The sequence below is a fragment of the Hemitrygon akajei genome, chromosome 2, assembly GCF_048418815.1.
Source record: "Hemitrygon akajei chromosome 2, sHemAka1.3, whole genome shotgun sequence".
In the NCBI taxonomy this organism is placed as follows: Eukaryota; Metazoa; Chordata; class Chondrichthyes; order Myliobatiformes; family Dasyatidae; genus Hemitrygon; species Hemitrygon akajei.
This window is the reverse complement of record NC_133125.1, coordinates 35897061-36366818: the sequence shown is the minus strand read 5'-3', so window position 1 is coordinate 36366818 and position 469758 is coordinate 35897061. Positions and strand designations below refer to the sequence as shown.

Genomic DNA, 469758 nt, shown 5'->3' with positions numbered 1-469758 from the left:
GCTCCTCCGTGAAAAGAGTTAGGAGCATCAAGTTTCTGGGATTGCACATAATGGACAATCTCACCTGGTCCCTCTTTGGTCAAAAAAGCACAGCAGCATCTCTACTTCCTGAGGAGATTGAGGTGAGTGAGGATCACCACAGCTTCCCACCATTTTAACCAATTTTTGTATGAGCAGCTTTGAGAGGGTCCTGACCAGCTGCATCACTGTCTGGTGTGGGAATTGTAGGGCATCTGACTACAAGTCCCTACAAAGGATTGTGAGGACTGCCAAGAGGAACATTGAGGTCTTTCTTCCACCCATTAGAGATACTTATCAGGAGTGCTGCACACACAGAGCCCTTAGCATCGTCAGTGATCCCTTCCATGGGTGCAACAATTTCTTTGACACACGACTATCAGGAAGGAGCATTGGAACAAGAACTAATGCTTCTTCCCCCAGGGCGTAAGACTACTGACTTCCCTGTCACCACCCAGGCTGGATCAGGGCTCACAGTTCATCTCCTGTTTCTGAACAGCCTTCTGCTCCCTCCTTCGCACCTCAGTGAGTTTGTCCTCTGCTGATCATCCACAGACCAATGGTCAATTAGAAAGAATCAGCAAGTGGAGAAGTTAGTGCAATGCTTTGCTGCCTCTAACCCTTCCACATGGAAGTTATGGAGTATCTGTACTGGGCCAAACTGTCCCGCAATCGACACACCTCCTTTGCACAGGTATGTATATCACACTTCGAAGTCCTTCATGGCTACCAACCCTATGCCCCCCCATAGAGGAGCCCACAGTGGAGGACACGTCCACCAAGGCCCTGGTTCACCAGTGCCAGAATGCTTGGAAGAGGGCATGAGGGCCATCCAAGCTGCCCACTGTGCCTACTGCCATCAGGCTAACCACCATCAGTACCCAGCCAGACTACTCTGGCCTGAGGACAGTCGGCTGTTCACACAGGATCTGTCCCTGCACACTGACTCCCGCAAGCTCTCATCCCAGTTCATTGGTCCATTTAAGATTACCCATCACATTCAGTCCAGTCATTTACCTTCTCTAGCTGCCACCATCCCTTAGGATCATACCTACCTTCTACACGTCCTGCCTCCTGCCTCAAACCCATTGTCTATGGACCACACAACTCACCTGAGCCTGCACGTCCGGAACCTAGAATGGTGGAAGGTGGTCCAGTGTACACAGCTCGCTAGTGATGGATTCACATCCACGTGGATGGAGTGCGCAGTACTTGGTTGAATGGGAAGGATAGGGTCCAGAGGAGAGGCCTCACATACTGTCCAGATTCATCTTAGAGCCATCGGATCCATCCGGGTCGTCTTGAGCCTGTCGTGGTCCGGTCTGTGAAATTCGCATTCCGGTTCACGGTCTGGTCCATGCTCCTTATTCCAGGTTTTCCGGGTTTCCCCAGTTTCTGTTCAGGCAGCTGATTCTGGTTTATCTGGCCTCATAAATAGCTTCAGGACTCAGCCTCTGGCTGCTGGATTGTTCCTGTTCAAACCCCCTGTCTGTATCCCTTCTCTTCACCTTTCTGCCTGGAGCCTCACCTCACCTCGCCTCTGCCTGGAGCCTTGCCTCGCCTCGCCTCTGCCTTGAGCCTTGCCTCACCTGTGTCTGGAGCCTCGCCCTGTTTGGAACTGTCTGTTCTGTGTCCACGCCTTTGCTGGGTATGTCTGGCCGTTTTGCCGCTACCTAGTGTTGGGAACTGTCTCGTCATGTTCAGCTTTCTGTGTTATGAGTCCCGGCCCTACGTCCTGTACCCAAGGAGGGGTCCCGGCTTTGTGTTCTGCGTTCCTGTCCTTCCTCGACCCAGGCTCAGTGTCCTTCGTTCCTGTTCTTCCTCGATCAAGGCTCTGCGTTCCTGTCTCTCTCTCGACCAAGGCTTTGCGTTCCTGTCTCTCTCTCGACCAAGGCTTTGCGTTCCTGTCTCTCTCTCGACCAAGGCTCTGCGTTCCTGTCTCTTCCTCGACCAAGGCTCTGCGTTCCTGTCTCTTCCTCGACCAAGGCTCTGCGTTCCTGTCTCTTCCTCGACCAAGGCTCTGCGTTCCTGTCTCTTCCTCGACCAAGGCTCTGCGTTCCTGTCTCTCTCTCGACCAAGGCTCTGCGTTCCTGTCTCTCTCTCGACCAAGGCTCTGCGTTCCTGTCTCTCTCTCGACCAAGGCTCTGCGTTCCTGTCTCTCTCTCGACCAAGTCAAGGCTTTGGTGTCTCGTCCAGTCCTAGTCATGTCCAAGGTCCTTGTCCTGTCCAAGCCATGTCTCGCCCATCCCAGGAGTACCTTGCCCAGCCTGGTGCTGGGGTTCCCTTGCCCTGTCCATGAGTCTCTCGTCCAGTCCTGTAACCTCGTCATGTCCTCGCCTGGTTCTGGGGTCCGAGCCCGAGTCAAGACCCAGGTTCTGGATCCTCGTCCAGTCTCCGGCTCGGGAGTCCAGCCCAGGCTCCTAGTTCCCAGCTCCATGTCCTGGTTCCGCTATCCTCATCAAGTCCTAGCCCAGGCCTGGAATCCTTGTCTTGTCCCTGGCCTGTGTCATGTCCAGCGTCCTTTCTTCCCCACGTTCCTTGCTTCCTTCTCATGCCTCAGCCTGGTAGATCAGTGTCTGTGTCTTGCATTTGGGTCCACTCCCAATGCCCCCCATATGACGGCCGAAGGAGGAGTGTGTCCTGTCAGGCCTGCACAGGCAGTTACCTCCCACTCTCCACCCAGCTAATAGTAGTCTCCTTCCACACATTTCCATCTAATCAACTGCAGCCTATTTAAACACAACACTCATCCACAGTCCTTTCTTCACTCATTGAACCAGCCCACCTCAACCAGTTGCTCCTGGCCTTCAGTTACCTTGTTGCCTTGTCATTTTAAGTATCTGTTCTCTCTTGTTTTGTGGCTTCGTGTCTTGTTATTTTGCAGTTTATTCGTAAAATATAGTTTACTGTGAAATCATCACTACTACTCTGCTTCTGGGTCAAGCCTCCACTACATTTCCTGACAGTGACCTTATAATTGAAATACTAGCCCCAGTACAATAATTGTGAATCTGCTTAATGTCTCCCCACAAAAAAATACACCTATTCTTGTACAGAATGAATTGCAGTGGCCCGGATGAATTCAAACCAAATCTCAATATAATTATAACTTCTATTGCTTTACAGAGTCATTGAGCACTGCAGCACAGAAAAGCACAACCTTCTTAAAACAAAAGCAACAATTTCATTTACCATTTTAATGCTTTGTTTGTACCCGTCCAAGAGTTTTAGTGCTTTCTGTACATGGACTCCCAAATACCTCTGCTCAGTCACAGTTTCAGTGCCTTGGCATTTTGTAATTCCTGTGCTCCTTATCATCTTTGGATTCAAAATAGCTGACCTCATACATTAAATTTATCTTATTACCACATTAAACTCTAGTTTGTGCACTCACCTATTTTTCAGTATGCATTTTCAATTTTCCCATCCAATTTATACTGCAGCTTCTAATTTACATAATACTTTAAACACGAGTCTGTACTTCATTCACTAAAGTGGTGAAAAGCTGAGTACTCCCATGTAGATCTCCAGGAGACAGTTTGTGATATACTACCCTTTCAAACACATGTCCAGTTTCTGTACACTCGATATTACATTTAATTCCATAGATTTCATAGATTTTAATATTTGCTCATATCGAGTCTTAGCAAATAACTTCTGAAATTCCACTTAATAACATCAATAGACACTTTTTTTGCCCACTGGGTTACCTCTTTAACAAAAGAAAACATCAATTACATCCATTGGTCATACACTCATTCCAAATCTATGTTAGCATTTTATTTTAGGGTTATAAAGACATTCAGCACAGAAACAGGTCCTTTAATTACCAAGTCTATGCTGACCATCAGGCATCTGATTCCGCTAATTCCATTTTTATTCTCCCCAGTTCCCGTCAACCCCCCACAGGTTCTACCATCAACGCATAGGGTCAATTTATTGTAATCAATTAGTCTATCAACACTCATACGTGGGAGGATGCTTAAGCACCTGGAGGAAACCTAAGCAACCATGGGGAGAATGTAAACCTCCCCACAGGCAGCACAGAGATTGTGGGTCACTGGACTTGAGAGGTAGCTGCCCATCTAGCTGTACCACTGTGATACTTACATTTGTCCAACTACTCAATAATTATGTTCCTTAATGGTAGCATGCTAACAACAATATTTTTTTTTAGTTATCTCTTTCAACTTAACTCTTTGGAAGTTTTCATTTCCAAAATAAGAACATGTAAAGTTTTGGAGCATCATCGTTTTCCTCATCTTATAATATCCTGGGGTGGACCTGGACATCTAGCCATCTTTAATCCTGTTAATTTCTCTACCATCACTATATTATTCTTAGTCTTGACTTTTCATCAGTTTTCCTTTCCTTTCTGATTCTTTGAAAGTCTTACCCGTTTCTTTGTACCTCTTATGATTCTTGCTACTGTATCTTTCTCTGCAGGATTTCAGCTAGTCCCTAGTTTATGTAAGCTCCTCTATTAAATTTTAGACTACCCAACATTCTCCTTATCGAGCAAGGTTGTTTAATTACACACAACAAGCTTTTTCCTTTTACTGAGTTGTACTGGTTCGGTATTCCGCAGAATTCATCTTTTTAATCTTTCACGCTGCTAATATCTTTACATTTTTATTGGAGAAAAGTAAATTGATTTGCAGATGAGCACAATCATCACCCTGTACTTTTGAAGAGCATTGCTATCATCTGGAAAAATACATAAGGTGGAAATATTTTGAACATCGAAATACATATGATTAATGATAGAATTGCAGTTTTCAGGAGATAAGGTGAAAATTCTTAGGAATCATCTAAATTGAACAAGGAGGAAGTAAAGGGATGATTTCTTCTTTACTGGTTCTATGTCCCAGTCACTGGATTTCAGTACTCTTTTCTCTATACCCTTTTGGTTCATTTATCATTAAGAAGTACAGTATATCTACCACCTTCTAGAATATATTTTAATGATTCTTTGTCCACTGCTTTCTGGTAAAGTGTTCCACAGGTTCACAATGCATTAGATGATCTTGGTACTACATGGCATACCGTGTTTCCTGAAGCTGAGACTCCTGATTCTAATTCCACAGTCATTGATGACATTATCTATATGCTTAATCTGTCAAGTCCTCTCAGAAATGTACTCATTTCCATAAAACCATAAGATACAAAAGCAGAATTCAGCTGTTTGGCTCATCGAGTCTGCTCTGCCATTTCATCATGGATGATTCACTTTCCCTCTCAGCCCCAATCTCCTGCCTTCTCCTTGTAGCCCTTCATGCCCTGACTAATCCAGAATGCATCAACCTCTGTCTTAAATATACCCACTGACTTGGGCTCCACAGCTGACTGTGGCAACAAATTCCACAGATTCACCACTCACTAGCTGAAGAAATTCCTCTTCATCTCCATTCTAAAAGGACAACCCTCTATTTTGAGGCTGTATCCTCTGGTCTTAGACTCCTCCACTATAGGAAACATCCTCTCCACATCCACTCTATTAAGGCCTTTCAACACTTGATAGGTTTTAATGAGGTCACCTTCATTCTTCTGAATTCCGGTGAGTACAGGCCCAGAGCCATCAATTGCTCTTCATTTGACAAGCTTCTCAATCCCAGAATCATTTTTGGGAAACTCCTTTGAACCCTCTCCAATGTTAGTACATCATTTCTTAGATAAGGGGCCCAAAATTGCTCACAAAGCTCCAAGAGAGGCCTCACCAGTGCTTTATAAATTCTCAACTTTATATTCTAGTCATCTTGAAGTGAATGCTAACATTGTATTTACCTTCCTCTCCACCGACTCAACCTGCAAGTTAACCTTCAGGGAATCCTGCATGAGAACTCCCTAAGGTGAAATTTCCTCTGATTCTAATAAACTGGTACAAGTGTAGGCCTAATCTATCCAATATCTCTTCTCTTCGAACTGTCATCCAGGATTTCATTTATTTATTCTTTGTTGCACTCTGTTCATGCAAAGTACATCTTTCCTCAGATAAAGAGACCAGAGCTGCACACAAATTGAGATGGGGTATCACCAAGGCTCTGTACAGCTGCAGCAAGATATCCTCTTTACTATGAAGAGACAAGAGACTGTAGATATTGGAATCCGGAGTAACTAACAATCTTCTGGAGGAACTCAGTGGTGTGAGCTGCACTGTGGGAGTTTTAACCTGAAACACTGACAATTTCTTTTCTCCCACAGAGTTCTCCAGCAGATTGTTTATTGCTGTCATTCCAATATTCAGATGCTCTGCAATGGAATACAATGTAACGTTTGCCTTCCTAATTGCTTGATGCAGCTGAGTGCTTGATTGCAGAAGCTGGTGTAAAATGCCATCCATGACCTGCTTCACCTTCCTTTTCCCAGTCCATCACGGTTCAGATAATAATCTACTTTTCTGTTTATAGAAACAAAGCAAATAGCCTCACATTCATCCATGTTATACAGTATCTGTCATTCATTTACACATTTATCCAACTTGTCTAAATGAAATCCCATCATACTCACATCCCCGACCCCCACCAGCATTAAGCCATATACAACTTAGAAATGCTGGATTCAACTTACCCAAATCATGGAATGGGCATAAAAATATGAATGTGCCAAAAGCACCACCCTGTCACCATGTGATTATGCTTTGTAAGTGACGTCACTGAGAACCTTTGTAAAGTTTGGCACTGTTTTTCCTCATCTACTCCGGCATTTTGAGCAAATTTAAGATTGACTAACGTCTTGTTGCAGCAGTATCATTTTGGAAAAGAGCACTGGTTCTAAAGATTATGTAAACCTACTTCACATTTACATGCTATCAAATGGGAAATTATTTTGGATCCTACGTGTGAGATTTTAATTCATCATGCCCCATATTAGAAGAAATAGGAAAAGTGAGGAATATACAGAAGGGCTTACTATATGTTATTGCAATATATTCTAAGTTTTAGGTCCACTTATCTTCACGAAGAATCAAATAATCAAAATAATAACTGAATAAAATAATAATTATGAAAGATACTTTATTCACAGCATGTTGACTTTCATTGCCTTAACATAGACAATCTACTGTCACTGAAGCAAAGCATGGGTAATAACAGTCTCAAGTGAAATTTGCACCAAATGGTCTCAGGTAGTTTGACAAGTAGGTCCTCTTTCACCATCTTTTCAAGGGCATCCAAGGATGTGCAATAAATACTGGACAAATTAAGAATACCCACGTCCCAAGAATGAATTAAAACATTGTATAGTATACACCTTATTGTTTGACATTTTGCATGCCCCCAGAGGGCGCTCTGAGACAATATCAGAATCGGAATTAGACTCGGGTTTGTTGTCACTGACATTAACAGTGAAGTTTTGTTGTTTTGTGGCAGCACTACAGTGTACTGTGGTTATTGTAAGTTACAATAACTACATAAATGGATTGCAAAAGAGGAATAGAGCAAAAAAGAAAGAGTTCATGATTTTCACTCAGGAACAAATACTGATGAACTCAAGAGTTAGAATTGTTATCACTGACTTAGACAAAGTGAAACTTCCTGTTCTACAGTAGCAGTGCAGTGCAAGTAATTAAGATTACTCAAAATTACAAATGTAAATAAATAGTGCAAAACAAAGGAATAACGAGGAAGTGGTCATGAGTTCATCAGATGGCACAGACATTTAGGAAACTGTTCCAAAATCATTGAGTATGGGTCTTCAGGCTCCTGTACTTTCTCTCTGATGATGGTAATGAGAAGAGGGCATATGTCATTTGGTGACGATCCTTAGTAATGGGTGCTGCCTTCTTGAGGCACCAGTTGTCTTCACGATGTCTTCCCACCACTTACTGCTATGGTCTGTGGACCCAATCTGCTTCAAAAGAGCTTCAATCATACTGGTATCCAAAAACATATCCTTCAAGATGTCTTCAGTGGTGGGGAGGGTTGTGCCCATGATAGATCTGGCTGAGGCTACAACCCTGCTGTGCATTAGAGCCTCCATCATATATATATTGAAATTTATAAGGGTCTTTGGTGGCACACCAAATCTCCTTAAACCCTTAATGAAATGGAGCCACTGGTGTGCCTTCTTCATGATTACATCAATGTGTGGTGTCCAGGATAGATCCTCTGAGATGTTAATGCTCATGAACTTGAAGCTGCTCTCCTTTTCCACTGGCGACCCCTCAGTAAGGACTGTTATGTGTTCTGAATTCCCCTTCTTACGTTTTACAATTAATTCCATGGTCTTGCTGATGTTGAGTGCAAGGTTGTTGGAACACTCAACTAGCCGATCTCACTCCCTCCTCTGTGCTTCCTTGTCACCTTTTGCGATTTTACCAGCAACAGTGGTATCAGCAGTGCATTTATAAATGGCTTTGGAGCTGTGACTAGCCACACAGTCATGAGTGTAGAGAGTGTTGAGAAGTGCACGTGTCCTTGAGGTGTGCCTGTGATGATTATCAACCATGATGAGGCGTTATTACTGATCCACACTGACTGTGATCTGATAAGAAAGTCAAGGATTCAGCTGCAGAGGAAGCCACGCATGCCCAGATTTTGAAGCAAGTTGACTAGTACTGAGGAGATGATCGTGTTGAATGCGGAGCTATAATTAATAAACAGCAGCCTGACAAGTATTTTGTGGTTGTCTAGGTGCTCCAGACAGGAGAGCCTGAGAGATTGTGTCTGAAGTAGACACATGTTGGTAGACAAATAGCAGCGGGCCCATCTCAGGGAGAAACTAATTCTATCCTCTCATATTACTTCACTATGGCAAATAGAGAACATGAGGAGGAACAGAAAGTGGTGAGAGTATGGGACAAGCTGCCAATGGAAGTGATGGACGCAGGTGCATTTTCAACATTTAAGAGAAATTTGCATAAGTACATAGATAGGAGGGGAATAGAGGGCTATAGATGGTGCTGGTCAAAAGGACAAGGCAGAATATTAGTTTGACATGGAATAGATGGACTGAAAAGCCTGTTTCAGTGCTGGACTGTTCCATTCCATAACTCTAGATATGAGGGCAATAACTCCCGAGGTAGCTCACTCTTCTTACTTGGATACCAGTATGGTTGCTGCTCTTGTGAACAAAGATGCGGAGAAATTCCTTTAGTCAGAGGGTGGTAAATCTGTGCAATTTGTTGCCCCGAGTGGCTGTGGAGGCCAAGTCACTGGGTGTATTTAAGGCAAAGATAGATAGGTTCTTGATTAGTCAGGGCATCAAAGGGTATGGGGAGAAGACAGGGGAGTGGGGATGACTGGAAGAATTGGGTCAACCCATGATTGAATGGTGGAGCAGACTTGATGGGCCAAATGGCCTACTACTGCCCCCTATATGAGCTAAAGATGGCACCAGAGGTTTTTGCAGACCTGGGCATTTTCTTTGTGTTCATCCGAGAAACAGTTTAAATCTTCTGTTCTCATCCCTGTTTACTTCTTTTCAAGGTTGTTGGGGTCCTGTTGGACTCCATGATCTACGGCTGTGCTCAAGCTATGTTCTTCATAGACGGTGGGTTCTCGCTCTTCAGAACTCGCCAAGCAGCCTACGTTTTGGTATCTCCAGGTGTGGATTGGAAGACATGTGCCTTCGGGGTTCAGCCCTGAGGATGACCTAGTTCCTCACTGATGTCACTGACTGAAGAGTAGCAGGAGATTGAAACATCAAGCGAGCAGGAGCAGCTGCTAGAGGCCTCTGCACTTGGGCAACCTCTCTCTCTCTCTCTCGATAGTGACAGAGAGTTTGCTGATTCTCGAGTTGTGGGCACTCGAAATATGTGATGCTCCAGACTGTAACATTGAAACAGCGAGCTTTTTGGTCTCCTGTCTCATTGTTGTAGGAGCAATCTCTCTCTCTCCCTCATTAGTGAGAGAGAGGGCCTGCCAAGATATCAAGGTATTAGGATGAACAGTAATTTTTAATGGACTATAGATTATGGTCTTTGGGGATTTACTATTGTTTGCATGGTGGATGGTGGGGAGGCTGATGCTTTTTGCTGGAACAAGTGGGGGGGGGGAGGGAGAGAACTCATTCATATTTTTGTTTATTTTTCTCTCTTTTTTGCGGTTGTCTGCACAGAGTAGGGATTTCAGGTTGTATACTGTATACACTCTCTGACATTAAATTGAACCATTGAGAGGCTGAAGATGTCCTTGAACACTCCAGCCAGTTGGTCAGCATGTGCTTTCATTATCCAGCCACTTACAACTTCAGAGTCATTTGTTTTAAGGGATGTTCTGACATTGCCTCTGAGGTAGACTTCACAGGGTCACCGAATGTTGGGGGTGTTTGTACAGTGCAGTGCTAGTCTCCCTTTCAAACCTGTGCTTAAAAGCACTGAGTTCACTGGGAAACTGAGACCATGTATATTTTTTCCTCCACTTAAAGTAATATTTTCAATATAATGCCTTTCTTTGTAAGCAGAAAAGGTTTTTAATTTAATTTTAACGTACTAGGGCACTAACCATTTCTGAATCACACTGAGAGACTTTGAGTTCATCTCTCCATTTTCTCTGAGAATGGTGACATAGGGAAAGTGTCTGATTACCAAAAGAGTAACAGAAAGCGTGTAATTACAGAGACTACAGTTCTGCATTAAGTACACTATATATTGTGGCATTATAGTCTAGCATGGGAGGTGCCACAAACTATGTGGCTGGCAGATACATCAAACATTTGTGCTGGCCTATATTTCTCCTTTGAAGTGCTTTTTGTTGCTGAAATGCCTTAGGCTTGCCCGTCTATTCATTCCACTGGCCTGCACATGTTAAATTTTGTTCAATAGATTCTAATTAAATTTTGGGAACATCTATTGTCAACATGAAATACTGATTGCATGTGCTTTGCATTTATTATGAAGCTCAAGAACTTGTGAGACTGTCAGTGAAGCAGACGATACTTCATACGCTTGACAGGATGACTCAGTCATACTTCCAAACAGCATGGAAACACGGTTCCATCAGGTCTACAGTGTACAGCGCATTCACATCATAGTTCTCAGGAGATGTCTTCCAATGCTTCGATACTGAGCCACAAATCACAGTGGTCCTACAGTAAAAGAAAAATTGTGACCGTGAATCGGAGCAAGTGCTGAGAGTGAAGGAGTAAGGAATCTCAGAGAGAAGCCATTTTGTTTTACCTGATCGGGGAAAAGAGGCTAGACTGCGCAGGTGCGTGACGTAGAGCACCAAAGGTTTAAAAAGGCGACCACCATATCCAGTGGGGAGCTTTGAGAGCGGGCAGCGGAGTGAGAAGGAGCAGAGTGGGACAACTTTGGGCCAACAGGATTCGGCGTGAACAGGCAGAGGCGAGGGTAGGTTCTGGTGAGTTGTTTTTTTTCTCATTTCGATTTCTTTTTCAACTAGTAAGTTTAGAGAGAATGCCAGGTAGGATGTTGGAATGCTCCTCTTGCAGGATGTGGGAAGTCAGGGAGATCTCCCGTGTCCCTGACAACGACACCTGCAAGAAGTGCATCCAGCTGCAGCTCCTAACAAACCATGTTAGGGAACTGGAGCAGGAGCTGGATGACCTCTGGATCATTCAAGAGAATGAGGAGTTTATAGATAGTAGCTTCAGGGAGGTAGTTATGCCAAAGGAGCAGGGCGCAGGTAATTGGGTTACCGTCAGGCGAGGGAAGGGGAAAGGGCAGGCAGAGCAGGGCTCCCCTGTGGCCATTCCCCTCAACAACAAGTATACCAATCTGGATGCTGTTTGGGTTGGGGCGATGATTTACCTGGGACAAGCTGCGGCAACCAGATCTCTGGCACTGAGTCTGGTTCTGCAGTGCAGAAGGGAGGGTGGAAGAAGAGGAGAGCGGTAGTGATAGGGGACTCGATAGTTAGAGGTACAGACAGGAGGTTCTGTGGTCGTGACAGAGACTCCCGGATGGTTTATTGCCTCCCGGGTGCCAGGGTCAGGGATGTCTCTGATCACGTGCACAGCATTCTGAAGTGGGAGGGTGAGCAGCCAGATGTCATGGTACACATCGGTACCAATGACGTAGGAAGAAAGAGTGAGGAGGTCCTGAAGAGTGAGTATAGAGAGCTTGGTAGGAAGTTAAAAAGCAGGACATCAAGGGTGGTAATCTCGGGATTGCTACCTGTGCCACGTGCCAGTGAGGGTAAGAGTAGGATGCTCTGGAGGATGAACACGTGGCTGAGGAACTGGTGTAGGGGGCAGGGTTTCAGATTTCAGGATCATTGGGACCTTTTCTGGGGCAGGTGGGACCTGTACAAGAGAGACGGGTTACACCTGAACTACAGGGGGACCAATATCCTTGCACGGAGGTTTGTTAGTGCTATTGGGGAGGGTTTAAACTAGATTTGCAAGGGGGTGGGAACCAGAATGATGGAGCAGATATTGGAGGAGAGGTGAAAATAACAGATGTTAAAAGTTTAGGCAAAGTCACAAATAGAAGGTTTGTGTGTGGTGGTAATAATCTTCTGAGGTGTGTCTATTTCAATGCGAGGAGTATTGTGGGGAAGGCAGACGAGCTGAGGGTGTGGATTGACACGTGGAATTATGATATTATAACCATTAGTGAAACTTGGCTACAGGAGGGGCAGGACTGGCAGCTTAATGTTCCAGGTTTAGATGTTTCAGATGTGATAGAGGCAGAGGGATGAAGGTTGGGGGAGGGAGGTGGCATTGCTAGTCAGGGAAAACGTTACAGCAGTGCTCAGGCAGGACAGATTAGAGGGCTTGTCTACTGAGGCCATATGGGTGGAGCTGAGAAATAGGAAAGGTATGACCACATTAATTGGATTGTATTATAGACCACCTAGTCAGTGAGAACTAGAGGAGCAAATCTGCAGAGAGATAACAGACAACTGCAGGAAACATAAAGTTCTGATAGTAGGGGATTTTAATTTTTCACATGTTGATTGGGACTCCCATACTTTTAAAGGTCTAGACGGGTTAGAGTTTGTAAAATGTGTTCAGGAAAGTTTTCTAAATCAATATATAGAGGTACCAACTAGAGAGGATGCAATATTAGATCTATTAGGAAACGAGTTAGGACAGGTGACAGAAGTGTGTGTAGGGGAACACTTTGGTTCCAGTGATCACAACACCATTGGTTTCAACTTGATCATGGATAAAGATAGATCTGGTCCTCAGGTTGAGGTTCTAAACTGGAAAAAGGCCAAATTTGAAGAAATGAGAAAAGATCTAAAAAGCGTGGATTGTGTCAGGTTGTTCTCTGGCAAGGATGTGATTGGTAAGTGGGAGGCCTTCAAAGGAGAAATTTTGAGAGTGCAGAGTTTGTATGCTCCCATCAGGTTTAAAGGCAAAGTGAATAAGAATAAGGAACCTTGGTTCTCGAGGGATATTGGAACTCTGATAAAGAAGAAGAGAGAGATTTATAATGTGTATAGGCAACAAGGAGCAAATAAGGTGCTTAAGGAGTATAAAAAGTGCAAAAAAAAACTTAAGAAAGAAATCAGGAGGGCTAAAAGAAGACATGAGGTTGCTTTGGCAGTTAAGGTAAAGGATAATCCTAAGAGCTTCTACAGGTATATTAAGAGCAAAAGGATCATTGTCGTCTGAACCCTTAGCGCCTCGGTCGCACATGGGGTCTCGAGCAAAAGGATAGTAAGGGATAAAATTGGTCCTCTTGAAGATCAGAGTGGTTGGCTATGTATGGAACCAAAAGAAATGGGGAAGATCTTAAATGGGTTTTTTGCATCTGTATTTACTAAGGAAACTGGTATGGAGTATATGGAAATAAGACAAACAGGTAGTGAGGTCATGGAACCTATACAGATTGAAGAGGAAGAGATGTTTGTGTCTTGAGGCAAATCAGAGTAGATAAATCCCCAGGACCTGACAGGGTATTCCCTTGGACCTTGAAGGAGACTGGTGTTGAAATTGCAGGGGCCCTGGCAGATATATTTAAAATGTCGGTATCTACCGGCGAGGTGTTGGAGGATTGGAGGATAGCTCATGTTCTTCCGTTGTTTAAAAAAGGCTCTAAAAGTAATCTGGGAAATTATAGGCCGGTAAGTTTGACGTCAGTAGTAGGTAAATTATTGGAAGGAGTACTAAGAGATAGGATCTACAAGTATTTAGATAGACAAGGACTTATTAGGGCGAGTCAACACGGCTTTGTGCGTGGTAGGTCATGTTTAACAAATCTATTAGAGTTTTTCGAGGAGGTTACAAGGAAAGTGGATGAAGGGAAGGCAATGGATGTCGTCTACATGGACTTCAGTAAGGCCTTTGACAAGGTCCCACATGGGAGGTTAGTTAGGAAGATTCAGTCAGTAGGTATACATGGTGAGGTAGTAAATTGGATTAGACATTGGCTCAATGGAAGAAGCCAGAGAGTGGTAGTGGAGGATTGCTACTCTGAGTGGAGGCCTGTGACTAGTTGTGTGCCACAGGGATCAGTGCTGGGTCCATTGTTATGTGTCATCTATATCAATGATCCGGATGATAGTGTGGTAAATTGGATCCGCAAATTTGCTAATGATACAAAGATTGGAGATGTAGTGGACAGTGAGGAAGGTTTTCAAAGCTTGCAGAGGGATTTGGATCAGCTGGAAAAATGGGCTGAAAAATGGCAGATGGAGTTTAATGCAAACAAGTATAAGGTATTGCACTTTGGAAGGACAAACCAAGGTAGAGCATACAAGGTAAATGGTAGGGTACTGAGGAGTGCAGTAGAGCAGAGGGATCTGGGAGTACAGATACATAATTCCCTAAAAGTGGTGTCACAGGTAGATAGGGTCGTAAAGAGAGCTTTTGATACATTGGCCTTTATAAATCGAAGTACTGAGTATAAAAGTTGGAATATTATGGTGAGGCCGAATTTGGAGTATTGTGTGCAGTTTTGGTCACCTAATTACAGGAAGGATATTAATAAGGTTGAAAGATTGCAGAGAAGGTTTACAAGGATGTTGCCAGGACTTGAGAAACTGAGTTACAGAGAAAGTTTGAATAGGTTAGGACTTTATTCCCTGGACCGTAGAAGAATGAGGGGAGATTTGATAGAGGTATATAAAATTATGATGGGTATAGATAGAGTGAATGCAAGCAGGCTTTTTCCACTGAGGCTAGGGGAGAAAAAAACCAGAGGACATGGGTTAAGGGTGAAGGAGAAAAGTTTAAAGGGAACTTTAGGGGGGGATTTCTTCACACAGAGAGTGGTGGGAGTATGGAATGAGCTGCCAGATGAAGTGGTAAATGCAGGCTCACTTTTAACATTTAAGAAAAACTTGGACAGGTATATGGATGAGAGGGGTATGGAGGGATATGGTCCAGGTGCAGGTCAGTGGGACTAGGCAGAAAAATGGTTCAGCATAGCCAAGAAGGGCCAAAGGGCCTGTTTCTGTGCTGTAATGTTCTATGGTTCTATGGAATAAAAACCTAACAATTAGAGACCACTAAATAATTTATTATTTAAAACTTTTAGAAATAAAATTATGATAGAAAGAAATAAAAATTTTAAACTTCATTGAATTATTTTGGTTCATTGCACCAAGGGCATCAAGAACTCATCAGAAATTCATCAGGGATTGCCTAATTTTTTTCCAGAAGCTTCTTTGCTTTTACTGGATCATTGGCACCAACTTCTTCTCCCTGGAGCATGGTTTATTGTTGCATGAAAAATCTTGACTACTTGATGGAACAAGACGCAAGAATATTTTTTGTCATTTTATATTTTCTATAATCCATGTGTGTTTCTAATATGGTAAAAAAAAAACATTTGTTTTCTTGAAGAAAGGAATAAGTATCTTATTGTATTGTCAAAGTAATGAAGTACTAATGAAACGTGTGATTCCTGATAAGGCAATTTTGATAAAGTTAATAAGAAACAGGGGCACTCATAATAAAGCTATTTCAACAATCCTTTAACACTTTTCAAAGCACTTAACAAGCCAAATAACTGATATGAGTTTGTTAAATCAGCTGTAGAAAATGTAGAATTATAGTAGGAAAAGTACTGAATAACATTTTTATATTGAGCAGAATTTGACTATCACTGTTATTTGGAATTTTGGAATCTTGCAGAGGTGACAATGGATCGCAGCATGTTACATAAAAATGAATAATATTATGGAAATATAGATGAAGCATAAAATGTTATTAATCCAGTGAATGGGAAAAGAACAGTGACAATATCGGCAATTTTGTATCATAACTTTTGATCTAGAGTTATAACAAATAATTAAAAGCTAGAAGTACGTAGTGATGGACCAAAGATCATTAAAATGGAATGGAAACGTACAGAAAATGGTCAAAAAGCTACTGTACTGCTGGACTTTATATTTAAAATGCTGGCACACAGAGGGATAGAAATGATTAAGGTGCTTCACAAGGTTCAGATAAGAACATATCTCAAGTTCAAAGAGAAGTTCTCAAAACCATATTGTCGGAAGGACATCTTGGCCTTGGAGCGAATAAAGAATAAATGAACCAGAATGATACCGCATTTCTGAGTAGAGAGTATTAGTTATCAAACAAAAGGGGGGCTGCTGGTGATGAACCACCTGCTTCTTTGATTCCAGTACAATACCAGATCTGCAAGGTCATCATGCATCTAACAGGTGCCTTGCTACCATATGCAATTTGATAGAATAGACCATAGGTGTGATCAAATATTGCCTCATTTGTTTGATTACCTCTGTAGCAGGTTAGAGGAGTGGATAAGATTTTTAATGATGTTATATTGCATGTGACATGCCACATTTTTGGTTCTCAGAATCAGGTTTATTATCACTATCTTATATGACATGAAATGTGTTCCACACTGCCAAAATAAAATCAACATTAAATCAAGATTCCAGAACAAATTTATCAATCAAGCTACAGTAAGGTCAACAAATGAACCCCGACCCGTGCTATTCAGCTGGCCGATGTTGTAGTGGCATCCGCACTTGACTTTGAGGCAATTGGTGTTGGGTTCAAATCCCACCAGCTCCTTGCATACCTTCCATTGTGCTGGGTTGTGTGTCGAGCTACCAACTCTGCCTTTAAAAAAAAGCAGACAAATGCTAAAGAAATGGCAAAGTTACCACACGAGGAACAACAACAGCAGCAGCACTACTTAGTGTTCACATATTCTCTTGCTGTAATGATCGGCCCTGCCTTAATTCAATCTCAAACAATTTCAGACTCTTCACAGTTGATTAAGACTAGAGCATTAATTAGTTAGCAACCAACAATCCGCAGGAGGAACTCAAGTAGGTCAAGTAGTATCAGTATTGAGAAAGGAATTGATGTTTCATATCAAAACCCTGTGTCAGGATACTTCCTGTCCCCACAGACTCTGCTCAATTTGCTGAGTTCTTCCAGCAGATTGTAGCTCCAGATTCCAGCATCTGTAGTTCCTTGTGCCTCCTCTAATGATCTAGTTTGAGTTTGTCATGCTCTTTACGGATATTGCCAGGATCAGAGAATTTTAACTGCAAAGACAGGTTAGTTCAGCTGGGTTTATTTTTAGTCTGAAGGGAGATATAACTGATTTGTATTGAACTGTGAGAAACTTGGAAGGATGCAAAGAGGCCAAATAGCGGTAGCAATAGAAATCCTTAAGGCATTCATAATGGACCTGGAAAAGCAGATTAACAGACTTCTGATTTTTTGCCAAATTGAAATTTTGTATTCATTTTCCATATTTTACTCAAAAAAATATTGTAGATTCAATGGGACATTTCAAAATGATCTGTGGATTATTCTATTGTGAAGCGTGCCATTGTCAAAGCAGCTTATCAACCCATTATAATACAATGTATTCAACATCAATTCAATATACATTTTTATGGTACCATATATCATTATTTTCCCCCAGATTCTAGGCCTTCAGCTTTGTAGACATTTTCCTTTACAGTTTCAATGGTACACTAATTTTCTGCTTTTGAAATTTTAAGCTCCATGAAGTAGAGTGAGACTCTAAGCTGTGGCAGCTGTGAATTTTACTATTGACGTAACAGAAGCATCTCCTGAACCTTAGATTAAGAAAAATGTTGCTTGACTTTAAGATTCTATGCTTGGCAATTAACAGTAATTTAGAGGATGTGCAAATTTCATTTATCAATATATGTGCATGAATTACACACAGTTGCGATAAATCACCAATTTCAATGCAAAGAGCCTGAATTCTAAATATTTTCTGAACGTTTATGGTTAATGACTGCTTTGTATTTCACTCATATTCCACTCATGAGTGCCTTTTGGCTCCCATGGTGAAGGGAGACTGGATCATTGCTTTGTGTGTTTTGTTGTACTGAAACCAATGGCTGAACCTTCAAAAAAATCTATCCACAGACAGTATGGTATTTATTGTGTACATTATATCTAGATGGTGCCAATGTGAGAAGTCGAGATGCTGTCACTTTTCACTTATATTTCCATTAAATATAAGATAAGCTAGAATTCTTAACTATATAATACCTTTTGTTTTAATTTGATCAAATTTAAAAATAAATGATTTTTTGAAATGTTTTTGGACGTCTGAAATACTCAAACACTTGGATTATTTTGTATTAGGCAGCTTTTACTTTTCTAGTCAAGCTAAAGAACATCAAGGTACTTTTCCTCTTTTATAGGGGGAACTGATGCACAGAAGACATTGTTGTTACACAAAGCCTCTATGAGGGTTCTTCTGCACAAAATATTTTTGTCAAATTGCTCCAAGTGCATTCATTGTTTAATCATAAATCTTAGACAGTTTCATATAGTGACCTCAGGCAGTCTCCAGCAGACCAGGAAATTGTATTACGTTTCTGTTGCAACATTGAGCTCCTCATCATTAGATCATCAATTCACCACATTATTTACTTTGTCAATTCGTATTAGTTCTCCAAGTGAACACGGAAGTACAGCAATTTAGTTGGCCAACAAAACATGTATTAAGAAAACACTTATCTGATAGCTCAGACTGGGAAAACTGTATAGGAAATATTGCTTTTATAAAAAATGTTTAATGACATCCAGGAATTCCTAAGTGCTTTGCAGTCAATTAAATATTTATGAAATGCAATGATTGTGGTTCACTATGATGTTGAGGTCAGTGCTGTAGTAATGCTGCCTGATATACTCTTTGGAGAAATTTGCCCAGGTAGATCCAGAGCATCTGTCTGGATTTTTCCCCTCTCAGTATCATTTTTTGCCATGGCTCTCAGTTGTTCACCAAATGGTATGCAATCAGGCAACAGAATAAAAGCCAAATAGCCAGTCATTTTGAGGAATTCTCAACAACAGCAAACCAAAAAGTAGGAAATTCTTTCTAACCTTTTAAACACTTCACCAAGAACAAGGATAAGTTCAAAAAGTTCAAAGTAAATTTATTATCAAAGTATACATACAATATGTCATTTTATACTGCCGTGAGATTCACTTTCTTGTGGATATTCACAGTAACTACAAAGAAACGCAACAGTCAATGAAGAACCCCACACAACAGAGACAGACAGACAACCAATGTGACAAAGACCACAAACTGTGCAAATACAAAAGAGTAAAAGAACCAAAATATAATAATCATAAGTATATAAGCAATAAGTATCGAGAACATGAGTTGTACAGTCTTTGAAAGTGAGTCCATAGGTTGTGGAAATATTTCAGTGTTGGTGTGAGTGAAGTTGAGTAAAGTTTTTCCTCTGGTTCAGGAGCCTGATGGTTGAGAGGTAATAACTGTTGCTGAACCTGGTGATGTGGGACCTTTTTCCTGATGGCAGTTTCAAGAAGAGAGCATGGTCTTGGTGGTGAGGCCCCTTGATGATGGATGCTGCTTTCCTGCAATAGTGTACCTTGTAGATGTGTTCAGTTGGTGGGGAGGGCTTTACCTGTGTAGGACTGGGCTGTATCCACTACTTTTTGTAGGCTTTTCCAGTCAAGGACATTGGTGTTTTCATACCAGGCCATGGTGCAACCAGTCAGTATACTCTCCACCATGCACCTATGGAAGTTGGTCGAAGTTTTAGATGACATGCCAAATCTTCACAAACTTCTAAGAAAGCCGAGGTGCTTCCATGTCTTCTTTGTAATGGCAGTCACATGCTGGAGCCATGACAAATCCTCTGAGATAGTGAAGATGAGGAATTTAAAAATGCTAATCTTGTCCACCTCTGATCTCCTGATGAGAACTAACTCATGGACCTATGGTTGTATCCTGTAGTCAATAATTAGCTCTTCAGTTTTGGTGACATTGACTGAGAGGTTGTTGTTGTGCCACCATTTAGCCAGACTTTCAGTCTCTCTCCTAAATGCTGATTCATCAGCACCTTTGACTTGGCCAACCACAGTGCTGTCGTCAGAAAATTTAAATATGGCATTGGAGCTCCACACTCATAAATATAAAGCGAGTAGAGCAGGGAGCTAAACATACAGCCTTGAGATACACCTGTGCTGATGGTGATTGTGAAGGAGATGCTATTGCCAATCTGGACTGACAGGGTTCTGCAAGTGAGGAAAACAAGGATCCAGTTGCAAAAGGAAGTGTTGAGGCCTTGGTGTTGGAGCTTATTGATAAGTTTTGAGAGGATGATAGCATTGAATGCTGAGCTGTAGTCGATAAAACTCATTCTGATGCATGCATCTTCACTGTCCAGATGTTTGAGGGTTGAGTGAAGAGCCAATGAAATGGCATCTGCTGTTGGTCTGTTGTGACAGTAGATAAAATGGAGTGGATCCAAGTTGCTCCTCAGGAAAAGAGTTGATAAGTTTCATAACCAAACTCTCAAGTACTTCATCACCAAGAATGTAAGTGCTACAGGATAATAGTCACTGAGAAAGCCTTTCTTAAAGCTGATGGGTGCCACAGACAGCCAAAAGCAAGAGGTTAAAGATATTGGTGAACACTCCAGCCATCGGCCTTGCGCTGGTCTTCTGTACTTGGCCAGGCTCTCTGTCTGGGCCAGGCTTTCTGTGGGTTCACCCTTCTGGACACTCTTATGTTGTCCTGAGACTGAAATCACAAATTTGTCAGGGTCTGTAAGAGTTTGTGAAGGTACTTCCATGTTTTCGCAGTCAAAATGAGCATAGAAGGCTCTGACCAAAACTTTGTTGTCACTTATGTCACCTTGGTTTTACTTTATAGGATTAAATGCATATAAGATAAAAGTTGAAACTTAAGTATTATCAGAAGTGTTTTTATATAAGAAACATTCATTTTTAAAAAAAAAATTACTAGTGATTTAGACTTCCCAAACAAGATTGATTTTTTCAGGAACAGACAGATTGTTTGGCAGTAATTAAGACTAATTTACTTTTGGGGCAGAATTATTCAGAAACAGTTGATGTTTATGTCAGTTCATTGACAGTTCATTCCATTAACAAAGGTTGCAAACCTACGGACATTCATATGTTAATTATTTCCACCAGCAATGTCTTGATTTCTTTACTGCGTAGATAAGCAGTAATTCTCTTTGCTATTCTCCTTTCATGTTCCAGGTCAATATAATTGGTCATACTATAAATGCCTTCTCATGACAGTAACATTTTTCATTGAACCTCTAAGCTTCAATGACTGTTAAATTTCTGGTTTGTGACATCGGCTTTTCAGTTGAAACTGAACTATTTTTATTTTGCAGTGTAATTTTATGTAACTTAACGTAGTTGTAAATTCCATCCAGGATTCCCCCAATGTCCTTCATGTGGATGCAAATACCATTGTAGCTTTACATGCACATCATACTGAGATTTTAATTTAAAACAGAACTGTTAAACTGTGTGACTCAGATAAATTCTTTCTTCTAACATGGTTCTTAGATTTTAAAAGACTGAGGTCACTTAGATACCATAGTTTTGACAACATATTTACTGCAGACTAATATTTTCCTAATATGTACACTGTGATTAAAAAGAACAAGGAGGGATAGATAAAGCTGCAAAATATTTGTGACATTAGGCAAGTTGCATAAGGCATCAAATCTTAATTTGGGCTTTGGCACCAAAACAGAAGCAGAGCTCCTGATTCTGTAAACAAATACCTAATGTTTGTACCAGAGAAGCAGAACTGTTATGGAAACAGACCAAACATGGAATTGGTTCTACACATACCAACCAAGCTCAGACCTACTAAAATTAGTGTACACTGATAAAAACCTCCTCCAGTGTAAGTCAGGCCTAGAGAGTGATTTATATTAGAAAATTAATCTCCAGCTTTTCTTCTGGACCAACCTTAAATGGCTGGTGGCAGGAAGCCACCGCCTGAATCCTACAGGTTTTTAGACAGATTGGTTTTGGATGTCATCATTGAAACACAACTATAGTATTAACCTAAAGCCTAAAGGTCAAAGCTCTCAGGAAGTGAATTCTAGGCAAGGAAGGTTCAGGAAGCTATTTCAGATTTTTCTTTTAAACAGTTTTTAAAAAATTGCATTCTGAGATCCACGAACAATCTATGAGTCTTCTGTGTCTCCAGCTGCTCCCTCTGTCATTGATTGCAAACATCTTTGGGCTTCACTCCAGTAACTTGTCTTGGATCAGGGGCCCTACCCTTTTATTCTGGGTAGCTGCCTTTTATTGTAAGACTTTGAAGGCTAGGTATTTGTTTCCACTTGACTTGGCATTAAGGTACATCTGTTCAATTTCAGTTCTGCCACCCTACTGCTAGTCCTGGCCAGGCCATAACTTATGAGGCTGTGCTTCTTTTCAGCATGTAAACATTACATTGATTTCCCTGCATTTAATAAGGTTCTCAAATGTAATTAAACAAATTCATTAGTAAATGCAAGATATTTAGTCTCTTGTTGCTGAACATTTAAATTGATATATTTCTTAACAGGAATCTAAATATTTAGAAATTAGGTTTGTCTTTAAGGGATGAATGTGTGGAGATACCAGTGTACAGTTTGAATTCTGGAGGAAATATGATACACTTATATAGTAATGTATACAGTATTTATTTATATAACTATAATGAATTAATTCTTTTCACGCTTTGCCCAATTTAAAAACTTCCAGATAACAAAGAAGTGAAATAAACATGCCTTTCCCAATTACAGAAAGTTTTAATTTATCAACAGGAAGATCATGACAAGAATACTTACTGACTCAGTCTATGTGCTGCCTTTATGGCAGTTATTTAGTTTATAATATTTTCGCTTAGTAATTCATTTGTTAGCATTTTTTAGTTAAAGTTAGGATTGTTTAAGTAAATTCATTTGTCTGTAATATATCGCGGCTGCGATGACGTCACATCCAATTTCGCCGCGTCTTGTGGGAAAATACCGGTTTGGGATAAACGCAAGGGTGGGGGGCGCTCACATGTGGCAGTTCAGCGCAAGTTAAGGTTGTTCTCTATGCACCAGAGACACAGTGAAAGCAACGCTGTAAGTCATGAGATAATCGATATGTTGAATTAAAATGTTAACGCTGATTCTGTTAAAAGTAACGACGGTCGATAAGGTTTATGTTTTCATTAGTTAAAGAGTCGGGATAGTTTGTGTTGAAGTGTATTTAAAGCAGTCAATGGAGCAGGTAGATTCTGACTGTATGCTGCACTTTAATGTAATGTAGTTATTGTAGTTTTACCTTTGCAAGTATTCACGATGTAAATGTGATATTTAGAAGGAAACAAACTGTACCAATCTTGTATTGTTTTATCAACAATTTTCACCATACGTTAATGTGAAGAGTGAACAGTAAATGGTTAATCTTACTGCGACCTTGTTTTCATTGACTACAGTTTAACTCGACGTTTAATTCGGGTTTCGTTACACCCGAGCGAGAACGTTACAGTGAAAAAGCGGCATTATCAGGTGTTTCAAGTGCAGCAATGACAACTCGGTCCAGCATCAAGTTGTTGCCAAAGTCGTTGCCATCCTGCGACAGGGGCAGTAGGGCATCAAGTAAGGCCACCCAAGCAAGAGCTAAAGCAGAAGCCGCCAATGTGCGAGCGCGCTTTGCCAAACGAGAAGTAGAAATAAAAATGGAAGCGGCTGCCAGAGAAGCCGAAAACCAGAAGGAAGAGGCTGCCAGAGAAGCCGAAAACAAGAGGAAAAAGGCTGCCAGAGAAGCCGAAAACCAGTTGGAAAGAAAAATGGTAGAGGCAAAGTTAGAAGTGCTGAAGCTAGAACGAGAAGCAGCAGCTGCCAGGGTGGAAGCAGAGTTAATAGAAGATGCTGAAGAAATGCATGATCCGGTTGACGGAAAATCTACTTCAGAAAAGATCAGGTTGGAACGCACGAGAGACTATGTCCAATCTCAAATAAACTGGAAGACTCGTTCTTCCGCTCCACACTCATTTGATAACGTCCCACTTCATGAGGAGTCTCAGAGAGGTCCGACCGCATCACATCCATCCGAGGAAATCAATTTACGCGTGCAACTCCGCGACGAATCCAGGAATGAAAGGGCTCACGACAAGTACTTCTCAACACCAAACTTACCAGATTTGGGGAGAAAAGAGGCAAAGACCGAGTCCAGAACAGCAAATTCCATAACAGATGTACGCCCTCAGTCGTATACCCGCAGCCATGTTTCCTCAGCCCACATGCCACTTGCAGTCAAACCCGTAGCACGGTATTTAGCACAACGGGATCTCGTCACTTCAGGACTATACCAGTTCGACGATAAACCTGAAAATTACCATGCATGGCACTCCACATTCACCAACGCTATCGATGGAGTCCAGCTCAGAGCAACCCAGAAGTTGGATCTTATGGCGAAATGGCTGGGAAAAGAATCATGCGAACAGGTGAGACGCGTACGTTCAGTGTACATCAACAAATCCGAGCTAGCATTGAAGAAAGTATGGGAGCGACTTCAGGAGGGCTATGGGGCCCCCGAAATTATTGAAGTGGCGCTATGCCAACGTTTGGGAAATTTTCCTAAGGTGTCAGCCAAGGACCACACTAAGCTAAGAGAATTCGGAGATTTACTCATGGAGATTCAAGGCGCCAAAGAAGATGGCTACTCAGCTGGTCTAGTATACCTAGACACTCCAACCGGGATTAGACAAATCGTGGACAAACTTCCATTTGGGCTGCAGGACAGGTGGTTGTCCGTTGCCTCAGAGTACAAGGAAGATCACTGAGGTCGATTTCCTCTCTTTGAGTATTTCACTAGGTTTGTGTGCAAGGAGGTGAAGAAGCAAAATGATCCTAGCCTCATAGGTCCAGGAAGCAGTACAATTTACACCAAGCCAGATAAATCCTCTTCGAATAATTTCAACATTAATAAACCAGTCTCAGTGCTTAAGACTGAAGTCTTTACAACTAACAACGACCCTAGCAAGAATTGTCCATTGCATAACAAACCCCACCCCCTCAAAAGATGCAGAACGTTTAGGGAAAAACCCCTTGAAGAGAGGATGGCCCTTCTCAAGGAGAAAAGAATATGTTTTAAATGCTGTTCCTCGACCTCTCACTGTGCTAGAGAGTGTACGATCGTCGTGAAGTGCCCGGAATGTAATAGCACTAATCACGATGGGGCCATGCATCCCAGCCCGTTACCGCGAACCGACAACGCTCCTTCACCCCCACAACAGGACGGCGGGGAGGGAGAAGCTCACTCCAGGACAACTGTTGTCAGCTCGAGCTGTACAGAAGTTTGCGGCCAAGCTCAGGCAAGCCGTTCTTGTTCAAAGATCTGTCTCACTAAGGTGTACCCTAAGGGAGCCAAAGACAAGGCCATCAAAGCCTACGTAATTCTGGACGATCAGAGCAATCGCTCGCTAGTCAGTCCAGAGTTCTTTAACTTGTTCAACATTGAGAGTGAGCAGTTCCCATACTACCTTAGAACTTGCTCAGGCAACATGAAAACTTACGGAAGGAAGGCTGAAGGCTTCCAGATCGAGTCCCTGGATGGTAAAGTCCTCATCTGTCTCCCTCCACTCTTAGAGTGCGATGAAATCTTGAATAACTGCACTGAGATCCCGACGCCAAGTGCGGTGCTACACCAACCACATCTCCACCACATCGCCAAACACATCCCAGAGCTGGATCCAGAAGCAGAAATACTCCTGCTATTAGGGAGAGATGTTCTCCGGGTACACAAGGTTAGGCAGCAGGTCAATGGACCACATGATGCCCCCTTTGCGCAACGCCTGGATCTGGGCTTGGTGGTGATAGGAGAGGTGTGCCCTGGCAACATACACAAATCGACGGTTAACACACTTAAGACCAATGTGCTAGAGAGTAGCCGCCATTCGATTCTTCAACCCCGCACAAGTTCCATGTGTGTCCAGGAAGCACAACAAGGCTTTAACAAGTGCAAAGTAACTGACGAGACGCTGGGTCAGTCAGTCTTCGCTCAAACGGAGCATGATAATAAACTTGCTCCATCGGCTCACGACGTCATCTTCTTAAAAACAGAGGACACTAAGGTCTTCAGAGACAAAGCAAATAGTGGGGTCGCCCCACTACCTTTCAGAGAACCACGCCAGTGCTTGGCAAACAACAAAGAGCAGGCAGTCAAGCGGTTCACGTCCTTGCAAAAAACCCTGAAAAGGAAACCGGAGATGCAGCAATGCACCTGATTGACCCACGAGGTACTGTGCACACTAATGGCAGAGGTCACAGCCATTATAAATGCACGACCACTCCTACCCGCATCTTCTGACCCGGAAAACCCCTTCATACTCTTGCCATCAATGCTCCTTACCCAGAAGGCAGGAGCTGCCCCTCCACCAGGGGACTTCTCTGATAAGGATTTGTACACAAAGCAATGGAGACAGGTCCAGGCCCTGGCAAATCGGTTCTGGTCTCGTTGGAGACAGGAATATCTACCTTTGTTGCAACACAGACAAAAGTGGACAGAACCCTGCAGGAACCTTCAAGTTGGAGATTTAGTCCTGCTCAGGGACAAGCAAATCGCCTGCAACTGCTGGCCAATGGCCAGAATCACTGCCACATTCCCTAGTCAGGATGGACATGTCAGGAAAGTCGAGTTGAAAACTACCGACCAAGGCGATGTGAAAATTTACCAAAGGCCAGTTACAGAAGTCATTCTATTTCTACCTAATGACTGATTTAGAGACTGAAGTTTTGTATTATGTTCATTGTGACCTTATGAAAGTCAAGCGGGGAGTGTGCTGCCTTTATGACAGTTATTTAGTTTATAATATTTTCGCTTAGTAATTCATTTGTTAGCATTTTTTAGTTAAAGTTAGGATTGTTTAAGTAAATTCATTTGTCTGTAATATATCGCGGCTGCGATGACGTCACATCCAATTTCGCCGCGTCTTGTGGGAAAATACCAGTTTGGGATAAACGCAAGGGTGGGGGGCGCTCACATGTGGCAGTTCAGCGCAAGTTAAGGTTGTTCTCTACGCACCAGAGACACAGTGAAAGCAACGCTGTAAGTCATGAGATAATCGATATGTTGAATTAAAATGTTAACGCTGATTCTGTTAAAAGTAACGACAGTCGATAAGGTTTATGTTTTCGTTAGTTAAAGAGTCGGGATAGTTTGTGTTGAAGTGTATTTAAAGCAGTCAATGGAGCAGGTAGATTCTGACTGTATGCTGCACTTTAATGTAATGTAGTTATTGTAGTTTTACCTTTGCAAGTATTCACGATGTAAATGTGATATTTAGAAGGAAACAAACACTGTACCAATCTTGTATTGTTTTATCAACAGTTTTCACCATACGTTAATGTGAAGAGTGAACAGTAAATGGTTAATCTTACTGCGACCTTGTTTTCGTTGACTACAGTTTAACTTGACGTTTAATTCGGGTTTCGTTACACCCGAGCGAGAACGTTACAGTCTAACATCCAGAATGCAGGCCTGTTCTGTTGTGTTTTTTGTGCTGATGATGTGACTTATCACACTACGTTTTTGTTATGTCTTCCTTTTTCCTGAACCATGGGTTCCTGTCCTTTCTATGATATAGGAGGGAGGATAAAGACTGATAATTATAGGCCAGTCAGCCTGACCTCAGAGGTTGGTAAGATTTTAAGGATAAAATGTCAGAGTACTTGGAAATATATGATAAAATACGATGATGTTGGGACGATTTCTTCCTGTTAGAATTTTTTAAGAAAGTAGCAAGCCGGCTAGATAAAGAACAGTAGATGGATGTCATGCACTTGGGTTGTCAAAAGGCCTTTGGCAAGGTATTGCACTCGAGGCTGCTAAATAAGAGCCCATGGTGTTAGCTGTGTTATGCTAGCTGGACAGAATAACCTACTGGTAGAAGTTAGACAGCGGGGGTAAAAAGAGATCTTTTTCAGGATGGCTGCTGGTGACTGATAGAGATCCACAGAGTTGGGACTGCAACTTTTCATGTTATACTTTAATAATCAGGACAAAGGAACCAATGGCATTATGGAAAAGTCTGCAGATGATACAAAGTTAAGCAGAGCAACAGGTTGTGTCAAGGTGGTAGGAAGTCTGTGTGAAGCCTACCTTGGTAGGAAGAAAGAAGGTATAGACTATTTTCTAAATGAGAAGAGAATTCAGATATTGGAGATGCAATGGGACTTGGGAGTCCAAGTTTAGGATTTCCTTAAGATTACTTTGCAGGTTGAGCTGGTAGTAAAGAAAACAAATGCAAGGTTTTGAGAGGACTAGAATATAGAAGCACGATGCACTACTTAAGCTTTATAAGGCATTAGTCAGACTGCATTTGGAAGATAGTGAACAATTTTGGTCACAGTGTCTGAGGAAATAGGTCCTGGCCCTGGCGTAGTCCACAGGAGGTTCACAGGAATGAAAGGGTTAACATATGAGGAGTATTTGGTATCTCTAGGCATATACTTGATGGCATTGAGAAGGATGGGTGAATTTTGTTGAAACCTACTGGATACTGTTACAAACTGTAACATTTTAGAAACAAACCAACAGCAATAGATCACACCTGGAGCCTGGTTTAGAGGTTAAAACCACTATCTTTATTAGTAACTATTTATAATATTGTAACCTAAACAAGATAAACAAAAGTTAACAGTGTTATGTGTATAAATGTGTGTAAATAAAACTCCCAAACTATCGAGTCTGGGAGAACAAGGCTTAGAGTCTTGAGATGGTAAAGTAGGAAAGCTCAGTAATCCAAGGAATAAATGATGGGAGAGAGATATTTGTAATGTAGAGAGGAGGCAATTATGTTGAATTCCACACGTTTCATGATGGTAATTAATAAATATCAGTTGTCGAAGATCCTCCGTCACGCCGTTCCAAATCCACACACGAATTACCATCGGAGTGATCTATCACAGGGATGTTGTCTTGAAGGGGTTACCACATAACATACCCAGGCAAGGGTTAAATTCCAGTGGTCCCACAGGACATTCCTTAATCCACTTCTATGGATTATATGAAGTGACAGCCACACATTAGAGGTTCACTGGATTGATAATCAACCCTCCCTTGTGGGTGTAGCAGAGTTCCAAATTCCCAGCTTCGACAAGCTGCAGCCGCTACCTTTTCCACGTTCGCTCCCCTCTCTTTCTCTTCTTCTGACTTCTGACTGTGACTGTCTGTGTCCTTGTTTCAAAGGTAAACAAGCTGAGAGTCGGTCAGTGAACAACATCACAGACCTGCCTCACTGAAGCGCTCTCTTAAAGTGACAGTCCACAGCAAACCAAATCTGCGGGTTTGTAACAATACTGAAAGGCTTGCATAGAGTGGATGTAAAGAGAATGGCTCCATTAGCAGGTAAGAGGAATTTAGAGTTATAGAGCACTACAAAAACAGGAATAGCACAGAATCAGGCTCTTTTGCTCATCAAGGCCATGCTGACCTGATCTTATGCCTGGTCCCATCCATCTGCACTCAGAACATATCCTTACAAACCCCTCCCATCCATTTACCTTTCCAAATATCACTTTATATTACAGTTCTCCATTCACAGATAGTAAGTATGTGGAAATCATTACCATAGAGGGCAGGGTGGCCATCGCTGGATGTATTTTTTTATTTAGAGATACAATGGCACTACTTTGACTTCTGGTCAGGATGGTGCCTGTGTACAATGCTCCTTCAGTCCACATCTTCTGGATAGATCATGGAACTATATATTTTACTTCTTTTATGTTTGTTTTTCATCTTGGATGTGATTCTGGAGTTTGGAAATCTTTTGGGTGTTCCAGTGCTTTGCAGTCTCCGAGAGGATTCCGGCAGACAGGTGCCCAAACCTCAACACGGGCAGGCTGTGGGATGGGACGCAAGCTGGTGTTTGTCTCCATTTCACCATTTAAGGCTTTCACTGTGCGCCGATTAAAGTGACGAGGAAAATTGAAGCATCAAAGCGAGTGCGGAGGGTGAGTACTGAGGATTGCTCTGCTATGCTACCAGTGATGGGAGAGCTTGCCGTTGTGCCCAGAGAGTGTTCCCCAGGTTTTCTGCATTTTGGATGTGGACTTGGACTATAGAATTTCTTTTCCAGTCTTATAGTTTTTTTGTATTCTGAGTTTTTGCCTGATCTTTCTTTTTGTGTGGTGTGTGGGGGGGGGAGGGATTAGGGGGTTGATGATTATACTCCCTTTCTTTTCCTTCTTGGTTTCATAGCTACCGGGAGAAGAAGAATTTCGGAGTTGTATACTAATGAAATTGTGAACTACATGGTATCAGGTGCTTCTGCCCAACTAGCTCAAGCCACCCAATAACACCCATGTGATCAATTAACCTAGTAACCCATACATCTTTGGTATGTGGTAGGAAATTGGAGCACCTGGAGGAAACCCACGTGATCACAGGGAGAACGTACAAACTCCTTAAAGACAGCAGCAGAATTAAACCTGGGATGCTAGCACTGTAGTAGTGTTACACGTTATTCCTACACAACCATACCACCCACTTACAGCAGACATTGTTACTGCTTGATTGGTGGGGATGTTAAATGTTACAAGGAGAAGGCAGGAAAATGAGGTTGAATAAAAATCAGCCATGTTTGAATGGCAGAGCTGAATCAATAGGCCAAACAGCTCAATTCTGTACCTCTACCCTATGGTCTTATTTTCCCCATTTGGGTTTCACCCTCTCCCACCCAGCAAGAACATGGACAGCTTTCTGCTTGTCCTTCCTTTCGCCAACCCTCTACATTGACATAAGGATCATCTACATTCAATAGGATTTCATCACTGGACACAAGTTTATTTCCGTCCCTCTTTTTAGAGTTTTGAACAGACTGATCCTCCCACAATTCCATTCTCCTATTGCCCTTCTCCCAGCATTTACCCATGCAACCACAGAAAATGCAGTGCTTGCTTTTAACCCTTTCCATTGTTCTGGACTCAAACAATGCTTCCAAATGAAACGTTTCCGTTTAGTATATTGTATTTGGTGCTTATGATGTGGTCTCCACATTGGAGAAACAGAACACTGGCTGGCTGATAAACGTGCAGAATAATTCCATTCCAACTGCAGGGTATTCTGAGAGCTATCAGTTTTAATTTTCTGTTCACTTCCACTGTCACTTGCCTGAAGAAACAGCACTTCAACTTCTATCTCAGCATACTATAGCCCTTGAAACTCAATACTGAATGTAATAACTTCAGGTAAACAGCTTTTTCTTTCATCTCTCTATTTTAATTTACTCCTCCCTGCCTCTTTTGTCTCTGGCTTCAATAATAGTAATTGCTATGATGACAACTCTGATCTGCACCCTATCACAGATATTCCCTCTGTTCTTTCCAAACCCTCTCTCTTTCTGCAACTTAGAACTATTTTCTCATTTTCCAATTCCGATGAAAGATTCTTTACTCAAGTAGTTGATTTTGTTTTATGCCCTTTGATATTGATATTGTTCAGGGTGCTTCGAGCAGTGTTTAGTTTTCAATGAAATTTAGGGCTTTTTTTCTACTTTGTACTGTCACTAAAATTTATATAGGAAAGAAAGAACGTCACTGATGTCTAACAAACATGAGAAAATCTCAAGATGCTGGAAATCCAAAGCAACTCACACAAAATGCTGGAGGAACTCAGCAGATCCTGCAGCATCTATGGAAAAGAGTAAACAGTTGACATTTTGGGCCAAGACCCTTCTTCAGGACTGACATCTCTAATATCTGTTTAGCTTTTTTTGTTATTAATGTGAATTGAGTGGAACTTTAGCAATCTCCATTATTGGCATGCTGTTTCTGAGCTGCATCTGTTTGCTCTACCCATATAGTCACTTGTGCTTAACTACAAAATGGGAAACTCAGTAACTCACTTACTTTTAGAAATCTTCACAAACCCCATGATTAGTGCCTCTATTAAAATATTAACGTACTGAATTTGGAACATGTTGAACAATCAATAATTATATGGCAAGGTTTCATCAAATTTAACACAAGGTTTTCTAATTGCTATTAACTGTTACACTTGATCAATCAACATTGATCCATTGATGTATCCTATGCATATACTTTGTTTTCTGCTCTAATCTCAAAACCTTCCAGTTAAACATTTTGCTTCTAACAATTCTTTCATGATGAAAACTTCTATTTTCTTCAATACCTCTTCATTCTCTATAAAGTGAGTAATAGAAAAAAATATTTCCACACCTTAAGAGAATCTTCTTACATTTATTTCAATCTATTGACAAAATAAATTTTAAAGATCTTGATACTATATATGATAGACAATTTTCTTTTCCTTTCCATAATGTAGGTATGTCCCTTTTATTGTCTTTTTTGCATCTCCAAATAATTGGTTATGCTCTAGTCATTGCTGTGAGAAGAAATTATGGCTAATTGCATTCTTGGATGCCCATCTACTAATATGTACAATGATAAAGGTAAGATCACTTGGAGCAAAAGTCAAACCCAATTTTAGAGGTGACAAAACTCTAAAGCAAAACATTATCATACAAATATTGCCAGGAGTTTTTAAAATCCATCTGACGATGACGAGTTTAAACAGGTATGTAGGTGATTCATTGAAGGGTATTTTCTACATTTTACATATTATTTATAATATAGTAGTTAGTACTGTTTTACTAATCTTTCTTTTAATTTCATATTCTTACGCCTTCCTTCATTGTCATAGCATAGAGAAAATTATGAGCCTTTGTGTAGTCATGTGGCATGGAACATTTTTGCAATGTTAAGAAGACAATGCATATGGTTTGTTGTTGATGTTGGGCACAACTAAGCCTATAGCACATAAGAATTTTGATATTCCACAGTGATATACTAAATGGTGTTGAAATTCTTGTAAAGCTGTTCACAAGCAGGAAGAAAGACATTTGTAGTTTTGAAATATTCTATTATTTCAATAATAGCATCATATCATTATTTAATATAATCTCTACTTGAAATGAGACAAGAGAATGTCAAGAAATTTAAAGTATTCTGAGAGATCATTTGAGTGATTGTTTGGAAACGTAAAACTTGTTATGTACCTATCAGGCCACATTCAGAAAATAGAGCTTTTATACAATTAATGAGGGAAAAGCACATTATGGAGAGAGTTGGTAACAGTGGAGATTGAAAAAATAATGAAAACAATACCTGCACAATTAGCCTCACATTGAAAATTTACTTGTTTACATGAGGCAGATGCTGCAGTTGCTCTTGAATATCACACATGTTCACTCTCACATATCCATTTTCTATTTACCAGATTCCAGACTAAGGGGGAGAAGCAAAAGATCCAATGCTCATAACAATAATGACAAATGGTAGGCTAACAGTTCTTCATTATTGATTTTATACCTTATACTCAAGGGATGTGTCAGCATACTGCATAATGGGTACACAGACTATTTTGTCTCTATAGTTATAGTATATCTCTTTATGTTTTCAATTTAAGTTGACCTTCCAGTTTTTTTCTGTTGCAATTAAAACTCTGTTACTCCAAATACTTAGTTCATTTTTTATGATGTGAATGATGCTTGATGTTGCAACGGTTTTCATTTAGCATTGATATCAACTTCTCTGTGTTTCATAATGTCTCTTCCTTCAAGAAAGTACAAAGAGAAAAATACAATAATTAGGAATAAAAGAAAGATCAGTATCACCCTGGGTACATGTGCAGCAGACATCTTGTCCATTATGGGCAAGTAATTCATATTAATAATTTCCATTATGTTCGCTGCAAAATTTCTATATGATAGTGCTAACTCGTTCATGATGAAAGACACCCATGTCTGCACATTTGGACCACAATTGAATAGCTGCTTGATTGTTGTAACAGTGCCCTCTGTGAAGTTACACTTAGATGATTAAATCGATAACAGTGAGATTCAAGATTGTTATTGTCATTCTTCAGTATGAGTGTAAAGGAGAACAAAATGATTGATTGTTACTCCAGATTCAATGCCGTATAAAAAACACAATAAACATAAACAACTCAATAATATAAATATAAAAGCAATCCTATAAAACACAATGCACAAGTAACTGTTGTTTACATACAAAATACTGGAGGAACCTACTAGGTCAGGCAGCATCTATGCAAATGAATAAACAGTCAATTTTTGGATGACTCAGCTCGAAATGTCGACTTTTATTCATTTCCATAGATGCTGCCTGACCTGCTGAGTTTCTCCACCATGTAGTGTGTGTTGCTTTGGATTTCCAGCATTTGCAAATTTCCCTGTGTTATTTACATCGACTGATTATATATAGATAAAGTGACTCTAAGTGATGAGTATGTAGTGGTGGTGGGGGATGGTGGGGTGGGTCAATGGGTGGAGATATATGTCAGTCTGATGGCCCGGGGGAAGTAACAGTTTTTGAGTCTTGTGATCACCCTGGTATGGATGGGAGTGGGACAAACAGTCCATAAGCAGTATGGTGGGATCCCTCCTGATATTGCTGGCCTTTTTGCAGTAGATTTCTGTATATGTGTCCTTCATGGCAGCTAGGCCTCTATAATTAGAAACATAGAAAACCTACAGCACAATACAGGCCCTTTGGCCCACAAAGTTGTGTCGAACATGTCCCTACCTTAGAAATTACTAGGCTTACCCATAGCCCTCTATTTTTCTAAGCTCCATGTACCTATCCAAAAGTCTCTTAAAAGACCCTATCGTATCCGCCTCCACCACCGTTGCCAGCAGCCCATTCCATGCACTCACCACTCTGAGTAAAAAACTAACCCCTGACATCTCCCCTGTACCTACTCCCCAGCACCTTAAACCTGTGTCCCCTTATGGCAACCATTTCAGCCCCGGGAAAAAGCCTCTGACTATCCACACGATCAATGCCTCTCATTATCTTATACCCCTCTATCAGGTCACCTCTCATCCTCAATCACTCCAAGGAGAAAAGGCCGAGTTCACTCAAACTATTCTCATAAGGCATGCTCCCCAATCCAGGCACCATCCTTGTAAATTTCCTCTGCACCCTTTCTATGGCTTCCACATCCTTCTTGTAGTGAGGCAACCAGAACTGAGCACAGTACTCCAAGTGGGGTCTGACCAGGGTCCTATATAGCTGCAACATTACCTCTCGGCTCTTAAATTCAATTCCACAATTGATGAAGGCCAATACACCATACACCTTCTTAACCACAGAGTCAACCTGCACAGCTGCTTTGAGCATCCTATGGACTCGGACCCCAAGATCCCTCTGATCTTCCACACTGCCAAGAGTCTATAATACTATATTCTGCCATCATATTTGACCTACCAAAATGAACCACTTCACACTTACCTGGGTTGAACTCCATCTTCTCAGCCCAGTTTTGTATCCTATCAATGTCCTGCTGTAACCTCTGACAGTCCTCCACACTATCCACAACACCTTCAACCTTTGTGTCATCAGCAAACTTACTAACCCATCCCTCCACTTCCTCATCCAGGTCATTTATAAAAATTATGAAGAGTAAGGGTCCCAAAACAGATCCCTGAGGCACTCCACTGGTGACCAACCTCCATGCATAATGTGACCCTTCTACAATCACTCGTTGCCTTCTGTGGGCAAGCCAGTTCTGGATCCATAAAGCAATGTCCCCTTGGAACCCATGCCTCCTTACGTTCTCAATAAGCCTTTCATGGGGTACCTTATCAAATGCCTTGCTGAAATCCATATACACTACATCTACTGCTCTTCCTTCATCAATGTCACATCCTCAAAAAATTCAATCAGTCTCATAAGGCACCATCTGCCCTTGACAAAGCCATGCTGACTATTCCTAATCATATTATAGCTCTCCAAATGTTCATAAATCCTGCCTCTCAGGATCTTCTGCATCAATTTACCAACCACTGAGGTAAGACTCACTAGTCTATAATTTCCTGGGCTATCTCTACTCCCTTTCTTGAATAAAGGAACAACATTCGCAAACTTCCAATCCTCTGGAACCTCTCCTGTCCCCATCGATGATACAAAGATCATCGCCAGAGGCTCAGCAATCTCCTCCCTCGCCTCCCACAGTAGCCTGGGGTACATCTCATCCTGTCCCAGCAAATTATCCAACTTGATGCTTTCCAAAAGCTCCAGCACATCCTCTTTCTTAATATCTACATGCTCAAGCTTTTCAGTCTGTTGCAAGTCATCACTACAATCACCAAGATCCCTTTCCATAGTGAATACTGAAGCAAAGTATTCATTAAGTACTTCTGCTATTTCCTCCGGTTCCATACACACTTCCCCACTGTCACACTTGATAGATCCTATTATTTCATGTCTTATCCTCCTGCTCCTCACATACTTGTAGAATGCCTTGGGGTTTTCCTTAATCCTGCCCACCAAGGCCTTCTCATGGCCCCTTCTGGCTCTCCTAATTTCCTTCTTAAGCTTCTTCCTGTTAGCTTAATACTCTTCTAGATCTCTAACATCACCTAGCTCTCTGAACCTTTTGTAAGCTTTGCTTTTCTTTTCTTCCTGACTAGATTTATTACAGCCTTTGCACACCACAGTTCCTGTACCTAACTTCCCTGTCTCATTGGAACGTACCTATGCAGAACTCCACACAAATATTTCCTGAACGTTCCTTCCATATTTTTCCCTGAGAACATCTGTTTCCAATTTAAGCTTGCAATTTCCTGCCTGATAGCCTCATAATTCCCCTTACTCCAATTAAACGCTTCTCTAACTTGTCTTTTACTATCTCCCTCCAATGCTATTGTAAAGGAGATAGAATTATGATCACTATCTCCAAAATGCTCTCCCACTGAGAGATCTGACACCTGACCAGGTTAATTTCCCAATACCAAATCAAGAACAGCCTCTCCTCTTGTAGGCTTATCTACATATTGTGTCAAGAAACCTTCCTGAACACACCTAACAAACTCCACCCCATCTAAACCCTTTGCTCTAGGGACATGCCAATCGATATTTGGGAAATTAAAATCTCCCATCACGACAACACTGTTATTATTACACCTTTCCAGGATCTGTTTCCTTATCTGCTCCTCGATATCCCTGTTACTATTGGGCAGCCTCTAAAAAACACCCAGTAAAGTTATTGACCCCTTCCTGTTCCTAATCTCCACCCACAGAGACTCTGTAGACAATCCCTCCATGGCTTCCACCTTTTCTGCAGCCGTGATACTATCTCTGATCAACAGTGCCACGCCCCCAACTCTTTTGGATCCCTTCCTGTCCTTTCTGAAACATCTAAAATCCGGCACTTGAAGTAACCATTCCTGTCCCTGAGCCATCCAAGTCTCAGTAATGGCCACTACATCATAGCTCCAAGTACTGATCCATGCTCGAAGCTCATCCGCTTTGTTCACAACACTCCTTGCGTTAAAATAGACACATCTCAAACATTTGGTCTGAGCGCTTCACTTCTCTATCACCTGCCTATCCTCCCTCACACACTGTCTCCTAGCTTTCTCTATTTGTGAGCCAACCGCCTCTTCCCCAGTCTCTTCAGTTTGGTTCCCACCCCCCAACAATTCTAGCTTAAACTTTTCCTAGTAGCCTTAGCAAACCTTCCCCGTCAGGATATTGGTCCCCGAGATTCAAATGCAACCTGTCCATAGAACCATAGAACACTACAGCACAGTACAGGCCCTTCAGCCCTCCATGTTGTGCCGACCCATATAATCCTTTTAAAAAAAGTACTAAACCCACACTACCCCATAACCTTCCATTTTTCTTTCATCCATGTGCCTGTCCAAGAGGCTCTTAAATACCCTTAATGTTTTAGCCTCCACCACCATCCCTGGCAAGTCATTCCAGGCACTCACAACCCTCTGTGTAAAAAACTTACCCCTGATGTCTCCCCTAAACTTCCCTCCCTTAATTTTGTACATATGATGCCCTCTGGTGTTTGCTGTTGGTGCCCTGGGAAACAGGTACTGACTATCCACCCTATCTATGCCTCTCATAATTTTGTAGACCTCTATCAAGTCCCCTCTCATTCTTCTACGCTCCAAAGAGAAAAGTCCCAGCTGTGCTAACATTGCCTCATAAGACTTGTTTTCCAATCAAGGCAACATCCTGGTAAATCTCCTCTGCACCCTCTCCATAGCTTCCACATCCTTCCTATTATGAGGTGACCAGAATTGAACACAATACTCTAAGTGCGGTCTCACCAGAGATTTGTAGAGTTGCAACATGACCTCTCTACTCTTGAACTCAATCCCCCTGTTAATGAAGCCTAGCATCCCATAGGCCTTCTTAACTACCCGATCAACCTGTGCAGCGACCTTGAGGGATGTATGGATTTGAACCCCAAGGTCCCTTTGTTCATCCACACTCTTAAGTAATTGACCATTAATCCTGTACTCAGTCTTCTGGTTTGTCCTTCCAAAATGCATCACCTCACACTTGTCTGGATTGAACTCCATCTGCCATTTTTCTGCCCAACTCTGCAGCCTGTCTATATCCTCTTGTAACCTTCGACAACCTACAGCTCCATCCACAACTCCTCCAATCTTCGTGTCATCCACAAACTTACTCACCCATCCTTCTGCCTCTACATCCAGGTCATTTATAAAAATACAAATAGCAGGGGTCCCAGGACAGATCCCTGCTGCACTCCACTAGTCACCGACCTCCAGGCAGAATACTTTCTTTCCACAACTACACTCTGCTTTCTTCCTTTAAGCCAATTTTTTATCCAAACAGCCAACGTTCCACTTATCCCATGCCTCATGACTTTCTGGATGAGTCTCTCATGAGGGACCTTGTCAAATGCTTTGCTAAAGTCCATGTAGACCACATCCACTGCCCTACCCTCATCAATTTCTTTTGTTACCTCTTCAAAAAACTCAATCAGGATTGTGAGGCACGATCTTCCCTTCACAAAGCCATGTTAACTATCCATGAGTAGACTGTACTTCCCCAAATACTCATAGATCCCATCCTTAAGAATCCTTTCCAGTAGTTTGCATACCACTGACGTAAGACTCACCAGTCTATAGTTCCCAGGTTTCTCCCTATTACCTTTTTTAAACAAGGGAACTACATTTGCCATTCTCCAGTCCTCTGGCACTTCCCCTGTAGCCAAAGAGGATTCAAAGATCATGGCTAATGCTCCTGTGATCTCTTCTCTCAATTCCCACAACAACCTGGGGTGTATCATATCTGGCCCTGGGGATTTATCAATCTTAATGTTTTTAAAAAGATCCAGCACTTCTTCTTCCTTAATCTCCATACTGTCCAGCACACAGGCCCGCTCTACTTCGACCTCACCTGATCAAGATCCTTTTCACTTATGAATACTGAAGCAAAGTATTCATTTAGGACCTCCCCAACCTCCTCCGCCTCCAGGCACATGTTGTCCTCTTTATCCTTTAGCGGTCCCACCTTCGTTCTCATCATCCTCCTATTCTTCACATACGCATAGAACACCTTGGGGTTCTCCTTAATCCTACATGCCAAGGCCTTCTCATGCCCTCTTCGAGCTCTCCTAAGTCCTTTCTTTAGCTCCTTCCTGGCTACCCTATATTTCTCATAAGCCCCTCCTACTTCCTGCTTCTTATATCTAACACATGCTTCCTTCTTCCTCTTGACAAGTTGCCTCACATGTTTTGTCAGCCACGGTTCCCTTTTCCTACCATTTTTTCTTTGCCTCAGTGGGACAAACCTATCCTGAACCCAGCTCAAGTGGTCCCTAAACTTCTCCCACATTACTTCTGTGCTTTCCCCTTTGAACATCTGTTTCCAATTTACTCTCACTAGTTCCTGCCCCATCCCTTCAAAGTTAGCCCTTCCCCAGTTAAGCACTTTACCATTTTGTCTGATTTTATCCCTTTCCATAGCTATGCTGAAGCTAAGGGAGTTTTTGGCACTCTCACCAAAATGCTCCCCCACCAAGAGGTCTGTCACCTGACCAGGTTCATTACCCAGAACTAGATCCAGTATAGTCTCTCCTCTCATCAGCTGGTCCAAGTACTGTGTCAGGAATCCTTCTTGAACACATCTATCCCCCTTGCACTCAGGAGGTGCCAGTCAATATGAGGGAAGTTGAAATCACCCATAACTACTCTGTATTTCCTGCTCCATTCTAAAATCTGCCTGCTTATCTGCTCCTCGGTGTCTCGAGGGCAATTTGGGGGCCTATAGACTACTCCCAGCACAGTGATTGATCCCTTCCTATTTCTGACTTCCACACAGACTGACTCCGTGGACACTCCTTCTGCAGCGTCCTCCCTTTCTATAGCTGTGATACTATCCCTGACCAGCAATGCCACTCCCTCCACCCTTTTCTACCTCCCATCCTATTCCTTTTAAAACACCTGAACCCCAGGACCTGCATCATCCAATCCTGCCCTTCCTCCAACCAAGTTTCAGTAATGGCCACAACATCGTAGTTCTACGTATTAATCCATGCTCTAAGTTCATCCTCCTTGTTCCTAATACTCCTAGCATTGAAATAGACACATTTCAACCCCTTTAATTGGCTACAATTATGTTCTGTCCCCTGCCTGTCCTTCCTCATCAACTCAGCACTCTTAGCATCATGCCCTTGTCCTTCCACCTTAATCCCTGCACTCACATTCTGATTCCCACACCCCTGCCAAACTAGTTTAAACCCTCCCCAACAACTCTATCAAACCTGCCCGCTAGGATATTGGACCCCTGGGATTCAAGTGCAACCCGTCCTTTTTGTACAGGTCACACCCGCCCCAAAAGAAGTCCCAATGATCCAGAAATCTGAATCCCTGCCCCCTGTTCCAATCCCTCAGCCACGCATTTATCCTCCACCTCATCCTATTCCTATTCACACTGTTGCGTGGCACAGGCAGTAATCCCAAGATTGCGACCTTTTGCGGTCCTGCTTCTCAACTTCCTTCCTAACTCCCTGTAGACTTTTATCAGGACCTCTTCCTTTTTCCTATCTATGTCGTTGGTATCAAAATGTACCACGACCTCTGGCTGTTCTCCCTCCCACTGCAGGATATTTTGGACACGATCTTAAACATCCCGGACCCTGGCACCTGGGAGGCAAACTACCATCCGAGTTTCTTTCCTGCGTCCACAGAATCGCCTGTCTGACCCCCTAACTATAGAGTCCCCTATCACTACTGCCTTCCTCTTCCTTTCCCTACCCTTCTGAGCCACAGGGCCAGACTCTATGCCAGGGGCATGGCCACTGTCGCTTCCCCCAGGTAGCTGTTCACCCCAACAGTACTCAAACAGGAGTACTTATTGTCAAGGGGTACAGCCACAGGGATACTCTCTAGTACCTAACTCTTACCCTTCCGTCTCCTGACTGTGACCCATTTCTCTGTCGCCCATGGCCCTGGAGTGACCACCTGCCTGTAACTCCTCTCTATCACCTCCTCACTCTCCCTGCCCAGACAAAGGTCATCAAGCTGTATCTCCAGTTCCCTAACTCGGTCCCTTAGGAGCTGCAGCTCGACACACCGGGTGCAGATATAGCTGCCCGGGAGGCTGGGAGACTCCAGGGCCTCCCACATCTGACACTGAACATAGAAAACTGGCCTCACACACATCCTTCCTCCTTTCCACAGTTAACACAGTTAAACCTACCTCGCCTTGTCCTGTTACCGCCTAAGCCCGTTGAGCCAAAACCCTATCACTCTGCTGCCCGCTGGATATGGCGGTCTTCTCTTTAAACCTTTCGTGCTCTACTGGCTGACGTCACGCGCCTGCGCAGTCTTGCCTCTCTTTTACCCCGAGTAGTAAAAACTGCCTTCACTCCCGAAATCAGCCGTTCACTCACAGCCTTCTTGCTTCGAATCCATTGTGCATGCATTTGATCTTAACATTATTGAAACTTCATTCAGGTTGTTCATGCTCATTGTGAGGAAATTTTCTCACAAGGAGTTTACATTGATGAGGCATCTGTTGTAACTTAATATTTAACTCTTATTGTACACCATTTTTATTGTTTAATTTCAATAGATAGATGCTTTATTGATCCCAAAGGAAATTACAGTGTCACAGTAGCATTACATGTGCACAGACATACAAATGTGAGAAGTAGAAAAAAATAAAAAATAAGTTACCACAAACAGTCTCACGGGAGGGGGTCATCACTTCCCTGGCTATAGGTTGACTCATTATAGAGCCTATTGATGAGGGTAAGAATGACCTCATTTAGTGCTCTTTGAAGCAGCACAGTTGTCTTAGTCTATTACTAAAAGTGCTCCTCTGTTTAGCCAAGGTGGCATGTAGAGGGTGAGAAATATTGTCCAGAATTGCCAGGGTTTTCTGTGGGGTCCTTTGTTGTACCACAGCTCTCAGTGTGTCCAATTTGACTCCTATAACAGAGCCAGCCTTTCTGATCAGTTTACTGAGCCTATCGGCATCACCTGTGGCCGGCCAGTCAGGTAGTCCATTATCCAGGATACAATGGCAGTGCCAATCTGCATTGAACGGAGCTTTTCCCCCAGCAATGAGGGCTGTATGGTATTACAAATTTAGAATTTGATGGCTGCAACACACTCAACAAAAGTTGTACGCAGGACTTACAAGTACCTGGGGGTGCACCTGGATGACAGACTTGAAAAGGAGCACAGATACAGAGACTGCGTACAAGAAGGGACAGAGACACTGTGACCTCCTGAGGAGACTGAGTTCCTTTGGAGTATGCAGGCCTCTCCTTCACATGTTCCACCAGTCTGTTGTCCTCAGTACAATCTTCTATGCGGTGGTGCAATGGGATAATGACTTCAACATGGGTGATGCCAACAGATTCAATAAACTGATTATAAAGTCTGGCTCTGTTACAGGAGTCAGACTGGTCACACTGGAGTCTGCGGTAGAACTATGGAAAATCCTGGCAATTCTGGACAATGTTTCTCACCCTCTGCATGCCACCTTGACTGAATGGAGGAGCACTTATAGCAATAGACTAAGACAACTGCACTGCTTCAAAGGGCACTATATGAGGTGCACTTGTAATGCTACTGTGACACTGTAATTTCCTTTGGGATCAATAAAGTATCTAACTGTCTATATATCTATCTATCAGATCTGTACTTTGGAATGTGGGTTGAAACCAGAGTACCTGGAGGAAATCCACAGAGTAATGGGGAGTACATGCAATCTCCTCACAAGCAGCTGCCGAATTGAACCCGGATTTCTGGCATTGTAATAACATTATGCCAACTACTCGCTACCATGCCAGCTCTGAAGCTGCACTAACTTTTGAGAATTAATAACTTTCATGTTTTTAGTTATTTGAATGGTTTAAGTTTTCTAACCACTGGCTATTTTTAAAAATGTTAATATTTTTAGTTGATTAATTTTCATGAATGTTGTTGAATGTTTACAGAATTCATGGTTTTTAATTGCTTTTACAGGATTACTTCAATAACTTTTTATTAATTTGATAGTATTAGGATGAGAGTTACTACTGAACATTCACAAAATAGGTAATTGCTGGCAATGGCTCTGAAAAACTCAATCTTGCGTGAAATAAGCTTGGATAGTTTTATTTTATTTTTGGTGGTTACTTATACACTCCATGATGTCACATTATACAGACAATAAAGCAGTCAATGATATTATAATTTCACTCACGAAGTGCTGATGTGGAGATTGGAAAGCCTGGTTGATACAATGGGTAATACTCACAAGAGGTTGAAATTTGGTGAAAATTTATTAAGTGCTTTCTATATAAAGTGGATTCCAATTAATTGGGACACATCGGGGCCAGTACATTTTGGTCTAACTAAGCAGCTGCCCCAATTAGCTGAATTTTCTGGTAGCCAACCATTTCAATTCCTAACCCCATTCCATTCCGACACATCAATCCATGGCCTCCTCTTCTGCCACATTGAGGTCACTCCCAGGTTGGAGGAACACCACCTGATATTCTGTCTAGGTAGCCTCCAAACTGATGGCATGCACATCGAATTCTCCATCTTACATTCAGTGTTCCCCCTCCCTCTTCCCACTTCTTCATTTTCCCACTGTGGCCTCTTTCCTCACCTCCCCCTGATGCCAGTTCTCCTTCCTTTTTCCCTATGATCCACTCTCCTCTTCCATTAGATTTCTTCTTGTCCAGCCATTGGTCTTTTCCACTTATCACCTCCCAGCTTCTTACTTCATCCCACTCTCCCACACACCTAGCTTCACTTATCGTCTTCTAGCTTGTACTCCTTCCCTTTAACCCACCCCCAACCTTACTCTGGCTTCATCTCCCTTCCTTTCCAGTCCTGATGAAGGGTCTCAGCCTATTACTTCCCCTTGAGGCTCCCCCTTCTCCCATGGTCCGCTTCCCTCTCCTATAAAACTCCGTCTTCTCTAGCCCTTGACTTTTCCCACTCACCTGGCTTCACCTATTACCATCCAGCAAGCCTCCTTCTTCTCGCCCAACCTTTTTATTCAGGCATCTTCCCCCCTTCCTTCTCAGTCCTGAAGAAGGCTCTTGGTCTGAAGCATCAGCAATCTATTCATTTCTATTGATGTTGTCTGACTTGCCGAGTTCCTCCAGCATTTTGTGTGTGTTGCTCGGGAGGGAGATTAATGGGGAGGGACAAATGGACAAGGGAATCATGTAGGGAACAAACCCTTCAGAAGGTGGAGAGTGGAGGCGGGAGGTAAAGATATGTTTGATGGTAGGATCCCATTTAAGGTGGCAGAAGTTGTGGAGAATGACTTGTTGGGTGCAGAGGCTCAAGGGGTGGTAGGTGAGGCCAAGAGGAACTCTATCCCTGTTAAGGCGGCAGGAAGGTGGGGTGAGCATGGATGTCTGGGAAGTGGAGGAGATGTGGGTGAGGGCAGATTCAATGGTAGAGGAAGGGGAACCCCACTCTTTGAAAGAGGAGGACACCTCTGATGTCCTAGAAAAGAAAGCCTTATCCTGGGAATAGATGCAACAGAGACAAAGGAACTAAGAAAAGGGAATGTCATTTTTACAGGGTACAGGGAAGGGTATAGTCAAAATAGCCATTGTAATTGGTGAGTTTATAAAAACGATGGAGACAGAGAGATTGAGAAAAGGGAGAGAGGTGTCAGAAGGGGACACATTGAATTTAAGGGCAGTGTGGAAGTAGGAGGCAAAGTTGACGGAACTGATGACTCCTCCTTCCCTTTCTTCGATGATCCACTCTCTTCTCCTACCAGATTCCTTCTTCTCCAGCCCTTGGCTTTTGCCACTTATCTCCTCCCAGTTTCTTACTTTACGCTCTCCCTCACCCACCTGGCTTCACTTATCACCTTCTAACTTGTCCTCCCCCCCCCCCCCCCCCACCCACCTCCATATCCTGGCTTCTTCCCCCTTCCTTTCCAGTCCTGATGAAGGGTCACAACACAAAAAGTCAACAGTTTATTCATTTCCTCCAGCAGCTTGTGTGAGTTGCTCTGGATTTCCAGCATCTGCAGGATCTCTTGTTTTTATTAAAAAAAGCAAACTGTGTAAATAATTATGTATTTAAATTAAATACAGAACAAATTGGAACACTAGCGTATAGTTCCTAATAGTTATACAGTAGATGAGGAATTCATGCAGTGTTTACTGCTGTGCTTTTTGATTGACTATAAATGGATAAAATTAGCGCAGACCTTTCATGTACAAACCCCATTTCCAGAAAAGTTGGGATATTTTCCAAAATGCAATAAAAACAAAAATCTGTGATATGTTAATTCACGTGAACCTTTATTCAACTGACAAAAGTACAAAGAAAAGATTTTCAATAGTTTTACTGACCAACTTAATTGTATTTTGTAAATATACACAAATTTAGAATTTGATGGCTGCAACACACTCAACAAAAGTTGGGACAGAGTTAAAATAAGATTGAAAATTGCACAGAATATTCAAGTAACACTGGTTTGGAAGACTCCACATTAAGCAGGCTAATTGGTAGCAGGTGAGGTATCATGACTGGGTATAAAAGTAGCGTCCATCAAAGGCTCAGTCTTTGCCAGCAAGGATGGGTCGTGGCTCACCCCTTTGTGCCAAAATTCGTGAGAGAATTGTTAGTCAGTTCAAAAGGAACATTTCCAAATGCAAGATTGCAGAGAATTTAGGTCTTTCAACATTTACAGTACATAATATTGTGAAAAGATTCAGAGAATTCAGAGACATCTCAGTGTGTAAAGGGGAAGGTCGGAAACCACTGTTGAATGCGCGTGATCTTCGAGCCCTCAGGCGGCACTGCCTAAGAAACCGTCATGCTACTGTGACAATTATAGCCACCTGGGCTCGGGAGTACTTTGGAAAACCATTGTCACTTAACACAGTCCGTCGCTGCATCCAGAAATGCAACTTGAAACTGTATTACGCAAGGAGGAAGCCATACATCAACTCTATGCAGAAACGCCGGCGAGTTCTCTGGGCCTGAGCTCATCTCAGATGGACCGAAAGACTGTGGAACCGTGTGCTGTGGTCAGACGAGTCCACATTTCAGCTAGTTATTGGAAAAAACAGGCGTCGAGTTCTCCGTGCCAAAGATGAAAACGACCATCCTGATTGTTATCAGCGAAAGGTGCAAAAGCCAGCATCTGTGATGGTATGGGGGTGCATCAGTGCCCATGGCATGGGTGAGTTGCATGTATGTGAAGGTACCGTTGACTCTGAGGCGTATATTAGGATTTTAGAGAGACATATGTTGCCATCAAGGCGACGTCTCTTCCCGGGACGTCCATACTTATTTCAGCAGGACAATGCCAGACCACATTCTGCATGGGCAACAACAGCGTGTCTTTGTAGACACAGAGTGTGTGTGCTTGACTGGTCTACTGCCAGTCCAGATCTATCTCCTATTGAAAATGTATGGGGCATCATGAAGAGGAGAATCAGACAGTGGAGACCACGGACTGTTGAGCAGCTAAAGTCTTATATCAAGTAAGAATGGACAAAATTTCCAATTGCAAATCTACTACAATTAGCATCCTCAGTTCCAAAACGATTAAAAAGTGTTATTAAAAGGAAAGGTGATGTAACACAATGGTAAACATGCCTCTGTCCCAACTTTTGTTGAGTGTGTTGCAGCCATCAAATTCTAAATTTGTGTATATTTACAAAATACAAATAAGTTGGTCAGTAAAACTATTGAAAATCTTTTCTTTGTAGTTTTGTCAGTTGAATAAACGTTCACGTGAATTAACATATCACAGATTTTTGTTTTTATTGCATTTTGGAAAATATCCCAACTTTTCTGGAAATGGGGTTTGTAGATAATGGACTGGCTTCCTGCAACGCTCTTTATGATTACATCTTCCGAATCTTCATTTTCATTGTAACATTCAAGATGGTTGTTGATACCCTTAAATTCTTCATATTTCCTAATTTATTGAAGTAGTAAAATCATTTCATTTTCACTCCCGGCCATCTCAGGCACCTCCAAGCCTCAATGTTTGAAACCACAGTGAGCAAAACAGTTCTGAATTGTCTTAATAGTTATTTCTCATCAACTAACAGTGACAAAAAAATCACTGCTTTTTAAACACAAGCACACACAAGTGACGCTATTTAAAAACTGCTCGCTGTAAGTACAGTGTAGTGCCTAATGGACAAGCAAGTGCACAAGACCCATGCCAGTTAGAAACTTTTTAGCAACAGTCCCGTCTCAATTAAGTGGCATAGTGTCCCAAATAACAATGCTGGCAATTTTTAAAAGTTTTTGTTCTTTAAGAGTTGTCCCAAATAAGCAGCTGCCCCAATTAACTGGAACTGCCATATTTAATGCTGACTATTTAGCATAATTGATTTTTAAAAACAGCTTACAATGCTAACAATGCATAATATAATGAATACCAAATGAATGAAGCTGAAATTTTCTATGAAGAATTTCAGAAGAATTTCAAAGTTGTTTGAAAGACTTGTCAGCTGAAATGGAGATGCATGAATTTAGAGGGAAAAGCTAAAAAATAAACTGTACAAGGCAAAAGATGTGATAACATAGACATTCTTGAATTGGCAAGTAATGTCAAATGGTTCTTATAGGGATTAGTGTTAGAGTCATAGTATCTTTTTATTGTATTGATTGTGTTGGTTTGGAGCACCATCTCTAAATACCTTTTCCTGTCCTCCAGAAACACCTGTTACTTGCCATGTCAGAGGATGAAAACGCATTGAAAAATCCACCAATTCAAATGGATGCTGATTCCACCTGCGGCACATCCTGGGTGACTGGCAAAGTGTGAGGAGAAGTGGTCCTGCAGGTCTAATGATCCCCAACAACTTCATCTCCACAATCATTGTGGTTTGACAATTGCCAGGAATGATTTGGACTTGCATTCAAACTTGAATATGGAAATGTGTAAATGTAAGATAGTTAGAAAATGTACCAGATCAAATAAGTACTCACTCTTAATATAAAGTTTACCATATTAAAGCACAAACCCAAAATTTGCAAAACAGTTGAATTCATAATCTTATATAAATTTGTTTAGAGACAAGGGGTGATCGATTGTCGGATGTAGAAAGTTACATAGAATTAACTAATTTTGGGAGACAACATTTTGGAATGTATCCCAAGTACTTCCATATCAATTTCAAGTTTAATTGTCATTCAGCCATACACATGTAGAGCGCCAAATGAAATACCATTCCTCCGGGGCCAAGGTGCAAAACACAAAACATACAGTCACTCTTACCATATAGCTTGGTGTGACAGTTTATATTTGCCACTTATTTAGAACAAACAAAAATGTGGATGACAAGGAGAGAAAAATTACAGAATGAAGACTGTGGGAGTATGTTTGTTTGTTTGTATGGGGTCAGGGCAATTGAGCATTGGGTGTGAATGAAGGATGAGACCTTGGGTGATGTTGAGTGATCCAGATTAAAATTCATTAACAACTGACTAGGAATCATGTAAAAATCAGCATTATGGTTAACCCATGATCGGAGTTTAATGGGTCCTAGGTTTTCCCATTTATAAAGAAAGTTTCCAGGTGCTCAGGTGCCTTAATGGAAAGTAATGGTCCGGCAAACACTGCAAGTACTGGAGTCAGCTATGTACTGCAGATTAGATGAGCAGTAACAGCAAAGTCAAAGGATTAATGATTTCACTTCCCACCGTAAACAAGAATAGCTGCAGCAGGCATCAAGCTGGGTATTAGGAAAGGATTCAGTTCAGGAAACATAAGAGACTGCAAATGCTGGAATGTGGAGCAAAATAATGACGGAGGAGCTCATCGGGTCAAGCAACATCTGTGGAGGCAAAGGGGTAGTCAGTGTTTTAAGGTGAGATCCTGCATCAGCACTGAAAGTGCAGAGGGCAGGTGGTCAATGTAAGGAGGTGTGAGGGAGGGTTGAGGCAGAGGCGAGCAGACAATGGTAGAATCAGGTGAGGCAATGGAGAGATGGAGCCACGTGGGCAAGAGATGGTGGCTGGTGGGTGATAGGCAGAAAAGAAAAAGGACAGCTAGAGTCAGGCAGGGAGAAAGGAAGGGAGGAGGTAGAGAACAGAAGCTGGTTGGTGATAAGTGGAGCCAAGAGGCTGCAGAGGCTGAACTCATAAGGTAATGAGTCGAGCCAAGTAAGGATGACGGGCAGATTGGAAAGGGAGAACTATATTGTGTAGTGTATGGATGAAAGGCACACTGGAATGAGGTGAGAGAAGGGAATTAAACTGGGTGAAGGTGTGGGGAGGGAGAAGGTGGGGAGAAAATGGGAAGAGAGGAACACAAGGAGTGTGGCTTGCCTTAAGTTGGAGAAGTCAATATTCATACTATTGGATTGTACAATGTCTAGGTCGAACATGGGGGCTGTTCTTCTAGTTTGTGTTTGACCTTGCCCTGGTACTGAAGAGGGCTGAGGAATAACAGGTTGGTGTGTGTTATGGTTTAAGAAAATCTTCAGGGGTAACTGCAACCTCCTAAAGCACTGTGTGTTAGATAAATCCCCCACAAATTGTGTAGCATATTAACAGAATATGTGCGTTTCTGCTCAGCTGTTGGTTCCTAAAAGGCACAACCATCACTCCATGAGGCTGTGGCTCCTCCTTAGGGGTGCTTCTTCCCCCATCTACATATAGGTGACAAGTGGCACAACAACATAGCATACGATAGATTGGGCTAAGTGATTCCATAAACAATAGGTCAGCGACAAAGGATGCACTTACCTGCCAATAACCTGCTCACTGATGCCCAGCATTGGGATGTACAAGGATCATGCACCTCCAGAGGTAAATGAAAATGAGTGAAGTAAATCTCAAGACAACACTTGAGTGAGCCCAACATTAAGGAATGCTGGTAAAATATAAGCCAATAAGCATCAAAAGAATACTCTTATGGTTGGAACCGTACATCACACAAAGGAAGATGGCTGTGGATTTTGGAAGTCATTCTTTCTTGCTCCAGTCATCACTGTAGGAATTTCTCAGGGTAGTATTCTGGGCTCAACCATCTTCAGCTGCTTCATTAATGATATTTTATTATAAGATCCAAAGTGGGATTGTTCACTGATGATTTCACTAAACTTATTTCTATTTGCATCTCCTCAGCAAAAGTAACAGTTTATACTCTCATGCATCAAGTACATAAGAACATAAGAAATAGGAGCAGGAGTAGGCCATCCGGCCCATCGAACCTGCTCCACCATTGAATAAGATCATGGCTGATCTGGCTATACACTCATCTTCACCTACCTGCCTTTTCCCCATGTTACGTAACCCCATAACCAGGTAACTTACCAGCAAAGATAGCGGGATCAGCTGAGTCGGATGCTACTATTTTCAAACGTTTTATTTAAAAAGGGGCACAAGCGTATGGTTAATACAAAACATTCAGATCATATGCATTGTCAAAACTCAACCTAAAACACCGGTGTAACAATAATCAATCAGAAATAAGCTCTATAGTTGTCTAGGGGGTAATACTGAGTCCAATTGAAATGTAAAGAGTCACTCAGAAGTTTGCAGGCTTTTCCCTTTTGGGAACCGCTGGGGTTTTCACGTTGTAGAGAGAGAGAGATGATTTAGAAAGGATAAACACTTGCCCGTTGTCTTTGCAGAGCAAATCCTTGGAATCAGGGGAGCAGGCTTCCCCGTTGTTAGTTAAAAGCAGTCTTTCGTTGGTTCTAGCCACAGATTCAACATTTGGAATCTAACGCACGTGGCTTCCTTCAAAATGGCTTCCCGCTCCCACGGGAATCGGTATCGTGCTTCCTTGGTGTCTCCTTGGTGTGTCTGAGGGTTCCCCCCCTCAGACCCTCCTTTATCTTCTTCACAGGATCGCAGGTGTCAATCAAGGTTGCAGGTGATGCGATCTCTCTCTCAACCAGCCCACTTTGCCCGAGGGCTTTTCACGTGGTCTCCATGAGACAATAGTCAACGTCGCCTTTATTCTGCTTCTTGGGAGAACGTGGTTTTCCGCACGTCTCTCTCTCTCTCTCCCATTTTCCTGTGTCTATTCAGCACGTCTCTTTCTCTCTTGGGTCAGTTGACCCCCCCTCGACTAGGGCTCTTGCGATTCTCACAAAGGAGGGGGCCGAGGGCATAACACCCATAACTCTTAATTCCCCTACTAGGCAAAAATCTATATAACCTTATCTTAAATATTTATACTGAGGTAGCCTCCACTGCTTCATTGGGCAGAGAATTACACAGATTCACCGCTCTCAGGGAAAAGCAGTTCCTCCTCATCTCCATCCCAAATCTACTCCCCCAAATCTTGAGGCTATGTCCCATAGTTCTAGTCTCACCTACCAGTGGAAACAACTTTCCTGCCTCTCTCTTATCTATCACTTTCATATTTTTATATGTTTCTATAAGATCTCCTCTCATTCTTCTGAATTCCAGCGAGTACAGTCCCAAGTGACTCAATCTCTCCTGATAGTCCAACCCCCTCATCTCTGGAATCAACTTGGTGACCCTCCTCTGCACTGCCTTCAAAACCAGTATATCCTTCTTCAATTAAGGAGACCAGAACTGCATGCAGTATTCCAGGTGCGGCCTCACCAATACCCTGTACAGTTTGCAGCATAACTTCCCTGCTCTTAAATTTAATCCCTCTAGCAATAAACATTCCTTTTGCCTGCTGCATTTGCAACCAACCTTTTGTGATTCATGCACAAGCACTTGCAATTCCCTCTGCACAGCAGCATGCTGCAATTTTTTTTACCATCTAAATAATAATCTGCTCTTTCATTTTTCCTTCCAAAGTGGATGACCTCACATTTAGCAGCATTGTACTCCATCTGCTAGACCCTTGCCCACTCACTTAACCTATCTATATCTCTCTGCAGGCTCTCCATATCTTCTGCACAATTTGCTTTTCCACTCAATTTAGTATCATCAGCAAACATAGATACACTACACTCGGTCCCCTCTTCCAATTCATTAATGTGTATCGTGAACAACTGTGGGCCCAGCACAACCCCTGCTGCACACCACTCACCATTGATTGTCAACCAGAGTAACACCCATGTATCCCAACTCTGCTTTCTATTGGTTAACCAATCCTCTATCCATGCTAATACATCACCCCAAGTCTAAGCATCCTTATCTTATGGATAAGTCTTTTATGCGGCACCTTATCGAACGCCTTCTGAAAATCCAAGTAAATAACATTATCTGTTCCCCTCTGTCCACTGCACTCAAAGAGCTCCAGTAAGTTTGTCAAGCAAGACCTGCCTTTGCTGAATCCATGTTGCATCTGCCTGATGGACCCATTTTGTTCCAGATGTCTCGCTATTTCTTCTTTAATGATAGCTTCAAGCATTTTCCCAAATTCAGATGTTAAATTAACTGGTCTATAGTTACCTCCCTTTTGCCTACATCCTTTTTTGAACAGTGGCATGACATTTGCTGTCTTCCAATCTGTTGGGACTTGCCCAGAGAATTTTGGTAAATTATCACCAAAGCTTCTCCCATAACATGCCATTTCTTTCAGTACACTAGAATGCATTCCATCAGGAACAGGGGATTTATCTATCTTCAGGCTCACAAGTTTGCCCAGAACTACCTCTTTAGTGATAGCTATTGTATTGAGGTCCTTACCTCCCATCGCATCCATAACATCTCTCTTTGGCATGTTAGATATGTCCTCCACCAGGAAGAATGACACAAAATAGTCATTCAAAGCCTCGGCCATTTCCTCATCACCCAATATCAATTCCCGCTTCTCGTCCTCCGAGGGACCTAAGTTCACCTTAGTCGCTCTTTTCCGCTTTATAGAATTATAAAAACTTTTACTATCTGTTTTTATATTTTGTGTTTGTTTATTTTCAAAATCTAGCTTCTCTTTCTTTATTGCTCGCTTAGTGGTTCTTTGTTACTTTTTAAAGTTTTCCCAATCTTCCAGTTTCCCACTACTTTTGGCAACTTAGTATGCACGAACCTTTAGTTTGATGTCTTCTTTTATTTCCTTAGTTATCCAAGGCTGGCTCTCCCCATCCTTACTATCCTTGCTTTTAACTTGGATATACATTTGTTGTTGAACACTGTGAAAAATCTTTTTGGTAGTCTTCCACTGTCCTTCAACTGTCCCACCATATAGCCTGTGTTCCCAGTCTAACATTAGCCAAATCCTCCCTCATCCCATTGTAGTCTCCATTGTTTAGGCATAATGCACTGGTTTTAGATTGAACTGTTGCACCTTCCATTTGTATGAGAAACTCAATCATGCTGTGATCACTCTTTCCAAGAAGGTCCCTAACTACAAGATCACTAATTTTACCTGTCTCATTGCACAGTACCAGATTTAAAATAGCACGTTCCCTTATAGGTTAGCCATCACAGATGCATTCTATGATGTCATCCTCAAGACTGCCTTGACCAACTTGATTCACCAAATCTATGTGCAAGTTAAAGTCCTCTATGATAACTGCTGTTCCATTCTTACATAACCTCAAGATATTTCTGTTTATTGCCTGTGAAAAATGTTATTCGGTGGCCAATAGACAACTCCCTCCAGTGATTTTTTTCCTTTCATTATTCTTAATCTCTACCCAGATGGATTCAACATTCTACTCCTTAGATCTTATATCTCACTATCGCGCTGATCTCAACTTTGATTAACAGCACTACCCCACCTCCTTACCTTCCTGACATCCTTGGAGATTTAATTCCCAATCCTCTCCATCCTCCAACCACGTCTCTGTAGTGGACACTAAATCATACCTCTTGTTCTGATCTGTGCCACAAGTTCACCTACCTTGTTTCAAATGCTACAGGCATTCAAAGAAAGTGCCCTTACACTCACTGTGTTTTTAAAATCTAGTAATCTTTTTATCTTTTACACTTGACTTCTCTCCATTCTTACATTTCTCTTTTTTATCTTTTGCTTTTTCTTTATCTTTATCCAGTTTTCTTTTTTACTTTATCCATACTTCTCCAATCTGTTGAACCCACCCCGTTATTATTTAGCTTAAAGCCCTATCCACAGTCCTAGTTATGCAATTTGCCAGGATCCAGGACCTATCACGATTCAGGTGGAACCCATCCCATTGGTACAGGTTCCTCCTTCCCCAATACTGGTGCCAATTTCCCATGAATTCATACCCACTTCTCCCACACCAATCTTTAAGCCAGCCATTTAACTCTCTAATCTTCTTGACCCTATGCCAATTTGCAAGTGGCTCAGTTAGTAATGCAGAGATGATCACTTTCTGGTTCTGCTTTTTAATTTAGTCCCTAGCTGCTCAAATACCCTCTGCAAAACTTCTTTCCTCCTTCTACCTATGTTGTTGATACCCACATGGACCACGACAACTGGATCTTTTCCCTCCCAGTGCAAATTCCTCTGCAGGTCAGATAAGATGTCCCGGACCTGAGCATCAGGCAGTCAACACAGCCTTCAGGACTCTCTATCCTCGCGACAGAGAATTCTGTCTATTCCCCTGACTATACCACGACATTTCTCCTCTCTCCCCCCCTCTTGAATGGCTCCCTGAACTACAGTGCCCTAGTTAGGTTGCTCATCCTTCCTACAGCCCTCACTCTCATCCACACAGGGAGTAAGAATCTCAGGCCTGTTGGTCAAGTTCAAGGGCTGAGGCTCCTCCAGCACTGTCTCGTGGATCCCACTACCTCACAGTCACACCTTCTTGTCCCTACCACAGACCGAATTTGAGACAGCTAATCTAATCGGTGTGACTACCCTCTGAAACAGAGAATCCAGGAAACTCTCCCCTTCCCTGATGTGCCGCAGTACTTGAAGCTCAGATTCCAGGTCATCAACTTTGAGCCCTAGTTCCTCGAGCAGCCAACACTTGCTGCAGATGTGGTCACCAGGAACCACAATGGGGTCCACCAGCTCCCGCATCATGCATGAGTACATGTCAACATTTGGCATGGACTGATTATTATGAAGTTAGATTCATATCATTACAGTGCTCGGAAATAAGCATCTGTAATAAGGGAGATTCTAAACCTACTCTTAGTATTTAATGGTATTACCATCGCTATGTACATCACTATCAACTTCCCCTGGCATCGTCGTTGATCAGTACATCATCTGGGCCACTATACAAATACTATGGCTATAACAATGGGGTAGAAATTGTCACCTCCTGACACTCCAAAGGTTTTCCACTATCTGGACGTATCAGCAATATATACTGTAAACATGAAGTTGTAGAGCACAGAAATAAAGACATCTTTGTAAACTAATCACAATTATCCACATAAAATATCATGGAATACTCTACACTTGTCAGGATTAGTGTAGCTCCAGTACTCTCAAGAAATGAAGCCTTCCAGGACAAAACAGCCTGCTTAATTGGTACCCCCATCTACCACACTAAATGTACACTACTTCCACCACGATTCTAATAATCTGTAACATCTCCGGCAAGAAGGACAAACGTTTAAATAAACTGAACACCACTACCTTTCTGTTTCCATCTAAATTGTCCACTGACTTGATTTAGAAATACATGATTGGCCCTCTGCAGTCACTGGGCCGAAATTCTGGAACTCCAGACCCACTGTAGGAATATTTTCACCAGAGAAACTGCTGTAATTGCAAAATGATCGGTCACCACCATCTTCTGAAGGGCAGTGAGGGATAGACAATAAAAGCTGCCTTTGCCAGTGATCCACACATCTCCCAAAATTTATTAAAGTTATGCAAAGTGGTGGAACATTAAAGAAGCAACATTAGGAAGAGATTCCAAGATGATGTCCCTTATAGAGATAGAGCCCAGCATTTAAATGTAAAACACATGAAACGACCTCCAGCCATAAGGGCAATTTGCATCATCCATCTTGGTTTCCTCCTCTCATCCCCACTTGCAATGAAGACGGCTTACAGCTACTTTAATTCACTTCACATGATAGGTACTTAAGCATATCCAGACAACTCTATCTATGCTATATTTATTTCTCACTTTTCCTGCCTGCGTTTTGTGATCCTGAAAAATGGAAAGGGCTGCACATTTGCTGCTATTCTACACAGAGGATAAATCTTAAGTAGTGAGATCTAAAAATTAATGGGAACATTTGTTTAAATGATCAAGGATCCATGTAGCTGTTAGGCATAGAAAGTCAGAAGATAGAGCACTCCTATCACTTATCACCTGCACTGTTCAGTCATTTAAGGCAGATTTTTTGGATGCCTCTGTTTTTGGTGATGAAATTAATGGCCTCTTAATTCTGTTTTTATTGTTGGTCTCAATAGTATCATAAAGAAATGTTAAACCACATTCACCACACTCTCAAACATTTCTTTAAAACAGCAGAGGTGCATTAAGTGGATTGATATCTCAGTCACAGATTGCATTTGCCTCACTGACTAGTCACTCATTCTGAATTAGGCCTTTCAAAAACTTGATTTCACATGTTAACTCAAAATAAAGCCAATCAGCAAATGTTGCTGTTTTAAACATTTTCAGGTATTGAAGGTAGGAGGATTAACAGATGTTTGAAGGAGTGCAATAACACTAGCTTACAAATTTGTTTGAATTTCTGTTTTCGCACTACTTAATTTAACTATATACATATACTTATTCTGTTATTCTGATTTTTTTCTCTATATTTATCATGTATTGTACTGCTGCTGCAAAGTTAACAAATTTCATGACATATGTCGGTGAAATTAAACCCGATTCTAATTCTAACCTGCATTCTAACCTGTATGTATGAGCGAATGCTTGGGGAACAGTCAGGATGGATTTGCTGGCTGTTGTGTTGCTATAGGCAACTATTCTTGACACTAGCTGGAATTTTCTCAGGTTGAATTTAAGAACAATATATTCTAGTTAATAAAGTAACATCCATTTTGTAAATCCAATCTGGACACATACTGGCCAGGCCAGCAGCTTTTTAAAGCTGTCAGTAGTATTTATAACTTTACCCACAATAAAACTTTTAAAATAATATCATTATGGGCCCAATACAGGCTCAGCTAAATTAGATAATATCATCTTTATTTTTAAGAATGAGATTTAAAATTCTTCTCCCAACTATCTATTCATATCGGACAACTCATGCAGGCACCTTCTGCTGCCTGGGAACTCATTTTGCAGCCACGCTTGTGACTTGTGAACAGGTTAGGTTATGAGCAGTTCTCGGGAATGGTACCCTGCCATAACCCGGGGAGAATCTGCATCTGGAAGTTCAAAATACATCTCATAATGTCTAAAAATTGATATTCAAGTCACAGCGGTGGTTAGTCACTGTATAATTCGATTGTTACTTCTCTCAGTGAAAATCAGAATTCATTCCTCTAATTGGGTTGCACTGCAAAAGTTTATGGAAGACCATTTTTATTCACAATTCTCAATAATAATAAAATCATATAAGGAATATACTCTAAAAAGGGAGCTCTAGACTCTTAAGTTTCTCTTCATGTGATTACAGTATATAATGTTAGTATATTGATTGGATCTGATTTTTAAGTACATGCTGTACTTATTTGAGAAATCATAGCTGCCTGCCAATTCCTGATAGGTGCATTGTGCAAAGCTTCCTGCCAGCAGCATGCACTTAGAATATCAGTACTATATATCTTTGCTTGACACCAATTACTCAATCCATAAATAAATATTGGTATTAGCACTAGCCTGAATATATCAGACTGATGATTGAGCGCGTACATGATTTTGGGCAATATGGTTAATGCTTCCTTAGTTACAAAGTAAGCAGTTAGCCCTGTTAAAACATGGAAAGACCATCAAAGGTGGAAGCAGGGGTAGATCATCCAGTGCTTTTCCTCGCCCTGTCTATTCTAAATCATCCTGGTTGAACCTTCAGCTGTATGAGCCCCATACCCAAAGATTCCCTTGACATCCCCAAACCTATCTCTGTTTTGAATATATTCATTGACTTTGTCTCTACGACCTCCTTGAATGTACAATTCCCAATATTTCTGCTTACTTCAGTGCAAAATGTTCCAAGTCTTCATTTTGATATTGTCACCCCTAATTTTAGAGATCCAAAATTGAGAAAAGTCAATCTTGTATCTACTCTGCCAGGACCATTAAGAATTTTAAATGCTTTAATGTTATGGGATGTTATGTTGAAGTTGTAAAAGATGCTGGTGGGGCCAAATTTGGAGTATCATGTGTTGTTTGGGTCACCTACCTACAGGAAAGATATCAATAAGATTGAAAGAGTACAGAAAAAATTGAGGACCTGAGTTACAGGGAAAGGCAGAATAGGTTTGTACTTTATTCCCTAGAGCATAGGAGAATGAGGAGAGATTTGATAGAGGTATACATAGTTATGAGGGGTATATACAATCAGGCTTTTTCTGCTGATGTTGGGTGAGATTAGACCTAAGGATCAGAGGTTAAGGGTGAAAGGTGAAACGTTTAAGGGGAACATAAGGAGGAACTTTTTTACTCTGAGGAAGGTGAGAGCGTGGAACGAGCTGCCAGCGGCAGTGGTGGCTGCGGGTTCAGTTTCAACATTTTGATAAGTATGTGGATGGGAGGGGTATAGAGGGGCACGTTCCAGATTCAGATCAATGCGACTAGGTTGAACAATAGTTCAGCATGGACTAGATGGGCCAAAGGCCTGTTACTGTGCTGTAATGCTCTATGACTCTAATGAAATTACCCTCACTCTTCTATATTACAAAGTGTATGGACCCTATTTACTTAATCTCCCTTCAATACACGAGTGCCCATCCAGGAATCAATCTTGTGAACCTTCAAAGCATTCCCTCAACAGCTAGTAAACCTTTCTTTGATGAGTGAGATCAGATCTGTGCACAATATTCCATAGCAGTTTATAACTACATTCAAGATTCAAGGTTCATTTATTATCAAAGAATGCATAAGTTATCCAACCTTGAGATTTGGTTGCTCACCGGTAGCCACAGAGCAAAATAACCCCAATTAAAAAAAGAATAAAAATAAATACAAAAGACCAACACTTGATGTGCAAGAGGAAGAAAAAAAATCATGCAAACAATTGAAGTGAACAACAGCATTCTGAACTGAAACAAAAATAGAGTCCTCAGTCCCAAACCCCAGAACAGCCTGGAGTAGGCCCAAAGCTTTACTTATTCGCTTATCATATTCGCGGGCACAGAGCACAGCAGCCGGGGCAGTCTTCATAGCCTCAGCAACATGAAAATGACCATCGTGGAGAGCAAGTGAAATCAGCTCTTGTTCGGACTGACACCCTGTCTTTTCAGTTTATCTAAGCCGGCGTTTAAACTGACCCTACAAAAAACAGTGAAAGGCTCTGTTCCCTGGAAAGAGGAGTGAAGATCGCTGGGAATGAGTGAAATTGAGTCTCACCTGATCTGGGCTGGCATTTAAATTGTCTAAGCAGCAAATCGTGCCTTGCATTAGGACTCAAGCACCGCTGCTGCGAAAGATTCTGGGCCTAGAACACTGTCGTAAACCATGTATACCTGTCTGGACATGCCCCTCTGCTGACTGCTCCTGTGGCTCCTCCCACAGACCCCTGTATAAAGGTGATTGGGGCACTGCTCCTCCCACAGTCATCCAATATGGTTGTGCTCCGTTTTCGCTGCTAATAAAAGCCTATCGTTATTTACTCTACTTCCCGTCTCCTAGAGTTATTGATAGAGCATCAAATACACCGCTCAGCGACTCGTTCCGAGCCCAGATTTCATCGTCCAGCCCGAAGCCACTCTCAGGCTCTTCAATTCAGCTTGGTGCACAGAGCGATCCAGCCTCGCACCCAGGCTAGTTGAGCACGCATTGGAACATCTCTGCCTGTGTCCCGACTCCTCCTTTCAGCGCCCAGACTGACCCAGCCTCACTCTCAGGGTATCGGAACTACATCTGCAACGATTCTGCAATATACCATCCTGTGAATTCACCTTGCCATCATTCAACCATTCGCTATTTTCAGAAATAATTTAACACAATTTGCCTGAGAAAAGGTATTTTTACTGATGATTTTAGTTGGATTTCTTAGCTTTTTGACCACAGAGAGCTGTCGCATATATTCAGTAGCACCACCTTAACCGGAAGATTACACTAGGACTTATTTACTTACTTGCCAAGATTCAATGTCCATTAAAGTCTAATGTTCCGTTTGCTTTTGTAATTGATCATTGTACCTGGATGTGAAAGGATACCCAGATCCCCAGATCCCTCTGAACACCAACACACTTCAAATGAAAACTACTCTGCTTTTCTGTTTTGTTTCAAACCAGAGATAGGCAATTTCACTTTTTTTTTCCTAATTGATGTTTCTTTGGCATGTTCTAGGCCATTCCTCTTGAAAACTCTTAACATGCTGCATTTAACATTGACTGCCACCCAGCTTTGCACTATCAGTCAAATTTAACATATTCAACCATATCACAGAAATGGGCTGTGAACAGCAAATATCCAGCAAATATCACTTTGGTAGTTTGAATACAACATTGCAAGCAGTCTTCCCTTATCTACGCTGTGAGTTTCAGCTTCAGATTTGTCAAACATGATCTTTCTTTCATAAATCCATGTTCAGTTTGTCCAATCCAAACACTATTTGATAGTGTCCTATTAGCTCTAATTTAATAATAGACTCTAGTATTTTCCATATGCCTGATGCCGTCTGGCCAACTGATTAACAACAAGAATGCTAAGTTGAGATATAAAAGGAAGTGAACAGGAAGAGAATTAGATTTAATGTTTCAGGTCAAAAATCCTTTGTTAGAACTTTACCCCTGAACAACCTGCAATATTAACTGTTTCTCTTCCCAAAGATACACCTGACCTGCTGTGTAATTCTAGTATTTCCTATACTTATTTTAGAGTTGCAGCATCTGTGGTTTTCTTTGATTCTCAGTCACAAATTGAGGGATTGGTTATAATTCATTTTTGGGCATCCTACTCAATTTAACACAATTAAATATATTTCTGATAATAACGAATGTTAGACGGAGTACTTTAAGAAATTATTCACTCTTGTAAATTTCCTGAGTATATCAAATATCAAAGTAGTATCAAAATCACAAGAAATTCAAAGCAAAAGTAAGTCAGCTGAATTCTCAAACTTGTTCCACCATTTAATGTAATCATCCATGATCTAACCTTCACTTTCTCTTCTGTTGTAGTTCCTCATAACCTCTCAATTTCTTCAGTCTTTCAAAAATGTATTCATCCTCTCCATTAGTACCTCCAAAGATCTGGCCTCCACAACACTTCAGGGTACAGAATTACAGAGAATGCCAGTTTCTGAGAGGAGAAATTATGATCAATTATATTCCTGGGAATTGCAATGAGAGCAGTTAGTGCAACACAGTTTTGGAGCACTGCAAAACAAAATATCATTACGCAAATTTTTATTAGAATAACTGATACATTTGGCCAAGATTAAACAAGTAACCAAGTGACTAATGTACTATGAAAGGATGTTTGCTGTCTTTACAAATACACAAGACATTGACATCTTATTTTAAAAGGGTCAATAGTGTTTAAATGCCTCAATATATATGTTACAAAGGACATATTTATTATTTATTTACCATACTGTCTGTGCCAATGTGCACTGGATGCAATGCAGAACCAAAGTAAGACTTGCTTCAGTCCTTGCCAAGGCTATATTGTTTCCTCCTTGCCAGTAGCATCAGTATTGTTTCAGTTAGACCAAGGAAGTAAGCAATTACTGTACATCAAGAAGAAATCAATAACTCCTGTGCTGCACTTTACCATTTTTCTTTAAGCAAATGAATCCAAGATATTGTTCAGAAAAAAATAAGAGTTGGTACTGTTACAAATTAATGATCACAATTTTTGAAAAATGGTGCATTTTCCTCCCATGAGTTAATTTTGCTAAACATTTCATGTTTATTTTAACACAATTGTCATTTTTGGCTTATGCCAAGCACCTGTTTGATTAGTGCATGATAAAGGAACATCATATTCGCAATTTGGTCATCTCAACAGATAGATGGATCTTCCTTGCACGATTCTGTCTCATTGACAAAGTATTTCTTATCAATAATCATATTGTACCCATGCAGGGTCAGATCAACCTTGAGGGTGAGGGGATAGATGTATGGAAGACAGTAAGAATGTCACAGTAGTAGCTAGCGCAGTGAGTCAATACTTCACCTGTGAGTCTATCGGGGTAATTTATTGTATCCAGTGCTCCTGGTGCTACCTCCTCTAAGTCAGTGAGCTGCAAAGCAAATTGGGATCTGCTTTGTTGAGCATTTTCGCTCTGTTTGCCACAAAAGGCAAGATCCCCTTGAGACTACCTATTCAATTCGACTTCCCTCTTCCGTTCTGATATGACCGTTCATGGCCTCCTCTACTACTCATCAAAACAGATGACGCCAAACTCAGGTTGGAGGAGCATAGCATTATATTCTGACTGGGTAGCCTCCAACCTGATGGCATGAAAATCAATTTCTCTAACTCCTGGCTATTTCTCCCAACCCTCACCATTATTCTTCTCTCTCTCTTTTCTATTCCTCATTCTTATTACACTCTCAATCCTTCTCCTCACTTGTCCATCACCTCCCTCTGGTTTCCCTTCTTTCTTCTATGGTCTACTCTCCTCTCCTATCAGAGTCCTTCTTCCGCCTGTTACCTCTTCCATCTATCCCTTCCCGCTTCTTATGTCATTCCTCTTACCCCCCCCCCCCCCCAACCATCTCCCAACCTGGTCTCACCTATCACTTGCCAGCTTTACTCCTTTCCCTTCCCCACCCCCACTCTCTTACTCTGGTTTCTGTCCTTCTTTTCCAGTCTTGATGAAGGGTCTCAGCCCAAAACATTAAATGCTTATTACCCTCAGCAGATGCTGCCTGACTTGCTGACTTCCTTCAGCATCTTGTGTTGCTCAAAATTATCAGCCTCTGCAAAATCTCTTGTGCTTATTCACGAGTAGAGTCATTGTCTCTTGATGCCAGAGAGTTGGGTTCAGTTTCTGTCACTAGGAGATGGAATTAGTAGCAGCTCCAGGATGTCTTGGAGTCTGTATTGATATCAGTGAACCATAATCCAGTTTGCTGCAGTTTGGCTGCAATTGTCAAATGGATATGGAATATATTGTCAGACAGCTACAGCATCTGCCTGGCTGCTAGATTTCAGCTTCTCAGCTCAGCTCCTAGAGCTGGCTCTCAGATCAGTCATGTACTGAGCCTTTTCGTGCCCTGATAATCTCCCTGCTCTGCTGAGATCATTGTGTGAGTAGTTTAAGGAGAGCAATTAAAAAATGGTTGTGGACTAACATGTTTATGGTAATTATTTTGTGGAAGCTAAACATTTCTAGCATATTTTGATATTTCTGTGTTGTGTTGTAATGGCTAATGAAGCGTCTGCAGTATCAGATAAACATCTATCTAATTACCAATTCCTGATAACTGGAACAGGAAGAGATGCTAGACATGACCATTAATGTGCAGAATGAGCTTAGTTCTGCTAAAAGCACTGTTAAGCAGCTACTGATTACTTCCTCCTTAACAATATAGCCTGTGCTGACTTTGACATCTGGTTGAAGATCAGATTCCAGTCTCTCAAGACCTTTTTTCCCCCAACAGCAGAAAAAAAGTTGTTGCTACACAATAGATTTGGTCTTTGGGCTGATTCTGGAGAAAACCCACCAAATTGGCCTAGCAGCAGAAAACTTACCTGAGCACTGAAACTAATTTTGCAGCTTAAAAAAATCCCGAGAAGTTTCATAATTATTTCTTGCAGTTAACGAAGTGCCTATTGTATGATAACTTTAAGCAGTAAATGCAAAGTAGTTTGTCGGGGGTACTTGACTAATGTTAGATCGTCTGTTGTTTCTTACCTTTCTGCTCTACTGCAGATAAGCCTCACGCAGTAAGTCGCTGAATCCCTGCCAATTGCAGCAACTCTAGGGTGATGTCAGTGAGCCGGACATCGTGATCTGATTGGCTGCAGCCCGCGCAGCGGCGAACTCTGTCGTTGTGGGCGCGCGTTTATGCGGGTGCGTGAACGTGCACGCGCGCTTTGACTGTCTCTAGTTGAGGGTTAGGCTGTTGCACAGACGAGGAAGACTTGACAGAGATGGGACCAGCGGGACAAACCCAAGCAAAGCTCAAATAGGATTCAACTTCCTATCGAATGCAAAGGTTGAGCAGCCTACTAAAAAAATTTAGGAGAGATGGAAGAATTTTTGCAGCATACTAAGTCTATTCTGGTAAGATCACTCCCAGATCCCAGAGTTTCTATTGCAGTGCAGTGAGGTAGTTCAGAATAAAGTAACTACCTTACTTACCCGAGTGATCACAGCGAAGTTTCTAAAGAATTATATTGTGAGACAAGTATTTGCTGAATATTGGGCGGGCTGTCTTTTGCAGTAGAGACAAAAATCAATTAAAGCCTTTGTGGCTGCAATCGTTGAGCATTGCTGGGTTGACTACTTTGTTGTTACTATATACATAATAAACAGGTCTACTTCAACCTCACAATAAAATACTTTTTAAACTTGACGCTGTAAAGTGCCTTGCCGAATAGGATGAAAACCCTCCTCCTCCCCCTCACCTCGGTGATTTTTAATTGAACTTAGCAAAGTTGACATACTTTTCAGTTATAACATTGCATATAAATGTTGAGATGATCTTAAGAATCAAGATATTTTGTAATATTAGTGTGTAGTGTAGATTTTTTTTACCCCAACAAAATAGGATGGGAGGGATGCGCTAGGAGTTGAGATGGAAGCATGTATGGGGAACGAGGGAATGTCGGGGGTGGAGGGAGGTTTGCTGAAGTCGATCCGCAGGTTGCTTCCTCTTAAAATATTGTAATTGAAGGATTACAATGTAGTCTGTAAACTTAGTGTGTTGATAGAAAATCCATGCAGTTAATATTTGCCGGCATTCTGAGTGATACGTTCATCACGCAGTATGTATGAATTGCTGAAGCTTAATCAACAGTTCTACAGGACCTCTCATTGGAAAGAAGCAAATAAAAGAGTTTTTATTTAACCTCCACACCATTGTATTTAATTTGAAATATGTTTAATATGTTTTTATTTTGTAGAGTGATGGCTGGGAATGCATGATTACAATGTCAAGTCTATGAGTGTTAGCAGTTTAGAAGAGAGTAATTACAAATGCTCTGGGTTACTTTTTTGCGGGCTGCTCATAAAATGATGGGAATATAATTCTGCTGTGGGCATAAGAATGCCCATTTTATTTAGTTATTTGCTCAGCAGTTTTTCCTTAACAATTTCTTTCTCTATCTAAAGAATTTCCAGAAGGTTCTGCTGAATAATAAATCTGATTCTGATTTTGGAATTGTGAATTCTTACTTTTAGTCTAGTAGTTTCTGTTCTAGAATGCCAAACATAACCACTGATTTATTCATTTTGGTGCGTTGGTTTTTTATGGCAATAATCAGGCATTTCTAGGATTTTGATTTTGGCTTTGTAATGACAGGTTGGGGTGACTAACATTTACTGGGGTGCTGTTTGAAGCTCAGGGAACTGCAACCATGCTTGCTTTGCGATAATAAAAATGTGACAGTTTGAAGAGTGAATCAATGGATTCTTGCTGTATAAGGTGGAAAGCATAACTATAGATTTGATTATTTTAGTTCCAGTTTTCAAGTAATAATCATGTTTTCAATATTCTGATGTTTTCATTGAAGTGGCACTAAATTCAGCATTTTTAATCTTTTACCCAGTAGTAAAGTCAGGTGAGAATGACCAATCCAGACATATATTTGGTCTGCTGTGAAATTAGTCAAGCACCTATTGTTAGGTGGTCCTAGGAGCTTCTTAAAGTGAAGGCATCTTCTAGCTGTAGTTTCCATGTTGATATAAGATTGCTGTGCCATTTTTTAAAATTAAATAACTACTTTGAAATTCAGGTTTTTCTGGGAGTGAGGCAGCATTATTTAAATTTCATTAAGGAAATGCTGAAGTTTGCGCACAAAAAGGCTAATGACTGTGTCTGGAATTAGAAGAATAGTACTGAGTCATTGCTGGCTGACTTTTATCTTTCTTCCTCCACTTGCGTGTGGCGGGTGGGGAGGTCACTGTGCTTGTGAAAATGGCTAGACCCTGACCGGTAGGCTGATTCTAAGTTAATAGCTGTTACCTGAAGCATATTTATATAGTGATGATGGCACCTAAGGTAATGCCTAGGATTGACCTCAGTGTTTTTCATTATGATCTTTCTACACATTACCAGACCCATTCATTTTTAGGGACTTATGAATTTCCAAGTGGAAATGGTATAGTGAAGTTTATTTTACTTCCATTTAGTTCAAATTTCTGTAAGATTTCATTATCTTCTATCCTGCAGTAAACAAGCTCCATGTAGAGACAGATTAATTTTTGCCTCGTCTCTCCTTTCCTGTAATAATTAGATTATGTGATTCTCCTGCATTTGAAAGAGAGGGTGCAAAATTCTTCAGTGGTATAATATACTGCAAATTTAACCTGAAGCTTGGATTTTATGTTTGATTCTTGAAATGATTAAATCACAATTAGTTGGGGGAAAAGTAGCTAAGCTTTTGGTCCCTTCTTTACACTTTCTTTATTGTGTATTGAGTGTGGAACTAGCTGCCATCTGCCATCTGACATGGTAAGTGCCGGCTCACTCTGAAGTTTTAAGAATAAATTGGATAGATACATGGATGGGAGAGGTCTGGAGGGTTATGGGCTGGGTGCAGGTCAATGGAACTAACAGAATAAAGTTTTGGCACAGACTACAAGGGCCAACTGGCCTGTTTTCTGTGCTGTAATGTTCTATGGTTCTACGGAATGCGTAAAGTTAATGGCAGAAACATTCACCCAATTCTCCAATGTTACTCCACGTAAAATAATCCACTGACTCACCGGTTTTGTGTGAAATGACCATCTACTTGAGGCATTGTAGTATACCTGGCATCTAAAGTGGCTCTCTGGGAGTTTGTTTATTCATAATATCATTGTAATATTGTTTTTTTATTATTATTGATGGAGTAGGCCTTTCTGGCCCTTCGAGCTGCACTGCTCAGAAATTCCCACTTTAATCTGAGCCTAATCATGGGACAATTTGCAGTGTCCAATTAGCCCACCAACCAGTACGTCTTTGGACTGTGAGAGGAGACCAGAGCACCTGGAGGAAACCCGAGGAGAACGTGCCAACTCCACGCGGGCAGCGGTCGGAATTGAGCCTCAGTCGCCTGTACTGTAAAGCGTTGTGCGAACCACTACAGTACTGTGCCACCCCAGTGGAAATAGGTCCTCATGTTAATGACAGTGAAGTTAGACAGAGTTGGAATTCTTTCTTTCTACATGTATATGATTACATTTTTATATAGTCATCATAGGTATTCCTGCTGGGAGGTGCTTCTAAGAATAATTTTAGATTGTGACCAATGTAGAATAACTTTAATTCAAAAATCCTAAAAAGCTCAGCTGTTAAGCTATCATATAAAGAAGAAAACTTGTCTTTTATAGAGTCAATGATCTATATAGCATGGAAAACAGGCTCTCAAAGGTATAAATATCTCTGCTAGGTGCCCTGCAATTTCTTCCCTAGAATCACACAATGTCTTAGTATGCACTTCAGGTCCCAGAGATTTATCTGCCTCTATGTTTTTAAGACCTCCATACCTCCTCTTCTGTCATGTGAACTCCCTTAAAGACATCACTATTGGCTTCCCAAGTTCCCTGGCACCCATGCCTTTCTCCATTGTATCAGCTTTAATAGTTTTCCATTCCAGTTCTAAAACTGACCTGTGTATTTAAAGCAATTCAAGATTTATATTTAAGAATATCAGGATTAATAATGTTTTTGAAGGTCTTTAATATAGACTTATACACATAGTTTGTACTCTGATAACATCAGATAAGGGCCATGCTGCTGATTGCTGTAGTAACTGAATAATTGATGTTTGGAGATTGATCAGGAAGACATTTACTTTTTCATTGCAGCACTGACAGGTATTTCAGTGCTCTGAAGAAACCAATGATAAAGCTGTTTTTTAAAGAGAATACAAGTGGCATTTTTGCAGACACCGTTTTGCAATGTCATTTATATGCCACTGTGTATGGTACTTGCCTCATTAAGGAGTGAGCATGTGTAGACCTCTGTTTTAATTTGATAAGAAATTGGTTGAGGTAATATACCACTTCAAAATGAATAATCATGTGTTCCAAACTTAAATCTATTTGTTTTGGAACTTGAATTACATCCAGTTATGTTCTGATTAATGTAATTGAGTCCAGTTTTTGGGAACCATTCCACAAAATGTTGAAGTGTCTTGAGAGCTGATGTTTGGCTTCTGTGAGGTAGCGATCAGTTTGCCGAACCACAACAGCACCAGAAGGTCCAAAATTGCAGATGATGGTAACCTGAAATGAAACAGAAAGCATTAGAAATGCTCAGTGGGTCAGGCAATATTACTGAAAGAGTAAAGTTAGTGTCCTCTTTAGAATTGGGAATGAGAGTTTTCAGTAGAAGAGGAGGTGCTTGAAGGGATAGGCAGAACAAAAAGTTAGGGTGAATATAAATGGTTAACCAGAGCAGTAACAAACTTGACATGATGAGTCTGTCCATCATTTTCTGTTTTTCCAATACTGCTATCTTTATTGGCATGTTTGATGACGGACTGGTAATGAGAGAGTTCGGCAAGAATTCTGGTTGAAAAACTGGATATGGTCTCTGGTGTGAAAGTGCTTCATAAGTGTCCTATTGGAAGGTAATTATTCTAGCAACAAGTACCTAATATTTGTGAAGCCAATAGGAGATAGACATATCTGGAGCTCTCTTAGGAGAAGGTACAGTACTAGAGTAAGCCTTTGTGAAATTGACTCAGCAATTTTCTAAACTGCATTCATGCCTTTACTGTACAGCAACTGGACAAGATTATCAAAGCACATACATGATGATAGAACCAAATGTCACATTGAGCTCTTGAAATCCCCATAATATGTTTTGTTAAAAACATTTATTGAATTATTGGCAACTGTCATTCCAAAAGTATCATAGTTTTCAATTCTTCCTGTTATTTTAATACTGTAGAAATATTATGATAGGTTAGAAACATAAAAAACATACAGCACAATACAGGCCCTTCAGCCCACAAAGCTGTGCCAAACATGTCCCTACCTTAGAACTACCTAGACTTTACCCATAGCCCTCTATTTTTCTAAGCTGCATGTATCTATCCAGGAGTATCTTAAAAGACCCTATCGTTTCCGCCTCCACCACCGCTGCTGGCAGCCCATTCCACGCACTCACCGCTCTCTGCTTAAAAAAAAAAACTTACCCCTGTCATTTCCTCCATACCTACTTCCAAGCACCTTAAAACTGTGCCCTCTCTTGCTAACCATTTCAGCCCTAAGGAAAAGCCTCTGACTATCCACATGATCAAAGCCTCTCCTTATCTTGTACACTTCTATCAGGTCACCTCTCATTAGATTACCGTAGATGAATTAGGTGATGAATTATAATGAATGATGAATTATTCATCAGGTTAGAGGAATAAAGCTGAGTGATGGATAATTTTTATTGGAATTAGTTTATTATTGTCACGTGTACCAAGTGAAAAGCTTGTCTTGCATTCTGTTATAGCAGATTAAATTGTTGGACAGTGCATTGACCTAGAAAATGGTACAACAATAACAATGTGGAATAAAGTCTAGAGGTTACTGAAGAAGTGCAGTGCAAGTAAACGATAAAGTGCAAGATCATAACAAAATAGATTGAGAGACCAAGAATTCATCTTAACTGCAGGAGGTTTGTCTGAGAGACTGTTAAACTACAGCAGGATAGAAGCTGTCCTTGTGCCTGGTGGGTTCCTGCTTTCAGCCTCTTGTATATTCTGGTGAGGACAGAAGGAAGAATGTCCAGGGTAGGTGGGTGGGGCCTTTGATTGTGCTGACTGCTTTACTGAGGCAGTGAGAATTAAAGGCAGACTCCATAGTGGGGAAGCTATAGTAATTCCTGTGATAGGTTGAGCTGTGTCCACAACGCTCTGAAGTTTCTTGTGATCACACGCAGAGCAGCAGCCGTACTAAGCTTTTCTGCATCCAGACAGAATGCCTCCTTTGAAGCATTAGAAAAAAATGGTGAGAATTCACTGGGATACGCCGATTTCTTTAGTCCCCTGAGGAACTAGAAGCATTGGTGAGTTTTCTTGGCTGCTGCATCAATAGGGCTGGACCAAGGCAGGCTATTGGTATGTTGTAGGAACTTTTGTCATGTAATTTTTACTTTATAAGGTTCTTGTTATCGTGGAAGTAAATCTGCCAGTGCCATTTTACTCCAGTCCTCCTTTCTACCAGAGTTTTAAATTGTTAGCATTGGTGAAACCACTGCCCTTTCTGCTATGTTTGGATGGGTCTACATCCTGGAACTCTCTATCCAATAGCTTTGTGGGAGTACCTTTGTGAGGAGGGCTGAAGATTTTCAAGGAATTGCCTCTAACTTACTCAAGGACAATTATGTAAGGGCAATAAGTGTAGGCCTTGTAAGCAATGTCGACGTGCTGGAAGGAAAACAAATAAAGAGATGTAGAAATAAATGGACATATTAGCACAAGAGACTGCAGATGCTGCAATCTTAGCAACACACAAAATACTGGAGGAACTCAGCAGGTCAAGCAGCATCAATGGGGTGAACTGGACAGTCAGTGTTTTGGGTTGAGACCCTACATCTGGAATGTCAGTCCAGCTGGAGGATCTTCCCCCAAAACATTGATCGTCTGTTTCCCTCCATAGATGCTCCCTGACTTGCTGAGTTCCTCTGGCATCTTGTGTATTGATGCAGATAAATTGACGTGCCTTTGTGCCTTTTCAAAGTTTGGAGTTCATATCCTGAAATGGTTAGTATTTTACAAAATGTTCTTTGAGAAACTGTTCTTGTGGGGTATTCTAATACTTAGTGTGATATTAAATAGATCTCTATTTCTTCTGATTATTGTTTATTGTTAACAGTTTTTCAGTATTAGCATTTCAAATGTAGAACAGTGTATATTTTGCTTTGACTGCATTATAAGGTGCGGGCAAATATTACATAAAATTATAACTTAGCAATTTGTTATTAATGTACTAAGGAAGTATAGGATCTGCTTGGTGTAACATACACGTTTTTCCTTATAATGCGCTAAATTTCAGTTTAGGTCAACAATAGCAATAAAATTGACTCTAGGCGCTGGAACGCAGTCATGATTTCTTCAATGCACAGCACTAAGTGCTTTTGACTTCTAAGTGAACTTCCTGATTTGATGAAGAGGTTCTGCTGAATCATAAAAAGCATTATCAGTTATTGCAAGTCTTCGCAAACTAACCTATTCTCAGTAATGGCTGCATTGTTCTGAAGTTTATGATCTGTTTTAGGGAAAGACATTTGTAACCATGAAAGAAAATGTTTCCTTGTGTGGATATTTATGGATAAGACTTTTAAAAATGAATCATACCCATTTTTTTGGGGAAAAATAAGTGTCATTAAAGTATTTTTAATAAGATATTACCATATCGATTAAATACAGTAGATTCCAATTAACTGGGGCACGTCAGGACCAGTACATTTTGGCCCAATTAAGCAGCTGCCCCACTTAGACAAAGTTTCATGGAAATAGTGAAAAGGAATAAAAAGATACTATCTACCATTTAACTGAGTAACAATTTATGTGTTTAAATGAAATACTGAACAATTTAGAACACTACTTACATGTACAGCAGAACACTGCTGTACTCTAAAACTCTGTATTAGTTCCTTATTGTTATCGATGGAGGAATTTATTTGGCATATTCTGTTAATTGACTGTAAGTGGACAATATTAGTGTTGATAATGTGCTGCTTTCAATGCATTTGCATCCTCCAAATCTTCATTTTTATTGTAACATTCAAGATGATTGTCAATAACCTTCATAATTCCTAATCTGTTGAAGTATTGAAATAGTTTCATTCTCACTGCCGGCCATCTCCAAGCCTGAATGCTTGAAACTGCAGTGAGCAAAACATTTCTGAATTGTTTCATTATGTAATTCTCACCAACTCTCTGTGACAAAAATCACTGCTACTTAAACACAAATACATGCAACAGGGACTATTTAAAAACGGAGTGATCATTTAAAAATGGATTGCTCCAAGCATGGTGTCGTGTTTAATGACCATGCAAGTTCATGTGATTGAGGCTAGTTAGAAACTGTTTGGCACAATTAAATGGAATATTGTTCCAAATAAACAAATGGAATCCCAGCTATTTTCTCGATTTAGTCTTTGTTCTTTAAGAGTTGTCACAAATAAATGGATGCCTTGATTTACTGATGGCCCAATTAATTGTAATCCACTGAATTTCCTAAAATCTTTCTTTGCAAAGGAGAATAGATACTTTTGATGATTTTATCATTGATCTATACATCTGTTCAATGAATACTCCTGTTGTATTTATTTGGTGGATCTTGGAGTCAGATTGGGGGAGGTACTGTTGAAGAAAAATAGCTTGAGTGTGATCGTGCATCATATAAATGCTGTCATGGCAGACGGTGAGAATGCTCAGGATGGAGACATAATGACATTGCTTTGTACGACTGTGTCCAGCTTCTTGTATGTCCTTAGAATGACAATTGTCTAGGCAAGTAGAGATTATTGCCTACATACTTTGCTATGTTGACACTGTGGCAACAGTTGCTGTCTGCCCCAAGCACATCCTTGGGTGTGTTGGTTGTTAATGCAAATGACATGTTTCACTGTGTGTTTCAATGTACATGTGATAAATATATCTGAATCTACTGTAGATCATAAAAGTAAGTTATCAGCAGATGAATTAGCTGCCACTGAATATCCAGCTTCTTGACTTTTTCTTGTTACTATGGTAACGATGTGACTGTTTTTCTGGTCAAAGTGACCCTGCTGTAGAATTTGATAGTGGGGGATTTGATAATGGCAATCCTGCTGGAGATGAAAGTTGACCGTACTTGTCTAGTGCATATATTACTTGCTAATTCTTAACCCATGGCCTAGATATTGATTAATTCTGATGGAAGCGGACATACATTTTTTCATTATCTGAGAAATGGTGAATGGAACTGAATACTTAAACCATCGGCTCATGTTCCAAGTCTGACCCTAATGTCTGAGGGAAGGTTTAGATGAAGTATGATTGGCAATCATGGCATGATTTCCATGATCAGTGAGTCCTGGAGTCAATACCAAAGACTGGAGTCAGTGAGTTCAGAAGTTGAGGCCTGATGGTCGAAGGCCTAGCTCCGTGTATCTGGAGGCTGGAGGCCTGATGTCTGATGGTCTCAGCCAGGGACTCTCCTGGGTTTGGAGGCTCAGAGGCAGCCTCTCCTGGGTTTGGAGGCCTGCCTCTGTGTGTGTGGGTGGGTGAGAGGGAGGGAGGAAAGGGGCTTGTTTTGCTGCTGCTGTTGTTGTTGCTTGTATTGTTCTGCTGAACATCGTGGGCACACAATGTTGGTGCCATAAAGTGTGGCAACACTTGTGGGCTGCCCCCAGCACATCCTTGGGTTATATATGGTGACATATATGTACTTTTATCATAAATTTACTTTGATCTTTGAACATTGATGTTAATGCAAACAATCCATTCCATTGTATATTTTGATTTACATATGATAAATAAATGAATCTATGTAACTGAAGGTGGCTGAGCCTAGAACACTATCCTGAGTAGCTCCTCTAATTGAAATGAGATTTGAAATGATTATGAAATGATTAGTCTCCAACAGCCACAACCCTTTCCCTTTGTGTTAGGTATGATCTCACCTTGCTTTTCTTTAATCACCATTGAATCATTTACATTTGGGTTACTTGATGTTATAATTAGTAAAATGTTCTTTTACTGTCAAAGACGTTTTTTTCAGTTATTTTAATTTTAATGAATATTGCTTTTGTTAAGATGTAACATGTAATATTTGGATGTAGAGAAAACAGTGTTTTTCCAATATAATTTTAATGTAACTTCAGTTTTTAAAGGTTCATTGGCTACACATGGAACAACTGAAACTCCCACTTAAGCAGTATATGATCACATCACAAGAAAATGACATGTTGACAACTATGTTATATGAAAGAAACTTTATTTACCAGTCAGAGACTAGCAAATGAAGGCATAACAGTTTTGCAGCTAATACTGCTGCTGCCTCATCGCTTCAGTGGCCAGGGTGGGTTCACTCATGAGCCCCAGGCTTTGTGCAGAGCTTCCACATTGTTCCCATACCCAAGTGGGGGTTCTTCGGATGGTTCTGTTTCTTCCCATGTCCTTAAGATGCACAGGTAGGTTATTTGGCAACTGTATAGTTACCTGTAAAGTAGGTAAGATAGAAAAGTAATCAAGGGAAATTGATAGACATAAAAGAAAGAGAAAGGAAATAGGATTGATGGGATTATTTGTCTGTTAGCCAGAATGGGCTAGATGTGCTGAATGGTCTCCGTTATAATAAACAGCACTTAATGCAATGTGAAATCTTGTTTTATTGGGCATTGGCCTTGGTGCAATCCTCTCATCTGCATGATCTTCCCACTGTCATAATATCAGCCAAGTAGCTTGTCGTTGGTGATGCTGCAGTTTTCAGTTCCTTGCATAATTCTGTGATAATGAGATTTGAGACTCAATTAGACTTCTGAACACGATACTCGTGTGTACTTCTGCCAGTGGAGTACAGATCACATTCCTTCCCCTGACTTCTGTTTAAGCAGGGGTCAGTACCTTTTTTCCATTTACTGCTTTTTTTCCCCATTTACGTTCTTTAAACTTTGAAAAATCAGCTGTTTGCTGATTGATTAAATAGTACATTTGATGAGTTAACTGTTAAAGCTGATTCTAACTGTACATTGGTAAAATATAAGTGATCGAGCTTTATCAAGGAAGGGTGATGGTCTCAAAAGAGAGTGTCAGTGATACTGGTTGCATGCCATTGTAATATACAAATTAAACCTAGAAATTAAATTATGAGGTGTATGTTTTCTTATTCATGCCATGATTTTATTTTAAAAGCAGTGTAAAATTGATGATGGTGTGTAATTGGGGGCTTATAGTACACAGAGTGCACACTGAAACTTTTACTCATATGCTGCATCTCTGTGACTCTTGAAGAAGGAAACTAATATGAGAACAGTAGACCATGGGAGAAAGAGCAGTAGGAGGGGAACCAGAGGGAGGTAAAGAGCAGGTGAGAAGAGAAGGCGTGAGTGTATAACCAGAATGGGGAATTAAAAAAAGGAGGGAGGGGGACAAAATTATCAGAAGTTAGAGAAATCAGTTGGAGGCTACCCAGATAGAATGTGAGATTCTTCGTTTTTTTTTACCTTTTCCACCTATCCCCTCCCCCAGCCACCTTCCCGCTCACCTATTGTCTGCCAGTTTGCAACTCCTTCCCCTCCTCCCGCTGCTTAATCTGTTTTGTGCCTCTTTTCCATTTCAATCCAGTCTCAGCCTGAAATATCGACCGTTTAGTCCCTTCCATTAATGCTGCCTTACCTGCCAAGCCCCCCCCCAACATTTGTGTGTGTGTGTGTTGCTTGAATTTTTATTTCAGCTTTTTTCTAGCTGCCCTTTAAATGCTATAGTTGAATGTACCTCCACAATAATTGTCAACTTCTTCAGACATTTTCAACACTTCCCATATTTACCTGTTGCCTCTCTATTCCTGTACCTCTTAACATCATCCTCTTTAGTTTATATTGACGCTTATCATTCTTCTTCCAAAGTGTAACACTTTCTATTTCTCATTATATTTCTCCTAGAACTGGCCCTGATGACCTAGGGATTGGAATCCCTCTAGCCATGTGTTTAACTGTGCAATCCTCCTATGTCTGTACGACTGACACATGACATATAATACTAACACATAACCTGAAGATCCTTACCCTTTGAGTTTGTATTTCTAAATTTCTTTCCTAACTCCCTGAAATCTGTTTATATGATTTAATTGGGACTGATCTCTGATTATTCATCAGAACTTTCTACAGCTGCTTTATAGTATCTTTAATCCTTGCACCAGCAAGATAATGTACCATCTTGGAATCAATTCTGCAACCATTGACATGACTACCTGCTCCACTTCACATTGATCAGATTGTACTCTTGTTCACGACACTTTTTCTCTCTTTCTCCCTTTCCCTCACAGTAACATTTGGCCCTTCTGTTGTGCAATAATTTTAGCACTAGTAGTATTTGCCAGGAGGAAATGTTTATTATTATTTAAATGGTAAAAAAAAATACAGCATACTGCTGTGCAGAGGGACTTGGGAGTGCTTGTGCATGAATCCCAAAAGGTTGTTTTGGAGGTGCAGCAGACTATCAAGAAGACAAATGAAATGTTGCCCTTCATTGCTTGAGAGATTGAATTTAAGAGCAGGGAGGTTATGTAAAGGATGCTAGTGAGGCTGCACCTAGAGTACAGCGTTCAGTTCTGGTCTCCTTACTTGAGGAAGGATATACTGTCTTTGGAGGTGGTGCAGAGGAGGTTCACCCTGTTGATTCCAGAGATGTGGGGGTTAGATAATGAGGAGATTAGATAATGAGAGATTGAGTCACCAGCGTCTGTACTTGCTGGAATTCAGAGGAATGAGAGGAGATCTTATAGAAACATAAAACTATGAAAGGGGTAGATAAGATAGAGGCAGGATAGTGGTTTCCACTGGGGACTAGGGGACATAGCCTCAAGGTTTGGGGGCGTAGATATGGAATGGAGATGAGGAGGAACTACTTTTTCCAGAGAGTGGTGAATCTGTGGAATTCTCTGCTCAATGAAGCATTAAAGGCTACCTCAGTAAATATATATTTATCCCATGATTTTTGCTTGGTAAGGGAATTGAGGGTTATGGGGAAAAGGCAGGTAGGTGGAGGAGAGTCCATGGCCAGATCAGCCATGATCTTATTGAATAGCAGAGCAGGCTCAATGACCAAATGGCCTACTCCTGCTCCTATTTCTTTGTGGCATTCATATTCCAAAATCTGGAGTTTGACCTTGTCCATCTAATGACATGTTCTGCATCTGTGGATGTCCTAGACATAAGGAATGAGTTGGTGTTCCTAAGTTGTCCATGGATCCAAGGAGCTAAGTCTAGCCCTTTATTTGTTAGGTGATCACAACTAATAGAAAGAATTTACCTAGTATTATTTGATTTACTTGGTATTTCATTCATACTAAATTAATTTCTTAATTCTCCTCATTTGTTTAAGCCCATAAGGTTCCATTTCTGTGCTCTTTTCAAACTTACCTGTGCTCCTTTTAAATTGTAAGAAAGCTTGCTTGTAATGCTGTCATATCCTTCAGTATGTCACAGGAATTTAATGTTGACATTTATCAAACAATGTGATCAACTTTCTTGATAAAATAGAATATTAAGTATGTAAACTGTAGATCATAAGTGAATAATGAAAATTCACTTTTCCAGAACTGAACAGGCGTTACAGAGGGCATTGTCTGTAGGTCCTGATCTGTTCCAGGTACATTATTATGAAATACTTAGTCATTGTTTCTTGATGACATTTGAGTTTGCTGATGATGCATTATTTGATATATGGCAAAGACCTAGGAAAAAAGTAATGAAAGCTGAATTAGCAAATACAAATAAAATGCAAATTACAAAAACACGGTTGAACTGCCACACCTTTTAAATGTATTCTTTGTAAGGCTGCACTGTGTATGTTTAATGAGAATGCAATTGTGATGAAATGATTCTGTAGCTTCAATGTGTGTGTGGTATACATTATAAAGATGGGGAAAATATGCAAAGGGCTCCTTGAAGAAAGCATCTGTTGACGTTAAGCTACAAAGCTACAGTAGCTACCTGAGATCATGAAATAGATTTTCATAAATGCATATAGTTTATATTTAAACTAGTACAAAGAAGCCTCAGTGTATGGTACTGTTCACAATGAGAAATTTACATTAGTAAAAATGTTTAACTGCAGATGAGTTCTTCCTACATAGTCCATCACAACTGAAAATAGCTTGCCTTCGCTTTGGAGTCCTTGAGTTTTAGGGGATACAGCACAGAATCAGAATCAGGTTTATCATCTGTCACTTGTCATGAAAGGCTTTGTGGAGGCAGTACAGTGCAGGACATTAAAAAAATACTGTAAAGTACAATAAAAGTACCGTAATTAGCAGGAAAGAGGATAGTGAGGGAGTGTTCATGGATTGTTTAGAAAATTAGATGGCTGAGGGGAAGAAGTTGTTCATAAAAATTTGAGTGTGTGTCTTCAGGCTCATGTTCCTCCTCCTTCATGGTAGTAATGAGAAGAGGTCATGTCCCTTTGGCCCAACTAGTGCATCCTCTAGATTTGTCACAGATGGGACAGAAGTTGCCTGATAGGTGGATAGGTAGATGATACGTACTCCATCTGTCATTTTCAGAAAAGAACCTACAATTGACCCACTCTGTATTAGTCTCTTCAGTGATGAAGTCAGTTACCATTACTCAATTAAGTTTTCTCTGCAAATTTCAAGCTTAATGTTCTATATCATCCACCAAATTGATCACTCTATGTTAATTTCAATATACGACTATCATGGATCTAATCTGCCTGTTGCTCCACAACCTACCAAACCACTCACTCCATCCCCTCACCTTCTGGCCCACACAGACCACCAGGCTGTGTTCCTTCTCCCGGCAGATTAACAGAAGCTGAAATATGAGGATCTGGTATAGAAAGTTGTACAGAGCTGGCCTGAGGAAACAGACGACCGTGAGACAGTGGAGCAGAATTGGATCATTTGGTGCTATGCCTCTGCAGAATGGTAGTGTTCAAATCAATTAACTATGCTCTCTACAAGAAATTAAGATATGACTTTCATAAAATTATCAGGGACGCCAAAAGACAATACCAGCCCAAAATTGAATCTCAAACCAGCTACTATATTTGTCAAGGCTTACACACTATAAGATGCCTCAAAACAAAGTCAGGAAGTGTCGTTAACAACAGTGCATCCCTCACTGAAGAGCGTAATGCATTCCATACACATTCTTTTGAGGCCGGTGGTGACAGTTTGTGGAATGTCACCACTGGCCTCAATAGCTTTCCATGCACCTAAACCCATGGTCACCATTGCAGAAGTCACAATAGTCTTCTACTACTTTTTCATTTAGAGATACAGTATGGAGATGTGCCCTTCTGGCTCAATAAGGCCATGCCACCTAATTATACCTATGTGACCAATTAATCTAACCTGTACATCTTTAGAACGTTGGAGGAAGCCCATGTGGTGATGGGGAGAACGTACAAACTCCTTACAGGAAACAATAGAATTGAACCTGCTGCACTAGCACTTCACTAACTGCTACATTATTGTGGAGATTGAACACGTGGAAGCATCCGGCCCAGATGATGTCCATGGCTAGTTCATCTGTTCAAGAGATCTTGAACAGATGAACTAGCATGCCTATTTGCAGTTATTTTTAACCTTTCCCTACTTCAATCTGAGGTTCCCACCTGCTTTAAGTCACTTTCATCTCAATACCCAAGATAAACAAGGTAGTGTTCTTTGATGACTAGCACCTGGTGGATCTGATATCCACCGTGAAATGCTTTGAGAGTCATGTCATTAGCATACATCAACTTTAGCAGTGCAATTTTTGGAGTACAGGAAAAGAGATGGAGTCTAGTGGCTGTTGTAATGACAACAACCTTCCCCCCCCCCCAATATTAGCAAAACAAAATAGCCTATCCTGGTCCTACAATGTTGACTCCATGGCTAAGAAAAAGCACCAGCGGTCCATTTCCTCAGGAGCATAGAGAAATTTACAATGTCCCTATTGAGCCTCACCAATTTCATTGACGCACCATCAAAAACATCCTATCCAGTGCATTGTGCCTTGGTATGGCTACTGGTCTCTCCAAGACCACAGAAATGGCAGAGGGTTGTGGACGAAGTTCAGCACATAACGGAAAACAGACCCCACTCTGTCTACTCTGCCTACAATCTCAGTAAAAACACCCACAAAGTCCTCGGAGATTCTCTCTTCTACCCCTCCCATCGGGTAGAAGATACAGAAGCCTGAAAGCATGTACCACTGAGCTCAGGGGGGAAAAAAAAAGAATCATTTCCATCCTGCTGTTACAAGATCATTGAATGGTGACCCAGTATAAGATGGACTCTTGACCTAACATTCTATCTCATTAATAAGTATTATTGATCTCGAGTGGGAAATTATTTTGTTGCAGTAGCAACATTTAAAAACTCACTTGGCTATAATAATAAGTATATATAACGATAAGTAATAATAAAATGCAGAATAATAATATAAACAATAATTTACTAATTTGCAATACTGTGCGATAATACTATATGAAATAATACAACAGAGAATATTGTACTGTGATGTATGTTCTCCTGTCACACAGAGATGAACTGTTGTATATTCTTATTGCATTTGGTAGGAAAGATTTTCTGTAATGCTCCTTGTGATAGAATAGCCTTGTGCTTTATTGTGTGTCTGCATTACACTTTCTCTGTAATTGTAGCAATTTACTCTGTATTTTGTTTTTGCTTTCCCCTGTACGAACTCAATGTACTATTGTAATGAAATGATCTGTATGACTGGTATACAAAGCAAAATATTTCACTTGTACCTTAATAAACTAATTTACCCTTTTTTCCAATCGTTCTCTTTGCTTCCGTTTTGTATCGGAGATTCTTTATACCATCCTGAATTCCTGAATGCTTCTTTTCAACTTTGTGTGGTCATGGAGCAGGAATTCCCAAAAGAGAATGTAATTGGGTAGCATAATCAGCAGACTTTAATGTAGAAATAGAAACAGAAAATGCTGGAAATATTTATTAGGTCAAACAGCATCTGTAGAAAGAAACAGTCAATGTTTCAGGTTCTGGAGTCTTTGTCAGAAAAAAAAATTAAGTTTCTTAATAGAATATTATGTGCAGCAACACACACAACATGCTGGAGGAATTTGTATGAATGTTCAAATTAACATATGCAGATGCTGTGAAGGGACATTTTTGTTTAAGGCAGAGGTCCACAACCTATGGCCCAGGGTCCCCTTGCGTAATGGTATTGGTCTGTGGCATTAAAAAAGGTTGAGAATCCCTGATTTAAGGTATTTTGTTGCATTCTTGGATTGTGCTTTTTTGTTTCTTTAGTGAAATGTTTATTGCTGCTTAACAAAGTGATCTGCTGCAGACATTCATCTAATTTATCCCTGTGGAGTATCATGTATTTTGGCAATTAAACCAGATTTGATGAAATTTGGACTTCCTTAAATACCTTTCTCCTTAATTTGACAGTTCCTTTAAGTATAGGTTTGCTGATTTTTTTTGTCTTTATTTCCAGTCATAATTGGATGAGCATTGCATGTATATGACAATTAATTGCTTAATGTAGACTGTGGGATATATTCATCCACAGTTTGAATAACAGAAAAATCTTGCACTGTTAGACCATTTTACAAGCTAAACAAATCTGGATTGATTTATTAGTAAATGATATGCAGAAATACAAAGGCTTTTGGGGTTGGTAATTACTGTGTTATCTGATGAATGGTTAGAAAACATATCAAATTCTTTTTGCTAATTTAGTAAATAAATTTTAATTGAAACAATATTTTCTTCAAAGTGGATGGGAGGATAATTTGATAATGTTCATCCTTGTAGTACGTGGCTCAAAGTATCTCATGTTCTATAGATAATACAAAATAATCCACAAGGAGTAGATACGTCATTTTTAAACTTGCACCAGTGCATTGAAAGGAATCAGTAACATCTTTCAGTACAATCTGGTTTACAGTTTGGCAATATCTTTCTGAATAAGATGATTAACTTCAAAGATGTAAATATTCATCACCTTGGGTAATTTTGGAGCCAACCTGTTGTCTAGATAAGGTAAGACCTGTACAAGGGTGCCAATTACACCTGAACCAGAGTGGATCCAAAATCCTTGCACAGATACCACACCCAAGTTGCTGGAAGAACTCAGCAGGCCAGGCATCATCTATGGAAAAGAATAAACAGTCAATGTTTTGGCCCAAAACACCAAATTCCATTATATTATGATCACTGCTGATCATAATACTTTTTTTCATTTACTTTAAGATTACTAACCAAATCTGGTTCATTATGCACACCCAATCCAGAACCGCCTTTCCCCTAGTGGGCTCAACAAGAAGCTGCTCTAAAATGCCGTCTCATAGGCATTCTACCAATTCCCTGTCTTGGAATCCAGCGCCAGCCTGATTTTCCCAGTCTACCCGCATTTTGAAATCCCCCAATAATATGATGTGGTGCTGTCAGTCAATTAACTCTCCACTGCACATCTATGGAAGTTTGTCAAAGTTTTAGCTGTCATGCCGAATGTCTGCAAACTCCAAAGGAAGCAGAGATGCTGCTGTACATTCTTTGTAATACACTTGTGTGCTGGGCTTGGGACAGGTCATCTGCCAAATCATCCTATTTGTACTCTCACAGGTGCATGGCACAGGCAGGAAACCAGAGATTACTACACTGGAGGTCTTGCTTTTCAGCTTTGTACCTAACTTCCTATATACCCTCTTCAGGACCATTAATCATTGATTCATAGAGTTTAACATCACAGAAATAGGCCCTTTTGGTGTATCACTGCCTGCTATGGAAATAACAATGCGCTTGGATGTAAAATCCTACAAAAAGTAGTGGATACAGCCCAGTCCATCAAGAGCTTCAGGACTCACACCACTAGGTTCAAGAACAGTTATTACCCATCAGCCATCAGGCTGTTGAACCAGAGGGGATAAATTCACTCAACTTCACTTGCCCCATCATTGAATTGTTCCCACAACCTACGGACTCACTTTCAAGAACTCTTCATCTCATGTTCTTGATATTTATTGCTGTCTTTACCACCTCCTCTTGCAGCTCATTCTATGTATCCATTACGATCTGTGTGAGAAAAATTTTCACTTTAGATTCCTTGTAAATCTTTCCCCTCTAACTTGAAACCTACACTTTCTAATTTTAGACTCCATTGCCATGGGAAATGTTCCATGACTACCTGAGGCCCTCCAGTGGTTGTGGCCAACCATGGTGTTGTAAATGTCTACGTGACATCTAGAATGCAATCTGGAGAGCAAGCAGTTACCTGTGCAACCGGGTCCCTCTCTCATATAGCTGATGAATCTAAAGGAATAGCAGAAACCAATACTGTTTGGCATCAGTGGAGTTACCAGTCAGCATTGAACTCAGTGTAATGCTGCTTTAGGGACTCCAGCTCTGGAGGGTTCCTTGAGATTTACTCCTGAAGTCTTCCCCATGAATGGGTATAGCTGTGAGACAGCAGAAGTTTGCTATCAGAGTTTTCCTTATCCTTGATGAGCTGCCAACCACAGCAGATGAACCCCATCTGCCCGAAACAGCTGTTTTAAAGTGCCAGTAACCCACCGTTGCCCCTTCTCCTGTTAGTCAAAACATTCTGCAGGGCTTAGTAGCTAGGCCACATATGAAGGCCAGGAACTAGACTTGATTATCAGAGACTATTTGAGATGTACACCACTGGGAGCATTTAATAGGTAATGGGAACTTATCCCCCACTACCACCCCTGGCTTTGCCCTTGTCAATATGGATAGAAGTTTGAGTAGTGAGAGAATGTGTTACAGCCAATGCACAATCAAGGAACTTAAGTAGTTTTCACAATACTTGAAGAGTGGAAAACCCAGATGAGGTCGGATGGAGGATCTCGGCCCGAAACGTCGACTGTACTCTTTTCCATAGGTACTGCCTGGCCTGCTGAGTTCCTCCAGCATTTTCTGTGTGTTGCTGAGGTCATAATTGTTTGAATGCTAAACGCAGAGGTACATTACCAAGCATACGTTCATTCCTCCATATTGTCCAATATTTAATGATACAGTTGAGAACTATATTTGCATTAAGTAGGTTATGAGGAGACAGGTTTTTTAAGATTATTGAAATCTCCCATTGTTTATTATTTAGCTGTTTTCCCATTGAAACAGCATAATTCCATTGCCAGTCCAGTTTGGCACTGATCGAAGCAAAGCTTGTTGACATGTTGTAGGTTCTGCACAATCTTGAGTTTACAGCATCCTGACTAGAAGGAGAGGTTGAGAGATGGCAGTAAAAATGAAACAAATCTTGTTTAATGTTCTAACCATTTATTGAAAAGGAGCACTAAAATGTAGTTCAAGCAATGGGAAGAAGTGAGAACACGATGAAACTGATAAACAATAATACAAAGGAAATATCAGATGAAAAGTCAAATTTACCAGATGCTTGCAGTGAGAGATATACCAGAAATACCAAAAAAATAAATGAGTACTTTATTCCAGAAACCATCTACCAGAGTCAACAGCAATTTGAGTCAGGTCATTTCTTCAGATCAAGAAAGTCATGTGTGTTTGAGCTTAGGGTCTGTGTGATGTAAGTGCACGTGTTGGTTGTAGTTAACCCTCAAAAAGGAGTTCACCTGTGTTCTACAGCATCTGGTGTCTGCTAGACATTATTTATTGCAGTGGTGCTATGTAATAGTGGTTCATAGACTACTTCCCAATGAATTACATTGTCATCACAATTAGCCTAATTTATCACATTTGGGATCATATTTTCCATTTAGGAACAGTAAACAATGCAAATGATTATCTGGAATGTTAATGAGAAGCCAAAGCCACAATTTTAATCAAATTTACTCAGTGGAAATGGAGCAATTTTTGATGGATGCATATTTTGTACCTTTTCTTGCTTAAGAGTAAGGATGTGTACCTAACTGTTGTATGTCAATCCTATTGTTGGAGGGTTTTCATATTTTTTCTGATTTTCTTCTCTCCAATTTTGATAGATTAATCTTCAGCAGTGGCCTTGGCTTTATCCCCTTCTCAATGAATTTTAAGGTTGAGGTGGTATTAAACTCTTTTTCTGCAGCTTTTGCCTTTGTCTTAACTTCTTTGGCCAGAAATCTTCTCCTCACAGAGTGCATAGTTATCCAACTCATTGGAACCCCTCCTCTTGCTGCCTTATTTTGTCAAGATTATTTTTTCATTGCTAGTTGCTGCAATGAAATTGAAATACTTGTTTTATCCACTCCACATACTCGCTCTAACATACTTCTGAACAGTGTTGCTGAGCAGAGAGATCTTAGGATCCAAGTTCATAGCTCCTTGAAAGTGGCTACACAGGTCGATAGGGTGGTTTAGAAGGCTTATGGAATGCTTGCTTGCTTTTATTAATCAAGGCACTGAGTTCAAAAGTCAAGCGGTTAAGTTGCAACTTTATAGAACTCTGGTTAGGCCACATGTGTTGTATTGTATACAGTTTTTGTTGCCCCACTATAGGAAGGTTGTTGAGGCTTTGGAGAGGGTGCAGAAGAGTTTTCCAGGATGCTGCCTGGTTCAGAGGGCATGAGCTATCATAAGAGGTTGGACAGACTTGTGTTGTTTTCTTTGGAGCGCCAGATGCTGAGGGGAGATCTGACGTGAGTATTCAAGGCATTTGACCAACTGGTGGGAGTATTCAAGGACATTTTCAACCTTTCACTCCTATGGGAGGAAGTTCCCACTTCAAAATGGCAACAATTATACCAGTGCTTAAAAAGAATAATGTGAGCTGCCTTAATGACCATCGCCCAGTAGAACTCACATCTACAATAATGAAATGCTTTGATGAGACTGAACTCCTGCCTCATCAAGAACCTGGACTCACTGCAGTTTGCCTATCACCATAATAGGTCAACAGCAGATGCAATCTCAATGGCTCTTCACACAGCTTTAGATCACCTGGATGCTGTTCATTGACTATAGCTCAGCATTTAATACCATCCTGATTGAGAAGTTGCAAAACCTGAGCCTCTGTACCCCCTCTTCTGCAATTGGATCCTCGACATCCTAACTGGAAGACCACCATCTGTGCGGATTGGTGATAACATATCCTCTTCGCTGACGATTAACACTGGTGCACCTCGGGGTGCGTGCTGAGCCCACTGTTCTACTTTGTCTATACCCATGACTGTGTGGCTAGGCATAGCTCAAATACCATCTATAAATTTACTGATGATACAAGCATTATTGGTAGACCCTCAGATGGAGACTAGAGGGCGTATTGGAGCGAAATATGCCAACTAGTGGAGTGGTGTCACAGCAACAACCTGGTACTCAACGTCAGTAAGATGAAGAGCTGATTGTGGACTTCAGGAAGGGTAAGATAAAGGAACTCATACCAATCTTCATGGAGGGATCAGAAATGGAGAGAGTGAGCAGTTTCAAGTTCCTGGGTGTCAAGATCTCTGAAGATCTAACCTGGTCCCAACGCGTCGATGCGGTTATAAAGGCAAGACAGTGTCTATACTTTATTAGGAGTTTGAAGAGATTTGGTATGTCAACAAATACACTCAAAAACTTCTATAGGTGTACCGTGGAGAGCATTCTGACAGGCTACATCTTGGGTACTAACCTACAAAGTACCCTGGACATCTTCAGGGAGCGTTGTCTCAGAAGGGCAGTGTCCATTATTAAGGACTTCCAGAAACCAGGGCATGTCCTTTTCTCACTGTTACCATCAGGTAGGAGGTACAGAAACCTGAAGGCACACACTCAGTGATTCAGGAACAGCTTCTTCCCCTCTGCCATCCGATTCCTAAATGGACATTGAACCCTCACTTCTTTAATACATATTATTTCTGTTTTTTTACATGATTTTTAATCTATTCAATATACATATACTGTAATTGATTGACTTATTTATTATAAATTTTTTCTTCTATAATAATGTATTGCATTGAACTGCTGCTGCTAAGTTAAGGAATTTCACAACACTGCTGGTGATAATAAATGTGATTCTGATTCTGATAGAGGTTTATAAGATTATGAGAGGCATAGATAGGGTAGATAGGGAGTGTCATTCCCTTAGGGTAAAAATATCTAATACTAGAGGGCATGTGTTGATAGTGAGAGGGGTAGGTTCAAAGGCAATGTGAGGGGTAAGTTTTTACTCAGAGTGGTGGATGTCTGGAATGCGCTGCCTGGTATGGTGGTCAAGACAAATACATTAGAAGTGTTTAGGAGATGTTTAGAGAGTCACATGAATATGAGGATGATTGGGGGGGGGGGCGGGATATGAACATTGTGCAGGTAGGAGGGAATAGTTTTTGGGGTTTTATGATTTACTTTCTAGCTAGTTTGGCACAGCATTGTGGGCCGAAGGGCCTGTTCCTGTGCTGTACTGCTTTGTGTTCTATGTACAGATGTCCCCCGCTTTACGAAAGTTTGCGTTACACCACTTCGGCTTACGAAATGTTTCATAGGAACTCTACTTTCAGATAGCGGGGTAAACCTGTGCTCAATTGGAGCACCATGCTCATCTGAACATTGCCTTTTTCAGTTGGCTTAATGATCTGTTGTTTGCACATTGACTTCGATTTTTGCAGAAGATGTGTACCAGATGTGTGCCAATTCTGTTGGTCAGACACTAGGGAGAATTCCCCTGCTTCTAATAATGCCTCTTTTTGTACAGCTATCTGAGAAAATATCTTGGGACATTTGTTTAATATCTCCTCTGGCGCACAGTACTACTTACATTGTGGCATTCTTTATGTACAGTACTGAAGAGATGACTCATTATGTCCTTAATTATATGTTGTAGTGCATATCATTACTCTTATAGCTCGGCTGAAAGTGTTGCTTCTGAGCCAAAGCTCATACTTACAACGGTTTGCTTATTAAAGGTATCAGTTGTGGGAACATTGCTCTACATAACCAAATACTGCAATAACAAGTGTTTCATTTGGCTAGATTTCAGATTATCAATACAATTAATTGGTTCTCTGTAGATGAGCAGTAAATTCACACAATGAGGTTAAAAGCTTGCTTGCTTTATTGATAGTTTATAGTTTTACCTGCTATTTTTAACCATTAGCTTTAATTAGTTGTTTACTTTGTTCACTTTTTTTTACCACCATCACCAAAACACTCCCTAATTTCCAGCCTCTATCACCAAGAAAAGCTGATGCATGAGAATACTACTAACTGCGTGTTCCAATTTGCATATCACCCTCACTCAGAATTACATCACATTCATTTTTTCCTTGTTTTTTTCTGGTCCTTTTTTTTAAAATTTAAGAGATAAAGCATGGAACAGGCCCTCTGGCCTGTCAAGCCACACTGCCCAGCAACTCACTGATTTAACCCCTGGTCTAATTACAGGACAATTTACAATGACCAATAAACCTACTAACTGGCACGTCTTTAGACTGTGGGAGGAAACCAGATCACCTGAAGGAAACCCACACGCACATGGGAAGGACATTCAACTTTCTTATGGAGTGCGTAGGAACTCTGATGCCCCAACCTGTAATAGCATTGCGCTAACCACTACACTACTGTGGTGCTCTTAATTTATCCTTAATGATTTGCCTCACTTAGAGCAATACAGCACAGGAACAGGCCCTTCAGCTAATGATGTTGTGCTGAACTAAGTAAGCTAATGATGCCCAATTAAGCTAATCTCTTCATGGTTTTTATTCCTCCATTCTCAACATATTCACATACTGCTTAAATACCTCTATCATTCTGCATCACCACTGCATTCCAGGTACCCTCAACTTGGTGTACACATCCCCTTTGAACTTTCCACTTCTCCACGCCCTCTTATATTAGACACTTCAACCTTGGGGAAAATGATACCATTTGTCTTCTCTATCTATGCCCTTATCTATCTTTCAGCCTCCACTAGTTTAGGGAAAACTAGTACAAGCCTTCTAATCCAGGCAGCATATTGGTAATCTTTCTCTGCACCCTTTCCAAAACCTCTACGTGCTCCTTATAATGGGTGACCAGAAGTGAATGCAATATTCTAGACGTGGCTAACCAGAGTTTTATAAAGCTGCAACATAACTTCATGACTCAGACAATAAAAATAAACATGTTCATGCACCTTTAACACCCTGTCAACTTGTGTGGCCACTTTCGGGCAGCCATGGACTTGGGCCCAATGACCCTATTGTAATTCAATGCTTAAGGGTCCTGCCATTAACTGTGTACTCTCCTTTCACAATTAATCGCCTAAAGTAGCAACACCTTACACTTACCTAGATCAAACCTGATCTGCCATTTCTCCACCCATATTGCAATTGATTTATATCCTGCTGTATCTTTTGGCAATCTTTTACGCTGTCTATAATGCTAATCTGGAAGCTGACTAACCCATCCACCCATGTTGTTATCCAAGCCATTTACGCATATTACAAAACTCCAGTAATCTAACACCATCTTTGTAGCTGGAAAGGTGGGAAAAAAACCATAAATATGCCTACCAGAATAATGGACTAATGGTGGAAGAGAAATATAAAAATATTTGGGTTCACTTTGATTTTTAGTTTTACATCTATAGTGATAACAGGAATGAAATGTTGTTTGACTCCGGGTTAATCAACAAACATCTGCATTTCTCTCCTCAGCTGCATTCCATGCAAATGAAGGGCCTAGTTAAAGAGTCTACACTATTAAATATAGAGAACATGTCAATTTATCGGGGTTTTTATTAGATGCTACAGTTGAGAGAAAGGATACTGTGGTGCTTTTTTAATGGGAGTGACTTTTTGCACGTTTCAGGGGAGTAGCACCTGATTTTAACCTTAAATACACAGAGTAGCATTAACATATTGAAAATCTAATGTCTGGCCTGAAACACTGATACTGTGGGGAAGCATATTGAGAATTATTCGTCGAAACTTTTCTTAAAGGCATAACTGTTTATTTTCATATTGCACTGTCTGTACCAGAGCCATGTAATAAATAATGTACCGATAGTAACTTGAGGCAATTTGGGATGAACTGAGCATGTGTTGCACAATTTGAAAAAAACGTAGCTTTGACATCTTCCATTTGTGGCTGTGTAGTGTGTGAGCTGATACTTTGTAATCTTTCTGATGGTAGATTGGATCAGCAAGTTTATGTAAGCTTGTTAGGTAATGCACAGCACTTTACTTGAGTGAATAATTTATGATTTGATTAAATATTTTTATTACTACCTGGAATTATTGGGATGCTTATAATGCATTCGTGTTTATTTTCATTGTTGCTGGTGTAATATTGAACAACTGACAAAGAAGAGTGGAAGGACTAAAGTCATCTAAAATTTGGAAAAGATTTGGGATAATGCTGTTGTTGGAAGAAGATTTTGGAATGAATGTTAATTTTTATCAATGCAGCTGCCAGAATGAAGCTTGTATAATGCAAGGTTAATGATTTCCTTGTTCTCTTGGCACTTGATGTTCCTTTCCTCCCAACCATTCTGTAAAGGAATGGAATATCAACTCACATTGATGGAAATTATTCATGATCTTTAAGAAGCAACAACTTGACAGGGTTCTGAGAAAACTGATTAGGTGCTTTATCTTAAATTAAGACTGATTATTTGCAAATGATTCAGTTTCTTGTGTTGCATTTAAAATTTATAAGTTCCTCACATCTGCCCTGGTGGTTATGGTTTCTGGTATCTGCACTTTCTGAAGATGTGACCCTGCTGTTCTTGAATCACTGCAAGAAACATTTAAGTGCTCCTTTTCACTCTACTCTTAATAAAGAAGGGGGCAAAATACAGGATTACAGGTCACTTAGTCTGACCTAAGATGATCGATGAAGCTTTGGGGAGTGTGGAGGCACATGATAATATAGGCTGTCAACATGGTTTCCTTAAGGAGAAATTGTGCTTGATGTATCTGTTGCAATTCTTTGAGGATTTAACAGGCAGGATAGACAAAGGAGAGTCGGTGCATGTTTACTTGATTTTCAGAAGGCCTTTCACAAGGTGCAGCACATGAGACTGCTAAACTAGGTAAGAACACATGGTATTACAGGAAAGATACTAGCACAGATAGAAGATTGGCTGACTGGCAGAAGGCAAAGATTGGGAATAAAGGGGGCCTTTTCTGGTTGGCTGCCAGTGACTAGTGGTGTTCTGCAGGGGTCAGTGTTGGGTCTGCTACTTTTCCTGTTATATGTTAATGGTCTGGATTACAGAACTGATGGTTTTGTGGCCAAGTTTGCAGATAACACAAAGGTAGGTGGAGGAGTATGTAGTGTTGAGGAAGCAGGGAGTCTGCAGAAGGACTTGGACAGATTAGGAGAATGGGCAGAGAAGTGGCAGATGGAATAGAGTGTAGGGAAATGTATGGTCATGCACTTTGGTAGAAGGAATAAAAGCAGGCTATTTTCTAACAAGGGGACTTCGGACTTCTAGTGCAGGATTCCCCAAAGATCAACTTGCAGATTGAGTCAGTGGTAAAGAAGCCAAATGCAAAGTTAAGATTAATTTTGGAAGGACTAGAATACTACCTCTGTTAGTTGTCCCTTCAATCAACCCTTCAGATCATTCAAGAGGCTGAGAGGTTGATTGTTAGGATATACAGGGGAGATACAGTAGCTACACCCAAGCTGCAGAACAGAGATAACTGGCTGACCGTCAGGAAGGGGAAATGGCATAGGCAGCCAGTGCAGAATTAATCTGTGGTCGTTCCCCTCAACAACAGGTGTACCACTTTGGGTACTGTTGGGGGGAGGGGGGAATGGCCTGGCAGACAAAAGCCACAGCAGTGAGGTCTCTGGCACTGAGTATGGCTTTGTGGCTCAGAAGGGAAGGGGGGGGTAAGAGGCGTGCTGCAGTGATAAGGGATTCACTGATTAGGCAAACAGAAAGGAGGTGCTGTGGATGAGTATGAGATTCATAGTTTGTATGTTACCTCCCAGGTGCTAAGGTCAGGGACATCTTGAATTGAATCCACAGTATTCTTAAGTGGGAGGGTGAGCAGCCAGAGGTCATGGTCCAGTTAGTACCAATGATATGGGTAGGAAAGGTGAAGAGGTCTTGCAAAGTGAATTCATAGAGTTATGTGCCAAGTTAAATGACAACATCTCCAGGGTTGCGATCTCAGGATTGCTAGCTGTGCCACGTGCTAGTGAGGCTGGAAATAGGAAGATCATACAGTTTAACACGTGACTAAGGAGATGGTGCATGAGGGAGGCCTTTAGATTTTTGGATCAATGGACTGTCTTACAGAGAAGGTGGGACCTGTAGAGGTAGGGCAGTTTGTACCTCTACTGGAGGGGGACTGATACCCTAGTGGGGAGGTTTGCTAGTGCTGTATGGTGAGGTTTAAACTAGAGTTGCAGGGGGATGGGAACAAGAGCTTCAGAACAGATAGTGAAGTGGTTGAGGAGGCAAATGTTGTTAAGCCTCCATACAAAGTTAGGAATCAAAAGGTTGAGCATAGTGGGACTAATGTTCTGAGGTGCATTTATTGCAATGTAAGAGGTATTGTAGGAAAGACAGATGAACACAGGATATGGATCAGCATGTCAAATTAGTGAGATTTGGTTGCAGGAGGAGCAGGACTGACACCACAGTGTTCTGGGGTTCCATTGTTTTACACTTGATAGAGCGGGAAAGCTTAAAGGTGGAGGGGTGACATTACTAGTCAGGGAAAACGTCGTATCATTGCTCAGACAAGACAGTCTGGAGAGCTGGTCTAGTGAGGCTTTAGAACTGAGGAATAAGAGCATATTAATGGGATTATGTTATGAACCAACCAACCTTCAGCAGGATTTAGAGCAGCAAGTTTTTAGAGAGATTGCTGACTATTGCAAGAAACGTCAGGTTGTGATAGGTGATTTTAACTTCCCACATATTGACTAGGTTCCCATACTGTAAAAAGATGGGGAAAGAGTTTGTATAATGTGTGCAAGAAAGTATATAGTATATAATCAGTATATAGAAGTCTTAAACAGAGAGAGTGCAATGCTAGATCTCCTAATAGGGAATAAGACAAGCCAGGTGACAGATGTTTGTGTAGGGGAACACTTTGCACCTAGTGATCCAAGGTAATTATGGTAAAGCATAGATCTGGTCCTTTGGTTGAGATTCTAAATTAGAGAAAGGCTCCAAGTATAAAGCAGGAAATTTTAGGCTGGTGAGCCTGACATCAGTAGTGGATAAGTTATTGAAGGGTATTCTAAAAGACTGGATATATAATTATTTGGATAGACAGGGATTGATTAGGGATGGTCAATATGGTTTTGTGTTGATGGGTTATGTCTAACCAATCATATAGAGTTTTTTGAGGAAGTTACCAGGGAAGTGGATAAAGGCAAGGCAGTGGATGTTGTGTACATGGACGTTTGCAAGGTCTTTGACAAGGTCCCACTTTGGAGGTTGATCAAGAAGGTTCAGTCGCTTGACATTTAAGATGAGGTGGTAAATTGTATTGGACATTGACTTCATGGGAAAAGCCAGAGAATGGTCTATGACTATTCGTGTGCCATAGGGATTGGTGCTGGGTCCATTATTGTTTGTCATTATTATATGATGATAATATGGTAAACTGGATCAGCAAGCTTGTGGATGACGCCAAGATTGGGGATGTAGTGGGCAGAGAGGAATACTAACAAAACTTGCAGCAGCATCTGGACAAGTTGGAAAAGTAATCTGAAAAATGGCATTTGGAATTTAATGCAGACAAGTGTGAAAAGCTGCTCTTTGGCAGGACCATCCACGGTAGTTCTTATGTGGTGAGTGGTAGGGCACTGAGGAGTGCAGTAGAACAGAGGGATCTGCGAATATAGATTCAAAATTCATTGAAAGTGTTGTCACACATAGAGATGGTCATAAAGAAGGCTTTTAGCACACTAGCCTTCATAAATCAAAGTATTGAATACAGGACATGGGATGTTATGTTGGAATTGTACAAGATGTTGTTGAGGCCTAATTTGGAGTATTGTGTGCATTTTTGGTCACCTTCCTTTAGGAAACATGTAAATAAGGTTGAAAGAGTACAGAGAAAATTTACACGAGTGATGGTGGGACTTCAAGAGCTGAATTATAGGGAAAGATTGAATAGGTTGGGACTTTATTCCCTAGAACATAGAAGATTGAGGGGAGATTTGATACAGCTATGAGGGGCATAGGTTGGGTAAATGCAAGCAGGTTCTTTCCACTGAGGATGGGTGACAGGACAGCTAGATGGCATGGGTTAAGGATGAAAGGTGAAAGGTTTAAGGGGAACATTAGGGGGAACTCCACAAGGAGAGTGGTGAGAGTGTGTGCTGTACTGCCAGTGCAAGTGGTGAATGCAGGTTTGATTTCAATATTTAAGTATTTAGATAGGTACATGGATGGGAGCAGTGGGGAGGGCTGGGGTCCAAGTGGAGGTCAATGGGACTAGGCAGATTAATTGTTGGGCATGGGCTAGATAGGCTGAAGGGACTGTTTCTATGCTGTTGTGTTGTACAACTCTATGACTCCAGAAAAGCAAGGTTTTAATGCTGAGGCTTTATAAGGTATTGGTCAGACCACACTTGGAGTATTGTGAACAGTTTTAGGATCCATATCAAAGAAAGGATGTGCTGGCATTGAAAAGGGTAACGAGGATGTTTATGAAAATGATCCAGAGATTGAAATAGTTAATGTATGAGGAGTGTTTGATAGCTCTGTGCCTGCACTCACAGTAGTTTAGAAGAATGAGGGGGATCTCTTTGAATACTACAGAATATTATAAGCCTAGAAAGAGTTGACATGGACAAGGTGTTTCCAGTGGTGGAAGAGTCTAGAATTAGAGGCACTATCTTCGAATAGAAAGGTGTCCCTTTTGAACAGAGATGAGGAGGCATTTATTTAACCAGAGTTAGGGTGAATCTGTGGAATTCAATGCTGCAGACAGCTCATGTCATTAGATAGATAGATAGATAGATAGATAGATAGATACTTTATTCATCCCCATGGGGAAATTCAACTTTTTTTCCAATGTCCCATACACTTGTTGTAGCAAAACTAATTACATACAATACTTAACTCAGTAAAAAAAAAATATGATATGCATCTAAATCACTATCTCAAAAAGCATTAATAATAGCTTTTAAAAAGTTCTTAAGTCCTGGAGGTAGAATTGTAAAGCCTAATGGCATTGGGGAGTATTGACCTCTTCATCCTGTCTGAGGAGCATTGTATCGATAGTAACCTGTCGCTGAAACTGCTTCTCTGTCTCTGGATGGTGCTATGTAGAGGATGTTCAGGGTTATCCATAATTGACCGTAGCCTACTCAGCGCCCTTCGCTCAGCTACCAATGTTAAACTCTCCAGTACTTTGCCCACGACAGAGCCCGCCTTCCTTACCAGCTTATTAAGACGTGAGGCGTCCCTCTTCTTAATGCTTCCTCCCCAACACGCCACCACAAAGAAGAGGGCGCTCTCCACAACTGACCTATAGAACATCTTCAGCATCTCACTACAGACATTGAATGACGCCAACCTTCTTAGGAAGTACAGTCGACTCTGTGCCTTCCTGCACAAGGCATCTGTGTTGGCAGTCCAGTCTAGCTTCTCGTCTAACTGTACTCCCAGATACTTGTAGGTCTTAACCTGCTCCACACATTCTCCATTAATGATCACTGGCTCCATATGAGGCCTAGATCTCCTAAAGTCCACCACCATCTCCTTGGTCTTGGTGATATTGAGACGCAGGTAGTTTGAGTTGCACCATATCACAAAGTCCTGTATCAGTTTCCTATACTCCTCCTCCTGTCCATTATGAATATTTCAATCAGAGATTGATAGGTTCTTGATTTTTAGGGGCTTCAAGTGCTATGGGGAGAAAACAGGGGATTGGGATTGAGAGGGGAAATAAATCAGCTATTATCGAATGGCAGAGCAGACTCGATGGGCCAAATGGGTTATGTGTCTTGTGGTCAACTTTGATTTTTGAAGTGGAGAAACTATCTAATTTCTCCAGCAAAAAATGTTCACGTGTTTAGGAATTAGGTTGAAATTGGCTCCCATTAATTAGTATAGACTGGTTAATGTCCATTCATTGCATTGCAACATCTGATTTTGATATTGTGACTCGTCAAAGGATGGTGGCACACTCCCTAAGTGCCTGCATATGAATGAAGTTGTTGTACCTGTGGACAAAGTCACCAGAGAGACACTGAAGCTAGTGCATATAGAAGTGTTTTATTCAGCAAAGACAAGCAACAACATCATATTGAGACTGTCTTAGAAGAAGAGGACTGCTTGACCCAATATTACATGACATTTTTATATAGATAGATAGATAGATAGATACTTTATTCATCCCCATGGGGAAATTCAACTTTTTTCCAATGTCCCATACACTTGTTGTAGCAAAACTAATTACATACAATACTTAACTCAGTAAAAAAAAATATGATATGCATCTAAATCACTATCTCAAAAAGCATTAATAATAGCTTTTAAAAAGTTCTTAAGTCCTGGCGGTAGAATTGTAAAGCCTAATGGCATTGGGGAGTATTGACCTCTTCATCCTGTCTGAGGAGCAGCAGCAGGATAATTCTATAGTTACAATACTTCCTTTGAAATAGTTTGCAAACACCCACCTTCTTTGCATCCATACTCCAGATACCCAAAATTAATGTTAATCCCCACTGACTCTAGGCCACATTCATGCATATGCAGGCATCTGAGGTCAAAGTGGAGTGTTTCTTTGTTTGCTATTGACCCCAACCAACAGCTCCATGAAACCCATTGTCCTGAGCTTCATTTTAAATTCAACCTGTAATTGACATTCAAATCTGAAGAATGGCTGCTGTTGAACTTAATATTTGCTATATACCCTAACTACAGAATATGCCCTAACCTTCCCTCCTCTTGGCCTTCCTGGACAAAAATGAATTTGTTCCAGGAAAGGCCAAACTTTAAGGAGGATCAAATCAAATAGGGCACTTTGGACCCTCTTCCCCAATTGCCTACCATATCCCTATGTTTATCTGCATCTATCCTATTATACTTAATGGCTACCCAAAAGACTTGAAGCAGAGGTTGTTCCAGAAATTTGACTAAAAGTCTTTAAAATGCAGCTTTGTCATTTGTCATTTGTCATCTGTTGCCTCCTTCCTTGCTGACTGATTGCAATTTAATCATATTCTTTATCTTCATTCGCTGATAGTTAAAACTCAGCAGTGGCTATCAGGGGCACCAACAAGGTAAATGTATTAGATTCACAGATAACAGCTCACACTCCATGTCATGACAAAAAGATTGCCAGAATCTTGTTGACTAGTCTCTCAGACCCTCTTATCGATGTACAGGAGGGGTTGGGGTGATCTATGTTTGAATGACTCAAGGACCTCATGCACCGGTGGCTTTCCCTTCCATACTGTCCAGGTGATTTCTGGCCCAACCACTGAAGGGGCCCAGTTGACTTGTACTGGCTTCTCATTCAGGCTGGTGTGACCACCTTTAGACGCTGTGTGTAATTTCTTCTCTTTCTGGGTCTGCCACAACATCGAAGTTGAGGAACCTGATGTCAATTTTATTTTCGATTCTGAGCTATACAACTAATCATCTGCTTTCTGAAACCAGCCTTCATTACAGAGTAGTTACTGTTATACTTTAACATGCCATTCACGGCTTGCTGTCATGCTCTCTTGGTGTCCTCCATGCTCGAGCTTGCCGTGGTTCTGCTTCCATTAGGTGTAGTCAGAACTAAAGCAGCTGGGCAGTGTTCATCACTTAGGTTTTCTGCAAATAACACTGTTACCAGGTACACTTGATCTCTTGCCCTGTCTTTGAGGGCAACAAGAAGGTGGGTCATATGGTTTAACCTGAGTCCAATTTTTCCACAGGCTGCCTCGCATATTAAGTTATTGACCTTATGTAGGGTGTCAGGTATATTGATATCTGTTGATTAATTTTTCCATGCAACTTATAGATTCACTGTGGCCTTCAAACTTCATAGCTTTGATCAGGGGACACATTGCAGATTAAAAATTCATTTAGCTGCTTTTCCTCAATTTTGCATTATTACAGCTGAATAATGCTGCTATTCACTCTCTGATTTCACTTTTTGCTTGGGTTCACTTTTTTTAAAATTAACTGCATGAGATTTACAGAAAAATTTCTTCTAAATGTAAACTGTAATTTAATAACGATGTGTTTGTAATATACAGGAAGTGCAAATTGTTAAGTAATCCAATTAATTGAAGGATATTCCATAATTTCTAAAGTTATCAATATTGGATGGCAGACAAGTCATTACTATTTAAACATTTTATTCTGATATCTTTCCCTCAAATAGTACATCTTGATAAATTTTGTTTTTTTGCTTGACAAGCTAAAGGGTGATTACAATGTCATGAAATACGTAATTTTGAGCTGGAGCAAATCAAATGATTTTGTACAGTATATAAGTTTGCCTTCTTGAAATACCTTTCCCAAAATCCTCACATAAATCACTTTCCTTTATAACAGTAACAAAGAATAAAATTATCTTTGTGAAAATATGGTACATAATTTCATAAATCCAATATTGATATTTTCAGTAAAATGATTTGTTTCCTACTTTGCAATTGTTTGTACAAAATCGTGTTTTAAAGTTGTTTTGACCATTTACTTTTCTTCCACTTACTTACACTATATAATGTATCAATTCCTCGGTAAGAGTATGAACTTTTATCAGTTCATGTGATCATGTGATAACCCTGCTGGAGTGGTCATGTCATTTTAAATATTTTCTCTGTAGCTGTGTTAGATCTACTCAAGATGAACTTTTTCCACAGCATGGATCATGCTAGCATTCTGCATTTACAAATTACTGGATTCTTTATGAGACAAGTTGCTTAAATATTGATTGCTAACCTTTATTTCAACATAATGTACATCACTAGTTAGATGTGTAATGTTTTCATGATATGCAAATGATGCATCATGTGTTCAGTTTAATGCAAGGTACATATGTTGTATTTTACAAATTCAGTGGATTCCATTTATTCAGACAGCCGCTTATTTGGGACAACTCTAAAAGAGCAAAAACTAATCAAGAAAATAGAAGGAATTCCCTTAATTTGAGACACTGCTGCTTACTTGGGACAGGAGCCTGTTGCCAGTTTCAAGCGAGCATCAGTCACGTGCACTTGCACAGCCAGTAGATACCAAACTGTGCTTGGAACAAACAATTTTTAAATATCATCAGTTACTTGGTTTGTCTTTTGCCATGATAGTAGGTGAGAAATAAGCAGTGCGAAAATTCAGAACTGTTTTGCTCACTGCGGTTTCAAGCTTTCAGGCTTAGAGATGCCAGAAGCAACTGGGGGTGAAAATGAAATGATTTCACTACTTCAACAAATTAGGCTCTACGAAAAATTTGAATGTATTGACAATTACCTTGAATGTTATAATGAAAATGAAGATTTTAAAAGATGCACCCATCAAAAGCATTGTAAGAAGGAAGCCTTTTATAAGACCGTAAGACATTGGAGCAGAATTAGGCCATTTGGTCCGTTGTGACTGCTCTGCCATTCATTCATGGCTGATCCTTTTTCTCCCCTCCTCGGCCCTATTCTCTAGCCTTCTCCCTGTAACCTTTGATACCGTGGCCAATCAAGAATCTGTCAGTCTCCACCTTAAGTACATCCGATGACCTGGCCTTCACAGCTGCCTGTGATAACAAATTCCACAAATTCACCACCATCTGGATAAAGAAATTTCTCAACATCTCAGTTTTAAATGGACACCCTTCCATTATGAGACTGTGCCCTTTTGTCCTAGACTCCCCCATCCTGAGAAACAGCCTTTCCACAACTACTTTGTGTAGGTCTTTCAACATTCTAAAGTTTTCAATGAGATCCCCCCCTTATCCTTCTAAGTTCCAGTGAGTGCAGACCCAGAGCAATCAGATGTTCCTCATATGATAACCTTTTCATTCCCAGTATCATCCTTGTGAACCTCCTCTGAACCCTCTCCAATGCCAGCACATCTTTTCTTCAATGAGGAGCCCAAAACTGTTCACAATGTTAAGGTGAGGCCTCGTTAGTATCTCAGCATCACATTTTAGCTCTTGTATTCTAGACCTCTTGAAATGAATGCTAGCATTGCATTTGCATTCCTGACCACTGACTCTAGCTGCAAGTTAACCTTCAGGGTGTTCTACACAAGGGCTCCCAAGTCTCTCTGCATCTCAGATTCCTGGATTTTTTTCCCCATTTAGAAACTAGTCTGCACGTTTATTTCTACTACCAAAGTGCATGACCGTGCATTTTCCAACATTGTATTTCATTTGCCACTTTCTTGCCATTCTCCTAATCTGTCAAAGTCCTTCAAGAGCCTTCCTGTTTCCTCAGCACTACCTGCTCCTCCACCAATCTTCATATCATCTACAAACTTAGCAACAAAGCCATGAATTCCATCATCTAAATCATTGATATACAACATAAAATGAAGTGGTCCCAACACCGACCCTTGCTGAACACCACTAGTCACTGGCAGCCAACCAGAAAAGGATCCACATACTGCCTCCTAACAATCAGCCAATGCTCCAGCCATGGTAGTAACTTTCCTGTAATACCACGGGTTCTTAACTTGGTAAGCACCTTATGTGTAGCACCTTGTCAAAGGTCTTGTGAAAATCCAAATATCTAACATCCACTGCACCCCCTTTATCTATTCCACTTGTAATCTCCTCAAAGAGTTCCAACAGGTTTGTCAGGCTAACTGGTCTATAATTTCCTTTCAGCTGTCTCCCTCCTTTCTTAAAGAATGGAGTGACATTTGCAATTTTCCAGTCTTCCTAAACCATGCCAGAGTCCAATGATTTTTGAAAGATCATTACTAATGGCTCCACAATTTCTAACACTACCTCTTTCAGAACCTAAGGGTGTAGTTCATCTGGTCCGGGTGACTTAGGTACCCATAGGCCTTTCAGCTTTTTGAGCACCTTCTCGCTTGTAATAGTAACTGCACTCAATTCTCTTCCCTCACACTCTTTACACCTGGCACACTGCTAGTGATTTCCACCGTGAGGACTGATGCAAAATACTTTTTTTGTTCATCTGCTATCTCCTTGTCCCCTGTTATTATTTCTGTGGCCTCATTTTCAAGTGGTCTTATATCCACTCTCATCTCTCTTTTTTTTTATATACACCCTATCCTCATTATATGCGGGGATACATTCCTCGCAGCCGACGCATAATGTGAAACGCGTAATGTGAATAATTATATAAATGGAGAAAATAAGGATGCGTTACAGAGGGCTTCCTAAATATGTTTTATCTGCAATTTATTCACACTTTCAAACCAATATGACACAAAAGCAGAACCACAAGGCAATATTGGTATTATATTTCATCAATTTAAGGTAATATTCAATGTAATAAATCATAGAAAGTTAACATACTAGGGTGTACAGTACTCACCAACAGTGGCAGGTGTGTTCGCTCCGGGAGATGAGTGGTTGTTGTGGTGTCGGGATCATATCAAGCACAGTAAGGGGTGAAGGAAGACTTACAAAACTGCCGGCAGCAGGAGATGACACCGGTTTGAATAAAAGTGGTGAGGGTTGTTTGTTTGGCAGCATTTTGTTTTTCAGCATAAATTTGCTTGTAGGGAAGAAGTGTTGACGGCAGGGAACGACTGAAATACTGACTCCGTTCTAAACTTAGGTCCATGTCCATCGCCTTTTGTGCCAAGTGTTCCAACTTCCACCATTCCCTCACCATTGGTAAGCTCCTGGGATTTTCAAAATCATCTGTTTTTGACCAGAATAGATGATCCCCTGGTGGGCGCAACCATGACCTGATCTAAAAAGTTATCTCATAGACATTCTAGAAATTTCCCCTCCTGGAATCTGGCATTAACCTGATTTTCCCAATCTACCTGTGTATTAAAATCCCCAATGACTACTGTAACATTGTGGTTTTGTTATGCATTTTCTGCCTAAATTTTCTAAATTTGTAGACCACATCCTTTTTGAAGGTCTGTATACCACTCCCATTTGGGTCTTTTTACCCTTGCAATTCCTTTGTTCTACCCACAATGATGCAACACTGCCTGACCCTACGTCACCTCTTTCTAATAATTTGATTTCATTTTTTACCAACAGAACCATACCACCTTCTCTGCCTACCTCCTGCTATAATGTTCTTTCAGCTATTGATTCAGTGATGCCCACAATGTCATACATGCCAATCTGTAACTGTGCTGCAAGTTCATCTATCTTATTCTGTATATTGTGCACATTCAAATATAACACCTTCAGTCCGATATTCACCCTTTTTGTTTTTATCCTCCTTTTACATTGGAATTCATCTTGTTGACTGCAATTTTGCCCTGTCATCAGCCTCTCCTTGCTCACAGTCTCACTACACACTGCCTCTGTTTGTAAACCTACCACCTCATCCTCAGTACTATCACTCCAGTTCCCATCCCACTGCCAAATTGGTTTAAAACCCCCCCCCCCCCGGAACAAATCTAGCAAACCTGCCCGCAAGGATGTTGGTCTTTCTCAGGTTCAGGTGTAACCTGTCCCTTTTGTGCAGGTTGCACCTTCCCCAGAAGAGATCCCAAAGATCCATCAATCTGCATCCCTGCCCTCTGTACTAGTTCCTCAGTCATGCATTCTCCTGCCAGATCAACCTATTCTTACCCTCAAGGCATGCGGCATGGGAAGCAATCCAGAGATTACTACCCTGGAAGTCCTGTTTTTCAACTTTTTACCTAGCTCCCTGAAATCTCTCTTCAGGACCTTCTCATCTTGTCTACCTATGTCATTGGTGCCAATATGTACCCAGACTTATGATTGCACAACCTTCCCCTTTAGAATGCCAATGGACGTGATCTGAGACATCCCTGACCCTGGCACCTGGGAGGCAACATACCATCTAGATGTGTATATCATCATGTGAATCTCGTTTCTGTTCTTCTGACGATAGAATCTCTCATCACCACTGCAGCTCTCTTCATCTGTCTTCTCTTCTGAGCCACAGCATCAGACTCAGTGCCAGAGACTCGGTGACTCTGTCTTCTGGTTGGTCACCCCCCCCCCCCCCCAACAGTATTTAAAGAGGTATACTTATTATTGAGGGAAATGGCCACAGGGGTACCCTGCACTGGCTGTGCATTTCCCTTCCTTTAACTGACGGTCACCCAGTTAACTGTCTCCTGCAACCTTGGAGTGACTACTGTACCTCCCTGTAGTTCCTGTCTAACACCTCCTTATTCTCCTGTATAAGCTGAAGGTCATTGACCTGCAGCTCCATTGCTTTAATACATTCTCTGAAGGGCTGTAGTTCAGTGTGCCTGATGCAGATGTGTTCATCTGGGAGAGTGGAGGTCTCCCAGATTTCCCACATCTCAGAACACTGCCCCTGAAGCCATTCTCACAATACTATCATGCCCTAGTTGACGAGGAATGACCAATTAAGAACAAAAAGAGTTTGCATTTTCTTATCTTAAAGCCCAAATGTTAAGGATTTTTCAGCATATCAGAGTGTCTGGTAAATTATTTGTGACTCATTCAGCTCAGGAAGGAAACTTCCATGCATTATTCCTCATCTTTCTTGCTATTGTCAACTGTTGTGATGCTGTTAATTGCTTTTAAACATGCCCAATGCATTTGTGATATTTTAATTCTGGAAGCAAATTTACTTTATATGTCAATTTTGACATTATACCTATCAAAATCTTTATACCATCTTTATCCTCTACATCCAGGCTGTTGGTAGAGCTGTTACCTTGGTTGATGTCTGGCAGGTGACTGTTTCTGTGCTACCACTGTATTTTGGCATACTAATACAAGACAGGCACAGATATCTGATTTGTTGATGCTTACTCCTCACATTTTCCACTAGATACTGAACAAATTGCTATCAAAATTGCTAACAAATCCTCTCAAAGGGAGTCATTCCTTTTAAAATTGCAGCTTCTAAACCAGGATGTTAGTACATTGACATTTAAAGCAGATTCCTTGCTAATTACATTTTATCCACTTTATGGCCTCAGTCTTTAATTTGATTTAGTTAATATTACTTCCTTCCAGACATGTTTTCAAACAAGAGATGTCTATGCTAATCCCTACTTTGCTAAATAATATAACTTACTGGTTTATTTACTGCATTCAACATCTACACCTGAGCCTGATATGTTTTTTAAAGTTAGATCTTCATTCGTTTAGTTTTGTCTCCCCACTGCACAATCAGTCTCTCCCTTCTCCATCTTTACCCCAGTCGTTACACCTTGTTTGCTCCTGTGTTTTTCAAATGGAGTTTTAAATGTCACTCTAGGATGGCAACTCCTCTGAATTGCAGTGTGTTTATTTCCTTGCCCTTCTTAGGCTCACAATGATGTGAATTTCCATATTATCAGTTGGACTGCATCCTTTCCTCTTGACTTTTCAATGACAGAACGTGGTGAGAATGAAGTACCCTGTCTGTCTTGCTTTGGATATCACTGTTCTAACCAGGTCTGGGTGATGCAGTGGCATAGCACAAGAACTAAGGTTTAAATCTACTCCAGACTAATGAAGAAAGGAAAAAAAGTACTTTATCTCGCACCTCTAATGGTCTTTGACTTGTAAGTTGGACAAGTCCAGCTTGCTCTCAGGGATGAGTCTTTTCATTCCAGAACTAAGGAGATGTCCTCCTTCTTCAAAGAAAGGGGATTCCCTTCCTTCACCATCAATGTTGCTGTCAACTGCATCGCTTCCATTTCGCGCTCATCTGACCTCAGCCCATCCTCCCGCCACCCTACCAGGGATAGAGTTACTCTTGTCCTCACCTACCATGTCACCAGCCTCCGTATCAAGCACATAATTCTCGGTAACCTTTGCCATCTCCAGCGGGTTCCCACCACCAAGAACATCTTTCCTTCCCGTCCACCTTCTGCTTTCCGCAGGAATCGCACCCGATGCGACTTCATTGTCCATTTATCCCTCCCCACTGATCTCCCTCCTGGCATTTATCCTCTCAAGCGGAAGAAGTGCTACACCTGCTCCTACACCTCCTCCCTCACTATCATTCAGGGCCCCAAACAGCCCTCCCAGGTGAGGTGACACTTCGCTGTGAGTCTGTTGGGGTCATCTACTGTATCTGATGTTCCCGGTGTGGCCTACTGTGTATCAGTGAGACCCGATGCAGATTGGGAGACCACTTCGCCAAGCACCTACATTCCATTGGCCAGAAAAAGCGGGATCTCCCAGTGGCAACCTATTTTAATTTGGCTTCCCATTCCCGTTCTTGCATGTCAATCCATGGCCTCCTCTACTGTCGTGATGAGGCCACTCTTGGGTTGGAGGAGCAACACCTTGTATTCCGTCTGGGTCACATTCAACCTGATGGCATGAACATCGATTTCTCGAACTTTTGGTAATGCCCCCCCTTACCATTCCCCATTCCCATTTCCCTCTTTCTCATTATCTCTTTATCTGCCTATCACCTCCCTCTTGTCCTCCTCCCCCTTTTCTTTCTTCTATGGCTTTCTGTCCTCTCCTATCCTCCTGGTTTCACCTATCGCTTTATGGTTCTTCCTCCCCTTCCTCCCATCTTCTTTCTCTGATTCCTCATCTTTCTTCCAGTCACAACAAAGGGTCTCGGCCCGAAACACTGACTGTACTCTTTTCCGTAGATGCTCCTAGCCTGCTAAGATCCTCCCGCATTCTGTGTGTGTGTTGTCAACAAGAATAAGTTAACCATTAATCAATTCCTTTAAATTAGTATCAGAACCAAACAAAAGGGCTTGAGAAATTAATGGCATTGAAAGATAATACATTCCCAGAGCCTGTCAATCTGTATCCTGGAGAACTAAAATGGATAGCCAGAGAAATGCTGATGACTTGAAAGTCATTGCCCAAATCTCTATCGATTATGGAACAGTTCTTGCAGATTGGAGGGAGGCAAATGTGGCCCCATTTTTCTTAAATTATGGAGAGAGAAATGTGGAACTATGGACCAGTTAGTCTAACTCAGCAACTAGGCAAATGCTACAGCTTGTTACAAAGGATGTGAAAACAAGAGATTAAATCTCAAGGGGACAAGATAAAATAAATATAGATATATGAGAGGGAAAACACATTTGGCAAATATTTTGAAGATATAATGAATTAATATAATGAACCAGTGGATATAATGCATTTGGATTCTCAGGAGTGTCCTGACCAGCTCCATCACCCTCTGCTAAGGGAATTGTAAGGCATCTGACTGTAAGGCCCTGCAAAGGATTGTTGAGAGGATCAGTGGGTCTCTCTTCCAACCATCAGAGATATTTATCAGGAGTGCTGCGTATACAGATCCCTTAACACTGTCAATGATCCTTCCCATCCATCCAACAATCTCTTTTACCTCCTAGTGTCGGGTAAAAGAGGTACCGTAGTATTAGGACATAAACTGTCAGGATGGGAAACAGCCTTACCTCTAGACCATAAGACTGCTGAGCTCCCTGCTGCCACCCAGGTCTATTTCACGCATGAAATGCCAGTAGCGTTATACTGTTCACTTTTTAACTTGTGTCACAAGTGCACATTACTGTTTATTAATTTACTAGTAGTAATATTACTTTGTGTGATGTGTGTGAGTCACATGTAGAGTGTTGTGCACTTGGTTGAGAGGAATGTTTTTTCATTTGGTGGTATACATGTGTCTTGTTGAATGGCAATGAACTTGAACTGGAGGAGGCTTTTGAGAAAAGCCTTTATAAAAGGTTAACATGTAAAATTAAAGCATCTGAAATAAGAGAGAAATTTGCATGGATGGCATGCATTAAAATGTTAACTGGCAGATCGTGATTATATAGCATCATCCAGAACCATAATCAAACTCAGTTGCAAAGCAGACATGAAAGACTGAGTGGTCTATTCTTGCTTTTACTTTCCATGTTTCCACGTTTTTAAGCAACTTGGAGAAATACAATTAGTACAACGGTACTTTTCTAAAGATGGTGTTTAGGCTGTATGTCTGGAGAAATTGTTGAGAATTTATCTGACTATCCTGTGCCACACTCAACCTAATGGAGAGAAAGTGTATTGAAATAAACAAACAAGCCTAAAATGATGCTGAGGGGATTTTTAAAGTTTGATAGAAGTTATTGTAGTTCATAAATATTTTGATTGTTTTATCAAAAATAATTGAAACTTGGATGGCAGTGGACAATTAAAAAGTTAATTGGAGAAGGTGATTCCAAAACTATATGCATTCTTTTTGATGGCAGAGCCCAGCATATATGTAACAAAGGAACATCTAAAGAAATTGTGGCATGATAGGCTAGAAATGATCAGAAAATATTTCTTGAGATCTTTTATCGCATAAGTCAGATATCTGTCCAGCTTGATTCATTCTACAAGATAGCAATACATGGCTGAGAGTACCGGTTACAGAAAAGACTATGAGATCAAAATCTATCCTTTCTATGTTACTGAAGACGTGCTCCGAGGCTAGCTGATTCTCTGGCCAAACTGTTCTAGGACAGTTATGTCACTGGCTTCTGCCCATGTGTGGAAAGTGCCAGGTATGTCTTGCTAACAAAAGACAGACAAATGTATCCAGGTCATTAGTGCCCAATGTATATTCTCCCAAGAAGTTCTATATTAGGAGGGATTTGGTTGCTCGCCAATGCCCATCTTGCTTCTCACTAAGATCATTGGCAGCTGAGAACACTAGGTACTACAAAGGCTATGCATATAGTGTTGAAGGCTTGTGCTTCAGGATTGGCCATACCTTTAGCAAATCTGGTTGAGTGGAGTTACAAAATTGACATCAACCGAAGGAAATGGTCAGATTGCCCGGGTAGATAGATAGATAGATAGATACTTTATTCATCCCCATGGGGAAATTCAACTTTTTTTCCAATGTCCCATACACTTGCTGTAGCAAAACTAATTACATACAATACTTAACTCAGTAAAAAAAATATGATATGCATCTAAATCACCGTCTCAAAAAGCATTAATAGCTTTAAAAAGTTCTTAAGTCCTGGAGGTAGAATTGTAAAGCCTAATGGCATTGGGGAGTATTGACCTCTTCATCCTGTCTGAGGAGCATTGCATCGATAGTAACCTGTCACTGAAACTGACATCTCCTGTCTGTATCTCCTGTCTATAATTAGTAGGACACACTTAACTGTAATGGCCAGTGCCAGATCAGTCTACACTCAATTGCTTGATTAAGAGTGCTAATTTTACTATTGATTTCAAATCAACAATATGATTAAGTGTGACCTTAACAAAATAATCAGGCAATACTTACTCATTGACTTCTCAGTGATATTCAGTTAGGATTTTGTCAGGGCCAGTTAGTCCAGGAGCATGCTGGAAGTGTGTTGATCAGAGGAACAGTAAAATAAACTCTTCTTTCATACAGATGCTGTCTGATTGGGGAGCATGTTTTCTGAACTATTTTTCTCAGATTTGGCCAAGTGTTGTAAGTTTTAATTATGTTTATCAGCTAATGTTTTATTATGCTGAACTATTAATATCTCTAGATAGTCTTCAGCCTCAGTTTTAGTCTTTTCCACACCAGTTATCCAATATGCAGCTGCCATTTTCTTTCAGTGCATCTATTCATGTTCCTATTGCATTGTCTTGTAGTTTATTAACACCAGAACTCTTTGGATTAAAACTTCATTCAAAATGGAGGGATAAAGTCTGTCAGAATTGACACAATTTAATTTTGCTGCACTCATTTGTTTTCCTTGAAAACTTAATTTAATTCAGAAACACAAGACATTCTGCAGATGCTGGAGGTCTAGAGTGCAGCACACAAAATGCTGGAGAAACTCTGCAGGTTCAGCAGCATCTATGGAAATGAATAAACAGTCAATGTTTGGGGCTGAGACTTTTCTTCAGAACTGGAAAGGAAGGGTGAAGGCACCAGGATAAAAAGGTTAGGGAAGGAGAAGGGGAGCTAGCTGAAAGGTGATGGGTGAAACCAGGTAAAGGGCTGGAGAAGGAGGAATCTGATAAGAGAGGACAGTGGACCATGGGAGAAAGGAAGGAAGGAGGGGCATGAGGGGGAGGTGATAGGCAAGTGAGGCAAAGAGATAAGAGGCCAGAGTGGGGAATAGAAGAATAGGGAAGGGAGAGAGAAAAACATTACCAGAAGGAGAAATGTCAGAACAGGTATCAAGATAGAAATTAAAATGGTTGGCCACTGGGAAATTCAGCTTTTTGCAGATGGAGTGGAGGTGCTCGACAAAGCAGTCCCCTAATTTACATCAGATCACACCAATGTGGAGGAGACCACATCGAGAGCTCTGTGGGTTCTTTGACTTTCAAGCATTAATGAGCCTGATAGAATCAAATGTCTGAGTGCACAGCTAACTTCTTTCTACAGATGATAATTCGGTGCACATTCAGCTTTGTTCTTGGTTGCTCTGCTGAGTGTTTACTGTAAATCTAATCTTTACTGAACTGGATAGAACAGGAAGATATTTTTACTCACAGTTTATGTTATTCTTAAATGGAAGATCAAATAATTAGAATTTCTTCTGGGTTCTTCTAAATATATAAGTGCTCAAGGTTTTGTAACTTAGGTCAAATTTCTATTGTTATGGAAGGAAATAATTCATATTAAAAGAACACTTTCATGGTGCAGCGAATAGCTGGCATTCAAATATTTCGTATTAAGCTGTCACCTTGTGTGATTTGTGTCCTATTTTTCAACTTCTTTAAAAGGATTTGGGTCCAAGTTTGTTTCTTGTGTTGAATTGCAAGTTAAATCATGTGCCTTCACAAAGTCTGTACCCTAAATAGCTTCACATAATTAAGATTTAATAAATATTTTAATTTCAAATAGTGGACTGTGGATGCTAGAATTTGGAGCAATAAGCAGACTGCTGGAAGAGCTCAGTAAGCCAAACTGCAACTTTGAGGCAAAAGAAAGGTTGAGACCTTGAACCAGGATTTAAGTATTTTATTTACATATAGCAAGTATTTCCACCCAAAATATATATTTTTCATCTGTCTTTCTACCATTTCCCTCTGTTTCCCTTTAAAAAGGTATTGACTAGTTGATACTCAAGTTTGTGAACACATTGACTTCATCCAATTATGTACCTTTCTTTGTGAACAATGTTCAACTGTATTATCGTAGACTGCAAACTTTTTCTGCGCATTCGCCTGTGAACTTCACTTGTTAATTTGCTTAGCTGAAAGATAAAGTCATGATCTTTATGTGTGCTATGGCAAGCGATTACCTGCTACCTTCTCCAGCAAAGACGGTGAAAACTTTTTTTTTCTCCAGTTTACAAGTATTATTGTTCCTTGTATCTTTTTTTTCCAAGAGTACAGAAATCATCTTCAAAGATAGAAGAGAGCTATCTATGGAAAATTTGTGAAACTATTTTAAAAAAATCTTATTTGTAGTTATTAGGGTAGATACTTAACCATGATTTTTTTTCACTATTATATTTGAAACAAATAAATGGAAGAAATAGCATTTTCTCTGCTGGTAGTTAATGTATTTTACTTAATCAGCTTAAATCCAGTTCTGATCAGTTTTCCTAATTTGGTTTAGATTTCTTTATTTAGTGTTAACTATTAGAAAATCCATGGCAACTGTTGAAACTGTTTGACCTTCAGAGTTCACTGTCGCTCAGATTGCTCCATGCTGATGTTGTTTGACAAATATGATTAGAATTTAAATGAACATATTGCAGTGCGAAGGAAGACACCAGTACATAAAAAGGCTCTTCTCAGAAGGAAAGTGTCATTCTGTGAATTCCATTAAACAATCCACCCTGACATGATTTTTAATAGTAAGACATTTACAATACTGAAGGTCAGTAACAGCTCCTCAGAGATCATTTAAATCAGGAAAACTTTGGAGACAGTTTTACTTGTAAAGACATTGATGGCACAAAGTTAGAATCAATTATGGGTAATTTAGTTTTTTTGTGCACGCGGGGGGGAGGTGGTGATTGACGTTCTTTGGTTTCCTTGGTTTTCTTTGTTTTGTAGCTGTCTGGAGAAGATGAATCTCAGAGTTGTATGCTGCATATATACTTTGATAATAAATGTATCTTGAACCTTAAACTTTGAAAAGTTCTGTCATATTATGCAATGTTTTGTTCACAAGTACATTTTAGGTTAATAATTTTCTGCATGTATATTGCATCTCCACAGATTTGCTGCAAGTCCTACTTGATAATGATGAATCTACACAATAATAATTCATTTTCTGCACAGTTGAAGCTTGTGAATGATAGTAGTTACTGATGCTGAAACATGCCTCTCCTTTCCATATGAGAGTTCAGGCCTGTTCCTTTGTTATGGGAGATGAAGTTTTCTTGATTGAATGGCTTGGAAATCAATGTGACTTGCAGTGTGTGATAGGGTCTCCTTTTAGTATTACTTTTGTCTGCTCCCAAACCTGCATATTTTAAAAGTTTGTGCCATTTTAGCATCTACTTTAACCATTTGTATACTCCAAGTTTTACTTAAAATTCTGATAACACTTGGTGCTTGATCTACCTTCCTGCTTTCTTGACTGGAATTCTAAAGTACCTTGACATAAAGTTGACTTTGGACATTGACAGTGGGTTGCACTGGAAAAGGAAAGCTCTTGCAAGAGATAGTGCGACAAGGACTGCTATAACTTATTTTTGAACTCAGTGGAAAATGTGGTACAGTGGAAACTATTTCTTGGCAAATTTGAAATGTCTACCTTTCTGAAAAGATATGCAGCAAAACATATTGTAATTCAAACACGAGGAGATCTGCAGATGCTGGAAATTCAAACAACACACACAAAATGCCGGTGGAACACAGCAGGCCAGGCAGCATCTATAGGAAGATGTACAGTTGACGTTTCAGGCTGAGACCCTTTGTCAGGACTAACTGAAAGAAAAGATAGTAAGAGATTTGAAAGTGGGAGGGGGAGATCCGAAATGATAGGAGAAGACAGGAGGGGGTGGGATGAAGCTAAGAGCTGGAAAGTTGATTGACAAAAGGGATACACAGCTGGAGAAGGGAAAGGATCATGGGACGGCAGGCCTAGGGAGAAAGAAAGTGGGAGGGGAGCACCAGGGGGAGATGGAGAACAGGCAAGGAGTGATTGTGAGAGGGGCAGAGAGAGAGAGAAAAAAGGAGGGGGAATAATAAATAAATAAGGGATGGGGTAAGAAGCGGGGTGGTTCGGGGGGGACATTAACGGAAGTTAGAGAAATCAGTGTTCATGCCATCAGGTTGAAGGCTACCCAAACGGAATATAAGGTGTTGTTCCTCCAACCTGAGTGTGGCTTCATCTTGACAGTAGAGGAGGCCATGGATAGACATATCAGAATGGGAATGGGACGTGGAATTAAAATGTGTGGCCACTGGGAGATTCTGCTTTCCAGTTCAGCACAAACAAAAGGAGTTAGTACATAATAATTAAATGAAAATGAGTTGCATTTAAGCATAGCAAAATCAAATGTATAAGAAATACATCAAAATTTAAAACTGTCTTTAAGGGTCACTCATTTAAAAATATTGTATTTATATTCTAAAATGATTGCAGTTCTAAATGTTGCTAAGCTGTTCCAAAATTAACCTATACAAAATTGCATGTATTCAACCCCAGTGCTACACTCGAACTGAAGTAGAATTAAGTACTCTAAATTGTCAAGGTTTACAGGATCTACAAGAAGGTGAACCCTTTATAAATAATTAAAGGTTGTTAGTCTTTCCCACTTCAAACCGCTGATACAAATTGCTCAAGTAAGCATAGTACTTTGGCCTGCTGCCCAGATTGTTTGCAAAGCATCTCGCTCCTCATTGCACCATATTACTGAGACACATGTCTGACTCCAAAGTAGATGATTTTGATGAATGACATTTCTTCAAAAAGTCAGTCATGTGAAAGTTCAGTGTATATTAATACTATGTCACTGCAGCCAGTGGAGGGCTGTACGATACCATATTGAGTCTAAATTCTTGTCTTGCCCATTTTTGAGTTAGTGCAGTGAATGTTCTATTCCCCAAAGCAAAACACTTCTATCAGCTCAACAGCATTGTGTCCATATAAGTCTTCATAATCTCTGCAAGCAAGCTATTAACCAAGCCTTTTACAAGGCTAAAAAAAAGCTCATTTTTCAGTAAGATTACTTTAGTATTGGTTTCAGTTATTTAACTTGGGTAGTGTTGTCTCATGGTTGCTTTAAACATTTAAAAATGTTCTTTCTTTTTCAATATTTTTATTGATTTCTTACAAAAAAGAATACAGAGTACAGGAGGGTGTTTTTCATATATCAGTTATAATATATGTGAATCACACTTACAGTCCGATTACCCCATATTCATGTAAATTAAATTGAATCGTAATATTGAAAAGTAGTAAAAAAAAACTCTAAACCCACTACCAAGAAAAGCTGTTTGGTAAAGAAAGAAAAAGGGAAAACAATCCCTATCGTATAGTAAAACATATTATTAGCCAGCATCTGTACTTGATAACAAATCAAAGATTTTGAAAATAATTCAAAAAAGGTCCCCACAATGTTAGAAAGTCTTGTCTTGATTCAGAAATTGAACAACGAATCTTCTCTAAATTTAAGCATGACATAATATCACTTAGCCATTGAGCATGAGTAGGCAGAGCAACATCTTTCCACCTAAGCAACAATGCCCTCCTAGCTATAAGAGAAATAAAAGCCAAAATGTGCAAATCAGGTGTATAACATCTTTTCCTCCAACAATACTGACTAAGGCAATCAAGAAGTTTGGTTTAAAATTGACTTTAAAAAGTACAGAAGAAGTTTGAAATACTTCCTTCCAGTATTTTTCAAGACTCGGACATGTCCAGAACATATGAATTAATGAAGCCTCTTTATTGTTACATCTGTCACAATAGGGAGATAGATCTGATTTAAAAACGAGACAGCTTATCTTTAGTCATGTGGGCCCTATGGACCACTTTAAATTGTTGCAGGGAGTGACGGGCACACAACAATGAGGTATTAACCAATTTAAAAATTTCATTCCAAGTTCCCTCAGAAATTGAAGTCTGTAAACCTTGTTCCCAGAGATTTTTAATTTTATCTAAAGGAACGTTCCTCATTCCCAACACCATACCGTAAATATTAGATATTGATCCATTATGAAAAGGTTTCAAGTTAAAAATTACATCTAATAAATTCTTGTCAGGACTTTTAGGAAATGTATGTACTTGAGACTGCAGAAAGTCTCTAATTTGTAAATATCAAAAAAAAGTGGGTTTTTGGTAAGCTATATTTAGTTGACAACTGCTTAAACTTCCTCCAATAAATAAATCCTGGAAGCATTTAATACCTAGTCTATCCCAATCTTTAAAAATTACGTTAGTCATAGAAGGTTAAAAAAAAATAGAAAAAATGGGAGAAAATGCTGTATGCAAAATTCTAATGAAATTTATTAATCACTATCAAAGCTGATCATGAGATTCACTCTGTTATCATATACTGACTGGCATACTCTACAATCCCTGAGCTATTAAGGGTATTTTGGATTTGGCTTCAAGGTAATATTACCAATGAAACAACTAAAACATAATTCACAATCAATACTCCCGGTGTATCTTGTAACCGAGTTGCTTTGAATGTTTACATTTTATGTTGGAGATCTAATTTCATTAAACCATCCATTACAACTTTTTTTTATGCTGTAATTTGCTAATAACCTGATGTAAATGAAAAATAAAAAGAAACTGCATTTGCTGGAAATCTTGGGGAAAACAGAAAATGCTGTAAAAAGAGGAGCCATCTGTAAAGGGGATACATTGTTAAGAGTGCATCAGAATCTGATTAAGGGCCATTAACTTGAAACATTAACTGTTTCTCTCCCCGATGCTGTCTGACTTGCAGAGAATTACTAACATTTTCTGATGTTATTTCATGATTAGATGACTCTCTAATGGTTGTGAGCTTGGCATACCTTATTTGTTAGATGACAGCAGATTGATATCAAATCAATTAACCTATTATTGTGATTTATTTTCTGTGTTGTTCCTGTGCTGTGATATTGGCTTATGTAATTGTGTAAGGCTTAAAGTTGATACTTCAGCCTTGCACATTAGCAACACAATTTCCCCTGTCTTTACAGATATACAGTTAATTTGGAGTTATATTGGAGAAATGTGCCTGAGAAACTAATTGCAATGTGCTTACTCCTGACTCCCACACCAGCGCACCAGCCCCTATACACCCTCCCAACATATTTGTGTCATATACTGATACAGATGCTTAAAAGTTTCCAATATACACATGTGCAGCAACTGGAAGTCATTTAGTATGTAAAATACACTCAGTGGCTACTTATTAGTTACCTCTGTACCTCGTAAAATGGCCATTTTGTGTATTGCTGTATGTCATAGTCTTCTGCTGCCCTAGCCCATCCATGTCAAGGTTTGACATATGCATTCAGAGACGCTCTTCGGCACACCACTCTTGAAATATATTATTATTTGAGTTACTGGTGCCTTCATGTCAGCTTGACCCAGTCTGGTCATTCTCCTCTGACCTTTCTCACTATCAAGGCATTTTGTCCACATATCTGCCACTCACTAAATGGTTTTTTTTTCTTTTCACTCCATTCTCTGAAAACTAGAGACTGTTGTGCAAGAAAATCCCAGGAGATCAGCAGTTTCTGAAATACTCAAAACACCCTGTCTGGTACCAACAATCATTTTTATAGTCAGTCACTTAGATCATATTTCTTCACCATTTTGATGGTTGGTCTGAACAGCTAAACCTCTTGACCATGTTGCATGTTTTAATGCATTGAGTTGCTTCCCTATGATTAGCTGATTAGATATTTGCATTAGCGAGCAGGCCACTGGGTATAAATACTTAAGGGAAGTAACTGATTAATTATCCCCATTGATAAACTTGGAAATTATGCAAAGATTAATTAAATGTCTATTTTTAACAGTCTTGGAAAGATTTGCTCAGTTGTGAATTATCCCATATTTGAAATTGCGTATCTTCTTTGAAGTAGGGGTCAATGAAGGTCATCATGCACATAATGGATCAAGTAAGTGTAGAGACATAAGAGTTCTTAAAAATAGGTAGATATTTAATATGCACATTTTCAAGATCTGGGCATCATCGGCAAGGTCAGCATTTATTGTCTATACCTGATGCTCCTTGAATCAAGTTGTTGGTGTTTCTATGTCAATCATATTGATGGATCTGAAATTTCATATTGTAAGTCGAGGTAAGGAGGGCAGATATATTCCCCTCTTGATCACATTAGTAAACTGGGTGGCAATTTTTTTTACTAGTCGATTAGTTTTTTAAATTTTCACATTTTAAACTTGTATTCTCCAACTGGCTTGTTGGGATTTGAACCCTGGGATGTTTGTCTTGTTGGCTTTGAGAGAGATAAAACAAAATGGGCTAAGAGTCAGTGATGGCTTCTTTTAATTGTGAAGCTATGTGAAGACTTTCCTTCAGTCTTCCATTAGTATCAAATTAGATACGGTACTTGCATGACCAGAAAACAAGCCCAGACGTCTTAACAGCAAGACATCTCCCACTGAACTGCAACTCTCAAAAGATGAAAATGTGAAGTTACCAAGATATATATTTCAATCAGTTTATTGGTGACTTGCTGGACTCTGCAAAATCACACCATATATTTTAATTGTAAGGGATTTACTCTAGCATATCATAGATGCCCTAGATGATGTATGTGATTTTTTTTCCCTATGACATATAACATCTATTTTTCTTTGGGGCATTTAGATTGCTGAATAAAAAAATTATTGTTTAAATATATCCGTTCTCTCCATTCTTTGCTCATATTACAGTACTTCTAAATAGTAAATATTTATCTGACCTTTGCCAAGTACATTAATTAATCATTCAATGGAAAAGTCCATTATGCAAAATGCATTTTCTCATGTGTATATTCTTGTTTGTATTGGCTTAATATGCGAATGTTTTCCTTACAGATTAAAAGAAATGAGCTACCCAGAGTTCATGCTGTACTTGGCGACAGAGAATGTGGTCTGGACTCTGCTGTTTCAACCTTAGTCTACGCTTACTTCCTGTATAAGGTACTTGAATAAAGGGAAGCCTTTAAGTGCATGTTTTCTGTAACTCAAACAGTCAGTGAGCCAGCAGTATTTAACTATCTCTCACTGATGAGAACAGTCTGATTTGCAGATACTGTATCTGTCCAGGATGAACTCAGCGAGACGCGGTGGAGCATCGGTGGCCCTTGTCCGCTGCTGCAGAGCGAGGGTGAATCCAGGATACAATGGGATTCTCCAGCATTTCATTGGGTGCACTGCCTTTGCAGCACCATCCCACTCGGATTTTGTATTGTTGGAAAAAGATAAACAATTTACTTACTATTTTGCACTTCAAAATTTTAAATTTTTAAGTATTAACCTTTTTATTTATTCAGAGGAATTTGTAGTGCTTATATTTCAGACATTGAAAAACTGTTAGAAACCCTGTGCCTTAGATTGTTGATGGTGGGAAGGAGAAGTAAAAGGTGAAGGGTTGCATCTCCTGTGGTTACACAGAAAGGTGTTTCATGAGGAAGGGAGTGAATGTTGGTGGAGATGAAATGGAAGAGTTGTCCTTTCAGAATGCTCAAAGTGAGGGTAATATACATATTCTGGTAGTAGCATACGCTTGAAGTTGGTGGAAATTATGGAGTGTAGCGGTGTGCTACACAGTGCTGCAATAACGACACGGAGTCGGTGAGCTGCAGTTGCAGGAAGAGATTTATTCCAACTTCGCGGCCTCATTTTAAAGCCTTCCTGATCCCGCCCTCCCTGGGTGGGAATGCTGTAGGGGGCGCGTATTCACAGTCCAGCCCCATGCGTGGGCTTTTCCCCTTGCTGGTGAAGCAGGCTTGGCGCCCTCTTTGGGCCCTGCCTCAGTGCCAGCACACGCCGCTTTGTGAGCCGGTTCGAGTGCGCTGGGGAGTGGGTCGCCACATAACCCCCCCCCCCCCAGAACCGGCGATACACCCCCCCAATGTCCACAGTCTGGGTCGGACTCTGTTTGGGAGGTCTGCCTCTGCGCCGCGGTGCCTGAATCTCGACCGGCTGCGCTTAGTCCACATGAGCTGGTTTGAGTCGGTCCACCGTGAAAACCTCCTCTTTCCCCCCAATGTGCAGCACGAATGTGGACCCGTTGTTTCTGATCACTGTAAACGGCCCCTCGTAGGGCCGCTGTAGCGGTGCCCGATGTCCGCCCCGTCGTACAAAAACGAACTTACAGTTTTGCAGGTCTTTGGGTACGCAGGTCGGGTTCTGCACATGCTGCGAAGTGGGTATGGGGGCCAGGTTACCGAGCCTCTCGTGTAGTCTGCCCAGGACTGCTGCAGGTTCTTCCTCTTGCCCCCTTGGGGCTGGTATGAACTCTCCTGGGACGACCAGGGGAGTGCTGTACACCAACTTGGCCGACGAGGTGTGCAGATCCTCTTTGGGCGCCGTGCAGATTCCGAGTAGGACCCAGGAGAGCTCGACCACCCAGTTAGGTCCTCTCAGGCGGGCCATGAGAGCCGACTTCAGGTGATGGTGGAAACGCTCCACTAGTCCATTCGACTGTGGGTGGTAGGCAGTTGTGTGGTGCAGCTGTGTCCCCAAACAGCTGGCCATAGCTGACCACAGGCTGGAGGTGAACTGGGCGCCTCTGTCGGAGGTAATGTGGGCCGGTACACCAAAGCGAGATACCCAGGTGGCAATCAGTGCCCGGGCACAAGATTAGGAGGTGGTGTCGGTGAGCGGGACTGCCTCTGGCCATCTGGTGAACCGGTCCACGATAGTCAGAAGGTGCCGCGCTCCTCGCGACACTGGCAGGGGGCCCACGATATCCACATGAATGCGATCGAAACGCTGGTGGGTGGAGTGGAACTGCTGCGGCGGAGCTTTGGTGTGCCGCTGCACCTTGGCCGTTTGGCAGTGCATGCACGTTCTGGCCCATTCACTGACTTGCTTGCGGAGTCCGTGCCAAACGAACCTGTTGGCTACCATCCGGACAGTTGTCCTGATGGAGGGGTGCACTAAGTTGTGAATGGAGTTGAATATGCGCTGCCGCCAGGCTGCCGGAACGACGGGGTGGGGTTGGCTGATGGTGATGTCACAGAGTAGGGTCCTCTCACCTGGGCCTACGGGGAGGTCCTGGAGCTGCAAACCGGAGACTGCAGTTCTGTAACTAGGGATCTCCTCATCTGCCTGCTGCGCCTCTGCCAGTGCTTCATAGTCTACCCCCTGGGACAGGGCTTGGATGTTAGGGCGGGAGAGGGCGTCCGCCACGACATTGTCCTTTCCCGAGACATGCCGGACATCCGTCGTGTATTCAGAGATGTAGAACAGATGTCGCTGCTGGCGGGACGACCAGGGGTCAGATGCTTTCGTGAACGCAAAGGTAGGAGGTTTGTGGTCCGTGAACGCGGTGAAAGGCCTACCTTCTAAGAAGTACCTGAAATGCCGGATTGCCAGGTATAGCGCCAACAGTTCCCGGTCAAAAGCACTGTATTTGAGCTCAGGTGGTCGTAGGTGTTTGCTGAAAAATGCCAGGGGTTGCCAGCGACCCTCGATGAGTTGTTCCAGCACCCCACCGACTGCTGTGTTAGATGCGTCCACTGTAAGGGTGGTAGGGACGTCCGTTCTGGGGTGCACCAGCATCGCGGCGTTTGCTAAGGCTTCTTTGGTTTTAATGAAAGCGGCGGCAGACACCTCATCCCAGGTAATGTCCTTGTCCTTACCCAACATCAGGGCGAACAGGGGGCGCATGATTCGGGCAGCTGAAGGGAGGAAGCGATGGTAGAAATCCACCATACCCACGAATTCCTGAAGGCCTTTGATTGTGTTGGGTCAGGGGAAATGGCGGACCGCGTCTACCTTGGCGGGCAGAGGGGTTGCCCCGTCTTTAGTAATCCTGTGGCCCAGAAGTCGATGGTGTCGAGCCCGAACTGGCATTTGGCCGGGTTGATTGTTAGGCCGTATTCACTCAGGCGGGCATAGAGTTGACGGAGGTGGGACAGAGGCTTCTGACGACTACTGCTGGCTATGAGGATGTCGTCCAAATAGATGAAAGCAAAGTCTAGGTCGTGTCCCACCGCATCCATTAACCACTGGAACGTCTGTGCGGCATTCTTTAGGCCGAACGGCATGAGGAGGAACTCAAAAAGGCCGAAAGGGGTGATGAGTGCCGTTTTAGGGACGTCGTCTGGATGCATCGGGATTTGATGGTATCTCCGGATGAGGTCTACCTTGGAGAAGATCCGTGCGCCGTGCAGGTTTGCTGCAAAGTCCTGAATGTGTGGCACAGGGTAGCGGTCCGGTGTTGTAGCCTCGTCCAGCCTGCGGTAGTCGCCGCATGGTCTCTAGCCCCCTGTTGTTTTGGGCACCATGTGCAGGGGGGAGGCCCATGGGCTGTCGGACCGCCGTATGATCCCCAATTCCTCCATCCTCTTGAACTCCTCCTTTGCCAGTCGGAGCTTGTCCGGGGGAAGCCTTCAAGCACGGGCGTGGAGGGGTGGTCCCTGTGTCGGGATGTGGTGCTGTACGCCGTGTCTGGGCATGGCTGCCGTGAACTGCGGTGCCAGAACTGATGGGAAATCTGCTAGGACTCTGGTGAAGTAGTTGTCGGACAGCGTGATGAAGTCCAGGTGTGGGGCCAGCAACTGGGCTTCACCCAGGGAGAACATTTGAAAAGTCTCAAAGTGGACCAGTCTCTTCCTTGGCAGGTCGACCAGTAGGCTGTGAGCTCGCAAAAAATCTGCTCCCAGGAGCGGTTGGGCTACGGCGGCCAGTGTGAAGTCCCACGTGAACTGGCTGGAGCCAAACTGTAGCCACACCGTACGGGTGCCGTAGGTCCTTACTGTGCTGCCGTTCGCGGCCCTCAGGGTGGGACCCAGTGCTCTGTTGTGGGTGTCGTAATTCGTTGGAGGTAAGATGCTGATCTCGGCTCCAGTGTCGACCAAAAAGCGGCATACCGACCGCTTGTCCCACACATACGGGAGGCTATACAGGGCCAGTAGCCATCAGCGGCGGCTGGCCCTGGCATTTCCCGGGAACTTGCAGGGCAGGCTACAGCGGCGGGCTTCTGCCCCCCGCCGCTGGTGGTAGAAGCACCATTGCTCGTTGGCCTCCTCACCCCTGCCTCTGGGGTTAGTGGGCTCTGCGGCTGGGCCTGGTCTGGTTTGCTGCTGGGAGTGTGGCCTGGTGATCTGTGCGATGGACGCCCCATTCTCCTTCTTGGCTTTCCACAGCAAGTCCGCCCGGGCCGCCACCTTCTGGGGGTCGCTGAAATCCGCATCGGACAGCAGCAGGCGTATGTCCTCGGGCAGCTGCTCCAGGAATGCCTGCTCAAACATGAGGCGGGGCTTGTGACCTTCGGCCAGGGACAGCATCTCGTTCATCAAAGCTGATGGTGGCCTGTCTCCCAAACCATCCAGGTGCAGTAAGCGGGCAGCTCGCTCGCGCCGTGAGATTTCTAAAGTCCTTATGAGCAAGGCTTTGAATTCTGTGTATTTGCCGTCCGCTGGGGGCGACTGTATGAACTCCTCAACCTGGGCCGCTGTCTCCTGGTCGAGGGAGCTCACCACGTAGTAGTAACGTGTGGCATCCGAGGTTATCTGCCGAATGTGGAATTGGGCTTCTGCTTGCTGGAACCATAGGTGAGGTCGCAGCGTCCAGAAGCTTGGCAGTTTTAACGAAACTGCATGAACAGATGCGGCGTCGTTCATCTCCGGTCCAAATATCATTTGGGCCGTCGGGGTCACCAATTGTAGCGGTGTGCTACACACAGCGCTGCAATAACAACACGGAGTCGGTGAGCTGCAGTTGCAGAAAGAGATTTATTCAAATTTCGCGGCCTCACTTTAAAGCCTTCCTGATCCTGCCCTCCCCGCGCGGGAATACTGTAGGGGGCAAGTATTCACAGTCCCGTCCCGCGCGCGGGCTTTTCCCCTTGCTCGTGAAGCAGACTTGGTGCCCTCTTTGGGGCCGGCCTCAATGTAGGCGCGCGCCACTTTGTGAGCCGGTTCGAGTGCGCTGGGAAGTGGGTCGCCACAGGAGGATGATTATTGAGTGTGGAAGCTGATGAAATAGAAGGTGAGGACAAGAGAAACTTGGTCCTTGCTCGAGATGAGAGGAGTTGGGTTGAAAATAGAAATAAGGAAGTGGAACAAATAATTTTGAGAGTTTGAGAGATCTGCCTAAATATGGTGCAAGGGGAGCTGCAGTTAAGGAAAGAGGAAGACATTTCAGAAGCACTGGTGTATAATGTGTTGACATCAGAACTGATGTGACAGCTCTGTAGAAAGTGGGAGAATGTAATGAAGTCCTTACAAGAGAGTGAGTCATGATAGCTGAGGGGATCTGAATTCAATAGATATTGATTACTAACTTGTATCTCCGTCGGCAGAATTAGAGTAGTTGAGGAAGAGATGAGAAGGGTCAGAACTATGGATTACGTGTATGTAGGGTCTTATGGACATTGGTAACAAATGTGTATTTAGCTGTAACCAAGGGTTTTTGGCTACTTCTTGCCCCAGTGTTTAGATGCGTGTTCCTCTGACACACGAAGATATGTGGTAAGCTATTATAGAATTTAAACACTGAAAGTTTTTCCACACACTGGCAGTGTATGTGGAGCAGGTTGAAACATGCATGCTTTGTCTGCATGTCATGTATAGTGAGTGTTTAGGTAATTATACCCTGGCACTTTTTTTATGCTGCTGTAAAACAATAAATTTCACTATACATGTAAGTGATAATAAATCTGATTCTGATTTTCCTTATTTTTCAATATCTGTTCTAAGTTAGGTGGATACTATATAAAACTTTGCATTAGCTGTAACTGTCTGCCAAATAGTATCCCATTCGTTTCTTTTCAATCTAGGAATTAAATACAAAAGCCAGTGTGCAGTGTATGATTTTATTATCCCTTGGTCATTTGGGTGGTGCTACCATTCTAGGTAAAATTCCTGATATGAACACGTACAGTGCATGAAAGTATATGCCCAAAGTGCCAGTTGAAAGGATCTGCAAATGTTCATACACGTTATAGTTGATTTTCAATTTTATTGAAGAAATATGATAAAACTGTGAATGTTGAAGAAAATTTATTGATGGGATGTTAAAAATTACAGTTCTATTATTGCATGAAAGGTTATAAATTTCATGAGGATACATTTTTAGGATGTGGATCTACTGGGTTTTAGGGATTTAATTTGAGACTAAATATATGAAGGTATATTCTAATTTATCTTAGAAATAAAATATTGTTCCAACTAAATTAATTGTTTCTCTTCAGACCCATCCACCAGATCATCTTTATGTGCCAGTGCTGAATATAGAAAAACCAGAATTTCCACTTCGCAGTGAAGTTGTTTTCATTTTACAACAGCTGAATATCTCTGAATCTTCTTTAATATGCAGAGATGATATTGACCTCCACATGTTGAACAGGGAAGGGAAACTGGCTTTAACACTTGTTGATCATAATCGGCTGACAAGGTATTATTCCAAATTTCACTTTCTAAGTATTATATTGAAACGCTATTTAATTTTAATGATTTTTTTTTAGTATTGTTAGGTTTTAACTTTTCTACAATCATTTTCTGCTATTGAGCAGGAATAGTGACCCTTCAATTTGAAATAAAGGGCTAGATTTGCAATGAATTGAAGGGCTGAGAATGTTAAGTACGTCTGGGAACTTTCCTTGCTGGGTTCCATTTATTTTTGAATCCAGACAAAGGTAATGACCATGCCCATTGTTTCATATTCCAAGATGAGAAGCATGATGTCCAATGTAAGTTCTGTAATTTATACCTTTCTTGTTGCTTTTACAGTAGTGACACTTAAAAATTAAACCCTTTGCAATCATTGACAGAGGCTTCCGTAAAAAGTATACATTAAAAAAAAATTGAAATTGAACTGGCATTAAAGAGGATGGATTTAAAAGGACTATTTTATATTTTTAGAATAAATATCTAAGTTGGCTTTAAATTTAAAAATGTCTTTATCAAAAACATATTATGAGGGGCTTCATGGAACTGTTGAGGTAAAGAAGAAGGGATTGTTCAAACCTTGGTTAAAGTTTCAAGGCAAATACACTTTTGTAATATTGTTATTCAGCAGTTCAAGAATGAGATATTTTTAACATGGTAAGAAGTTAGCTTATTCAGGTATGCGCTATTGATTCTTTTGATGTTCCTAACTATGACTATCTACCCAATCTATGCTTCCCATAATCATCTATATTTCTGTCACTTTACCCCTTAGACTCTGATGCTCCAGACAAAATAATCCAAGTTTGTCTAACTTTGCCATATCACTAGCACTATATAATCCAGGTTACATCCTAGTGAACCAAAGCCATACTTCCTGTAATGTGGTGACGGGAGTCTCACACAACACTTCAAGTGTGGCCTAACCAAAGTTTTATACAGCTGCAGCAGGACTTTCCTACTTCTATATTCACCTGAAGCAAGAACGCCTTCTTATACCTCTCTACTTGTATCGTCACTTTCAGGGAGTTATGGGCTTACTGCTCAACATCCTTCTGAATGTGGATTTTCCTAAATGTCCTGCCATTTACTGTATACTTTCCTGTTAGGTTTGCAGTCCTAAAGTGCAAAACCTCACACTTGACTAGATTAAATTCCAAATGCAATTTCTCTGCCTTGGTATTGAGGGACTGTGTGTATGGAAGGATCCTATTAGCTAGGAAAGGTATTGCCTCACAGCTTCAATGACCAGATTCAATCTTGGTCTCTGGCACTATCTGTGTGGTGTCTACATATTCTCTTAATGCGTCAATATCCGTAGATGTTACTTTTGTGTTATTATGCAGGGGACACTTCTCTAAAACAGCAAACAAAAGTGCCATTATTTCACTGTTTATGCTACCATTTATGACTTTCAAGTTTTTCTTTATTTGAATTGTTGTTATGTCAGTTGTGAATTGAATATGTGTTTGCTCTTATTGCAAAACCTTTCGTCATGTTTCACATGGTCTGGTGGTTGTGGAGTTGGAATATTAGATGTTTCAAAAATCTTGTTTTTAGCTTCACACACAAAATGCTGGTGGAGTGCAGCAGGTCAGGCAGTATCTAGTCCTGACGAAGGGTCTCGGCCTGAAACGTCTACAGCGCTTCTCCCTGTAGATGCTGCCTGACATGCTGCGTTCCACCAGCATTTTGTGTGTGTTGCTTGAATTTCCAGCATCTGCAGATTTCCTCGTGTTTGTTTTTAGGTTCTTTGGTTTTATGACTTTCATTCTTTGTTTACTCTCCTGGTCATAATTATGTGGCACTGATGGTAATTCTGCAGAAATTAACAACCAGATTACTTAACCTTTTTACACAAAGGTGAAAGTGTGGTGTCATGAGGAACAATATAGGATGAAAAAATAAAATAAAAAATACATATTATAAAATAGAAGAATTTATACATTGTTTTTAAATTGAACATCCTCTCGTAAGATGTTCACATTGGGATGTTTCCCATTATCTTGATTACCAAGTTATTGATAGCCTAACTGTTGTTTTATTTCTTAAGTATGATTGTATTTTTGATTAACTTATGAGATAGAATATATTGCTTCATTCCTTTTTTACACAGATTATTGTTATCAAAAATATACTACTGTAGCTGCTAAACTCTTATGGACCATCTACATTTAATGACTTCAGTCATTTTCATAAATTTAAACTTTACACTGAGCAGGGCTATATGTAATTTAATTTTTACGGTGAGTTAAATATCAAATAATCATACAAAGTGTTGACAAAGAGTAATATAGACTCTAGTTAGCAGCTTGCTTAGCTGAAATGGTTTACATTTGTATTAGCATCCAACAATATATTAATAACTTTGTAGTCAGATACAGGCTTGAGGAAAAGTGATACATTGGCACCAGACAGCACTAATTCATTTCACTTTAGTGATCTAAATTATTATCTGCAACTGAAAGGTGGATGGTTTCAACCAATAATCACAATTTTTGGGGTGCCAATTTAATGTGTTTCAATATTTGTATTAAGTTGTTTAAAAAGATAATAGATTACAACTGTGGAGCAAATTCAGTTTTATGGTGCATTTGAATCCACCATAATGCATTTTTGAAAATTCAGTTCATGATACAATGCTAATACAGGTGAGTTGCTCTTCAATCTCTGCCACTGTTGGCTGGAACAATAGATTACTTAGTTACTTGGTATGTTCTGAATATTTTTCTTTAAATTTTACAGTTCTTCTAATAGCTTGCATTAACCAATTAAGGAATAGTGTATACCAGATATTATGGTCAACATAAAACTACACCTGTTGCCTTATTGTCTTTTAGTGATGACAAAGCACTTGATACAGCTGTTGTCAAAATAATCGACCATCACGAACCAGAGCGAATACATTATGATCATTGTGAAATTGTTCTGGAGCCAGTGGGATCCTGTATCACACTAATAGTTTCTGAAATTCTCCAAGGAGCTCCAGATCTGCTAAACCAGCATTTAGCACATCTTCTGAGAGGTAAGGGTGTTCATTTTTGATGAGTAGGAAATTACTCGTGTACTTGATCACTTGTGTGACTTGAGGGTTAAGAGTATAGGAATTATTTACACAACGATGAATCAAAATATATAATCATGAGAAATTCTGCAGATGCTGGAAATTCAAAGTAACACGCACAAAATACTGGAGGAACTCAGCTGGTCAGGTAGCATCTATGAATAAGCAGTCGATCTTTCTGGCTGAAACCTTTCTTCAGGACACTCCTTAGGGACATGCATGTTGAGTTATGGCCTGGAATTTGTAGTGAGATAAAATGACAAAGTGAACACTGGAGAAATCCTGTCATATCCTTCTGGCGCATGTTCATGCAGAAATAAAAGAGATGCTGACATTAATTCCCTGCTGTCCATTAGAGTGCACTGTTTTGCTATTTTTGCCAATACAAACTGCAGAAAGTAATAAGCTAAAAAGAAGGTACTGTGAACCATTTAACAGAAAAAAACACATGAAAATGTGCTGCATAGCAGAAAATATATTTGAATTTTACTGACCTTCAAGGATATAATTACTGTTTAAAGATGTCTCCAGCCCTAAAGTGTATGGAGGAAAGTATATTTTTTGTTGCTTCTAGATGATGAAAGGTTAGCAGTTGGACAATAAAAAATCTGGGTGAAATGATAAACTATAGTACTTTGAGGAAAAATAACAATTTATTTTACTATTCATTGAATACCAAAGTGACACAGTAGTATGCAAACTGTATATCATTGCACTTGAAGTGGCATAGTAATAAATAATTTAGCCATTCCAGGGCTTGCATCTGAGAAGTAAGGTAATTTTTTAAAAAAAAATTATGGTGAATTTTGCCCTTACATTTATTCCAGTCTCGGCTCTGACTGGAATTTTCGGCTCCTTGAATTTCTGCTCATTAAACATGTCACTGAAGGGTATTAAAAAATGGCCAAAACTTGAAAATGCATATTTTTCAGAAGTAAGCTTTAAGCCTCACCAAACAATAGCGAGTTAGCTGGTGTTATGCTGCCCAGAATTGGTGTCATCAAAAATGTAGTAATAGCAGAGAATTAATTCGGTCATATTTTCCTCTCCATATTCTTAATTTGTTTAGTCCTGGAAAGGAAAATAACAATTCAAGTATTCAAGTTTTGCATGACTGATCTGTATGGATCTTTATCACTATTGATAATGTCACTGATGATGTTAAGGCTGTGCAGTCTATGCAGCTTCACTGCCAAGTGCCCAGTTGAAATCAAATCCTTATCTTGAACCTTTATGAGCGACCGGGATCATGAGAATGACATTTACATGGTTCGCCCATTCTGCACACACACAGTATTACAATAACTCTCTGATATATATATTGAATTCAGATTAGGTCTATGTTGATTTCCATGTCTCTGAAGTATACAGGAGGTTAGGATTTTTCTGGAGGGAAAGGTGTAGCATTTTAATGTGAAAAATTGAGAAAAAAGTTTGGTGCAACGACACTTGCTGATCTCTATGGATCAGAATATCGAGCAGTGCCTTGCACCAAAGAATCCTGTATTGCTCAGCCAAAGTCACCCTGGAGCAGGAGTTGTAGAAGTGACATTGAAGATGGGTACAATTGGCGGCAGCATGGATAGGTTCTAGACAAAGCTTAGCAGTGATCCAAAATCATAGGTAATTGTCACTGTCACATTGCACCAACCACGTCTTTAAATTGTAATGAGACAGATCAATCTGTCTACCTTTTGGGCGAGAGAAGTTTATTTTTCTGGCCAGCAGTAGAATTCACTTTGTCTTCTAATATTGACAGCTGAGTTGATATGACCTTATCTTCATGTACCTTGACTCCATCCTGTCTCCTCTTATCCAGTCCCTTCCAATCTACATCAAGGACACCTCGTATGTCTCCATCATTTGAACAGCTTCTAATTCACTGGCTCCAACCGCTTTGCTCTGGATGCCTGGTCATTTTCTTTGCTATCCTCTATCAGGAAGGTCTAAAAGCCCTACGCTTCTTTCTACTTGTGCAGTCTCTGGTGTCACTCTTTCTTGATGTGACCCCAGTTTAGTATCTCAGCTGAATGATGTAATGTAGCAATGGTGTAGTTCTTGAGGACCAAATTGATATGGAATGTCAGATTGAAGTTATGTACCCAAATCCTAAAATATATATGAAATCCATTGGTAATGGTGGAATCTGTGGACTCAACACAAGAAACTGAATTAGAACTTTCTGATGAATGTTATGGAAATGTACCAATCAAGTTCCATTTCATGGAGGGAGGAATGACTTATGTTCTCTGATCTTTTGCTGCAGCTTCCACTTGTTCGGCTTATTGTATTGATATATCTGCAAAATAGTATGGGTGAGTCTGTGTGCTGGAATAATGCTTCAGTTCTGTATCCCTTACCTCCATCAAACATTCCAGAGTTCAGAATGTAATCTGTATCAGTGAGGAACACATCTCAAATGTTCAATGCATTAACCTGATAGACATAATCATCTTGCAGATTCTATTTTAGTCTGCATTTTGGTGAATAACATTTGCGTGGTACACTGTCCTATGACCATTAAGTCATTAAGATTTGGTTGGTGTCCAGTTTTGTCTCATTTATATTTGTATCTGCAATAGCGCTTTCACAAGTATGCCTTGAAGCTGTGCGTAGCAACCTGCGCACTTGCTTCCTACTCTTGCATGCATCTAATCAACGTTGGTGTTAGTCACCATAATCCAAAGGAAAATCAGAACTCTTATGATACTGGAGTTCTAAAATAAAGCGGACAACGTAGGACATACTTGGCAGGTGTGTAGGAAGAGAAACAGAGCTAACAATTCAGGGTGAGACCTCTCTTTAGAACTGGAGTAGAGAATAACAATGCTTGCTCAGCTGCAGGGATGGTTGGAGACGGGGTTTAGAATATAAAACTGTGCAGCATGGCATGGGCTGTTTGGTCCAGGATGCTGTGCTGACCTTTCAACCTACTCCACGACCAATCTAACCTTAACTCCTGCATTGCCTTCCACTTTTCTTTCATCCATGTCCTTATCTAAGAGATTCTTAAATATCTCTAATGTATCACTTATGGCAGCAAGTTCCATTACAACCACCACTTTGTGTTTATTTTTTTAAAAAAACTACCTCTGATATTCACTCTCCATTTTCTTCTAATTATTTTAAAATTATGCCCTCTTGTATTTGCCGTTTCCATTCTGAGAAAATGGTGCTGGCTGTCCACACTATCAATGCTTCTTATCATCTTACACACCTGTATCAAGTTACTTCTCATCCTCCTTCACTCCAAAGAGATAAAACAGTAATTTAACCTTATCATCAGTGCTGAGAAAAGTGTAAGAGCTAAAATGGCAGAATCAAATTTCTGTCATGATAGATAAAAATCCATGAGTAACTAAAAGTTGTGTTCTGGGGCAAATTGGTAAAGTTGTTTATTATTGTCACATGTACCAACGCACATGAAAAGAATGTCTAGCATATCATCTCTGCAGAGCATTTCATTACAGAGGTGCATTGAGATAGCATAAGGTAAAACAATAACAGAATGCAGCGTAATGTATTACGGTTACAAAGATAGTGCAGTACAAACAGAGACCATAAGTCACAAGGCCATATGAGATAGGTTGTGAGGTCAAAAGTCCACCTTATTGCTTTTTAAAAAGAAAATTATTGAGATGCAGTGTAGATCAGGCCCTTCTGGCCTTTCGAGCCATGTCACGCAGCAACTCACCAATTTAACTCAAGTCTAATCACGGGTAATGTACAATGATGAATTAACCTATCAACTGGCACGTCTTTGGACATTGGGAGGAACCCGGAGCACCCAGAGGAAACCCACGCGATCACGAGGATAACGTCGAACTCCTTACAGTCAGGAACTGAACCCAGCTCGCCTATACCGTAAAGTGCTAACCACTACACTACTGTGCTGCCCACTGCTGTAAGGGAATGTTCAGTAGTCTTGTAGCAGTGGGATAGAAACTCTCATTGAGCCTGACAGTATGTGTGCCCAGGCATTTATATCTGCTGTGCAGTGGGATGGTGTATTAGGTCTTTGATCATGTTGTTGGCATCGTCAAGGGAATGAGCAATGTAGACAGAGCGCATAGAAGGAAGGCTGGTTGCTGTGACTTGCTGAACTGTGTTCACGTTCTCTGTGTTTCTTGCTGTCATGGGCAGAACAGTTGTCATGCCTAGCCATTTTGCATCCAGATAGGTACATCAATAAAAATTAGTGAGAGAGTTGAAGGAGATTTCTTTGGCGACCTGGGGAAGTAAAGGCGCTAGGGTGCTTTCTTGGCCTGTGATGTTGGACCAGAACTGGCTCTTGGTGATGTCAACCATCTTGACCTCAACGCCACCCCTCTTCTTGACGTCAGTGGCCTGGTCTTTTGTTTTACTTGTATTGAGGGAAAGGTTGTTGCCATATCTCATATCACTAGGCTATCTCCTTGCTGTATGGAACAGTTGCAAATGAGATCTGTAAGATTAAATGCAATGTGAAACTTATGTTCAGTTTTGTGAATTCAGAGTGCATCCATTCAACCAGAGTGTCTCTCAGTTTATTTTAAGTCCATGTATTAACTGTAAGTATTACACTGTAAGTAATTGGTGGGCCAAGAGGAAAGCCGGCATTTGGTGATGGTATTAAACTTTACACTCTTGTACTATTGCCCTGTAAATTTCATTGCTTCAACTGGTAGAAAGTTTCACCAGAAATCTGACCACTGTGTGCTATTGTGCATGTAACATGAATATAGCATGCTTCTGCAAGTTATGAGGAGGTCCACTATATGTCTGTAGGGCAACTGTCTAGATGCCATTCAGTATGTCGAGTGACATAAATCGTGTACAACTGGCAATTGATGTTGTATGCTAAATAGATGCTTATCATGGACCCTGTGCTCTGTTGCTGCAATCTTCTCTTCAGTCTTCACATACCTACCATGTTGTGTGAAAATTGTCCAGGAAAAGTACACTGCGCTAATTCTAATCCACATAACTTTTTTGGTTCTTTTGTACAGTAGATTATTGGAATATTTTTTAGCCATTAAATGATTGATGGGGTGCCCCACAGAGCAATTTCAAAGAGTGGAATAAGTTCATTTAAAATTTTGATGTTGATATCACTTCAGTATTTACATTGTAATTGATACTCAGTTTCTGTTTCATTAAACTACAAAAGAAAATTATTTCATTGATATTTATGCTATTCTAAAAATGTGATTATTATTTATTTGTTAGGTGTAATAAAATTAGACTGCATGAACATTACTTCGGAAGCTGGAAGAGCAACACTAAAAGATAAGGAAATCATCGCTGCACTGGAACAGAGGTTTCCTGACCCTCCTGCGCATCAAGAGTTTTTTGATGCTTTGCAACAAGCAAAACTTGATGTTTCTGGTATTTACTTCTATTTTTCTCTAGCAGATTTCATTTCCTTAGAGCATAAAAGTATAGAACCTACTTTAAACCTGTAATTAGTACTGGTAAAGTTCTGATTTAGGCATAAATTAAACATTGAATGTTCTGTTACACCAAGAAAATGTTGAATAAATTATTTACAAGTATAGTGGTCAACAGGCAGAGTACATTTATTAATTCCCATTAAGATACTGTAATATATTTTTATGTTTCATAATGTTATATAGGAAGACATTCATCCCATACCTAAAATTTTCATTTGCTGCTTCCTAGTACTAAATTCTGTGCAACCTGTTGGCACCAAAGATGCTAATGACAATTTATAAAATCCAAATAATCTACTAACATCTTTTGCAATGTGGGAGGAAACTGGATCATCAGCAAGAAAGATGGACACCGGATGAGTGTGCAACCTCCACATGACAGCATCCAAATTCAGGATTGTGCCCAGATCCCTGAAACTCTGTAACAGCAGTTATTAAATAGGCAAATGTGATAATCACCTTCTGCACACCACAGGCATTACATTCAGGTGAAAGGGTATTTGCATCTGTGTATGACTGTGGAGAGCATATTTTAATAAATTAATTAAATGGATTCATTTTCACTTGAATAATAAGTAAGAGTCTTAGTCTTAACTTATTTGGAAGATAGTACGTCTGAAAATGCAGTACTACCTGAGTGTCATCCACGATGCTGAAGTCTGCAAGTGTAGTTGGAGCCAATACGTGTCACTTAAAGTGTTTAAGAACTAAAAATAGCATAGAAATATAAATGCAAGAAGACTTTAGAGGTAGATTCTATGAACGCAATATATAAATCATTAGTAATGAATGCTTCGAGGATTGGGAGCAAAAACCCACATTCCCTTCTGGAATCTGCCAAAGGTTGCAAATTAGGCAGGATTATAGTTGCAGTTCCCCCGGGAATTCTGTGTGTTGCCTTACAAAGCTTGCCTCAAACAAGGTAAAAAGGTACTGGAGTGGGATGAACTAAGGGCTTCTTAATATTCTGTTTTCTTCATTTGACCAATGCAAGAATGCAACTTTAGAGTTATGGCAAATAGTGTTAGTGGGGCCACTTTAATGCTTCAGAGTAAAATGTGCAGCATGTGCTCCAAGTCCTTCAAAAGGAATTTATCACACTTAAAATCCTTTAAGCTTATTTCAAAAGGTTTCCTTGGTAAAGTTGGGAGATGGGGAGGGTACGTATATAGTTTGGGGATAGAGCACTTGAAATGTCAAAAAGAAAATGGCTTGAATTTAAATTCAGTTAGATTATGTGAGAGTTAGTTGGACACAGAATTTCCGGGTTCAAGCAAATAGGTGTGGTTGATGTAGAGTTTTTTTTGTGTGGAGATTACCCTGAAGGATGATGAACATTGTCTACATCGAACTTTAACAAAATCCAGCAAGGGAGTCTGATCCAGGAGATTAAGTTGCTTGGCATTCTGGATAGGGTCAGTTAGAGTCAATGTTGGCTTAGCAGGTTTAAGTTAGAGTATTGTGTGAAGTTCTGGTCACTTGCCTACAGGAAAGATGTCAATAAGCTTGAAAAAGTGGAGAGAAAATTTACATGGACGTTGCCAGGACTTGGGGATCTGAATAACAAGAATAGGTTGGGATTTTATTCCCTTGCAGTGCAGGAAAATGAGGGAAGATCTCATAGAGGTATCCATAATTATAAAGGGGTATAGATTTCCCGAAGTTGTGTGAGACCAGAACTAGAGGTTTATAGGTTTAGGGTGAAAGGTGAAATATTTAATGACTACCTGAGGAGGAACTGCTTCACTCACAGGGTGTGAAATGAGCTTCCAACGGAAGTGGTAGATGCAGATTCGACTGCAAAATTTGAGAGGTCTGGATAGGTACATGGATGTGAGATGGGACTAGGCAGGAAACGAGGCAGGCATGAATTGTTTCTGTACTCCATTGCTGTATGACTCTGTGATATGCTTCTGGTGGTATAAGCTATCTGGAAAAAAAGCTGAAAAGGTGCTGTGGGGCATTCAGTAGTCTGCATAAACTGCATTAGAAATGGGTTCGTATTGCTGACAAAGAAGTGGTCATTTAATTGATCCTTTAAAAAAATATACTTCCTCTCAACTTTATCAATTCCCATTGACAGAGGAGTCTGATATCATAAAAATTAGAGACAGTCCTTTCAAGAACAATTCTATGTAAACAAATTCAGAATAAGAAGAGAACATTTTAGAGATACCTAGTTGGTCAGGGATCAGTGAACACAGAAACAAACTTGCATTTCCGGTATGATATTTCTTAAGAAAATTTGTTAAGTGCTCTTACAAATTGCTTTTGATGCTCAGTCAGTTGTTACTTTAAAATCCAATGCTGATAGATTTTTATTCAGGAAGAGGATTAGAATCATTATTAGTCTGAACTCACAGATCAGCCAAAATCTCTTTGAATGGTCTGTCCCACTAGTAAATATACTTAAATTATTTCTGTGTTCCTTCCTGTGTTCCTCTTGTGGTGCGAGTTGAGGTCGATGGATAAGAAAAAGAATGGTTGTGGAAAGGTTGGGAAAGGGAGAAGTTTGCCTCTAAGGAGGACATTAATTGCACAGATGGTTGTGAAGTGGATATGGTTACGCTAAAATAATTTCCTCCTGATGATGACCGGTAGCCTATCATGTTCATGACTGAACTTTTAAGTTGTATGTAGGATTTGAAATTAAAGCACTCCTCAGCTTATTAATGAGGGAAAAGCAATTCACCTTTTCTAGATCAAAAGCAGAAAATACTAGAAATAGTTTGCCAGCAGTTTTTCATTTTATTTGATAACATTCTTGAGGGTCACCTTGGATGATCAGTGCTAAAGTTGTCATATGATTGGGCTGTAGTTATTCCAAATTAGTGTGAGTCTGAGAAGAGACAAGAAGGGTACAGAAAGCATCGAGGAAAAGCTGGATATCACAGAAGTGCAGATGCTGGAAATTGGTAATAATCGGTTATAGAAACTGCTGGAAGCAACAGCAGGTCAGGAACCATCAATAACCTGAACTGTTAACTCTGTCTTTCTACATAAGCTACCTGACCTGTTGAATCTTTATATTTTTTATTTTTAATCTAGAAAAACTGAATTGTTTTTCACTTCAGCAAAGGTTAGCTGAAGGTGTTCGATGCTAAAAAGGGGCTTAATAAAGTCAGTAAAAATGAAATGTTTCTTGTGGTTGTAAGGTATTATTGGTGACTTTACTCCTACCATTTGGTAGGCCTTGCCTTAAGTCCATCACCTCTCATTTCTGGTTGTTTTGGAAATCAGAAATAAAAGACGTAACATAGCCACAAAAGGCAGCTGTTAGTTCAACACAAAGCAGACTCATGACAGTTTGTGACAAACTGCTCTGATGAGTGTAGTCAGTCTCCTCCCTCTGAATCCTCAATAAATGATGTTAAATCGTGCAGCACTTGCTAACGTATTTCAGGCCTAAATTCTTGTTTGCGATTCATTCAAGGTGTTAATTGTCGTTCCATGATTCAGTTTCATGGGGGAGTGTAGGAGAAAACTGAAAACCCATACTGAGTTGGTGTTTGAAAAAACAGGTGATTTATTTAACAAAAGGTGCTGCAGACCAGAGCAGTCAAAGCTAGATAGGCAAAATACTGGAGGAAGTCAGCAGGTCAGGCAGCATCCATGGAAATGAACAAACAGTTGATATTCTGGGCCAAGACCTTTCTTTAGGACTTGAAAGGAATGAGGAAGACACCAGAATAAAAAAAGTGGGGGGAGAGGAAGAAGAATAGCTATCAGGTGATAGGTGAAGCCAAGTGGGTGAGAAAGGTAAAGGCTGAAGATGAAAGAATCCGATAGGAGCAGAGAGTGACCCATAGGAAAAAGAGACGGAAGAGGGGCACCAGGATGAGAAGATGTAAGAGGCCAGAGTGGTGAATGGGGGAGGGAATTTTTTTAACGGAAGGAGAAATCGATATTCATGCCATCAGGTTAGAGGCTACCTGAATATCAGGTGTTGCTCCTCCGCCGTGAGGATAGCCTCATCGTGTCACAAGAGGAGGCCATGAACCGACATATTGGAATGGTAATGAGAATCAGAATTAAAATGTTGGTTAATGGGCAAGTTCTGCTTTTGGCGGATGGCATGGAGGTTCTTGATGAAGTGGTCCCCCAATTTATGTCAGATTGCACCAAAGTATAGATAGAAGGCTGCATCGGGAGCATTGGATGACCCAGCAGATTCACACGTGAAATGTTGCCGCACCTGGAAGGAATTTTTGGGGCCCTGAATGGAGGTGGGTGACGAGTTGAATGGGCAGGTGTAGCACATTGGCTGCTTGCAACAATAAGTGCCTAAAGGGAGATTAGTGGAGAGGAATGAGTGGATACGGAAATCACAGAATGAGCGATCCTTGTGGAAAGTGGAGAGTCGGGGGAAGGAAGGTAATGATGCGTTTAGTGGTAGGGTCTCTTACGAGATGGCAGAAGTTGTGAGAAAGATGTGTTGGATGTAGAGACCCATGGGGTCATAGATAGGACAAGAGGAATTCTATCACTATTAAGGAAGTGATAAGATGGGGTGAGCAGGAATGCCTGGGAAATGGAGGAGATGCAGAAGAGGGTAGCATCAACGAAGAAGGTAGGAAATCCCCTTTCTATAAAGAAAATGGACATCTCTGATGTCCTGGAAACAGATGTGGTGGTGACAAAGGAACTGAGAAAAGGGAATATAATTTTTACAGGTGACAGGGTAGAAAGGGTTATAGTCAAGAAAGCTGTAGGAATTGGTAAGTTTATAAAAGATGTCGGTTGACAGTTTGCCTATAGAGATGAAGACAGAGTGATTGAGAAAGAGGAGAGAGGTGTCAAAAATGAACCAAGTGAATTTGAGGGCAAGGTGCAAGATAGAGGCAAAGCTGATGAAATTGATGAGCTTAGCACGGGTGCATGAATAGTACCAATGGAGTCATCAGTATAGCGGAGGAAGAGTTTGGGAGCATTACCAGGAACCAGTCAAAGCTGATCTTTCCAAGCATGAATTTGCTGCTGCTTTTACATTCTGAGTTGACGAGATTATGGAATAAAATAGATGATTATTACATCGCAGTTAGAGATTGCAGGTACGGCATTATGGCCATTACTGAGTCATGGCTGAAAGAAGATCATAGTTGAGGATTTAACACACAAGGATACACATTGTATCAAAAGGATAGGCAGAGGGAGTTGGGTGGCTCTGTTGGTAAAAACTGAAATCAGATCCTTAGAGATGACATAGAATTGGAGGAGGTAGAGTACTTGTGGGTAGCGTTAAGAAACTGAAAGTTTAAAAAGACCCTGATGGAAGTTATATTCCGAACAGGAGACAGAATGTGAGATTCAAATTACAATGGAAGATAGCATATAAGGACAATGTTATGATAGTCACGGGGATTTCAATATGCAGGCTGATTGGAAAAATCAGGTTGGTGCTGGATCCCAAGAGAGTGAATTTGTAGAATGCCTACAGGGTGACTTCCTAGAGCAGCTTGTGGTTGAGCCCACGAGGGGAAAGGCAGTTCTGGATGGGGTGTTGTGTAATGAACCAGATTTGATTTGCATGCTGAGGGTCAAGGAAACATAAGGAGGTAGTGATCATAGAGCATAGAATAGTACAGCACATTACAGGCTCTTCAGCTCACGATGTTGTGCCGACCCTCAAACCCTGCCTCCCATATAACCCCCACCTTAAATTCCTCCATATACCTGTCTAGTAGTCTCTTAAACTTCACTAGTGTATCTGCCTCCACCACTGACTCAGGCAGTGCATTCCACACACCAACCACTCTCTGAGTGAAAAACCTTCCTCTAATATCCCCCTTGAACTTCCCTCCCCTTACCTTAAAGCCATGTCCTCTTGTATTGAGCAGTGGTGCCCTGGGGAAGAGGCGCTGGCTGTGCACTCTGTCTATTCGTCTTAATATCTTGTACACTTCTATCATGTCTCCACTCATCCTCCTTCTCTCCAAAGAGTAAAGCCCTAGCTCCCTTAATCTCTGATCATAATCCATACTCTCTAAACCAGGCAGCATCCTGGTAAATCTCCTCTGTACCCTTTCCAATGTTTCCACATCCTTCCTATAGTGAGGCAACCAGAACTGGACACAGTACTCCAAGTGTGGCCTAACTAGAGTTTTATAGAGCTGCATCATTACATTGCGTCTCTTAAACTCTATCCCTCGACTTATGAAAGCTAACACCCCATAAGCTTTCTTAACTACCCTATCTACCTGTGAGGCAACATTAAGGGATCTGTGGACATGTACCCCCAGATCCCTCTGCTCCTCCACACTACCAAGTATCCTGCCATTTACTTTGTACTCTGCCTTAGAATTTGTCCTTCCAAAGTGTACCACCTCACACTTCTCCGGGTTGAACTCCATCTGCCTCTTCTCAGCCCACTTCTGCATCCTATCAATGTCTCTCTGCAATCTTCGACAATCCTCTACACTATCTACAACACCACCAACCCTTGTGTCGTCTGCAAACTTGCCAACCCACCCTTCTACCCCCACATCCAGGTCGTTAATAAAAATCACAAAAAGTAGAGGTCCCAGAACAGATCCTTGTGGGACACCACTAGTCACAACCCTCCAATCTGAACGTACTCCCTCCACCATAACCCTCTGCCTTCTGCAGGCAAGCCAATTCTGAATCCACCTGGCCAAACTTCCCTGGATCCCATGCCTTCTGACTTTCTGAATAAGCCTACCGTGTGGAACCTTGTCAAATGCCTTACTAAAATCCATGTAGATCACATCCACTGCACTACCCTCATCTATATGCCTGGTCACCACCTCAAAGAACTCTATCAGGCTTGTTAGGCACGATCTGCCCTTCACAAAACCATGCTGACTGTCCCTGATCAGACCATGATTCTCTAAATGCCCATAGATCCTATCTCTAAGAATCTTTTCTAACAGCTTTCTCACCACAGATGTAAGGCTCACTGGTCTATAATTACCTGGACTACCCTACTACCTTTTTTGAACAAGGGGACAACATTCGCCTCCCTCCAGTCCTCCGGTACCATTCTCGTGGACAACGAGGACATAAAGATACTAGCCAGAGGTTCAGTAATCTCTTGCCTCGTGGAGCAGCCTGGGAAATATTCCGTCAGGCCCCGGGGACTTATCCGTCCTAATGTATTTTAATAACTCCAACACCTCCTCTCCTTAATATCAACACGCTCCAGAACATCAACCTCACTCATATTGTCCTCACCGTCATCAAGTTCCCTCTCAGTGGTGAATACTGAAGAGAAGTATTCATTGAGGACCTCGCTCACTTCCACAGCCTCCAGGCACATCTTCCCACTTTTATCTCTAATCAGTCCTACCTTCACTCCTGTCATCCTTTTGTTCTTCACATAATTGAAGAATGCCTTGGGGTTTTCCTTTACCCTACTCGCCAAGGCCTTCTCATGCCCCCTTCTTGCTCTTCTCAGCCCCTTCTTAAGCTTCTTTCTTGCTAATATTATGAATGTACCACAGTTCTGAGGGGCCGAAGGGTGCGGGGGTAGCCCCCTCCTTTGTGAGAATCGCAAGATCACTATTGAGTCAATTCAGGAGACACAGGAAATGAGAGAAAGACATGCAGAATCCACAAAAGGGTTAGAATGTGTCCTGGCCTCCGAAAGGCGGACCCATTGATGCCGGCTATTGTCTCTTGGAGATGGTCTTGTGTATTGCATCCTGGACGATGCAATCAAAGCCCCAGGCAATGAACCAAGGAGGAGGTTGGGGGAGGGATTGCATCATCCCCAACCTGATTGACACCTGAGACCCTGTGAGTCAGGATAAAAAGAGGGTCTGTGGGAACAGCCCCTCAGACGCACCAGAAGAAATGCTAGCGATCCCGTAATAGCGAAAGCCGGTGGAAGGCCAAGTGCGTCCGCTTCCATTTGCCCGGAATCGGTGACCTTTGCCACGGAAAAACGGTTTTTAGCTAACAACGGGGAACTCAACTCTCAACGACTCTCGAAGGATTGACATCATAAACAGAATGGGCAAGTTTTATCCCGTTTCTCTCTCTCTCCAACAATTGCCACACAGAGTCCCCAACGGCTGCAGCCTGTATGAACTGAACGAACTATATATTTTCATCGGACAATTCATTATCCCCTAGACAACGATACAGCTTATTTCTTATTGATTATTATTATACCCGCGCTTTTAGATTTAGTATTGACGACGTATATTTGTGTGTTTGCATTGATATTATTTTTGTGTATTTCTATCAATAAATACTGTTAAAAATAGTACCATCAGACTTCAACGGACCTCTCTATCTTTGCTGGTAAGTGACCCAGTTACGGGGTACGTAACACTACCCTATATTCCTCAATAGACCCATCTGATCCTTGCTTCCAAAACCTCATGTATGCTGCCTTTTTCCACCTGACTAGATTTTCCACTTCACTTGTCACCCATAGTTCCTTCACCCTACCATTCTTTATCTTCCTCACCGGGACAAATTTATCCCTAACATCCTGCAAGAGATCCTTAAACATCGACCATATGTCCATAGTACATTTCCCTGCAAAAACATCATCCCAATTCACACCTGCAAGTTCTAGCCTTATAGCCTCATAATTTGCCCTCATAATATGAAAGAATTCACCCTGCAGTTTGAGAGAGAGAAGCTAAAGTCAGATGTATCAGTATTACAGTGGAATAAATGGATTTACAGAGGCATGAAATAGGAGCTGGCCAAAGTTGATAGGAAGTGACACTAGCAGGGATGATGGCCAAAACAGCTGTGGTTCGAGTTTCTGGGAGCAATTTGGAAAGCATAGGATAGATACATCTCAAAGATGAAGAAGTAATCTAAAGGGAGTATGTGGCAACCATGGCTGACAAGAGAAGTCAAAGAGAGCAAAAAAAACATGAGAGGGCATGCACTATCACAAAAAATAGTGAAGTTAGAGGATTGGGAAGCTCTTAAAAACCAACAGAGGCAATTACAAAAGCCATAAGGAGAGAAAAGATGAAATATGAAGGTAAGCTAGCCAATAAAATAAAAATGGATATCAAGTTTTATTAAGATGAGTAAAAGAGGTGAAAGTGGATATCAGACCATTGGAAAATCATGCTGGAGGTGTAGTAATGAGGGACAAAGAAATGGCAGGTAAACTTAATAAGTACTTTGTATCAGTCTTCACTGTGGAAGACACTAGTAGTGTTCCAGAAATTCAAGTGTATCTTGGGCAGAAGTGAGTGTAGTTGTTATTACTAAGGGGAGGGTGTTTTGGAAGCTGAAAGGTCTGAAGGTAGATAAGTCGCCTAGACCAGATGGACTACACCTCAGAGTTTTGAAAGAGATAGTTGAAGGTATTGTTCAGGCATCAGCAATGATCTTCCAAGAATCTCTAGATTCTGGAATGGTTTCGGAGGACTGGAAAATTGCAAATGTCACTACTTTCTTTAAAAAGGGAGGGAAGCAGAAGAAAGGAAATTATAGGCCAATTAGCTTGACTTCAGTGGTTGGGAAGATGCTGGAGTCCATTATTAAGGATGAGGTTTTGGGTACTTGGAGACACATAACAAAATAGTCAAAGTCAGCATGGTTCTCTTCAGGAAAAATAAGAGACATAAGAAAGTCAGTGGATGTTGTATACTTGGATTTTCAGAAGGCCTTTGACAAGGTGCCATACATGAGGGTACTTAAAAAGACAAGAGTCCATGGTATTACAGGAAAGATACTAGCATGGACAGGTATGGGGAAAAGAGTGGGAATAAAGGGATTTTTTTCTGGCTGGCTGCTCGTGACTAGTGGTGTTCAGCCGAAGTTAGTGCTGGGACTGCTTATTTTCACTTTGTATATCAATAATTAGGGTGATGGAATCGATGATTTTGTGGCTAAATCTGTGGATGACACAAAGATCAGTGGAGAGGCAGTTTGTATTGAGGAAGCAGGGAGTCTGCAGAAGGACTTGGACTGATTGGGAGATTGGGCAAAGAAGTAGCAAGTAGAATACAGTGTAGTGAGGTGTATGGTCATGCAGTTCAGTGGAATGAATAACATCATAGATTATTTAGAAATAGAGAGAAAATTCAAAAGTCATAGGTGGGAAGGGAATCCTTGTGCAGGATTCCCTAAAGGTTAACTTGCAGGTTGAGTCTGTGGTAAGGAAGGAGAGGACCAGAATACGGGAGCAAGGATGTAATGCTGAGTCTTTATAAGGCATTGGTGAGGCCACACTTGCAGTATTATGAGCAATTTTAGGCATCTTATCTAAGAAAAGATGTGCTGATATTGGAGAGAGTCTACAGGAGGTTCACGAGAATGATTTAGGAATGAAAGGGTTAATATGGGCATTTGATGGCTCTGTGCCTGTCGAGGCTGGACTTTTAAAGAAAGGTGGGAGATCTTATTGAAGCCTATTCAGTATAGAAAGGCCTAGATAGAGTGCATAGAGAGAAGCTGCTTCCTTTCTTGGGTGAGTCTAGGATGAAAGAGCACTGCTTCAAATTAAGTAAATGTCTTTTTAGAACAGAGATGAAGATGAATTTCGTAGGACAGTGTAGTGAATCTCTGGCATTCATTGTCACAGATGATTGGGGAAGCCAAGCCATTGGGTATTTTTAAAGCAGAGATTGATAGTTTCTTGATTAGTCAGGTTGTCAAAGGTTACTGGGAGAAGGTAGGAGAATGGGAATTAGAGGGATAACCAATTAGTCATGATGGAATATACAGACTCAATGGGCTGAATGGCCTAATTTTGCTTCCGTGTGTTATGGGCTTATTACCAGTAAAACTATTTTTTGATATCAGAATAGCGGTTACAGAAAGTCTTAAGTAACAGACTAACTCCTGTTTACAGAATAAAATAATTATCAAATACCTAACAGTAAAACCACTTTTCTATTACAACAATAGAACATAATTCATAAAGTTACTGAAACATGACCATCAACACTGATGCATTCCATTTTCTCTACCAAGGCTTTGTCTGTGGTTCTCTCAATCCATATGCCTATTTACAAGTTATTAGCCCTTACTATTCTTTCCCATGGAACAGGGAGTTTTGAGCTGTGATTTGAACAAGGGCCAATGTAATTTGCATAGGATCAGAACAGAATTGGTATTACAGTCATTATTTGCACTTGACTTAAAATATACCCACTCACTTCTTGTAATACTAGGCCTTTGTCTTATCCTCATGCCAAATATGAAAAATTTCTGAACTTTTGCAAAATTTTAATATAATGAAAAGTTTATTTCATCATTTATATATTTTTTTTACTTATGAAAATATGATATTGCATATTATGAGTATGAATCTTTCAAAGAGCTATCCCCTTTCCTGCTGTTTATCTGCTGTATCCTTATGAGCATTCTTTATACATTTAATCCATTTTCATGCAGCATGCTGCATTTAAAAAGAAATCCGATCTCCTACAATTTGCTAAGTTTAAGTAATAAATGGTCACTTGGGAAGAAGAACTATATGTACTTTTGTTGCATATTTTCACTGAATAGCACACACTTGCATGCAAAGCTGTATGAAAATAAAATAATTTGTTGTAAGAAATAATATTCATGTAATGACTTGAAGTAATAAATGGCATGAATGTTTAGCACCCTGGTGAATAATAAATCGTAGATGTTATTGTAAAACACCCAGTGACTGGGGTATTACTGCCTCTGCCCAAGAGTACCATGTGAAGCCAGCAGATCTGTAGGAACAACTCCACTTATGGACAGTGGAAAGTCTGAATATCACCATGGAGAAACTGCACCCTCAGAACTCCCTGTTCAAGTTTACTTTCCGGCAGAATTCTATCCACAACTTTGCCAGGCATCAATATTATTAGGGTTTAAAACTTTTAAGAAGATAATGAAGAATTTATAATTGTGTAAAATACTTGTACTCTCAATGTTAACAGAAATACTTAAAAAAAAAACAAATTTAAGTAACTAAAAGCTTTAAGCAAAACACAATCAACGAAACAAAATTACTGTATACTTTCCTCTCAATCCTGCAACCCCAATTGAATTATGCAGTTGGTGAGCATGTAGAGGTCTGAGCTGGCAGACGGTTTGAGAGATGATTTCTCTGGCATCATTGATTTGTGTATTGAACGCATGCTAGTGAAATCAAAGAAATGTAGATGCTGGAAATCTGAATTAAATATAGAAAATTTTGGAAATGCTCAGCAATCATTTCCTGGGGTTGTTTCATTTGTTCAGTTAAGTACTGCTGGCATTTACCAGAGAAATCCAATATTCCTTTTGCTTGCTTGGCATTACTTACTGCTGCAAATGAATTTTAAGCAACAGACAACTTTACTAATTCTATTTTAAGCAATAAATAAAATTTCAAAGCAATTTAAATGCTGGTTCCTGTGAAATATAATAGCCAACAGCAATATAAATGATTATTCATAGGGTGTGTAAAGAAAATATTAACTTTTTTTGTGCCTTTGTTTTAGGTTTAACTACTGAACAGATTTTGCTAAAAGATCTAAAGGAACTGTCGGAAGGAGATACAAAGCTCGCTATTAGTACTGTGTACATGACCCTCGAGGTGAGTGAATTTCTGGGAAAACTGGATATAATTCAACAACAGCAATATGCAGGGTGGTCCATTCCATCACATTTTATGTTTACTTTTGATATTACAAACAACATTCACAGCACAGTTTGAATGATGTTACCACTTCTTTACAGACATAAATGCTTAATTGTGGACTGATTTGCATAATGCATATTAATAACTTTCTTAATGAAGTGTGATCCATCATGTTTTTGAATATCACAAATGAAATATTACATTCTTTCATTCTGAGAGGCGTGTCACTGTGTGATGGCTCATAGGAATTCCTTAATATAGAACTGAGCAGGATGTTTTCAATTCTCTGGATCAATCCATGACTTAGCTGTCAGGAGCAGAATGCATTTAAAGTCCGGATATCAGCCATGAAAACTATGAATTAAAAAATCTTTAATGCACTTTATTAAATATCATGGGTCAACCATGCATAGCCCTGTAGAAAAAAATCTTTGTTCAATGCGGCTGTGTATTCTCTCTGCTTTTTCATTTGATAGTTCGTTTACTGTAGCACGTTTCATGTTATGTGGCTGACACCAATTAATTCATATGTATTTTTTCTGCAGTATGGTTTTCATTTATTCTACTGCACTTCCTTTGGTAATTAGGTGTGACTGGTCGTTTTACTGAGATTCATTATTTTCTTTGAAAATATGAGTTTTTTTATTTTCTATACTGAGAATTATTCATAAAATTATAGACTACTTGCAAAATTAGGACTGTGAATTTTGAGAATGGAATTTAGCTAATGGATAGAAAGATATATATCACCTAAACAATCTTACCAAGCATCTTGTGATCCAAAAGGTTTTCAAGGAGTGCTGGATAGTATAAGAATGTTTAAGAAAAGTTTGCTTTAGTTACCATTCTCATTCAATGCTAACTTGCTGAAGTCTGCTATTTTTTTGGAAGAAGGACTGCAGGAAAATAAACTGAAATAAAATCCTACAAACCATTGATCACCAAATAGTAGCTTCATCCAACTCATCAGCTTTGCACTGTTTGACATTAGTAGATATAAACTAAATTATAACTTCCCTTGTTGTTAATCCTAACACCAATCACTTGACAAAGGGTCTCGGCCCGAAACGTCGACAGCGCTTCTCCCTATAGACGCTGCCTAGCCTGCTGAGTTCTACCAGCATTTTGTGTGTGTTGTTTCACTTTGAATAATGGTCATTTTGTCCTCCATTTGACATCTTCTCTGTTTCTCCCACCCAATAACTACTTTCTCAGTTCTGTGAATCATTTGTTTTATTCCATTGGTTCCAAATATTTTAATAATCTATGCACGTTTTCCATTTGCTGATGGTATAGATTAATTCTGCTGCATGTGACTAGTACCTTATACAAAAATAATTGCAGATCTTTCTGATTTTATACGAAGTAGCATTAAAATTCCTTTTGCTGATTTGATATCAAGGTGTATTACTGAGTGTTGGATTTTGTAATATTTTTTCCCACATTTCTCCATTAATCTCATATATCATAATTTATTTGGTTATTTTATATACAACTTCATTCTATTTAGCTAAATTACCACATCTGACATATTTCTGGGTTTTAAGTTGCTTATAACTAGCATCTTGATAATCTCATTTATTTTATTATTTATAAATTTATAGGTCAAGAAGCAACCAATATTTACTTTGTTCATTTTTGAAATATTTGATCAGTGAGGGTTGGGGTGCAATGCTCCAATTCTCCGTTGCCTTTTCAAACCTCAGCCATAATTCACTTAGCATGTTCTGCCTTGAATATCATATTTGCTCATTCTGTTCCCAACTGGCTCTCTATTAAATAAAAGCATTAGCAAAATATTTTCATAATTCAAGCAATAGAGCCTTATTTTGTTACCCTTGCTGTCGTTTGCAGTACGATATAGCACTAAAAGGAATATATCCTGCCCCCGATGTTCTGTTTACATTCTTAGTCACTGCATCAAAGAGGCTACAACAGTGGTCCAAATGATAATCTGTTCATGTGTGAATATGTGGTTAGGACTTTGGAGGACCTTGAACAAGGAGAAGTACACAAAGATAAGGCATGAGTGTTACTAAAATGCAGGAAATATTGTGGTTGTGCAAGCAACCAGATGCTCAAGAATGTTGCACTGATTGCAAAGAAATTATATCAAAGATTCTGTCAGTAAGTGGAAACAGGATTATGAAAATGGCATTGCACTTGCTTGATGGTGAATCAAACGATGTTATGCTGAATTCACTTCACAGCTCTTGAGTTTAAAAGCAAAACTGCCACTTAGGTTTAAGTATTGTGAAATAAGCAGTAACAAGCAACTGTTTCCTTAATATAGAATGATTATATGATATATATATATATACAATGTCTGAAATACATCTTGTTTGATGAACTTCAATAAAAAAATAAATTACAAAAAAAAGAATAATCCTTTTATTGGTTCACCAGTTAGACTTCTGAAAGATATTTTTGAAAATGGTGTGAAAATAATTATGAACATTATTAATATGCACTCCATTAATTGCATATCTTCTTACATTAATAGGCCTGTATTCAATATGTACAATTGACAGTACTGTACCCTAAATAAGTAGGTATATCTTGCATTTACTGCTTAATCTTAGTTCTGAATGTAGTATGCTGAAACCAAGCTTAGTGGGGAGATTCTATTGTTCTTAAAGTCATTTTAACTTGGGACTTGTTTTGTTTTTGCGTGGATGGTTAAAAATAGTAGGAATCATTAGGTATTTGCCATGTGGAGGCTAATTATTTTGTGAGAGGAAACTGTGTTGGGAACTCTGGAGAATAGTACTTGGGATAAAAGTGATAGGCAGAGAGCAGTTGTTCAGCATGATTGCATTGGTGGATAGGTAGCAAAATTGCTTATGAAATTGTTATACTCTATTTTGTGGATTGCATGGGGAAAATATACAATGAGAAAATTAAACTATTCTGGCTGTAGAGTTTGCTAAAGTTTTTGGATTGTCTGTGCATATGATATAATAACATTCAACTATCAATAGGGAAATTAAACTGCATGCATTATATGTTTTGACATCACTTGCACAAAATTCATTCTTGTAAATGCAGTCTGTACTGCTTTTTATGGGTAATACCGCTTGATGTGAATTTTTGATGCGTTTTAATCTAGAACGGTGAAAGGTCTCCAAGACCTAATTTACTTTGTAATCAGTGATAGAGCAAATTCAAGATCACGTTTAATTGTCATTCAATCATCCACGTGTATACAGTTAAATGAGACATCATTTCTTTGGGGCCAAGGTAGAAAATGCAGTAAATGCAGTCACATACATCATATAAAGTTACAATGGCAGATACAGTCACAGGTAACATTAGTACCTTCAGTGGAATGGCCTGAAGATTGATAGTTCATGGGATATTGTCCTGCAGCCACGTTTCTGCAAGAATAAGAACACAGCAGTTTCTTATCTCCCGCAGCCGCCGAGAAAGGCAATCCCGCTTGGCTTCCAGGGGGTGAACACCAGAGAGCAGTACCAACAGGAGAGACAGCCTGTTAGGGGCCAGCTCGCAACACATGGATTCCAATGCACTTGTCGCATCTCTGTTTCCTCCCACACCACCTCCCCTGAGTGGCCGTAACAAGTGATGCTATGGCATTAGGGTTTGGTCTGGACAACAACCAAGGCCACATAGCTCCCCCACCATAGATCTCACCAATAAACTGAAGTTACTGTCCATTACATCTTAAAATTAGAGATTCTCTGAAGGAAGGAGGCACATGTTATTTTTGGAATAGTGTTGAGTTTTGTAACCAAGTTTACTTTAAACTTAACATATACATGCCAACTGAAGTTGAACTCGTAAACGTTTGTGAAGTGCCCAATGCTTTTCAAGTTAGACTGAAGCTAAATTTTATTACTGTATTTACTTACTTGTGGAAGGGAATGTTTTGAAGAAGTAAATGCATAATATGTAGTTATAAGATCATCACTTATGGTTGAACAAGAACTTTGTGCCTTAGTCTGGGAATATGTCTACTGTGCCAATATTGACATAGGATGATCTAGTGTGATTTTCACCACATTTCACAAAATACTCAGTACTTCATCTACCGGCTGTTCCTTTCTGCCTCTGATGTCAACGTAGATCTGATTTAGGGAAATGCGTCAATCAGATTCTGTAAATCTTACAGAAACACAATAAGTAGCAAGCTAATGCTGCTTTTAGATTACCAATGTGCTAAGATGATACAGTTGTTTTACTCAAGGATGCTAATTAGTTCAAAAATTTAGAAGTTGTTTATCAAGCATATTCATACTGTCTCAATCAAAATTCAAATCCATTGTAAACATTACCTTCCATTGATTCTTCTGTGATGATATTAGGAATAAGTATAGAAAACTCATAGTAATTATATTTTAGTGAAATTGTCAAATGTCTTGCAATTTGGTTAACTTTGTGAAAATAGCCAGATTTATCAATGTACTAGTACATAGGTATGTAGTGTGTAGTGTAGGCCGCCGTTAGTCTCGATAGACCATGGATTTGTTTCCCTTGGAAAGTTTCCAGGGCGCAAACCTGGGCAAGTTTTTTTAATGGAAGACCGGCAGTTGCTCAAGCTGCAAGTCTCCCCTCTCCACGCCACTGATGTTGTTCGAGGGAAGGGCATTAGGACCCATACAGCTTGGCACCGGTGTCGTCGCAGGGCAATGTGTGGTTAAGTGCCTTGCTCAAGGACACACACAACCTCAGCCAAGGCTCGAACTAGCGACCTTCAGATCACTAGACAAACGCCTTTACCACTTGGCCACGCGCCAACAGTATTTAGGTACTCAGAATTTCAAAGCCTTGTTTCAGCTGGCCTATATATATCTTTGTTTCTGAGCTTTTAACTCTAATTAAGAAAGGGTAGTATAATGATTGTTGTGTATTTCATATTTAGCAATATGGCTAAGACCAGAAGTGAATGGCAAATTCATTAAAATGAAATTGGACATTTGCTTGGCTGTTGCAATCGTTCTACAAAATGAGTTTGAAAGGCATTTCAAAGATACTAAACTGAAGCCTGTGCATATTCAACTAAGAACTTATACCGGAGAAAAAATAACTCCTGTGGGAATGACATTTATAACAGTGAAATCCAACAACTACTAAGCCAGACTGGGCTTGTACAAGGTAAAATCAGGACGGCCAGCATTGTGGGGTTGTGAGTGGCTAAGACAACTACAACTTGAGACCCATCTGCTATTGACATGCTACATCGCCTGCTATAGAGTCAACTGGAAGCAAGTTAAGAAAGGTACTGGATGATGCCACAAATATCTCCATGCTGTACACCTTGAACTGTTGCCCAACAGAGGGCAAACAGGCATTGGTGCCAACCTCTGCATTTGTTTGGAAAGCATATTGGACCAAGGAAGGACCATGCTGCTCAGAGGAAGTGTGAAAGTTTACAAAAGCAGTGGTCCAACTATAACAATTTCTGTAGGCAACATGTCTGAGAAAGATTCTGATACATTAATCAGGAAGTTACTTGTGCAAAGTGGCTTGGTTTTAAGCCGGGAGAGAGTTCAGGGAGTTTCAGGAAAGCTGCAAATATTTGGCTTTTGTGAGTATCAAGAACTAGAATCTACCCTGCATGCATGAATTTCAAGTGGGAGACACAAAGCTGTTTGTAGAATTAGATGCAAAGACCAAAGCCCAAATGGATGAATGGAAGACCAAAAAGAATCAAGTCAATGGAGCTATGGAAACAGAATTTGTCAGATGATGTGGATGATCTAACAATGAAGAGCGATCAGATTGTAAAGGGAGCTATAGAAGGATTAATTCAGTGAACTAAATGCACTTTCCCAAGATCAAGATGCAATTTCTAGAAAGAAGAAAAGGGAAAAAAGAGAAAGGCATGAAAGAGTGAAGGAATATGAGAAAGAAAAAGAGCGGGATTGGGACAGTGAGCGAGACCGTGATAGGGATCAAATGAGAAGCAAGGATTGAAGTAGATCCAGAAGGAAAAGCTGAGAAACGGAGAAGTGTGTCCAGAGCTGTCAGAACCACTTCCTGCAGTTTCAGAGTCAACTCCTATGACCATCAAGGAGGAGGCCTCTGTACCTGAGATTGTTTTCACAGTCACACATCACACCTCCCTTGTCAGGAGAGAGGTTATCCTGCAAGAGTAAGGAATCTTCCACAATCATTAAATCTGTAGACTGAATGGAACAATTTAAAATTTACTATACTTGTATTATATAGCATACTACATATATAGTTGAGGTACATTCTATATTGAGTTGGAGTTTATAGCTAAGCAGGGAGGAATGTTGTGTATTTAATATTTAAGTAATATTTGAGTAATATTGTAAATGTATTGTTTGATTAAGCATTCTTGTTCATTTAAATAATTGATAGTGGGTTATATGTAAATAACTTAAGTAACTTAATAAGTAACTTAAGATGTAATGGACAGTAAGTGCAATGCATACATTATGACACCACCAGGTGATACGTGTGCACCTTGCTTAAAATAAAATTAAGTTAGACTCACATTTCAGGTTCCTGTCTTTTCCTTCTAATCAGTTTAATGTTTGGGAGTTACAAATAACAATGGTATGGCATAACATTATTCTGGTTTCTGGTTTGAAATTAATGGCTTTTACAAGTTGTTATTGGACATGGATTTTATCTTGCTTAAAGATCAATGAGACCTCAGAATTTAAAAAAAAGAATTTGAAAATACAAGTGGAATTTGGCACATCTTGGTGGCCAGGTCTCTCTGCGAGAATTGCTGCCTATAGTTCCGTCCATGAAAATTTGGAAGGTCAATCTCCCTGGCTTTTGCATGAACTATCAAATAGAGTTGATATAGTTAACTTTTTTTAAAAAAAAAAGTTAGCTAATGAAGTTATAATAGTCCCATTTATAATTATTTAACTTGATGATAATAAATTGGTTTACAGTGTCCTTAATCTTTCGAGGAGCATTTATTTTAAAATCAATTCATTAATAGTATTCATAAAATTAGAATTAACTGAAATTTGAATAGTTCTCTTTATAATTTTACTTCACTGATCCATATGTAAGCTAATGGACCTAAGTTTATGGCAAACAATAAACAGCTAAATAAACAACAACATTATAGACTGTTAAAAGTAGGTAGTTCTCAGTGGCATTAAAAAAATCTACAAATAAGTGAATCCAATCTCTGGCATAACTTGCCAGGAATCTGCTGAAAACATGTCCCAGTGTTTTAGAGAACCAAGGCACTCATTTTTACATACATACTCTGGACTTTTGGAGGCATGCTGCATAGCCGAGGGGAGGCCATTAGAAATTAATATTAAATAAATCACCAAGGGGTCCTTCCGCAACCCAAATCTTAAAGCCACATAGTGTGCTACTAATGGGCTTAAATGGTTTGAAGTGGATTTGTTTCATGGATGTCATTTACATTATGTATATATTTATTTATGACTTTTTAATTGTGGCTGGAAATAAATGTTAGCAGATATTGTGTTCCCCTTTGCTGAATACATACTGTATGCTAAATCAATCAGTTCCAATTAATCTTGAGCGTACAATGCAGTGTGAGACTAATTCGGATAGGGTCTAATATTATGAAAAAATATTCTTTTGTGATGAAAGGGGAATTATTTAGATACTTCATAGTCAAGTGCTCTGCCAGTTTATTTATCATTAATGGGCAATAGTATTGCTGCTTTTGGAAGCAATTAATAATTTGATATCTCACAAAAAGAAAACCTTGAAAGAATGATAAAGTGATTCTTCATTTCTTTGCCTTCATTTTTTATTATGCATCATTGAATATTATTTTGCTCTTTATTTTTGTTTATAAATGTATATACCTCATGTCATAAAGTAATCATATAGGATATTTCTTTAGAACTTTAGATAATATATTCTAAATTTGAAATGATGCATTATAATGGATCCTAGTTCCATTATATACTTCATCTTGTATACTTCGGTAAAAAAAAATCCATTCATTTGATAGAATAGTGGTCTGTTTCATAGATGAATCACACTTAATATCTGGACATAATATTCATGTATGTAGGAAACACAAAATGGAGAGGAATATCTCCTATTAACAGAGCTTATCTTGCCAATTACCCAGATTTGATTTTAGTTTTGTTCAAAGATAAAGCCAGTAGCAGTTTTCATTTTATTTTGTAACTAATTTTATAAGATTTCCATGATACAAAGGTCTTTGCGTTCTACTCAATGCATGCTTAATTTATATTAGAAATGATTCCAATGGAAATTGTTTTAAAATGGCCAGGTGGATTTTTAATAAAGATATGTTGGGTTTCTGTTCTTTGGAGATTGTTTAATACATTTGTTCATTGTGGGGGGAAAAAGGCACACAATTAGAAACTGGAAGCTTTGCTCTTTTTTTTTGGTGTTGTATAATAAACAGTAGGTTATTTGTTTCCTTCGAATTGAAAATGATCAGGCAGCTAGATGATATGACATTAGCTCATAAGCTGCTGTGGGTGTTCCATACACTGTGAGACTAATGCGTTTATCTATCTAAAAGTTATGCAAGTTTTATTTATCTCTCATACTGTCAAAAGTGATGTCTTAATACTTTCACTGGGATTTGATGTCTTTTTTTTTTGCAGTAATTTATTTCATGCCTGTTGTTGTACAGATGTTGTATCAGCAGGATTTTCTTTCTTTACATTTTATCTGTTACTGTTTAACCCTTAAAATTCTAGTCATGGAATTTGCTATAAATGTATTTTTCATATTGTACGTTACAGTATATAGTTTCGAGCCAACATTAAGTCGCATTTTAATCATTACATAATGTAAGTTGCCCAACAGAAGATTTCAATTGGACATGTGAAAAGTGCGTGAAGTCTATTCATATCATGTTGTTTTGTGTGCCTCTGACATTAGAAATAGAGGTTTATGTTATTTCCTGATCATACATGCCCATAAAATTGACTAGTATTTAAAAAATATATATATTTATAGCATCTTACATGAAGTTGTCTTGTGAACAAAGTAAATATTATATACTTTTATTGGATAATTGTGGGCTTTGATAGTTGGTTGGTTCTGGGACTCATATGAAATGTATTCTCTGCCTTACTGTGAAGCGGTTTGGACTTTGCAAGCGTCAATGAATTACAGATGCCAGCCATTCATCATATTTGCTTTACCACAGACTTTCCCTAGGCTTTTGCATTGGAACTTTGAATTAGAAGGCCATTCACAGAGTTGCCTCTCAGATCGAGGAGTGGGTGAATAGGGAAAATAAGTATATATTTCCTTAACCATTAAAGGTGAGGAGTCCTTAATCAGCAGCACAGTATCTAAAAAAAGGAAAATCTATATCAAAGCATGTACAGAAAGTAACAATGAGAGACAAAAAAGGCAGAATTAGACTATGAAAAATAAAGATTTTTTACATTTTTGTTTTATTTGTATCTCTAAAATTTGAAGAACATAGACCCCACAGTTTTACAAGTAAAGTTACAGTGCTTGAAGGGTGGTTCTTTAGTTAATAATTACCATGCTGTTCAAAGTCCCATGTAACACTGGAATAAATTTTTAGGCGAGTTGTGTGGATTAGTTCAGCAATTGTATTTGATTAGTTTGATGGTGGGTCTTGGTCTGAATGACAAGTACAGTGATGTTTCTGGCAAAGCAAGGTAATTCCAAACAGTAGGTTCTGAGTTTCTAAATATAACTTATCACTTGATATTTGTGATTAGTGACTATCTAATCATTAAATCTAGATGACACTTCACCACGGGCCTGTTATATGTTGCTAAAATATATATAAATAATTTCTTCCATACTCTGTGGCTTTCAAATTTTAATTGTGACATTATCAATTTGTTCATAGTTATTTTGACAATGATTTTTGATCAGTTTGTATATGGTCTTGCAATATATTCCTCACAACTGCAGTAAACTACAGTTGGAACTTCTTAAAATTACAGCAGAACTTCCTTTTAACATGGGAAATATCTCAAACTAGAAATACTGGAAACACTCATTAGATTTGGCAGCATCTGCAAAAAGCGACAAAGTTGACATTTTAGTTCTAGACACTCTCAGAACTAAAGTTGAGAGAAAGCAAGTTAGCTATGATTTGCAGACTATGTTGAGGAGAGATGGGTAGGATTGGATGAAGTTAGGGTTGCCTCCATGAGGTCACCTGGTTGAAAGATTAATGGGGGTGATAGTACTTGGAGTATTGTGTGCAGTTTTGGGCTCCTTATTTTAGAAAGGATATATTGACATTGGAGAGGCTTCAGAGAAGATTCATGAGAATGATTCCAGGAACTGTATGAGGAACATCTGGCAGCTCTTGGGCTGTATTCCCTGGAGTTCAGGAGAATGAGGGGGATCTCATAGAAGCATTCAGAATGTTAAAAGGCCTGATCAGATTAGATATAACAAAGTTACTTCCCATGGTAGGGGAGTCTAGGACAAGAGGGCATGACTTCGGGATTGAAGGACGTCCATTTAGAACAGAGATGCGGAGAAATTACTTTAGATAGAGGGTGGTAAATCTGTGGAATTTGTTGCCACGAGTGGCTGTGGAGGCCAAGTCTTTGGGTGCATTTAAGGCAGAGGTAGATAGGTTCTTGATTAGCCAGGGCATCAAAGGGTATGGGGAGAAGGCAGGGGAGTGGGGATGACTGGAAGAATTGGATCAGTCATAATTGAATGGTGGAGCAGACTTGATGGGCTGAATGGCCTACTTCTGCTCCTATATCTTATGGTCCTATGGTCTTATAGTGAGACAAAGTGAACGAAAGCTGTGAAATGAGGACATTATTGGATGAGAACATAAACAGGATCTTACAAGTTGCAAGGTTCAGTGTAGTGGAACACGTGTAGCAGGTCAGGCTTTGCAAATGGAGAGAGAAAAGCTGAGCCAGTAACACAGATGAATGACTTACCACAGAAGTGACCAGGCTTGATACACTTAGATAAAAATGTCAAACTTGAGTGAAAGTCCAAAAATCGACATGCCCAGATGAAAGATGCAATGCTGTTGCTCAGTTTTATGTTCAGCCACGTATTTCAAGGCAGTAAGACAACAATTCAGAGTGGGAAAAGGATGAAGAATTCAAATGGTAAGCAACAGGGTGCTCTGATTTGCCTCTGAAAGTATTCTGCAAAGTGATCCCACAATCTGGGTTTAGCTTCTCGAATTTTGAGTAGAACATGTATGCACCAATTGCAGTGCAGTGCAGGAAGGAGTATAAATTAGACAGCAAATGAGTGCATATATTATACATGTATATAAAATTGTAGAATCAATAGAAATATTTAGTGCTAAGCACCTGTTCAAGAATAATTATCACAGTAGAGGAAGGAGACGTTGGCAGAGATGATCTGAAAACCACCATCTTTAGGAGTATGGCATTTCTTCAGTACTATACTAAAGTATCCGTCTAGATAAGTTGTTGTGATTGCATCTAAGAGATTGTCTTCCAATTCTGATACTTCAGATGTGTTTTGGCTTTGTTTGTATCTTTGTCAGAGGCTGGAGTAATAAATTTTAATTATAGATGTTTAGAATTATGAAGGGATATTCATTAATCATCTCAGGAAAATCAACAATTTCTTCAGCAATCTCTGGTTTACTAACATTGCATTATCAGGGTTTTTGGACATCCAGATATTATTACCTTGAGTATTGACCCTGACATCCTAAATATTACTTCCTAATACCACAAAAATGCAGCAACACATTAACAAGATTTGTAGGCTCTGATAATTTTTCCATTCACTCCTAACATATCCACCATATTTTTGATATTGCAAGATGCCACTCAGCAGTTACTAAGGAGCTCTGAATATACATATCTAAGCTGTGTGCTCAGTAACTGTTGTATCTAAATGTATCTGAGATGGTTGGGAAGTCTGATGTTTGTGGAAGTCCACAATTTTAGCTGGAGGCATTCTGCACAAACTTGATTATTCTGTTATCTGTCCTGTTAACTTTATCCTCATGTAGCTGAAATCCAGATCAAATTTCCAAGCCTTATATGCAGTGAAAATGGAAACTAAATCATTTTTCTGGTTTACCACTGAGAAATGAATATTCTGGACTCTTTGGCATGCGACACCAGCTGCGATATAATCTTCTCCTTCTATTCAGAAGAAGGAAAAGGCAATGACATACTTTAATCAAATGCATCAAACAGTGAGTATCTAGTGGTAGGGGTCAAGTTTGTCATTCATTATAGATAACACTGCATGTGGTGGCCTTCTCTTTCCAGACCATTGTGGAGTCAAACTTTTATTTGAACTGAATGCCCTATAATATGCATATAGAAAACCTTATTATATTGCAGTTATAAATAAAAGATGAATTGAAGGGGAATGTGGATCTTTCATAAGCTTTCTGTAAAAATATTGTTCCGTAGATATTAAAATTAAACAAATGTTAATATCTGTTGAATATGTTGAAATGTAACCTGTTCTCTAATGGAGCACAAGGGAATATGAAAAACTAGGAGGACACTTGCAGTCAAGGTACTGCTGAACAGGATGCTTTCTAAATGTTAGCTGCTGAGAACTGAAATATAATATCACTGATTTTATGTAAAAAACAAACTCTGTTTACTAATTTACTTATGTTTTATAATTTACTATGCTTAGAGGTGGGAAAATAATTGAAGATGTTTTAAGAGTAGGTTGGTAAACATTTTGTTTATTTGAGTTGTGTAATGGTGGGTTAGGATGCAGGGTCAGGTGGGGGCATTGTTGAGAACAGTGGCTTTGGTAAACTGGAGAAACTGTGAGTGTAGCATTACGTTGATCTCCTAGTGATGCTTGAAGATGAAAACAAAATCCTGCCTACTTTCATTGCCTCGAATCTTTACATACATAAGCTTTCTGGGTTTGTTTAAATGTCAGTGCCCTCTTTGCCATCTACATCAATGCCTGGTGTTGTGGGCAACTGTTAAGTTGTATCAGCCATTCAGCATTCCGAAAGGCAAATAGCTGCAAGTACTTATTATGGAGCTATTTCCAGCATTTCCCTGATATTATAATAGACAATTCACACTTGAATTATGATAGAAGACAATGCCAAATGTGATGAACTGATTGGAAACTTTGGCTACAGTCCTTGAATCTGCTAAATCCTGTGGAGGGCCCTGGTATGTTTCATAGAAAATCAATGCTCATGGCTGCTTCAAAAATTGAAGAGCAGGCCACCATTCACATTGATATAAGAGATGTAAAGTTAATTCACAAACATAAATTAAATGATACCTTGCTTTGGCTGATAGAATTCTTGGATCTGAAATACAAATGTTCCCGATTCAGGCCTACCTTTGGGATTGAGGGCAAAGTTGATTTTTCTTTATAAATTCTTCAATTAAGAGATTAAACTGAGCCCCTTTCTGGTTATAGTGAATATTAAAGATTTTGTCCTCTTAACTGTATTCACGTGAATTTGGTGCAGGCTAGAAAATCATTGTTGCAGTCATGAAAATAAATAAAATAAAAAGTGCATTCCACAAGAACTTTTCTAAAAGGCATAAAAGGATGCTATGAAAATGATTTTTTCCCTTTCCTAGCTGCATTGCTGTGGTTTAATGCTGAAACCAGTTATTTATCTCTGGAATTTTGCTTTAGGTCCAGCAGTCCTAATTGTTGAATTTTATTATACTCCATTTCACATTATTTTATGGAAATTAATATTACTTTCATATGCATTTATAATACATCAGCACTGAGCAATACACTCATGTACCCTGTGACATCATGTTTGACAATACCACAGTTCACTGTTGCATCTCACACTAAAGCCCCTTTAATCTTGATCCAATCTGTTGATGTCTTCCTCATAGTCTTCCCTAGTCCTGTGAGAAACTCCTGATATTAGGTAACTTGATGAATGTACTTGCAAGAAAAAAATGTTAAAAGCAAATATTTTGGAGCAGGTAGAAAATTTTCAGTTTCAGGAATGTAGACGTTAATTTGGCCAGTGTGAAAAATATCTCAGAGATTTTCGGATGTGGATGTAACAAAAGGTTCTTTGTTGACATTTTTAATAAAATATTCAACAGCAAAATAATATTGCCCACTTTGGGTTAAACTTTTCACAGAAGAAAAAACAACACAAAATAGAAAATAAATTTCCTTTAATAACTTGAGTTGAAGGCAGTGGTCAATTCAAGTGCAAATACAACATGCAAAAGATCAGTTTTGTGAAAAGGATGTAAGTGCAAGTGCAGCCAATTGTCTTGATAGATTGAGCCTTCTGAAATTCTGATCCTCACACGTCAATGAATCATAGTTGTGAAAGGCCTAGTTCCAGTGTCCTTCATGATGCTTGTATAGATTTGGTAAATTATTAATCTTTTGTCCTCTATTTCTACTGCATTGTGACACAGCTTTAGCATACCTTCAGGATTACAGTTCCACCTTCCCTTCACTAGATAGCCAGAGTTTTGCCCATAAGAGCTGCTAGTTTTTTGTTACCTCACAGTAAGTATTAATCATCATGATCCAAGATGCATATTTATTTTAAATTGAAATCCTTTCCTTTCATTAAACTGGTCCCTTACATTTTCTTCCAGGTGCTACTGTGAACAGTAATTAATTTTTTCACCCTGCTACGTAGTGCCTGAGTGATTAAGATGTGAACATTTATTGCTTGCAGGGTAATCTAGTAAACTTCCATCACTGTGGGAAGTCCTTATCAATCATAAAAGTTTTGACATTTCATCTGTAAAAATGATGGCTTTGAAAAGCTACTTCCTCTGCAGAGCATTATGAGTAAAGTCACAACAATTTAGAAATGCGTAGGTGACTAGAGTGAAGTAGACATCTGGAGCTTCGAGACAGGGAGTGGGTGTGTGGAGAGGGGGTGGAGAAAGTTGTAAGAGTATCTCTCCCTTGTAGCAGCTAAAGATTTCTATTAAGATGGAGTGACGTCTACAAAAGAAATCTTTTAAAAAAAACTGTTAATAAGGGAATAGTCAATAAATAAATCAGTGCTTACACTAATTATTAGTGTTCTGACCCAAATATCTTTTTCACTTGTTATCTACCATTGTAAATGGGTAGGGACAAGTACATCCAACAACATGACTCATACCTATGACTCTACTACAGTACAGCATTAGGGCATTGGCAATGGGTGCAGCACCTGTAGATTCCCTTCTCAGCCAGACACCATCCTCATCTGGAAAGATGCAGCTAATCTTTTGTTGCTGGGTCCATAGTCCTGAAGCTCACCACCCAGCAGCATTGTGGAAGTACCCAAACTTGTTTATTGTCCATCCACAACAGTGGATGTTGACTGACATGTAAATCCATACTGATGTTGCTAATTGCTGCTTTTGAATTGGTGTCAGCCTTAGAGAAATTCATATACTGCTAAAATATAAACGCAAGCAATTCTGCGGATGCTGGAAATCCTGAGCAACACAAATCACGAAGGATCTTGACCTGAAATGTCAGCTGTTTATTCCCCAACATAGATGCTGCTTGACCTGCTGAGTTTTTCCAGCATTTTGTGTGTTGTTTCTCATATACTGCTATTTCCAATACATACAGCAACTAAACAATTCTCTTTTAAAATCCAACAAAATACCTCAAGTTTAAGCTGGGATTTAAGCAGTTGTTTATAATTTTCTATAAATTTATTGATGGGGTGTGGATATTACTTGTTAGCTTGGAATGTTTTGCCTATCCCTGACTGACGGCAGGGAGGAATCAATCAATTTCATGGTGCCACGTATAAACCAGAGTGAAAAAGTAGCAGTTTAATATGGATAAATGTGAGGTTATCCACTTGGTGGCAAGAACAGGAAGGCAGATTACTATCTGAATGGTGTCAAGTTAGGAAAAGGGGAACTACAATGAGATCTAGGTGTCCTTGTTCATCTGTCACTGAAAGTAAGCATGCAGGTACAGCAGGCAGTGAAGAATGCTAATGGCATATTGGCCTTCATAACAAGGGGAGTTGAGTATAGGAGCAAAGAGGTCCTTCTGCAGTTGTACAGGGCCCTGGTGAGACCACACCTGGAGTATTGTCTTCAGTTTTGGTCTCCAAATTTGAGGAAGGACATTCTTGCTATTGAGGGAGTGCAGCGTAGGTTCACAAGGTTAATTCCTGGAATGGCAGGACTGTCATATGTTGAAAGATTGGAGCGACTGGGCTTGTATACATTGGGATTTAGAAGGATGAGAGGGGATCTGATTGAAACATATAAGATTATTAAGGGATTGGACATGCTAGAGGCAGGAAACATGTTCCCACTGTTGGGGGAGTCCAGACCCAAAGGCCACAGTTTAAGAATAAGGGGTAGGCCATTTAGAACGGAGTTCAGAAAAAACTTTTTCACCCAGAGAGTTGTGGATCAATGGAATGCTCTGCCTCAGAAGGCAGTGGAGGCCAGTTCTCTGGATGCTTTCAAAAAAGAGTTAGATAGAGCTCTTAAAGATAGCGGAGTCAAGGGATATGGGGAGAAGGCAGGAACGGGGTACTGATTGTGGATGATCAGCCATGATCACATTGAATGGCGGTGCTGGCTCAAAGGGCTGAATGGCCTACTCCTGCACCTAATGTCTATTGTGTATAGTAGAGCAGACTTTCTTCCTCAAAGGACATTAGTGACAATACCACAGTTTCATGGTTGGCCCTATTTCAAATGTTAAAGATCTTCAAAAATGAATATAAAAATTGAGGTAGAAGAACGTGATACAGTGCCTATAAAAAGTATTCATCCCTGTGGAAGTTTTCATGTTTTATTGTTTTACAACATTGTGAAAACAAGTTTCTACAAATTGGTCTAAATTAATTTCAAATACAGTATAGAACACAGAATAATTGATTGCTTAAATGTTCACCCTCTTTAATATGACACACCAAATCATCACTGGTGCAGCCAATTTATTTTAGAAGTCACGTTATTAGTTAAATGGAGATCACTGTGTACCATCAAGGTCAGGGGTGTCAAACTCATTTTAGGTCACTGGCCGGATTGAGCAAAATGCAGCTTCATGCGGGCCGGATCAGTCGGACGCGTGCGAACGCAGCTTTCGTTGCCTCCGTTTTTTCAGCCTGCTCTCATGTGTCTCAGTCTCTGCTATAACTACAAAGTGTTTCACTTTACAAATTCCGTTTCTTATGAAGAAGACTGCCGAATAAACCCTAAAAACCCTGAAAACCTGGTACCTGAATAAACTCAGCATTAGCCATATCATACGCCATAGGCGCTTTGATTACTGGGGCCAGCTTTAATAGTAATTAGATATTATCTCGTGGGTCAAAGATAATTCCACCGTGGGCCGGATTTGGCCCGCGGGCCTTGAGTTTGACATACATGATCAAGGTGTTTCAATTGATTGTAGTAAAAATAGACCTGTATCTGGAAGCTCCAACTGCTGGTGGGTCAGTATCCTGGCAAAGACTATAGCATGAAGACAAAAGAACACTCCAAGCAACTCTATGAAGAGGTTATTGAAAAGTACAAGCCAGGAGATGGATATGAGAAGATTTCCAAGTCTCTGAATATCCCTTGGAGTACAGTCAAGTAATGGAAAGAATATGGCACAGCTGTAAATCTGCCTAGAGCAGGTCGTCCTCAAAAACTGAGTGACCGTGCAAGAAATGGACTAGTGAGGGAAGCCACCAAAAGACCTGTGACAACTCTGGAGGAGTTACAAGCATCAGTGTCTGAGATGGCAGAGACTGTACATACAACTGTAGCTCAGGTACTTTATCAGTAATGACTTTATGGGAGAGTGGCAAAGAGAAAGCCACTGTTGAAAAATCTCACATGAAATCTTGGCTAGAATTTGCCAGAAGCCATGTGGGAGACTCTGAGGTCAACTGGAGGAAAGTTCTATGGTCTGATGAAACCAAAATTGAGCTTTTTGGCCATTCGACTAAACATTATGTTTGGTGTAAGCAAAGCACTGCACATCAGCAAAAGCACACTGACCCTACTGTGAAGCATGGTGGTGACTGTATCATGCTCTGGGGATGCTTCACTGCAGCAGGCCCATGAAGGCTTGTGAAGCAAGGGGTAAAATGAATGCAGGAAAGTACAGGGAAATCCTGGAGGAAAACCTTATGCGGTCTGCAAAAGATCTGCCACTTGGAAGATTTGTTTTCCAGCAAGACAATGACCCCAAGCATAAAGCGAAAGGTACACAGGAATGGCTGAAAGGCAACAAAGTTAATGTCCTGGACTGGCTAAGACAGAGTGCACACCTCAATCTAATTGAGAATTTATGACAGGACTTGAAAAGGGCTGTTCACTCACGATCCCCATGCAATCTGACAGAGCTTGAGCAGTTTTGTAAAGAAGAATGGGGAAAAACTGCAGTGCCCAGATGTGCAAAGCTGATAGAGACCTATCCACACAGACTCAAGGTTGTAATTGCTGCCAAAGGTGCATCTGCTAAATACTGAATTGAAAAGGGTGAGTAATTATGCAATCAATTATCTTGTGTTTAACAACTGTAATACATTTTGACCAATTTGATGAAATTAGTTTTCACTTTGACACAAAAGAGTCTTTTCTGTTGATCAGTGTTAAAAAAGCCAAATTAAATCCACTGTGATTCAGTGCTGTAAAACAATAAAACATGAAAGCTTCTTAAGGGGGGGGGGGTGAATACTTTTTATAGGCACTGTATTTGTTAGATTTTTTCCACCCTCACTTCAGTATGTCAGTGTTCACAGTGAAAGTAAGAATCTCCTTTTGTGATACTGATGAGAAAATACACATTCTAATACTGTGTGGAACTAAAAACAGTGCTGCCCAAATTATGCTGCTTTATTTTTGAGAATTTTACCACTGCATAATATAAAATCCCCTCTACAAAAAGAGTAACTATTTTGATGGAGAGATTATGACAGTAAATAATTTAAAGTCAAGTTTACCCTGCTATTTCTAAATACTTGGAGCTTCACATTCATGGCTTATGCTGGTAGAACAGCTCAACTTCCTTGTCTCAGATTTGTATATTGACAGAAATGAGCAAAATGTATAACTTTCAAGGTCTTATTATGACACCATTCTAGGTATTTAAACTTTTAGTAATTTGTGCCTTCTCATTAAATGATTCATTTAAAGGCTTGGAGGATTAAAGAGAATAACATTGATTATATAGTTAATATGTTATCTGTTCAAATTTGATGTGCAACCAAACCAGCAATTGGGGATAATGTTGTGAAACATAAAGGTGAAAGGTTGAAGGAGCCTTTGTTTGGCAATTAGCACTGTAAGTGAAACATTCATTATACAGCATGCTGGGAAGTTGATGAACTGTACAGCAAAACTGAGCCTACAGTCACCACTGAGATGAGTCATAACAAAGACTATAAAATATTTATGAGTACAATGAACAGTGAACTGGCATTTCTTGATGCATGTGCAGAATCTTTAGATGAAAAATTGTTATACCATTAGTTTTTAAAGGAATGCTCTTTACATAATGTATGACTAAAATCACAAAGAGTGAAGCTAACAATTGCAAGAATAAAAGCACAAATGGCATAGTTATGTTCAAAATGCAATTTCTAATCAGCAGGTAAAATCTTATTTCAGTCATCAGTATTTACATTTTCCCCCCTTTGTAGGTTTAGGGTAGGTATTTTGTTCCTGCATTATGCACCACCTTCTCAAGCAGTCAATCAAGATTGAGGATGACTTGCTTGCACTCTGGTTTATGTATGTTTGTTCTTTCTTCGATGGCTAATGAGGTAAATGTTGGCATTGAAGATTCTTCCACAAATGAGCAGGTGTTTTTGGTTTGAGTGGTAGCTTGTGAGCTGGTAGGCTCCATCCACTATCTATGCTGGGGTTTTATATGCTGCCACTGCTTGGCCTCAAGGTTCAAAATACTATCCCAGTAACACTTCCTCCACTTTGAGTAGACTAGAGATTCCCAGACATCATTCGGGATATTGCATTTCTTTACGACATCTTTAAGCACTTCTGGTTGCACGTTATCTCCTAGGGAACAAGACAGGGCGAGCAACAGAAGTGTGTATCGGGAACACTTTGGATCTCGTGATCATAATTCCATTAGCTTCAAGATAATTATGGAGAAGGGTAGAGCTAGTTCTCAGGTTGAGATTCCAAATTGGAGAAAGGCCAATTTTGATGGTATCAGAAAAGATCTAACAAGTATGGTTTGGGATAGTTTGTTTTCTGGCAATGGGGTGCTTGGTAAGTGGGAAACCTTCACATGTGAAATTTTGAGAGTACAGTGTATGCATGTTCCTGTTGGAATAAAAGGCAAGGCTAACAGGCCTAAGGAACCTTGGTTTTCAAGAGATCATTAGGCCCAGGGTTAAGAAGAAAAAAGAGGTATAGCAGGTGTAGGCAGCAAAGAACAATGCTCTTGAGTATAAGAAATACAAGGGAACCCTTAAGAGGGAAGAGGGCTAAAAGAAGGCTTGAGGTTGCTCTAACAGACAAAATGATGGAGAATCCAAGGGCTTTTACAGATATAGTAAGAGCAAAAGGATAGGGAAGGACAAAATTGGTCCTCTTGAAGATCAGCATGGTCGTCTAGGTATGGAGCTGAAAGAGATGGAGGAGATCTTAAATAGATTTTTTGCCTCTCTATTTACTTGTGAGATGACCTTTGAATTTTCAAATTTTCAATGTTCCTATACTTCTAATTTACTTGCATGCATTGCAGATGTGTCTGCTTATTCTCATCAAGTAAGGTAAGTTCAAATATGTCTTCCATCTGACCTTATCATAGTTGCTCAATAAAGGTGGATTAAATTTGGCTGAAAAGAAACTTGGGTGTATGAAAAGAATAGTTTTAACTGGTAGTTCCCATAATCAATGCTAAAAAGTAGAGTTGAGAACTTATTTGCATGAATCTTTAAATCTTCTTTTGAGTTGAATGATGATGATATGAAAGAAAATAGGCTGTTTTGTCAAAATATTCTTGGCTACCCTCTATGAAAAGTATGTGTATATGTGTAACTCTGTAACAGGAACACATGAAATATGGGGAACACAGAATCATAGAATGATCATAGCGTGGAAGGACAGCATTCAGTCTGTTGATTCTGTCCACTTCACTTGTCTCCTGCAGCCCTGCAAATTGTTTGTGTATGTTTATCCAGCTCCATTTTCTGTGAAACCATTGCATCTTTCTCCACAGCAAACTCTGCTGGTGTATGTGATTCCTAACCACTGGCTTTTCTTTATGTGGAAGCTATATGAGTTCAGGTACAACTAATCACAGGTTAGAAGCTTGGACTTCCTTATGTGCCATAATTTTCAGGGTAGTTTGATCTAGAACAATAACGTATCTGATAATTGCAGTATCACAATGGTATGAGGTTTCCATGCATCAGTTGCAGCAAAATTATAAGAAAAAATTCCAAGGTGCAAGATTTGTGTTCACCTGGAACATCATGGGTTGATTAGGAGTGAATACAGAAAATGTGAAGAAGAGAAACACCAGGATGTTGCCTGGAGTGACGGGCTCTCTTACAAGGAGAAATTGGATTGTCTAGGTCTCAGCATAAAAGGCTAAAGGAATACATTATTAAGATTTATAAGATTGAGTGGTATGGATAGTCTAGATAGTAAGTGTCTTTTTCTCTGGATTGGGATAGGGAGAAACTAGAGAGCAGAGGTTTAAGGTGAGGGGAAAGAAATTTTAGGGAAATCTGAGAGGCACACAGAGGACTGTTTTTCTGGAATGAGCTGCCTGAGTAGTTAGTAAAGGCAGATACAAATACAATGTTTAAAAGGTGCTTGGATAGGAGAGGATTAGATGGGTAAGGCCCCAATGCAGTCAAATAGATTAATGTAGAGAGGCATCATGGTAGCCATCAGCGAGTTGGACCTGTTTCTCTGCCTAATAGCTCTATGACCATGAGTTTGCAGACAACCTCAAACTGTAGAAAATAAACTAATTGTGAAAGATGACAAAAGCTGTCTCATAACTTAATCTAGGCTCATCAAATGAATCTCTTTAGGTTGACTGAGAAGAGTTGTACCATCAGTTACGGTAATTCCAAGAAGTCCACTTATGTTTATAACATTTATGTTGTCTTTTCTCTAAAGTTTGTAGTGACCTAAACACCCAATAAACAAGGTAAAATTGGTATGTGTTTCAGAATTTAATACTAGCACAAACCATATTAAGTTAGCACCGGAATGGCCTTAACAGACTCCATTGGCAGTTGTTTCACAGTTAAATAAATCCTCATACTTTCAATTTCTTCATATAATGGTTTTCCACAAAGCAGATGAACTGTATCTTAACTAAGTAATTGTTTTTCACTTTAGTACAGAGATACAGGAGTCTGTAGATAGGGTGGTGGAAGGTGAGGAGCTGTTGGCTGCAATGCATGGATAACAGGTAGATGGAACTACGAGGGGATGATGGGCAGGTACGGGAAAGGGACAAATGTGGGAGGACTGGAGGAGAATCAGAAGTGGGGGTGGTGGGGGAAGTCTGGAAGGAAACACACCAGAGATGAAAGTAAACAGTGAACGTTGTACCTAAACAGCTTCTCTAATGTTAGGTATGGTTTATTCATCTGTCCGATCATTCTTACACTTACCCCTTAAACTTGCAGTTGACAAGATTGGAGGGGAAAATTTTTTGACTTAGAATCATATGATTGTACGGTGTGGTAACAAACCATTCGGTTCAACTCATCCATGTGGACTAGTAGGCACTCTTCCATGTTATTTCCACTTTCCAGCGTTTGGTCTGCTGCCCCTGTGTTGAGGCAATTGAAATGCTCATCTAGACAACTCTGAAGCACTGTCAATGATCTAGCTTCAGTCACTCTCAGACATCCCAGGTTACTATCAACTGGATGGAAAACAAAATCCCCCTCTAAATCTCTTAACCCACACCCTCTGGTTTTATCTACCTTTGATATGAGAAAAGGTTTCTTGCAGTCTACCCAATCTATACCCCTTATAATGTTATTTACATCAATCATATCCTTTCTTTACCTATTCTCTAGAGAGAACAGTAGTTGTATTCTTATTGCACCTCTGATATCTGCCTGTATAGTTTAACTTCTGTTGACTGTTAGGACTGGAATACAGCCTCAAAAGTGACACAGTTTTTAATCTCTACCTATTTGGTCAGGTTTAAAGAGCCTTCTAGTTTATCCTCATCCCCCCCCCCCCCTCCCCAATGCTGAAGTAATACAATCTTTTTCTAGCAATGCAATACCTCCTCCCTTTTTATTTATTGCTTTGTCTTGCCTGAAATTTCTATATTCTGGGATATTAATTTGCCCTGCCCGTTCTTCATCCATGTCTCAGTGATGGCAACAATAGGTCCCTTGTTAATTAGAGTTTAGAGTCATCTACTGGTTACGTTCATTGTATTAAGATAGATGCAATTTAGCTTTCAATTCCCTTGATGTGCATTTACTTGTTCTGCCTAATGGACTTTGTAACTATTTCTCTTTTAGCCCATTCTATGTATATTCTGTATATACCATTACTTTGGAGTTTAGTTAAAAAAAAATCCTTTGCTTTGCAGCCTCCTCCTCCATATTTAAGATCTTCCATAAATAAATCTCTTTGAGAAAGCTTTTGCGTTCCCTTCTCTTCTGTCTTTGCTACACATTAACTCTGTGAAAGTTTTGAATAATCTTTCTTTCTTAAATGGTTCCAAATAGACACAATTTGGTAATAAAAACATTTTTTAAAAAATAACAGCGCAAGAAAGCCTTGTGGCTTGCCCTGTCAATAAGACCATGGCCTCAACTCAGCATAAGGTTTAAGATATTTTATTGTCATTTGTCAGTACACGAGTGTAAAGGAGAATGAAATGATTGTTACTCCAGATCCAATTTGGCATAGGAAAACACAATAAGCACAAAGAACACAATAATAAAACACAATAAATATAAATAAGATCAGATTATATACAATTCACAAATATAAATACATAACTGCCTGTTCCCATTACCCTTATCTACCCTGCGGATGTGTCCTGCCTTGAATATTTTCAATGATTCAGCTCTCATAACTTCTCTAAGGAAATAGATTTCTTCTCGCCTCTACCCAGCTACAAAAAGTGGTAGATACAGACAAGTCTGTCACAGGAAATGCTCCCCTTGCAATAGGCACATTTACAAGGAGCACTGCGAGAAGAAAGGAGAAAGCATCCATCATCAAGAGTCTCCACAATTCAGCCATTCTCCCTTCTCAATGCTGCCATCTGAAAGACTCATGAACCAGGATAGATAACTTCACTCAAGTCCACACTGAGCTGATCACTGGACACGACCTATGGACTCACTTTCAAGGACTCTACATCTCATGTTCTCAGTATTAATTATCTATCTATCCATCTATCTAAATCTGTTTTGTATTTGCATAGTTTATCCTCTTTTGCACATTGATTGCTTGCCAGTCTTTGTGTGTAATTTTTCAATGATTCTATTGTATTAATTTGTTCTACTTTGAATGCCTGCAAGAAAATAAATCCATATACATAATTTGATAATGAATTTCCTTTGAACTGTAAATGGGCGAGTTCTTACTTTGAAATCCTGCTCTCTATTTCCAGACTCCCCTTTAAGGGGAAACATCTTCACAGTATCTACCTTTTCAAGCTCCCTTAGTATCTTGCAAGATTGATTCTTGGTGTTCAAAATTCAGAACAATATAGGCATTTTGTTTTTAATCATTCTGCAGAAGACAAACTTTTTTACCTCAGGAATAAGCTTGTTTTGAATTGCCACTAATGCAATGGACGAGGAAAAGGGGGTACCTAATAGAGATGTTTAAAATTATGAGGAGCCTAGATAGAGTAAATAGGAAAGATATACTCTTCTTATCAAACACTGAGGAAATTAGATTTAAAGTAATTGATGGAAGGATCAGAAAAGAGGTGAGAAAATGTTTGTTTCATGCAGGTGGTTCAGGGGTCTGAAACTCTGCCTGAAGAAGTGCTGGAGGTAGAAGCCCTCCATGTATTTAAGCAGTCCTCATACATATACTTGAAGAGCTGCAGGGCTACGAACCTCATGCTGGAAGGTGGGATGGAGTTTCTTGACTGAGGAAGTTACCATGGGCTGAATTATTGCTTCATGAAATAACTTCTCATTTATTCTTTGGGGAAAAAAAAGGGTTAGATGAGATTTGTCATTATAGGACAGGCCAGTCCCCTGACCCCAATCACCAACTTACTTGGACTTAGTAAATGTGGTTGTTTGAGGTCAGTCCTTGTAGAAGTTTAACTTTTGAATTTTCAGAACAGATGTAATAAAATAGCAATTATCTGTATGTTAGCTCCACCTAGTGGAACTCAGTTTCTTTGTGAATGCTTTTCCATAAATTGAATGACGTTAACAACATGCTCTGCTCTCAGTTACCGCACAGAATCGACTCAAGAAGTTTGGCAATGTGTTTACAATGTTTTGATATTAGTATTGTACCTTTTTCTGTACATATGAATTCATAAAAGAATAAATGAATTAAGTAGCATGAACAAAGTACATTTAACAGTTGATTACAGATACTGTACTACTTTGAGTTTGCTAGTTGTAATAAAATTATTTAGTTGAATTTACGTAGATAAGAATTACAGCATTAATTTCTCTTAATGCTGTATATTCATGAATTATTCATTATGAGTTCCATGAAGCACTTTGCCCATTTTACAATGTTATTGTGTGAACATTCAGTTAGTTATTCAGGAAAGTGTGATGTTCTATTATTTTACTCAGATTTTTTTAATACCTAGAACAATTAAGAGTTTGAATATTCTTTGGGACCAAAAGTATAGCTTTGTCTTTACCTAACAAATTTAAATCTTAATCAAATTTGTACATAATGTATGTACTGCAAATGACCTGGATGTAAATGTAGTTGGGTGGGTTAGTAAGTCTGTAGATGATAAAAATATTGGTGGATAGCATAGAAGACTGGCAGTTTAAGTCAGTTGCAGATATGGGCACAGACATGGCAGCTGGAGTTTAACCTGATCAACTGTGAAGTGTTGGACTTTGGTAGGTTAAATGTAAAGAGGTGTACACTGTTAGGGCAATTGATGAGCAGAAGAATCTTGGGATCCAAGTTTGTAGCTTCCTGTAAGTGGCTACACAGATTGATCAGGTGGTTAAGACTGTGTCTGGCATGCTTGTCTTTATTATTGAGGCACTGAGTTCAAAAGTCAGGAAGTCATGATGCAGCTTTATAAAACTCTAACGAGGCAGCATCTGGAGTATTGCATACATCGCAGGTCACCCTTTATAGGAAGGATGTCAAGGCTTTGGAGAGGGTACAGAAGAAGTTTTAACAGGATGTTGCCTGGATTAGAGGGCATGAGCTATAATAAGAGATTGGGCATACTTGGGTTGTTTTGAATGGAGCATCTGACTCATAATGTTATAAAATTGTTTTATAAAATTATGAGAGGCATGGCTAGAGCAGACGGACGGTATCTTTTTTTCCAGAGTTAAAATGTCTAATACCAGAGGGCATGCATTTAAGGTGAGGGGGTAATTTCAAGGAGATGTGAGGGGTAAGTTTTTTTTTACAGAGAGTCATGGGTGTCTGGAATGTGCTTGGGGTGGTCATAGAGGCAGTTACATTAGTGATTTTATTTTTAAAGAGATGTTTCGAAAGGCACATAAATGAGAGAAATTGAAGTATATGGATATTATGTAGGCAGAAGAGATTAGTTTAGTTGGACATTTGATTAGTATTTTAATTGTTTGGGCCCAACATTGTTGGCTGAAGGTCCTGTTCCTGGGCTGTGCTGTTCTATGTTCTAATAAAACAATGCTGTATATTATTATATATGATTTTTCTTGAGTTCAGGCAATATTAATTTTATAAATTGTTTCCTAATACTTTGTTTACTTTGAACAAATCTATGCACCAAGGAAAGTTTTTCCACACGCACATGCGCACCCCTGATCAAAGTCTCTGTTACTGTGAATAGTTAAGTGAGTAAAAAATGAACTGATCTCCAAAAGTCATAAAGTTAAAGATGAAACATTCTTTTCAACATTTTTAGCAAGATTAGCGTATTATTTTAGATTTGTACAATTTTAGAGTGGGGGAAAAAAGGAAGGAAGCACCATGCAGGAGTTTGAGCACCCCAAGAGATTTGAGCTCTCAGATAACTTTTACCAAGGTCTCAGACCTTAATTAGCTTGTTAGGGCTATGGCTTGTTCACAGTCATCGTCAGGAAAGGCCAGGTGATGCAAATTTCAAAGCTTTATAAATACCCTGACTCCTCAAACCTTGTCCCAACAATCAGCAGCCATGGGCTCCTCTAAATAGCTGCCTAGCACTCTGAAAATTAAAATAAATGATGCCCACAAAGCAGAAGGCTATAAGAAGACAGCAAAGCGTTTTAAGGTAGCCGTTTACTCAGTTCGTAATGTAATTAAGAAATGGCAATTAACAGGAACAGTGGAGGTCAAGTTGAGGTCTGGTAAACCAAGAAAACTTTCCAAGAGAACTGCTCATAGGATTGCTAGAAAGGCAAATCAAAAACCCCCATTTGACTGCAAAAGACCTTTAGGAAGATTTAACAGACTCAGGAGTGGTGGTGCACTGTTCTACTGTGCAGTGACACCTGCACAAATATGACCTTCATGGAAGAGTCATCAGAAGAAAACCTTTCCTGCGTCCTCACCACAAAATTCAGAGTCAGAAGTTTATCTAAACAAGCCTGATGCATTTTGGAAACGAGTCCTGTGGACTGATGAAGTTTAAAATAGAACTTTTTGGCCACAATGAGCAAAGGTATGTTTGGAGGAAAAAAGGGTGCAGAATTTCATGAAAAGAACACCTCTTCAACTGTTAAGCACGGAGGTGGATCGATCATGCTTTGGGCTTGTGTTGCAGCCAGTGTCACGGGGAACATTTCACTGGTAGAGGGAAGAATGAATTCAATTCAATACCAGCAAATTCTGGAAGCAAACATCACACTGTCAGTAAAAAATCTGAAAATGAAAAGAGGATGGCTTTTACAACAGGATAATGATCCTAAACACACCTCAAAATCCACAATGGACTACCTCAAGAGGCACAAGCTGAAGGTTTTGTCATGGCCCTCATAGTCCCCTGACCTAAACATCATCGAAAATCTGTGGATAGACCTCAAAAGAGCAGTGCATGCAAGACGGCCCAAGAATCTCACAGAACTAGAAGCCTTTGGCAAGGAAGAATGGGCGAAAGTCCCCTGAACGAGAATTGAAAGACTCTTAGCTGCTACAGAAAGCATTTACAAGCTGTGATACTTGCCAAAGGGGGTGTTACTAAGTACTGACCATGCAGGGTGCCCAAACCTTTGCTTTGGGCCTTTTTCCTTTTTTGTTATTTTGAAACTGTAAAAGATGGAAATAAAAACAGTAATCTTGCTTAAAATATTAAAGAAATGTGTCATCTTTAACTTTATGCCTTTTGGAAATCAGGTCATCTTTTACTCGCTTAGCTATTCACAGTAACAGAAAGTTCGACCGGGGTGCCCAAACTTTTGCATGCCACTGTAATGCATTGTACTGCTGCTTCAAAGTCAACAAACTTCACGACAAATGCAGGTGTAATTAAACCTGATTCTGATATTTTGGGATAAATTGAGGAAATGCTACTTATTGTACCTTATCTGTCATGATTTTAATTTGACAACTCTCAACATCCTTTCACTTGATACGTTCTGTATACAGTTTGCTTTTCCAACTCATTTATTAATAAGGCCTAGTCCTTTGGCTTCCTTCAGCTTGTTTTCCTAATTTATCATTTAATTTCCAAAGTATCTGAGTTTTGACACCAGTATGAGCATTATTAGTCTGTTTCCAAAACAACCATGAATTTGAATTATAAGATTAGACTAATCTTTCCTTAAATGTGCAATCAGGAACTGCTGCAAAGTAACCTGAAACATTAACTCCTCTGATTAAGGAAAAGAAATCAGGAATTACAATCTTGTAAGTGTGATACAGGTTTCCCCCGCTATCCGAAGGTAGAGTGTTCCTATGAAACTGTTTGTAAACCGAAATGTCGTAAAGCAAAGAAGCAATCACCATTAATTTATATGGGGAAAAATTTTTGAGCGTTCCCAGAACCAAAAAATAACCTACCAAATCATACCAAATAACACATAATACCTAAAATAACACTAGCGTATAGTAAAAGCAGGAATGATATGATAAATATACAGCCTAGATTAAGTAGAAATATTGTATGTACGGTGTAATTTCACTTACCAAAATCGGGAAGACAGTGAGCCAAAATCGATTTGGAGAAAAAAAAAATTGGCATGTACACGCATACGTACGTACATGCGTATGCACATTCACGCATGCGCACACAACTGCCCGCACAAGGCTTCACGATCATGGTAGTCTTTCTCAGGGTAAACGCCTATAAAGCGGGCGTCTTTTTCTTGTAAAAGCGAAAATCCTCTTTGGTTAGCGAAAACAGGTACTAATGTAGGTCTTTTGTAACAGTGAGTTGTCGTAAATCGAACGTTCGAAAAACGGGGGCCACCTGTATCTGCTATCGGCAAAATGTTGGAATTCATCATAAGCAGGGTAGTTTGAAAATCATAATATGATTGAACAGGGTCAGTGTTTTCTTTTAGTCATAAAGATAATGAATGACAATTTTTTGAGGTTATGCTGACAGGGTAGATGATGCAAATAGAGAGATGTAGTATATCTGCTTCTTAAGATGCATTTAAGAGGTTCCACACTAGAAGCTTCCAAGTAAAAGAAGGACTCTTGAGATTCAAGGTAATGTATTAGTATAGATAGAGGAAAATAAAAAGAAGTGTAGGTGCCAATCTCTGAGTTAAGGGCAGAGCAAAACTAAATTAGTTTTTTTGTAACAAAGACGTTGGGTAGGGGGATGGGTGGAAGAAAATGAATTTTTCTCATAGAGTGTGACAGCTAAGGAACTTTTAAAGTCAGATTAAGCTTCTTCATTGTTACGTATTGCCTGTAGTAAGCTTGTTGGACAAGCTCTGCCTTTCTGATAGTACAAAAGAAATGATAAAGAAAAAAATAACTGAAGCAAAATGACAATGACAGGCAGAAATAGCAAATTCTAATAGAAACAGAAAGGAGGAGGGAATGGTTTGAAACTGGAGAATTTTGTATTGAGACAGCAGGCTGTAATAAGTCTAGGCAAAAGCTGAACTCTTATTCCTCAAATTTGCATTTGGCCTCCTCGTACAGGAGGTCACAGACAGAATGATTGTTAAGGCAGTGGTGTGTTAGGCATTGGAAGTTAGTAGCGAGAAATTCAGTCTCATTTGCACGAATAAGTTTCTGACAAAGTGGTCTCTGAGAAGCTGTTTCTTTTAGAGAATTTTGGAATTGAATACTGAGACACAGATATATTTTTGACGCAGAATTGTAAATATTTGCAGATTTCTATCTCAGGCTCTGGATGCTTAGCCTTTGAGTATATTCATGGGAAATGTCAATAGGTTCTTAGATATTAAGGTGGTACAGTCACAACACTGACACATACCAAACAGTGTGAAAAACTGTCCAACTCTGATCTGTTAAACTCAGGACAAATTCAATCTGGCATATTATTGCCCATTCAGTCTACTCTCAATCATCAACAAAGAGATGAATTGTGTTGCTGGCAATGCTTTCAGATTGTTCAGCAATAACCTGTTCATTGCTGACAAACATGGGCCTTTTCAGAACACTCATCCCCTGGCCTCAACATAACCTTGGTCCAAATATTGGCCGAGGGCTGAAGTCTAACTGTGAGGCGAGAGAGACTGTCCTTGACATCAAAATGAAGCATCAAGGAATTCTGGTAAAACTTGCCAACAGGCATTGAGATGACAGCGCCTCAGTTCTATTTGCAAATCCTCAGCAAATGAACCAGTCCATGCTTGGGTATAGCAATATGTAAGCAATGTTTATGCACTGGCTGGTAGGGGGTCAAATAATATTAATGCCATAAAAGTTGCAATAATGATCTCCAATGAGAGAATCTGTCCAACTGCCCTTTACGTTAAGTGGCATTATTGTTGCAAAGTTGCTCATTGTCCGGCACCGTCATTTTTTTTTACTTGAAAGAGTGCAGTTCCAATAAATCTCTAGAAGATGAATGTTGTCCAACTTGCGGTTTGTTGTAGCCTGGAGAAAGTGGTTCACTTGATTAGCACGCCACGAACCAGGCTTAAGCATTTACTCCTTCCACCACTAACTTCCAGTGGATGTAGTGCATGTTATCTACAAACTGTTCTGTGGGGGCTTCCAAGCCTGCCAATTCCACCACTAGGAATGACAGGGCAACAGGTGTTTTGACACCACTACTTGCAGTGTCCCCTCCATGTCACATCCATTTCTGATTGAAATTTATTACTCATTCTTCATTTTCTCTGGATCTAATTCCTGAAGCTCCCTACTGGGAGTAACTTCATCAGAAGGACTATAGTGCTTTAAGAGAGCAGCTCATCCTCAGCTTTTTCTCAAATGTAGTAGGGGATAGACAATAACTGCTGGCCTTTCCAGTGATGTTCAGATTGTTGAAATGAATATTTTTTTTAAAATGTGGATTAAGTATGAAAAAGAATGAGGTATAAAATTAGACATGATCTTTTGAATTTCAAAGCAGGATCTTTCATATACTTTCACTACCATGTCTTATAATCTTATATTCCTTCCATGTTCACAATCAGTTTGCCTTTCTCCCTTCAAATGTGCTAATTCAAAGCTACTTTATTTGAGAAAACTAACAGATGTTCAAAGTTCAAAATAAATTTATCATCGAAGTATGTATCTGCTACCATATACTACCTTGAGATTTATTTTCTCACAGGCAGCTACAGGAAAAATAAAGAAATACAATAGAAACTATGAGAAACCCATACATAATGTTTGCCAAACAACCAATGTGGAAAAGAGGGCAAACTGTACAAATATCAAACCTAATACTGAGAACATGAGTTGTAAGAGTCCTTCAAAATCCCTCAGAAGAGTCATAGAATCAGTTTGGCGTTGTGATGAGTGAAGCTATCCAGGTCAGTTCAGGAGACTGAAGTAGGGTATTAACTCTACCTGAACCTGGTTGTGTGCAAGCTGAGGATTCTGTACCTTCTGCCCAATGGCTGTAGTGAGAGGAGGGTGTGGCCTTGATATTGGGGATCTTTGACGATGGATGCTGCTTTCTTGTGGCAGCGCTCCATGTACTCAATGGTGGGGAGGACTTTGCCTGTAATGGACTGGGCTGTATCCATCACTTTTGCTGAACAGGCAAAAGTTCTTCATTATTTTATTGATGAACAATATATAACAATTATATCAAGTTCTATTTACACATTGCAAACCTATCTTTGCAAAGAGATAAGATTAATAAAATTAGCCAAATTAGCTGCTTTACAACATTCATTTGTAAATTTCATTTTATGGCAGCATTGCTTAGTCATGCTACTACCACCAATTACAGTTTTGTATATGAAAGAAAAAATACCAATACTTGCATTTTATTAGAAAATTTCTTAAAAGAAGGTGATGGCACTGTCCTTAATATTAATCCTTGTTATACCTTGTTTTTTTAGTATTTTTTTCCTGAAATTCTGCTCATGAACAACCAGAACATGAAATTTACTTTAGCTGCTGCGTTTCTGATACAATTTTGTGTAAAAAATTACATTTGACTTGTGTAATAAGCGAAATTTTCTCTTAAGTATAATATACAAAAAATAGATCTGAAACAAAGACAAAATTGAAGAGAGTGTTATGAAGATTAACTTAAAAATCAAATATTGGAAACAAAAAGATTTGTTTTCTGAAGCTGAGATAAATTTGCAAGCTGAGAAAATCTTTTGCGTGTGCTATGCAAAAATAATTACTTCAAAATTTTATAAATTATTTTTATGTGTACAGTGGTGTCAACTGCTATAAAAGCCATTCCCAATAGTTGTGCAATTTTTTATCCTGCATAAGCTGTTTACAAACCTCAGCCTGTGTCTTGACTGGAGAATTAATGGCCAGTCTCAGCAATAATTTAAAGCATTCCACTTCTTTCCAGCCATGACATTTAGTCTGAAAATAACCAAATTTTAAGTATGTCTAAAATAGCATAAAGTGAAAAGACAGCTGAAGTAACTTAGTAATCATTTGCTGATTATAAAAATGATGACCATTGCTGCTGGCTGGATGATAACTAGTATAGTTGGTTAGCTTTGTGATGCGGTTTCATCAACTGTCAAGATTGTTCAGGCAGAGCTGGCTACTTAAGGTCGGAATGCACTTGGGTTGAATAGGGCCTTGCTTAGTAGCTGAGTGCCAGTCTTCCATCAAATCCTGGGCAATATTGAAAGAAACATGCTAGTTCAAGTGTGGGGATCCAATTGGCATGTACAGTACATTTGCTAGTTATCGAAAGATCAGGCCTACTAACATTTGGCTTCTAACTTCACGTGACTGAATATGGAAGGTACAGAGGACATGAATTGAATTTGCTAATCGTCAAAAATGAGATAATAAAGTCATGAACTTCAGTTGTTTCTTAACCATTGAAGCAACACTTAAAATATTGACCATGTGATCTGACTGATTTAGAAAGGAAGGCATTCCTCAATAATTCAAAATCAACTGCTGGCCAAATAAAAATATATTCAGGAGATCAGAATTCAAGAAGATATAAATTGCTATGATTAATTTACTATTTGCATTTTAAGCTAAATGGCTGTTTATTAAAATTAAGAAGGGAGTGAACTAAATAAAGCCTATATGATAGCAATAAAGTTAGCAATTTACCAGAACTTGTAAAAACGTCATTTGAATTGAGGAAGGAACTATATCGGCATTTGTTAGCCTTCTCAATTAGAGATATGAGCTCATCTGTTGATTTTCCTAGGTATGTGTAGCTTTAAAAACTGATATATCTGAGCCAGTTGAGTTAAATGGCATCTCACTTTGAAAACTTGTATGTCCAGGCAGCACATTATATACTGTATTTGTATAACAGGCAGCTATAGCAGCTATGCTATGGATAGTCATCCTCTTTCTTCCTTTTCTCTTTTCATCCTCCAGTAAGAAATTGGAGTACAGTATTCCTTTCCAGCAGCCCTCCAACACCCCGCAAGTCCACATCCACCATGCCTATGACATCATTCAGTGAGATCATAATTTTCTTCTATGTCATCACCACATTCCTTTATTGATTCCATATCTTCAGATTCCATGAATATTTAAAATTATATCAATTTCTGTCTCAGAAATATTTGACAATCCTGCATTCACAGCCCCAATTTGTTAACAATGGGTAAATTTCTTTTTGGCTCAGTCCTGAACCGCTGACCCTTACTTTTGAGGTTGTCATCCACAATTCTAAGTCACCCAGCCAGGGGAAAAATTATCCCTGTGTTTACCCCATCGAGCCACAAGTTGTATAACATAAGAATGTTCTGTGTTTCAATGAGGTCACCTCTCAACCTGCTGAAATCTAGAGAAAGTTTGCACAGTCGATTATTCTCAGTTTGTGGGACAAACCGTCCATACTAGAAATCAATCTGGGAAGCAAATGATCTTTTTTCTTTTTCCTTCACTTAAGTAAATTGTAGACCAGGGTAGGGTGTAGAATACTTATTTTATATATAAATAAATACATAAATATTTTTAATTTAGATATACAGCATGGTAATAAGCCCTTCCAGCCCATGCCGCCCAATTGTGATCATGTGACCAGTTAATCTTCTAACCAGTATGTTCTGGAATGTGGGAGGAAACCAGAGTTCCTGGAGCAAACCCATGTGGTCACAGGGGTAAAATACAAAGTACTTGCAGACAGTGACGGGAATTGAACCTGGGTCGCTGGGGCTGTCATAGTGTTGCGCTAACCACAATGCTACCATGCTGTCCCAAATGCCAGGATTGTAGTGTGGCAGTCTGCTATCAATGAATACAGCCCAAGCACATACTGTATATTTTCTCTTTTAATCTCGCTGATCGAAATTACTGAAGCAGGAACTGATGCACCTTGATGCATAGCGATGAGGAAAAGTACATTGAGCAGCTTGTGGAGAGATGTAGAATACAAGTGGGTTAATTTGACTGAAAGTGTAGAGCAAGAACAAATAAGTGAGAAAATTATCTTCTATGTTAGCTTCATTTGACACAATAAACCCACCTGTTAGGATAAGAATAAAAACTCGTAGGAAATTGGGCAAAACTGAGAGAATGAGGGGTAGTATTGTTTAACAAATTTAGGGGGTTTACTATACTGTGGGACAAGTAGGATCCTGTATCCAGAATTGACTCATTTAACTGTCAAGCTAAGGGAAGTCACAAACTGGGTTAAAAGAATATTGGAGATGGAGGAAGGGGATTGTTTCATCATATTAAACTTTAAACCAAAAGGATTGAGAAGATGCATTGTTTAGTGACCCCTATCAGCTAATTTATTATAAAATGGCAATGAATGAAAGGTAAGCAGGCAGTAGAGACCTTATGGGAAAAATTATGAAGTAGAAAACATTGAACACTCATGGTACTTGTGTATAGATTGTTTGGCAGTAACTGTGAAATAGTTGGAGATATAGATGAAGAGAATATTCAAGCATGTAGTGAAACAGGTGTGCTTCAATGAAGAATTTTAACCTTCATGTAGATTGGGATAAACAGACCAGGTATGTCTGAAAGGTAATGTATGTCTTGGATAAGTTCAAAATTATTTTCTGTCCTTTTATGTCCCAGAACAACAGGAGGAAGGCAATACTGGATATCATAAATGAGCTAGATTTAATGAACACGCTAATGGTGTATGATTTTACTCTAATAATGATCATAATATGATTAAAAACGAATGTTTGAAATAAAGCTGCAATGCGGCAGACAGGAAGGCTCCACAGTGGATAGTCAAAACTACCCAGTGCATCACTGTCAGCAGCCTATCCGTCACCAAGGACGTATATGCAGAAAGGTACCGGAAGAGGGCCAGTAATATCATGAAAGATCCCACCCACCCTGCTCATGGATTGTTTGTCCCACTCCCATTAGGCAGCAGGCTACTTGGGATCCATGGCAGGATCACCAGACTCAAAAGCAGTTACTTCCCCAAGCAGTAACTCTGATCAACACATCCACCCACTAACCACCTCTACATATGCCCAACCACCACTACTTTATCATTTCCTGTCAGAGTCACCTAATGAACCTCTGATCCTAGCGTCACTTAATGGACATACAATCATTCTATGTATATGAACAATCTTTTATATTTGTTGTGTCTTTTATTATTGTGTTCTTTATCTTACTGTGTGTGTGTTTTTTTGCTGCATCAAATCTGGAGTAATAATTATTTCATTCTCTTTTACACTTGTGAAATGACATTAAACAATTTTGAATCTTCAAGAAATACAGAACAACTACTGGGATTCTAGTAACGATGACAATGGATCAAAGGATGTTAATTTAGCAGGAGCTGTCAATAAAGGAATTTAATGTGATGTGAACATGTTAGCGCCCAAAGGAGCAAATAAAACCACGGTTGAATAAAGAGTTCTGAGGTGGTGATAGAAAAACACGGAAAAAGGCCAACAGGGACACAATCAGCAGCAAAAGATGAGAAAGTCAAATGTAGGAAGTATGTAATGGTGTGTAGAAAGAAATACGTGGGATGTTTTTCATCCTTGAGTCAAGTAGATCCAATAATATCAAAAATTAACACAAATAGGAAAAAGCAGGTGGTGAGAAGCAGGTACTGAAAAACTGATGTTGGTGATATTGCAAACAAAAATAGGAAGATAGCAGATGTTGAAAACTTCATGTCATTATTTATAAGGGAATAGAATACTAAATATTTCAAGAGAACTGAAATAAGGCATAGGCTTGCTAAATTTTACAAACAAAATAACAGTAATAGAATAAGTAATTACAGCGCAGTGCAGTACAAATCATTTGGCCCATGGAAGAACAGAAAACATTACAGCACATTACAGCCAATAATGGTGCCAAAGAGTGACAAATTCACATGATGTTAAAGAAGGTAGGGAGCATTGCAATGTGCAATGCTAATGTTTTATTGATTTTGAAACCATTCAGTTATTTTGGAAAGTTATGCATTTCACTTGATTATTTAAATAAGTTGACAGTGGGAATCCAGGGAATTGGAGATGAGTTTGCCTAACAGATGTTATTGGGAAGTTGCTAGATTCTATAATTAAGGATTGAATTGCTGAACATCTTGAAAATTTTCAGCTGATCTGAGAGAGCCAGCAGGATTTCTGAAGGATAGGTTGTGTCTGATAGATCTGATAGAATTTTTTTAAAAGAAATTATTAAAGTGGTGGGGGTGCTGTTTTTATGGGCTTTCAGAAGACATTTAGTTAAATTTCATGGGAGTTATTTATAGAACATTGGGTAGCAACAGTGAAGTAGTAGCATTCATAAATGCATTAACAAATGTTTTCTAAATAGTTATCTAAAGTTGAAGCTCTGGTTAGCAGGAAAATTATCAACAGTAAGGATAATAAGTAAATACACAAATTGGTGGCATATAGCTAATAGAATTTTGCAAGGTTCTGGGTTGGAACTTCAACTAGATAAAGAGTGATACATTCCTATTATGTGCATCACAGTTGCATGGATTATTTTTGTGCATTTCTTGTCACACTCTAAAGGAAAGTTATGATTAAGATAGAGAGTGTGAAGAAAAGATTCACAGGAATGATTCGTGGACTGAAGGGTTTGAGTTATCAGGAGGGATTAAATAGGCTGAGAGATGACAGGATAGATTTACATAAGATTATCAGGGTAGATAGCCAGTCTCTATTTCCCATGGTATGGGTGTCAAAGACTCGAGGGGCATATGTTTAAAGTGAGAGGGTGGAGGTTTAAATGGAATCTGAGGGAAAACCTTTCAATATAGTAGTTGTTATATGGAATGAGCTGCCAGAGTAGTTGGCTGAGGCCGAAAAGGGTGACCACCAAAGAGGCAACTGGACAGATAGTTGCCCATTCCATCTGCAATCCATATGGATAGGAGATTATATGTCCTCCTTGCTGACAATGAATACAGGCACACCTCAAGAATATAATCTTAGCCAACAGCTGTATCCTCTCTGTACTCATGACAGGTAAAACACCATCTATAAACTAGCAGATAATCCCATTGCTGGAAAAATCTCAGATGGTGGCAAGGAAGTGTACAGGAGTGAGACAAATTGGCTGGTTGAATGGTGTCTCCTGCAAATTTCTACAGATGTATGGTGGAGAGCATTTTGCCTGGTATGGAGGCTCCACTGCACTGGATTGCAAGAGGCTGTAGAGAGTTGTAGACGCAGCCAGCTCCATCATAGGCACAACCCTCAATGTCAAGGACATCTTCAAGACACAGTGCTTCAAGAAGGCAGCATCCATAATTAAGGACCATCATGATCTGGGACATAGACTCTTTTCATTACTACCATCAGGGAGGAGGTACAAGAGCCTGAAGACACTGAATGATTTAGGGACAGCTTCTTTCCCTCCATCAGATTTCTGAATCGTCCATGAACCCATGAAAACCACCTTATCATTCACTTTTTGTGCTATTTATTTATTTTGTAATTTATAACAATTTTGACTTTGCACTGTGCAGCAAAACAACATATTTCATGTCATGTAAGTCAGTGTTAATAAACCCAAAGCAGGACAAAGAGGGATGTGGAATTAATGCAGACAATTGGGATTAGTATACAGTAGATAGGCACGATGAATGACATAGATTCAATGGCCAGAGGGTCTGTTTCTATTTTGTTCTTCTCTTGAGTATTCCACTACAGTATTTATAAAAGGTATGGATAATAGGATAGGAAATTTGGTGGGAGAATAGTCTAAAAATTAAGAATGAGGGCTTCCTGAAGTGGAGTTTGGAAGCTTCTCTAAAGCGTACAGAAGTTTGAAATTCCATTCTCCAACAGTGTTAGATAAACTGCAAACTTTAAATATGAAAATGAAATTTTTACTAACTAACTTCAATACAGGATATGGGGCAAATAAAGGTATGTGGATTTAAATCGCAGATAATTCATGATAAAGAAGATTGAGAGTATAGAGACTTGTGTCTGATCTTGTAGGTCACAGCCTTGTAAAAATAATAGAATGCAAGATTTTCACTGTGTGTAAAGGATTTTTTTTAAATTAGTAAATTCTGCCTTCCATTGTAGTCTTGATTTCTTAGTCTTTTTTTAAAAAAGTCTGTTGCTTTACTTCTGATCTTTTTAAATAAAAAAAGAAACATAAATTGAATCCAAATATGTTCCAGATTAGAAACCTGATAGGCACTCCATTTCCAGCATCCCATACTGGTGGAAGCTAATGTAGACTTCATCATGCCTGTAAAGCATTTGTAATGGTATCAACTAGAGAAAAGTGGATTAGTTTTTCATCTAACATTGGTAATGTGTACTGGAGCTTTAAATATCTAGGCTGCACAATCATTGATGATTGCCATTTATGCTAAATTCAATGAATAGAAAAGATGCAGCTGTTATGTCCAAATTAAGCAAGATAATGTGTGTCCGTAGTAATCTGACAAACATATAAAGCTGTAATGTAATCCCTATTGGGTCTCCATGTCCCTCCTCAGTTCATGCTGCTGGTTTGTAGACTACCCAGGCAGTCATATGAATAATATGAATTGTTGCTTCTTTAGTTTGCATTTGGCCTCACCTTGGCAGTAAAGGGGGCTAAGGATAGATATGTTGGTGTGGGAATAAGGAAGGGAATTAAAATGGCTCACAAGCAGGAGATCCAGACGACCACAGACTGATTGTAGGGTCTTGGCAAAGTGGTTAGCTACTTTGCATCTGGTTTCACCAAAGTAGGATGAACAGTGCATTCTCCAACGTCCCGGAAATGGTTTCCCGCCCCCCCCCCCCCCATCCCTTTTCTCTCTCCTCCCAATTCACCCAGCCCTCTCCACCCTGTACATTTGCCCATCCTTGAGCTGCAGAATGCAGTGAATGAGCATTTTGTGAACAGTGCTCGTTATTCTATAGGTTTCAAGGTAGTTATGGAGAAGGGTGAGGATCATCTACAAGTTAAGGTCCTAAAGTGGGGATATCCAGGGCCTTGTGAAAGATTGATTGGAAGGAACTGACTATGTAAAATGACATCCAATAAGTTAGGAGCTTTTTTAAAAAATATGGTGAGAACTAACATGTTCCAATGAGGGTAAAAGGTAAGGTTGGGGGACCTGAGGAGTTAAGGGTGGGGGGGGGGGGGGAGAGGGAAGAAAAATCAATTATAGGTGCAGGTAATAGAAAATAGCAAAATCCTGTGAACGATATAGAGTGCATGAGAGTAAAAGAAAATTAGGAGGCTAAAAAGTGTCAGTGAAATATTAGACAAGATGATTTCCCAGGCACTCTGTAAGTACATTAAGAGGACGAGAGTAACCAGGAAATGAGTACCCCCCTTCCCCCCACCCCCCAGAACTATAGGTGCAATCTATACATGAAGTTGGAGGCTGTGAGCAATGTCCTAAGTGAACATCTCTTCAGCAAGGAGAAAGACATGGTAGAGTGAGAGTTCAAGCTGAGGGGTGGTGATGTTCTGGAACATGGAGCGAAATGCCTTATGGAACATAAAGGAAATACAGATCTTGATGAGATGTATCTCAGTCTGCTATGGGAGGGGTAAGGGAAATGGTTTCTGGGCACCTTTGTGTCTTCATTAGCCATGTCTGAAGTACCAGTGACTGGAGTGTAGCTAATATTATTCATTTATTACACCTTCTGGTCTCCTCGGTTCTGGGGGGAGGATGTTTTCGAAATTCTGAGATTTATGTGATTATTGGACTGTAGTTTGTATTGCTGTCCTTCAGCTTTTTATGTTTCTTTTGGCGGGTTGGCGCTCTGGGTGGGCAATGTGTTGGTTTTTATGTGAGGGAGAGGTTGGGGATTTGGGGTCTGATGTTCTTGTTGGTTTTCCTATGTGGGAGAGGGAGTTGGGAGTTTGGTGTTCTCACTGTTTCTTTTGCAAAGGAGGGGTTTGAGGGTTTGATCTTGTCGCTGTGTGTTTTTTGTGAGGGAGGAGGTGGAGGTTTGTTATTTGAGAGTTTCTTCCTTTTCTTGAGGGGAGGGGTGTTGATGTATTTCCTTTCAACAACTTCTGTGGTGTTTCTGAATTTCATGGCTATCTGGAGAAGACAAGTATCAGATTCGTATTGTACGTGCATGCTTCAACAATAAAATAAGCCTTTGAGGTAATTACATTCTAGTGAGGCAAACAACAGTGATGGAGAAGCTATTGGGGAAAAAGAAGTTCTAAGGGACAGGGTTTATCTTCACCTGGGAAGACGGGGAATGAGTAGGAATAGATAGAATGGCTTTGTTCATGGGAAATCTAGTCTCACAAATTTGAATGTTTTTTTTTAGAAGGTAACAAAACATGTTGCTGAAGGGTCAATAGTAGTTGTTCTCTAATGAACTTTTGTAAGGCTTTTGACAAGTGCCCATATGTCCATAAGGTTAGAACCCATGGATCCAAGGCAGGCTGGCAAATTTGGATCCAAAATACTCTTGGTAGTAGGTGGTGGAGGAGAGTGAGCAGTAGTATATATACCACTAAAGACAGTGCTGGAATCCATGATGATTGTGATGTATCTCATGTATGAAGTATGATAAGAAGGAAGTCTGCATATGATTAAAAAAAAATGGTAGACTTCCATGGTAGTGTGGATAATAAGTTAGGTTGATTAAGGCTACAGCATGATATAGATCAGCTATAGATAGAGAATTGTGTAGAGTAATGGCAAGTTGAATTTAAACATGATATATGAGAGGTGATACATATTATAAGGCAAACCAAGGTGAGTGTACATGATAAATGGTAGGGTCCTGGGGAGTGTGGGTAAACCGTAATCTTCAGCTACAAGTCCTTGGATCCCCGAAGGTGGCAGTATAGGTGAATAAGGTAGTAAAAATGCATTGGTGATGATTGCCTTCATTGGCCATAACATAGAATATAAGAACTGGGACATTATGTTGCAGCTTTACAAAATATAGTTTAGATCACAGCTACAGTTCACACTAGATTATTTTGGAGAAGGTGCAGTAGAGATTCACCAGGATGTTGTCTGGATTTGAGTATTGCAGTTATAAGGAGAGATTAAATGGACTGGATTTGTTTTCCCTGTAGTGGAAGATATGTAGGATGAGGAAGATATGTGGGATGATTTGATAGAGGTAAATAAAATTAGGAGGGTATAATTAGGATAGATAGTAATTTTTTTCATGGGAGGGTGTCTTGATTCAAGAAGGCACAAGGTTAGGTGAGCAGAAGTGGGGATCTGAGGGGGACTTGTTTTACACACAGGGTCTGGAATGTACTTTCTGAAGAGATGTGAGAGGCAAACATACTCACTTAAGAAATGTGTGCAATTGAGGTAAGAGTCAATAGGTACAGCAGGTGGCATGGATGTGGTGAGCTGACGGGGCTGTTTGACTTTGAGTCTATGACATAAAATGGGAATGAGCTCATGATTGTAAAATCACTCATTGCGAGATTGTGTAAACAAAAATTCACTGATTATTTCAAATTTGCATGCAGCAATGAGCCACAATATTCAGCCTGGGTAAGGTACATTCTTGAAGCCATTGTTTTTGTTTCCTCACATAAACTTGGTGATTAGCTGTCTTGAATAAATTTATGTTGATCCAGAATTTGACCAATGTTCTTTTCATCCATTGCATTAATTTTAGCTGAAATGTATTAACTCCTCAGCTATTTGATTTTAACTTATTGTTATGTCCTTATTGCCATTTGCAATCTCAGCAGTGTGACTAATTAGAACTTGGTATCAGTCTTTGGCTACAAGTAAACTGAATCGGCTTTACCCCATCTGGAATAAGCTTCTCCTATCAAAATGTTATTTCACAAATACTTATTGAGTTTGTTTTGAATTTTGGTCAAAATGGTAGCAATTGTAGTTATTTTTACATTGAAGGGAGCATAGCACATGAATGTTTAAAATTTTGGAAATTGATTTACTTAGAACATAGTATGAGAGCTTATAATGGATAATGCATTTGAGCCTGGATTGTAATGTTGAAATTGGAAGGCGAATAGTTTCAAATGATGTGAATGGGTTTGGAATTGCTGTTAAGTTTTGGAGAGAGGAATGTGGTGTTTCCTCCATTCTAGATTGGAGAAACAATTTTCTCTGTAACTGTAACACTATATTTTGCATTCCGTTATTGCTTTTCCCTTGTGCAACCTTGATACACTGATGTGAAAAAATGATCTGTGTGGATGGCATACAAAATAGTTTTTCACTGTACACTGATACATGTGACAGTGATAATCCAATTACCAATTTCTGATCAAGGGTCCTCAACCTAAATACTGTTTCTCTATACACAAATACTGAGGATTTTATTTCAGATGTTCACCTTCAACAGATTTTTAATCTTAAACGTTTTAGTGGCAATAAAGTTTTCACAATGCACTGAATGTACTGTCGAAGTGTTAATGTAACAAATGTGTCAACAGGAATCTTCTTGCTGTCATGATCTACTTAACTGGTTGTTACAGTTCCAAACCAGCTGTTCTTCATAGCTCACGCGTTTTACCTGACTAAACAAGTCATCATTGGACACTTTGAGATATGTGTGTAAGGTTAGTGATTGCCAGGAATCAGCAACTGAATGTTAATCATGTAATTTTCAAAGCCATATTGTATAATGTTAGCTGCAAACACATTTTAGATTGATACTTAAGAGAATATGGATAAATATTTTTCAAAAAAGAAATCGTATTTATAATTAATGTTAGTGAACATGGAACCTAAAAAAATATTGTAATGTTATTTTTAAGTATCTAATTTGTTAGCAAATCCCAGTATCAGTAATGTAAATTTATCCCATGATTTGAAGTAAATGTAAATGTTGATCGGCAGCAAACTACAACCTCTTATCAATGAGTGTGGCCTGAAACAACTACTCTCTTGGCATATTAGTTCGCTGACGCATTTACTGTGGTCTCTCTGTTCTTGGCTTTTCCACTGCAGCTAAATAAAAACTTACGGAGCAGCATTCTGTTTTATCCGTTATGTACAATACAGTCTTCCAGGCCTAGTATTTAGTTCAACAATTGTGGGCTATATCGGTATCATTTACTTAGGCAGCGGAAATTGATAATGATGCTGTTTTTGTGATTCATACCAACCATAGACTCATCTTCTCAGGTTTTCTTTACTTGTTTCAACATTTCTACCTTGTAACATCATCCTTTTTGTATTCTTATAGACCTTCCCCATTCTTTTTTTCCACTCCTAACATTCTCTGGCTCTGTACTTGATTAAAACCTGTTACATCTGACTTTTCCCACTTTTGATGAAAGCTGTATGTATAAAGTACTAATTGTGTCACTCTTCTCACCAGTGCATATTAATCTGTTAAGCTTTTCGTACATTTTCTCTTGAATTTTTAGATTTCAAGCTTTTTCTGTATCTTTCTTTTGTAGAAGCCTTATTGTGTTGGTTCCTGAATAATGAAATGCAGAAATGAATGTCATTTTTCCCCATTAATTTCTTTCTATTTTATATGTGAATATCCAGTAATGCAGAAGCCAGTTACATTTATACTTAAGATTGATTCTATAGTTATGTTGTGGGATATTTCAAACTGAATGTTACTTTATGACGTGCCTGTTTTCTTAGAGTTTCTTTTTAAATCTTTTCTTATGAAAGTTAACTGTTTTCTCAGATTTTTTTTGTACAAGCTTTATTTCCAGTCACACCAAATGCATATGATGTAAATAGTTTTGTTTCATTTCAAGTTAAGTATTTTTACTTCTGGAATCTTCTTAAGCAATCAGTTCTGTAATAAATGAGTTGCTGGGAGGCATTAGACTTTGCTTGAAAAAATACAAGTGTTTACAAATAGACTTTTCATTACACCATTAATTGAAATGAAAATTAAAACAAAACTCTTCTTTTTAATCTAACTTCTTAATTCCCTTGCTACTTTATTCAATGCCATCTCTAAATTATTATATCAAAGAGAGCTTTGCAGATTTTTATTATATAAATCCACACATTTCAACTGAAGTTGAATAATAAACAGGATAAATGAGCTGAAAGAGTTAAACCTGTAATGATATTTTGTGTTTACTGAAAAATCTACCAGATTTCTATGCTAGACCAACTTTATCTATACAGCCACACAAATAATTATCTATGATAATTACCAGCCTGAAGATGAATCTCTAAATGTTTTTCTGATGATAGTGCTGGGGTTGGCAGGTGTTAAAAGTGCCTCCTAGGGACAAAGATTGAAGAGAGGATACTTCCCACTAATCCTTGAGGCAAGGATGTTTTACATTGTATTCTGTCATGTGAAAAGGAGCCTTGTGTGGTGCCCTACTAATGAAATTTAATAGGCAAAGGTCATGTATCTTTATGAGAAAACAGAGAAGCTGTAGCATGATGAATGTACTGTGCAGGGTTCAATGGAGGGTGCTCATGGATAAAACCCATGTTTAAACAGTGTTCTATGCAACTGATGCGCACTTGACAATTTAAAGGACTGTTTCACATAAATATTTTTATACCTTGTCACTTTTTATCAAATAAAACATATTATGGGCTATGCCAGATCACAATTCATGGGTTCTTTGCTGTATGTTGCTTGGCAATAATTCCCCGTTTTTGACACTTGCTGTCTGGATTCTGTCATATTTGTCATTTTAAGTAGTAAAGATATCTTGGTCTTTTCTTCAAAGATAGATCTTGAGCAGAAATTTGAATTGTAAAAATTGATCAGGACTGGACATTTATTATGTGTTGATTACCTATCATTTGGAAATTCTACAAAGTGTTTTCATGACATCTTCAAAACCCAGATGCAAAAATTCAGAAAGTATATTTTTATATACAGAATGGCAATGGCGATGCTTTTCCCCTTTTTGATAGAGTAAAATGCTTTGAAATGTTATATTGGTGGCAATGCAGTGGCCGATGGGTGTAGGGGTGATGTTGGGGATATTCGCGCTGGCAAGAGCTGTTTTATTCAGCTTTGGAAAAAGCTCACACTTCTTCAGAAGATGTAGAAAACAGTTAAATTTGGAATTGCTGCTGCTTTTGTAGTAGAGCAACGATAATACCAGTTCATTTACTGGAGTTCTACTGCTGAGTCGGGAGACATTTCAATAAATCAAATAGAGCTTGATGGATTCTCCAATTCATTCAAATGAATGCCTGGAAGAGTGAAGAAATCTTGCTGTATTCCCTATTTGACAAAGGCTGTGCAAAGAGCCTGAATGGATGAATGGTTGATTAATTTTTGCCAGAATATTTACTGACAGCAAGAATTGTAATTTTTTTTACATTCTTCTGCTTGGTAGTGTATTTGTGAACAATGTAAATTAAAACATTTTAGATTGAGTGACAAAGAGTTGTACTTTTCCAAGAGTTGAATTGTTTTTAGTTGTAAGTCACAACAAATACTGCTATCCTTTTGCATTTATGCCTATCTGCCCTATTTATCATAATGCTTAATGTAGCTAAATTCAGGTTTTCAAATGAAAAAGTCCATTTTTCAAATGCAAAGTCCAAATGCAAAATTTCAAAAGTCCATCATATACATTTTAAGACACTTTATAAAAACTCTCATCTGAGTATATTTGTTAGTGAAAATATTGTGAACTATTTAGTTATTTGTCTATCAAATTAAGAATTGAGATATTTTCTTCATAGAAAATTACTTTATTGAAAGAAATTTTCCATGTACACCATCCCTACATCTTTCAGCAAGTAATAAGGAGAAAAGTAATTGCCCAGTGATTTACTTGATGCTCTGCTCAAAAAACTTCAACCTTAATTGCACATTTTACCTTCATCACTAGTTCCATACTTTAACAGTAAAGGACAGCAGAACTCTTCAATTCATTTCTGTAGCAATGATGTTTCTATAAATGTAGGTTCAGCTGTCATAGGAAAATGTTGATTTTGGATATATGCCTAAAAGAAAAGATTTGCCTTCCTTTCTAATATGAGAGACATCTATGACAAAGCAAATAGAGCAAGATCATTTGAAAAGATTTCTCCAAGAATTGAATTGAATTGGCTTTATTACTTACATCCTTCATATACATGAGGAGTAAAAATCTTTACCTTGCGTCTCTGCCTAAATGTGCAATTTATAGTAATTTATAATAAATGGAATGTAAATCAGGACAGTCAATATAACATAGAAATACAATGTTGACTGTCCTGTTGTACATAATATTTATTATAAATGTAATAAATACTCTCGCACTTGACTAATTTCCTTGCATAATTTTCTGATATCAAACTACTTCAGTCTTTGAGAACATCCAGGGGGAGTATCTAAAAATATAAAGGCAGTTTATTTCATTAATATCAACTTGCGTTGTCTTCAAGGTAATAGTTTTCTTCGTCTTCTGTTTATGAGACATAGTTTGAAACAATCCGGAGTAGTTTATAAGTAACTTTTAGAAAGTATTTACTAACTTTTCTTCACTTAAACATTGATTTACTGATTTTTTACGGGAGAGCTGGATCCCTACGTCTCAATCCTACGTCATCACGTGACGTCCCCCATTTCATTAATATCAAAACAATTTCTTCCATATGATTTCAAAGAAAGCTGACGTCAGAGCAACATCATTTTTCTCAAGGTAGTGAATCTGGAGTTCTTTGCCACAGATGGCTGTGGAGGCCAAGTCATTGGATATATTCAACGTGGAGGTTCATAGGTTCTTGATTATTAAGGATGTCACAGGTTATGGGGGAAGGCAGAAGAATGGGGTTGAGAGGGAAAATGATTGAATGACAAAGCAGACTCAGTGTGCCGAATCAAGTAATGAAGCAGACTCAATGGGCAGATGGTCTAATTCTGCTTATGTCTTGTATCTTGGTTTTCAGAGACCCGCCAAAAATTTGTTGACCCTATCAATAAAACTTGTCAAAGTAGAAAATTTTAAATTAAGAATAAACAGGCCTCACACTGGGTGTATTCTCATGGCTGGTCTTAGTAGTTGTTCAGAACATGAAGATAGAAGCCAACTGTTTACTTAAGGTTTGAAATCATTGGTAGACTAATAGTAATAGCTCCTCCCTCCTGGGGGAAAATGCTGTGATTCCTGTGGTCTCAGGCATCAATTGAAAGGATCACATGATTAAGATATTTTTATATTACAAAAATATTTTGTTATAAAATATTCATATGAACGTTTTTCAAACATTTTAGCATACCAAGAGAAATTATAGCACTCACACTAATAATTAATTTTTCTTCATAGGGCCAGATAGCTTGCTAAGTAGTAACATGAGTTTTGCACTTTTTTAAAATTCACTTAAACCTCACATAAGATTTTCAGGATAGTTCTGAATTATCTTAAATTTAGCGAAGTTTTACTTTTTTCCCAAAAGTGCCATAAGGGGGAGTATTGAACAATAAGCAAAGAAATTGCTGCTATCTCTAGTTCAAAATTGTATTCTGTTTCTCTCTGTACGATCAGTACTATATGACAATAGTTTCGATCATAATAATAGCAAAATCCAGGCTACAATAGAAAACAATCTTTTAACTGAAATATAATTTGCTCTAATTTTTGTATTTTAGTTGCTATCCACGTCCATATATTCTTTGATACCAGATTTCTACTATCTACAATTATCCTTAAAGGATTAAATGACGTTAATCTTGAATTCTTTGAAAATATTTTCCTGTGTAATTTTATATATCACTTTGTAAAAATTCTGCTACTGCCTAGTGCTGCTCTTATATGATTTACATCAGACTTATATATCAATACCTTTAAATGAGACTGGTTATTGGGCTGACAATGCATAAAAATTGGATTCTGCTGCCTTTTGTTGCACTGGTGTGTTTTCTCTGGCATTAGTACTCACTTGGATCTCCAGAAAAAAATTGCAAACTAGAAGCATTTTATTGTTGTTTTTGTTTGCCCATAACACCATACGCCAAAATGGAACCTATTCAGTTCCCAATAATAGGCATTGGCATAATTCACAGCTACTGCATGCTATGTTGCTATAGAGATATAGAAAACATACAGCACAATACAGGCCCTTCAGTCCACAAAGCTGTGCCAAACATGTCCTTACCATAGACTACCAAGGCTTTACCCATAGCCCTCTATTTTTCTAAGCTCTATGTACCCATCCAGGAGTCTCTTAAAAGACCCTATCATTTCCGCCTCCACCACTGCCGCTGGCAGCCCATTCCACGCACTCACCATTCTCTGCGTAAAAAATCTTAACCCCAACATCTCCTCTGCACCTACTTCCCTTTCAATATTTTTATTAATATTATATAAATTGCATGAATATAAGTACAAAATTCATAAGGATACAGGTATTACAAATTACATTACATTTAAATCACAGTGATATGATCACAGTATCCCATATTCCAAATCAATCATGTCGAAAAAAAGATTGAATTATGAAATGAAATAAAGTAGAATAATTGTATTTTATTTAAAAATTACACCTATTTCCAAGCATCTTAAAACTATGCCCTCTCGTGCTAGCCATTTCAGCCCTGGGGAGAAGCCTCTAGCCTTTAGAATCTAGTGACCTATGTGATTTTTTGCAAGCCAGTTCTGGATTCAGAAAGCAATGTTCCCTTGGATCCCATGCCTCCTTACTTTCTCAATAAGCCTTGAATAGGGTACCTTAACAAATGCCTTGCTAAAATCTATATACACTACATCTACGGCTCTACCTTCATCAATGTGCTTAGTCACATCCTCAAAAAGTTCAGTCAGGCTCATAAGGCACAACCTGCCTTTGACAAAGCCATGCTGACTATTCCTTTTTTTTTTTGTAATTTATTTTTTTATTGAAGTTCATCAAACAAACATTTCCAGAAGATGTATTTCAGACATTGTACATATATATCATGTAATCATATATATTACAAAATCTCCACAATGTATTTATCTGGGGGTATGCTGACTATTCCTAATCATATTCTGCCTCTCCAAATGCTCATAAATCCTGCCTCTCAGGATCTTCTCCATCAACTTACCAACCACTGAAATAAGACTCACTAGCCTATAATTTCCTGGGCTATCCCAACTCCCTTTCTTGAATAAGGGAACAACATCTGCAACTCTCCAATCCTCTGGAACCTCTCCCGTCCCCATTGATGATGCAAAGATCATTGCCAGAGGCTCAGCAATCCCCTCCCTTGCTTCCCACAGTAGCCTGGATTGCATACTGTCTGGTCCTGGGGACTTATCCAACTTGATGCTTTCCAAAAGCTCCAGCACATCCTCTTTCTTAATATCTACATGCTCAAGCTTTTCAGTCCACTGCAAGTCATCCCTTCAATCGCCAAGATCCTTTTCAGTAATGAATACTGAATTAAAGTATTCATTAAGTCCCTCAGCTATTTCCTCCGGTTGCATATGCACTTTCCCACTGTCTCATTTGATTGGTCTTATTCTCTCATGTCTTATCCTCTTGCTCTTCACATACTTGTAGAATGCCTTGGGGTTTTCCTTAATCCTGTCTGCCAAGGCCTTCTCATGGCCCCTTCTGGCTCTCCTAATTTAATTCTTAAACTCCTTCCTGCTAGCCTTATAATCTTCTAGATTCAACCATTACCTAGTTTTTTGATCCTTTGATAAGTTCTTTTCTTGTTGACTAGATTTACAACAACCTTTGTGCACCACGGATCTTGTGTCCTACCATTCTTTTCATGTCTCATTGGAATGTATCTACTCAGAACCCCACGCAAATATCCCCTGAACATTTGCCACATTACTTCAGTACATTTCCCTGAGAACATCTGTTTCCAATTTATGCTTTGAAGTTCCTGCCTGATAGCTTCATAGTTCCTCTTACTCCAATTAAACGTTTCCCTAACTTGTTTGTTCCTGTCCCTCTCCAATGCTATAGTAAAGGAGATAGAATTGTGATCACTATCTTCAAAATGCTCTCCTACTGAGAGACCTGACACCTGATCAGGTTCATTTCCCAATACCAGATCAAGTACAGCCTCTCCTCTTGTAGGCTTATCTACATATTGTGTTAAGAAACCTTCCCGAACACACCTGACAAACTCCACCCCAAATAAACCCCTCACTCTAGGGAAAGGCCAATCAATATTTGGGAAATTAAAATCTCCCACCACAACAACCCTGTTATTATTACTCCTTTCCAGAATCTGTCTCCTATCTGCTCCTCGATGTCCCGATTACTACTGGGTGGTCTATAAAAAACATGCAGTAGAGTTATTGACCCCTTCCTATTCCTAACTTCCATCCACAGAGACTCCACAGACAACTTGTAGTAAACTATGTATACCTGTCTGGACACGACCCTCTGCTGACTGCTCCTGTGGCACCTCCAACAGACCCCTGTATAAAGGCAATTGGAGGCACTGCTCCTCCCTCAATCTCCAAGATGTTATGGTCTCTTTTGCTGCTAATAAAAGCCTATCATTCACCTCCCGTCTCCGAGAGTTATTGATGGTACATCAATTTTATTAGCAGTAATTTTAAAACATGGAGAGCATTTTACTACCAGACTGATTGGATCTCGACCCACAATCCCAGGAAGTTGGCGACACTTTCGAGCTCTGGCTTCGAATCGTACCTGGAGGAGATTCATGTGACCGACCCTGCCACGATATGCAGGGTTCTCCTCTCCAGAGTCAGTGCAAGGGTCTACTCCATGATCAGAGACCAAACGGACTACCAGGGTGCGATGGATGCCCTCAAAAGACAACACCAGCAGCCGGTGAACACCGTCTACGCAAGACATCGCTTAGTGACACGGCGGCAGCGGGCTGGAGAGTTGAGCGCTGAGTTTGTCCGGGCCCTACAGACACTCGTGCGGGCCTGCGACTGCAGGGGACTGATGGTGGAACAGCATGCGGAGCTGCTAGTAAGAGACGCCTTCGTTACGGGGATCAGGTCAGTGTACGTGCACCAGCGGCTGCTGGAACACGCCGATCTTACCTTACATTCGGTGATCGAGCTGGCCGACACGCTGGAGGCCGCTCTGCCCAACGCTGACGCTGTCCGGGCGTGCAATCTCCCGCTGACCCTGTGGACGCTGCAGACCCCGCAACCCGCCGGCGAATCAACCTCGGCTGCTACCAGTCGCGAGTCAGTGAAGTCCCCGCAACCCGCCGGCGAGTCGACCACGGCTGCTGCCAGTCGCAAGTCCGTGCGGTGTTACTTCTGCGGACTCGAAAAGCACCCCCGAAAATGCTGCCCGGCCCGAGAAGCGACCTGCTCCAGCTGCATAAAAAAGGGCCACTTCGCCAAGGCCTGTAAGTCTAAACCATGAGCGGGGTTGAGCAGCGCCGCGTGCGAGGCATGAGGGTTGCCATCTTGGTCGCCGCCATCTTGCCTGCCTGCCTCGTGCGAGGCATGGGGGTGGCCATCTTGGTCACTGCCATCTTGCCTGCCCGCCTCGTGCGAGGCATGGGGGTGGCCACCTCGCCCCGCCTCCGACCCACGGGTGCTTACCGGGCACCAGGATGGCGATTCAACTCTGGCCTCCGTGACCCTCGACCAAAGCGCTCTACACCAGCTCGCAAGGTCAATGATGGATATCCTGGTGGAGGGGCACAGGACTAGCTGCCTGTTTGACACGGGCAGCACTGAGAGTTTTATTCACCCGGACACAGTGCAACGCTGCGGACTCGTGACGCGGCCGGTAAGCCTGAAGGTCACCATGGCTTCTGGATCGCATTCCACAGACATCCGGGGGGGGTTGTGTAGTGACATTGGTGGTGCAGGGCACAGAATATTGGGACTTTGCGTTACTGGTCATGCCTCAACTGTGTGCCCCTGTGCTATTGGGGCTCGACTTCCTGAGCCACCTGAAAAGTGTGACAATGGAGTATGATGGGCCTCTCCCACCAATCACTGTCAAAAATCCTCAGTTTTGTGGGACTTAGTCATATACCCCGCTACTGACCATACACACACACCGACCCGCACATCCCACCCAGCACCATGCCAACAGCTGCGCTACTGACACCACTTGCAGCCTCTCCACCCTCAAGATCCCTCCCCCACCGCTGTTCGCCAGCCTGAACCCCGACTGTAAACCTGTGGCAACTAAAAGCAGGACAGGGCAGGGGACAGGGCCTTCATTAAGTCGGAGGTGCAGCGGCTGCTCAGGGAGGGGATCATTGAGCCAAGCACAAGTCCTTGGAGGGCCCAGGTGGTTGTTGTTCGGACAGGGCAGAAAAATAGGATGGTCGTGGACTATAGCCAGACCATCAATAGGTTCACGCAGCTTGACACGTACCCCCTACCCCGCATCACGGATATGGTCAATCAGATAGCTCAGTACAAGGTGTACTCGACCATAGACCTGAAATCCACTTACCATCAGCTCCCCATCCGCCCGGAGGACCGTCCCTACACCGCCTTCGAGGCGGGCGGCAGGCTCTATCACTTCCTGCGCGTCCCCTTCGGTGTCACGAATGGTGTCTCTGCCTTCCAGAGGGAAATGGGCTGGATGGTGGACCAGTGCCATCTGAAGGCCACATTTCCATATCTGGATAACATCACCATCTGCGGTCGCGACTGGCAGGATCACGACATCAACCTCCAACGATTTTTCCAAGTGGCCAAAACTCTTAACCTCACCTATAACAGGGACAAGTGTGTATTCGGAACCACCCGACATATCCTTGGGTATGTCGTGGAGAACGGGGTCATTGGCCCTGACCCCGACCGTCTGCGCCCCCTGTTGGAACTCCCTCTTCCCACCACCCTCAGAACCCTCATACGATGCCTGGGCTTCTTTTCCTATTACGCCCAATGGGTCCCTGACTACGCAGACAAGGCCCGCCCCCTGGTCAAGTCCACCGCATTTCCCCTCTCAGCCGAGGCCCACGCGGCCTTCAGCTGCATTAAAGGGGACTTTGCCAAAGCAACGATGCATGCGGTGGACGAGACCATTCCCTTCCAAGTAGAGAGTGACGCCTCCGACTTCGCACTGGCTGCTACCCTCAATCAGGCAGGAAGGCCGGTAGCATTCTTCTCTCGTACCCTTCAAGGCCCTGAAATTCGGCACTCCATGGTGGAGAAAGAAGCCCAGGCCATAGTGGAAGCTATTAGGCAGTGGAGGCACTATCTCGCCGGTAAAGGGTTCACCTTGCTGACCAACCAGCGCTCAGTTGCGTTCATGTTCAGCAACCAACAGCGGGGCAAAATCAAAAATGATAAAATTTTGCGGTGGAGAATAGAACTCTCCACTTACAACTATGACATCCTGTACCGGCCTAGAAGGCTCAATGAGCCCCCTGATGCCCTATCCCGGGGACCGTGCACCAGCGCGCAGCTCGACCAGCTATACACCCTCCATGCAGATCTTTGCCACCCGGGGGTCACCCGGCTTTTCCATTTCGTGAAAGCCCGGAACCTGCCTTACTCCCTTGAGGACATCAGGACGATGACCAGGGACTGCCAAGTCTGCGCTGAGTGCAAACCGCACTTCTACCGTCCTGAAAAGGCGCAACTTATCAAGGCCACCCGCCCCTTTGAGCGACTGAGTGTCGACTTTAAGGGCCCCCTTCCCTCCACCGACCGCAATGTCTACTTTCTCAACATAATCGACAAGTACTCGTGGTTCCCCTTTGCCATCCCCTGCCCCGATACCACTGCCACATCCGTCATAAAAGCCCTGCGCCAGCTCTTCATTCTGTTCGGATATTCCTGCTATATCCACAGTGATAGAGGGTCCTTGTTTATGAGTGACGAGCTGTGCCAGTACCTGCTGGCTAGGGGTATTGCTACTAGTAGGACCACGAGCTATAATCCCCAGGGGAATGGACAGGTGGAGAGGGAGAATGCCACAGTGTGAAAGGCCACACTCTTAGCCCTTAGGTCAAAGGGATTGCCGGTCTCTCGCTGGCAGGAGGTCCTCCCTGAGGCACTCCACTCTATCCGCTCCCTGTTATGCACGTCCACCAATGCCACCCCTCATGAGCGACTCTTTTCCCAGGAAGTCTGCCACTGGGACCACCCTACCGGCTTGGCTGACGTCCCCAGGGCCAGTGCTGCTCTGGAAACATGCGAGGAGCAGTAAATACTCCCCGATGGTCGAGAGGGTTCACCTACTTCATGCGAACCCCCAGTATGCCTACGTGGTCTTACCTGATGGGCGGGAGGACACGGTCTCCGTCCGCAACCTGGCGCCCGCAGGAGCACCAGACCCCTACCCCGAACACTCCACGGTGACTATGAACCCTGTACCCACTGATGCATATACCCACGAGACACCGCGCACACCAAGCCCTACACAGACTCCTCATGACACTCCCATACCGGGCGCCACGCACACGCATGAGGGATTACTGACGCCTAACAGGCTGGCACCTTGAGTCAGGCCGGAGCCAGCACAACCACCAGCACTGGTGCAATCACAGCCGGTGCTACGTAGATCGCAGTGACAGATTCGACCGCCTGATAGACTTAACCTGTAAATATACTTGTAAGAAACTTCGCCCCATGGGGACTCTCTTTTAAAACAAAGGGGGGGGGGTAAACTATGTATACCTGTCTGGACACGCCCCTCTGCTGACTGCTCCTGTGGCTCCTCCCACAGACCCCTGTATGAAGGCTATTGGAGGCACTGCTCCTCCCTCAATCTCCAAGATGTTGTGGTCTCTTTTGCTGCTAATAAAAGCCTATCGTTTGCCTCCTTTCTCCGAGAGTTATTGATGGTGCATCACAACTTCTCTATGATTTCCTCCTTTTCTGCAGCCGTGACACCAGCTCTGATCAGCAGTGCCATGCCCCACCTCTTTTTCCTCCCTCCCTGTCCTTTCTGAAACATCTAAAGCCTGGCACTTGAAGTAGCCATTCCTGCCCCTGCATAATCTAAGTCTCTGTAATGGCCACAACATCATAGCTCCAAGTGCTGATCTATGTTCTAAGCTCATCTGCTTTATTCATGATACTCCTTGCATTAAAAGTTGACCACTCGGACAGAAGTCATCACTTAAAGGATTTTCCTATTAGCAACTTCAGTACAATGGCAGAATAGGCTGCCATGGAGGCAGGGGCGGTAGGGACACAGCAGTCCCCAGTAATGCAGCGGCCTTGGTGCTGTCATGCCGTGAGAGGCCAGCAAGTCACTGAGCTACAGGCTGATTATGGGGCTAGTGTTTGCACTGTGCAGTTCAGAGTTGTTTTTTTTAGGGATCATCATCAGTGAAGGAATTAATATTCTAAAATGTTGACCATATGACACTGAAGCTAAGAGATGATGTGTGCAAGGTGTTGATATGAGTGCAGACCTTTTTATTGCCATTTTATTTCTGAACAATGTATGATGTGCTGTAAGCTTTTCTATGAGTGATTATTTGCACCTGGAAGTGATTGTTAGAATGATCTAGTCTGGTTAAAATTGCTTTTGTGTGCAGATTGCACGTGGTTCCAGTTTCTCGGGATTCGAATCATATAAATGTTGTTTGTGTTTTGGCACTCTATACACTCCCGGAATGTCACTTTCATTGCTGTGTCCTTGACTTGATTTCCTCCTGATGTGCCTGGAGGCATGTAGTTAATGGGGACATTGGCTCTGACGCTGGTGGCCTAGTTGCAACTATTTCTAAAGGTAGATGTACTCAAGTGTTAATCCAAAATGACATCAGAGTGGCCACAAGATTTGCTTTGCTATGCCTTCTACTCCATAAGCAATTGGATCCTGACCCATTGTCCACTTTTGAGCTTTGCATTAGATTTGCCTCTTGTTCTAGAACATCAAGCTACCTAATAGCAAAACAACACTGGGAAGAGTCCTTGGATTAAAAAGTGATGTAAACATTAAACGGTAATGCTCAAAGTGTTAACTATTGTAGATCTATGATTAGATACACGTGATACTTAAGGGTACAAAGCAAAATACAGTATTCAGGACAGGCTGACTCTTGCGGGGGGTAAGCTGTTCATACATGACAAAGTGTTGATGGCTGGAAGCATGGTTGGAGCCAGCAAGGGACATTGCCGGTTTCTGGCCAGAAAATTACACTTTGTGGGACAGGGAGAAGGTTTGTGGAGTTTGGTGAACAGTGAAGTTGGCTGATTCCATTACACTGTTAAGGTCAGTAGTAGAGTCATAAGAGTTATCCAGCAGGGAAACTGGCCCCATCAGCCCAAATTGTCCATAATGACCAAAATCCCTCATCCCGGCTATTTGCCAACATTTGACCCATAACCTTATAATCCAACCCATGTACCTATCTAAATGTCTTAAAAATTACTATTGTACCAGCATCACCCACTTCCTCTGGCAGGTCATTCCACATACTGCACATACTACCCTTTGTGTGTTTAAAAAAAAAGTTGTCCCTCAAGTTCTTATTAACTCTTGCCCTTCTCACCTGAACCCTGGGAAAAGACTGGGTGCATGCATGCGTCTGATGATTTAATGCAAAGTAGGTAATGAGGAGGTGAGATCTTTCCTCCAACTAACTTCACTTTTTTTTTTCTGTCTAAAGCAGAATGATACACCATAATATCATTGTATTCAGTGATTGCCAATTAAACTTTCTCCCCTCAGAATATAACAGCACAAAGCACATAATCAGTTGATATTTGGCCACTTAGTCTTGGGGATGAACAAATGAAACAGAAAGCTGTTGATCAGAGGAACAGCATGAGAGTAGAGAAAATGATAACTAGATAACTATTATCAGGTTTTTCTTATTCGTTTCATATTTTAAGGATCTGTACATCACTCACAAGACCAGCAGATATTATCCTAATTGTTCTTGAGAGGGTGGTAGTGAGGGGCCATTTTCAGCCACGTTTTGCCCTCGTGAATATAATCCCACAGTTTTGTTGGATAGTGAGCTCAAGGATTAGGATCAGCTGATAATGAAGTAATTATAACAAGTTTCTAAGTCAGTATTGTTGGTATAGAATGAACAGAAGTTCTCGTGCACTTGCTGCCCTTGGTGGTAGAAGTCATGGGTTTGGGAACCTCTGCTGGAGCATCCTGAACAATTAAATACAGTGTGTTGGTAGGCAGCGCACACTACAACCACTGAGAATAAATATCTAGGGTAATCAATTGGAAAAGAGCTGAACATCTTGCAATCATCCCCACTTTATGATGGAAGGAATATCATTGATAAAGGAGTTGAAAGTTGTTGGGCCTAGTTCACTGCCCCAGAATGGGCGAGAGACTAGAGAAGAAATAATTAATATTTAAAATGTCGTTAAGAGATGCAACATAGGAATAGGCTTTTTGGCCAGCCATGTCCATGTTGAACATTTACACCTGTCTTACAGTAATCCTACATTGATTCCATTTTTAAAATATTTTATTTTTAGTCAAGTGCTTTGCAAAAAGGAGGGAATAGCCCATCAGACATGTAATGAATGGGGGAAAGGAGCTGGGTGTAAAACAGGAATTAAAATGTAGCAGAAAATTTAAAAATATATATATGCACTGTGAACATTGGTACTTAGGAGGGAAATAGGGTACGAGTGAAGCAATGCTCAAGGAAAATCAGTGTTTTCTGCATGATGGGAAATATTGTTCAAACAGAAAAAAATTACTTCCTGGTAGACAAGTTGTGCTTTTGTTTTTCTCTTTGATATTATTCCCTGATTTTCATTTCCTCTGGACTTTCTCACCAGCATTGCCAAGAACATAATGTTCATGTATGAAACTCAACTTAAATCTTGTAGTGTTACCATTCATGGAGGTGTATTCAAAGGGACCTCAATCCTACTGCCATTCAAACATTGTTGCAAGGGTTCTTTATGTATAGTTACTTCCCCTTTCCTGTAGACATTCAGATCATTTATAGGTTTCTCTTGGACTCCAGAGTAGAACAAGTAATATCATGGTCGAAGACTGAGAACAAGATATTTCTGCTTCAGAAGAATTTGCTAAAATATTTTCACAACTGAGAACTTGATTTTTTAAAAAATGTTGATTCGCTGAATGATTCCATTTGAGCCTAAAAATAAACTGCGATTCTTCATCTAATTCATAAAATAGAAATATTAGTTTGAAAATTAGGTAACATTGGGATATGGACTAGAAATGTATATTAGCTTTAGCTGAGCTGTTTGAGCATCTGCTTTTTCATTATTTAATTAATATTTATCAATTCTTAAAAGGGGGTTTAGATTTGAAACAGTTGAGCTAAGTCTGCAGTAGCAATGAAAATAAAGCCTGCATTATCTCCACTGTTTTAAGGGAGGTGGGAATGTTACAAGTATTTTCACAAGCATCATTGATGCATCTACAAATAAGATGGTGTGCTTCTAACTACTGTAGAGGAGAGACATGCAGATGGGGAGACATGTTGTTGTCACCCTGCTGAGAAAAATTAAATGACTCAATTAAAGAGAAGTCTGGAAGTATTGAATAAATAAATAGTCTGTGTGCAGAACTGAAATCTGAAGGACAGAAATCAATGAAGGTTGAAGTTTGTTAATATTTATAAAAGTTTGTTTAAATTTGCAATAGTTGTTATTTCAAAGTTACATTTTTACTTTCTGTGCCACAATAAATTGCCATGGAAGGGGGAGGGGATCGCTCACAATTCAACTGTGTAATGCAGGTTTTCTCCAGCAATATGCAACTGACTTTTTTGTTTGTTCTGGAGTAAACCATAATATTGAATATTTTTAGCTCATTTCACATTTTGTAGAAATTTTGGCTGGGACGTAATGAACATGAGTACATGAGTGATTCGTGCAATCCAGTATCCTTATGTACTTTCTAAGTTAGTGGCCCATGTTATAACATAATTTCTCAAGTAATACTGCTTAGGAGCATTGCGGGAATTCTTGCACCTTATTCCCTATTGACTTTTCATTGCATCCGCAAACTGATTTACCAGATTGTCAGGGATACATTCAAAAATTTCCTAGTCAAAAATAAATTAAACTTTAATGTACCTTTTACTTTAACTTTTATTAACTGAATATAATAATCACCAATAGGCTAGACCCAATGCCTGGTCATATGATTATCTACATTGGGAGAACCATATGTTTAAAGTGGACAATGCCTCAAATTATTGTGTATTTTAGTGTGGGACAAGACACCAGAGCAGATCAAAACATACCTTTTCACATATTACAACTTCACTCATGGATATTATGCTAATGTTAACTGAATACAATTCTAGTTTGCAGACCTGCACCTGTTAATACTGGAACTCTGTGTCAACATTTATTTATATAGATACTAACTTGACTTGATGACATTTATAGCCAATTGATCTTGCATAAATAAATCTTATTTTTTTATAAGGAGGTCATGGTGCATTTGTAGGAAGTCCAGTTGATAAATGTTTAAGTTTTTTTTCATCAGACCATGCTCCATGTGCTATACAATGAAGTAGTAGTATCCTCAATGTGTTTTAGCATGCTCTGCCATTTCATCATGGCTGATCCAATTTCCCTCTCAGCCCTAATCCCCTGCCTTCTCCCCGTACCCCTTCATGACCTGACTAATCAAGAATCTAACAACCTCTGCCTTAAATATACTTAAAGACTTGGTCTCCACAAAGAATTACACAGAATTACCACACTCTGGCTAAAGAAATTCCTCCTCATCTCCATTCTAAAAGTGAACCACTCTGTTCTGAGGCTGTGTTCTCTGGTCTTAGACTCTTCCACCATGGGAAACATCCTCTCCATATCCACACTATCAAGGCCTTTCACCATTTGATAGGTTTCAATGAGGTAACCCCTCATTCTTCTGAATTCTATGAATACAGACCCAAAGCCATCAAATGCTCTTCATATGACAAGCCATTCAATCCTGGAATTATTTTCATGAATCTCCTTTGAACCCTCTCCAGTTTCAACACATCCTTTCTAAGATAAAAGATCCAAAATTGCTCTCAGTACTCCAACCCTAGACAGCAAAGAAGCATACACCAGGATGGTCTTTAATCGACTATAGTTCAGCATTTAATACCTTCATCTCCTCAAAACTAATCAATAAGCTCCAAGATCTAGGCCTCAGTACCTCCTTGTGAAATTGGATCCTGGATTTCCTTATTTGCAAATAGGCAACAACATCTCTACGATCTCCATTAGCACATGTGCACCACAAGGCTGTATCCTTAGCTCCCTGCTTTACTGGCTTTCCACGTATGACTGTGTGGCTAAACACAGCTCCAATGCCATATTCCAAGTTTGCTAATGACACCACTGTCGTAGGCTGAATCAAAGGTGGTGATGAATTGGCATATTTGAGGGAGGCTGAGTGGTGCCATAGTAAGTCTCTTATTCAGTGTCAGCAAGACCAAGGAGATGATTATTGACTTCAGGAGAATGAAACCAGAGTTCAATGAGCCAATCCTCATTGGAGGATCAGAGGTGGAGAGGTTCAGCAGCTTTCAATTCCTTGGTGTAATTATTTTGATGGACCTGTCCTGGGCCAAGCACAGAAGTGCACTTGCGAAGAAAGCACAGCAGATCCTTTACTTTATTTGGAGTTCGTGAAGATTCAGTTTGATATCTGAAACTTTGATAAACTTCTAAAGATATGTCGTGGAGAAAGTATTGACTGGCTGAATCACAGCTTGGTATGGAAAAACCAAGGAAACATTGTGGATACTGCTTCATACATCATGTAAAGCTTTCTTACTATTGAGCACATCTACTTGGGACACTGTCACAGGAAAGCAGCATCCATCATCAAGGACCCCATCACCTAGGCCAAACTCTCTTCTCGCTGCTGTCATCAGGAAGAAGGTACAAGAGCCTCAAGACTCACATCACCAGGTTTAGGAACAGTTATTTCCCCCTCAGCCATCAGGCTCTTGAACCAAAGGGGATAACTTAACTCAACTTCACTTGCCCTATCATTGAAATGTTCCCACAACCTGTGGACTCACTTTCCATGTTCTTGATATTTATTGTGTATTTATTTATTATTATTATTATTTTATTTTAATTTATTTTATTTTGTATTTACACAGTTTGTTGTCTTTTGCACACTGGTTGAACCTCCAAGTTGGTGTGGTCTTTCATTGATTCTATTAGTTATTATTTTATTATGGATTTATTCAGTATGCCCACAAGAAAATGAATCTCAGGGTTGTATGTGGTGAAATGTATGTACTTTGGTAATAAATTTATTTCAAAATTTGAAGATATAAAATATGCTAAAGCCTAACATTCAAAGCAAAACATCTTCGATGGCAAGATTTTCTTCCATCTCCTTTGATACTTGGAGAGAACTATTTATAATATGTTGAAGTTGAGTGAATAAGAATAGTTGAGGCAGAATGCTTGATTTACAAAATAACATAATTGATTTTAATTTATTGATACTTCAGATCAGATGAAAGGGAATGAACTACATTCCTTGATGAGCCTTTCTAGTAAACAAAAAACAATTTTGCTAGCTTAGTGTGAATCCCGTTTAGAATTTGAAAAATGGTAAATACTCCGGTAATAAGTTTCCAGTTGATTGTAACTAAAGCTTGATATACAGTATCACAATGGCATCCATATTCCACTCCATTTAATCTAATGATTTGTTTCACCATTCTTTATGAATAAAATTATGAATAATTTTAAATGGAATGAAAAATGGCAAATAGAACTTAATGCAGACAAGTGTGAGGTATTGCTCTGCCGGAGGACAAATCAGGGTAGGACTTAAAACAGTGAGCGGAAGGCCTCTGAAGTGTGTGGTAGAACAGAGGGATCTTGGAATACAGATCCATAATTCCTTGAAATGGAGTCACAGTGAGATAGGGTCATAAAGAGAGCTTTTGGCACATTTATCTTCATATATCAAAATATCGAGTACAGGAGTTGGGAAGTCATGAACCAAATAGCAAAATATAGGACAACATTGTACAATTGATGAGGACCTTGTACTGCCAGCAATTATTGAACTGCCAGCCACAGGCTCTGAGTAGGAATTCTCGTTCATTATTGAACAAGTTTGCAGAAGTCCTTGCGAAACAGCTTGTTGAAGTTGTATGGCAGAATCCTGCTTTTGCACTTCAGATTGATAAGGCTAATGACTAAACGATGTATTGTGAGTAACATTTTATTGCCACTCTGTCTTGACAATAACAATCTCAGGAGAGTTATTCAAAACTTGAATGCATACATACTGGATGAAATAACTGAATAGAATTTTTGTAACTGGGTAGGTTCTGATGGAAGAAAGCACTTAAGATAGAAACAAAACGGGACTTGTAAGATTGCATAAAAAGCTGTTGCATTACATTAAGCTTTCACATGGTGCCAAACCAAGAATAAAGAACTGTCAGATCTGCCAACTGCTGTAGTTAAATCTAAAGCAATTTTATTTACTCCAATGACAATTTTTTTAAATCCATTATGATGAGAGGATAAATCTGCAGAAGTAACTTTTGTTTCTTATGGAACTGTGATGGCTATCATGAGGGAAAGTTCCTGGAAGATTCAATAGGTCAAAATAGGAATATTGTATTTTTTTAGTGATTGTTAACTCTCATCACTTACAATACACTTCCATGACTGACATGTTTATGTAAATAGTCAACTCAAGTAATTATTCTTTGTCAGAAAAGAGGTGTAATGTTTCCATTGCACCAGAAAAATCAAGAAGTTTTAATGAAAACCTCTTAGGAATAGATCTTTGATGTAAAGTGATGTTATTGTTTTCAACATTATTGTATGGAGTGGTACATTTTGGAATATAATCCCTGAAATTAAAGTTATAAAAATGATTATTACAAGTATGTGACTAAACACTTTGATGAAGGAAGAGCAGTAGATGTAGTGTAAATGAATTTCGCAAGGCATTTGATAGAGTACCCCAACGCTTATTGAGAAAGTAAGGAGGTATGGGATCCAAGGGACATTGCTTTGTGGATCCAGAACTGGCTTGCCCACAGAAGGCAACGAGTGTTTGCAGAAGGGTTATATTCTGCATGGAGGTTGGTGACCAGTGGTGTGCCTCAGGGATCTGTTCTGGGACCCTTACTCTTCGTGATTTTTATAAATGACCTGGATGAGGAAGTGGAGGGATGGGTTAGTAAGTGTGCTGATGACACAAAGGTTGGGGGTGTTGTGGATAGTGTGGAGGGCTGTCAGAGGTTACAGCGGGACATTGATAGGATGCAAAATGGGCTGAGAAGTGGCAGATGGGGTTCAACCCAGATAAGTGTGAAGTGGTTCATTTTGGTAGGTCAAATATGATGGCAGAATATAGTATTAATGGTAAGATTCTTGGCAGTGTAGAGGATCAGAGGGATCTTGGGGTCCGAGTCCATAGGAAGCTCAAAGTAGCTGCACAGGTTGACTCTGTGGTTAAGAAGGCATATGGTGTATTGACCTTCATCAATTGTGGAATTGAATTTAAGAGTTGAGAGGTAATGTTGCAGCTATATAGGGCCCTGGTCAGACCCCACTTGGAGTACAGAGCTCAGTTTTGGTCGCCTCACTACAGGAAGGATGTGGAAACCATAGAAAGGGTACAGAGGAGATTGCCTACAGAGGAAATTGCCAAGGATGTTGCCTGATTTAGGGAGCATGCCTTATGAAGACAGATTGAGTGAGCAGAGGAGGATGAGAGGTGACCTGATAGAGGTGTATAAGATGATGAGAGGCATTGATCGTGTGGGTAGTCAGAGGTTTTTTCCCAAGACTGAAATGTCTGCCACAAGAGGGCACAGTTTTAAGGTGCTGGGGAGTAGGTACAGAGGAAATGTCAGGGGTAAATCTTTTTATGCAGAGTGGTGAGTGCGTGGAATGGGCTGCCGGCAACGGTGGTGGAGGTAGATACAATAGGGTCTTTTAAAAGACTTTTGGATAGGTACATGGAGCTTAGAAAAATAGAGGGCTATGGGTAACACTAGTAATTTCTAAGGTAGGGTTAAGTTCGGCACAACTTTGTGGGCCAAAGGGCCTGTATTGTGCTGTAGGTTTTCTATGTTTCTACATATTGCCAATATAATGGTGTATAAAATGCAGAATTGTCCCTATATTTTAATTTAATTTAATTTTTTTTGTTACAATATTATCTGTGAGCCTAAATATAATTTACTGACTCTTGTTGGGGATGTGATTTTTGAAAGCATAATTGTTTGTAGCTGTGATTTTAAAGGAATTTCTGCAATATTCGAAATAGAGTTGAAAAGTTTATCCATTTCACTTTGATGTACCCATGAGAAATGCTATTTTCTTTCCTAATATAAATGTTGAACAACTATACTTAGAAGTTGGCTAAATGTGATAATAAAGATAAGGTAGAACTACACAAAATCAAATCGCGATGTCACAAACTCTGTGCCAGAAAACATACTCACTCCTTGTTATTTATGCAAAAACTCACTTAGACTACTCCAGCAGCCATGATCAAGAAGGACAAGAGCCAGTAAGTACATAGGAACGGCATCATTGGCATGCTCTGCTCCAACTTGCACACAAACTCTATTGTTGCTGATTCTTCAGTATCACTGGGTCTAAATTCTGGGACTATCTACCCAACAGTTGTACAGGTGTGCAGGTATCAAGAAGGAGACCCACCACCACTTTATGAAGCAAGTAGGACCAGGCAATACATTTTCTTTGTGCTCTCAATGCATGGACCTGAGCTACTCAATTCTGCAGTTTGAGTAACTATCGTTACTTGGTTACTCATGGGAACAGAGGTTTAACAGACATCTTCAACATCTCTCTTGAACAATCCACTGTCCTCACAAGTTTCAAGGCACCTACCATCACCATGAGCCCAAGAGAGTGATAGTAACATGCCTTAATGACTACCGTCCAATAATAATGAAGTGCTTTGAGTGGCTGTTATGGATCATATTAAATCCCATCTTCTTGCTACATTGGACCTTTTCTAGTTTGCTTATTGCTCAAAATGGTTGACTGATGATACTATTGCTTTTGTACTCCACTCCCTTCTGTCCCACCTGGAAAATGTTGCCTTATATGCCAGGATATTGTTTATTGACTTTAGCTGGGTGTTTAATATGATCATCCCTCAGAAACTGGTGGGTAAACTGTCCTTGTTGAGTCTCAACACCTCTGTCTGCAACCGAATCTTGGACTTCTTGACAGAAAGACCCCAGTCAGTCTGTGTTGGCAGCAATATCTCCAGCTCCAGCATTGTACGCTGATGACATAACAGTGGTTAGACTCATCATCAACAATGATGAGATGGCGTACTGAGAGGAGGTAGACCAGTTGGTAAAATGGTGCAAGCACAACAACTTGATTCTCAACGTGGATAAGACCTAAGAGAGAATTGTGTACATGAGAAAGGTGCAGGCTGACCATTCCTCACTGTGCATAAATGGCTCTTCCATGAAGAGTGGTAGGAGATCAAGCTTCTGGGAGTGCCCATAATAGACAATCTAACCAGGTCCATCAACACCACTCTTTGGTCAAGAAAGCACAGCAGCCTCTCCACTTCCTGAGGAGATTGAGGTGTGCGAGGCAACTCTCTCCACTCTCCATTCTAACCAATTTTTACTGGAGCACTGTTTGTGTCCTGACCAGTTGCATCACCGTCTGGTACAGGAATTGCAAGGCATCTGACAGCAAGTCCCTGCAAAGGATTACAAGGATTGTTGAGAGGATCATTGGTATCTCTCTTCCACCCATCTGAGTAAATTATCAGTGGTGCTGCATACGCAGGGCCCTTAGCATTGTCAGTGATCCCTCTCATCTGTCCAACAATCTCTTTGACCCCCTGCCATCAGGCAGGAGGTAACATTGCATTAGGGCAAGGGCTGTTAGAATGGGAAGTAACTTCTAAAAGAATGTTGTTTTGTGGTGTCCATGTATTTGTTTGAGTGACAATAAACTGGAACTTGTGCAAGAGATTCTCACGAGTCAGCAGAGATGCGTATTTTTCAATAATGTTTTCAGAACATCCTTGAATCTGTTACTGAGTAATCTATTTCTGTGAAAAACTCAGACTGCCTATTTTTAAGCCCCTGGTGTTGTGCATGTAAGCAACACTCAGGATCTGTAAATGTATATGTAACCCTCAGGTTCTGTCGGCTGTGTAAGTCTAGGGAAGACCATCTCTGGCCACAACAAACGTGAGATTGAGGTGCAAACCTCCTGTTTGTGTGGATGCTGTGTGATTTGTTCCCCGTTACAAATCAGTACCACAAAATAACAGACTGCATACCATATGCAATTGAATAGTTTAGCTTTATAATTCTTAATTTGACTAAAGAGTTAGTAAAGCAAAACAAAAAGAAATGGGCACAGTCTAATGTGCACAATGAGCTTATGGTTTCCCTTTCTCCGATCCTCCATCGATTTCCTCAGGCTTCATCGACTCCCGGCCCCACTCCTAGTCCACTCCTTTCTGTTGTCTACGACCTCTCCTTTCTGGCACCTTCTCTCTCCATCTCCTGCCGAACAAAAGGCCCAGATCACCTCGTTCTCAGGCACACAAGGAAAAACACTCCCTTCATTGGACGGCTCACATTCCGAAGCATCCATTATCTCTAGCCATAAACCAAACACTGCTGCTAGAGGAAGACTATTACATTAACAGTGGAACCTTTCCCAGAGTGTTAAATATATAATAAAAGTAGGGATGTCAATTTATTGTTCTTGACACACCCGAATAATGCAATTGCAAACTGGAGAAATAATACAAGCTAAGGACCTCCCTCACTCTCCCAAATAACTCCAATACAGCCTCTAATGCACCTTGTTAAGGCTCAATTATCAATGTGCAGGATAATTAGAAAGTGAAGGACAGCAAAACTAGCATCTGCATGTCTGGCTCCTCACTGATTCCTCAGTCCTGTATATAATGTTCCAAAATGCCATCTAATCAGGGATCTGTAGAATGTTACGGAGCAAGAGACTCACTTTAGCCCATCTTCAGATCAGTGGCATATTTATTTGTTCCATCTTCCACATTAGGAGAGAAGATAGAGGCCCATTTGCTTATCTGGTATGGTTCACATACTCCCTTGCTGATTGTACAAAGCATGGCACTTTTATACACATTTACTGATAAGGTAATGTATTTCCAACAGTACTGCTGGTCTGGTAACCTTACAACTAAAGGATCCCCTTATTCTGTTAAGTCCTTGTCCCATGGAGGTGGTATGAAGACTAAGTCAATTACTTCATTCGTCATAAGGCCTTCTGGTATTCTTTAATCTCATGCTGTTAGAGAAGACCACATCTAACATAATTGGTATGCAGAGATTCATTTATGCTACAACATGTTTCATAATATGCAAGTTAACCCATCAGCCTACATCCCTCTGAGCGGTAATTGCAGCAAGCTGCCTCTACTCCTTTGCTCTTGCTAATTCTCAGAATACAATCTCTGTGCTGCTTCTATGTGGGCGGATGAAGAAGAACCTGAAGGGTTAGCTGAATTAGCAAAGTCATGGCATTTAGGATATGTTGTGGAAAGAATGTAAGCTCATTAACTTTGGTAGACAAGAGAAAAGCGGAATGCTGAGAAAGTGAAAAGTATCAGTGTTCAAGGAGACTTGGGTGTTCTGTATGTGAATCAATTAGTTATCATGTAGGTACAGCAAGCAGTTGAGAGAGCAAACAATTTGTTGGACTATATTGTAAGAGATTTCTTTTTGTTAACTCCTGTGTAGTGCCTTGGGATGTTTCATCACTATATAAGTGCCATATAAATTCAAGTTGTTGTTGTCACTTAAAGGTTTTCTTTTTGGTTATAATTCTTTATCTTTGTCTCAACATTAGTTAGGAATAATAAGAACATATGACTGACTACAAGTGGGCTGTTTATTGGAGAGGAATTTAAAGGATCATAAGGACAATGACCTGGGAAGACTGAAGGCATGACATTTCAGGTGGAGTTGAAGGATATGAGAAGGTATCTTGATAGAGAGAAAAAAAGCTTTGTTGAGAGCAGTGAATGGGGATCTCAAAAGGGGCAGTGAAGGTGGGGAAGGGAGAGGAGAAGACAAATCAAGGAGTGATATGATGATAATGTTGCAGTGCCATTGAATGTTCTAGTATGGGTAGGGGTGAAGGATATAGTCAAGTGGGGAGGGAACATTTATGCGAAGATGTCATCAGCCAATTTCCCATTCAAACCTTGGTGTTCATACAGTTATCTAAAATGGTCATACAAACTTCACAGATGCCAAGCACCTTTTTTCATAAATAATGTTCATTCTGGAGACAAATGTGGACAAGGTAGTTAAAGTTGATTCATTGGCAGAATAAATAGTCTAATTATGGGATGGGAGAGTTGGACAAGAAGGGATTTGTGAAAGCCAGCACTCAGTACAGATACTGGTTGGGAAGGAAATAATGTAACAGAAGTTCAATTTTTGCAATTAGACTATATGATTTTCACTTATGCCAATGTTATTTTATTATTTAAAACATGGAAGTATGTATATACTCTTTACAAAATATATGGGATAATGTCTTCATTATCGTTTTTGAAACATGTATTTGCTAGTCATATTGAAAACCTATTCTCTTAAAAAACACTAAATGAAGATTTATTTGTATTTGCAACAAATGGCACACAGGCTGCTGCTCTGCGTGTGTTCACTAATTTTCAGCCTATTATATAGCAATTCAAACACATTATAAACTTGATGCAGAACTGAACCTCACAAGAAGTCTGATGCAGATTAATACAGCATAAATGAAGATGTGTTCAGCCGACATTTACATTTTATCTTGCTTTCTTTCTTACACGCAGATTGTGCAGGACTAATTATCTAAGTAGTTTATTAACCCTCTTCACCTGATTATTGTTGGGTATTTATAGTAAATGAGTTGTCAGCAGAAAGGCTTCATTAGACACATCAGGATGTCGTCTTCTGAAAAATGATTCCTGCTGCAAACTGACAGTTCCTCCATGTCAGAGTGATGAAGCTGCTCCACCAAATACCATATTGTGCACTCCATGAGTAAAGTGCCTGTAACAAAACAAGTCAGTTTGTTCTCAATTTTGCCAGGTTAATATTGACATAATTTACTTGAAAATGATAAGAATGGTACCAAGTAGACAGTTTTGTAGTTACTAGAAGATCTGATTTTTTGATATTGGATTATTGTCGTCACTTAGAAAATTAGAGAAGCATAGGGGGTTAAATTGGTCATTGTCAGTAGTGCAAATAGATGTAAGCAAACCAGTGACTCATTCTGCACCTCTCCTAATTTCATTTAAAATTGAGGGAAACTACACCATCAACCAGTGTAAAATGATTTGCAGATTGCCATCCCCTGATTTGTAATGTTGATGAAGACCAAATTCATCCTCATGGGTTATGGTGTTTGAACTATAACTGGACACTTTTTGCCCAATCAAACTGTTTTTGAGACGTTTGTATATTTGCATGTCATACATCTGTCTCCGGTTTGTTTCTCCTCTTCCTCCCTGTAAGCCTTCCCCACCATTCATTATCATCATAGCTGATCTATGCTGACCCCACTACCTCTTCTGAGGCAATTTCCCATATCCCTCAGCTCCTCGGTCTTTCAAATATTTATCTATCCCCATCTTAAATGCAATTAATAACCTGGCCTCCACTACCCTGAGGGGTAGAGAATTCTAGAGATTCATTACCCTAAGAAAATAAACTTCTATGCAATTCAGTTTGAAATATTGATCTTTTATTTAGTTATTTATGCAGCTATGTTCATGCTGCAGGTTCGTAAAGGTTGTTATATCCAGGGATGGTCATGGAGGAAAGCTTGCATTACCTATTAAATGTTCCCAGTGGCGCATGCATCAAAGAGTCTCTCACAACCAAGTCCAGCTCCTGGCCATGTGTGGCTTAGCTACTAACCCCGGCGGAACCATTTCTACTGACAGGAGTTATCAGATGAAGCTCACTCGATATAGAGTTAAAAGTCTGCATCAGTATCAATGTCATTTTCCATTCCTGGCTTATGTATCATGACATCTTCATTTGCCTTATCTAGGGGAAGGAAAACTATGATCTCAAACCTCCACTGCCTTGTGGCTGTTCCTATTCATGGGGAAGGCATTGGAAGTAAACTGCAAGGGAGGTATCTGGATACTCTACGTCTCTGGGGGCTTCAGTACTAGAAGACTATTGTGTGGTACAGTTCTCATGACTGAAGGGAGATTGGGAGATGTAATGGATTTCGTTTTTAGCAGAGGAACCAGACACAATGGCCAAACAGAATTAGCAGTCTGTCACATAATCCTTTTGCTCTCACCATGTCATTGGGACAGTGAATGGCATTGACTTCAGAGTACCTCTGAGCCAAGCTCTAAGACCAATACCACATATTGCACAACAAATGTGAGGAGCCCAGGTTTTGACTTGGTCACCAATTCTACACCAAAGAAGAGCTTATAGGCTTTCTTAATAAGAGGAGTCATGCTCTGTCTTTGAGATTTAAGGATTTAAGCATATATTCATCACAAATATAACAAAGTATCAAGGCTGTTGAGACAGTTTGCAATCACAAATACTCCTGAAAATATAATTACTTTATTTTAAGGAGACATACAATATGCTATGTGCGAAGAGCATGCAGATCAGTGTGATTGCAAACTGATATACATGTAAATGCAGTGCACAGAATGGTGTGTGTGTGATGCTTTTATAGCCTTTCTAAAACCTGTCCTGCCATGCATCATCTGTCCTGCTTAAGCATGCCCAGACAGGTCTGGAACAGATAGAAAACTTTTCTGCTTACATTGTGGTCAACATCTTTAATTGGTTTGAATTATGAATCGAAATTTTTTTAAAAACGTAGGTGATTTCAAGAGTGGTGAGTGATCAGGAAATTTCATGGTAATTTTTCATGATCAGCAGACCAAAATCCATAAGTAAAAGTATTCAGGAAGCAATGTCTTTGTTGTCCAGTGTAATTAGCAGGTATGGTCTTGATTACAGAGATTATCTGAATTACGGACAAATATAGTAAATGCATGGATATAAAGGTGGAATTATCAATATATTGTTTGATCACAATCTGCACTAAATAGTTCAATGTTTTGTTTGACTGCTGATATTGCATTTGATATAGTGGATTAATTGATCAAGGTAAATTAATATGCATAAAGCATTTTCTGTTTGAATCGGAATCAGGTTTAGTATCACTGCAATATATCATGAAATTTGTTAACTTCATGGCAGCAGTACAATGAAATACATGATAAATAAATATAGAGGAAAAAGCCTGAGTTACATTAAGATATTAAATAGTTAAGTTAAAACAAGTAGTTAAAAGAAAAGTAGTAAGTTATCTTTCAGGTGTTCAATGTACATTTAGAAATCGGTTGATAGAGAGGAAGAAGTTGATTCTGAATCTCTGAGTGTGTGCCTTCAGGCTTCTGTACCTCCTTCCCGATGGTAACAACGAGAAATGGGCACGGCCTGGGTGGTGGGGATCCTTAATGAGGGATGCTGCTCCTTGAAGATCATTTGGATGCTGCAGAGGCTAGTACCCATGATGGAGCAGAGTAATTTGACAACTTTCTGTAGCTTATTTCGACTTTGTGCAATAGACCACCCCCCATACCAGTTAGTGATGCAGCCTTCAGAATGCTCTCCATGGTGCATCTGTAGAAGTTTGAGTATTTTAGGTGACAAACCAAAACTCCTTGAACTCCTAATGAAATTGCTCAGTCTCTCAACTTCTGGTTCCCCTATGAAGATTGTTTCATATTCCCTTGTCTTACCCTTTCCAAAGTCCACAATCAGCTCTGTGATCTTACAGAGGTTGTTGCTGCAACAGTACTCAACTAGCTGGTATATCTCGTTCCTGTATGCCCTCTCATTTCCATCCGAGATTCTGCCAACAATGGTTCTATCATCAGCAAATTTATAGATGGCATTTGAGCGATACCTAGCCACACAGTCATGGGTATATTGAGAGAGCAGAGTAATAGGGGAAGCACACATCACTGAGGTGCACTAGTGTTGATCGTCAGTAAGGAGGAGATGTTTGCACAGATTGTGGTCTTCCTGTTAGGAAGTCAAGGATCTAATTGCAGAAGGAAGTTCAGAGGCCCAGGTTATGTAGCTTTTCAATCAGGACTGAAGGAATTATTTGTTGAAATAATCCTTAAAACTGAATCAAGTCAGCCCAAGAACCTTCACCAAACGACTTGCATCAATTTAAGCAAATGGCTCAGTACCAGTTTCTTGAGGGTGAATACAGATGGACATTAATTGCTGCCCTTGCCAGCAATGGCAGCATCCAGAATAAAACTAAATAAGGTAAAACAAATAAATTGAGTATCTTCATCTTACATTTTATTGTTCGGTACTTTTTCAAAATAGAATGCATAATCTCCAAATTAAATTTTGCAAATTCGCATGTAAATTTGAGAGTGTTAGTTTTCTGCTGAAGATACCTCAGACCAGCTTCCAGAGTTCAAAGAGTGGCTTGCTTTTTTTTGACATGCATAGGAAAAACATGAGTAGAGACTTTCCTGGATCATTTCTATTGTGCAAGGCACAGAGATCTAGAAGGTGATTACCTTTCTAAATGCTGAATAAGTGTTTAATTTGGGAAGAAAATAACATTCAAATGCAAAGCATTAATATTTTCTCTAATGTTCTTTATTTAGTGCCTTGGTAAAAGTATTTTGCCCCCACAACTATTTTCACATTTTACTATCACATTATATAAACCTAAAATATATTGAAGTAGGATTGTTTGAGCTAATCTACAAAACATTGTGCATCATGTTAAATCAAAAGAAAAATTGCAAAACCTATCAACAATTTACTAAAAATTTAAAAAAAAAACAAAATTGTGAGGCTGAAAAAGTATTCATTCCCTTTGTAATTACTTGGCGAAATTTCCTCAGGTGCAATATGCTGTCATCTTACCAACTCAGCCAATTTGTTGATGTAGAAAATTGGAGGATCACCTGTTTTGAAAGAATTCATAAAAATAAACACTCCCTCTCTCTGTAAGGACCAGCAGCATGGTTGATTTTCCAGCCACCAAACCAAAATGAAGACAAAAGAGCATTCAAGACAAGTCAGGGAAATTATAATGGAGAAGAGCAAATCTGGGGAAGGGTACAAGACCAACTCAAAGGCAGTGAACATACTTTGAAACCACAGCAACACTATTCGGATCAGGCTGCCCCTCTAAACTTACCCTTCGGAGAAGAATGGCACTTGTAAGAGAGGCTACTGTGATACCAACACAGTACTCTAAGTGTGCTGCAGAAGTCTGAGGCTGCAACTGGAGATGAAGTTTACGGCTTCACAATTACAAAAAGGCTATTTATGGCAGAGAGGCAGAGAAGAAGCCCTTGCTTCAAAAAAAGCATATCTTTGTCTGTAAAGACTTAGCAAACTGTCACTTAGAAGATACCGTAAAATGTGGAAGGTCTTGTGTTCGGATGAGACCAAAGTGGAACTTTTTGGCTGAAACACTAAGCAACGCATGTGGTGTATCAACCAACACCAACCCTACTGTATAGTGAAGGTAGCATCATGCTATGGGGATGCTTTTCAATAGCAGGGACTGGAAATATGGTCATGATTGACTGGAAGATGAATGCTGCTAAGTAGAGAGAGAGATCATCAATAAAAACTTGCTAGCCTCTGCCAGAAAGCTTAACCTGTGGAGGAATGTCATTTTCATCAGGACAATGACCCAAAGCAGACTGCAAGAGCAACCATAGAGTGGCTTCAAATGAAGAAAACTGATGTCCTTGAGTGGCCAAGAAAAATTCCTGACCTTAGCCCGATTGTACATTTCTGGCAAGACCTCAAGATTGCTTTCCAACACCGCTCCACAACTAACTTGGCATAGCTTGAGCAATTTTACAAAGAAGAATGGAAAAATCTTGCTCCTTCAAGTTGTGCAAAGCTAGTAGAGACTTGTCCAAAAAGTCTACTGGCTGTAATAGCTGTGAGAAGTGGTTCAACTAAGTACTAAGCAAACAGAGATAAATACTTTTGAACTAAGGACATTTCAGTTTTAGATTTTTTAGTTTTTCATGCTTTACAATTTTCCTTGTTTTTCAAGCTCAACTATGGAAAAAAAGAAGCATGTGATTCACAAATAAAAATTCTTGGTTAAGTTGTAATCCTTGGTTGTAATGCACATTTCCGTGAGGAATGTTGGAGGTTCTATGTCCTTCTCTCCCCCCGCTCCCCCTCTCCCCCCGCCCTCTCTCTCTACCTCCGCCCTCTCTCTCTCCCCATGCTCTCTCTTCCTCCACCCCTCTTTGTGCTGTCCTGATGCCGATTTTCAGGTAAATTCAACAGTTTAACAACTGGGAAATTGTTGCATTTTTCCATTCTGCTGCCAAACCCCATGATGGCTGTATTCATATGATGGATAGAGATATATAGATATATACAGATCAGTAAGAATAAACTTAGGAGCTTGATGTCTGTTTAAATTCTCAACCTCATGTTCAAGTCTTCATCTATAGTAAAGGCCAATGTACTATTGTCCTTCCCAATTCTTTCTGGTTATATTATTTGTATTATTGATGTTACCTATGGGAACCTTTCTGCAATTTACTTTAAGATATAATAATATTATTTGCTTAGTACTTGATGTAAAATTTTATATATATATATGTTCAGGAATATTTTAACGTCTGCTTACTGCGTCAGATTTTGCAGGCTTTCTTATATTTATCTTATAGCATGTTAATCATGCCATAACTATTTTATAAATTAATAATTGCTTAATTTGAGTTTAGATTCCAATATATTTAAGTAGATGTGAGGATTCTAATTTTTGCCAGTAGATTTCTTAGATCTATTTTATGTTGCTTTGTAAGAATTAATATGCCAACTTTCATTTGGGAGAGCCTTAGTGCTATATGGACTTTATTTTAGTTTCTGTACCAATGGAATGTCTGTGTGGGGTTTGGTATAAAGAACTTCACAGTTCAGTTTCATATATAATAATTTGCTTTATATTTTATTTATTAAAAATTAATGCCTTGAATATCTCAATCAACTAACATTCTGTATCTTGTTCTAAGCCTCCAATTATGTTATATGTAACTGCAGTGTTATCTATATCTTTAGAATGCAAATATTAGTAGCATTCTTGCATTCAGCCAACTTTAATATTACAAGTGACCACATATCTGCAGCAGCACGTATAACAAATGCACAACTGTAACCTAAATACTGTGAAATTTAATATTTTTTAAAAATGTGAACAAGAGTGAAATACATCTTCTATTTAGCCCTTCCTAATTAAAGGACCCTTTTATCATATAAACAAACAGAACCTTTAATTAGTGCATTTTCTTAGCTTCATAAATCATGTTTTACATGTCACTAGAATTAACATAATTTATGAATCCTGAATAATTCAAGTGCAGTATTATAGTTCAAATAACATAAATCATTTTATCCTAGCTTGCATTGCAACAGAATGCTCTGTTAAGATCAAGAAAGTCAAATAGCAATTTTGATCATTTTTCATTTAGTGCAGAAATTTATTTGCACATGTTTGCACATCGCGGTATCAGGAATTGGTAAATGATTTATACAGTTATTTTAGTAAAGGAACTGAGCGCAAAAGCTACTTTTAAGAAGCTAAATAAATCAAAAGGTGACCAACTAACAAGAATGTTGCTATAGTCACTGGCACCACTGGAATATTTTTAAGAAATTAGACTGAAAACTACAGAACAAAAATGTCTCAGCACATTTTTTTCCCTGTGGTATTGTAAGCTCTGCAGTACTTTGGCCACGATTTCTGAGAAATGATAAAAGCTGTCTGTCAGCAGCTGTCTGCCACCTTTTTTCAATAAGGGGATGACAGATTGAAATTTAGAGTAGATTAACAAATATTACCTGTTGCATATATTACAAGTAATTTATCAGCTGGTAGGCAGACAAACAATTTAATAATGAGCAATCTGTATTAGGGCTTTGAAAATGAATTATTTCTCAACATAGGATAGCCCCATTAAATAATTGGGTAAATTGATCTGTTGTCCAAATTTCTAAAGAATTGCATAATAATTTATAATAGGGAGTATTAGTTAGACCCTAAAAGCCTATTAGTTAGTCCAGATTTGTGTGAATAATTTGAAGAATGTTTAAAGAAATCTTCATATTTATGCATGTACACTGACCCTGGACTATCTATTCAATGTATGACATCCCAAATAAGATCATCTGTTTTGGAAATGTTACTTGTTTGGTAAATGTTAAAAGGCAACCTCTGGGAACTCTTTGATTTTCTCCTGGTATTGTGGCAAGTTTTAACATTCAATCTAAGATCCTATTTTCAAATAGAACTATTCTCCTCTCCAAATGCACTGGAGTTAGGCTTGATTTTGTTCTTTAAGTCATGCAGATTCAGCTCCAACTTTTATTTGTAATTGATGGTGAAATGTTATTATTAAATCAAATAGGACAACATGGAGGTAGACCAAATGTCTATCTAGCATTTAGCTCTTGATATAAAGCTACCTTTAGAGATTTCATCATGCATAAAGGTAAAACAAGAGAATTGAGTAAATAAGAAAAGAAGTTATAGGGATAAAGAGGTGAGAATTATGCAGGTTAACCTAGCAAATAATATGTTCTAAAGTATTAAGTAGTTACTTTGAGCTGGTTTAATAGGGAAAGTAAAGTGGATAACAATAAGATACAAAAGGAAATGATAAGCATTTTAAAAATTTCCGTAAGAAAGAGAATGGTGTCAGAGGATTTCTGTATAGCAAATAGAATTCCTTTCTTTGTGGAAATTTGGAACAAGCCAATGTGTTTATTATCAGTGGTAAGAAAGATGACAGAATTTTTTCTCAAAGATTAATGGAAAGAAAAATAACTAGAAACTGATATATCTTGAAGTGAAATCTACAAAGTCCCAAAGGAAAAATTAAAATAGCCTAGAAAATTTACTTTGCCATTTTGTTGTGCTTATAAACAAATCACAAGTTCCTGCAACATTTTTAAAGTCAGAGTTATGGATATGGTCACTGACTGAAACCCTGACTCAAGATCGCTGCAGACAGCTGAGAATGTCACATTTGAGAATTTATTACTCATTGCTTTAGTACAGAAGCCATTAAAATGGGCTTCTCATTCTCTGGTTCATGAAAAGGAAGTGTTTCAGGACATAGTTTAATTTAGAAAAAATTAATAAATCCATAAGCTCCTGTTTAAATGCAGTATTGGTATTTTATTGCAGTGCATTCTCAGTCAAGGGACTAGCAAAACTAGCTTCATAATTCAAAGACATGTACTCCAAAGAATTACCATTCTGGAAACATTTGTATATTGAATATTTGTAACTAGAGGGATTGTTAAACAGGCAAAATGGGTAAATGTTTGAAATTTGGTGAATGTAACTTCTGCATCCGCACTCTAAGTGGCATTTAGTTGCATTGCAGGGCTTCCAAATGTACAAATATTTGTGGAGAGCACTCACATTGTCATATGTATTTCACTGCCAACTTCTTCAACTTCCTGCCATCAGAGTGCCCTACGCATAGGGAAGCATCTTCCTGTGTGTGCTGAAATTAGAAATCTATCTGGATTCCTTTGTTTTTGGTCCCTCTGGGAGAACTCGACACCTTTCCTCACATTACTATCCTTGTAAAGATTCCCCCAGTAACTGAATGAATTCTGGTTATCTTAATTACCACAATGTATATGAAGGAAGCTGATGGTGCCACAATTTTTGTTAGACATCTTTCTTCTTTTTTTCCCTACTCAGATTTGGTGGACATAGAGCCATATCTTTTTTAAAAGGATTTCTTCTGACAATTTTGCCACTTAATGTTGGGGGTGGTGAGTGGGATTTTAATTTAGATCAATCTACTAGGTAGATTTGTTTACTGCAAGTTTGTGCAGCATTCTATCTATTTCTGTAGGAGAAATGTGCCTCATCCTTTAAATAATGCTGAGTTTGAGCCTTGAACTGGTTGTTCTTTGAGTGAGCAGCTCTAGTGATTCAGATTGACATATTTAAAAACCATTCTAAAGATAAATTTTGAGCATTGTCTTATGATTGACATAATTTGAATAAGAGAGACATTGAATAAAGTTTATGAAATTCCCATGGCAATAAGTCCATACTTAATTAACAATTGCCATTGTCCATCTCGGAGGTGTCTGCAGCAGCAGTTCCTACTACACTGATGGTGTTTTAATTTCAGCAATGTAATTTTCTGGGTGTTGCAAAGGTCAAATTGCTAGTCATATGCTAAAAGAATGTATTAAACTTTTCATAAACTAAGGGATAGGATTCATTTCTGGAGAGGGTGAATTGAAAGAGGTTTTGTTAAATCATAGCTGAGGTCAGCTGAGAAGATCATCGGGGTCTCTCTTCCCGCTATTACAGACATTTACACCACACACTGCACCTGCAAAGCTAATAGTATTGTGAAGGACCCTCACACAAACTCTTCTCCCTCCTGCCATTTGGCAAAAGGTACCGAAGCATTCGGTCTCTCTCAACCAGACTGTGCAACAGTTTCTTTCCCCAAGCCATCAGACTCCTCAATACTCAGAGTCTAGACTGACATCTTCATCATTTTTATTATATTGTAATTTGTCCTCTACTGTGCCTATTGTCTTGTTTATTAATTATTGTACTGCCCTGCACTATTTTGTGCACATTATGTAGTCCTGTGCAGGTCTGTAGTCTAGTGCAGTTTTTATGTTGTTTTACGTGGTCTAGTGTAGCCTTGTGCTGTCTCACATAGTCTAGTGTAGTTTTGTGTTGCTTCATGTAGCACCAGGGTCCTGGAGGAATGTTGTTTTGTTTTTACTGTGAACTGTTTATGGTTGAAATGACAATAAACTGGACTTGACTTGACTTAGACTTCCCAATGTTCATTGTGCAATTCTGGGCTCATTATTATTGAAAGATTCAAGAGGCACTGGAGAAATTGCAAAAAGTTATATGCCTGAATTTTAATATTTCAGGATTGTAGTGTCAATGATAAGGCAACATTTGTTGTTCAGTCCTAATTGCCCTTGAAATTGTAGTAAGCTGCCTTTAAGAATACAATTGTTTGGCTTGGTTCCTCTTCTACTACTGTTTATCTGAATCTGTCTCTCTCGCACTTTGTCCTTCATACAGTGAGCCTCAAAGAATGAGATGAGCAATGCCTGAAATGTAAATTTCTGCTTCTGTAATATTGGTGGCTATTTGCTGGTATCAAAGTTAAAGTCAAAGTAAATTTATTAACAAAGTATGTAAATGTCGCCATGTACTATATTGGGATTCTTGTTTCTTGTAGGCACTTACAGGAAATAAAGTTAAAAATAAAAATTATACATAAATAGAGACTGGCAAACATCTAAAATGTAAAAGAAGGCAAATCATGCAAATTATAAAAATAAATAACTGAATAATACTGAGAACATGTGTTTTAGAGCTCTTAAAAATGACTCTGTAGGTTGGGGAGTCATTTCAGTTCAGCATTGAGGTGAGTGAAGTTATTCACACTGGTTCAGAGCTGGAGAGTTGTCGGATAATAACTGTTCCCTCAGTGGCGTGGGACCTAAGGTTCCTGTACCTCCTGCTCTATGGTAGTAGCAAGAAGAAAACATGGCCTGGATGATGGGGACCGTTAATGGTAGATGCTGCTTGTAAATGTGCTCAGTGGTGGGAAGGGCTTTGACTGTGATGTTGTAATTCATTCCATGGAACCTCTGCCTTCCACCATTGTCATCAAGGAAGCAAGCTACTAATCAAAATAATTTATAAAAGCAACTATTTTTAATTGTATCTAAACAATGGTTTATGAATGTAGTTTCTAAAATTGAGAGAGGCATGGGTAGGACAGATAACGTTTTCACAGAGTAAAAGTATCTAGCTTTGAGGTGAGATGAGGAAAGTTTAAAGGAGATGTGCAGGGTATTTTTTTTTTACACAGAGTGGTAAGTGCTTGGAGCATGCAGCCAGAGTTGGTGGTAGAAGCAGACATAACAGTGGTGTTTAAGAGAGGTTTAGACAGGCCGATGAATAAGTAGGAAATGGAGGCAATGAATCATGTGTAAACAGGTTAATTTTGTGTCATGGTTGGCCAGAAATCATAGTCTGAAGATGCCTCTTCCTGTGCTATACTGTTTTATGGTGAGTAAAGAATTAAAACCAAAGTATTAATACTTAAAATAATATTACAGGTTGAGAACCCCTTTTGAAAATTCCAAAATCTGAATTTTGTTTCAGTGCTGACATGATGACACTAATGGAAAATTCTGTAAGGTGCTGCACATCACAGACAGTTCTGAGAAGTGACCTCAACAAATATAATAAACAAAAGTTAATGAAAAATAGAAAAACACAGTATAAGTGAAAAATAAAGCTCTGAATAGTGTATTGAAAGAGTGGATTCGTCAGCTCTGGAGCCTAATTGTATGGAGCCTAATCAGCAGATTATGGAACAAGCAAGATCTATCACAATGAACTTTAAATTGAAAGTAATTGTGAATATTGAGCCGGCTGGTTGCAGAAATATAAGACAAACCATGACATTAAATTTTTAAATATTTGTGGTAATGAAGTGTCTGCTGATCACAAAGGAGCAGAGAATACATCGAGCTTGCCAAGATCGTCACTGATGATAAGCCAACACCAGAACAAGTCCACAATGCTAATTATTTTTGTATCTTACACAAAGCCTAAAGAAAAGGAAAATACAAATACAGTGTAGTAACCTTTTAATCAAAACATGACATCGTAGGTGAGGACTGAAAGGCCTTCGTTGTTTGTTGTAGTTCAACAGCTGATTTCGGTATTCTCCCGATGTTGCTGTGCTGTTTATGTTACCCTGCACACACTATATTTTCATTATATTAATGGTATGTAATCAGTTTTACTGTTAACTACATATAAACGAGTGTAAGACGAAGACTGCTTACCGGTAGCACATAATTCAGAGTTGGAAATGATGATGATCACAAGCTATCTCATTATATATTCCAGAATCCAAAAAAGTACTAAATCCGAAACATTTCTGTTCAGAAGAATTTTGGATAAGGGGTACTCAACCTGTATTTGGTTATTTTAAACAGTATGGAATATTGAAGTATTTGTCTGAATGAATAGCAATCCACATGTATAAAATTAACCGCACTGGCCTTGTAAAGCTATCAGGTAGTTATTGTGACGTAGAGTGCCGATGGAAACTCAGTTAAATCTCATGCAATAAAATGTGGTATTTGCAGTTTTCTACACTAAGAATAGATTGTAAATTGTGGAAGTTAGTTGATTTTAATACCTTATGTCAGAGGAGACTGAAAAGAAACAATCCCCTTGGCAGAGCAGGGAATTACTGACAATTGCCTCTGGATCTCTGTGTTTTAACTCTCCATATGCATACTCAACGACCCACTAAATTTATTTCTTTGTAATGATGTTAAATGTTGATTGTTCTATTGTTGCTCTAATGGCATATCCCAGAGTATTATCTTCATTTGTGTCATAGCTCTGATTATTTATTAATCTTCAAATGTTTTTCCAAATTGATTTTTATATGGAGAAGAAGACATCACCATATCTGTTCATAACTGATGTATGAATCTAGATTCTTAGGATCATTCCACTCCTTGTCTAGGCATTGGCAATTAAGATATGCAATTCACATCATAGAATATGTGAGCTCTGGCTATAGCTTAATATTGACCTTAAGGAAACACAAATTAGAAAAATGACAAATAATTAAAAAATCAAAAGTGATGTTTAGATGGCAATCTCACTGGCTATCCACTTGGCTTTTGAACACCTGAATAAGAGCAATACCTACAGCTGCTTATTGATTACAGATGGCTGAAATCAGACTGCTATTTATTGATTGCATCATGGAACTCAACACCATTATACCCTAAGTACTAATCAACAAGCTCCAAAACCTGGGCCTCTATGCTTCACCTGGCAACTGGGTCCTTGACTTTCTCAACGGAAGACCACAGAGAGTGCAGATCGGAAATAACATATCCAGCTCACTGACGATTAACAACAGAGCACCTCAAAAATTCGGGCTTAGCCCACTGTTCTGCTCTCTCTACACTCATGATTGTGGAACTAGGCACAGCTCAAATCCCATCTATAAATTTACTGATAAAACAACTGTTGTTGGCAAAAGGTCAAATGGTGATGAGCAGATATTCTGGAGTGAGATCAGCTGGTTGAGAGGTGTCGCAACAACAACCTTGCACTCAACGTCAGTAGGACCAAGGGATTGTCTGTGAACTTCAGGATGGGAAGTTCAGGGAAGACACACCAATCCTTATTGAGGGATTAGCAGAGGAGAGGGTGAAAAGTTTGAAGTTCCTGGGTGTCAACATCTCTGAAGGTTTGTCTGAGCCCAGCATTTTGATGCAATGAGAGAAAAGGCACGATAACAGCTAGATTTCATTTGGAGTTTCGTCATTTCTACAGATGTATCGTGAATAGTATTCTAACTGGTTGAATCACCATCAGCCATGGAGGGGCCAGCTCCATCATGGGCACTAGCCTGCCTAGCATCCAGGATATTTTTAAAAGGTTGTGCTCAAGAAAGCAGCAACCATCATTAAGAACCCTTGTCACCCAGGATATACCCTCTTCTCATTGCTACCATCAAGGAGGAGGCATAGGAGCGTGAAGACACATGCTTAGCATTTTAGTAACATTTTCTTTCCTTCTGCCATGAATCCATGTACACTATCCCACTAATCTTTTTGCTTTTTTTTGCCCTACTTATTTGAATTAATTTATACAATTGGATTCTGGTTGGGACATATCAGGACCAGTTAAGTGGTTGCCCAATTAGCGAAAGTTTCATGGAAATGGTCAAAAAGGTATATTTTTTTAAAAAGATAAATTACCACGTAACTGAGTAATAAATAATGTATTTAAATGAAATACAGAACAAATTAGAACACTGTCAATGCTACTCTATTACTATAAAACTGTGTATTAGCTCCTAATTGTTATTGACGGAGGAGTTAGTTTAGTGTACACTGCTGCATTCTTCTGATTGCCCTAATGTTGTTCAATTACAGACAGACATCTAGTACAGATAATGGACTGCCTTCATACAATGCTTTCAACTGTTGCTTTCTCCAAACCCTTATTTATATTGAACATCAAAGATGATTGTCAACACCTTCAAATTCTTTTTAGTTCCTAACTTGTTGAAGTAGCGAAATCATTTCATTTTTACTCCAGGCTGTTTCTGTCATCTCCAAGCCTTATTGCTTGAAACCGCAGTGAGCAAAACAGTTCTGAATTGTCTTACTGTTAATTTCTTGCCAATTATAAGTGACAAAATCGTGGCTTTTTGAACACAATACACCCAGCTTAAGTTATTTAAAAACTGTTTGCTGTAAGCATGGTATAGTGTCTAATGGCTACATAAGTGCACGTGCAGACACTAGTTAGAAACTGCTAGACAACAGTCTCTTCTCCCAGTTAAGTGGCAGTGTTGTAAATAAATGAAGGGTAGCCCAGCTATTTTCTCAATTAGTTTTTGTTCTTTAAGAGTTACCCCAAATAAGTGGCTGTCTTGATTAACTGATTGCCCAATTAACCGGAATCCAGTGTATGTATTTCTTATTGCAATTTATAGTTTTTAAAAATTATGCATTGCATTGTACTGCTACTGCAAAGCACACAATTTCATGATGTTAAACCTGATTCTGGTTGTGTAGTAAACACCTAATCACAGCACAGGTAGACTGAACATCCTCAGCCTGTGTCTGAATCTTCCCCTTGCTGCTGTTGAACATGGGTGTTTATTTCACATTCCACCTCCCAATCCGACTAAATCCAAGGATCTTGCTTTTTAGTAAATTAAACAAACCTCTCCCTGGTGAGACCACACCTGGAGTATTGTGTTCAGTTTTGGTCTCCAGATTCACGAGGTTGATTCCGGGGATGGCGGGACTGTCATATTTTGAAAGATTGGAGCGACTGGGCTTGTATACACTGGAATTTAGAAGGATGAGAGGGGGTCTGATTGAAACATATAAGATTCCCAATGTTGGGGGAGTCCAGACCCAGAGGCCACAGTTTAAGAACAAGGGGTAGGCCATTTAGAATGGAGTTCAGGAAAAACTTTTTCACCCAGAGAGTTGTGGATCTATGGAATCCTCTGCCTCAGAAGGCAGTGGAGGCCAATTCTCTGGATGCTTTCAAGAAAGAGTTAGCTAGAGCTCTTAAAGATAGCAGAGTTAAGGGATATGGGGAGAAGGCAGGAACGGAGTACTGATTGTGGATGATCAGCCATGATCACATTGAATGGTGGTGCTGGCTCGAAGGGCCGAATGGCCTACTCCTGCAACTGTTGTCTATATTTTCTATATATTGTCTGCCACAATGCTATTAAACTCTAGGAATGTCCCTGTATTTTGCCCAGATACCCATAGCAACTGAATTAAATTTCAAACCCATCTTTCTACCTACTGTTGCTAATAATCAATATAACTCAAGCTACTAGATGGGACAATGTGCACATCATGCTCTGTTACCAGATTTAAAATTAGATTAGGGCAACTTTAAATAACCACCTAAGAGAATATTAAGAATGACAGAAAACAGTTTAATAAACATTATATTTGACACCTTCATTCCCTGTAAATCAGAGGTATTGATTTTATTTTTCCATGGAATAAAGCATTGTTATAAAGCAGTGCAGTGCCACAGGAGATGTGTTCTGAAGTGTTAATCATTTCCATTGCCCTTTCCCTTCCTCATTCTCAAAGGTTTTCAATAATTCTTTTGAATCTGCATTTATAATAGAACTGTGTAATTGATAAATGCAGAACTATGCTTCCAACTCCACCAAATTGCCCATCCCATTTTCACCTATTTTTTCCCTACTTCCAAGTTTAACAAATCATGAAAAAGATGATGCAAAGTTACTTATGAAAATGACTACTGCAAAATGCTGTACAAACTAAAATGAGAAATATCAACATTATCATGATGGTATGTGTCCAATACTAGCAAATTAGTTATTTGGTGCAATGTACAACATATCCCTTCCAAAGTTTATCATGCCCCATTAGGGCCATGAAGGACATGAGATATCTCTGGATTTGTTAAAGGATGATACAGATTGTATCCTTTTCACTCATAATTGTAAAGCAATTTATCATCTAAGTTCATAGAATATGGTACATATATGTTATATATGTACTTTCTTAAAGAAGTTAAAGAAATTTTCCATGTGTTGCTTTTATCTTCTGGGAACTCAGAATATACCTGCAGCGTATACCAACCTGTTCAATGCTTAAAATATATGTGCTTTGCAAATATGGTCTTCACTTTCAGATAATACAGGTATTTGATGATCGGTTCTTGCCATTGGGCTACATTACAAACCATGGAAACTGCTGCTTAGCACCAGTCCTCATTTTAACGTGTTCCATGTTTCTGCAACTTCACAAAGTCACTACTGCCCTGGCAGTCAGATGCAAGTGCATCTGGTTCTCACTCCACTCTGGTTCTCACCACTTGGTCATATGTGTGTGTGTGTGTGTGTGTGTGTATATAATATGTATAGAATTGAGTCGTTAGTCATGTGTGTTTTAATTGTTTTAACTCAGGCATGACTAATGTTGTCTAAACCAATGATGGGGCAGGGCCTCGTAATGCAGCATATAAAGACTTGATTGTCAGCTGCAGGCTGCTCCATTTGGGTATGGGTGCAAAGGTGAAGCTTAAGGTTGATAGAAGCTGTGCTGTCTTGGGGCTAGTGGGCAGCTGGTCGAATCAAATGTCACCTGATCTAATATTTGATACTTGGACTTGTGATGCAATTGCACCTGTCATACTTCCCTTAGAAAATACAAGGTACAGTAAACCAGGAGTCCTGATCTGCTGCCCATGCTTTGCATAATCTCAAGTGCTGTCAGCAGATTTCTGCTTAATTGCTGTCACATTAAGAACAGTTCATTGCTGGAAAAAGGCAAATACAGAAGACAAGGAATGCATAATTTTAGAACTGATCTTGTGTCTCGATGAAGTTTCTGTATAAGAGAGACAGGAGTAAAGATAATGAAGTGTGCACGGTTGGGAGTCAGCTTTATGTTCCACTAAAACTTAATATGATTTTCCCACATCTATTTAAATGAGATTCTTCTTAAACAAAGATGATGTGAGGTGACCCCAATTTAACCCAAGCTAATTTTCGTCGGGACCCCATGGAGAGGAAAATTTTCAACTAAAGCCAATTTAGCATCAAAGATATCAAACTAGCATCTAGACATTAGTGAATATTGTAAAATTTTTGCGCACTCTATATTATCCATATAATGTTTTTGTAACTAGACAGTGCATTTTTTCCACATTAAAGGAATTTCATTTAAGCATCTCAGCTTTCTGTAACACACATTCTTCGCTCATTCACATTCCATATTTATTAAATCTTATCTAAAGAAATAAAGACCTTCCAAATATTAATGGCCAACATAGCTGTGAAAACATACTATGCGTAAGTACAACTAATTAATAGTAATCTGTCTGCAGAAGGCAGTAGAAAAATTAGAAGGTCAATGAACAAATTTACTTCAAAGGAAAATACTTTCAGTTGGTTTACATTTTAGGTTCTCAAATGTTGGTGACATACTGTAGTAAAGGCACAAAATCACTTTCAATAGTTCGCCACTGGAAGTCTCCTCAAAACATGCCATGATTCTAAGGGAGTTTGCATCCTTCCTGTTAAGATTTATCCATTTTTATTTGGTTCTTTGAGTTGTGTGCATTCAATGGCAAAATAAAATCCACTGGGCCTCAATGATGTGACCTATACTTTATAGCCTCTCTAATCTCGTACCTATCCCTGGTATTCCTGAAGTGAAAATGTAATTTGCTCCTGGATATTTCTTGAAACCATTAAATTTAGTAATGAAATCCAAGACGTTAATTCTTTGGAGCTCAAATGTAAATGTGATACATAACTGGGACTGCTATTCAGCAGGCATGGTCTGTTGACCTGCCACACACCATCATGTAAGGTGTACTTTCCAAAACAGATGAAGTTCAGGACTACTATGTTTTGAATGTGATCACTAAACATTCGATGTGGAATTCACATATAAGTTAAGTACCTGGTGTCTTGTCCAATGTAATGTTTCACTCTTAATTCACTAATCTAGATTATCTAGTCAGTTTTCTCACTTCTGTGAGACCTTGTGGTCCCCAATAAAAAAAACTGTGTTAAGCATACTGTAGTAACATCACTTCAAAATTACACGTTGTGCCTTTATAGACAACCTAAGATTGTGAAAGGTGCCATTGTGTTTCCTTAATAAGGTAATACACAAAGTAATAGATCTTATTACTTATATAGATCTATATCTTATTATTTATATGAAGCAGTCAAATGTTTCACACTACCAGTCTTCTCATGCACACCTCCTTTGCATTAGTTTATATTTCCACTGGTGAAAGTCTTGTGGTATGTTTGTGGTATTGGGAAGCCAGGTGGCTGTGAATAACATATACATGAGATGGAGAGCTGAGAACAAATGTGCTGCTGTTTATTTTGCTTGCAAGTCATCTACCCAGAATGCCCCCTTACATTACGTTCAGTATCTCTCACCCTTATTTTAAAGGTTTCTCCCTTTTCCATACACAGACCAACTGCTGAACTATTAATATGCAATGGAGTAATCCAATTCAACAAAAAACTTATTCTCTGAACTAGGGAAAGCAGTTAGACTTCCCCTTTTCCCAGACATAACCCTAGGAATTATTCAGCTCAATATGCTGAATGTTGGTCACTAGAGATTCAATCTGTCTGGAGGCCGCCTGTTCCTGTGAGGGTACTGACGACATGGGGATGGTGCCAACGTCATTTTATCTCTTGGTGGTAAACGTATTGGCTTAGGTACTGTATTGTCAGTAGGGGGCATCTCAGAAAGTACAAGTGATGAGGGAGCACTGGCTGTCATCTCAGAATCCTGTCCCATTTCTGCAACTGGATTTGGATTGGAAGTGTGTGCTAGTCTTTAGTAGTCTCTGGAATGGAGAACAACTGAGCAACATGCCTTCTCGTGTTGTGGTCACTAGTTTCCACTGTGTATGACACAGGACCAGTTTGTGCCACCACTGTCATAGGTATCCACTTTGTTCTAGAGATGTTTTCTCTCTCTCTCTCTCTCTCTTCCCCCTCTCCCCCTCTCTCTCTCTTCCCCCTCTCTCTCTCCCTCTCTTCCCCCCCCCTCTCTCCCCCTCCTCTCTCCCCCTCTCTCTCCCCTCTCTCTCTCTCCTGCTATGAAACTTCTGTACTGCACTTTGGCACATCTCTCTGCTTGGGTGTTTGGTTCATTTAGCACAATCTGTTTCGTGTTGTGGGTCTAAGCTGGTTAAGTTGGTGTGAAACTGTCTTTTCATCAGTGCAGTGGCTGGAGCCATTTTAGTGGTAGCGTGAGGTGTGTTAAAGTAGGTCAGCAAGAAACTGTTAAGACATTGTTTGAGGGTTCCATTTCCCACTGACATCTTGAGGGCTTGTTTCATGGTTTGTACGAATCGTTCAGCAAGGCCATTACTGGCTGGATGATGTGGTGTTGACTTGGTGTGCTGAATGCTGTTTGCTTCCCTAAATGCCTAGAACAGTTCAGACTGGGTTTGTGTGCCAAGTTCACTTAGAAGCTGTTGAGGAAGCTCAAAATGGCTCAGGATGGAACTTCGCTCCTCAATGCATTTTCTAGGTGTAGTACTCTTCATGATGGCAATCTTGGGTCATTTGCTGTGTGCATCCACCAATGTTCCTTCTAAGGTGTGCGCATGTGTACGCACACACATCTTTTGCTACTAGCGCACAAAGGAATTTAAACTGTGCACAAAAGGTTGTCGCCCTCTCCCTCGTTGGCATGTTAACTATATTTCACGGTCGTACACAATCACATTTCCTTTTCCAGTTTCTGATGCGGATGGTGTTGACAATATGGAGTTCATGATGATTTGTCTGCAGATTTTAGAACTGACTGACTCATACTGTTTTTATTGAAGAAATTATTGATTCACCATGTCAAATTCTAAAGAATCAAAGGATGTTAAGTGCAGAAGAACTGCTAGTTCATTTAAAGCGAAATGGCCTATTTTGAAGAGTGGAAACTGCTACACCAAAACCTCATGAGGTCAGGAACGTGCAGCTACAAGAAATATTTATGTACAGTGTAGAAACTGGTGTTACATGCATGTATTGTTGTGATGCAAATGTTGCTGGGGAATTTGCAAGTGGGAAGAAGTGGAGTGATATTTGGAAACGACTTTTTAAAGTGTCATTTACCAAGGAAATTACATACGGATGGTGTGCAAAAGCTCCAGCGAGAAAATCCTTACATTACCCATTACAGGACTGCTACGTATGTTTTGTCAGAGTGCAGATCGACGAGAGCGAAAACCATCAAACCCAGAGGAGATCAGTGTTACTATTGACAGTGTTTTGCCAGCTGTTAAAACAAATACCTCTACATATAAAATTCAGTGTTCACATGTTGTTATCACTGGGCAAAAAATTGCACAGCACAAGATTTTTGCACACACTGGTCATTACAAATTAGAGGAACATTGGCAGCCACTATGACCAAGAACATGGTGCTTTCTACAGGTCCTGCAAAATCAGTGTGAATCATCTTCCATGGTTCTTCAGGCCATTGCCATCGATGCAAAGGAGAAGGTTAAGAAACATTTCTTACTTGCTTATAATGAGGGGTTGTTCAGTGGTAAAAACTGGTTAATGGTTAACTTGAACTCTCCTCTAAGCCTTAAAGATCCATCCCTTTTTAGGACAGGTGACTCTGGTGTTTCCCATTTATTTACACATACTGGTACCAATATCTTACTCTGGGCCAGTTTTTCCTATTCATCCTTCACCTTTTGCTTTGAGGGTGCATGGAACAGGTCTTGCCTTCAAGCATTTGGGTGTTGTGTCAGGCTTAACAGTGATTCCTTTCATACAGTCTAGTTTTCCGCTGAATACTTCTGCCTGTTTCTTAAGTACCTCTCATAGATCAGTGTCCCACCAATCAAGCGTACTTCATGCCAGTTGAGTTGTTCCAACAACGAGCGACCCTGAAGTTCTGGATAACTACCTTCATTAATGTACAGAGGAGGTTTTTTCTCTGTTAATCTCCACTGTATCCTGTTCCACTCCATGCACTGGGACAACCTCGTCAGTGCAAGTCTTTAAACCTTGTCCCTTCTGGGGTGAGATGCTGCAATTTCTGCTTGCGAACGGTCTCTGGCACCAGCGACACTGCAGTAGCCATGTCCACCTGCCTCCTCACGGTAGCCCAGTCCAACCACAGGGTCACCCAGTAGCTGTCTTGTGTCTTGAAACAGATAAAACATGCAAAGCTTCTTCACCCACAGAGAGTGAGAGTCACTCAGTTCTCAATATGGTCCATCTTGTTTGCATATTTGCCTTTGTTTTTCCAAGTCATTTTTCTTTATTACAGTGTTTTTGATTGACAGTGTATTTTTATTTTTACAGGTGGGTTCAATATGTCCGTTTTTGCCGCAGCTTCAGCAATCTAAATCCTTATACCAGCACTCTTCTGCTGAATGCCCAGTTTTGCCACATTGTTAACATTGATTGTCAATAGGTGTCCTTTTCTTAAAGTCAGTAGAAACTTTATGAACCTGGGAAGATGCACTTAATAGCTGTACTTCTTTACCTGCCATCTCATTTGCCTTCTGTATGTGTTGATCTGTCTTCTGTAAGCAAACGTTTCTGTATTGCCTCACTACACAGACCACGTACAAGTCATTCAGTGACAATCACAATGTTCAGACAAGTGCTTCAGCACTGCCACAAAATGTGAAATTGACTTGCCTTCCTCCTGATTCCTGTTATGAAATCTAAACCTCACAACAATAATCAAAGTTTCAGGTGAATAGTGATCCTTTAAGACTTTAACTATGTCCACTTAAAGCTTATCACCAGGCTTAGCAGGAGACTCCATAATAAATTAAACAATTTTGCACCCATCAATGGCAGAAAAGTTGGAACACAAATATCTGAAATTTAATTTGCCACTGCAAAATATTCAAATCTTTCAGTATATGAACTTCATTGCTCTTTCATTTCGTCATACGGCCCTATACTTCCAAACATTGCCGCCATTTTCAAACACAATCGTGTAACAGAAAGGAGAACTTTTCCATCTCTCTCAATCTCTGTCTCCCTCCTTTATTTTATTTATATAACCATTGCTTCTCGTCACCATGTTTCCTGTGGCCATTTTCCTTGTGGCGTGCACACAGACTTTACGTGCAGAGATGACCAAAACAATAAATACAATGTGAGGACTGGTCACCTCGTCACCAGTTGTTATGTTTGTGGTCCTGGGAAGCCGGGTGGCCATGAATAACACACACGAGAGACAGAGAGGTGAGGAATAAACGTGCAGCTGTTTATATTACTTGTAAGTCACCTACCCAGTTTATATTTTATACAAGTTTATATTACTTGTAAGTCACCTGTCTCACATTACTTGTAAGTCACCTACCCAGTTTATATTTTATACAAGTTTATATTACTTGTAAGTCACCTGTCTCACATTACTTGTAAGTCACCTACCCAGTTTATATTTTATACAAGTTTATATTACTTGTAAGTCACCTGTCTCACATTGCTTTCAGTATGTAACACGCACAAAAGCTTGACCCCATAAGGGTCAAAATTTACAAGAATACATAACATCTTGAACGCTTCAGACTCCATATTCAATCCCAACACCTTAAATTAACAATCAATTTCTTCACAACTTTTGAACTTGAATAGGTAGATGAATTTGAGGAGGATCTGAAACAATGAATGAAGCACAGTAAAGTGTCCATATTTGCAGTAAGTAGCCTGTGCGTCTGCAGTGATCTCTCTGGAGCACGGTAAACATTGCTCTAATAATAGGCAATAAAGTGCATTTTGCATTTCATGTATCCTTAAAACCCACTTTTTTCATACCTCTACAAGTCCTGTGCTACAGGGAAAGAAAAAAGGTTATTATTTACCGGTAAACACAAAGTACACTGCAGATGCTGTGGTCAAATCAACACGTACAAACAAGCTGGATGAACTCAGCAGGTCAGGCAGCATCCGTTGAAATGATTTAATGATTTAATTTATAATTACAGTATTAAATTAAGGATCAATGATTATGTCCCTTTGTCATACTGTATCACCTCAAGATTGTTTAACATCATTTCCAGTACACAAGTCTAAAGGAGAACAAAATAATTGTTACTCTGGATTCAATACAGCACCAGAAAACAATAAGATTAAAAAAAACAATAAATATAAATATGTAAGATAGCTTATATACAGTTTCATTTATGTCCATAAGTGACGCTAAGCACTCGAGTGTCTGTAGATAAGTTGACTGACAGGAAATGATAAAATAGTTGTAGCAGGGGTTGTTGTGGTGGGGTGGGTTAGTGGGTGGTGGTGTTGATCAGCCTTGTTGTTTGGGGCAAGTAACTGTTTTTGAGAATGCCTGTCCTGGCGTGGATGCTGTGTAGCTTCCTCTCTAATGGAAGTGGGGCAAACAGTCCATGAGCAGGGTGGGTGGGATCCTTCATGATGTTACTGGCCCTTTTCCAGCATGTTTCTGTGTACAGGTCGGTTAGCGGGTAGGATGGTGCCGGTGACGCATTGGGCAGTTTTGACTACCCGTTGTAGGACCTTCATGTCCACCGCAGTGCAGTTAATGCTGTGTAGCCTCCTCCCTAATTACGATATTAATTATAAAAACTTATTTTCTTAATTTGGACAGTCACCGAATTTGCATATTGCTGAGTTTAATAGTTAAATAGCTATTTACTTTGATTCGCATAGCCCGAGATCTATATAGCAGATTTGTGAAGCAGATTTCAGAAAGCTAAGCAATGAGACTCTGTTAAATAGCATCTATTGTTTCTGTGCCCCATCTAGTGGCTAGTTAGATTGTGACAAGTGACAGTCAGCTGCTGAGGACTCTGCATGAAACTGAATCTGAAGTTTTCTCTCTCTCAGCTGCACATCTCCAACTTTAGCACTTCCATTTCATTACTCTTCACCTCCCTCCCAGTCCTTACCATTGTAAACATTTCTAAAGCATCCTTCGAAGTAATTTAAATGTTCAGTTGGAAGTTTTCATTTTGATTCTGATTTACATGAGAAAATGCAGACAAAGCTAAAGGTTTAAAAACAATTCTTTGGCAGGTTTTTAATGAATCCGAAGGATGTTTTAATTATATTTAATGATAAGTTAAACAGATTTTTTAAATACGAAAAAATAATGTTTGTTTTATTTGATCTGATTCCTTCTACTTTCTCCTTTGTACTAAGAGTCTTACAATTTTATGCTGTAATCCTCTTTTTATCTATTTGGAAGTATCAGCACTCTAATAAAATCTGATGAGTGGACCGTGTATTGTAATTGAGTAATCTTTGTTTAAAAAGAGATGTTACCAAAAGTCTATTATATTTTAAGTGTCTGAAAAAATGTCTACAGATGTAAAGGTTAATTATTTAATATATGGTAATCGGTAATAGAAACAAGTAATTTTTACACCTTGGGAAAAATGAAGAGTCTGACTTTTTGGAAGATCATATTGGTGCATCTTTTAGGCGTGATCTTACAATGGTACCTAGGGTATTACAATATGTTCATTATGTTGAAAAATGCTAAGGTTACCCGCTTCCAGAGTAAATTAAAAGGCAACAAGATAGTTCTTCTTTAATTTGTAAGTTAATGTAATTAATTTGATGTCCGTTTTTTCCCAAAGGGAAATTGATGCTCAACAATAAATGTGTTAGAAATTTATCACGGCCTGTCCTGGGGGGCTGTTTAGTGCCCTTATTGTAAATTTTGCATTTTGTAATGAACTGTATTTTAAATCTAGTTTGTCGTCTTTAACACTTAAAGGATACCAATCATTTATTGTTCCTTATTTAAGTATATGTTGATATTATGAAAGAGCTTATCTTTGTTTTATTGGTTTTTCAAGAGTTTCTAAGTGTTTGGAAGTTGCTGCCCCTCCCCCCCCACCCCACTGTAAGTTACAGTACTGTTGAGTACATCTGACATATTCTAGTATTTATTTTCGTAAATTATCTGGTCTTCACTAAGTGGTTTCTCACTTGATTGTTTTATTGGGAACAGATTGTTGGAACAGACAGTTGGAAACAGATTGCTGCTATTTGTAGTGGAAGACTAGATTGACGTAACATTGTTTTAATAAGTATTTGATTTCAAAAGCAACATCTTAGAGAATCTATCCTGGGCCCAACATATTGATGCAGTCGTAAAGAATGCACGACAGCCTCTCCATTGTTACATCTATCGCAATAGGGCGATATATCCAGAGAAAAATGAGATAGCTTGTCTTTGGACATGTGGGCCCTGTGGACCACTTTAAATTGTAGGAGGGAGTGGCGAGCACATAGTGATGAAGTGTTAACCAATTTAAAAATTTCATTCCAAGTTTCCTCAGAAATTGAAATCTGTAAATCCTGTTCCCAGGCATTTTTAATTTTATCTAAAGGAGCCTCTCTTATTCCCAACAACATACCATAAACATCCGTATGTTTTGGACATGTGTGAATCTTGAAAAATACTGGAAGGAAGTATTCCAAACTTTTTCTGTGCTTTTTAAAGTAAATGTTAAGCCTAACCCTTTGACTGCCTTGTTTGTTATTGTTGGAGAAAAATTCACAACTTTGCAGACATCTGATTTGCATATATTGGCTTTTATTTCTCTTATAGCTAGGAGGGCGGTGTTGCTTAAATGGAAGGATGTTGCTCCGCCTACTCATGCTCAATGGTTACGTGATGTTATGTCATGTTCAAATTTAGAGAAGATCCGTTATTTAATTTTTGATTCTAACCAAGACTTTAAAAAATTGTGGGGACTATTTTTGAACTACTTTCAAAACCTTTGATTTGGTGTTAAAGTACAGATGTTGGCTAATAACATAAATCGCTATGTGATAAGGATTTTATTGTCTTTTTTTTACTATACAGCTTCGACTTTGGTAGTGGGTTTAGATTCTTTTTTTATAATAAAATTACTGCAATTCATATTACAATTTAATTAATGTACATATTTGATTATGAATATAGGGTACTGCGATTGCAAGTGTGATTTAAATATTATGTATTTGGTGCTATTCTATCTTTTTAAATTAATAATATTTATCCTCATGTGGTCTGTATTCTTCTATGTGAAAATTAATAAAAATATTGAAAAAGAAAGAATGCACGACAGTAGCGATATTTCATGAGGAGTTTGAGGAGACTTGGTGCCACCAAAGATTCTAGCACAGGGGTGGGCAAACTTTTTGACTTGTGGGCCACAAAGGGTTCTAAAATTTGACAGGGGGGCCGGACCAGGAGCAGATGGACGGAGTGTTTTGGTAATACACCTCATAAGAGAAAATAAAATATCATGGGATATGTAGAAAACATGTACTTTAATTTCAATTGAAAATGAACAAATGCATTACAACAAAATATCTGTCTTTGAAATCCCATGGTATTTAGCTATTTATTGAAATGACTTTTAAAACACTGAAAATTAAATGAATAAAATACAGCTTTTTTTAATAGTAACAGTTATTATTTTAAAGCACTGAAAATTCTGTTATCCTTCAAGATATTATCATCATCACTCTCCTCCTGACTGTCTTTATTTCAAAAATGGTAGGAGATGCAGGTCTACTTGTCCTGCTCCTTCTTATTCAATTGTCCCCTGTGCCAAAACTCAACAACAACCAGCACAAGGACAGAACAGTGACAGCGCGCCAGTATGCGGAGCGCGTTATTTGATCTGGAGCGCATTTTTTATTTTGAGAACGTACGTGCACCTGCGCACTACTCATGTCCATCACTTAACAGAAATGACATGTAACATGTAAGGCTTATTGAAAAAAATATTTTCAAATGCATTTTTTACATAACACAACGAAGAAACTTATTTTTAATTTAGTGGGAACAGTGTTGTTGGTCTCCCTTTTTAGCCAGCGCATCAAAGTCTGGATTTAGTTTTGTTGTGGCGAAAACGCCAGAATTGCAGGGAAAAAAACATTAACAAGGTTTATTAATATAATTTCATCAAGTTCTGCGGGCCGGATTAAAAAGCTTAACGGGCCGTAGTTTGCCCATGCCTGTTCTAGCAGATGCACTGTGAAGAGCTTTCAGACTGGTTGCGTCACCACCTGGCATGGAGGCTCCAATACACAGGTCTGAAAGAAGCTGTCGAGGATTGTAAACTCAGCCAGCTCCATTATGGGCACAAACCTCCTCACCATTGAAGAATTCTTCAGAAGTCCCCATCATCAGTAAGGACCCTCACCATCCAGGACATACCTTCTCATTACTACCCTCAGGGAAGGGGGAAAAGGAGGCTGAAGAAGCACACTCAACATTTTATGTACAGCTTCTCACCGTCTACTACCATATTTCTGATCAGTCCATGATTATTCCTCTTTTGCACTATTTATTTATATTGGAGCTTAATAGTTGTTTCAATGTCTTGTGCTGTACTGTTGCTGCAAAACAAATCAAAAGTCCTGACAAACACTGGTAATTTTATTAGGTACCTCCTGTACCTAATAAAGTGGTCACTGCGTGTAAGTTTGTGGTCTTCTGCTGCTCATCCGCTTCAAGGTTTGACGTGTTCTGCATTCGGCGATGCTCTTTTGTACACCACTGTTGTAGCATATGCTTGTTTGATATACCGTTGCCTTCCTGTAAGTTTGAACCAGTTTGGCCATTCTCCTGTGACATCTCTCATTAAAAAGGCACTTTTGCCCATAGAACTGCTGTTCACTGGATGTTCTTTGTTTTCCTGCCATTCTCTGTAAACTTTAGTACTGTTCTGCATGAAAACCTTAGAAGATCAGCCATTTCTGAGATACTTAATCCGTTCTGTCTGGCATCGACAATCATTGTACAACCAAAATCCCTTAGATCACCTTTCTTCCCCATTCTGATGTTTGGTCTGAACAACAACTGAACATCTTGACAATGTCTGCATAATAAAGTGGCCACTGAGTGTATGTCAGTAGTAATAAAACCTAATTCTGATTCTCATTTCCACCTATAGTTGATCCTTGTGAAATCTCATTTACACCATTGATAAATTGTGACTGTACTTTAGCCTTACCAAAAACAATTGATAGAAATATGAGCAACACACACAAAATGCTGGTGGAACACAGCAGGCCAGGCAGCATCTTTAGGAGAAGCACAGTTGATGTTTCAGGCCGAGACCCTTCATCAGGGTCTCACGAAGGGTCTTGGCCCGAAATGTCGACTGTGCTTCTCCTATAGATGCTGCCTGGCCTGCTGTGTTCCACCAGCATTTTGTGTGTGTTGTTTGAATTTCCAGCATCTGCAGATTTCCTCGTGTTTGATAGAAATATGAGAATGATTTCAGCCCAAAACTTCACTGTTTATTTCCCTCCATAGATGCTGCCTGACTTGTTAAGTTCCTCCAGTATTTTGTGTATGTTGCTTATAGAAATTGATTTTTAGTGGCTTAAAGTATTAACTTTATTGAACAGATTAATTTGTCTTTACAACTTTCACTATCCAGTTAGTCTATATTAAAATGGAAAAAACTGCTAGTTATCTTGATTTACTCATTCACCTTTTTTTTAAAAAATTTTTTTATTAGTCTCATTCACCTTTTTCTGTATTAAATTTGCACATTTCAATTCCAGTTGTTTTTATTTATTCAAATGCATACATTACCAGCATTTATTACCAATCTCTGATTTATCTTGAGATGGTGGAGGTGGCTGTCTTGAGCTGCTGCAGTGGGTTAAGTGAAAGCATTCTCATGGTGCACAGGAATTTTAATTGAAGTGAAAGGATAGTTGTTTCTTGGTGATTAGTAGTCAATTACATTGCTGTGGATGGGGACTCGCATATCTGTCGGCTTGGGAGAAGATGTCAGATTTTCTCAAAACAGATAACTTCTATGGATAATCTAAGATCTTTATGATTCATTGTTGCCAGTGCTGAATTTCTAAATGCTCTGTGGTTATGGTGAGATTTGAACTTGTGCCTCCAGACCATTAGTCTACCCATAAGGATAACTCACCAAGTGATGCAACTCTGCTATTGCACCCATCTGGTAAAATAAATAAACTGCGTCTTGACCTTGTGCACAATGTCATTGAAAGTTTAAAACATGTTTCTGTTGTCTTTGGAGCAGAGAGGTCATTTTAACCAAAACTACATGCAAAAAAAGGAACCAAAATTTTTTAAAAAATACTGATGCTGAAAATATGAAATTTTAAAAAAACAGAAAATTCTGGAAACAATTTGCAGATCAGTCAGTATTTGTGGAAAGAGAGACAGTTGGTGTTTCAGATCTGGGACCATTCATCACAACTTGGTGAATCTTCAACTAGACATAACAAAGTGGTATTATTCTAGTTGTTGGTTGCATAATCTCATCACCGGAGTAATTAAAAATACCAAAAAAATCAATATTTAACATAAGTGAGATTGGTATTCCTGAAATATTGGCTTAATTTTATTTTTTGCATAGAGCATGTCCCTTGCATCTACAATTAAAGGGTGCCAATGTCACATCCAGAGCAACCTTGCTGGTTGACAAGATTCTGGCAAGTTCCTGGCTGTTGTTAGATCCTTATGTGGAGTAACTGAGGTAGGTAGGTGGTCTGGAACAAATTTGCACCCCCTCCCAAAAAAAATTGATAAACTAATATAGCAAAGCAATATTTGAAATAAATGAAAATGAACCATTGAATATATAAACATATTGAGAAGTTTTAAAAGTAATATAATCTAAAACCACTTATAATTAAAATCATCATTGCCAATAGAAATAATTTTGAAAATGCACCATTCTTAACTTTCTTCATTGAAGCTTTAATATTAATATTCAGATCAATGGAGTCTGGGAGCAGATTCCATTGTGTAAATGCAGGCGACTTCCAGAAAGTTGTGCTCCACTGCTGAGGTGCAAAGAGAATCTAGTGGTGGGATGTGGTGTGGAAACCACTCGCTGTGTTCAGCCTGTAGGCACAAGACTTTCTACTTCATCCGCCAAATTTTCTTACAGTTTAATGGAAAGATACTCAGTATCAAGGACTGGGAATATTTTCTACTTACTGGTGTGGCCTAGAATACTACAGAAAACATTTTGGCTTGCAGACCATTTTTGTTTCAGCTCTTGGACACCAATGGAAAGGCCAATGTCTAATTCCTAATTCTGTTTGTGACGCTTGCAGACTGCCCCAGCACATCCTTGGGTATGTTGGTTGGTAACACAAACAATGGAGTTCACAGTGCTTGTGATAAATAATACCTGAATATGGTGAATCTAGTGACCTTGAGGATGTACTGTAAGTAAGGGTGCCTTATAGTGTTGTTGGTGAGGGATTTCTAGGATCTCTAGACCCTGTGACAATGAGAAAATAGCGACGTATTTCCAAGTCAGGATGGTGTGCAGCTTGAAGTGAAACCTGCAGATGGCAATGTTTCCATGCATTGGCTCTGTGAAGGCTCTTTGCCAAGATTAAGCACTTATCCTCCAATGCTATTCGTATCCAAGTACCTTAAATGCCTTTTAAACATTGAAATTGTAACAGCCTCCAACATCACTTCTAATAGCTTGTTGCAGATATTCAGTACCCACTGTGTAAATCTTTATTCTGGCGTTGTGTTTTTGGGCCAATTCAGCAATCTGGCATTTTGCTGTCTCCGAGAGGGCAATATGAGACTGCAAGTGAAGCATGTGGCATAGAGGCCAGGAAGCCTAGAGATGAGAGTGAGCCCATCATCGACTCCATCTCTAGTCGATCTCACTGATTAAAGCATCAAGGAAGAGTGAAATCATTGAGGCAGGTGTGGAGGGTGAACGAGCGTCCAGCGCCATCTTACAGCCTCTCCTTTGCTGTTGCTGGAGGGAAGTGCCCACCTGTCTCTCTCTCCCTCCCGCTCGCTGGTCCTGAGGGAAAGTTGGTGCAAATGAATGATCGATCCCCTCTCCGCCCTTCCTTTCCCCTTTGATGCTGTCAGAGGAAGGTTCATAGATTGGGCTCTTCACTTTTCAATGTGCTCTAGTTCTGGTTGCTCCTTTCATTTGTTGTTATTTTGAATGATTTTTGAATCGTGGCTGCCTGTAGATAATGAACACTGAGCGGAACTGAAATATGCCTTTTGATTTTGTGTTTTTATATTCGGTGTTTTCACTTTTTTTTTGCTGTCATTTGCACAATTTGGTTTTGTTTACATGTGGGGTGAGGGGGGGATTTGATGTTTTTCTTTGAACTGGTCCATGGTTCTCTGTTTCAAGACTGTCTATGTGGAAGGCAAATCTCAGGATTGTATACTGCATATGTACTTTGATAATAAATAAACTTTGAATTATTTGAAACCTTTGAAAAACCTAAGTCTCGCCTTTGTCCTTAAATCTGTATCTTCTGGTTCTAGACTCCCCTGCTCAGAAAAAAGATTTGACTACTTATCCTATCTAAAGAAGACACCTAGGCAAGTTTTTTGCATTGTTGCCTGGATTTATATGTTGAAGCTGTATTGGGATTGTTGAGCTAAAGGTGGAGCCTCATTCTATTTTCTAAAGTGCAGGCCTTTAGTACCACAGCTGAGCTAATGCCGGGTCACTTACCTTTTTGCTATAACCAGGGGTCTCATCTATTTCTTGATATCACATAGAGTGAAATATTTTGGCTGGAAACTGGCTTCTGTGATGCTTGGCGTCTCAGCAGTAGATGGGTCATTTATTCAGCATTTAGTTATTGCTGTTATTGCAAATGTTTCAACTTTTGCTTCATCGCTCACAGACTATAACTCATCATCACTGAGAACTGGGATGTTCTAGGAGCTTTCCCCTGCCATTAACTTTTTAATTATGCATTACCATTCATGACTGAATTGGTGTGACTGCAGTTGGTTGTACCAATGCCGTGTTCAAGTACGTTGATGACACTGTTGTAGGCTGAATCAAAGGTGGTGATGACTCAGCATGTAGGAGATTGAAAATCTGGCTCAGTTGGTACCACAACAACAACCTCTTATGCATTGTCAGCAAGACCAGGGAGCTGATTATTGATTTCAGAAGGAGAAACCAGAGGTTCATTGGAGGATCAGAAGTGGAGTGGGTCAGCAACCATAAATTACTCTGCATTTTTATTTTGGACAACCTGTCCTGGACCCAGCATGTAAGTGCAATTACAAAGAAAGCATAGCAAGGCCTCTACTTCCTTAGTTTGCGAACATTCTAAAACTTTGACAATTCTGTAGATGTATGATGGAGAATATATTGACTGGCTGCATCACAGCCTGGAATGGAAACACCAATGTCCTTGAACAGAAAATCCTACAAAAAGTAGTGTATATGGCCCAATCCATCATGGGTAAACCCACTCAATCATTGAGCACATCTACACAGAGCATTGTTGCAGGAAAGTAGCATCCATCTTCAGGGACTTCCATCACCCTAGTCATCATCTCTTCTGCAACACACACAAAATGCTGGAGGTACTCAGCAGGCCAGGCAAACTCAAGCAGTCATAGGGACAATCTGTAAGTCCATACAAATAACCCTAGGTCATGATAGAACTCAATTCCCTGTAGCTGCATGGAAGCACCATCATCAGCTCCTACTCATTTAATCCCCAAACTTGATAACAATAGAATAGTGAATATATATTGGGCAATGATGTTATAGATTATAACATCATTTATTTCTGTTAATCTGATGGTCCTTAGCACCTCATAGATAACCAGTTCTGGACTTTCAGATCTGTTCCACATCTATGTCCATTTGTTATGTATATCATTATTTATATACCTTGTGGCCACTTTATTAGGTACACCTGTACACCTGCTCATTAATGCAAATACCTAATCAGCCAATCCTGTGGCAACATCTCAATGCATAAAAGCATGCAGACATGGTCAATGTTTCGTTGTTGTTCAGAGCAAACATCGGAATGGAGAAGTGTGATCTACGTGACTTTGACCATGGAATGGTGATTGGTGGCAGATGGGTTTGGGTATCTCAGAAACTGCTGATCTCCTGAATTTTCACGTACTCCAGTCTCTAGAGTTTACAGAGAATGGTGTGAAAAACAAAAAAAAAACATCCAGTGAATGGTGCCTCTGTGGGGAAAAAACACTTTGTTAATAAGAGAGGTCAGAGGAGATTGGGTGACAGGAGTGTGCCAGTAACTCAAATAACTACGTGTTACAACAGTGGGCATACTGTAAAGCATCTCTGACCTCAGAGCATGTTGAACCTTGAAGTGGGTGGGCTATAGTAGCAGAAGACCATGAATACATATACACACAGTGGCCACTTTATTTAGGAACAGAAGTGGCCACTGAGTGGACTTATTCATTATTTATATAAATGATTTGGATGCAAATGCACAAAATTTGATGAGCAAGTTTACAGATACTGCAAAATTAGGTGTTGTTGTTGATAGTGAAGAAGGTTATTGTAGATTTCAAAGGATTTTGGTCCACGAGGGCAGTAGGCCTGGAAATGGCAAATAGACTTCAATACAAATAAGTGTGGAGTGATGCATTTTGGAAAGTCAAACCAGCTAGGAAGTGTAATGGATCAGTGAGACCAAGGAGTACAAGTCCATAGTTCATTGAAAGCAGTGTCATGTAGACAGGGTGGTGAAAAAAATGTATAACATGCTGGCCTTCATTAGTGTATAGGAGTCGGGAAGTTATGTTGTGTTGTATAAGTTGGTGAGGCCACATTCAGATTACTATGCACTGTTGTGGTCACCCTGTTATATAAAAGGTGTGGTTAAACTGGAAAGAGTGCAGAAAAAGAACTCTACAAGGATTTTTCCAGACTAGAGTGTCGGAGTTATAAGGAGAGATTGACCAGGCTAGGTCATTATACCTTGGAATGTTGGAGAATGAAGGATGATCGTATGGAAATGTTTAAAATTATGTGAGGTGTAGAGGCATAGAGGTGGATAGTAACTCCTCAGGGTGGTGAGTTCAAATTGAGGGGGCATAAATTTAGGGTGATAGGGGGAAAACCTGAGGGACAACTTTTTCACATGAAGGGTGTTAAATATATAGGACAGGATGCCAGAGGAAGAGGTTGAGGCAGGTGGAATAGCATCAGTTAAGAAACACTTGGATAGCTACTTGGAGGGGCGGACTTAGAGGGATATGACCAAATGCAAGAAGTTGGCATTAACTTGTTGTGTACCATGGCCAGCTTGGATTTATTTGGCCGGAAGGTCTATATTAATGCTGTGTTGCTTTATGACTCCAGGACTCTGTCCCATTAAGTGAGACTGTGCAGCCATACAACATGATGGAGGATGTCCTCAGTTAAAGACATGTACATTTAAACTAACAAACTCGAGAAAATCTGCAGATTCAGAACTCCTAAACAACACACACAAAATGCTGGAGGAACTCAGCAGGCTAGGCAGCATCTATGGAAAAGAGTAAACAGTCAATGTTTTGGGCCGAGGCTCTTCATCAGGACTTTTGATCCTATATCCACAGCATTTGGATTTTATATGGCAACTTCACTGCTGTGATTATTAACATTCTTTTCAGTAGTAGCAATGCTATCCTCTAAAATGGAAATCTCATCATCATTTGGAAATGTTTGAAAAGCAATATTGAGCCATTGAAGTTAAAGCTTTCAACAGCCCTGTCACCATCCTTGGAAATATCAGCATTCTTTCTGTGGAGAAAGTCAATCTGTCAAGTTTCTCCCTTGTTATTTTGTAATTGTGGTTAGTCAAGAAAACAGCATTGTTAATAGATTTCTAAACTCTTATTTTGCAACATTTTATTTGTTAACAGTAGGTGGAAATTAGCAACAATTTCTAAAAGAGCCTTTGGCAAAAAATTATGTAGAGATCTTTTCATATCAACATATGCAATTCATTGCTAGAATATATTGTACATTAGCATACTTGTATATTAGTTTAACAACGCATGGGCTGCTGAGCTGTCTTGGAAATGCAATTTTGTAATAACATTAGTGGATATCCCATGGCTTTTCTTAGTCAGTTGATGTATGTTCTGCATCTTATATATGTGTTTGTGTTATTGATTCTGTCTCTGTCTTTCTCAGTTCCTTTTCTATTCCTTGCCTTCTGTCTTTTGGATCAGAGCTGAAAAAGACCTGTTGACTCTTCATACCTTCCATATGCATGTTTGAGATATTTTTCTCTTTTGTTGGTTTTCTACCATTGTTGCATGTGTTGCTATGTATCTTAGCTCTTTTGCTTGTATCTTTTTCTAGTTTGTAGCCAGTTCATCTCTTGTTTACTTCACCCCTTTCTGATTTTAATGTAAAGTTGATATCATCTACATAACAGCATATTTTCCCCATCTATCTTTAATTCCTTGATTACTACCATAAATCCCCTTGCCTTTTCCCATGATCCCATTGCTTCTGTCCTCTCTCCCCTCACCTTCTCTTTTGATCATGTCAGACTCTCCCTCGATCCTGTTGCCCTTTTCTTCAACCCCATTGCCTCCATCTTCAATCCCATCAGTTTTGCCCTTAATGCCTTTGCCCTGTACTGATCTCATTACCTTCTCCTCAATCTTATTGCCTATATCCATTCAAAGATGTTAACTTTCTTCTTTTTTCCCTCTCTTCAATTATGGTACTGAAATTATGTTGAATGCTAAAGTTTCAGCTAGTTTCTGAAGCCAGTGCAGATTACGCAGTCTGTATGGGATGTACATACATGCAGTTAGATATTTAATTCAAGAGATGCCAACTGTCTCTATTGCAAGTGCAATGATATTAGAATATAGGTCTTTAGGAAGGGGTTGAACTCAGAAAATAATAATGTGGACCTGGGATAAAAAAGCAATATCTGACAGTAGGGGATAGTGGATAATACTGATGAAGAAAAACTGCTGGAGTTAAAGTGCATCTTATTTACACTTTGAAGATAGAACCAATCAAATTTGGCAACATGATATACAGAACTGCAAGGCTTGATTTGCAGAGATAATTTTACCACTTAATGAGATCTGAAAGATGAACACTTGTATATAAAGAAATCTATTGTAACCTTACATTTTAATTTGAAAGAAACTCGAGGCATTTTAAATAGGGTGATAGAAAACATTACTGAATCATGACACAAGAATGGAATATCAAACACGAGGTTTCTGTGAGATGTTAAATATGTAGTATAAATTGTGGATAATTAAGATTTGTTTTGTTGCTACTGTGATTTTTTTCTCATGACAAATTGAGACCCCTACATAAGAATTCATAATAAATTGATATTATCATTATTTTCTTTTCTTCACATTCTAAATGTCAGCTTTATTAACAGAATTTTAAATAGGAATGCTGTACCAACTTTATTCACTGGAAAAATAAAACTGAGAGATTTCCAGAATTAATATGAGCTCTCTCCATTTGTATCTGTTTATGAACTTGAAGTGTCTTGATTTTTGTCTTCTACGTAATCTTCTCAACTTGTAAGAGACTTCACATCATAAAAGTTGCACTTGCCCAATTGACTAAAATTTGGAGGCATTTTGTTGGATTAAGTATTTCAAATATTTGCCCTTGCTCTCTGGCAGCAAGGAGCTGGAGTATCCCAATGCTTGTGATTTACTGAAAAAGTGATTCAAATCAAAAGCACATCATTTTTAACAGAGGCTTTTCTCTGAATACTGAAGTAATTCTCTCAACTGAGTAATATGCTGCTTTGCAAAAGAAATCAAATAAATGTGGAGAGGTACAGGCCTCTCACCTGTTGAGTGACAAACGAAATTCAACAGAGAACATAGTGAGATATCAGTAGGACGAGAAAGGAACCGTATTTATATCTGGAAATTTCATCATGTAATCCAGTGTCTAATGAACACAACATTCACTTGAACACTTTATATTCAGTTGACTAGGTGCTTAGACATGGCATGTAGTAATTCACGAAATATTTGGAAATAGCAATTTATTAAAGGTGACTTTGTATTTGTCTCTGACTTTGTATTAACTGGCACTAATGACAGTTATTGAATGATCTAATCATTGGATTCAATAGCCCTTTTCAAGTGTTAACATATTACAAACTAGTTAATTTGCTGGAAAAAGTGGTGTGCATTTCAGTAGTCAAAATGAAGCCTTGCTTCGAAAGTGATAAGATCAGGATTGTTCCAGAGATACTTGGGTAAAAATTCACCTTTGATCTGTTATGTGTGATATTATAATACTTGCACACTTCCTTTAATTTCTGAAGTTCAATAGAACTGAACTTCAAAAGCTAAGGACACAATATACATCACATATCGAGTTCTTGCAACTGCCTATCATCTATTAAGCTGTTTAAATAAAAGCACATCAAACTTGAACTTGATCTTGTTATCCCCCTTAGTCAATGAATTTGTAATGTAAGTTAGAAGTGCTGAATTTTCACTTTTTTCTCATATTTATTAAGTAACGACTCAGAGGACTCGTGAAAATAACCAACAGAGGATTTCAAAGAGTTACCTCCCTAATTTTCATTGATGGGAATGGGATTAGCTGTCAAGGACAGCATTTATTGTTCAATCCTAATTGCCCTTAAGAACAAACAAGAGAAAATCTGCAGATGCTGGAAATCTGAACAACATACACAAAATGCTGTAGGAGCTCAGCAAGCCGGGTAGCATCTATAGAAAAAAAGTACAGACGACATTTCGGGCTGCAACCCTTTGCGGTGATGAACTATCATCTTCATGGGCTGCGTTTCTGGAGGTTCCTTGGTTCAGACTCTCAGCTATTCTGTTCACTGGTTGACAGAGTCAGGGATTTATCAAGTGTAACGTTTCTGACTTGACAGCAATAAGTATTAAAGGATTTATCTTAAAAAAATAATACTTATAAAATAGAATTGAACAAGATATACATAATTGAAATCCTAGTCATCACATTCATAATATTCCATTGGACATGATTAAAAATGAGTTACTGTAAATTCAGATAAAATCCTGAACATTTTTTCAACCTTTTTCCTATTTCATATGACACCTTGAAGTTGAATTGTTATTCAGTTTTTAATATAGTTTATGACAAAAGTTCAATCTAAACATATTGCGCTCATTCTAGAGGTTTGTCATATATAATTGTCTTAATTAATTAGAAATTGTGCTGGTTATTTTTTTGCTTGGCAAACTGCAATTGCAATCAATATTCTGTTATTATCCAACATCTTATTGCTTGTAGAAGGAATCTTAAATTATTGCTGTAGAAAAATCAGTTGAACACGGATATGGTAGCTGGAAATCTTTCTGACAACTTGCGCTCTAGTTATGTAATGGAAAGGAAGTGACTTTTCCACTAATTTATCCTATTGTGCAGTGTGCGGTGTGATGGAAGCATACATTAATGCAGATTATAAGCTTATTTTCCTGCTCTTACTGTTAATATGATACTTGGAATTAACTGTCTTTTCACCAACATGTCAAAATAATCTGGAATTCAGGAACTTTGATTTGACTGTAATGCTGCATACCATTTACCAAGCTATTACTTCGCTAATACTTCTGCTCAGACTGTCTAGTTCAAATTAGTATGCTGATGATAAAGGCTTATACGCCTGAGTATTCTGAAAAATCTGATGTTGAATAGAATGATCTACACAATGTTGAGTATCTCTATCCACTCTAATGACCCCAATATGAAATTAGTGATCAGAGAGATGTAAATAACCAGAAAAGGAGATCCTTTCCCATAAGTATCTCTAAAATAGATAGTCCACTAAATATTAGCAAAATGCATCTCTTTGACAATGTTAAATCAGTACAACAAATGCAGACTTTTATGTTATTTAAAAAAATGATGGGACATGAGTGATAAAATGCAAAGGGCAGCTTTTATTTTTCATCAGTAATTGTCCTGGAGAAGATGATGGCTGGCTCCTCGGATCAAAGCCACATCTTACAGTATACTTTTCACTGGTTGTTTGAATCAGAGACGGGTTGAGCATGCAATTTTTAACTTGTCATCAGTACTAGTAAAATAATAGATACTCATATAAAATAGAATTGAACAAGACAAGTACCTAATTTAATTCTCAGTACTCACATTCAAAACATATTTACACGGTCATGAATAAAAATGAAATGCTGTTTTTAAAAAAAAACTAATGTTAGTTTTGGTCTTCTTCCGATTTTCTCTGTATTAAGTTTTATATTTCTGCAGAAGGTGTTCTAATCTGTAGTTATGTTTTCTAGTGCATAAACTAGTTACTATTTGCCATAGTATTTATATGGAACTGTTGTTAATGACACAGATCTGGAAGTTGTATTTGGGTTAATTTTTTTGGTAGAGCTAGCTACTTGTTTTGGTAGCCGTTTAGTTTTGGGTTGTGCGGGTGGGGTGGGTTTTCCAGTTCCAACATCACTCACTGTATTTATTGTTTCTCTTTATTGCTCAGGACATGTTTATATTTTGACTTTATGAATCTATGTTTACATCTCTGCTCCCAGACTGCTATTGTACTGCTTGACTTTTTATATGCCTGCTGCCTTTTATGCATTAGTAATTGATAATGGCTAGTGCACTTAAATTCGTGAGCTGGAATGTAAAGGGATTGAACCACCCTGTTAAAAGGAGGAAGGTATTCTCACATATTAAACAACTCAAAGCTGACATTGCTTTCCTCCAAGAAACTCATATTCGTTGTTTTGATAACTCCCGGCTTCTGTCAAAGTGGGCGGGTCAGCATTTTCATTCATCCTTTGCTGCTAAAGCTAGGGGAGTCTCCATTCTTATTAACTCAAATATTCCTTTTGAACTCCATAATAAAATATCTGATACAAATGGCCGTTTTATTATTGTTTCTGGTAAACTATATAACACTAAAGTTGCACTAGCAAACCTGTATGCCCCCAACTTTGATGATGTTAACGTTTTTGAACGGTTTTTCTCCTCACTACCAGACTTAAACTCATACTCTCTTATACTGGGTGGCGACTTCAACTGTTGGTTGGATCCTAAACTGGACCGATCGTCCTCTGTTACCAGATCACCTACTAAATCTGCCTTAGCTATTCAATCGTTTCTCTCTAATTTTGGTATCTCTGATATATGGCGTTTCCTCCATCCTACAGAGAGAGATTATTCTTTTTTCTCACATGTTCACCATACCTTCACTAGAATTGACTATTTCTTACTCGATAACCAACTTATCCCATTTGCCCACTCTTGTGACTATCAGAGTATACTGATTTCTGGCCATGCCCCAATTACCCTCTCTCTGAACTTTCCTGGTCTCCCTCAGAGGAATAAACACTGGCGGTTCGATTCAACTTTATTATCGGATGATGATTTCGTAAAATTTATTAAGGATCAGATAACCTTTTATTTTAACACTAATACATCACCTGAAGTGCCATCCCAGATTGTCTGGGATGCCATGAAAGCATATCTGAGGGGTCAAATAATCTCTTACACAGCAAATCTCAATAGAAGATCCCGTGCAGATCGAGCAGACCTCATTAACCAGATTAAAGATTTGGATCAAATATATGCCCAAACTAAGAACCCTGAATTATACAAGAAGCGCGTTGAACTCCAAACTAAATTTAACTTTCTGTCCACTCAACCTGTCGAACGCCAACTTCTCGAAAGCAAGAGTCGCTTTTACATTCATGGGGATAAGTCTGGTAAATTCCTAGCCAATCAGCTGAGGTGTTCCAAAGCCAAACAACATATTACAAAGATCCGGAAGGAGAACGGAGACTTTACATCGGATCATTTAGAAATTAATGACGCATTTAATAATTTTTATTCTCGGCTTTATTTCTCTGAATCTCTGAATGACAATATCTCTGTGGATCAATTTTTACAGAATCTGAATATCCCCTCACTTTCATCTGATTTCAAAGCCAAACTCAATGCACCTATATCACCAGAAGAAATATCTTTTGCAATTTCTGCACTGTCCTCAGGGAAATCTCCTGGACCTGATGGGTTCCCTGTAGAATTTTATAAATCATTCTCTTCACTTCTTTCTCCTCAGTTACTTTCAGTATTATCTGACTCGTTTAATTACGGCAAATTGCCACCCTCTTTCAATGAGGCATCTATTATTCTTCTTTTAAAAAAGGGCAAAGACCCAACAGAGTGTTCCTTGTACAGGCCGATCTCTCTGCTCAATGTTGATGTAAAGATCTTAGCTAAAGTGTTGGCTCATAGATTAGAAACCGTTATTCCCTCCATTATCTCTGATGACCAAACAGGCTTTATTAAAAACCGTCTCCCTTTTTTTAACATTCGGCGTCTATTTAATATTTTATACTCAGCTCCAACTGGGACTCCTGAATGTGTTATCTCCCTTGATGCGGAGAAAGCATTTGATCGTATAGAGTGGAACTACCTTTTTGCAGTCTTAGAAAAATTTGACCTCAGCCAAAGTTTCATCTCTTGGATCCAATTGCTGTACCTGTGTCCTACTGCTTCTGTTCTAACCAATTTTCAGAAATCCCAAGTATTTAATCTCAAACGTGGCACCCGTCAGGGATGCCCCTTAAGTCCCTTTCTCTTTGATTTGGCTATAGAACCTCTGGTGATAGCATTTCGAAATTGTCCTGAATTGACCGGGATTTGGAGAGGGGGTGTTGAGCATAAAGTTTCTCGCTATGCTGATGACTTATTACTCTTTCTCTCAAATCCGTCTACATCCTTACCTCTAATGTTTTCACTTCTTGACCAGTTTAGCCAGATCTCTGGCTATAAACTCAATTTACATAAGAGTGAACTTTTCCCAATTAATAAAGAAGCACAAGAACTAATATTTCGTGATCTCCCTTTTAAAGTAGTCCATAATCAATTTACTTATCTTGGAATTACAGTCACAAGGAAGTTTAAAGATCTCTTTCGTGAAAACTTTGTCAATCTTTCATATGCTATAAAACAGAGTCTGGTACAATGGTCACCTCTATCTATGTCTTTGGTAGGTCGTATTAATGTTGTTAAAATGTATGTTCTCCCCAAATTTTTATACTTATTTCAATCTATCCCAATTTTTATTCCTAAATCTTTTTTTGATTCCTTAGACTCTATTATTTTGTCATATCTGTGGCAGAATAAGTGCTCTAGAATTAATAAAATCCACCTCCAAAAATCTAAAAAAGAGGGTGGCATGGCTTTACCTAACTTTCGCTTATATTACTGGGCAGCTAATATACGTTGTGCTGCCTTCTGGTCTTCCTTCCACGGTCAACCCGAGTGCCCTAACTGGGTGGCAATGGAGTTGAGCTCCACCAAAGAATTATCTATATCTGCACTTCTTGGCTCTGCACTCCCTAGCAGTCTGCCCAGATCAATAGCTAATCCTCTTGTTAGACACACTTTGCATATATGGGCTCAGTTCAGGAAATGCTATGGTTTCCAGGGGTTTTCCGTTTCTAGCCCTGTCGCACATAATCACCTTTTTTTACCTACTACGTACGATTCAGCATTCTATGTTTGGTATAAGAAGGGCATTAGACATTTTGAAGATCTCTTCATTGATAACTGCTTTGCTTCTTTTCAGCAGCTCTCTGTTAAGTTCAACCTGCCTAACGCTCACTTTTTCAGATATCTCCAAATCCGACACTTTACTGCTCCTTTAATTCCTAACTTTCCTGAAATGCCTGCGAAAAATGCTATGGACCTATTTCTTTCCATTAATCCACTAGGTAAAGGTTTAATATCAATTATCCGAGATAAACTAGCAGCCTTACGACGGGCCCCTGTGGATAAAATTAAAATGGCCTGGGAGCAGGATTTAAATATCTCCTTATCCGAGGAGAGCTGGGACTCAGTTCTCAAATCGGTTAACTCAACCTCCCTTTGTGCTCGCCATTGCCTTTTACAGTTTAAGATTGTTCATAGAGCCCATATGTCTAAATCTAAACTATCTCGATTCTACCCTGGCATTAGTCCGCTCTGTGATAAATGCAAGAGGGGCGTGGCCTCTCTCATCCATATGTACTGGTTCTGTCCTAGCTTGGAGAAATTCTGGAAAGATGTCTTCACTACATTATCGGGTATTCTGAATCTGCACCTAGAACCAAACCCCTTAATTGCTCTGTTCGGTTTTTGGGGCGAGACAGATTTATGTCTGGGTTCGACCAAATGCCGAATACTACCCTTTACTTCTCTCCTGGCTAGATGCTTGATCCTCCTTAGATGGAGAGATGTTGCCCCGCCCACTCATGCGCAATGGCTTAACAACATTATGGCCTGATTGGACCTCGAAAAAATTCATTATTCAGTTCTTAATTCGGATCTAAAGTTCCATAAGGTCTGGGTACCTTTTATCGAGTACTTTCATAACCTTCCTCTTGTCTAGGGTTTTTTTTTCTTTTTTTTTCTTCTTTTCGGTCCCTTGCTTTCAGCTCCCTTTTTTTTTCTTCTGGTAGTAGGCATTATTATCCTCTGTTGCTAAGTGTATTCACAGTCTGGGAGTTTGACTGTCCTGACTTATACTCTCTATATTGTGTGGTGGTTGGTCTGGAGTTGATGTTGTTTTTTTCTTGTGTTGTGGGGCTTGGGGAGGACACTAAGCTCACTTGTCTTTAATTTAGGTGCTTTTTTGTTAAATTCTCTTCCTTTGTAGCATATTGTTATTGTATGCTTAATTTTGCACTGTATTAATGCTCCTCGTTGGGATTTGGGGTTTTTAATTTTGTAAAATGTTTTAAAAAACTAATTAAAAATTTTTTTTAAAAACTAACTAACCAAGGAGTTGAAAAATAAGTAACTGAACTAATTTTTACAATGAATGCAGTGCATCTGTGAGGTACATTTTACTGATCTGTTATATTTCAAGCTTCAGTCAGTTATCACATTATGTGTCCCCTCATTGTAATAGTTACTCTTGATAAGCATTATATGTTCAAAGGCACTGTAGGAAATCCTTTTAATTAGCTTCTGGAATATAAAAGAACACACAAAATTCTGCAGATGCTGAAAATCCAAAACAACACAGACACAACGCTGGAGGAACTCAGAAGGTCAGAGAGCATCAAGGAAATAAACAGTCAACATTTTGGGTCATAGAAACATAGAAAACATACAGCACAATACAGGCCCTTTGGCCCACAAAGTTGTGCCGAACGTGTCCCTACCTTAGAATTACCTAGGCTTTAGCCATAACCCTCTATTTTTCTAAGCTCCATGTAGCCATCCAGGTGTCTCTTAAAAGACCCTATCGTTTCTGCCTCCACCACCGCCGCCCACGACCCATTTCACGCACTCACCACTCTCTTCGTAAAAAAACTTACCCCTGATATCTCCTCTGTACCTACCTCCAAGCACCTTAAAACTATGCCCTCTCGTGATAGCCATTTCAGTCCTGGGGAAATGCCTCTGACTATCCACGCGATCAATGCCTGTCATTATCTTATACACCTCTATCAGGTCACCTCTCATCCTCCGTCGCTCCAAGGAGAAAAGGCTGAGTTCACTCTACCTATTCTTATAAGGCATGCTCCTCAATCCAGGCAACATCCTTGTAAATCTCCTCTGCACCCTTTCTATGGCTTCCATATTCTTCCTGTAGTGAGGCGACCAGAACTGAGCACAGTACTCCAAGTAGAGTCTGACTGGAGTCGTATATAGCTGCAACATTACCTCTCGGCTGTTAAACTCAATCCCACAAGACCCTTCTTCAGGACTGGAAAGGAAAGGGGAAGACATCAGAATGAAAAAGTGTGGGGAGGAGGAGGAGGATAGCTATAAGTTGATAGGTGAAGCCCGGTTGGTGAGAAAGGTAAAGGGCTGGACAGAAAGGAATCTGATAGGAGGGGAGAGTGGCCCATAGGAGAAAGGGAAGGAGGAGGGTCACTAGGGTGATAGGCAGTTGAGAAGAGGTAAGAGGCCAGAGTGGGGAATAGAAGAAGAGGGCAGGGGGAGGGAATTTTTCTTAATTGATAGGAGAAAGTGATATTCACGTCATCAGGTTGGAGGCTACCCAGCCGGAAGATAAGGTATCGCTCCTCCACCCTTAGGGTGGTACGAGAGGAGCCCATGGACCGACATGTTGGAATGGGAATTAAATTACTTGGCCAGCAGGAAGTTCTGCTTTCCACGGATGGAGTGGAAGTGTTTGCTGAAGCAGTCTCCCCAATTTATGATGGGTCTCACCAGTGTAGAGGCAGCCACATCGGGAGCGCTGGACACAATAGTCAACCCCAGCAGATTCGCAGTCAAAGTGTTACTTTACCTAGAAGGGCTGTTTGAGGCCCTGAATGGAGGTGAGGGAGGAGGTGAATGGGTAGGCGCAGCGCTTTGGCTGCTTGCAGGGATAAGTGCCAGGAGAGAGATTAGTGGGACGAATGAATAGACAAGGCCATATTTACTACGTATAAATTTTGGTTTAGAACAATGCAGGCTTTCTAGTGAAACTGACATGGATAATTTGTAAAATCTTCCCAAAAACTCAGCTGTTTGGTCTCTGTCAATTGTTACAACTGGGATTTTCTGTCAGAGGTAATGAGAGACACTGTGTAAGTATGGACAAAGGTGCAGTTTTGTGACAGTGGCTAATGCTGAAGTGATATTAAGCTTCATGTATTCTGTCATGGCTGTCATTTTTCATACTCTCATATATATGTTTGATAAGGCAGTAAAGCTCATAGTCATCTAGCACTGTGCCATCTGATAATGTTATACCATGTCGCCAAACTAATGGAAAAGACTGAGGAAAACAACGCTATTCTGTTTTGAACACGTGTTGATAGTTTGGCATCCTTTTTGCTCCTGAATTGAACATCTGTCTGTGATACTTGTATCTATCACAAACACCACTTACTTTTAACTCTGTAAAGTCTTCCCTTTAGTTCCTTCCAATCATATCAGGGACAACCCCATCTATCCCAAACCATGTCTTAGACCATGAGACATAGGAAAAGAATTAGGCCATTCAACCCATCGAGTCCGCTCCATCATGGCTGATCCCGGATCCCATTCAACCCATACACCTTCCCTCTCCCCATATCCCTTGATGCCCCAACCAATCAGGAATTTATCAACTTCGGTTTTGAATACACCCACGGATTTGGCTTCCACTGCAGTCTGTGGCAGAGCATTCCCCAGACTCACCACTCTTCAGCTAAAAAAATTCCTCCTTACTTCTGTTCTAAAAGGTCACCCCTCAATTTTGAGACTGTGGCATCTAGTTCAGGATACCCCCACCAGAGGAAACATCCTCTCCACATCCACCCTATCTAGTCCTTTCAAAATTCGGTACGTTTCTATGAGATCCCCACACATTCTTCTAAATCCCAGTGAGTACTGGCCAAAGCTGCCAAATGCTCCTTATTTGTTACCCCTGTATTCCCGGATAATCCTTGTGAACCTCCTTGGACTCTCTCCAATAACAATACATCCTTTCTGAACTAAGGGGCCTAAATCTGTTGACAACATTCCAAGTGTGGCCTGATTAGTGTCTTATAAAGCTTCAGCATTATCTCCTTGCTTTTATATTCTATTCCCCTTGAAATAAATGCCAACATTGTATTTGCTTTCTCTACCACAGACTCAGCCTGTGAATTAACTTTCTGGGAGTCGTGCAGGAGGACTCCTAAGTCCCTTTGCACTTCTGATGTTTGAATTTTCTCCCCATTTAGATAATAGTCCGCAGTGTTGTTCCTTTTACCACAATGTATTATCATACATGACCCAACTGGTGTCTTTATTGGTGTAAACTCAGGCTGTACTGTTACTTCAGAGGCAGGTTATGTGTTCAGGTTCTATTGCAGAGATTTGAAGACATAATCTAGACTGGCACTTCATGCAGTGCAGAAAAGAAGGGCTGCATTTTCAGAGATTGTCTCTTTCTTATTAATATTAAAATCGAAAACCCATATTTCCTTTAAAGAAAATCATAATTATATAATTACATTGTACTTTTCATAGACCCTTCTGCAATTCCTGACATATTTTAAATCCAGTGAATTACTTCTGAAGAATACTTGCTATTGTAACAGTGCAAATGAAGCCAACAGTTTGTGCGCACTTTTCCACAAGAGCAATGTATTAATGACTAGTTTTTATCTGATGTGGTGAATCTTGGAAAATTTTGAACAAATATAAGTCTTCAAAATATTATCAATAAATCATTTGTATCTAATAAAGAAGGCTTCAGTTTAACATCTAACCTGGAATGTGGCACCTCTGATACCGCTGCACTTCCTTGGTACTGCATCAGCTAGACGTTCAGAGTTATATCTCAGGAATTTGAGTTCAACCTTCTGACATAAGTAAGAGTGATAACAACTGAACCACAGCTGATTTAAGCTCCATAGTCGCATTGAAAGAAGACAAAGAGAGTCCCGATGGTGGTGTTTTTCCCTTTAACTGTTCCGATGGTCCCTTGTTAGAACTTTGTATTTTATCCTAAGTACATTAATTCATCCAGAGTACTGTTAGTCACGCTTTTATCATATTGCATATACCATATATGCAAGTTATTGTTGTTTTTAATATTTAATTAATTTTGATTATGTTTATTTTTATGCCAATAGTCCTGTATCAATAATTATTCAAAAAATTTTCCTTTTGTGCATCATAGGTCTTGATTTCACAGAAATATTGTGTTTAATTTGGATAAGATTCTGAATTATGGTAATGATAATGAACTGGCCACTATTGTCATAGTTATACTTTTTAAAAAATCCCATTTTTCTTGATTAGCTGACTTCAGTTGAAGTAATGTTGAGGGACCGGGACTGATTTTGATGTCCAGGGAGTAGGAAAAGATTAAAAAATAGATAGGCCTGTTAGTATGTTCATATATATCCTTGGAGTTTGTACTAGTTTTAAAATCAGTTAGTGATTATCATCAAACTTTAACTTTTAGTTGATTAAATTTTTAGTCACTGATTACTTATCTGTGGTTGCAGGATTTCCTATCGCGGCCAAATCTTATTGAAGATTTCAAAAATTTTAATGGAAGGTATGGTTATGACATTCTTGTCTTATTGACCATATTCTTTGGTGAAGGGGGTGAAGCAGCTCGACAACTTGCCATTTACACTGACAATGATGAACTAAGCAACAGGGTGAGTCGTCTAAAATTCTCTTCATTTTATTGCTTTTCATTAGACTGTATTTTAAACTAAAACTGTCACACCTCCCGTCCCATGATCCTTTCCTTTCTCCAGCTCTGTATCACTTTCGCCAATCACCTTTCCAGCTCTTAGCTTCATCCCACCCCCTCTGATCTTCTCCTATCATTTTGCATTTTCCCCTCCCCCCACTACTTTCAAATCTCTTAGTATCTTTCCTTTCAGTTAGTCCTGACGAAGGGTCTCGGCCCAAAACGTCAACAGTGCTTCTCCTTATAGATGCTGCCTGGCCTGCTGTGTTCCACCAGCATTTTGTGTGTGTTGTTTGAATTTCCAGCACCTGCAGATTTCCTCGTGTTGACACCCCTTAGTTTTCAGCTTTACTGTTAGATAGGATATAAAGCCATTTTTCACTACAGTACCTAATTTTAAAATCGCCAAAGACAACAGACTATTGTCTGACAAAATACCTTCCTTATACCACACTCCTACAATGTGATTTACATTGGTGCTTAGTTTGTAAGAAAGGAGTATCCAGATGGAGTACCAGTTCTCTGTTTTCAATGCTTAAATGTTTCAGAAGTCCACCTTGAATCCTCTACTTGACAGGGCAGTGTTAGGCAAGGGCCTGTGCCTAGCAGGTAGGGTTATTTCCACCCTAAAAAATCAAAAAGATGTGTGACAATGTGTGGAAATTTATTTCCGTCTAAAGCACCCCTTTGAAAGCAGTGAAATTCAAATTCTTAAACATGCCATTGTGAATCAGCAAAGCAATGTTTGCATAGTTTTGCATTGTGTAAAGCAGCATTTAGCTATGCTGCTAAGCCACTGCCCGTGACTCACTTGTGAACATTTTCAGTTTATATTAGATAATTTTATTCCTTATCATAAGTACACAAGGAGGTATGTTGAGACTCTTAAACTTACACTTCAGTTAGGAATTTTGTTTGGATTGGGTTTAACTAAAATTCCAAAAAATGAGGGGATGCATTGAACTATCAATTTCTTGTAGCTATATTAAGACTAAATAAGCTCATCTGAGTAAGACAAGTATTATGTTACTTCAAAATAAATACCGGTACCTATTACACCAAGATCCATAAGACATGTTAGAAATGTTTCCTCCTGTACTATATTAAATAAATATGTACTTTCTTAGCCATAAGTGATTAGCAGTATTAATGTGACAGATTTTATGTAAACACATTAAGCATTTGTATGTCAAGTTAATGAGTGAATTTTAGAGCATGCTTGGGATCTTGATAATGCTGAACTGGCATATTTTCTGAATTTTTTGATATTCCTCAACACACTTTTTAAATTAGCTCATATCTTATCTCACAGAGTCACTTTTTACACTGAACTTTGTTGGTTTCAGGGGAGTATAGAAATGTTGGGCTTGTTGGATCATGGAGAAGCCTGGGGACTGTGACCCATGGGCAAGTGTGGAGATTGGATCCTCATAAGTCTTGGCGGAGAGAGGCAAATGTTACCTAGTGGGCTAAATGCCAAATCTTTGGGTTTTCTGAATGGTCAGATATCTGTTACCACTTTCTCTGGCAGCTTGTTCCATATACCCATCAAGATCTTTGGAAAAACTTTATCCCCTTTAAATCTTTACTCTCTTGCTGTAAACCTCTGTCCTCTAGTTTTAGATTCTCTTATCCTGGTAAAAAGATTATGACCATCTACTTTATCTATACACCTCTTAATTTTTAAACCTCTAAAAAAAATACACCAGTTAGCTTCCTTTGCACCAGAGAAAACTGTGCCACCCTATGCAGTCTCTCTTATAACTGAACTCCTCCAATCCTAGTATCATATGTGTGAAAATGTTCTTAATCACATCCTTCCTATAATATGGTAACCAGAGCTGCACACAATATTCCAGGTGCAGCTGTAACGTGGCACTTCAATTCTCGTATCAAATTCTTCATCTGCCATAGAACTGCTTCAGCATTTTTATCTGTGTTGCCATTTTCAGAGAACTATATGCATGTACTCCTACATAGCTCTGTTCTATAATGCATCGGAAGAGTCTGCCATTCACTGTGTTTATCCTGCCCTGGTTTTACTTCATTTCAAGGCATTCATATTTGTATGAGTTAATTTCCATTTGCCATTCCTTGTCCCACTTTCCCAGTTGATTTAGATTCTGTTAATCTTTAAATTAGATAATCTTCCCTATCCATTATGCCACTAATGTTGGTGTCATATGCAATTTACTAATCATACCATCTGCACTCTCATTAAATTGTTAATATATACTGTGTATGAGAAATAGCAGATCTAGCATAAAACCCTTTGTCACCTTGTTGGTTGCAGGCCTCAACCTGGAAAAGCTGCCCTCCAGTAGCACCCTCTGGCTTCTTCTGCAAAGCCAGTTTTGTACACAGTTGCTGGTTCACTATGGATCCAATTTGATTTCAGCACACAGGCCAGCCTATCATGCAAGGTTATTTCACGAGCCTTACTGAACACCATGTAGATAATGTCTACCACCCTGATCTGCTCAGTCCTCTTGGTCATCTCTTCCAATCTTTAAGTCCATGAGGCATAATTTCCCTCACACGGAGCCATTTCTTTCCTTTTCCCCACTCTACCCAGTTATCTGCTTGCTTTTCCCATCAAAGTGATCCTCAAACCTCTCGCAATTCAGTTCTTTTCTCCAACTCACTTCTATGGTAATCTGCAAAGAGATAACAGATGAACAGTTATTCCGACCATTCATGACATCTTGGTCCCAGCATGTAGTGGACTATTGGAAGTTCTTCAGTTGATCAGTTTTAGAGTTGCTTTGGGCCAAATTTGGTCCATAGGCCATAGTTTAGGTGTCCCTGTAGTATACTATTCATTTTGAAGTTGCCCCATTTTTCAGCACTCCATATGACCTTCCACAGTGATAGTCCACCAGCCCCATCCAGATTTCCAGGCTGCTGATTATGAGATGAGACCCCAGCATCCATTTGGGAGTCAACTTGAACGGAAGGTGCAGTTTCAATGTGATCTGTTTCACTGGGATAAAAACAACTTCATATAAAGCAGTAAACTTCATTAATGTGTTCTTTAGTCCTGTTCAAGGCACTGAAAGCTAAATACTTAGAGAGCTATTTGCTTCACTCAGATTGTCTAGCTTCTGATTGTAAATCCCAGATGTTTCTTTTAAGCAGACAAGATTAAAAGAAATACTTCAAGGTTATATCATGACTTTTTTTTATACTTGTGTAGTGAACTTATATAGTATATAATGACCAAAGGTAATAAATTCTTAAAGAATTCCTGTAGTAACCTTTCTCCAAGTGTTTAACAAATGAATCATTTATTTATTGTGTTGAGTGTTTAAGTAAATAATGTTCACTAAACAGACAAATATTCTCATGTCTGGCAGATATGTAACACTTTAGAAGAATGTCAGAATCCTTGTCTCCAACTGGAGCCAATAGAATATGGGTTCCAGGAAATCAAAGCGTATCAACAAGGAAGTTCTTCTGATTCGTGCAAGCAAATACTTCCAATTATAAAAGACTGTATCCATAGGAGACACCAAGGAATGGTGATGAACAGGAGAACTTCCTCCACTGAAGCTGTTAATGGCAGTGCTCCAGTTTCAGAAGGATCATCTGGGGTTCTGGACTTATCTGGTCCTGATGTGGATTCTCAAAACACTGAATATATTGGTGACAACCTATTGGAAAATTCTCAAAATATGAACTCTTCCTTACAAGCCCATGGTGACGGAAATTTAGACCTTATGAGTCCAGACAGTGGACTAGCTACCATCAGAAGCAACCGTTCTTCCAAAGAAAGTTCAGTGTTTCTCAGTGATGAAAGCCCAATTCGAGAAGCAATTGTACCACCATCCAATGCTGCACATGGGTATGACTTGTTCAGTTCACTGCCTGAAGGTGAATTACTAGAAAAACATATACCATCAGTTGTTAATTTGAATAATAATTTTGATCTATCTGTCCTTGATCCAATACACTGCAATAACATCCAAGCTGAGTATTCAGGAGAAAATGAAGAGTTTGTGATTGCTGGTTTGCCAAACACAGTATCTACTCCTCCAAAAGGTTATTTTGTTAAATCAGCCACATTGAATAATAATTCACTAGACTTCACTACTGATATATCAAAGGAGGTTAGTAAAATAACTGAACTGGTAAAGGCAGAGGATATTAATGTTTACAGACAAGGAAATGCTAGTGAAGAGCCAGAAAAAGATCAAATATTGCAGCATGTAGTGGGTGACACTTCAATATCGAAAAGCCTGTCCAGTGATGTTCTTGGAGTGGACATTTTAGATGAGAAGGTTCCCCCAACACCGATGAACAGTCTTGTGGAAGGATCACCTCTAGATGAAGGTCCGCATAATATTTTTGCAGAAGATGTAATACAAAAAATGAATGGAATAGTTACAGTTCATTCTGATCAGTTAGATTCAAAGTGTACTGGACAACAGAATGAATTTGAAGCAGGTATGAAGACGGTAATGCCAAAACCGGAGGCTGTCTGGGACAGAAATCAAAAATCATTGAATGCACATATTCAATCTTCTGATCTTTGGGCAGACTTTGAACAAGAATTCAATAATTCTAACTTTGAACAGGATGATGTTAGGAATGAAATCAATATCAAGTGTAAGCAATCAACTGTGAATAATATTGATAATATATGGAATACGACTGGTCAATCCATTTTCCTATCTTCTGCCAAACCGGAGACATGTGATGAATTACATAAAACTCATTTGAAAGAAACTGCTGAGTCTAGTTTCAATAACTTTGATACACATTGGAAATCTGGAAATAAGTCATTATTAGCAGACAAATCTATACATATTACTAATTTACCAAGCCAAGAGAACAAACAACATTATGTAGATATTCAGGACATAGATACTGATCAGAAACAGACTATGTCAGCTGCAGAAGGTACATTTATTTGGGATAAATCTACACAAGAGGTTGTTAGACCTGCTGAAATATCCCCAGAGATATCAATGGATTCTGAAGAGAAAATCCAACATACAGACTCTGAAAATTTAGATTTCAACATAGATCCCACTCAAAAAATACATCTTTCATCACAAATGCCAACAACATTATATGATCCTGCACAAATTCACATTCCATTTGCTGGAAATGTATCATCAGAGACTAAATCTAATGATGAAATTATCCAAGCAACTGATAACATTTTAAATGCATGGACATTTGATCAGGAATTTGGGAACTCAAGTTCTGGAAGTGAAAAGACACACATTGCAGAATATGATAAAAACAGCCAAATAACTTCACATAGACATGACATAAATACTGATTCTGAAAATCCAGATGAACGATTACCATTGGAGAAGAACTTTGAAGCATGGAATATTTCTCAGGATGGTCTCAAAGAGTCACCAATAGCAAATATAAATCCGTGGAGCAGTCAAATAGACAGTATTAACCATGTACTAAAGAGTGAATCTCCTCTGTCAGTATTTAATACCAATAATATCCAAGGAACTGAGCAATTACAAGAAGCACATCAAATTAATAATAGCCACAGTCAAGCAGTATTTGAAACTATAGGTATACCAAACACGGAGGAATGGGAATTAACATCACCATATAATCCTGATATATGTAATAAATTTGAACAGAGCTGCCATTCATCTTCTGAGAGTCTGGAGGAAAGTGGTGAACATAATGGGGGTGTTGGTCAGGAAGCTACAGAATTTCTACTTGAAACTTCAGTTCAACAAGTTAGATACTCTGCAGCTGAAAATCCATCTATAATGAATACAAATATGCAAGAGGGTAGAGAGTTCTCTACAGAAATGCATCATCAGTGCAATATTTTGGAACAGCCTCAATATGAATCAACAGATACAAGTCAAGATATACTTTTCCAACTACAGGAAATCACTCAACCAAAGACAGACTACTCTAATTTGTGCCAAGTTTCTAAAATGGAAGACCAGTTATCAGGCTATGAAAATAATGAATTATTCAGTTCTGTTGGCCTGGAATTGGTGAAATCAGATAATGAACAAATTTTGGCAAGTCCTAATAATTGGAATCAGCTCAAACAAGAGCATACTGAACTGAACCGGAAAAATTCAGATTTGCAGTGCAAATCTGGTGAGGATTTTTGTTATTCTGACCTGGAAGGAAAATGGAAAGAATCTACACACGAAGCAAAACAGCCAAAGTTTGACCTTTGTGATACGCATGGTGACATTGATCAGGACAGTCGGCTGTCAAGTTCTGATATGCTGCAAGCCCATATAGCAGCTACTGATGCCCAAAGTAAACCTTTAGAAGAAGGAAAACTGCAAACGAGGAAGAATTCTAAACTCTGTAAAGATTCTGATTATGAGTTTATTCAACCATGTACAGATCTTGACATTTTGAATGCAATGGAACAAGAGCAGCCAAAAGACGTGGATTCTATGAAACTTATAGAAGGTGAGCGGAATCGATCTTTCAGCGAAATTCATGACACTTGGACGGACCGTTGTTATGAATTTCCTGAAGTACTTTCTGCTGGGAGTGATGTTTACAGTGGATCTGAACAGGTGCTAATTGAAGCAGGTGGAAACTTTCCTGATATTGTGAATGATTATTGCCAAAATACATGCCAGTCTTCTTCAGCTAAACCTGATCTATGGAATAATTCCAGTAAGTTGCTTCTTGGTTCAACTTCTGTAAATCCTGATATTTTAAATGACTATGAACTAGAATCCAGCCACTCAGCTTCAAACAGTCCGGACAGATGGAGTGAATCTGTTGAAGCAGACAAACGAAATTCTGGTAGTTCAGATACATGGGTTGATTCAGAAGAAAAAAATGAAGAACTTGTGATTAAGTTGCCTGATTTCATGAACACTTCCAGAGAACCATCTTGCCTATCGACCTCATGTGATCCTCCTTCAAGTGAGTCATCTGAACAGAATTTTCTTTATTCGTATCAAAATGTGCATGATGTATTAATACAGCGGGAAAGCCATATGCCTTTGATGGATGTGGATTCAAAGGTTCAATTAGAACAATTAGGTAAGGTAACAGATTCAACACCTGCTGATGTATGCAGTGAGACAGAACAATATTTTAACACAGTCGAACAAAGATCTGATGAAATTAAAGATCTGAACATTTTAGACAATGTTAATATTGAATCTTCGCAAGGTGCACAACAAATTTATGTAGATCCTGATGTTTGGATTCATTTGGGAGAACAAGTTTCTGAATCAAATATAAAAGGTCAGAATTTACTAGATAATTACAGTGGGGTGGTAAGTTATTATGATTTGGAAGATGCTGAATTTACAAGTCATAGAAACCACGTGGTGAACCAAAAAAATCTAGAAAATCCTAATGTGTGGAATCAAGTGGAAAAGTTTTCTGATGGTGCACTGTCCTACCCGTGGACAGAAAACGAGCAGTTTCAAACTTTGGGTTCTGAAAATAATGCATTGTGTCACTTAACAAAAAATGAAACTGAATTTGTAACTCCGGGTGAGAGAATAACTTTATTTCAAGAAGTACAAGGTATTTCAAAAGAAAATCCATCAACGTTAGAGATTATCAATAATTTGCACAGTATAAATGACAAGAAAAAGGAAATTGAACCCTATTTTTCAAAATCCAAATCTGCTGAGGACTATTTTACTTCTAACTTGGACAGTCAAGAGGTTACTTTGCATAATTCAGAAGTGATGGAATATTTCTCAGTATCTGAAGAAAATCTTTTGCATATGGAACCACTGAAAGATGTTTCTATAGTAGGAATAATGGATTTTAATTTATGTGATACAATTTCATCTGTAAGCAGCACCACTTCCAAAGCCATAAATGATGAGTTTGGCCTCAGAGAGAAAATTGTATCTAGTGATGAGGATCCCCTTGTAAGTCATTCTGAATTCCAGCCTTGCAATAGCAACGCTGATTTAAACAAGTTTAAAGAGAATGTAACATTTTCCCATGAAATTCTGGAAACAACTTCATCAGCTAGCATTTGTGAATCTGCAGGGCAGTCAGATTTTTTGAAAAATACAACTGAAAGTGTAGAAGACACTAAGATATTTCCACCAGCAGATGGTACATCAGCATCGTCTATCACTGAGCTATCAAACCATCAAAATTTAGAAACTGAATGTTTAACACATAATGTGGAAAGTGCATGGGTTTCATTTGAAAATACTGATAGTAGTAGCAGCAATGTGACATCCTCTAGTTTATCATCCAGTGTCCAAAAATCAGATTTTTGGGAAGATCTCAGTCCTGTGGATGGTGCTATAATTGACGATAAAGGGATTTCTCATCTCACTGTTTCAGAGAGCATTGTTGCAACAGACAGAATAAAAGGAAGGGAATCAAGAGTGGAAATTGCAGAGGGTTTAATAGAATTCTGCAACAGAGGAAATGATCTGCTCTCTGAGCAAAGGTTTGGTGATCAGTACAGCTTGGTTGCTTCAGTCAGCTCACCAGCAACCCCAACTGAGATTAGTAGCAGTTCAACAGAAGTTGAATATTTGGCTAAACATCATACCAAGGAAATTACAAATGAATTGCATAGCCAAGACATTGGACTAACTTCAAACAAGGACTGCAGTGCAGGAGAAATAGATTATATCACTTTCTCTGAGAAAGAGAGACCTTGTAAAAAAGCAGTGGGCATGCAAGAGAACAAAAACTTGGAGGTGGAAGATATAACTTCAATGACTGCAAAAATAGAAGACGTGCCTTCAATGTTTGAATCAGTTCAACAAACACTCACAGGAAATGAATCTAGTGAAGTTGAGAAATTTTCCTCTGAAACTCATTCTGCATACAATACCTCAGATGACCATTTTGTGACAAGCAATGGTCAGAATCTAGGAGAAACAGATTTAGATGAAAAAATAAATGAAAATCAACAAATTGAAGGAAAAATGGGTGCAAGTGATCAAGATGCCTCATCAGATGAAAGTCCTAGTAGGACAGAATTGAGTATATCTGGGTCAGAGAATTCTGTTAAAGAACTGAAAGCAGCAAGACCTGTAAGTGATGAGACATGTAGAGAAAAATCTGAAGAATCTAAGAGTGAGCATGATAGAATATGTCAAATGCCATTAGAAACAAAACTCACAAATCATTCCAACAAGACTGTATTCACAGATGATCTAAGCTATACAGAAAGTGAGAAAACTGTGTCTCAGCTCTCTTCAGGATATGACAAATTTTCATCTGAAAACTTACAAGAAGGTCCAAAATTGCCAGAACAGGTTTATTCAGAATCATATGGAAATCAACCTAAAGCAGAAGTGATTTTGGCTGATAAGAGTGAATCATCTGAAATAAGGTAAACAATGTCATATTCCATCATTTTTATTTCAATGTAAGCCCCATTCTATAGGTCTGGTTCTTTTATGTGCTTTTTTAGGATTGTGTGAAAGTAAACTGAATTGCTACCAAGGCTTCAGAGTTTAACAATAATTGTGTTATAAGTGAAATGTATTTCAGAATGAACTTAAGAATTTAACAATTTACTGAATAAGTCATCAATGCATTAGCAGTAAGATTTTGGCAAACAAGCCTTAGTAAATAAAGAGTTTTTCTGAGATTTTGATCAAAGGTTTGTTCTTGATTTTAGCAATCAGATTCAGCCTTCTACAGTGGGAAAGCTAATGTCACAACTGGACAAATGATCATAGTGAAGAATTTTTACTGAGCTTCACAGAACCTAAAACATGAAGTATGATTTAAGTTTAAAGCATGCCTGGAAAATGTAGTGCATATAGTTTAAAGGGATACCTTGAGCAACTGAGAAAACTACATGCAGTGATCTTGATACATTGTAATACCATTTTCTTCAGTTGTATAGCCCAGTGTAGCATGAAAATCAGCCTCCCATGCATTTACTCTCTTTACACTTCCTACTGCCTTGGGAAAGCAGCCAACATAGTCAAAGCTTATTCTCTCTCTCCTCTCCCTTTCCATCTGGCAGAAGATTCAAAAGCTTGAAAATGTATACAACAGAGTCGAGGACAATTTTAATGCCACTGTTATAAAACCACTTGAACCTCTTCATGAACTCTTGATCTCTCAATCTACCCTGACATGGCCCTTGCACCTTTGTCTACCTGCACTGCGCCATAACATGTTATTCTAATCTGTTACTGCTTTTCCTTTTATATTACCTTTATTAATTTTGTATGGCAGGATCTTTCTGTTGGCATAAAAACAAAGCATTTCCCTGGATCTGTGTACACGTGACAATAAAAAATCAATTACCATTCACTTGAGGGTTACTGCTTTCAGTGGAGGATGATCTTTTAATAACTATCTCTTTTTTCTATGCACTGAAGAGCTACAAACATTACACAAGCATTGAATTTGAAATCTTGTTACTTGAAGGAGTACCAGGACAGTGATGCGGTGTGGATTAAAAATAGACTAGGGTTCTCCAGGTAGAACAGTGATAATAAAAAGCAATGGATGTGGTAAGTATGCCTGTGGTTACAAGAAACAATGCAAACAGGAAATCCTTTGGTCATAAGCACTAAAAGGTGAGAAAGACTGGTAGACTCAAATGGACATGAAAGAGTACTCCATGGACTGGGGTGCTGTAAGCAAATCAGAGCCTCAAGAACTAACACTACATTGATTGCTTTGGCTGTGGGCCAACAGAGTTTATGGGCCAAGATATTGTCCAATGAAGCTGATCTGTATGTTGTGATGTCAGCTACGGATCTGATGTACTGTCTTAACTGGTTGGCCATTATATAGTCACTTACATCTGAAGATGCAGTGAATTTCATGGCATTACATGGATTTTGATGTTGAGTCTAATAGGTATTATTATGGTTCAGTCTGTGGAGGGTAACAGTCAATTTCAGATTTTTTAGACTGAATTGCTTATCTCAGTACTAGTCAATTAGACTGCAGTTTAATTTTCAAGTCAAAATCTAGACCCATCTGTTGCAAGTGCTGCCTTGTAACATATCACCTCTTGCAAAGTAAGGAAATTCATTATTTTAAACGGGGATCTACATTAATGACTGTATTGGTGTTGCTTCCTGCACCAATGTGAAGCTCGCCGACTTCATCAATTTTGCCTCCAACTTCCACCCTGCCATTAAAATTACTACACGTCTCCCCCACTCCTTTTCTCGATCTCATTGTCTCTATCTGTGGAGACAGTTTATCTACCGATATCTTTTATAAACCCACTGATTCTCACAGACTATACCTCTTCCCACCCTGTTACTTGTAAAAATGCCATCCCCTTCTCTCAATTCCTCCGTCTCTGCCGCATCTGCTCCCAGGATGGGGCTTCATATTTCAGAACTAAGGAGATGTTCTCTTCTTTCAAAGAAAGGGGCTTCCCTTCATCTATCATCAACGATGCTCTCACCCACATCACTTCCATTTCACACATAACTGCCCTTTACCCCATCTTCTTGCCACCCCACCAGGGATAGGGTTTCTCTTGTTCTCACCTACCACACCACCAGTCTCCTGGTTCAGCACATAATTCTCCGTAACTTCTGCCATATCAAAGTGATCCCACCACCAAGCACGTCTTTCTTTTCCCCCCACTTTCTGCTTCCTACGTGACTCCCTTGTCCATTCATCCTTCCCTCTGATCTCCCTCCTGGCTCTTATCCTTGCAAGCGGAACAAGTACTACACCTGCTCTTTCACCTCCTCCCTCACTAACATTCAGGACCCCAAACAGGCCTTCCAGGTGAGGCGATACTTCACCTGCAGGTCTTTTGGGGTCATCTACTGTATCCGCTGCTCCTGGTGTGGCCTCCTGCATATTGGTGAGACCCAACATAGATTGGAAGGCCGCTTCGTAGAGCACCCACGTTCTTTCTGCCAAAAAAAGCAGTATCTCCCAGTGGCCACCCATTTCAATTCTACTTCCCATTCCCATGCCGACACATCAGTCCACAGCCTCCTCTACTGCCGTGATAAGGCCACACTCAGGTTGGAGGAGCAACACCTTATATTCTGTCTGGGTAGCCTCTAACCTAATAGCATGAATATTTATTTCTTGAATTTCCTCTCTCAACTTATCTCCTTACCTGTCCATCACCTCCCCCTTCCCTTTCTTCCATGGCCTTCTGTCCTCTCCTATCCGGGTTCCCCTTCTCTAGCCCTTTATCTCTTTCACCAATTGATTCCCCCCTCCCCCTCTCCCAGTTTCATCTACCACCTCGCACAACACGCTGGGGGTACTCAGCAGGTTGGGCAGCATCCAGGGAAACGAACAGTCAACGTTTTGGGCCGAGACCCTTCGTCAGGACTGAAGAGGGGTCCCTATAAAGAAGGTGGGGGGAGAGTAGGAAGGAGAAGGCTGGTAGGTGCCAGGTGAAAAACCAGTAAGGGGAAAGATCAAGGTGGGGGAGGGGAAGCAGGGAGGGTATAGGCCGGAGAGGTGCAGAAGGAATGTAAGGAGAAAGCACTATGGGTAGTAGAAGGAGGCTCCTCCAACCTGAGTTAGGCCTCATCATGGCAGTAGAGAAGGCCTTGTATGGACATATCCGAATGGGGATGTGAAGCAGAGTTCCCACTCTCCTCCTACCTTCTATATAGGGCCCCTACCCCCTCCCTCTTCAGTCCTGACGAAGGGTCTCGGCCCGAAACGTTGACTGTTCATTTCCACAGATGCTGCCCGACCTGCTGAGTTCCCCCAGCGTGTTGTGCGTGCTGCTTTGGCCCCAGCATCTGCAGTGTTATTAGTGTGTTTATGGTTCATCTATCACCTACTACCTTGTACGTTTTCCTCCCCTTCCCCCATCTTCTTGTACTTCCTTTGTCGTCTTTTTCTCTCCAGTCCCGATGAAGGATCTTGGCACGAAATGTGGACTATTTACTCTTTTCCATAGATGCTACCAGGCTTGCTAAGTTCCTCCAGCATTTTCTGTATGTTGAAAAGGGGACTTAGACTTGATTAATGAATCTGAATAAGATTAAGATCCTTTTTGGCAGAAACAGATTAAAAGATTGTCTATTATTCTAGTAATAAATATTTTTTTAAAAAACTATAAGTGACAAAATGTTTTTTTAAAGAACTGTCACTTATGTAGTAAAAGTGGTAATAACTGAAAACAGGAAACTCATTGCAGAAGTTAGATGGCAGCAGTAACATACTGAGAATGTTGTGTAATCTGGTGCATAAACTGTAACTCTATGTGGTTGAAATTTTTTCTACAAATTCTTTAACTAAACATCAAGTCTCAGTAGCTCTACATGTCTACACAGGTTAGATGGATTGCTGAAGTACCGGTATATAAAGGAGTTTAAGTAATACAAGACTGGTTGAGTAAAACCTGAATATTTAGACATTTTCTGCAATATCAGTTGTGTATCTGTGCTGGTTCCTATAGTAAGAACTAAGAGGCATTGCTAATTTGATACCTGTTTATGTACATGGATCCTTTTGGGGATCCAGCATTTTACTTTAGACTATTTTGTGGCTTATTTAGAAACAGCATACATGTATGTTTATGGTCTTCTTGCTAATACAGCCCATCCGCTTAAAGGTTCAATGCGTTCTGTGCTCAAAAATGCTGTTCGGCACACCACTGTCATGATGTGTGGTTATTTGAGTTACTATCGCTTCATAATATGTAATTATAAATTACATATTTATATGTAATTATTATATTAGGATATTTATATCCTAAATACAAATAACCTGGTCATTATTCCCTTGGGATCCTGAGGTACACAAATTGGTTTTTGTATCTCTCCATGTATTCCTTTGTGACTGCTGTATTTCAGTAAGAGATCTCGGGATGTCCAAAATTGAATGTACCTTACAGATGCATCCACACCTGAAGATAATCATTTTTTTTCATCAGTCTTCACTGTGGAAGACTCTAGCAGTATGCCAGATATTGTAGTATGTGAAGGAAGAGAAGTGGGTGCAGTTACTATTACAAGGGAGAAGGTGCTCAAAAAGCTGAAAGACCTAAAAGTTCATAAGTCACCTAGACCAGATGAACTGCACCCTAGGGTTCTGACAGAGGTAGTGTTAGAGATTGTGACAGCACTAGAAATGATCTTTCAAAAATCATTGGACTCTGGCATGGTCCCGGAGGACTGGAAAATTGCAAATGTCACTCCATTCTTTAATAAAGGAGGGAGACAGCTGAAAGGAAATTACAGACCAGTTAGCCTGACCTCAGTGGTTGGGAAGATATTAGAGTCAATTGTGAAGGATGAGGTGATGGAGTACTTGGTGACACAGGACAAGATCAGACAAAGTCAGCATGGTTTCCTTCAGGGAAAATCCTGCCTGACGAACCGGTTGGAATTCTTTGAGGAGATTGCAAGTAGGGTTGATAAATGGGATGCTGTAAATGTTGTATATTTGGACTTTCAAAAGGCCTTTGACAAGGTGCCAGATATGAGGCTGCTTACCAAGTTAAGAGCCCGTAGTATTACAGGAAAGTTACTAACATGGTTAGATCATAGGCTGATTGGAAGAAGGCAACGAGTGGGAATAAAAGGATCCTTGTCTGGTTGGCTGCCAGTGACTAGTGGTGTTCCGCAGGGGTTGGCGTTGGAACCATTTCGTTTTATGTTGAATATAAATGATTTAGATGATGAAATAGATGACTTTGTTGCCAAGTTTGTAGATGATACAAATATTGGTGGAGGGGCAGATAGTGTTGAGGAAATGGGTAGGATGCAGAAGGACTTAGACAGATTAGGAGAATGGGCAAGAAAGTGGCAAATGAAATATAATGTTGAAAAAATGCATGGTCATGCGCTTTGGTAGTAGAAATAAATGTGCGGACTATTTTCTAAATGGGGAGAAAATCCAAAAATCTGAGATGCAAAGGTACTTTGGGAGTCCTTGTGCAGAACACCCTAACGGATAACTTACAGGTTGAGTCAGTGGTGAGGAAAGCAAATGCAAGAGATGTGCTGGCATTGGAGAGGGTCCAGAAGAAGTTCACAAGGATGATTCGAGGAATGAAAGGGTTATCGTACGAGGAATGTTTGATGGCTCTGAGTCTGTACTCGCAGGAATTTAGAAGGATGAAGGGAGATCTCATTGAAACCTTTTGAGTGTTGAAAGGCCTAGACAGAGTAGATATGGAAAGCATGTTTCCCATGGTGGGAGAGTCTAGGATAAGAGGGTACAGCCTCTGGATAGAGGGGCATCCATTCAAAGCAGAGATGTGGAGAAATTTCTTTAACCAGAGGATGGTGAATTTGTTGCAGCTGTGGAGGCCAGGTCATTGGGTGTATTTAAGGCAGAGATTGATAGGTTCTTGATTGGACACGGCATCAAAGGTTATGGGGAGAAGACAGGAAATAGGGTTGAGGGGGAGAAAAAGAAGGATCAGGCATGATTAAATGGCGGAACAGACTGGATGGGCCAAATGGCCTAATTCTGCTCCGATGTCTTATGGTCTTATTAAGTAACTGCTCAGTGAGATGTTCTACCCTAGTTATGTGAAATATCAGAAACACTTCTTGACAATGCTTTTTTTTTTCTTTAAGCCCTGTCTTGTCAGGTTATCCTTTTGTTTTTATCTTACCTGGATTAATTTGCAGTCTCTTTATAAACCACAGTTTATTTCTTTTCATCTACTTCTTTGTGTTCTAGTTCCTTAAAATTAGTTCAAGAGCAATTATCTCCAAGCTCTGAGTTGATGGCACAAGAAACTGTACATGAACATACTGAGGAAGTAAGAGAAACATTTCCCATATGAAGGTTATGCAAGGTTAGTTTAAGTAAGTGCAGGTATTTAATTTATATTTCAATGTAAGGTAACTAGCTCTGATGTGTCATGTGAAAATATTGTGAAGATTGATAATTATAGTTAACATTCAACTATGTTGGCTGTTCAGTCAGATGCAAAAGTTCTTATGATATTGGAGACAGAAGGGAGATTGTGATGTACACTAGTGAACTGTTTATGCTCAGTCAACATTTCCAAAGTAGATCACTGAGTCAGAGTAATACGAAATAGAAACAGACCCTTTGTTACAACTGGTCTCCTCCGTCTTACCTGCAAGTCCCAGTTGTCACATGTTTAGCCCGTATATGGTTTCCTACCCTTTTTTATTCCATGGACCGCTGCCATTATCCGAGGGATCCCTCTACACAGGTTGGGAACCCTGCCCCTTCCTCTGCATGTACCTATTTAAATGCTTCTTAAGATCTTGGAATTGTACCTGCCTCAACCACTTTCTTTGGCAACTCATTCCAGGTACTCATCGCTCTCTGTGTAAAGTTACCTCTCAGATCTCTTAAATTCCTTCCCTCTTATCTTATTTCTGTGTCCTTGAGTTTTGGGCATTCCTGGAGAAAAGACTGGCTGTCCACCAAGTCCATTCCTTTCATGATTTTATGAGTTTTTCTGTGCTGACTCATCATCTCTTACATTACAGTGACAAAAGATCCAGTACAGACAACTTCTCCCTATGAGTAGGACCCTCTAGTCCAGGCAGCATCCTCAAATCTCTTCTGCACCATCTCCAGCTTGACGGTGCCTTTCCTAAAACAGGGTAACCAAAACTACATGCAATACTCCAAGTATGGCCTCATGAATAACTTGTATAATTGTAACATAATGTCCCTACTCCGATTCTCGATGCCCTTACTGACGGAGTCCAGCATGCTAAATGCACAAGCCATGTGACTATTCCTGATCTAGCCTTGGCTATCCAAGCAATGCTGGATCTTGTCTTTCAGAATTCCTTCCAATTAACTTCCCTATAACTGAAGTCAGGCTCTCTGGCCTGTAGTTCCGTTGCCTGTCCTTGCTACCCTTGAACAATCAAACAGCATTAGCCACCCTCTAGTCCTGTTGGAACTTCACTTGTAGCTAATAATGAAGGAAATATCTTTATAAAGGCCTCTGCCATTTCTTCCCTGGCTCTTCATAAGGTGGGGGGGGGGGGGGGTGCGGTGCACCTGGCCAGGTCCTGGGGCTTTGCTTCCAAGCTGCAAATACCCCCTTCCTCATAATATACATTAGACCCAAGACCTTACCACTTATTACCGCCAATTGTTTACAGCTAATCTAGTTTTAATTTCTACCTGGAGCAAAAGGAAGTTTCCCTGCTAGGATATTGATTACCCCCCCCCCCCCCCCCCAGTTCAAGTCACCTCTATCCCAGAAAAGGTCCTACTGATCCAAGAACCTGAATCCCTGCACTTGGACCAGCTCCTCAGCCACAATTCAACTGGCGTATCTTTCTGTTCCTGGACTCAATACCATAGGGCACCAGGAGCAATCCAGGGATCACTATCCATGAGGTATTGTATTTTAATTTCTTAGCTAATTCCTTATACTCATTCTGCAGAACTTCATCCCTTCTTTTACCTACATCATTTACACCAACATGTACAATGACCACTGGTTGTTCATTTTCTGCAGACATCCTTGACTTGTGCACTTAGGCAATCCCAGCCTGGCATCTTTTTTAACAACCAGAGTCAGCTATCTGTTCCTACTCACTATCGGACCTCCTATCCCGATCATCCTGGCTGACTGCACCCTTTCCCTTTGAGCCTCTGAGCAGTGACAGTGCCAGAGACCTGACTATTGCTGCTCATCCTGGAAGAATGTCCCCTCAGTCACGAAGGGGCATATCTGTTATTGAGGAGATTGGCCAAAAGGGAACTCTGCACTGACTAACTACTTCTCATGTTGATCACCCACCTTTTTGAAGCTTGTGCCTTCAGTGTAACCACCTCAATAAAGGTCTCATCTTTGGAAACCCTCAGCTTCTCAGGTAATCCTGAGTAACTCTATATCCAGCTCCAATCGTTTGACCAGGTCTGTCAGGAGGTGCACTTCCCGCAGATCTGATCATCAGGGAGACATTGAGGTTCCACAACTTCCCACATCTTGCAACAGAAGCACTCTACTGCCCTAACTACCATCTGGCCTACACTGAATCAAGTACTAAGCTTAACAATTAAATAAAACTTATACCGGTTCTTACCTGTGCCTTCTCACAGGAGCCCCTTTAAAGAGCTGCTCTCACGCTCCATACCTGGGCCACTTACTCTACTTCTTCACATTTGTATTTGGCTCTTTATGTTTGCACCATCTTTTCCTTAGCACAAGGCAACAACATTGACGGGACCTGAAGGGCCTTTATGAATTGAAAGATCAGTGATTCCATGGGAGTAATGTTTGATCCAACCATGAAATGCAAACTGACACATGTGGTATCCAGCCCAGTGCATCATTTGAAAGGGCATTGATGTGTAACATCACAGTATGAGTTGCCAGGTCATATAGATGTTATATGCTATGGTCATTTCAGGTTGCAGGATAACAGTCAATGATCAGAATTTTTTAAAGAAGGAAAGATATACTGGTCATAAAAATAAAAAAGATTTTTTCCCCACATATGTCTACTTTAGAAATGATTTGACCCTTATTATATAGAATAACAGAACTAGCAGCGTAGTGTTAATATATATGCCTATTACTCCCACCCATTCCCTTAGTTCAAAACATATCAGATTGTTCTTGCAATTTTTTTGTCATATGCTTATCTATCTACCACCGAAATATATATTGATGCTTAATAATCTAAACAGCATTTTGTTACCAAAAATTAAATTGGGTTCAGGGGATATAAAGCTGCATGATCATCATCATCAATAGTATTTTGATTATGTCTCCCCTTGTCCAGTCATTTCCCACATCCAGGACATCTCTTGTGTCCTCAACTTTGAATTCCTTGGTCCAATCCAGCTTATCTTTATCATAAACTTCCAGTCTTTAAACACCTCCATTTCCCATCTGGAAGGCTTTATGGCCCGCAGTTTCTCTCCACCAATGCTCTTCTGCTTTACAGTGCTCGGGCTTGCCCTCAACAGCTTCTTTTGATTGCTCCCTCTTTCTATAGGTTAAAGGTATAGCCATAGGTGCTTACATGGGCCCATCCTATGCCTCCACTTGGTTCAGGGCTATTCCGGCAAACCAACATATTCCCCAGCCTTCAAAGGAGTTGTAACGCATGTCCCTTCACCTACCCCCCCACATCTCTTGGTCCAGCCAGGTGAGATAGAGATCCACCTGTACCTCTCTCTAATCTTGTCACCTACAAGCCTCAATTTTTCTCCATTGCCTGCTGCTGGTAATCTTTCCTGATTCCAAGTGAGTCATGATGCAAGATCATGACCCAAAACAAGGATACACCTTTGCCTCAACAGACACTCCTTGACTTGTGGGATTCTTCCACGGTTATTTTTCTGTTCTAGACTTTAACATCTGCTGTCTTTGTCTTCTTGTCTAAGTGTATTTTGATAGATATGTTCGTAATTTCTTTCAGGTCTTTCAGGGCAGAAATTCAATATTCCTATCATTTTTTACTTTTGATAATTTCCATCAGCTCTTAGAAAGATGAATGATTCTCAATATTTCATCATACAAGAAAGAGAAAGTGGTAGGTACAGACATGCTGAATAGGAGCAGAAATAGGTCAAATGGCCTCTTGTATTTGACTAACTTCAAAACTGTTTAGCTGTAGGATTAAGTTGCTTTTAGTTAAAAATAAAAAGCAGAGAAGAAAAATGTAATTGATTATATTTCCACCATTACTTGTTATATTTAAATGCTGCTTTAATAGACACATCATCCTTTTTCCTTGTTGTCATGGTACCATGTAACAGCGATTCACTTCACCGCTAATGAGAGAGTGAAAGTTCTCAGTCTGTTTGTCATTAACACTGACAACCTGATTCATCGAGAAATGAAGCATGTATTAACACAGTGACTGTGTGAAGCGATTATAGAAGAAGATCCAATGAAAATAAATTGGCAGTCAAGCGGGATATAGATTTTACTGTGGGTGGATTTAAAAGTGAAGGAATATAACATCCTATCTATTCTTCCTTCTGTTCTTGGACTTTGGCAGTATGATAGCAAGATAACTAATTGGTGAACTCTTTATTGAATCAGGAAATAGTAATCAGTCACTATAATCAGTAATCAGCCAGTTTTAAAAGGAAATAGTGTGGTACCTGGAGTGAATTGCTGGGCCATGAGTGGTTTGAAGTTAATCACCACTTGCATGGTAGGATGCAAGTGGCTAAACATGTCATTTCTTCAGCTTTAAATTACCATGCATACATCTTAGGCAGCATACTGTTGTTCCTCTGCCCTGGGCACTCCTTGACCGACTTTCAGCGAGATCAGGAGCTGAGCCTTGTATACTTTTAAAGTGTGCCAATAATTCCCCAACATATCACAGGACTTAGAGAAAAACAACAAATGTTCCTACATCCGTCCTACCTACGTAACCAGCTCCATCCAACCTACAGTATATTTTCACCAAATACCTACTCTCCCTGTTGTCAGCTGTCAATAGATGTGAATGCTGCACATGATCACCCGAGGGCAATGTTTGTTACTGATGGCCAAGAATTTTAAAACCAGTGAATGTCAACTCTAAATGGCAGGAAAAATTTTATTATACAGAAATTCCCTGTTTATTGAAAGAAATTTGGAAAAATTCAAGAATGCTTTTCACCTATCTAGTCAAATACCTTGAGATGAAAAACAAAGAGAGATGCCGTGCTAGTAGTTTGTTTGAGCCATTATCTCTAACACTTTATGGAAGTTTTCATTTTCAAAGAAAAATGGTCGATGATTCTCATGCTGCTATCTGGCAAGACGGTCAATAGTTGCACCTTCAGCTCATTATTCAGGATTAGGTTTTCAGTGAGTGTCAAGCTGGTCTACTTGATGACTCCAAGGGCTTTGGAGATGTGAATTGTGTTCTGGATGAAGGTGGCATTGGCTGAGAAGCAAGAGAATGGATGTTTTTTCTATATCTGATTGCATAGTACAGTACAATGCCAGTGATGTAGAAACAGACCACATTAATTAGTTGTATATAGCATTTACAAAAAGAAAATTGCGCTTCACAAGAACATAAGCAAACAAGAAGTGATATTTTGATACACTAGAAGTAAAATGAATTGTACCTTGCAACAAGAAATATAGTTTTATTATGGAAGCTCAGGAATCCCACTTTGGGATAGTTCTTCAGCATACATCATTTGCTCAATCATTTTTGTTTATAAGTACACATAGAGTTGTGGGTGATATATTAGCATGGATAGATGATTGGTTAACCAGTAGAAAGCAGAGTTGGGATATATGGGTGTTTCTTTGATTAGCAATCAGTGGTGAGCAATGTGCCGCAGGGGTTGGTGCTGGGCCTGCAACTGTTCACGATATACATTAATGATCTGGAAGAGAGGACCAAGTGTAGTGTATCTAAGTTTGCTGATGATACTAAATTGAGTGGAAAGGCAAATTGTGTAGCGGATACAGAGAGTCTGCAGAGAGAGTGGGCAAGGGTCTGACAGGTGGAGTACAATGTTGGTAAATGTGAGGTCATCCACTTTGGAAGAAAAAATGGAAGATCAGATTATTATTTAAATGGTAAAAGATTGCAGTATGCTGTTGTGCAGAGGGACTTGGGAGTGCTTGTGCATGAATTGCAGAAGTTTGATTTGCAGGTGCAGCAGACTATCAAGAAGGTAAATGGGATGTTGGCCATTGCTAGAGGGATTGAATTTAAGAGTAGGGAGGTTATACTGTAACTATACAGGGTACAGGTGAGGCTGCATCTGGAGTACTGCCTGCAGTTCTGGTCTCCTTACTTGAAGGAGGATATACTGGATTTGGAGATGGTGCAGAGAAGGTTCACCAGGTTGATTCCAGAGATGAGGGGGTTAGACTATGAGGAGAGATTGAGTCACCTGGGACTGTACTTGCTGGAATTCAGAAGAGTGAGAGGAGATCTTATAGAAACATGTAAAATTATGAAATGGATAGATAAGATAGAGGCAGGATAATTGTTTCCACTGGTAGATGAGATTAGAACTAGAAGACATAGCCTCAAGATTCCGGGGAGTAAGTTTAGGGTGGAGTTGAGGAACTGCTTTTCCAGAAGAGTGGAATTCTCTGCCCAATGAAACAGTGGAGGCTACCTCAGTAAATATATCTAAGACAAGGATGGATAGATTTGTGCATATTTGGGGAATTAAGAGGTTTGGGGAAAAAGCAGGCCGGTGGAGATGAGTCCATAGTCAGATCAGGTGGCCTACTCGTGCTCCTATTTCTTATATTATTATGTTCTTATATTTGCTTTGTTATTGACATTTTTGCCATGATAAAGTCAGAAGAAGACAAGTTTGCTGTTGATCGTACAGTATCAATATCAATTGGGTGCCACTGTAATGCAGTGGTTAGCCTAACATTATTAGAGTCCAGAGTTAAATCCCAATAACCTTTGTAAGGAGGCTCTGTACATCCTCCCCGTGGAATGCTTGAGTTTCCTCCTGGAGTCCAGAGACATACCAGGTAGGTTAATTGGTCACTTTAAATTGTCCTGTAATAAGGTAGTTAAATCAGGGTTGTCAGGGATTGCTGGGTGATGTGGTTCAAAGGGTCGGAAGGCCCTGTATCTCCTAATATTTAAATACATTAATAAATAAAAACAAAAGCTGGTGGCACTTGACAGGTTAGGTTGCATCTGTGGCTAATGAAACAGGAAGGGAGAAGTGGAGTGATGGTCATTTAACAGTTCTGATTTTTAATAAATACAGGCAAACTGGAATATACACACTATCTTGCTCTACAAATGCGGCCTGACCTGCTAAATATCTTCAATATTCTGTTTTCTTTTTAGATTTCCAGTATCTGCAGTTGTTTGCTTTCCTTTCTCCATACAAAGTGGTACTTATCAGCATGCTGAAAGAGTTAGACAATATTCAGATGGTTGCACCTAGCAACTTGTGCACCATGTTTACCCACCAAAATTAAGGACACGTTTTCCAAAAAAATGTATTTCCACATTTTTGGAATTGCCTCCGGGACAGTCTATCTATTGTTAATATTTGGCAGCACTAGCATTGTCCAATCCCTGAAGCAGTAACACCTGATTGAGTGCTATTACAACAAGCTCTTGCTTAAGGTCAGTAAAACTAGTTGGGACTTCAGGAAGTAGAAGGAAGTTGAACATACATTAGACTGCATTGGCAGATCAGCATTAGATAGGGTCAGCAGCCTTAAATTTTTGGGCATTAATATATTGAATGGCCTGTCCTTGAATTTACTTCAAGGATAAGGTCATTCATATCATTGAATACTAACAAACTTCTACAGATATACCTGGCATCCTGGTCTGTTATGGCAATTCAAGCACACTGGAATGCAAGCTACATAGAGTAGTGAACTTAGCCCAATGCATCACCAGCTCATACCATGACCATTTAACACTACAGCAGACTTTGCTATAATTGTATTTTTTGTAAATAGTATGTAATTTGCTTTTTTCTTGATTGTTATGAATCTAACGTTCTGTGTCCGTGATGCTGCTCCAAGTAAAAGTTTTGTTTCACCAATACATGTGTGTCATTAGTCATAGAATTCTACAACATAAAATCAGGCCTTTTGGTCTAACTCATCCATCTTAATTGTTATTCAAGTGAGTTCATCACAATTGACCATACTTGGTCCCAAGCTCTCTAAGTCTTTGAGCCTGCCCCAACCACTATTTCTGGGAGCTCATTCTAAATACACACTATCATTTGCATGAAGAAGTGGCTCTTGATGTTCATTTTAAAATTTTCTGATCTTAAACATATGCTCTTTTGTTTTTAGCACCTCTGAGGAAAAAGACTGCTTTCACCCTATGTTGCTCATGACCTTGTATACCTCTCAGATCATCCCTCTGTCTCCCACACTCTAAGGAAATAAACTCTTGGCCTATGTAATCTTGCCTTATACCTCAGACTCCCATGTCCAGGCAGGATCCCATTAGAACTTTTCTACACTCTTTCTAGTTTAATAACATTTTTCCAATATCACAGTGACCAGAATTGTACACAATACTCCAAGTGTGGCCTCACCATCATCTCTTGCAAATGCACCCTAGCTTCATGGTTCCTATACTCAGTGTGCCATTTGATGCTTTTTTCACCATTCTAGCTACCCAGGACATCCCTTTCAGTGAGCCATGCACTTGTATTACATTACAGTTCCATAACGCCTCCCATCCAAGGCCTTGCCATTCACTGAATAAATTCTGCCTTGATCTCCCAAAATGCAATCCGTTTATCTGGATTGAAAGCTATCTGCCAATCATCAGACCAAATACTGTAGTATACCTAGCTGAAAAAGATCTCCCTGTAATTCTTCATAACCTTCTATACTGTTTACAACACAAGTTATTTTATTATCATCTGCAAATTTACAAACTTGCACATTCACATCAAAATCGTATAGATTTGAAACAAATGTCCCAGCACCAACCTCTTTGTCATACCACTAGACACAAGCCTCTGGACCAAGGAACAACACTGAACCATATCCCTCTGTTTACTACTAATGCACCAATTATGAATCCAATCTGCTCTCTTCCATGGATCCCATGGAATCTAACCTTCCAAACTAGCTTGCCGCAAAGGTCCTTAAAGGTCTTGATAAAGGCTTTATAGATGGTTTGGAATGAGCTGCCAGCGCAAGTTTTGCATTCGAGCTTGATTTCAACGTTTAAGAGAAATTTGGATAGGTACATGGATGGTTGGGGTATGGTTGGCTATGGTTCAAGTGTAGGTTGATGGGACTAGGCAGTTTAAATAGTTCAACACGGACTAGTTGGGCCAAAGGGCATGCTCCTGTGCTGTACTTTTCCATGACTCCATATAACTTGACATGACCTATCCTTATCTCACTCTTGGTTGCTTCTTTAAATGACTATAAAACATTTATCAGACATATCTAACCACCTATAAAGCTGTGCTGACACTCCTATTGGTTAACCCTGTCCTTTGGGATCTTTTCCAGCAGTTTACCCACCACAGATGAAGCAAAAGTCTCGGCAAGGGCTTCTGTAGTTTCTCTAGTTTTACACAAGGTCCAAGAATGCATCAGATCAGGCCTTGTGGATTTATCCACCTTAATGAATTTTAAGGCTTTCAATACCTCTTCTGTGCTAATTTGTATGTGATCTAAGACATCATCTCTCATTTCTTTAGTCTCCTTTTTCTCCACTGTAAAAACTGAGAAACTTTCATTAAAAATCGCTCCCATTTCCTTTGATGGCCATACTGACTTTTAAGAGGACCGACTCTCCCTAGCCACCTTTTTATTCTTAATTTACCTATAGAATCTCTTGAGATTTTTTCCCCAGTTTGCTTGCCAGATCTTTCTCGTATCCTCTTTTTTTTACACGCCTAACCTTTAAGTGAATTCCTACTTTCCTACACTGTAGTCATCAGGAGATTCACTAGTTCCCAATTGCTTGTGCACAGTCTATGCCGCCCTCTTTCTTAACCAGGGCCTCAATATCTCTTTTAACCAGGTTTCTTAAACCAATTAGCTTTGCCCTTTATCTTAACAGGAACATGCAAACATTCAACTCTGGACACATCTTTTTAAAGGTCTCCTGTTTGGCATTTGCTTTTTTTCCCTGCGAAGAATCTCACAAAATCAATCACAACATCTTGTCTAACAGCTCCAAAATTTGCTCTGCCCATTTGCTCTGAACCATTCATCTTTCCCCATAACTATTTTAAAGCCAATAAAATTATGGTCACTGGATCCAAAGTGCTCACAGACAGACATGTCTGACCCTGGCCCTACCACATTTCTCAGGAGGTGCAGTGTCACAACAGACTAAAGCTCTTGTCTATAACGCCTTCAGCATCCTGGACAATCTTAACAGTTGTACTTGAACACAATGTCATCGAGGACATTGGCATTCTCCTTGATCTCCCACAGGAGATGCAAAACGGTTCCCTAACGGACATCCAAACACATATTCTAATAAGACATAGGAGAAGAATTAGGCCATTCAGCCCACTGAGTTTACTATGCCATTCTATCATGGCTGATTAATCATCCTACTCAACTCCACTCTTCTGCCTTTTCCCTGTAACTTTTGATGCCCAGAATAATCAAGAACCTATCAATCTCCACATTAAATACATCCAATGACTTAGCCTGCACAGTGGTCAGTGGCCATGAATTTCACAGATTTACCACCCTCTGGCTAAAGAAATTTTCTTCATCTCTGTCTTAAATGGATGTCCCTCTATTCTAAGACTGTGCCCTTTGGTCCTAAATTCCCACACTATAGGAAACATCCTCTCCACATATAATTTATCTAGGCCTTTTAATGTACGATAGATTTCAATGTGACCCACCCCAACTCCCTTCATTCTTCTAAACCCCAGCAAGTACAGGCCTAGAGCTTGTGAATGCTCCTCATATGTTAAGCATTTTATTCCTGGAATCATTCTCCTCAACCTCCTCTGGACTGTCTCCAATACCAACACATCTTTTCCTAGAGAAGGAGCCCAAAACTGCTCACAATACTGCAAGTGCAGTCTGACCAATTCCTTATAAAGCCTCAGCATTACATCTTTGCTTTTGTATTCTAGTCCTCTCAAAATGAATGCTAACAATGCATTTGACTTCCTTCCTACTGCCTCAGTCTGCAAGTTAATCTTTAGAGAATCCTGCACGCTGACTCCTAGGTCCCTTTGCAACTCTGATTTTTGAATTTCCCCCCATTTAGAAAATAGTCCATGCCTTCATTCCTCCTACAAAAGTGCATGAACATGCACTTCCTTACATTATATTTCATCTGCCACTTGGCCCATTCTCTCAATCTATCTAAGTCCTTCTGCAGACACCCTGCTTTTTCAACACTACCTGCCCCTACACCTATCTCGTATTGTCTGCAAACTTGTCCACAAAACCATCAATTCCTTTATCGAAATCATTAACATATAATGTGAAAAGATGTGGTCTCAACACAGACACCTCTGGAACACCACTAGTCACAAGCAGCCAACCAGAAAAGGTTCCCTTTATTTTCATTCTTACCTTCCTGTCAATCAGCTGCTACTATCTTTCTGTAATACCCGGCGATCTTGTTAAGCAGCCTCATGTGGCACCTTGAAAAAGGCCTTCTGAAAATCCAAGAACACAGTATTTACCAATTCTCTTTTGTCTATCCTGCTTGTTATTTCTTCAAGGAATTCCAACAGATTTGTCAGGCAAGATTTTCTCTTAAGGAAACCATGCTGACTTTGGCTTATTTTGTCATGTGTCTCCAAATACATCATTAATAACAGACTGCAGCACTGAAGTCAGGCTAACTAGCCTCTAATTTCCTATCTTCTGCCTCCCTGTCTTCTTAAGTCAAGTCAAGTCACTTTTTATTGTCATTTTGACCATACTATGTACAGTACACAGTAAAAATGAGACTGTGGCGACCCAATTACTAGCACACTCGAACCGGCTAACAATTAGCCAGAGTGCAGACACAAAGGAAGATAGCCTCAAGGGGTTTCAGTACGTGCCTCTCGAGGTATCGGGTGGGGGAGACAGGCTTTAAAGCAAGACTGTGAATTTGAAATAAACTTATTCTTTGACTGCAGTTTATCGACTCCGTGTCGTTATTTTAGCGCTGCGTGTAGCACACCGCTACAAGACAACGTTTTTCAGGGCCATGGTGCTACATGAAACAATACAAAAACTACACTGAACTACATGAAAACAACACAGAAAAAGAAAACTACACCAGACTACAGACCTACCCAGGACTGCATAAAGTGCACAAAATAGTGCAGGCATTACAATAAATAAGAAACAAGACAATAGGCACAATAGAGGGCAGTAAGTTTGTGTCAGTCTAGGCTCTGGGTATTGAGGAGTCTGATAGCTTGGGGGAAGAAACTGTTACATAGTCTGGTAGTGAGAGCCTTAATACTTTGGTGCCTTTTCTCAGATGGCAGGAGGGAGAAGAGTTTGTATGAGGGGTGCGTGGGGTCCTTCATAATGCTGTTTGTTTTGCAGATGCAGTGTGTAGTGTAAATGTCTGTAATGGCAGGAAGCGAGACCCCAATGATCTTCTCAGCTGACCTCACTATCCGCTGCAGTGTTTTATGATCCAAGATGGTGCAATTTCCGAACCAGGCAGTTCAGAACCAGATGCAGCTGCTCAGGATGCTCTCAATACAACCCCTGTAGAATGTGATGAGGATGGGGGGTGGGAGATGGACTTAAAGAGTGGAGTGAAATTTGCAGTCTTCCAGAATTTAGTGATTCTTGAAAGATCATTACTGTTGCCTCCACAATCTCTTCACCTACCTTTTTCAGAACCCTAGGGTGTAGTCCATCTGGTCAAGGTGACTTATTTACCTTCAGTCCTTTCAACTCCCCAACCTCTCCAGCATCATTTTCTAGTGGTCTGATATCCTCTCCTATCTCTCTTTTATTCTTTATATATCTGAAAATCATTTTGTATCCTCTTTTATATTATTGGCTACCAGAGAAAATTGGCCTGCCGTCATATTGTGGCGACCCACTTCCTAGCGCACTCGAACCGGCTCACAAATAGCCAGGGTGGGATCAGGAAGGCTTTAAAGCGAGGCCGCGAAGTTCGAATAAAATTTTTTTGTAACTGCAGTTCACCGACTCCGTGTCGTTATTTCAGCGCTGCGTGTAGCACACCGCTACAGTATTTCTCTTTTCTATCATTTTTCATCTTTTCTCTCTTTATGACTTTTTAGTTGCATTCTGGTGGTTTCTGTAAGGTTCCCAATCCTCCGCCTTCCCATTATTACAAACAATTAGTAAAAGTTAGAAAAAAAAGACTCATCAGAGCATCAGACACAAAATGTTGGAGGAGGAAGATATCAGAACATACTAGTTACCTTCCTCTGCCTAACCTTCCCTGGCCAAAGCCCTAACTCCCCACTTTTATGCTGGTCCACTCTCAAAATGGCAGTTGTATCTTACCTCACCTTCCTTGGTTGAAGTGCCCTCTAATTAACCAATCAATGAGACACTGACTCTCGGCTCTTGACTACCTGTAAAAGTGAAAGTAATAGGTAACGAGATTTGTCCTTTTAAAGGTCCCTGCCTTCACTCTCAGTTCCTGACTCTTGTGAAAGTGAAACTTGTGCAAATGACAATAAACTCAACCTCGACTACCAGGCCAGCTAATGACCTTTACCACCTGCAAAAACAAGGGCTGCAGCTTCATTTCCTCTCCAGTTTTCCAAGTTCCAGGTTAAGAACTGTGCCAGGAGAAATAAACTAGAGTTCCTTGAAATTCATTGAAAATTCAGAGACTGAAGATACTGGTAAGTGCTGGGTAGATTCGGCAGTTCAGGAGAGGGTAAAATTGAGTAAAGATTCCAGGTAGAAAATCCTTCATTAGAACTAGGGAAGAAAGAAAATTGAGTTACAGGAAGAAGGATGGATAGGATTAAGGAAATAAGATAAGCCATTGGCAGAATGTGGAAGAAGACTCAGTCTCTGAGATGACTATTTTTGTTCAGGACATAGAGGGGTGAAATTCCATTACTTGAAGTTCAGCAAGGTGTGCAATGTCACACGTTGCTGAAATCTGACACAATGCAATTTCAGAGCGCAGCAGAGGAGAGGTGCTAAGTAGCCATTTTAGTACGACCACATCAACAACTGTCATGTATCTGTTCCTACTAGGCTGGAAGCCTGTCCTGGTGTTAAAGGACCACATATGTGCTCGGGCAGCAGGGAGGAATGGGGCTTGTTTTTGCTGCTGCTGTTTTGTTGCTTGACATGTTCTGTGTAGTTCTGTGTGTTGTTGGAATGCTATGTCGATGCCAGATGGTGTGGCGATATTTGGGGGCTGCCCCAGCACACCCTTGGTTCATTGTTTGTTGTTAACATAATCAACACATTTCACTATATGTTTCGATATGCACTAACCAGTAAACCAGAATCATGAACGTTGTCCTAGTCCCAGTGTGGCAAATAGTTGGTTATGGATACTTTCCATTCTCAGTGAACTGATGAAGTCTGCTGGATAAACCTGTTGGAATGCTTTGCGGAAATAACAGGCAGGATAGATATAGGAGAGTCAGTGGATGGTGTTTACTTCAGTTTTCTAAAGGTCTTTCACAAGATGCCTCAAATAGGATTGCTAAACAAGATTATTACAGGAACGGTATTACAGGAATGATAGTAGCGTGGATAGAACATTGGCTGACTGGCAGGAGGCAATGAGTGGTAATAAAGCAGACCTTTACTGGTTGGCTGCTGGGGACTAGTGTTCCTTAAGGGGTTGGTGTGGAGGCCATGTCATTGGGTACATTTAAAGCAGAGGTTGTGAGGTTCTTGATTAGTAAAGGTGTCAAGGTTATGGAGAAAAGCAGATGAATGGCATTGAGAGGGATAATAAATAAGCCATGATGGAACAGAGGAGCAGACTCGATGGGCTCAATGGCCTAATTCTGCTGCTTGTCTTGTTGCGTTATCTCATGCCTATTTGCTGGAGAGCAGTAGGCAGGATATGCAGGTGATTTTTTAATATATGAATGCACCCTTGTTTGGTGCATTTGATTGCATATGCATTACTTTGATGGAAATGTATGGCACTTCTCCCCTGTAATGGAACAACACCCAGCTGGTGTACAACCAAAGGCAACAAATCTCCTGTGGAGATAGCACCCGTACAAAGCTCTGAGTCGGTACTGCAACGCTTACACATTTTCACTTTTGCAGCACTGAAAGGTGAGAAATTAGTCAGAGACACTACACAACGTTGGAGTTCATCAGTATCATGGTGAAATTGATCATAACTTTAATCCTAGAAAGTGTCAGCTTTAGGTTCTGTACAATGTGATGTGGAAAAGTAGAACCTGCATCACCAATGCTCCTAGGCACCTTCTGCAGATGTTCATATAATATCCAAGGCATCTCATTAACTTTCATCTTTATGCCGTGGCTTTTCGGTCCTCAACTGAAGCTGAACTAACGTATGTCCTTACTTGCTGAAGAGAGGGTATATGATCTGTGCCTAGCATCTGACCTGGCTGTAGTCCACTGATGTTTGGCGATGCACCATATGTAGATCTGGCATCCTCTACTGAAAGTGCTAGGATCTGAACTGATGCAAGTGTCTATCACAGAAAAAAATGTGGTCCCTTCTACAGCCTCTGATTGCTTAGCAGGTGGTACTGTTTGAAATGAGAATGACAGTAGGATATGGTTATAGTAAGAGATGGGAAAGGTAAGAGGTGCATGTTTAAACCATCTAAATCTTGGGGTCTGAGTCCATTGGACACTCAAAGCTGCTGTGCAGGTTGACTCTGTAGTTAAGAAGACATACAGTGCATTGGCTTTCATCAATCGTGGGATTGAGTTTGAGAGCCGAGAGATAATGTTACAGCTGTATAGGACCCTGGTCAGACCCCACTTGGAGTACTGTGCTCTGTTCTGGTAGCCTCACTACAGGAAGGATGTGGAAACTATAGAAAGGGTGCAGAGGAGATTTACAAGAATGTTGCCTGGATTGGGGAGCATGCCTTAAGAGAATAGGCTGAGTGAACTTGGCCTTTTCTCCTTGGAGTGGCGGAAGATGAGAGGTAACCTGATAGAGATGTATAATATGATGAGAGGCATTGATTGTGTGGATAGTCAGAGGCTTTTTTCCAGGGTTGAACTGGCTAACACGAGAGGGAACAGTTTTTATTTTGTTTTAAACTTTTTTTATTGAGTTTTCAAATAATTACAGAAAGAAAAAATATATATATACCCTTCCCCCCTCCCCTTAACCCCTCCCCCTTACATCCCTATAGAAAAAAAAAGAAAGAGAAAAAAAGAAAGAGTGCCTGGATATTGGAAGATCCCCACATGCTCCATGGAGTTCGTAATAACTTTAGTATATATATTTATTTCTTTCCCCAAATAACCAATTATTTCGTCTTTGGAGCACCTATATATTTAATCCTGTCTTTTGTAAATAAGGGCGCCAAATTTTCAAAAATGTTTCATATTTATCTCTTAAATTATAAGTAATTTTTTCAAGTGGAATACAGCTATAAATTTCATTCTTCCAACGATCTATACTTAAGTATGCATCCGATTTCCAAGTAACTGCAATAGCCTTTTTGGCTACTGCCAATGCAATTTTTATAAATTCTTTCTGATATTTATTCAATTTGGGTTTCGGTTTTATCCCTTCAGTATCGCCTAGTAAAAATAATATTGGATTATGTGGAAGTTGTGTTCCAATAATTTGTTCCAATAAAACTCTTAAATTTGTCCAAAAAGGTTGAATTTTAGAACAAGACCAAGTAGAATGTAAAAAAGTACCAATTTCTTGGTTACATCGGAAACACTGATCGGATAAATTTGGGTTTAATTTATTTATTTTTTGTGGTGTAATATATAATTGATGTAAAAAATTATATTGCACTAATCTTAACCGGACATTTATTGTATTTGTCATACTATCAAGACATAGTCTTGACCAATTTGTTTCTTCAATTTTAATATTCAAGTCACTTTCCCATTTTTGTCTTGACTTATGGACTCCTTGTTTAATTGCCTGTTTTTGAATCAAGCTATACATACAAGAAATAAATTTTTTAATCTTCCCTTTTTGAATTAAAGTTTCTATTTCATTAGATTTCGGCAATAACATTGTTTGACCTAATTTTTCTCTTAAATAAGCCCTTAATTGGAAGTAACAAAAAAGAGTATTGTTTGATACTTTATATTTATTCTTTAATTGATCAAATGACATTAATATACCTCCTTCAAAACAATCTCCTATATATCTAATCCCTTTTTGAAACCAATTATATAAAAGTTGATTATCCATTGTAAAAGGAATAAGTCTATTTTGAATTAAAGATCTCTTTGCTAATAAAGATTTCTTTGTCTCATCATCAACATTTATCTTATTCCATAAGTCAATCAAATGTTTTAATATAGGAGATTCTTTCTTTTCCCGTATCCATTTAGATTCCCATTTATATATAAAATCTTCTGGTATATTTTCTCCTATTTTATCTAGTTCTATTCTAATCCATGCCGGTCTATCTTTCTCAAAAAAAGATGCAATAAATCTAAGTTGATTTGCTTTATAATAATTCTTAAAATTTGGAAGTTGTAACCCTCCTAGATCAAATTTCCATGTCAAATTTTCCAATGATATTCTTGACATCTTACCTTTCCAAAGAAACTTCCTCACATATTTATTTAACTCTTGAAAAAACTTCTGGGGGAGAGGGCACAGTTTTAAAGTGCTTGGAAGTAGGTACAGAGGAGATGTCAGGAGTAGTTTTTTTTACGCAGAGAGTGGTGAGTGCGTGGAATGGGTTGCCGGTGACGGTGGTGGAGACGGATACGATAGGGTCTTTTAAGAAACTCCTGGATAGATACATGGAGGTTAGAAAAATAGAGGGCTATGGGTAACCCTAGTTAATTTCCCTGGTAAGTACATGTTTGGCACAGCATTGTGGGCCAAAGAGCCTGTGTTGTGCTGTAGGTTTTCTATGTTTTTATGTTACTAAAGGTGTATCTGATACAACACCATAGACAATACTTGAGTACCATCCCTAATAGATCTGTACTTTTAAATAGCCCACCGCTCTCTTATAAAGTGTCAATCATTTACTGAAGACTACAAGAACTGAGAATTACTAACATTTCCAAATTTCCTCAGCCATAACCGATTTTCCATTGCATTCCTACTATTTAGCAAATTCACATTAAGGAAACCTTTTAGATCAAAAATGTTTGCAGTCTGGTTTTGCACTATCTGGATGTTATGTGTAGTGCTAATATTATCAAAAATATATAAAATTGTGACACTCTTGCTGTAAGGAATGATTAATCTCTGTAAAGTGGTAACAACCAGCCTGCGTGTTTCGGAGACCTGCTTACATGTTAGGCAGGTGACAGCACCATTATTTGCTTTCTGATCTGTAAGGAAAGCTAGGCATTGTTAAAATATGCTCTCTTTTACATCATATGCTCTCATTGAGGTTGTTAGGGAAAGGATAATGGTACAAAGGTCACTTGGAGGAGATCCCAGGACTGTGTTCACTCTCCAATGTACAGAAGGTCCTGGATGCAAATGGCATTCGGTCACAGAATGAGGAAGCAGTGAATAATAGCTCACAGAAAGCATGCTCTGTTGCTGAAAACCATAAGTAAAATTTAAAGGGAATGATTGTTACTATATGATAATGGGATCGACACGATCTTTTAAGTCTCAGATATGTTCAATGTGATGTATTCCTTGCTGAACTGTGAGTTAACTATGAAAGTTGTGAGCGATGACCTTTGAATCCAGTTTCTCCCAGTAAATAAGTAATAGGCATTGAAGATGTAATTAAGTACAGGATGGAGATGAGGAAATTACATGACTGAATCATAACAGGAAATGTTTGCTCCAATTTCTTGATGAATTGGACTGTAAGCAATAAATGAATTATCCATACTTTTCCCTCATTGAAAATGGGTTTAGTTTCCAAGACTGAGTGAATTAATTACTTAATGTTTTCCAGAAGTGGTTTTAATCAATAAACAGAAACCTATACCTCAAGTGTGTTCGTGAAGCTTCTCACAAGTAACCAACATATTTATGCCGAGATTAACAGTGCAGGCCAGACTTTGTTGGCAATGGCCTGTTGTCTGCAGTTAGGGTTAGGCAGCCACCCTTAACACATATTTACCTGCCACTAAAGCAGAGGGCGAAAAGCATCTTGGACTCCCATTCTCTTACCATTTAATAGTGTACTGAAGAAGCACTATGTCTAAAATCCCCTCTAAGCTTTGACAGCCGACATGCCACCCCTAGGTTCAGGAACAACTATTAGGTTCCTGAACAAGGCATGGACAACTTCAATTGTCACTACTCTGAGCTAATTCTGTAACTTACAGACTGGCTTTAAAGAACGCTTTACAACTCATGTTCTTAGTATTATTTTTTATTTGTAGTTTGTCATTTGCATATTGTCATTCTTTGCCTGCTTTATGTATTTCTGTGAATTTTATGTTTTTTTCCTGTAAATGCCTGCACAAAAATGAATCTCCAGGTAGTATATGGTAACATATTCATACTTTGATAATAAGTTTACTTTCCAGCTGTGCGGACATTATTTTAAGAAGTTTTTCAGTTAGATATGAAATAATTCAGAAATAGAATTTATTAAATCAATAGAATTAGCTAAAATGTACATAATGTATCACTAATTTAAAACATCAAACCGGGGGTTCCCAATCTGGGGTCCCCCAGGGGGTGTGAGATGGAATTTCAGGGGGTGCGACAAAGAGTGGCTTGCGTCCTTGAGTGACGAGTCACGAGTCATCACTCAGCCAGCTGCCAGTGTGCTTTGAGAAGTGGTAGTAACGTTTGTCCCAAGCACACTCCAGTCTCCCGCCGCCCAAGTCGAGAGAGACGTAAACTCACTCCCAGTCTCCTGCTGCCCGAGTCAGCGTTGAGGATTCTCATCAGTGTTACCTGGGAAGTTAAACCTCAGAGTTGAGGAGTCTCATCAGCTCAGGAGGTTACATCTCAGAGTTAAAATATCATCTCACAATGCTAAAATCTTTATACAACCCGAATCAACCATTGAGTAACAACTTTGCGTTAAAACCAAACCCGCAGACAGTAGGTAAATTATTTGATTACAAAATTTAAAAAAGCCGCATTGTGATAAAAAGCAGTTGAAGTCAATCATTCGTATTTGTCTCAATGCATTACAGAAGTTTTTGAATTTCAAAGGTTTTTATTCTCTTAAAAAGTTTTTTTTCTTGAATCATTGATAATAGACAATAGACAATAGGTGCAGAAGTAGACCATTCGGCCCTTCGAGCCTGCACCACCATTCTGAGATCATGGCTGATCATCTACTATCAATACCCGGTTCCTGCCTTGTCCCCATATCCCTTGATTCCCCTATCCATAAGATACCTATCTAGCTCCTTCTTGAAAGCATCCAGAGAATTGGCCTCCACTGCCTTCCGAGGCAGTGCATTCCAGACCCCAACAACTCTCTGGGAGAAGAAGTTTTTCCTTAACTCTGTCCTAAATGACCTACCCCTTATTCTCAAACCATGCCCTCTGGTACTGGACTCTCCCAGCATCTGGAACATATTTCCTGCCTCTATCTTGTCCAATCCCTTAATAATCTTATATGTTGCAATCAGATCCCCTCTCAATCTTCTTAATTCCAGTGTGTACAAGCCCAGTCTCTCTAACCTCTCTGCGTAAGACAGTCTGGACATCCCAGGAATTAACCTTGGAATCTACACTGCACTTCCTCTACAGCCAGGATGTCCTTCCTTAACCCTGGAGACCAAAACTGTACACAGTACTCCAGGTGTGGTCTCACCAGGGCCCTGTACAAATGCAAAAGGATTTCCTTGCTCTTGTACTCAATTCCCTTTGTAATAAAGGCCAACATTCCATTAGCCTTCTTCACTGCCTGCTGCACTTGCTCATTCACCTTCAGTGACTGATGAACAAGGACTCCTAGATCTCTTTGTATTTCTCTCTTACCTAACTCTACACCATTCAGATAATAATCTGCCTTCCTGTTCTTACTCCCAAAGTGGATAACCTCACATTTATTCACATTAAACGTCATCTGCCAAGTATCTGCCCACTCACCCAGCCTATCCAAGTCACCCTGAATTCTCCTAACATCCTCATCAAGTCACACTGCCACCCAGCTTAGTATCATCAGCAAACTTGCTGATGTTATTCTCAATGCCTTCATCTAAATCGTTGATGTAAATCGTAAACAGCTGTGGTCCCAATACCGAGCCCTGTGGCACCCCACTAGTCACCACCTGCCATTCCGAGAAACACCCATTCACCATTACCCTTTCCTTTCTATCTGCCAACCATTTTCTATCCAAGTCAATATCTTCCCCCAATGCCATGAGCTCTGATTTTACCCACCAATCTCCTATGTGGGACCTTATCAAATGCCTTCTGAAAATCAAGGTACACCATATCCACTGGATCACCCTTGTCTAACTTCCTGGTTACATCCTCGAAAAACTCCAATAGATTAGTCAAGCATGATTTGCCCTTGGTAAATCCATGCTGGCTTGGCCCAAACCTATCACTGCTATCTAGATATGCCACTATTTCATCTTTAATAATGGACTCTAGCATCTTCCCCACTACTGATGTTAGGCTGACAGGACGATAGTTCTCTGTTTTCTCCCCCCCCTCCTTTCTTAAAAAGTGGGATAACATTAGCCATTCTCCAATCCTCAGGAACTGATCCTGAATCTAAGGAACATTGGAAAATGATTACCAATGCATCCGCAATTTCCAGAGCCACCTCCTTTAGTACCCTAGGATGCAGACCATCTGGACCTAGGGATTTGTCAGCCTTCAGTCCCATCAGTCTACTCATCACCGTTTCCTTCCTAATGTCAATCTGTTTCATTTCCTCTGTTACCCTATGTCCTTGGCCCTTCCATACATCTGGGAGATTGCTTGTGTCTTCCCTAGTGAAGACAGATCTAAAGTACTTATTAAATTCTTCTGCCATTTCTCTGTTTCCAATAACAATTTCACCCAATTCATTCTTCAAGGGCCCAACATTGTTCTTAACTATCTTTTTTCTCTTCACATACCTAAAAAAAGCTTTTGCTATCCTCCTTTATATTCCTGGCTAGCTTGCGTTTGTACCTCATTTTTTCTCCCTGTATTGCCTTTTTAGTTAAGTTCTGTTGTTCCTTAAAAATTTCCCAATCATCCGTCCTCCCACTCACCTTTGCTCTGTCATACTTCCTTTTTTTTAATGCTATGCAATCTCTGACTTCCTTTGTCAACCACTGTGGCCCCTTTCCCCCCTTTGAATCCTTCCTTCTCCGGGGGATGAACTGATTTTGCACCTTGTGCATTATTCCCAAGAATACCTGCCATTGCTGTTCCACTGTCTTTTCTGCTAGGATATCTGTCCAGTTAACTTTGGCCAACTCCTCCCTCATGGCTCCATAGTCTCCTTTGTTCAACTGCAACACTGACACCTCCGATCTGCCCTTATCCTTCTCAAATTGCGGATAAAAACTTATCATATTATAGTCACTACCTCCTAATGGCTCCTTTACTTCAAGATCGCTTATCAAATCCTGTTCATTCCACAACACTAAATCCAGAATAGCCTTGTCCCTGGTCGGCTCTCGTACAAGGTTTTCCAAGAATGCATCCCGTAGGCACTCTACAAACTCCCTATCCTGGGGTCCAGCACCAACCTGATTCTCCCAGTTCACCTGCATGTTGAAATCCCCCATAACTACTGCGACATTACCTTTGCCTCATGCCAATGTTAACTCCCTATTCAACTTGCACCCAATATCCATGCTACTGTTTGGTGGCCTGTAGACAACACCCATTAGGGTCTTTTTGCCCTTACTGTTCCTCAGTTCTATCCATACAGCCTCTACTTCTTCTGATCCTATGTCCCCACTTGCAAAGGACTGAATCTCATTCCTCACCAACAGAGCCACCCCCGCCCACATTTCTGTCCATACGATAGCACGTATACCCTTGTACATTTATTTCCCAGGTCTGATCTCCCTGAAGCCATGTCTCCGTTATCCCAACAACATCATAGTTACCCATTCGCACCTGAGCTTCAAGCTCATCGACCTTATTTCTGACACTTCGTGCATTCAGATATAGAATTTTTAGCCCATTTCTCCTCTCTCTGTTTAAATCGCTGCCTATTGTGCTTAACCCAGCTCCCCGAACTCCCATCGGGCTATACGCTCCTTGAATTTTGGTGTCTTTCCTAAATTTACTTATTCTTTCTGCACATTTTGAATTGTGTTAGTTGAGGAGGTATCATGGTTAGCACCGAGGACTTTGAATCGTGTGATGGGAGTTCATATCTCCAGTAATCGTCGGAAATAGGTGTGTAAATTCAGTACAGAGTAGCCTAATAAGTCACGTCGCGTCCCCGTAGCATTTCCACCTGACGATTTATCTTGGCGTAACTGCAGATAATATCGTAATATAATATTCAAAAGCGTATTTCTCGCGATACTTTACTATAAGCGTGTCTGGTTGAGTAAAGCGGTCATCCCTGACTTAGTCAGATAGTTTTTTTCATATTAGCTCATATTTTTCTCTTTACCCTTAACCCTTCATTAACCCTTCTTCATGTCAAAAAGAAGGAAATGGAATGATGACTATGTGTGCTTTGGTTTCACTTGCACAACAGGAAATGATGGCTTGCAAAAACCCCAGAGCATTCTTTGTAGCGTTGTGTTTTCCAACTCAAATCTGAAGCCATCCAAGCTTCAAGAGCACTTCAAGAACAAGCATGGCGGAGCTGATGTTGAAGGACATGATGTTGGGTCATTGAAAATCATAAGAGCTCATTTTGATTCACAAGGAACTCTTCCAAAATTAGGTTTTGTTTCTGTTGAAAAACCACTACTTCTTACTTCATACCAAGTGGCATATAAAGTGGCCAAATCCAAGAAGCCCCATACAATTATGGAAGATCTCATCAAGCCATGTGCACTGGAAATGGCAACAATTATCCTGGGCAAAGAAGCAAGAAAAAAATTTGAACAGGTGCCCCTATCAAATATTGTCATTCACAACTGAATCAGTGATTTGAGTGAAGATATTTTGGACCAAGTCATCTCAGATGTCAGAGCTAGTCCTCTTAAAATCTCTATTCAGTTGGATGAGTCAACTGATGTCTCCAGTTGTCAACTCATCACATTAGTGAGGTATTTCAATGATGGTGCTGTGAAGGAAGATTTCCTGTTTTGTAAAGATCTGAAACAAACACAACTACAAAGAATGTGATGCAGTTGGTGAAAGACTTCTTTGCCAAACATGATTTAGATATCAAAGTCATTGGTTCTGTGTGCACTGACGGGGCACCTGCAATGCTTGGAAATAAATCTGGCTTTCCTGCATTGATGAAATAGGAGATTCCAGACAAGTTACCCATTGTTTTCTTCATCGGCATGCTTTGGCATCAAAAACATTGCCTCCAAATTTGAAGTAAGTCCTTGATACTTGTGTGAAGATCATCAACTGGATCGGGGGCGTGCTTTGAACCATCGCATCTTCAAATCATTTTGTGAGGGTCTAGGGAGTGAGCATTCAGTTTTGCTTTTCCACACAGAAGTCCGTTGGTTGTCACGAGGACAAGCTTTAACCCGCTTCTTTGAACTGCGGGAAGAAATCAAAGTTTTTCTGGAGGAGCGTGAACATGATCTGGTTGGGGCAATGGAATCACAGGAATTCACCCAAATGCTGGCTTACTTAGCTGACATTTTCACTCGTATGAATGACCTGACTGTTTCTCTTCAAGGAAAAGGGATAAACATATTGAAGGCTTGTGAAAAGTTAAATGCCTTCAAAGAAAAGTTACGTCCTTGGCGTTGAAGGATGGAAAGAGGCAGTCTCTCAAATTTTCCTTCACTAGAAGAGATGGTTAATGATGCTGGATCCATAACTCCTACTGTGCGTGAAGAAATTGTGGCTTATTTGGAAATGCTATCAGAATTGTTTGATGGATATTTTGTTGCTGGAGACCTGAAGATTTTGGAAGAATGGATCATGAATCCATATTCCTACAATTTGGAGAAAATGTCAGATGATGAAGAGCTGAAGGAAGATCTTATTGATTTGCGGACAAATCGAGCTCTTGAAATACAATTTGAAAGCAAGACTTTGGAGGAGTTTTGGTGTGCAGCACTGGATATGTTCCCAAGACTTGGTGGAAAAGCACTCTGTGTCCTCATTCCATTTGCAACAACATACCTGTGTGAATCTGGATTCAGTTCTCTTTTGTCAATCAAGACAAAATCTAGGAATTGCCTGAATCCACAGGCAGACCTGTGGATCGCAGTCAGCAAGAAAGTTCCACGTTTTGACAAAATCATGAATGAGAAGCAGGAGCAAAGAAGTCATTGAATTTTATGTTCACAATTGGGATTGATTTTACTGATTATAATTTTTTCTGAATAAATTAGAATCTAATTGCTCAATTTATATTTGCATTTTATGCAATGAGTTAAAAGCTTATTTTTTTTAAGTTCAATTTGTTCACCCGCAGTATTGTATGTGGTTCAATTTGTGGTTCAAAAATTAGAAATTAGACTTCTTCATCTTCAAATGTCATATTACTTTTGTAGGGGGTGTGAACATTAATCAAGTATTTCCTAGGGGTGTGGGGCATAGAAAAGGTTGGGAACCACTGCATTAAACTGACCAAGAATAATTTTAGGATGAACTCATTTTCCTCTTTCTTTTTGCAACCACTGAGGTCATGGATCTTGTGCCAGGTTAGGCAGTGCAGGATACAAGAGATGATATTTATATTGAGAAATCTTAGTAAAGTGGGGCACTGCCTCTGGAAATCATGTGGAAGAAAGGGGTGAGGCAAATTGTTTTATTGTTCTAAACAGCATGCACAAAGTGCTGGAGTATCTCAGCAGGCCAGGCAGCATCTGTGGAAAGAGTACAGTCGCCACTTCGAGCTGAGACGCTTTATCAGGACTGGAAAAAAGATGAGATGAAAGAAACTGGGGGGGAGAGGAGGAAGAAGCACAAGGTGAAAGGTGACACTGGGGAGGGCAGGGGAGAGGTGAAGTAGTGAGCTGGGAACTTGATTGGTGAAAGAGATACAGGGCTGAAGAAGAGGGAATCTGATAGGAGAGGACAGAAGGACGTGGAAGAAAGAAAAGGGGGAGGAGCACCAGAGGGAAGTGATAAGGTGTGGTGTCACTCCACTATTTTTCCTACGCTACATTGACAACTGCATTGGTGCTGCTACCTGCACCCATGCCGAGCTCGTCGACTTTATTAACTTGCCTTCAACTTCCACCCTGCCCTCAAATTTACCTGGTCCATTTCCGACACCTCCCTCTCCTTTCTCGATCTCACTTTCTCTGTCTCTGGAGACAGCGCATCCACTGATGTCCATTATAAACCCATTGATTTTCATGGCTACCTGGAATATAGCTCTTCCCATTCTGTTACTTATAAAAAATTCCATCCCCTTCTCTCAGTTCCTCCCTCTCTGCCACAACTGCTCTTAGGATGAGGTGTTTCATTCGAGAACTAAGGGGATGTTCTCCTTCTTCAAAGAAAGAGGCTTCCCTTCCTCCACCATCAATGTTGCCCTCAGCTGCATCTCTTCCAATTTGCACATGTCTGCCCTCACCCGATCCTCCTGCCACCCCACCAGGGATAGGGTTCCTCTTGTCCTCCCTACCACCCCACCAGCCTCCACTTCCAACACATTATTCTCTGTAACTTCCACCATCTCTAACAGGATCCCACCACCGAGCACATCTTTCCCTCCCCCCTCCCACCCCCTGCTTTCTGCTTTCCTGGATCACAACCTATGCGACTCCCTTGTCCATTCGACCCTCTCCACTGATCTCCCTCCCGGCACTTATCCTTGCAAGCAAACAAATGCTACACCTGCCCCTACACCTCCTCCCTCACTACCATTCAGGGCCCCAAACAGTCCTTCCAGGTGAGGCGACACTTGACCTCTGAGTCTGTTGGGGTCATCTACTGTATCCAGTGCTCCCGGTGTGGCCTCTTGTATATCATAGAACCATAGAACATTACAGCACAGAAACAGGCCCTTTGGTCCTTCTTGGCTGTGCTGAAGCATTTTTTTTTGCCTAGTCCCACTGACCTGCACCAGGACCATATCCCTCCATACCCCTCTCATCCGTGTACCTATCCAAGTTTTTTGGCCCATTTGTTCAGCTGGTCCAAATTCCTCTGCAAGCTTTGAAAACCTTCCTTACTGTCCACTGCACCTCCAGTCTTTGTATCATCAGCAAATTTGCTGATCCAATTTACCACATTATCATCCAGATCACTGATATAGATGACAAATAACAATGGACCCAGCACTGATTCCTGTGGCACATAACCTGTGTCGGTGAGACCTGACGCAGATTGGGAGACCATTTCACTGAGGACCTATGCTCTGTCCGCCAGATAAAGTGGGATCTCCCAGTGGCCACCCATTTAAATTCCACTTCCCATTCCCATTCCGACATGTCAGTCTACGGCCTCCTCTACTGTTGTGAAGAGGCAACACTCAGGTTGGAGCAACAGCACCTTATATTACGACTGGGTAGCCTCCAGCCTGATGGCATGAACATTGATTTGTCAAACTCCTGGTAATGCCCCCCTCCACACCTTCACCATTCTCCATTCCCATTTCCCTCTCTCACCCTATCACCTTACCTGCCCATCAGCTCCCTCTGGTGCTCCTCCCTCTTTTCTTTTTCCATGACCTTCTGTCCTCTCCTGTTAGATTCCCCTTCTCCAGCCCTTTATCTTTTTCACCAATCAACATTCCAGCTCTTTATTTTACCCCTTCCCCCCACCTTCATGGTTTCACCTAGCACGTTGTGGATCTTCCTGCCCTCCCCCCACTTTCTTATTCTGATTTCTCTTTGTATTTTCCAGTCCTGATGAAGGGTCTCGGCCTGAAACGTCGACTGTTCTCTTTTCCATAGATGCTTTCTGGCTTGCTGAGTACCTCCACCATTTTGTGTGTGTTGTTTGGATTTCCAGCATCCGCAGATTTTCTCTTATTTGTCACTGTTCTGAATTTGGCAAGAGATTTATAATATCTATATTTAACTACAGGCATGTGCAGGTCCTAATGTACTTTATTTAAATGATTAGGTACTCATGTTTCTGTTCAGGCTGCTGGAATTTGTCTGCTAGGACTGAGTCCTTTATTTTCTTTCACAGTGAATAATATGAATTAGAACTGAATGGTTCTATTGTATGTTTCCCTTTTTTTTGAACAATCCTTCAGGATCAATTGAAAATATTGTGAGAGAGTTTAATACTTTGCACTAAAATTCTCTCCATTTCAAAATGACTGTGCTGTTAGCAGCTATTCTATTTTGCTGATTATTTTTTAATGTGCATAGTTCTGTGGTTCACAAATGTAATGTTCATGAATATAAACCTTTGGGACTGTAATATGGTTGGCATTTGTCACTGCTCTCTGATCCATCATTAAAAACAAAGCGGCCGAGATTCTTGTTGAAGAATTGTCATCAGAAGCAGGTGATCATCTGTGTTTTGATGTGTCATCTGTCACGTGATCAGCACTGAAATGGATGATCTGTTTTGGGAATGAACTGTACGTGGGGATGCTCAGGATAAAGTAAAGATTATTGTGTTCTTTTAGTGACAAGATTGTTCAGATATTTGAAAGGTAAGGGGTTCAAGGAGCTGATTTATTTCTATGGATATTTAAATAAATGAAACTGAAGAAATCCATGCTCATTTGTGACTGTTCACTGGATATGGTAATCAGTGCTTGCTGCCTGAATGAATCTCTGCTGCTTTTCCACTGTTAAATATTCATTTATTTCTTGAAGATTGGATGTTAATTCTTCCAAAATTCAAAATTTATTTGTGTAAGTTGTATATCAGTAGTCGTAGATCAAATATATCATATTTTGATCTGGATCAGTTGTGATTAATTATTATGTGCTGTGTTTGTGAAGTATTTTGTTTATAGCTTTATTTGCTGGGCGTTAGTAGAGTGAAGAAAACAATGAAATATGAGCTGTATCATTTGCAAATAGTTAACAATAGAATTTCTGATGCGGTATTCTCCTAATTTGTTTTAGTTGATGTAAAGTCAGTAGAAGCTGACATACATAACACTGATTTCAGGAATATGCTGTAGTTTGATGTGTGTAAATACTTTTCAAATTCAGTATTTTTAATATAAAAGGAGATTAAAGGCCAAGGAGAAAACAAAAAAGTTGTTGCTGTTTAACAATGCCTTGTGAAAAATATACATTGAAAAAGCTATGCAAAGCAGGTCAGAATGAGAGTAGTTATACAAATGTATTAAGTGCTCAGTGTGTGCTCTGTTGATCAGACACAGCTGCAAGGCTCCATTGTAGACCATTGTGTATAGCCGATGCTTCTAAATTTCCATCATTCATGCATTTCTCAAAGCAGATTGACAACAGATAGTTACTTTGGTGGCAGAAAATACAGTGTGACAGAGTGTCATGAATTTTATGCCTTTCTTTCTTGTAATTTGAACCGCAGTGTTCAATTGAAAGACAGGTTTGTTGCTGGAATAGAAAGATATTCAAATTAGAACACAAGAATTTAATATGAACGTTGTCATGGGAAGTATATTTACACAATTAGTGATGGCTTCTGGGTAGATTTTGGAAAGGAAGCTATTGGTGAATAAGTACATTCATGTCTTTTTAAATGTAGCTACTTCAGAAATATCTTTCAATAACTATGCTTTGTTCTCTGTCATATTTTCAGTTAGTAGTTTATGGAGTTTTCACTTCACAGTAAAAAAATCACTTTAATCATTTTTTATTCTCCAACAAAATAATGCCTTTTGTAAAGAGTAAGGGAGAGATATATGTACTGTGCTCTCTTTATGTGCTATAGAGAATTATTATTTAACATTGATAATCTGTACTATATTTGATGTTTTATTAATGATAAAGTAAGTATGATTTTCTTGTGGTCCATAGACTATTGAAGTTCTGTTAGCAGTAAAATTTATCATTTCACTTTAGAATGAAAAGCTAATTTTTTCCCCTGTAATTTATGTAGTGGCATGATGAGCATAATTTCAGATACTGTGTGTTCTGAGATGATGTTAGTTTTAACAAATCTATTGAACCTTTAAGAGGAATTGGCTATCTGTAAGAAGTTCGTGTGTTCTCCCCATGACTACGTGGTTTCCTCCAGGTGTACCGGTTCCCTTCCACAGTCCAAAGACGTTCCGGTAAGTAGGTTGTTTGGTCATTGTAAATTGGCCTGTGATGAGGCGTGATGTGTTTGGACATTAGTTAACTAGGTGGGTCACCGCGGGCGGCACAGCTCGTTGTGCCGGAGAGGCCTGGTCCGTGCTGTATCTCAAAATAAAAAATAATAACAATGAATTGGAATGCTTTTGAAGTACTGAAGGGTAGTCTGCTGCTGATGAGTGAGCCACTTGCATTCATGTGATGTTGAAAGATACAGTTCCTTGCATCTTGGCCCTGGCCAAAGTCTTCCAAGATGATCAAAGAGGCCTAGTGTAGCCTGACTGCAAATGTCAGCTTCCGTATCTTGGATCACTTGTCCAGTTCACCAGCTGTCAAAGTTGTGAGTTAATTTTTTATTTGTGAGTGACTTTGGAAATTACAAACTTTAATTTGGACATTAGTAAGAGCTAGAGAGTCAATTAAAAGAAACAGTAAAAGCATTTACACGTAGTTAAATACATCTAAATCCATTTTAATCAACTGAATTGACAAATTGAAAGGGAATTAACTGCTGCTTACTCTTCACCCTACTTCACACACTGTACACTTCATTGCCATTTCTTCCTGTGGAAACCAATGGACTGGCAGATCTTTTACAAAGTTAACCCAGGACAGACTCGATGGCTGATTTCTTGAGTCTAATTGCAGGACGTTTGAGAAGATCTGTAGCACCTGTCTAAAATCTGTGAGGTATCCACAGTTCAATGCTGCTGTCACAAGTGGATCTGCTACTTTATAACTGGAAGGCTAAAGCTTCTTGATTTCAATGTTTCTTGATAGCTGATACATTGAAGAGCTCAGGGCAGATAATGTACCACTTAGCAGACAACAAATTCAAAATGGTGGAGGAGCTCAGCAGCTCAGACAGCATCTGTGGAGAGGAATGAACAGTCAATATTTTGGGCCAAGATGACTCCTTCATCAGGATAGGAAAGAAAGGACGAGGAAGTCAAAATAAGAAGGTGAGGGGAAGAGAAAGGAGCATGAACCCTTCCCCTTTAATTAGACCATTGTGATTTTGACTCATTGGAGGCTATCTAGTCCATACTCAATCGTTCTACTGTTTTCATTATAAGCAAGTTATATGTACACCTTTTTTTGGCAGGATGTTATTGATAGTGTACAGAATGTGTATTATCTTGCAAAGGCTGAAATCCAAAAGCACATATAATCAAAAATCATGCCAGTTCAAGCTGAAATAAATAGTAATCTTCACATGAATGATTTTTGGCACTGTGGCAGTTATGCAATGAAGATCTATTTTAAACAGTATTATCAATGAAATATTTTGAGAAAAGTATGCTCTAGGAACTACTAACTGTGATCTTAGCTGCTTAAGCATTTTGTATGATATATATATATATATATATATATATATATATATTTTCCTTGTTTTCTACTTTGGGCATTAAGGCCAATTTTAAAAAGAAGAGGGAGACCCAACAAATTATGAAGCATTTGTACTCTAATGTTTCAACAGTAATTTCTAGATTTAAAAAAATACAGCTAAAGAGAAGAATGTTTTGTTTTGTTAATGGAATATTCTATTTGCACTTTTCAGGAGATATTTCATAGATCACAATTCATTCTTTAATAATATTTTAGCTTAAAGTTCAAAACACAGTATTTCATTCAAAACTGGCATGAACTGATGATCACTCAGCCGGGAGTAAAAACGCGAAGAGAAAAATCAGAAATAATAGAACAAATTTGAATCTTGAGAAAAAATATTTTAACTGATTAAATGGAGTGAGTGCTTAAATCTGACTTGTAATAACAAAATGAAACCAAATGTGGTTCAATGGGTTGTATTAACTTACGGGTTATCTTATTTCCTGTATAATTTACCAAGCTCATCAGGAAGCATTACATTACAAGGTTGGTCCAAGTGTGAGAAGTTGTTTTGCTTTGTATTGATACTGCTAGATTACAGCTCTATTCCCAATGAAGATTAGCTTCACACTATTTTAACTGCATACTAAAATTCAGAGATTGTGATCACGACCGGTAAAGCAACCATCCTCATAAAATTTGCATAACAGTTTAAAGGAGGCATGAAGGACCAGACAAACTGTTTCTGATGCCATTTCTTGTACCAGTATTTCAATTGAATTTTACAGTTAGCTTGAGTGGGGAAATTGTTGTGACTTGCTCATTGGACTGTAGCTGATCACTGATCAAAAGGAATAAGAGGACCTAAAATGGGAAAATTACAAATGTCTCTCCGCTCTTGAAGAAGGGAGAGAGACAGAAGAAAAGAAACTATAGGCCAGTTAGTCTGACCTCAGTGGTTGGAAAGATGTTGGAGTCAATTATTAAGGATTAGGTCTCAGGGTACTTGGAGGTACATGACAAAATAGGCCATAGTCAGCATGGTTTCCTCAAGAGAAAATCTTGCCTGACAGATCAGTTGGAATTTTTTGAAGAAGTAATAAGCAGGATAGACAAAGGAGAATCATTTGATGTTGTGTACTTGAATTTTCAGAAGGCCATTGACAAGGTGCCTCACATGAGACTGCTTAAAAAGCTACAAGCCCATGGTATCATAGGAAAGATTCTGGCATGGATAAAGTAGTGGCTAATTGGCAGGAGGAAATCCTCTAGTTGGCTTCCAGTGACTAGTGGTGTTCCACAGGGGTCTGTATTGTGACCAATTCTTTTTACATTATACGTCAATGATTTGGATGATGGAATTGATGGCTCTGTTGCAAAATTTGCAGATGATACAAAGTGCTGGCAGGATAGTCAAGGACACGACCCACCCAGCCAACACACTTTTTGTCCCTCTTCCCTCCGGGAGAAGGTTCAGGAGCATGAAGACTCATACGGCCAGATTTGGGAACAGCTTCTTTCCAACTGTGATAAGACTGCTGAACAGATCCTGACCCGGATCTGGGCCGTACCATCCAAATATCCGGACCTGGCTTGCACTACCTTACTTTCCCTTTTCTATTTTCTAATTATGATTTATAATTTAAATTTTTATTATATTTACTTCGATTTGTACTTCAGGGAATCAAATATCGCTGTGATGATTGTATGCTCTAGTATCAATTGTTTGGTGACAATAAAGTAAAGTAAGGTAGGTGGAGGAGCAGGTAGTTTTGAGGAAGTAGGGAGACTACAGAAGGGCTTGGACTAGAAGAATAGGCAAAAAAATGGCAGGTAGAATACAGGGTTGACTATTTTCTAAATGGAGAGAAAATACAAACACTGACTTGGGAGTTCTTGTGCAGGATTCTCTAAAGAGTAATTTGGAAATTGAGTCTGTGTTGAGGAAGGCAAATGTAATGTTAGCATTCATTTCAAGAGGACTAGAGTAGAGAAGCAAGGATATAACTTTATAAAGCACTAGTGAGGCCTCACTTGGAGTATTGTGAACAGTTCTGGGCTTCTTTTCTTAGAAAGAATGTGCTGAAACTGGAGAAGGTTCAAAGGAGATTCACAAAAATGATTCAAGGATTGAACCTCTTGTTATGTGAAGAGTGTTTTATGGCTCTGGGCCTGTATTCAATAGAATTCAGAAGAATGAAGGGTGACCTAATTGAAACCTATTGAATGGTGACAGGCATGTTTCCTATTGTGGAAGAGTCTAAGACCAGAAGAGAGAGGTTCAGAATAGTGTCCTTTTAGAAAGGAGATGAGGAGGAATTTCTTTAGCCAGAGAGTGGTAAATCTATGGAATTTACTGCCACAGGCAGCTGTGGAGGCTAAGTCTTTTTGTATATTTAAGGCAGAGGTTAATATATCCTTGAATGGTCAGGGCATGAAGGGATACAGAGGGCAAGGCAGGAGATTGGGGCTGAGAGGAAAAACAGATCAGCTATGAGGAAATGGTAGGGCAGACTCAGTGGGCCAAATGGCCTAATTCTGCTCCTATATCTTATGGTCTAAAAGGAAAATCAAAATATTTACTTAGTGGAGCAAAATTAGTATCACGGAAAAGTCATGACTTCAGATAACTAACTTGTTTGACTGTCAATGAGATTATTTCTCCACATCCTTTGGTCAGCTTCTTGGTCAATGGTATGAAGATGAATTGTATTCTGAGGCTGAAAAGAAGGCCATTGTGTTTGTTATGCACTTGTCTTGTTATCATGGTCTCCTGAAATTCTTGGGAAGTTAAAATACTCTGAATCTTTGAATAATATTTTACCATATTGAAATACGAGGAAAAGTATTGTCAATAAAATGCAACTTAATTATTGACTTTGTTGTTTTTACAATTTGATTTTGAAACTAATGTTGAATGATTTTCCATAAACTACAGATGCTAGTTATTTTGAAAGAAAGCAGAGTTTGTGACATTTGTTGATTTTTGAATTGACATAGAAAATGTGATTACATAAACTAAAACAAAAGATGTGTGTAGATAGTATTGGGCTATCTTGGATTAGACCCAGTCCATAGCTTATGGTTGATCCCTGATCTGTCCCTGCATTATTACTTCCTGATATCCTTGAGATCTTGTAATAATGGAATACTTTTTCATTGTTTCCTTGTGTCTTGGATGATCAGAGACATTTGAAAAGGAATGAGGAAATCAAATTATTTTAAAATAATTAAGAGGATAAGATTATTTATTTGGAACATATTAAACTACCAATGATGAATAAACAATATGAAAATAATTAATTTACCAAAGAAAAGTCAATAAATAAATTTACTTACTTCATTCAACTTCACTTGCCCCGTCTTTGAAATACTCCTACAACCAATGGACTCACTTTCAAGGACTCTTGATCTCATGTTCTCAGAATTTATTGTTTTTTATTTATTTTTGAATTTGCACAGTTTGTTATCTTCTGCACTATAGTTGAACACCAAAGTTGGGCAATTTCATTAATTCTGTAATACTTACTATTCTATAGGTTATTCAGAATGAATCTCAGGGTTGTATATGGTGATATATATGTATCTTAATATTAACATCTACTTTGAACTTTGAGTCCAGTAGCGAGAGGTCAGATGAGTATGCATTATTCAAATGGATGTCAGTGCATTTTTGCTCCTTATCTTTTCAGTTATTTTGTGCTGGTAGGACTGCTGCTACATTTGTAAAATGTGCAGAGTAGGCTAATGAAGTCAAAATTCTTGCAAAGGTACAGTTGTTTGTTTAGATTTCCACTATTCAGCCGTTAGTAAAATGATGGGAACTGATTTCAGGAATAAGGAAGGAAAGGCTTAACAAATTAATAACCATATAATGGAAACTATTTAATTATTTTGAGTTGTTAAGGATTAAAATAGGCTTAGGTACTTGGATATTTTTTCTATTTATATATTGCGTGAATATTAAAATGATGAATATGATTCTAACTTCCTGTTACAGTCGTAAGTGTGATAACTAATCTCCACCTTGCTGCAGCTTTAGACTTAAATTCTGGTTGTGAATGCTGTACGAGACTCTGACAGCCAGAGCGAGAAAAGAAACATGAGGGTGATGATTCTATGGTAGAGAACAAAATGCAGAAGTATTGGATCCAGAAATAGGAATATTGAAAAATACTGAAACCCATATTTTATATATTTTATTAAGTAATAATGTTAAATAAAAATATACTAAATACGCAATGTTTGTGCAAAGCATGAACAAAATTTCACTTTGTGTTATTGAAGGCTCTGTTTAACAGTACTTGCTGTTTTAATAGATGTTTGAACTCTTCTTTGAAAAGATGATTAAAATAGCTTTCAATTAAAATTATGAATAAGGACAAATCATACCTATATATGTACACATGTCAAATAGCATTCCCAAAGCTTTTAATCTGTAAATGTTAGATATGTGTATTTTAAATAGTAAAACAGCTTTTAATCAAATAAAAAAGCATAGATTATTACTGAGATGGATGAGGCCAGTTTATTTATTTCATATTTTACATTTATTTACTTTCTAGGTCTCATTTTTGTAAAAAAGTGTCAGGATGTTGTCATTTACTGCTTTTTGACTAAGTGTTGCGTGATGCACATCAGTTGCTGGGTGTGTGTGGAACTGATATGACCAGTGAATTAAAGCATCAAGACATTTCCACTGCGGACATGCCATCAGTCAGAAATACAATCGTGTTCAGGTTTATTATCACTATCATATATGCGTGAAGTTTGTTCTTTTGTGGCAGCATTGTAAAGACATTAAATTAAGTATATATTAAAATAATAGTGCAAATCAAAAGAATGTTGAGGTAGTCTTCATTGGTTCATGGAGCATTCATAAATCTGATGCCATAAGGGAGGAAGCTGTTCTTAAATCGTTGAGTGTGGGTCTTCAATCTCCTATACCTTCTCCCCCACCCCCAGCAAGAAATGGGTATGTCTGGGTTAGTGAGGATCCTTAGTGATGGACGCTGGCTTCTGTGTCCTTGATGATGGAGAGGGTTGTGCCTGTGATGGAGCTGGCTGACACTACAGCTCTCTGTGGCCTCCCCTTGCAACCATGTGGTTGTGCAGCCTCCATACCGTACTCCAAGACAACCAGTCAGAATGGTCTCCACCAAAATGATGAAATCAGTTCCACTTGAGTGTGGGAACACATCTGAATATCATTTAGGCTATATGGCCATATGCTAATTTATGTCACACCCCCTATTGTAATAAATTTTTACATGATCACGTGTAGGATTATTTACAAAACTGCTACAAGTTCATTTGTAAAGAATTGCATGTTTGGCTGTTCTTACTTGTGAAATGAATGATGTTGCCTTGACAATTTTCGGATATATTTCCTAGTTTTAAAAAGGTACCTTAATCTTCACTTTTATATTTAATTCAGGTACTGTATATAATTTTTGTTAGATTCATTCTTTCAATACTTGTTCGTTGACAGCAGAAGTAAAATCTAAACTAATTGCGCTTGTTGACTAATAATACATTTTCACCAAATGCATTTTGATGATCAAATGCATTTGTAGTGAAGGAATAATCAAGTCCTTCGAATTAGCTATGGAATGCACAGATCTGTGAATTTAAAAAGACTCCTTTTGAAAAATTGTCTGATAAATCTATGGTTGGAAACTATCACAGTTATGTCTGGTTCTTAATATCAGGGTGTGTATCATATATTACTGTTATCTATATGTAAATCTCCATAGTAAAATTAAAAATAAAACATTGATCAAGTAGCATTGATATCTATTAACTTTATAATTCTCCCTTCTATTAACTTGAGTTTTAATTGAAGAACAAGTCTTCATCATTGGTATTTCTGCCTGACTGTGCCAGCACTATAATCTGTTTCTTTGTGTTTAAAATAGATGGGAAATTATCAAAAAAAAGTTTTTGTGCACTTTTCCTGAATGGTGTGATTCCTAACCATGTCATTGGTGTACCATACAATGTTCTGATGCTTGCAAAATTAGAAGTAGTATTAGGGTTTCTGATCACTTCCTTCTGTAGCTTTTGAAATGACTGCAGTGCCCTGACAACTATTATTGAAGTAACTCTAGTTCAGTGGCTAAGTTTACCATGACTGATTTCCTGAGGAACAGTTAAAAACAAGTGATTTTATTGGCAAGTAATTATGAAGAAAATATTTATATTCAGCAACTTCCAAGTTGAATTCTTTGTAAAATTTCCAAAGTATTTAGTAAATTTTTTTAAAGGACAGAAAGTTGAGAATAGTACTAAAACCTGAAAAGCTGCAAGATCTGAATATTGCTGTAAATTTCACATCAATTCAGATATTTGTGATACCAACTGGACGAAAGTAGAATGATATTCCCCTTCCAAAAAACATATACTTTGAAGAATTCCCTATTAGATGTTAGTCTTTATCCAAACTAAATCCATAACATGCATGTGATGTTTGGGCTAATTTCAGTGCCAGATTTCCCATAGTTCCTTGCCTCTTCCATTTTCACTGATAACCATGCTACTCTACATTAGGCAGTGTTAAGAAGTGAGCGCCAGAGATTTTTCTGCGAGGCGGATGCCACATTTGCTAAAATGATTGCAAGGCTGTCAGATTGCATCAAGATATTGTTAGTCCTTTGCAACCTGTTATTACCAAACTATCCTCCTCTTGAGGAGTTGAATCTTTGCGGCAGTAAAAGTGGATTTCACAAGGGGAGTTTCTTCCTGTGTTGTGAAGAGAAGGATTACGAAAATATGGAAGAGGCAAGGAATAAGCAAATGATGGGACAGATAATGTTAATGGTGCTTAGTCTTTGAAACTCATTCCACAAATGTTTAGACATAGACACTTCTTACCTACATTCAGCTGCTCTTTCTAGCAGAAGCTTGTACTTCCCTCTCCAAATGTAACTAAAAAGTTATAAGATCCTGCAGAAGATTTTTACAGACATCTCTAGTAATTTTTCTCTGTGAAATTAGAAAATTGTCTAATTTCATGGATTTCCAAATAGTGCAGGTACAACTTATCTAATATGCAATGGCCACTACTCAGCATTATCTAAAGAAAAGACTCCTATTCCATGAACATTAGCTTGTGTGCCATGTCAGCTCTCTTTCTTTGCATGGTGGAAGAGGTCTCGAGCACTGAAAAAGGCATTTCAGCACAACTGGCCCATCTGACCAAGGTGCCCATCTAAGCAGTAAAACAGAGACACGAGAGACTACAGATGCTGGAAATCTGGAGCAACACATAAAATTCTAGAGGAACTCAGCAGTTCAAGCAGCATCTAAGGAGGGAAATGCACAACCACTATTTCAGGTGGAGACCCTCCTTTGAGACTGTGGAAGGGTTTTGACCCAAAGCATCAACTGTCGGTTTCCTTCCATATATGCTAACTGACCTGGGGATAGGTCGTGACCTGAAGTATTGACTGTCCATTTCCTTCCATTGACTCACTAAGTTTTTCCAGCATTTTGTTCATAGTTCCCATCTTAGCAAATCCTTTATACTTGCTGAATTGATTTGGCTTTGGTGAGATAATATTATTAACACGCTTGTTTAATGGTGGCTAATTATATCTTCTATGTTCATCTCTCTGTACAGTAAAACCATACCTGCCAGACATGTTCCAGTGTGGCTGAACCTACTCAACAAAACTGACACAGCCTTAGTAGCTGAACCTCTTCCTTACCTGCCATATACAGAATTTTCAATCTGTCAGATAAATTTCCTTTGCTCCACCCGGGCTACGTAGACTAACTTACAAGGGGTGATTGATAAGTTTGTGGCCTAAGGTAGAAGGAGTCAACTTTAGAAAACCTAGCATTTTTTTTTTCAACATATTCCCCTCCTACATTTACACTCTTAGTCCAGCGAATGTGGAGCATAGGGATCTTGGACCTCCAGAAAGTGTTCACAGATGGGTGATTGATAAGTTTGTGGCCTAAGGTGGAAGGAGATGAGTTATACAGCTCTCGTTACATGCACATGCAGTTCAACTCTTTAAGTGATTATGCAGAAAGTTTGAAGTTAATAACTCATCGGGGGTGATTAATAAGTTCGTAGCCTAGGTAGAAGGAGATGAGTTATTAACTTCAAACTTTCTGCATTTTCACTCAGAGTTGAAATGCATGTGCATGTAACAAGAGCTGTAGAACTCATCTCCTTCCACCTTGGGCCACAAACTTACCAATCACCCGTGCTGTGGACACTTTCTGGAGGTCCAAGATCCATATGCTCCACGACCACTGGACTAAGTGTGTAAATGTAGGAGAGGACTATGTTGAAAAATAAATGTGCTAGGTTTTCTAAAATTGACTCCTCCTACCTTAGGCCATGAACTTATCAATCACCCCTCTTATTCCTCCCTTCTTCATGTCTACCAAATGGTCAAACTTAAAACATTGACTGTACCTCATTCCTGAGTTTTTTTTTGCAGCATTTACTTTTGTTTCTCTAATCCATAGTTTTTTCCCCAATTTTGATGAGAATTTATCTCTCCACAGTTGCTACTGAATTCTTTCATCATTTATTTGTGTTTGTATTTTACTTTTTCTTTGGTCTTTTCTTCATTTTCATTATATATTGTTAAAATATTCTTTTCTATGTCCAGACTAGAAATAGAAATTCTGCATTAAAATTGTTTTCATGTTTAAATAACAGCAGTAAGGACTAATTAACTCATTGAATGAGATAATTCTATTTTGTATATTCATCTTAAACCAGCCGGCAGTGGTAACATACTTTAAATAAAGGTATCCGTTCCCATGTCAGTTACTATAGCTTCCAGTTCCCTTTCTCTTGACTTCCAAAGCCAAATTTTTTTGCAAATTCAGCTTCAGTAGCTTTAAAAACAAGAGAGCAAGATTCTTGTGCTCCATTTGTAGGTTAAAATCATGAAGAAAAATAGCTCCTGAAGAGAAGTCAATAAAATGTAATGCTAAAGCATAGTCATAACTTTAATTTAACAAGCCAATCTGTAAATTAATATAACCTACATAAACTCAGCACAAAAACAAATGTCTTCAATTACTAATGTAATGTTTTATCAATCACTCATTCTAATTAGATCTGGGAATTCATTTTGTTAATTATAAAATATTACAATTCTCAGAAATATCATGGGAATTGAAATCTCTGCGAGAGATACTGGCTTATGTGGTCTGCCTTTCTATTGATTTGAGTAGTTCTGTAGGGGTTCAAATGGTGGCACTTTAATCTCTGAGTCAGTGTTGTGTACTATAATATTGGGGTGTTGCTCTGGTAAAAATACACACAAAGACTGACAAACAAACAACATGCAAAGGACAAACTCTGCAGATAACGTAGATAAGTACTGAGAACATGAGCAGTAGAGTCCTTGAAAGTGAGTCTATAGATTGTGGAATAATTTCAGAGTTAAGTGAAGTTATTCATGCTGTTTCATGAGCCTGATTGTTGAAGGGTAATAATTGTTCCTGAACCTGGTTGTGTGGAACCCAAGGCTATTGTACCTGTTTGCTGATGGCAGCAACAAGAAAAGAGCACGGTCTGGATGGTGAGGTCCTTGATGATGGCAGTGTGCTTTGTAGATGTGCTCAGTGGTGTGGAGGGCTTTACCCATCTGTGTCCACCATTGTTTTTGTAAGCTTTTCAGTTCCTGGGCGTTGGTGTTTCCGTACTATGAAACAGGATATTATCTCAAACTTTTATGTGCGATGCTGATTTTGCACAAACTTCTAAGAAAGTAGAGGTGCTGTTCTGCTTGCTTTGTGGTGGAACCCAGGACAGATCCTCTGATATAATAGCATCGAGAAATTTAAAATTGCTGACCCTCTCCACCTCTGATCCCCTAATGAGGACTGGCTCATGAACCTCCAGTTGCTTTCTCCTGTAGTCAATAATCAGCTCTTTAGTTTTGCTGACATTCAACAAGATTTTCAATCTCCAATGTGCTGATTAGCCACCATCTTTGCCTTTGTGAACAACAGTGGTGTTATCACCAAATATAGAATTGGAGCTCTCTGATATTCATAGCTATAAAGCAAGTAGAGCGGGGGCTAAGCACACAGCCTTGTTGATAGTGATTGTGGAAGAATTGGTGTTGCCAATCCAAACTGACTAGGTTCTGTAAATGAGAAAATCAAGGATCCAATTGCACAAGGAGGTATCAAGGCCTAAGTCTTGGATCTTAGTGATTACTTTGAGAGGATGATGGTGTTGAATGCTGAGCTATGGTCAATGAAGAGCATTATGAGGTGTGGATCTTCATTGTCCAGATGTTCCACAATTGAATAAAGAGCCAATGAAATGGCATATGCTGTTAACCTGCTGAGACTGTAGGCAAAATGAAGCAGAAGGGCTGAAAAGAGGCCCTCCCCATCCCAAAAATGGGCAGGCAAGAAATGACAGCAAAGAATGGCATGGTAATCATCTGTAAAATCAATTGTTACGTGATCATGAGTGTAATGGCTTGTCATTAACTTTTCCTGTGTATTGATAATTGGTCCACTAAACACAAGGCCATAGATGAAAGGTAAATGACAGGCAAGTGTCAGATTGGATGACCTGGTCCAATATTTTGAAGAACAGAAGTGTTGTGTCTGTGTTACATCCGCCGTTTAACCATTGAGCATTAGTAGTTTAACAATCAGCTCTGAATAAACACATTTAATTGTTGCCATGTTGCTGCTTTTATTTTTTTAAATTTTATTTCAAGATACAGTGCAGAACAGGCCCTTCTGCCCCTTCAAGCTGTGCCACCAGCTACACATCAATTTAACCCTAGCCTAATCACAGGAAATTTACAATGACCAATTAACCTAACTGGTGCATCTTTGGGCCATGAAGGAAAATCAGAGCACCTCAAGGAAACCCATACGCCAACGGGGAAGTACAAACTCCTTATAGATGATATTGAACTCCAAACCCCGTCACCCTGAGCTGTTATTGCCTCATGCCAACTGCTATGCTACTTTGATGCCCATCTTGGGATTATGCAGGTTACAACATGGTTAATATGGTTCTTACAATACAGAACAATGTTGTAATGCATTTGAAGCATTCAAATAATTGTTAATATGCAACATGTCAAATATTTTCTTTTTAAGTATTTCTGAAATTTGAACTTGAAAAGAATGTTAACTTTTCAATGATATGTACACATCAACACTGCATTAATTTCCGCAGTTAATACTCTGGTGGTGTGTTTGCCTTTTACAGATCAGTGACAGAGGATGTGGGAATGGACATCCCCTTTGATGAGGGTGCGCTAAGTCCCTTAGCTGAAGAAAGCAGACCTGGTAGGAACAGTCTGATTAATTCATTCTATAAATAATCTGCTAAATTATGTGCTGAGAATCAATGGCACAGTAAATATGACTCATCATTTTGCAGGAACCAAAGCACATCTTCAAGACCTCCAAGCCACACTCTGCCGGGCATAAAATAACAAATTACTTACATAGAATGAATCACTTATTTTCTTCCAGTTCCTTCTGACCTTGTTTCACTGCTTATGTGGTCTATATTTGGAGCTTGGAATCACTAGAATTTGAAATTTAAAGTTAGAGTTGAATGTATTATTATATGCACAAGTTTGTGTCTGCAGAGGTGCAATGAAGGACTTATTGCCGTAGTTATTATAACATTAGAAACAACAAGAAAAACATAAATTATACAAGAGTACAAAATTATACAGGAACAAATTTATGTGAGGTTATTGGGCTATTTGATATCTTAATCTTCTGAGCAATGCCAAGTAACAGTGGCATGAATCTAAATCTCTCGTTATTTATATTCATGGTCTGTAAATATGTATTTAGACTATTTCTGTTAAATTTTGTTCAGTGATACCTTCAAATTTAATTGCCTTTCAACCATACATGAATACAGCCAAACAAAACAGTGTTACTCCAGGGCCAAGATTCCAAAAGTCATACACAGCACAAGGCACATATAGTACATATAAAATAGCAAACACATACAAGATAGCAGTAAAATACAGTCACAAAAAATAGTTTGAGCCCTTAAGTGCATGAATGTTGCAGCAGTCTGCAGCTGAACACAGTTTGTCTTCTGCTGAGTGAACATGAGGTATAGCCCCAACACCAGCATGGACTCTACACCACCCACTGCCAGCACTCGGGAGGAGTGCCCAACTCTGACGCCTCCCCCTGGGCGGCTGCAAGCAGGCGACACTGCAGCTCGAGGTCTTGTCCTCACTGTAACTGAGGCCACACAGCTCCCCCACCATTTGTCCATAGACCAATGAATTGGACTTGCAGCATTCCACATTAACAGTGACAAACAGGGTCTTGTGATCATCTTAGTTGTTTTTCTTGTGATCACTCACTGTTAAGGCTGATTTATACTTGTGCGTCACATTGACGCCGTAGGTAACTCGTATCCTACGCCGTACCCTACACTGTAGGGTGATGTGCACCTCTCCAGAAAAGTTACTCACGCGTCGCGGTGACGCAGACCACAACAACTGTGATTGGTCCACTTGGTAGCATCGCATTGCCTCCTATACATTTCCGGTTGCTTCTTCCCCGCCATGTCTGTAGGCTGTGCGTACACCAATGCGAAATAGATGAACCAAATCGTCAAATCTACCTGTCGACATGCGAAAATGTTTGAAGTGCATTTCCTCGTTCATGCCTCTCACAAAGAAACTCAACACAGTGGCATAGAAACCCCACTGCCAACTAGCGTTTTGGCATACACCAACACATGCTTGCTACGGTGTAGAGCGACACAGAAGTGAAAATCAGGGTTATGGCATAGCCCATATGCACAAGTATAAATCAGCCTTTAGTCTACACACTTATGTTTCTCTGTTGCAGGCAGCTTTGAGCTACATGATATGTTAGACAACATGACCAAAAGTTGGGTGAAGGACAAAGATTTTAATGACTATAAAGAAGGAGAATAAACCAGAATAACCTAGGGATGAAATGCTGAGCTCAGATATGGGGTGTAGAATTTAGTATTATTCAAAGTGCATATATGTCACCATATACAACCCTGAGATTCATTTTCTTGTGGGCATACTCAGCAAATCTATGGAATAGTAACTATAACAGGATCGATGAAAGATCAACCAGTGTGCAGAAGCTAACAGACTATGCAAGTATAAATAAATAGTGATAAATAACAAGAATGTAAAGTAATGAGATAAAGAGTCCTTAAAGTGAAATCATTGGTTGTAGGAATGTTTCAATGATGGGGCAAGTGAGTGTAGTTATACCCTTTCAGGTCAAGTGAAGTTTATTGTCATATATATAAGTAGGTATATAATGAACATAACTATATAATGTATATAGAAACAAGGCAACATTTCTCTGAACCAGTGAGTAAAGCACAGTAGTACACATAACACACAATAACTCATGAAGGCAAGGGTAAAATCCAATGGCATTTCAAATACGATGCGGCAGGGAGTTCAGAAGACTAATGGCCTGGGGGAAGAAACTATTTCCCAGCCTGTCCATTCTTGTGTTTATGTGTATTACTCTCCTGCTTGATGGTAGAAAGTCAAAGAGGATGCTGGATGGATGGGTGGGATCCTTAATAATACTAAGAGCTCTGCGTACACAGCACACCTAATAAATGTCCCTGATGGATGGAGGATTTGGTTCAAGAGCCTGATGGTTGAAGGGTAGTGACTGTTCTTGAACATGGTGATACGAGTCCTGAGGCTCTTGTACTTTCTTCCTGATGGCAGCAGCGAGAAGAGAGCATGACCTGGGTGGTGGTGGGGATGTCTGATGATGGATGCTGCTTTCCTATGATAGTATTTTAAGTAGATATGCTCAATGGTTGGGAGGGCTTTACCCGTGATGTACTGTGCCAAATCCACTAATTCCTGTAGGCTTTTCCATTCAAAGACATTGGTGTTTACCAAAACAGGCCATGATGCAGCAGTCAATATACTCTCCACTACAAATCTATAGAAGTTTGGCAGAATTTTAGATGTCATGCAGAATCTCTGCAGACTTCTAAGGAAGTAGAGGTACTGCCGTGCTTTCTTTGCAGTTGCACTTATGTGCTAGATCCAGGACAGGTTCTCTAAATAGCAACACTCAGGAATTTAAAGTTGTTAACCCTCCCCACCTTTGTTCCTCCAGTGAGAACTGGCTCATGGACCTCTGGTTTTCCTCTCCTGAAGTATACAATCAGTTCCTTGGTCTTGCTGACATTGAGTGAGAGGTTGTTGTTATGACGCCACTCAGCCAAATTTTCAGTCTCCCTCCAGTACGCTGATTCATCACCACCTTTGATACAGTCCACAACAGTGGTGTCATCAGCAAAGTTGAATATGGCTTTGTGGGTACTTTAGGTATAGGGGTGAACATATAGAATGATACTTCTGTTTAAAGAAAAAGAAAAATTGTTATGAACCTAAATTATTTGGTATCTGTATTTTTGAATTCTTCATGCACCCTAGACATTCAAGTAGTATCCGCATAATATGTACATTTTGAATTGTGTGCCTAGATGGTAAATGATCGCCAGTATGAAATATTGATACAATGCCCATTCCCAAGCACGCTGACAATGACTCAACCTGGGTGCAGAGGAATGGCACAGTCTGTCACAATGAGCACTGGCAGTGACTCAACCTGCAGAGGAATGTGACAGACTCCCATGTAGAGAAGGAAATGAGGTTATACATAGGAATACTATCAGAGTATCGATGGCATAACCAGTTCTTTTATTCTAAGTATTCAGTGTTTTAATCTGCAAAAGTCTGCAGTGAATAGTATTGCAAATGCTAAAGGAAATTTTGTTGTCTTAAAGGTTTCTGCATAAATTTACTTTAAGGCAAGGCTCTGTTAGGCATTCCCCTTGGAATATAGCATGTCTAGAAAAAAATTGAGTGGACAGGTCTTGGAGATGCTAGGAGAGAATGAGAGTATAGTGTGAGAAATGTTTTTGGAAGAGCTCCACTTCCAACCAGTCTGTTCAGGAAGCAATTATTCCACAAGAAACTGAGTAAGGAACAAGGTGTGAGATAATTGTACTTGGTTAATAAGGCTGTTGTCATTGAAATCTTCTTAAGTTACAATTGCAGTCTATAAACAGAATAAGAATGCAATTTCCCACGCTGCAAAGTCAACTTGAATAATCAACTATTATGTATCTGGCTAGTTCCAGAGTGGAGTTAAATATATTCACAACATCTTGCAATACAAGTTTCAAGGTTCTTTTTGGCCTGTTGTAAATTTCATAGAGAGAGCTTAACTGTATATTAAGGTAGGTGTGTGTGTGCGTGCATACGTGCGCACGCACACATATCTTTAGGTTTATGGAGAGGGGTGTGGTTATTGGGATTTTGACATGAGGAAAGTCACAGACCAGTGGCGCTGTCCACAAAGGACTCACCTTACATAGAGCACTACAGCACAGTGCAGAAACTTCAACCCACAATGCTGTGCTGACCTTTTACCCTACTCTAAGATCAATCTATGACTTCACTTCTACATCCAGTAGCTGTTAATGTTTCTAACGTCCATATGCCTATCTAAGAGTTTCTTAAATGCCCCAAATATATCTACTTCTACCACCACCCCTGTCAGGGTAATCAACGCACTCACCACTGTGTCAAGAACTTAGTCTGACACACACCCTATATTTGCCTCCAATCACCTTAAAATTCTTCCCCCTGTTATTAGTCATTTACACTGTGGGAAAAGCCTCCTGGTGTCCACTCAATCTATACTCCGATCCTCTTTTGCTTCGAAGAGAAAAGCTCCAGTATGCCCAACCTATCCTATGTAATAACTATCAGAGTTTCCTGTTTGTAGGTCAGTCCCTTCAGGATCGAGGATGCCATGCATCTCCTCTGGTTTTGTGGATACTGGAGTGTCTAACAAGGCTAATGCGTGATGTACAGACTCTCTCACCGATGGGGGTGAAGACTGTCCACCTGGGCTGGTGGGTGGGGAGCTTGTGAGGTGGTGTGCTCCTTTCGCCACCTTTGCAGGGCTTCTGTGTGTCACAGGTTCACAGAATGTACACAGGCCCTTTGGCCCACTACGCAAATGCTGATTGTGATGTACGTACATATCTATGCCCCTTTTCCCAGCCTCTTTTTGTAGCCATCTGTGCTATAAAATGCTTACAGTGCCTATAAAAGGTATTCACTTCCCTGAGAAGTTTTCATGTCTTATAACATTGAATCACAATGGATTTAATTTGGCTTTTTTTTAACACTGATTAAGAGAAAAAAAACACTTCCATGTCTAAGTGTAAACTAATTTCTACAAATTGATCTAAATTCATTACAATTATTAAACACAAAATAATTGATTGCATAATTACTCACCCCCTTCAAGTCAGTATTTAGAGAATGCACCTTTTGCAGCCATTACAGCCTTGAGTCTGCACATCTGGACATTGCATCCCCCCCCCCACCCCCATTCTTTACAAGACTGCTCAAGCTCTGTCAGATTGCATGGGAATTGTGAGTGAACAGGCCTTTTCAAATCCAGCCACAAATTCTCAATTGGACTGAGGTCCGTACTCTGACTTGGCCACTCTAGGACATTAACTTTGTTGTTTTTAAGCCATTCTTATGTACCTTTGGCTTTATGCTTGGGGTCATTGTCTTGCTAGAAAACAAGTCTTCTCCTAGGTCCCAGTTCTCTTGCAGACTGCAAGTTTTCCTCCAGGTTTTCCGTGTATTTTGCTGTATTTCATTTTATCCTCTACTTTCACAAGCCTTCCAGGGCCTGTCGCAATGAAGCATTCCTGCAGCATGATGCAGCCACCACCATGTTTCATGATTGGGATGGTGCATTTTTGATGATGTGTGGTGTTTGGCATACACCAAACATAGCATTTAGTCTAAGCTTGTAACTCCTCCAGAGTTGTCATGGGTCTCTTGATAGCCTCTGTCACTAATTCCCTTCTTACACAGTCACACAGTTTTTGAGGACAGCTTACTCTAGGCAGATTTACAGATGTACCATATTCTTCCCATTCATTGGTGATTGACTTAACTGTACTCCAAGAGATAATCAATGAATTGGAAATTTTCCTGTATCCATCTCCTGACTTGTACTTTACAATAACTTTTTCACGGAGTTGATTGGAATGTCCTTTTGACTTCATGCTGTAGTCTTTGCTAGGATACTGGCTCACCTTCCAGATACAGATGTATTTGTACTACAAGCAATTGAAACACCTTGATCTCCATTTAACTAATTGTGTGATGATTGGTGTGTCATATCAAAGGGGGGTGAGTACTTATGCAATCAATTACTTTGTGCTTTATATTTGAAATTAATCTAGATCACTTTGTAGAGATCTGTTTTCACTTTGATACAAAAGTATTTTTTTGTTGATCAGTAAAAAAAAGCCGAATTAAATCCACCATGATTTAGTGTTGTAAAACAATAAAACATGAAAACTTACAATGGAGGGGTGGTGAATACTTTTTAACAGGCACTGTATTTAAAAACTTCCTAAATGTTATGAGAGTACTTGCCTCTGCTCCTCTCAAGCTGTGTGTTCCAGATTTCAGTGCCTCTCTGAATTCTTGCAGATGTGGACTAAGGTACCTCTGTTCTTTTGTACTTCCATAGGATCCTGCCATGTCCAACATATTATTCTTCCCAATATGCAAAATCTCAGCTTTTTTGAGATTAAATTCCATCTCCAATTACCTCTTTTCATTCTACCAATTCATTTGCATTGTTCTATTGTTGGGATGACCCTCTACAATTCAGGGGTGTCAAACTCATTTTAGGTCACGGGCCGGATTGAGCAAAATGCAGCTTCATGCGGGCCGGATCAGTCGGACGCGTGCGAACGCAGCTTTCGTTGCCTCCGTTTTTTCAGCCTGCTCTCATGTGTCTCAGTCTCTGCTATAACTACAAAGTGTTTCACTTTACAAATTCCATTTCTTATGAAGAAGACTGCCGAGCAAGACTGCCGAATAAACACTAAAAACCCTGAAAACCTGGTACCTGAATAAACTCAGCATTAGCCATATCATATGCCATAGGCGCTTCGATTACTGGGGCCAGCTTTAATAGTAATTAGATATTATCTCGCGGGCCAAAGATAATTCCACCGCGGGCCGGATTTGGCCCGCGAGTCTTGAGTTTGACATATATGCTCTACATCATCAACGACATTACCAATTTTCATATCATTTGTAAACTTGCTAACCATACCCCTTACATTTGCATCCAAATTAGTCATGTATATTGCACACAACAAAGGTTCCAGCACAAGTTCTCAGTGTACACTTCTAGTCACAGGCTTCCACTCACAGAAGCAATCCTCGATCATCACCCTTTGCCTCATATTACAATGCCAGTTTTGGATCCAATCCATCCAGTATTCCATGTGCTCTTACCTTTTCGATCATTACAACAGTCTAGATAAACTACGTGAACTGTGCTATCTTCATTGATGCACTTTTTTTAACTGAAAAATTCAGTCAAGTTGGTGAAACAGAATCACCCCTGACAAAATCAGACTGATTTGCATTGGTTAATGTCTGGCCTACTAAGTGCAGAATGGTTCCAGTAGCTCAGAATACTTTTTGCAATAACTTCCCTTCCACAGATGGTGAATGCATGGACTTGTAATTCCATGGCTTTTCCCTGCTGAATTTCATGAATTACATATATGGTTCTCCCTGCATCTGACACTTTACCTGCAACCAGAGCAAGTTTGAACACTTCTATTAGAACAATCTTCTGTTCTCATGCTTCAATGCTAACCTCATCATGCCATGAGTTTATCCGCCTTGAAGTCCATTAGGACATTTTACTATTTAATATCTTGATATTTAATTTAAAAAACAGCTAATTTGTTCTAAATTTCACCACTCCTCACCCAGAATTTGCCAATTATAATGTCCTTTTAATGTCAATAGTGAATACAGATGAGAATGTAGTACCTCACCTGCTTTCTCTGGCTATATTCACAGATTGCTACATTGGGCTCCAATGATGCTACTCTTTCTTGGGATAGTGTCTTCATCTTAATAGGTTTATATTACTTTCAGTTTTCCCTTACTCTTGTTGGCAGCACTATGCCGTCCTCTATTTTACTATCACTAATGTTTAGCTTCCCCCTCCCTGAAATTACTAAACTCTTGGTGCATGCTCTCAGTCTTCACTAGCAACCAGAATGCTTCTTTCACCACACTGAGAGGTCACAGAGTAGAGATTTACAGAAGTCAATGGAGATGTTACGTTTCTTCATGGAGGCTTTGAGCACATCCCTGAATCATTTTTACCGTCCCCTAACTGACTTCTTCCCATGTAGAGCTCAAACCAGAACTGTTTCAGGGGTCTGGTTCTAGGCATGCAAGTAAAATAAATAACTGCCTGTCACCAGGTACCCAACACTGGGGGATATCAACCCGAGAGAGGCCATTGATATTGGTTGATTTATCCTGCTAATGCAAGTGGAAGGTTTTGTGGAGATGGTGTTACTGGTATTTTGTGTGAAGACTGGCTCTAACCATTGCAAAGTCTTCCCTGTAAAACCCCTTGATTTCAGCATTACCAGGCTGAATCTCAGGAGTGAGCAGAGGAGGATCAATCACTTGATGATTCTGGTTAAACATGGTTGCCAAGTTTTCAGCCTAGTCTTTTGCACCACTTATGTAGTAACGTCCCCACTGCGGTGAAAGGGGGGATATTACTGGAACCACCTCCTCTTGTTATCTGTTTATAATTATCATTATAAGCATTATCATTCATGACTCTCTAATTTATCTCTCCCATTTAGTTCAATAATAGCACTACCCAACATGCTCAGGTTGCATTCTCACTTTTTAATTGATAATGCTCAGGCCTCAGGATTAAAATAGATGTTGGCTTTCTGAGATCTACTTTGTAGATCAATAAATATCATTGTTCAAGGACACGAGTCTGCAAATGCTGGAATCTGCAGCTAGATTTTCAACTGAATTCTTTAGTGTATTGATTATGGTGGGAAAAAATTTAGATTGAAATTTCTATCTTTCTGCTATGTTAGCATCAGCAAACAATTGTTGATGTTACTAGTAGGATCGAGAGTTTGGATACAATATACAACCAATGTTCCATACTCTTAGATAACCTTGAGAAAATTTTTTTAAATGACGGTGAGACATCTACTTGCAATAAAATTCAGAAAATATTTGAAGCTTTAATCTGAGTAATTGTTTATGACATGTACTATTATTGGTGATTATATATGTATATTAAACTGTTTGCTATTTATTGGCAAAGGGCATGACTGAAAATACAAAAGAAGAGCAAATTGAGAACTAACAAAAATAGATATCTAAATAGCCTAACTATTTTCTTTTATCTTACACAGAACCACCAAATTCCCTGGATCTCAATGGAACACACTCTGGGAAGAAAAAGCTTATAGCGCCTGAAATCAGCCTTTCACTTGACCAAAGTGAAGGCTCAGTTCTTTCTGATGATAACCTTGATACTCCCGAAGATCTTGACATCAATGTAGATGACCTTGAGACTCCTGATGAAGCAGATTCGCTTGAATACTCAGGGCAGGGTAATGAACTGGAGTGGGAAGGTAAAAACAAATTAAGATCAACTGTTATTAAGAGCTATTTGAGTTCTTTCAATGATATTTCTCCAAGGTTCTGCTTCAACAGATCATTATTGATTTATTCTTGCTTTTATTATTTTGGATGTGCTTGGATGAAAATTAAGAGTGGCAAGCTAACTGAGTCATATTGAAAGAGTCAGTTTTCATGTCGTTGGCCAATGCTGCCCCCTATATCATACTATTTTCCCAAAAAAGAATAGATGGGACTTTACTCAGAATATTGTAAGATTATTGTAAAATTAAGCTAGTTTTAAGAGAGAACTCACTCAGAATCAAAAAGTGCAAACGGAAATATAACAAGTACCACTTCACATTTCCTAAGTGGCAAGGTATCAATAATAGTAGGTGGCAGGGCATATGGCATTTTTCGTTAAACTGTACTCATAGAGCACTACAGAATAGAAACAAGCCCTTTGGGTCATCTTGTCCACGCACTTAAGTAATCATGTATTACTTCAATATCACAAGTCTGACCTTTTGAATTTGACCATCATTGTTGCCTCAGGCCTTGGTAGCAAACTCTTTAGATGACCAGTCATGACAAAATAGCAAGGGAAATACATGTAATGTGGAAGAACGTCGGATTTGGCATTGCACCCATATTTTAGGGTAGTTTCTGTCTCGTGTTAAGTCCGTTCCTCTACGTTATGAAAACTTAATGTGAAAATGCAAGTATTATACATTTCACATTGAAACATATGACTGGACTTTTACCATCTTTCTTCCTTCATTCCCTCCAATGAATTCAGTGATAATAGAGATAAAAATCTGTGCTATGCGCTGTGATAGAGTGCAGTCATCTTTATGTTTTTCTATATGTGCTCTAACATATGTGACACAGATGCCCCAATATCCAGCTGCATATTCACTAATTTTCCTGCCACATTCATCTGGAAGCTAAGTTTTGTACCTGTTTCTTCAGTTGTGTAGATAGTGATTAGGCAAATTGTTCTTTTTTATCATCCCGTGTTCTTTGATGTTAATCATGTGCTGTGCATGATTAGTGCATTTTGCACTTTTAATGCTCTCTGAAGTGATATTTTTCCACAATTATGTCATAGTTTCTACCAAAATATCTCATAATTGCCATCAACTTCAAATTTTTTGTCATCTGACTATACATATACACAATCAAATGAAACAACATTCCTCTGGACCACAGGGCACCCATGCAACATACATCATATAAACCAAAAATATTATACTAAAAGTTCAAGTTTAAATTAAATTATCATTCAACCATACGTGAATACTGCCCAGTGAAACAGCGTTCCTCCGAGGTCAGGGTGCAAAACACAGCACCAAAAATCATCCACAGTACAAGGCACATATAGCACATAAAAGGTAACAGTAAAACATACAATCACACTTTTAAAAAAAGTAAATAGTTCAAGACCCTGAGTGATATGTCCTATAAATTGATTGTGAATTGTTATCAGCAAGAACAAACAGTTCTCAGCAGTCCGCAAATGAACGTACACGTGCAATCCGCCTTGTCATTCTACTAATCAAGCACCAGAGGGCAGCACCAATGGATGGGGGCCAGATCGCAACCCAGCATGGACGCTGTTCTACTCCGCCTCCAGCATCTCCTCTCCAGGACTGCTACAACAAGCAAGCTCATGGCTTGAGGCCTAGTCCTCGCTATAACTGAGGTCATGCACCTTCTCCTGCCGTCTGCATCAGCAATATACAGGGAAATTAACTTGCAGTATTTTACATCATCAACATCCAACACAGTCTAGCGGTTGCAAGAGAAACATCCAAGACAATCACTCGCAGTTAAACTGCACATTTTCCTCATGCGCTGACTCTGATGGTTTCCTGTAGCAGGCAGTAGCATGACACACACCAAGACTAGCTCCCCTGTCAATGAGCACCTCACTGATGGGGTAGACCTGCAGTACCTGAAGCTCTCAATGTCCTGCGATTGTTAAAAAAAAGACAAAAACGGCATTGCTTGGCCTCCAAGAGGCTGCTGCTTCTGAACATGCAGCCACCTTACCGGAAGATTTATAACTAAATTCATAAAATATAATTCAAAACGTGTGCACAGTGTAGTAAAGCACAGCACAGGTAAACAGTACAGTAAATAGGTTGTTGTCCTAGTGACGAGAGCTCGGTGGTGCCAGTTTATTTATTAGTCTCACAGCCCAAGCGAAGAAGCTGTTACCCAGTCTGGCAGTTCTTGTTCTAATGCTTCTTTACCACCTTCCTGATGGTAGCAAGTCAAAGTGATCGTGGGACAGGTGGTAGGGATCTTCAATAATGCTTTTGGCCCTTCTCTGCAATGCTTCAGGTAAATGTCACAAATAGGGTGGAGGGAGGCCCGGATGATCCTCTCAGCAGTCTTTACTGCCCTGTGTAAGATCTTGTGGTATGATGACTTGGCAGCGACCGTACCACACAATAATGCAGCCAGACAGGAATCTCTCACTGGTGCTCCTGCAGAAAATTGTTGGAATGGGGATGTGGAGCCTTGCACAATGCTAACTCCCTCCTTCTTTCTGTTGTGCAGCAATTGTTTGAGGAGTGTGCTTCTTTGTATTTGATGAAGAATGAAACAGGTTAACTTTGAGCTTTGGCATTTGTGTTGAGTCAAGGGGCTGTGTAGAACCTGGGCGCATTAGGATGATGCACTGATTCCTTGCTGTCATTGCAGGCAAGTTTCAAAGACAGTGCAACATTATGGGCTCATTTAAAAGTCAAATACACTTGTGATAACAGCTGCTTGTGATATGTTACCCATCAGAGACCATGGACAAACATTTCACTACAACAATGCAAAGGACAGAAGCTCCTCCTCTCTCTTGCTGCTGATACTGAAATATGATATGCCTTGCAATGAAAATGACCTGGATTTGAAATGTTTTGACAGCATTCTTTAAGTTCAGTATAAAATAAATCTGCTGGTTTCTCTGCTGGAGCCAGACTTTCCAGTTCAAAATTGCTGGGCCAACATAGTGAGGAGGATGCAAAATCAGAATTCAATATGTTACAAATAAGAATGAATGTCTTTTTTGTTACTCTGCAGTTTTCTTTTTAAACTGTAGATGTTTCATCGTAATAAAAAATACTGACTAGTTACTTTATGGTAACTCAAGTATTCCAAACAATATAGAGGGTGCTTGCAGAATTGATTTCAAGTGAATCCCTACTTCATTCCTACTGGTCACATTATTAAGTATCCCTATACACCTGTTCAGTCGCATTGAGCTGAGGAACTGCCTACACTTTTCTTCTATCACCTTAGCTTTATGTCACAACTGTCAATTGAGACCAACACATATACTCTTGGTTTACCAAGAAGAACCAGGGCTGCTTTGATGAGAATAACCAAGTAGCTAATGAATGGCTCTTGCATTGAAAGCTTCACCAGTTCACAAAGGGGAAAAGAGAAACAGCTCTGCGGGTTCCTGAGGGCAGCTGAAGTATAGGGGCAGCAGAAAATGGTTGACCTGAAGAACAAGTGGTAGATGGTGAGTGAATGGGAAGCCCAGAAACCCCAGTGACAGCGATGACCCGACTGGGTTGTTAAAGGTTTCAAAGGCTGTGAATGCCTGTTGGAAGAGATCCTTTGAGACCTCCTCAGTTACAATCTGCTTTGATTCAAGTTCTCTTAATTCCACCCCTCGGCTACTTTTTCAGGCCAGTCTTTCTGCCACTTCTGACTAACACAAATTCAAAAAAGACCAAATCCCAACTAACAAGTTACAAAGCATTGGGAACAGATAGTCTGCCTACTGAACCCCTAAAGCTCAGTAGCGAAGGGCTTTGCTCACAGATCCCTAAACTCACAAAACCATAAGCCTCCAAGATCATCTTATAGAATGGAGACAAATCTATTTGTGGGACTTGCAGGAGTTCTCTCCGCAGACTGCCACAGGGAAAGTCATCACCAAGAGCTGCCTCTTTTGAGTCCTTTATTTTGAATCTCCCATCATATTATTTCCTGTTTTATTCTGTGACCAGCATACTAATCACCTCCTTCACTCTATCTCCACTGCTCCATCATCAGTTACTGATATTTCAGTAATAAGACCATTATTCTCTCGAACTCAGTGTTTGTTGTACTGCGTCAAATTCTTATAGATTTTTAATTTATTTCAGAGCCACTATAGATGTCAATTATTTCTGATATATACCTTCAGTACATTTTTTAAGCAAATTCTAGTCCCTGTTTTCCTCCTGTGGAAGAATGCTGGACCTTTGAAGCATTTGGCTTAACATTATAAAAGGACTGCTGATTTGACTTGAAAATAGCATTGAATATTTATCATCTGTAATCAAAGAAATGTATGTGGATTTAGTGAGTACACAAAGGAGTCTTTTAATCACTGAGCACTCACAGCAGAAAAATGGGTCAGTGTCTCTCATGCGGAAAGTAAGAAAAATGAAAAGAGGAATCCAGATTAGAAATTGTGTACGTCTGTAAAAGCTATTCAGCGGGAAAACAAATATTTTCAGGCTTGTTGACAAACTGTTTTTGTAATAATACATTGTTCAAAATATTTTAATGCAAATATTTGCTGTTGTCTTGGAAGATTCACTGATAATTTCCCATTAAGAAGCAAGACATCATTTTTGTCTGATATTTCTTTCCATTTCTCACTCAACTTGTCATTGGAAAAGGCCACCAATCATTTTGGTTTCTGAAAGGCTATAAAAATGTCAAGACATTTATCTTACTGGAAATTCAAATCTAAAATTTTTCTTATACCAGGATGGTATAAGTAAATCATTGATACATGTACCAGTAAGGTACATTTAACAGAACAATAATTCTGAAGTGAGCTTGCTCTGGGATTTTCAGTGCAATCAGCATACTGCAAGTCTAGTTAAATTTGCATGAGTTGTAACTCCGGTTTGCAGATATATTGTATGTTGTTCATTTGTCAACCAACTACTTTTTCATTTGCTATTGAAAACATCGTAATGTATTCAGTAAATGTCAACTGAATTGGAATATTTAATGTGATATAACTTTATATTGTGAAAATGTTATGACTAGAATATACCATTGCCAGATAAATAGATTATATTGATCTCCTAGTCCACTGTTTCAGTGCAGGAATGAGACAATTTATTTTAAATGGACAATCAATTTGGCAAAATTAATTGGCAAAGGAAAATGCCGTATGTTACTCTGGTAATTTGTTTAGCAATTTAACAGAAAGGAAACAGTGATGAAGCAAGATTATATTTCAGTAAAGAAATGGTGTTTGTACATGAAAATCTTTCTTTGGTATGTTTACTGTTCCTGCAGTGGTTTAGTTCCTTTAATTCCTCAACCACTTTTTTATTTAACTTGTCAAGTTGATGAGAAACTTGACTGTATTATGTTTCTTCACTATTATTACTGCTTAAGTTGTCCCCTAAGGCAGTTAGTGGTATTTCCTGATGTTTCTGGAGATCAAGTAATTTTAGCACATCTCGTACATTTGCAGTTAGCTTTTCTTCAATTATGAAGTTCTACTTTAGGCTCTATTTTGCTCACACTCTCTTCATTGGTCTCCCAAAGCTCAAGATACAGGAGGGTAGTATTATTTCCATTCCCATTCCTTCACTTATTTTCCTATAGCTTATTCTCTCTCACAGGCTCATCACCTCCAACCTGGTTCTCCAACCATCCACTTAAGAAGTAACTTACAGTTAATAACTACCTACCCACCAGCGTACCTTTGGGACATGGGATGAAACTGGTGCACCCAGGGAAATGCCCATGTTGTCATAGGGAAAACATGCAAACTCCATACAGGATCAGAGGCCAGGACTGAATCCAGGTTGTTGGGTTGTGAAGCAGTGGCAGCACCTGTTGTCAGAATCAGAATCAGATTTATTGTCAGCAGCATATAACATGAAATTTGTTAACTTAGCCACTCTGGCTGAGTCATAAAGGGCATAACAGGATCCTGCTGCAGCAGTGATAGATGAATAGTGATATGCCGTATTACAAATAAGAATGGCAATGGGAAAGGAACCAAGAAATTATCAACAGGCTTGGTACTTCCAAACAGTAAGTATTGTGGACTAAGAGAGAGAGAGTCATAGAGAAGTACAGCACAGAAACAGGCCTTTCAGCCCATCTAGTCCATCCCAAAACTATTTAAACTGCCTACTCCCATCAATCTGCACCAGGACCATAGCCCTCCATATCTCTAGTATCCATGTACCTATCCTAACTCCTCTTAAATGTTGAAATAGTGCTCGCATGGACCACTTGCGCTGGCAGCTCATTCCACACTCTCACAACCCTCTGAGTGAAGAAGTTTTGTCTCTGATGCTCCTCCTCCTTCCCTTTCTTCCATGGTCTTCTGTCCTCTCCTATTAGATTCCCCCCTCCTATTGACTTCCCAGCTCTTTATTTCACCCCTTGTCTCCTCCCTCCTCTGTTTCACCTATCACTTTGTGTTTCTTCCTCCCCTCCCCTCACCTTCTTACTCTGACTCCTCATCTTTTTTCTCCAGACCTGATGAAGGGTCTCAGCCTGAAACGTCAACTGTTTACTCTTTTTCAAAGACACAGGCTGGTATATGTCTAGGGGAAAAGGAGATCCAGCCACACACTAACCCCGCCTCCCGTACACACAGGTGCTGTGAGAATCGAGTTTATGCCTCGCGCCCCCCCACAGTATCAAACCCACAACAAATACCGTTATGAAATACACTTTAAAGAGTTTACTAAAATTAAAAGAGTATTAGGCAATACAATATATATGCAAGGAAAAAAACAAAAGGTGCCAACTTATCAAAGTTCAGTCAGTTTAGTGCACATCGTTGGAGCTCAACCATCGAACCATTCGACCCCTCGTCGCTTGCCTCCGACCTCCACGTCTTCGCACCTAGGACCCCCTGGTGGTCTTCCGAGCAGTGCAGCGCACGTCCACCTTTCTCGGCGTCTTCCTCCCGACTCTCCACCAAAAGCCCGCGAAAACCCCTTCCCCACGTGCCCAGCCTCACAAGACAAAATAACATTCCCCATTGGTTAACAAATGAATACAATTACCATATCAGCAAGTATAAAGCAAAACAACTGCGAGAGAAACACTTATCAGACAAAGAGGCATTCCTACTCTTAACAAACCAAAAAAAACCATTTTGAGTAACATACACAGGACATTGTACATTCTCTCCCCACCAGCAAATGTCATGCCCTCATGGCATTACCAGAGTTCCCCAACGCTTCTTGCAACACACAAAACCCAATCCAGGTGCAGAAAACAGTGACATAACTACCCAGAGCAGTAGAAATCACACTCGGTTCTCCTGGTACCACATATGTCAACCGCTCCGGGGGGCGCCTAATTCTCTGAGATCTCGATACCCCTTCTGCCCCACTGGGCTCCCTCTTCACCTGTGAACCCACTGTCTCGGACACCCCAGGTCTACCTGACAGACCCTCACCCTCTTCCTCACGGGGGTCCTCCCTCACCTGAGATCTCTCCGGCTCACGCTCGGGTTCCACCCTCTCTCCCCCCAATGTTGGCTGCCTCTCCATCTGACCCTCAAGACCTTCCCTCCTGTCACCCAACTCAGTATGGGAAGGGCCAGGAGCCTCCTCTTCTGGTACTGGAGCGCCAGCGAATGGGAACAGGGGCCACTCATCTGAGTCGTCCTCTTCCGAATCGGTAGCCATTCCCGGGTGAGGGACCCGTCCCCGCTCTTCAGCAGCGGGCTCTTCCCTTTCTCTGCACCCTCGCAGAGTCCTTGTACTAGGCGCAACCTCCCACTTGGGCTCCTTATCCACCTGCACCGCTTGACCCAGGGGCAGCAGGTGATTCCGATGGAGTACCTTGAGAGGCCCTTTCCCATCCTCAGGTTCCACCCGGTAAACTGGCAGGTTCGGCATCTGGCTCTCTATTACATAGGGGCTGGCCACCCATCGGTCTGCCAACTTGTGCTTACCAGGGAGTCCTAAATTCCGTAAAAGGACCCGGTCGCCCAGCAATAATTGGACAAACTTCACCTTTCGATCATACCGCATCTTATTCCTCTGATTTTGTTTGGTAGCCGCCGCCTCGGCCAACTCGTACGCCCGCTGTAACTCCCTCTTCATGTCGGACACATACTTTAGATAGGACTTCCTGGGTAATTCACCCACTTCACCCCCAAAACACAAGTCAGTTGGCAACCTCGCTTCCCGCCCGAACATCAGATAATAGGGCGAGTACCCTGTAGCATCATTGCGAGTACAATTGCAACAGTGAACCAATTGTCCAATATAGATAGATAGATAGATAGATAGATACTTTATTCATCCCCATGGGGAAATTCAACTTTTTTCCAATGTCCCATACACTTGTTGTAGCAAAACTAATTACATACAATACTTAACTCAGTAAAAAATATGATATGCATCTAAATCACTATCTCAAAAAGCATTAATAATAGCTTTTAAAAAGTTCTTAAGTCCTGGCGGTAGAATTGTAAAGCCTAATGGCATTGGGGAGTATTGACCTCTTCATCCTGTCTGAGGAGCATTGCATCGATAGTAACCTGTCGCTGAAACTGCTTCTCTGTCTCTGGATGGTGCTATGTAGAGGATGTTCAGAGTTTTCCATAATTGACCGTAGCCTACTCAGCGCCCTTCGCTCAGCTACCGATGTTAAACTCTCCAGTACTTTGCCCACGACAGAGCCCGCCTTCCTTACCAGCTTATTAAGACGTGAGGCGTCCCTCTTCTTAATGCTTCCTCCCCAACACGCCACCACAAAGAAGAGGGCGCTCTCCACAACTGACCTATAGAACATCTTCAGCATCTCACTACAGACATTGAATGACGCCAACCTTCTAAGGAAGTACAGTCGACTCTGTGCCTTCCTGCACAAGGCATCTGTGTTGGCAGTCCAGTCTAGCTTCTCGTCTAACTGTACTCCCAGATACTTGTAGGTCTTAACCTGCTCCACACATTCTCCATTAATGATCACTGGCTCCATATGAGGCCTAGATCTCCTAAAGTCCACCACCATCTCCTTGGTCTTGGTGATATTGAGACGCAGGTAGTTTGAGTTGCACCATATCACAAAGTCCTGTATCAGTTTCCTATACTCCTCCTCCTGTCCATTGACATATGACGACTCCATCTACTTTTCTGCCCAGTCTCCAGTGTCCCGAGCATATCCAACAGGGTCCTATTGAACCTCTCTGGCTGAGGATCTCCCTGTGGGTGATAAGGGGTAGTCCTGGATTTCTCAACCCCAAGCATAGTCAGTAATTTATGGATAAGGCGGCTCTCAAAGTCCCGCCCCTGATCGCTATGGATTCGCCTGGGAAGGCCGTAATGAACAAAATACTTCTCCCATAACACCTTCGCCACTGTCGTCGCCTTCTGATCCTTAGTGGGAAATGCCTGAGCATAGCGAGTGTAATGATCGGTGATGACTAAGACATTCGCAGTGTTCCTGGTGTCAGGCTCGATCGACAGGAAATCCATACATACCAGGTCCAGAGGTCCCGCACTCTGCAAGTGCGACAGTGGAGCCGCCGACGCTGGCAGGTTCTTCCTCCGGATGCAACGACTGCATCTCCTACAGTATTCTTCAACTTCCCCCCTCATCCGGGGCCAGTAGAACCGGTCTTTGAGTAATCCATAGGTCTTTTCCACCCCCAAGTGTCCAGAATCATCATGTAAGGCCTGGAGTACAGCCTGTCAATACTCCTCCAGCAGGACCAGTTGCCAACAGCGGGGTTGGTCCGGAGGCGCCGTTACCCGGTACAAGATTTAGTTCTTTAACTTTAACCGAGACCACGCCTTCAATAACAGAGGCACGAATGGGTGCTTCGCCTTCTCAGCCAACGCCACAACCCCCTTCTTAACTGCTCTCCACACTGTGCCAATGCCCGGGTCATTTTGCTGAGCAGCTGCCACTTCCCCCGGACTCAGTTCCAGCAACTGTTTCGTCCGCAGTGCAGTCAGGTCACAGTAAGCTAGGGGTATGGCATCGTCAAAAACCCCCAAATGGTCCACGGCTCGTTCCAGCCTCCCTCTTCCCTCGGCCTTCACAGTGATAGCAAACTGACACATCGCCTTCACTCCAGGGGCAGGGACACTCTCCCACTCCTCGTCCCTCTCATGTTCCCCCGGCTCCCGACAAGACAAAGCATCCGCATCGACATTCTTGCTTCCGGGGCGGTACCTCAGGCTGAAATCATATACAGACAAGGCCGACAGCCACCGATGTCCTGTGGCATCCAGCTTCGCCAAAGTCAAAATTTAAGTGAGAGGATTGTTATCCATTCTTACCTCAAACTTGGCTCCGTACAGGTAATCGCCCAGCTTGTCCACCACCGCCCACTTCAGCGCCAGGAACTCCAACTTGTGAGTGGGATAGTTTCTCTCAGATGGCGACAAGCTTCGGCTGACAAAAGCTACCGGTCTCAATGCTTTGCCATGCTCCTGGTACAGAACAGCCCCGAGACCCTCTCGGCTGGCATCCGTGTGCAGCACATATGGCTTCTGGGGATCGGCAAAAGCCAACACCGGGGCCTGGGTCAGTGCCCTTTTCAAAGATCGGAACGCCTCTTCACATCGATCATCCCATCTCGAGCCAAAAGGTTCCGCCGGGTTCCAGTATCCTCCAGTATCCTGCCTCTGGTCCCCCTTCCTTTTCTTTCCCACCGGGGGATAGCCACACAACAGCTGAGTCAACGAGTGACACATTTTGGCGTATCCTTTCACAAATCGGCGGTAATACCCACAGAACCCCAGAAATGAGCGCAGAGCGCCCGCTTTCTGGGGTCTCGGCCATGTGGTCACGGCCTCTATCTTGGTTGGATCAGTAGCCACTCCCTCTTGCGAAATGACATGGCCAACGTAGCTAACCGATGACCTGCAGAACTGGCATTTGTCCAGGGAAAGCTTCAACCCTTCTTCATTAAGCCGGCCCAACACCTTCAACAGCCTCTCCTCATGTTCCTCCAAAGTCGATCCAAACACTATCAAATCGTCCAGGTACACCAGCACCTCTAACAGATTCATATCCCCCACAGTTCTCTCCATGAGCCTCTGGAAGGTGGCTGAGGCTCCCGATATGCCTTGGGGCATTCGTTCGAACTGAAAGAACCCCAGTGGGCAGATAAAAGTGGTCTTCTCTTTATCGCCCGCACTCATCGGGATCTGGTAATACCCCCTTCTTAAGTCCAGCACACTGAACCACTTCGCACCGCTCAGGCGGGCCAACGCATCCTCGACTCTTGGGACAGTATATTGATCAGGGTCAGTTTGCCGATTCAAAGTCCTGTAGTCAACTCACATGCGCACTCTCCCATTCTTCTTCCGTGCCACCACTATTGGGGACGCATAAGGACTTCGAGACTCAGCTATAATTTCGGCCTCCTTCAACTTGCACAAGTGCTGCCGCACGTCCTCAACATCTGCTGGAGCCAGCCGCTGGGATCTCTCTCGGAACGGGGTGTCCTCCGTCACCCGGATGGTGTGGCGAGTGCTTTTGGAGCAGCCAACATCAAACTCGCCCCGAGAAAAAACAGCTTCCATCTTCAGCATCTTCTCCACTAACCTGCATTTCCACTCCAGCGACACAGGGGAATCCCCGAAGTTAAAGGCTTCAGCAGTCAGCTCCCTTCGATGCTCCGCTCTCTCCCCGTTAGGGGTCCTCACTGGTACGCTAGACATTACCGTCACCGGGAACAGATGTGCCAGCGGCATTCCCCTCTTAAAGATGATTTCTCTTGCCGTGGTGTTCCTGACACTTATAGCTATACGCCTCGCATGTACCACCCCTGGTCTCTGCACTTCGGGCCTCACCAGCGCCCCCGCCGGAAATCGTGTCTCCCCTTCAAGATTGTCCGGGGCGTCTACTAACAATGCTTCGCCCGTCGGCACTCCTGGGAATCTGGGGGTCCCCATCACTAGTGCTACCTCCCCGGGTCGGATCACCTTGGTCCTCGCCTGCGTACACCACACCGTCCCTCGTTCACACTCCGGGTCCAGCCCTTGGGAGGCAACCCCTTCTTCGAACACCGCTCGAAACACAGGATGCACCGAGAGGGTCTCCAGAAAGTCTTCCCCCCCTTTCTCCTTACAAGCTCCCAGGAGTCGTCACACCACAGGGGAGTTAGTCCCCACCAGGAGGGCAGCACCACTGGTTTCCACCGGGTCAGGACACACCAACACCAACGTCTCAATAGCTTCAGACACTCCCACATCGCCCTCCGAGAACTCCAATCTCACCGATAGGTACCCATCGTACAGGTAGTCACCCTCGCTCACACCCCAAATCTGCAGTGCGTCAAATGGGGTTACAGGCAAATGCTTTAGATATTGATTGTAGAAAGACCAGTACAATAAGGTCACCTGCGATCCCGTATCAAGAACGGCTTTTGCGTAAACTCCCTCTATCTGTAGACCCACACTGGCACGGGGTCCATCCGGAATAGAGGCGTGGGCACCCGGAGGTCATCCGGCTGATCTCTGGGAACGTGTTCCTCCACAGGCTCCAGTCCGTTCCCTCACTGAGCCTCTCCTAAGTTTCCCAACACCTCTCCCTCTCGCAGGGGGGCTTGTCCTCCGCGGGACTCCTTGTCTCTCACAATCCCACCTAAAGTGTCCCTCCTCTCCACAGCTATAGCACACCCTCGGTCGCCCACAGACCCGCCTGAAATGCTCCTCTTTCCCACAGTTAAAGCACATGCTGCCTGCCGCCCCTCCTCTTCCAGGACGGCTCCCACTCCCAACCCACTGCACTGGTCGCCCCCGGGAGTGGGTACCTCCCCTGTCCCTCCCCTCCAGAGGGGGTTCTCTACCCCTCGGTGGGTTGTCATTCCTCCACCCAGCCACCACTTCCTGTATCGCTGAGGATCGCTCCCGTAGGCCCGCGCCCCTTTTCCACCCCAATGCTCTCTCTTCCTCCCACACCTCTCTAATCAGTTGCCCGAACGATGGAGGGGAGCCTTTCCTATAAGCCTGCCGGATAGTCCACGCCACCTTGTCCTCCTCCAGAGAGCCACTGAATATCTGACTCATCCTCACGCTACCCCCGGGCGCCGCAACCCCGTAAGCATCCCCTCCATCCTAAATATGTACTCAGAGAGCTTTTCCCCTCTCCGTTGTTCCAGGCGTTGGAACTCCGCTAAAAGCAGCCAGGGTTCCCCTGACAACCCAAACGCTCCCTCCAAAACTTCTATGCATTCCTCCACTGAGGCCCCAGGCTTCTCAGCTTTCAACTCCCGGACTGTTTTGGCTGCTAAACCCCTCAAACTTCCCACCAATCGCTGCCTCTTCTCCTCCTCCGAGCCTGGCCACTCCTCTAACATCAAAGACGTATGCTCGATCCAGGTCTCATAGTCCACCTCCCCATCCGGAGTAGGCTTGGCTCCGGAGAACACCCCCAGCTTCAGCCGTGGCCTCTCGGCCACTCCCACCAGGGAGTTAAGTGCAGCTGCCAGCTCCAAGGCTTCCACCCTACCTGGGGAGCGGAGCCTAGTCATGACTCCCTCCTCCCACCTCCCTTTACTAGTGCCGGGCACCTCTCTGGGGTCCACCTCTAGCTCTAGCTCCTCAGCCTCATCCTCTGAGAGGGTGTGGAGCCCCCACGGCCCCGCCTCCCCCGGAACACTGACCGTCGCCGGCAGTTCCAACGTCATGACGTCAGCATTCGTATGAACCAACACCCAGCTAGACTCCACTTCTTTACCACACCGTCTAGCTACCAATTCTACCTGCCCAATACCTTTTACCAAACTTAAGCCTCGCACTAACGCGTCTCCCGAAACTCGAAAATCCACTCCGCTCACTGCACAGGCATACTGCACCGGTACATCTTCCAACTAGCACCAGCTAACAATCTTATCTCTGTCCATCTCCGCTCTGCTGCCTGCGCGATTCCACAACCCCTGACAATCCAATCCCGGATGAGCCCCCACAAATGTAGCACTTACCCAACAGGCTGGTATATGTCTAGGGGAAAAGGAGATCCAGCCACAAACTAACCCCGCCTCCCGTACACGCAGGTGCTGTGAGAATCGAGTTTATGCCTCGCGCCCCCCCACAGTATCAAACCCACAACAAATACCGTTATGAAATACACTTTAAAGAGTTTACTAAAATTAAAAGAGTATTAGGCAATACAATATATATGCAAGGAAAAAAACAAAAGGTGCCAACTTATCAAAGTTCAGTCAGTTTAGTGCACATCGTTGGAGCTCAACCATCGAACCATTCGACCCCTCGTCGCTTGCCTCCGACCTCCACGTCTTCGCACCTAGGACCCCCCCGGTGGTCTTCCGAGCAGTGCAGCGCAGTCCACCTTCCTCGGCGTCTTCCTCCCGACTCTCCACCAAAAGCCCGCGAAAACCCCTTCCCCACGTGCCCAGCCTCACAAGACAAAATAACATTCCCCATTGGTTAACAAATGAATACAATTACCATATCAGCAAGTATAAAGCGAAACAACTGCGAGAGAAACACTTATCAGACAAAGAGGCATTCCTACTCTTAACAAACCAAAAAAACCCATTTTGAGTAACATACACAGGACATTGTACACTAATGTGGGCAGTTGGGTATTAGTGTAGATGGGGGGAAAATCCATTGGCAAGGATGTGGTGTGCCAAAAGGTTTGTTTGGCTCTACAAAAGACTGTGAATAGCAATAATGCAAATAAAGTTGCTAGTGTCATTCAAAGATGGCAATCTTTGGGACCTGCTTTGTTTGTGAGTAACTTCATTGTACCTGGCAGTCATTGGTAAGATTAGAAATGCAGATTGGACAGTTGAAGGTTAAGTAGCTGTCCCACATTTGGCAGGATGTCAGACTGTAAAGCTCATCTGTTTGCAGTAGAAAGCAAGGAGAATTGCATGATTGTGATGGTAATAGAAATATCCCCAAATCTATTAAAAATTCACTTAATGCTGTGCAAGATAAATCTTTCTATATAAAGCTAGGACACAAAGTAAAAGAAGCCAGATAGTACATAAAGTAAAATTATTGTGAATTTCAATGTAATGTTGCAGGATGTATTTACCAATATACATACATATATATATGAAATACCCCAGTTTCCTTGGCTGCGTGAGTCTAGGGAAGACAACCTCCAACCCCACCAAATTTGTGACATTGAGGTGCACTCGATCCCACCACAAACGCCGGTTTGTGTGGATACTGTGTCATTTGCTACCCTGTTACAAATTAATGCCACGAAATAACACTCAGTACACCGTATACAATTAAAGGAATTATGTTTATGAATCTTAATTAAATAGACATTAAAGAGTACCAAAAAGAAAAGGGCTCATTCTAATGAAACAGTCAAATGTGCACAAGTTGGATCTCATCTTGAACTTCTCTGAAACTCGCGCGCTGGGCCCTCGGTCAATGTGAACGCACACACCATCTTCCAAATGTCGCTCGCAATCCATCTCGAACAAACGGGTCTCCCACCGATCGTATGCTACCACCGGTTCTCCCTGGCATCTTCTCTCTTCATCTCCTTTGGAACAAAAGCCCTAAGCCCAACTATATATATACATACATACATACATACATACATACATATATATGGTTTAAGCTTGGTCGTAGGCTGTAGGCAGATGGGAACTAGTATGAAAGGTCGGAGGACATGGTCACAGGGAGAATTACAGGCTCCTTACAGACAGTGGGAGAAATTGAATCTTGTTCCTACAGCTGGCGCTATAAGATATTACACTGGCTACTATAATGGCATGCCATCCTGTATTGTGTTCAATTTTGGTCAACTCATTATAGGAAAGATGTGAAAGCTCCAGTGAAGTGCAGTGGAGATTTACCAGGATGCTGCCTGGATTAGGGACCATGTTTTATGAGGAAAGGTTGAGCAAAGCTAAGGCTTTTCACTTTGGAATGGAGGAGGATGAGAGGTGACTTGATAGAGGTGCATAAGAGACCAGAGGCATTAGTAGAGTTGACAGCCAGCACCCTTTACCCGGGAAGGAAATGGCTAATATGAGAGGGCGTAATTTTAAGGTGATCAAAAGAAAGGCAGGGGCTCTGGAACACACTGCCAGAGGTGGTGGTAGAGGCAGACATGTTAGGGATATTTAAGGTGAAAGAAAAATGGAGGGTGATGTGGGAAGGAAGCATTAAATTGATCTTGGAGTAGGTAAAGGGTTGACACAGTATCAGGGGCCAAAGGACCCATACTGTGCTATATTGTTTTATGTTCACTATATCTACATAGACTTCTCGGTGGTTATCAGTAGGTTAGTTTGGCTTTGTTGAGAGCAGTGGAATCTCATGACAGGATTCATTTACCACATTGAAGTTGCTTCAGCCAAGGCAGGTGCCTTATTGCTCACTGCGTTCGTATTGACAAATCTCATGAACACCACTCTGCTGAGATGAACAATATTCCTAATGAAAAATGCTGAACTACTTTATGTTGTGAAATATTCACAGTGACAGCTGTTTCTATCAATAGTTTTAACGTTCACAAGTGAAATGAAGAAACAGTGACCAGAAGCATCGAGCTATTTGTTGCACTAGTGTTAGATTAAACAAAATCTGACAGATGGCAAAGCCAATATACATAAACTGCTAAATTTGACTAGAAGCTACATTAAAAGCATTTACTTTTAATATAAATCAAGTTTTTTCATAGTTGCTAATAACAATTACATGTGATTATTAAGGTGAAAAATAATTTTCCAAAGCAGCGTAATTTGAAATTTTTTGTACCATTATCTATATATTACATTCCTGATGCTGTTGTGTGTCTTGAATTAAATGGATGCAAAAATCAGCCATTAAATGCTATTTGCACGATTTACTTTTCTTCACTTGATATCCTTTACAGCAGGGTCAAAAACATTTCAAACCGTTGGCCATCTTTGTTGAGGCTGATGGAAAAGACTAAGATGCTAAAAACTATTAAGTGGAAGCGGTGTGCGATCAAGCAGCAGAGGTGCTCACTGTTGGATGGACTACCAGATACTTGCTGAAACAGAAATACTGTGAAGAGTAGTACAGTCTGACACTCTACACAGCAAATCGAAAGGACAACATCCCCTATAACATCTTAGATGAATTTGGCAGCGGGCATGAGGCCTATATTGACTGCTGTTATCCTTCCAAATTTCAAAGTAAATTTATTATCAAAGTACATACATACAACCCTGAGATTCATTTTCTTGTGGGCATACTCAATAAACCCAATAACCATAATAAAATCAATGAAAGACTGCACTGACAGATGACCAGTATGCAAAAACCAACATATTGTGCAAATACAAAAAGGAAGAAAAAAATAAATAATAATAATAATAATAATAATAATAATAATAATAATAATAATAAACAAATAAGCAATAAGTATCCAGAACATGAGATGAAGAGTCCTTGAAAGTGAGTCCATAGGTTGTGGGACATTTCAGTGATGAGGCAAGTGAAGTGAGTGAAGTTATCCCTACTGGTTCAGGAGCCTGAGTGTTCCTGTTCCTGAACAGTTCTTATCCTTTGCTGTCTTTTCAAATAAATGTTAGTCACAGGTGACTTTGTAATTTGCATATCAGTTTATCTGGCTTTAGCTGATCATGACCAAGCAAAGTGCTTCCTTCAATTGTTGTTAAGTTGGAATGGCATCATGATGGGTGAGCCTGATTGATTGAGCTTTTATGGCTAATGAATTCTGAGATACAATGCCTATAATATCCTATTTAAATATGTCGTCAAATGACCGGGTTGCTGCTGAAGAACTATCCAGCCTTAACAGTGTCATTGTATCTGCTGACACTCATTTTTGGGTATATTGCTCCTGTTCTCATGTGCTGTAAGATTTTGAGGGTTGTCAAAGCCCAGCAGTGTCATTAATTCCTTGTCCTGTAACTTAGTCTCTTTCATATTCCCATCAATTCTCCCTCCAATTTTCTTGTGGTGTACATGTATATTAGAGGTAATTTACTACAGCCAATTAACCAAACAATCAGCATTTCTTTAGAATGTGGGAGGAAACCATAACACCCGTATGGTCACATTTAGAATGTGCAACTCCACATGTACTGTAGGTCATCAGAAGGCCAGTCCAGGGTTACTGGAGTGTTAAGACAGTAGGATGACCTGCTATGCTATGCTACATTAACTTTGCCAAGTGAAAGAGAAATTCCTCTGCCTGTCAGTGTTGGTGCATAAAATCTGGTACCGAAATGTTTTCATGACCTTAGATTTACAATGAGAACCACTGCGGCTAAAGTGAATTTTTATAATTTTTCTCATAATCCCCTTCTCCAATACAGGACCCTGTTCTAGTAACAAACTAGAATTTTATGACTCTTTTGTCACTGTAGATTTGTTTATCCACTTCTAGTGAAGTCTTAGCCTGACTAATTTGCAGATTCCCAGTTAACCTCTCCAGTATATTATTTATGCCCTCATTATGCCCCAACACCATTACATAGCCACCTGACCAACTAATATTTTATGTTTCATCTTTTATACCGAGCACTGCATAGGTTATTTCAACTTTTTATTCTATTTAATATTATTTAGTTCTGAAGGGGGTGTAGGACTCTGAAATATCAAATGCATCTTTTCTATTTGATTGATGCTACAAGACTGCTGCTTTGCCATTTTCAAGTATTTTGCTGTCTTGTGTCTTTATTGTTGATAAAAGCAATCTTTATAAAATTGTGTATATTGCACATACAGCTGAATGCTGAATATTTATTACAAGTATTGTCTTTTAGATGAAACACCAAGCACAGTCAATATGGGGAGAGAAGTGGCAGAACCTATACCAGAATATACAGCTGAAGAGGAACGTACTGATAACCGGTTATGGCGAACTGTTGTCATTGGGGAACAAGAACACAGGATTGACATGAAAGCTATTGAACCTTACAGAAAAGTTGTCTCTCATGGGGGTAAGGCATTTCATCAAAGAATTCCTCTCTTGAAGGAAAACATAACTTAGATTATTTAACAAGCTTTATGCTATTTCATGTTTGGCTCAACTCCAGTGCCATATATTAAGAAGTTGTAGTAAATTGTGGATTTTCCTAGACTGGTCTCAATAAATGAGTATCAGCTTCACTCACTTAAACCTACATCTTTAAGAAAATGTAACCTTTCATTTCCTAATTTTTAAATTTTTGAATCATAATAAAATGGTTCTGGTTGTGAGCTTTGTCCTTGATGACCTTTGCATAATGATAATACGTCTACAATGATGTTTGATTACATTTTCCAGGTTATTGACCTATTGGTGATACATGTTGAATTTAGTGTACAGTGACTTCAAATACAACATGAAGATGTTGATGTTCTTAAACTACTACCGGTGATAGAGTTCATAGAGATAAGAATTTATTAAAGTGGTCCTTGTAAATTGCTTACAGTGTATCTTATGCATGTGTTGATGAAAGAACGCCATTTGATGCATCATGACTAGCTAGTACCCTGCACAATTCCATCCCTACGTTATTTCCGAGCCATACAGCTTGGAAGTAGCCCCTTTGGCCCACTGTGTCCATGCCGATCATTAAGCACCAAATTTTTCTTCCCACATTTCCATTAGCAACATTTACCTTTCCCAATTCCACCAATCGTATGTTCACTAAGGCCAGTTTAGAATGGTCAGTTTACTTACCAATCCACATGTCCTTTGGATGCAGGCAATAACTGGAGCAACACGATCACAGAGAATATATGATTCCAGCTAGACAGCATCCGATCTCAGAATTATACCCAGGTTTCTGGATCTGTGAGGCAGCTGCAAAACTTACTGTGACACTACTGTAGGGGCTACTTTCTTCATTGAGCTATGTTACTAAGCAGGTTAATTCATTTCAAATCAAAGGTGTGCCCATTGGCGCTTACATGGGCCCCAGCTATGTCTGTATTATTGTTGGCTATACTCCTTTTTCCTCTCCATGACTTCACCCAACTTCTCTTTCCTTTTGTTCAGCTTTTTCCATTATTTCACCTCCATCTGCCCCATCTATCTCATCTGGTTCCAGCAATCTACCCTCCACTTCCATATACTGGCCGCCTTTCCTTTCTCCCTCAAGACCTGATGCATGGTCTCAATCTTAAATGTTGACACATCCCTCTTGCCTGTACAGATACTGTTTAATACACTGAATTCTTCCAGCTGTTACTTTTGGCCCCAGACTCCATCATCTTGTACTTATGATGCAAGACAGGCCATTGATTAAAGGCTTGAAGATACTTGGCTTGCAGATTTATTCAGTTTATATTGAGTCTGACAACAACCACAGCAGTATTCTTTATAACAGATACACAGTAAATCTACCCCAATGTATTACCCTCAGATCCCAAAAAAGCGGTAGCACAATAGCATAGTAGTCAGCATAACACTTTACAGCATTAGGCCAGGGTTCATTCCCTACTGTTGTCTGTGAGGACTTTGCATGTTCTTCCTGTGACTGTTTGGGTTTCCTCCGAGGACTCTGGTTTCCTCCCACATTCCTAAGGTGTATGAGTTAGGGTTAGTAAGTTGTGGGTGTGTTATGCTGGAGCCAGAAGTTCTGCGACACTTGTGTGCCGCCTCCAGCACATCTTCTGTGCAAATGGTGCCATTCACTGTATGTTTCCGTGTATACGTATCAAATAAAGATAATCTAATCTTAAGTGTTAAGGTCCCCTTGTGTCTTAAATGCTTAGAAGATATGTTGCTGTCAGTGGTAGTCAGTTTGATCTCTCCTTTGCTATTCAGCTGCAATCACTAAATCTGGAGCAAGATTTGGAATAAGTTTGGAGCTGAGTGATTCTGAGGGAATCTAAATGGTACATTTCTTGCAAGGTACTTAGCAAGAAGCTATTACCTGAAAATATTATTAACTATGCTTATTAAAAGTTCATCCCTTCACTTAACTGGTGATTAGAAGAAAACTCTTAGTTATTTTAGACTGAAACTGTTTTTTTAAGCTATGGCATGCCCAGGCAACCTCCAAAGAAAACAACCTCTCCCTCAATTTCGCAAAAACAAAGGAGCTGGTTGTGGATTACAGGAGGATTAGAGACGGGCTAATCCCGATTGCCATCAATGGATTTGGGGTTGAGAGGGTGAACAGCTTTAAGTTCCTCGGCATACACATCACCAAGGATCTCACATGCCCTGTACGTACCAGCTACATGCTGCAGTACCATTTGCAAGATGGAAGCATGTAGCTGAAACCGTTTGCGGTTGGGGTAGCTGGAGGTCCTGGTGATCCTCCAAGCCCTTTTTACGCACCTGCTGCTATTAACGTCCTGAATAGAGGACAGTTCACATCTACAGATGCGCTGTGCTGTCCACATCACTCTCTGCAGTGCCCAGCCATTGAAAGTAGCACAGTTCCCGTATCAGGCGATGACACAGCCAGTCAGGATGCTCTCAATGGTGCTCCTGTAGAAAATCCTAGGGATTTGGAGACTTATGCTGAACTTCTTCAGCTGTCTGAGGTGAAGGAGGCACTGTTCTGCGTTTATCACCACACAGTCAGTATGTACAGTCCTGGTGAGATCCTCAGTGATGTGTATACCGAGGAACTTGAAACTACTCACCCTCTCAGCGACAGTCCCATTGATGTCAATAAGGGCCTAACCTGTCTCCATTCCTCTTGTAATCCACAATCAACTCCTTCATTTTTTTGACATTGAGGGAAAGGTTGTTTTCTTGACACCACTGTGTCAGGACATTGACTTCTCCTACGTAGACTATCTCATCATTGTTGGAAATGAGGCCAATCAATGTCATGTCATCTGCAAATTTGATCAGCAGATTGGAGCTGTGCATGGCAACACAGTCGTGGGTGAATAAGGGAGTAGAGGAGCAGGCTCAGGATACAGCCCTGGGGGCTCCTGTGTTGAGGGTCAGAGGGCCTGAGTTGAGAGAGCCCATCCTTACCATTTGCTGGTGATCCAACAGGAAGTCCAGGATCCAGCTTTACAAGGAGGGGTGCAGGCTGAAGTCTCTGAGCTCTTAACTTACCAGAGAAAATCTGTAGATGCTGGAAATCCGAGCAACACACACAAAATGCTGGAGGCACTCAGCAGGCCAGACAGCATTTATGGAAAAGAGTACAGGAAAAAGCCAGAAAAAGTGGAATCTCTGAGTGACCACCCATTTTAATTCCACTTCCTAATATGTCCGTCCGTGGCCTCCTCCACTGTCGTGGTGAGGCCATACTTCGGTTGGAGGAACAACTTCTTCTATTCCGTTTGGATAGCCTCCAACCTGACGACAAAAACCATTGATTTCTCGAACTTCCTGTAATGCCCCCACTCCCCTTCACCATTTTGCATCCCCTTTTCCCTCCCTCACCTTATCTCCTTGCCCACCTATCGCCCCCCTCTGCTGCTCCTTCCCCTTTTCTTTCTTCCATGGCCTTCTGTCTCTTTCACCAATCAACTTCCCAGCTCCTTACTTCATCCCACCTCTTTCAGGTTTCACCTATCGCCTTATGTTTCTCTCTCCCCGCCCCCCACCTTTTAAGACAACTCCTCAGCTTTTATTTCACCAGTTCTGCCAAAGGGTTTCGGCCCAATAGGTCGACTGTGCTCTTTTCCGTAGATGCTGCCTGGCTTGCTGAGTTCCTCCAGCATTTTGTGTGTGAGCTCTTAATACATTTTAACCTGCTTTGTTGATGGAGGAACTGTGTGTCAGAAAAATGACCTGGGATTAGGGGGACAGAATACCAAAGTTATTCCTTTTGGGTTGGAGTCTTGGTCAAGGATCAATACACAGCGCCAACATGCTAAACAATTTTCTAGAGAAATACACAATTTTTTTTGGGCTTCACCATAGCAAAAATGAAATGAAATAAAGACAGGTTTCTGTAGGGTTAAAATCTCAGTTTATTTTAGCGTTTCCACCTGTCTCTTGTTTCATATTACTGTTTTCTTCCTCCTGCTTTGTAATTTTTCAATAGCAAAGTTTCTGGAGTTGGACTCAATCCAATAGCTAAAGCCTTTAAAGGATAACAAAGGGTGATTACTTAACAATAACTGAGACCAGAAATAAATTGTGCTTATGTGATTAACTGGACAGAAATTTGTTTAGGGTCCATACTATCTTTTGTTAATCTAGAAGACCTACATTAACGTAAAAATGGTGTGTCATGAAAGCCTATTGATCTTACTAAATACTTAACTTTCTCTTCTAGCTGCTTTTCTTTTGAATGAAAGAATAGGATTGAAGTTATCGAAACTTTGATTTATACGCTTGCTTTCCTCAAGTACTGCACTTGGTAATGATACAGTATACCTCAACAGTTACTTACACAGAATGGGAATAAACTAAATATTTATCTCACTAACTTGAGTCTCTCACAGCTTATTAGGCTGAGTACCTCTTTCACAGAATATTTATTTCAAGCAAATAAAGGAATATTGTGATAGATATGTTTCTATACTTTTCTGATCTTACAGGGTATAGAAAGAGAACTAAATATGTGTAAATTGTAACTGCAACAACCTTCCTTAGGGACTCGTTTCTTTATCAATGGTGCTATTTAGAGTTCCTGTTCAGACTATTGGAATTCCCCACTCAAATAGTTTTAAAAGGGACTTTCAGAAGTCATCATGTATGTATATTGTTTAATAGACTTGTGATTTTTTTCACAAATATAGACAATGAAATAACAAAGCAGAATTGAATTGAATTGAGATGACTTATTTCTTACATCCTTCACGTACTTGAATAAAAATCTCTACGTTATGTCTCTGTCTAAACGTGCAATCATAGTGATTTATAATAAATAGAACAGTCAATGTAACATAGAAATGCACTCAAATCAGCGTGAGTTAATCAGTCTGATGGCCTGGTGGAAGAAGCTGTCCAAGAGCCTGTCGGTCCTGGCTTTTATGCTGCGGTACCGTTTCCCAGATGTCAGCAGCTGAAATAGACTGTGGTTGGGATGACTTGGGTCCCCAATGATCCCTTGGGCCCTTTTTTTTTTACACCTGTCTTTGTAATTGTCCTGAATCATGGGAAGTTCACAACTACAGATGCGCTGGGCTGTCCACACTGCTCTCTGCAGCGTACTGCGATTGAGGGAAGTACAGTTCCCAGACCAGGCAGTGACGCAGCCAGTCAGGATGCTCTCAATTGTGCCCCTGTAGAAAGTTCTTAGGATTTGGGGGCCCAGACCAAATTTCCTCAGCCTTCTGAGGTGAAAAAGAATGCTTACAGCTCCAATGGACAACTGATTGACAATTAATGATCTGAGAAATAAGAGTTGAGCTGCTGCTACAATTAATATATTTTCTTTTCCTCTGCAATACTGAAATATTTTAGATTATGCCATTAATACTGCACAACAACAAACAAATATCTTCTTTTCCTCAGGATACTATAGTGATGGGCTTAATGCTATCATTGTGTTTGCTGCATGCTTCCTGCCTGAGAGTAGCAGACCAGACTATAACTATATCATGGAGAACCTCTTTTTGTGAGTAAAATAGTACAATTTATGTATCTGTTCTGATTCATAACCAAATAATTACATTGAACTCTTAAATTCTACTTATGAAGTGAATAAACTTTCATCTGGATTTAAGAAGGACTGCAAAATGCTAGAAACACTCAGCACTTTCTTGGAGAGAAAGTGGCGTCAATGTTACAGGCAATTTGCTTTTAATAAAGATGGGTTCTGAAGAAAGATTGTTGACCTGAAACATTTTGTGCCACTGATGCTGATCAGTTTCACCTCCCCTTTCCTGCGGAGATACTGGCATAGACCCACTACCACTGAATTGCATAAGTCCATGAACTACGCTGATATTTAAAATAAACAACTCTTAGCTATAATTCTTTATTACAATGGAATTAATTTATGCCACTGTTCTTAGACAACTCTTTATAGATTCATTGTTGTCCTAGCAGTCTTCAGCTTTATAATTTTGGACAAATTTAGTTAAGATCTCTTATCTTAGAATCATCCATTTCAACTGAAGTGTGTGGAAAGTGAATAACCACCATTAATATGTAAAACTGATTTAATCAATGTGTTTTAAAATAGCTTTCTATGTGTGTTTGCACTGAATGATATCTGTTGAATAGATATGAAGATCCAAGAACTGAAATACTTTAATATTAGGAGAGATCTCAAATTAGAAATAAACAGTAACGTTTAAATTCAGTGCAAAATCCATGATTCGCCCTGGTTCATGGCATGTTATGAGACTCACTGAGGGTTGACATACTGTTTACAGGAAATTAAATAACCAAATTGTGGTTGTTGATCAGGTTTCACTGTGAGGACATAGGAAAAAATATTTGTGGACAGTATTGATCCAATGTTCAACCACGATGTTTGCCTTGACATAAATATATGCTGTTCCTATGTACCAATTTTAATATTACCATTTCACAATTTTGAGTAAACATAGTTCATTTTCAAAAAAAACTGTAGTTTACATAGCACCATCCAGAGACAGAGAAGCAGTTTCAGCGACAGGTTACTGTCGATGCAATGCTCCTCAGACAGGATGAAGAGGTCAATACTCCCCAATGCCATTAGGCTTTACAATTCAACTGCCAGGACTTAAGAACTTTTTTTTAAAGCTATTATTAATGCTTTTTGAGTTAGTGATTTAGATGCATATCATATTATTACTGAGTTAAGTATTGTATGTAATGAGTTTTTGCTACAACAAGTGTATGGGACATTGGAAAAAATGTTGAATTTCCCCATGGGGATGAATAAAGTATCTATCTATCTATCTATCTATCTATCTATCTATCTAATATTTATTTATTGTAATTTTATCCACAAAAATTTTTACCTTGTTTTTACTTAATTTAGAATTTCATTTTAATATTTATATCAAAAGAGTACATATTTATTTAGTTCATGAAGGAATGGATTTGATTAAATAGATTTAAAAAGCATGTTGCAATTGCTATAAAATTTGAATCAGTATCCTATAGATTAGAAGAATATGGGAAAGTATCAGGTTACAAAATAAATTGGGATAAAAGTGAAATTTTACCTCTTACTAAAGGAGACTATAATCAATGTCGATCAATAACCCAATTTAGATGGCCGGCAAATGGTATAAAATATTTAGGTATAAGAGTTGATAATGATATAAAGAACATATACAAATTAAATTATTTACCACTATTGAAAAAAATTCAAGAAGATCTTGATAAATGGATGGTATTACCAATAACATTAGTAGGTAGAGTAAATACCATAAAAATGAATATATTCCCTAGATTACAATACTTATTTCAATCACTACCAATACAATTACCCCAGAAGTTTTTTCAAGAGCTGAATAAATATGTGAGGAAGTTTCTTTGGAAAGGTAAGATGTCAAGAATATCATTGGAAAAATTGACATGGAAATTTGAGCTAGGAGGGTTACAACTTCCAAATTTTAAGAATTATTATAAAGCAAATCAACTTAGATTTATTGCATCTTTTTTTGAGAAAGATAAACCGGCATGGATCAGAATAGAACTAGATAAAATAGGAGAAAACATACCAGAAGACTTTATATATAAATGGGAATCTAAATGGATACGGGAAGGAAAGAATCTCCTATATTAAAGCATTTGATTGATTTATGGAATAAGATAAATGTTGACGATGAGACAAAGAAATCCTTATTAGCAAAGAGATCTTTAATTCAAAATAGACTTATTCCTTTTACAATGGATAATCAACTTTTATATAATTGGTTTCAAAAAGGGATTAGATATATAGGAGATTGTTTTGAAGGAGGTATATTAATGTCATTTGATCAATTAAAGAATAAATATAAAGTATCAAACAACACTCTTTTTTGTTACTTTCAACTAAGGGCTCATTTAAGAGAAAAGTTAGGTCAAACAATGTTACTACCGAAACCCAATGAAATAGAAACTTTAATTCAAAAAGGAAAGATTAAAAAATTTATCTCTTGTATGTATAATTTGATTCAAAAACAGGCAATTAAACAAGGAGTACATAAGTCAAGACAAAAATGGGAAAGTGATTTGAATATCAAAATTGAAGAAAAAAACTGGTCAAGACTATGTCTTGAGAGTATGACAAATACAATAAACGTTCGATTAAGATTAGTGCAATATAATTTTTTACATCAACTATATATTACACTACAAAAAATAAATAAATTAAACCCAAATTTATCTGATCAGTGTTTCCGATGTAACCAAGAAATTGGTACTTTTTTACATTCTACTTGGTCTTGCTCTAAAATTCAACCTTTTTGGACAAATTTAAGAGTTTTACTGGAACAAATTATTGGAATACAACTTCCACACAACCCAATATTACTTTTACTAGGTAATATTGAAGGGATAAAACCGATATCCAAATTGAATAAATATCAGAAAGAATTTATAAAAATTGCATTGGCAGTAGCCAAAAAAGCTATTACAGTGACTTGGAAATCGGATACATATTTAAGTATAGATCGTTGGAAGAACGAAATTTATGGCTGTATTCCACTTGAAAAAATTACTTATAATTTAAGAGACAAATATGAAACATTTTTGAAAATTTGGCGCCCTTATTTACAAAAGACAGGATTAAATATATAGGTGCTCCGAAGATGAAATTATTGGTTACTTGGGGAAATAAATAAATATATATACTAAAGTTATTACGAACTCCATGGAGCATGTGGGGACCCTCCAATATCCAGGCATTCCTTTTTTTTTTCTTTCTTATTTTTTTAATAGGAATGTTGGGGGGGGGGGGTTAAGGGGAGGGGGCTGGGTTACACTTTTTTTTTCATACACATTTATTCTGTAACTATTTGAAAACAATAAAAAAAATTGAATCAGTAAGTTTACTTAGATGGAGTCAAATCTAAGTTACTTTATTTTGAATGTTGCTAAATTTGGAACAAATATCTTTTGCTCATTTGCATTATATTTTACGATCATGCCTCCAATGAGCATATTAGACACACCAGCTCAGAGTAAACAATGAAATTTTAATTAACTGGAAAGTTTATTTTGATGTCAGTTTAGTTGTCTCACTGATTTTGCTGGAATAATTTTAAATAATTTTAAACAGATCAAAATGAAGTGTGCAATGGAGGTCATGAAAATTTATGATACTTGCATAGAATATTTTAATTAGTATCTTCAATATATAATATGTGGAATCCTATTGAGTAAGACTGATGAAAATCTCATTGTTTGTAATTAAGTGAATTCCATCAGTCTCAATCCATTCCCATTAAAAATGCATTAGATTTTTCATCAGGTTAGAAATTGTACTTGAGTAATACTAAAAGGAAACGAAAATGCATTGAGATGTAACTTTTCAAACTGGAGTTTAAGAAAAGAAAGCTCTCAAAAAACTCAAAAGGTCAGGCAGCATCTATACAAAGAGAAATTGAGTTAATATTTCAGATTGCGATACATTAACCTCTGACCTTAGCTCCATTATACAGTGCACTGTTGTGGAGGTTAGTGATGACTGATTAATGAAAGCACCTCACCAGCAGTTTATTATGGAACCACAAGCCAAAGCTAAGTGCGTTTCGCCAGTTACCTTTTTTCTCACTGAGCTCTGTAAGGAGTCATATCTCTATCTTCATCTTGCAACATATGCTGCCTGACTTGCTGCATTCCTCCAGCATTTTATGTGCATGTTGTTTTCAATGAGCAAGTTTCCACTTCGCTAATATACAACACCTATCTCTAAAGCTTGGCTGAACTTTGGCAGTTACATCAGTGAGCAGAAGAACGTCGGTTTTTAGTTGTTAGCTAAATGGGTTTGCTAAAGGTCTTCGAGTAATTCAAAAAACGTTGATCTTGAGCTTCATAAATTAATCACTTATTTGTTAAACTTGGTGTTTTGTGTTGGAAGTCTCATTATCATTTCAGCAATGCTAAAGTTGGTAATTGAAAGCAGATTTGAAAAGGCCTGAAATTGAAAGTCCTTTTTCTTTGTGGACAGGTATGTGATAAGTACTTTAGAGCTCTTGGTAGCTGAGGATTACATGATCATTTATCTGAATGGAGCCACTCCACGAAGAAAGATGCCAGGTTTTAACTGGATGAAAAAGTGCTATCAAATGATTGACAGAAGGTGAGAATTTTTTTTTATTGCTTTATTTCAGTCAACCTCTTTAGAACCTCTCATACCCATACAAAGCAAGCAATAAATTCAGGGCTGAATTTTAATAGGATCTTCCTAATCCGAGAAATTGAGCTCAAACCCCAAATTAGCTATGTGCTTCTCACTTGTATGTAATTGCATTCACATGTAGATCAAGTGAGTACAGCTATAGATACTTATGTGATTTTGATCATAATCAGTGATAGTGGGAGAGGGAGGCAGAAAGGGATGAAGATTTTCAGACAGATTTTATGGAGTTGGTAGAGATTAGGAAACTGGGCTGTACTTCTAGTGTATGTGCCAGCGACTACATATGGATGGAGCAGATGAATATTTAACTGCAGTGAATTTACACAGAGGGAAGGGCATTGGGAATAGTTTGGAGGAATTCAGATAGGATCAAGAGAGAGAGGCAAAGCATGAAACCAAAGCATAAGAGTTTGAAATGTAGACCAAACAAGGTTTGCCAAATAAAAATGTCAACCTGTGTTTAATACTATTTGCCTGAGTGCAAGGAATAAAGTGAAATAGACGGATGACGCAAGAAGAGATGTGGAAATATGGGTTTTTAAACTTTATTTTAAAATAAATTGCAGTTGTGAAAAAGGGTGACAATTTAGAAGGATTTTTCAAACAAATCTTGTTGAATGACAGAAAAGGGGAAACCACACTGCTGGGACTACTGGGAGTCTTTAAGATTTTTAGTCTAAGAATGCCAGCAAAGCAAACTTGTAGGCAAATTTATGAAAGTAACTTGTCTTAAAGTTAATGGGCTAAAATCAGCGATAAAAATATCAACAGCTCAGAATTCTTAAAATGGATTCAGGAAAAACATTCTTGCCAATGCGTAGCAATCCCAAAAAGGCAGACTGATGGGAAGAGGATTAGTGACTACAATTCTTGATGTGTTTTTATTTTAAAGATTGAAGATGAGTGGCTGGAATAAGTATCAGTGAGAGAACAATTTATGGTGATGTTTATTACTCACTAGACCTAGCCCAGTTATGCAGAAGGACAGAAATAACAAATGAATGAGGGTTATAAATTAAGGGGAAAATGGCAGAGAATGGATTCAACAAGGTAACGTGGAAGGTAAGTCTGTGATCAGAGCAAGTAGAAGCATTCAAGGAGATTTAAGAAAATCACATTAGAGAAGTTTTTAAAATGAAAAATTGTAGAATTGTCAAATCTGGAGTATTCAGATGATGAGGTGCATCATTCCAATTCTTGTAAAATAGATTATCAAGTTACATAATGGTGAGTTAGACAAAGAGTTTTTCATGCGTTAATGAAATGAAGTTACATTGAAGTACATTGAAACTAAAATCAATATTTGCCAGAAATTTCATGAGTGAACCAATCTGTCATTGGGGAGCAATTTTAAAATAAATTTCTAGCTGGAGTACTGGGATTGACATAACAAAATCCAGTTAAAACCTGTTTACTTCCCATGCTAGATTTAGTCTTTTAAATCCCAGTGAAGATGTATCCTAGTCCCACCCTTTTTAAAAATCCCTTAAATTTCCAATATTTGTTTTCCATATTTATATGAACTGCATTGTGTCAGTCAGTAAGTTGTGAATATAACTCAGTAAAGTTAAAGGAAATGATGTAAATGACCTTTCTGAATGTTAGTAATGTAAAGGAAGAAAAACAGTAATAATTATTTGAAACAGTGAAGTGTTATTTTATTACTTTTCTTAAAATACAGGTTGAGGAAGAATTTGAAATCATTTATAATTGTGCACCCATCATGGTTTATCAGGACAATACTTGCTGTGACTCGGCCTTTTATTAGGTAAGTGACGACGTTCTACTCCACATTTTAAAGAGCCTAAGAATATTAGGTATATAAGTGATGTAATGATGCCTACCCTGAAGAAGCTTAAATCTTTCCATCAGTCCTGCTGAAAGGTTTCTGCCCAAAATGTCGACTGTAGTTTTTTTCCATAGATGCTGCCTGGCCTGCTGAGTTCCTCCAGCATTTTGTGTGTGTTGCTTGGATTTCCTCTGCAGATTTTCTCTTGTTAATGTTTCACCTTTTATTGACGTAAGACAAAGAAGCAGGATTAGGCTCATGTGGCAGCTCTGCTATCCAGTAAAACCAACACCAATTCCTACAACACCCTGCTACTCAACCCAAAAAGTCACCTGTTTATTCCAGAGCAAACACGAGGAAATCTGCAAATGCTGGAAATTCAAACAATGTTTGAAACCAGCATTTTGTGTGTGCTGTTGTTTGAATGTTCCACCAGCATTTTGTGTGTGTACTTGTTTATTCCTCCTCTTTTTGTGAACTAATCCTCACCAAGTGTGGTTCTCTAATTTTATCTAATAATCTCATGTATGTCACGTCACTTAAATGCTTTCTGAAAATCTAGTACGTATTATTTGTATTTCCTTTCTGATTAACACATAAAAAATAAAAGCATGATTTCTTGTTCATAAATCCATATTAACTATGCCCAATCCTGTGATTAGTTTCTAAGTCCTGGAAGTACCTAACAGGTTAAGCAGCATTCTGTGGAAAGAAAAGCAGGATCAGTATTTCAGCTCAGTGGCTTTCACCAGAAATGGAGAATTGAGAATAGTATCATTTTTATTTCTGTAATCCGATATTAATTAATACGGTTTCATGTTTTGGCAAAAAAACAAGTGTGACATTTAACAGGTGCACTGGAAAGCACCTGGATGAGATTTGCTTATTGCAAACACATTGAAGCTTCGAGAATGTACTCATGTTAAAAAGAATCCTCCATGTTGTCAGGGGGCCCTTGAATAAATTTGATTATACAGTTAAATAGTTTATTATAATAAAATAAAATGAATTTTGTGCAAACATTATTCAATGTATAATAATTTTGAGTGTGGAGTTTTCTTGGAGTAGGAGGTGCCTATAGTCACCTCCCAGCTACCTTCTAAATATATTCTTATCATGAGCAGGTACCTGGCATTGAACATTTATGAGCTGATTAGTGAGAGATATAGTACAGAAATGTGCTCTTTCGGTCCACTTTGTTTATGCCGACTGCAATGTACGTCTACACTAATCTCATTTGCCCACATTAGGCCCATATATCGCTATGCTTTTTTTTAACCATTTACCATCTAAACACAATTTAAGTGTAATTGTTTCTGCCTCTACCCAACATCTCTGGAAGCTCATTCCACAAAATTCCCACCCTATTTGTGGAAGAATTTATCTCTTGGATCGCCCTTATTCCCCCCCCCCCCCCCAACATAAACCTTTGTCCTCTGATTCTAGACTCCCCTGCCCTGTTATAAAGACTCCTGAGTTTCTACCCTGTCTATATACCTCATAATGTTATAAATTTTTATGAGGTCACTTCTTGGCCTCCTGCATTCTAGAGAGAATTAAACGAGCCTATCTGAACTGCCCTAATGAATAATTGCTGCACTCTTTATTGCTGCCACATCCATCCTGTAATGTGGCAACCAGAACAGTACTCAATGCAGTCTAATCAATGTTCTGTGCAGATACAACATAACGAACCAAACTTATAATCTATGCCTTGGCCTATAAAGGTAAGCCAAATGCATTTTTCACCACCCTGTCTGTCAGTGTGAATGCTTTTGGGGAGCAATGGATTTGAATGGCAAGTCTTCCTGCATATCAATGCTCCTAAGGGTCTTGACACTTACTGTATATTTCCTACCCAAATTTGACTTTCGTGAGTGCAGTATCTGACACTTGTCTGGATTAAATTCCATCTGTAAGCACTTTTCCAGCTGTCCTATGTCTCCTCACAGGCACTGGTGCTTTGTTAACCTGTTCTGGCCATCACATAGCTCGAACATTGTAAACACACATAGTGGCAGGCAAAATGACCATTTAATCCTGACATATCTTTCAATAAAAATATGTATGATTCTTGATCCTTGGCCTCTCTTTTCTGTCTATATCCCAGATGCCTCCTTCCTTTTCAAGCCAGAAGAACGTTCGTAACCCATGGCGATTCAGAATTTCCCATTGTCTCAGCTCTGTGTGTAAAGCGGTGGGGGGGGGGGGGGGGGTGGAACACCCTCATTCCTTTATCCTAAAACTGCTAGTCTAAAGCCCTTCAGCCAATTGGGGCTGGGGGTGGACGGGAGGTGATAAATGGCCACGAGCGTTTGCCAAGCCCCGTCAGAACTTTATACTTCCAGACTTTGAGACTCCTTCCGCAAAAACCTGTGATCGAGCCATTTTGCAGACTAAAATAGTCCTGTCAGGAATGGAAATGTTATTCTTTGAAAATGTTGATAAGGTGTATGGAGATAAAAGAAAATCTACGTGATGGGGGGACTTTGGAGTTTCAAAATTTAACTGTCATTCATTCTTTGGGGCACTCCTCTGTTTTGTGGATGTTTGCGAAGAAAAAGAATTTCAGGATGTAGATAGATAGATAGATACTTTATTCATCCCCATGGGGAAATTCAACTTTTTTCCAATGTCCCATACACTTGTTGTAGCAAAACTAATTACATACAATACTTAACTCAGTAAAAAATATGATATGCATCTAAATCACTATCTCAAAAAGCATTAATAATAGCTTTTAAAAAGTTCTTAAGTCCTGGCGGTAGAATTGTAAAGCCTAATGGCATTGGGGAGTATTGACCTCTTCATCCTGTCTGAGGAGCATTGCATCGATAGTAACCTGTCGCTGAAACTGCTTCTCTGTCTCTGGATGGTGCTATGTAGAGGATGTTCAGAGTTATCCATAATTGATAACTAAATACAATAAATAAATGTATATTGTATACACTTCTCTGACATTAAATAGAAACAGAGAAAACCTACAGCACAACACAGGCCTTTCGGCCCCAATGCTGTGCCAAACATGTACTTACTTTAGAAATTACTAGGGTTACCCATAGCCCTCTATTTTTCTAAGCTCCAGGTACCTATCCAGGAGTCTCTTAAAAAACCCTATTGTATCTGCCTGCACCACCGCTGCCGGCAGCCCATTCCACGCACTCACCACTCTCTGTGTAAAAAAATTTACCCCTGACATCTCCTCTGTACCGACTCCCCAGCACCTTAAACTTTGTCCTCTCATGTTAGTACTTCAGCCCTGGGGAAAAGTCTCTAACTATCCGCACGATCAATACCTCTCATCATCTTATACACCTCTGTCAGGTCAGCCCAGACCCTCCACTGCTCCAAGGAGAAAAGGCTGAGTTCACTCAATCTGTTCTCATAAGACATGCTCCCCAATCCAGGCAACATCTTTTTAAATCTCCTCTGCACCTTTTCTATAGTTTGCACATCATTCCTGTAGTGAGGCGACCAGAACTGAGCACAGTACTCCAAGTGGGGTCTGACCAGGGTCCTATATAGCTGTAACATTATCTCTCAGCTCTTAAACTCAATCCCATGGTTGACGAAGGCCAATGCACCATATGCCTTCTTAACCACACAGTCAACTAGGCAGCAGCTTTGAGTGTCCTATGGACTTGGACCCCAAGTTCCCTCTGATCCTCCACACTGCCAAGAATCTTACCATTAATATTATATTCTGCCATCATATTTCACCTAGTAAAATGAACCACCTCACACTCCATCTGCCACTTCTCAGTCCAGTTTTGCATCCTATCGATGTCCCGTTGTAACCTCTGACGGCCCTCCACATTATCCACAATACCTCCAACCTTAGTGTCATCAGCAAACTTACGAACCCAACCCTCCACTTCCTCATCCAGGTCATTTATAAAAATCACAAAGAGTAAGGGTCCCAGTAAAGGCACACCACTGGTCACCGACCTCTATTGCAGAATATGACCAGTCTGCAACCACTCTTTGCCTTCTGTGGGCAAGCCAATTCTGGGTCCACAAAGCAACATCCCCTTGGATCCCATGCCTCCTTATTTTCTCAAAAAGCCTTGCATGGGGCACCTTATCAAATGCCTTGCTAAAGTCCATATACACTACATCTACTACTCTACCTTTATCAATGTGTTTAGTCACATTCTCAAAAAATTCAGTCGAGCTTGTAAGGCACGACCTGTCTTTGACAAAACCATGCTGACTATTCCTAATCATATTATGCCTCTCCAAATGTTGATAAATCCCGCCTCTCAGGATCTTTTCCATCAACTTACAAACCGCTGAAGTAAGACTCACTGGTCTATAATTTCCTGTGCTATCTCTATTGCACCTATCAAGTATTCTTTATAATGGCTGAGAGAGTTTCTCAGCCTTGGGCATTTCTCTTGGTGGGAGAGTTACTTCAGGAATATGTATATCATTATTTAGAGATACTGCATAGTAACAGGCCCTTCCAATCCATTGAACCCATGCCAGCCAGTTACACCCATGTGACCAATTAACCCACTAACCAGTCCGTCTTGGGAGAAAATCTAAGCACTCGGAAGAAATCCATGTGGTTATGGGGTTGAGGAAAACATTTTTTAAAAAACTCCTTACAGACAGTGGCAGGAATTAAACCTGGGTTGCTGGTGCTGTAAACACATGCTACCATGCCAACCCTTCAACATAGCTAATTTTCCATTTGATCACAGGAAATGGATGCTGCATTTTAGAGCACAAAGTGCACATAATTTGCATTCAGATATGCAGGTCACAATCTTTTTTTCCTGTCTGTAGCACTTCACCTAAATTAGTGATTTTATTTTTGAAATGACTTATAAATGGATTCATTCAAAGTGGAGCTAGTGGCCATTTAGCATCAGTCCTAGTCTACACCAGCTGTCCAGCATTTGGTATGATCACCAGTAAAACTCACCATTAAAAATAGAGCAGAAGATACATGCAGATGGGGTTCCTGCACTGCAGCTGCAGTGAAAGTACAAGGTGATTGTTTTTTTTGAGATGCAGCATGGAATAGGCCCCTACAGCCCTCTGGCTCAGCAGTCCCCTGATTTAACCCTAGCCCAATCATGGGTCAAATCACAATGACCAATTAACCTACCAATCAGTACATCTTTGGACGGTGGGAGGAAACCGGAGCACCCAGGGGAAACCCATGTGGTCACAGGGAGAACGTACAAACTCCTTACAGACAGCAGTGCGTAATGACCCGGGTCACCTGTACTGTAAAGCAACATGCTACTCTACCAGTCCTCAGTGGTCCAAGTGATTGGCTGTAGTGTGTTCCTAAGAAATTTTGCTGGGTTTGTTCACTATTTCAAAATAAGTGTCTTTAAAAAATTTGATTGACCCTGGAGGGGAAGCTTCAAGTCATAATTCCCAATGGGTATACTGTTCCTCTCGGTTTATTCAGAAGAGGATGAAACCTTCTTGGAGATCAGGGGAGGTTGGAATAATCTTGATACAATATAGTCTCTTGTGCTTCTCCTAGTAAGAATGCCCCAACCCTAAGGGAGTATCATGATAGCGTAGTGGTTAGTGTGACACTGTTACAGCTTGAGGATCAGAGTTCAATTCCAGTGCTCTCTGTAAGGAGGTTGTACATTCTCCCCTTGACCGCGTAGATGGCACAGATCATTGGGCCGGAAGGGCCTGCTCTATCCTTTATCTCTAAATAAATAAGTAAAATAAATAAAGAGTAAGAGTTTTTCATGCTTGTAAAACCTTAAGTTATTTGCAGTGTAAAAACATTAGGCAAAAGAAACGTGCAGTGTAATGGATGTCTTGCCCAGTCAACAATGGATTCAGGAATTGTTTTATATGGATTGCTCGGTATTATTTATTATTAGGCTTTGAAATATTTAAAAATGCATGTCAAATTTTGTTTCAGTTCAAAATTCAGCAGTAAGATAAAGTATGTCAGTTGCCTGGCTGAGCTGGAGGAGCTGATCCCCATGCAACATGTTCAGATACCAGACACTATAAGAAAGTAAGTAGTGAATTTCTCATTCAGAAGGTAATGGTGTTAGTTTTGAGGTCTTAAATAAAATTAAGTTCCTATTTTGAATCACAGCTAATGATTTCTAAGGTTACCATAAACACCTTTATGATATCATGGAGTGCAGATATATTTTGAGTGTACATTTCAGAATTAATGTTGAATTGATGCAAAAATTTTAATGTAGAATGATATCTTACTTTTGTTGGGGAAATGTGCTTGGACTAGCTAAGGAAATATACATTCGTATATGCAAGGATATTGGCTGGATTGAAGAGCGTGTCCTATGAGAATAGGTCGAGTGAACTTGGCCTTTTCTCCTTGGAAGACAGAGGATGAGAGGTAACCTGATCAAGGTATATAAGATTATGAGAGGCATTAATCATGTGTATAGCCAGAGGCTTTTTCCCAGGGTTGAAATAACTAACACGAGGGGGTATAGTTTTAAGGTACTTGGAAGTAGGTACAAGGGGAACGTCAGAGGTAAGTTTTTTACACAGAGAGTGGTGGGTGCATGGAATGCACTGCCAGCGAAAGTGGTAGAAGCGGATATAATAGGATCTTTTAAGAGACTCTTGGATAGAGTGATACATGGTGCTTAGAAAAATATGTGGTAGGGAAATTCTAGGCAGTTTCTTGAGTAGGTTACATGGTCGACACAACATTGTGGGCTGAAAGGCCTGTGATGCGCTGAAGATTTCTATGTTTTAATGTTCTGATTATACCCAGTCTATAAAACTATTCTTTATGAAAATTTGTCTGATTTTTGCTATACCCTTCACATAAGAGCAAATTATCTTCCTTCTCTTTTATTGGTTTCTATTTTTTAAGCAGTATTGGTACAAGTAGGAAAGCACATTGTTTTCTTTTCAATCTATTTGTGTGCATAAAATGAACAAATTGGTATTGATTTTCTATTTATGTACAGTGAAGTTTGTCTTGCATACTGTTCATACAGATCAAATCATTACACAGTGCATTGAGCTAGAATAAGGTAAAACATTAACAATAAAGTGTAAAAGCTGTCAAAAAAAGCACAGTGCAAATAAACAATAATGTGCAAGGTCATAACAAGATAGATTGTGAAATGGTGTCCATTTTAATGGGCAAGAATTCTGTTCAAGAGACTGATAATGGTAGGATAAAAGCTGTCCTTGGGCCAGGTGATCCATCTTTTCAGCCATTTGTATATTCTGCCTGATGGGAGAGGGAAGAAGAGGGAGTGTCTGGAGTTTGTGGGTGGGGTTTTTGATTATACCAGCTGCTTTACTGAGGCCTCTTACCAGGTAGAAATGTCAGTGAGCCTCCTTGGCTGTGACATCAGTGTGGTTGCACCATGACAGGCTAGTGGTGATGTTCACACCTAGGAACTTGAAGTTCTCAGCCCTTTCAAGCTCATTAATATTTTAATATTTTCAACAGAGAGCCGATAATAAAAACAAGCATTTATCAGCAGATATTTTCATCCAATATCTCTCTCTTTTCCTCTATCATAAATGCATTGTGATCATAAACACGAATAAGTTGCAAATGCTGGAAATCCAAAGCAACACACTCAAAATGCCGAGGTAACTCAGCAGGCCAGGCAACATCTATGGCAATGAATAAACAGTCAACATTTCAGGCCGAGACCCTTCTTCAGGATTGTGAAAGAAGGGGGAGAGTCACCAGACGAAAAAAAGGTGGGGGGAGGGGAAGGAGGACAAGCTGGAAGGTGATAGGTGAAGCCAGATGGGTGGGAAAGGTCAAGGGCTGAAGAAGAAGGAATCTGATAGGAGAAGACCAAAGGAGAAAGGGAAGGAGGAGGGGACCCAGGGGGAAGTGGCAGGTAGATGAGAAGAGGTGAAAGGTCAAATAGGAAGGAGTGGGGAATAGAGGAAGAGGAGGGGAGCGGGTAATTTTTTTGACCAGAAAGAGAAATTGATATTCATGCCCTCAGGTCGGAGGCTACCCAGACAGAATATAAAGTGTTGCTCCTCCACCCTGAGGGTGTCCTCATCTTGGCACGAGAGGAGGCCATGGACCAACATTTTAGAATGGGAATGGAAATTGGAATTAAAATGTTTGGCTGTCGGGAATTCCCGCTTGTGGCAGATGGAGCAAAAGTGCTGGATAAAGTAGTCCTCCAATTTATGACTGGCCTCACCAATGTAGAGAAGGCAACATCGGGAGCACTGGACACAATAGGCGACCCCAGCATATTCACAGGTGAAGCATTGCCTCACCTGGAAGGACTGTTTGAGACCCTGAAAAGAGGTGAGGGAGGAGGTGTAGCACGTGGGGTGCAGAAGATGGTGTGTTGGATGTGAAGGCTGATGGGTGGTAGGTAAGGACAACAGGAACTTTGTCACTGTTACGGCAGTGGGTCCACTTTCTCCAAATGAGGGAAACCATGGGCACCCTCATGGCACCCAGCTATGCGTGCCTCTTCATTGGCTATGTAGACCAGTCCAAGCTTGAAGCCTATCCCGGTAATGCTCCCCAACTCTTCCTCCACTACACTGATTGGTGCTGCTTCATGCACCTGTGCTGAGCTCGTCAATTTTACTAACTTTGCCTCTAATTTCCACCCTGCCCTTAAACACACTTGGTCCAACTCCCTCCCCTTTATTGATCTCTTTGGAGAAAAACTGTCAACTGCCATCTTTTATAAACCAGCTGATTCCCATAGTTATCTTGACTATACCTCTTTCCACCCTATCTTCTGGTAAAAATGTTATTACCTTTTCTCAGTTCCTTTGCCCCCGCCACAATCAGTTCCCAGGGCGTAGCTTTCCATTCCAGAACATCAGACATATCCCCCTTCTCCAAAGCACGGGGTTCCTCTCCCTCCGCTATTGATGCTGCTCTAACCCACATTTCCTCCATTTCCCGAACATCTGCGCTCACCCCATCTTCCCACCACTGTAACAGTGATAGAGTTCCTCTTGTCCTTACCTACCATCCTCTCAGCCGTCGCATCCAAAACATCACTTCCACCATCTCCAAGGGGGTTCTACCACTAGACCTCCCCTAATCCTGCTCATACACCTCCTCCCTCACCCCTCTTCATGACCCTAAAGAGTCCATCCAGGTGAGGCAACATCCCACCTGCTAATCTGCTGGGGTTGTCTATTGTGTCTGGTGCTCCCAATGTGGTCACCTCTATATTTTTGAGTCCTGTCGCAAATTGGGAAACCGCTTCATCGAGGACCTCCACTCCATTCGCCACAAGCAGAACTTCCCGGTAGCTCAATATTTTAACTCCGATTGCCATTTCTGTTCTGACATAATGGTCCATGGGCTCCTCTTCTGCCAAGATGAAGCCACCCTCAGGGTGGAAGAGCAATGCCTTGTATTCCATCTGGGTAGCTTCCAACCTGATGGGATGAATATCGATTTCTTCTCCCAGTTAAAAATAATGCCCCCTTCCTCTATTCCCCACTCCCCACTCTGACCTTCCACCTCTTCTCAGCTACCCACCATTTCCCCCCAGATCCCCTCTTCCTTCCCTTCCTCCTATGGTCCACTCTCCGAACAGATTCCTTCTTCTCCAGCCCCTTTACCTTTCCTATCTACCTGGCTTCACCTGTCATCTTCCAGCTAGCCTCTTTCCTCTCCCCCGACCTTTTTATTCTGGCATGTTCCCTTTCCCTCTCAGTCCTTCTGAAGAAGGGTCCCAGCCCAAAATGTCAGCTGTTTATATATGTCCAGAGATGCTGCTGAGCTCCTCCAGCATTTTGCGTGTGTTGCTTTGGGTTATGATCATGATCAGAAAGAGTAAGTCAAGTTAAGAGAAGTTTATATACATGTATATAATGTACATTACCATATAATGCATGTAGAAACAAGATAACATTTCTCCGAACCAGGTTGTAAAGCACGATAGTACACATAACACACAATAACTTATCAAGGTAAGGATAAAATCTACAGATGAATCGCACATAAGTAACAAACTAAAGTACAAAAATTAAATATTGTAAAATATGGAACAGATTAACCACTGACTCTTCAAATATGATGCAGCAGGGGCCTCATGGCCTGAGGGAAGAAACTATTTCTCATCCTGACCATTCTTATTTTTATGCATCAGAGTCTCCTACCTGATTTTAGAAAGTCAAAGAGGATGCTGGATGGATGTGTGGGATCCTTAATAATACTAAGGGCAAAAATAATACATTTAACTTACTCATCACTTTCTCCTGCTGGGCATTTTGTATCACCATTTGTCAAGATAGTAGAGGGAAATCTGTAAATTCTATTCACCACAATGGAAGAAGAATTTTTTAGGTTCTGTGGCTTTATATTATTCAAAGTTCACAGTAATTTAGTTGCCAACAACTTAATTCTAGACTTACGTCTGTTACTCTTTATTTCTCTGGAATCTATAACTTGGCTTGACCATCAGCCAGTTCCCAAAAAAAGTCAATAGGAATTTAATACATAAGGACTTCCTGAGGTGTAACCCATTAACAACAACATCTTTGTGTTTAACAAGGCACATTGTTTATGGTATTTGCATTAGAATTCTTTCCTGGATCCTGAGTATTACCATGCCATATATTAGAAAGTAATCTTTTAGGGATGTGATTTTCCATTATTTGAAGAGTGTGTTGTTAACACTGGACACTTGAAGACTCAATACCTTAATTTAAAGGGAAAAATAAACTGAAACATTAGCTAAATAGATAAATTAATAATGAATTGAAAATAATCTGGCTTGCTTGCTTCAATTATTAATGGTTATTTTGTCCATACACTCAGTTTTCTTTCCAGGAATAAATTAATACCAAACTACAGTTTTATTTTGTTGAAAGACTCTGGAATATCTTGGTTTTGTGAATTAGACAGATTTGAATTCCACCAAAACTTGCATCCTGAATCAGCTGACAAATGCTAAACAGATTAATTGACTGACTGGATAGTAAATGATCAATTTACCTAAAGTACTGAAATAACTGCTGACTTAGTTTCCAAAATATTGTCTTGCATCATGGAAGAAATAAAGATTGTTAGATTTAATTGTAAATTGGTGATAAATTGAAAATTATCGTGCTTTGCCCGAGATGCTTTTGATTTTTCCATCCAATTAAGAGCCTGTTGAAGTTTGCTCTCCTGAACTGACTTTTAGTCAATTGTTATCAGGCTTTTTATCAATCCCATCTGTTTGATGAAATCAGCATGAGGATTGGTCTGAGCCCTCAAACTATTATGTTAATATTACTGCTTTGCTTCCAAAATACCTTTGAATAATAATTGTACTCCTAAGCACTGAATATTAAGAAATAGATTAGTAAGGTATCCTTTAAAATGCTGCTCTGACTGAAAAACATTCTTAAGTATCACTCTGTACTGCACTTATACCCTCATCAAATTTATTCCTTATAACCTTGTTTAAGATTCTTCACTGGCCCTTTGCAAGGTGCACAGGTCATCTGATTGAGAATTTTGAACAACATAAATTTCAAACCAGAAAACAAATAGAGAAGCCTTTCATGGACTATGAAATAACAATGCCCAAGGCCAACAGTTTAAGGATGAAAAATTATTAAAAATGTTGTTTTTAATTAGGAGGCTTTATAAGTTTTGTAATTTTGATTGGGTACATGTTAATTTAGTTCTCTTGCATTGCTACACTGATGATAGGCTCCTATTGCAATTAGCATGCAGGTTTTGAAAAACGTTGCACTTATGGTAAACTGCAATCAAAAAAGAAAGAAAATGCTAAAATGACAAACATGACAAGACTGTGAATTAGCCAAGCTTATCCTTTAATTAATTTTAATTAGCAGCAGTGTAGTGTTTAGTTTGGGATCAAGGTATGGATCATTTAGCTGTGGTAATGTGCTAGTAAAACAAAGGTTAATTGCCATGATTGATTAAATTTATCAATCTGTTTCAGCTAATTAGTTAGTAACTGCTTGTAATAAGCCATTAGACAAAGCCTTTTTACGGATGGTTCAATATATCCCTGGACTTTGTGAACCAGGAAGTAACTCTCATTTAAAGATTTAGTGGACAGAAATCCAATACCAAAAGAACATTTGCTTTAGAGTAACTATTGAAATTCTATCAGCCTTCACTTTATGGTTCCTGTGGAAAGTTAAATTATGTATTCAGTGTAGAGTTACATTTGTTCATTTTAGATGCTAGAAAATATACGCTCAGTGGCCACTTTATTAGGTGTAGGAAGGAATGGAACCTGCTGTGGTCTTTTGCTGTTGTAGCCCATCCACTTCAGGATTTGATGTGTTATGCATTCAGAGATGCTCTTCTGCACACCACTTGTTATGTGTGGTTATTTGAGTTACTGTCATTTTACTGTCAGCTTGAACCAGTCTGGCCATTCTCCTCTGACCACTCTCATTGACAAGGTATTTTTGCCCACAGAATTCCCGCTCACTAGATGTTCCTTTGTTTATCGCACCATTCTTTGTAAACTCCAGAGACTGTTGTGCGTATGCGCGGAAATCCCAGGAGGTCAGAAGTTTCTGAGATACTCAAACCACCCTGTCTAGCATCAACAATCATTCCATGGCATTAAGATTACATTTCTTTGCTTTTCTAATATTTGGTCTGAACAACAGCTGAACCTCTTGACTATGTCTGTGTGCTTTTATGCTGGCACATGATTGGCTGACTAGATATTTGTAGGTGTACAGGTGCACCTAAATAAAGAGGCCACTGAGTGTACTGAAAGACCATTAATGCTAATCAGAAGGAAAATTATATCGTCATTTTAGGCATAACCCCTTCATCCAAAGATACTTGTATTCATGCAGAATTTTTCATAAGCACTGCCATGCTAATCTTTAGAAAGATAAGTGCACCATTTGTTTAGGGTATTGTCTTCAAGCAACCTTTCTTTTCCTGGAAAATGCATTCACCTACTTATACAGCAGTTTATTTTTGTTTTTGCTGTGGAGTATTACTCAAAATATAACATTGTAAATTAAACTTTGTGATTTTTATATTATATAAAATCAATAATATCAGTTTTCAGACTTTTCAGCAGGAATGATTATACTTAAATGAATGACTTGACAATTTAATAAGTAGCTTTATTATATCCATGATAGAAACCTTCTCCTCCAAACTTTTTTACTTAAAACATTTTGTCGCTAGACTCTATATCACATATGAAAGTAGTTTTCTATGAAGTTTATATTTGTTACTGAGTGTCTGAATTCTCACTTCAATATGTAAAGCCTAATACTCTTATAGATCAGTAACATAGAAAGTGTTGGAATGGGAGCATTTTTTTTTTGTGATGATAGTAATGCTTTAATGCTCTTAACTATGTCTAAAACCAAGACTTTTTATTGAATCATTAATATGTTGTTCTTCATTTCAATTGATGTCCTAAAGGTGATTTCTTCTGCCTGTTTGTGCCTGTCCTTTTCCTAACTTTGGTTTAATGACTTATTTCCTAAAAGGTATGAAGAAGAAAAGTGTATAAAAAGAAGGATGAGGTAAATTATGGATTTCCAAGCTACGTCATATGCTGTAGCATTGGCCTCCTTTGCAGCAAATTAATCTTAAGCTCAACAATAGCTAAAGCTGCTTGAATGTGCTGTTCTTCTGTGTTCCTTCTGTCCCCTTCTCCAAAGGAAGTAAATGCAATGGTGGAAAATAACTTCATGGGCAGTGACAGACAACACTTTTAATGCAGTATGTTATTCCAAGTCATTTCACAGGACTAAAACAGGCAGAAATCTGAAACTGAGTGACACGTTGGGCAGCAGGGTAGGTGATCAGCATGTTCCTTGGAATAGGCAGCAATGGGACAAACAGCATAGTGGAAGAAAGATTATGAAGGGAGTGCACATGACAAGAATCAAAGGTTTTCATGAAACTACTTCAAATATTTGCATGGCTGAAATCAGAGAGATAGGGAAGTTAGACTGTAGTGAATCTGAGCATTCACATAAAGTCTGGTGAGTAGAATGTGGCATACATATTATGTAAGTATCCAGCAAAGAACATCACCAAAAAAGTGGACCTAGGCCCTTGCCCTTGATATTCAGGGCACTAAAACATCAGGTTGCCCGCCATCAACATTGTGGATATCAGTATTTATCAGAAAGAGATAGACTCAGAGGATGGGTCATTTCCTGAATCCCTTAAATAAGCCAGAGGTACTGAGACCAAACTTTTGGTTTCCTTTACATAATGGATTTTCCTTCTCTAACCCAGAACACATATCTTTTGCTTTGCCAGGTTACTGAATGCTGAGTATTAACAATTTTTGACAAAGTGGCTGCACCTTCAGCTCTCTTTAATACGCATGTTATTTTTGGAAAAGACGTGTTGCAGTCGTATGCGGTTTTTTGTGTGCTTCTCACTAATGAGCATTGACAAATACTGACAGGCAGCAGATGAATGATATTGTAAACATTCTCAATGGAAAACTAGTTATAGTGCTTAAAAAATTAAAATCCTAATTTTGGAGCAGCATGCTAAAAATAATATCTTTTGTTTTACAGTTATATCACACAATTTTCTTTATTCTTATTTTTCATGTTTTTACTCTACAGATTAGATGAAGAACTAAAAGAAGCATCGGACACAACAAAGTAAGCCAGTGCACATATCTCTCCAGATTTAAAAACATATATATTTCCTTATTACTTATTTAATTATATTTGGTTTTGTGTTAAATATCTCTTCCTCCATAAAAATGAGGAGAGACTTTACTTACTGGTAATGAGCTATTATCTGGTAATGAAGCGATTTTGCAATTCAAGTTCAAAGTCTTATGGTGGTACTTAGCTGACTAAATTTACTATGTCCTCTTACAGGAATGCATATTTTGAAAGGCAATTAATTCAGTATGATCAAAGCACAACATAGGCTATAAACTAGAGAAAAAATATTTAATATAATAAATAAGCAGTACGTACAGAGAATATTAGATCACAGAGTATCAGTGTTAAAATAAGTATAGCATGTGCCTTACTAGAATTCCAAATAATTTCTCTCACATTCCACATTCCTTCCTCTGGTTTCCCTCCCCTCTCCCACCCTTTATTCCATAATCCACTGTTGTCTTGTAACAGATTCCTCCTCCTTCAGCACTTTGTCACTTCAACTTCTTACATTATTCCCCGATCGCGCCCCTCAACTGGATCTACCTGGCACCCTCCAGCTTTTGCTTCATTTCTTTCCCCTTTTCCCAGTTCTGAGGGAGGTGTTGACCTGAAATGTTGGCTATCCACCTTCCTCCATAGATGCTGTCTGACTTGCTGAGTTCCTTTGGTAATTTAATTGATTCCTTGACTTAAAACAAGTGAAAAAGAAAATGTGTATCATAATAATGAAAGAAAGCTGGCCTTATTGTCAAGATGTAATTTGCACTGCTTGCATTTTACCTTGGAACGAAATTAGGTTAAATTTGAAGCTTATTGACAAATCGAATGTCATCATACCTGCTTGAGATTTTGAGTTCAGTTTGAAAGTGCAAACCCTCCTAACATTAAGTGGCGATATCAGATTATTATAGAAAAAGAACCAGGTGGTTTAGTTGGTGCATTTGAGAAGGCACATTTCTCATTCAAAGTTGATGCGGCTTTCGGGTAACTTCTGTTCTATATGAAATCAGCAAGGATGAGAGTAGAAGTCAAGCAGGTGTTCAGTGTCATCTGACTGCATTTGACTGGTCTCACTCTCCCTCTTGAATATTAACAATTCCTGCATAACTTCGAAGTACATTTACTATCGAAGTATGTATGTAGCATACAACCCTGAGATTTGTCTTCCCACAGCCACAAAACAAAGAAAGATGATGGAACCTGTTCAAAGAAAACATAACACACCCAACATGAAAAAAGAAGAACAAACCGCGCAAGCGGCAAGAAACAAGTGAATAACACAAAGAATATTAAACAGCAAACCACCGAGTCCTTGAAACAGTCTAGGAGTGCCCAGTTTAGTTCAGTTCAGTCCAGTTTAGTGCTCTGTCCTCCGTAGACTGGCAGCTGCAGAGCCAATCTGTGTCAAAGTGCCCCGGTCAAAATCACACAAAATAGCTACAAAAAAAGGATGCAAATAGAAACCAGAAACATAAATGGTGTGAATTGCAAAGCCCTCTAAAAACAAGTCCAATCTACAAACCACACTAAAAAACCTTGCCCAAGACTCCTACACCTTCCTCTGGCAACAGCGAGCAAGAGGGAGAGTGAGACCAGTCAAATGCAGTCAGATGACACTGAATACCTGTTTGACTTCTACTCTCATCCTTGCTGATTTCAATCTTACTCAACGCTTTAATCAGCGAGTAATGGAGCCAATCACAGATTTGCGCTCCACAACTGGGCCGCATACTCTGTTCCCAACCTCACTTTCAACCACACCAAATTCCCTCAGAGACAGCAACAGTGGTAGATCACTCAGTAGGCCTGAAGACTCATTATCAAAATGTAAATTACAGGCTTCTATTGCACAGATTAGTAGTAGAAGTATATTTAAAAGAAGAAGGAGAAAAAGGAGTAGTTTTGTGAACTGTCTGCGGAACGTTGCCATTAGTCGCGTTGGATGCTGGCACCATGGGGTTAGCAAGAAAAAATAAAATGCTTATGTTCTGAGAGTGTTTAATTCAAAATAAAAGTGAGTTCAAAGTTCAAAATAAATTTATACTGAAAGTGCATATATGTCACAATATACAACCCTGAGATTTGTTTTCTTGTGGGGATACACAGTAATTCTGAGAAGCACAATGTAATCATGCAAGTCTCTACCCAGCAGGACAGACAAACCCAATTTAAAATAAAAAAAGGCCAACACCCAATGCGCAGCGAGAGAGGAAAACAGCAACATAAACCATGCAAACAATCAAAGAAAGAAACAGCATTCCGAACCAAATGGAGTCCACAGACCCTTATCCCAGAGCAGCTGCAGTAGGCCCAAGCCTTGGTCTCAAGTTCATCATATAGTGGGGAAAGCTGCTCCAAAGCTCTCAGACATGAAGCGTGTAGCAGTGGGAGCAGACTCTCAGACTCAGCGCCGCGGAGAGAGGAGTGAACATCGTGGCAGAATGAACAAAATTAGCTCAACCTTTCCTCTGGTCCCGGCATCCTGCTTTTCCAGTCTACCTGGGCTGGCATTTAAATCATCCAATTGGCATTTGTCATGCCCTGCCGGGCTGCAGTGCAGGTCTTAGACTTCGGTGCCCAGCCCAAAGCCATCTCAACCTCTCCAAATCGGCTCAGCGATTAGAACGATCCAACCTCACACCCAGTTTAGGTGGACAGGCACCAAAACTTCTCAGCCTTGATTCCTCTTCGAATCGCTTGCTCCAACTCCATTCCTGTCTCCAAAACCACCTCGATCACATTGCACCCTGACTTTGAACACACCAGCACAGCTCATCCCTCATGTCAGCTTTGCCTGTGCTTGCCTCTTCGTTGTTTGCGGTGGTCACTGTGTCCAGGACCATCACTACACGCGCTAACCAGAAGCCATGGATGACCGCGGAGGTGCGTGCGCTGCTGAGGACTTGTGACTCCGCCTTCAGAGCAGGCGACAAGGCAGCCCTAACAACAATGAGGGCCAAACTGTCCCGGGCCATCAGAGAGGCAAAGTGTGCGCATGCCCAGCGAATCCACAGCCACTTCCAGGACAGTGGCGACACATGGCGCATGTGGAAGGGCATTCAGGACATCACCAACTATAGGACAACATTACCTGACTGTGCGAGTGATGTGTCCCTCCCAGATGTGCTGAATAACTTCTACGCTCATTTTGAGGCGGAAAATGACGCAGCGGTGAGGATGTCCACCCCTCCTCCAAGTGACCAGGTGGTGTATCTCACTGTGGCCGATGTGAGGAGAACCCTGTGCAGGGTCAACCCACGGAAGGCTGCTGGACCAGACAATATTCCTGGTAGAGTGCTTAGAGGATGTGCAGACCAGCTAGCAGATGTTCTCACTGACATCTTCAACATCTCCCTGAGCAGCGCCACCAATTCAACGTGCTTCAAGGCCACCACCATCGTCCCTGTGCCGAAGAAGTCTTCAGTGTCCTGCCTCAATGATTACCGTCCCGTTGCACTCACGTCCATCATCATGAAGTGTTTCGAGAGGTTCGTCATGAGGCATATCAAGACCCTGCTGCCCTCCTCACTGGACCCCCTGCATTTTGCATACCGTTCAACAGACGACACCATTGCTATCACCCTCCACCTGGCCCTAACCCACCTGGATAAAAAAAGACACATACGTTCGAATACTGTTCATAGACTTCAGTTCAGCATTCAACACAATTATCCCTCAGAAACTGATTGGAAAGCTGAGCCCTACTGGGCCTGAACACCTCCCTCTGCATCTGGATCCTAGACTTCCTGACTGGGAGACCTCAGTCAGACCGGATTGGAAGCAGCATCTCCAACACCATCACACTGAGCACGGGGGCTCCCCAGGGTTGCGTGCTCAGTCCACTACTGTTCACTCTGCTGACCCATGACTGTGCTGCAACACACAGCTCAAATCACCTCATCGAGTTCACCGATGACACGACCGTGGTGGGTCTCATCAGCAAGAACGACAAGACAGCTTACAGAGAGGAGGTGCCACGGCTAACGGACTGGTGCAGAGCCAATGACCTGTCTCTGAATGTGAACAAAAGAAAAGAGATGGTTGTTGACTTCAGGAGGGCATGGAGCGACCACTCTCCACTGAACATCAACTGCTCCTCGGTAGAGATCGTTAAGAGAACCAAGTTTCTTGGTGTTTTTGGTGATGCAGTGATCCACTGCATGACTACCTGGTTTGGAAATTGCACCATCTCGGATTGCAAGACCCTGCAGCGGATTGTGAGGTCAGCTGAGAAGATCATCGGGGTCTCTCTTCCCACCATTACAGACATTTACACCACACACTGCTTCCGCAAAGCAAACAGCATTTTGAAGGACCCCATGCACCCCTCATACAAACTCTTCTCCCTCCTGCCATCTGGGAAAAGGCACTGAAGCATTCGGGCTCTCATGACCAGACTTTGTAACAGTTTCTTCCCCCAAGCCATCAGACTCCTCAATACCCAGAGCCTGGACTGACACCAACTTACTGCCCTTTATTGTGCCTATTGTCTTGTTTATTATTTATTGTAATGTCTGCACTGTTTTGTGCACTTTATGCTGTCCTGGATAGGTCTGTAGTCTAGTGTAGTTTTTCCTGTGTTTTTTTACGTAGTTCAGTGTAGTTTTTGTATTGTTTCATGTAGCACCGTGGTCCTGAAAAACGTTGTCTTGTTTTTACTGTGTATTGTACCAGCAGTTATGGTCGAAATGACAATAAAAAGTGACTTGACTTGGTAGTATACCACAGTTTACCTCATAATAAGTGTGATTAATAATGTTTTTAGTCCTCTTTCTTGCTTTCTGAACTACCAATAAGCTGTTACACAATTTCAGTAGCGCAGTCTTAAACTGGAAATTTCCATATTGTGGGGAGGGCTTTACCAGTGAAGGGCTGGGCTGTATCCACTTCCTTCTGTAGGATTTTCTGTTCGGGGGTATTTGTGTTTCCATACGAGGTTGTGATATAGCCAGACAATATACTGTCCACCACACAGCTATACAAGTTTGTTAAAGTTTTAGATGTCATGCCAAATCCTTGCAAACTTCTAAGGAAGTAGAGACGCTGCTGTGTTTTCTTCGTAATTGCACTTGCATGCTGAGCCCAGGACAGATCCTCTGAAATTATAATACTGAGGCATTTGAAGTTGCTAACCTTCTCCACCTCTAATCCCCTGATGAGGACTGGCTCATGGACCACTGGTTTCCTTCTCTTGAAGTCAATAATCAGCTCTTTGGTCTTGTTGACACTGAGTGAGATGTTGTTGTGGCATCGCTCAGCCAGATTTCCAATCTCCCTCCTGTATGCTGTTTTATCACCACCTTTGATTCAGCCAATGACAGAGTTGTCATCAGCAAACTTAAGGATGGCATTGGAATTGTGCTTAGCCTCACAGGCACAAGTTTAAAGCGAATAGAGCAGGTGGCTGAGCACATAGCTCGTGGTGCATCTGTGCTGAAGGAGATTGGGGAGGAAATGTTGATGTCAGTCCAAACTGGTGTTTGCAAGGGAGAAAATCAAGGATCCAATTGGACAAGGATATATTGAGGCCAAGGTCTTGAAGGTTATTGATTAGTCTTGTTGGGGTGATGGTATTGAATGCTAAATTGTAGTTGATAAAGAGCATCTTGATGCGTGCATCTTTTTTGTCCAGATGTTCCAGGGTTGAGTGAAGAGCCAATAAATCAGCATCTACTGTGGACTTGTTGTGCTGGTACACAAATTGGAGTGGATCTATGTTGCTTCTCAGGCAGGAGTTGATATGTTTCATCACCAGCTTCTCCAAATACTTCATCACAATAGATGTAAGTGCCACTGGATGATGGTCATTGAGGCAGGTTACCACATTATTCTTAGGCACCAATATAATTGAAGCAGGTGGGTACCTCAGACTGCCCAAAGCAAGAGGTTAGAGCTATTGTTGAATGCTCCAGCCAGCTGATCAGCGCAGATCTTTAGTACTTGGCCACGTATCGCATCTGGGCCAGATGATTTCCGTGGGGTCACCCTCCTGAACGATGCTCTCATGTCAACCTCAGTGTCTGACATCACAGGATCATCGAGGGCTTTGGGAGTTTGAGAAGTTTCTTCCTTGTTTTGATGGTCAAGGCTAGCATAGAAGGCATTGAGCCCATCTGGGAGCAAAGCCTTGTCATCACCTAAGTTGCTTGGTTTCATTTGTAACATTCAAAGCCCTGCCACAGCTTTCGAGCATTCTTCAGTTATTCAAGTTTGGTCTCAAATTGCCACTTTGCATGCGAGAATGGTTTACTGGAGATCATACCCGGACCTCTTGTGACTTTTTTAGTCAGCAAACCTGAATGCCTCTGCTCTGGTCTTCAGTAGATTGTGGATCTCATGGTTCATCCAGAGCTTCTGGCTGGGGAAGACTTTGAATGATTTTGTGGGGATACACTCATCTACAACTTTTTGTATAAACTTCTTGACAATAGTGATGTATTCATTCAGATCCTTTGAGTCCTTGAGCATGGCCCTGTCCGCCGACTCGAAGCAATCCCATAGCCGCTCCTCCACCTGTATGCTGGTAGGAGAAGGACAGCCAAGTGATCTGATTTCTCAAAATGTGGTCATGTATCATACCAAAGAATCTAAAAAGATTACGAGCGTGAAGGTGTACAGGAATTACTTAATATATCTGCAGAACAGAATGAATAACTTCCAAAAAGGCTTTCAAAGAGATTGAAGATGATCCTTTCTGCATCAACAACTAACACCGTTCGAGAATTGTGCTGGGGCAACCCGCAAGTCTCATGACATAGCATGCTGACAACTCACTAACTGTAACCCTAACCTGTTATTGTCATGGTACCAAGATGATGTCCTGGCAAAGTTTCATGTACAAGTTTAATTGCAACCCAACCATGCAGGAAACCCCAAGAATACAGCCAAAGGAAACAGCGGAGCCAAGGTGCAAAACACAGTACCAAGAGTCACACACAACACAACACGGCACGTATAAGATAGAAAACACATGTACGATATCAGTAAAATGTAGTCAAATAAAAAATATAGTCCAAGTTCCTGAGTCCATAAATGTAGCAGCAGTCTGCAGTCGAATACAATACAGCTTACCTCTGCCAAGTGAAAATGGGGTGGGGGAGGGGGATGCAGTACTGACACCCACGCTGCCTTTAGTGGAGAGCACTGACTCTGACACCTCTCTCCCATGTGGCTGTAAACGGGTGACACTGCAGCTAGAGGCCCAGTCCACATTACAACGGAGGCCAGGCAGCTCCCCAGCCGTCTGCCAATAAACCAGGCAATCAGACTTGCAGCATTCCACATTAACTATACCCAGCAGGGTCTGATGATCACAAGGGAAGCAGCCAAAATGATCACTCGCTGTTCGCCTGCCCCACTGCCTTCGCACACTGACTCCATCATGCCTGTCTGATGCAGGCAGCAGCATGATCTGCACTAAGATCAGCTCCTTAAGTTTCTCTGGCAATGAGCAACTCACTGCTGGGGTAGACCTGCAGTTCTTTATGCTCTTAGTGTCCAGCAGGGTCTTGCAATCATAAAATATACATTTAAAAAAGAGAACACCATGGGTTGACCCCATAGAAGCCTCTGCGATCGAATACGCTGCCATCTTACTGGAATCCAGTAAGTTAGGGGCACAAATGCATTTTGTTTAGTATCATTAATCTTCTGGTAGTATTTGGAGGTGGAGAAATTCAAGACTATCCCTATGAATGATAATTCTAAATGTCTGCCTCATTACTGGGACATGGTGGAATCTGGCCCGGAGTTTACCCAGTCAATTCCATTTGACCCTATTAATCAATGATTTGACAGACCTGGATGAATAATTAGTGGGGAAGCTTACTAATGGTGCAGGTTAGTATTTTATAAAATTGTGGTTAAGTTTCCCTGGAATTTTTGTGTATGCCTCTGGGTCTCCTGCTATTAATCTTTATTAAAATGGTGAATTGGGCATACCATAAGATGGAAAAAAGCAAACTGCCTCCTAATTTGAATTGTTTGCAGCTGCTTTTAGTACTATTTAAGCATGCTGATCACTTTCTGTGCATGAAATTCCTCTGCAAGGAATGCTTAATAATGTAAATAACCAAAATGAATTTAGATGAATATAATACTTTGTCCCTTCTCTGAAGGAAGTGGGTTATCTGACAAGTAACATACATGCAATTGCTTTATTCAGTTACAGCTCAATTCCCCTTGTTAGAATCATATTATATGCTCTGTTTCAGAATTGTTCATTTCGGCTAATTTAAATGCAGTGCCTCGGACATGTTGATATACTAAACTTTTCTTCTTGTTCCCCTTGTTTTTATTGGTTCATTTATTTTTGTCACAATAAAACCAGCAGGTTGTCGATTGAATCAGAAGCATCTTTGGATGAACAAGTGTAAGGATAGTTTAATGATTGGAATGAATCAGCTTCAGTGTTTTGTGTTCAGTTGCATGGCTGTACAGATCTATTTATTGTTTGATATACTCTTTGTTGTGTTGTGCTGATACATTGTGCTTTGTGGATTTATTAGTTTGTCTCTTGAATGATAATGAAACATAATATCCCATTTCCAATTATTTTCAATCCAGGTATAGCCTTTTTTTCTAGCTTAATGTTGAAAAGCATTGTCAAAAATATATGCTCTATAAAACAACTCATAATATCTCTGGCCCATTATAGCAATATTTTTACCATTTTTATGTGAATTTCTCAATCAATAAAAATCTGCATTTTGTTTGTGAATTGTATCAATGTGGTGCAACATTCAGTTTAATTAATTTGATAAATAATAATGAAGTCACCTTAACTTTTAAGTATTACACTATTAAAAAAAAGGTTTTGAGATTATCTGTCTTTTGTTATATTGCCATGCCTATAACTTGAAATCAGCAACATCAACAATTGATTGAGCTTTCTACTTCTCCTGATGAAGCAGGTGAATTTAACATTAAGCATAAAGAATATGCCTTCACATTCAATTGCCATGTTTAACCTCAGCTAGTGCAGTAATTATTGAAGTTCTATGCCTTTGCTCCAAAAATCAAATTTTGGAGAAGATATATGTATTTCTATTCTAGTACTTTACTGCAAACTTGCCATAACTTGCTTCTGTGGGTTTTTTTTACCTAGAGCTGAAAGAACAGTTGATAAACATCTGGAGTAACCAGCCAAACAAGGAATCGCGAAACCACATACGCATAATTTTCTTTCTAACAACAGCAACTCCTTCATCACATCCTGATTTACCTTTTTACACATTGCTTATTCATATTTATGAAGTGTTATCAGTGAGTCATAAATTGAGACGAGTTGTGCCTGTGAATAAAATGTCATAAAGAATATTGTGATGAGTGGCAATAATATGCATCTACTTAAATGTTTATTTCAAAGTAATTGTATATTTAAAAAGAACACTTTAGCATTGCCATATTAAAAAGAAACTTACGATGCCAAACTAAAGAGTAGTGCCTCTTTTCATCTGACTGCCCCACTCCACCACCCTGCCTAACAACTCCCACATCACTGGCTTTCCCAGTGAGCGTCATTAGCCATTTCATCCTTTTGCATGATATCACAGGCTGGAGGATGCCTGTGTTAGAGATGTTTCACTCTTGAAGGGAATAATTGAAGAGCTGTTTATTTTAGAACTATAAAAACATTTACATGAAATCTTTGAAAGCCAATATAGACTTGCTTGACAATCTCCTGAAATTAGACCATATAAGATGCATTTTAGGTATTTTGTCATGCTATCTTGTATATATCTTTAGAATTGTTTGTGTAATAGTTAATGGGGGTGATTTATTTTCATTCGATTATTTTGAAGCATATTGGAAACTTATTCCTATCAAAATACTTCACTGCACAGTTATTTGCAAAACATTAAAAAATAAGTTTCATGGTCACTTACAGCTACTTACTTTATTTGAGAGATGGGAGTCATCAGTATCTCAGCATTATCATACTATATCCTGTTCACTTGTGTCTTCTGGCCCTTGCTATTCTGTATCTCAGCAAAGATAACTGGTGAACTGGAATTTAATCAAAGGTACAGTTAGAAAGGCAACTTGTGTTTGCACAACCTTAAAACTAGCAAATCATGAAATTATATTCATTTGAACTAGCAGTTTTTCAAATCATTGGCAGCCTTCATTTGGATTAAACACATTCTTCTGAATGTAATTAAAATAGCTAATCCTAAACATAATTCATTCAATGCATGCCAATTTGATGATTTTGTTCCTACTAATTTAATGTAGACCAAAAAACCAGAAGTATTTTCTTTTTGATTTTTTTTGTTGCCAGCTTACTGTTCAAATTCATCACCTTGCTTCCATTGCTTGGTCGGACCCTGTTACTCTAGCTTAATGCACTGTTGAAGAATGCTCTCCACCTAGACAACTGCAGTTCAAGCAGAAGTCATATGCTTATTCGAGCAAACTAGTGTTGGCAATAAACGTTAGCAGTATCGGTGATGCTCACATCTTACAGTGTAAGCATCCCTTTTCTGACCTGTTATCCCTGAGATTTCTGTAAATAAATATCAACCTGTTATTTCAAAGAATGTTTCTAGTTAGTTGAGGACACAAAATACAATATATTTGAGATTGTCAAACCTAACAAATTTGATTTTGTGGTAATGTTGAGATATCCAAATTGAACACTATTTCTTTAGAGGTGATTTTCAGCTTCACAAATCCCTCCAAGTACAGTAGGTTTTGGGGTTTATAATTGCTAGCTTTTAACCTTTTTGTCCCAATGCATTGCTAGATCTATTGGGCTGCTTTTAATCAAGTTTACTAAGGGAAAGAACTAATTGCACAATAACCAATAGCAAAGCAAATAATGGTGTAATTAACTAATCACAGTTAGGTAGGCACAAATTTAGGAATTCTGCAATGGTTGAGTTTATTGCTTGTGGGAAAGCTTTCAACAGGAATGTGAAATGATTAATACAGTAGGGTTAGGAGTAGATGATTGAAAGAGCAAAATGTGCTACTTTTTCATCATAATTGTACCTTCTATAAAATAGGTTACAACTGATAGCATGCTTCGTAAACCAGGACAACATTTACTGTCATATACACTTGGTGAATGGTAATTGGAAAGGGTTCTTTCATGTCAAATATGGTATTTTTTACAGCTTTTGCATTATTTATTCCATAAATGAAAGTGATACCTGATATAACAAGTAAAATGCTATCTCTCTCAGTAAATTAGAACCATTTCTTCCCTTGAGAGAAGTAGGCTGTAGTTAATATGGTTACCAGTGTGGAGCAAATTCATGTCCAAAAATATTAGTGACTACAAAGCAGATTTCTTTTTTTTTTGTATGTTACTTGGATGTCACCTCTGAAAACTCATACAATGGCATTTTACTGATCATTTAGTATGACCCACCATTGTCTTTCCATTGCCACGACAGTATGTTTCAGGTGGACGATTCACCTGCGCATTGATTCATTTGATTTAAGATTTTCTTAGCAAATAAAACACCCTCCCTTAAGACTTATGTGATTCTCTTCTACCATTCAAAATATTCTAAAAGGTCTTGTGTTAGAGAGCCATTGTATTCTAGAAAGGATTACAAATACATATGTTTGGTTTAACTGTTCCAATTTGAAATATTTTAATTTAATCAACTTCCGTGACTATTTCATTTGCCAATTTAACGGCTGGAGCCTCTTTTCTCAAATGCATTCACTGTATTTCAAAACCTTGCCCTCACTATTGTTATCTACAGACCTCCAGGGGTTTTTATTTAAAATCATGCCTCTGAGATATTCTTGTAATTAAAACTTCATGGGCAAGCTTCCTGCACTTTCCCCTTTATAAGCAATCTGTTTGATTGGTGAAAATCTACAAAACAATTAATAAACAATTCTTGGTTACTTATAGAATTTGCTACTAATAGAATCCAATATATGTTTTGAAAAGTATAATGGAGTTCCAGTTTTCTCTAGCTAAATTCTTATATGTTTAAGGCCATTAGATTATTGCAAAACAAACCAGAATTTTTAAAATTCTATCAGAATTCAATCTGACCTTAGATTTTGTTATAAAATCTGCTGAAGTTTGCAACAACAATCAACTTGGATATTACCTATAATGTGTCCCATTGTATTTTTATGTTTCAAATTGTCTAAGTGAGTTACACTGTCATTCTGTACAAATGACTAGGCAATTTTAATCAATAAACGTTATCTATCGTGTTTGCAAAAATGACAAAGCTGTTTCAGAATGGAAAATAATTCCTATATGACAAGTGACTTAACATTCTCATTCTTTTTGTGCCATGTTAGTGGCACAGAATTCAGAATGGTGGAGGTTAGTAATAATCAATATAAGCATGATTCTGTCTTAAGCTAGGTATCTTTGTTATGTGACATAGAGATGTCTCAATCTGAAAATGCTGTTTTTCCATTGTTGGAAACATGTCAAAGTTTAAACATACCCATCAGATAAGAGAACAAGTCCAAACTTGGCAGTGGCTACAGTTTCATTGGAGGAAGTACAACACGTTATTTGTAGCTATATTTCCTACATTGTCCTGCAGCCACTGTCAACCAAGGACCTCTGTTATAGTTGCACTTAAAGCACTTGTACTTTGAAAAATCAATGGCAAGGTGATCCTTTATGTAAAGAAATTGTGAAACTACATGTACTTAAAAAGAATGATAATTTGCACTATTAAATGTTGTGCTCTCCTATGTGTGACATTGTTTTCTTTCTGTGACTTTACATAATAGGCAATTAAAGAAATGCATGTGCTGTGAAAAGGAATGCACATAACATGACTGCAGTGGGTGGTATGAGAAACACTGTTAATTTCAATAAATGTCAATGACTTGGGTTTATCTTTGCAGTTGATTTGAAGTTAAAAAAATGTTGTAAGCAGTTTTGATAGCTGTGGCACATGATGGAAGGGGAAAGAGCAGATGAAATGTAATGCAAAGATGAAGTAATGTAGTTTGTCACAGTTCAGAGTTGTTTGTCACAAGTACATCAAAACATATTGTACAATGTTATATTAATAACCAATGCACCTAGGAATGTGCTGGGGGCAGCCTGCAAGTGTCAACGCACATTCTGGCATCAACATAGCATAACTACAATGCTTGGAGGGAAAAGATCACATAAGGGAAAGTGATATACATTAATTTTCAATGGGCTGCAGGAAGCATACACAGCTTCTCACGGGACAAGTTGATAAAGCCATTTAAGAAGCAGATGCGATTAAAATATTTATTAGAGGTACAGGTTGCTGAGTTTTACTATGTGACAGCCCTTTAAGTTGTTTCTATGCTGATGTGCTTATAGTTGGTTATCTGATGCACTGGTACACAAATTTGTACAGTAATTTGCACTATGAGACTTCTGGTGCTCAATTGAAGACCATTTCAGAGTACACAAAATTACGTCCAAAGGCCTTCAAAAGTGAAATATTGACGGTGCAGAGTTTGTATCTCCTGTTAGAATAAAAGGCAAGGCTAGCAGGTTTAGAGAATCTTGTTTTTGAGGAATGTTGAAGTGCTGGTTAATAAGAAGGAGGTGTATACCAAGCTGAGGCAGCAATGAACAAATGAGTAAGTTAAGTATAAGAAATGTAAGAGAACACTTAGGTCACTTTGTAGGGAAATCAGGAGGGCTAAAAGAAGGCAGGAAGTTGCTCTGGCAAGGATGTCTACAGATATATTAAAAACAGAAGGGTAACAAGGGACAAAATTGGTCCACTTGAAGATCAGTGTGGCCATCTATACATGGAGCTGAAAGAGATGGGAGATTTTAAGTGGATTTTCTGCATTTGTATTTATTTGGAAGATGAAAATAGAGTCTGTAGAACTATGGCAAAATGGTAGTGGGGTGGTGAACCATATATGGATTATGGGAGAGAAGGTATTGCTGTCTTGAGGCAAGTTAGACTGGATAAGTATCCAGGGCCTCACAGGATGTCCTCTCACACCTTGTGGGAGACCAATGCAGAAATTACAGGGTCCCTGGTGGAGGTATTTAAAGTATCCTCAGCCATTGGGTGAAGTGCCGGAGCAGTGGAGGATCACTAATGTTGTTGGACTGTTCAAAGGCTTTAAGATTAAGTTCAAGTTCATTGACATCTGACTGTACATGTACAACCAAATGAAGCAGCGTTCCTCCAGACCACGGTGCACCCACAAATCATGTAACACACAGTGCATAAACCAAAATATTACCATAAATAAGATAATGAAATGTAGTTCACAATGCATGCAGCACAAGTATACAGAAAATGGTACGGTATAAAGTAAATAGCTCACTGACCTAGTGACAAGACCTCAGTGGTGGCAGGGTATTTGTTTGTCTCACAGCCTGAAGGAAGAAGCTGTTACACAGTCTGACAGTCCTAGTCCTGATGCCCTTCTATCTTCTTCCTGATGGCAGTGGATCAAAGAGATTGTGAGATAGGTAGTGGGAATCCTCTCTGGTGCTTTGAGCCGTTCGCTTGCAATGCTCCCAGTAAATGTCACAAATAGAGGAGAGGGACACCCCAGTGATCCTCTCGGCTCTTTTAATTATCCTTTGTAGGGTCTTGCAGTCTGATGCTTGTGGCCTCTGTACCACACAATAATGCAGCCAGAGTGGACGCTCTCAATTGAGCCCCTGTAGAAAGTTGTTAAGAATAGGGGATATTCTGAGTAAGATATTCTAAGAGGTCAGACATATAAGTATTTCGATAGACAGGGCCTATTTAGTTATAGTCAACATGGCTTTGTGGATGGTGGGTCGCGTCTGACCAATTTTCTAGAGTTTCACAAGGAAGTTACCAGCAAAGTTGATAAGGAAAGGCAATGGATATTGTTTACATGGACTTAAACAAAGTGGGAGAAGTCAGAGAGTGATAGCAGATGATTGCTTCCTGGACTAGAGGCCTGTGACTATTAGTGTGCTGCAGGGATTGGTGCTGGATCATTCTTGCTTATCATCTATGTCAATGATCTGAATAATAATATGGTAAACTGGATTAGAGCAAGCACACTCTCTATCCACAAATGGGGGCATAGTGGTCGGTAAGGAAATCTATCAAAAATTACAGTGGGACCTAGACCAGCTTGAAAAATGGCAGATGGAATTTAATGCTGACAATTGTGAGGTCTTACCCTTTGGGAGGACAAACCAGGTAGGACTTGCACAGTGAGTGGTAGAGCATTGAGGAATGCAGTAGTACAAAATAATCTAGAAACACAGATCCATAATTCTTTGAAAGTGTCACCACAGGTAGGTAAGTTTGTAAAGAGAGCTTTCGGCACATTGGCTTCAGAAGTCGGAGTCTTGAGTTGAAATTATATGTTGAAGTTCTTTAAGACTTTGTTGAGGCCAAATTTGGAATATTGCATGCTGGTCACCCACTATATGAATATGTATTGATTGAAGGAGTACAGAGAAAGTTTTCGTGGATGTTGCTGGGACTTGAGGATCTGAGTTAGAAGGAAAGGTTGAATAGGTTAGGTTGGAGTATAGGAGAATGAGGGCAAATTTGATAGATATACAGCATACAAAATAATGAGGGTAAATGAGGATAGGGTAAATGTAAGTAGGTTTTTTTCTTCTGAGGTTGGGCGAGATTGGAATTAGAGCCCATAGGTTAAGGGTGAAAGGTGAAATATTTAAAGGTAACTTGGGAGGAGCTCTTCATGCAAAGGGGGGTGTGAGTATGGAAGTGGTAGATGCAGGTTCAACTGAATATTTTCAGAAAAATGTAGATAAATAGATGGATGGGAGGGGTATGGATAGCTATGGTTTAGATGCCGGTCAATGGGATTGGGCAGAATAACAGTTCAGTATGGACTACATGGATCAAGAGACCTGCTTTTGTGTAGTAATGCTCTGTGACTTTATGATTAAGTGTCTGTGGTAGATCATTCTACAGAAATCAAAATTGACCTATTCTACAGAAACCAAAATTGACCTTGACAGTGTGGAGGATCAGAGGGATATTGGGGTCTGAGTCCATAGAACGTTCAAAGCAGCTGTGCAGGTTGACTTTGTGGTTAAGAAGGCGTACAGTGTATTGGCCTTCATCGATTGTGGAATTGAACTTGGGAGCCGAGAGGTAATGTTGCAGCTATATAAGTCCCTGGTCAAACCCCACTTGGAGTACTGTGCTCAGTTCTGGTTGCCTCACTACAGGAAGGATGTGGAAGCTATAGAAAGGGTGCAGAGGAGATTTACAAGGATGTTGCCTGGATTGGGGAGCATGCCTTATGAGAATTGGTCGTCTGAACTCGGCCTTTTTTCCTTGGCGTGACGGAGGATGAGAGGTGACCTGATAGTGTTTAAGATGATGAGAGGCATTGATTGTGTGGATAGTAAGAGGCTTTTTCCTAGGGCTGAAATGGTTGCCACAAGGGGACACAGGTTTAAGGTGCTGGGGAGTAGGTACAGAGATGTCAGGGATAAGTTTTTTACTCAGAGAATGGTGAGTGCGTGGAATGGGCTGCCGGCAACGGTGGTGGAGGCAGATAACATAGGGTCTTTTAAGAAACTTTTGGTTAGGTACATGGAGCTTAGAAAAATAGAGGGCTGTGTGTAAGCCTAGTAATTTCTAAGGTTGGGACATGTTCAGCACAACTTTGTGGGCTGAAGGGCCTGTATTGTGCTGTAGGTTTTCTATGTTTCTATGTTTTTCTATATCACTTGGAGCAAAAAGCAAACTGCTGGGTGTAGCTCAACCAGTTAAGAATCAACATTGTGAACAAAGAGATCACAACATTTTAGGTTGAGATCCTGCATCGGAGAGATAAAAGAAACTAATTTTTCTCCAGTTCACCATCTGCCTTGTTGTTAGCTCAAAATAGTCAGTGATATTTACTTAAAAGTAGGAGGTGTTTTATTTCTGGAAATCATGGACCAAAAATGTCAATAATATAATTCAGGAAGTTTGGTGTTTCATAGCAGCAGTACAGTGCAGAGATAATAAATGACTAAGTTGCAATACATAATAAATTGAAAATAAATATTGCAAAAGAGGAATAGTAGTGTATTGTTCATGGATCCCTGCCTGCTCATGTGTCTGTCTAAATACTATATCTGCTTCTATCATCTCTTTAAAGACGTTCCAAGCATCTAGAACTCTCTGCATAATAAAAACTTGCCTTACCCTTCTTTAAACTTTCCCCCCCTCTTACATTGCACTATTGCCTCAGGGCTTTGGCATTTCCACTCTGGGAAAATGACTCTATCTACTTTCTCTATTCGTCTCATAATTTTATGTACATTTTTCAGGTCTCCCCTCAGCATTTGATGCCCCAGAGAAAACAATTCAAGCGTGCCCACCTCTCATGGCAAATGCACTTCAATCCAATCAACTACCTGCTGTATTTCTTCTGCTTCATTGCCAAAGCCTTGATGTCTTTCCTCTAGGGTGGTGGCCATGATTTCATGAACACAGTTCTCCACATAGTCTAATATCTTAGATAGCTGCAACATGACTTGCCAACTTTTATACTCTATGCTAATTGCCCCATTAACTGCTTGACAACTATTAAAGGTTGTTATTAATTTGTTTTTAACACTTGGGAAGTGCATATTTTGGATCCAAAATGGTATGCAATGCATATTTCTGTTATTTTTGTTTAATTCTTATAACACATTTATTTTTCACTCAAACGAGTAAATTTAAACCCATGTTGAAGACATTTTTATATGTGCATAATGTGAACTTATTTACCCATCTTTGCTGTTCAGAGCAGCAAAAAAACAATATTAAATTATTCAAGCTGCAGATTAGTGGGCAGCAATACAAAAAGGGCAGTGAAAATGTATCCAAACTAGTGCCTCCTGGAAATTCATACTGTGGCTTCTTAACCTGTTACATTACCAAACCCAATAATGATGTGACTCACAGTAGTTCTTTATGTCTTCACACAGAACCATGTTTCATAGACTTGTTGAAGGGAAAATAAGGTCAATGTTTTTTCAGGCATGCTGCCTCATTGCTTGTCTTTCAGGTTTCTCAGAAAAGCTCCAAACATGATTTTGCAAGCAGTTATCTACCAATGAAGCTGAGCGAAATTATACTGTGAGAATTGCCCAGGAGTCTCACTATCTAAGCACCCTGTCAGGACTGTGAGATCTACAGGAAATGGGTGGGTAGGGGCCTGAAAAGAGAGTGCTTTGCTGATTTGGAGCCTGCCATATTTTCTGACAGGGTAAATGTTTAATCAGACTGACACACTATTTCCTTTCTTTGAGCACAAAGAATGTCTAAGATGTAGAAGGTTGAAGAAGGGTAAAGAATATTGTTCATTTAATGCCTCTGTTGAAAAAGGCAAAAGCCTTGAAAGGCTGCTTTTGTTCTTGAGTTTGGTGAGGTACTGTAAATACAGAGCAACAATTTCCTATCTTAGGAAAGCGCCTTGGAGGTGGAAGTAGAGGGTTATTTTTCAGGTTGGGGATCCTGACCAGTGATGTGCCTCAACAATTGATGCTGGGTCCCGTTATTAGTCATATGTCATATGTGTGAATGACTTGGATGAGAATATTATTGACATTATTAATAAGTTTGCAGGTGAACACTAAAATTGGTGGTGGGATGGACAGTGTCTAAAGTACAGCACTAGGCCTCAAACATGGAGTGCCGATGATAGCACTCCAAACACTAGGCACTAAACTACAGTCGTCCAGATTCATGAACCCAAGGGGCTTCAGACCCTGTTCCTCATGCCTGCACAAAAATTAGCCTCCGGGTTCCACAGTTGGAGTTCCATGTGTTCAATCCTGACCTCCCATGCTATCTGTGTGGAGTTTGTACATTCTCCTTGTGACCATATAGGATTCCTCGGGATTCCTCAAACATTTCCAGCATGCGCATGAGTGGCACAAGTTAGGAGGAATCAGGGAAAGTGGAGAAAATAAAATGGACAGTGCAACATTGGTATAAATGAGTCTTTGAAGGTTGACATGGTCCCAGCTTCTCCATGCTGTAAGAGGTGATTCTGTCTACAACACCCTGCAGGCTATAATTCACTGTGTAAGTTCTCCCCTATAACTTCCAAAATGGCAAAGGTTTAGAGGGATATGACCCAACTTCAGAGAAATGGGACAAGCTCGGAAAGGCATCAGAGTCAGCACAACTAAGTTGACTGAAAGGGCACAGAATAGAAAGATTATGAGGCAGTAATGCTTACAATTCTGAGTTCTGTGGTAACTTTTGATTTTGGACAGAAATAGAATTGTTGTCAATAAATGTCATACTTAATTTCATTTAATAAGTACTATTTTCCTTTAAATGTAATCAGATCATATTCTAAAATGGTGCTTTTTAATATTTTGCCACAGGATGTCACTGCTTAGTATAGTTAACCACTTAAAGGTCAAAATGCATAATAAATTCAGGTTAACACACAAAATGCTGGAGGAACTCAGCAGGCCAGGCAGCATCTATGGAAAAGAGTACAGTTGACGTTTCAGGCCGAAACCCTTCAGCAGGGCTGGAGAAAAAAAGCTAAGGAGTAGATTTGAAAGGTGGGGGGAGGAGAGAGAGAAATGCCAGGCAATCAGTGAAATTTGAAGGGGGAGGGATGAAGCAAAGAGCTAGGAAGCTGATTGGTGAAAGAGACAGAAGGCCATGGAAGAAAGAAGATGGGGGGCCAGGAGTACCAGAGGGAAGCAATGGGCAGGCAGCAAGATGACATGAAAGAAGGACACGAGATGGGAAATAGTGAAGGGGTGGGGGGGTGGACGCATTACTGGAAGTTTGAGAAATAGATGTTCATGCCATCAGGTGGGAGGCTACCCGAACGGAATATAAGGTGTTGTTCCTCCAACCTAAGTATGGCCTTATCCTGACAGTGGGGGAGGGCCGGATGGACATATCGGAATGGGAATGGGAAGAAGAATTAAAATAGGTGGCCACTGGAAGATCACACTTGTTCTGTTGGACAGAGCATAGATGCTCAGTGAAGCGGTCTCCCAATCTATATTGGGTCTTATTGATATACAAGAGGCCACACCGGGAGCACCGAACACAGTATATGACAACAACAGACTCACAGTTGAAGAGTTGCCTCACCTGGAAGGACTATTTAGAGCCCTGAATGGTAGTTAGGGAGGAGGTGTAGGGGCAAGTGAAGTTGTTGTTCCACTTGCAAGAAGAAGTGCCAGGAGGGAGATCAGTGGGGAGGGACAAATAGGCAAGAAAATCGCATAGAGAGGAATCCCTGTGGAAAGCAGAAAGTTGGGGGGAGGGAAAGATAAGTTTGATGGTGGGATCCAGTTGGAAGTGGCGGAAGTTTCGGAGAACTATGTGCTGGATGCAGAGGCTGGTGGGGTGGTAGGTGAGGACAAGAGGAACCCTATCCTTGGTAGCGTGGCGGAAAGATGGGGTAAGAGCAGACATGCCGTGCTTAAAATGGAAGAGATGCGGTTAAGGGCAGTGTCGATGGTGGAGGAACGGAAGCCCTTACTTTGAAAACGGAGGACATCTTCATTCTAGAATGAAAAGCCTCATCCTGAGGGCAAGTGCGGCAGAGACAGAGGACTTGAGAGAAGGGGATGGCGTTTTTACAAGTAGCAGGGTGGGGCAAGGTATAGTCCAGGTAGCTGTGAGAGTCTATTGGTTTATATAAGACACTGGTGGATAAGCTGTTTCTGGAGATAGCGACAGTGAGATCGAGAAGGGGAAGGGAAGTATCCCACCCTGCCACTTGTAAAAAGGGATCATAAGAACAGGAGAAAAAGCCAAGTTAAGTTCTGAAATAGTAGAAGTGCAGGGCATAGTCAAGACAATTGTAGGTCAAAAAGGTAGAGGGGAAATGGGACTAGGACACAGATCCAGCAAGCTGAGGATCACCCCTCCGCTTCAACCAGAATTATAGCGGGACTTCTCTTTCAGATACATTGAGAGAAGTTTAAACTTTGATGAAATTACTGATATTGGCCCTTGGTGGGAAGGGCAAGGACTCTGGAATCTTTGTCAATGGATTGTTAGTGTACAATGTGATAGCTACTGAGGCCTCACTATTGGCAAGAAATCTTGACTTGCCCATTACAAGTAAAACTACAAAGCTTGGGGGAGGGTGCAAGCCTGCTCCATTAATTGTACCTGTCCCACTACAGATTGAGGACACGAGTACTACTGAACGTATTTACAGATGATTGAAAGTAAACCTCTTTAATGTACAGTTTGGTCAATCTGAAGTAGTGTATTTGGGACAAAGGATTAAGGCATGTAAAATAATACCCAAGGAAAGTAATGAAGCAAGTCGAGTCAAATTCAAGTTTATTGTCATTCAACTGCCAAAGAAAACGACATTCTTCTGGACCAGGGTGCACAGAACAACACAGTATGTATAACTCACACACAACACATGAAGAAATAATAACAGGGTTGTAGGTGTAATAATAAGAGGGTTGCCATGGTGGGAGATTCTAATTTCTCAATTACTGATTATAGGACTACTGAGAATAGGACTAATAAAATTTTGACCGTGGAAAAGTGTGTATGGAGCAGGAGGAGATAGCAGAAATACTTAATGAATACTTCGCTTCAGTATTCACTACGGAAAAGGACCTTGGCGATTGTAGGAATGACTTACAATGGATTGAAAAGATTGAGCATATAGACATTAAGAAAGAAGATGTGCTGGAGCTTTGGAAAGCATCAAGTTGGATAAGTCTGGGACTGGATGAGATGCACCCCGGCTACTGTCAAAGGTGAGGGAGGAGATTGCTGAGCCTCTGGCGATGATCTTTGCATCATCAATAGGGACGGGAGAGGTTCCGTATGATTAGAAGGTTGCAGATGTTGTTCCCTTATTCATGAAAAGGAGTAGAGATAGCCCAGGAAATTACAGATCAGTGACCATTACTTCAGTGGTTGGTAAGTTGATGGAGAAGATCCTGAGAGGCAGAATTAATGAACATTTGGAGAGGCATAATATGATCAGGAATAGTCAGCTTAGCTTTGTGAAAGGCAGGTCATGCCTTACAAGCCTGATTGTATTTTTTGAGGATGTGATTAAATATATTGATGAAGGTAGAGCCATAGATGTAGTGTATATGGATTTCAGCAAGGCATTTGATAAGGTACCCCATGCAAGGCTTATTGAGAAAGTAAAGAGGCATGGGATCCAAGGGTACCTCACTTTGTGGATCGAGAACTGGCTTGCTCACAGAAGGCAAAGTGTGGTTGTAGATGAGTCATATTCTGCATGGAGGTCAGTGACCAGTGGTGTGCCTCAGGGATCTGTTCTGCGATCCTTACTCTTTGTGATTTTTATCAATGACCTGAATGAGCAAGTGAGGAGATGGGTTAGTAAATTTGCTGATGACGCAAAAGTTGGGGGTGTTGTGGATAGTGTGGAGGGCTGTCATAGGTTACAGCAGGACATCGACAGGATGCAAAACTGAGCTGAGAAGTGGCAGAGGGAGTTCAACCCATATAAACGTGAGGTGGTTCATTTTGGTTGGTCAAATATGATGGCAGAATATAGTTTCAATGGTAAGACTCTTGGCAGTGTGGAGGATCAGAAGGATCTTGGGGTACAAATCCATAGGACTCTCAAAACTGCTGTGCAGGTTGACTGTGTGGTTAAGAAGGCATATGGTGCATTGGCCTTCGTCAACCGTGGGATTGAGTTGAAGAACCAAAAGATAATGTTACAGCTATATAGCACCCTGGTCAGGCCCAATTGAAGTACTGTGCTCAGTTTTGGCCAGCTCACTACAGGAAGGATGTGGAAGCTATAGAAAGGGTACAGAGGAGATTGACAAGGACGTTGCCTGGATTGGAGCGCATGCCTTATGAGAATAGGTTGAGTGAACTCGGCCTTTTCTCTTTGGAGCGACGGAGGATGAGAGGTGACCTGATAGAGGTCTATAAGATGATGAGAGGCATTGATCGTGTGGATAGTCAGTGGCTTCTTCCCAGAGCTGAAATGGTTGCCACAAGAGGACACAGGTTTAAGGTGCTGGGCAGTAGGTACAGAGGAGATGTCAGGGGTAAGTTTTTTTACTCAGAGAATGGTGAGTGCGTGGAATGGGCTGCCGGCAAAGGTGGTGGAGATGGATACGATAGAGTCTTTTAAGAGACTTTTGGATAGGTACATGGAGCTTAGGAAAATAGAGGGCTATAGGTAAGCCTAGTGATTTCTAGGGTAGGGACATGTTCGGCACAACCTTGTGGGCCGAAGGGCCTGTATTGTGTTGTAGCTTTCTATGCTTTTTTTTCCAATAAGAAATAGGAACAGGAGTAGGCAATCTGGCCTGTCAAGACACATTGAAAGGATGCAGAGCTATGCTGAGAAGTGGCATATGGCGTTCAACCTGGTAATGTGTGAAGTGATTAACTTTGGAAGGTCGAATTTGAAGTCAGGATGCAAGGTTAATGGAATGTTGCTTTGTAGCATGGAGGAACAGAGAGATCTTGGGTCCATGTCCATAGATCTCTCAAAGTTGCTGCACAAGTTGATAGGCTGGTTTAGAAGGTATGTGGTGCATGGGCTTTCATTAGATAGGGGATTGAGTTCAAGATCCATGAGGTAATAGTACAGGTGTATAAAACCCACACTTGGAATATTGTGCTCAGTTCTGGTCACCACATTATAGTAAAGATGTAAAAGCTTTAGAAAGGGTTCAGGGCAAACTTACAAGGTGCTGCCTGGATTGGAGTGCATGTCTTATGAGGATAGGTCATGCAAGCTAAGGTTTTTCTCTTTGGACTGAAAGAGAATGAGAAGTGAATTGATAAAGGAGTGCAAGATGATAGGAGGCATTGATAGAGTGGGCAGCCAGAGACTTTTTCCAAGGATGTAAATGGTGAATATGAGGGATCATTATTTTGAGGTGATTGGAGGAAAGTATAGGAAAGATAACAAAGGCATTTTTTTTGATAGAGAATAGTGGGTCTGCTAGAGAGGCTGTAGCAGCCAATGCATTAGGGACATGTAAAAGACTCCAAGGTAGGCACAGGGAGGATAGAAAAATACGGGACGGAAGGGTTAGATAGATCCTAGAATAGGGTAAAAGGATCTGTACTATGCTGTAATATTCTATGTTCTATATTCTGTCTGTACTTATTTGCCAGTAGGTAACAATGCTGCCTCCCATTTTGCTTGCCACTCCATAATTTCCTTATTGCCAGGCGAGTGACTATGCTGTGAGGTTATGTACAAGACTATATAAGCCATCTCAGTAATAGTTTCTGTGCTTAAATCACAGAATCTTTTGCTTGCACAGACTGGTGCATTCCTGCCAGGGCAGGGCCCCAATTTACACAATAATGTAAAACACGCAGCAACTTATCACAATGTTCTTGACATACAACAGGTGTAAGAAACTCCCCCTGGTTGTCACAGAGATGATGAAGTGGTCTGTTTATGTCAGCACTGTAGCTCAGAATTGCTTTAGATGCGCAATGGCCAGATCTACCTCCAGTGTCGATTCCACCTGCTCTGTGTCATGACTCCTTTTATGATAGCTTGCAGAGTTTCTGTGAGCTCAGTGTAATTCTCTACAAAATAGTCATAGCAAATTAGGAGCCCCGTAGTCCGATGAGTTTTTGTCGTTGTGTATTGCTAAGGGAGTTTACAAAGGATTGCGAGGACTGCGGAGAGGATCACTGGGGCCTACCTTTCATCCATCCAAGATATTTCTTAGGAGCTCTAAGTTTTGATTCAAGAAGCTAAGTGCCATTTTGGGCAATGGGAAATATCCACTGCAGTATCACCTGAAGCTACCATCCCCAGACAGAGCTACATTTGTAATAGCGATGTTCCTACAGGTGGAAGACTCCTCCAGAGACCCTGCTACCTAATGACTTTGATCAGTATCTTCATACAATTTCAGGATCCTAGCCGTATCCTTCTCATAAAAGGTGATCTTAGTTTCATCTTAATAACCTTGGCGAGCCAGGTTATTATTTGACCACCAAACCACTAGTATTTTTAAGTGCCAATGATTGAAGAATAAATATCTAATTCATTGAATATAACATTGGGGTACCATTATAGACAAATAGATGTCCCTTGGCCAATAATTATGTACTATACATTATTCATCATCAAGTGTCTTCTATGTCGCTGGCGTTTAGGGCAGCATTTACTATAAGGAACCCATTACTGAATGGCAAATATAAACAGCTGCATTTCAAAATTAGCCACATAATTTGTTTTCACTGTTTGATTAGTACCATTGACGTTAATGATAATCTCTTTGTTATTTATTTTCCATAAACAGTTCAGCTAACAACACAGAGCTCAAACCCAGATTATGAAAGATCTGCATCAAGCAAACATTAAAGTGAAACCAATGGGCAGACCACTGTTTCTAAAAATCACCATTCCTGTTAACATAAAATGGCCATAAGCATTTTTGATCCAGCTAAGGCAGTGTAATTTTTCTGATCTCTGCGGAAAGCAGACAGAGAGATGTGGAGAAGACAAGTTCCTCTCTGGCTGGCAAGCCGGAACTGGATGTGATGGAGATGACATTTCTTTCTTGATTTTTCTTGGTAAATAATACTTTATGTATCATCTAATAAAAGCTATCTGCTTAATAACTGCTCATAGAATGGTTAATTAATGGCTTTTGGGGAGAATAATTTTTGGCCATATTCAAGGGTTCCAACTGCACTTGATAACCTTAGTCTGCTTCTGGATGAAAAACCTATAGAGATAGAAGAAAATGTTATAGGTTAGATGTTTAAATCATTTTTATGTGCTAGTGCAGATAATGCAACCTCCATTTTCACTTGGCATCTTTGTTTCTGTTTCTTACACATTCAACTACACATTTCAGTAGTTTGAAAGTTTTATCATTCTGGGAAGATCTTGGATCAAGTTCTTGGCTTGTGAGACAGTTAAAACCAGTTGGGAATGGGGTTCCACAAGTGCCTTGTTTGGATTCATACAAAAGATCCATAGATGAAAAATCTGTCTGCAAACTCCTTGTTCTTTATTTTGCTATTAGTAATTAACATTTCAGCAGTCAGCAGTTCTGGTGGGTTTGCAGATTTACAGTGAAGTGGAATAACATTTTAACATATAACCAGTGTTCTTGAACACTGACAATGTAATACGTTTAATCAAAGATTTCCAATGCTTCTTATTCAACCTCTATAGTTATATTGCTGACTTAAATCACCAGATATATTTTAGCCAATTGTTGTTCTGTAAATTTAGAGCAGCACTAAATGGGATTTGGTCCAGGTTGACTAATGTCGACAAGGCTGATTACCTAATGCTGTGGTTTAAAGTTGTTTTCAGTAAAATTACGGAGGCATGATTATTTCAATAAAACGATTTACTGAATGTTGCAAGCATAGGACCCATATGGTTATAGGCTGCCATTAAGCATTTTTATTAGTCATGTTAACAAGGAAAACAATTACAACAGTCACCAGACACAAACTGGTGCTATGATCTAAATTCAGACTTGATAAACCTTACCCTAGAGACTTTACTTTCCATTTGCAGTTCGTTCCCACCCTGGTTTCACTGTTTGGTGGCTGAATATACTGCATTTAGGAATTAAATGAATTAAAATATGCCCTCTTCTTCAATCTTAAGTAATGTAATTCAAGAATAGAACCGTCAACAGACTGAACACATCAGTCATTATTCAGTTGTCAAATGTCTGTAATAATAACAGGTTCAGGAGAAATACCAAAAGAGAAGAATCATTTATAATTAAAATTAATATGCTACATTATGAAAACAAAATGTATGAATTTTCTATAATTAATTTTTGCAATATGATAATTTTATGATTCTTTTGTAATTCTGGTGATTCACTGTCAATGTGTTGCCTGGAGTGATTCTAGACCCAAGAAAACCTAGAAAGTTTCTGAAATTGCTCTTATAGTATATTGAGTTAGTTAAACTTAATAAATGTAGCAAAAGAATGCTACACAATAGGCACTTTATGTGAATCCCTGCCATGCAACATCAGGTTACCTATGTTGAATTAAGCCTGGGTGTTAACTGAAATGTAAGGAAACACAGCCAAAGACACATTGTTGTGCCAACAAAATAACTAACTTAGGTTAGTTTCCTTACACAAATGTCTCTATATGCATTATGCACGATGCACCATCAATAACTCTCGGAGACGGGAGGCGAACGATAGGCTTTTATTAGCTGCAAGAGACCATGATTAGTAGCAAGAGCCCACCACACAACATCCTGGAGACTGAGGGGGGAGCAGTGCCCCCAACCGCCTTTATACAGGGGTCTGTGGGTGGAGCCACAGGAGCAGTCAGCAGAGGGGCGTGTCCAGACAGGTATATGTAGTTCACCACATTCACCCCCCCTTTGTTTTAAAAGAGAGTCCCCATGGGGCGAAGTTTCTTACAAGTATATTTACAGGTTAAGTCTATCAGGCGGTTGAGTCTGTCACTGCGATCTACGTAGCACCGGTGGTGATTGCACCGTTGACAGTGGTTGTGCTGGCTCTGGCCTGACTTGAGGTGCCAGCCCGTTAGGCGTCAGTAATCCCTCATGTGTGTGCATGGCACCCGGTATGGGAGTGTCGTGAGGGATCTGTGTAGGGCTTGGTGTGCACGGTGTCTCGTGGGTATATACATCGGTGGGTAGGGGGTTCATAGTCACCGTGGAGTGTTCGGGGTAGGGGTCTGGTGCTCCTGTGGGCACCAGGTCGCGGACAGAGACCGTGTCCTCCCGCCCATCAGGTAAGACCACGTAGGCATACTGGGGGTTCGCATGAAGTAGGTGAACCCTCTCAACCATCGGGGAGTATTTATTGCTCCTCGCATGTTTCCGGAGCAGCATTGGCCCTGGGGACGTCAGCCAAACCGGTAGGGTGGTCCCAGTGGCAGACTTCCTGGGAAAAGAAAAGAGTCACTCATGAGGGGTGGCATTGGTGGACGTGCATAACAGGGAGCGGATGGAGTGGAGTGCCTCGGGGAGGACCTCCTGCCAGCAAGAGACAGGCAATCCCTTTGACTTAAGGGCTAAGAGTGTGGCCTTCCACACAGTGGCATTCTCCCTCTCCACTTGTCCATTCCCCTGGGGATTGTAGCTCGTGGCCCTACTAGTAGCAATACCCCTAGCCAGCAGGTACTGGCGCAGCTCGTCACTCATAAAGGAGGACCCTCTATCACTGTGGATATAGCAGGGATATCCGAACAGAGTGAAGAGCTGGTGCAGGGTAGCAGCCAGCGTGAAGTCGGAGGTGTCACTCTCTACTTGGAAGGGAATGGTCTCGTCCACCGCATGCATCGTTGCTTTGGCAATGTCCCCTTTAATGCAGCTGAAGGCCGTGCGGGCCTCGGCTGAGAGGGGAAATGCGGTGGACTTGACCAGGGGGTGGGCCTTGTCTACATAGTGAGGAACCCATTGGGCGTAATAGGAAAAGAAGCCCAGGCACCGTTTGAGGGCTCTGAGGGTGGTGGGAAGAGGGAGTTCCAACAGGGGGTGCATATGGTTGGGGTCAGGGCCAATGACCCTGTTCTCCACGACATACCCAAGAATAGCAAGTCGGGTGGTTCCGAACACACACTTGTCCCTGTTATAGGTGAGGTTAAGAGCTTTGGCCGCTTGGAAAAATCATTGGAGGTTGGTGTCGTGATCCTGCCAGTCGTAACCGCAAATAGTGATGTTATCCAGATATGGAAATGTGGCCTTCAGTTGGCACTGGTCCACCATCTGGTCCATTTCCCTCTGGAAGACAGAGACACCATTGGTGACACCGAAGGGAACGCCCAGGAAGTGATAGAGCCTGCCGCCCGCCTCAAAGGCGGTGTAGGGACGGTCCTCTGGGCGGATGGGGAGCTGGTGATAAGCGGATTTCAGGTCTATGGTCAAGTACACCTTGTACTGAGCTATCTGATTGACCATATCCGTGATGCGGGGTAGGGGGTACGTGTCAAGCTGCGTGAACCTATTGATGGTCTGGCTATAGTCCACGACCATCCTATTTTTCTGCCCTGTCCAAACAACAACCACCTGGGCCCTCCAAGGACTTGTACTTGGCTCAATGATCCCCTCCCTGAGCAGCCGCTGCACCTCCGACTTAATGAAGGCCCTGTCCCCCACGCTGTACCTCCTGCTTTTAGTTGCCACAGGTTTACAGTCGCGTGTCAGGTTGGCGAACAGTGGTGGGGGAGGGATCTTGAGAGTGGAGAGACTGCAAGTGGTGTCAGTAGCGCGGCTGTTGGCATGGTGCTGGGTGGGATGTGCGGGTCGGTGTGTGTGTGTGGTCAGTAGCGGGGTATATAACGAAGCCCCACAAAACTGAGGAATTCTGACAGTGAGTGGTGGGAGGGGCCCATCATACTCCATTGTCACACTTTTCAGGTGGCTCTGGAAGTCGAGCCCCAATAGCACAGGGGCACACAGTTGAGGCATGACCAGTAACGCAAAGTCCCGATATTCTGTGCCCTGCACCACCAATGTCGCTACACAACCCCCCCCGGATGTCTGTGGAGTGCGATCCAGAAGCCATGGTGACCCTCTGGCTTACTGACTGTGTCACGAGTCTGCAGCGTTGCACCGTGACCGGGTGAATAAAACTCTCAGTGCTGCCCATGTCAAACAGGCAGCTAGTCCTGTGCCCCCCCACCAGGATGTCCATCATTGACCTTGCAAGCTGGTGTGGAGCGCTTTGGTTGAGGGTTATGGAGACCAGAGTTGACTCGCCGTCTTGGTGCCCAGTAAGCACCCGTGGGTTGGAGGCGGGGCGAGGTGGCGCCAACAAAGATGGCCGCCCCCATGCCTTGCACGAGGCGGGAAGGCAAGATGGCGGTGACCAAGATGGCTGCCCCCATGCCTCGCACGAGGCAGGCAGGCAAGATGGCGGCGACCAAGATGGTGACCCCCATGCCTCGCACGCGGCGCTGCTCGACCCCGCTCATGGTTTAGATTTACAGGCCTTGGCGAAGTGGCCCTTCTTTCCGCAGCTGGAGCAGGTAGCTTCTCGGGCCGGGCAGCATTTTCGGGGGTGCTTTTCGAGTCCGCAGAAGTAACACTGCGCGGACTTGCGACTGGCAGGAGCTGTGGTCGATTGCGGGGACTTCACAGGCTCACGACTGGCAGCAGCCGTGGTTGATTCACCAGAGGGTTGCGGGGAGTTCACGGACTCGCGAGTGGTAGCAGCTGTGGTCGATTTGCCGGTGCGTGGCGGGGTCTGCAGCGTCCATGGGACCGGCTGGACAGCGTCAGCGTTGTGCAGAGCAGCCTCCAGCGTGTTGGCCAGCTCGATCGCCGACTGTAAGGTAAGATCGGCGTTTTCCAGCAGCCGCTGGCGCACATACACTGACCTGATCCCCGTAATGAAGGCGTCTCGTACCAGGAGCTCCGCATGCTGTTCCGCCGTCAGTCCCCTGCAGTCGCAGGCCTGCACATGTGTCTGTAGGGCCCGGACAAACTCAGCGCTCGACTCTCCGGCCCGCTGCCACCGCGTCGCTAAGCGATGTCTTACATAGACGGTGTTCACCGGCCACAGGTACTGTCTTTTGAGGGTGTACAGTGCCCCTTGGTAGGTTGGCAGGTCCCTGATTAGGGAGTGTACCCGTGGATTGACTCTGGAGAGGAGAACTCTGTGCATGATAGCAGGCTTAGTCACGAGAATCTCTTCCAGGTATGATTGGAAGCATGCAAGCCAGAGTTCAAAGGCAATAGCTGCTTCGGGAGCTTGAGGATCAACGTCCAATTTATCTGGTCGTAAAATGCTCTCCATGTTTTAAAATTGCAGCTAATAAAATTGATGCACCATCAATAACTCTCGGAGATGGGAGGCGAACGATAGGCTTTTATTAGCTGCAAGAGACCACCACACAACATCCTGGAGACTGAGGGAGGAGCAGTGCCCCCAACCGCCTTTATACCGGGGTCTGTGGGAGGAGCCACAGGAGCAGTCAGCAGGGGGGCGTGTCCAGACAGGTATATGTAGTTCACCACAATGTCAGACAGTGAATAGAGAGAGGCAAATTTTTCATTAACTCTTTCAAATATTGTTCCTCATTGCAAAAGACTAACCAAACAAGGTTTGCCTTATCACATAAGACATAAAGGAGCTCAGAAAACACTTATTTTGAGCAACACACACAAAATGCTGGAGGAACTCAGCAGGTCAGACAGCATCAATGGAAATGAATAAACAGTACTGAAGAAGGGTCTGTTTATTCATTTTCATAGATGCTGCCTGACTGGCTGAGTTCTTCCAGCATTTTGTGTGTGTGCTTTTATCTTACCCTTGGATCTGTGGAATTTTTGACGTATTTGGTGTGTAAATAAAGAATAACTGACATTCATTTTCACAAAGGGGAAATACAGGATTCCAACATAATCGAACACATTTTATATTGCTGAAGCAATCAACGCTCAGGTTACACTAATGTACTGACAGAATTCACTAGGGATGCATGAGAATAAAGGAGTTGTGGAAAATATATAATCATCACTCTTGATAGAGAGCCAAATGCAATCGCTTGGATCCAGTTACTAAGCAACATAGTTGGCACTAATTTACTTATATGACCTTCGCCGAGGATCGTCACCTTGTTGTGGTGGAGATGCCTGTGAGTTCCTGAGATCCCGAGAGCGATACTGTCGGGAGTTTAGTTTCTGGTTGGGTCATTCATGGTGGTGGCAAGATCGGGGGGGCAGGTTCCAGACAAAGAACAATCCAATTTGGAGCCTGGAATGAATGCATTCTGATAGGTAGTGCAACCACTGACTGACCAGAGAGGAGAAATGTGATGATCACCGGAGAACAGTGGAGATACCAAACTGACCTAGTTGCTCTTTCTGAGGCCTTCTGGCAGACAGAGGGAAACTGAAGGAGGAGAAGGGTGGCTACACGTTTTCTAGAAAGTGAAGGCAGCTGACGAGCTCAGAATCCATGGAAACACACACAAAATGCTGGAGGAACTCAGCAGGCCAGGCAGCATCCATGGAAAAAGAGTATAGTCGACGTTTTGGGACCCTTCAGAAGGACTGGAGAAAAGAAGAAATGAGGAGTCTGAGTTAGTAGGTGGGGGGAGGGGAGGAAGAAACACAAGGTGTGCTTGTCAGCCAACTCTCTCTACTTCCTGTGGGGATCAGTGACTGTCTCATGACAATCTGTTTGGTGCTTGCTAATAACCAGATGGTAGCTATCCTGAATGCTTATATAGCAGCTCTGGACTCAGATAAATATGAAAATAATGCCTTCCACACTTAGCTAGTTGCAACACTGTCAAGCATCCCCAAGAAGGATAAGATAATACTCTCAGGGGAATTCAATGCCAGGGTCACTCATTACCTCAGAATTTGGAAGGATATGAAGGAATTCACAACATCTACTCAAATGGTGCACTACTTCTCACATCATCACAGACACTCTGTATGCCAGAAAATCAAATAAAAGGAGTCTTGGCAGGAACCCCAATCGAAACAATGACATCTCATTGGCCATAGAAACTTAGCAAACTTACAGCACAATACAGGCCCTTCGGCCCACAAAGCTGTGCCGAACATGTCCTCACCTGAGAAGTTACCTAGGGTTACCCATAGCCCTCTATTTTTTTGAGCTCCATGTACCTGTCCAGGAGTCGCTTAAAAGACCCTATTGTATCCACCTCCACCACCGTTGCCGGCAGCCCATTCCATGCACTCACCGCTCTCTGCATAAAAACTTACCCCTGACATCTCCTCTGTACTTACTTCCAAGCACCTTAAAAATACGCCATCTCGTGTTAGCCATTTCAGCCCTGGGAAAAAGTCTCTGACTATCCACACAATCAGTACCTCTCATCATCTTATACACCTCTATCATGTCACCTCTCATCCTCCGCTGCTCCAAGGAGAAAAGGCCAAGTTCACTCAAACTATTTTAATAAGGCATGCTCCCCAATCCAGGCAACATCCTTGTAAATCTCCTCTACACCCTTTCTATGGTTTCAACATCCTTCCTGCAGTGAGGTGACCTGAGCACTGAGCACAGTACTCTAAGCAGGGTCTGACCAGGGCCCTATATAGCTGCAACATTACCTCTGGGCTCCTAAACTCAATCCCACGATTGATGAAGGCTAATGCACTGTATGCCTTCTTAACCACAGAGTCAACCTGCACAGCAGCTTTGAGTATCCTATGGACTCGGACCCCAAGATCCCTTTGACCCTCCACACTGCCAAGAGTCTTACTATTAATACTATATTCTGCCATCATATTTGACCTACCAAAATGAACCACCTCAAACTTATCTGGATTGAACTCTATCTGCCACTTCTCAGCCCGTTTTTGCATTCTATCAATGTCCCGCTGTAACCTCCAACAGCCCTCCACACTATCCACAGCGCCCCAACCTTTGTGTCATCAGCAAATTTACTAACCCATCCTACCACTTCCTCATCCAGGTCATTTATAAAAATCACGAAGAGTAAGGGTCCCAGAACAGATCCCTGAGGCACACCATTGGTCACTGACCTCCATCCAGAATATCACCTATCTACAACCACTCTTTGTCTTCTCTGGGCAAGCCAGTTCTGGATCCACAAAGCAATGTTCCCTTGGATCCCATGCCTCCTTACTTTCTCAATAAGCCTTGCATGGGGTACCTTGTCAAATTCCTTGCTGAAATTCATATACAGTACATCAACAGCTCTACTTTCATTAATGTGTTTCATCACATCCTCAAAAAGTTCAATCAGATTCATAAGGCATGACCTGCCTTTCAGAAAGCCATACTGAGTATTCCTAATCATATTATGCCTCTCCAAATGTTCATAAATCCTGCCTCTCAGGATCTTTTCCAACCAGTTACCAACCACTGAAGTAAGACTCACCGGTCTATAATTTCCTGGGCTGGTTCTACTCTGCATTAGAAATGGGGATGGTGCTGGAGGACTGGTGTATTGCTCATGTGGTTCCATTGTTTGAAAAGGATTCTAAGAGTAAACCTAGCAATTATAGGCCTGTAAGTTTGACGTCAGTGGTGGGTAAAGTAATGGAAAGTATTCTTAGAGATGGTATATATAATTATCTGGATAGACAGGGTCTGATTAGGGACAGTCCACATGGATTTGTGCATGGAAGGTCATGTTTGACAAATCTTATTGAATTTTTTGCAGAGGTTACGAGGAAAGTTGACGAGGATAAAGCAGTGGATGTTGTCTATATGGACTTCAGTAAGGCCTTTGATAAGGTTCCACACGGAAGGTTAGTTAGGAAGGTTCAATCGTTAGGTATTAATATTGAAGTAGTAAAATGGATTCAACAGTGGCTGGATGGGAGATGCCAGAGAGTAGTGGTGGATAACTGTTTGTCAGGTTGGAGGCTGGTGACTAGTGGTGTGCCTCAGGGATCTGTATTGGGTCTAATGTTGTTTGTCATATACATTAATGATCTGGATGATGGGGTGGTAAATTGGATTAGTAAGTATGCAGATGATACTAAGATAGGTGGCATTGTGGATAATGAGTAGGTTTTCAAAGCTTACAGAGAGATTTAGGCCAGTTCGAAGAGTGGGCTGAAAGATGGCATATGGAGTTCAGTGCTGATAAGTGTGAGGTGCTACATTTTGGTAGGACTAATCAAAATAGGACATACATGGTAAATGGTAGGGCAATGAAGAATGCAGTAGAACAGAGTGATCTAGGAATAATGGTGCATAGTTCCCTGAAGGTGGAATCTCATGTGGATAGGGTGGTGAAGAAAGCTTTTGGTATGCTGGCCTTTATAAATCAGAGCATTGAGTGTAAGAGTTGGGTTGTAATGTTGAAATTGTACAAGGCATTGGTAAGGCCAAATTTGGAGTATTGTGTACAGTTCTGGTCACCGAATTATAGGAAAGAAGTCAACAAAATAGAGAGAGTACAGAGAAGATTTACTAGAATGTTACCTAGGTTTCAGCACCTAAGTTACAGAGAAAGGTTGAACAAGTTAGGTCTTTATTCTTTAGAGCATAGAAAGTTGAGGGGGGACTTGATAGAGGTATTTAAAATTATGAGAGGGATAGATAAAGTTGATGTGGATAGGCTTCTTCCATTGAGAGTAGGGGAGATTCAAACAAGAGGACGAGAGTTAAGGGGCAAAAGTTTAGGGGTAACACGAGTTGGAACTTCTTTACTCAGAGAGTGGTAGCTGTTTGGAACAAGCTTCTAGTAGAAGTGGTAGAGGCAGGTTCAATATTGTCATTTAAAGTAAAATTGGATAGGTATATGGACAGGAAAGGAATGGAGGGTTATGGGCTGAGTATGAGACTAGGTGGGAGTAAACGTTCAGTACAGACTAGAAGGGCGAGATGGCCTCTTTCCGTGCTGTAATTGTTATATGGTTATACTCCCTTTCTTGAATAATGGAACAACATCCGCAACCTGCCAATCCTCCAGAATCTCTCCTGTCCCATTGATGATGCAAAGATCATCACCAGGGGCTCAGCAATCTCCTCCCTCACCTCTCACAGTAGCCTGGGGTACATCTTGTCCAGTTCTGGTGACTTATCCAACTTGATGCTTTCTAAAATCTCCAGCACATCCTCTTTCTTAATATCTACATGCTCAAGCTTTTCAGTCCACTGTAAGTCATCCCTACAATCGCCAAGATCCTTTTCAGCAGTGAATACTGAAGCAAAGTACTCATTAACTACTTCTGCTACCTCCTCCAGTTCCATACCCACTTTTCCACTGTCACACTTGATTGGTCCTATTCTCTTACGTCTTATCCTCTAGCTCTTCACATACTTGTAGAATGCCTTGGGGTTTTCCTTAATCCTGTCTGCCAAGGCCTTCTCATGTCCCCTTCTGGCTCTCCTAATTTCTTTCTTAAGCTCCTTCCTGCTAGCCTTATAATCTTCTAGATCTCTATCATTACCTAGTATTTTGAACCCTTCATAAGCTCTTCTTTTCTTCTTGACCAGATTTACAACAACCTTTGTACACCACGGTTCCTGTACCCTACCATCCTTTCCCTGTCTCATTGGAATGTAGCTATGCAGAACTCCACACAAATATCCCCTGAACATTTGCCACATTTCTTCCGTACATTTCCCTGAGAACATCTATTTCTAATTTATGCTTCCAAGTTCCTATCTGATTTTCCCTTACTCCAATTAAATGCTTTCCTAACTTGTCTGTTCCTGTCCCTCTCTAATGCTATGGTAAAGGAGATAGAATTGTGATCACTATCTCCAAAATGCTCTCCTACTGAGAGATCTGACACCTGACCAGGTTCATTTCCCAATACCAGATCAAGTACAGCCTCTCCTCCTGTAGGTTTATCTACATATTTTGTCAAGAAACCTTTCTAAACACACCTAACAAACTCCACCCTATCTAAACCCCTCGACTCCACCCTATCTAAATCTCCAAATACGACAACCCTGTTATTATTACACCTTTCCAGAATCTGTCTCCTTATCTGCTCCTTGATGTCCCTGTTATTTTTGGGATGTCTATAAAAAAACACCCAGTTGAGTTATTGACCCCTTCCTGTTCCTAACTTCCACCCGCAGAAACTCGGTAGACAATCCCTCAATGTCTTCCTTCTTTTCTGCAGCCATGACACTATCTCTGATCAACAGTGCCACACCCCCACCTCTTTTGCCTCCCTCCCTGTCTTTTCTGAAACATCTAAAGTCTGGCACTTGAAGTAACCATTCCTGCCCCTAAGCCATCCAAGTCTCTGTAATGGCCACCACACCATAGCTCTAAGTACTGATCCACGCTCTAAGCTCATCTGCTTTGTTTATAATACTTCTTGCAATAAAATAGACACATCTGTCTGAGTGCATCCTTCTCTATCACCTGCCTATCCTCCCTCTCGCACTGTCACCAAGCTTTCTTTATTTGAGAGCCAACCGAAACTTCCTCCATCTCTTCAGTTTGGTTCCCACCCCCCAGCAATCCTCGTTTAAACTCTCCCCAATAGCCTTAGAAAACCTCCCCTCCCCCAGGATATTGGTCCCCTGGGATTCAAGTGCAACCCATCCTTTTTGTACAGGTCACACCTGCCCCAAAAGAGGTCCCAAAGATCCAGAAATCTGAATCCCTGCCCTCTGCTCCAATCCCTCAGCCACGCATTTATCCTCCACCTCATTCTATTCCTATGCTCACTGTCGCGTGGCACAGGCAGTAATCCCGAGATGACTACCTTTGTGGTCCTTTTTATCAACTTCCTTCTTAACTCCCTGTAGTCTGTTTTCAGGACCTCCTCCCTTTTCCTGCCTATGTTGTTGATACCAATATGTACCACGACCTCTGGCTGTTCTCTTTCCCACTTCAGGATATCATGGACGCGATCAGAAACATCCCAGACCCTGGCACCTGGGAGGCAAACTATCATCCGTGTTTCTTACCTGTGTCCACAGAATCGCCTGTCTGACCCCCTAACTATAGACTCCCCTATCACTGCTGCCATCCTCTTCCTTTCCCTACTCTTCTGAGTCCCAGGGCCGGACTCTGTGCCAGAGGCACGGCTGCTGTTGCTTCCCCCAGTTAGGCTGTTCCCCCCCCCCCCCCCCAAACAGTACTCAAACAGGAGTACTTATTGTCAAGGGTTACAGCCACAGGGGTGCTCTCTAGCATCTGACTCCTACCATTCCCTCTCATGACTGTTACCCACTTATCTGTCTCCTGAGGCCCTGGTGTGACTACCTGCCTATAGCTCCTCTCTATCACCTCCCCACTGTCCCTGACCAAGTGAAGGTCATCGAGCTGCATCTCCAGTTCCCTAATGCGGTCCCTAAGGAGCTGCAGCTCGACGCACCTGGCGCAAATGTGGCTGTCTGGGAGGCTGGGAGTCTCCCGGACTTCCCACATCTGATACCAAGCACAGGACACTGGCCTCACACATATGCTTCCAGTCTGCATTCTACACAGGCAACCTACCTCGCATCGACCCGTTATCGCCAAAGCCCCATTGAGCCAAAGCCTCCCTACTCTGTTTCCCTGTACACTAACACCCGTTCTATAATCCCAGAATCATTTTCATGAACCTCCTTTGAACCCTCTCCAATGTTGGTACATCCTTTCTTAGATAAGGTGCCCAAAACTGTTCACAATACTCCAATACCTTATAAAGCCTCAGCATTACATCCTTGTTTTTATATTCTAGTCCTCTCAAAATGAATGCTAACATTGCATTTGTGTTCCTCACCACCAACTCAACTTTCAAGTTAACTTTTGGGGAACCCTGCATGAGGTCTCCAAAGTTCCTTTGCACCTCAGATTTTTGAATTTTCTTCCCATTTAGAAAATAGTCTATGCTTTCATTCCTTCTGCTAAAGTGCATGTTCATACACTTCATGATACCATATTCCACCTGCCACTTCTTTGCCCGTTCTCCTAATCTGTCTAAGTCCTTCTACAGCCTCCCCGCTTTCCAAACATTTCCAGCTGCTCTACCTATCTTCATACCATCTGCAAACATAGCTACAAAGCCATCAATTCCATCATCCAAATCATTAACATACAAATTAAAAAGAAGCAGTCCCAATACCAACCACTGTGAAACACCATTGGTCACCAGCAGCCAATCTGGAAAGGCTCCCTTAATTCCCATTCTTTGGCTCCTGCCAATCAGCCAGTGCTCTATCCAGGCTAGTATCTTCCCTAAACACAAGAAAGTCTACAGATGTTGGAAATCCAGAGCAACACACACAACATGCTGGAGGAACTCAGAAGGCCAGGCAGCATCTGTGGAGAGGAATAAGCTGTCAACAATTTGAGCCGAGAATATGATGGGCTGTTATTTTGCTAAGCAGCCTCATGTGTGCCATTTTGTCAAAGGTCTGTGGAAAATCCAAGTACACAGCATCTACCAATATTTCTTTGTCTATCTTGCTTGTTATCTCCTGAAGAAATGCCAACAGATTTCTCAGGCATTGTAGGGTAACAATACTGACTTTGACCCATTTTATCATGTACCTCCAAGTACCCCGAAACCTCATCCTTAGCAAGTGACTCCAACATCTCCCCAGCCACTGAGGTTAGGCTAACTGGCCTATAATTTCCTTTCTTCTGACTCTGTCCCTTACTGAACAGTGAAGTGACAAATGTAATTTTCCAGTCCTCCGGAACCATGTCAGAATCTAGTAATTCTTGAAAGATCATCACTGATGCCTCCACAATCTCTTCAGCTACCTCATTCAGGACCCATGGGTGTAGTCCATCTGGTCCAGGTGATTTATCTAACTTCTGATCCAACAGCTTCCCAAGCTCCTTCTCCCTAGTAATAGCAACTGCACTCACTTCTGCCTCCTAACACTCTCAAACACCCAGTATATTTCTAGTGTCTCCCAACGTGAAGACTGATGTAAAATACTGTACTTATTCAGATCATCTGACATTGCCTTGTCCCCAGTTTGGAGATTTAGAGAACTTTTGTCAAAAATCTATCCCTGATGTTGCCTATCAGGGATTCACTTGGTGAATCCCATCATAATACAGAATTTTCTTGTAGGTTAAGACAAAGGGGAAAATAAAACCATCAGTTCTCCTATGTGTAGTATACACTAACATCACCCTGCATGGTGGGAACTAGTTCATGGCCCTCTTGACTCAGTGTTAGTAGTTTATATTCATTTTCAGGGAAGTATTGGGGCAGATCTGTTGCTACTCCAAGATCTCTGTAACCAGGATGAAGTTCCACTTTCCACATGGTCCTGCAGCTCCCAGTACTTCAGCAAGGCTGAGGCATCAGATGGTTTTTACCAGCAAAAATGATCTGTTGTTATAATGGAACGACTTTGGCAAACAAAGACATGCACATTCCAGGTTCACTAACAATCAAACTTGCCTTTTAAATTGAGCATTTGTGAAATCCTTCCAGGTTCATGAACTTTCAGAATTAGTCAGAATTTTTTAAAAAAAAATCTTGTTAGAGAAATTAAAATTATTCCAAAATAGAATTTAATTAATTAAAAAATCCAAAAACGTTAAGCAGTCAAATTATTTCAATGAAGTGAAAAAAGCTTTGGCCGTCGTTCTCCTGACAGCAAAGTTTCAGTCAGCTCTCCTGGCAGCCTGTTTTGGCACTCTGGTACCATAACATACTTTATTCAGGAATAGCCTAAGAATATAAAAGAACTTGTATTGTACAAGATCTGGAGAGAAAATCTCCATGGGAATGTAGATTATTTAGTTGACTTTTATAAAAATTTGCATCTGTCATTGGGTCCAAGCTGATGCTGAAGACAACTGAGAAATATAGGTCAGTGGCTGCAAGGAGGGAGCTTAAGGATTGTGATTAAAAAATATGTTCCCAGCAATTGCCGATTGATGTACCTTGTTTGAAGGTCTTCTACAAGTGTATGGCATAACCAAAGTGCTGAATATCTGGAAAAGCTTAGACTCCTTGTGTTATTATTTCCAGATGGCGAATGAACCATTAATGGCAATCCTCCTTGCTTTGTAGGAAATAATAAATCACGGATAATGAATTCCAGATCATTTGGAAAGCTGAGGGGTTGATCCACAGGGCATACAGGGAGGTAGTTACACCCAAGGTGCAGGACTTTTATGAGGAGAAAAGGGGATAAGCAGCCAGTGACGTGTAAACCTGTGGACATACCATTCAACAACAGATATACTGCTTTGGGTAGTTTTGGGGGGAAGGGGGATGACTTAGCAGAGGAAAGCCACTGTGGTCATGTCTCTGGCACTGAGCCTGGGTCTCTGGCTCAGAAGGAGAGGCAGAAGAAAATGAGTGCAGTAGGGATAGGGGATTCCACTGTTAGAGGAACAGACAGGAGATTCTGTGGGCACTATAGACACACATAGATGGTACGTTGACTCCCAGGTGACAGGATCAGGGTTGGGTCCAAAGCGTTCTAAAGGGGGAGAGTGAGGCCAGAAGTTGTGGTACATATATGTACCAACGACCTTGGATAGCAAAAGGGATAAGGCCCTGAAGAGAGAATATAGGGAATTAGGTAGAAAGCTGAAAAAGCAGGACCTCTGGGGCCTCCGTGGATGGCTGACTTTGGCACATGTTGGTGAGTGTAACAGTAGCATGATTTGACAGATGAACATGTGGCTGAAGAATTGGGCTTCAGATTTCTGGATCACTGGGATCCCTTCTGGGGAAGGTATGACCTATATAGAAAGGGAGGGATATGAACCCAAGGGGAACTAATATCTATGTTGTTAGGTTTGCTAGAGCTGTTGGTGAGGGTTTAAAATAATTTGGCAGGGGTATAGGAACCAGAATGATAGGGCTGAGGATTGGGCAGTAGGTATACAAGTAGTGTATAGTGAGAATGTGAGGAAGGACAGGCAGATAATAGGGCAAAATTACAGTCAGTGAAATGAGATAAAGTGTAACACGGGTGCAAATCAAGGAGTGATAAATACAGGACTAAATTGTTATATTTGAATGCACATTGTGTATGGAATAAGATAGATGATCTTCTTGTACAGTTAGTGATCGGCAGTTATGACATCATGGGCATCACTGAGTTGTGGCTGAAAAAAGTTGGGAGCTTAAACTCAAGGATACACATTACATCAAAAAGACAGGAAGGGAAGGGTAGGTTTGCTCTGATATCCTTAGAAAGAGGTGACATAGGATTGAAAGATGTTGTATACTTGTGGGTAGAGTTAAGAAACTGTAAGGGTAAAAAGACGCTGATGGGAATTATGTACAAGCTCCGAACAGAAGCCAGGTTGTGGGGTACAAATTCAACAGGAGGTAGAAAAAGCATTTTAAAAAAGTATTGTTATAATAGTCATGGGGGATTTCAATATGCAGGCAGATTGGGAAAATCAGGTTGGTGCTGGATCCCAAGAGAGGGAATTTACAGAATGCCTATGAGATGGGTTTTTAGAGCAGCTTGTGGTTGTGCTCTCAAAGGGAAAGGCAATTCTGGATTGGGTGTTGTGTAATGAACCAGCTTTCATTTGAATCAGAATCAGAATCAGGTTTAACATCACCAGCATATGTTGTGAAATTTGGGAAAGGAACCCTCAGAAGGCAGTAATCATCATATGATATAGTTCACACTGCAGTTTAAGAAGGAGATAATGTTAGATATATCAGTATTACAGTGGAGTAAAGGGAATTACAGAGGCATGAGAGAGGAACTAGCTAAAGTCTATTGGAAGGTGCCATGAGTAAGGATGATGGAAGAACAGAATAGGCTGGAGTTTCTAGGAGTAATTTGAAATATGCAGGGTAGATAAATCCTAAAGATGAAGATGTATTCTAAAGGAAGGGTAATGCAACTGTGATGAGGAGAGTCAAATACAAAGCACAAAAGCAGAGGGCATATAATATAGCAAAAATTATCAGGAAATCAGAGGATTGGGAAGCTTTTAAAAATCAACAGAAGGTCACCATAAAGCCATAAGGAGAAGATACATTAAATATGAAGGTAAGCTAGCCAATAAAATAATGAGAATACAGAAAGATTTTCAGATATACTAAAGAGAGGCAAGACTGGGTATCAGACCTTTGGAAAATGACATTGGAGAGATAGTAATGGGGGACAAAGAAATTGCTGGCAAAATTAATAAGTATTTTGTGTTGGTCTTCCAAATTCAAGAATGTCAGAGGGTAGAAGTGAGTGTAGTAAGTATTACTAAGGAGAAAGTGCTTGGGAAGCTTAAAGATCTAAAGGTAGATAAGTCATCTGAATCAGATGGACTACACACCAGGGTTCTGAAAGAAGAAACTGAATAGGTTGTGGAGGCACTAGTAATCACTTTTCAAGAATCACTAGATTCTGGAATTGTTCCAGGGGACCAGGAAATTGCAAATGTCACTCCACTCTTTAAGAAGGGAGGGAGGCAGAAGGAAATTATATGTCAAATTAGCCCAACCTCAGTGGTTGGAAGGATGTTGGAATCTATTATATAGTATATGGTTTCAGGGTACTTGGAGGCACATGACAAAGTAGGTAAAGTTAGGATGGTTTCCTTAAGGGGAAAGCTTGCCAGACAAAACTGTCAGAATTCTTTGAGGAAATATCAGGCAGGATAGACAAAGGAGAGTCAGTGGATGGTATTTATTTGGATTTTCATAAGGACTTCCACAAGGTGCCACATATGAAGCTGCTTAAGATAAGATCCCATGGTATTATAGGAAAGATACTAGCATGGATAGATGATTGACTGACTGTCAGGAAGCAAAGAGTAAGAATATAGGGGGCCTTTTCTGGCTGGCCGCAGCTGTCTTGTGATGTTAAGATGGCTTCTTTCCACGTTATATGTCAATGATTTGGCAGATGGAATTGGTGGCTTTGTGGCCAAGTTTGTGGACAATATGAGGCTAAATCTTTCTGCATATTTAATGTGGAGATTGATAGGCTCTTGATTAGAAAGAGTGTCAAAGGTTACAGGGAGCAGGCAGGCGAATGGGCTTGAGAGGGATAATAAATGTCAAGGTCCGTTCCGGTCTGGAATCCGCGTTCCGCGTTTCGATCCAGTCCGAGGGCTCCGGACTCCGGGTCCTGCAGTTGCCCCTCCCATCACCTGTGAACTAGTTAGGACCCTCCTGGCGCAAGGAGGCACACCTGTGACTCATTGAGCTGCAGGTGTTTATAAGGGGCCTTGGGACTGGGACCAGGTGGGTGGTTGTTTTGTTCTGTTCCCTGTCGGCTCCGATCTCTTCTCTGCATTCTGTTATCCTGCCCGGGCTCAGATCTACTCCTCATCATGCTTCTCTGCCCCGTACCAGTACTGCCAGGTTGGTCCTCTCCCCCACCTTTCTTCCCATGCACTGGTCCCACTTCTCTGCTCGTTTGTGTTGTTCGCGCGGTCGCACTGTCTGCCGGCCTTTCCCGATTTTCCTGCTATCATGGCTGTTGTGTTGGTCACCCTGGACCTATGCCCGTTCCTACCCCTTGCCTCCGTCGGGTAGGCCCGGTCGGTCTGCCGCTGCCCGGCGGGGGTTCTGCCCTGACCACCTCTTCCGCCTGAACCCTGCGATTGTGCCCCGCACCCGCCTAGGGGTCCGCGTTGTGCCCAGGCCTCCGGTGTTTCCGCCTGGGAGGCGGCCCTACCCGGGATATATGCGGCCCGCCCAGGGAGGGCTCTCCTCTGCCTCGTCCTCCTCTTCCGCCCGAACCCTAGGATTGTTCCCTGCACCCGCCTAAGGGTTCGCGTCGTGCCCAGGCCTCCGGTGTTTCTGCCTGGGAGGCGACCCTACCCGAGATATATGCGGCCCACCCAGGGAGGGCTCTCCGCCAGCCTATCTAGCCACCTAGATCTGTTTGCCTGCCCTCCTGTACCCCGGGGACCAGACTGCCTGCCTGAACCCCGGGGACCTGCCTGCCTGTCTGCCTGAACCCCGGGGACCTGTCTACCTGAACCCCGGGGACCTGTCTGTCTGCCTGAACCCCGGGGACCTGCCTGCCTGCCTGCCTGAACCCCGGGGACCTGTCTACCTGAACCCCGGGGACCTGTCTGTCTGCCTGAACCCCGGGGACCTGCCTGCCTGAACCCCGGGGACCTGTCTGTCTGCCTGAACCCCGGGGACCTGCCTGCCTGCCTGAACCCCGGGGACCTGTCTGCCTGAACCCCGGGGACCTGTCTGCCTGAACCCCGGGAACCTGCCTGCCTGAACCCCGGGGACCTGTCTGTCTGCCTGAACCCCGGGGACCTGTCTGTCTGCCTGAACCCTGGGGACCTGTCTACCTGAACCCCGGGGACCTGTCTACCTGCCTGAACCCCGGGGACCTGTCTGTCTGCCTGAACCCTGGGGACCTGTCTACCTGAACCCCGGGGACCTGTCTGCCTGCCTGAACCTCGGGGACCTGCCTGCCTGCCTGAACCCCGGGGACCTGTCTGCCTGAACCCCGGGGACCTGTCTGTCTGCCTGAACCCCGGGGACCTGTCTGCCTGAACCCCGGGGACCTGTCTGCCTGCCTGAACCCCGGGGACCTGTCTGTCTGCCTGAACCCCGGGAACCTGTCTGCCTGCCTGAACCCTGGGGACCTGTCTGCCTGAACCCCGGGGACCTGTCTGCCTGAACCCCGGGGACCTGTCTGCCTGCCTGAACCCCGGGGACCTGCCTGCCTGAACCCCGGGGACCTGCCTGTCTGCCTGAACCCCAGAGACCTGTCTGTCTGCCTGAACCCCGGGGACCTGTCTGCTTGCCTGAATCCCGGGGACCTGTCTGCCTGAACCCCGGGGACCTGTCTGTCTGCCTGAACCCCGGGGACCTGCCTGCCTGAACCCCGGGGACCTGTCTGCCTGCCTGAACCCCGGGGACCTGTCTGTCTGCCTGAACCCCGGGGACCTGTCTACCTGAACCCCGGGGACCTGTCTGCCTGCCTGAACCTCGGGGACCTGCCTGCCTGCCTGAACCCCGGGGACCTGTCTGCCTGAACCCCGGGGACCTGCCTGCCTGAACTCCGGGAGCCCGCTCCACTCTGCCTGCCTGAACCCCGGGAGCCTGTCTACCTGAACTCAAACTCCGGGAGCCCGCTCCACTCTGCCTGCCTGACACTCTATCGACCTGAACCCCAGCTCTACCCTTAAATGCCATGGCATCCCCATCCTGTCCTCCCCCTAGTACTTCAGTGTCTGCGTCCTGCGTTTGGGCTGCGTTCCTGACAATAAATCAGCCATGATGGAATTGTGAAGCAGATTTGATGGGCTGTGTGGCCTAATTCAGTTCCTATGTCATATGGTCTAAATACAATTAATTTCTACCATAAATATCACACATGGTTTATCAGTAATTCCAAACAAAAGCATGCAAATTTGTTGAAAGATATTGAAAGTTGAGGAATTTGACCTTGAGGAAATCCAATTTGCCTTTCCAATTGGTGTCCCTTGAAAATTTGTTTTGTAGTTTGTAGTTAGAAATCAGATTTTGCCCTTATATTAGTATACTGTATATTGTGCTAATGCGCCCCATCAGATTGCCAGTGAAAACAAATGTTGGAAAGTGCATTTCCTGATTGAAATGGGCTCAGCTGAAAGCAACTTGTAACAATTTATTATGCATACATCAGAATCTCACCAGTTCTTAAATGCACAGAATCTCTTAATGATCATATTAAAAGGGAGAGAGCTATAGATTCAATGAAAGAGAAATGGCATTTTTATCATAGATTTATAGATTAATACAGCATGGATACAGGCCCTATGGCCCATCAAGTCCTAGCCATGCAGATGCCCAACCAGCTAGTCCCAAATTCCTGCATTTGGCCCATAACCCTCTAAGTCCCACCCTGATTGTACTCGTCCAAGTGCTTCTTAAATGATATTATTGTACCTGCCCTAACTACTGCTAGCATCTCATTCCATACACTCACCACACTCTGCATGAAAAATTGTGGCTTGTCCTTATTAAGTTTTGCCCTTCATATCCTGAATCATTGCCCTGGTTTTGAACTACTTTATCCTGGAGGGGAAAAAAATTGCCATCCACTTTATCTATGCCTCTCATAATTTTAAGCATTCCTATGACATTGCCCCTTATTCCCCTCTGTACCAAGAAATAATGACCTAGTCTGGCCAATATCTCCCTCTAACTCAAACCTTCTAGTCCTTGCAATGTCCTCATAAATCTTTTCTGTACGCTTGCCAGTTTAACTACACCTTTTCTAACACAGGGTCATCAACACTGTACACAGTACTCCAAGTGTGGCCTCTCCAAGGACTTACACAAGTGCAAAATAATGTCCCAGGTCCTATACTTAGTGCTTTAACTAGTGAAGGCCCATGTACTAAAAGCTTTTTTCATAACCATGTCTATTTGACACCACTTTCAATGCCCTTGTACTACTTTGTCCCTCTGTTCCATTCATAGTACAATTTCTACACTGGTTTGATTTTCCAAAGTCCATCAACTTACAGTTATCTGTGTTTAAACTCATTTGCCACTCCTTTTCTCCAACTGATCAATATTTCCTTGTAATCTACAGTAACTCCTAACACGAACTTACTGATTAAGCCTTGCACATTTACATCCAAATCATTGCAAGAGCATAATGTCCCTACTTTAGTATTCAGTGCCCAAGTGATAAAGGTCAGTACCATATACAGCTTTCTCACAATGTTAACAATGTTTGTTGCCACCTTTAAGGATCCGTGGATATAATCCAAGATCCCTCTTACCTTCAATATTCACACAGACCCAGACATTCATGGCATGCTCCTAAAATTTATCACCTCATAGTTGACTGGATTAAACTCCATCTACAATTTTTTGCCTATTTCACCAACACATTGCCATCTCTCAAAGCCTCTGACTATCTTCCACACTATCAACAACTCTGCCAATCTTCTTGTATGCACAAACTTACTGATATTGTACCCCACACCAGATCCAATTCATTCATATAAATTTCAAACCACAAGAGTGTCGGTACCAATCCTTGTGGGACACCATTACCAAAGTAGATCACATATACAATAAGTAATGTGAGTCTCAGCTACATCCTGCCCTTATTGATTACTTCATTAACTCTTCATATAACTAAGTCAAATTGGTCAGTCTCTGATTAGTTCCTCTCTTTTCAAGTACTCGTTAATCTTCTGCCTCATACTTTTTTCTAGAACCTCCCACCTAATATTAGTCTTATTTCTCTATAGTATCAGCTTTCCTCTGTGGCCTTTCTACAAAAGGGGATCATATTTGCTGCCCTCCAATCATCTGGTACCTCACTCATTCAACACAGATTTGAATGCTTCAGCCACAGCAGCAGCGATCTCTTCCCTTGCTTCTCCTAGCAACCTGGGATAAATCCTACCTAGTGCTGGTGATGTATCAATTTTTAGGACCACAGAGGCAATGAGTACATCCTTTTTATTTATAGAGACCTGCACTAGACTTTCACTACATCATCAATGAATTCTCCAACTACAGCTGACTAATATTTATTTAGGACCTTGCCTACACCTTCTGGCTACATGCATGGATTATTCCAGTTGTCCCTGATATACGTGGCCATTATCATGTTTACAGATTACTTCTGGATTTACTTTAATTCTATCTGCCAATAATTTCTCATGACCTCTTCTAGCCATCTCAATTTCATGTTTTAAATATCTCCTTATGCTTTATAATACTCATGTCTTTAGTTGCCAAAATCAAGTCCCGACGAAGGGTCTCGGCCCGAAACATTGACAGCGCTTCTCCCTGTAGATACTGCCTGACCTGTTGCATTCCACCAGCATTTTGTGTGTGTTGCTTGTCTATCATATACTTCCTTTTTTCTCCTTTCCAACCTTAACATCCGAGGTTCCCTATAATCTGGCTTTTACCCTTGCAGGGAGTTCTTGCCATTGGACTCATGCTATTTCTTCTTTGTGAATGTTTTCACAATGTAGATGTAGTCTTACCTACAAACAGTAGGTGTTCCATATCTGTTTTTCCCAGGTTCTCTTATGTTAATGAACGTGGCCTTCTTTCAGTCTAAAATCTTTGTTATCCTTTTCTATAATCACTTTGAAATGGATGGAGTTATGGCCACCATTTACAAAACGTTCCACCCACTGACCAGCTTCATTCCCAAGATAAGGAGACATGAAAGACTGTAGATACTGGAATCTGGAGGAACCTAGTGGTTCAGGAATTGTCTCAGGAAGAAAATAAACACTGAGAAGGATATTAATCCACTTCTTCAGAATGTTTTCCAGTATTGCTCTTACAATTGATGTAAGCTCACACATCTATTGTTACCAAATTTTCCCTGATGCCTTTCTTGAAAAGCACGTCCATGTTCATTGTCTACGATATAAAGGAACCTATATAGAACTAGATAAAGTCTGCAAATGGAGGAGCAATGAACTCAGCAATGGAGGAGACCAAATATCCAGGTATCAGGATGAAGCAGAGGAAAATCGATGAAATACTGGTGCATACGTGGGGTGGAGTGCAGAGGGATTAATCTGAGATGAATCTAGCTATGGGAGGGGGAGGGACAGAGAGCAACTTGGATAAGAGGATTGTATGGGACAGGGATAAATAATATGATGAAAGAGACATGAAAGTAAATGGAAAAGGCAGGCAATGAGGAACCTGTTTATAAGGTACTCAGACATGAGGAGGGCAAAGGACAATTCAGTTACAAAGAGGCAGACCAGACTGGACGTGGGGGATGAGAGGGGATGTGTGGTGGGTGCAGTTACTCAGTAATTCAGTCATGAAGTAGTAACAGAGGAAATTGTACGTTGGGGTAGGACGACAGAAAGGTACCTGGACGTGCCAAGCAGAGGGAGGATATGGTTCATGGGCAGGATAGAGGAACTCAAACATATGTGGAATAAAGAGGAACTTGAAAATGGAAAGGACATAGAAGAAACCGTATTTGAGGGCTGTGGGAGGGAGGGGACATAAGGAAAGACTGCATGTAAATGGTCTCTTCAGTCCATTGAGTCTCTGCTTATCTTCAAACACTCAGTTTTTCACTACTCTTATCTCATCTATGCTCCTTTCCTCAAATTTCCAGCAATTTGCTGGGGCAAATTAAACTACAGTTCCATGCATTAGTGATGGGGAAGGAAACCAGAATGCCCAACAGAAGCCAACTGTGCATAATCACAGAAAGAGTTTACACCAGAGATCAGATTGAAGCCATATCTCTGGAGCTGTAACAGCTCTAACTGCCTCGCTGTGCAGCCTATCATATACACTGCCCTTGTGACCTCAGTTCTAATCTAAAGCATCTTCAAAGTCTCAGTTTTGTACCAACTGCCTAGTGTTTTTTTTAAATTATCATCCACAACTCTCTAATGAATTCTCTGAGCCAGTGAAGAATTGCTGGTAAGATAAATTGGTGGTAATAAAAGAGAATACCTAATTTAATTGAAATTCCATCAGAACAATAGGTCTAACACGAGGAAATCTGCAGATGCTGGAAATTCAAGCAACACACACAAAATGCTGGTGGAACTCAGCAGGCCAGGCAGCATCTATAGGGAGAAGCACTGTCGACGTTTCGGGCCGAGACCCTTCGTCAGGACTAACTGAAGGGAAAGATACTAAGAGATTTGAAAGTAGCGGGGCGAGGGGGAAATGCGAAATGATAGGAGAAGACCAGAGGGGGTGGGATGAAGCTAAGAGCTGGAAAGGTGATTGACGAAAGTGATACAGAGCTGGAGAAGGGAAAGGATCATGGGACGGGAGGCTTCGGGAGAAAGAAAGGGGGAAGGGGGAGAACCAGAGGGAGATGAAGAACAGGCAGAGTGATGGGCAGAGAGAGAGTAAAAACAAACAACTAAATATGTCAGGGATGGGGTAAGAAGGAGAGGAGGGGCATTAATGGAAGTTAGAGAAGTCAATGTTCATGCCATCAGGTTGGAAGCTACCCAGCCGGTATATAAGGTGTTGTTCCTCCAACCTGAGTTTGGATTCATCTTGACAGTAGAGGAGGCCATGGATAGACATATCAAAATGGGAATGGGACATGGAATTAAAATGTGTGGCCACTGGGAGATCCTGCTTTCTCTGGCAGACTGAGCTTGGGTGTTCAGTGAAACGGTCTCCCAATCTGCGTCGGGTCTCACCAATATATAAAAGGCCACACCGGGAGCACCGGACGCAGTATACCACACCAGCCAACTCACAGGTGAAGTGTCGCCTCACCTGGAAGGACTGTCTGGGGCCCTGAATGGTGGTGAGGGAGGAAGTGTAAGGGCAGGTGTAGTACTTGTTCCGCTTACAAGGATAAGTGCCAGGAGGGAGATCGGTGGGAAGGGATGGGGGGGATGAGTGGACAAGCGAGTCACATAGGGAGCGATCCCTGCGGAAAGCAGAAGGGGGGGGGAGGGAAAGATGTGCTTGGTAGTGGTATCCTGTTGGAGGTGGCAGAAGTTACGGAGAATTATACGTTGGACCTGGAGGCTGGTGGGGTGGTAGGTGAGGACAAGGGGAACCCTATCCTGAGTGTGGTGGCGGGCGGATGGGGTGAGGGCAGATGTGCGGGAAATGGGACAGATGCGTTTGAGAGCAGAGTTGATGGTGGAAGAAGGGAAGCCCCTTTGTTTAAAAAAGAAAGACATCTCCTTCATCCTGGAATGAAAAGCCTCATCCTGAGAGCAGATGCGGCAGAGACGGAGGAATTGTGAGAAGGGGATAGCATTTTTGCAAGAGACAGGGTGGGAAGAGGAATAGTCCAGGTAGCTGTGAGAGTCTGTAGGCTTATAGTAGATATCAGTAGGTAAGCTGTCTCCAGAGATGGAGACAGAAAGATCAAGAAAGGGGAGGGAGGTGTCGGAAATGGACCAGGTAAATTTGAGGGCAGGGTGAAAGTTGGAGGCAAAGTTAATGAAGTCAACGAGCTCAGCATGCGTGCAGAAGGCAGCGCCAATGCAGTCGTCGATGTAGCAAAGGAGAAGAGGGGGACAGATACCCGTATAGAATTGGAACATGGACTGTTCCAGTAGGTCTCCTTGTGGAAATGGGGGGGGGGGGGCTGGCTGCATTAGAATTCCACAAAAAATACCATACATTTATTACTGTAGCATATTTTTAAAATAAATTCTTGGCTTTGTGACTTCCATTATTTCATAAAATTCCTCTACTTTGTCTATGAGCACTGGTCCTAAGATACCTGCTTTGAGGAAAATTACACATATGACTCACAATCAAAATTACCAAGCTTTGTTGTGTGAATTGCACGGCTCTTTTCAACGTATTTATCACTCTCTGAGTGCAATTTGCGGTTTAAATCATAAACCATATGACAATTACAGCACAGAAACAGGCCATCTTGGCCCTTCTAGTCCGTGCCGAATGCTTACTCTCACCTAGTCCCACCTACCTGCACTCAGCCCATAACCCTCCATTCCTTTCCTGTCCATATACCTATCCAATTTTACTTTAAATGACAATACTGAACCTGCATCTACCACTTCTACTGGAAGCTCGTTCCACACAGCTACCACTCTCTGAGTAAAGAAATTCCCCCTCGTGTTACCCTTAAACTTTTGCCCCCAACTCTCAACTCATGTCTTCTTGTTTGAATCTCCCCTACTCTCAATGGAAAAAGCCTATCCACGTCAACTCTATCTATCCCCTTCATAATTTTAAATACCTCCATCAAGTCCCCCTTCAACCTTCTACACTCCAAAGAATAAAGACCTAACTTGTTCAACCTTTCCCTGTAATTTAGGTGCTGAAACCCAGGTAACATTCTAGTAAAAAATTCTAGTAAACCATTGGACACCTTGCAATCAGCAGCAATCTCCTTGGTGCTGAACTGGCTTCGGGGCTGTGGCTTATGGCCATCAGGCTCCTGGACCAGCCTCGCTTGCCTTAGCACTGAATTGGCTCTGTGGAGGTGCACTCACTTTCAGGGACTCTGCTGTTAATGTTCAATGTGTTATTTGTTTACATTTTTATTATTTGTACAATTTGTTCTTTTTTAGCACATTGGATGTTTGACAGTTTTTGTTGTGTAGGTTTGTATTATCGGTTCTATTTTGTTTTATTGTTTTGTGGCTGCTTACTAGAAGGCAAATCTCAATGCTGCATACAGTATGCATATTTTGATAATAAATGGACTTTCAACTTTGAACTTTAAGCATTCCGTGTAGATTTTTTTTTGCCAGGTAGAATAAAGTCTTTGATGCATAAGCACTGGTTAAATGCGAGTTTACTATAATTCACCATTCTGTAGTCAGATACTATTTTTCTTGAGTAATGTGACTTGTATGATTTGTGATATTCCTTGTTTACTCTCCACTCTAAAGTGCTGTTTGATTTCTGGCTTCTTGTAATTACTACTTATATTCCTATTCTCCGATAATACCTGTGATATCTTCAATCTGCACCCATTTCTTCAACTTGGAACCAATACAATATTTGGAAAATTACTGCAGGTTCCAACATCCTCATTTCCTCCTCTACAAATGTCCACTTCTTGAATTCTAACATTTGTAGTCAACATCAGCTGTGAACTATCAAGAGAGTGTAAGCAATAGCTGCTAGCAAACATTACGAGTAACTCAGAACAAAAGAAGCATTTTTATATCCAATAATGCATGATTTACACATTCACATGTTAGTTGGATCATTTCCGTTATTTTTAATGGAAAACAAATGTTGGCTTCCTTTACTGGCATAGAGTACTATTGTGCAATTGAAAGTGAATGGATTTCATCCTTGGTCAGTACATATGAAGTTACTTTCAATGGCATATCTTATTGATTAGCCAGCATTTATATTTGCATTATCCTGAGTTTGTAATTCCTACAGTACATAATTCAAAAAACTATTACTTTGGAAAATCGCAATGCCTGATATATTTAATGACATAAATATGTTTGATGACAGCATAGGAATTCAACAAGTAATCAGAACTTGGTTATAATTGTTAACTACTATTCTATATGCTGCAGATAAGCCATTTAATTCCAAGACTTTTTTTTTAAATTCTACATTGCCAGGAAATGTGAAAAAGTGGTATCTGCAGCAAACTCATCAAAGTCTCTTGCTTTTCAGATACTTGTATATAATTGCCAGGCTGTAAAAAAACCAAATACATCCCATCAAGGACGAATGGAAACACTTATTCTTTGTATGATGCATTTCACACTTATAGTTGTCTCAAAGCACTCCACATTTCATTACTTTCACAGCATGAGCACTCTTATTTAATGCAAATATAATCAGCATTTTAATCCTTGTAAGGATCGTGAAGAATAAATGTGACATATAATGAGATAATTGTTTTGATTATGCCCTCTGGTAGACAATTGTTGATTAGGGAACTGACCAGACACCCAAGAGTTCAAGGTAGTTACTGCAAAGAAAGCACTAAATCAACAATGCCTTCATTGTGAATTAAGTTCTGGTGGATTGTTTAAAACAAAATTAACTGTTTCCTATGACATTAGTAAGCAGAAGAAACAGCAAAAATCTAACATGTCTCTATGCTGGAGAAGAAAATTCTCCATCAGATAGAATTCTGAGTGGCAGCAAACGTGTTGAATTTATTTCACAACCAAATGATTTGACAATGGGATACTATCCGACCGTGCTGGGTGCCATTGATAGCCCAAGATCAGACAATTACCATTCCATCTCTTTCAAATCATTCAGAAGTTTTCAGTCGTAGATCTCATTTAAGACCCAGGCCCTCTAAATGGACTCCGCTTTTTCCATTCTCTTAGCTGCTGCCTCTCCTTCATTTGGGTGATCTAACCACCCATGTTTATCTTAGGGCTGAGGAAAATCCAGCCCATTACTACATAAATTCCCTCTTTCTCCATTCAAAATGATCTTTTCCCTCTCGGACACCAGGGGCACAATGCATCAAACAGGACTTGTATCAGAGGTTATAAAAATGTCAAGCTATCTGCTGCTTATAGAATACGCCAATTTGCTGTGACTACTTGGGCAGTGCTTGTCCCCTGATATTGAAAAGGTATTCTATACTGTTCTGCAAGACAATCACTACAATATGGTCATTCCCTTTTCCTAGATCATTCCAGCACTGAAAACCTGTTTGAGAGACTCATAACTCCAGAGGATTTCCACACTGCCTAGATGTTGGGTTTCAACACTCTAAATCTTACTGCATTTGGCTGCACAATCACTGCCTTCCAGACTTTTATTAATATTGTATATTGATGAGGATAGTGTGGTTAATGTTTACTATGTAGACTTCAGTAAGGATTTATGACAAGGTACCACAGGGGAGGCCGGATGAAAAAGTGAGAGCCAAGATAATTTGGCAAGTTTCATCCAAGATTGGCTTAGTGATTGGAGGTGGGGGGGGGGGGTAATGGTTGAGGGTGGGGGGCTCTTTGCAATTGAAAGCATGTGACCACAGAGTATTGGTGCTGCAACCTTGCAGTTGGTTATATACATAAAATTTGAATGTACAGTAGGTTGGTCTGATCACCAACCTGGAAGAATATGATTGGGCTGGAGAACGGGCAGAGGAGATTCAATGGAGTGTTGCCTAGGACAGAATGTTTCAGTGAAGAGGAAAGACTCTATATGCTGTGTTTGTCTTCCTTGGAGCAAAATCTGAGGGGGAATGTAACTAAAATATTCCATATTATTAGCGCTAAGTCTTCTGTCACCTGCCTTGTCTTTTTGGTACTTCTGTGTACTGATGAAGTTTACTTTCCTGAAGACATTTGACAAGCTCTATTTACAGTGTGGGATCCCCAGTCAATGCATGGAAAGTTAATATCACCTACCATAACAACTTTATGTTCCTTGAAACAGTCTGCCATCTCTTTACAAATTTGTTCCTCTGAATCCCGAGGACAGTTGGCTTGTCTGTAATATAGCCCCGTTAACGTGGTCATACCTTTCTTATTTCTCAGTTCCGTCCGTATCGCCTCACTAGTTTCCTTCCCCAATCTGGCCTGACAGAGCGCTGCCGCGACATTTGCCCAAACTGTAATGCCACCCCTCCTCTTTTAATTCCTGTCAGAACTAAAACAATGGCACCCCAGAATACTGAGTTGCCAGTCCTGCCCTTCCTGCAACCAAGTCTCACTAATGCCTACAACTAATTCCATGTGATAATCTATCCCCCAAGCTCATTTGCCTTTCATACGATACTTTTTGCATCAAAAAATTATCCCTCCTACGCCAACTCCTTAGCCGTGTACTAAACTGTATAATTTTCCTAGCTCTGGCCTCTCTTGCATACGGCATGGGCAGCAATCCTGAGATCACAATCCTGGAGGTCCTGCCTTCAACGTAGCACCTAACTCCCTGAACTCCATATGCAGAACCTTGTCACTTCCCTACCCATGTCATTGGTGCCCACATGGATCATGACCTCTGGCTGTTCACCCTCCCACTGAATGCTGAGGACTCAATCCAGGATGTCCTGGGCCCTGGCACCCAGGAGGCAACATACCTTCTGGTAATCTCGTTCTCACTCACAGCACCTCCTGTCTGTTCCCCTAAGTAATGAATCCCTTATCATCACAGCCTGCCTCCTCTCCCCACTTCTCTTCTGAGTCACAGAGGCAGATTCAGTGACAGAGACCCAACCACTGCGACTTTCCTCTGTTAGGTCATCCACCCCCAAAAGTATCCAAAGTAATATATCTCTTGTTGAGGGGGATGGTCACGGGTACACTGCACTGGCTCCTTAACCCCTTTTCCCTTCCTGACTGTCACCCAGCTCTCTGTGCCCTGCACCTTTGGTGTAACTACCTCTCTATATGTCCTATCTCTCAACCCTCAGCCTCCCGAATGATCCGGAGTTCATCCAGTTTGAGCCTCAACTACTTAATGCAGGCTGTTCGCAGCTGCAGTTGGATGCACTACTTGCAGTTGTAGTCATCAGGTACACTGTAGGTCCCCCTGTCATCCCACATCCCACAAAAGGAGTATTCAACTATCCTACCTGGCATCTCTATTGTCCTAGCTCAGCAGATATAAAGAAGGGAAGGGAAAAAATTCTTAAATAGAGCTTTGCCTTTCTTTGCTTTCTGTGACTGAAGCCTCTCTTTGGAAAGTTCTGAAGAGCTAAAGCCTCAAGATCACCACTCTGACACTGCTCACTCAAATGATGTCCATTGTGAGTTTAGGTCTTCTGTTACAGTTGCCCTCTGCAGCTTCCTGAGATTCTATGCATTGGAGACTCTAAACCAGGCTGATATATCAGTCTTGTTCTTTGAAATTAAGAATCCACACCCCTGCTGGGTAAAGGTTTCCAACGTTTCAAAACCCTTTCTCATTTGAAGGAGGGTTCTCATTTGTTCTGAATCACTGACCCATTATTTTAAGATTGTATCTCTTAGGTCTTAACATCCCAGCCAGGCAAAACATCATCCTTGAACCTCTTTGACAGGCGTCAGAATAATTTTGTAATTTTCAATGAGTGCTCCTCTCAGTCAGCTGAAATGACCTGGGAATTGATCATAGGGAGACCAAACCCTTGCACAATATTCCAGATGAGATTTCATCAGAGACCGATATAATTGCACACAAGGAAATGAAAGCATGAGTAGGCTACCAGGGTCCTCAAACTTGTCCTGAATTTAGTATGATCCTGTCTGCTCTATTCCAAGTCTCAACTTCTAAGGATCTGATTCACATTTGGCACAGTTTTAAATCTATTCAATATATGTGTACTGTCATTAATATAATATATATATAGCCATAAGTTACAATAAGAAATATATTTTAGAAAGTAGTCAAAAAGAGAGAAAAATAGTGAGGTAGTGTTCCTGGGTTCATGGCCCATTCAGAAATATATTGGCAGAAGGGAAGAAGCTATTCCTGAAACATACAGTGTGTGACTTCAGACTCCTGTACCTCCTCCCTGAAAGTAGTAATGAGAAGTGAGCATTATAATACACTGAACATAAATTAAAATAATATCTTCAGTACTTTGTATAATATCTTGCACATAATGTTTTTACTTATCTTACATGAGTCATTAGCTTAATTTAAAGAAATATTTAAAAGTTTTGTGATACACTAGTTGTTAAGCCCTAACTATTTTCCCTTAAAAAACGAGTCCCCAGCCCCCAGGGGAACAGTCATGTTGTGCTCTCAAAATTAGGGCATTGGTGAAGAGCACTGTTGGGTATTTATCAAACATAGCTGATAGACAAAGGCAAATACCGAAAATCAATATTCAATAAATCACCATTAAGACCCCAGAGAATAAATAGCCCTAGGAGCAATGTAAGGAAAACATTTACAAACATTAGCATACCCTGTAAACGCCCAAATTAGTCATCTTTTACCTATAGGTATTGTAATGTCAACCAGATTATCCTCCAATTCCACGGTATAAATAACCCGGAACTTTATTTAAAGCCTTATTTGTCTTATTTAAAGCAAATGGCATTTCATCCTGTAAACATTCTGGATAGTTATCATTCACTGTCATGCAGTAAATATCATAACAAATATGGTCAAAATAGCATTGTTCAGTGTATTCAAACTTAAGAACAAATAAGATCAGAAATAGAGCATCAACTCCTCAAGGCTGCTCAGCCATTCATAGACTATTTCCATTTTCACATCGTTTATCTGTCCTCTCTCCATATCACTTGATTTCTCTAATATTCAAAAAATCTATTATTCTCAGTTTTGAATGAGCCTCCACAAGTTGCAGATGGTGACAAGGAGGCATACAGGAGTGAAATAGGTCATCGAGTTGAGTGATGTCGCAACAATGACCTGACATGCAGCATCAGCCAAACGAAGGAATTGATTGTGGGTTTCAGGAAGGTGAGGTTGGGAGAACACGTACCACTCCTCACTGAGGAGTCTGTCATAGAAAGGGTGAGTAGCTTTAAGTTCCTTTGTGTTGACATTTTGGATGATCTATCCTGGGCCCAACACATTGGTGCAAACATAAAGAAGGAATCCAGTGGTTTTACTTTCTTAGGAGTTTAAGGACAGTTGGTTCGTCACTAAAGACTCTTGTATATTTTTATAGATATATGATGGATAGCATTCTGACTGAAAATCTGCTATAGAGCCTTGAAATAGCAGGCTTGCAGGGAATGTAGACTCAGTCCGTTCCATCACAGGTCTCCACCATCAAGAGCATCTTCAAGTGGTGGTACTTCTAGAAGGTGGCAAAGACGCATTCTTTGCCTGGAAGCAACTTGCATCTCTTCAGGAAGAGCAATATGCATGGATCTGTTTATTGTCAACGTATCTTTACAATGGGATTAGAATGGGCCCTTTGCCCCGCAATATTAAAATATGTTATAATGAAAATAGTATGTTTTTGCTGTTAATTGTTCCTTGTAATTATAATCACTGTATTTCTCTTGCTCACTCCTCCAGTATTTCACTTTGTTATGAATAATTTTCAATAGACAAGTAAAATTTAATCTTGTTATGCCTGGAAACTTTTCCCTATCAGAGGAAGATAAAACGAAGGACATAGATTTAGGGTAATGAGTTAGAGATTTAGAGGGGATTTAAAGGGGATCTTCTTCACTGAGAAAATGATAAGTACCTGAACGCCACTCCAAGAGGGAAAATTTGAATCTGGGTCATTAACAGTGTAGGAAAAGGATTTAGATGAACATTAGCATGAGAGGACTGCTGACTAAGTGCTGGGAGATGGGATTAACATGGAAGAGTGTCTAACTGGATTGCATGGATGAATTGCGCCAAGCGAACATCTGCACTACATACTTCATCTTCCTTGTGTCCTCCATCTTCTCTCATTTTGTACCAGCTCACTAAACTCACTGTCTACTACACCTCTCTATGCTTACTAAATTCTTCACATTCCAAGTGCTCTGTAGTGAGTCCATCCTCAAGTCCATCAGCTCTAAGTGGTCTGCCAGGAGCTGCAGTTAGATGTACTGTACTTCTCCAGGTGTGGTCATCCTAGACAATAGAGGTGCTGATGGAAACCCACGCTTTGACCTCAACCACTTTGACGTCAACACAGGTCTTCTCAAAATGGTAGGTCCTTGAAGGCTGCTCTGGCTAGAGCTTGCTTCTTTTTTACATGCTACCATTAGGTTAAGAGAAACTCACTTCAGTTAAAAGATATAAAGTATCTTCTTTGGTTAGAAGAGTAATGAATGTAATTGTGTGATGCAAAGCAAACTGTGATGTATGGTAGGGACAGCTCTTTCCTAATGTCAAGATAGTGGGATTTGTGTCTCTGAAAGCTCTCTCTGAAGTCTTCTGTGGTAGTCTAAAGTCTTCCATTCATAACCTGTTTCCAGTAGTATTTTAAATACATATCCATTAAATAATTTCCTCACATTCTGCAGAGGAATATTTCATGAGGATTTTCTCTGTAACTCTTAAAGAAAGGAGGAAGGCTAGGCTGTCCTCGGTGGTTGGGAAGATGTTGGAATTAACTGTTAAGGATGGTGATGCAGGGCAAGAGAGGACAAAGTCAGCATGGTTTCCTTAAGGAAAACCATCTTGCCCGATGAACCTGTTGAAATTCTTTGAGGAGATTATATATAGGATAAATAAAGAGGATTCAGTGGAAGTTGTGTATTTAGACTTTCAGAAGGCCTTCGACAAAGTGCCACACATGAGGCTGCTTACCTAGTTAGGAGCCCATAGTAATACAGGAAAGTTACCGGCATGGTTGGACCATTGGCTGAGTGGTAGGAAGCAGCAAATCAGAATAAAAGGATCCTTTTCTGATTGGCTGCCAGTGACTAGTGGTGCTCCGCAGGGGCCGGTGTTTGGGCTGCTTCTTTTTATGCTGTATATCAATGATTTAGATGATGGAATAGATGGCTTTGTTGACACATTTGCAGTTGATACAAAGATTGGTGGAGGGGCAGGTAGTATTGAGGAAACAGGTAGGCTGCAGTAGCACTTAACAGATTAGGAGAATAGGCTAGAGAGTGACAGATGAAATACAATGTTGGAAAACAAGAGGACAAGAGGACACAGCTTTGGGAGAGAGGGACATCCATTACGTCCTTTGAACACATAAACTGGTCATCACTCTTCCTCATTTGCATTATGTAATTATTAGTTATTTTGTGACTTACTTTAATTCTTATGGCTCGCACGGTACTGCTGCCTTAAAATAACAAATTTCATAAAATGTGTTAGTAATAATGAACCTCTTCCTGATTCTGATTCTGAGGCAATTTCTTTCCTCTCACTGATGCTACATGAGCCACTGGGTCCCTGCCGCAGATTGCTTATTGCTCCAGATTCAAGCACCTACAGTCTCTTGTGCTTTCCATATCAAATTACTGCGCAGTATGTGGTAAGTGCTGCGTGATTTGCTGAGGGAGGAGTGCAAGGTTGAAGAAATGGCATCCGTATCAACTAAGGTTGTTGCATCCTGCATGATCGGTGTTGAAACTAATTTAAAATTATTACTGGTTCAGTTGCTTTCATTTATGTTGAATGTACTGAAAACGATCCGTATCGAAGGTTCATTTATTATCAAAGCATACAACTCTGTAATTCTTCTTCTCCAGATGGCTGTGAAACCAAGAAAGAAAAGACTGGCAACACAATAAACAACCACTCAAATCACTCCTCACCTCACAAGAATACAAACAAAAATGAAACCGGCACATTGAAACTCAAATCCCCCTCACCTGCACACAAAAAAAAAAGAGAAAGATCAGCCTTAAAAACACAATGTAAAAAACTATAAGATTGGAAATTAAGTCTATTGTCCAAGTCTGTATCCAAAATGCAGAAAAACTGGGTAACATTCTTCAGGCACAGTGGCAGTCCATTCCTTCTCCAGCAGCAAGCAATCCCATCAGCAATCAAAAGGCACTCTCCTCTCTCCAGGATCCCAACGATCAAACTGCCTATCCTTCCTCACAGTCTCTCTAAACATTGCATTTACCTTTACACCAAATACCCCATGCTCTGTCCTATGTCATTGGTTTACATTCCCCTACCAACAGCTCTAGCAATCATAGACCATTTCAGAAGGATTCAATGATATCCCAACTCATTCTTCGAAACTCACTGAGCACAGGCCCAGAGTGATGAAGCGCTCCTCATATGTTAACCCTTTAATTCCTGGAATCACTCTTTTGACTCTCCTCTGGACCCTATCCAATGTCAGCATATTTTTCTTCGATTAGGAGGCCGGATCTGCTCACAATGCTCCAAGTGCAGTGTGACCAATGTCTTATAAAGCCTCAGCATTACATCGTTGCGTATGTGTTTTTGTCCTCTTGAAATGAATATTAACACTGCATTTACCTTCCTCACCACCGGCTTATCCTGAAAGTTAATATTTAGGGAATCCTGCACAAGATTTCCAAGTCCCTTTGTATCACTGATTTTTGAATTTTCTTCCGACTAAGAAATAGTTCATGCCTTTAATCCCTCTACCAAAGTGCATGACCATAAATTTCACTACACTATATTCCATATGCCACTTTTCTAATCTGTCTAAGTTCTTCTGCAGACCTTCTACTTCCTCAACACTACCTGCTCCTTTACCTAACTGCAAACTTGGATACAAAGCCATCAATTCAATCACCTAAATCATTGACATATATAACATAAAAAGAAGCAGTCCCAACACCCAACCCTGCTGAGCACAACTAGTCACTGGCAGCCAACCCGTAAAGGCCTCGTTTATTCCCATTCTTTCCCTCTAGCCAGTCTGCCAATCTTCAATCCATGCTACTATCTGACGTGCAATACCGAGAACTCCTATCTTGCTAAGCAGCCTCATGTGCTGCACTATGTCAAATGATTTCTGACAATCCAAGTACACAACATCCACTGACTCTCCTTTGTCTATCCTGCCTGTTATTTCCTCTGAATTCCAACAGATTTGTCAGGCAAGTTAAATGCTGACTTTGGTCTATTTTATCATGTGCTCACCCCAAAAACGTATCTTAATAATGGCCCCAACATCTTCCCAACCACTGAAGTCAGTCTAACTGGCCTATAATTTCCTTCCTTCTGCCTCCCTCCCTTAAAGAGTAGAGTGACCCTTTAACTTCCAGTCCTCCAAAACCATTCCAGAATCTCATAATTCTTGAAAAATGCTTTCATAGTCTCTGCAGTAAACTTATTCAGTACCCTGAGCTGCAGTCCATCTGGTTCAGAGGACTTATCTACCTTCAGTCCTTACAGCTTCACTCACTTTGGAGGAGCTTTCCTTATAGCAAATGCACTCACTTCGGCCTCTTTTTCACTCTTGAATTTCTGGCATTGTGTTGGTGAATTCCACAAAGAAGACCGATATCAACAATTTATTAAGCTCATCTGCCATTTCCTTGACTCCCATTACTACCACCCCAGCAACATTTTCCAGTGGTCCGATACCAATTCTTAACTCTCTTTTATATATCTGAATAACCTTTTGGCATGGCATGGTTTTTGTAAAGTGAAAAGGAAATCATGCCTGTCAAATATGTTAGAATAGTTTGAGGAAATAGCAAGCAGGGTGGACAAAGGAGATTTAGATTTTAGATTTAGATTTTCAGAAGGCATTTGGTAAGGTGCCTCACATGAAGCTACTTAATAAGATAAAATCCAATGGTGTTACAGGAAAGATACTGGCGTGGATAGAGGAATGGCACACAGGCAGGAGGCAGTGGGTGGGAATAAAGAGGGCCTTTTCTTGTTGGCTGCCACTGACTAGTGGTATTCCTCAGGGGTCAGTATTGTGACTGTTACTTTTCACTTTGTTTGTCAATGATTTAGATAGTGGAATTGATGGCTGTGTGGCAAAGTTTTTGCATGATATGAAGTTAGGTGGAGGGGTATATAGTGTTGATGAAGCAAGGCGATTGCAGCAGAACTAGGACAAATTGGAAGATTGGGCAAAAAAGTGGCAGATGGAATACAGTGTTGACAAATGTATGATCATGCATTTTGGTAAACAGAAAAATAGTGTAGGCTATTATCTAAATGCGGAGAAAATGCAAACATCAGAGGTGCAAGACTCCCAGAAGGTTAATTTACAGATTGAGTCTGTAGTAAAGAAGGCAAATGTAATGTTGGCATTTATATCAAGTGAAATAGAATATAAAAGCAAGGAGATAACGCAGAAGCTTTATAAGACACTAGTCAGGCTGCACTTGGAGTATTGATAACAGTTTTGGGCCTCAGATATTAAAAAGGATGTATTGATATTGGAGAGAGTCCAGAGGAGGCTCACAAAGATGATTCTGGGAATGGAAGGGTTTACATATGAGGAACGTTTGGTAATGTTGGGCCTGTACTTACTGGAACTTAGAAAAATGCGTGTCGATCTCATTGAAACATACCGAACGATGAAAGAACTAGATAAGGTGGATGTGTGGTGTTTCCTCTGGTGCAGGAACAGAAGTAAGAAGGTATTTTTTTAGCCAAAGTGTGGTGAATCTGTGGAACGCTCTGCCACCAACTGTGGTGGAGATCAAGTCTGTGGATATATTCAAAGCAGAACTTGACAAGTTCCTGATTGGTTGGGGCATCAAGGGATATTGTGAGAGGACAGGTGAATGGGGTTGAATGGGATCCGGGATCAGCCATGATGAGATGGCGAAGTGGACTTGATGAGCTGAATGGCCTAATTCTGCTCATATGTCTTCTGGTCTAGGAAAGCATCTCTGCATTTTGGAGTCTGAAAGTACTGACTCCCTTAGTGTGTCTCCTCTCACCATTAGATCCCAGAAAATCTTGCACAGATGTCAAAATTACATCTGCTCTGCAGGTGACCACAGGAAACAGCAGAGTTGACACAGCTCAGCACATCACGGAAGCCAGTCTCTCCTCAATGGATTCTGTCTATACTTCGTACTGCCTCAGTAAAGCAGCCAGAGGAATGATTGTTAATCTGTAGTGATGTGTATTCTGTCGATATCTCATTGGAATAGTAGGCTGGAAAGATCACTGAAGATTTCTAGTGCGATTTTTGCTATTAGTTAGCTAAACTACTAGTGTGAGATTAGCTAGAGTTAGTCTTTTCTGTGAATCCAACCTATCAGCAACATTACAATGCATGGAGAATAATGATGAGAAGACCATTTCCAATAAATATGATTGGAAATACGTTTAGGGCAAATATGATTTAGGTAAACCTGACGCATAAACGTTTGAATGCTACTTTATAGGATATTGAGTTTATCTATTGTATGAACACTGACACACCCATGCAAACTTACTGTATGCCACGAATCAACAATTTAACTCACATCTGTATAAACTTAAATTAACAATGCATTGACAAAGTAATTTAAACTAATACAAACTGAATTTTAAAAGGGCTCATTACACATGCTTTAGCCTAAAGTGTGCAGATAATCATCAGAGCAAACTGTTGCACAGTCAAACAAGTTTGCTTGGTTTCCTTTACACAAAGTACCAAACAATTCTGCCTTAAAACACAGTCCAAGCAAAACGTAAATAAATAGCCACATCACATCCAAGGGCAGAGCGATGAACATTCTCCAAAGCCGTCCGATAAATGGTGTAATGCCCTGGTCACATCTTTATTGTTGTGCTGTAGGTATTTTATTTAGCAGTTCTGTAAGAGCAGTCTGTTCTGCTCTCAGCCTGTTTGGGTTACTGTTGAAGATGAGGGACCATGAGGAATATGTGCCATCCAATTAGGTTAGTCTTGAGCATTGGTTTGGTGGGACATGAAGAGAGAAGACACTGGGTGAACTGGTCGTAGCGTGCGATCCGGTGGGAGACCTGTTTGTCTGAAATGGATTGCAAGTGACATTCAGAAGGTGGTGTGGGTGGTCACGCTGACCGAGGGCCCAGAGCGTGAGTGACGGAGAAGTTCAAGATGAGTTCCAACTTGTGCACATTTCATTGTTTAATTAAAATAGGCCTTTTTCTTTACTAACCTTTTAGTTAAGTTAAGATTCATAAATATAATTCCTTTAACTGTATGCAATGTACGATCTGCTATTTTGTGGCATTAATTTGTAACAAGGTAGCAAATTACACAGCAACCACACAAACAGGGGTTTGGGGTGGGAGACCTGTCTCAATCCCTCGAGTTTGGTGGGACTGGACAGTGTCTTCCCTGGACTTACATGGCCAAGGAACCCAGTGGTTTCATTGTGGGGTTATTGTCCGGGATCAATTTCGTGGAATGCTGTGTGATTGCCCTCAGCATTGATGCAGTGGGTTGAGTGTTTAACCCTGTGTTGAACTACTGTCCAGTAGAGTGAATACAATACGTGGTTATGGATGATGGAGGGGTTGAGCAGTGGTGTAAATCCACGGGGTTACCATTAATGAATGCGTAGGAATTGAGTGGGGTAGACATTTGTATCCCTGACAAATTGTTAATGCGAATTTTAAGTACCATTAAAGCAGTAGGAGCAGTTATGATTATAGAGCGCATGTTTGATAAAATGGTGGGCAAAGACTTTGTTTTAGTTCAGACTAGTGATGACGTAACAGCAGAGGAACTGCATGATACTATTGGGGCCCCAGAAGATGAAGGGGGGGGGGGTCCATTGGCTGTCCACAGTTTCCAAGAGAAGGGGGGTGTAGGGGAGAGGGCTGAATTGCAAGTCGAGTCTTGCGTAGCTGGTGGCAGAAACCTCAAAGACAGGTTGCTCTCGTTTCTGCGGAACAAGGAGAAAGAGTGGTCTAACATGGAAGGTCTAAAGAGTCCTCCAGTGAGGGGTGAGCATTCTGAGTTGGTATCAGCCCTTACCTCTCTAGCGAATAAGTGGCCCAGTGCACAGGCGGAGGGCCCCAGTTATCGAAAGCTGAGAATGTTCTCAGTAATGAAGCCTGATCCTGAAGGGGAAGAGGCGCATGAGACTTGGACAGAGCAGACTTCTCAGATGCTGGCTGAGCGGCGGTGCCCTGATAACATAAAAAGACAGTAATTCGTTGAAAGTTTGAAGGGGATGGCTGCTGATGTAATGAGATCCGTAAAGACACAGAACCCCTTTGTTACCTTTGCGGGCTACATGCAAGCACTAGAAAGTGTGTTTGACGCAACGGGAAGCCCAATGGAGCTTATGACAGGGTTTCAGAATACGGTTTAGGAGAAGGGGGAGAAACTTTTCACCTACGTTTTTCAGCTAGAGGGGCAGCTGAGTTGCTTGTGGTGTTGGGGGGGGGGGGGGCATTCAAAGCTGAGGTGAATGAGTTAAGAAAGAACCAAGTGGTGAAAGGCATCCAAGCACCAGACCTGATCGTTCAGGGGTACCCGAATGTCTCTCAAGACGTGCCCCACTCCCTCATCAGTCGAGCTGATTAGAGAAGTAAGAGAGGAGGGGAACACAATGGAAGTGCAGGAGGCCTTCGTCAGCAGGGTTCAATCCTTGGTTGTAGCCCCCCTTGGCTGAGGTGACCACTGATAACCCACCTCGGGAGTAGTAAAGGAGCTCATGGCAAACTTTAGGACCGAGATGTCCCTGTTTCTATCGATGGGTGCAGCCACCCTGCGCAATAAAGCCAATAAAGCCCCTGAGGTAATGGACTGAGCAGAGGGCTGCAAGTGAGTGCGGTCCCGGCAGAAGGGGAGCGGCTGGTATTGTCTATTATAACTGTGGTGAAGATGGACATTTCAGTCGGGAATGTAAACGATGGGAAACCCCTCAGACAGTGAACCCCCGGGTACCTAAGCAGACAGAGACGTAGGGAAACTTAGAAGCGATCCAGTGAGGGAATGGCCTGGTGTCTTGGGGTGTGGGGGAACACATTTCCAGCAATGTATCAAGGAACACCCGACAGCAAAAAGACCTGTTCCTGAAGGCTTAGTGGGGCAAGCTCCGGTGTATCCCTATGGATTGAGGGTATTTATGCTAGAGCCATACTTGACATCGGCTCTCAGTTTACTCTGCTGTACAGTTCATTTTACAACCAGTATTTGACACATTTTCCATTAACACCATTCAGTGCGCTAGAGATCTGTGGTCGTAGTATAGATGAATATCTGAATGATGGCTACTTGTCATTGAAGCCGGAGTTTTCAGAGGCCAATGTGGGAGTAGCTGAGGTCCTTGATACATTAGAGGCGGTTTGCCGGGACCCGGTAAAGTTGGGCGATGCTTCAATTCTTGTGGGGACAAATACTCCTATTGTGAGGAAGCTAATGGGTGCCTGCAAGGAGAGAGTTGGAGAGAGCTTCCTGAAAACATTGTCCATTCACCCTGTGTTCCAAGCCGCTTTTGAGGAAGAGCATGGCCACACTGGACTGGATGATGAGCATAAACGAGGGACTTTGCAGTACACCCAGTCCAAACCCATTGTGTTACAGCCTGGGGAAGTAGCTAGAGTGACAGGAATCCCCAAATGCCTAATACTGAGACCCCCTTGGTGGATGCGCCGGAAGACCATGAAGAGGAGTGATGCTTACCTGCTGGGGTACCGGTGAAGCCCGAATTGTAGAAGCCCTCAGCTGTGTAGCTGAACAGGATGACAGTGAGTGTCAGGAGTGCTTCAGAGTAGGAGGTCACCCTCAGACAGGCACACCTTTCACCAGTGACGGTAATGTCTAGTGTCCCTGTGAGACAAGCCGGGGAGGGACTCTCTCCGAAAAAGGGAAAGCTGACTGCTGAGTTATTCAACTTTAGAGACTCCCCGCTACCTGGCGGTTGGAAGAAGAGGTTGATAGAGACGATGTTGAAGCTGGAAGATGTCTTTTCTACTGTTGAGTTTTATGTGGGTTGTTCCAAGAGCACTTGCCGCACCGTCCGGGTGACTGAGGACATCCCGTTCAGAGAATGGTTGTGGCAACTGCTGCCCGCACAGGTGCAGGACGTCTGGCAGCACCAGTGGAAGTTAAAGGAAGCTGGGATCATCACTGAGTCCAGAAACCCTCATGCGCCTCCAGTTGTGGTGGCCAAGAAAAAGAATGGGAAGGTATGGATGTGTGTAGACTATTGGACTCTAACAGGCCTACAGTCCCTGACCAGCATATGGTCCTGAGAACTGAGGACTCGCTGTCCTACCTGAGTGGTGCGAAGTGGTTCAGTGTGCAGGACTTGAGGAACGGGTATTATCAGATCCCCATGAGTAAGGGTGACAAAGAGAAGACGACATTCATATGTCCATTGGGATTCTTCCAGATCGAAAGAATGCCCCAGGGCATATCGGGAACCCCTGCGACTTTCCAGTGTGCCACGGAGAAAAAGGTGAGGGATATGAACTTACCTGAGGTATTGGTGTACCTGGATGATCTTATGGTGTTTGGGTTTACCTTGGAGGTACATGAAGCAAGGTTACTGAAGGTGCTGGGCTGCCTGAAATCTGAAGGGTTAAAACTTTCCCTGGACAAGTGCCAGTTCTGCAAGACGTCTATCAACTATGTTGGGCACACAGGCTCATGGGACAGAGTAGCTACAGATCCATCTAAGACAGAGGTGGTGACGACATGTCTGAGGCCCCAGACTGTGGGAGCCTTGTGCTCATTCCTTGGATTCTGGGTGTACTATCGGAGGCTTGTGAAGGACTACTCTAAAGTGAGTCACCCTTTAAATTAGCTTCTGTGTGCTTACCCTTCCTTGTAGAAGAAAGGGAAGATGAAAGGAGAGGATGGTAAAGATTATCTACCCCCTTCAGAGCCTTTTGGAGCAAGATGGAATGTAAAATGCCAAGAGGCCTTTCAGTTGCTGAAGGAGCTGCTGATGAAAGTGCTTGTGCTGCCTTTTGCACACACCTGGTTGCCATATGCTTTGCATAAAGATGCCAGCAGAGAGGGCTTAGGGGCATTCTATATCAGGATCAAGGCACAGGGTTGGGACCTTCTACGTTCGTCAGCTAGAGTCTCTCACCCTCTGAGCGAAACTACCCCATGCACAAATTGGAGTTCCTGGCATTAAAATGGGCTGTGGTGGATAAACTAAGAGGCTATCTATATCGTGCCAATTTTGAGGTGAGGACAGACAACAATCCATTAACCTATATCCTGACCTCCATGAAATTGGATGCCACATGCCATTGGTGTCTGGTGACATCATCTGCCTATGATGTCAGCCTGAAGTACAGGGAGTCGGAGCATTGATGCTGATGCGTTGTCCCGATGTGCACATGAAGGACTGGATGGGGACGGAGAATGGAAGAGTATTCCTGCCCCTGGAGTCAAAGCCATCTGCCAGTTTTCCATCATGGGGAAGGCAGAGGGAAGGCAAGGGCAGAATGGAGCAGTAGATCATTTGGGAGCTTCTGATGGTGCCATTCGACAAGCTTACTGCAACCTGACTGCTCTCAAGACAAAGCAGGTGCCAGGATTCAGCCTTGGAGAAGTGCAGCCGCTCAGCAAGATGACGTGTGTATTGGTACTGTTTGGTTAGTGGTTATGAAACATGACCCAAGCAGACAAGATGAAACACTCTGCAGTGTCTCTACTACTGAGCAACTGGCCCAGACTGAAGTTGAGGAACCCGATTCTATACAGGGTCATGTCGCCTCCAGACCAACCTCGGCATTCACAGCTGCTTCAGCCTAAGAGGTACCGGAGGATTGTGTTGAAGTCACTTCATGATGATAGAAAACCTACAGCACAATACAGTCCCTTCGGCCTACAAAGCTGTGCCGAACATGTACTTACTTTAGAAATTACCTAGGGTTACCCATAGCCCTCTATTTTTCAAAGCTCCATGTACCTGTCCAGGAATCTCTTAAAAGACCCTATCATATCTGCCTCCACCACCGTCGCCGGCAGCACATTCCACGCACTCACCGCTCTCTGCGTATGCTTTTATGTTGTATTAGATTTCCCTTGTCAAGCATCATTGCTTCATTCTCCCTTTATAATATTTCTTCTTCTCTGTGAGATATGTAACCTGTGCCTTCCAAATTACTCCCAGCAAGTGCAGCCATTGCTGTTTGCTGTCATCGCTGCTAGTGGCCCCTTCCAATCAGCTTTGGCCAGCTCCTATCATACCTCTATAATTCCCTTTACTCCACTGTAATACTGATACACCTGACTTTAACTTCACCGTCTCAAGTTGTAGGGTGAATTCTATAATATTATGATCCCTGGCTCCTGAGTGTTCCTTTACCTTAACCACTCTAATCAAATCGGGATCATTACACAACACCCAATCAAAATAACCTTTCCCCTGGTTCGCTCAAACAGAAAATGTTCTAAAAAGCATATTATAGGCATTGTACAAATCCTTTTTCTTGGGATTGTTACGAACCCCGTAACTGGGTCACTTACCAGCAAAGATAGAGAGGTTCGTTGAAGTCTGATGGTACTATTTTTAACAGTATTTATTGGTAAAAATACACAAAAATAATATCAATGCAAACATACAGATAATATATGTCGTCAATACTAAATCTAAAAGTGCGGGTATAATAATAATCAATAAGAAATAGCTCTATCGTTGTCTAGGGGATAATGTATTGTCCGATGGAAATATAAAAGTCATTCAGTTCAGGCAGGCTTCCACCTTTGGGGACCGCTGGGTTTTCAATTGTTGGAGAGAGAGAGAGAGAGAATTTTGAACTTGCCAGCTTTTCCTTTTTATGATGTCGATCCTTCGAAATTTCATTGGTGGCCTCTTCTTTAGCTAAGCCGTTTTTCCATGGTAAGGACTGCCAATTCCAAGGCAAATGGAAAAGGACGCATGCGGCCCCCCACCGGCTGTCGCTATTAAACGCTGTCACGGGATTTCTAGCGTTTCTCCTGGTGCATCTGAAGGGGTTGTTCCCCAGACCCTCTTTTATCCTTACTCACGGGGTCTCAGATGTCAATCAGGGTGGGATGATGCAATCCCTCAACCAGCCCACTCTGGTCATTCCCTGAGGGCTTCAATGAATAGTACAGTACTCAATACACAATTCCGTCTCCAAGAGACAATAGTCGTTATCAATGGTTCCGCCTTTCTGGGGGCCAGGACACATTCCAAACCCTTGTGGATTCTGCGTGTCTCTCTCTCATTTCCTGGGTCCCAGACCTGAATTAATAGTGATCTTGCGATTCTCAAAAAGGAGGGGGCTACTTTGTACCCTTCGGCCCCTCAGAGTTGTGGCACATTCGTAACAGGATCCAGCAGCAACCTGTCTAACTGCATATTGAAATCCCCCATGACTATCATAACATTACTCTTTTTACATGCCTTTTCTATTTCCCATTGTAATTGGTAGCCCATATCCTGGCCACTGTTCAGAGGCTTGTATATAACTCCCTTTAGTCATTTCACCCTTGCAGATTCTTAATTTTATCTACAAAGATTCTACATCTTCTGGTCATATGCTGCCTCCTTCTAAGATTTGATTATATTTCTTACCAAGAGAGCCATGCCATCTATTCTGCCTACATCTGTGTCTTCACTACAACATATATCCTTAGATGTTAGGCTCCCATCTGTAATCTTCTTTCAGCCAGGCTTAGTGATGGCCACAACATCATACTTGCCAATCTCTAACTGTGCGACAAGATCATCTACCTTATTCCGTATACTGCGTGCATTCAAATATAACACCTCCAGCCCTGTATTCATCACCTTTTTCAATTTTGTTCCCAAGTTACACTGCAACTCATCCCACTGACTGCAATGTTGCTCTATCATCTGCCTGTATTTGTTGACAATTTCACTACACACTGCATCTGCTTGTATGCCAACTGCCCCGTCCTCAGTCCCACCTCTTCAGTTACCTTTCCCCTGCCAAATTAGTTTAAACCCTCCTCAACTGCCGTGGCGAACTTGCCCACAAGGATATTGCCCCCTCCCTTGGGTTCAGGTGTAACCATTCCCTTTGGAACAGATCATACCTTCCCCAGAGGAAATCCCAATGATCCAGAAATCTGAACCCCTGCCTCTGCACCAGTTCCTCAGCCACACATTCATCTGCCAAGTCTTTTTATTCCTACCCTCACTGGAGTGTGGCATAGTCGAGGTCCCATTTTTCAGCTTGATACTGTACTGAACTCCATGAATTCTCTCTTCAGAACCTACTCCCTTTTCCTTCCTATGTCATTGATGCCATTATGTACCATGACCTCTGGCTGCTCCCCCTCCCCCTTTAGAATGCTGTGAACACGATCTGAGGCATCTTTGACCCTGGCACCTGGGAGGCATTCCATCCATCCAGGTGTCTCTTTCCTGTTCAGAGCATCTCGTGTCTACTTCTACAACTATGGAATCCCCCCATCACTACTGCAATCCTCTCCTCCCCTCCCCCTTCCCTTCTGAGCCACAGCACCAGACTAAGTGACAGAGACCCATTCCGCTACCACTGCAATAGTATCCAAAGTGGTCTATGTTTTGTTGAGGAGAATGCCCACAGGGATACTCTGTATTGGTTATCCTTTACCTTTCTCTCTCCTGACCGTTACCCATGTAACTGTCTCGTGCAGCTTAGGGGTGACTACCTCCCTGTAGGTCTTATCTATCACCTTCTCATTTACCCTCATGAGCTGAAGGTCATTGAGCTGCAGCTCCAGTTCCTTAACACTTTCTCTGAGGAGCTGCACCCTCAGTGCACCTGGTGCAGATGTGATTATCCAGGTGGCTGGAGGTCTCCTGGAATTCTCACTTCTCACACAAAGAACACAACACAGCTCCTGCATTCATCGTCACTGCACTAACTGTGCACTAACAGATGAAGAATGAAAAAGAAACTTACCTTGCCTAAGCCTGTTCTCACTCAAGCCTGTTGAGCCAAAGCTTACCCTCTCTAACAGAAGTCCACTCACACAATTGTTGCTCCACCTGTCCCTACCTTATTTTTATATGCCCTTGCTAATGCATCGTGATACGATTGGGCCACCGGAAAAAAGCCAAAAGCCTGTGAACACTACTTTTTAAAATGCTCGCCCCTACCTGTGTGGAGCCTCCTCTGTCCATAAGATTGGGCTGCCAGGAAAAGTGTATATAACAAGATTTGACGTCTGAGTTTCCTGAAGAGGTCTGAAGGCACATAGCTAATATTCCATTGAAAACAATGAGTTGTAAGGAATGACCTAAAGTGGAAAAAAATGATACAGATTGGGAGGTTGTAACATTGAATCTGGTTTGTGGGTCTGAGACAGAAAACACTGACTGCAAATAAGTATATTAATCATTTGTTTACACAGAGTAAAAAATCAGCCAAACATTCATGCTTCTCATCTTACAGAAAGTACAAAGTTAAATATTCAACATACATTCAACAAACATATTTAACTAAAAGTGCATGCAGAACATACCTGCCCAGTAACTATGTGCACCACTTGGAGGCATTTGAAAATAAAAAGAAGGATGTTGACGTGACAATTGAACACTGGTGAAGAACTGATTGGTCATAATACAAATTAGGATAGAAGTTACTTGCTGACCATTTTGTGTAGGAAAGGATGAGAGAGGCCAGCGAAGAATCTCTTATAAGAGACAATTATCGAGGTTGCAGAGATGCAGTAAGAGTTTCAGCAATAGATTAGCTAAGGCAGAGATAGAATAGTCTTAGCTGTGGTGCAGTTATGCAATTCTGGCATTCATAATGGGGTTAAAAATACCTGATCACAATTATTTTCTTCTACAGTTTATTGGCTTTAAAATAACCATATAACCATATAACAATTACAGCACGGAAACAGGCCATCTCGGCCTTTCTAGTCCGTGCCGAACGCTTACTCTCACCTAATCCCACTGACCCACACTCAGCCCATAACCCTCCATTCCTTTCCTGTCCATATACCTATCCAATTTTACTTTAAATGACAATACTGAACCTGCCTCTACCACTTCTAGTGGAATCTTGTTCCACACAGCTACCACTCTCTGAAATTCCCCTTCGTGTTACCCTTAAGCTTTTGTCCCCTAACTTTCAACTCATGTCCTCTTGTTTGAATCTTCCCTACTCTCAATGGAAAAGGCCTATTCACATCAACTCTATCTATCCCCCTCATAATTTTAAATACCTCTATCAAGTCTCCCCTCAACCTTCTACGCTCCAAAGAATAAAGACCTAACTTGTTCAACCTTTCCCTGTAACTTAAAGTAAAATAGTATTTTGTATCCTCAAAGCTAACTTTGAAGTCCTTTAAATATTGCAAATTTCGATTGCAAAACTTTCAATGTTCTTGGCTTTCCCTATTGAACAACAGAACTTCTCTATATCAATATGTGCTACTCTATGGATACTTAGCTGGATCTTGCAGTTGCCAGCACTCATAGTTCTGACCTTGCAGGCAGCTCTTAAAGTGCTATTTCACCATCACAGTTACACTCTCCCAATTAATCTCAAAGCCTGCTGCTTTAAAGAAAGGATAGCACATGACAGAAGACAAAGGGGTAGGTCTGAGAGACCTGCACAGACTGGTAAAGAATAGTTTCACTTTTGTTTGTATTATTGTGCGGTGAGGAGTGATTTGAGTGGTTGTTTATCGTACTGCCAATTTTCTCTTTCTTGGTTTCACAGCCATCTGGAGAAGAAGAATTAGAGTTGTATGCTTTGATAATAAATGAACCTTTGATACGGATACTGAAATTGATTGTGATGGGTATGATCCATATTTGTTAAATGTGGTTTCTTCCTCTTAATGGCTCACAATCAATCAGAATGGGGGTTCCATCTGGTTGCTTCTTTGTTGTTCTCTGTAAATTTAGCTTATGGAAGTTAATATGGCAAGTGACTCATCTCTTGGCACCTACCCACCTACAATCCCCTTCCCAAGGCCTTTCCACTGTCAACAAGCATGTTAGCAGCCTCAACAAATATTTGAATACAGTCAAAGTCAAGATAATCGGTATCTGCTCAAGTACATGCATGCACAGGTGAAATGAAAAAACAATGCTTGCAGCTACATCACAGGCATATAATGTCATATACACAACAGCCACAAGATAAACACAAGTAAGATGAAATCTGTACATATGTTTTTACAAGGAAGATCACAAATAGAACAAATAGGTCATTATATTGAATAGTAATAATAGGGTTGCTCTAGTGTAGTGATTCAGTTAGTCCAAATTCAATTGCATCCTCTCTCCCTCTCATTGGTGCTGCTGCTTGTGCAAGGGGGGAGGATTGATGACTTTGCTTCTGCTTGTGTGATGAGGGTGCTTTAGGGTTCTGATGTTTCTATCGTTCATTCTATAGTGTTTCTTGTTTCGTGGATGCCTGTGAAGAGTAAGAATTTAAGGTTGTATACTGCAAGCATTCTCTGATATTAAATTGAACCATCTGGATGTTGCCTTTTTGTAGCAATGCCACCCGTCATTGCTACCAATGATGGTATGGGATGTGCCTATGATGTATTGGCAACAACTGTTAGCAAGTTTGACACCTTTCAGGACATAACAGCCCTTTCGACTTGCAACCCATCAACATTCACAAATATTTATACCAGCACACAGCACCTGCAGTGAGTATGGTAGAAAAATGCATTGCAATTACTCACCCTGACAACAACTCCCAAAACCAAGAATGAAAAGGGCCTCAAGTACATGGGAAAGCAAGACACTATTCTGTCCTGGAAATATATATCACTAATCCTTCATCATCACTGGGGCTAATTATATGTGTGATGTGGGAATTCTTTCATCAGAAAGACTGCAATGGCTCGAGATTGTGACTGTATCATCTTCGTATGGGCAATAAAGGATGCACAATTAGTGAAACACGGAGCCTTTAGACCCCCTTCCTCACTCCTGACTATCCTGCTGTTGAATGTAGTCTTTGAAAAATTAGATTAAAGATCTCCGAGCAAGACTGTTGTGTACTTTGCTTTACAGAAACATGACTCACCACTGCTATTTTGGCCACAGGGCTGCATCCCGAGAGCTTCACCATACACTGCAAAGACAGGACAGCTGGGTCCTTTAAAGTTAGAAAAGGTGGAGTATGCTTCCTGATTAACTCATCATGGTTTCAATCCTACTCACCTGACCTGGAACATCTAGCAGCTCAGTGTCATCCATTTTATCTGCCAAGGGAGTTTTCCACTATCATCCTGGAGCAGTGTGCATTCCACCTCTGACCAGCATTAGAGAGCCACTGGGGGAGCTGAGCTGAAAGAGCACACCCTAATGCCTTGTCTATCTTTGTGGGGGATTTCAACCAGGCCAACTTAAATGAATTTTTGAACAACTACCACCAAAGTACTATCAGAAGCCGACTCTGAAGCCACTATCAAAAATGCATACCGTGCCATCCCATGTCCTCAATTGGCCGTACTTCTATTCCCAGCATACAGGCAGAGACTAAAGACCATAGCTCCAGTAGCGAGGACCAAGAAGGTCTTGTCAAGTGAGAAAGAGAGCGCTTAAAGGGCAGAGTGAGCAATTTCAAGTCCCTGGGTGTCAACATCGCTGAAGATCTACCCTGGGCCCAACATATTGATGCAATTACAGTGAAGGCATGACAGTAGCTATATTTAATTCGGAGTTTGGGGAGACGATATAACACTAAAGACCCTTGTAAGTTTTTACAGATGTGTCTTGGAGAGCATTCTAACTGGTTGCATCATCATCTGGTATGGAGGGGCCACTACATAGGATTGGAAAAAACTACATAATGTTGCAAACTCAGCCAGCTGCATCATAGCACTTGTCTTCCCAGCAATGAGACATTTTTAAAAGCAATGCCTCATAAATGCTTCGTATTGTTGGGAGTGGGCTAGTGGTGAGAGTAGGTGTGTCAGGCTTTGGCTCAAAGGAGGCCTCAGCTCGGAAGAGCCATTGGCTCTGGGTAAATTTCTGTTAAGGTTCCCTTTTTCTCTCTCTCTTGCTGTACTTAGTGTAGTAAATGGCCATTGTGTGTTCTTCATGCCGGATGTTGGAGTCCTGGGAGACCCAGACTCTTCCAGGGAATTACATCTGCATGAAGTGCATCCAGCTGCGGCTCCTTGAAGACTGTGTTAGGGATCTGGACAACAGCTGGATGACCTTGGGCTTGTATGGCAGAGTGACGAGATGATCGATCGGAGTTACAGGGAGGTAGTCACACCAAAGCTGCAGGAGGCGAGCAGCTGGCTGACTGTCAGAAGAAATGGGAATGTGAATAGGCAGTTAGCGCAGAGCACCCTGTGGCCATTCCCCTTAAAAATAAGTATACTATTTCGGATACTTTTGTGGAGGATGACCGCCCAGGGGAATGCTACAAAGCCTGGGTTACTGGCACTGAGCATGGGTCCATGGTGCAGAAGGGAAAGAGAGAGAAGAAGGGAGCAGTAGAGATAGGAGACTCAACAGAGGAACAGGCAGGAGATTCTGTGGACGTGAGTGGGACATCCACGTGCTATGTTGCCGCCCAGGTGCCAGGGTCAGGAGCATCTCAGATCGTGTCCACAGCATTTTAGAGAGGGAGGGAGAGCAGCCGGATGCCTTGGTACATATTGGTACCAATGACTTGGGAAGGAAAAGCACTGAGGTCCTGAAGAGTGAATTTAGAGAGTTAGGCAGAAACCTGAGAAGCAGGTTCTCCAGGATAGTAATTTCTGGATTGCTATCTGTGCCACGTGCTAGTGAGAGCAGAAACAGGATGACTTGGCAGATAAATGCATGGCTGAGAAGCTGGTGCAGGGGGCTGGGCTACAGGTTCTTGGGTCATTGGGATCTCTTCTGGGGGAGGTATGACCTGTACAAAAGTGAAGGGTTGCACCTGAACCCGAGGGGAGAGTTGTTGGGGAGGGTTACAACTAATTTGGCAGTGGGTGGATGAAGGGACTCAGGATAGGATGGATGAAAAAAAACAAAGATAGTGCGCAGTCAGACTGCCAGGAAGGTCAGGCAAATGATAAGACAAAACTCAGTTGGGAACCGAATGTCCAAGGTTACATGTTGTATGAGAGGGATAGGAAGGTAGGCAGAGGGGATGTCATGGCTCTGCTAATAAAGAATGACATCAAATCAGTAGAAAGATGTGACATAGGATCGGAAGATGTTGAATCCTTTGTGGGTTGAGCTAAGAAACTGCAAGGGTAAAAGGACTCTGATGGCAGTTATATACAGGCCTCCCAACAGTAGCTGGGGTATGGACCGCAGATTACAACTGGAAATAGAAAAGGTATGTCAAAAGGGCAATGTTATGATTGTCATGAGAGATTTTAACATGCATGTTGATTGGGAAAATCAGGTCGGTAATGGATCTCAAGGGAGTGAGTTTGTTGAATGCTTGTGAGATGGCTTTTTAGAGCAGTTTACCATTGAGCCTACTGGGGATCTGCTAGACTGGACTGGGTATTATGCAATGAACCAGAGGTGATTAGAGAACTTAATGTAAAAGAGTCAGTGATCACAATTTGATTGAGTTCAACTTGAAATTTGATCGGGTGGAAGTAAAGTCTGACATAGCAGTATTTCAGTGGAGTGAAGGAAATTACAGTGGTATGAGAACGCAGTTGGCCGAAGTAAATTGGACGCAGCTGCTGCCAGGAATGACAGCAGAGCAATAATGGTGTGAGTTTCTGGGAAAAATGAGGAAGGTGCAGGATAGATGTATTCCAAAAACAAAGAAATAGCCAAATGGCAAAATAGTACAACCATTGGTGATGAGGGAAGTCAAAGCCAATGTAAAAACAAAAGAGAGGGTGTACAACAATGCAATAATTAGCAGGAAGATAGAAGATTGGGAAGCTTTTAAAAACCTATAGAGAGCAACTAAAAGAATCTTAGAAGGGAAAAGATGAAATATGAAAGCAAGCTAGCAAACAATATCAAAGTGGACAGTGAAAACTTTTGCAAGTATGTAACAAAAAGAGATGAGAGTGGATATAGGACCGCTAGAAAATGAGGCCAGAGAAGTAATAATGGGGGACAAAGAGATGGCAGATGAATTAAGTGAGTATTTTGCATCAGTTTTCACTGTGGAAGACACTAGCAGTGTGTCAGATGTTGCCGTGTGTGAAGGAAAATAAGTGAGTGCAGTTACTATTACAAGAGAGGAGATGCTCAAAAAGCTGAAAGACCTCAGGGTATATAAGTCACCTGGACCAGATGATCTGCACCATAAAGTTCTGAAAGAAGTAGCGTTGGAGATTGTAGAGGCATTATCAATGATCTTTCTAAAATCACTGGAATCTGGCCTGATGCCAGAGGACTGGAAAATTGCAAAAGTCACTCCACTCTTTAAGAAAGGAGGAAGGCAGCAAAAAGGAAATTATAGACAAGTTATCCTGAACTCAGTAGTTGGGAAGATGTTGGAGTCAATTGCTGAGGATGAGATTACGGAGTACTTGGTAACACAGGACAAGAGAGGACAAAGTCAGCATGGTTTCCTTAAGGGAAAATCTTGCCTGACAAAACTGTTGGAATCCTTTGAGGAGATTGAATTGAATTGAATCGAATTAAATTGAATTGACTTTATTACCTACATCTTTCACACACAAGAGGTGTAAAAATTTTTGCATTACGTATCCATCTAAATGTGCAATGTGCAATCATAGTAATTTATAATAGAACATAGAATAGTACAGCACAGTAGAGGCCCTTCAGCCCACAATGTTGTGCTAACCCTTAAACCCTGCCTCCCAGATAACCCCCCCACCTTAAATTCCTCCATATACCTGTCTAGTAGTCTCTTAAATTTCACTAGTGTATCTGCCTCTACCACGGACTCAGGCAGTGCATTCCATGCACCAACCACTCTCTGAGTGAAAATTCCTCTAATATCCCCCTTGAACTTCCCACCCCTTACCTTAAAGCCATGTCCTCTTGTATTGAGCAGTGGTGCCCTGGGGAAGAGACACTGGCTGTCCACTCTATCTATTCCTCTTAATATCTTGTATGATAATTTATAATAAATAGAACAGTCAATGTAATATAGAGCACACTCAAATCAGCATGAGTTCATCAGTCTGATAGCCTGGTGGAAGAAACTGTCCCAGAGTCTGTTGGTTTTGGCTATTATGCTGTGGTACCGTTTCCTGGATGATAGCTGCTGGAATAGATTGTGGTTGGGGTGATGTGGGTCCCCAATGATCCTACAGGCCCTTTTTACACACCTGTCCTTGTAGATGTCCTGAATCATGGGAAGTTCACAACTACAGATATGCTGGACTGTCCACACTACTCTCTGCAGTGCCCTGTGATTAAGGGAGGTACAGTTCCCATACTAGTTAGTGATGCAATTTGTCTGTATGATCGTAAAATTTGTCCTAGTATGATCATGTCTGCTCTGTTCCAAGTCTCAACTTCTCAGGATCTGATTCACATTTGGCACAGTTTTAAATCTATTCAATATATGTGTACTGTCATTAATTAATTAATTCCTTCTTCTATATCATGTATTGTATTGAACTGTTGCTAAGTTAACAAATTTCATGACACCTGCTGCTGTTAATAAATCTGGTTCTCATTCTGATGTCAACTGTTCTGCATGTTACTGCAAGAAACTGCGAAGTTTTGCAGCAGCAGCAGTACAATACATTATATATACAAAGTACATATATATATAGCTATAAGTTACGATAAGAAATATATTTTAAAAAGTAGTTAAAAAGAGAGAAAAATATTGAGGTGGTGTTCTGGGTTCGTGGACCATTCAGAAAATATATTGGCAGAAGAGAAGAAGCTGTTCCTGAAACATTGAGCGTCTGACTTCAGACTCCTGTACCTCCTCCCTGAAAGTAGTAATGAGAAGTGAGCATTATAATACAATGAACATAAATTAAAATAATATCTTCAATACTTTGTATAACATCTTGCACATAATGGTTTTACTTATTTCACATGGGTCATTAGTTTAATTTAAAGAAATATTTAAAAGCTTTGTGTGATGCTAGTTGTTAAGCCCTAACTATTTTCCCTTACACTCTCAAAGTTAGGACATTGGTGTAGAGCACTGTTGGGTATTAATTAAACATAGCCGATAGACAAAGCCATATACTGAAAATCAACATTCAATAAATCATCCTTAAAGCTCCAGAGAATAAGTAGCCCTAGGAGCAATGTAAAGCAAACATTTACAAACATTAGCTTACCCTGTAAATGTCCAAATTAGTCATCTTTTACCTGTAGGTATTGTAATGCCAACCAGATTATCCTCCAGTTCCACAGTATAAATAACCCGGAACTTTATTTAAAGCCTTATTTGTCTTATTTAAAGCAAATGGCATTTCATCCTGTAGACATTCTGGATAGTTATCATTCACTGTCATGCAGTAAATATCATAACAGATATGGTCAAAATAGCATTGTTCAGTGTATTCAAACTTAAGAACAAATAAGATCAGAAATAGAGCATCAACTCCTCAAGGCTGCTCAGCCATTCATAGACTATTTCTATTTCACATCGTTTATCTGTCCTCTCTCCATATCACTTGATTTCTCTAATATTCAAAAAATCTATTATTCTCAGTTTTGAATGAGCCTCCACAAGTTGCAGATGGTGACAAGGAGGCATACAGGAGTGAAATAGGTCATCGAGTTGAGTGTTGTCGCAACAATGACCTGACATGCAGCATCAGCCAAACGAAGGAATTGATTGTGGGTTTCAGGAAGGTGAGGTTGGGAGAACACGTACCGCTCCTCACTGAGGAGTCTGTCATAGAAAGGGTGAGTAGCTTTATGTTCCTTTGTGTTGACATTTTGGATGATCTATCCTGGGCCCAACACATTGGTGCAAACATAAAGAAGGAATCCAGTGGTTTTACTTTCTTAGGAGTTTAAGGACAGTTGGTTCTTCACTAAAGACTCTTGTATATTTTTATAGATATATGATGGATAGCATTCTGACTGAAAATCTGCTTTAGAGCCTCGAAATAACAGGCTTGCAGGGGGTTATAAACTCAGTCTGTTCCATCACAGGTCTCCACCATCAAGAGCATCTTCAAGTGGTGGTACCTCCAGAAGGTGGCAAAGACTCAGTCTCTGCCTGGAAGCAACTTGCATCTCTTTGGGAAGAGCAATATGCATAGATCTGTTTATTGTCTGTGTCAGTGGTCAACGTATCTTTACAATGGGATTACAATGGACCCTTCGCCCCGCGATATTAGTATATGATATGATGAAAGTAGTATATTTTTGCTGTTAATAGTTCCTTGTAATTATAATCACTGTATTTCTCTTGCTCACTCCTCCAGTATTTCACTTTGTTATGAATAATTTCCATGACCCTGACTTCTACAATCAGAGCAGGTCTAGCCTGAGAGCATGGCTGAAAATAGTCACACAGTTAGTTACATATCTCAGGAATGGAGCCTTTGAAATTGCTACTCTATGCAAATATTGCTCTTTCCTAATGTCAAGATAATGGGATTTGTGTCTCTGAAAACTCTCTCCGAAGTCTTCTGTGGTAGTCTGAATCTTCCTTTCATAACCTCGCCAGTAGAATTTTAAATACATGTCCATTAAATAATTTGCTCAGATTCTGCAGAGGAAGATTTCATGAGGATTTTCTCTGTAACTCTTTAAGAAAGGAGCAAGTCTAGCCTGTCCTCAGTGGTTGGGAAGATGTTGGAGATAATTATTGAGGATGGTGATGCAGGGCAAGATGGGACAAAGTCAGTATGGTTTCCTTAAGGGAAACCATCTTGCCCGATGAACCTGTTGGAATTCTTTGAGAAGACTATATATAGGATAAATAAAGTGGATGTTGTGTATTTAGACTTTCAGAAGGCCTTTGACAAAGTGCCACACATGAGGCTGCTTACCTAGTTAAGAGTCCATAGCAATACAGGAAAGTTACCAGCACGGTTAAGCATTGGCTGATTGGTAGGAGGCAGCAAATCAGAATAAAAGGATCCTTTTCTGGTTGTCTGCCAGTGACTAGTGGTGCTCCACAGGGGCCGGTGTTTGGGCTGCTTCTTTTTATGCTGTATATCAATGATTTAGATGATGGAATAGATGGCTTTGTTGCCACGTTTGCAGTTGATACAAGGATTGGTGGAGGGACAGGTAGTATTGAGGGAACAGGTAGATTGCAGTAGGACTTGACAGATTAGGAGAATAGGCTAGAAAGTGACAGATAAAATGCAATGTTGGAAAACGCATGGTCATGCACTTTGGCATTACAAATAAATGTGTGCACTATTTTCTGAATAGGGAGAAAATCCAAAAATCTGAGATACAAAAGTACTTGGGAGTTCTTGTGCAGAGCACCCTAAACGGTAACTTGCAGATATTGTCAGTGGTGAGGAAGGCAAATGCAATGTTAGCATTCATATCAAGAGGTCTAGAATGTAAGAGCAGGGATGTGATGCTGAGGCTTTATAAGACACTGGTGAGGCCTCACCTTGCGGATTGTGAACAGTTCTGGGCTCCTCATCTAAGAAAAGATGTGTTTCCATTGAAGAAGGTTCAGAGGAAGTTCACAAGGTTGACTCCAGGAATGAAAGGGTTATCATATGAAAAACGTTTGATGGCTCTGAGCCTGTACTCGCTGGAACTTAGAAGGATGAGGGGGGATCTCATTGAAACCTTTCGAATGTTGTAAGGCCTAGACAGAGTAGATGTAGAAAGGATGTCTCCCATGTTGGGGGTATCTAGGACAAGAGGGCACAGATTCGGGAGAGAGCGGCATCCATTACGTCCTTTGAACACATAAACTGGTCATCACTCTTCATTTGCATTATTTAATTATTTGTTATTTTGTGACTTACAACAATTCTTATGGTTCACACTGTACTGCTGCCTTAAAATAAATTCCACAAAATACGTTAGCAATAATGAACCTCTTCCTGATTCTGATTCTGAGGCAATTTCTTTCCTCTCACTGATGCTACATGAGCCACTGAGTTCCTGCCGCAGATTGCTTATTGCTCCAGATTCAAGCACCTACAGTCTCTTGTGCTTTCCATATCAAATTACTGTGCAGTATGTGGTAAGTGTTGTGTGAGTTGCTGGCGGAGGAGCGCAATGTTGAGGAAATGGCTGCCATTGTGGTCCATTTACCTTGATCTGTATCTTTGTGATGTGCGAGTTGTGGAGAAGGGGATCATGTTGAGAAGTAGTGTTTGTAGGAAGTCATCTGCAGCGTTGGCTGTGTTCAACATGAGTTGAGGCGTGAGAAGTGTGAGCATTGCAGCCATGTGTGTTTGAAGGCAGCATTATTGAGATTCAGTGCATGGGATCCATATCAAATAAGGTTGTTGCATCCCGCTGGATCGGTGTTGAAACTAATTTAAAATTATTACTGGTTCAGTTGCTTTCATTCATGTTGAATGTACTGAAAACTATCCGTATCAAAGGTTCATTTATTATTAAAGCATACAACTCTGAAATTCTTCTTCTCCTGATGGCTGTGAAACCAAGAAAGAAAAGACTGGCAACACAATAAACAACCACTCAAATCACTCCTCAGCACATAAGAATACAATATCACTACAGATTAACAATCATTCGTCCTGCTGCTTTACTGAGGCAGTACGAAGTATAGACAGAATCCATTGAGGAGAGACTGGCTTCCATGATGCGCTGGACTGTGTCAACTCTGCTGTTTCCTGTGGTCACCTGCAGAGCAGATGTAATTTTGGCATCTGTGCAAGATTTTCTGGGATCTAATGGTGAGAGGAGACACACTAAGGGAGTCAGTACTTTCAGACTCCAAAATGCAGAGATGCTTTCCTAGACCAGAAGACATATGAGCAGAATTAGGCCATTCAGCTCATCAAGTCCACTTCGCCATCTCATCATGGCTGATCCCGGATCCCATTCAACCCCATTCACCTGTCCTCTCACAATATCCCTTGATGCCCCAATCAATCAGGAACTTATCAAGTTCTCCTTTGAATACACCCAATAACTTGGTCTCCACCACAGTTGGTGGCAGAGCATTCCACAGATTCACCACACTTTGGCTAAAAAAAAATTCCTCCTTACTTCTGTTCCCGCACCAGAGGAAACACCCTCTCCACATCCACCTTATCTAGTTCTTTCATTGTTCGGTAGGTTTCAATAAGATGCACACACATTCTTCTAAATTAAAGTGAGTACAGGCACAATGCTACCAAACGCTCCTCATATGTTAACTCCTTCATTCCCAGTAAGTGATTTAACTTTCTACATCACAGACACAACTATTTTCTTAAGGGAAAATCTTGTCTGAAAAATATGCCGAAATTCTTAAAGGAAATAACAAGCACGGTAGTCAAAGGAGAATTGGTGTATGTTGTGTACTTGAATTTTCAGAAAACATTTGGCAAGGTACTGTACATGAGGCTGCTTAACAAGATTAGAACTCATGCTATTACAGGGAAGATATCAACATGGATAGGGGATAAGCTGATTGGCAGGAGGCAAAGACTGGGAATAAAGGGAGCTTTTTTGGTTGCCTGCCATTGACCAGTAGTGATCCACAGGGTTCGGAGTTGGGACCACTTCTTTTAACATTGTATGTCAATGATTTGGAAGATGGAATTAATTGCTTTTGGCTACATTTGTGGATAATAGGTGGAGGGGCATGTAGTACTGAAGAAACAGAGAGGCTGCAAAGGACTTAGATGGATCAGAAGAATGGGTAAATAAGTGACAGATGGAATACAGTGTTGGGAAGTGTGTGGTCATGCACTTTACTGAAAGAATAAAAACGGACTGTTTTCTAAATGGAGAGTGTTATGCCCGCAGCCCCCTCTTTTGTGAGAATCGCAAGGGCACTAGTGGGTTGGGTCAGTGGACCCCGGAAATGGGAGAGAGACATGCCGAATGCCTCGTTCCCCGGCGATGCAAAATGACGCGACATTGGCCATTGTCTCTTGGAGACACATTTGTGGATTGGGGACTATGCTAGGTGCAAGCCCTCGGGCAAAGTGGGCTGGTTGAGAGAGAGATTGCATCACCCCCAACCTGATTGACATCTACTACCCTGCGAGTCAAGATAAAAGAGGGGCTGTAGAGACGGCCCCTCAGACGCACCAGAATAAACGCTAATGATCCTGTAGTAGCGGGAAGCCATTTGAAGGAAGACACGTGCATTCGGTTCCCTTGCTTGGGAGCCGGTGGCTGGTACCACGGAAACGATTTTTGAACTAACAACGGGGAACCAACTCCCCTGACTCAACGGATTGACCTCATAAAAGACATGGGCAAGTTTAAGACTGTCTCTCTCTACAACCCAAGAAAGCTGCATCTTTAATGACAATTGACTTTCATTGGTTCAACGGACAAGACAGTATCCCCTAGACAAACGATAGAGTTATTTCTTATTGATGATTATGATTATACCCGCGCTTTTAGATTGAGTATTGACGACATATATTATCTGAATGTTTGTATTAATCTTATTTTTGTGCCCCTTTATAAATAAAGACTTTTAAAAATAGTACCATCAGACTTCAATGGACCTCTCTATCTTTGCTGGTAAGTGACCCAGTTACGGGGTACGTAGCAAGAGAAAATTCAAAAATCTGAGGTGCAGGAAGAGGCTTGGGAGTCCTTGTGCAGTATTCCCTATAATTAACTTACAGGTTGAGTCAGTGGTGAGGAAGGCAAATGCAATGTTAGCATTCATTTTGAGAGAACTAGAATATAAAAGCAAGGATGGAATGCTGAGGCTTTATAAGGCAGTGGGGAAGCCACACTTAGAGCATTGTGAGCAGTTTTGAGCCCTTTATTTAATAAAGTATGTGCTGACATTATAGAGGGCTCATGAATGATTCTGGGAATGAAAGGGTTATTGTATGTGGAGACTTTGGGCTTGTACTCACTGGAATTTAGAAAAAAGGAGGGGTGGAATCTCATTGAAACCTTTTGAATGTTGAAAGGCCTAGATAGAGTGGATGTGGGGCGAATGAGGGAGTCCAAAACCAAATCAAAATAGAGAGCATATAATAGAACAAAAATTAGTGGGGAGTTAGAGAAATGGGAAGCTTTTAAAAAACAACAGAAGGTAGGCAGGAAAAGATGAAATATGAAGGCAAGCTAACCAATAATATCAAAGAGGATACAAACGTATTTTCAGATATATAAGGAGTAAAAGAGAGACAGGAGTGGATATTGGACCACTGGAAAATGACACAGGAGTGGTAGTAATGGGGGATAAAGAAGTAGCGAAGGAATATAATAAGTATTTTACATCAGTCTTCACTAGCAAGATGCCAGAAATGCGATGATGTTGGTGGGAGGGGGGGGGGGGGTGCGGAAGTGAATGTCATTGCTATTACTGAAGAGAAGGTGCTTGGGAAGTTGAAAAGTCCGAAGGTAGATTAGTCATCTGGACCAGATAGACTACATTCCAAGGTACAAAAAAAGAAAGCTGAAGAGATTATGGAGGCATTAACAATGATCTTTCAAGAATAACTAGATTCTTTTTTAAAATTTTTTTTATTGAATTTTCAAATGGTTACGGAAGAAAAAAAAATATCAACCCTTCCCCCCTCCCCTTAACCCTTCCCCCTAACATATCCCTGTAGAAAGAGAAAAAAAAGAGAGAAAAAGAAAGAAAGAAAGAATGCCTGGATATCAAAAGATCCCCACATGCTCCATAGAGTTCATAATTTAGCTTTAGTATATATATTTATTTCTTTCCCCAAATAACCAATAATTTTATCTTTGGAGCACCTATATATTTAATCCTATCTTTTGTAAATAAGGGCACCAAATTTTCAGAAATATTTCATATTTATCTCTTAAATTATAAGTAATTTTTTCAAGTGGAATGCAGCTGAAAATTTCATTCTTCCAACGATCTATACTTAAGTATGAATCCAATTTCCAAGTAACTGCAATAGCCTTTTTGGCTACTGCCAATGCAATTTTTATGAATTCTTTCTGATATTTATTCAGTTTGGATTTCAACAAAGAAATAGGTCTATATGATGTTGGCTTTAAAAGATCTCTATCTTTTTTTGGCAATACTATTAAAGTAGCTGTTGAAAAAGATTTTGGAAGTTTATGCATTTTTTCCGCTTGGTATATTAACTCCATAAAAGGAGGAATTAGTAAATCTTTAAACTGTTTATAAAATTCGGGCGGAAAACCATCTTCTCCTGGGGATTTATTACTCTGAAGTGATCCTAGAGCTTCTTCTACCTCTTTTAATGTAAAAGGCATATCTAATCCCTTCTGTTTATCCGAACTCAATTTTGGAAGAGTTATTTGTGATAAAAAACCTTTCTATATCAACATTATCATTTTGTGATTCTGATTGATACAGTTCAGAATAAAAATTCTTAAAAGTTTCATTAATTTCCAGAGATTTATAAGTAATTTTATTTACACTTGTTCTAATTGCATTTACCGTTTTGGAAATCTAGTCTGTTTTTAACTGCCAAGCAAGAATCTTGTGTGATCTTTCACCTAGTTCGTAATATCTCTGTTTAATTCTCATAATTGCTTTTTCTGTTCGGTATGTCTGAAGTGTATTATATTGTAACTTCTTGTTAACAAGTTGTCTTCGTTTTTCTTCTGTCATATATCTTTGAGATTCTTTTTCTAATTTTGTAATCTCTTTTTCCAATTGATCTATTTCTACCATATATTCCTTCTTAATTTTAGAAGTATAACTTATTATCTGGCCTCTCAAATATGCCTTCATTGCTTCCCATACTATAAATTTATCATCAACTGAATGTAAATTTGTATCTAAAAAAAACTGAATCTGCTTTTTCATGAAATCACAAAAATCTTGACTTTTTAATAATATTGAATTAAATCTCCATCTGTAAATTGATTCCTCTTTATCCATCATTATCATTGTCATTGTCAAGGGGGAATGATCTGACAATATTCTTGCTTTATATTCCATATTTTTCACTCTTTTTTAAATATTCGTTGATAATAGGAAAAAAATCTAACCTTGAATAAGTTTTATGTCTATTTGAATAAAATGAGTAATCTCTTTCTTTTGGATTAATTCTTCTCCATATATCAATCAAATTTAAATTTTTCATCAATGATAAAGTTAATTTTGCTACTTTTGATTTTGTGACAATCTTTGTTGATCTATCTAAAACTGGGTCTAGACAAAAATTAAAATCTCCACCTATTAATATTTTGTCATGTGTGTCAACCAAATTCAAAAAGGCCTCTTGTATAAATTTTACATCATTTTCATTTGGTGCATAAATATTCATAAGAGTCCATAATTCTGAAAAAATTTGACAATGTATAATTACACATCTCCCCGCAGAATCAATTAATACATTTTGTATTTTAATTGGTAAAGTTTTATTAACCAAAATTGCAACTCCCCATGCCTTTGAATTAAATGAAGCTGCAATAACATTTCCGACCCAATCTCTGTTTAATTTCTGATGTTCTATCTCTGTTAAGTGTGTTTCTTGTAAAAAAGCTATATCTATTTTCATTTTCTTAATGTATGTTAAAATTCTTTTTCTTTTCACTGGTCCATTAAGTCCATTAACATTACAACTTAAAAAATTCAGTAAATTAGTCATTATTTTTAACAGGGTTACTCCAGTCTATAGTAATACTGTAGCGGTGTGTTACACACAGCGCTGCAATAAACGACACACAGTTGGTGAATGGCAGTTGCAAAAGAGATTTATTCAAACTTCGCAGCCTCGCTTTAAAGCCTTCCTGATCCCGCCCTACCCAGGTGGGAATACTGTAGGTGGCGCGTATTCACAGTCCCATCCTGCGCGTGGGCTTTTCCCCTTGCTGGTGAAGCAGACTTGCCGACGCGTGCCAGTTTGTGAGCCGGTTCGAGTGCGCTGGGAAGTGGGTCACCACATAACCCCCACCCCCCCAGAACTGGCGATACACCCCCCAATGTCCTCAGTCTGGGTCGGACTCTGTTTGGGAGGTCTGCCTCTGCGCCGCGGTGCTGGAATCTCGACCGGCTGTGCCACGTCCACATGGGCCGGTTTGAGTCGGTCCACTGTGAAAACCTCCTCTTTCCCCCCAATGTCCAGTACGAATGTGGACCCGTTGATTCTGATCACCGTAAATGGCCCCTCGTACGGCCGCTGTAGCGGTGCCTGATGTCCGCCCCTTTGTACAAACACAAACTTATAGTTTCGCAGGTCTTTGGGTACGCAGGTCGGGTTCTGCCCATGCTGCAAAGAGGGCCAGGTTACCGAGCCTCTCACGTAGTCTGCCCAGGACTGCTGCGGGTTCTTCCTCTTGCCCCCTTGGGGCTGGTATGAACTCCCCTGGGACGACCAGGGGTGCGCCGTACACCAACTCGGCCAACGAGGTGTGCAGATCGTCTTTGGGCGCCGTGCGGAATTCCGAGCAGGACCCAGGGGAGCTTATCCACCCAGTTAGGCCCTTTGAGGCGGGCCATGAGAGCCGACTTCAGGTGACGGTGGAAACGCTCCACTAGTCCATTCGACTGTGGGTGGTAGGCAGTTGTGTGGTGCAGCTGTGTCCCCAAAAGGCTGGCCATAGCTGACCACAGGCTGGAGGTGAACTGGGTGCCTCTGTCGGAGGTAATGTGGGCCGGTACACCAAAGCGAGATACCCAGGTGGCAATCAGTGCCCGGGCGCAAGATTCGGAGGTGGTGTCGGTGAGCGGGACCACCTCTGGCCATCTTGTGAACCGGTCCACGATAGTCAGGAGGTGCCGTGCTCCTCGCAACACTGGCAGGGGGCCCACGATATCCACATGAATGTGGTCGAAACACCAGTGGGTGGGGTGGAACTGCTGCGGCAGAGCTTTAGTGTGCCGCTGCACCTTGGCTGTTTGGCAGTGCATGCACGTTCTGGCCCATTCACTGACCTGCTTGCGGAGTCCGTGCCAAACGAACCTGTTGGAGACTATCTGGACGGCTGTCCTGATGGAGGGGTGCGCTAAGTTGTGAATGGAGTTGAAAATGTGCCTCTGCCAGGCTGCCGGGACGACGGGACGGGGTTGGCCGGTGGTGACGTCACAGAGTAGGGTCCTCTCACCTGGTCCTACGGGGAGGTCCTGGAGCTGCAAACCGGAGACTGCAGTTCTGTAACTAGGGATCTCCTCGTCTGCCTGCTGCGCCTCCGCCAGTGCTTCATAGTCTACCCCCTGGGAAAGGGCTTGGATGTTAGGGTGGGAGAGGGCGTCCGCCATGACATTGTCCTTTCCCGAGACATGCCGGACATCCGTCGTGTATTCGGAGATGTAAGACAGATGTCGCTGCTGGCGGGATGACCAGGGGTCGGATGCCTTCGTGAACGCAAAGGTAAGTGGTTTGTCATCCATTAACGCGGTGAAGGGCCTACCTTCCAAGAAGTACCTGAAATGCCGGATTGCCAGGTATAGCGCCAACAGTTCCTGGTCGAAAGCACTGTATTTGAGCTCGGGTGGTCGCAGGTGTTTGCTGAAAAACGCCAGGGGTTGCCAGCGACCCTCGATGAGTTGTTCCAGCACTCCACCGACTGCCGTGTTAGATGCGTCCACTGTGAGGGCGGTAGGGACATCCGTTCTGGGGTGCACCAGCATCGCAGCGTTTGCTAAGGCTTCTTCGGTTTTAATGAAAGTGGCGGTGGACTCCTCGTCCCAGGTAATGGCCTTGCCCTTACCCGACATCAGGGCGAACAGGGGGCGCACGATTCGGGCAGCTGACGGGAGGAAGCGATGGTAGAAATTCACCATACCCACGAATTCCTGAAGGCCTTTGATTGTGTTGGGTCAGGGGAAATGGCGGACCGCGTCTACCTTAGCGGGCAGAGGGGTTGCCCCGTCTTTAGTAATCCTGTGGCCCAGGAAGTCGATGGTGTCGAGACCGAACTGGCATTTGGCCAGGTTGATTGTCAGGCCATATTCACTCAGTTGGGCGTAGAGTTGACGGAGGTGGGACAGATGCTCCTGACGACTGCTGCTGGCTATGAGGATGTCATCCAAATAGATGAAAGTGAGGTCCAGGTCGCGTCCCATCGCGTCCATTAACCGCTGAAACGTCTGTGCCGCATTCTTTAGGCTGAACGGCATGCGGAGGAACTCGAAAAGGCCGAAAAGTGTGATGAGTGCCGTTTTGGGAACGTCGTCCGGATGCATCGGGATTTGATGGTATCCCCGGACGAGGTCTACCTTGGAGAAGATCCGTGCGCCGTACAGGTTTGCTGCAAAATCCTGTACGTACGGCACAGGGTAGCAGTCCGGTGTTGTAGCCTCGTTCAGCCTGCGGTAGTCGCCACATGGTCTCCAGCCCCCTGATGCTTTGGGCACCATGTGCAGGGGGGAGGCCCATGGGCCGTCGGACCGCCGTATGATCCCCAATTCCTCCATCCTCTTGAACTCCTCCTTTGCCAGTCGGAGCTTGTCCGGAGGAATCCTTCGAGCACGGGCGTGGAGGGGTGGTCCCTGTGTCGGGATGTGGTGCTGTACGCCGTGTCTGGGCATGGCTGCCGTGAACTGCGGTGCCAGAACCGATGGGAAATCCACCGGGACTCTAGTGAAGTCGTTGTCAGACAGCGTGATGGAGTCTAAGTGTGGGGTCGGCAACTGGGCTTCACCCAGGGAGAACGTTTGAAAGGTCTCGACGTGGACCAGTCTCTTCCTGGGCAGGTCGACCAGTAGGCTGTGAGCCCGCAAAAAATCCACGCTCAGGAGCGGTTGGGCTATGGCGGCCAGTGTGAAGTCCCACGTGAACTGGCTGGTGGCTGAACTGTAGCCGCACCGTACGGGTGCCTTAGTTCCTTACTGTGCTGCCGTTCGCAGCCCTCAGGGTGGGACCCGGTGCCCTGTTGTGGGTGTCGTATCTCGTCGGAGGTAAGACACTGATCTTGGCTCCGGTGTCGACCAAAAAACGGCGTCCCGACCACTTGTCCCACACATACAGGAGGCTATCCCAATGGCCAGCCGCCTTAGCCATCAGCGGCGGCTTGCCCTGGCGTTTCCCGGGAACTTGCAGGGCGGGCTACAACGGCGGGCTTCTGCGCCCCACCGCTGGTGGTAGAAGCACCATTGTTCATTGGTCTCCTCACCCCTGCCTCTGGGGTTAGCGGGCTCTGCGGCCAGGCCTGATCTGGTTTGCTGCTGGGAGCATGGCCTGGTGATCTGTGCGATGGACGCCCCACTCTCCTTCTTGGCTTTCCACAGCAAGTCCGCCTGGGCCGCCACCTTCTGGGGGTCGCTGAAATCCGCGTCGGACAGCAGCAGATGTATGTCCTCGGGCAGCTGCTCCAGGAATGCCTGCTCAAACATGAGGCAGGGCTTGTGTCCTCCGGCCAGGGAGAGCATCTCGTTCATCAAAGCTGACGGTGGTCTGTCTCCCAAACCATCCAGGTGCAGTAAGCGGGCAGTTCGCTTGCGCTGTGAGAGTCCGAAAGTCCTTATGAGCAAGGCCTTGAATTCTGTGTATTTGCCATCTGCTGGGGGCGACTGTATGAACTCCTCAACTTGGGCTGCTGTTTCCTAGTCGAGGGAGCTCACCACGTAGTAGTAACGTGTGTCCTCCGAGGTTATCTGCCGAATGTGGAATTGGGCTTCTGCTTGCTGGAACCATAGGTGAGGTTGCAGCGTCCAGAAGCTTGGCAGTTTTAACGAAACTGCATGAACAGATGCGGCGTTGTTCATCTTCGGCTCAAATATCGTTTGGGCCGTCGGGGTCACCAATTGTAGCGGTGTGCTACACGCAGCGCTGTAATAACGACACGGAGTCGGTGAGCTGCAGTTGCAGAAAGAGATTTATTCAAACTTCGCAGCCTCGCTTAAAAGCCTTCCTGATCCCGCCCTCCCCGGGCAGGAACACTGTATTCACAGTCCCGTCCTGTGCGCGGGCTTTTCCCCTTGCTCGTGAAGCAGACTTGGCGCCCTCTTTGGGACCGGCCTCAATGCCGGGGCGCGCCACTTTGTGAGCCGGTTCGAGTGCGCTGGGAAGTGGATTGCCACAATACCTAACTTTTCAACTTTCGTAGTAACTTGGGGAATCTTTTTAAAAATTCTCCATGTTGCTATGTGTCTCCGCCCCCCCCCCCGATTGTCCAGGCAAAGAAAGAAAGATTAAAGAAAAATAGATTATAAAGAAAAAAATAACAAAATACCCCCCTACTAATGTTGTGAATTAAAAAAACACAACATTACCCCCCTCCGTTGTACGGGTCATGGCAATTGCCATGATTACACACTTGAATCCCGTAGCAATCGATCCGAAGTTCCCCAGCTCCCCCATAACATAAAAAGGTATATATAAGAAAAAATATCACTACTCTTGATTAATATTTCTCAAATTTTTACCTTTCTCCCCCTGTATCATATAATTAAGAATATATTTAAATATTCTTCTGTCTTTAAACATCCATCAACTCCATTCACTGTCCCTGTCTTCATCTTTAATCCGTTTCACTTTTAAATCTTTGGCTGTGGTTTGCGAATATTTGGGAGTTCTTGTGCAAATTTTTCCGCATCCGATAATCAGTAAAAAATCTTCTTTTTCCGTCATCCAAAAAAATTATCAGGGTTGCCGGGTGGCGCAATATGAATTTATAACCCTTTTCCCATAAAACATTTTTCGCTGGGTTAAATTCCTACTTTCTCTTCAAAAGGTCATAACTTATATCAGAATAGAAAAGAACT

General features: G+C 40.5%; 1 protein-coding gene and 2 long non-coding RNA genes across 11 annotated transcripts; 1 reads left to right on the top strand and 2 right to left on the bottom strand.

Moving 5' to 3' along the window:
• Positions 1–16751: 16751 nt before the first annotated feature.
• On the bottom strand, positions 16752–64312 carry LOC140737346 (uncharacterized). The gene is made up of 3 exons (XR_012101113.1): positions 64241–64312; positions 61531–61674; positions 16752–16968 (listed from the first exon to the last, which is right to left on the bottom strand). It is a non-coding gene; the product is annotated as an uncharacterized lncRNA (long non-coding RNA).
• A 140-nt stretch (positions 64313–64452) lies between these two features.
• LOC140740719 (protein prune homolog 2-like) lies at positions 64453–388005 on the top strand. 7 transcript variants are annotated; one of them, XM_073070190.1, is made up of 19 exons: positions 64453–64612; positions 117008–117112; positions 123339–123541; positions 126375–126559; positions 131807–131965; positions 144435–144529; positions 262191–262349; positions 265744–271685; positions 320524–320603; positions 329638–329859; positions 348567–348743; positions 354173–354275; positions 358752–358883; positions 360625–360711; positions 366638–366736; positions 374164–374199; positions 375265–375303; positions 383648–383689; positions 384425–388005. In XM_073070190.1, the coding sequence occupies exons 1-19, from the start codon at positions 64577–64579 to the stop codon at positions 384456–384458; spliced, it is 7935 nt and encodes a 2644-aa protein (XP_072926291.1). In that variant the 5' UTR covers positions 64453–64576; the 3' UTR covers positions 384459–388005. The 7 variants fall into 7 exon arrangements, with proteins under 7 accessions (XP_072926291.1, XP_072926280.1, XP_072926303.1 ...); XM_073070179.1 differs by having other exon boundaries at positions 375265–375305; positions 383620–383689; XM_073070202.1 differs by lacking the exon at positions 374164–374199.
• Positions 360631–448472, bottom strand: LOC140740795 (uncharacterized). 3 transcript variants are annotated; one of them, XR_012101933.1, is made up of 5 exons: positions 448272–448472; positions 441197–441351; positions 389594–389703; positions 385216–385326; positions 360631–360952 (listed from the first exon to the last, which is right to left on the bottom strand). It is a non-coding gene; the product is annotated as an uncharacterized lncRNA (long non-coding RNA). The 3 variants fall into 3 exon arrangements; XR_012101935.1 differs by lacking the exon at positions 441197–441351 and adding an exon at positions 370917–370985; XR_012101932.1 differs by lacking the exon at positions 441197–441351.
• Between the last annotated feature and the right edge of the window lie 21286 nt (positions 448473–469758).

Excerpts from the sequence above, each read along its gene's own strand:
- LOC140740719 (XM_073070179.1), top strand. The coding sequence starts at position 64,577 with ATGGAAGAATTTTTGCAGCATACTAAGTCTATTCTG. Across the intron at positions 64,613-117,007 it reads AGCATACTAAGTCTATTCTG|ATTAAAAGAAATGAGCTACC; the intron begins GTAAGATCACTC and ends TTTTCCTTACAG. Across the intron at positions 366,737-374,163 it reads ATACCAGACACTATAAGAAA|GTATGAAGAAGAAAAGTGTA; the intron begins GTAAGTAGTGAA and ends ATTTCCTAAAAG.